This window comes from Podarcis vaucheri (assembly GCF_965113315.1).
Source record: "Podarcis vaucheri genome assembly, chromosome: 2".
Taxonomy (NCBI): domain Eukaryota; kingdom Metazoa; phylum Chordata; class Lepidosauria; order Squamata; family Lacertidae; genus Podarcis; species Podarcis vaucheri.
This window is the reverse complement of record NC_138760.1, coordinates 71,128,083-71,585,461: the sequence shown is the minus strand read 5'-3', so window position 1 is coordinate 71,585,461 and position 457,379 is coordinate 71,128,083. Positions and strand designations below refer to the sequence as shown.

General features: G+C 42.6%; 11 protein-coding genes and 2 long non-coding RNA genes across 28 annotated transcripts; 7 read left to right on the top strand and 6 right to left on the bottom strand.

Moving 5' to 3' along the window:
* Positions 1-56,110: 56,110 nt before the first annotated feature.
* On the top strand, positions 56,111-120,192 carry CLINT1 (clathrin interactor 1). The gene is made up of 12 exons (XM_082213541.1): positions 56,111-56,394; positions 88,758-88,862; positions 89,420-89,516; positions 91,026-91,134; positions 92,014-92,178; positions 96,483-96,660; positions 102,282-102,522; positions 106,735-106,807; positions 112,972-113,058; positions 116,248-116,543; positions 117,386-117,590; positions 118,412-120,192. The coding sequence occupies exons 1-12, from the start codon at positions 56,354-56,356 to the stop codon at positions 118,765-118,767; spliced, it is 1,953 nt and encodes a 650-aa protein (XP_082069667.1). The 5' UTR covers positions 56,111-56,353; the 3' UTR covers positions 118,768-120,192.
* A 20,897-nt stretch (positions 120,193-141,089) lies between these two features.
* Positions 141,090-158,503, bottom strand: LSM11 (LSM11, U7 small nuclear RNA associated). Its single transcript, XM_082213544.1, is given in 6 exon segments — positions 141,090-146,966; positions 148,935-149,018; positions 150,308-150,447; positions 157,670-157,801; positions 157,804-157,856; positions 157,858-158,503. Coding segments are annotated over 6 exon segments (1,053 nt in total). The 5' UTR covers positions 158,118-158,503; the 3' UTR covers positions 141,090-146,582.
* A 3,110-nt stretch (positions 158,504-161,613) lies between these two features.
* THG1L (tRNA-histidine guanylyltransferase 1 like) lies at positions 161,614-168,849 on the bottom strand. 4 transcript variants are annotated; one of them, XM_082213547.1, is made up of 6 exons: positions 168,773-168,849; positions 165,561-165,737; positions 164,166-164,335; positions 163,152-163,240; positions 162,306-162,413; positions 161,614-161,900 (listed from the first exon to the last, which is right to left on the bottom strand). In XM_082213547.1, the coding sequence occupies exons 1-6, from the start codon at positions 168,832-168,834 to the stop codon at positions 161,739-161,741; spliced, it is 768 nt and encodes a 255-aa protein (XP_082069673.1). In that variant the 5' UTR covers positions 168,835-168,849; the 3' UTR covers positions 161,614-161,738. The 4 variants fall into 4 exon arrangements, with proteins under 4 accessions (XP_082069673.1, XP_082069671.1, XP_082069672.1 ...); XM_082213545.1 differs by lacking the exon at positions 168,773-168,849 and adding an exon at positions 168,010-168,375; XM_082213546.1 differs by lacking the exon at positions 168,773-168,849 and adding an exon at positions 167,858-167,994.
* Positions 168,850-168,979: 130 nt separating this feature from the next.
* SOX30 (SRY-box transcription factor 30) lies at positions 168,980-181,628 on the top strand. The gene is made up of 5 exons (XM_082213540.1): positions 168,980-170,382; positions 175,302-175,541; positions 177,773-178,009; positions 178,779-179,271; positions 181,171-181,628. The coding sequence occupies exons 1-5, from the start codon at positions 169,383-169,385 to the stop codon at positions 181,550-181,552; spliced, it is 2,352 nt and encodes a 783-aa protein (XP_082069666.1). The 5' UTR covers positions 168,980-169,382; the 3' UTR covers positions 181,553-181,628.
* A 15,585-nt stretch (positions 181,629-197,213) lies between these two features.
* Positions 197,214-253,714, top strand: ADAM19 (ADAM metallopeptidase domain 19). 2 transcript variants are annotated; one of them, XM_082211756.1, is made up of 23 exons: positions 197,214-198,096; positions 202,928-203,013; positions 206,989-207,059; positions 224,571-224,649; positions 226,127-226,203; positions 229,103-229,295; positions 230,016-230,081; positions 232,507-232,578; positions 233,495-233,661; positions 234,653-234,737; positions 235,818-235,957; positions 236,607-236,784; positions 238,266-238,355; positions 240,278-240,473; positions 241,583-241,691; positions 242,360-242,561; positions 243,768-243,845; positions 244,751-244,859; positions 245,937-246,078; positions 246,746-246,827; positions 248,258-248,488; positions 249,080-249,220; positions 250,125-253,714. In XM_082211756.1, exons 1-23 carry the CDS (start codon positions 197,991-197,993, stop codon positions 250,176-250,178), a joined length of 2,754 nt encoding a protein of 917 aa, XP_082067882.1. In that variant the 5' UTR covers positions 197,214-197,990; the 3' UTR covers positions 250,179-253,714. The 2 variants fall into 2 exon arrangements, with proteins under 2 accessions (XP_082067882.1, XP_082067881.1); XM_082211755.1 differs by having other exon boundaries at positions 246,743-246,827.
* Positions 253,715-253,850: 136 nt separating this feature from the next.
* On the bottom strand, positions 253,851-274,640 carry LOC309525983 (magnesium transporter NIPA4-like). Of its 3 annotated transcripts, none has more exons than XM_082211811.1 (7): positions 274,160-274,640; positions 264,891-265,139; positions 261,579-261,635; positions 259,798-259,888; positions 258,744-258,904; positions 254,517-257,895; positions 253,851-254,468 (listed from the first exon to the last, which is right to left on the bottom strand). In XM_082211811.1, exons 1-6 carry the CDS (start codon positions 274,203-274,205, stop codon positions 257,291-257,293), a joined length of 1,209 nt encoding a protein of 402 aa, XP_082067937.1. In that variant the 5' UTR covers positions 274,206-274,640; the 3' UTR covers positions 253,851-254,468; positions 254,517-257,290. The 3 variants fall into 3 exon arrangements, with proteins under 3 accessions (XP_082067937.1, XP_082067939.1, XP_082067938.1); XM_082211813.1 differs by having other exon boundaries at positions 254,533-257,895; XM_082211812.1 differs by having other exon boundaries at positions 253,851-254,484; positions 254,549-257,895.
* A 9,068-nt stretch (positions 274,641-283,708) lies between these two features.
* On the bottom strand, positions 283,709-346,254 carry CYFIP2 (cytoplasmic FMR1 interacting protein 2). 3 transcript variants are annotated; one of them, XM_082211743.1, is made up of 31 exons: positions 346,056-346,254; positions 334,519-334,659; positions 333,249-333,338; positions 333,043-333,120; positions 331,014-331,115; positions 329,618-329,799; positions 329,246-329,342; positions 328,472-328,600; positions 327,267-327,371; positions 323,839-323,930; positions 318,462-318,579; positions 317,551-317,670; positions 317,199-317,324; positions 316,187-316,353; positions 315,168-315,315; positions 313,414-313,567; positions 312,814-312,970; positions 311,631-311,727; positions 311,445-311,521; positions 310,768-310,876; positions 309,822-309,941; positions 308,114-308,313; positions 306,922-307,009; positions 300,001-300,144; positions 299,286-299,376; positions 298,161-298,291; positions 293,516-293,588; positions 292,995-293,089; positions 286,792-287,030; positions 286,221-286,368; positions 283,709-285,089 (listed from the first exon to the last, which is right to left on the bottom strand). In XM_082211743.1, the coding sequence occupies exons 2-31, from the start codon at positions 334,633-334,635 to the stop codon at positions 284,922-284,924; spliced, it is 3,762 nt and encodes a 1,253-aa protein (XP_082067869.1). In that variant the 5' UTR covers positions 334,636-334,659; positions 346,056-346,254; the 3' UTR covers positions 283,709-284,921. The 3 variants fall into 3 exon arrangements, with proteins under 3 accessions (XP_082067869.1, XP_082067870.1, XP_082067871.1); XM_082211744.1 differs by having other exon boundaries at positions 323,839-323,927; XM_082211745.1 differs by lacking the exons at positions 292,995-293,089; positions 293,516-293,588.
* Positions 346,255-347,750: 1,496 nt separating this feature from the next.
* On the bottom strand, positions 347,751-381,371 carry ITK (IL2 inducible T cell kinase). 4 transcript variants are annotated; one of them, XM_082212982.1, is made up of 18 exons: positions 381,254-381,371; positions 379,573-379,697; positions 366,773-366,877; positions 365,899-365,980; positions 364,687-364,815; positions 361,965-362,005; positions 360,641-360,792; positions 360,285-360,350; positions 359,424-359,478; positions 357,918-357,997; positions 357,304-357,440; positions 356,673-356,747; positions 355,898-356,069; positions 354,325-354,541; positions 353,557-353,621; positions 352,517-352,635; positions 349,660-349,817; positions 347,751-348,994 (listed from the first exon to the last, which is right to left on the bottom strand). In XM_082212982.1, exons 2-18 carry the CDS (start codon positions 379,639-379,641, stop codon positions 348,923-348,925), a joined length of 1,794 nt encoding a protein of 597 aa, XP_082069108.1. In that variant the 5' UTR covers positions 379,642-379,697; positions 381,254-381,371; the 3' UTR covers positions 347,751-348,922. The 4 variants fall into 4 exon arrangements, with proteins under 4 accessions (XP_082069108.1, XP_082069107.1, XP_082069105.1 ...); XM_082212981.1 differs by lacking the exon at positions 381,254-381,371 and adding an exon at positions 380,342-380,577; XM_082212979.1 differs by lacking the exon at positions 381,254-381,371 and having other exon boundaries at positions 379,573-380,311.
* MED7 (mediator complex subunit 7) lies at positions 380,753-383,750 on the top strand. 2 transcript variants are annotated; one of them, XM_082212983.1, is made up of 2 exons: positions 380,753-380,898; positions 382,859-383,750. In XM_082212983.1, exon 2 carries the CDS (start codon positions 382,876-382,878, stop codon positions 383,566-383,568), a length of 693 nt encoding a protein of 230 aa, XP_082069109.1. In that variant the 5' UTR covers positions 380,753-380,898; positions 382,859-382,875; the 3' UTR covers positions 383,569-383,750. The 2 variants fall into 2 exon arrangements, with proteins under 2 accessions (XP_082069109.1, XP_082069110.1); XM_082212984.1 differs by having other exon boundaries at positions 380,811-380,931.
* Positions 383,751-388,368: 4,618 nt separating this feature from the next.
* Positions 388,369-401,658, top strand: HAVCR2 (hepatitis A virus cellular receptor 2). The gene is made up of 7 exons (XM_082211842.1): positions 388,369-388,669; positions 392,356-392,718; positions 393,763-393,795; positions 394,451-394,524; positions 396,536-396,665; positions 398,675-398,714; positions 400,329-401,658. Exons 1-7 carry the CDS (start codon positions 388,630-388,632, stop codon positions 400,420-400,422), a joined length of 774 nt encoding a protein of 257 aa, XP_082067968.1. The 5' UTR covers positions 388,369-388,629; the 3' UTR covers positions 400,423-401,658.
* A 3,440-nt stretch (positions 401,659-405,098) lies between these two features.
* LOC309526113 (uncharacterized protein) lies at positions 405,099-419,061 on the top strand. 3 transcript variants are annotated; one of them, XR_014216674.1, is made up of 9 exons: positions 405,099-405,280; positions 409,450-409,794; positions 411,008-411,349; positions 413,852-414,032; positions 414,562-414,604; positions 415,676-415,745; positions 417,361-417,400; positions 417,980-418,398; positions 418,855-419,061. XR_014216674.1 is itself a non-coding variant. In XM_082212024.1 (8 exons), exons 1-8 carry the CDS (start codon positions 405,235-405,237, stop codon positions 418,050-418,052), a joined length of 1,140 nt encoding a protein of 379 aa, XP_082068150.1. In that variant the 5' UTR covers positions 405,099-405,234; the 3' UTR covers positions 418,053-418,674. The 3 variants fall into 3 exon arrangements, 2 of the variants coding, with proteins under 2 accessions (XP_082068150.1, XP_082068151.1); XM_082212024.1 differs by lacking the exon at positions 418,855-419,061 and having other exon boundaries at positions 417,980-418,674; XM_082212025.1 differs by lacking the exons at positions 411,008-411,349; positions 418,855-419,061 and adding an exon at positions 410,120-410,455 and having other exon boundaries at positions 417,980-418,674.
* Positions 415,751-429,899, bottom strand: LOC309526114. 2 transcript variants are annotated; one of them, XR_014216675.1, is made up of 3 exons: positions 429,702-429,899; positions 419,662-419,816; positions 415,751-415,985 (listed from the first exon to the last, which is right to left on the bottom strand). It is a non-coding gene; the product is annotated as an uncharacterized lncRNA (long non-coding RNA). The 2 variants fall into 2 exon arrangements; XR_014216676.1 differs by lacking the exon at positions 429,702-429,899 and having other exon boundaries at positions 419,662-419,862.
* Positions 429,900-448,645: 18,746 nt separating this feature from the next.
* Positions 448,646-452,729, top strand: LOC309526018. The gene is made up of 4 exons (XR_014216622.1): positions 448,646-448,755; positions 449,127-449,273; positions 452,068-452,193; positions 452,529-452,729. It is a non-coding gene; the product is annotated as an uncharacterized lncRNA (long non-coding RNA).
* Positions 452,730-457,379: the final 4,650 nt, after the last annotated feature.

Below are 457,379 nucleotides of genomic sequence, written 5' to 3'. Positions count from 1 at the left end.
AGAATATAATTTATTTGGAATTTTTTTCCTATAGATCCAGCCACCAAACAATTTTTTTCTATCCTCACCCCCCTGCAGACCCCACCAATTTGGGCAGCAGTGGCAAAAATGAAGATATGTAAAGAGACATAACACTGTTTTTCATTTGTTTGTTTGTTTGTTTAAACCTCTCCAGCCAGCCCAGTACCCTGATGGGAGATGCAAACTGCCCTTTCCTAGTTATCAGGCTGATCATTTGATGAGCAGTTCCATATGAATCTCCCAAGGGGGCGCTGGCACTGTCTCTGTCTCTCTCTCTGTCTCTCTGTGTGTGTGAGAGAGAGGGGGGGTAAGCTATGTACAAATTTCTGCTCCCACCACTGACTTCTGAAGCTGAATACACATGACATTAGCCACAATCCATAGGTCTCATGCAGCTTTTTGAGTAATACTCCAGTTTCAGTTTAGAACATATTTGTCAGAGCTGCCACCCAGTCCCAGCTCACATAGGACCAAGTCCGCCAGCGTTCACTTTATAAGAGTCTTTATTAAGTTACAGGTTTCATTTCCGAACTGCAGCGTGCAGCTCTACACCTTCTGCCCTAGGTCGGCGAAGACCCGTCTGAGTCCCCGCCTCTTGCACACCAGCTTAATACCCTAGCCTTGCTCCACCTCCTTCGCCTCTCCCTACGTCTCTGGGTCCTTCTGCCCCCCTGGGCCTCCTCCCTTCTACTCTCCTCTGACGCTGACCCCCCTGATCCTTCTGCCTCCTTGCGGCGGGCTTTAGGACCTGGCTCACTCTCCGGGCTGCTTACTGCTCCAGCTTCCGCTGCATTTGAACTTGGCGCGCGCGCCCAACTCTCTACTTTCCTCTTAACCGTTGCCTCGCTCTCTGAGGAGGGCGTGACCACCCCTGACTCGTGCCCTCCCTCCTGCTGACAGCCTCCGGAACCCGATGCCTGGCTACCTTCCTCCCTGCTGCTCTCAGTCTTGAGCGTGGGTCCCGACTTCCAGCTGCTGCCGCCCTCAGTTATGAGCGTGGGTCCCGACTTCCAGCTGCTGCTCTCTGAATCTCCTCTGTTCCCTTCCTCCTGGGGTGTCCCCCCGGATCCCCCCCTTGCTCTGCTCACTGGGGCTCCCTTTTGGGAGTCCTCTGACTCACTGCTTAGGCTTGGAGATCTCGGGTCGTCATCATCACTCATTTTCCCTTCGGATTCCTCCCCCTCGCTCTCTGCTTCCTCCCTTCTCTGCGTCTCTGCTCCTGAACCCCTGACATCCATCCCCCCCTCGAAGCCCCCCCTTCCCCCCTCCCCGCTTTCAGGTGTGGGTGCTGGGTGCTCCATCATCACGGGAGGGAATGCCGGATACAGTTCGCTCCCCGTGGTTGGCCGCCAACTGAAGACCTCCGAGTCTTCCTCCTCGCGGTCGCCGACGTTGACCTGTTCCGCTTCCATCTCTGTACCGCCGTGCTCGAACCCAAGGTCCTCCCCGAACACGTCCATGTCAGTCTCTGCGTCGGTCGCTCGACCTGGCATCTCCAGCCACTTCCGGCGCCATTGCTCCTCCGGTCGATCGTCCCACCAATACGAGGTGTCTGACGCCGAACCCGCCGGCGATCCTTCTGGGGAACGGGTGCTCAGTGCGGGTTCCCCGTCCGAGTCGAATCCATGGAACGTGCTGGAAGAAAGTGTGGGCGTGAACAGCCAGTCGTCGAAGAAGCTCGCTGGCATGGGTCTGTGTGGGAAAAGGGCATGAAACTCGTCCTTGAGCAGGGGTTCCTCCAAAGCGTAGTCTGGCACCCAGCTATTGGCGCTGGCCCGGGTGCCCTCTCTGGCTAGGAGGTATTCGACTCCCTCTTCTCCCCATCTGGAGTCCAAAATCTCCGTGACCTCGTTGATGGGGTCTTGCTGCGTCACCCCTCGCGTCTCCGTCCGCTCCCGGAACGGACTCGGTGCCGTCCCTGGCTCCTGGAATCTGTGAGGTGCCTTGTAGGGAGTGAGCACCGACCTGTGGAACACCGGATGCATTCTGGAACCCTCCGGCAGCGCCAGTCGGAAGGCTACCGGGTTGATCTGTGCTTCGACTTGGTACGGACCAATTTGCTTGTGCCCCAACTTCTTCTTGGCTAGTGACCTGGTCGGCACTGCGTGGGCTGCCAACCAGACCCAGTCTCCCACTTGGATCTCTTCGCCAACCCGCCTGTGCTTGTCAGCTTGCACCTTGTAGGCGTGCTTAGCTAGCTCCAGCTGCCGTCTGAGTTGATCGTGTACCGCCTGCAACTCTGACGCGAACGCGTCCGCCGTCTGTGGTTCTCCGTCCCCCACTCTCTCCCGTCCCGGGAAGGTTCTGGGATTCCTCCCATTGTTGGCGAAGAACGGCGTCACCCCTGTGGACACGTGCTTCGTGTTGTTGTAAGCGAACTCGGCGAGCGGCAGGTAATCCACCCAGGTCGCAGGTTGTTGATTGGCATAGCATCTCAGGTACTGCTGCATGATGGCATTGACCCTCTCTGCTTGCCCGTTGGTCTGCGGGTGTCTTGCTGATGCCAGATCGACCTTGACATTTAGAAAACTCATCAGCTTCTGCCAGAAATTCGAGACGAACTGGCGCCCGCGGTCGGACAGGATAGACCGCGGCAGACCATGCACTTTGAACACGTGATCTATGAACAGTTTGGCGGTTTGTTCCGCCGTGGCCACCTTCGCACACGGAATGAAATGTGCCATCTTGGTGAACAAGTCCACCACCACTAGTACAGCTGTCTTGCCTCTCGAGCTGGGTAGATCCGTAACAAAGTCCAGGGCCACTCTCTCCCACGGTTCAAACGGCGTTTGCAGCGGTTCCAGCAGTCCCGCCGGTGGTTTGTGCACCGGTTTGGCCCTCTGGCAGGTGTCGCACCTCGCAACGTAGTCCGCGACTTCCCCTCTCAGTCTGGGCCACCAAAAGTCCCTTGCGACTAATTCCACCGTTTTTTCCGTGCCAAAGTGCCCGGCCGTGGGTGCGTCGTGCAGCTGCTGCAGTACCCTGGCGCGAAGTTCGTCTCCCGGCACGTAGATGGCCCCTTTACGTAAGAGCAAGCCGTCTCGTATCTGGAACTCGTCGCCCTTCGCCGTGCCCTTGTGCACCTCTGCCATCTTCGCCCGCGCGAAGGAGTCGTCCTGCAACGCCCGCCGCACCGCATCCAGGTCTACTGTGGCTGAAGCGCACGCCCACGCTGTTGGCGCGAAGATGTGCATGGCTGCCGCTGGCTTCGCCTCTTCGAGGTATTGCGGTTTGCGGGACAGTGCATCCGCCATGACGTTGGTGTCGCCTGGGACGTACTCTATTCGGAAATTGAAGTCAGCAAAGAACTCCGCCCAACGTATCTGCCTCTGGTTCAGGAACTGAGCCGTGCGCCAGTGCTCCAGATTCTTGTGATCCGTGCAGACCTGCACCGTGTGCTTGGCGCCGATCAGGAAGTGCCTCCACGCCTTGAAAGCTGCATGAATGGCCAGCAACTCCCTGTCCCAGATGGTGTAGTTCTGCTCCGACTTGCTGAGCTTTCTGGAGTAGAACGCTCCCGGCCTCCAGACCCCCTGTGGGTCCCTTTGCAGCAGGACAGCTCCCACTGCTCTATCGGACGCGTCTGTCTCTACCCGCATCGGTTTGCTGGGGTCGATATGCAGCAGTTGCTCTTCCGACGCGAAGAGACGCTTGAGTGCCTGAAAGGACTGCTCCGCCTGCTCCGTCCAGATGAATTTCTTTTTCTTGGAGCTTAGCGTGTCCGTAATGGCCGCCGTCTGCATCGCGAACCCCTTGATAAACTTGCGATAGAAGTTGGCGAAGCCGACAAACCGCTGGACCTCCTTCCGATTGCGCGGGCTCTTCCAATCCAACACCGCACGAACCTTGGCGCTGTCCATGGCTAGCCCCTTGTCCGACAACTTGTAACCCAAGAAATCCACCTCCGTCGTGTCGAACTGGCACTTCTCCAGTTTGGCGTACAGTCTATGCTGCTGCAGCCTCTTCAGCACCTCCCGAACATCTTGGTCATGGGCTTGCTGCGAGTCGGAGAATATCAGGATGTCATCCAGAAAGCAGACGCACTTCTTGTAAAGGAGTCCCGCCAACACATGATGCATGAAAGCTTGGAAACAGTGAGAACCGTTTTGCAATCCAAACGGCATCACTCTGTATTCGTAGGTGCCCAGAGGCGTGAACATGGCTGTCTTCCACTCATCGCCCTCCCTCATGCGGATGAGATTGTACGCACCTCGCAGGTCCAACTTGGTGAACACGCGTCCCTTGCGCACCGTCGCTAGCAGGTCGTCAATCCTGGGCATGGGGAAATCAGAAGGCTTGGTCATCTTGTTTAAGAGGCGAAAATCCACCACCAGTCTTTTCTGGGGCGTGTCCTTCTTCTTCACGAAGAAAACAGGACTGCCCCCTACTGCCCTGGACTCCCGGATGAAACCGCGCTGCAAATTGTGATCTATGAACTGTTTGAGTTCCTGTAATTCGTCCTCAGACATGGAATACAGCTTCCCTTTCGGCAGCGTCGCCCCTGGTAGGAGGTCAATCTTGCAGTCATATTGCCTGTGCGGTGGTAGCTTGTCAGCCTCTTTCTCGCAGAAGACCTCAAAAAAGTCCGCGTATTTGTGGGGGACTGCTTGCAACGTTCCCAACTGCAGTTGTGATTCCTCCTCCTCTCCCTCCTGTCTGGGCAGGATGCAGTGTTCTGCGCAATAAGAGGAGCCGAAGATCAGCTGTCTCTGGTACCAAGCCAGTGTCGGACTGTGCCTGTCCAGCCAACTCATGCCCAACACAATGGGCGTGTCCGACAGTTGGGTGACATTAAAACTGATGACTTCCCTGTGGTTGCCAAGGCGCATCACCATCGGTGGCGTTTGCTTCACCACCTGCCCCCCTAGCAACTCTCTGCCATCCACTGTGACGACTTGCAGGGGCAGAGTGGCAGGCAGTAGCTGTATAGCGTGCTGCTCCACAAAATCCTGCGCTATAAAGTCTGCGTTGCTTCCAGAATCCACAGAAAGCGGCACTTCGATAGTGACGCCATCGGGTAGCTGGAGAGATGCTGTGAGCTGCACTACTGGTTTGGGTGGGAGGGGGTCCGTGGGTTGCAAGATCGCTGGGGACTGCTTCACTGATGCGTCTGGCTGGGCCCCAGTGCCTCTGTCTCCAGCCAGACATCGTCGTTTCCCTGCTGTGGTTCTCCTTGCTGCGTTGCTGCAGTCACCATTGCCGAGGCTGCAGTGTGCTTGTGGAGCCTCCGGGGACACTCTTTCGCCAAATGGCCTGGATCCTCGCAGATGTAACACTTCCTGTTCCCTCTAGGAGGCTTCGCTTTCACTGCTGTCGGTGCTTGGGCTCTGGCTGCTGACTGAGCCCTTGCACCTCCAACCTCCATCGGTTCCCCTCCCCCTCCTGGCGGAGGTGTGGATTGCGCACGCGCTGCTTCTCTTGGAACGAAAGAGAAACTTCTCGCTGCTTCGCGCCCTCCACGTCCTTCATCTCTGCACCAGGGACGTTCTTCCAGCCTCACCCCCACAGTCAGCGCCCTTTGGACCACCTCCTGCGTGCTTCGGGGCCTCTCCCCCCTTGCAATTTCATCCTTGACCGCTGAGCTTAGACCCTCCCAGAACAGGTCTCTGACAGGGGGCGAATCCCGGTCCCACTCTAAGGCACTGACCAGCGCAAAAAAGCGGGCGTGGTACTGCCGGACGCTTGCCCTCCCTTGTTTCAGTCCATGAATCTCCCGTCGGGCAAGATCCACATCAATAGTAGACAAAAAACACGCATCCATCGCTTTGATAAAGGCATCTGCATTCTGAAGCGCCGGATCTTTATCCCTCCACAAATTGCGTAGCCACGCTTTAGCATCCCCATGCAAATGGGATAGTATGAACCCCACTTTCTCTTCCTCATCTCTAAAGTCTTTTGCCAGCAGTTGCAGTGCGCACATTACGTCTGCTCGAAAATTGGGGTACTGTTGTAAATTCCCATCGAAGTGAGCCACAAGCCCTCCTGCTCTCCGTGCCAACCCAACCCCCTCCGGTCTGGGTCCTGGCTGCCCGTGTTTAACCCATGCTTCAAACCTGGCGTGGAGATCTCTGTAGGCGGCTGCCGCATCCTCCTCCCTCTTCTTGGATGCCAGTACCTCCGCGTTCAATTGGGTAACTGCCTGTTGCAGCGCTGCAACTTTCTCTGCTTCCGTCATCTCTGCTAACCGTCGTGAGCTTGCTCCCAAACACCGATCCCCTCCTCCAGCTGCCTCTCTCTCCGCTGCGAGATATCAGGTGTCCGAAGCTTTTAGGGAGACGGGTCTTACTGTCCGAGCTGCCACCCAGTCCCAGCTCACATAGGACCAAGTCCGCCAGCGTTCACTTTATAAGAGTCTTTATTAAGTTACAGGTTTCATTTCCGAACTGCAGCGTGCAGCTCTACACCTTCTGCCCTAGGTCGGCGAAGACCCGTCTGAGTCCCCGCCTCTTGCACACCAGCTTAATACCCTAGCCTTGCTCCACCTCCTTCGCCTCTCCCTACGTCTCTGGGTCCTTCTGCCCCCCTGGGCCTCCTCCCTTCTACTCTCCTCTGACGCTGACCCCCCTGATCCTTCTGCCTCCTTGCGGCGGGCTTTAGGACCTGGCTCACTCTCCGGGCTGCTTACTGCTCCAGCTTCCGCTGCATTTGAACTTGGCGCGCGCGCCCAACTCTCTACTTTCCTCTTAACCGTTGCCTCGCTCTCTGAGGAGGGCGTGACCACCCCTGACTCGTGCCCTCCCTCCTGCTGACAGCCTCCGGAACCCGATGCCTGGCTACCTTCCTCCCTGCTGCTCTCAGTCTTGAGCGTGGGTCCCGACTTCCAGCTGCTGCCGCCCTCAGTTATGAGCGTGGGTCCCGACTTCCAGCTGCTGCTCTCTGAATCTCCTCTGTTCCCTTCCTCCTGGGGTGTCCCCCCGGATCCCCCCCTTGCTCTGCTCACTGGGGCTCCCTTTTGGGAGTCCTCTGACTCACTGCTTAGGCTTGGAGATCTCGGGTCGTCATCATCACTCATTTTCCCTTCGGATTCCTCCCCCTCGCTCTCTGCTTCCTCCCTTCTCTGCGTCTCTGCTCCTGAACCCCTGACAATATTGTTCCATGTCACCCCAATCTCTGAGTGGTGCGAGATTCCAGGGGTTCCAGGCGTGCTTACCAGGGTCTGAGTTTCCTTTTACAACAAAGAGGCATGGCGGAGACTGTGGTGTCTTTATTATGTATGATTTATTTACACACATATACAACCTGTGTCTACTAGGACATTTATGTTGTTGGCATCCATCTGTCTCAGGATATAATGGAGTGTACCTCCAAGAATGAAGTCAACCCACTGCCCTAGCAGCATTGAAGTGACTTCCCCAGGGTGCAAGGCTGGGCAGTGTGTATGGAGATCCTGGGCTGCCTAGATGACAAGACCCTCCCTCTCCGCCTCAATTTGTTGTTGTTTAGTTGTTTAGTCATGTCCGACCCCATGGACCAGAGCACGCCAGGCACTCCTGTCTTCCACTGCCTCCCGCAGTTTGGTCAAACTCATGCTGGTAGCTTTGAGAACACTATCCAACCATCTCGTCCTCTGTCGTCCCCTTCTCCTTGTGCCCTCCATCTTTCCCAACATCAGGGTCTTTTCCAGGGAGTCTTCTCTTCTCATGAGGTGGCCATAGTATTGGAGCCTCAGCTTCACGATCTGTCCTTCCAGTGAGCACTCAGGGCTGATTTCTTTAAGAATGGAAGGTTTGATCTTCTTGCAGTCTGTGGGACTCTCAAGAGTCTCCTCCAACACCATAATTCAAAAGCATCAATTCTTCAGCGATCAGCCTTCTTTATGGTCCAGCTTTCACTTCCATACATCACTACTAGGAAAACCATAGCTTTTACTATATGGACCTTTGTTGGCAAGGTCATGTCTCTGCTTTTTAAGATGTTGTCTAGGTTAGTCATTGCTTTTCTCCCAAGAAGCAGGCATCTCTTAATTTCGTGGCTGCTATCACCATCTGCAGTGATCATGGACTCAGCCTCAATAATGTGGTCCAAAAGAAAGCAGAGCAATACACTGGGCACCAGCCTAGCAGCAGGGGTTGCCAGAAGGAGGTATACAAGAGGCATAGGGTTTACTCCTTAGCCTTTTCTTCTCCCAAAGATATTCCACAAGGCAGCAGAGATTTAGGATCAGAGTTTTCCTTCTCCTAGTTGGGCTACCTTCCCAGACTGATGAACTCCATAGGCCCCTCACTTCCCTCTACAGCATGTGCAGAAACCACCTTCTTGACTGTTGGACCCACAACTGGTCTCGTCCACTCAATCTGCTAGAGCGTGCCTTCACATGCAGGGCAAGTACCTAACTCACTGAGGGTTTGAAACCCATTGGCTACCCTCACCTGGTTTAGCCAGTCAGTTGAAGCCGATCCTGGGCCACTGTCACATGCTGACAGCTTCTAAGAGCCACAGGTGAGACCTGAGTGAAGGGTGGGAACCAAAGGTGAACAAACTACCCCAGGAGGAATGTGATGTGTCCCCTACCAGAGGTACTACCCCTACCCTAGCACCTCATACATCCCAACATTTATGTCAAGCTTTGGAATCCCATTTTTAATTTTCACATATTATTATTTATTTCTGTCCCACTGTTTCCCCCCAAAACTTTGACCTTCAAGAGAGCTTACAGTCCATACAGATGCCAAAATTAAAAGTGCATATGAAACCAAATTAAGACTAGTGGGAAGTCACTGGCCACCTTGTGCTTCTTGATCCATGATATTAGTCGCAATGCCAGCAAGTGGCTACTGTTGCATCCAACCTGGCAAGAGAGGAAGAGCCATCTGGGCAAACCTCTGCTAGGTTTTGCTGCTCTAGTGAGCCCAAAGGCGGCGACAGGAATACTAAGCTTAAGATGGCAGACTTTGGCACTGAAGTGCGTGTGTGATGAGACTAAGAGTCCAGAATTTCTGGACATCGTAAAGAATCTATTATCATTTCAGTCACTTTCAGCTACATTGGTTTCATTACCATCTGTCTTCATCCACTGATGCTTCAAGAATTAATACAAAGATGGAGAACGTTCCCCTCCCCCACCCTCTGAAGACAAGTCGTTGAATGCAGCCCTTCACGTCTATGATCCCACAGCACCGTAGGATGGGAAATAAGATAAGATCATTAGGTCCACTGAGTTGAAAATAAGGGTTCGTTTCTCAGTTGAGCAATAATTCTCTTTTCAAGGTGGGCGATATTTAAGCAATCATCCCTACAAAATTGGTCATTACCATTGGCTAATGACCGATTTGTCAGCTAATAGCCCAAGGTGAAGCCAAGGGCAGCAAATGCTCTGGCAAACCACTCGCTGATGGCAGTGTGAACAGATTTCAAGGGCATCATTGCTATTATAAACCATGTTCATTGATTTACAACAACATTATTATGGGAGGGTTGGTTAAAAAGCAGGTGCAGTAAGCTGGAAAAATTAATGACTTCCCGCTGCTTCACAGCTGATTGTCCACCATACACAGTGGATCCTAGAGTAAAATGCCAAGTCTTGGATCGTTTAGACTGGTAAACCAAGAAGCACAGGGGGAAACTGAACAGAAGAGGAAATGCAGCATATTGGAGTTAGTCTGTTTTTAAAAACCTTCACTCACAAAGTAAGCTCCACCCACCAGAGGCTTTCATTCCATAAGATATCACATACAACAAAGTGATGGTCCTTTTGCCTTTGTTCAAATTATCCATTTCAGATGTTCTCCTCCATAACTAAAAGCCATCATTACAGGCCTAGAATATATATATTTTTTACAGAACTACAAAGATGAACCAGTTTGCTGTACTGCCACATATCTGCTTCCCTGTCTAGTTCATTACTTGATGGGGGCAAGTGGGGGATAGAACAGAAAACCAGTAGTAAGCATATCCTCTACTATATCCAAATCGATTGAGACAATTTGGTCCATAGTTAACTATCAGGCGCGCCAACTTTAGGGGGCCGAGGTTTCTTCAGCCCCTTCAGTATTTGTTGGAAGGGAAGTGCCTTAGCTACAGGGGGTCTAGCCAGGTTTTTTTGCCCCAGGTGAAGCCTCTAGAGGGGTGCTATTGAGGCTCCCAAGCCTGTGTGTGTGTGTGTGTGTGTGTGTGTGCGCTTGCTCATTATAATGAATTTTTACTATTTTGATTGTATTTACATTTTGTGATATTGTTACACACCATCTCAATATGCCCACACAACAGGCAGTATATAAATATTTTTATTAATAAATAGTAACATTCAGATATATTCAAAGACATGATTAAAACTAAGCAGCAGCTTATGACACTTGTCAAACTTCTAAAACTGACCAGTTTCATATAAGGCTTCCAGTTCACATTAAGACTTCATCTTTCAGTTTTCCTGTTACAGTTTTCCTGGTAGTAGACTTTGACAAATGGCCATGAGACCATTGGCCAATTCCTATATACTTTTTTCCACAATGTTGTAAATTATTGTTGTTGTTGTCATAGAGGAAATTCAAACTCCATTCAAATTGTTTGCATTGGAATCACGGATTAGATTTCATCACGGCCATTTTTGTTTGAGTGTAAATAGGAACCATTCCAAGAAAAGTACACGTTACAAGAGGCTATTTCTCCAGATTAGCATCACAACATGGCGTGTCGATATTTTGAGTGTTCTCAGGGGCCTCTTGCGAAGAATCCATCATCATGTCTCATGAAAAGTCCATCAGGAAGAGTATACAGAAAGAACATCAACAAAAAATATAGACTTTACAACATTTAGTCTTTCCTCACTTGGCAGATTGATGTATTTTGGAAATCACTGCCATATTTAACACAGAGAGAAAAGAAGAAATATTTGAATCAAGGATGATTGCTTACATGACTACTTTTACATATATAAGATATTTGCTGCAAATAACTCAGTTCTTTTTTTATACCAACTCTTCAAGCCAGAACAAAAAAAAACAAAAAAAAAGCTCAGAACTGGAAAATCCTGGCCTGCAGCTCGCATGTTTGCTACCCCTGAATTAAATGAAGGAACCCAATCTGAAAACTAATTAAATCCCACCATCTGTTCTCCAGACCACCAGATCCATAAAACCTTGTTGTGATACAGTAATGGTTCCTACAAGTGCAGGGCAAAAGTCAATGGCTATGAGATAGATGTCCATTATGTCAGCAGCTGATTGTTTATGACATAAAGAAGTGAAAAGAAATCTATGGCCTTAGCCTGAACTCAACATAATGTGAAGGAAGGCCAGTGAGGGAGCAAATGAGACCAATGAACTGCTGACAGGGAGAGAAACAAATGTTTCCTGTTGTAGTTTCTATAAACTAGGAGGTTGTTTCTAGGTGCATTCTACTGTTTTCTAGCCCACTGGACTGACCCGGTCTTGATCCTCAGTGGCTTTTCCTCATTCTGTGTGGAGCCTTGCCTATTCTATGGTCTCATATTATACCTGAACCTTCCCAAGTGAGGATCGGCCTCCATGGACACAAAGCCAACCCAACTGAAGCAAAGTCAAGTGGACCCTCAACCCCTTTTTTCTGAGATGCTTCAGGCACCAGCTCTTGATATTCTACATCTCCAAAAGCTAAGTGGGTAGGCAGTATCTAAAATTATCCATCTGCAGTACCTGCTAACATTACAAGGTATTCAGCCAGCACTGCTCTTCTTTCAAGTGAGAGAGAGAGAGCACTGCATGTCACTAAGGAAAGTCTGCCTGAAGTCCAGATTCCTCAGAAACATTAGCTGGCATGGATCCCATCACCAGGGATGCTGTCGCTGCCTTTCAAGTTACTGGGATGAAACAACTTAAGCTACAACAGTGATTTCCAGGTCCTTCCTCCTTGGCCTGATACATCCTTTATATCCCTGTCTCTATAACTACAAGGCAGAAATCCATAGATCCACCAATCAAAAAAGGAGAAGGTGAGATGAATTGTGGGCAGGTGTGTTCCAAGGAAAGGTGCTCTGGCAACTGAAACACTACCTGCTGCTGTTGTGACCATCATCGATACTTATTCTATTCTGGCATTCTGCTTTTGCTCTCCTCCTAGTTCTTTTCACCCAAGAGCAAAGCTACAGTTAAGAGGGAAGCAGTAGATTAGTACCAACCACATGGTTCCCTTGCAGTGCTTATGTGACTGTTGAGCTGCAGGGAAGACAATGACTTGCATGGAATAATCAGTGGGTGGGAGAGGAGTACTTATCTTTTCCTTCCTTCTTAATTCTTCCCCACCCTTCTTTACTAAAACTTTTCTAATTGGTTTCTCCACCACCACCACCAGGTCACTTCTAACTGGGATTCAAAATGGAAGGTGAACTGGAATGTGTATGGAACAGACTTGTGAGGATTTGCTGTGGAGAATCAGTAGGCATGGGAGGGGCAAAGAACCTATTGACTGCCACCCAGATATTTTCCTTATGTGAATATCTGTTCCAAAATAACATTTATTTAAATGTATTTCTTTCCTGGGTCTTCATTGCTGAACAACTGTGACTAGCTCATTTTTATTCGCTTGGGCTATGATCTGATGTACCTGGGGGACAGCCCTATTGAACACAGTGGGACTTTACTTCTGAGTAATGATGAATAGGATTGTGCCATTAATCAGACTCATTCTGGCCTTTCTACTGGACTGCCAGTTTAGGTTTGGAGGAAACAATATTTATTGCTAGATCTAACTATGCAAGGGTAATGTTCTAGCACTCAATAACCCTTAAAGAATTTACTGTTCCAATTAGGTTGTGAGGCAGGCCAGCTCTCCTGTCCCATACACATTCCTGTACTGTATACAAAAAGAATTCACCACGTGTCATTATGTATGGGTCTGTTCAGATGAAAGGTCTACTGAGTGCAAGAAGGCGTCTTCCCTCAAAAGTAGGATTGCTACCTCAGAGAACATTTTTGCATTTTTACTTAGAAGCAAGTTTCACTTTATTCAGTAGGGTTTTGTCCCTAGGATATCTGTTTAGGATTGCATCCTAAGAAAATGTCAGGGCATGAGAAAATTAAGTTTACATGATCAGCACATGGTGATCTGCAGTAACCCCATAATGGGTTCCACATGGACTCTGGATTTGTAAAAAGACCAGCCATGCATAACTCTTGATGAACTGTGTTAAAAGTTCCTTGTAGTTCCACAGCTGATGTATTATATAAGAAATCATGAAAGAGTCACACTGAAAAACAAATTCGTACAGAAATGAACATTGTTTATGTTATTCTGGACTGCCAAATTTAAGGATAGTGTTAGACTATGTGCACTTTTCTAGCTGATTTGATGTGGGTTGTTTCCTGTTTTGAAGAATTTTGGTTGTTATGGACATACGGTTTAGTTTTTTTATATACAATTAACAAAGGGATGTTGTAATTTTCCCCATGAGGTAACAGCAAAAAAAGGGGGGGGAGCAAGCATGGTGGAAGATATTTACTGAAATCTAAAGCCATACAGAAAGAGTTGGGCTTAAGCCTTAAACTGGCCCTTGGTAGATTTTGCTCAGCCTATTACAGCTTATTACTATCATGCTCCTGATATTCTGATATAACCAAAGGTTTTGGCATGAATTAACATCAGCCAACAAATGGAATCTCAGTCTCAGTTACACACTATTTCGAAGGTCATCTGGTGTCCTGAGGTAGTTGCTCTTACTTCCCACTGACCTTGCATCTCCTAACACAAATCTCCAAACTGGGATGACTCCAAAAGAGACAGACTGTTTAACCAGAGATTTCAGGATGTATATTTTGCCTGTAAATACATATCAATCATAATAAGAATTCCAAGTGGACATTTCAACCCAGTAATTTTAATGGAAATGAGGCTCTAAGTCTGTATTATCGTGCCAAGAAAAATGAAGCTATTTTCACATTTCAGTTACCTAATGGACTAGATACACATTTTCCTTTGTCTTGAGGAATGAGCTGCAAGCGACAGGCTTTGCCTTGGTTGTTAATGGTGTTAAATCCTATTGGCTAATTCATGGCAGTCTATGGTGAGGCCTGCATGAGGGCTTATTTATTTGTTTGTTTGTTTATTTATTTAAGAAATATCTAGCCCCCTGTTTATTGTAATAATCCAAAAGCAGCGGTACAATATAATAACATGACTCGTAAGAAAACCAAAGTTACATAAAACCTGGATCCCCTAAAAATAATAATAACAAACAAATATGGCAAACGCTTTCTGCACACTGTCACACTCTGAGCAATGATTCAGTAATAGCTGCAGGCCAGGAGATCTACAGGCATAAGCAGGGCCGGGCAGCCCACGAGGCAAGGTGAGATGACCGCCTCAGGGGCAGGATCCACAGGAGCAGCAGAACCAACCTCCAAGGAATGCATCACCTACTGTCACAGTGGCAGCCCTAGCTGCAACAAACTCCTTGGAAGCCTGATCCGCCATCTCAGCAGCACCCCAACAGGCTGCCTCTGAAGCAATTTCTCGTTGAATAGCAGCCACTGCTGGTGTCCTCTCAGCAGGAGGAAATTTTGGGAGCTATCCTTTGAGGTCTCTATGCCCACCCAGTATGATTCACAGTGGGCCCCTTTCCCACATGGATGCCATGGCCACTTGTCACTTCTTGTCACAGCCAAGTGCCACACCAACAGAAAGAGAGAAAGCACATTTGTGCACACTCCAGTTTTCCATGGATCCATCTGTGTAAACATTGGATCCTGTAGAATCAATCTGAGCCTTGAAAGGCATGTATAGCTGAAAGAGAAAACAGGAAAGCGAGTCACTCTTCCAACTTCCTTCTTCATCTCTACGTTCTTTTCAGGAGGAGGAGGGAGGGACAGGTAACCACCCTCAACACCTGGGATGATTTGAGATGGCTGGCTCAGAGGTTTTGTATAGCTCACCTTCTAGAACCAGCAGGGTCTGTCATGCTAAGTTAGCCCTTAGCCTTTCAGTTTGGTGTTGTCGTTCTGATGCTGTGTGGTTTGGTTTGGTTTGGTTTGGTTTGGTTTGGTTTGGTTTGGTTTGGTTTCGTTTTGTATCCATGCTCCTTTGTCCCTGCCCCTTCTTGCTATCATTTGGGTTTTGAAACCTGATTTATTTAACTTTACTTGAACTTAAATATTTGTTGTAGGGTATTGCATGTGCTTAGTCAGCCCCAATCTTAAAGGTGATGCCCGACTATACAAATTCCACTCTCCTTTTTAACCCTGGAAACTTTGATCTCAGAGGCTGCGTATGACAGCAGGCACCATCAGTGGCGTAGCGTGGGTTGTCAGCACCCGGGGCAAGACAAGTAATTTGCGCCCCCTAACCCATGGATTTGCGCCCCCTAACCCATGGATTTGCGCCCCCTAATCCGCGGATTTGCGCCCCCTAACCCTAACCCCCAGATGTTGCGCCCGGTGCGGCCGGCCCCCCCTGCCCCCCCCACGCTACGCCACTGGGCACCATATCTACGATTTCTACCCATAATCAAGTTGATGCTTGAACTGAAAACAGCAGAAACTCTGCCTGAACTGAAGCTGAAGCATCTGCTCACATCTGGGTGAGAATGGAAAGTGTGTTTGTAGGCAGGCCCCTGAGAATGATTGCACGAGGTGCTCTAAAACTGGCCCCATCCAACAAAGCTAATAAAGGGTGTCGACTGCAATTAAAGAGCTTTGACGAGGAAGGGAGACAATTGGAAACATAAATTCATTCTGTTGATCCGGCTGGCACTCCAGCAAACGTTTACTGCTTTTTATTCCTCCTTTCTCATGGAGCGCTTGTTTTAAAAAGAAAAATGGCAAAGAATTAACTGTAAGCTTGCAGTTTTATTGGGTTTGCTAGAATTTATTGTAGTGCCAGAAATTAATTTATGGATAATAGCAAGCTTGGGATCAGAAGGACCTTGATGTGAGAATGAAACAACAACAAAAAAATCTACCCTTGAAAATGTTCTAGCTGGGGGACGGGAGAGAAGACAAAGAAACAATGGCCTAACTGTCAGTGCAATGGGCAAAAAAGGATAGCAAGTTTTGCATACAGCATTAGGAGGAGGAGGAGGAGGAGGAGGAGGAGGAGGAGGAGGAGGAGAGGAGGAGGAGGAGGAGGAGTTTGGATTTGATATCCCGCCTTTCACTGCCTTTAAGGAGTTTCAAAGCAGCTAACATTCTCCTTTCCCTTCCTCCCCCACAACAAACACTCTGTGAGGTGAGTGGGGCTGAGAGACTTCAAAGAAGTGTGACAGGCCCAAGGTCACCCAGCAGCTGCATGTGGAGGAGCAGAGATGTGAACCCGGTTCCCCAGATTATGAGACTACCGCTCTTAACCACTACACCACACTGGCTCTAGAAATAAGTTTTGCCTATAATAAATTGGTAATGATTTAAATGTTACACTGCCGGATCCTAAAGCCTGTTAGACTTTGCCCTGTTGGCTGCTATAGACATGGTTGACTCTGAGCTTGTTTTTTTACTGTGTCTGGAGACTTTTTCAATAAATAACTTTCTGAAAGAAAACAGTTGGTTGCTCATTCTTCCTTTGCCTCTCTGGAGTTCCCAGGTTTTTGTGACAGTCAGAGATGAGATATCAATCCCACGTGATAACTGGCCCAAAACTTGGTGTATTTACTTGCACTTAATGGATTGCATCCACTGTTTGAGATGATCAAATGAAGAGACTAGTCCTGGTTAGCAACTTTCTTCTTTTCTCTCCCCTGAATTTCTTTTTTAGAGCCTAGATCTACACTCTCTGGTGCTCTTATTTGGTCAGTGGGCCAACTTACTTTTCTTGCCGGAGAAACTCATTGAAGTTAATTCCAGAACTTAAGTCGTAATTCAGAGACGTCTGTTGCAGGAAACGTGTCTACACACACAAGCCATTCATGCATGCACACAATGCACCAAAATCGTGTGTGTGATGGCTTGTGAATATTTCAGACATCTCCACTTCCATGAATACCCATGTCCCATCAGGAAAGAACATTCTAATTGCAGAGGGATTCTGAAGATTCTTATGATGCGGAATACAATATTGATCTGCAGTTGCTAATTTTGATGGATGCTTTACTGAGCTGTGAAACAGCAAGTTTATCTTGACCAGCAACATGGAGGCATTTCATATTGGATCTATGGACGCCAAGATGGTAGCACAGCATGTTCTCTTTAGGGACCTGACACTGCTGAAATAGGATGGTAATATATTTCAGAGGAAAGGTAATTTGTTCTTTATTTGAGCAAGCATCTGGTGTTTTTAATATTCAAAAATGCTGCACGTTACCCTCAGTTTTTGAATAGAGGAATATATATCAAATTAAATAAATACATACTGGAATTTTACTTCTGTTTATCATTAAGGGATGCTATGTGCTAACTTTCAGAAGTTTTTTTTTAAAATATATATATATATATATATTGTAGAGTCTGTAAATGCCACTGAGGTTTTTGGCACAGAAAACAAAAGTTGCTTTGACTTGATGTGTTTGTGATGTCCTGTTCCTGCCAAACTCCTCCTTCCCATCTCAGTGTGAGCATAGTAGGGGTCCAGATCAGAAGAGAAACATTTTTATAGAGGAATGATAGAATATGGAACAACCACTCCAGAAATAATCAGCACAAATGCTGCTGAAAGTCATTTACTCTGCTGAAGTAAGCTCTGCATTCCTGATTTGTGTATTCATAAAAACCTGGTAATTTCTTGAAGGTATGGGTTTGACTGATGAAACAATTGATGAAGGCATCTGACCCCTCAAAGGCTGTGTACACATTACTAGCTTAAACTGCTAATCCTTGTCATTATATATTTTACATGGCTGTTTATTTGTATATATTTTAAATTTTTATATATGGATGTTTAATGATGGCCTATACTTGTAATGCCTAAGAAAGGTCTGGCAAAGCAAGAAGGCTTAAAATGCAGCTGTGTCATTCTTTTTCTCAGTTCAGATTAAAGCTGGTTTGGGGGGAAATGAATTTGAATGTGGGTCTTTCTCACATCTAAATGGGAAATGTCCCATTGTACTATTGATTCTGTTTGAAAGAGGCAGCATGGTGTAATCTACCATTTAATTGTTTCCTATGTTACAGAGACCCGACTGGCCACAATTAACCGTTGGGCATTCAGTATGCTACGGGAAACTATTCCAACAGAGATTCAGCAGGTGCCCTCACTGCTGACTTTCAGATATTTCTTAAATATTGTTTTATTCTGAAAGCCTGTTCACTTATTTTTTTTCTTAGGATTAACCGGTCTTTTCTATAATTGCCTTGTATTGCTTTTGTGGTACTTTATGTTTTATTGTATTTGTATATATTGTTGTACACCACCTTGATATTTTACATGAGATGGTGCTATATAAATTATTATTATTATATATATATATATATATATATATATATATATATATGCTTTCGTAGATTTTCACGGGTACAGGAATGCAGGTTTTGGTGTCTTCGGGTGTCTTCCCGTGTAAGAGTCGGGGTGTCTGTGCGACGTTTCGACGAGGTCTCACTCGTCATCTTCAGGCTGGTGCTTTCGGCTTCTTGTTGATAAACAGAAACGTCGCACAGACACCCCGACTCTTACACGGGAAGACACCCGAAGACACCAAAACCTGCATATATATATATATATATATATATATGCTTTCGTAGATTTTCACGGGTACAGGAATGCAGGTTTTGGTGTCTTCGGGTGTCTTCCCGTGTAAGAGTCACCCCGACTCTTACACGGGAAGACACCCGAAGACACCAAAACCTGCATATATATATATATATATATATATATATATATATATATATATATCACACACACACACACACAAAGAAAACTGATGGATATTGGTTTATGAGGCCTGATCAATGCCACACTTCCTCAGACCTTAAGTCAGAAAGGAAAAAGGGGGATCACAGAATGGTAGAATTGAAAGGGACCCTGAGGGTCATCCAACCCCCTGCAATGCAGGAATCTCAACTAAAGCATCCATGACAGATGGCCATCCATCCACTGCCTTAAAAACCTCCAAGGAAGGGAGGGGAGTCCTCCACCTTCCAGGGCTGGCCATTCCACTGTCAAACAGTTCTTCATTCATATTCATAAAAATGTGGTTATGGTGAAGGTGATAAAATATACTTTACCACAATAATTAGGTACTTTTTGTGACCAAAATGCACATTGTTCTGAAGTAAAATTATTGTTTTACCAATGGAAATAATTGCCCAGGGCTGTCATCATATATTGGGGCTGGCCATGAATTTTAACTTGGATCTTCAAATTATCTTAACCTTCCAATGCCTTCCAGAAAATGTGAGGTAATACTTCATACGCCTTTACTGTAGGGCATTGTATTCCTTTCTGAGACCTTTTACATGCAAACGAACCAAACTTGAAAAAAGAAGGAGGGCATATAATGGCTTTTAATGTAAGGCATTTCAGTGTAGTTATACATCTGTCAGAGTCATAAAGGAGTAATGGAGCAATCCTGCTTTTGCCCAGATGAATTTCCCATGACAGATGATACTGGCTCATCTTTTGTGCTAATGTTCGGACTCCCAGTATTTTCCTTTCACCAAAGCATGGGTAAAAAAAGCAAAAGAGCTCTTGTTTTCCTTGGGACATTTGTTTCCAATTTTGCAAACACCATGAATGCGGTTATTTTTATAGCCCTGTTATGAAAGCATGGCATTTGAGTCTTCATCTTGTAGTTAATTATAAATCATTTCAGAGCTGTGCTGCCCACAACAAAGTTCTCAGACCCTGAAACTGAATCATTTGTGATCGCTGCTCTCTCAGCCCCCTCCTCTCCCGTGCTGTCAGATCCTCTTGGAGGGAGGGAGAGGGCGTTATTTTAAGATGTTGTTATTGGCTTGGAAATACATAAAGTGTCAGTTCCAAAGTCTTTTTTTCCCAGAGCAAGATAAACTCCTTTGGATCATCCATCATTAGGCTTTTGCCTTACTTGACAGGACCCCACATTTAAATGCCTTTGCAGAACCATATCTGATGGATTATGGGAGGGTTGTCGTTTTTCATGGGGATGTATCATGAAAAGCCCCTTTCAGAAGCATTGGGCTTACTCCCAGGTTTGCTTCTTTTAACACTGAATAGCAACACTTCTTCTCCTCTCTCTCTCTCTTTTAAAAAAGCCTCTACCTTGCTTGATCTTTACTGATTTAGGTAAAAAAATAATATATTTTTTTTAATGATACATGAGGTTTCCCTTGCTCTGTTTAGCTGTTTCTTTTGTTTTTAACATTTATAGTTCAGCTCTTTTGAGGATTTTGCTGCTACGTTAGGCTCACACGTGTTCTTCAAAGCAAATTAATAGGGTAAAAATTCAGGTCAAGAGATCGCATCAAGTTCCGCCAAAGGAAATTTGTTAAAGCTCTTTCCCACTTGCAACCTCCTTCACGTCAGCTCTGATTTGAGAGCTCTTATGCAAGTAAGGAATTCAGTCAGATTCTATTGCTTTTATTTTAAAACATGAAAATCCAGCTTTCCCTTAGAATTTTTTTAACCATTTAAAAAACAACAACAGCCAATCCAGTTCACTAGCATTGCTTGGAGTTGGGACAGGAAGGGGGAAATTAGGGGGGCAGGGGAGGCAACAGCAGTGGACCCTACTAGGGGCCTTGAGCACAAGGATACCAAACATTGATGTCAGCCTTAAACATCAATGTAAAGCCATTCTACTAGACAAAATGTAGAACATTTAGCTTTGCAGGATCATATAGATAATCATGGAGTTAAGGTTCTATATTAAGGTTAGACTGATCCTTGGGTCCCTCCAACTCTATGGTTCTATGATTTCCTGTGCAGTTTCCTTTCTCGACTACTTATAATTCAAACTCTGTGATACTGTTCCAAGAAACATTTACATGTGATAGGAAGATGAATGCCACACTACAAAGAAATGTTTGTAATACAGTGGTACCTCGGGTTAAGTACTTAATTCGTTCCGGAGGTCCGTACTTAACCTGAAACTGTTCTTAACCTGAAGCACCACTTTAGCTAATGGGGCCTCCTGCTGCTGCCGTGCCACTGGAGCACGATTTCTGTTCTCATCCTGAAGCAAAGTTCTTAACCTGAAGCACTATTTCTGGGTTAGCGGCATATGTAACCTGAAGCATATGTAACCCGAGGTACCACTGTATATGGCAGAGAAGGTGAGGTCAGACTGAGACCAGACCCTTGACATGGAGGTTATGGCTCGGGCTTAGCACAATCCCCAGCAGGGGCATTGAATAAAATCCCTCACACTGATGCCTAAGATTCATCCAGTTTGCTGGCAGTTTGCCCTCACAGCCAGAATCGTAACCTCAAGCCCCAAGTCAGGCTTTTGTAACCCTTTAATGCACCCATTCATGATTATGTGGGAGAAAAGGAAGATGGAAAAGGTAGAAATCAGTCTGGTCAACAAAGGCATACCACATACTTTTAAGAAAACAGGATGGGAAATTATTCCCTGCACTTTCATTGACTGTATAATCCACCAGATCCCCAGCTCAAAACCAGACATGGCTCCATGGCAGTTTCCAACTCTTAGGTCATCGTTCTGTGCCATGGAAGTTTTACAGAATATTTTCATGGGAATGTGTTAAGCAGGCTCTACTGTGCAAACTACTTAGTCTTTTCTGACAGGAAACCCAGCAGTGTAGTTCAAAAGCTGGCAGGTTCCAAAAGGAGACATGCAGAGAAGCTAGGAGAGGGCTTCCCCATGGGATCTAGCTGGCCACTGTGAGAGTAGACTGCTGGAATAGATGGGCCACTGGTCTGATGCATCAGGGATCTTCTTACCTTGCTTTAAAAACAAAGACAAGAAGCTATATGAAACCAAAAACTCATTCATTGGTACACATATGGCTCCAAAACAACATGAAACTAGTTCTGTGAGCCCCAGGAAACTTTAATGTTTTTCTCAAATAGCATTGCACACACAGACACACACCATTTCAAGCTGCTTTTGGAATTGATGGAAGTTTCCAATGTGTTTGTGATAGGGCATGGGAAGAAGAAGAAGAAGAAGAAGAAGAAGAAGAAGAAGAAGAAGAAGAAGAAGAAGAAGAAGATTGAAGCAGTCCACCAGGCTCTTCCTTGGATCTCAGCCATAATTTAGATCATGAAATTTAACTAAGCGGAAAGGTATTCAGCCTATAAACCCTCAAATGGCATTAAGCTGCTTTCTGACTGCTACCCAATAATATGGCGATAAAACTCCTGAAACATCATTACAAGTTAGTGCTCTCAAAAGTAACATGCCTAGACAAAGCAACAATGACAAAGATTATCTGTTCATGCACACTGTCATGGTGGGATCTGCAGTTACTGTCATTTGACACAAAATAGGAAAATGGACCCCCAGAGCTAAACTACACAAACAACAAAACTGCACAGCCAAGATAACTTTCATTCCTGCCAGTATTGTGGTTACAGAATAGCATATCTCCTATACCTGACAGTACACAGACCCACTTTATAGAGGAAGTGTGTAACATCACAGTGAAGCAGCAAAACACACCATTGTTCTTTCCCAAATGCTGGAGGTTAGAAGATAGCTTAAGCCTGACAGTATCTGATCTAATTACATTTTTATTAGTGGGTTACCAAACTCGCAACATGAGCACACACACCTGTCCTGAACCCCTGGCCTATCTGGCAACAAGTCAGTATGCAAAGTCCAAATTCAAAGTCCAAGGATTGAACCATACAAGTGGAGTCCAAAGCCCAAAATCCAAAGTCCAAACATCAGGAAGCAAGGTTCAGGGTCAATCTAAGTAGCCAAGTCTGAAGTCCAGGATACAGTCCAGAGTCAAACCCGAAGCACAATCCAGGCACATCCAATTCAACATGGGCAGTTGAGCAGACATAGCATCTCAGCTGTCTGGGAGGAGGGGTGCGATTCCTCAGTTCTGAACAGGTGAGGATCACAAGCCTCATCAAGCCCAGATGCTGCAATCAGCATGCAGAGTATAAAAGGGCAGCAGAGCTGGTGTGTTTTGTCTGCTCAACTGCCCTGAACTGCTGGCTCGCTCCTGACAAGGGGTGGCTAGAGTGTGGTCCTTCGGATGTTGTCAAAGTCCAAGTCAACCCTAGCCAGCGTGCCAGATAGTTAGGGATTATGGGAGTTGTATCTATGGACATCTGGAAGGCTAAAGGTCAGCCACCCCTTCTTTAAGAGTTTCTGTATTAGCCTTAAGGAGACTAAATTTCCCACTATGCTCAGGGAGAAAGGAGCAGAAAATGCAAAAAGAAATGAAAGCGAAAGAAAGGAGCTATAGAAAGAGGCACAATAATAAGGCAAAGTTTTGTATTCCAAGGACTACTTGGCATGTTCTCCTTGCAAAGCAGAAGTTACAATAACTGTATCTACTCTAACTTTTATTATGAGAGTTTAGAAACTTTTATTAGTTTAACTGAGATTCTAACGGAACTCCAGAGGTGCAAAAGCCCCTGCTTAGGCTATATATCTCTGACCTCACACAAACAGAAATTTTAGGGGGTTTTTTTCCTTTGGGATGACAGCGTTCAGAAACTCACTGAAAGCTTTTGCTTTGGAACCCACAAAAACCCGAACCAGTTCTGAAGTTCCTTAGCTGCAGAACATGTGTGAGGGTGCACAGACAAATGTCATGCTGCTTACGTGGTTGGTCATGATGACAGTAGTGCAAGGGCAGCTTTTGAACACATTTACCTGTATCTTGAAATCTAGCTCTGTATAAGAAAAAAGAATTTTATAAAACATGTGCCAGAAGGTTCCAAAATGTACCTGAACATAAATGTAAAGAAGGTTGAATGTGTCATTTTGTACTTTAGAATCACTAAATGCTATCCCTGTGAAGATACTGTACCTTTGTGCTTCAATCCAGGTAAGCTCATGGAACAGAATTTTAAATAGGCAGGGAACTCAGAGGCAGGAATAATGTAGAAGATTTGCTTAACAGGAATTTAATTTGTTTTAAAAGCATAAATCTAAGCCAAAATGTACGTAGCACCTACCTGAGTGATACTCCAAGACTGAACAATTCAGATTCAAACTCAGTACAGGTGCCACAGGGTGAGGAAATTTTTCCGGGCTGAGGGTCACAATCTTATCTGGTCAACCTTTTGAGGGCCATGTGGTAGTGGTAGATGAGATGAAGAAGAGTTTGGATTTGATATCCCGCTTTATCACTACCCTAAGGAGTCTCAAAGCAGCTAACAATATCCTTTCCCTTCCTCCTCCACAACAAACACTCTGTGAGGTGAGTGAGGCTGAGAGACTTCAAGGAAGTATGACTGGCCCAAGGTCACCCAGCAGCTGCAGGTGGAGGAGAGGAGACGCGAACCCGGTTCCCCAGATTACAAGTCCACTGCTCCCAACCACTGCACCACACTGGCTCTCAGTGAGAGGCAGAAGTAAGCAAACAACAACAACAACAACAACAACAACAACAACAACAACAACAACAACAAATTTATTATTTATACCCAGCCCATATGACTGGGTTTCCCCAGCCACTTTGGGCAGCTCCCAACAGAATATTAAAAACATGATCAAACATCAAACATTAAAAACTTCCCTAAACAAAGCAGTGGATAGGACTTTTACCTTTGTACACATCCCTCTCCATCTTCTGTCTAGGTCCATGGTTCCCAACATGGGGCACCCGCCCCACTGGGGGCAATTTGATTTTTAAGGGGGGCAATTTGCGAATGAGTTATTAACAGTTAATGACCTTTTAGGCTTCCTCCATGTTTTGAATAACAAGAATTCTATGTCACAGGAGGGGGGGGTCAGGATTTTAGAAAATGCTTAGGTGGGGCATGGCCCCAAAACCACTGATCTAGGCAAAGAAGTGACGTTATCAGAGTTCAAGGACACATTCTAGCCAGGAGGATGGGGTGCAAAGCAGAGCCAGTGAGAGGTGTAGCCTGATGAGGCAAGGTCTGGCCTGGGATGTGGTCCAAGGACCAGCTAGAGAGTCCTGTAAGTTTACCTTTCACACACACACACACACACACACACACACACACACGGTGAGAACAGGGCTGGCTAAATGTATTTTGTTGCCTGAGGCAGAACAGCAAATGGAGCCACTACCCACAAAAGCCAAGTTGCACAGTATCTAAGGCCAGACGAGTAATTTTGGCAACTGGTGACGGAAGGGCAATAGCCTTCACCTCTTGCCGCCCCCCCCAACAATTAGTATTCAAAGGCATGTTGTCTCTGATCATGGAGGTAGCTGATGGCAGTCATGACTAGTAGTCAGTTGTCATCACTACATTTTGGGATACTGAATTCCATAATTTAGGTTTACACCGTATGTAGTATTTCCTTGTTCTAGTGTTATGAGGGAGAAAAATATTATCCCTACCCTCTTTCTCACCATGCATAATTTTAAACACCTCTATCATATCCTGCCCCCCTCACATTTTTAAACTAAAAGGCCCCAGACGTTGCTGAGAGGGGAAAGTGTCTAATTAAGACTAGCGTGGTCATTATTTGTTCAGTACATGGTGGAAACACACCTGCTCCTGTTAAACAGAACTGCTGTGGCTTATGGAGGAGGAGAGAAGGTTTCTTTTTTAAAGTCATCAATCTCAATTTTAAGCACAGTAAAAGCCCAATTATATCCTAGAAGAGCAGCAACAGATAGTATATGCTAATTCAGTACCGTTGCAGCCAATTACACAAACTTCACAATATTTTTAAAACAATCAAATCTGTTCCTAATTAGCATGCAGTGGCAGTTTTATTTTTTATTTTTTTAAAAGCTCAATTAAATTAAGATATCTGTAGTGTGACCAAATTTTAAATAAACTTATCTGCAGAAGTGACAACTGCGTGTTTGCAACATGAACCTACCATCTACCAGACATGGGCAGGTGACAACAGGGGCAATTACATAGCAGTGGAGAAGAACTAGGAATTTGCATAGGAATCATGACAAAAGTGTGAAATATAGGCTCTGTTTTACACCATATCTCCTGAAAATTCCAGATTAAGAAGCATGTACATACTTCTTGTTAACTAGTGCTGATGCAGAGTTATACATGCTGTTACTGTTATTTCTGTTGTCTGGTCTTTGACCATAATAATGACTGATTGATTCATTGATTGATTGATGGTTCATTGGTCCTCTCTCTCCTCTTGTGCTCTTATTAGCTATTATAGCTTAGTGCTTTGATGGTGAATGAAGCACAGTCATTGGTCAGGGGTGATTTAAGCCATTGTAAGGGAAACAGATATGCCTAAAACTAATCTGCTCTCATATAAGATGGTTGCTTGATTGTTGCGGCCAAATAGATTGCGGTTCCCTGTAAGAAGGAAAGGGGAATTAGAAGTAGACATTGAGATGTAGTCAGCTTCTGGTTAAAGACTGGAATGTTCTGAGATCAATAACAAAAGTCATAGATTCGAGAAGCAAGTTGGAAATGGAACAACGGAGTACATGGACATTAGATCTGATCTAGTAGGTGTCTTCTTGTGCTCTTACACATGCATATCACAGAGCCTCTTCACATATTATGTGCTGGTACTCTCAAGTGAACCACCCCAGCTCCCCATATGTAATGCAAGCATTTGTCAACCCTTTTGTTGCAGTCATATATTGCATGCATGTAAATACACATTGACACGGGTGGCGCTGTGGGTTAAACCACAGAGCCTAGGACTTACTGATCAGAAGGTCGGCGGTTCGAATCCCCGTGACAGGGTGAGCTCCCATTTCTTGGTCCCTGCTCCTGCCAACCTAGCAGTTCGAAAGCACGTCAAAGTGCAAGTAGATAAATAGGTACTGCTCTGGCAGGAAGGTAAATGGCATTTCCGTGCACTGCTCTGGTTCGCCAGAAGCGGCTCAGTCATGCTGGCCACATAACCCGGAACCTGTACACCGGCTCCCTTGGCCAATAAAGCAAGATGAGCACCGCAACCCCAGAGTCGGCCACGACTGGACCTAATGGTCAGGGGTCCCTTTACCTTTAAATACACATTGCTGTATCCTGAAGCCCATTTTCCTCTTTTCAGCCCTGCTAAAAAGTCATTCTTTCTGTTGCTCTGCTCTACCTACTCATTCTGGGCTTGTCCACACTTCTGCTTTTCCCATGACTGGAAAGCACAGGTCTGAGCGGTTTTGGCTTTGCCCTGCCACTTTCCCCCAGAAAACCTGCACTTTAATGATAAATTGGAACAAATGGCTATCTTCAGAAAACCCAACCGGAAAGCAATGGGGCAAACGGAGGTGTGGGAAAGCCCTCATTCTCTTCCATGTGTGACTTCCACTTCTGCCTCTTCCTCTTGTTTTTCATGATCTCCACGTGCAGAAACAGCACTCATTCCCCCTTGTCCATTTACTTCTAACAACCTTGCCTTATTTTCTCAATTCTATACTTCCCCTTATGCTTTGTTACCTTCTCCAGTACTAACAAGCTCCCTGCAGTGCGCCATCTTTTCTTCTTGCCCTCTGGTGCAAATTCTATGCAGGGTCAGATCTAAATGAAATCCAAGAACATAACGCAACACCAGCGCAAAGGAACTCCAGCTAAATACCATCTGTGTGCTCATGTAAGAGCCTTCTAAAGACTGTAATTTGGGTTAGCATCCGAAAATAAAAGGCTATTCTTCTTCCTGGAAGTATTTTGTTAATCCTTCTCAAAAAAAAAAGGTGTTTCTGTTTTATTTATTGTTCAGTTTTGGCAACCAACGTGTACCAGGAAGGTAATTTGCTCTAAAATTACAACAAATAATCCCAGGCTTTTACAAATTACCCACAACTTAATTCTGTCCATTGCACAGCATCAATAACAAAATTGATTATTGCTGTTTTAGATCTTGATCCCTTGCATCATTAGATGTGAGATCTGCTTACAGCTGATATATTAGTATTGGTTAGGGATAGAGAGGGATCTGTTTCAGTGCAGGAGATGTACTAAGATTGTTATGTACTGAAGTTCTCACCCTGGGCCAGCAGGGGGATACTGTAGATAGTTATGCAAATAAGGGATCGAAAGTGATGTTCAGTGATTGGATAGTTTTAGAAAGTTGCTACAGTAACGTTGTACTGGAGCTCTATATAAGCAGACTGACTGATCCCTTCAGTTCTGTTCTGTTCTGTTCTCTGAATAAACAAGAGCTGTTTGAAGAATCGCTGTGTCGTCTGATATGTTCACCCACAACTTAACAAAGATGACCCTATATTCCCAACAGGCTTCTTCAGGTTCCAATGTATTTTCTGATGCAACATATGAGCTTGTATGGAGCTTCTTGGGCACAGAAGATGTTTGGAGCAAGCAGCAGTGTGGTGTGCTGGAGGAGGTGGTTGCCTCCTGGCAGGTGCATTGCTGTGACTTACTGAGTTGAAGAGGGGGCTAGGGTGGCAAGGAGGGAAGCGCAGGGCTAACACACCAGCAGGGCCAATCTGAACCACCCTCCCTGTTGCCTTGCCACTCCCCCTCTGGGTAACTAGCAGCAACTCACTTGCTGGGAGGTTCTGTAAGCATCTTCGCCCTACCACATCATCCACTACTGACTGGAGATCTTCCCACCCCTTCTTCTAGGGCATGAGGAATTACCAGGGGCAAAACAATATACCAGACCTTGGAGGACAGAGTAGATAGTATGCAGCTAGAAGGACAAACGCTATGGCTTTTTAAGTAAGTTTGTGTGTATGTATTCACAAATAAAAAGTCACTAGGGGCGCATCCATACCGTACATAGCTTCCCGCAAAGAATCCTGCAAACTGTGGGTTTGGGGGGAATTGTAGGACGCTGGCAATTGCAAAGAGTAAAATATAGTTCCCAATATTCTTTGTTGGAAGCTATGTGCTTTAAATGGATGTTGTGGGTGCCTTGGGTCACAAGGCTGGCATTACCTTCTAGTGAATAGCTGTAATGGGGGGAGGGGGACACCAGGCAAACTTAACCATGAGTAAGGAGTCTCAGCCTTGCTGTCTACGTGACTCATCCAGAGGAGTGCTGCATCTGCTGCAAACAAGACCATATGACACAAGATCAGGTTAAGTTAGCAGCAGGAGCCTGACTTTCCTGCTGAGAAAGGATCTATTTTAGCCGTGTTCAGGGAGCCAAATGGAGCAGTCAAAACAGATACAATGCCTCCTTCATCTGTATTTGGCAAAAGGGAGGTTTGGGATATTATTAGCTTCCGAAGATCCCCGCTGATGGAGAATTACCTCATTACTTTATATGCAGCACGTATAACCCTGCTTGGTTTCTCTGGGATCAGAATTCCTCCCTTGGATCAGATGGGAAGCGCTTGCATGTGTGTGCCCCTTTCTGCCAAAAGCAACCTTTTTCAGCCATGGGCCGGTCCACCGTCCCTCAGACCATGTGGTGGGCCAGACTAATTTTTTTTTATGCCCCACAAATAACCCAGAGATGCATTTTAAATAAAAGGACACATTCTACTCATGTAAAAACATGCTGATTCCCAGACAGTCCGCGGGGCAGATTGAGAAGGTGATTGGACTGCATCTGGCCCCCGGACCTTAGGTTGCCTACCCCTGCTCTAAATCCATTTTTAAGACTCTACTGCCCTCAGCTCAGAAGGCCAGACAGTGAAGACACAATGAGGTCATTTTCCCCTACTGTATCTCAAGGGGCATTTGCAAGGGGTTGTTCACATCAGAGAAAGGGACGGAGATGCGTTCACCTGATGTGCATGACCACCCCCACCCCACCCAATGTTATTTGTGCATGCACAATAATCTGTGCATAGGCAGCTGCCTCCTCAAATGTTCACATTACTGCTTGCTCCACATCTAGATTTCTGGTTGGATTGAAGCTGGATTGGGGAAGGGGGGGGAGAGATGCAACAAACAGCTGTAAATTACAGGGTCGTTATGGATCCTGGCGCATGCATGAATGCAGCTTCAAAAACTAGTTTGTGGAATGCATTGGATGAAGAGTAAGCAGCAATATGAATATCCTTCTGCAAACCTTGAGGCTCCCCAAAGCCTGTTGATATAGCTGGTATCTGTATGAGATTTGAAATAGTGTTTTTTTAAAAACCCATCTAATTGTTTTGATTGTTTTTATATATGCAACTGTTTTAACAGTTGTTATATGTGCAATTGTTTTATACTGCGTTGCGAAATCACTTCAAGATGCCTCGTGGGAAGTGATTCATAAACGAATAAACAACAACAACTTTAAGACACCAGGTTGAGCTATGGGCATGATCCAGTAAGGCACTCTTGAGATAACACTGATTTCATTGCAGACTGAAGCACACACCCTTTTAACATACTGGCACACAGAAATCGATTGGACTTTAAAGTGCTAAAGTCTGGCTGGGTTCTACCATGTGTTTACTGTGTGCGGCTGTTCAATATCTGTAGCCTTCAAAATCTCTGATACATTTTTAGCTGAGCCAGAGCTAAAAGATTATGCTCCTGCCAGCCAATCTGGGAGAAGCTGGAGCTTTAACAGACCTGGCTTTGTTCGAGCCAAATTAGTGTTTTGTACAGTCATTTCTTCTGCAGCTTTTAAGCACAATGGAAACTGTTACGGTTGTTTTAGTGATTGGTGGAGTAAACCGTTTTGTATGTAGCAGCACCCGGTCAGTGAAACAAGCCATTGTTTTGCATTTGGCACCATGTTCCAGTTGCTCCGCTAGATGTCAGCACAGAGCACAGATCCACAGCCTGGATTTGATTAACAGCTTCTTAATTCGCTCCACACTTTCTTGTGGCTGCTGACACATGCAGGACCGCTGTTCTCCTTTACCCTCTTCTGACTCCGGCTATGTTGAAGCCCAATTTATAACTCAGGTGCCTTCTGTGTGTCACTGGAGAAATGACAGTGGTGCTCCCTTGACAAGGTTCCTAGAACAAGAGATCTGCATGGCTGATTGACTCTGCAGTGGAGAGTGGAGTTAAATGTCTGCGGAATTCTCCAGTACACACTGGCTGCTAGGATACCGAAGAACTCCAGGTCAATAAACCACTGCTAGTAGCTCACAATCAACATTAATAATTTAGGTCTCGGCTATGCTTGCAGCCATTTTATCACCTTGCATTCTTCTAATGCCATGACTCTCTGGAAATGCCCCAGAATGCACCTCTCATTCAACACACAGTCTCCATTTTTCAAGCTCCTCAGATGTCCCTACCCTACCCTTATGGGTCATTTAAGGGCATGCAGACATGGATTTCACATACACACACACAGTTGAGCAGCTGCCTTAAAATGATTGTTGGTGTGAGGTGACCAAATGCTAGCTATGTTGGCAGACCTTGCAACTTGGGTGAATTAGATTGGAATAATCACTTGCAGCTTACAGAGTTCAAAGGCTGTATTCATGCAGGAACTATTTATTTATTGGTTGGATGGAGATGAGAGAGAGCAGGCAACTTGTCTCAACAAGTTGGAAAAGACCAATAAACAAAATGGCTCAGTTTTTAGAGGTGGAGTTAATTTAGAGAGCTACAAACAAGTGCTAGCTGGATTGATAAGCAAACAATGCCCTCTGGTGGTTTAAAGTTACACATGCATTACTTATGAACTCAAGAGAAGGAAATTTATTTGCTTTTCTCCAACAAGCTATCCTTTCGGCACTTCTTTCAGGCCAGCATCCTCAAATGTTAAATTTGGCATTGAGGGCAGGACCTATCCTTTGATCTTCTTCTGAGGTCCTCTTATGGGTCCCATTTGAGGTCCCATTTGAGGGAGTTTGGAGGGCAGCAACAAGGAGGAGGGTCTTTACTCTTGTGGCTCCCCACTTGTTGAATGCTTTCCCCAGTGAGGTCTACCTGGCACCATTATTAACATCCTTTCAGCTTATCTCTCCCCCCCCCCCCAGGTATATGATGGATCACGGTAAATGTTCTGCTGTCTACTGCTGGGTCTTTTTATGGGTCATTATAAGTGTTTATTGTAAGGTATTGTTTCTGTTTTATGCTGTACCTTTGGCTCTGAATCTTAGAAAGACTTAGACGCTGAATCTAAGCCATTTAGAGACCTTTTTTATAGTAAGTGGCTAATAATTCAAATAAATTAATGGACCAAATCACAAAAAACACCTGCTATTCGGGAAGAGCATATCTGGGATAGCTCAGCAGGTCAAGCACGAGACTCTTAATCTCAGGGTCATGAGATTAAGAGATTAAGATTGAGTCCCATATTGAGCAAAAGATTCCTGCATTGCAAGACTAGAACCACTAGATGCCCCTTGTGGCCCCCTCCAACTCTACAATTCTGTGATTCTATGATTTAAAGTAAGGGGATAAATGTGAAGGAAAGTGTGTGCATTTGTGAGAGAGAAAGGGGGGAGGGGGAGAAAGAACAGTCCCATTCCTTTTCTGAATTCCCAGGGGTCGAGGGAGCTGGCTTTCTTGCCAGCTATCTGACAAAATGCTTTGCATTCTAAAGGTCAGGTCTGGGATGACACCCAGGAGTAGCTACTAGGAGCATGTCATCCCTCTTTCTTTCTGCTCATGCCTGGGTGCCCAAGCCTGTCCTTCCTCCCCTATAACTGACATCCCAGCTCTTCCAGACACAGGAGAGACACTGCAAGAGTCCTAGTGTGAGCTGTCAACTTGAAAACAGTGCAAGTGACGCTGGGAGTGTATTGATGTGTATTAGCCCTTTTTACTCAAGGCCAGGCTGTACTTTTCACTCGGGGGACCCTCCCTTCCAGCAAGAATGTGATGTACAATGAAGAAGCTTCACAACCCTGTGTTGTTATTTCGCACACACACCCCACACCAAATATCCTTTTGTTCAGTACTTGGGGAAAGGCACTGTCAGTATGGCGTGCACAGTGAGAGCCGAGCGAGCAGAGATATATTTCTTAATACTACCAAGCAGTCTCCTCTGGAATGTGAGGGGGCTTTCCCCTCCCCTTCCAAGAGACCTCTCTACCCGCTTTCCAGCAGGCTATAATTCATGCAAGGAAACACCCGGAATTATTTAACTCTTTGCATTTCCGTGAGGGAATCCATTTTCCCCAGTGACCTGCTTTGACAATTCATCTATTAGCAGGTGTGAATCTGTCCCCAGCTTCCTCTCCTTTTCTTCCTCCCAGAAGCCCAAGGGAGCCACTGATCACTCTCTTAGCAGGAGGAAATGTGCTATCAGAGGCAAGGAGGCAGCAATAGACTCCTCCGGAAAATAAGGAATGTTTTGTTAAGGTTTCCCTCCCCCACCCCACCCTATCCACCCCTTTTAAACCAACAAAATGGTAAAACTTATATAAGTACAGGGGGTTGGGTGCCCTGACTGAAAAGCAAGGAAGGGCTTTTGCTTTTTGAGTGTGCTTCCTTTAACATGCTTGGGTGGAGCGCATGTTTTGATGGCATGGACTCAGGAAACCACCAGAATTTCACAAGAGGTTCAGGTTAGCAGACCCTGTTCAGGCTGCTTTTCATCCAGATTTGAGGCATTACTGAATGCGTTGGGAAAGAGATGGCTGGAGCACAAGCACTCGGTAGCGTCATTACGGACATTATGGGACTGGCTCCTGTGCCCTTAATAATACAGGTACAGAGTTGTAGTTTTAGGTCATTAGGACCATTAGGGCCATTGCTCTGTGATACAACACCTGTGCTCTAAGTTCCACACTGGTTGCCGATTTGTTACCAGACCAAGTTCAAGGTGCTGCTGTTAGTATCAGTTTACTTGCAAGATTTACCCCATGTGTGGCCATTCAGGTAGGTTTCTTCACTGCACTCTTTTCATTGCCTGCTAAAAGCATTTTTTGTTTAGACAAGCCTGGGGACGCGGGTAGCGCTGTGGGTTAAACCACAGAGCCTAGGACTTGCTGATCAGAAGGTCGGCGGTTCGAATCTCCACGACGAGGTGAGCTCCTGTTGCTCAGTCCCTGCTCCTGCCAACCTAGCAGTTCAAAAGCACGTCAAGATAAATAGGTACCGCCCTGGCGGAAAGGTAAATGGTGTTTCCGTGCGCTGCTCTGGTTTGGAAGCTGTGTGCCAGCTCCCTCGGCCAATAAAGCGAGATGAGCTCCGCGACCCCAGAGTCAGCCACGACTGGACCTAATGGTCAGGGGTCCCTTTACCTCTACTACCTAGATGTACAAGGGATGCGGGTGGCGAAGGGACGCGGGTGGCACTGTGGTCTAAACCACAGAGCCTAGGACTTGCCGATCAGAAGGTCGGCAGTTCGAATCCCCGCGACAGGGTGAGCTCCCATTGCTTGGTCCCAGCTCCTGCCAACCTAACAGTTCAAAAGCACGTCAAGTGCAAGTAGATAAATAGGTACCGCTCCGGTGGGAAGGTAAACAGTGTTTCCGTGCGCTGCTCTGGTTCGCCAGAAGCGGCTTAGTCATGCTGGCCACATGACCCAGAAGCTGTCTGCAGACAAACGCCGGCTCCCTCGGCCTATAGAGCGTGATGAGTGTGCAACCCCAGAATCGTCCGCGACTGGACCTAACGTTCAGGGGTACCTTTACCTTTTACCTAGATGTATAAAAAGTTGATTTGAGTTTTCAGTCTGTTGCGACTTTAACTTTTTCAAAGTCTTAAATTGTTATTAATTCTTCTTACTTATCATTTGATGGTATAAATTTTATGAAATAAATAAATTAAGTGCATGCTTTGCATGCTTTGCATGCAAAGGATCATCAATTTAATCCCCAACATTTCTAGGTAGGGCTAGGAATCTCCCATCTTAACCTCTGGAGACCACTGTCAATCACCATCAACAGTGCTGAGCTAGATAGACCAATGACCTCATTTTTTCTTATAATGACTTGGTCTAGCTCAGTTTCCTATGTAATTCTGTGAAATATTTCAAGCTCAGCTTCCTCCCTCACAGAGCTGAATGGTTTTTAAGTGAGGTGAGTGTACCTCACTCGCCAAGATTTCTAGATCACGGGCTCATAACTAACATATTTTCCAGCCATTCCTAGTTTGCTGAGGGCCTATTTCTATATTTAGGCCTCATCAACCAATAAGGAAGCAGGAAGTGCCAGCCAATCCGGACCTGTCAAAGAGACCAGAAAGAAAGTGTTCAGAAATTAAAGGAAATTTTCCTCTGTGTAGGGGCCTTATGCTGTGTTATTTATTTTAGAAATTCCTTTCAACAGAAATCCCCAGGGCAGCTTGCGTAAATGGAAATTTGATAACAACTGAAATATATGTAAAACAAATCAACTCTATGAGAAGGAGGGGGCGAGTTTCTTGTAAGATAAATTTCTGTGCAGTGGCCTTATTTTACCAGTTTCAGTGTAGCTGAGGTTACGGTACTTCCTTTGCCTGTAACCTCATAAGCACAGACTCAAAAAAAAAAAAAAGTCTGGCACATGCTCAGTGAGCACATGACAGGGGAATGGCCAACCACGCTCCTGATGTCAGTTCAGTTGAAGCGTACATACAGCTGTTTGTAGAGCTTTCAAGCACAGGAATCCTGAATGTGCAGGTTTCTGGATCATATGTGTATTTGCACATTCAGTGGAATATAGTGATGCCAGGAGACTCATGGCCACAGCAGCATGTCAATATCAGCAACTGACATTTAAAGCATATGGCTTTCCCCCAAAGAACCCTGGGAACTGTAGTTCACCCTTCACAGAGCTACCATTACCTGTCCCCAGGATTCTGCGGTGGAGTCTGTTATGTACAACTTAACACCCCCATATATTCAATAAATGTTTTCCAATCCTCTCTAAGCATATGTTCTTCTTATTCTCTTATTCTATATGTTAAGTCTGCAAGCTGCGCATATTCTGTCAGTTTAAGTTGCCATTCTTTAGTTAGGACGTTGCTCGTTTTCCATTTTTGGGCTAGCAAAACACGGGCCGCAGTTGTAGCATACATAAATAACCTTTTTTGACACCTGGGAATTTCAGTCTGAATTATCCCCAACCAAAAGGACTCTGGTTTTTTTTTGGGGGGGGGAGTACTTTTAAACATTGTTTTCAGTTAATTGTGGATTATTTCCCAGTACTCTTTTACCCTTTTACAAGTCCACCACATGTGAAAGAATGTTCCCTCAACCTCTTTGCATCTCCAGCATTTATCTGATTCAGTCTTATACATCTTAGCACTGCTTTTGGGTTTCCCACAGACATCCGGTTGGCCACTGTGAGATCAGGATGCTGGATTAGATAGGCCATTGGCCTAATCCAGCAGGCTATTCCTATGTTCTTAATTTCCTCTCATATGCATCTTAAACTCATTTTTTTAAAAAGTGTTATTCTTTTTAACAGCAAAGTCAATTTAAAATGAAACTTGACTGTGTTCACACAACTTCTCCCACCTGAGGAGAGATGTATATCTGAACTGATTTGCATATTTATTGAATATGTGTTTCCTAGGACGGCCACACTGAGATGCTGTATCTCATTTGCAGCATGTTCCTGCTGGTTTGGAGGCTTGTTAAAGGAGGGGGGAAATATGTTTTCAAAAAAAAAAGGAGAACACATTACATGTGGACTGCAAACATAAAAGTGACTCAAGTAGGAAGAGAAAGAGATAGATTGGCAGCCTGGAGTCATAATAAACCATTAAACCGTTTACAGGAGCCTTACCACAGCTTGCTGAGTTTGTTGTTCAATTACTATTACTGATGAAGAATGCCAATAATTATGATTTGGAGCTCTGTATGACATTTGTATTTGTAAAAATAAAAAATAATAATAATCTGACTGAAAAATCAATTGAACAACTGTGGAGCGGTAGCTACCTCTACGTTTCTGGCACCCAGCTTGGTTTTAGACAAAGAATTATTATTGTACTGTAAGATGGAATTGGCAGAGAAGTGCAGCTTGCCAGAATCCTGCATTTCATGTCGGAAGGTTCACACTGTAGCCTGTGATCCTACCTGAGCAGAAGCTTCTGGCTGGCTATACAGTAATCATCTCTGATACTTGCTATAGCCTACAAAAGAGCCAGCCAAGACTGGGGTGGCATGTAACAACAGAATTTAAAAACGAAAAACCCACACACTATTTTAGGCTTCACTTCTGTACCCATTTAAGTGGGGTTGCACCATTAATGCCATTGTCTCTTCTCAGCCACCTCCACCCCGTATAGCTCCATTTCCTAGGTAAGGATGGCGATCACTGGACCTTCTCACTTATTTTCCAGGTTCTCTCAGATGCAGTGCCACCCACTGTGTTCATTAAGGCTTACTTCCAGGTAAATGTGCTTTAGGATTGTAGCCTTAATTAGGAAGTTTCTGCTTTCTCTGTGCCTTTGGCCTACATTCCACATTAATCCAACCTGCCAACAGGTATTTATATACACGCTTGGCATCAATTCATTTGGACACACTTTTTTTTTTAAATAAAGGATGGTGTTAGCATAAGATTTTGGAAGTCATAAATAATATTGCGTTCTTCTGACTATTGTTCTTCTTTGGCAACACATGAAATAATAAGCTTTCTTTCTGTATATATATATAAAACCTCAGGTAAAGACAAATGGGGATTAGGAGAAAAAGACAAATTGGAATAATGAAGGAAAAGTCATTATAAGAAAAAAGAGAGAGAGAGATTGGTAGAATCTTCTAAAATTTAACATAGAAGAGAGAAACTTGAGGTGAATAACTACATCATGTGGAGTGCAATGCATGTTTACTCAGAAGTAAGTCCCACTAAGCTAAACAGGGTTTCTAAAAAAAATCAGGCCCTATTATTGCTGCCTACAGTGAAAGGGGTTATTTATATATATAAAAAAGGGACCCAAACTTCCTCTTCTGGAACAAAATGTGCATACAGATTTACACTAAGGTTAGTGAAATATATTTTGTGTACCAAAAAAAAAAACAAAACAGAAAGATGTCACAAAGGGCCACACAACCCTCATGTCAATGCAGCAGACCAGTGGAAGTGTCTCTCAGTTCTTGGGGTGAGGAATGGTTAGTGCATAGGTGGCATGAGAAGTAAAATAAAGTGTGATTGGAGACAGTGCAGCCTTTTAGGAAACGCTTTGATGCTACTATAGCACACTTCACACAAAAACCCTCAAAAAGTCCATGAAAGTGTGAGGGCTGAGCCAAACCATGGCTGCATGCACACCATACATTTAAGCACATGAACTCTGTTAAGTTGTGGGTGAACATATCAGACGACACAGCGATTATTCAAACAGCTCTTGTTTATTCACAGGCCAGAACAGAACTGAACTGAAGGGTTCAGTCAGCCTGCTTATATAGAGCTCCAGTACAACGTTACTGTAGCAACTTTCTAAAACTATCCAATCACTGAACGTCACTTTCGATCCTTCATTTGCATAACTATCTACACTATCCCCCTGCTGGCCCAGGGTGAGAACTTCAGTACATAACAGGGGGGAATTGTGTACACCTGAAAATGTTGGCAGCATTAAGATAAATTCAACACAACAATGTAAATAAGTTTTGGTGAATGCAATAATGGAATACTGAATGGTTTAGTTTTTGTAAAATATGCAGGGATTTATGAAATGCAAAATGAACCATGGAAAGAGAAGAAGGGAAGTCATTGATATTTTAAGGATGTTTAAATGAGTATCTTAAATTGTAAAACAGAAAAATTAATAAAATTAAATTTATATATAAAAGAAACCAAAAATCAGAACCCACATACAAGACACGTACACAACCCCCCTGTGGTTTACAGCAACTGGTATTCAGAAGCATTAGTGCCTCCTACCATGAAGGGAGAGCATAGCCTTATCCTCCACAAATTTGTCCAATCCCCTTTTAAAGCCATCCAAGGTGGTGGCCATCGCTGCCTTCTGTGGGAGGGATGGACCAGAGATGTAAAATTTCCAGGAATTTTGAAGCCATGAGGAAAAAACTTTTCCCCCCTGTTTTTTCCTGGGGAAAAAATGGAAATTTTGGAAAAATTGTAAAAAAAAGTTCAGGGTGGAGTAGTTTCACAAATTGCGTGAAACGCAGTGTATATAAAAGTATTGTGCTTGCAGTAAAACAGGTAACCCTCCCCCTTTCCCCCCAAAAGCAACAAAAAAGCAAGAAACCATCAACATAAAAAATAATCAGATTTGCCCCTTAGCACCAACAGTAAATAAAGTTAAGATCCACCTCAATATTTAAGCTCCATAGAAGGTCTACCCTTTGAGTAGTGCTTTTTAAACAGAAGATGCAACATATACATGCAGTTTATTCTATCTCATTTTCTGAACTACTGCTATCATTCTCCATTTCTTCTTCTTCTTTGTCATTTTTCTCATGGACTTCTGAAAAAAAACAGCTTTGGGGGAAAATGGGAAAAACCTGTTTCTCCCTGGGGTTTCCCAGGCCTTCCCATCTCTCCTTGAAGACAGCTGGGGCAAAGTGTAAGGCAACTTTTTTGCATGCCAGGCCCAGAAGTAACCAATATCCAGTTACTGAATAATATGTTGCACTAAGGCTCAAACTCTGTTTGAAAGGAAAATGTGTGTGTGTGTGTGTGTTTAAAATTGAATTTGTTATTATAAACCGCATGATGGTAAGAGAGATTTCTAAACAGTTTACAATGATGTACAACAGTACATTAAAATGATTGATAAAACACAGTTAAAAGCAGGTATTTAAGAGTACTCAAAAGATGATGAAAGTCAGCAGTAGTTAAAAGGAAGTAAATCGCATGCAGCTTCTGTGTTCAGTTGGGCTGGCCCTAACGAAAATGTTTTGAGCAGTTGCTGGAAAGAGTACAGTGAGAGCACCTCCCTGGTGTCAATCGGCAGGGAGCTCCAAGGTGTGGGTGCTGGAAGGCCTGAGGGGGAAAACAGAAGAATGGGGGGGCACAATTTCCCCCCCTGTTTTTTTCCTAAGCCATTTTTTCCAGGAAAATTAGGGGGGGGATAGTGTGTGGAATATTTTCTGGGGCGGGGGGGGGAATGGCTTTGGGGGAAAATGGAAAAAACTGTGGTTTTTTTTCAGGGGTTTTCCAGGCCATCCCATTTCTGTATGGAACTTTGTGCTGCATGAAGAAGCGATTTCTTTTATCTATCTATCCTGAACAGGCATAGGCAAACTCCAGCCCTCCAGATGTTTGGGACTACAATTCCCATCATCCCTAACCACTGGTCCTGTTAGCTAGGGATGATGGGAATTGTAGTCCCAAACGTCTGGAGGGCCAGAGTTTGCCTATGCCTGATCCTGAATCTTCCAACCTTCAGCTTGACTGCATGTCCGCTGGTTCTGCTGTTATGAGAGAGGGAGGAAACCTCTTCCCCATCCACTTTCTCCATGCCATGCATAATTTTGTAAACTTTTATCGCCGAAGAAACTGCAGAATAAAAATTGAAATATTTCAGAGAAGGGTGAACGAGCGCAGGCTGAAATGTGAAGGTTGTGTTGCAAGAGAAGGGTGGAACGACAGATACATCGGAGCTATTGCTATAACTGTTGAGGAAGCAGGAGGGACAGAAAGATAAGAGACTTGCTATGCCTCTTGATCAAACCAGTACAAGCTAGCAGAAGGATTGCCATATACGGATGTAAATGTCCCTTTGTTTCCCTTTGCTTGTAAATGTATAATTGTTTGTGCTGTTTTCATATCTGGTGTGCCTGCTCCACCTCAGTAGCTAGTTGAGATTTTGTCACACCAGCCTTGTAAAGCTAAATGTTCTGTTTTACTGACAATTGGTAACTGGATTTTATTGGCCATCCAGGCTGAACCCACAGGGTATTGGGTACTGAGCCCCAATATTTTCCAGAAACCATCATGTCACATCTTACTCACCTTTCCTCAAAAGTGGCAAATGCTGCAACCATCACTCATAGTGTTGCTTCTTCATCCCTTTGATCATTTTGGTTGCCCTTTTCTGAAACAAAAAAATTCTGAAGTTCTGTTATGGGGAAGAAAGAGAAGAACAAAACAGAGCCTGTCACTCTGTGCACTAAATACAAATACAAAGGTTAGTTTGCTAATGCAACATATCTTAGGAGCTGGATGCCTGGCAGCAAACCACTGCTTGAAAAACATCCCGTTGCAGTTGCAGGAAGAAAATGGCCCTTCATTTTCTTACAGATGTATTGAAATGAAAAAAAAGGGAGGGGGAGAGATGGAAGGGCTGTGTTAGAGCATCTGCTTTGCAGATGGGTCAGTCCCTGTCATCTCTAGGAAGGGCTGAAAATATTCCCTGCCTGAATCAGTGTAGACAATATTAAGCTAGGAAGTGGTCTGACTCAGTACAAGCAGCTTCCTCTCTTCCAAGGAGCTCGGGTGATTCGATGGTGGATCCTCTATAACATACTATTCATAGGCAAGATATAAGGCTCTCAGTGTAAGCAAGGAAAAATATGAAACTGTGATTTTCTCTCCAGCATGGTTTTCTCCAAGAAAACTAGCTGCACAAACTATTTTCCACAGATGCAGGTAAACAACTTTTTAGGGTATTGATCATACAAAATCAATGTGGGTTCTTTCTCTCCCCCTGTCCTTTTCCCATGGCTAGTAGCTAATGCCTTTGCAGTTGTCAGTCACTGGACTGTGATGTGCAGTTCAAACAGCGTAGCTGGGAACAGACAGAACTCTCAGAGATGCTGCTCCATCCTTTTCTTCACACACAATCACATAGGTAACCAGTATGTGACTGGACTGAAAAAGAATCTACTTTCTAAGGGTGTTCCAATAACCCTATTTGTGCAGATTTCTCGGCAGCAGACTCATTTCCATATTTGCCGGTTGCTTTCCATGTTAATTGTACTCCATTTGAGGGTGAGAAGAAGAAGAAAAATATTCTCCTGAAGATTCCAAACCTGCTGGTGTATATGGCGTGTTGCCGGAGAGAACAGCTAAAACAATGAGCTGTAAGAATTGAGGACGCCAATTATACATCTCAAAATTTTAAATCTGGATACACAGATAAGGTAGTTTGAGGAGGTGGGGAGAATAATCCTAACCCAGTGGTGTGCAGTCACTGGACTAGGGGAACTAGGCTAGCCCTCTAAATGTTCCTCTGGTGTCTCCTTCCCAAAGCCCAGGAAGCTTCTGCCTGGTTCACACACACGATGTCACCCCCCCCATTGCCCTTGCAAGCTGGTGCCTTTGGCCCTAACTGTTGCCCTACGAAAAGTTTCACCTCACAACACTGTCCTAACCTGAGGCTGGGTGTATCAAAATGGTGGAAGATGTCAAGCAGTTTCTTCCTTTTTATTCCCTTTTCCGCTACAGTAGCACTGGGCTTGCATCCCAAGGTATCTGGCCCCTCTGTAAATTCATGGGGCGTCACGGAGCTGGAAAATGACCGGTGTTCCACTGCTTCCTGTTCAGTGGGTGGCTGAAACAATCAGATATGTGGAGTTCCACCAAGTCAACCTGTCGGGCTCTCCCAACACTTTCTCCCTGGCTGCTGGTACATGGAAGAAAAGGGTCATATCTGGCCTGTTGTGATAGAGAACAACAAGCTCCCCTCCTAGCATTACAAGGGGACAGCAAGATGTTGCCCCCTCTGCTGCCCCCTCGCCTGCAGCTCTTTGTCAAGCCCTAGCTGGGCTTCTTAGCTCTGAAACGCAGAGTGCACTTGACCAGCATTTTAAAACAGAACTATTATCTGGGAGGTATATATGAAGCCATAACAGTGACAAGTTAGTACAGAGCTGGGTGGAGTAAGGAGAAACCTGGACAAGTTATGCACATTTCCACTGTGCCTTGCTAACCGTACATGAGTATGTAGCTCAGTCACTCACAGGCACACACACGCACAAGCTCACCTCTGTCAGACAGCTGTTCTGTTTCTGTATCAGTTCTCTAATAATATATTCCCCTTGCAGTGGAATGCCATTGCCTCTGGCAAGGTATCCCTTTTACTGAGGAGAATGCAAAGCTCAAAAGCCTTTAGGTATGAAAAAGCAAGTATTCTACCGGTGCCTACAGCTAGTTGTGCCTTTGTGCCTTTTCTCAATCGCTGAAGGTACATATTCCTTAAAGTTTTTGGTCAGTTCAACTCCATTCCATGGCAAGGGTGACTCATTACTGCTCAGCACCAGGCACACATGAATTTAGCATCCTGTAAAACTGTTCCTTTCCTGCCAATTCTCACCTGGTTTTCACAGTTCTGATAAGATTCAATACAGTCTCTGCTGACAGAATAGTTGTATGCTTCTTCACATTCACTCGCTGGATCATTGCCTTATTGTGGTGAGTGGGCTTGCACGTTCCTATGATCATTGTGAGCAAAACTGTCGGGAGTCTCATACTCCCAGTAGGGTCACCCAAGGTGGTAAGGCCAAGGGGGAAGTGCTACACAAAGAATGATCCAAAAAGTCCTCAACAGCAGAACAGGTGGAAGATAACAAGCAGTATGTTACAATGGCTGTGAAGGCAGATGAAGGTTGCAGCAGATAAGAATCTACTGGCCATCGTGATAGTCATACCATCGGAACAGAGCCTTACTGCAAAGACTGCGTGTTGGTCAGTGTGGACTGATCTCCACACATAAAACATATTCATACACAGGTGTCTTCCAAAAACCCATCCCAAACCCAAACCCCAAAAGTCCCATGGCAATTGGCAAATGGTAACTTAGTCTCCCCTGTTGTTGCTGCCAACACCATGTGCATTTCTCATTATCTGACAAAATAATGGATTGTTAACAATACGGGTATGATGATGATGAAGATAAATGACAAAATGTGCATTGTGTAATGCTTTGCTTCTCACAACTGTAAATGCTTGAGCACACACAATAGCACTTTAGTTCAGTAAAAGACTGAAATGTGCACAAAACAGACACACACCCAAATTTTGATGCTATGGCTGAGAAATTAATAAAACAGTAAAATCACTGTGACAGAATATATACTAACACTGCTGCCAGCACAAAGCAAGCAGGTGTGTTTGTGTGAAACAGGCAAAGGTAATAATTTGATAATAATTAATAAGGCAAACTATGGCAGAGAAATTAATAAAATAATAAAATCACTCAAGACAGATGAAAGAAGACTGCAACCTGAACTTTCCAGTAACTATGTTAAATGGAAGGTGCAAGGGGCACCAACTAATTCTTATAAGAGCAAGCAAGCAACACTTACTCAAACAGAAATGCATACCATAGCAAGATTAAATCCAAAGGAACAAAGTAAACATGGCAGTTACAGTTTGGAAGAAAATGAGTGGGGTATAAATAAGAGGCTGGGTTGGAAAGATGTGTGGTAAAGGTAAACAAAATCCTTCAACTCCTTAATGCTGCTGCTCCTCAGAAACAGAACAACATCCAGAGAGCAAGAAGACCAAGACCAAGAGAATGTTTTATTTCTGTCAACATCCCTCCCCACAAAGCACTGGGACTGGAGAGCCTGGACAAATCATTCCCTCTTATTATCAGCCTGGCCTGTTAGTCACAACACAGCAGTCTCCACTCCTTCTCCTCACTCATTTGCTCAGTCCCCGCCCTGGTGTTTTCCATATACAGGAGGTTAAGTTTAGAGGCTTTGGTTTCACTTTTTGCAGGCACCTGTTGGCAGCGTTTCTGTTTTGCAAAAACGCAAAACAAGTGCTTTGGCAGCTTCTGCTTTGATTTGAAGCACCTTGTACAGATTGCGCTTTGCCTTGGACAAGCTCAGAAAAGCCTCTGAAGCACCTTGCTTTGGCTCGGGATTTGGGATTCGTCTAAAGCTGCTGGACAACCCTAATAAATACCACTGGCAAGTAAAAATGGGTGCAACTGAGTGACTTGAGGTAGGGGCAACAGTGCCAGCAGCAAGCAGCAGCATTGCCACAGCTCTGATGGCAGCAGATTCAGGGTTGGAAAAGAAGTCCTGCTGAGACCCAGTCCTATGACAACCACCAATGCCAGCCCAGATTGCCTGCTAGATTCCATACTTGCTGGTTTTTTTACATAGTTTCCAAAGGAAGCTGCTTCCTATCAGGTCCGACTCTGAGGTACTCTCTAACCAGAATCCCTGCAGGGCTTGAAGCTAACTGTACCCCCTGATAGGCCATCACCAGAAGTAGTACTTGGGCTATGTCCAACTCTGAAGCTCTGCTTGCGCAACAGACCATGGGCATGCAACAAAACTTCCTCTCCCTTTCCTATCCCCTCCAGCCCCACCTCCCTGCAGACCCTTAAAATCAACTCCAGAGACTGGGGGACCATCCAAAGCAGATTTTGGGGTGTGCAGGTGAGAAAATGGCATTCCTATTGCACAAGCAGAATTCTGCTCACATAGTGCTGAATACAATTCCAACTGTAGCTTTCTTGCCCTGTGCTCCTGAGCTTTTGATCTGCACACTTCCCCCAGACAAGGGGGAGATTTCTCGAGTCAAGAGATGTGGACATGCTTAAAATGACAGCAAGGTTGCCCCCCCCCCTTTCAGGACAATTGTATTGCAGGAAACTTTGTTTTTCCTTGAACAAATTACATTGTTACTTACTTAGAACCAAGGGCACGGTGTAAAACCATGGGCCAACTATAGTGACATTTCAACAACCCCATTTCCAAATATTCTATTTCATTTATTTAATTAAAAATCCTATCTACACTACCATATGAGCATGTGGGTGGAACTAGATCATGAGAACTCATCATTGGGGCTTTCCAGCCATTTGTTTACTCTCGGCCTTTGTTGCTATTAGCCAGAAAACAGCTGTTGGGTGCTATAGTGTATAGACAAATTCAACTCTTTGAGTATATCACGCACAGCAGCAACAGTCTCTGAAGGCTGAGCTATAAATGAAATAAATATCCAGCTTTGTTTATTGTGCATGGCCAGGAGACTGATAAAGGATTTGTGTTCCCATACTTAAAGACATCTATTGTTCCAATCTTTTATTATTATCATTATTATTATTCTAGTCCCCAAAAAAGGAACGGAAGGAGAGAATGCTTTGTTAAGCTGCCAGAAGACTGCCAAGTCCATGGAATCCAAAAGTCACCACAGAACTCATGGACTGCCCAATAGTGCCAAACTTTTCTGCTTACATCCAGGACTTGGCATCACTGATAGTGCTGTAAAATTTCCAGCAAAGCCCTGTGGAAAAAGACCAGCCAACCAACTTGGAGGTCAAACCATGCAACTTATGGTTCTTTATTTTTTTAAAAAAAAAACAGAGTTAAGGAGTGATATCCAATTAGAGTCATACTCAAAGAAGACCTAGTGAAATTAATACTTATTTCAATGTGTCTGCAGTAAGCACCATTAAGTCTGCATCCAACCCAATGAGGCTTAGTTGACACCTTAAGACAAACAAAACTTACGGCATAAGCTTTTGTGGACCAGCATCTACTTCATCAAATGGATTCTGGCCCAGGAAAAACTAGACCTCCCCACACCCCTTCCAGTATTTGTGAGTTTTGTTTTTAGTCTGTTGTTACCTTCACTTTCCATATGTCTCTGATTATTGTTAGTTTTTCTTAGTGATAATTTTATTGTTTTAACTTTTTTTGTAAACTGCTTTGAGGTTTTCTTAAAAACAATCAAGCGGTGTATAAATTTTATGAAATAACTAAATTAAATAAGTATTCACAGTACCACAAGACACTCTTGTTTTTTCTACAACTGACTAAAATGGCCATCTCTCTGCAAATTGTTCCCAGTTTTACCTAGTTATCCATATATTCAAAGTAAGATGGCATACTTACAAATGTGCAGCAGTTTCAATTTTCTCGGTACATAGTGCATTTTGGGATGCCACCTGTACTGTTAATTGTGAATAATGGCTCGAATAACTTCGCGTACTCCATACACTAACCCCAATCCACAGCATGCTACTACCTTTATTAGGACACCAAACAAAATGTCACAGAGTGGCAATGTTGCAGGCTTCCAAGGATTATTTAATAGATTTGTAAACCACTTTTCAAAAAAAAAACAAAGTCACCAAGAGGTTTACAAATAAGTACCAAAACACAATCAATAAAATAAAACAATAAAAATAAATTATATTGGTTCACAACAATGAACTGGAAAGAATCCCACTTATTTTCTGAGCCAATCTGTCACAAACAGGGAGGGATTTCTGCTAATATATCATAGCATTAGCTCTTCCAGGCCAAAGTCTTCTTCACCAGGTTCCTCATTATGTTTTGATATTATTTTAGTGCAATTCTGACAAAATTCAATATTATTTTAGTATAATTCTACCAATGTCATACTTTTCTACTTTGCATTCAGAATTCACTATCAACCCAGGAGTATGATGGACTCTGAACTCCTCTGGCAAGCACCTAAATAAACTATTTAACTCAACTCAAACAACATATCATACAGAATTCCATTATTCTTTCCCCTGGTGTATTTAAAAAAAAACTGAATCAGCCTGGGCAAGCTGAAACCTGAAGCAGAGGAGGGGTGTGTGGAATGAAGCAACTTAAAACCTTTCTTCTTCAACTCAAAATCCTTCCCAAGCCATTTTTTTATTTTTATTTTCTGTGACTGAAAGATATGAGTTCTCTATATCTTCCCCATTGCCTTCCTCTAAAATATGAAAAAAAGCAGCCTGGGGAGTGTAATTTAATGACTGCAGAAGAAAGAGTTGCCAACTTCTTCTGTCTCAGATGCTGCCTGCCCCAGGACGATTCATGCTTTAAAGAAAATAAATAGAGGAAAGGATCACAGGAAAGCAATGTAATCTGAAGTTTCAGATTTGGCTGTAAGCCAGGGTTAGGCAATTTAAGGCCCAGGGGCCAGATGCGGCCCAATCGCCTTCTCAATCTGGCCCGCGGATGGTCCGGGAATCAGCGTGTTTTTACATGAGTAGAATGTGTCCTTTTATTTACAATGCATCTCTGGGTTATTTGTGGGGCATAGGAATTCGTTCATTCCCCCCCAGAAAATATAGTCTGGCCCCCCACAAGGTCTGAGGGACAGTGGACCGGCCCACGGCTGAAAAAGGTTGCTGACCCCTGTAAGCCAATACCCACTTCTATGGAAGTAAGTCATCGAACACAATGGGCTTTACTCCTGAGTAGACATGTTAAGGACCACAACATTAATCCCTTAAAATCAACTAGCTGGTACAAACATGCACCACTACCACCACCACCAAAAATCTGAGTTTTCCTATGCAATTTATGCAAACGGTGGCTGAAAGGCTTAGTCAGGATTACAACAAGGTAGATTTGAAGGATTCCTTTAAATGACATTTGAATGATATGTTTGTGCTTCAGCGCAGCTCCAAATGGCTCAGCACCTCTGATGGATTCACTGAGGTTTTGCGGGGAAGTACATGTCAATGACAGCAAGCCCTCAGTGTTAAAAGCCAAATAGCTTTTGAAAGATCTGATTGCCAAATGCTTCCCTTTTTTATTGGCTGTGTCCTTAATCCCATGGATGGCTTCACTGGATGTACAACCATAAGTGAGTTCTGTCCCAGGGGTGAGGTCCATTTGGCGACTTAAGTGCAGTCTCTTGTCATGATGGATTTTTCCACAAATGTACGTTTTTCAAGTTTGCATGTCTTTTGTCAATACCTCAGCTCTCTGAGGGGCAGGACGTCAACTTCCTACACTCTTATGACTGACTGTTACTAAAAACCCGTCTGCAGTGGCTCTCTGAAGCCTGTTTGATGGGGAAAGGTTTCTGACAACTCCTGCCTCTCTAGAGTTCATACCTTGCTGATCCTCTTCTTATTTTATTCCTTCTTCTCGATAACAAAACCTTTTATTCCAGGTAGCACCATTTATCATCACTTCCCCCCGCCCCCTCCCAATGCCCCAGTGTACCAAAAGAGATGTGCAGCAAATAGGTTCCCCATCAGAAAACTCTGGCAAACCAAGTAGTTTAAGAGATTAACATTTTTCCCTCGAGGTCTCGAATCTTGGAGGCGGAAGACTTGCATTAACTCCATGCCAGCATGAGAAGTAACAAAACCCTTTCTTTTTGAGGGGGCCAGGGAATTAAGCCTATTACAAAATCGTCGGGACTGCTGCTGGCTTATGAGCAGAAAGGCCGTGACATTTCTTCAGTTGGTATGATTTTCTGTTGTATATGTCTTCTGGCAAGGCAAACCTTGCAATTATGCTAGACAAAAAAGGCTAGGCTGAGCATCATTTTGCTCCATTAAAACAAAAACACTCTGGAACGAAGGCAGCGGGCTGCAGGAATCCAACTACGAAAGCATTTTAAGTAGATCCATCAGCATAAAATCAATTGCATTAAAACATACACTCTCACCAGTTTTCTTCAGGCAGTAATTCACTCAAATTATGTAGTTCTCCATCACTCCAGAACCTTAACTATTCAAAGCACCTTGCCCTGGGTATTCAGATAATATTCAGATAATCAGAACTCTATAACATTGGCAGTATTAATGACTTTAACATTGCCATGCCATGCTTGCCCTTTAATACATGTTTTGGACAAAAAGGGAACGCGTGTTTCTGTCGGGCATTTCACACTGGAAGAATGTGGTGTTAGTTCCATGTATTAGCAATATGGAAATCTAGTCAGGTATGGCTGTGCAGATTCTGAATCCGTATAGATTTAGTAATGGGTGGGTGAGGGCCAATAAACCTGAATCTGAATCCTGACAAGAGGAGGCCATATGGGGTAGGTGGTTCCTCTGTGCAGGAATTAGGTGTACATTCTGCTCTGGGTAGGATTCGCTTGAAGGAATGGTTATGTAGCCTGGGACTACTCCTAGATCCAGCATTATCTCAATGAAAAGGAACAAGGTTTTCCAGCTTCAGGTGGTATGCCGGCTATGACCATACCCGGATAGGCATAGCCTTGTCACAGTGGTCCATGCTCTAGTAAACTCCCATTGGGATCATTTTAGTGCATTAGACAGGGAGCTGCCCTTGAAGGCGACTCCTGCAGAATGCTGCTGCCAGAAATTTGACAGGAGCAGCCAGAAGAGATCAATATTACACCAACTTCCAAACACTAATGGCTACCTATTTGCTTCTGAGACCAATTCAAGGTACAACTTGGGGCTAATATATCTGATAATCTTCCTTTCCCTATATCAGTATGCCTGTACTATATGATTGGCGTTCCACTTCGCATCCACTTTTAGGGGAGACTCATTCAGTGTTAACATGAAATAAAGCCTTCTTTGTAGCAGAGCACTGTTTGTGGAATACCCTCCTGCTACAGGTATGTGTGATGGGTGCTGACACTGTTGTCATTTTGCTGTCAGCTGCAGATTTACCCATTGACTCAAGCTTTACACATTTTCAACAACAGCTCAGTTTCAAATTTTCAACAGCAGCTTAATCTCAAGGTTCAAGCCCCACACTGGGCAAAAGATTCCTATTTTGCAGGGGGTTGCAGCAGATGACCCTTGTGGTCCCTTCGAACTCTATACAGTCATACCTTGAAAGTCAAACAGAATCCGTTCCGGAAGTCCATTTGACTTCAGAAACGTTCGCCTTCCAAAACGCGGCTTCTGATTTGCTGCAGGAAGTTCCTGCAGCCAAGTGAAAGCTGTGGAAGCCCCGTTGGACATTTGGCTTCCAAAAGAATGTTTGAAAACCGGAACACTTTGGGAGCCTGAACGTTTGACTCCCAAGGCTTTTGATTGCCTTTGTTTGCGTGTGTTTACATGTGTTTTAAGAACTAGTTTTGTTTGTTAACATTTCTTTTATGTTGTTTCCTGTCCTGGTATCAGTACAAGTGAAGGCCAAATTATAGATTTTATAAATAAATAAATGCCAACTATTTGAAGATGCTGCTTGAAATGTCAGTACAGTACTGACTGAAAAACCCAAAGTGAGTCTGGTTGAATATAGATGACCATTTACCTCACGGGTAATGTATCACTGTAATGTAACCACTTGGTAAGCTAGTCTCCACAATGTCCTGCCAAGTGGCTCAGAGAATTTTGCCACATGTGTTATCGTGCACTATAGCAGGAAGGTGGTAGAAGAAAGGAAATAGCAAAAATTATCTTCATAATTTGGCAAGATGTTACAGGGGCTCAAAACAGATGCACATTCCCCATGAATCAACTTACCACGGTGATTCTCCTGTTGAATTCTACTATAGGCACCACATATAACATATGGTATGCACATTTAACACAATAGAACTTCCTTTTTAGTAAACATAAGCATGGTTTCACTGCTCTTTACACACCACATTATTTTAATGTAGCACGGCACAAAAAAAGCAGGCATGCAAATCTGGTGACTCGGTTAAATTGTGCAGTCTGAAAATAAACTGGTGGTTTAATTCACACTTTTAAATGAAACCTCAGTTTGACCTTAGCTATGAAACTACTAGTGACCTTTCTTATGCTTCTCATCAGTCCCTCCTTTGCTTTTAAATAATAATATTGACTTGAACTTGTTTGCGGTTGGTGCTAATAGGGTCAAATCAATTTAAGTGCAACACTTAATATATTCCATAGGCAGATATTTTACCAGTGCATTGAACTGTCATAGTAAGCTGTAACCACCACCCCTCCACACACTTATGCACTTTTCCTTATTTAAAAAGAACTATACTATTTCTTATTTCTTTTCATGATACCTCATTCCAACACAACTTGCACTGCTATTAGTTAAGACGTCAATTCAGTTTCACACCAGTCAAGTCTTATTCCATTGGTTCCAAATAAGCTATTTATGCCTTTGAAAGGCTTCTTACATCATGCAGAAATTATACATATACTCATGCATACTACATAGACTTGACAGAAGGACGCTGCCTGGATGATCATCAATCGCATAGCATTAAGTCTCATGAAGGAATTTGCCTTTCCCCCTTTTTTGCTGCGTTGCATGACTGACAACACACACTCTTCACCTTCCTTTGTCCCATTACTGCACCCATGCACAGTAACTAGTCTTAAATATACCGTACTTACACCGTGAGTATGGCTGCTTTTCAGTTACAGCTCTTTTTTCTTACACTTTCTAGAAAATTTCTCTGACCCACAGACAGAGATCATTTCTACCCTTCTGTAACCATTTCAGTGTTAATATTAATATTTATTTTAATCACAGAACAGCACACAGCAGGTCGTTTTGTTTGCTGGCGCGGCGGCAGCAGGAGGCCCCATTAGCTAAAGCGGTGCTTCAGGTTAAGAACAGTTTCAGGTTAAGAACAGATCTCCGGAACGAATTAAGTACTTAACACGAGGTACCACTGTATTTAAAAATGGTCCTCTAGATCCCAGTCTTCTAATCGGGTCCCTACCATGCACTCCTCTGCAAATTTTCACTGATCAATTCCCCTCTGCTAGGGCCTTTACTCATGCAATGCTCTCTCAACTTTAGTTACCATGACGCAAGAGCCAAAGGCTGCATTCTAGAAATGTTCTCCCCTAAAATCCAGTCCCTTGCATCTTGTTTTTTAAAAGTTGGCTTTTTAAAATATTGTTGCTTATTTCTATTTTTGGTATTCATTTATTTTATTATTTTATTTAGTGCATTTGTACTAAAGGGCTCCCAGAGCGGTTTATACAGTCCAAAGAAATCAGACCCTCCAAATATGCTTGCCTTCCACACACAAAATGACACAAAAGGGAAAGGGAGCAGGGAGGGAAGTAAACAATAGTAATAGTGAACAAATAGGTCACTTCCTTCCCCCTACCTTCAAACCCCCCCTAAAAAAAGAAAAATACTTCTGGCCCTGGTTGCATCTGATTTAAGTTCAGGGTTGTTTGTAGGTCTGTAACAGAATACTATCTCTCTTAATTTGTGTGTGTGTGTGTTTTATAGTTGTTGCTGTGGTGATGTATGTGTTCTATACAACTATGCTATACATACACACTAAAGCACACAGACACAGAAGTGGAGGCAAGGCTGAACCGGGAAGCAAACAAGGAAGTGATATGCAGTTGTATCACTTACATAAACTCAAGCCTGAGTTACTTATTGTAGGGCATGGGATCCAGGAGCTTATTCCAAATGTTTGCATTGCTATATTTCCTTAATCACCTGTAATGATGAGGTTAGGATCTACATGCAACACACTTTTTAGAGAATGCCTCCTCTCCCTCCATGCCTCATTGCAAACTCCAAGATTGACCAAAGGTGCCCTCTTTGAAGCACTATCCTTAAACCACATCTGGACAGCTCCCATCTAGTTATGGGGTTCCTTTTCAGTCAAAGGCTGAGCTGTTTATGCTGACTTGAATATTAGGGTTAAATGAGCAGAAATGTGCAGTTTGAGCTGCATTCTAATTGATTTTATTTTTATTCTGTTTTATAAGGGACAATGTAGTTTTTCATCATTACTAACCCAGTCGTTACCTTCAGAGGTACCTAGTAAAACCTACCCGAACTTCTTTCCCACCACACCCATCCTTAATTATTTTAAAGAACGGTGAGAGCTTCGGAGACCAGATACGCAAGCCAAGACTTGAACATTCAGTGATGTTGCAAGATATTCCTTAGCCTTCAGTGTGCTCAGTATGAGTGTCAGGAGGGCTGTTATGTGGGATGAAGTAGTTAAGGCACATCATGATCAGCAATTATCATGAATGAAACAGAGCATGAGGGGGAGGGGGAAATCTCAAAATCAACTCTATGAACACACGCTTATGCAACTCTAGCAGGTAAATCCCATACATTAAACCGGGAAATATACAAAGAGATCCAGTTTTCACGATGACTCCCTGGTTCTCCATTGAAAAAGTTGAGGAATAATATGAGGTATAAAAAGATGAAGTCATGTTTGGATGAGAAACTTAGGTAGAGAAAGGATTTATGAGTATGAACTCTGCACTGTTCATTATATCATAAGAGAGTAGTTATAAAAACTGCTTAGTACTCCTGAATAGCTGTGTAATAGCTGAAGACAAATCATGCAATGTGTTGTTGTCAAGTAGGATGAGCCAATATTCTCTTGAGATAGTTTTAATGCCTGAGTCCCCATAGCCTTCCCTTCCATTTGTTTGTGATTTCATGAGAAGAAAAGGAGGTTGTGCGTGTACAGCATATATGATCCTGACAGTGCCCAGGTTTTAATCTCTGGTTTTCTTCTGGAACTCGCTTATTTAGATTTTCTTGAAACCGTTTCTTGAATAGCCTAGTGCCTTTTGAAGTTCAGCACACCCATAGTTTGCTTCTCCCTTCCACCCATCTCTAACATGTGTCAACATCAATTTCACCCTCTTCCTCCTCCTCCTTCTTGCATTGCTTGAACCAATCAATGTTATGCTTTAGCTTTAAGGACCAGGATTCTGATTTGTAGTGATCTTTGTGACCATCACATTTCTCATCTGATAGTCACAGCAAGGGGAAATGTTTAAAAACTTCCAAAATAAAGTCACAGTCCACCAAAGTTATGGAAGTGCAATTTAAATGTTGACAGAAAGAGACTACATAAGGAATGGAGGAGGATAACCCCCCTCACTTTTCTAGCAAGTTTTATTTACCTACCTTTATTTCCCCTGAATTGCTCCCAGTTCACATCTAGTGTGAAATGAAATAATAGATGCTAACCCTATGTACTATGAAAATGAATAAATAGTTGCTCTGAATCCCAGAAATATTTGTATTCTCAGTTTAACACATTAGTTGGGGGCATTCTGGAACTTGACTCATCCGGCATTATTGAAATCCAACACGAGAAGTGTGAATCCTTTGGGAACAAAGATAGTTTCAGTGTTACAAACTAGCTATATTAGTGCCATTGTAAATACTAACACAGCTCTCTAATATATGCATGGCAGCTGTGAACATCATTTCCTTGAAAGCGTCATGACTACCTCAAGTAGATTTTCACATTCTTCTTTTTTCTTGGTATCAATCCAGACAAAATGTTGAAGAACAGGGAAAGGCCAACTGAAATAGCTTAGAGAAATAGTGAAAACACAATAAATGAAACTTTTTAGGCTGATACTCTGCTTACTAAAATAAAAAAATTTAAAGCTGAAAATTGCCTATAAAAGGCACAAATAGGGACCCTCTTCAAATATGTTCCCTGAAGTGCCATCAGTCTTTAAATACAACTTCAGAAACGTGCCTGTCACATCTCCATTGCCAAAGATATGGGAGGTGACTGGTTGGTGAAGTGATTACATTTCATATAATGTTTTGAACCTTCTCTAGCTCAATCTTTGGTAGAGATCGTCACTCACAAAGAACCCCCTACCTGGCTTGGCCAGTTCATAAGCATATAACTTCAGGTTACCTCTGCTTATATAGAATCAGCAATATATGGACTGCATACATGGTACCATTTCCTAGCTATGGATGGTTTGTGAGCACCTGTAATGATGAAATGATCCCCATGCGCCACAACTATTACACATGCAGCACATAACTAAACTATGGAAATCATTCCCAGAGGAGCCAGTGATGGCCACATCAGAAGGGGTGATATGATAGCCATGTTCAAATATATAAAAGGATGTCACATAGAGGAGGGAGAAAGGTTGTTTTCTGCTGCTCCAGAGAAGCGGACACGGAGCAATGGATCCAAACTACAAGAAAGAAGATTCCACCTAAACATTAGGAAGAACTTCCTGACAGTAAGAGCTGTTCGACAGTGGAATTTGCTGCCAAGGAGTGTGGTGGAGTCTCCTACTTTGGAGGTTTGTCAAGCAGAGGCTTGACAACCATATGTCAGGAGTGCTCTGATGGTGTTTCCTGCTTGGCAGGGGGTTGGACTCGATGGCCCTTGTGGTCTCTTCCAACTCTATGATTCTATGATTCTATGAAAAGAGGATTAGAAATGAAGGATAAGGCTATATATGGCTACTATCCACGATGGTTATACTCTGCCTCCAGAGGCTCAATGCTTCTGAATATCAGTCGCTGGAAAGCAATGAAAGACACAGTGGTCTTGTGCTCCCATCCTATTGCAAGTTTCCTGCAGGTATCTGGTTGCCCACTGTTTGAGAACAGAATGCTGGACTCAATATGCCACTGGCCTGATCCAGCTCCTCTTACATTTGTTGCACAACTCCTGGTTTTTCTAGATTGTCATCATTGTGGTTGCTGCAGTTTTATGCCTCAATAGAGACAAATCATGAGTTTTCAGAATTGAGATTCTAGCTAGCATGACTGCAGCAGAGAACTTCACATAATTAACTATTCTCCTTATTATTATTATTATTAAAGATTATTCTCCTTTTTTCTTGCACTGGTTTGTACAGGACAAACGTTGGCCTAAAGAAGCTCAGCTTCTTCTCTGCAGAAGCCTCCTCCACCGTTTCTTCTCCTCTTCCAGTAAATCCAACTGAAGTCTAGAGCAAGATCCCAAAAAGAAACAACTTCACTTCCCAGCAAGCCATGCGGAGGGGACCGCCCTCTAAGAAGCTTCTCCCCGGACTACATCTCCCAGCATGCTGCGCGGCGGAATCCCTCTGCCCCTCTCTCTCAACGAGGCCCGGCGTTCCCGGCCGCCTTTCGGCCGGACTTCTTGTCCCAGCAGGCCTTGCGGCCCAGCGCTGCCGGTTTCCGGGGGGCAGGACCGATCGCTTCTCTCTCTCTCGCCGTCTCTGTGCCGTTGGCGAAGCTGAGGTGGTGCTGCGAGGCGAGACGGGCCTGGCGCTGCCGCGGCGGAGAAGCAGCTAGCCGGACTCCTGCCGGAGGAGGAGGAGGAGACCTGGGACGCGCTACTAGTAGGGGCCTAGGCCGGGAGGGGAAGCTCTCCGCGCCGCCACGACGACGACGACGACGGCCAAGATGCTCAATATGTGGAAAGTCCGGGAGCTGGTTGACAAGGCGTGAGTATTATGGGGTGTCGGGAGGGGGGCACCTGTGTGTCTTGTCTGGCTGCCCCTCAGCCCGCGCGCCCCCACTCTTACTAAACTCTTACTACGCCCTTACTCCTCGATCGCGTCCCGTTGATCCAGTTCCCTTCCCATTATCCTCCGTCTGCCCAGCCACGTTTTCTGTAACGTCCACCTTTGCTCCCACCCCGAATTAGGGTCTCACCGTCTAGCCCTCCTGCGCACCCTCCCCGTCCCGGGTCCTTCTCAGGATCCCTCCCGTGCTGCCCCCTGCGCCTGCTCTTCCCTCCTCCTGGCCCTCTTTGGCAGTTTGTCGTTCTCGCCGAAACTTCTTACGTTTCACTTGGCTGTAACTGATACATGTACCTGCCGGTGCTCACGACCTGGTCTTTTCCTTCCAGTAGGATCTCGACCTCTTTGTAGTTGACTCTCCCCACAAGAGAGGTCTTTTTGCTACTTATTGGGGATCTTGGCCCTTTGACTCCCCATCGAACTTAACGTCTCTACTAGGGCCCATATGCTTTCAGTTTTTCCTTTTCCTTCCGAGGATCTCTTTCTTCCTTTCCCAGCACCACACTCCTCTTAAGCCGTAACACTTGCTGAACAAGTCATATTCAACCTTTGGTGGAAGCGCATGACTGTCTGAGCCTGCCCTTGCTGATTTGGAGCAACCTCTGAACTTCTATCGGCATTTAGAATAGTGGCAATGCCTATTCCCATTTTTAGAAATAGCTGGGCTACCTAAACTATTCTACTCCCCCCACCCCCTCACCAAGTCTTAGTGAAGTGGTGGAGGAAACGGAACTTCATGCAGGAAGTAAAAACTTGGTATTTCAGCTAGGGTAGTGTTGGTGAGGCGGGGGGGGGGGGTTACTACATGTACCAGGTACCATTTTGAGATCATGGCATTCCTTTAAATTAACTTGTTTCAAGCACAACAGCCATAGTAAGTCTCAAAACTGCCAGTAAAAAAAAAATGTGGGCTGGGCAGTCACACAATATTTTGCACCACCCTTGCTTGTGGGCAGGGAGCAACACACATGCTCACTCCGCCTAAAAGTGCAGCTCTTGTGTAATGCTTCTCAAAACATGATCTTGTTAATGTAATTCTCAAGAACGCTAACTTTCAGGAATTGCCTTTTAATCAATGTTAGAAAGGGCAAAAGAAGTATGCCTTGAATTCTTCCTGCTATCAGCACCTTGCACTACCTTGTGAAACACCCAGCGGAAACTTCTGTAGAGTCAGAAGCAAAGCTTACTTTTAGAGACCTCTGTGAAGAGAACATTTGCTAAATAAACTTATGTAATGGCACTTTGTGAACTTTTGGTGGTTACAGTGTTCATTGTGAATGTTGATCTTTAAAGAGACTATATACAGTGTTTTAATCCATCAAAATATGTTGGTGCTTTAATAATTGTGATTTACAGGTACTTCTCTGCAGTGAAAACATTACAAGACAGTTGCTGTGTTATCTATCACAAAAGAAAGAAGCCTTGGTTTCATAGTAATTGAGTAGAGGAATGTGTGAAACAGAGCATTTAACATTTCTATACACACAGTTACATTGATAGTGGGATACTGTGAGTGTTTTCAAATTTAGTAATTTACTTTGACATACATCTCTTAGGTAATATTGGAGAATATATATCACAGGTTTGATTTCTGTTCCTGTCTTAGTTTGTATTTACAGGTTTGCAAATATGTTGTAAATGAAGGTAAGATGCTGTTGTCTGCCATTGGCATATAGCAGCGTTGCAGTACCTATAGGTGTCCAGATGTAGTTGGACTCCAACTCCCATCAGCCTCTGCCACTAGACAGCAACCAGAGTTTATAGGATATGGAATCCAGCAACATTTAGAGGGCTAAGTTCCTCATCCTACCTATAATAGGACTACTGAATCACAGATGGGGGAAAGAATTGCCCCTCCAAAAATAACACTCTGAAATCCAAGACACAATGCGTACCAGTGCACCAAAAGCTTCATAAAAAAAAGTTTTCAGAAGACATGTGATTGGGATTTGGGACACTTTTCAGAAAGTAATGCCTGTAACACTGTTTAAGACAGCTCAGAGTAGCTCTCTGCTGTTGTATAAAAAGAACTGTATGCTAACTTCAGGGCAGAATGTAGGTAACATTTGTTCAAAGAATAGCGTCAGTTCTAAGTGAAGACAACAGTGCTTTCATGTACATCAATCTTGGCTTTAAAAGGCTTGCTTATTTTTAGACCTACCCTGACCTTGAAACCACATAGAGCATCTGACGTACATTACTGGATTCTTCTATAAGTTCACAGAAACCATGAAGCTGAAAATATATTGATTGAGAAATGATCTCAGTATACCCATGATCCCCCCATGTGTTTAATATTTGTTGCTAAGTTCGATATCTGAATTGACACTGTCTGTTACATATTTCACAACAACTGGGCTTAACTGATGTTGTAGTCACTGTGTCATTTTCAGCCTCCCCAAGTGGACAAGCCCCCCAAACGTAGGTTGTTTTCATACACCAGCAAATGGACCCAGATTATTTCCCTGCCCCCTGGCACTGCAATTTGCAGCTTGCTTGTCTGTCTTGAGACCCAACAGATCATTGGTTTTCCCAGCTCTGCCCCCTTCCCACCCTTGAAAGCTGTTTTAGAGCTTTATGCTGGCTACTGCTGGTGTGGATACTGCCCGCTTGGACTTTCAGTGACCACCTCAGCCAAACTTTCTCCAGTGGGATAGATTAGAGACTTGGGATTGCTGTTTCCAATTTCCTTTGGCTCTCTTGCATTATCAGCATTATTTATCAAGACGTTGGTTCACATACTCTTGTGCTCAGCACTGTACAAATGCCTAACAAAAACTTCCTACCCCAACTGGCTTGCAGGTTATGGCAGTTAGTTAAGTGTTTGTCAATTGTTGCTCCCACCAGGAGCCCCTATATTTGTTTATAGGATATCTCTCTCCTTTCAACATAAATTATCTTAAAATGGCTTATGCAAATTATCATAAAAACAATAAATTAAATGCCAGTAAAGGCAACAAACAGAGCACGTAAAAAACCCATCTAATAAAGGGATCTTAAATATAACTAAAAACATGGCAGAACAGGGCAGTCTGAGTTTCTTGTCTAAAAAGATAACTGACCACCAGGCAAATATGCTGAGAAGAAAGTTCTACAATATGGCTGTCTTCACAGAAAAAAACAACCCCTCACTGGTTGCTACCCACCTAAACTCTGAAGATGGGATACCTGCTGAAGGATCTCAATGTAATTTTCTCATTTCATGGGCCAGCTTGCATGGGAGTTGGCAATGTTTCATGTAAAGATGATTTAAGAAAGGGCCAAAAACTTCTGTTTGTGTGCTTGTTACTTATTTTCCCCCTCTGATTTTAGGCTTAAGGGAATGCTTTTATCTTCTCATTCCCCTCTGCTTGGCATAATTCCTGTATGAATTCTGACTAAAAGTTCTTACTGTTGATATATCTTAATTCCTTGAGGCTGCAATCCTGTTCATACTTCCATGTGATTATGTCCATTAAACACAGGGCTTGTAAAACTTGTTGCTCAAGGTGATGCTTGGTTTTAATAATACAGAGTTGAGTAGAACTTCTCAGTGTGGAGGAAAAAAAACAGTGAAAGAAAAGATTATGCTTGCCACAGGAAGGTAAGGAGTAGTTTGGGGCTCCAACCAACCAGCTTATGTAGCTCTGTTGCTATATATAGTCAAGAGGATTTTGTATCTTTCATTTTATCCCTTCTGCTTCCAATGGAGGAGCTCACATACAGAGGAGTTTAGAAATAATTCATCATGGAAATAGTGCCACATACCACAAGAGCTATACAAGAATTCCTCTAGTGTGTCGATTTTTAGAGTGAGGTACTGTCTGCCTGAAGATGTAATTGCTGCTTGCAGCCCTCTCATCTGAGTGTACTTGTCTTTTCTGGGCTAAATTACAGTCTTTCAAGTTAATTTTAAACTTGTAACATTTGAACAAACATAACCTTTGATTTTTATGAGCCTGAAGCAGCTTTTATTAACTGGGTGAAATTGCACAGCAGCAAGTAACGAATAACACTGAGAAACATTTATCCTAAGCTAAGCAGAGTTTAGTCAAGTTGATAACTTAAATCTTTCTAACCTATTTGATCAAGAATGATCCGGGTACTGCATGGTGGTTGATTCATGTGACAGCTCCCATATTGAATACCACTTGACTGATTTCATAGTAGATTCTTTTGGTGTGACTTCACCGTTAACTGTGTTGAAGAATGATAGTTTCTTTCTTCCCCCACCTCTGTGCACTCCAATTCTACACTTTGGTTGCACAGTTATAGTTAGTATTTTGTAATGCGCGTGTTTAGAATTTCCTCCTTTTTAGATGTTGAGTAAGATACTGAATCATGCTGTCTTCCCTTAACGTAAATCATTGTGCATACAGATTTGGGAAGAAAACAACCCACCTGTTGTTAAGCCTTTTATCTTTTAAAATGGGATTCCATGGTTCATTTCACAGAAATCAGAGTGGGGGTGGGATGCTTCACTTTCTGTGATAAACTCTTCCTCAAATATATTTCACCTACCTGAGTTTGTATATTTAATAGATGGCATTTAGTCCATGCAGCTAATGAGTATTAGAATGTGGGTGGTGGTTCAAAATTCACTTTGTGAAAGTTCTTTTAATGTTCTGTTATTGGTTTTCAATATATAATTACAACAAGAGATGAGAACGAGTAAAAATTTAAAAGTGCCTGTTGATTTAGTTTGACAGGATTACTCATCCATATGTAATATCTTTGATAAACTCTGTTTGTCAAAGTTCAAAGAATATGTTAAGCCATGATAATGTGATACTTAACCCTAAACCATCACTGTTATTTTTTTAAAAAATCAATCTTGTTGAGTTTAGTTAGATCAAGAAAAATAAGCTCGTTGCTTATGTTGAGTCTAATTATTTTATAAGGCATCTCTTTCTCTAACTTGTACACAGTTCTATAACCTGTTACATTTGTGACTTTAACAAAGAAGAATGAACTCTAGTATTATCTGTCTGAGAGTGACCTATGGTGAACTATTCCAACCTTGTATTTAAGCACTTGCCTGGTAGCCCTGGGCAACCAGGAGTTCCATGTAGATGGAGGGTGGATCAGGTATTCCGTCTCTCCTCAGCAACAAGCAACAAAACCTTCCGGACCATAAATTCCTAGTCCAGTGGGTTGCTATTGGAGGGATGGAGTTCTCTGTGCCTCCTCTGCCAGCCCCCATCATGCTAATAAAATTTCTTGTAGGCTAGTAAATTTTGTGGGCTTGTTTATAAAGCTGAACTAGTCATTGTCATGGTGAGAACAATAACTTTGAAACACAATGAGAAATAATTTTGTTAAGGGTCTCAGGGAGACCTAGTGTTATAGAAGAGCCTTCCTCAAACTAGTGACCTACATAAGTTTTTGACCATAAATTCCCTCAGCCTCAGTCAGTGCAACATATAAGGCTGCCCTATGCACCAGGTTGGGTAAAGCTATGATAGGGCGATATTGTGGCAGTAGGCTATAAGAATAATGTTCATCAGCAGTTCAGCTAAATCATATGCAAGGTGCATGAGTCCAGCTCAACTTTTTCATGTCGGCTTCGGCTGAGTGCTGTGAATTGTCAGGTCCATATGACTACACTGTAGTTGTAGCTGCCTTGGCTTCTGCACTGGCTGAAAAGACTTTAAGGTGGGATGGCTAGCCTGTAACCTTCCTGATGTTTTGGGAAGTGTCTGATGTTTTATCTCATCTGAAAGATGAGAAGTTTCTGCTTAGCAACAAACTATATGTTTCCAGTTTTACCATCAAACTGTGGTTTTGCCGTTACAGTGGTACCTCGGGTTACAAACAGTCCTGCTTACAAACACTTCAGGTTACGAACTCCACAAACCCAGAAGTATGTGTCTCGGTGGCTGGGGTATAAATTATTATTGTGATTATTGTTGTTGTTGTTCACATCAGCCATAACCAGCATGGCTAACAATCACAGATGCAGGGAATTTTAGTCCAGTAACATCTGGAGGACCACAGGCTTCCCACCCCAGCTTACAGATTTTACCTGGCTCACCTCTCGCATGCCCCTTTCCTGTCTGTTTCTTTAGAGTTGAGTGGTATGAAAGTATCAGGATGGCTTTAACACCTTATTTTTGTGATTGTAAGTTGCTTTAAGCCGCTTTTAAGACTGTGTTTTAATGTTGTAACCTGCCCTAGTATCTTATGGTAACAGTACTTTATTTAGTTCTGATATCTTCTCTGGTCAGATAGGGTTTGCAGGTTTTTGAAGCAGTGGGTGCATTCAGATGTAATGGCAAACCATTACATGAGCACACACTAGCTTTCAGACTCCCATCTTACCCTAACACTTATGGATACAGTGGTACCTTGGGTTACGAACTTATTTCGTTCCAGAGGTCCGTTCTTAACCCGAAGCATTCTTAATCTGAAGCTCGAATTCCCTACATAGGCCTCCTGCGCCCTGGAAGCAGATTACGTTCATATCCTGCGTCAAAATTCGCAACCCGGGACACCTACTTCTAGGTTTGTGCAGTTCATAACCCAAAGCGTTTGTAGGCAGGACTGTTCATAACCCGAGGTACCACAGTAATGGCAAAACCACAGTTTGATGGTAAACTGGAAACATATAGTTTGTTGCTAAGCAGAAACTTCTCATCTTTCAGTTATTGTGGAACTCCAAGTTTGACTTGAGTCAGATAAAATGAGGAAATGCACTATAAGCACTGGTGGCTATATTATATTACTTCATATTTCTATAAAAGCATAGGCTGTTTTTTGATACATAGGTACCTAGCAGTGGTGGGGCTCCTAGCACTGCAGCACATAATTGCACTGCTATGTTGTTGGTAACAGCTTGGAGCTGCTTGCCAAGCTGTTGCAATGAGACAGGTAATGATTTTCAGCTGGTATAGGTCCTTGTTCCAAATGGAGAAATAATTTTAAATCCACATACAACTAAGACTGAAGTAAAAAAACCAATGTTGTGAGCATTCTGTAGAAAAGTGTAGAATGGCCTTTGGATATTAGCAGAGGGGGGTTGATCCTGTAACCAGTCAGTCATTTCCAGGTATGATCATGTCTAACGCAAAAGAACAGTTTGGGGGGGATGCATCTTCTTAGAGAGCAGGCATAGGCAAACTCGGCCCTCCAGATGTTTTGGGACTACAACACCCATCATCCCTAGCTAGCAGGACCAGTGGTCAGGGATGATGGGAGTTGTAGTCCCAAAACATCTGGAGGGCCGAGTTTGCCTATGCCTGTCTTTGAATGTGTGATCCCAACAGAGATGTAGATGGATTTGTGGGGACTTGGTAGATCTGATGCCCTCCCTCTTTGCATTAAGACATCATTCTACAACACGTATGGAAGTTGGGGCTTGTATTGAACAAAGTCATCCCATTAGTGCAAGGACTTCATATGCCTGTCTCAGATCTGTTCTGAGGGTCCCCCCAACCCCCTGGAACAGATCTGGGGATATGTGGGAAGAGGAGAGGAAGTCCCATGGTGCAGGCATATGTCCTTGTGCTAATAGAACACCTTGGTTGGATACAACCCCTGGAATCTAGATACTTATGGTATACTGGTTTATCTTGGATAGGAGGAACTCAAGAATCTTTCCCAGGTAGTCTTAAATGCTATCTCTGCATGCCTCCTCCACCCTTGACCTTTTCATGTTTCACTGCTGCTAACACTGCTGACACTGCTGCTAAATACAGGGATGTAACAGCACTTCATGAAGTAGCATGTGGCTGCAGTTTCTGAAGGGGTATTATTGTGACTTTTAAAAAGCATTTTGCATTACAGTTTCTCAAGATGCTGTCTACCAGTTCAAGTAGCTTGCATATCTTGGTTTTCACTAAAATAGTTTTAAAACTTGCGGACGTTGAAAAAGTCACTTGGTGGAGAAGGTAAAGTGCTTAGAAAATGAACTCTGTATCCTTTGTGCTAGAGTGCACTGGCATGCTCAGATATAGCAAGGTTCATTGCTTTAGCCACAACAGGGTTTTTAATGGTTGAAATGGGAGAGTCTTGGTACAATGGAAACAAATGATTGTTCTTCCTCCAGTATCATTTGTTTCCAAAATACAAACATACAGTGTAATCTCCAGACCATTGTTGTGAAGCAGATTTGTAAAGGCCTGGGAAAAACCAAGGAACTTTAGGAAGGAATGTTATTTTCTCTTTGTCTTCTGACGGCTGAAATGGAAAACCCTGACATTTTGGGGAAACAGGTGAAAATTCATACTTTTTTTTTTCTTTAAGGGTGCTAAATGAAATTACCTTTTAAGCAATGTTTGGAAACAGTTGTTAGTCATTTTATACTGCTGCATTTGATTAGATTACAAAGCCCTGGTGTTGGCAAAGTGCTTCCAAACCAGAAGGGCAATCTATGAGTCTTCCAGGCATATTGTTCCTGTACCATGGTTGTAAAGCCTTTTGTGCAGCACAGCTTCTAACCCTTACATGCCACTTGCTTCCTCCATCTTCTGCATCAAGTGAAAAAATTGATGAGCATTTTAAAATATGTGTATGTGCGTACAGGAACATAAAATCACACAAGGGATAGATGTAAATGTGAAAAGAATATTCAAAGCTGCCATTTTCTGAGTCCATGAAGCTTAGCTTGAAGTTTCAAGATAAGACGTCATGGATCTTTCAGATGCTTATTTCTCTATAAATTATAATCAACTTGAGTTATGTTAGTATTTACAAAAATATATTATTTACTTGGATGAGTCAGGATATAAATAAATATGAGCTGAGGATAGCTAATTTTGTCTCCAGTTACCATGACACACGCTGTATATGATAATGATGTACTATTGGCTCACAATCTAATGAAGTTTAACTGACTATACAGATTTATTGCTACAGTGGTGCCTCGCAAGACGAAATTATTCCGTTCCGCGAGTCTCTTCGTCTTGCAGTTTTTTCGTCTTGCGAAGCACGGCTATTAGCGGCTTAGCGGCTATTAATGGCTTAGCGGCTTTAAGAAAAAGGAAACAAACTCACAAGAACTCGCAAGACGTTTCGTCTTGCGAAGCAAGCCCATAGGGAAATTAGTCTTGCGGAACGACTCAAAAAACGGAAAACTCTTTCGTCTTGTGCGTTTTTCATATTGCGAGGCATTCGTCTTGCGAGGTACCACTGTACTTCATAATTACATTATAGCAACATTCTTTTATTTTCTATGTTTTCTTGCTTAAAAAACCCCAACTGCCTCCTTTAGGCATGCTGGAACCCTGACATGTTGTAAGAAGGCATTGACCACTTACCTGTCCCCACTGGCCTTTCTAATGAGCCAGGAAGGACTCTGGCTCTCATGTGGTGGCTTTCACATTTCCAAAGTTCATGCCCACATCCTCAGGCTGTACATACTGTTTTCAAACCCAGATTATAATAAATTTACAGCACAGAAAATGAAGGTTTCCAAATGGCAAAATGAAGATATGTTTGGATTGCAATTCTGCGACCTACATGGAAGCAGGTTTCATTGAATTTGCAGGGGCTAATTTCTGAGTAGGCATGTACAGACTTGCATTAGTCTGTATTCAACAGTGGCAGGTTTAGTTGTATCCGGTGTTGTTGCTCAGCTGATGGTAAGGACAGTAGAATGGGGAAGGAAGCCATTTTCAGTGTCCCCACACTGCAGCCCACCCCGCTTTAAAATCTGCTCCAGAGGTTTGAAGTCTCTCGAAAGCAGATTTATGGAGGACATGGGGGCTGCAGAGGTGGGGTAGAATTGTTGACATTTGCCTCCTCTGTGTTTTGCTGACAGAAGCCTTACCATCAGCTGAGTGACACAGCTGAATACAACTCATAGAATGCAGCGGTTGATAGAGCTGTCTTGAGCAGCAGGTGTATTTGCTTCAATAAAACAAAGACTTCTATTTTTGCAAGAGTGCCAAAATTAATTTTGCGCTTAAAAAGTACCTAGTGTTTTGTCTGTACTCATACAGACAAACACACACACATGCATGTACAGTATTGTACATATGATTGTACATTATCTCCCTCCTGCCCTCCTGGAAGAGTCTCTTTTTTAAACAAAACCTGGAAACAGGTTATTCAGAACTTCCAGACGTGAAGTAGTGAAGAGTCATACATATTTGACACCATACTATTCATGAATACCGAGAAGACTGAGATTCACTAAATCAGTAGTGGGTTTAAGTTTTACTTAACAGTCTCACTTTTTCTTTACATTTCCTCATATTATGGGCTGTATATGCTTGTACTTTTTCTTGTAATCATGTCTCTCTTATTTCAGTCACCTATTACTAACTACCGTTGTTGTTTGGTTCATGTTGATAGCAGCTCATAAATTACCGTATTTTTCGCTCTATAACACGCACCCGACCATAACACGCACGTAGTTTTTAGAGGAGGAAAACAAGAAACAAAATATTCTAAACGAAACAGTGGGTGTATGATTTTTGTGGTTCATGCTGTGCCCACAGACATGTGATCTGACAGTGAGTTTGGAGTAGCCCAATGCAAAAATCCTGAGGATCCATGTGGATCCATGCTTTGTAACCACGTTTTTGCACCACTGCGGCCCCAGGCAACAGTGGGTGCGTGATTTTTTTGGTGCAAGATGTAGCCATGGACATGCTATGTGATCTGATGGTGAATTTGGGGTGACCCAGTGCAAAAATCCTGAGGATCCATGTGGATCCATGCTTTGTAACCACGTTTTAAGTGGGGAGGGAAGGAAAAGCACTCAAGGGACAAGGAGCACGCGTGGGGTGGGTGGAGAAGGATGCTGCTAATAATGAAGAACAGGGGTATAAGGGGAGAAGGCTCCTCTCCTCTCCCGCTTTGCTCCTTTAAAGCAAGCAGGTTCTGCTTTTCTTCCTTCTCCCCACTCATCCCCAGCTTAGCGAACTGAAAAACTTTCCTGCTATGTAGCGAGCTGAGTGGGGAAGAGAGAGGGACAGAGAGCCTGCTTGCTTTAAAGGAACCAACCGGACAGGAGGCGCTTACACTCGTGTAAACGGCTCATCTCCTCTCCCGCTTTGCTCCTTTAAAGAAGCAGGCTCTCTGTCCCTCTCTCCTCCCCACTCAGCGGCTCTTCTCCCGCTTTGCTGTTTCAAAGCGAGCCACGGAGGAGGGAAGGAAGGGGAACCATGGATCCTCCGCTCACGACTGCAGCAGATCCCCCCGCCACCCGTAGGCATTCGCTCCATAACACGCACAGACATTTCCCCTTACTTTCTAGGAGGAAAAAAGTGAGTGTTGTGGTGCAAAAATTACGGTACTTGTTGATGACTACAACTATGAGGATACCCAGCTTTCTTCCAGGAACATTGAGAAGCCAGTTTTACTTGTCCCTCTAGCCTCATTTCCATTTACTTCTGGGCCATAATCAAATTTATTTCAATGGTCTCTTCTTTGGCGATCACTTGTAGCTGAGTAAGATTGTCTTCGATGAATATGGTCTTAGCAGTTTGTCCAAAAGTGACTGTGGAGGCCAATTCTGGATCCACACGTCCTTCCACATTGGGGACATAGGTTTCTGGGTGGGAGTTGATCATGGTGAGGATTTGCCAAACGTGCCTTCCTCTTAGCTTGTTTCTCCCTTTCATCCGGAATTCGTGCTTCTTCAAAATCCGTGATGCCTTTGGTGAAGGCTGTTCTCCAACTGGAGTGCTCACAGGCCAGTGTTTCCCAGTTGTTCGCATTTATACTACATTTTTTTAAGATTTGCTCTGAGAGCGTCTTTAAACCTCTGTTGTTGTCCTCTGGCATTACCCTTACCATTCTTAAGTTGGGAATAGAGTAGTTGCTTTGGAAGATGATAATCAGGCATCCGAACAACATGGCCAGATCAACAAAGTTGATGTTGAATAATCATTGCGTCAACACTCGTGATCTTTGCTTCTTCCAGTACACTGGCATTGGTTTGCCTGTCTTCCCAGGTGATATGTAAAAAATTTCAGAGACACTGTTATGAAATCTTTCAAGGAGTTAGAGATGGCTTTTATAAGTAGTCTATGTTTCACAAGTGTACAGTAAAGTTGGGAGTACAATGGTAATAGCAGTTTGGTTATAGTGACCCTGCAATAGAGGGTCACTGCATTACAAACTGTTAGGTTGTCACCCCAATAGTGAGAGAGGATGTAAGTTTGCAATATTTCAAAATATTTTCTTCATTCAGATTTTCTTTTGAGAGCGGGTGTCTTTGAGTTGTCTGCATGGTATTATGAGCTATTCAGTGAGTAGGTTCTACTTCTTGGCCTAGAAACAGCATATATAAAGGTTATGATGAGTGATCTGTCAGATTACATTATTCAGCTGATGATAAAATTACAACCTCATATTTATCTCCTGCTATTTAACCTACCTGAAAACTTCCTTTTTACAGGGTCATCTAACATTATTTGGTATTCAAGATCTATTTGGGTCAACATAAGACATCAATCTTAAAGCAAGGGGACAGTTTGATCATGGTATTTAGGCGGCATTTAACCCTCCGCTGTGTGAGCTAACCCCTCCAGCTGCTGATAATGCTGAGGAACAATGACCTATTTTGGTGCTTTCAAAAAAACAACAAAAACCACCAAACAAACAATGGTGCATTTACATGCAAAGTGTTGATAGTTCTCCTGCCTAGTTGTGTCTGCTTAGCTCTCCTGTGAGAGAAGGAACTTAGTGAGGTCTCTATAAAGAGATTTTTAAAACATGGTAGACAATGCATGCATATAAAATAAGAATGTCTATCAGGTTGTTTTCACAGGCAGTATTTTTCTCAATGTCCTTGGATCTGGAAGCTCAGTGAAGTATTCACTACCAAGGAGAACACTGATCTAGATAACATGTTGGAAACTGCAGTTTGGTTAGTGCTTCTTTGGAGAAGCACTTCTGTCTAAAAATTAAGTGTGTACACCTTGAATCTGCCACTAAGACAAGAGGCTTTAAAAGGTGGGTGTGTAACAATGTTTCTTGTGCTTCTTAAATCATCCCTCTAATTATATTCTCAATGCAACCTAGACATCTCTTTGCTTCTATCTGCCAGGCTTCTGCGTGCGTGGCTTTTACCATGTGGCCTTTTAGCTCCTGTTCAGGTCCTCCTCCCTTTAGTGCCACTTCTCTGCTACACATACGCAGGCTTTATTTGTAAATCATTGTCCCTTTTTTTGTAAATTCAAATATTATTATTTATTAATGTTTGGGTCTCCTTTTACATGTGTCTCAATGTGATTTCCATATGTCTTGATATGATTTGCAAACATATAATAAGTATAATAAAAACAACTAATTTCTGTTTTTAAAAAAATACAAAAAGCAATCAAAGTTGAACACCTAAGGCCGCAACTTTTCCATCCACCTGTCACAATAAAAATGTATTGTGTTTCAAGAAAGTACAAATGGGGAGCACCTGTCGTGTCTCAGTAGGGATGTTGTTCCACAAACAGGGACATTCACACTGAAAGCATTCCTATGAGCTACTGTGGTGGAGGCTTCAGAATTTTTAAGTCCTTAAGGAAAAACCCTCCTACAGAAAGCAGTAATATTCTGGGCATATACTGTTTAGGGTGGTCTCTCAGATACCTGCTTCTTCTAGAGTTTCCTAGCCTAAATCAATAATCAGAGTCCAAAGATGAACTTCAACTGCAGTCTCCATCATAGCTAATCCAGTGGCACTAGATCAGGAGTTACCTTTTTTTTTTGGACCAGTAGACACATCTAAAATTTTGAGAGGGTGCTTTGGGCACCTGTAGTAAAATAGCTGCTGTGTGGTGGGGCGGGGGGGGGGCATAACACAAAATAGCTATTTTGGGGAAGCATGGCATAACACAAAACCACCTTATGCGTGCCATGGTTAGTCAGCTATGTCCTGTTGGTCCTGATTGTGGAGATCACAGAGTATTTATTTTACACACTGAGGGGTGCAGTTGCGGCCTATTGGCAACAAAGAACATTCCTCAGTACCAGGAAAAATACTCAACATTTTCACACTACATTCACATTTCTCAGAAATTGCTTAGAAGGTCGCTGCACATTTTGTCCCATCACCTTCTTTCCAGGAGGACTACACTTGAAACTTTTATTTGTATACCACCCTTCCCGGCTGAGACTGGGCTCAGGGTGGCTAACATCAAATATATAACATTGGTATAAAATCAAACAATAATTAAATTACCTCCTAAAAACAAGTCAGGATCAAATTAAAATCTAATTAGATGGCTATCCACAGGATTAGGGTTGGGAACAGTTAATGTTCATCAGGCCCAACTGTTTACGCTGTTCTTATATGGGCCTGTGAGAATGATGGGAGGCCTCTTTCATACCAGTTCTTATACAAAAAGAGAAGGGGAGTCAGGCTGAGCCCTGACCAAAGGCCTGGCGGAACGAATCTGTCTTACAGGCCCTGCGGAAAGATGTATTGGTGACCTCTGCATTACATGATTGGGTGGACTTTCAGTGATTTTTATCAAATGCCGCTTTTGAATAAAATGATGAATGTGGATCATGTTGATTATATGCAGGCCTTAATTTGATCCAACTTCCTTTGTAGCTTAACACCAAACTTTATTTTGAGTGACAGCATGTATGCTATAGATAGGTTAAATGATGAAGATGAATGAGTTGAGTATAGTTTTTTGCCTCACTGCTAAGAACCAACAGGTAGTCCTATGGATTGTGCATTCATATTAAATTTTCATTATGGTTAACTTGCATATTTTTAATACTCGCTAAGTGAGCGCTTAAAGTGATAACAAGCCTTGTCTGAATACTGTGCCATGATCCCTGCTTATCTCTTGGCTCCTGTGTAGCAGAAGTAACACGGCTATGCTGATTTTTCTAGCCATGGAATTGCTGTTTTCCCGTGCAAGGAGAAAAGCAGCAAACTCTGCAGAAAATTGTTATTAAAGTGGGACTGGGCATAGTCAGTTTCAGGAAACCTACCCTTGGGTGCCTTCTGGTGAAATACATCATCATCTGGGAACAGGTGATGTCTGAGGAAAGATCATTAGTTTATGAAAATCTTGATATGGGATTATCAGATAGAAGGATCATAATGCTTGTGGCTGGTTTTAAAATGTTGTGCAAAACACTTAATCAATATACATTCAAGAAGTCGTATCATCTAGTTCTATCAGTCAGACCTTTTTGTGACCCACTAAGCTGAATGCTGCCCTCCTACGATTTCTTGTGATCTGCCAAATCCTGTCCCAGAACAGTGGCAAAACCAGATTTGACAAGGATCTGGCACTCAGAAGTTATGTATTCCTACTGTTAAGTGTTCTGGGAATAACCAAGAAAAAGAGAGATTGAACTCACTGGGTGGTCACATGGCATTAAGATTGCATCAGAGCCATGGTTAAACTTTCCTGAACCAGGAAACTGTTAATTCCTTCAAGTCATGTGGCCTTCTGCTGTGTATTGTAAGCAAAGCAGTGCACATGAGTAAGGCATTTAGCCACAGACTCGTTACTAGTCATACCTTTCCAACATACTTTCTGATTTCTAATCAAGGTTGTTTTTCCTTTCAGCAGTTAACTTCTATGCAATCACTGAAGTTGTCTAAATTAAAGCTAAATAGTTTGACTTCTTCATGAAGGCTATTAGCTGAAATTAAAGGGCAGCATGGGTTGTGGAGTTAGTGAAAAGCACTAGCTGTTAAGTTTAGATTAATTGGTATGTGGCAGCATGAGCCTCTTTGTTCACTTTAAGTGAAGATGTTAAAGGGGTAGCATTAATTCTCCCTGGCCCTTTATTGAAGAATAAGCTTCATTATTGAGGTGAGAGAGTAGAATTTTTCATGGTCTGCTTCTCCCTGTAGTTTTTGGTAACTGCATGATGATGGTTTTATGCGGCCAACAGTGAACGCCTCTGAATTGCTTTGTACTGCCTTAACATTTCTTACGTACATCAAGGGGAGAATAAATCCCTCCACTTTTTGCTTGGGGCCCGTTTAAGAAACCAGTCATCTGTTCCAGGCCTCTGGACTTCACGCATTTAATTTGACAGGTGAGAGTAAGAATAGTGGTGATGCTGATAGTAATGGCCTAACAGGACAGCATAAAACCACTGTGGCGGTATGTGTAAGGTGACATTAAAGGCCATCTGCTTGAAGTAATCATTGAAGTAAAGGGAGTCTAGCAACACGCCTTTAACGTGCAGAACCATTTTCAAATTTGCTGTTAAAACCCGGTCTTCTTTATATCTTATATTTTGAGTTTACTAACTCAGAATTGGTAAAATACCAATGCATGTTTCAATTAAATAGACAGTTTGACTTTATTTTCACATGAAACCACTCTACTGAAAGTTAATACTCTTCTTTAATTTCAGAGCCTCCACCTCCTTTGCTATGGTACTCTGGCTTATTAATATATCACTTGAGTCTTAAGTTTTCCTCCAGCTTTTTTCAGATTAGTGTGCAGTACTGGTAAATGGTTAACATTTCTTTGTTCATGTTACTTCACGAGTCCTCTGTACATTGGGACTTCCAAAAAACTGAGCGGCCCTAAAACCACATACTACCCTAGAGGGTGTTTCAACATTATGGCTATGTTCTTATGTTCCATCTTGCAGCATAAAATATGTTTCACATTGTAGGCAAGGGAGAGATTGACTAGTCGGCGTATTTCTTCATTTGACTAATGAATACATTGGTGAATGAAAGGGAGCATTTAAAAGTGAAACATTCCTTCAAGTTCAACACAAGTTGAAATAACAGCTGGATAAGGAAGAAACTCTAGCAATGCTCCCCAGACATGCTATGCAGGTTATATTTTTTTACTGGTATATATTGATTATATATCATGCTGACAATTATTTTTTCTTCAAGTATCTTCCAAAAAAAGTGATAGCTGTGATCATGTGCAAATGTCTACAAATACACCCATGAGTTTGCTGCTTCCCCACTTCCTGAAAACATCCCCAAACATCTGAACATGGAATAGTTCTTGAGAGCTTTCCAGAGGACCTGCCTCTTCATCCTTTTGGAGGATGTTGATGTAATGAGGCTAGTTGCTAGTGGATGTATTGCCTGTTACGTTGCTGTAAATGCAAGGACTTTTTATATAGTAATGGTTATTATGATTCTGATTTGTTGTACAGAACTGTTGGAGTGATTTCACAATATAGAAGTTTACTGTTACAAGAAGTGTACTGAATTTATCTTATCACGCTGATAGTGTATTGACTAGCTAGTGGGTCTAGCTGAAAAGGTTAGATACATGTAGAATTTGGAAACTAGGCAAGCTTGCACTAAAAACAGGCTACCATCTGGTAGGTTATTTTTTCATGAATTTGCTTGGTTGACTGTTGAATGAAAAACATGCCAAGTGAAACTGTCACAAGCTGTCATTCTAGGACTCTTGTGGTTGTTTAAGCATCTAGTGCAACCAGTTTTACAAATGCTATCTGAAAGAGGAGGAGACTTACATTGTTCTGATGATAAGGAGGGTGTTGCCTCCTAAAGAAAACAACTTTGCAAATGCCTATTGATGGAGGCTTGTGTAGCAGGCTTAGTTGTATTTGTAGCTGGTTGAAATAATAAAAGGATTTGGATTGAAATTCATGACTTCCTGAAAATGCAGCCACTGGTATAGTTACTGCAGAGCAAATGTGAACCTGTATCTTACCCTGAACAGCTCATTGCACTGCTTTTTGGTAAGCATTTTATAATACAGAATTTTTACTAACAAATTAAAAATTGCATTATTAATAAGATGTAAGATAAAAATTATGTATTGCCATAGCAGCAAGGTAAGTGCCTTTTTTTTTTTTTTTTGGACAATAAAAAGGGCAAAGTTTATCTCAAAGATCAGAACATACAGTACAGTTGTACCTCGGCTCCCGAGTGCCTTGGGAGTAGAACGTTCCATCTCCTGAATGATCAAAAACTGGAAGTGAAACATTCTTTTGGAAACCGAACGTCCAACAGGACTTCTGATTGGCTGCAGGAGCTTCCAGCAGCCAATCAGAACCCGCACTTTGGAAGTCGAACGGTCTTCCAGAACGGATTCTGTTCAACATCCGAGGTACAACTGTATACAAAAGATACCACAAATTGAAGGAAGGGAAGATTATATTGTATATACTTCCAAAACTGATGAACTAAAAACCAGTTTTCTATACTCTAGACATATCTAAGAAATGGAATCCAGGGCAAAGCTTTGCATTTCTGTACTCCTAGTTTCCATGTTTAGAGGAAGAGCTGAATCTGGCTAAAAATAGCAGGCCTGCCCCTTGCTGTGCCTGAGGACATGTCTTCACTGAATATAAAGGCAGGGAGTCGGGTAGAGAATGGGCATTGGGTATCATCTAAAACTGGCCCACTCTCCATCACCTGATGTCCCGTGATGTCAGAGAATTCAAATTTCAACATGGGAACAGGCACAGGCTCATTTTTTATCTTAGTGCTGCTCTCTTGACAGTGCTTTGACTGGAGAAAAGCCTCTTCTGCCTTTTACCAAGCACTTCTGATCTTAGTGCTGTGGTCAGAGAGAAGAGAAATGCTGTGAACAGACAGAGGCTTATCTTCCTTAGCACTGTGGCACTTAGCACTAAGATTGGAGATAAGAGATCCCTTAGCTCTGATTTTAGCACTTAGTTCTTACATCAGTAATAGATCTCTGTGCTTGACATTGTATAACATCAGGTGATTGAAAGGTGGCTGTAGTTTGCACAAAAATGTCTTGCAGCCCAAATTAAGAGGCCTGGTGGACGTTATTAGTGCCATGGACTGGAGGTTCACATCCCTGGCTTGGAGAATTGCCCGAAACTCTGCATCCTACTCTTTCCTATTAAAAGATGGATCCTTCGCTACTATAGGGACACGGGTGGCGCTGTGGTCTAAACCACAGAGTGTAGGGCTTGCCAATCAGCAGGTCGGCGGTTCGAATCCCCATGACGGGGTGAGCTCCCATTGTTCAGTCCCTGCTCCTGCCCACCTAGCAGTTTGAAAGCACATCAAAGTGCAAGTAGATCAATAGGTACCACTCCGGAGGGAAGGTAAACAGTGTTTCCGTGCACTGCTCTGGTTCGCCAGAAGCTGCTTGGTCACGCTGGCCACATGACCTGGATGCTGTCTGCGGGCAAACACCAGCTCCCTTGGCCAGTAAAGCGAGATGAGCGCCACAACCCCAGAGTCGTCCACGACTGGACTTAACCGTCAAGGGTACCTTTACCTAGCTACTATAGGCTGCTTTTACACACCAGAGCCAAAATGGCTACTGAAGAATGAATAAATTTAGGACCAGTCAGCACCCTGGATAGTTCTGATTAAGGATGTGCCGTATCGCCTGCAGTTGCTGGTAGTAGTTGATAGCAGAAGCATTTCCCTTTTTTTGTGTTTCCCTTTTTGGAAACACAGTTGAGTGAAGGTCCCCACTGGCAGAAGGGGGTGGAAGGTAATGCTCATTGATTTCCCCCTTCTTCTTTTGCAGCCCCCACTGTCATTTGCTTTGTTGTTCTGTATAGTTCCCAACCCCCCAAAGCTGATTTTTGGAGGGCACAGGGAGCTGATGGTGAAAAGGGGAGTACAGTGGAACCTCGAGTTGTGGACGTAATCCATCCCAGAGGCACGTCCGCAACTCAAAGCGTCCGCATCCAGAAGCGCCACATCTGCGCACATACACGGTGCAATTTAGCGCTTCTGCGCATGCGCAAGTGGCGAAACCCAGAAGTAACCGTTCTGGTACTTCCAGGTTGCTATGGGCGCAACTTGAAAAGACGTAACCTGAAGCAGACGCAACATGAGGTATGACTGTAGGTGAAAATCTAGTCACCCTCCCAGCTCACAACCAGAAGTAGTATCCCATTCGCAGGGACTTAGGATCCATTTCATAGATTCTACTCTGGCAAGCAAATAACCTGTTACCTTTAATAAAAGCTAGAAGACTTTAATTTTAACCTTGGGGCCCTACAAAAAAGAGCTTACGCTTGCCAATTATAACTCTGCTTTTCATATTTAAAGCAAGTGTTTCAAGCGGTTTGCCATGTCTCTCTCTTACGTTAACAGTCTCTTTATCCTTAATTAGATTGGAGAGTGGAAAAGCTAAATTACGGTCATCATAATAGTGTAAGAAGCTCTAGTTATTAAGTGTCATTTGGCAAGAATTTCAGTAGTTCTGCTATGTTTGAATGATTAGTTACTACCTAAAAGCAGAAAAATCTCTATTCAAATCACATCTGAAAGCACTGTCATCTTCTGTTCTTCTAGCTCCACCCCTCTGCCTTTTATGTCCTCCACCTCCATGTTTGCTGCAGTTACTCTTCCCCTACACATTTCGTGCACTTTGTTTTATTGGAGATGCGAGTGGGCATACATGTAGCTGTTTCCATAATGGGCAGAGCCAGAAGAATCTGATGGCTCTTGTAGATAAAATTTTAACGTTGATCATGAAAAATATGTTGTTGGTGTATTATGCCAGGATATTAGTATGCAGTTTACAATATACCTCCCTTGTCTGTTCTGTATACTTGGAGACTTAAAAAGAAGGGGGACTGGATTACAACTCCTGTCAATGGAAAAGCATCTCCATTCCTACCAACCTTCTCTGGTATTAAGATCAGCAAGAAGAGGCTCTCTTGGTAGTTCTGCCACTGTGGAATTGGTGGCCCAGGAGAGGGGTATAGAAACCACCAAACGGTGGAACTGCTCTCCTTGGATTGGGGTATTGCTTAGGGGGGGTTGTTGCTTTTATTCTTTTTTTTGTATCTTTATTTTGATTCTTATGATTTATGTGGCAATTCTTCAGTTTGGTTGTGTACTTTGTTGTTTTGTTTATTGTTTTTGACTACTTTTGTTATGTTTGTAGTTATGTAATTATTTATATGGTGTAAGCCACCTTGAGCAAGCTTTAAACTTTGGGAAGGCAGCATACAAAGGCTTAAGCAGCTTAATATACTTTGAATATATAAAAATGAAGGCTAGAGAAGTGATAAAACAGGGTTGAGAATAGTGTTGATACCTAGATATGGAGGTGGGGAAATAATTGATATTCACATGGCAGGATGTTGGAGAATTTCTAGAGCAGACATGCAGACCATGGAAGAGAACTAGCTGCACTTGAGTTTTTAATGGTACTTGTTAAAAATTCATCACTGTTCAGGAAGTTATGTGAGGATTATGCAGCTTGCAAATACTAGGAAAACTACCCTGGAAACAGTGTTAGAAACAGATATGAAAGCTTGGAACTAAATGGCGCCTTAAACCTAGGTTATGGGCATAGAGCTTAGAAACTGCTCTCGCATTAATGAAATTCCCTGTCGCAAAATGCTCCTAGAACAATGGGAGTTTCGAACACTGCCTGGAAACTTAACATGGGTGCTAAAAAAAAATGAAGTCCTGTCTGAAGGGGCAGTCTTTGGTGAACAAGAACATTCACATATAAAAGCCACCCTTTGAAATTTCCGTTCTGGTCAGAAGTGGGAACATAATGGTATTGAAAAATGTCTGATGCTAATGCCTTACTAAAATTTAATCTGGTTAGGAGCTGTACCAGTGCTTTAGGTAAGAAGGATTAATGTATAGTTGATTTCATAAGCACTGAAGTGTTGCAAATATACAATGAAATTCAGCTCTAAATTCCCCATCCACTAGCTCAACAGTTTGAGTTAACTTTAAAAGATTGAAGTCAAGTCCTGTGATGCTCAAGGTTTTGGAATTGTTATTTTCTCTCTCTCTCTCTCTCTCTCTCTCTCTCTACCTCCAAAGGCTGGAATTGCTGGTGTTGTGAAGTGATGTCTCCTGTATTTTAATCATTCAGCTAATACTATCCCTCCACAATATTTTTACTTTCATAACTTTACTTGGCATGCTCTGTTACTAGTAATCTGGCAGTAGGGCTTAATCACATGATCTTGATCTCCTTAGCATAGCTTGGTGTAAGCTCTAATGGAACACTACCAAGGAAGCCCATTACCAGGCATCAAAAGGCCAGTATCCTCATCATTTAAGATTGTCCATTGAACAACATTGTATGAAGATGAGGTACACCTTACTGTGTGTTTTTGTGTGGAGCAGCAAACTTTGTAAAAGTGTTCATGCCAGTTTCTTTTTTGTCAAACACTTATGTGTTTCTGGGTCTCCTACTTTTCTGTAAATATAATGCAATTAGGGTATGGAGTTCAAGACACTTAATGTATAGGGCTTTGTTAGCATTACGAGAAGTGAGACGGGGGTGGGGGGGAGTTGCATTATATCCTCATCCTATAACAGGCACACTACTGTTCAGAGTTACAGCTAGATCATACTATTGCTTTATGTTTGCTTGTTTTTGCTAAACATAGTTTTAGCAAGCCCCAATTTTCCTGAATTTCGACATAATGAAGAATTGTGCTTTAATGTTAAGTTTGAGAGTAGACACTTGATCTTCCTCTGAAGGATGGTTCGTCCTGGCTTCTTCCCATAGCAGGAAAGCATGGTTTCCCATTCTGTCAGAACCAAGTTGCTAGCTTTAGTCTTGCATTTATCACACAATGATAATCAATGTTGTCTGTACAAATCCAAAATAGAAGATATGATTGTTATCTTCTATACTCTTCTATACACGGAAAGACATAACAGAAGGTCAGCGGGTGGAGCTTCAGTGTTCTTTGTGGCTCCTTGGCACTCTCATGGCTAGATGTTTTAAAAGGCTGAATTTCTGTAATCTAATTCGGTTGCAGAATTCAGCTTTCCTCAGTGCATAGGCTTACTTTGGGGTCCTCTCTCTCTCTCTCTTACTCTCTCTCCCTCCTTCTCTTTAATTGCTGAGTACACATTGCAAAGGACACATAGACAGGGTACAGCCTACCTGATCAGAACCCCTTCACTAGGCCAGTAATGTGAAGTGTATGCTTTAAAACCCAGTGTCCCACTTTCTTGCAAGTTACTACAGACTCGGTGTGGGCCCATGGCTATGAAAAGGTTCTGCTGCAATGAATCACTTAGTCTCTGAGGTGCCACAGGATCTCTTGCTTTTTTTAAAAAAAAAAGTTAGTTCACCTGATGCAGAATGCTCCACAAGAGTATGCCTTGAAACATAATTCATGGTGTACTTAAGGTTAAAATGACAAAAACAGTGAATGAGAAGATACAGGCTTGAAAGGCAAAGAATTAAAGGAGCTAAAGTGCTAAAAGGACAAAGTTCACATTCTTGTCCTATGTTCATTCTCTATTCATTGGTGAAAATGACCTACAATGGATAGGAAAGATCAATCTGATGGGATTTTTCCCCTCCGCCAAATAACTTTTAAAACCTTACCAGCAGGAGGCAACTTCCTCCCTTACAATACAGGAAGCGAGCCCTTTGTGGCCTTTAAAGAGCTCTGCCAAAAAAATAATAGCTTTAATCAAAGGGCTATCTAAAAGACCTCACCTTCATATTTAATCTTTCAAACTTCTCTAAACCATTCTGATAAATGTGGAAGCTCTGAGAGACTGGTTTCATAACCTGAACACTCAGCTTGAAAGGGAAGCTCTTCATTAACAACGAAGAGTTTCTAGCGCTGTGGGCTGAGACCAGAATGAAACCTATGATCTCAGTTTTCAGCTGTTCTGAAAGCTTAGAAAGAGGGGTTCTGAATAATGGGCTATCTTGTTTTCTTGGTACTTTTTTTAAATCACAAAAAGTTGTGAGGAGCAGGAAATAGCTTTTATAGTTCCTTCCTCCCCCAAGCCATAACTCACTTGTAGACATCAGGATGTTTTTCTTGGCTTATCTCTTTCATTTCAGTTTGTCTTGCACATCTGTCACATAAATTATTGAACCTTTACTTCCAAAGATGGAAATAGAAAACATGATTCTTACAGTGCTGGTCTGAAATTGGCATTGTTGGCCAGAAGAGATCATTGTTGGTGTTTTGGTGCTTGTAGAACGGTCTGGTATTTCTTGGCTTGGTAGCAAGCAGATGGAGAAATGTTTCACAGCACGCTTACTAGGAAGCCTTTTTGGAGATTTAGGAATAACATTAAAAATCCAAGTTGCAGGCTTCTCGGTGTTGCTGAAGGGTGAGTTCACACATATGCACTTACTGGGTTTTTATTCCTCTGTACAATTCCTACACAGCAGAAACACAAGGAGAAACTCAGTGGCCGCCGTGTAAACATAAAAGTAAGCCATACTTTGTTTTAACCATGCAAACACACTGTGTCTTGTTTTTCCATAGTTTGGGTGGTTTTCCAGCTGCTCTTGCCTCATGTCTTTGTAGTTCGACAAGTATCTGGGATGCAGTTGCCAAACGAACAATAGTTAAACAAGACTGCTGGTTTTAGACATAACACCAAACCACAGCAATAGCAAACCATGATTTGTAAGCTAACAACAAAACATGGCTTTGCACGTTCCATAGTTCCATAAACCATAGTCAAGCTAAATCATGGCTAAGCATTAAGTGCATACCAGATCATTCTCTGCCTCCCTTTTTTGGCCAGGCTCTGCCCTTTATCTTTTTTCTAATCGTGTTCCTCCTCGTGAGATGTCAAATTTGGAATAGGGGAGAAGCCTGTGGATCTTTCCCATAGTTGTGTTTTGCTTCAGAGTTATTTGGAAGACATTGGCAGCCCCACTACATGTGTGGGGATAAACCCTTTCCCTGCTGACCAGTTCCATACTTAGAGCCGGGATGGTAGTAAGGATTTCTTGTTGCAGCTGGACTACTAAGTCCCTTAGAAACAGCCACTTGAACCTGAAGAAGGGTGATGATCTTCCTTTCAGTAGTGCTGGGTTTCCTTTCCAAAGGGCAATTGAACAGTCATCATAGCATATGGCATTGAAGACTACTGCTCTAGCGCTTGTCGCAATCCCCAGATCAGATCAGCTCACTTCACTAGTGATGCCAGAAAAAGAGAGACATTCCTGGAGCAACCAGGTGCAGGAAGATAAGCTATGAGAGGACTCAGGCCTCTCTCTGATTAAACAGGTTCATGCTTCATACGTGAATGCAGCAGACACATTGATGATGCCCCCATGATGTTATTGTGTCTCAAAGTTAAATTAAAAATCTGAATGCAGATGGAAGACATAGATGTTACTATCCAGTGAAAATGCTTCCGGGCCATGGTTTTTCCCCCTGGTTTTGTTAGTCTTAACATGCATGCGCACACACACACACTCCTTCATTAACATTATTTAAAAAGAAACAAAGCAGAAATGTATCTGTACATGTTTGTGTATTTGCTGTTTTGTGGATATATTTGTTAGAAATGGTTTCTGACACCTTTAATGATTTTATTTGTTGATTTACAGCCTTAACTTGTGTGCATAATCTTTTGGGTGTGAGCTTCCCGGGAAAGGGCAATGTGAACATCTTAAATTTTTGAGTGACTGGTCAGTTTGTTCTTACTCTCTGGCAGAAGTGGTGCCATGGCAATCAGTTCATAGGAGATGGAATACAGCTAAACGACACAACTTTCCTTCTTTGTCAATGTTAATGTTTCTCACATGGTTTGCTGGCCTCTAGTGGCTTATGAACAGTGCTGGGGTTCTTGAGCCCAAGTTTCTCGTGTTACTGATTAAATGCTCTGTTGAAGACATTTCAGGCTCAGCTGGAGAAGCATTACATAAGTTATTTTTATAGCAAATGAAAAAATATTTCTGGAAAACTGCTTATAATAAGACTCTTATTGACAGACACAGCTAATTCAGAAGAACTTGGGTGGGAGGATAGCAACCCCATCCATGCATGTAAACTAGTCTATGGCTGCGATACACCATCTAAAATCAGGGTTTCTTATCCCTGTAAGAAGAATAAACTTTAAGCCATTAAATGATTTTAAAAGACTATAGGGATATACCCCTTTTCACCCCATGCAGCTATACATTACACAACCAAAAATAAAAATGTATGTGTCTACATAGAGCAAGGGAGGGTAGATTTCAGGCTTGCTGCATCCACTTTGTTTTTTAATAGAACAGAGAGATCCACCAACTGGGCCAGGTAGACAACATTACTTAGAATTAAAGAATTCTGTAACATGTTTTATGTACTCAACCTGTTAAAAATGCAATTACTATTTTCTCTTTTTAGTCTTCCCCATTTGCAACTCATAGTACAACAAACCGAAAAATACTGAAATATAAGCACACACTTCAACTATAAATGTTGCCTACAATCCAAGGTAGCAAAAGATACGCAAAATATATTCCAGAAGCTGTTAATTCTCCATGCAGCCTTTTTATAAAAAGAATGAAGACTAACAAAAAAACGACTCTATAGTCACTGTGTTCAATGATACTTGCTTCTAGACTAGAGACACATTCTTAGGATTACAGCCTCAGTTTCAAGATTTCCACTAGATTTCTGACAGTCATCCTGAGCTAACAGAACAAGATTTGGGGAACATTGTACAAGGTTTGATGTTGCTTGGTTGCAATGACTGTTAACTATATATTTATTTTGCACATGGATGAACAAGATTTGAGCAAATCTAAGACACTTCAGAAGCAATAATTTTTCATTGCAGACGTCATATACTTGTTGCCTATATTTTCCAAGCATGCACAATACCATAATTGCTTTTTTGTATACATGGGACAATAAAAAGCTTAACTGTAACCCTGCTTCCCACTTCCGCTGCTTGTTTCCCTGACTGATTTAGAGGTTATTTTAAAAGAGACAGTGGATTGGATTCAGACAAATTTACCCAATACTCTGCTGAAAGGAAAGGATTTTTACCCAACCCATTCTTAATCTGCGTGCTCTCCAAAGATTCCCCAGAGAGAATGGGGATTCTCTGGAACTGTAGGGTAGGTTTGACCTCTGCTGGAGCAAAGTCCTAACCCAAATAAAGGGAGCCCTTCTATTAATTGGAGGGCAACTCTGGATAAGTGAGCTTTGTTTGTTTGCTTATATGGAATATTTTTTAAAAACCGCCTTAAGGACACTGTCCTTTAAAGTGATTGGATTGTACAGTACAGTGGTGCCCCGCAAGATGAATGCCTCGCAAGACGGAAAACTTGCTAGACGAAAGAGTTTTCCGTTTTGGAGGTGCTTCACAAAACGAATTTCCTATGGGCTTGCTTCGCAAGACGACAATGTCTTGCGAGTTCCTGCTGGTTTTTTTTCCTCCCCCCCTTTTTCTAAGCCGCTAAGCCGCTTATCAGCTGATCCGATCAGCAGATAAGCCGCTAATAGCGCTAATCCGCCAATGGGCTTGCTTCGCAAGACGAAAAAACCGCTAAAAGAGAATCACAGAACGGATTCTTTTCATCTTGCGAGGCACCACTGTATTTGTATTCACATGCGTGTTGAAAGAGGCTTGCCTCAAGTGCACTTCGGCAGTTGAGATCATTCTTTAAAAGAGCCTTCCGTATCCAAATCCTAAATGTGGAGTATGCACACACTTTAAGAGAAACTACATACGTGAGTCTTCAGGGGAAGCCCTATTACCCAGAACAGTGTATGCTCGCAGGCTTCCTTGTCAAAACTTTCACCTCACAGTGAAAAACATCAGAAAGAACTTTGACCATATACCGGACTCCCATGAGTGGTGGTGGTCTCTCCTCCTTTGGAGGCTTCTCTGCAGACATTGGATGGCCACCTGTCATGTATGATCTAGTTGAGATTCCTGGATTGCAGGGAGTTGGAAGAGATGACCCTCAGGTCCCTTCCAACTCTGATTCTATGAAATATTACATAGCCACCCAAGCTGGCAAGAACTAGACATTCCGAGCACATGAATCCAGTGGCTTTGATGGAAAATGTATATGTGACTCTGGGAAACTGGGCTGCCTAGGGCTTCTTCGAGAGGACGACTGGGATATAAATCCATTAAATAAATAAAATACTCTTACTTTAAATACTGGTGTTTGAGTTAGGTTGGTTACTCCAAATTAGCTACTCTACTTAGCAAGTTTTCAACTAAATAGCAGGGCACTCTTGTTTACCAGAGTTCTGTTCATAAACTTGGCACAAATTATCTTTGTGGTCTTGCCAGCTTTTTCATATATTACACAGAAGCAGGCAAAGGAGATTCAAGAGTAGCATACAAATTCTGGGTAACTAATTTGCCCGCTGCTCTTGGTTTTACAGAACCCATTTCATGTAGGTCTCACAAAAGAAGAAGCTGAAAATAAGGTTTAAAACTAGTTTAAACTTCTGCTTTCTTTTATAGATACATACCACATTGATTTTGCCGAAGTAGTAATGGGGTTAGAAATGAGTTTCATCTAGTTTTATTCATGTGGACTTTTTTTTAATGGTTCGTGACAAATATTCTAATTGCTCAGGTTTTAAAATAACAGGCTGGTCCCTGCCAGACAGTGTCTTGGATTATAGCAGGCTTTAAGCATAACGTGCTCAGTCCATTTGTCAATCCAGCTATTGTGTAGTCCATTGCAAAGAATTCTGTCTATGAAGTCCAGCAAGATTCCTTGGAAGAGGCCCAGGATAAACTAACCAGAGAGGCCCTCCCCCCCTGGTGTCTGAAAGTGTCCTCAGATATCAAATTTATATCAATCACAGGAAGTCTTGGCAATCAAACCAGTCACTTTTCCCCCTCACATCTGGAAGTAAAAAAAAAATAGCTGCTCTAAAGGTCACAGGCATCATGGGTAGGGCATGGATTGAGGGCCATAGAAAACATGGGAAAGGAAGAATAAAACTAGATTTCCACCTTTTTTGAAATAGTTATTTTTAAATGACCTGGAACATAGCCAAACTACACAACCTTCCCCCCGCCCCTCGGTTTACGTTTGGTGCTGAATGAAATGCGACTGAAGATTTTGTTCTGGAATGCTACATCTCTTTTGAGGGGTTATTAGTACTTTTCCCTGTTTTGCTGGGAATAATATTTTTATAGCAGGATGGATTCAGAGATAGAGTGTGCTGCCTTACTTAGTGCTGTTTATAACTAGTAGTTTTAGGTTGTGTGTTGTTCTAACTTCCCCCAATCTGCTCTTTTAACTTCCTCACAGATTGCTTTACTCCTGAACTTTTTAATCACTCCTAACTGAACTGATATGGGTGCCTGTTAATGGATGTTTGTGGCTTTTCTTTCCTGCATGACTTGCAATCTTGAGCATTTAACCTAGAAAAATGTAGGAAACACTTCATCTTAGTCTTTTCCTCCAGCCCTTCAAACAAGAGCTTGGGGAAGGTTGTAAAAACAGAACCTTTCCCATTTGATCCGCAGGTATTCCTTACATTGGACAAAGAAACTAGTGCGCTGAAAGCTATAAAACCTCAGATGCCTGTCTTGAAAACCAGTTCCATATGAATGGAAATTAAAAATAGCATTAGGTTAATATGTGTCTCTACTAAAAGGGGACTGCAGAACCATAGCCATGAACTGTGTGTTTTGGTGGGATGATAGTAAAGTGAATAAATAGTTCTAATTGCAGCCATAGAGATCTGTTTTGACACACATTCTGGTGCAAATAATGGTTTTCATTTGTTGACTGACTTAATTCAAACATGCAGGTTACCTGTTTTTCAGGCATGAAATAGATAAAATTGAATTTTAGCTTTTGGCTTCGAGGATTTCTGGCTGTTAAAATTATTAAGTTCTCTAAAAAAAAATCAAGTTCTTTTGCTGCTTATCATTATAATCCAGTCTTACAAAGCATATTAAAATATCAATAAAATTAAACTAAATGATAGTGTCAGGAAATTAGGTCTTAAACATCAGTAGACCAATCCTAATAAAACAATCCTAGAATAATATCAACAGAGACCACTGCAGTAAAAATATCTCATATTTCTTCCTAGTGTCTGTGTGTTTGGGGGGGGCCATTGGCAGATTTTACTTTGGAATGTTTTCTGTAAACTTGACGCTATCACCAAAGTGAATTGTCTTCACTGTCTTCAACTATTTTAATCTCTCACAGGAGGAACTCTATCCATTACATTCCTAGCTTATTTTAACATGGGGTATGTGAAGTACTGGCGGAGCAACATACATTTGCTAATCAGTGCAGGGCTGAGAAGCTGTGAAGCCCTTCCTAGGTTAAAAAATGTACTTTGATGGAGGAATAGAAACTTAATAGATAGCTGTTCGCTGCTGCTGCTGCTGCTGCGGTTTAATGATTGCATTTTCCTGCAACTGCCAGGAATTGGACAGCATTTGGTACAATTTGAAGACAAAAAAATTCAAGGGCAATCCCGTGTAAACTACAGTGCAATAGTGTCCCCCATCTATAAAGACATGGATATCTGTAAAAAGTACCTTGTTCTTCTGAAAGGGACTTGACTAGATACTGGATGTTCCTGAATAAAACTTATTACTGGCCCACAGCCGGCATCAAAGTGGTTCATGAGGATCATAAAAGTGAACTTAGGGGCATTTTCTGCCAGCAAACATAGCTAACGTTAACATATCCGTAATCTCTTCCCAGAGCCACTGAATTTCTCCCGCCATCCTGTTTGGATTCACTCTCCATGTTGGCATCTGGTGTGTCAAACACAATTGATATCATCCCCAGAACACCAGGCATCCAGGAGCAGCAATAGTTCCATGAGGACTCCTTGCTACAAACTGGCCCAAACCATTTCAAATGCACACGCTGCATTCTTTTCCCATTTTGGATTTCATTTTAAATTTTGTCCACTGAAAATAGCTTTAAGACTTCACTTAAAACCACAATGAGGTGCCTGCCTACCAGATCCCGAAATAAAAATGGAGCATTAGTATCAAAAGTTGCTGAAAAATCCAGAAATACCAATACCAGGCCCAAAACTAGCCTGAAGCTTTATTAAAATAGATGGAGGAGGGTCTGGAGGTGTGAGCCACAACTTCCTGCTAAATCATAAGTTGAAGAATGGAAAACTTGGCAGGATTGAAAACTTGGAGACTGGCCAATAATTGCTAAGGTCTTCTAGATAGACCCTGTATCAACTGAAATTTCAAGATCAGTAGCAAAAGGTTCTTAAATATAGCTTAGCAGTTTCTTTGGACACTGGTGGAAGCTTCATTGAAGCCTCTGCCTCTGGGTGGGAGAATCCATGAAAACTCTCTTCAGCATATTTTTTCATAGCATAGTATAAATAACTGTATACTCTGCAGAGTCTCTTTCCCCTTGTCCATCACACGTGTCTATAAAGGGCACATTATATACGAAGAAGCTTAAAGAGGACTAGGGAAAGCGTATTATATACAACACTGCATGCATTCCTGTGTGCAATGTAAATGGAAAAAATATTGCCACTTTCCCAGTAGCAAGGCTATCTGAAAGTACATCTCAGTTTCTTGCCAGTTTTTAGTGTAGAGGAATAAATGTGCTCGTTTTCTTCCTTTCCGAGTTGGGTGATGTCTCTTATTTCAGACTCAGTGGCTCCAAAGTGACCCTGATTTTGAAATTCTCATGTGGCAATTCTCTCCCTTTCACTCTCCTAGTTGCCTACTCTCTGCAGCATAATATTCTGTGGAGACAAATCTGCCATCCCATGTGTGTTTGCAAATTTTAAAGGCATATTAATTAGCCAGGTCTTTTTTTTAAGGATTTATGTGGAAATACAAGAAAAAGAAAAGGCTTAGTATTGGCCATAAGGTACTACATGTAGTTGATACTAAACTATGGATGGGCAAACTAAGGCCCGGGGACTGGATCCGGCCCAATCGCCTTCTCAATCCGGCCCGCGGGTGGTCCAGGAATCAGCGTGTTTTTACATGAGTAGAATGTGTCCTTTTATTTAAAATGCATCTCTGGGTTATTTGTGGGGCATAGGAATTCATTCATTTCTCCCCCCGCCCCCCCCCAAAAAAAAAGTCTGGCCTGCTACAAGGTCTGAGAGACAGTGGACTGGTCCCCTGCTGAAAAAGTTTGCTGACCCCTGTACTAAACTTTATTTTTGGTTCCTGCATTCATTTATTAATCCTTGTAGATGGTATTTAAAACCGTCCTTAGGTGAAGACAGGAGTTTGTATGGATTTTGCCCATGTTGTCCTGCCTTTTTTTCAGGCTGTGATACTTGGTGCCTCTACTTCAGTTATTTTAATTTTGTTGGCAACTGCTACAATGTGACCTATTGTTTCGTTTTCACCATAGGGTTGTTTCATTTGATTCAGTTCTAGTGTGTGGCAAATGGCTGTAGCGTGCATGTGTTTATGTGTACAAGCAAAGTAACAATGGCCAGTCTTCAGTGGTTCGGTTTTACTTTTAATTTGTCCATCAGCCATATTTTATTGGAATGGTTCCAAGTCTAATGCAATCCTTAGTCTCTAAGCTATATTCTGGAAGGCTAATGGAATAGTAAAACCTTCTTAAAGATAGTTAAATGTGTTGCGGTGTCCTCAGGGTAGCTTCTCCACTAAAGATGTTTTCTTTCCCACCCTGTAGAGGTATCTCATTAAGGTACCCACTAGTGTCATTATTAAGTTTTCATGTGTTTCTCAGTTTTGATGCTAATCTTTATGCATGTGTTTAATTCTGTTTTTGCAGCACCAATGTGGTCATGAATTATTCAGAAATCGAGTCTAAGGTTCGAGAAGCAACCAACGATGATCCGTGGGGACCTTCAGGGCAACTCATGGGAGAGATTGCCAAGTAAGTGATAATTTGACTCAGCAGTGAAGGAAGGTACATCTTTATGCAGAAATACATGTAAGAATTGTTCCTGCTTCACCACTTCTGAAGAATAAATGAGATGGAGAGATCAGTATTAATGGTACTTGGAATGATGGCCACAAGCAACTGTTTATTAAAACCTATTTCCACAAAGCACTGTAACTTGTAGGAGATAAGATTTCCTTCGGGTAGGGGTCTAGCAAAGCATTTTTCAGAAATACAAAATTAGGAAGTTGGTGCTGCTTCATAAATGCTTTCTCAAGAAGGGCAAATGAATGGCATGATGGGCTAAGATAACAAGGAACTTCTAGTTCTTCATTATTTCCGTTGTTGGGGGGGGGGAGAGAACTTATCAGCATTGCTAATCTAGTGAGTAATTCTGTATATGAAATACTTCTGTACAAATGTCAGTAGCTCTGTATTTGGGAATGAAGCTCTAATTTAGAGCAAGTCTGCCACCTGCTGTCAAATGCAGGTCCTAGCAGACCTTTCCTGAAAACAGCTAATTCCTCCTTTTGCCTTTCTTTTGTTTTTAGGGCTACCTTTATGTATGAACAGTTTCCAGAACTTATGAACATGCTTTGGACACGAATGCTGAAAGACAACAAAAAGAACTGGCGGAGAGTTTATAAAGTATGTATATAAAATTACTTTTTATGAGCTTCTTCAAGGTTTAATTTTGTTCTAAATATGGCACTTACTTGAATGTTTTAATTTTACAACAGTGCCCTATTGTAATTAACTCAGTTTGTGCTATCATTAACATAATATCCATGCTAAATTTCACAGGTTTCTGGATCCTTTGTGTGCAGTTAGTACAAGCTTGATTTTAATCAAGTTGATTTTTCCTGTGTGTGTTTTTAGAGGAGAAGTCTCTGTTGAAAAACAAGGATTTTCTCTTGGTTTTTCTCTACAAAGACTCTTTAATGAATGCCTTCTAGCAATTTTTATTTTTATTAATGTTTTAAATACTGAATAGAGGATTGTCTGTAATTTGATCTTTTAAAACTGGGAAATAACCCTTTTACTGGCCTACTAGTGAAACCCTCATTTTGATATTTGTCTTGAATGTCTCTTTTGCAACTCAATTTACATTTGAAGCAATCTGGAAATGAACACATACATTTACCAGCAATACATTTCACACATTATACTGGACTCCCCCCAATGCACAACTTTGCTAATTACATTTTATCTTGTAACTAACTGAAAAGAAAGCCAGTTACTTGTTCACCATAAAGTATTTGTTCCCTTGTGTTCTTTCAGCTGCATTTGCAATTAAATTCAGCATATGCATCATGATACATTTTTTTTCTGTTTCCTATAGTATTGAAAAGAGTCTTAAGACTTAAAATATTGTACACTGTATTTAATTTTCAGGCAAGGTTACCCCCACCCGTAGGTTTTACCTTATAGTAATTGTTTTCCCTGCAGCATAATATAAATTAACTTTTAATGCTATCATACATAGGATTTAACATTCTTATGGATACTGGTTTCAGATCATTGACATTTATAAACATGCATCTATTGGCATCCAAATGACTTATTTATGTATGATTTCAAAATCAAGGGAAAGCCTGGAAATTGCAGGAAGTTCACAAAATTAAAATACTTTTCAACTTTATTTTTGTTTTGAAGTTTGTTTAAATTTACCTGAAAATAGTGAGTTTCATACATCAACACATTTCCTGCAGAAAGCTACATAGATAAATTGCCATAAAAATGCTTTTAAATGGAAAAACACTTGGGAATAAGGCAATTGCAAAAAAAAGAGAGACACAAAAGAAAATTGTTTCATTCTGTAGAGTTCAGGATGTTTTTTTTCTTTCCTCCTTCTTCGTCTTAAATTGCCTTAACCATAATTTCCCCCTCCTGGAGAACATTCTTCAGGCAAATAACTTATGATTTAATGTTCTACATTTTTTGTCTTAGTGAGTAAATGCAGTTTTAAATTTGTACACTGTATTATGAGTGGTTCTTGCTTTAAGGAGCAACAATCTTCAAGGTGGCTTATTTAAATGGGAACAAATCCTGCTTTTGTTTACTAATTTTTGTGCATTTAGGCTTTTCTTTTTATTGCAGTTAAAAATACTGATGGCTTTTGTTCATGCAATAATAAGGTGCTTTGTATTTTTATAGTCTCTGCTGCTCCTATCTTACCTCATAAGGAATGGATCAGAGCGTGTTGTTACAAGTGCCAGAGAACACATTTATGATTTGCGATCCCTGGAAAATTACCACTTTGTAGGTGAGCGATAGAAAAATCTTATAAGCAAATTAAAACAGTAGTTGGAGTTGTCAGTCACCTGAACCAGCTTAGAAGCTTCCCCGCTCTAATTAGAATGTGACTGTTGCCGGTTGTGTGAAGAGTGCAGAATTCAAGACGTGGGACCCTAGAGTATTAATTAGTGAAGACAAGAACTTGCAGAAAAGACTGGCTAATAACAACAGAACCAACACAACATGAGTGTTCGGGTTTATATTAAAATATGCACTAGAGACTGGTCCCCTGTGGTGTGTGTAAAGGAATAGCTTTAATCATATGGGAAGAAAAGGTTAGAGCTCCAAAACATACACATCTGTTTGAAGCTGGGGGTTTTCCCCCTCCCACCAAATAATATTTACAGTGGAAAGGCAGCAAGGCCAGTGTGTGTTCTGAATAAGAAAGAGGCTTAGAGAAGTGAAGCAAATTTTAGTTTGTAGTGCACTCGGGCTGACAGCATTTTTAAAATACAGTTTTGAAGCAAGACAGAAATATAGCAATTAGTATTTTGAAGAAAAACTGCCTTCCCAAAAAGGTTGAGAGAGGAGGTTGCTTTAAATGGGTTAAAATTGGCAGAAGATGTGTTTCTGTTTTTGAATCTTTTTTAACTAATATTTTTAGTAGATCAGTAGCATTTAAGAAGCTTTCTCAGTTGACATTGTTTTCAAATGCTATCCCTTAGATTAAGATGAAATTTTGGTTATAAAAAAACTGTACTGTTCACTCATTACAGAGAATTGCTTTGGAATACCATAACCTTAAAATATTTTGTGTTCTTTTTATATCTATTTTTTTTCAGGGTACTTAATGCTTGAGGTTAACTGCTTCTACTAAATTGCTTCTTTTTTATATACGCTCACACAGATGAGAATGGCAAAGACCAAGGTATAAATATACGTCAGAAGGTGAAAGAAATGGTAGAATTTGCCCAGGACGATGATAGACTTCGTGAAGAGAGGAAAAAGGCAAAGAAAAACAAAGATAAATACATTGGGGTTTCTTCAGACAGTGTTGGAGGATTCAGATACAGTGAGTACAGCACTGTAATCAGTAGTTGGCATATTGCAACGTTAGCTTGGTTTTGTGGATATGCTATAATAAATATATGTTCTTTAAAAAATATATGAGTGCCGTCACCAATCTACATAGGTGTCATTATCTGAAGGAAGTAGACCTTCATATGGCTGAGCAGCGAGGGGAAGTACCTATTTTTCCGTGTACAAGACACCCCTATGTATAAGACGACCTCAATTTTTTTGAACCCAAAATTAAAACAATATTTTTAGGTTGCCAAAGTTGTTCAGCTTTTTGGGGGGCAATTGATCGCCCCGCCAAAAAAACATGTATGAGGCAACCCCCCCATTTTTGAGTCAAAAAATGGAAGGAAAAAATCGTCTTATACACAGAAAAATACAGTATATACTGGAAGAGGGTTGCATTAAGATTCCTTACAAAATCCCTACAGTTGGATAGATAAGGATAAACTTATTGGATTCTCTGGCAACGCAGATTGTTTGTATACAAACAGTGATTAGCTTCGGACTCTCCTAACAGTTGCTACTGCTGTCAAGTGTTTTGGATTGCAAACAAAGCTGCCTTCTCCCACCCCACTCTACTCAAGGGACCACTTCTCCATTATGCTCTCCTATGTGGCTCAGATGTCTCTGCGAATAAGACAATTACGTAGGCAAGCTGGCCATGTGGATCTTTCCTATTTGTTGTTGTGACACATATGCACATACACATACTTTGTAGCACATGGGGTTGCACCAGGGGGAATACTTTTTTCAGGGCAAAGTGTGGGGAGGGGGAGTGTAAAAGGGTCTAGAATTATTCAGCGTTGTGTGTGGAATAATATTGATCTCGAAACTGCAGATAATGTTTGTCTAACATTATAAGGCAACACTTTTGAACTAGTTTCCCCTGAGGCCTGATTCTTATATTTACCATTGCAGCATGAGAGCTGCCTCTGTGTGGGCCAGACCCATCCCCAAAAAGCTCATGCTCCGACCACAATGAACCAGAGTGACAGGTTATGTTGAAAGTCTTTGGCCTTTGGCTGTGGGAAGAAGAACCCATTGGAATCCTTCCTTATCTTGTAAAAACCCAATATAGGATATTTGAATAGGCCAGCAAGGGGGGGGGGATTGTCCAGTGGTTTGTAGAGTATTTGAGTTACAGGTGTCTGTCTGTCTGCTAGCCAGAAGTTGTGGGGATCTCCTCCCTGCAGTGAACTCCATCTCTTACAGAACAACTCGGTCCTTTCAAGGTAGCTGACCTGTAGAAGCTTGCTTATGCATATTCTGGGTTATACAACACATATTGCAATCCATTTCTCTATAGGACTCTGATGCCATGGTACAGTGGGGGGAAATGCATAGAAATGTAAATGCATAGAAATTTTAGAAATGCATAGAAATTTAAAATCTACAATGGAATGTTTAAACAACAGGAAACCCAAAACGATAATAATAAATAATAAATTATTATTTATACCCCGCCCATTTGGCTGGGTTTCCCCAGCCACTCTGGGCGGCTTCCAACCGAATATTAAAAACAATACAGCGTCAGACTTTAAAAACGTCCCTAAACAGAGCTGCCTTCAGTTGTCTTTTAAAAGTAAAATAGTGGTTTATTGCCTTGACATCTGCTGGGAGGGCGTTCCACAGGGCAGGGGCCACTACCAAGAAGGCCCTCTGCCTAGTTCCCTGTAACCTCACTTATCGCAGTGAGGGAACCGCCAGAAGGTCCTCAGCGCTGGACCTCAGTGTCTGGGCTGGATGATGGGATGGAGATGCTCCTTCAGGTAGACAGGACTGAGGCCTTGCACCTGGGATAAATTTGGGAAACCGGGTTCGCGTCTCCGCTCCTCCACATGCAGCTGCTGGGTGACCTTGGGCTAGTCACACTTCTCTGAAGTCTCTCAGCCCCACTCACCTCACAGAGTGTTTGTTGTGGGGGAGGAAGGGAAAGGAGAATGTTAGCCGCTTTGAGACTCCTGAAGGGGAGTGAAAGGCGGGATATCAAATCCAAACTCTTCTTCTTCTTCTTCTTCTTCTAAAAGGTTTTAAACTGGAACTATAAAGTATACAGAGGGGAACTGAGACTTGACGTGCCACCTCAGAAGCATCCCTCTCTTTCGTACATGCCTAATATCATTCTTCTATAAAGGGAACATAGCATGGGGATGTCCTGCTGTTGGGCTTTCCTGGGGCATCTGGTTGGCCACTGTGAGAAGAGGATGACAGACTAGATGGGCCACTGGCTTGCTGCAGGAACTTCTTATATTCTACCATGCATAAAGAGGTTTCCCACTTATGTGAATGGCATAGCCTTGCACCTGGGATTCCTCATGTGCTTTGAAGCAGCTGGGTTGTGGCTTGCTCATGTATATAAACTAGAGTGGGGTTTGCATATGTGTTATCAGGGTGAGCTCACTGTATGCACCATCATGGTTAGGAGTACGATACTCCTGATTTGAGTGGGTCACACTGTGCAGGATAGTCCTCCTAAGAAGTTAGGTAGGTGGATGTCATGAATCAAATTGGCGCAGATAATGGGAGCATTAACACAGAAGGTGAAACAGAGAATCATAGAGTTGGAAAGGACCGCAAGAGTCATCTAGTCCAACCCCTGCAATGCAGGAATCTTTTTGTCCGGTGTGGGGTTCAAACACACAGCCCTAAGGTTAAGAGTCTCATTCTCTACTGACTGAGCTATCTCACTAAGATGCCCAATCTGTATTTGCCGTATTTTTCGCACCATAGGACGAGAGGGGGGAGAAAAAAGAAAAAAAAAATCTCCCCCTCTCTGCCCAGCGCCCCTTCAGCGAAGCGGCAGGAGGCGCTGCGCAGAGAGGGGGAGAATTTCCCCCCTCTTGTTTTCCCGCTCTAAAACAAGGTGCTGTTTAAGGTGTGTTCAGGCGGCTACCTTGGAAGCCTGGAGAGTGAGAGGGGTCGGTGTGCACTGACCCCTCTCGCTCTCTAGGCTTTAGTTTCCTTTCGACCTGCTTTTTGGGGTTGGCGGGGGGAAGCCCACCACCAGCCCCAAAGAGCAGGTCAGGGAGCAGCGGAGAGGCTGCTGCCATAGTCGCGCGTCACCTCTCCAGCTGGGAGAGGTTCGTGGGGCTATGGCTTCTTTAGCCCCGCACGCGCTCTCCCAGCTGGAGAGGTGGCGCGCGGCTAAAGAGGCTCCTGCCATAGCCGCACGTCACCTCTCCAGCCGGGAGAGGGTCGCGGGGCTATGGCGTCTTCGCTCCGTAGGATGCACACACATTTCCCCTTCATTTTTGAAGGGGGAAAAGTGTGTCCTATAGAGCGAAAAATACAGTATATGTCTGTAATATTCCTTTAGAATATTTGGTAGGCTAAGCCTCAGTTTTATTTAGGAATTCGATTAATGCTGGAGGCTTTGTAATTAGATAGTTTTAAAGCTTCAATATATTGGCTCTTATGGTACTTTTTAATAAAATGTGCACACAGAAGATAAATGGAAGATTAAAATGGAATCGTTATGGAATTCATAGAATCATAGAATTTTAGAGTTGGAAAAGGTCCCGAGGGTCATCTAGTCCAGCTCTCTGTGGTGCAGGAATCATGCTAAGCTTTGCAAATGTGCTAGCAGTTTTATTGCTGCACCAGTTGAGACACTGTTTTAAGACAATTGAACAATGCTGCCGTCTCATACTCTTAGTTAGCAGCGAGTTGGGGATACTTGGTTATCGGCATTGTGAAGCAAATTTTGTTTAGGTGGTAATTTTTTGGTGGTGATACAATGTTGAGAAATTAAAGAGTCCCTAGTAACGCATAAGGGAATAAGATGCTTCATTTTCCTTAATAGATTTAAAGAGCCTTTAAAATTGGTGATTGAGGCTAGACATATTGCCAGCTGTTTTCACACTTGTCTTGCAGGGTTTGGTACAACCTTCTGTATTCATGAGGTTTTGAAACATATACAGTCTCTGAAAGGTTTCCAGTTTTCTACGGCAGGCTGGCTAGAAAACAAATCAGGTTCATTTCTCACAAGTTGCTCATAAAACCAGGGTTCATTTCTTTAGGCGAGGGAAGCCTTTTAGCCTGCTCTTACAATGTCTGGTCTTATTCTGGAGTTCGATGCCTTGCCTTACAATTCGTCAACATCTTTTGAGTACATTTTGGACCAATTAACTGTTGGCATAACATGCTTACTCTTAGTAATAATATTGCTGCAGCATCATGAAAGTTTCTGTTTGCTTTGAAAACTGTTAAAGGTCTGTTGACAAGAATTAGTGGCATTTTTGGTTAAATCTCCCCTCACCCTTTTTAAAAAAATTACTATCTACCTATATTATTTAGATGAAAGATATGATACTGAGCCGAAGTCCAAGTGGGATGAAGAATGGGATAAAAACAAAGGTGGATTTCCATTCAGTGATAAGTTAGGTGAGCTGGGTGATAAAATCGGGAGCACAATTGATGACACCATCAGCAAGTTCCGGAGGAAAGACAGAGAGGATTCTCCAGAAAGATGCAGGTACTTACTTATTTTTACATTGTTTTACATTGTTGTTGTATTGATTGTCCTTTTCATAACCTCTTTTTAGCTTTTGCCAGTTTCTTTCCTGTAATTGTGGGATAAGTTTGAAATCCTGAAAATGTTGGCTTTCATCTTTTAAGCACTATAGTCCTTATAGCTATGGAAGAATAAGCTGAAAACATATGGGCTGGCTTCCCCATGTGGTTTAAGGGTCTAAAAAAGGAATGGGTACCAGCGTGTATCAGGCTGTGATTTCTTCACTTAGCATTGTGCCACCTCTTCTTCAGGGCCCCATGCTGTTCTATAAATTAAATTTAAGCACACTCATAGCTTGGAAATTGGTAGACCGTTATCTAAACGAGAGGGTTCCTTCTGCCCATGGAAGAGCCTTTGACTTACAGAGGAATGGAGCAAGACATGATTTGCCTGTTTATCCCTGCAAGTCCCTGCACCTCCTCCCATGTAGTTAGAGAGGGTCCCCCAACCATCTGCTATACATTAGGAGGAGTAAGAGGGAAATCAGCAAAAATAATCTTCCCTCCTTCCGTCAGTGTGAGCATTCCATGAGTACAATTCTGCATATTTTTACGGTAGATCCCACCCCTTTGTGCCCTAGAACACTTATTTTAGCCAATGAGAATAATAGTTAAGCACATGGTTGTAATTTTTTGTGTGTGAATTTTTCTGTTCGTAGCCTTGTAGGTTTTGTAGCACAGAATTTAAGATTTCCTTCTTGTAGGTAATTTGTTGGGAAAATCTAGTCTTTCAGTGGCCAAAGTACCAAGAAGAAATTGTGCTGAAAGCAATGAAAATCTGGCTCTCTGAGTCATCTAGAAGATCTGCAGCCTCCCTGGTAATCCAAGTTTTTAAGATGTCCAAGAGACCCTATAAATCACGAGAAATAGGCTTTAGTTTGGATTCTGTTGTCCTTCTATCTCTTTTACATGTGCATACCTCTGCAGTTGGCACCATTATTTCAGTAATATGGGGTGTGACCATTCCTTGCAGGCGGGCAGCTAAACATAAAGCAGGCAATATAGAACAATTTGAAGTGGACAACACATTACATGAGACATCCCAAATCTATGTAGCCCACAACAATTCTAACTGCCTTCTGTAAAAATTGTTGAATGAGTTTGCTATCCTACAATTGTAAGGCTAATCAGGGCCCTATTGAATAGTTTATTAAAATTCCAATCATCTTGGCTTTCATTTTTTTTTAAAAAAATCACTTTCAGATTGTTGCGTTTAGAAAAATGGCAAAAACTCTGGTGAAGTTTTCCGTAGGGAAGCTGTATGTTCTAACCCAGAAAGAGCCAATGCTTTCATTTGTCTCAACTGTAGTAGGGGTCTAATTTTGTCGCTAGCAGTGAAATGGAGTGAAGGAGTATCTTGGGTTTTTTAGATTATTAAGAGTGTACGGAGGAAAATAGCTACCTTTTTTGTTTTGATTGTGTCCAAGTCATAAAAGTTGAAAGATAGAACATTTTGCCTCTTTCTCTTAGCCTAAAGAAATGGCTGCTTACTTTTCAGCTAACCTTTTCATAAAGTACAGTGGACACTTGTTTATGAGATCATTTAATGCCCTCTACATTAAAAGGAAAACATTTTGGAGGTTTTGCCTGCTGTGCAAACTCCAATAGTTGATCTGTTCAACAAGTGGATTGAACTTTATCGTCAGTAGATCAAACTGATACTTAATAGTTTCTGATACTGCTGTGGAAGCCTTTACACAAATCTCATCTGGATGAGATTAAAGCAGTAGGAGCTTTCATATATTTAATATTTTTCACAACAGCATGTTGGAAGAATAAAAAATTCATTAAGGTGCTAAAGTTGTACTTCTTTCCAGTGGGTTTTTTTCTTTTTCTTTTGAAAGGTGAATTGATCTTGAGAGGGGAATTTAGCAGTGTATTAAATGTTAAACCAGATGTATCAAATCAGACTAAATCTACAATATATTCCACTCTGTTCTGAATCTTTATATGATGTGTGGAGATTTTTAAATGGCAACACACACTATTATTTGGGCCCTTTTTCCTGTTTCCATGGCTATATTTTTGTTTCTCTAACAAAATAGAAGAGACAGCGTATTTTCATTTTACATGGAAATTTTAGGAATATATTCTCACATGATGGATGTTTTTAGCTTTTATTTACTATAGCAGGGTATAGTACAAAGTGTGGGAGTAGAAATAACTCCTCTTGTCTTCACTTCCCTCCCTCTCCACCCACAGAAAAATTGAACTTCATTCAGTTGAACATTTATTCAACATAATCTGAGAAAATTTTAACTATGTTTTGTAAGCATTATGCTTTTTTTTTAAAAAAAGAACAAATTATAAAAGAAAATCAAGTTTTGAAAGAGCGCACAATTGATTTTTCTAAAGAATTTAAGAATGAAGAAAAATATGAGTGTATAAACTTACTCTTTAGCAGTATTGTAGGAAATCACTTCTAGGGAGTACCTAATCTCAGGCTAACAACCCACCACACAGTTTGCTAGGGAAAAACAGGGCAGACTAGAGAGATTCTAAGCACTGGGAAATGAGACAGAAGCTGGGGGAGTGCACTAAAGAGGAGCGAACAACAGCAGCTCTTCCAAGGATTATGACTGCTTGGTGTTCAAACAACTCATCAATCATAGCTCTGACTTCATTCATTGGCTAAAAACATTGAAAGGTGGGAGCAGCCAGGCTGACTCTTCTCACGGAAATAACTTAGAAGCATCCTTGTACATTTTCCTTCACAATTTTCTTTCTAGAGATTTTATTTTTTTAATGGCAACTCAGAGCCGGCTCTGGGACTGGTACATCGGTACCCATCTCTCAGTGATCCCAGCTCTGCCTTTGAAAGTTGGGGTATTGGTGACTAGAGGCAGGGCCTTTTCAGTGATGGCATCCTAGCATTGAAATACCCTCAGTTGCTCACTGTTGATCTAGGTGCAGGTCAAGTCTGTTTTATCAGCATGATATTTTAATGAATGCCAATTTTAGGGGTTTGGAGGCTATCTGCTTTTAATTTTCTTCTCTTTTCATATCAGTATTGTATTGGTTGTATTTGGTAATGATTTGATTGTGTCATTAATTTGCTTTCATATGACTTCATACTCTGCCTTGGGAAAGATTTCTGAATTTACAGATGGGACAGGAATGAATAAGTAAAACCATTACATGGGCAGCAAACCCAGAAACACTTCTTCCGTTATTTCTTCACCTCATTGGGGCTTGCGTTTCTGCGCAAACCCTCTTGAAAGGAAGAGAGTGTGCTCTGCAGCAGTGCTTGGCGAATTTATTCCCTCTACACTTGGTTGGGGCTGTTAGGCCCCCTTATTACTTTGCATCTGTAATCTCTGTTGGAATAGAAAATGAAATGCTGGGTATTTATGTTCACTGATCTTAATGAATTAAATGACCTTTGCTGGCAAGCAGATAATATGCTGAGATGCAGTGGGAGGCATAACTAAGTAATAATAATAAAGGGCAAAGCCTGAGCCATTGTTAGTGGAGAACAAAGGCTACCCCACAGAGCATACTGCAGTTTGTGTTACCTCCATGCTGACAACAAGACAGCCTTTCTGAAATTAGGTGACTCAGTGCTCTATTGCTTATTGAAACAGAGAAACCTTTCACAGTTATATTTCAAGTTACATTTGCATGTGTTATTCAACAGTGCATCTTGCCCTGTACCAATTGCATACCTTAATAATGAAAAACATCATACAATGTAAAAACTGTTTACCTTCCAAATAAAAGTACAGCTGTGGGTAACTTAATTTTGCTGGAGGCTTAACCTGCCCCTCGCCGAAAACACTGGTCAAGTAATGACTTTTCAAAACAATTTATAAAGTTGTGTATACGTAGGCCGAATGCAGTTTTAAGGCTCGTTCCTTGAAAACTATGATATACAAATCAGAAATCTGCCTCTGGTATGAATTTCCAAATTCCATTTCTTTGTTGGCCTCAACCATAGTATCTCTGCCAATACTAGCCTGGGTTCCTTCCTATCCTAACCATGGTTTCAAGTGCATTTGCAAACCCTGCTTAAGTTGGCATTAGCCTTAAAATTAGTTGCTGTTGGTGTAAATGTATTGCTAAATCATGATGAAGGCTGATGACAGAAAGGAAAAGGAATTGCACTGGAAGGTGGAAGATAAAGCCTGTTCTTCAGCTTGCAGGCCATGGTTTTGCAAGAAGCTGCTATCTGCGTCAGCTGTATGGAGGCAGACTTTGTGAGGTCTGCACAAACTTTATGAATATTGTAAATAGATAAATCTACAGTTATTTATTTATTTATTTACAATATTTATAAATTCTGTGTAGACCTCACAAACATAAGAATGTTACACCAATAAGCATTGCTTTTTTAAAAACGTAACGACAGAATGGATAAGACAACTTGTTTGGGGGGGGGAACCCACTCTCATGGGGCAAGCTGGATCTGTTGATGACAGATTTGGGAGGTGGGCAGGGAGATGCCACAGTGGGAGCTGGATGAAGACAGCCCCTCAAGCTTCTTTATTGTTCACCCTATTCAGGGCAAGATTTAGTCTATATTAATATAATACAGACTTTTGAAATTGCCCCTTCCTGATCCCCAATTTACTAGGATCTTATGCTGCTTCCAAAGAAAAGGTTGGGCTTTAAAATTTTGTGGGAAGGAAATTCTAAAGCAGGGTATGACTTCCAAGCAGATTTTGTGCAGTATACACAGCAGGTATAGGATAGCTGCACAAAGGATATGTAATTGTAGAGTCCCATGATTATGAGGACATACATATTTACTGTGTCATTGTCCAAAAGAGAATGAGACTTCTCACCAGATACAATTGGTAGAGACTGTGTTTGCGCGATGCTTCAGCTGATATCAGTTGATCAGCCTTTCCAGTTGGAGTGTGGGGAATTGGCAGTGTGGCCCAATGATCCAAACAAAGTCTTTGCCATCTCAGTGAAGAAGTAGCATTTATAGTGTAATATTGTGTAGTGAAATTTAATGAGCACTCCCCCCCCCCATAATTCTCTAATTGAGAAAGCAAGCTTGGCTAGTAATGGTGCAAAGTCCAAAGCAGTCACAAAATGGGTGGTAGGCTTGGGAAACCTGGAAACAACATCTTTTATAACTGGAATGGGGAACTTCTGGCTCAGGGACTGAATACAGTCTTCACCACTACCCCTGTTTCTCCCCAGCCGTACCTTCTTCCCCAGCCCATAGTCCCTCTCTGAGTTATCCCCCCCTCACCATCCCTGCCCCATATACCCCTGAAATACTTTTGCCTGACTGGAATGTATCATTGAACAGCAATAATGCATTTTGCTTTCCTAGATAGTGGATGGAGAAATTGGGGTGGATCCTATACATGGGCTATGAGTAGAAATATCTTATTTGAGCCAGGCTGGATTCTAGTCTTCTGTATAAAGATAAGAACCACCACCATTGCTCCACCCACTTTTGCCTACCACAGACTTGCTTGTTTAGAAAATCTCTGCTTAAATATTTTCTTGACTGAAATACCCTCTAAAAGATGTTGATGACCAGATAGCTTTGCTAGCTACCTTTTCAAGTTCTTTTGTCCCCCTTTTGGTCTGTAATATGGTTTTTGTTGTTTCCTCCCTTCACAGTGATAGCGATGAGGAAAAGAGATCTAGAAAAGCTAAATCGCCTAAAGGAGAATTCAAAGATGAGGAGGAGACAGTGACCACAAAACACATCCATATTACACAAGCCACAGAGACCACCACCACCAGACACAAGCGCACAGCAAACCCTTCCAAAACCATTGACCTGGGAGCAGCTGCACATTACACAGGGGACAAAGGAAGTCCAGACCAGAATGCTTACACTCAGCAATCTATAGCAAAGGTAGGAGGGGAAAGAAGGCACAACTGTACCTTTGAATTTGCATTTTTCCTAATCAAGTACTGTTTTCATTAAAGGTAATAAATCTGGAGTCTTCCAAGTGTGCCATAGGGAGTAATTCACTGAAAGCACTGGAACTGCATTTGGGTTAAGCAGTTGCTCCTCATCTCATGTGATTTAGGCATATAGAACAAGCTCAGACCAAAGAATGACGCAGCACCTAGGTTGATACTGGTTTTGACAGTCTCCAGGGTGTTTGAATCCCAAGCTGTGAAGGGCTTCAAAGGTAAGAAACTATCTGGTAACTAGGGCAGGTTGCTGTAGAATAGGTTTAAGTATGTTTGGCCTTCCAACAGCTTTCAACATGCAGAAATAAGCATTCAGCACTAGTTGGAACTTCTTAGTCAGTCTCAAGGGAAGCTCCATGTAGAGCTTGTTTACCTGTACAGGCAACTCTCAATTTATGTGGGAGTTACATTCCAAGGCACCACACGTTTAATTGAAATCACATATATTTGAAATGCCATTGAAAAGGCCTGCAGATGCCCCATCTGCCCCGCCCCCTTTGGGGACGTTTTTTGTTCACTTCCAGGTTCAGTGCCATGTGCGTGTGGTCGCGCACACATATTAGATGTGCCTAAAATAGTTGCTGCCTGTAGGTGATCCTGGAAGTTGCAAAAGCATGATCATCATGACTAGATGTCCCCTCTCCAGAAGCGGAAGAATCACCTTGCCTCTGGCACCTATTTAACCAGGGGTAAAGGCAGAGGGACCTAGGCATTCCATTAGGTTTCTAACTTCAGAAGACAGGGAAACTACTGAATCATCTGTCACAGGAAGGACCCACCTATGATGGAGCACTGTGATTACCTACCAGTCCAGGATTTGGCGTTTTTCGCTTGCTTTGTGTACTGTGAGCATCCTTCTTCCCAACTTTCTGGAAGAGTAGCTTAGCCTCTCATCATCCTTTCCTCCTCCATAGCAGGAAAGAGAAGTGAAGGCTTCCTTGGCTGCTGCTTGGACAAAGGTACTCTCAAAACCACCAAGTATCACCAAGCTTGCCTGGGGCTGGAACCTAGCTAGGCTAAAATTGTGGACGCCTGTGTTAGGGTTACTTCCATTTTGTATTCTAATCCAGGTTGTAATCCAACACAAGTCTGTATATAATAGAAGTTTAATGTACACTGAATGTAATCCAGGTTGAGCATTCCACCTCTTCAGTTCAGTTGGAAGTTTTTATTTGTTATAAAGTAGAGAAATGAGATAAAATCTGTTGCCACACCTTTGCAAGCATTCTCAGGAAGTGGAAGGATCACTTAATGTCTGAAGACCAGGGGAATCAGAAGTCATTGTTTGATGGAATCTGTCAAGCTCAAAATTGCAGGGAGATTGAAGACATGAAGTGAACAGATGGGCAGTTTTAAAAACTCCCATGTCAGCCTCAGGGAAGCTAGAATACTAGAGATTGTATCTATATTACATAGGTAAGTACACTAAGACCATAATGTGAAAGCATGTTTTACTTCTGCCGTAATGCAGTGGGTTTTTTTTCTCGCCCACATAAGATGGAAGGAAAGAGGATGCATATTACTTTTCTGGCACTGCCAAGTATGTACTAAAAGTGATGCCACTTAGGAAGGAAGTCAGGAAACAATGAAGAAAAGCTATAGTGTTCCCTTTCCACTGTAACTATTTAAATTAGCCCAATTGTAAAAACAGCAGTTTGACAGCTCTGATGGTTAAACTTTGTGAAGCTATAATCAGATGGTACAAATTTTAAGTATTCCCTAAATTAAAGACCATATGGCAGTACACTGATCCACCAGCAAGCAGATCCTTTACATCTAAATTGTGCAGTTAATGTATGCATCTAGTGTGCCCAAAGTATCTCTGTTCAATAACTTATTTTGAAGATGCCCTCAGAAAAGGCAAGGATCTTTGTATAACAATTTCACCTTAAGAAGAGAGAAAGCTTAAACATTCGAACAAAAAGGCATGAAAAATATGTGATTTAGAAATGAAAGTTCTATTTAATTTGTGTAGTTGGTTTTTTTATTTGTATTTTGTTCTGTTGGAAGCAACTGTGTGGGTACAAATGTTTTAAATAAACAGAATTTTTTAAGCCCTCTGCCTTGCTTATCGGGCTTTGGGAAGGAGGCATGAGGGCTCTGGGAGCATGTCGGGGCCCTTTAATGACCTTCTCAGAGCCCAATAAGCTCTGGAGAGGTAGGAGTGATTGCAGGGGTTGGGGCTCTGGGGGTTCCTGACTTTATGCAATTTTGCCTTTGCGGGAGGACCTCCAAAACTGAACCCTTGCATGTGTGGCCAGCCCACTGTATTACTATATTCTGAAATGTTCAATTCTGGGTCTGCCCTGTCCTTTAAGGCCATACCTAGACATGTACTTTGCTACCAATTTATTTGGCATAGGGCAAGGAAGAAGAACTTAACTATGTAGGGTTGCACATGTCTAGAGGTTGTGCTTTAAACTGGATCTCTTTGCCTGTTTGTGCACTGTTTGTATGCCTCATGTCTTTAGCCTGGGCAGACATTGTGCCTGTGTTCTAGTTAGTGCATGTGTAGTGGCTGGGGGCCCAGGATCAAAGAGATGCTGGTGCACTGCGGCATAGGTAAGTTCACCTTATCCAAGTGTCATGTTTCAGTTGCGCCCCAAGTTCAGAATCTGCTGCACATGCTTGCTGCTTAGATGGGACAAATCTTGTTCTCCAGTGCTCCCAGACTTCATTAAATCCACAAGTACATTTACAGTGCAGTCCTATACATGTTGGCTGAGAAGGAAGCCTTGCTATTTTCAATGGTTGTTATTTCCTAGGCATGTGTGTATTGGATTGCAACCTGAAGTTTGGTATTGCATCCTTCCCCTCTTGTTATCCTGGACTTTTTTTTTTTGCTTCCAATTATTTTCCCCATCCGCCCAAGAGTGAGAGTCTTCAACAAGTGTACTGGACGGAACTTCTTAAAAGCAAATTAAAGTGAGCCCTGTGTCTACATAATCACTAATGTTGTAATGAGGAAGTTTTCTAGAAACCCTCAGGTGCATAGAGTTTACCATAGATGTAGTTGTCTTTGTGCCAAGGTTTATAGTCTATTAAATTTACATGGTGCTCCAGGAAAAGCAACTTTTCATCCATTCCCTTCCTTTGTGAATGTGTACAAAAATCTAGGATTTAGTCATAAATGATAAAGTGCACCCATGCAGCAAGATAATATTGTGATTTTTAATGCATGGATTTTGTTGGTAAATACATTTCCTTCCTTGTAGCAGAAGAAGAAACCACACTACCTCTACTTTGTGACAGAAATTTCTTAAATTAGGCTTTTCTGGTATCTAGCATTTTGCTAATTTTATCAAAGAAGCAGAACCTAAAATATACCTTCCACCTTTGGTATAACAGTCACTTTATTCCAATTTCCCCCAAAAAGAAGATGGGCCTACTTGGGGTGGCGTGCTGTTTTTAACCATAGTTGCTTGGAAGTAATTACTTCAGGAAATGAAGAAGTTACTTCCAATTAAATATATTCATGTTTGGGATGCTGAGTTCAAATCTCAAAGTCAGCTCTGAATTTCTTTGGTGCCTTTAGACATCACACTCCTAATATCAGCCTTTCATTTTAATTGGAATAATCCCAGAGGTAAGGCCGTAATAACCAGAGGATTAAAAACTATTGTAAAGCACAAAGAAAGCTATACAAATTTAGTTATAAGCAGAAAGATATCAAGCTTTAAAATTCTAGGCAGCTTACAATTGACCAAATGATGTTTCTAGTATTTTGAATATCTCAAAATGAAATTTTAAGGCATGTTAACAAAACTATAAAGGTGGGAAATATTTTAAGAAATGGTTCAGCCTTTGCTATGCTTAATAGTTATATGGAATGAGTGTGTTTTCTAAAAAATATTTTTGCACCTCTCCTCACATTGTCTGATGGGAGGTAACAGCTTAGAATCCTTGTTATCAAGTTGCACAATAATAACTTCCTTTATATTCTTCAGTTTTGTAATTCTCTTAATATAAGTTGATTTCCAGTAACAACCAATGTTTGATGCTACACAGATCTATTTTTCTCTGTGTTACTCCAGTTTTCCAATTTCTTGCCACAAACAGTCCTCGTTCAGTTGCCCTAAAACACACACACACCTTTGCATATTCATAACCATATTCCTTAAAACAGTTCAATTGTGCTTGTCCTTAGGTTCCTGGCAGCAAGTCATCCGGTGACCTGGTCGATCTTTTGTTCGATGGTACTGATCAATCAGTCCCAGCAGGTAAAATGTATTTCTGTGTTCTGTTTGAGCAGTAGCTGTAGCTTGTGAGTCTAGTACATTTTAATTCTGCTGAAATCAAACGTATGCATTAGGAAGCTTAGGGAAACTGTATCAGTCAGTTAAATGTAGAGCTGCATATTTATTCATAGAACCACATGCAAATTACCATATTGTATAGATTAATAATAACCATAGCACCTTAGAAAGATTCACAGCTAAGTCAGTTTGTCAGGAACTCTGGTGGCTGAAATGCAATGTTATTCATAATTAATTTTAAAAGCATGTAATCCAGTCAGATTTCAACACTTCTCGTGTTACACATGGAGAGAGAGGCAGTGGTGAGAGTAGCTGACTTATAAGTCACATCTAATGTGTACAGCAAAAGTGACCTTATTACTTCTTATTTTTGTTTCCTGCCCATTGACTCCTGGGTGACCTCAGAAATAACTATGTTTCTTGGTCACTTCAAAACTGTTCAATTCATTCACTCCATTGTAGGCGACTAGTGAAACTGAGGCTTCAGTAAAGTAAATGTTACTTTCTATAATGGAGTGCATGTTTGGTATATTTAAAAAAAACAATAACAATGAATAGCCATATCAGGACAAAGTAAGGAAGATTGTCTCTGGCTGGCATGAAATATTAAGATGGTTCTATTCTATCTTCACTGCTGCTGGCATGATTGTAGAATCATCAATCTTATATTAGGTGGCTGGATGTTGATAGCTGCAGTTATAATCCACATTACCTGTGAGCAAATTAAGAAGAGGATTAAGAGCTGTGTAACTGAAACAATGCTTTCTCTTGAAGGAAGAATTTCTCAACAGATTCAGCACGCAGCATTAATGTTGTTAGTGGGAAGATTATTTTCCACCCCTTTTCACCCCCCATTTACAATACCATGAGCTTCTGAAAAGGTGTGGCTGTACTTTTGGGCTTTGTGAACTGTCATGATTCTGCCAGAATTTGTTACTCCTATACAAATTTTCAACATGGGGCTGGTTCCATAGAAGTGCTCCCGCAAGGAGACTTTCCTGCCATATTCTTCCAACAGCAGTCCCCTGCATCCACTAAAAAGATTCTCCAGTGGGACAGGGGGTGCTCTGGAACAGTGTGGGATAATAAGGGGGGGGGATTAAATGAAATTGAAGCACCTTGTGCAAACAGGTCCCATGACCCACATACAGCTGGCGTTTCGGCGACCTTTCGTGAGCCTTGCGCAAACATCTTAGTGTGAATGCTTCTCTGGGTGCAGCAAGTATATACATGATTGGCTAATGATTGGATAAATCTGGAACTTCTACTATGTACCCTACTCAAGCAACATTTCAAACAGTTGCAACCATTTTTTTGCCCCCAGGATTACTATTATTTTATTATTATTTTGTCCTGTGTATACTAATTACATAGTGATAATAAAATGAAATTATCTCCTCATAAGCAGGACTTTAGGCCACAGCTCTTAAGCTTTATTCTTTTGCCCCCTGCCAGTCCCTGCTTTTGAAGGGTTCCTTAGAAAATGCAAGCAGCACATTGAAAACTTTGCAGAGGCACAGGAATTATTCTCCTGTCAGTATACTGGAGAATGAGAGTCAGCATTATATCCTTGTACTTAGTATGATTTTGGATTCTGAATTCTTGTGAATAGGTGTATTTTAAATGGCAGCAAATGTGACTGGAAGCTGTCCATATTAAGAAATACATATATCTGTACTGTTTTTTGGATGAGGCCATGGCCTTGGGCTAGGGCAATAAAAGTTTCTGGTGATTGTATAGAAACTTAAGGGGTCTCTTTGCTGGGTCTTTGTTACTAGGCATTGAGATTCCTTCCCCAGCAAATATCTCTTCAGTTTGTCTACCATAATTTTTTTACTGGGTTTTTGACACACATGAACAGTGCTCAATCCCTCCACTTTCCTAAAGTTGTGTTTTCATGCAGGAATGGTGTCAACTTCTTTAAGTTCTTGAACTCAATCTTCTTAGAAACATTCTACTTTTAGCTTTAATTCTGTTTTTCTCTACCATCTGGTTTCATAGTTCCCTTTAAAACCTGATCATAACACAATGTAGACAGACATTGCTTCTTTTTTGGCATATGGAGTATTCTACAGTGATAGAATATTTGGAGTACAATATTTTTCCTTTATGGTTCACTGAAACTGTGTGTTTCTGTTAAGCTTTGTAGCAAGAGCCATTGCATACATGACCCATACTTCTCTACTACCATGGGCTCCCACTGATTTGAAGCACTCACTGAAGTCCTGCTAACCTTATAGGCACAGAGCCATCCCTGTGGCTAAAGAAAAGCATGGGTTAGGGTTAGGGTTCTAGACCACACACAATGGGTTAGGGTTAGGATTCTAGACACATCTGCAGCTGTGTGGGAAACACTTTAATCTGAGTGGCTCCTATGCAGCTCAGCATTGTATTTGATCTTGCTTGCATTGATGCTGTATTACTTCCCTTTCACACCACCTCTTACGTAAATGGAGTGTTAATGGGCAGATTGTTCAGTCCTCCTCATAATATTGACAACAGCAGGTGTACACATATATTTGGTCTTACAAATAAATACAGAGAGAGGAGCATTTCTTACAACACTTGAAACATGTCTGGATATAATAAAATGTTCTACTCTCATTCCAGTTATCTACAGGTAGATCATCTATTATAAATAATGTTGATATTCCCCTTGTTCTCCATAAATCTAAAGTTGATGCAACAACTTAAACAGATTGAGAATCCCAAGAGGCAAATAGGTTGGGGTTTTCAAGCTCCTGTTTTTATTGCACTCCCTTACAACTTCCTAAAAAGTATCTCCTGAAAGTCAAAGGATTTATGGGGTAGGATTCAGTGTGACTTGAATATGCCCCCACCCTCAAGCAGTTTTCCAGTTGTGTATGGAGTTCTTTGGATCTCAGCCGCAGCCGGTATCCCATAATTTGAAGGAGTGCTCAACTGTTAATTTAAATCTCTATCTGGAAAAACCCTCATCTTACAGACTGTTGCTGTGAGAACAGAACATGCTCATCTTTCTTTTGAGAAATCTTTTCTGGATTTGCCATTTGACTACCAATTATTCTGCTTTCACTCCTTTAGTGGAAGTTAAGCTTACCCGCTCTTTCCACATCAGCATTTAGAAGATGTCCTAGAGATGAGACACATTACCAGCTGGCCACCACAAATAGCATCTTCTGCTGCCCTAAGGAGACAGATGGAAGGAGTTAATTTATAACGACAGCTCTCACTTGGGAGTCTTTGAGGCTAGCTAATGATGTTGTGAAGATTAGCACTGTCCTTCCTAAGGAGGTCACTTTCCCTAACCCATGTGCTGCTTGCTGTAAAGAGCATGGCTCCATTAGCTTGTGTCACGCACAGAATAGCAAAGGGGCCGCAATAGGCATTGATCTCTTTTGTAAAGATAGGGGCATGGAAATCTCATGTTTTTGTGGAGGTGCTTGCCAAGCAACTAGTCCACACCAAGACAGTGGGAAGCATTTCCCCCCCCCCCCAAGAAGGGGGCTAAATACTTTGAGCAATGCCTAATACAAATCTCCATCATTTAATAGAGGATAGAAAAAGAAAATGAAACAACTTTGTGCAGTGCTTCATATGGAAATGGTAGTTGTTAGCTCACCCTGTTGCACAACTATCAACACCAGGAGGCTGTGCTGGCACTGCATCCTAAGTAACCATCTTCATAGACTTGCTGTTAGCTTTGAAGAAACGTTCTGTGTTTTCTGAGGAAGCAACTAGATAGAGCATGGGACCACCAAAATATGTGCAGAAGCAGATTAATTCCCAAATGATTTCACCTGATTTTTAACTGGCTTAAGCATTTGCCATACTATTGTTACTTTTAAATTGACTATTTGGTATCATTTACCTGTATTGTCTAAATTAGCACTGCTAGTTCAAATAACCATGGTCTTGAAATTTGTAATCATTTAAGTATGCTAGTGTTTACGGACAAGACATGTGCACGTGGTTGCATATGCCATGCAATGCTATGTAAATATTGCTTGTTTCCATCTTCTGGATAGCACAAATGTATTGTACATCCTCAAGCTGCTTAGATAAAAGTGATGCTTATCTTTGCATAAAACTCCATCACAGTTTCCTATAATGATTTAAGATCTATACTGGTAAATGCCCAATCTGTCTGTCTTTTGGATATGCTCTACAACATAATTCACCTATTATAAGACTTTAGGAGGGTCTTGTTACTACATATCTCCTATTTGATAACATATCTGTGTACGTTCTGAAGGGAGATGCTCCTATCTGAAAATGAAGTATGACTTCCTAATAATTGACTAAAATAAAATAGCATTAAAAAGAAATACAAGTACACATGTATTAGAAAGGGAATTGTTCCTTTTATTACTGCCAGCCATTTATTAAAAAGGCGATGGTTCTAGTTTAATTAACCGAGTTGAGAGCAGCAGATGGAGCAGAATGTCTTGCAGCGATAAGACAATTCAGAAATGGCACCAGATGTTGGAAGCTGTCCCTGGTGGTGTTTGAGTGCAACACAGATGTTACAGTCCCACCTGGCTAGTTTCTAAGCACTGCAGGCTAAGCAGCTGTGATGTAACCCATATAATGTACGCAAACACTAAAAGCAGAATAATTGAGCTGCTGGTACTCCTTGGAAGGGTGTGACTGCTCAGAGGTGAAATCTTTTAAGGACAAACGGCAACAGCTAAGGCCATCACTTTTTCGGTACTTTCAGAGGAGGAAACTGTCAGCTAGAAGCCTAAAGCCCTTTATTAAAGATATGGTGGCAGAGAGTTGCTTCACCTAAACATTTTCCTTCACAGAAAAAAATATATATCTGCAGAAAGTGCCTATTTTTTTGTATGTATTTCTCTCAGAGGGCCAATTAATGTCCACAATTTTAAAAATTTGAATGGGGGCTTTCCTTTTAGGGATAATAGCTTGGGAGGAACTAGCATTTCTGATTAATTGAAGCCCTCCTTGTGTACAGCATTCCCATTCCTGCTCAGAAATCCCCACCTGTGGCAATCATCCTATTTAGTTTGGCCCTCAAACTTGACATAAGGAGATGTACAGAACAATGACCAGTGCAGAGGCTGTGAATCTTTACTATTTTGATAAAAAATGTGTAGGAAATAATAGTAAAGATACTATATTTTGTAGTAAATAAATCATTAGTATCTGCAACTGGGACTTTCAATGTTCTTATTCTGAAAAGAAAGCAAACTTATTAAAAAATGAATACCAGTGCAGGTTTTATGCATTAAAACCTTGAATCTGAAATCCTGTGCAAGTCATTCCTGCTTTCAGTCTCACAAGATTTAACATGTAAGGAGGCCTTTTTAAATTTTTCATTCTATGCAGCATAATAAGCAAACAAAGGCATTTCTCCAATAAAAGACTTGTTCTGTTTCTTATATCTAGTACCTGAGTTAGAATTGCATTAATCTTTACTGTGTGATATTTCTTCCAAGCCTACACTGGTTCTTCACCAGTTTTGCGTTCCATGCAACCTTGGTAAATTATTACTGAAATTACGAAGTTGAATATAGACCACTTGCATTGATGTACAAGTGGTGGGATATAACTGAACCATAAAAGCAGGCATAATTCGATTTGACAGGTTTGTTTGTGTACAAAAAAGAAGGAAAGAAAGACTTCAGCCATGTATATGTCTTGTGACATTTTGTTTTGATTGGACTATCACCCTTCTGAATCAATCTTCATTTAACGCATGATCGTTCGTGGTGCTCTCTTCCATGCTTGTGCATGCCAGAATAGTGAAAAAACTGAGGGTGGAAACTCCCCACAAACTAGTCAAAGGAAAGCACAAGAGTACGATTGCATACACAACCAGGTTTTGTTCCTGCAGCCCGGTTTGCAGAATTTTCACATATTTCAGTTTTTGTACCATGACAACCATCCTTGTATAACAGCCATCAGTGGTAAAATATCTTGTATTGAGAGATCGAATTTGACTTGAGAACTGTGCCCTTAAGTACTTTGAGCTTCAATACGCTTGATGGATTGAACCGTTTCCAAGAACTGTATATCTTGACTCCACGTACAATATATTTAAATATAAAATTTAATATTTGATGTGAAGTGCTACTGGAGTGGGGCTGTTTTCACTAATTTACAACAAATCCTTTGATTGGTTGTAGGTGGAGCCACTGACCCCTTCGGAGGGTTTGCGGACTTTAGCTCTGCCGCCGCCGCCTCTGCCTCAGCAGGCTGCCCCCCATCACAAGGTACAGTGCCAAGGGAGTGGAACAGAAAGCTGACCTCTCAAATTTTGGTCTCTTGCTACTTGAAAGTGTCTTCTCTTCCAGAATAGATTAAATTCTATGTCGAGTTCTCATTTTAAAGGTGCTAGATTCTGCCGCTTTGTATTGTGATACAGTTTCATTTTATTATGACTTACTCTCTATGCGGGGCAGAGGGATTAATTATTTGGGAAATGAGCTTTTCCTTTGACCCTTTGCCCAGGGGTGGCTTACCTTTTCCAGCTCAAGGGCCACATCAAGGGTTTGCTACAGCTTTGAGGATTGCATAGATCATGGGCCCTTGGACACACACACACTTGCAAAATCCACCCAGGTGAAGGAGGGGAATGAGCAGCATACATATGCACACCCCCAGTAGAGAGGATGCGCACACACACAAATGAAATAATTGCTCTGGAATGATTTTTACAAGCACCAAAAAGAATTTAAATGAATTAATACAGCAGTAATGATCATTACTTTGTCTCCCCTCACAAACACCTTTAACATTAATTAAAGCTAACTGAAATACTGGGCTGGAATGATTTTCACAGGTACCAAGAATGAATTCCAATTAATACTGAGTAGTAGCTATTGCTATAGTATAGTATGTTGTGTACTCCATCCCCTTTCGCCTGTAATGGTAACCTTTTATGTAATCTGCAATAAGCCTCTTAAGAATTGTATTCCACATTTTATATTAAAGTACTCTCTTGGAAGAAGGCTAGAATTGACCCAAGAAACATTTAGAATTCGACAATAGATGCTGTGCATAAGGCAGGATTGCTACATGTCCAGGGAGGGGACTGTTAATTTGTGTGTACTGATTTATTTAAGTTCCACACAAACTAAGAATTGTCCACTGGGGAGAAAAAAAAACTTCACAGTAAGAGCTCCTTGTAGGGGTGAGGAAGCTTATACAAATGTTATGATTGGCCCTAAATTACTGCCTTTTGTTGTATTCTTGCCACACTGCTATAATAATTGCTGTTACCCGAATTACTTTTTAAAAGACCCAATGAATTAATGTGAATTAAGATAGCTGGTCAACAGAGCTGGGATTGTTCAAAGAGTTTTGAACCAAGCAGTAGTTGAAACAATTGTTCTACCACAAAGCATATTGCATAGAAGAAGGTGTGATGTTTCTTGCAGCCATCAGTAATAAAATGCATTGTATTGAGGGATAGGATTTGACTTGAGAACTGTGCCCTTAAATACTTTAAGCTTTAATAATGTTCTGCCTTGATTTTACAGGTTATTGAAAATTTAGGTTTGTGGTGCTCAAATCCTATTATGCTAATAATGCAGTCTAAGCTTGATAATACTCCTTTATCAGTGTTAATATGATTAATCTCCACCAATCACCTTTATGCAAGCAGCCAGCAATGATTAATCATTCTTGAGCAATAAAGCCCCCCCCCCCAGAAATCTTTTGTTGATTAATCATCTTTGGTAAAGTTCCCCGAAGAGTGGCATCAAATGCCTCTGTCTTCTCCCCCTTTCCTTTATTTGTGTTTGGATATGAGCATCCCGTAACTGGAGAATCAGCATTTACTTATCCATCAGGAATACTTGTAAGTGTGCTTAAATTTTTAATAGGCAGTACTAATTGAAATATTCCCAATAAAGTCCCTTTTGTAAGGGAGATCAAAGCAAAATGTTTCATTGTGGCCCCAAGCTAATGAATTCTAGCCCAGCACTTGCATTAAAGTGGATTGTAGTGCACAGATAAGCGATGGATGTACTTTTCCCTCCCTGCCCTTCCTTACTTAAATTTTAATCCACCTGTGGAGGAGAAATTAATTAAAACAAGGGTTTTATACCCAGGCGAACAGGTACTATTACGAATTATTGACATGAAATGTAAATTATTGCAACCTTTTTAAGATTAGGTGAGTTAGATTCTAAGTAATAGGCAGGTTTGTAGATCACTAATTCCTAGCTGGCTGTACAGACCAGATTATTCTGAAATCAGCAGGGTCTCTCATCTCTCAGACCTGTCAGGTGAACATTTATTTAAAATTGTGAATGCTTTCTTTTCCGTCTGCACTGATGAGGCCTAACAGTTAAATGTAAATTGCAAGTTGTTCAACTGTGTGAAAACCAGTGCTAGCATGTGTGCCCCTATGTGCCTTTGTCTGTGCATCAGGCTACAATAGTAAGGTCTACGTAACTGTTGTGCTTCCTGTGCATCAGGCTACAATAGTAAGATCTACGTAACTGTTGTGCTTCAAAACTGAAATACTCATCAGTGGCTAGCAATTGATAATCATACCAAAGGCTCATTCGCTTTAAAAGCCAAACATCTATTTCCTCGTGATCTTTACATCTTGGAGCCTCACTCACAAGTTTATTCCAGTAAAATGTGTATTTTTAAAATAGGTAAAGACAGGCAGACTGCTGTTAAAAGAACTAAATGTCTTGCAGCTCTCTATGCACATGCTGTACAAAGATTTGAGAGCATGTGTGAGCTTTGAATGCATATTTATCAAAGCTCCCATAGAGCGCTAAATAAATACTACACAATGCTGTTAACAAGCACAACAGAGGTGAGATAAACACCCTGAGGCAACTGAATTTGAAAGCCCATTATTTTATTGGTATCCCACTTAGCTGTACCGGTTTAATAACTGTATACAGCAAGTAATGTATATGTAATCAGATGAGTTTGAACAAATTGCTGTTTTTATGACTTCTTACGACTGTGAGACCAGCCTTGTTCACAGTGATTGATTCAAAACATCAATGAGTTAATGTTTGCAGCTTTGCTTAAGGCTCCCAATTTTGAGCTACTGGCAATTTAGATACTGAACTTCTGCTATGCTTCAGGTGTCTCTTATGCCTGCCACATTCTTATTTGTTGAAAGTGGATCCTGCAGATTTGCCTGTTAGGAAATCTATGTCCCACTCATGTGGACTCCACAGGTGGCACATAACCAGCCATACTATAGCACTGGTGTGGCTGTTTTATTCTTATGTGTCTCCCCCCCCCCTTTGCTATCCTGTTAAAATTGTTGGAATATTCATGAGGGAGAGTAATGTCCAGATGGAGATCCTACCTGCAGATGTTAATCTGGATGGACATACATCGGCTCTCATTTGTTTCACTTCATGGAATGTGGCATTTGCTCTGTGCTTTTCATCAAGACTCTTACCTTTCTTTTCCCTCCCCAGGTACAACTGCAAGTGGGAATGGAGAGTTTGGCGACTGGAGTGCCTTCAACCAAACCTCTCCAAGCCCTGCTGCTTCAGCTGGAGAGCTCTTTGGTGGCTCTGCTCAGCCAGCTGTTGAGCTCTTTGGTGGCTCTGCTCAGCAGAGCCTTGGCCAGCCTCCAGCTGCTTCAAATCCTTCTGACCTCTTTGATTTGATGGGTACCTCCCAAGCCACTATGACCTCTTCCCAAAGCATGAATTTAGCTATGATGGGTTCCAGCACTGTCAGCATCAATCTACCTATGTCAAGGTCACAGGTATGGTGCTGTTCTGCAGTCCCTTGACTACTGTTTACTCAACGGATAGTTTTGACACACGCTTAACTTAAAGCATCTTTTCTGTAGCTCTGAAAGTGTTTTCTTGTCTTTTTGCTTCACTGGCCCCTCTTTTCTTCGAGATTCAAGTAAATTGAGAGAGGAAACGTCTAAAGCAATCTAAGAGTTGTAGAACATAAGGAAGACTTCAAACTTGTGACACTTTGATTGTACCAAGGGGGGTGAGGGTGGGCAGTGCCACCTGTTTCTGACAAACTGGCTCACGTATAGTTTTACCCAGTTTAAGTGTAGTTGACTATTTAAAACAAGTCTTTGGACTTGGAAAACTTAGCAACTAGTTGATCAGGTATGGTCTGAAGTCGCATGAGACCACTAACCCACTGAAATAAAGCAAGTCAGGGTCTGGTCAGTGCAAGACCTCATGGAAATTACTTGTGTGGGTTCCACGATGGAAGAAAGGAGGAATATATTGTAAATGTAAGAAGAAAACTAATTTTCCAAAGCATCTAAAATAGAAGGATGGTTCAGAGAAAGTATTTTAGGTAAGGGGGAGAGCAAGGCACTTCTGAATTACCACTCTTGGCACAGTTCCAGAAGACTACCAGATGATAGGTAAAGTACTTAAAGAGATGCTCTTGAGAATTTTATGAGCATGAACTTCAACTTTCTTCAGTTCTCTTAGGAGAACATAAATGTCCATCTGTTTCTCTTTATGAAGACTGGATGAACTCCTCTCTCTGATAAATTATAGCTGTAAAATACTGTGTTGGCAATTCGTAGCATAACTCTAAAGATCTCTTTTTTTCTTTCTTTAATGCTTCTAGCCTTTGCACGGTGTTAACCCAATGATACAGAAGCCTAATCCACTTTATAATATGGGCACAGAGATGGTCCCCAAAAATGTAGGCAAAACCCTGCCATCCACTTGGTCAGACCCTAGTGTAAATATCAGTTTGGACAATTTAGTTCCTGGTATGCAGCCTTCCAAGCCCCAGCAACCATCACTCAACACAATGATTCAGCAACAAAGTAAGTAATACAATTCTTGCTGTGCATGTATTTCAATGAGGTCACTCTTCACAACATATTCTTGATCAAAGTGTGGGTGGGTCTTAAAAAAACCCAGAACGCTAGACTTCCTCAGCACCTATAAATTCTCTCTTTTTTGTGACCAGAGTATATTATCTGCAACTTCTTGGCTTCTACTATTTAAAAACTCTCTTGATTGTATGCACAACTTTTGTGTTATTGGGTTCTGCCTTTTGTTTTTGCGATCCCAGAGAGCGTGTGGCTGGTGAGCCCAACCATTTTCAGCTTGATGGATCACAAACTATATTGGCCTGCTTGTGCTTTGAATTTTCCTCACCCTGATCTAATGATATAGTGCAGCCTTTAAAAGCTTTTTGTGGTGTCTCCTCCCAAACTCTTGGAACTGTCAGCCCCCAAGCAGTGAAAGGGGATTCCTGTTCAACAGAATTTTCATTTCCTTCTCCCTTTCCCCCAGTTTCTGAACAAGGTACTAGCAAAGTTGTGCTTAAAAAGATCTAATGTAGAGGGAATACACTATATTTGTGGATCCCTGAGCATATCTAGACAAAGCATGGTTTGGCCATGGAGAAAGAAGAGAATTGGAGGAAGGGGAACTATGACAACTAGGATTTGTGCTGGACTTCAGTTGTCAAGCATATAGAAATATGTTGGATGATGCCTTTAAGGATCAGCTTTGTTTTTAATATACAGCCAATACGTTAAATAAGGGTGGGGTGGGAATATACTTGCATATTCTTTGAATGATAGAAATATCATTAAAAAATCACCTTAACATTTAAAACTTCATTTCTGCCCCACAGATATGCAACAACCGATGAATGTGATGTCTCAGAATTTTGCAACCATGAGCCTCAACTCACCACCCAGCATGATGCCTGCTCGACCTCCTGCAAACCCATTGATGGGCGGGCCTGTTCCTGTGGGAATGGGAATGCCCACTGTGATGACTGGCACAATCGGGATGGCTTCCATGGGAGGCACACCTATGATGAACCAGGGCATGATGGGAATGAATGTGAACATGGCAATGCCAACTTCTGGAATGGGTTTGTCGGGCATGGGCATTACTAATATAGCTGTGGCATCCTCCATGACTCCCGGAACTGTGCAACCTAAGCAAGATGCCTTTGCAAATTTTGCAAATTTTAGCAAATAAAGATTGTAAACCAATCAGATTGAATGAAGGATTTTAGCTGCACAAATAAAGCTGGGATAAGGGTTGAAAATGCTGATCAAATGCTTTCTCTTTTTCTTTTATTGCTTACTTTAAAGGAGCCCATCTAAAGAACCCAAAGGTCATTTTGTAAACTCCCAACCTACTTTTGTTCAAGTTTTGGTGAAGAAAACATCCTCCACCGAGTGATATGGTTGATATTGCAATCACTAGGCCTTGTTTTTTAACAAGAGAATTAAAAGCCTTTCTTAGATGGCAGAACCAGTTTTAACTTTGAAACTTGTGGAAACTCTGGAATTTAGGGGCTGGGTATATCTGTGTGAATCTAATTTTATACTTGATTTCTTTTTTCCCCTCCTGGAATCTATTTATCATAATTGGATCCGTTCCTTTTCCTACCACTGAGTCAAATTTGAAGTCAAAGTATGCTGATCAATTTTTTATAAGAATATATATATATTTTTGTCCAAAAAAAAAAAAAATGACTTACATATGTGATTATGGCTAATTCAAAGGGACCTGGAATGTATATATACTTTTGCTACTCTTCCAGCAACACTGCTATACTATCCAAATTTTTATTATAGACCTCTTTAAGCAATTTGCTGATGAATAGGGTGGGACGGGTGGGGTTTTCCTACCTCTTTCTGCTCTAATACGCAATGCAGAACTGGTAGAAACTTCATTCAGACTGCTGTATGGTTTCCTTTCAGAGAACTCTAGAGAATATATATATATGGCTGGGTTTTGGTTTGGGTGGTTTTTCTACAGCCATACTCCAGTGAAAAGTGGCAGCCCCCCTTGGGGTCTCTGGGGTCACTGTTTACATCACTGACAGTCAAAATGCAAGAATTTTTTTTTCTTGCAACACAAAAAAAGAGAAACAGCATCTTTAAATTAAGAAAGAACACCTCTAAACTTTTTGTTAATCCAACAGCATTGGATTCTAAATTTTATACATTTGGTGACTTCACTTGTTTTATGTAAATATGGCCTTAGCAATTGCGGAATCCAATAGAAAGGGATTAAATAAATATATATAAATGAATAAATATATAGATTATTATTATTATTATTAAAGGAAACCTGTAGCTGTCAGATTTTATGAATTAATGAAAATAAAGGAAATGAAAGAATAAATTAAAGGCTTTTTCTTTTCCTGCTATGATTCTGCATTTAGGTTCAAACACAGATCATGATTTTTAGTCTGGGGTGCAGAGGTTCAGTTTATATTCACAGAGCCAGGGCTGCTACTGAGAATGAGTACTATATTCTAGGTATGAAACTTTATTGGCTCCCCTTTCTTATGTTGGAATTTTTTTATTATTATTAAATTGATAAAACTTTATTTCCATTGTATTCATAATGTTCTGTTATACATAACATTAAAGTGTTCATTAAAAACAATGTTGGGGCTGCTTCTCCTTTCATTCCATTTGACATTTCATGAGAGCAGTTGGGGGGGGGAGAAATAATTATAATTTGGGCAAAGTAATTTTTATAAATAATTTAAAATTGTTTAATGACTTTTTATCTCCCGCCTTCCCTATCTGACTCTACTGTTAGGAATTAAAAATGAAGCAGCGCAGATATCTTGACCCACTCCAGCCTTGCTAATGCTCCATCTACAACATTTCTAATTAGGCAGAAATTCATGTACTTCAGCTAAGTGGTAATGAAAAGTGATTCATTTGCTGAATAAGAGATGAGAGTGAGTGTAATTAGCTGACTGCGGTTTTTAATCTTTCAACAATTCAATGTGTTTAAATTAGTTTCAAAGAATAGAGCTTTCAAGTGTTGTTACATCAAAGTAATCAAGACAAGCTTTACTGGCTGTGCGGGACAGATCGCCTTCTCTTCAGCTCCAGTTTTGAAACCCTTGAACTTTTTGTGGGAATTGTCTTCATAAGTTTGTCTTGTGACAGATGTTGAGAAGCAAAAAAAAAAAAAAAAAAAAGGAAAAAAAATAAAAATGAACCTACAAAACTGCAGGAGGTGGGAGCAAACCGGTTTTCGGGGGGAACGGAGAAGTTGTCAAACCTGTTTTTAAAAACCTCGTTCTACTGTTATGATGTCAAGGCACCAAAGTCCAATAATGTATTCTCAATACAATACAATGAAAGGCTGGGATGTGCCTCTTAGGCTTTAATGCTTCAAAAAGCAAGTTGGAACAAAGTAGTGTTGAAACTGGACTAGATTTACTTCTTTAGGAAATGTTATGAAACTCTTCAAGTATTTTGGTAGTAGTTCTGCGCTGAGATTGAATCCTATTGCTTTCCAAAGGGGTCCAGGCAGTAACAGTGACACATTCAAAGCAGGCATAAAAAACATTGAAAACCTGTGCCTCTTAAACCTGGCCACAAAGTGCTAGGGCATACGGTAACTTGTGTTTGCTTCTGAAAAATGTATTGTCAAACTTTCAAGAAAAGGGACAGCCATAAAAGTGGATACTCCCGAAGCTTGCTTCTCTACATAATCGTGTTAAGTTCAATCAACCACTATGGATGGTAGTATCAAGAGTATTCACCTTGGTGTGCAGATCTCACAAATTGCCCCCAAATAAACAATTGCTCAAAGGAAAAAGAAATGGCAGATAGTTGCAAAGCAACCTGCAGAGGCTTGGCAGTCTTACAGGCTCACATTGGGATGTCATGGGACTTGCAGGTAAAAAATAAGAAAAGATTGTACAAAGAAGGCAACAGGGCCCACATTCATCAGGTACTTGGTATGTTTCAGATTTAAAGTTTCCACCCAAAATAGATGAGCGTGTTGTATGCAACTTAAGCATTATGCTTGGGTCTTTTTGTAAGGCTATCCTTCAGAATGCATTTACCATGCCATCGCAGAACACTAGGACCTAGCAAAGGCATAAACGGCACAGGTGCACGCTTGCTGATAACCTGAGCACTCAGTGTGTTCTACAAAACAGAAACTGCATCTGAAACCACTAAACAAGAGTATTTATGGCAGCATCTGTTTCATCTCGATCCATCAGCAAAGAGGAGCTTGACACTTCTGGTGGAGAGGAGGAGGGCAGGAGGGATTTATCAATGAAGTTTTTGCATAATGTAAGCAGGCATCCTGCACTCAAGGTGATATCAACAATAAATGTAACCAGCGCTTAAAACCGTTTATATTCTCCCAGGTCTCGGGTTTCCAGAGATGTGTATTCCAGGACACTTTATCTTACCTAGGTATTCAGTGCAGCAACCGTCAACCTATAGTGCAGAGGTTTTCAATCTTTTTGAGTCCATCGCTCCTTTGACCAACTACCATCTTTCTGTATCACGCTGAGGGGCTCAGGAGCCCAGTTATGTTGCCCCTTGTCTGCGACCTCTCACCCTTTTTTGAACACCCTCCCTTGTGGAGTGTTCCCTCAGCCTCTTCTCTCCTTGGGAGTCCTCCAGGTAGCTGCTGCTGTCCCTGGTTTCTGAGCTGCCCCCACCCCAAAGAGAGGTGCCATCTAGAGGCACCATTTGCCTGCAGAGCTTATAGCCAGGGCTGCAGCTGTGCAAGCCTTTTGGAGGCAGAGACACAAGAGGGCAGCAGAGGAGGGAAGGAAGGAAAGAGGGACAGAGGCCAGTGTTGCCCACTGCACCCCTGACCATCAAGGCATCCCAGGGGGCCACGGCACACTGATTGAAAACTACTGCTATATAGTGGACTCACGCTCTGAGTCTAGATCCTTATGTAGCCCAAACAGCACCATCCAAACATTAGCAAGCATGGAAGGATCTCAATGTGTGCAGGAGTAGGTTTTTTTGTTTGTTAAAAACTTTAAAAGGGGGGTTGGGGAACAAAAAAAAAGCGCTTAATGAGGATTTAACATGTTCATTGGTCACAAAATGCTTGAATAGGGACCAGAGGGAGGTGCAATGGAATGAAGTATCTTGGAAAATAGTGTTGCTGGGTGGCTAGAACTGTCAAAAGGACCTTGCCACAGGTTCACTTGCAAGTCCATACTAGGCTGCTTCTTGGCTATGCTTAATATTATAGCTTATTTCTGGAATTTACAAAATATCTGAGGAGGTTTTAAAGAAAGTTTGACTTGCATTTGATCCCCAACAACATTTGGAAAAGCAATAGTCCTTTCAGCTTTCTGCAACATTCCAATAGAAGCCACCTGGTTGTGTCACGCTTCCCTGAAATAGCTTGTGTACTAGGCTCTTGGGTTCTCACTCCAAAGCTGCATCTTACTTTCCCAAAAGTGAAACCCACTTTCTATCCACAGTAGCAAGTTGAAATTCTGCAGGCAGTGGAACACAGATTGAGGTGTGTGTGTATGTAGGTAGAATATGAAATGTAATAAAAGTTTTGATTTGGAATGTGCTCAAATTGCTGTTTTTTAGTTACAAATTACTTTGGAAGGCGATTTTTCTTCTCTCATTTTAATTTGTATTCCAATAGTCATTATGGTTGCAATCTTGTGCCTGTTTGCCTGGGAATAAGTTCCACCAAACCCATTTAGACGACTGACTTAGGGCTCAATTGGCATTCAACTGGGCTATGAATTTTCAGCTGTCAAATTCGTAAGACTGTGATACTCTTGACACTTATGAAAGGAAGGGGGAATGCAAAAGCGTTCAAATGTGTTTCCTTTACTTTTTCACTAACTAGACTCTGATGAGCATCAGGAATATTCTTTTCTTCTCAAGTGGGTGGGAGGGACCTTCCAAGGAAGAGGAGGGCAGCTGCCAGGAAGAAACTCCTCCCCCATTCCCATTCCCACAATTTTGTAATCCTTTTGACACCACCCATTGGCCAACGGAACAAGAGCCATGAACTGCTATTCCACAAGAAAACCAACAAGTGAAGATCAGCCTGACCTGTACTGGGCAAACACTGGTGTCTGTATCAAACATGGCCATTTTATGTGTCACTTTATGACAAGTTCTGACAAGGCTTTATATGATGATAATGCATGGAATGGAGTCCTATGTCTTGAAACACCAATGCAGAAAAATGGCTCTGGAAAATGAAAATTCCCAGTTAAACCTGCCCTTAGCCAGTGCTTGTGTAAAGCTGGAGCAAAGCAACCACGTAAGGTAAGAAATTGTGATTACAAGTAATTCTTAAAAAGAGAATCTCATGATTGGTTGTATATCTGTGATAAGGTTTTACTTATGCAACAGAATCCAGCTACGTAACCATGTTCATGCATTTCAGTCCCATGCTTTTCTGGTCACTAGGTATTGGGGCCCTTCTATCCTTTAGAGCTTTTGCATCCCCACTTCAACTGAGCCATCTTGGCTCCAAACCAGTGATTTGTTGCCTGCTTGGGTGGGGAAAATAAAAACCATGAATGGGGAAGGGCAAAGCTGTAGCTGCAGGAAGCAATTTCTCTGATGGCAGCTGTTATATCTGCAAAGTTCTTGGATTTCTACTTCCCCATTCAAGTTGAAGGTTTGGTTGTTGTTGAAAAGAGACTTAGCACTGCTCAAATGTGTGGGAAATTCACTGTATGAAACAAATAATTACAAAGGAGCCATGAATACCTCTCACCCAGTTACAGCACAGACCTGTACCGTGTATATTGCTCCTGCATGTACCATAACCTCCCATAGGCATGCTAGAATTTCTCTTTGCATTTCCCCCCCAATCTTCAAGTCCAATATTCAATGGCAACAGCAGAGATTGAATGCAAATTGCCTACTTTTGTTTCTCTAGGCTATTGCGGGTAAGGCTTCCACCCCATAGTTTTGAGAATCTGTGCTATCTCTGACCTCGGCCCATAATGTACAACTCAGCTGCCAATTTAGGTGAGTTCTTCTAGTAGATACAATTACACAAAGGAGTCTAAAATTCTGTAGTGTTTCATTTTAAAGTATTGGATGGCTTTCTTAAATAAGTCCCCAAGGTTTTTATGACTCAAATCATAAAAAGGGGCAAAAGAATGACTGGGTGCCATAAGGCACCAGTTTAGTAATTAACTAGCTCTTTTAATAGGCCTGAATTACTTTGTTTCATGATAAGGGGCTTTTTTAAAAAAGAAAGAAAAGCACACACACATTCTAAGACAAAGCTACATTCGACATCTGGGAACCTCCGAACAGCTGGCTACCTAATGAATATGCATCTGTTTAAGAGGCTGTGGTCCATTAATAAACCAATAGATATAAAACAGAAACAATCTTCGTCAGCTTCAAAAGAGATTGGATGCAATGTGCTGTGAAGTGTCACTGTCACATTGAATTGGGCTGGTGAGGTTAACAGTCAACTGTTTGGTACCCGTGCCTTTGTCTCTGCAAACAGAACTCCCATTTTCCTTCCATCAGGAAGCCTAGGCAGAGCTGGCAAGAGTATTTGTTTCGTTTTGTTCCCTTTTCGTTTTCTGGTGCCCAGCTGCATGCTGGGCGCCAGTATCCTTTCAAGTTGGCATCTCCCCGTTCCTTTGCACCACTAAAAGAGTGCTCTCTACATTCTACAAAACCAGCTTATTTTAACAATGCAAATTAGCAAAAAAAAGAGCCTAGTATTCCACCACACAAATAAATAAACTGGTAGACAGGTAGTGGTTCCAATAAAACATGCTGATGTGAAAGAGAACAGATTTCACATTTAAAGCCCTTCCTGGAAATGTTCACAGGGGCAAAGAAATGCATTTAATTCCTATTGTGGTATAAAACAATTCGATTCAACAGCTACACAGCAAAGTCTGATTGCTGAAGCCAGCATAATGCATATTAATCTATCACGGGGAGAGTGCTGGATGCAATACATACATTTCTGCTTTCTTTCCAGATTCCAAGCCAGTAAGATTTCAGATGAAACCTGTTATCCAGTGCTGCAACTTTCTCCATCTGTGTCCCTGCAGATGTTGTTGGACTATAGCTCCCATCAGAGCCATTCAGCATCACCACTAGTCAGGAAGTATGGGAGTTGTAGTCCCAAAAACATCTGGAAGGCCACCAGGCTAGGGGAGACTGTGCTACTGTTTTCAAAAAGCGGTGCTATGTATTGGGGGGTGGCCAAAAGGTAAAACTAGGATCTGCTGGTGGTTAGCAGTAGATTGGCTGGGCTTTCATATTTAGAATGGTTTAACAAATTGTTTAGCGGCAGCAACACACACACCCGCCCCCCAATCTTGCTTTGGATGCTGAAATGAAGACAATGATCAGCGGAGAATCAGGTTTTTGTGTGAACATGCTAAAGAAGATGCTAGGTGGGAGAGCATTCCACAGATGGGAAGCCACAATTGAAAAGGGTCTCACCCTTGACACCAGCCTCCCTCAAAGAGGGGATCTTGAGGAGGTCTTCCAAAGATGATCTAAGGGTTTAGGTAAGGCAATGTTATTTGCATCTGTCTTCCATAATTACTGATATATATTTTTTTACTTTTTGCAAATACAGAACAGATAAAGTGTTTAGATCTTTCTTTAATTCCACCCAAAGCGTTTTGGGAAAATGGAAGGTGAAACTTGACTGGAGTTACTAAGAATTACCATATTTTTTGCACCATGACACTCACTTTTTTCCTCCTAGAAAGTAAGGGGAAATGTCTGTGCGTGTTATGGAGCGAATGCCTGCGGGTGGCGGGGGGGATCTGCTGCAGTCGTGAGCAGAGGAGCCATGGTTCCCCTTCCTTCCCTCCTCCGTGGTTACAAAGCATGGATCCACATGGATCCTCAGGATTTTTGCATTGGGCTACTCCAAACTCACTGTCAGATCACATGTCTGTGGCCACAGCATGAACCACAAAAATCATATATCCACTATTTCGTTTAGAATATTTTTTTGCTTGTTTTCCTCCTCTAAAAACTACGTGCGTGTTATGGTCTGGAGCGTGTTATAGAGTGAAAAATATGGTAAATGTCTGCATGTGTTTTAATGGGGAAATAGCTTTGTGTTTGTGTCAAGTGTTTGGTGATTGTGGGTCACTGACTGGAATGCAACCCCAGATTGTTTTCCATGGTGATAGTACAGTCCTTTGCCTTGGATATTTTTAAGCAAAGGTTGGATGGCCGTCTGCCATGGAGACTTGGACTAGATGACCCTCAGGGTCCCCCTTCAAACTCTAAAATCCAATGATTCTATGATATGCTTCCCCATCCCTGGGGGCCTTCCTTGGCCCATTTTCATTCCCTTCCATTAGAAATACAGATTTGGAACTATGCCTGGTGGGGGAAACAATGTAGGGGGAGGGGGATGGAGGTGGGGTGGTTGGCTGGGGAACCTCTCCTGTTGCTTCATTGGGCTTCCATTACAGAGAAGGTTGTAATAAAAGAGGTGAATATATTTGGCCAGATACAATTTTGCATTAGGCCCAAGTGATGCAAAGCTGCTGTTCCGTTTAAAAAAAATCTTGGTTTAGCTTAGTTGCCAAATTTTGGCTGCTAACAGCCTGGCATTTTAGTAGATGATTGATTTGATGTTTTCCTCTTTGTTGTAATGTTCCCAAGGAAATATGCATGGGCCCATCTTTAATGGCTTTTAAAAGATCCTCGAAAACTTTCCTATTTCAATCGCATAGTGCTGTTCTTTTAACTTTTCTTCTTGCTGCCTGTAAATCAGGAGGTTGCTGTAATTTTACTGAAAGATTGCCTCCTTGCATATACTTACCCAAACCTTATGATCCTCTTCAAAGGCTTTGCTCTATGAGCCACCACCAAATGAGGCGAGGCGAGGCAGGCGGCTGCTAGAAAAAAGGGCTTTCTCTGTGGTAGCACCCCAGTAGTTGAAGAAGAGTTTCCTGGCACCTTATTTATTTATTTAGAGCATTTGTACTCCTCTCTCCAGACCAAAAGGCTCCAGAGTGACTTACATACAATTAATTAAGGCAGTCCCCTGCCTGTAGGCTTACAATCTAAAGAAATATGGCACGCAAGGAAAAATGGTCAGGGAGGGAAGAGGGAATGGTCTTTTCAGTGCAGATGAAGAGCATTTTGTTCACCCACACCTATTAAAATTGTCCTATAAAACAAAGCCTAGGCTCTCATTGTTTTACTGTGGTTCTAAATAAACCTTATGCTCTTGTAGCATAGGCTAAGTTGTATTTCCTTATGTTCTGTCTCTTAGGGGACATTTTATGTTGCTTTTATTAATCTTTTGCATTATTAGAATCATAGAATCACAGAGTTTGAAGGGACCCAAGGGTCATCTAGTCCAACCCCCTGCAATGCAGGAATCCTGCCCACAGCCATCCCTGAGTGGGCTCAAACCACCAGCCTTCTGGTTAACAGCCAAACACACTGGCCCTTTGTGCCACAGATTATATTTTTCAGTATATGAGGTTTGTTGTATGATGCCTAGGGATGGTATTGAACTTCAGCAATTTGTATTTAATACAAATAATAGCACCTGGTTATTATTTTTTAATGAAAAAAATGCTTGTGAATTGTCTTGGGAGGTTTGTGTCCTGAAATGTAGTTAAGAAATCCCATTTGACAAGTAGTAAACCAATATGATATTTTAATGTGCCCCAAGCCTGAGGTGAAAGAATTGGACTAGGAATTGAAATAATGTGCTAGTGGTGTGAAAAGTATGGATGCCTCTAAGTCAGCCTAACTCTGGGGGGTACAATGCCCCCTGGTTTCAAAACTGCAGGTATTATGTAGTGCACTATGAATACTTGTACAAGCCCTGAGGCTGCATGTGTTCCTGCTTGTTTCTGATTTTTGCTGAAATCCGCACAGTGTCACAAAGCTATTATCATACATAAGTAAATATGTTATGTTAAATCAAAGAAAAGCTGTGCTTTTGGCAGTGTTTCTTGAAATTTGTAAAGCTTTAACCCCCCCCCCCCCATGTATTGCTTATTATAACTTGAAAAGAATTTGCCCGGTTTTTCCAAACAAATGGACTAAAATCTTTGAAACCCCACAATAGAAATATGCTGTATTTTGCAGTTGCCACAGAACTCATCTTTGGACACAGCAAACATATCAACCTTTAGTCTCTGTAATGGGCAAAACAATGGGTTGTTTGTATGTTAGTCCTAGTCAAAATAGACTCATTGGAGTTTAGAGGCTTAAGTTAGTCATGCTAGTAATTTCAGTAGATATATTATGAGTATCACTAACGTTGGATACAACCCAATGTCATCAGAAATGGGTGAGGGCAACATTCTGATTATCAGTTCAGATCCCATTTAATCAATCAGCTGAAGCTAGATGGCACTCTAGCAAACAATTAAAGAAGGATAGAAAACAACAGTTATATAATTTATATACAATGCTCTGAAGTGCTCAAAGTGCTTCACATAACATCACAATCCTTACAACTGTCAGGAAAGCTGTGACAGTGGGCTGTGTTCAATGCTGTCATTCAGCTGGTGGTCAGGCATCTTTCAGCCGAGGAACCCTCCAGATCAGATTTGGGGGCTGCAGGGTGATGGGAAGATTGCTAAAAATGGCTTCCATCTTGTTCTGCTGATGGAAGTCTTACCATCAGCTGAGTGACACCATTAGATACAACCCAATATTATCCTAATATAGATGAAAGCAGGGCAGTTGAGGCTTAGATAAAGAGTTTCTGTTCACTGCCATACCCCCTCTCTCACGACACACCATCTGCTGTTACATTCAAATGGGCAACCTGTGGTTTGCTTTCCTCCTCCTAATCAGAATTGTAAACCGTGGTTTGCTGGTTCAGATGTAATGGCATCTGAATATTGGCCTGCTGAAGTGTATTTCCTCTTGGTGGTGGTGGTGGTGGGGAATTGTGCAAGATGCACCCCCCCAAGGCCATGTAATGAATGTATTATGGGACAGATGGCATTCAGACCTGAGGTCTGAATTGCCTAAGGTCCAGGACTTGCCTAAGATCGAGGACAAAGTGCCCCCTTTTGGAAATTCCCCCCAGATATCAATTCCACCTTTGAAATTCCAGTAGTATCCCAGAAAATCCGGACTTATGGCAGCCCTAACAAAACGCTACATGAATAACACACAGAACAAGACACTGACTTCATTTCTGTGTTTTTAAAAAGTCTCCTATTTCCCCAAAGTAGCTTTGTTCAAAGGCCATGTCTAAGATTCCAGCATCAGACGTGTTGAAGAAAAGTGAGAGAAAAACAAAATTATGCAGCAGAAAACCTATTACATATGCACAGAAAATAGTACAGTGCTTACTTTAGTTTGACAATATGTACATTTTCTAAAAAGGAAACAAGTGTTGGAAAAAGGTATGGTCCCAATATGTCCTACATAGGTTTAAAATTGTGTTCTACCCTTGGTTTACTAAGGGCTGCTTACCAGGAAATGTTGAGGATTAAGTAATACCTAGGAAAAGGAATCCCCTTTTCTAAGACGTTATTGGTATACTCAGCATTTGAAACTACCTTCACTTGTGGTGAAAACTTTGAGTTCTTTATAGCAAAAGGAAGCCATACATGTTGGAGAAGTAATGAATAAACTGTGATTTTTCTAATCCTGATCAAGGATTATCTGGATGAGGACCAGCAATTAGTTCATTTGAGGACAGAGGGTAGAGTCTGCTGCAGTAAAATTCTCTGTGTAGACCTTGTTACCTTCAGAAGAAGAATAAAAAGATTTGAGGGTTTTTTAAAGGGGGGTGTCTGATGTGTCAGGCAACCTCACTCTACATACCCTAGCAGATTTCAGTACTTCATAGACAGGTGGAACCCTGAGCAAATCCGTTTCCATAGATGAAAAGAAATTATTATGCCCTTTAAGAAATGATGTCCCCAAGCCACATAGGTGGTTACAGGGAAACTGCAGTTTTTAGCCATGGTAGCTGTTATGTACTGAAGTTCTCACCCTGGGCCAGCAGGGGGATACTGTAGATAGTTATGCAAATGAAGGATTGAAAGTGACGTTCAGTGATTGGATAGTTTTAGAAAGTTGCAACAGTTACGTTGTTCTGGAGCTCTATATAAGCAGGTTGACTGAGCTCCTCAGTTCAGTTCTGTTCTGGCCTTTGAATAAACAAGAGCTGTTTGAAGAATCGCTGTGTCGTCTGATATGTTCACCCACAACTTAACAGTAGCCATGTTGAGAGGAAATGTATCTCTCAACTGAAATTATGTTTGTCCTCATATCTGCTCATAGGCTCTTCTGTGACTGCTGGCTGGCCGCTGTTAGAAGCAGGATGCCTGCCTAGACAAAACTTGTATTTGAACCAATAAGGTATGAGGGGATATTAGAAACTACTAGTCTCTCTGGCTGTTCTGCAATAGATTATAAAGGGCTTCTCACTCTCAATAGTTCACCAACAGTAGCAACAAAATGACTTTTCCTGCCAAAATTAGGCTGATGAAATGAAGAAAGACTTGTGCTTGAAGGGACAGTGAGCTCAGTGCACTTCCGGTATGGGAAAACAAACTCCTAGTCTCAGATTCTGCCCAGCGGTACCCTGCTCTTTCATGCTAATCGTATCGATTTTGCACCTGGCTCTCATTGGCTTTCTGTTTTAAATATTTACAAGCCATCTTTTAGGGTCAAAATCCTCCCAAGGCAGCTTCCCCTAACATCACAACACAATACATTTAAAAACCAGAAATAAGCAGCGGTAAAATGAATAAGTAACAGTAACTAATGACAATAGAATCATAGAGTTGGAATAGACCACAAGGGCCATCGAGTCCAACCCCCTGCCAAGCAGGAAACACCATCAGAGCACTCCTGACATATGATTGTCAAGCCTCTGCTTAAAGACCTCCAAAGGAGGAGACTCCACCACACTCCTTGGCAGCAAATTCCACTGTCGAACAGCTCTTACTGTCAGGAAGTTCTTCCTAATGTTTAGAAGGAATCTTCTTTCTTGTAGTTTGGATCCATTGCTCCGTGTCCGCTTCTCTGGAGCAGCAGAAAACAACCTTTCTCCCTCCTCTATATGACATCCTTTTATATATTTGAAGATGGCTATCATATCACCCCTTAACCTCCTCTTCTCCAGGCTAAACATGCCCAGCTCCCTTAGCCGTTCCTCATAAGGCATCGTTTCCAGGCCTTTGACCATTTTGGTTGCCCTCCTCTGGACAAAATGGTAAAACCCAGTAAAATGCTAGAATCACCAAAGTCGTCAAAGATAAAACAGCAGCAAAAGCAGAGTGGTTCAAATAGTTCTAGTAAAAAACTAACCACCCCAACAAGGCTGCCCACCCCTGTGATGGCAAAGAACAGATTCATGCATGGTCCTGGTGGACTACCACCCAGGCATTTCACATCATATAGCCTCCCAACCATCTTGAGCAATCCCACATGCAACGCACTGCAGTAATCAATCCTTGAGGTCACCATGGCATGAATGATAGTTCCCAAGTCCATGTTCTCCCAAGAGGAAGGAAGGCAGAGATGGCAAATCATTTTTGAAAGCTAGAAAGTGCTTCTGGTTGCTAGCATTGTGTGTGCTTTCCAAGAACATTTGCAAACTGATCACTAGCCCTATGGTTCCATTTACCAGGAACCCTAGATTACTCTTATGACTTGAGCCAATCTTCCTCTTCATCCAGGAGCCTCTGAGTCTCGCACCTGAGTGACTATTCCTATCCAGTGGTGAAGCCTCTGGACACAGCAGTTGCAATTTGGGGTTATGGTTTTTTATTGGGGGGGGGCTTTCCTCCCTATAAATGGTTTATTAATGATAGCATCTTAATGATCTGTTTAAAATAAATAAACCATTGACGCCATTTCAAAGGTATTTTGTGAGGCTCAGCTGATATTAAAATAGCACCAACCTTATGTGCTTTTTCAGCAAGTGACCTAATTAGTTAATAAAGTAATTGAATATTAAAAAGGATGTTGCAAGTGATTAAAATTTAAGAGCCTTCAGAACATTATTAAAGCTATAAATCATACATCACTGTTTTAATTTGCATAGCTACGGAATTACTAATGGTCCCACATGCATATGGTACTTGGCAATTAGTCTTTTCTACAAAATGTTGGTGATGGCAGGGTGGGTTACCAAAAACCTCGTGTGTCTGGGTGTATACTAATTTCTGGTTTCAACACATAGCCTGAGATGGGGGGAGCTTTTCAGGGGCAAATGAACTTTAGCTTCTTTTCTGTGCCTGAATGAAACAGCTCCAGCTACTCCAGGATTGCCTATTGTTCTCTGAGCAGTCTTGACAGTGATATTCTTCACCACCACAGCTAATAGCAAGGAGGAGTGGGCGCGGGGGGGGGATTTCCATTTCTGCTTTGAGCAGGGCCAGTCGAAACCTGACTTAACTTTCTTCACTTAGGATGTGTGGTTGGATTTCCAGAGACGACACTCTAAAGCTTGCAGTGGGTGAAGAGCTATCAGTGCCATTTGCTGTGTGCTGACTACTTCTTTTCATGCCACTTTATTTAGCTGGAGTTCTTATTGCCCTTAACGCAATTACAGCTTATGAAATCCCCGAGTTAAGAGGCTGACTTCCAGCAGCCATTGTTTCCTGCCAGCTCCTTCTACATCACAAGATGGTCTCGCAGAACATACTCCAGAATATTATACTACCTGCTTTTCACTTAAATTGGAGTATCAACCTTAACTTTGATTCACAAAGAAAACAATAGAAAAACAGCAATCTAGGCAAAGTTAGCATGTCTGCTCCACCAGTAACCACGACTTATTTATTTACTAAAAGCATTTAGGAAATTAGATCTAGTTCTAAGGGCCTTCTGGTGGTCCCCTCACTGCAAGAAGTGAAATTACAGGGAACCAGCCAGAGGGCTTCTCAGTAGTGGCACCCACCGTGTGGAATGCCCTCCCATCAGATGTGAAGGAAATAAACAACCATACAACTTTTAGAAGACACCTGAAGACAGGCAGCCCTATATAGGGAAGTTTTTAATGTGTAATCTTTTATGTTTTCATATGTGTTGGAAGATGCTGAGTGGCTGAGGCAAGGTGGGTGGGATACTGTTGTTGTTGTTCCTTTCCTTAATGAGCTAATGTCAGCTAACAAAATAGTCAATGGTCAGGGCTGATGGGTGCTGTTGTCCAAAACATCTGAGGAGGCTTAACACATGTTTATTGTTAATGGCAGAGTGAAGCAGTGCACCTCTAGGTTGTCTCAGAGTTGCATAGACGCCTCTGTCTATACTTTAGCAGTAAAGTTGTTTTTGTTAGCCAGTATGACCTTTATGATAGGCAAGCCTATCCAGACACATAAGTGTTGATAAGCCTTTACGGTTAAAATTAATTATTTTTAAAATGTTTTTAATTGTTTTTAAATGTTTTCACCAATGATTTTAATATTTCTTGTAAGCTGCTTAGAGGTTTTGTTATAATCATTTTGTTCAATAATAAATAAAATAAATTATACTGATTGAAGAACCAGCCTCGATATCATCCAGCAGAGCTCTGTGCGAAATAAAGATGCCATTTCCACCAACTCAGCAGAAGATTGCCTTAATATTTTATTGACATTTGCATGCAATTATATTATCAACCCACTATGGGATGGTGGTTTTGTTTTGTTTTCTCAATTGATGCACGTCCTTTTGAAGTCTTTATTGAGGCCAAGTGCGGCAACCTGTTGAATTCTCTCTTTGAGAAACTGCTGACTGAAAACCCATACACTAGCTTTTGTAACAAAAACTGGAGCTTTGTTTGTTAGCTGATGGTGGGTGATAAAGGCAGAGCTGAGAGTGAAACTGGTTCCTAGAGAATGATTCACACTCTGCTACCCACTACAATTCAATGCAATGAGGCACTTGAAGACCTGTTTTAAGGAGTTGAAATTTTAATTAAATAGCGTTCTAATGGAAGAGGCAAACTCTGAGCATCTTCACTCCAATGAAGGCTGACAAGCTCTATGCCGTTTTTGAAACAAATTAATTCCCACTGTTTCATTGCGTAAGGAAATGATTGGGCAAGAAGTTCAGACAAAAATCCGCACACATGAATTGGCTAAGAGCTCATAATATCAGGCAAAATTAGTATTCAAAGCTGTCAGTTTCCATATAACTCAGGCAGCAATCCTATATTCTCTTACCTTGGAGTAAGTCCCATTGAACTCACTGCCACTTCCATAACACTATTGGATTGCATGGACAGTATTCACAGCCTCTGTCTTTTTCAAAACAAGGAAAATTCATTTCCAAGAGATGGGCTTGCAGTAGCACCAACTGGTTTCAAGGCACTGGTTTCATGTGTGCACGCTTCATTTTACTGACAAGGGGAAGTTTCTGTGATGTCTAACTGGTCCTCATTGGTTTGGAGTTTGTAGTGGTATCAGGAGACCATACCCCCAATTTTGCAGCCACATTGAATAAAAATATGTTGCGAGAGAAATATGCATCTAACATGTCATGTTGCATTTGGGCTTCAGTGGAGAGGATAGAAAACCCCAGGAAAATTAGGGAAAGGAATACACACAATTCTGTGTTGCAATCACACATACAGGTCCTATCCAAATATCCTATATTGTTCTCAGCTTCTAACCCTCAGCAGCTTGAGGAAGGGGGATATTTTTGTGTGTGGAAGGAAAGTGTTACCCCCTTTCCCCAAAGTGTCATGGGCCCTATCCAAACCAGCTGCCTCTGTTCCTGCAAAGCGACTTCTAAGCAAATTAAAACATGTCAGGTTATCTGATCACATGTCTCTCACATTGCATCTGATTTTGCCCTCAACAAACCATTCCAAGGCACAGATAGCTCTGTAGGTAGTACTGCAAGGTGCACCAGAGTGACATTCCTATTTGTGGCAGATGTGCGCCATACATATATGCCATAAAATATATTGCGCCACAGAAGCAAGACGAAGGCTGGTTCTGCATGATTCTGGTGAAACATTTCAAGGAACTGCTCGTGTGCCCCTCAAGGTATATAAATCTAAATAATAATAATCATAAAAATAAATCAGTCTGATGCAATGAGTGGGAATGGAATAGGGTATCCAAAGTGCCTCCTTAACTTGAAAAATCCAAGGTTTTGGCTGAAATGTTTGCAAAAGGCTATTCTAGTTAGCAATTTGCATAATGACTTAGAGCTGATATGCACTCGCCTGGGCTCTGTTCAAAGAGCCTCTGATGGAAACATTTGCTTCTTAAGATATAAAACTAAAGGACACACATTGGTGTGTGTGTGCTCAAAGCTAATTAAACTATATTACTTTATTTTAAAATTACCTGTGTCAAATCAAGCAGGAAAAGCAGCTCTTTCATCCAAAACTCCTCCAAGATTCTCTTTCTACTTTAAATTGGGCTCTTGGCTGAAACAAACATATGCACCTACTGCTCTTCCCTCTACTTTGCCAGCCTTCTGTATAGACTGTAGTGAAAGAGGCTGATGTCATTTTTGCCAGCTGAGCAGAACACAAATTCTCTTTAAACTATTGCCATCTAGCGGACAGTAGTAATGAGTACAGCAGGAATAATTTTGGAGGGACTAGCAAAAAAAGTTTAAGGCCTTTTCTTTTCCTTGAAGAATGTTTGAAGAGATGGGTTTTTGGTTCTGATGTATACCAAATAAGAGCTGACAATGGCAGCATTTAATATTGTGATACCTTTTATCCAACAGCACGGCTTTATCCTACTAACAAAGACTGAGAACAGGCTAGCATGATGACTAGCTTGTCTTCAGCATAGGACACATTCTATTGAGTCTGATGTGACAAATCTGGTTGGCGCTATCAAGGGAAGCAAAAGAAGAGGCATTTATCAAGTCAACAATAGAAAATCCTTATTTTGGATAGGAGAAGCTTGTTTTCAGTAAGTATCTATGAAGATAGTTATTTTCGATCAAAATAGTCTGGGCTTCCAGGTATTTTACAAGAACTGTATTTGATAAAGATGGACTTTTAGCATCATTCTGAGGCTCTTTTTCTTCTTTTGCTTTTCCTGAGGTTTGGTGCTCCCCACCCTTTGCTTAAGAGAATAATCAAACACATTTGTTTCAAGTAATATAATGAGACATAACTGAGCAACCTGCTTCTTCTAGGAAATGCAGTCAGGCACAGTCCCATCCGCTGAGTTACAAACACCTCATTCCCACTGAAATGGTAAAGTTGCGAAAGGGCTATACTATTTGTGTGGCTATACCACTTGCATCTCCCTTATACATAAAACAAAAATCCCCAATTCATTCCTGTACGTAGAAAACTAGGTAGGGCTAGAACCCTTTTGCCATAACATGTCATTAGGTAAAGAGAAATCTTTGTACTGAGGGAATGTTCTCCTTAGTGCTACATTGAATACATCCCATAATATTTGTATACATATTTCTCAGACACTTTTCTATATAAGAGTATGCAGAGTTTTAAAAAAAATCCCCCAAATCAGCATAAGTTTACTGATGAAGTAAAATGGTAAAACAACAACAACAACACATCTTATAGGGCTTTTATGAAAACCTACGAGATGGCGGTGAAGGCTGCTAAGAAGTCATACTTCTCGGCCTCCATTGCATCTGCTAGCTCTCGCCCAGCGCAATTATTTAGCATAATCAGGTCTTTAACGTCCCTTGAGGGACAGCCAAATTTAAATAACAAATTGACACACGGCTGTGAGGCATTTGCGAGCTTTTTTGCGGAGAAGGTCTTGTCGCTCCGCCATGACCTCCCTGCCAATTTGGATACAATAAAGGAACTGGAGGCCCCTCGACTGTCCTCGGGTCCAGTATTGGACCACTTCGACCAGATATCCCCAGCCGATGTGGACAGACTCCTCCAAGCTGGAAAGCCCACCACTTGTCCTCTCGACCCGTGCCCGTCTTGGCTGATTAGAGCGTGTCCAGACGAGGTGCGGGCCCCCCTGGGGGATATCATCAATTTGTCCCTTGGCACCGGGACATTCCCAGGGGAACTGAAGGAGGCAGTGGTGCGCCCGCTCTTAAAGAAAACATCATTAGATCCCTTAGATCTATCCAATTACCGCCCAGTTTCGAATCTTCCGTTCCTGGGTAAGGTGATTGAGAGAGCGGTCGCTGAACAGCTTGGTGGGTTTCTGGATGAAACATCGGCTCTGGACCCATTCCAGTCCGGCTTCCGCGCTGGTCATGGGACCGAGACGGCTCTGGTCGCCCTAACAGATGATCTTCGTAGACAGCTGGATCGAGGCGGGTCAGGGCTGCTGATTCTTCTAGACCTGTCAGCAGCCTTCGACATGGTCGATCACGAACTTTTGGACCACCGCCTTGCCGACGTGGGGATCCAGGGCACAGTCCTTCAATGGCTGCGCTCGTTTCTCTCTGGTCGGGGACAGAGGGTGGCGCTTGGGGGGGAATTGTCATCACGCCACTCCTTGGTGTGTGGAGTACCTCAGGGCGCGATACTCTCCCCGATGCTTTTCAACATCTTTATGCGCCCCCTCGCCCAGCTTGTCCGGAGTTTTGGGCTGGGCTGCCATCAGTATGCCGATGACACCCAACTCTATCTGTTGATGGATGGCCATCCTGACTCGGCCCCAGACACACTGACCAGATGTTTGGAAGCTGTGGCTGGATGGTTACGTGGGAGCCGGTTGAAGCTAAATCCTTCGAAGACAGAGGTCCTGTGGCTGGGACGGGGCGATATGGGATTGGGGGGGCAACTCCCATCTCTTGCGGGGGCGCAATTAGTGCCAGCACCGTCCGTTAAGAGTTTGGGTGTAATCTTCGACACCTCCCTTTCCATGGAGGCGCAGATTGCAGCTATAACAAAGGCGGCATTTTTCCATCTCCGCCAAGCTAAGCAGTTGGCTCCTTACCTCTCTCGCCCTGACCTAGCCACTGTGATCCACGCGACGGTCACCTCCAGACTGGATTATTGTAACTCGCTCTACGTGGGGCTGCCCTTGAGACTGACCCAGAAACTCCAGCGGGTGCAGAATGCTGCAGCGAGACTCCTTACGAGGTCTTCGCTGCGAGATCACATTCACCCGGTGCTATACCAGCTGCACTGGCTCCCGGTGGAGTACAGGATCAGGTTTAAGGTGCTGGTTTTAACCTTTAAAGCCCTATATGGCCTAGGACCCTCGTACCTACGGGACCGCCTCTCCTGGTATGCCCCACAGAGAAACCTACGGTCTTCAAATAAAAACATCTTGAAGGTCCCAGGCCACAGAGAAGTTAGGCTGGCCTCAACTAGAGCCAGGGCTTTTTCGGCTGTGGCTCCGATCTGGTGGAACACTCTGTCACAAGAGACCAGGGCCCTGCGGGACTTGACATCCTTCCGCAGGGCCTGCAAGACAGAGCTGTTCCACCAGGCCTTTGGCCAGGGCACAGCCTGACTCCCTCCCTCGGCAATCTTCGCAGAGCTCTGGCCCAATGGTTGCTAGTGGCTTGAATTAATTAATTTTTATAATGAATGATTTTAGAATGTTGTTTATGTTGTACTTTTGTACTGTTTTACTGTTGTTAGCCGCCCTGAGCCCGGCTTCGGCTGGGGAGGGCGGGATATAAATAAAACTTATTATTATTATTATTATTATTATTATTATTATTATTATTGTTGTTAATAGATTGTGCTGCTTGCTAACGGGCAACAGGAAGAATATTTCAGAGGGTTCAGCAAAGAACATTAAAATGCTTTTGTGAAAAACACCGAAGATAAAGGGATGTAAGCGTAGGAAAAGAGATAACGGCTTTTAAAAACAAGGCTTCGTTTCCATCTGGAAGCAACAAGGGAAAAAAGCAAGGGCTTTTCTGCCTGCTTGGTCTTTTTGACTTGACTTGTCCTTTGTCCTCACATTTTGCTATCACAGGAACTATTCCGAATCTAACTTAGGTTACTTTATTTATAGGTTTTCTATACACAAGCACAAAAGTCCCAAGCGGAAAAGGCAAGCCACCTCCTCCTACTGCATGCTTGGCACATGACTGGGTCTGGCGCCCCTTTCCACCATCTCCTATCACAGTGACGTAACTTCAGCAGAAGGATGCAAAGATATTCTAGTTCCTCACAAGCCTATGAGCATCCTTTCACTGCCCCTTTTATTATTATGGAGGGGTGCCTCTCACACATTAGCTTTCCCCCTTATCTACGTCACATTCCTTCATTTCCTAACCCTTTATTACTGCGGCCACTGTGTATCTGAATGCCATCTGTTTTCTACCTCAGTTTAAGCACCACTGGCCATGGTTAGGAGTAGGACAAAACAGCAGAGAGGTCCAACCATGAGGTAAAAAAACAACAAGTCAATTATATTAGTAAAATATAAATAGTGATATTTGTAGGTATGCCTGGTTCCTTAACCAGCTTCACTTCCTTAGAATTGCTTTAAATAAGAATGTTTACACTGTATGGTTACTGACACTTTAAATGAAATAGCAAATACAACATAGGATTCCTTTAGTAATCGTGTGAGCTTGGTCCTACCTGTAGTCAAACCCAAAGCTAATTTTCCCGATGGCCCTCTTCCCCATCAACTGAGCACACTTGCAGTCTTCATTCAAGTCCATGAACACTTCCCTCTCACGTTTTTTTCAGGACTTCTGCAGCCTTCCCCGGCTCCCCCTGCCCAGAAACTGTTGTTACCTCAGTTTCTCCATAATGCTGCTGATTCTTGGGGGCAGAACTCTCCTGAATGCTGCCTCTCTTCCCCGCCATTCTTCTTCCACAGCTCTAGCCAGTGATTTCAGCTCTCGGATCCTCTCAGGTTTCACAAGTCACTCCGAGCCTCTCCTTAAGTCCCCAGGTGTCCACTGTGTGAGTCAACTTCCAGCAGATGAACAATAACCACACACACTTTCCCCCGTCCCTTCTTGACGAGATCCCAGCCTTTTATTCTCTCAGAAGGCTCCCACCTACCCCCAGCTAATAATTTCAATTTGGGTGGAATTCTGCAGCCTTACTGGCCTACAGCCAGCCAACTAAAATTGATCAGATTCTGATACCTTGGCTCAAGTACGTGGGCCATATCCCCCCGTTGGACACATTGCAATAACTGCTGCTCAGCCTCCCTGCAGATACATGGCATCTCCCGGCATAAACTCATCATGACAGTTCAGTTAAACTTCTACATTAACTATGAATAAATCCATTTATATACACCCCCCCAAATGAACATTTTTCACCTCAGATCAGAAGGGGATTTCACAAATACGCACCTCTGAAATGCAGAAGCACACCCTTTCCAATTCTGCAATCAATAAACAACTCACAACCATAAAGGAATAGCTTAACCTTAGCAGTGGAGTCTATTTTTGCTAAGATTCCTCCTCCCCTTCAAAAAATAAAAATAAGAAAATGTCCAGCCTTTGGCCTCAAGGTGATTGTATTCTCCTGCTGTGGGGTGATGGTGGATGGTTTTAAGGCAACTGCTGTTTTTATCAGCTTCTCAGCAGCTTATTTTGGATTGTTTTTCTGCAATAAAATAACCTACAACGTAATAAACCAAGTGTGTAAATATTCCTGGCATCAAAATTGTCAGTATATAAATTGTGCCATATATAAATTGTCCTAATAGTTGGCCTGAAAGAAATAACTCTGAAGCAGTCTATGTTACATCAATATATTTATTGCCTTAGAGGTTGAACTCTTTTGTATACAGAAATCTAAATCCATCAAGCAAAAATAAATAAATAAACTGTACATTCATTTTTAGGTTCATAGCAGCAATTTCTTCTCAGAAATAAAACAGGAAGACAGATTAAAACAGCTTGCATGTTCCTTCCAGTCCGACGTACTCTGGTGGGTACTTGCAACTAAACCGGGTATTTTTGTGTGTATTATATGCCATATATCTATCCGTTCTGATCTGTTGAGTTGCAAAGCTAGAGAGCTAATGCCTGACAAAAAGGGTGTGTAATAGGTATTTTTACTGTATTATTTTTTACATTTTACATTATACAAAAAATGCAAACGTTACCCCTTTATTTACAAATGAGAACAGTCTCAGAGGGAAAATAGACACAGAAAGCAAAGGCATAGAAGAATCAAACCCAGTGATTGAGGCTAAAAGTATACCTGCACTACAAATTTAAATCAATTTTGAGCCTGCTATGGTTTTTAAGCAAGGAACCTTGTGAACTGAAGTTCACTTTGAACTATGAAGTCACCAAACTACAGTTCCCAAGGTTCAGTGGGGAGACCAGGCCACTTAAACCAATTTGTAATGTAGTTCAGGTTCACTTATCTAAGCTTTAAACGCTGAAGCCGGGAATGTATCAGTACAGCAGTCAGCTGAAGAAATTCCTAACAATGCCAAGAGAGGTTGGACAAGTATTTCTGGTTGTTTGTTTCTCAGCCTAAAACTGATCTTACCAAGGAGATGATACTAGGATACAGCTGCACTTTGCTCTGAAGTAGTGAAAATCAAACATAATTGCGAAAGGAGCCTGGAGCGGCTTTCAGGGTCCCCCCCCCCCCTTCTCCTGAGGGAAAGCTTCAATCTTCTGAGAGAAAAGGGAGGAAACAGACTAGCTATGTTTGTACACAACCTGATCAAACTACTTTTCACTCTAAACGAATACAAGTCTGACAGAGTCTCAGGTGTACTAATCCTATTCCTTGTTGTGAAGCTAATAAAGCAGGCATCCAGAAACATGATAAGCCTTTTTCTCTTTCATGACAGGCTTTCACCTCTGACAGCCAAGAGCAATAGCTCTTTTCAGAGACATCTAAAAAGGGCTTGTATGCATCAAGAGACAAGTTATTCACATTACTCCTCCACTAAAGTAGGCCTCTGACATCCATTTTGAGGAAGAGCTTCAACAAGGCACTGGTGTATTCCTAGTGCTGAATAGAAATGTAATTCTCTGCATCTTCATCCCCAACAGGAATTCTGTTGCAAACTGGGAAAACAGAATTAAAATATGTTTCTACCACTCCCAGAGTATGCTTTGAGCTGCGTGGAATGAGTAACGAGTTTTGACACATAGCAGATTCTTACTGATGGAAGTGTAAATAGGCACTATTGAACTCATATTGAGACAAAAATTGTCAAAGCAATATAGGAATTATTTTCTCTCTCTGGGTATTTTCTCTCTTTACACAAAAATTCCCCCCAATGGCAGCAAGTCTGCAGCAGGAAAAAGTTCGGCTTTGAGACCTCCATTCTGCCTGCCAGTAACATAGTTGCAACCTTCAGAGCCGCACATACCTGCATTTGCAGGTTTGTCAACTCTTCACAAAAGTTGAAAAGCAAGGGAAAGGCTCAGTACATGTAATTTTCTTGCCGCAGTGATGGAACAAACACCACCTGCCGCACAGTAACCGAGGGTTTAAAAACCGAAACCTCTACATGGAAGTCTAAAAAAACAACCACTTTGCATATTTGTGGTAGTGTTCTACAGCTGAACATTTGTCACATCCCTGGTATGGAAATGCTACAAACACCTGGGTGACTCACACATGGGTACAGAGTTTTCAAATGTCATACTTGCTAAGTAAAATGTGGCCACACAGACTTTTTTGGTTTTGATTCTCCATAACTTGCTGTTTTCTTCTTTTTAATTGTTGGATTGAATTGGAGAGTTGTGTGTTTCATATCAATCAGGCAAGAAACTAACAGAAAAATCTGGAAGAAGAAAGCTGATGAAGAATATGAAAACGTCCCCCTTTCCAGACATTCGTGCCTTACTCATCAGGTCTATATAGTGGCTTTGTCTCAAATTTATGAAGTTACTATCTTTGGAAAGTGGGGGCACTTTACGTTTGACATCTACACTTTGCAACTTTAGAAACCAAGTGGCAAGACAGGATAGGAATTCTAGTGAAAAACTCAATTTCTTGCCAATAAATAAATAAATAAATCCATCCTGAGTTAATTTGCAAGGTGTGGGAAGAATAGTAAGATAGGCAGATATGCTTCCATAAGTACTACTTATACAAGGTGAATTGCAACTCCAAAACAACAGCTTGGAAATTAAGCTTAGCACCTTTGATCTAGAGGCTTCAAGTAACAATAGAAAATGTGCAAGTCAGTAAGAGTCCGAAGATATTTTTAAGAATTCAAAAGAGAGTCTTGTGAAATTGACAGTGGATATGGGACCACAGACAAAGTTGTGAAAAGGATTCTGGAAGACAAAAGCAGCAGCAATTTAAACACTGAAGCATGAGGTAGTAAACTTACAGTGGCAGACTTATGAAAGCATTTGGCATTCCAAAGAATATGGATAAAGACCGGTGAAGGGAAAGATCATTCAGGAAAAAGCAAAAAACAAAATTTGATGGTCCACTTAAATTTGTATTTGGGAGCCTAACCTTAGCGAAGTAGAATGTGAAAGGGCAGGCATCTCAAGAACAGACATATGAAGCCTACCCACCCCCCAAAATAGAAAAATGTGGGATATATATATATATGGGGAGGTGTCTAGGTGAACTTTTTAAGTTAAAAGAAAACTCTCTGGAGCACAGAGTCAAGAAACTGTACTTTGAGTAGAAAAGAGCCACAGAGGAAGAATCAAGAACAGACACAAAACTCGTTAAATCCAGCCACAAGAATCTCTTAGGATCATTTTTGTGATAGCCTTTGCAGCCAAAGGTGACTGGGAAAAATCAAACTGGAGAGGGCAAAAGGTAGGCTGCTAAGGGAATTCAGAAACTAGTATTTCATGTCCCTGGGTTTCTTTTTGAAGCAAGGAGGGCGAAAGAGTGAAAAACATGTTTGTGACATGCATTTTAAATTGCAGCATGGCAAAGAATAACCAGGGAAAAATATAACATCATCCAAGACATTTTGCATATCCCATTCCCACTCAATGGGGAAGCTACACATCAGGTCAAGAGGTTATGCTAAACATAGCTAATGGTGGGTGAACTCCAAGTTTGGCCCCTTTCCTTTCCTAGCTCTTGTACCTTTCTTTCAGTCTGTCATCTTGAGCTGTACTAGGTTGACAATAAAATGGCTAATTCCTTGAACCTCACAATACTCAGGGCAGAACTTCACACAGTGGATCATTCCATGCTTCTTTTTCACAGAATTTGAAGCAGGCGGGCTGGGGGGGCACAACCCTTTCTCCTCATGCTGTTTTCTCCACTGAAGATTGCTTTACTCTCCACTGAGGAAAGCTTTGGGACTCCCCAGGAAAAACAACATGAACAAAAAGGGTTAAGAAGCCCCTCTTCTCCACACTGGCCTTCCTTTTCAAACTGCAGCCTCAGTTTTCAGGGGTGAGCATGACATTCAGAGCTCCTCCAAATTGGGACCACTTCACCAAATATTTTCTGAAGGGGAATAATTCAACAGAGGATTTGGGAGAGGGATCATCATTAGCAGCAGCAGATTTCCTTCCTTCCTTCCTTCCTTTCTTTTTACAAAAAGATCCTGTGAATCCCACATGATGCCATGACTCTGCAAATTTCAAGGCACTGAGTGGGGGGGGGGAATGGTTGCCTCCAAACACAAAAGTTGGAACAATCACATGCCCTCCCCACCTTGAAACTTAGGAGAGCCTACCCAGCCCATTTTGCAGCCCACAACTCGGCTGGAGAAATAAGAGGAAAGAAACTGAGCTCCACCCATGAATATTTTTTTTAAGCCTGAAAAAATTATAATCACAAACTACATGCAATTGTCTCAGGGTTACTATCAATGGTGGAAAACGCCAATCATTAGAAGATTGCTAGGTTATTCTAGAAAATCAGAACTGACTTACAAAATGTAACCTATATGTTTTGAGTTAGAAATCTGTATTTTTGAGCTTAATAATTCTACAGAGACTTTTAAAATGCCTCCCAATACAATAGTGATTGCATTCCAACACAAGCTATGGCAGCAAAGTCCAGCTATTGGAGTGCTACATACACACACTCACTGTAAACAGAGGGCACTATTATACAGCACCATAAAATCTCTCTTGGCAGACACTTTATATATATGTATTGTTACAACATGTTGCACGGCTTCTTCTGATGATTACTGAATCATAAGGGGGGAAACAGTTAATAATACTGATTTTCTAAATAATCACCATGCATACTTTTCAGTAGTCTTAAAACATGCTTCTCAGGAACAATCAAACTAGCATTAGAGGCATGTCATTCAGAACCTAGAAGCAATCAGGACTACGTATCACAAGCAAATTATTCTCTTCAATCACCATCAGGGAAATCAGCCACTTCTATAATGTATAACTGTGCCTAAGCATAAAACAACATCTTCTCTATTTTAAGCAACTTATGTACATCGCCTTTACCGCTGCAACACACAAATGGATGAAATGAACAATAAAAAAAAAAACCTGGATTGCAATTTCTGGGTTGTTCCAACCCATTTTACAATACATACATTTAGACAAGCTCCAGGTAGAGAAGTTACATAGTTAGCTACATGCACTGTTTGCTGGTGGCGCGGGGTGGGTGGGGGGGAAGCAGGGGAAGATGGTTTTAAGAGCATAGGCTGTGTAAATACTGAAGAAAAGGCCAAATACTGCCTTTGATCACAAATGAGTTAGAGAGAAAAGGCATCCCATCAGCAAATAACCACTTGATTCAGTTTCCATTCCCTTTTTGTTCAAGACACAAGCTTGGACACCAGAGGGCACTGTGATTCAACTCTGGAATACCTCCCCACCCATGCATGCTATTAGGAGGAGGGAGAGATGAGATCCAAACAAGTCCATACCTAAAGCCATTCCTCCTTTTCACACGCTCTGAATTCCATTGCCATTTTTTATAATCGTGCTTTTCCATGATTTCAAATTACTAGCATTCCACAATGAAGTACCAAGGTCAATGGCATACTCTGCTTCTTTTGCAGCCACGTAGAAAAACAGAGCTACTTTTAGACCACATGGGTTTTTAATATACAGCAATACTTGCCCCACAAATTCTGGAAGTTGCACAGTTCAAGGACTTAGGAGATCTGTCTCTTTGTAGAGGCAGCAGCTTCCTTGGCCAAATTTTAGTCCAAACAAGCTGGTAGCTGGCTCAAGATGCTCCTGCCTTCTTCCCTTTTAGTCAGAGGAAGAGAAGTTACAAAACAATTCACAAAGTAGCATGCAGCTGCCACCACTGTTCATGCTGCTGGCTGAGTAATGGCAATCAGATCAATGGGCTAGATGAACAAGCAAGACATTCTCCCCCCGAATAAAAATCTGGTTTATGTGCCGTGTGAAAACTTGCTGGTAATCCACTTTGGGCCTTCGCTTTTTCCGTGATCGACCTCTCGTGCCACCTGCACTTGTCCCCTCTGTTTGGGAGATTCTGCCAGACAGCTCAATCTCTTTCCCATAAGTTCGAGGCAGGCTAGAGCTCCGTGTCCTCTCTTTGCTCGAGCGCTTCTTTGCCCCTCGTTCTTCTGACCTCCTCCGACCTGACTCAGATTTCCACCGAAGTGTCCTAGGATCACATGGAAGAGCTGGCAGATCAGCAGCCATCTTTGAAACGTCCTTTTTAACCAGGGACTCTTGCAGCTTGAGTCTGTCAAACAGCTACAGGGGGTGGGAGGAAACAAATATGTCATGAAAGCTGTCATCTCATTCTGTAATCTGAAAGCATATGGCCCACCATGGAGGGCCAAGCTAGAGAGCGGGTGTTTTTTGCAAGAGGAAAAATACACAGCAATGCTTTTCATGTACAGTACTTTCTGTTGGCTGGATAATACAAGCTGTAAGCACTCTAATGCTAAGGAGATTACTTATTTGGCAGTTATGGAGTTATCCAGCTTCCACGTTTTCTGTGTGCATGACTAACGCACCTCACGCATGTACACATAGCAGATTTGGCTTTGTGACAAATGCCACTGCCATGACTTTGTACTGCTCTGTTAAATCCTGGGGCTAAAGCAATAGATCAATCTGATTTGAGCTGTAACCCCTCTGGGACAAGGACTGCATCATTTCAGTCTGTTGTGTGAATAGAGCCTAGTTCATTGCTGGTGCTGAATAAATGTTAAACAGTAAGCGGTACTAGTGGATACATTTTGCTGGATAAATCTGCTGACCACTGGTCATGAAGAGCAATGGCTAATGGAGAACTCACACATGGATGCTCATCATTTTAGGAAGCTGCCCATGTGAAAAGGCTATCAAGGGCATAACCATAGACAGAAGTTTCCTCTCCCTTTAACAGTGTTTCCCAAGGAAGTCCTAAGCCTTCAAGCACATGTATAACAGTTGCAAGGGGGGGGGAATACACTGTCTGCCACCTATAACTGAAGCTTGCAAAACACATCCAGTATCAAATGTTTTTAATTATGTTTTGTAGATATTTATAGTTTGCTTTTATTGCGTTCTATATGTTGTAAGCCACCTTGTTAACATTTTATGAAAGAGTGGATTAATGTTGCCAAGTGCGCCAAAAGATAAAGGTTTTGGAAAAAGAAATCTCTACCCTTGGCCAGCAACTTTATAAGTTCTTTACAAAGTAAGGGCTGGAAAGTGGGAACAGGGCCCACTTTTGCTGTTCTATCCATTTACCTAACATTAAGAAACGAGCTAGCGCTCCAGCTTAACCTTAAGTCTGTTTTGAAATAAAATACACCCTTAGTATGTGGGGAATTGAGCTTATAGGCTTAACTTGTACTTGCACTTGCACCAGCCAACTACAAGGCTGGCCCAAGACATTTTGCTGTCTGAGGCAAAGAACAAGATGGTGTCCCCCCCGCCCCAATCGCATGTACAGAATCCAGCTGGAATGGAAATTAGCAGGCTAGCTTGGGTAGGCCATGGTGTGGCACACACAGCTCTCCCTTCCAACACCTTGCCACCATTCTCTTCTCCTCCATATCTGCTGCCTCACTCTGCCTACTCTGGCAACCTAAAAGCAACAAGACAGGCCAATAATTTGATTACAACACTTTATATAGCTACAAAATTGTATCTTCATTCAGAGTCAAGTGGCATACAATATATACAAGGTATACAATATATTGTATATATACCTTGTATATATACAATATATACAAGGTAACACCAACTAATGTGACTGCAGATAATTTCCCAAAGTAGAGGATTTTTTCAATGATGTATCAAACCGAGAACGATTCAAGCTTGAGGCAACATGCCTTCCAAAATAAGTATAAAGTCCCAACCACAGCACGGATGCGCCTGGTTAGATCCACGACTTATTCATATATTTAGCAGTGAACACGCTGAAAGAAGTTGATGCTCCAGAGGCAGTAGCAGGACTGTCCTTCCTGGATAACTGACTGTTATCTTTCTTCCTCAGCAAATAAGAGGTCCGAGAGGGTACATAGGTTACAATGGTTCAGCTTTCACTACTAATTATTGACTTTGAATAAAGATACAATTTAGTAGCTATATAAAGTGTTGTAATCAAATTATTAGCCTGTCGTGTTGCTTTCAGGTTGCCAGATTTTTCTCTTTGCAACACAGGGGATCTTTGCTGTCACTCTGGCTGGCCCAGAACAACAGACAAGCGGGAGAATGGCTACTTACCCTGGTGAGAGTCAACTGTGGCTCTACATAGAAAGCTTTACCCAGCACAGGTTTTCGATACGTCTCATCTACGTCTGTCAGGGCCTAGGGCAAGGGAAGCAGAAAGAAAATATCAAGGCAGGCTGTGGCTGTACATGGCATTTTTGTAATGTAACTTTTAAGGCCTGGGTGCAGAGAATTAGGAATTAGCATTATCCAGCTTACACATTACTCCAATAATTTAATCCTTTCCGGGTTGTTGTTTTTTTTATAAAGACACTGCTTACAATTATATTTTTTAAAAAGAAAAACGGAAGCAAGCACAAATTTAAACAGGATACCTGCAGAATTACAATTACAAAATGTTTGCACCTTTCTTTTCATCTTCTCCTTAGCCCTTTTCAGAAGTGCTTTGCATGCCTGACTGCCCCACCCCTAATATCCCCAGGGGCTCCACGCTTCCAAGTTCCCGGGTTCAGTACAAGAGGAGTCTGTGCACATAGACTTCTCCATATGAACGAAAGCCCTATGCATTGGGGCTCCTCCTTTTGAACTTCTGCCAAAGATGAAGAGGTTGGGGGGTGTGTGTTAGAGGGCACAGCCACTTGCCTCTTGCCCTTCCCTATTCTTCTTAAGGTCCAGTCAGTTTGGTTAGGATTCTGGCCTGGTGATGCAAATAAAACTTTTTCTCTGATTCTGTATCAAGTTTTGTGCTTACACTTGCAGCTAGCACTCTAGACTGCACATTCAGATTGTGTCTTAATTCTGACGCGTCAGCATCCAGTTTGAACTAAACTAAAAAGCCCTTGCAGAGTTAGCATAACACGGAAGGAACCTTAACAAAAAGATGACAAACTGCTGTGCATGTGGGAGAGAGGTCAAGAGAATGACGGGGGGGGGAACCTTAATGCCAGACGACTTGGGGTTCCAGTGAAACAGATGACTACTAGGGCTTTTGTTGCATATTTTAGGGAGATTTCTGCTTTAACCCATACATTTTCAAAAACATTTTATGCATGTCTTTCACTTAGCAACCATAACATGTAACAAGAAAGTAAAGGAGGTGGGAAAGATCTTGCGGGGGGGGGGAATGGGGGGGCATAAAACAAGAGAGAGAAGGAGGAAGGTAAGTGAGAACAATTTAATACAATTAGTTCAGCTTGTGTTCACCGAAGACAAGACTCTGAAGAAACACTCCCTGGTCAACAGGGTGCAGGACTGTTCCACTGATGAAGCCTTGCCTTGAACTGACCAGATAAGAGCCAAGACTCACTTTTACCTGAAAACTAGAGGATCGTCCTTACCCCTATGCTGAACATGTCATCTGGTTGAAGTAACCCTTTGCCAATTGGTAATTAGCTGTAAAATGATAGAAAGGGGGTGACAATCCTTACCATATTCCAGAACTTGTCAAATGCAACCAAGAACCCACTGCAGACTCCACGAAGTCCTTTGAAAGTTCGGACGTGGACGTTGACTTTTACGCCATCACGCACGCATCGGTGAAGCTCCCCAAGCGGACTGCCTTCGTGAACTAGAATAAATGTAACTAGAATAAATTACTTTTTACTGAAACAAATGCCATGGAGAATAAAACAAAACCATTCACTGTTTTAACTCAAAGCATTACAGTGAACTCTGCTTAGGGAAAATGTCACAAATTTATACACTCATACCAAGTATCCACTCAGCTGCAATGTCTTAACTAGATTCCTGTACAGCAGGAATAGGAAAGCTTTAGCCCTCCCATTATCCTCAGCCATTAGCCATCCTGGCTGAGTCTGATGGAAGTTGAGAGTCCAACTACATCTGAAGGGTCATAGGTTTCCCATCCTTACTCTAGTCTACAACCTGTTTTGGGGAAGATCTAAGAAACAAATTTGCCCTGTTTGCACCAATACTACTTTTCACTTTTGCAATGATATAACAAGTTAGTCTTTAAAGTGACATGTCTGAATGCAGTTACGGAATAACAAATTTAGCTACACTTTATAACATTACTGAAGGCTTCAGTTTTCTTATGTCATAGTAACAACATACAGTGGTACCTCGGGTTACAAACACTTCGGGTTACACTTCTGCTAACCCAAAAGTAGTTGCTCTGGGTTGTGAACTCTGCCCCAGGATGAGAACGGAAATTGCGCGCCGGCAGCGGGAGGCCCCATTAGCGAAAGCGCGCCTCAGGTTAAGAACGGTTTCAGGTTACAAACGGACCTCCAAAACGAATTAAGTTCGTAAACTGAGGTACCACTGTATAAGCAAAATTGGTCAACCTCACCAAGCTATTAAGATTTACAACCCACAAAATCCCAGTAAGTAAGATAAAGTGGAACTCAGGCTTATTTAAATCAGAACCAGTGTCTGCAAGGTCAGTCTTGTCTTATTCTGAACACTGAGCTCCATGGGCTCAAAGCGTAAGACTTGCAGAAAATGACCAAGGTTTCACAACTCTTGCACATATCAGTTTGTTCCTTAGTCCTGTGTGTTTTCGGGAATGCTTATCTGTGGAAAGTTTTGCTAATAAAGCACTCTGATCCTGTCCTAATGGCACTGAAAGGCCTATTCAACCTCTTATCAATCATATCCAGCTGGCATAGTTCCCTAACCCTATCACCACCAAATACAAAGAGATGCTTCTACACTCTGATGATGAATTCTCCAGAGGAGGAAAAACCCTGTGTTAGATTTGTCTCTGCAGCGCATAACCATTCTGTGAACATCAAAAACTATTATGCTCTGCATGTAGCTATTATTTTTCTGTGGCTTAAAAGCAATGCAGATGCATTGTCAATCATTTGTGCAGTCTAGGAGGCCATAATTACATCCCTAATAGTTCAAAATGGATTTTTTCCCCCAATGTAAAGTATGTGTTTAATACCCAAATTCTAAAGGATAATTAAAAGGCTACTGGGGGTTGTCACCATACAACATAAATATTTTTAGTAGATAATCACCGCCTCTGTAACAAAGTGCCAATCATCAGCATGGTTCCAGTGGCTTAATTTATACAAGAAAATGATCTGTACCCCATAGTTTGATGGGCAACTGTAAGCACACATAGTAGTCACTTGCCTTAATGGGACTACAAGACCGGCAACAAAAACGTATCAGAGCATGTTTAAAAGAGCTGCAGTGGCTACTGGTCTATTTCTGGATTCAGTTTAAAATGTTGACTTTTAACCTTTAAAGCCCTAAACAGTCTGGGAGCCTGGGACCTGGCCATCTAAATAAAGACCCTTCTCCATGGACATCTGTCTTTGGAGGGTAAGTGACTGGCTACAAGGGGGAAGGTCTTTTCAGTGGTAACACCCAAATTTTGGTCACCCCCGCTAGACAAATATGCAAACGCATCAGGTCAAGTTCATCCTGCTTTCGACTCTTTTAAATGCCTGTTATTTTAATGGCTTCGCCTGGTGTTTTTTATGGCTTTTTCTGATGCTTTCATAGTTAGCTTAAATGTGTGTGTGTGTGTGTGTGTGTGTGTGTGTGTGTGTGTGTGTGTAAGCGGCAGTAAGGTATGAAAAATGCCTTCTAAGTAAAACACACACACAGAGAGAGATTCAAATAATCCTAAATAGAAAGCAAAAAAACCATGTTAGTACTACAGCCGTACCTTGGTTTTCGAACAGCTTAGTGCTCCAACGTTTTGGCTCCCAAACACCACAAACCTGGAAGTGACTGTTCCGGTCTGTGAATTATTTTTGGAAGCCAAACATCCAATGGGGCTTCCATGGCTTTCAACTGAGTACAGAAAGCCACAGCTTGGTTTTCGAATGTTTTCAGAAGTCAAATGGACTTCCGGAACAGATTCCGTTTGAGAACCAAGGTACGAATGTATTCCATGAACTCTTGCGCAAACAATAGGAGTCTGCACACACTACAGGACCAACATGGTTCAGGGTGTTAAATTACAGCTCAAGAAACATAGGGAGAACACAAGCCATATAAAAGTCTTAAGAGGAGTTCACACAAACACAATAGCTCCTCTAGATTGTGGATAATTTTTATTGTGAAACACTCTTCTGCTGTGTCAAGAACAGCCCTCCCATGAGTGGAACAAACTTTCTGCATCTCTGTATCCAAGCCATTCACACATAAGCCAGTGTAGTAACAACGTAGCATATCTAGCATTCTTCGTCTTGCACACCAAATCTTCTGGATAAGCAAACTATGTAAATGTGGATGCCAGACATGTAAACATAAAAGCCAGATATCCAACAGAGTTGGACAGTACTAATGCCTTATTTATGCTTATAACAAGGCAAAAAACCCTGACTATAAAAAATTAAACGATGACTTTGACAGCTCTGATTATAGCCTGTTACAAACTGGCATGCATACTGGACTTGTCCTCACAAAATATCAACTCAAAACTAATGTTTCCATTAGTAAGTGAAATTGATCAAGAGAGTGACCCTGAAAGATAGCAAGATTCGAAGCAGGGTAGCCAACATGGTGCTCACTCCATATGCTTAGGGCTACAATTTCCACCATTCCTGATGACTGACCAAGGCTGGAGCTAATGGGAACTGTAGCCTTAAACATCTGGCGGGAACCACGTTGGCTACTCCTGGATTTAGGATCTTTACAAATATTACAGTCCTTTTGGGATATAAACAGTATCAGTTTCCCTGCTCCAGCAATCCCCATCCAGGCGCTAAGGTTAGGATCACTTTACAGCATGGAGCTAGGTCATAGGATTGCAGATCTTCACTCCATATCCCTAAGCAGCGTAGAGACCCACTACTCACAGCATGACGACTGAGCCCCAAGCAACAATGGCTTCTAAACTTTATGTGCCAGGGAATAATTACTCACCATAGGAAGACCCTTTCTGGCACTATCGCTTTCTGGTTCTCCAGCTCTATCCATGTGCTGTAAAGACTTTTGGGGAGCTGAAGAATCAGCATAATCTCTTCTCTATCTTAACAGCTAAACAGCTATATTTTTATGCATGGGAGAGACCACACTATTATTTGGGTTCTTCAATCATTCTTTGGTCTTTCACAAAAGCAGAGAAAATAATTGTTATTCAAGGCTTAAAAACAAGAAAGGAATTTAAGATCTCTTCCCATGCAGATTATGTAGCTTTATCAGTCTTGGAGCCTGTGAAGTTTCAGAGTTTTATTAAGGTTTATTAACTCTGTAATGCTTCCAGCTACAGAATCAATGAATCCAAATCAGACTTTTTGCAGCTTAACGAAGGATCAGAAAGAGGCTGAGTACAAGAATTCTGTGATATTCTATAGTCTGAGTTTAAGAAGATACAACTAATCTTGGTACTTTCTTGGTAAATCCTTTTTTAAATTAGTAATCAACTGATTACTGTGGGTTTTTTTATCAGTAATCAACAAAATTAAATATGATTTTCAGAAAAGGGGCACATGTATTTTCTGGCTAGGAAGGATTGCCTCTACCAAACAACCTATATGTATCTATTGCCAATCATACTGGAGAAAACAAAAGCAAAATAAAGAAGTAACACGTCCTTTAAATAGCATGGCTAGATGCATGGGCATCAATGAGTTAAGTCTGCATAAAATAAGCTCTGCATGGATAGCAATTCAGTGACCCAATAGTAGATTGCTGTAACATAAACTGGCATGAACACTACAGGTAAACCTATCTTGTACGTTGAAAAGCTTGGGCAGATGCTCCACTCAAACAACTATAGAAGGTCAATATTTTGTCAGGATAACGCCAATGTAGACAGCATGTGGTCAGTGCTGCTGCCCGTGGTTATATATGCTCAGATTATTATTTACTTGTTGGATATGGAAACAGAACACATATTTGTTCCTAAAACCATCTACTTTAAAAGCAAGTGGCTAGCAATCCAAAGTCAGTTAGGAAAGAAGATTAGAGGTTTTATGGTACAACAACATCTGGGCCACATACCAAGTCAGCATGTAAGAAAACCTTAAAGACAATGGAAATTTGTAATTTAAGGCCAAACTACATTAGACTGTTGTAAAGTGTCTTTGGGGGGGTGGGTGGAATAGGCTGTATGCCTGAGACAGGATAAAATAACAACTTGGAAAAAAACTCCTCTCTCCTCTTTTTGTTCACAAAGTCTCTCTGCTGGAACAACAAGCCTTCTGTATGTGGAGGAACACAACTGCATACAACCCTATATACTGCTTTTTGGCCCTAAGGTTCCCAAAGCAGTGAACATAGTTATCACTTTACATTTGGTTAGGAATCACCATCTATTTGCAATTTAAGTGCAATTTACTAGCCAACCTTTTCAACCCTTAGCCTGAAAAATGGAAACTCATCGCATCAATAACAAAAAACACTGTACTTGTTCAATTAAGACTTGAGATCTAATTACTGTATTAAGATGCATGTAAACTTTATTTCTGACAGTCTTTTGGCTCTCAGTACGGGTATTCCAAACCATAATGGAAATCACGATCCCACTGAAATAAGTGGGAGTTTTGCAAAAGGATTTTGTGCATAATCTCAGAACAATCATCATCACACTTCAAGCTGTGATTCACTTGCCTATCATCATGTTATCACGAGTCGCTGCACTATATTTATAACCCTAGGACGGATAGTTAAGAACCTAGATTATAACAATGTAAAGGACATACCGTTGTTATAACTAGCGGGACATATTGTTGTTTTATCTAGGACAGTGGCATTTTTCAGAAGCAAAAGAGCCTTTTCTCAAAGGCTAGTCTCTCCTTGAATCGATACTGTAAGTAGAAAATAAGCAAGAGGAGTGAGGGATAACCAATAGACCCCCTGTCTGCCACCAAATGCAGGGCTTCTGCTTTGTATTATACATGTCAAGCCACAGAATGTGGAAAAAAACCATGTGTTTGATATGGGGGCACAGCAAGCTGCAGAAAGTACCTGACTGGTTACATCTCCCAGCAGGAGACTTGTGTCTTCACTTCATGCTGTCTCTGAGCTGAGGCCCTTAGGATGCAGTCACTCTTGCTTTGCAACTAAACAGAGTACCTGACCTTTGATGTCTAAATCAACCTGTCCAGTACGCAACCTCCTGGGGGCCACCTGCCAGCAGGAGGTGGGGCCAGAAGCAAAAGTGGGTGGAGCAATGAATCTGAGCATTACCTTTGTGCTATACAACACACCCTTCTCTCTCTTACACCCAGGCAAGCAGGAAGCATTATAGAAGTTCAACGACACAGCCAAACCAATGAAAAACATCCAAGGAGGATGTGAAGCAGAGCTATTGAGGGGTGTATCTGAGGAGAGCCCAGAGGGCCTGGCAGAAAGGTCTAGAGGGCCGTATAGGCCCCTGGACCTGAGCTTTCCATCCCTGCTCTGACCAGTACCAGGCCTAATATCCACCATGGACAACATCCCTAAGGCAATACACCTTAACATTTCATGCATCCCAATACCCTTAGCAACTGTTCTTGCCCCAAGGCCGTGGAAAGTTCTCTCACCCTTGTTACTCAACAATACAGTTATGCAGACACGTATTTCAAAATGTTCCTTGCATGTTGTTACTCAGCCTGAGGGAATATACTGAACTAAATGTCCACACGTCCAGTTATGAACAACATTTATGACCCATTTTCAATCAGCCTAATGTCAATTACATTTAAGCCAGCATGGTGTGGTGGTTACATTGTTTGAGGGGACCCGGGTTCATATTCCCCTTCAGCTATGAGGCTCCCTGCATGACCTTGGCCCAGTTAGTCACTATCTCTCAGGGTTGTTTCAAGAATAAAATAGGGAGTACAGCCACATGCACCATCTTGTGATCCTCGGATGAAAGGCAGGATATAAATGTAGAATATGAGCAAGTAAATTCCACATCAGACCAAGAGGTCATATTTCCTTACACCAATAATCTTAACATGTTTTTACACCTTAATCTCTTATCAAAGCACCTACCTTCCCCCACATTGAAGAGCTTCTCCAGAATTCCCTCTTTATTCAGTTCTCCCTCTTGCCCACACCCATGATCTCTTGCCTCAAAATATATCCTATTTTTATCACTCCAAACACTTCACCCCCTCTCTACAGCCTACACACACCCAAATCAAGAAAACACATTCTTCCCACAATGAAGCCACAACCTTTTTTTTTTGGCCATCTTTCGGCTCTTAATTATCTATGGTCTCATACAGATGGAGTTTTAATCGTGCCTTTTGAAAATAGCAATATCTTTTTGGCCAGTTTCAATGCAGGTGGTCTTTCATATATTGCAGGTCGTTTTGAGTTACGTACTCTGCCTAAAAAAGCAACCAATGAATTTCATAAGAAAATAATCGCAACAACAACAAATACCCAGCCAGAACTCCGGAATGCACATGTGTTTTAAAACGTATGTTTCACAACACCAAATGGTGTCTTTTTAAACACTGCAATAGCAGCACAGGCTAGTGCCAACTAACACATAAAGAAATCAGCGTGTTATGCAGATTTTTATTTCTGCGGTTTTGCCTGTATGTACACAGTGCCGTGTGCCAAGACCATGCAACACGTACACATGTGGGTCTAAGCCAAGCCAACACATGGGGGACGTGGTGCATCACAGTGCACATGGGCCACAGGCGTGTGTACTTGTCACATCCATAAAACTGTAAAATGCTACCAGCCAGTGGCCCATTTTCAACGTCGAGGCTCCATCCCCGGAATGCCTTTTCCAGTCACAAGAAAGGGCTGCCTCTGAGCATACGCAGAGTGCATTTCCCTCCCTTGTCGACCAGCGACTCATAGAAGTTCACAGCATATACTCTTCAGAAACAAGCCGGCCCAGCTCCCCTTACCAGGCATCCTGGTGAGCACGTTGCGAGGCGCCCTCCTGCCCCGCTGCTGCCTGGCCCGCTCGGCCTCTTCTCGCTCGGGCTCCTTGGCCACCATGAGGCTGCGGAGACGCTGGATGCGCTCGGGGTCGGCGGGGGCCCGGGCGCCTCGGCTCCGGGCGCGGGTCCCCGCAGGGCGGCTGCCGCGGCCGGCTGCCCCTCGCTGACGTCCCGGAGCGCGGAGCAGGCCGCGCTGGAAGCTCTCGTACTCGGCCAGGTTGTTGAAGTGCGGCGCGGCCGGGTAAGGCAGCGGCGTGCGCTCCGAGTAGAGCGCCAGCAGAGGGTCGAAGCGCGGCGAACTCACGTCCAGGCGCCCGGGGCTGGGCGAGCGCTCCGAGCTGCTGCGGCCGCCCGAGCGGCGGCGGCGGCGGCGGCGCCTGGGCCCGGCGCCGGCCTCCTCCGCCTCCTCCATGACTCCCTAGCCCTGCGGGGAAGGGATCCGCCCGCAGCTCCTCGCTCTCGCCGCTAAGGGCCGCCCCAGCACCACAGGCGTCTTCCCGCCTTTCTTAGCGCTGCTTGGCGCTCTCGGAAGACAGCCAGGAGCGAGATTCCCAGCACCTGCGCTGGGGCTAGCGACCGCCTTTGGGCTTTCCATCCATCGGCTGCCCTAGGAAGTCGTAGCTGCAGCCGGTTGCCGCTTGTCCCCCACCGTGCTGGCCGACGCAGGCAACATTATTCCCTCGCTTCTCCCTCCTTACTCGGCGTTAGTTAATCCGAAATAACGCCCGACACCCCATCGCGCGTTTAATACTTCCTGCAGTGTCCATGATTCTCGTAGAAAAGCTGCATTGGCTGGCCGGATTTGCACGGTTCTCTCTGCAGATCTTCCTCAGAAGTGGCGTTTAATGCCTATGCAATAATATATGGCAAGTCTTACGTTGTGCGAAAAAAAAATTGCGCTAACATTTCTTAGAATCCGCAGTGAGCCCAAGTGAAGTGCCCAGAAGCGGAAAATCGCACTTCGAACGCGGCGTTGCTGCTCAAGAGTAGCAGGATTTCAAGGTGGCGCCTAACCAAGTTCATATGAAATAATCTTAAATACGAGCTGCTACAGCATACTCTTTTGTCGCTTATAGCAACCATTCTATTTGCAGAGGTGGAAAACAATGGGACCTCTTCTATATAATTCATAGTCAAGAGATTGACAAAATTCAGGGAGCCATCTGGCACACCCACGCCTGGCATTTAAAAGTGTATATGGTATGTTAAGAATAGCAGGTATTTAACACCTACGTTTTCTATTTTTAAATCATTATTTCATTTCATTTTTTAAATAAAAGGGTCGATTCATATATTGAAGGATATCAACTGGAGGTACGGGGGGTGGGGGTGGGCATCGCCTTGTTGAAGCTAAGCAGACCCTCAGGGAATCAAACATACACCACCCTGAGTTCCGTGATGTAAGAAAGGTGGCATATAAAACTAAGAAAAGGAAATAAAATACTTGCACTGGTCAAGGATCCTGTGTGAACAGCAGGTCATGAGCCCCAATACCACACTGAAACCTCAGCCAGTATTTATTTTTATGACAACTTTGCTATGTTTGTAATTATGTAAATCTTTTCATACTGTAAGCTGCCTTGAGCATTGTTTTAACTGTGGAAAGGCAGCATACAAATAAAATGATGATTGGTTGGTTGGACACAAGATGAATGGTGGGAGGAACCAGCTGGGCGACCACCAAGGGAGGAAGGAGGAAGGGTCAGAACTCAGGCAGTGGTGGTGGGATAGTAAGTGGTCATGGAGGAGGAGAAACTAGGAAGATGAGGAGTCAGAAGCTGATGGGGTAACAGAGCTCAGTGAGCTGGGAGAGTCTGTGTCAGAGAGAAGTCAAGAATCAGAGGCAGAAGCTGAAGCTGGCAAGTGGGAGGAGGGAGGGTCAAGAGGCAGAGGTGAGTCAGGCTAGTGAAGAGTCACAGTTGTCTCTCCCTCCTGCTGCAGCAAGCTCCATTCACCCTTACTACCAGAACCAGGAGAGGGATAAAACGGGTGGAGCAAAGATAGGCTGCACGCAGACACAGTCTCAGATTGCTTGCAAGAAGCCAGAGAGGAAGAGACAGACAGCTGTGGAGAGATGGGGATTTTTAGTCTCAGCAACTGATTCAGGGCATGAGCTGCTGTGCTCATTAGGCCTGAAACACAGCCAGATCTATGAAGATCTTATTTCTCTAGTAAAGAGTTAACTCCAGTGTTGAACTGTGATTTACTGATGGGCGTGCTTCGTGACAGCCAGACATTTGTTGATTGATTTGGAGCAGAGAGCATACTACAGGATTGTGGAAGCTACTTTGTGTTTTACTAGTACCCTGCAATCAACCAAATGGGGTACAGTACAAAATATATACATTAGAATTAAAGGATAGATTGCCTCTGCATAGCTACTGAGTACAGTAGGAGCATCAGAATTCAGCTGAGCTTCGGGTCCTTCACTCAAATCTGTTCCTGAGTACTGTACCTCAAACTCTCTTCATTTCAGCTTTCTAAATTAGCGATTTAGGGGAAGGTTATTGTTGTATACATTAATTGGGAGTTGGACTTCCTTGATCAAACCACCCAGATACTCTGCCCACCCATGATGGAGAGAAAGTAGAACATGGAAGCCTTGAAGTCAAAGATCTATTTGCATGTTTGCAAGGATATTTGTATGTATGATAGGTAGCAGAGTGCACCAGTGATAGAGAATCAGTGGCGTAGCGTGGGTTGTCAGCACCCGGGGCAAGGCATGTAATTTGCGCCCCCTAACCCGTGGATTTGCACCCCCTAACCTGTGGATTTGCGGGCCATAGCCTAACCCCCAGATGTTGCGCCCGGTGCGGCCGGACCCCCCTGCACCCCCCACGCTACGCCACTGTAGAGAATTGACTTATATGATTCCTATACAAGAGAATTATTCCATAAATCAATGCAAAATTTTATTAACATTACAGCAATAATTTAAACACATATTGCTTGGAAGGTTGTTTTTCTTAATGATTAACCTAACTATAGCAATGAAGATGTCCACCATTTTAGATAAATTGGTTGATTATTATCTCTTTTTCAAAGAGGCTTTAAGGGATAATGCAGGAAAGGCAGAGAGTGAGGAATGGAATGACATTAACAAAATATTCCACATAAAATCCTTTTGTCATTATCTCCCAGCATGTATCATTCCAGTCTCTGCATAGTCAGAGAAAGTATCACATACGCTCCAACTCCCCCCCCCCCACCTCGGAACAGGTCTTATTACTTCACAGGTCCGGCACAAAGAATGCAGAAGCGCAACACAAACTTTTTTTTGAAGAGTAAAGAACTTCCAGTAAGTTGATTGCCACAATTCTCAACAGCAGGAACTGGATAGTTTCTCAGGCAGCAGAAAATTGAGAGCATGACCTACAAACATATCCTGTTGTGATGCCCCCCCTTATTCAATAAGTTTATTATTCCAGTTTGGTCACCCGAGACCTTCTCTAATAATCAGTAAAGCAGCAAGGAGAGGGTCCAAACAATAAATGTATGATTACGGAGGGAAATTATGTTTCCATAGCTTTCAAAAAAGCCATAACTAATTTACACTTGAGAGAAGACTTCCTAATTAGTTTCAGCCATTTGCTAGGGTATTTTGTTTATCACTCATATAATCCAGAGACATTAGCAACTAGGATAATTTGTAACTTGGCTCCCTGATGATAGAACTTAATTTGAAGCAGGAGTTTAAATGTTTTCAGTTTTAAATGGGCAGCTCAAAATCTCATGGGACTTGTACCAGTAGAGTGCCTTTGAGGGCCATAGCCTAAATTAAAGGCATTCCTTTTCAAGTAAAAAGTTTATCAACCTGACAATGATATTATTGTAAGGCACCTCAAAATTTTGATGGGAAAACATACACATCTATGAAACTATAAAAATGAATACAAGCACTACATGGCTTCTTAAGTGCACCACACAAGTTTACTGAAATATCCATCCTGGGCCATTCACCTATCCGTCTCCCATGGTCCTTGCAGGAGTAAACTGTATGGAGTATTTCACACCAACATCCAGATGGCAAATGTCAGCTATCATCAGCTAGGATTTCAGGATACTGGTCCCAAAACTGATCCCCAATGATATCACAGTGCAAAGCAACTACTGTAGTCCTTGGCCGGGTCACTTCAACTTCCTTCTCTTCCGTTTCCTCTGGAATTTTAATTTTCTTTTTAATGGCTTGATTTACCTATAAAAACAGGTGACAGATTAATGTAGAATCGCAGAACTGAAGTAGGCTAGAAGGCAATTCCAGTTTCATTTCTTTTAAAACTATGATATGAGACAACTCTCAAATTAGAATCATCACTAGTAAAGTTCTGGTCTTTCAGTGGCAGATGTGCTCCTATTGAACCTTCACTACTTAAAATTTGAGGAGTGAAGTTACCAGAGGAATTATTCTTTTCACTGAAGACCAGAACATTTCTAGGCTTAAGTTTTGAACAGTGGTAATGTTATAAAAGCAGACACACCTGGAAAATCAGCACACATATGACTGTCAAAAACCACTTACCTCCCAAGTACGGTAAGTATTTTATATAACAGTTTGTAAAATGCATTACACACAAATAGGTATCTGTCAAAATTATATTACCTTTTGCCACAGTAGAACAGTTCCTTTTCTATACAACAATGATTCGTTATTGTAGTTAATGCTGAACTGAGAAAATAAAATCTCATTCTTGTCACTTGCAACTGTTCCCTAAGGATAAAGAGAAAATATTTTTTTTCTTATAAAAACACTACCACACAGGCATATGAAAACACTGACTCCTCTCCATCTAGATCTGAGCACTGTATTTGGAGACAGAATGGAGTATACACAACCCACCAGTCCCCTTTTCTGCTCTCAATTAGACAAACAGCTAATCCTTATTTGTTCCACCTGGTTTTTAAACTTTGAAAAGTGTTATATTCATACTAATATGGAGATAGGAAGATAAAGCTATTGGATATAGTTTTTTAAAAAAATCTAACCCAGGGGTCAGCAACCTTTTTCAGCCGTGGGCCAGTCCACCATTCTTCAGACCATGTGGTGGACCAAATTATATTTGTGGGGGTGGGGGAATGAACGAATTCCTATGCTCCACAAATAACCCAGAGATGCATTTTAAATAAAAGGGCACATTCTACTCAAATAAAAACACACTGATTCCCGGACTGTCTGTAGGCCAGATTGAGAGGATGATTGGGCCGCATCTGGCCCCCAGGTAACCTATTTTCTCTCTCTCTCTCTCTCTCTCTCTCTCTCTCACACACACACACCCTTGCACTATGATAACTGTGTCACTTACAAACGCCTTCAACCTCATCCAGACTCCCAATTCTCATTGCCAAGAACACTTGTGTAATTTGAATGCCTGCACATGATGCTGGCATTAAAACCTCAAGCATGAGTGAACATACTACTTAGCATAATCTTGAAAGAAGACTTTCATACCTGTAGTTGCTTTTGGGCTTGTACAGGTGTCAAGCCACCTCTCTGCACAAGAGTCCAAAATACTGTATTGTAGAGATTATTTATGTGGCCTGCAGGAATGAAATAACAAACATCAGACTACATTGGGAAGCACACTGAACAAGCTTTCTGCCACAGAAGTAGTTACTGAAGGACTTGTATACTAATATATGAACATAAAAAAATTCCTTCCAGTAGTACCTTAGAGACCAACTAAGTTTGTCATTGGTATGAGCTTTCATGTGCATGCACACTACGGCAGACCAACACGGCTACCTACCTGTAACTATTATATGAATATGATATTGTAAAAATAGTAGTATGTCTTTTTATCCAAGTCCAGTATTTTGGTTCAGTATTCAGTGTTCTATATATTATTATCCTACCAACGGTTCCTGTGACATGTTTTTAAAATAGATAAAATTTCCTGCTATGCAGTTTTTTTGTCACATCAAACATGAGGGTTTCCGTAGACCATCCAGCCAATCTAAAACTACTGCTATCCATTTCATGGAAACACTACTCAGTCAGGTAACCAGATAATTGGTGGGGGGAGGTGGGGTGGAAGAAAACATGCAAGTAAATTGCTGTGTGCAGTGAAGAGAGAACAACAACAACAACATGGGTTGCTGTGAATGTCCATCTTATTTGTCATGCCTTTTACATTCATTGACTAGACTTCTGAAGGCAGCAGCAGGGTTCACATCTTACTACACAATTGAATATAACACTGTTTGCATTTCTCATGCTGCCGTTGGGATGCAGGGGGAAAAGACATGAAAGCAATGCCTCTCCCATTGTGGCATAAAATTGGATCCTCTCCAAGGTTTTAACTTTTTCCATATGTGTAAGAGTCTTGGAATATCCCAGCTGAAGGATAACTCTCTGTAACTACAGGCAATACTGACCAACAATAAAAACCCATGCAAAACAAACAAACAAACAAACACAAAAACCTGATGGTGGAGGTTTCTCATGTGTGTAAGAGATGCTTACAATCAGCTTGTCGCCAACTAAGATAGTCCTTTAAATTCTGGTCACTAGGATATAACACAACACGCCCATCAAATCCTGGTGGATACAAAAGAGGCTGGTCCTTAAAGTAATCTTTCCAATAGAAAACGTAGCTGGAGGCAAACTGGGAGACCACATGAGTCATGAACTTACTTGTAAACAGAAAATAAAAAGGAAGTGAAAGTTAATAACATCAGTAATACAATACTGACAAATAAATAAACACTTGAGTACTCTATGTAATGCAAAAATGCATGTGACTCAATGGCCCCGTTCACACATCATCAAAAGCCATGGCTAATACTTTACCATGATCATGCCCAAGAGAGCACCTTCTTTCTTCCCTGCTTGTGCACAAAGGAAACAAAGCACAATCCCTGGCTAAGCATTACATCCAACCCATGGATCATGGCTTGTTCTCTTCCGACAAACCATAACCGGTAAGCCAAAAATAAACCTTGGCTATACTTCAGTTTGCTTGGGAATAAAAGAAACCTTTATCCCTGGTTCAACTACAAAACCTAAAACACAGAAATCATGGTTTGTTTCCTCCCAGCACTAGCAGGAAGGAGTGAAACAGACTAAAAGGCACATTTACCGTAAACCATTAATGGCTGAATGTTTCAGAGCTTTCCAGATCTGTATGATTCACTCCTACATTTTCCAAGTCCAGGAGGTTGAGAGCATCGCATGCATATGAAAACTGGATAACAGAAAATGAAGATTCTATGAATTTGGCCATTTGCGGGCTGAACTATCATACATAATAGTGCTCAGTCAACTCTCAGGACTGGATGGCTGATTGCATCAATGAGATCATGACATAGAATGAAAACCACACTATACTGTCATTCTTAAAGCATATCATATGCTAATAACAGCAGCTGATGACCACCTACTAAGCCAAATGGAGAGACTATACCAATGAAAATGTGCAAATTGAAGCTTATCTGTATACATTCCTTGTTACTTGCTCTCCTACCTTGTGAACTGAATTCCCCACCAAAACCCTTCCACCTCCCAATTTGGTTGCATTTCTTTTGTTTTCTGCAATTATTACTGCATGAACATCAAAGGAGGCCATTACCAAATCTATGAAAAGCAACGCATGTTGCATGCATACAACAGCTGTCAAATTTTTATATTTCAGATGAAAATGAATTTTAAGCAAAATAAATAGTACACCCCTTGCCTTTACATAGCACTTATTAAAAAGTTGCCAATTTTTACCAAATCAGAATTGTTATGAGTTATTGTCTGCATAACTATATAATAAAATATAAACAAACTGGTTATATTTAAAACATATTGTATGAAGAGTAGATATGCAAATATTGGGTTGGGATGGGAGGAGAGAGAAGCTCTAAAACCAGTTACCTTGCTCTTCTCTTAAACCAGTTGCTTTTCTTTTTGAAAACAAAGCTGTATTCATCACTTTGTCCATAGGCAATGACAATATCCTCTAATTCTTGCATTACTGTCTGTGCAGACTTGTTCATCAAGTTAAGAGCACGATCATCATTAGGCTTCTTAAAACCATGTTGCTCAGCAAAGCTTCAAAAAGGGAAAAATACAAATAAATTAAATTTGTCAAAGTTATTAAAGTGGTTATCAGCATGGTTTTATTTTTTAATTTTGGACTGGATCCCATATGCATGCTATTGTGTTTTAGTTGCAATACTAATTTATAATTTATTAAAAACAGCAGATTTTTGTAACTTCTTCACATTTTTGCCAAATGGAAGGTAAATGTTAAGTTGTGGGTGAACATATCAGACAACACAGCAATTCTTCAAACAGCTCTTGTTTATTCACAGAACTGAACTAAAGGGTTCAGCCAGCCTGCTTATATAGAGCTCCACTACAACGCAACTGTAACCACTTTCTGTAACTATCCAATCACTGATTAGAGAACTGGGCAAAAACAAACAAGATGAATTTTAACAGGGAGAAATGTAAAGTATTGCACTTGGGCAAAAAAAAATGAGAGGCACAAATACAAAATGGGTGACACCTGGCTTGAGAGCAGTACATGTGAAAAGGATCTAGGAGTCTTGGTTGACCACAAACCTGACATGAGCCAACAGTGTGACGCGGCAGCTAAAAAAGCCAATGCAATTCTGGGCTGCATCAATAGGAGTATAGCATCTAGATCAAGGGAAGTAAAAGTACAACTGTATTCTGCTCTGGTCAGACCTCACCTGGAGTACCGTGTCCAGTTCTGGGCACCACAGTTCAAGAAGGACACTGACAAACTGGAACGTGTCCAGAGGAGGGCAACCAAAATGGTCAAAGGCCTGGAAACAATGCCTTATGAGGAACGGCTAAGGGAGCTGGGCATGTTTAGCCTGAAGAAGAGGAGGTTAAGGGGTGATATGATAGCCATGTTCAAATATATAAAAGGATGTCACATAGAGGAGGGAGAAAGGTTGTTTTCTGCTGCTCCAGAGAAGCGGACACGGAGCAATGGATCCAAACTACAAGAAAGAAGATTCCACCTAAACATTAGGAAGAACTTCCTGACAGTAAGAGCTGTTCGACAGTGGAATTTGCTGCCAAGGAGTGTGGTGGAGTCTCCTACTTTGGAGGTCTTTAAGCAGAGGCTTGACAACCATATGTCAGGAGTGCTCTGATGGTGTTTCCTGCTTGGCAGGGGGTTGGACTCGATGGCCCTTGTGGTCTCTTCCAACTCTATGATTCTATGATTCTATGACTGAACGTCACTTTCAATCCCTTATTTGCATATGTGGACCTAAGTGAAAACTATCTACAGTATCCCCCTGCTGGCCCAGGGTGAGAACTTCAGTATATAACAGTAAAACTACTTCCACTGAGGCACTACTAAGAATCCTAGCTGTAACTCATATAGCTTAGTGTCTTTTTAAGCAGGATGAAAACCTTCCATTCCTCCTTTCCTTATTCAGAAGCAGCAGGACAATTACAGCTTTTCAAATATTCATGACAATACTGATTGTTATCTGGTCTACCAATAGGGGATGGCTGGAAGTGAGTTTTGTGAGTTACAAGATGTGAAACAGGTGGATGCAATAAGGGAGGGGTGGTCCATATAATATCACGAACTCCCTGCATACTGTATTCTTTTCAGCACCTGCTGAACACAATCTTTTTCAGACAACCCTACCTAGATGCTTAGGAAGATTGCATGAGTTTTAATTTGTCTTAAGTCTATTATAATGCAGTTTTAACTTTCTCACCAATATGGATGGGGTATAAATTAAAATTATTATAATAATCAGGGTTTTAAATTATGGTTGTAAACTTTTTTGTGCATCCTTTTATTGCTTTTTTTGTGAAGTGCTCTGATGGGTTTTCCCTACAATCAAGTGGTTATACGTTTTCTGAACTTAGCTTCATAAAATTTATACACCACTTGATTGTGGGGAGTAAAAAAAACGTGCTTAAGAGGAAGGCACGTTTGGCAAACCCTCATCAACTCCCGCAGGGAAACTTACGTCCCCCCTGTGGAAGGACGTGTGGGTCCAGAATTTTTACGAAATAAACAGATGCGCGCACACCGAACGGAGAAATCCTCCCAAACCAAAGCTTCCCACAGTGGTCTTCAGATTACGACAAGTGGCCGCCTTGGCTAAGGAGCTGTGTCCCAAGGATGCTGCCCCGCCCGCATCCGCCTCTGGGTGGAGCCCTCCCGATACCCAAGGGCAGCTGCTACCCTGAAATCCGACCACCGGTTCCCTATCATTGCGCGATGCCCATAACCTCTCCACTCCTCACTCCTCCCGCCACCATTGGCTGAGCCGTCGCCAGCGGCAACCATGCTGCCGCCAATAGCTGAAGCTGGGCTTACCGGTGGAAGCCGCGGCCGTCCAACCGGACCACGACCCAGCAGTTGGGCAAGCACGTGGCCTCGTCTTCGAAACCCCGCACGTATTCGAACTTGCTCTTCGCCATGGCGACGCGGCCGCAGCTCAGCCGCGCGCGCAGACCGAGGGAAGCGGCGGCGGCGGCACGAAGAACAACACCAAGCCTAGGCAGCGCCAGCATCAGCGGAAGCTGCGTTGCGCGATCCCGGAAGGCTGGCGCGCGCGCGCACATACAAACCTTCCCCCCGTCCTCCGCTCTAGCCGTCAGTCTCTATGACGCCGCAAGGTCTTTCGGGATTGCAGCTCCCTAACCGCATTAGCCGCCTCGCAGTGCCGGGCGCAAAAAGCCTCGCAGCAGAGGCGACGGGATAAATGCAGAGCGAACCGAGGCTGAAAGCCACGCCCTCCAGTCTCGATGCCGCCCATCCTGGATGTGCGTAGGCTGCTCTGGGGCGTTTAATGGGGGCGGGGAGGAAAAGAGGTCCTCGCGCCGTGTGTGTTATGTGCGCACGCGCGCCTGCCTTTTCTCAATCTGGTGCCGGGGGACTACAATTCCCATCATCCCTGGCCACTGGCCAAGCCTGCCGGGACTGATAGGAGTTGTAGTCCCGCGACGCCGGGTTGAGGAAAGGCGGGCGAACGTGCTTAATGGGGATTCGGACAGTGTTGTTTCGGGTCTCCATTAACCCAGTTCCCTCTGCCCGTTGAATCCTCCCTTCCCACCATCAGGTGCAACACGTGTCGCACCGTGCGGGGGTAACCCATCCCGCACTCCTTTTAAGTTTTATCCTCGCCGTGGTCGTCTCCATCCTCCCAACCCCGACGCTGGGTGGAATCCCGTAGGGGGGAAATGAGCTGGTGTTTGTCAAGGAAGGAGGCGACGCGCTGAAAGCGCACGGACTGAGGGAAGCGCGCCTCGCGCGGCAGCTGTTGGCGAAAGGGAACGTTGGGGGCGAGGGAGCCGGCGGAGGGCGGGCGGGCGCGCGCCGCCGCCAAACGAAGCCCTTTCAAAAAAGCGGGAAAGGCGCGTGGGTTCGTCCCGGGGGGTCTCCATGGCGACCTCATTGTTACGCGGCCCGCAGGGTCGCCCTGGCGACACCCCAGGAAGGGGAAAGTGCGGGAGGCACGTGGACCCAGCCCCGCGGCTGTTGCCATTTCCCGCCGGTGCCCCGAGGCGGCGCGAGGCTCCTGCGAGCCGGAGGGCGGGGGTCCGAGCGCGGCGCGCGTGCCCCTGGTGGGAGGGGGAGCCGAGAACGTTTGCGAACCAACCGCAGGAAACAAACGGGCGGTCACAGAGGGCGGAGGCTGAGCTCACAATCCCCGCAACAATCCCTCTCCCCGGGGGGCGGGCTGCGGCATGGAAGAAGGGGCGCAGGGGGAAACCCCCCGAGAGCAGCACCGCCTCCTGCACCCCGCGGCTTGGCAGGGCGCTCCCCGGATGGACCACCTTCTCCTGCACCCTCTCTCGGGGCAGGGGGCCAGGGACCCGCACCTCCTGCTCTTCTCCCCCAAACAGGGGGGGCCGCAGCACCCCCTGCTGCACCCCAAGCAAAATGCCCTGCGCAGGGAGCAGAAACCTCCGCTGCCTGGGGAAGGGCTTGCGTATAAAGAGCAGCAGCAGCAGCAGCAGCAGCACCTGTTGGAAGACCAGCCCTGCCTTGCCAGGCAGCTCTGCCAGCCTGGCCTCGGGTTGGAACCTGGGGTTTGCGAGAAGCTGGAAGAGGCGGCGGCGGCGGAGGGAAATGGCCAGCAGAAGGTGCTGCAAGTGAAAGCGGAGGAGCGGGAGCAAGAGAACCAGCTGCTCCCGACGAGCGGCAGCAACAAGAAAAAGAGAGGGGAGCACAGGGCGGCTGCCAGTCGTCGAGGAGGGAAGGAGGAGGGAAGCAGCGGCGCGAAAGGAGGGGGGGAAGTCAAAGTGGGGAAAGGAGAAGAGCCGGAGGAGATCAAGAAAGAGGTGAAGGTGGAAGAGAATTGTGATGCCAAAGCCTTGGGGTCCGGAAAAGAAGGGGCCATCAAAACGGAACTGGTGGAGCCTCGCGAGGAAGCTTGCAAGGGGAGGGAAGAGGTCGCATCCAAGCCTCGCCCCTCCTCCAACGGCCCAGCTCATGTCCACAAAGATGCTGACTTGGCTCAGCCTCTCGGGACTCAGCATCCTCAAGAACTGAAGATTCCTGTCACGCTCCATGCTGTCCCTCCTGGGGCTAGAATCCAGTTTCAGGGGCCACCTCCATCTGAGCTCATAAGAGTGACTAAAGTGCCAGTGGCACAAGTACCCCTTAAAATGCAGTCCTTGCTGGAGCCTTCAGTGAAAATAGAAACGAAAGATGTGCCTCTCACAGTGCTACCCTCAGATGCAGGTAGTAGATAGGTATAATAGAATTTGCCAAGTTGCCCTTTAGTCGCTATTATGTACAAGTAAACACCGGGATAGAACTGCTCATACACATTAATCTGCACCACTATTACTCCAAACTTTAAAAAAAAATTAAAATGAAGGGACAGAAAGAAGATAGGGCTTCTCTCAAGTTCATGCAATTAACAACAGCTCACTGTATACTTTACTGGCTGTTGCAACCATCAAATATTATGAAGATGGTCAGTTATGCAAAGTCCCATCTACAACTTTTTAACATTTGCAGGAGATTTCTGTTGCAGAAGTGTGCCCCTGCCCTCTTTAATACATTGTAACCAGGGGACAGAGATTAACTGTGATCCTCAGAAGAAACAACAAAGTGCTTCTTTCATGTGTGGCAGATTAAAGACTAACATTTTGTGCCATCAGCATTCATAGACCAGTATCCACTTCATTGCCAGTTTATGCCACAATAAATCTGTTAGGCCTTGTTCTGACCCTCTTCCAAGGAGCCCAGGGCACTGTACAAACATCCACCTTTATTTTCACTACAATACTGAAGTAGGCTTGGCTGAGACTTTTACCCATAAAGCATTCTTGAGCCTTTGGGCACATTAGGTATTTTGAAGGAGTATTGTGGGCACCAACACCTCTAGTTGCTTCCCCCCGTCCTCCCAGTAGTCAGAAAGAAAGCACACACAGAGATTGTTTGGTTTTTCAAAATGTTTGGTAAAAGTCAAATCCAGTTGAATTAAAATGAATCCTCTTGAATTTGCATGATCTTATGTGGGGTTCCGCAAACCCCCCCCCAAAAAACCCAACCCCACCTTATAGTGGTACACAACACAGTTAAAAAAAGAAAAGGCAGATCCGGTGCTTTCAAATCAAAAATACTAATCAAAGTATGGCTACTCTTAATCTTTACACACAAAAAACACCCCCAATAAATTACAGAATATATCTGCAGACACAGGTGACTGTGATTTGATTATGGTTTTGAAGAGATCCCTTGTATTATGAGGATCCAGGAATATCTCTGCCTAAGATCAGTGTCTTTGTGCCATGGCAGCTCTGGAAAGGACCAGATCCATGGTTCAGTCAATTGACACGTGATATATGATGTGATACCGGTTCTGGGAAACACCTGTGAAAAATTCTGCAATTCCAAGAGGATCTGATTTACTGGCTCCAATGTGCAAAGGCACATGTGTGCACCTCTTTCCTTATTCCCATGGCACCTGTTTCCCCTGGTTGATCCATTTTCTTCAGGCTCCCAGATAACTCCTCCTTCCCTCCTATGCTATTTACTTTCTTCCCTTCACATTCTGTTAGCAGCTCAGGAGCTGATCTGAGTCTTGAAAAGCACATCGAGCTGAAAGAGCAATGCCTTCCTCCTTTCATTTTTCTGAGCCCTGAAATGCAGACAGAGAAGAAAGAAGAAGTAGAAAAGAGTGCCATCCTTTCAACTTCTTCTTTCAGCTCTATGTTCTTTTCAAGGGGGAGGGAAGTAACAAGCCTTGTGCCAACTCAATGAAGTGACAGTGAGCAACGTAGAACTTGGAGGCATTGCTCCCAACAAACTATGATTTGTAGCCAAGATTACCAGTTATGAATTGTTGTAGCAAAACAAACCTTGATCGCTGGCTTGGTTGTTACTCTAAGCCAGATGTCATGGTTTGTTTCTGCTTAGTGCAAGTAAGTAGGAGGCAAACATGCTCAAAGTAAATTTTTAATTAATAAATTTCAATACTACCCTTCAAGAATAAAGTTTTCTCATCAGCCTCAAGGGCTGCCCCACATAGAATGTATTGCAATATTCCAGTCTGGTGAAATTACCCATCTTAGTGAAATTAATGGGGATACTTTTGAAATACTAGGGTTCAGAATTATCTCTTGAGTGACTTTCCAAAGTCAGACACAAAGGTTGAGCAATTTAAGGCTTGCCAAGTTTAGATCTCACAAAAAAGCTTGCTATGTGATCTTGTGCATGTCTACATTAGTTTCGGTGAGATTTACTCCCCCAAGTATAAGGGTGCATAGGATTGCAGCACCAGACAACTTTAAATTTAGGTCTCACCATTTCTAAGCTGTATCCCTTGAGTTCTGACCACAGGAACATCTGTAGTGGATATGTAATTGTTTTCATAGATTAATAGAAGTTGTTGATATGCATTCCAATCCTTAATAGTTGTACTTTGAAATAATTCAGGAAGCTTAGATTCAGATGTATGAGTAAAGTTTAGTACCTTAGCCTAAAAACAATATTCTGCTTTTAGTACATATCTGTTTAAGCCAGTGGTTCTCAACCTGTGGGTCCGCAGATGTTGGACTGCAACTCCCATCATCCCTGAGCTCTGGCCTTTCTAGCTAGGGATGATGGGAGTTGTAGTCCAACAACATCTAGGGACCCACAGGTTGAGATAAAATGACTCAGGAACAGCTATTGGTTGGAAGTGGTGCTCCTCCTGAATGGTTGATGTATGCTTGGGTGGACACACACACCCCTTTCCTAGTGTAGGGATGTACCCTGGATTCAAATCAAACACTTCAGGCATGTAATCATAAGCTGTTTCACCTAGTTAGGGCTTTTCCTTTCAGCTCTGTGCTGCTGGTGTCAGTGCCTATATTGAGACTGAAGCATGGAGAAAACAAATTCCACACAATGTGTCTGATTGATGTCTGCTGCAGTGGCAGCAGAACTGTTAGGGAAGTGCTCAGTATGGGGTTGAGCCAGGACATTTTGCCCCCTTCTGCATGGTGATGCTCAAACCTTTTTCTCCTGCTTCCCAGCTCCATACTTTACAGCACCCTTTCCCAACTTGATGCCTTTCAGACATTTTGGACTACAACTCCAATAGCCATGCCACCTGGCCATGAGCATAGCCAGGATATTTGGGAGGGGGGGAGATTTTTGTTGGGGGGGCAGAACCAATGTGATTGGTCAGTTAGTTAAGTATTTATATTGTTTTACTTGACGGGGGGCAACTGCCCCTCCCTGCCCCCCCCCCGGGCTACACCTGGCTAATGGAAGGGATGATGGGAACTGGTAGTCCAAAATATATGGAACATACCATATTAGCAAAGTCTGCCCTACAGAGTGAGACACTGCTGCTGTTGCTGCTGCTGTCAGTGTGTGTTCTGGCCACTCCCCCTGGTTGGTTGTCAACTAGAGTGTCCCGTCCCCCCAGTGGGTCTTGAATCCCTGTCCCAGTAAGGGTGTGTGCTCTTTGCAGGTATTCTGCTGATGAAATTGTGTGGGTGCCATATTGTGTGTCTTCTTCCTATTTATTTTATTTATTATTTATTTACGTGGTATAAATGTGGCATAAATAAATAAAAACAATAATCAAGAACAACCCAATAACCGCACCCCCTACTCAACGTGTCATGTGCTAATAAATGACTCCCTGTATGTCAGATAGGCAGTCTCTGATTGCTGGGTATTGCCTGGGTTTTTCCTGTTCCCCTGTGTCCACCGCCCTTCCCTGAGCATGTTTTATATACCACTGAACACCACCCCAGTCTCTGAGTAGTGCGAGATCCAGGGGTTCCAGGCACTTACCCAGAGTTTGGTTTCCTCAGAATGAGGGGCAGTGGAGACCATGGTGTCTTTAGGATATATGGTTTATTTACACATATATACAACCTGAGCCTGCGATGGAGGTGCTCACAGCATCTTGCTTCTCCCATAGCCACAGCCTTGGATTCCAGCACAAGTCAGACATGGCTGTGTGTCTCTCAGCTGCCCAGGCTGCTTCCAGCCTCTACCACTTACACACCTCCCTTGCTTTTGTCTTTCTAACTGCCAGACAGTTGAGGGAGGGAGACCCACTCATTTCTGCTGTGGCACAGAGCCACTTCCTTTGTTACCTTAATGACCCATACTTGCAGGGCCATTTTCAAGAAACGTGTCTGGCTATTCCAACAGCAACTGGATCCTTGTTGGATCCAGGAATTAGGAGGGACTCAGACATACAGTCTACTGCTCCCTCTCTGGAAAATCACAACAGATGCAGTGGCTGTTTTGGCAGTGTGATATATATATATGGAGCACAAAGACACCATCTCTAGTGTTCTTGGCAGTATGCAATACCTCCCTACACTCAAAAATGAAGGGGATTTTGTTGATAAATCAATAAATATTTGTTTTTCAAGTAAGCAAATATAATCATAGCCCTGTCTGGTTCTGAGGACTCTACCCCAAAACCTACTCCTCTCCAGCTCTACTTTACACTTTGAACTGGCTGGAATATGTCCTTGAACTCTGATAATGCCTCTAGTTTGTCTAGTTGATGGAAGGGGTGAGTGAGAGTGTGTAAAACTAGCCTAGTGGAGAAAGATAAAATTTACATTCATTGTTCCACCCACTTTTGTCTTTGGTGCCACCTACCACTGACACATGGCCCTTGGAAGGGAATGTGGCTCTGTCTGAAAAAAGTTGCCATATCACAAATCACTTGTGAAGCTCCCTTCGATTTCAAGCACAGTTTGCCATGTGGTTTGAGAGAGTTGCTGTTACTCCTTTCCTGCTGTGATTCTGGAAATGTGTTTATAGCAGCTGAATTCTATTTTTATGGAAGCTTTTTTTAAAAGTCCCATTACATTACAGTACTGTATCACATTTAAAATATAGCATATGCACTGCCATTCTCTATTACTGTATTTCTTTTGGTATATTGCTGTTGGCCCCCTTGAGAGGACTTGATCCAGAAAGGTGTCTTATAAAAATTTAACGAAAATAAGCCAAACGCTCCTGTGGGCTTATGACAATGGTTTCATGGTTATTTGGAGCTTGACCTTTATTTCTATAGTCTGCACTAAAGTAATGAGCCCAGAATCATTAGCAAACTCATTACTGTATTTTTAACTACAAACTTTGTATGGTACTTATACTGCCTACCCATCCATCTTTCTTTCCTGTAGGGATACCAGACACTCCATTTAGCAAAGACAGAGATGGCCATGTCAAGCGTCCCATGAATGCATTTATGGTGTGGGCAAGAATTCACCGGCCAGCCTTAGCCAAAGCTAACCCTGCTGCCAATAATGCGGAGATAAGTGTTCAGCTTGGATTGGAGTGGAACAAACTCACAGAAGAGCAAAAGAAACCTTATTATGATGAAGCTCAGAAGATTAAAGAAAAGCACAGAGAAGAATTCCCTGGTATAAAATAGGTTTTGGTTTTTTTACATGTTTCTCAACATCTGATGGTCTTGATGCAGTGCCTTGTGTTACCCAGAAATAGGTTTATGAATGGGGAAAGGTATCAAGGACGATACTTGGAAGGAAATACAAAAAAATCCCCACCACCATGCAGGAACCACGAGGCAGTCTTCCTTAAAGCTTTTGTCACCACCCCACCCCTTCTATTCCCATAGTGGGTTCTTTTCAGGCTCTGAAAGTTTAAAAACGAGTTCAGAAGAGGGAGCTGCTTAAAGGAGCTGTACTCTGTAAGTTCTTGTATGCATGGATGTTGCACATGTGCATTTTTACAGCATCTGCCATTGACATTATTTAAGTATTTAAAACTGAGTACAATAGCAGATTTATTATACCAAATGCTACTGGGCCAAGTTCAAGGTGTTGCCATTAGTATATAAAGCCCTTAACAGGATGGGACCAGTTTACTTGCAAGATCACTTTACCCTACATATACTCAACTGACAGCTTCCACCAGCGGAACTGGCACTGTTACAGGTGCAACATAATACTTGTTCTGCAGTTATAAGAAATTGATCTTTTGATCCAGACACTGGAACTTCCTGCTTATTAACATCAGGCAGGTGCTTTCACTGTACTCTTTTTGGTGCCCTTTGAAAACATTTTTGTTAGGTAAGCCTATCCAGGAATGTAGAATGCTGATGTGTTTCAATCTGATTACTATTATTGATTTTAATAATTTCTGGATGTTTTGAATAAGTGTTTTTAACTGCTTTTTACAGATAATTTTATTGTTTTATTCTTTGTTGTAAAACGCTTTGAGGTTTTATTACAGTCAAGTGCTATATAAATCTTGGGAAATGAATAAAATAAAATAAAAATTAAGACCCAACACATTTTGAGCTGTTCACCAGAGAAAATTCTGTAAAATGAATACTGGCATATGAGTTAATAGGCCAGAATAAAACATCAGCAGTACTCTAGTCAACACCATCATGTGATACAGCTGTATTGCATAGCATAAAACTGGCTGGGACAAAGGATAGCTTACTTATATGTGACATCTAAAGACATTTCAATCATAACATGGTCATATATACTGGTGCAACTATATGCCACTAGCATTAAGTAGTAATAGTCTTTTTTATGATGGCAGGTAGGATATATTCAGGATTGTAGTAATAAGCCTTGAATGTGGGCATTTTGCCCAACTGATGTTCTATGAAATTCATTAACTAACAGAGTAAGTATTGGGAAAATAAAATATACACAATTAAAACACATTTTAACATGACCATTTCCCCTATACTAAAACTCAGGCTCTTTTTTCTGGCATTTCCCACCACACACACACACACACACACACACACACACACACGGTGAGTCTTTTAAAAGAGGCTTCGTGGAACATGTGTACTCTGTATCCACAGGGCCTCTTATAAAGGACTCACCCTGTATATTCCTGTTTCAAGTCAATTCCTTCATTTTCTTATCCCTTTCAACTATTTAACTAGCATATAATGTAATGATGCCCAAAGATCTAATTTTACATAAATACAAATATACAAATAAAAAAGCAAAGGCGAATTACCGTATGTAACTTGGACTCAAAGAAGAGTGACAGCGTATTCATATCTGTACGCCGACTCCCTTGGCCAATAAAGCGAGATGAGCGCCGCAGCCCCAGAGTCGGTCATGACTGGACCTAATGGTCAGGGGTCCCTTTACCTATACTTCAAAGTAAATCTCAATGTGTTCATTGATGCTTAATCCATGTCAGTGAGTATTGCATTGCAGCTTGAATAATGCAGAAATTATTTGATGTAATAAAATGAGAATTTAATTAGGCACCAATATTTTTCAGTATTAGAGTAGTAATAACTTCTTAGACACAGTACAGTTGGGTACTTGTCCTGCAAGAAAAATGATGCAAGAATAGTGGGAAGGAGGAATAGGGGCTGGGACACTGATGGGGCTAGCATCCATGGAGAAAAAAGAGGGGTGCTACATGTCTTATTTTTCTGAGGGCCTACAAGCCATCCTAAACGCCCTCTTTTTTTAGATAGTACTTTTTTATATTGTGACAGAGTATTCATATTTATACACTTTTATCCTAGCTTTCCAAATCTACCAAAAGAGCTTTCACCATTCCTTCCTTTGTTATTACATTAATCAGTTTTGAAATAAAATAACCCATTATATTTCAGTGAGCCTACTCTTTTATATTCCCACAGGTTGGGTTTACCAGCCACGACCTGGCAAAAGGAAGCGGTTCCCCTTGACAGTCTCCACAGTATTCTCTGGCACTACTCAGAATATCATTGCTACCAGCCCAATGACAGCCTCCACTGTCTTTACTGGGACATCTCAGAATATTATTACTACAAATCCAACCACCATTTACCCTTTCCGATCTCCCACCTACTCTGTGGTCATACCCAGCGTACAGAACAGCATTGGACACCCAGTCTGTGAGTTCATTCCAATAGTTTATGTGAGTTCATTATATGATAGGAACTACAAAAACCCAATGTCTGTATTCTTGTTGAGAGTATGATTATGTAGGATTATGTAGGAATATTTGATGATGAGATGTGGCCATAGTTTTGCGGTAGCCTTATTAATTCATTTCCAAATTAGATTAGTGAACTACAGAATGTTTATATGTTTGTTTGTTTATTTGTTTTAATCATTCTCAAAGCAAAGTTGAGTCATTATTCTTACTAGCAAAATGTCTGTTAAGTCTGATGAGAGAAGCAAAAGCGATTCAGTTCTCTATAAAAGATTCAGTTTTATGCTGATAGAGAATTGAGAGACTTGCCAAAAAGTGCCTGGAAAGTCTTAGCCTTCCATGTTCAATGGCAGCACACTGCATACTGGGCATCATTGTGAGGAAAACTTGTGGGAGTTTTATAAAGAAAAGACATTTTTTTAAAAAAATAACAATCTAAATATTGAATGTCTTTCTTAATGTTGCTGATTCATGAAATTGCATCCATAGATGTCTTCGGGTATGAAACTGCAGTAGGTTATGCTAGGGTTGCCATATTTCAAAAAGTGACGATTTGGACATATGGCAACCATAGGTTATGCTATATTAAAGAAAAGCTTAAAAAATGATGAGGGATGATCCAGTGCTATTTCATGAATCATTCTTTCTATAATCACATCGTATAATATTTATAACGTAGTGTTAATGGGACCTTCTCACTTACGGCTAATACTTTCTCTTCTCCAAAGGTGAAGCCCCTTCTACTATCCAGCTGCCAGGTCCTTCTGCTCAGCATCCAGGCCCTATTACGCTGTTCCAGCCAAATGTAGGAAGCACAGCGCCACTGGCTGCCTCAACGGCAAATCTGCCGATTCGTCCAGTGCTTCAACCTCAGCGTTTTGCTGCACCTTCACCAACAGAAGCTCACCGTGTATCTTCAGGAACAAATTGCTCTATAAAGAGACCAACCCAGATTTCTATCGAAAGCGCAAGCAGGAACCCAAATAATACAAACACCACACATTCCAGATACAGTGTCTCAAATAGTCAACCCCCTAAGGAGTACTCAGGTGTTTCTTCTTGTTCTAGAAATGGACCCATTCCTCAAGCTCCTCCCATCCCCCATCCACACGTTTATCAACCTCCTCCCATCGGTCATCCAGCCACCCTGTTCGGAGCTCCTCCTCGATTTTCATTTCATCATCCTTACTTTTTACCTGGGCCCCATTATTTCCCATCAAGGTAATGTAGCTATTTATTTGTGTTCTGCAGTAAAGGTGCCTATGTAGACAGACAACCACGGAAGGATTTGCAGACTTCTACAAGGAAAAGATTGAAAAGAACCTGTGTGAATTTCCATGTACAGTCGTACCTTGGAAGTCAAACGGAATCCATTCCAGAAGTCCGTTCAACTTCCAAAATGTTTGGAAACCACAGCGCGGCTTTTGATTGGCTGCAGGAAGCTCCTGCAGCCAATCAGAAGCTGCAGAAGCCCTGTTGGACATTTGGCTTCCAAAAATAGTTCGCAAACTGGAACAGTCACTTCCGGGTTTGCAACGTTCAGGAGCCAAACTGTTCAAGAACTAAGCTGTTCGATTTCCAAGGTACGACTGTATACTCTTCCTTTCTGTCCATCCTTTTTTCCTCTTTCCTCACACATTTATCCTCTATTCATTTCATTCCACTGAAACATTTCTCATCATACTTTGCAGTGCCCAAAGGGCTTTCTTTTAAGGGTTTCTTTTTCATTCTTGCTTTTTAAATTTGATCTGTGACCTTGACATTGTTGTTTAAACTTTTCTCCTCAACTCACTTTCCTCCTTTGAAAGGAGAACCTCTCATTCGGGTTCTCTTGACTCTTTGGTCATCTCCAGATGACCTGTTTAATGAGCATTCAGCCTGATATGTTTGTGGGGAAATTAGTCAATACAGTGGTACCCCGCAAGACGAATGCCTCGCAAGACGGAAAACTCGCTAGACGAAAGAGTTTTCTGTTTTGGAGGTGCTTCGCAAAACGAATCTCCTATGGGTTTGCTTCGCAAGACGAAAATGTATTGCGAGTTCCTGCGGTCCCCCCCCTTTTCTAAGCCGCTAAGCCACTTATCAGCTGATCTGATAAGCTGATAAGCCGCTAAAAGCCGCTAATAGTGCTAATAGTGCTAATCCACTAATCTGTCATTGGGCTTGCTTCGCAAGACGAAAAAACCGCTAGACGAAGAGAATCACAGAACGGATTCTTTTCGTCTTGCGAGGCACCACTGTATTGCATCAAACAAGTGTTATCACAGAAGTTTCCAGTCCCTTTTCATGTCACTTTCCTTATCACAAAAGGCCATCATGTTCTGCAACAGTTGGTATTCACCCATGCTTATATCAGCTTAGAAGACCTTGCTCAATGAGCCACAGTCTAAAAGCTAGGCTGATGGTTATGAAGAAGGGGGCTTTTTTAGTGGTGGCTTGGATACTGTGTAATGTTCTTATTGAGGTGCTTGCTAGTATATCGTTTGTTTGTTTCAAAAAGCTTCTAGTTAAATTGAGTATTTTGCAAAGCTGTTTATTTTGATGTAGTCTTCAGTTTTACTTCACTTTTATACTGATGGTTTGTTTGCTATTTTATGTTATGAAGTGTGGTAGAGGTGTTATGAGGTGTGGTATAGGTCAAAAGTTGGAATCATTCATTACAAAAAAACAGGTCTGTATTAAGAGTTATGGGATGTATGTGGCTACATGGTCCTGCCCCTGGTTGCTTAACTGGACTAGATGACCTTCTGGACCAGAAAAGGGGAACATATGGTCTTCCAGGTGCTGTTGGGCTCCAACTCCCATCATGTGTAACCACTGGCCATGTTGGTTCAGACTGATGGGAGTTGGAGTCCAACAATAGGTGGAGGGGTACAAGTCCCCACCCTGTTCTTGTTGTCTCTTCTAAATTAGTTATTCTGTATAATGTACCATGGGCACACATCTTGGCTTTTTGAAACACGGCCATATTATTGTATTCTATTTGCAATTGTGTCTCATGACTAAGGTAATCCCTTTATTATGGTAACTGGTTTCCAGATTTGAATACAAACAAGCTATAATATATCATTCAGTTTTATGATAAAAGCCGTGATGTAACTCATCTTTGTCTTGCTGCAGCACATGTCCATACAGTCGCCCACCATTTGGCTACGGAAACTTCCCCAGCTCCATGCCTGAATGTCTTGGCTTTTATGAAGACCAGTATCAAAAACATGAGGCGATGTTTTCTGCTCTGAATAGAGACTATCCTTTTAGAGAGTATCCTGATGAGCATACACATAGCGAAGACTCCCGTAGCTGCGAGAGCTTAGAAGGGACATCCTATTACAGCAGCCACAGTCAGACTGAAGAAGAATACTTAAATCCTATGCCACAGCTGGACATTGGGGCCCTTGAGAATGTTTTTACTGCAACCCCATCCACACCCTCTAGTGTACAGCAGGTCAATGTGACTGATAGTGATGACGAGGAAGAAGGAAAGGTGTTAAGAGATTTGTAATTTAAAAAACCCAAATGATAGTATCCAGCATAATTTTTTAAAGCATGAAATAAAACATGTTGGTCATATAACACTATTTTAGTGAGTGTGGTCAAGAAGACATAATTGATCCAGGTTTTAAAATTGTTATGATACATTGGAGGTTTTTCAGGGCACTGTACCATCGCAGGAGTTGTACCTGAATACACCTGATTTCATATACTTTACCTTGTCAGGGTAGGTCATAAGACTGAGCTGTTTGTATTATATGTTTGTGCACCACCTTTCTGTCAAACTTCCAGACAGATGCACTTTATTGATACTGCACAGACACAGCAGTGATCTACCTGCACCATGCATTCAGTTTTACATGCATGCCAAGGAAAGGTGTGACTCATTCATGGAGTCAGGACATAATGCCATCAGTTTTATGTCGATGCAATGCCACAAGCAGCAGATAAATTCGCCAGGCTTTTCTAGAGACTTACCCGTCTAATCCTACATGGTAATAGGATCACTCACTTATGGGGGCAGACTTTCCTAACTCAGAACTTTTGTTATTTATGTTCCTAGATGACATAGTGGGATGTTCATTCTAATCTACATATTTATGGAGCAAGTGAAATTCTGTTTATTTTCAGGATTTTAAAATTGCTATCTTTTTAAAGCACTTGTTTCAGATATATATGCGCTGAAAATGGTTACATAGTAGTCTGAAATTCTACAGCCCCTCTTATGATTTTAACTTCCTCCTCGATAAGAGGATTTCATATTTAAAGCCCACATAAATGAGACTGTTGAATGAACAAGTAATGGTGAATCTAGCTGTGTGTTGTATACAAGTGGGCTATGATTCTATACCAGAGTATATTTAACAGTAATATCTCAGGCATACATTTTAAATGTATCTTTTGAAAAATAGATGTAACAGAAGGTAATGTTGCTAAATGTTCATGTTAGAAAACATTTTTATTTTTATATTTTTCTTTGTTTTGGGGGCGGGGTTGATAGTACATTTGTTCCATTTTTGTTACATTAAAATAAAATCACATGAACTGTATGTTGTTAGCTCTATATATTGTGATGAACTATGAATTAAGAATGTCATGATCCTATTGTGTCCATGTAATAATAAGTGAAAACACAGTAACCACTTTAAAGTCTCTTCAGGGATATTTGTTATAAAAGAAAAGATTGGCTGCTTCAAAAGTTTATACATTCTATACATTTATGGGGTGATTTTATTATAATTTTTTAAAAATCGTTTTTAGAATGCTAGCAATGCGGACAGTACACAACCTTATGATAATATATTTCAAGGTAGCAGTCAGAACTGAAGCAGAAAAACCTAAAAGCAACAAAGAAGTTCATATACTTCACTGGTAATTTTCACTGACAATCGTTGGCAGTGTCTCATCAAAATTGTGTACAGTTTGTCCTTTCAATATCTTTATGGTTTATGGTTTTGCTCTATACTTTGGACCTAGCATTTCCAGTACATTGTTCCAACTGTGCTGAATACAGTTAAGGTAGTTGAGGACCAGGCTTATCCATCATGAATGCTGCAACCAGACCCTCAGCTTCCATTGTGCATTCTATGTCAATAGTGCTTTTAAGGGAAAGTCTTATTAATAGCTAAAAGCATGCCCTAGCTCCGAAACAGACTACTGGGTGAAAGATGACCTTCAAGAATTCTTGTGGGCAAATGTGCTATTTCCCACATAACTATGGCTCCAAAGTATAAAACAGCTGTCGGATTGTTCACTCCATCTGCCTTTTCCCATCTGTCCTGCCCCAATCTTTTTTTTTTCTTTTAAAAACAAATTGAAGTATTGGCTAGCTGGAACCATATATTGGTTGACTGCAGTTTTATTAAATCCAGACTGATGTTTCAGACATAATGCCAAACTATGCTTAGGTGCTATGTGAACGAGCCTGGCTGGACCGTTGGGCTCACACGACCCCCCTCCTCCCTTTGCATGTTTCCATTCCTTCCCACATTTCCTGGTTTGAGGCAAACTGTAGCTTGCCGTTTCACTTGAGCTAGCAAAGCATGGTTTCTGCTATGCAGACCAAGACTGGAAGCCACAGTCCACCCTGGTTTCCACTTTGGGGCAAGTGCAAACCGTAAGCGTGCTGGTGGGACTATGCTTTGGCTCTATCCTATCCAAGAAAGATAGGAGGAAATCACACACAGGGAAGGGAGATGGAGGAAAGAAACTCTGAACTGTGAAAAAGTCACTGCCCTTTCCTTGTTTTCACAGTACAGTGGTGCCCCGCAAGACGAATGCCTCGCAAGACGGAAAACTCGCTAGACGAAAGAGTTTTCTGTTTTGGCGGTGCTTCGCAAAACGAATTTCCTATGGGCTTGCTTCGCAAGACGAAAATGTCTTGCGAGTTCCTGCTGGGTTTTTTTTTCCTTCCCCCCCCCTTTTTCTAAGCCGCTAAGCCGCTTATCAGCTGATCCGATCAGCAGATAAGCCGCTAAAAGCCGCTAATAGCGCTAATCCGTCAATGGGCTTGCTTCGCAAGACGAAAAAACCGCTAGACGAAGAGAATCACAGAACGGATTCTTTTCGTCTTGCGAGGCACCACTGTATTTTGAGATCGCATTTGATTCTTTTAAGGACTCAGATCTCATTTCCATCGAATATTTCCCTGCTCCTGTTAGTTTTAAAGAGTTTCATGCAGCAATCTTTCCTAGCTGCATCTGGGCATGCCAGGGATGGAGACTGGAATATTTTGCATGAAAGTAATATGACTGAGGGATGTAGGCAGTGGTGGCTGGTGCCCCTTAGAACTCATGGGGCCGAAGGTAGGGAGGCCAGCAGTAGGTGGAGCTAGAGTCAGTGGCAGGCAGAGCCAACTGCTAGTTTTGCTGCCCCATCCCCCGCTGAATTGTACATGTTTACCACAGATAGCAGTGTTAGGAATGGACACACCATAGTTAAGAAAACCAACAGTGCTTTTCCCCACCCACTTTCAGCTCTGAAATTACTACCATCTGTCTTCAGCCAAAGTGATGGGGAAAGTTTTAGCAGCTAAATATCTGTGTCCATTGACTTTTAAGGCACACAACCAGTAAAACAGCAACAAAATCCTTAGCAACCATATGAAATGCATGCATTGAGCAGCCTTCTCCATTATGACAAACAGTAAAGCGCGATCACATCAAAGCTCTGCCATGCACTTTTAAAGCCAAGGTCTGGTTTGGGGGGAAGGTTAATACTTTCACTCATTGTAATATATATATATGCAAATCCAAGAAGTGGGTGACACTGTGGTCTAAACCACTGAGCCTCTTGGGCTTGCCGATCAGAAGGTCAGCAGTTCGAATCCGCGCAACAGGGTGAGCTCTGTCCCAACTCCTGCCAACTTAGCAGTTTGAAAGCATACCAGTGCAAGTAGATAAATAGGTACCACTGTGGCAGGAAGTGATTTAGTCATGCTGGGCACATGACTAAAAAGCTGTCTGCGGACAAACACCAGCTCCCTCGGCCTGAAAGCGAGATGAGCACCGCACCCCATAGTCGTCTTTGACTGGACTTAACTGTCCAGGGGTCCTTTACCTTTTTACATAGGCAAATTTCATTTGAAAGAATGGCTAAACTCTTACAGATTTTGTTTGTTTGTTTTGAAATACACAGTATGAAATAGTTTAAATTGGTCCAGGAGTCAAACCTTTTGCTTATTACCTCAGGTAAGAGTATTTTGGTATCTTCAAGACTAACAGATTGCATGGCATAAGCTTTTGTAGGCCAGAGGCTCAGAGCCAACATCAGTTGCAGGACAACAGCTGCACCTGAACTGGCTATGAAAACTAATGCCACAGTACACCTCTAGAATCTGTCATCTCCAGAGTAGTCCAGCAACTGTATTTGCCTCCTCCCAATGCAAGGTATAAACACAAAATATAATTTGTGTGGCACTGTAATAAGAATGGGCAAGTGACACCCCCAATCCTGATCATCCTAAAACAGTTGTAGGGAATTTTTGGCCCTTCGGATGTTGCCTAAGGAAGTTTTTAGAGATTAGGGACATCCATGTAACTCTGAACTACTTTTTAAAATCAGCAGGAGAGAGTTTAACATTCTAGGTAGGAGGTTTTGACTGCTTCTGCACCTATGCTTTTAACAGCAGCCTGATAAACAATTGTTTTAGTTCACAGACGAATATTTCCTGGCTTGAAGTGGTGGGGAAATGTTTACCTGCTAGATTTGTGTGTGTCAGGTTGCAGCTGCAGGCAGAGGAACAGGGCCAGCAAAAATGTTTAAATCAGGGGTAGCTGTTGACTTTTGGGTTTGTGCAGCTGCAATTTTTTAAGCTCCTTCCCTTTCAGACATTAAGCTGCATACAGTGCTTACAAAGGAAAAAGTACATTTAAACATGTGCAGATGTCACTGTTTTTTCACTGAGAAACATCAACTGTTTTCTGTAACCCATTGGATAGAGGGGAAGACTTCCATGTGGGAGGGCATTAACATATGTTCCAGACAAAAATGAACTCCAGTTACTCAAATTCAGAATTAATTTGCCCATTCAAATTCATGAATATCACTTCACAAGTTTCTGAATCCGTCCATTTTTAGGGGAATGCAAACACACCATTGGCAAAAGATTTAAGCACCAAAGCTTTGAAAATGCCCAAAAACATTTGTTCCTGGTTGTTCACAATTGTGACCTTAAATCCAAACTCTCAAAAACGAAGGAGCTAATTATTTCAGAGTTTAAATTAGGCCAGCGACCACCAGAAGTTAGTACAATGGTACCACGGGTTACAGACGTTTCAGGTTACAGACTCCGCTAACCCAGAAATAGTACCTCGGGTTAAGAACTTTGCTTCAGGATGAGAACAGAAATCGTGTAGCAGCAGGAGGAGGCCCCATTAGCTAAAGTGGTACCTCAGGTTAAGAATAGTTTCAGGTTAAGAACGGACCTCCAGAATGAATTAAGTTCTTAACCCGAGGTACCACTGTATTAGAACCTATTTTTAGCGTCATGGCTCAGGCCTAATATAGGGCTGCCATATGTCTGGATTTCCCTGGACATCTGGTGCTTTGTCCTGGATCTTAGGCAAGGGGGGAAATCAACAATTTTGGGTGTTTCCTAAAAATTTCTTTACTTTATGAAACATGGCAACCCTAGTATGTGTGGTGTATTTTAGAAAGACTAGAAGCACAGAGTATATGACTTCACTATGGAGATATGAAAAATGAAGAAGAAAATAAAATGTTATAAAAAGTATCTTAACTGTGCAGCAATGTGGAGCCATTGGCCCTCCAAATATTGTTGGACTCCACAATACCATCATCCCTTTAGTCAGTTGTAAGGGATTATGGGAGTTCTAGCCCAGAAACATTTGAAAGACCACAGATTCCCCAAACCTGAGCAATTAGGAAAAAATAAATTACGATTTGTTACCATTAGTGCTTATTGTTTGTGTTTATACACCCAAATAGAAGTCTGCATGTCTCTTATTCACAATTAACAATGTAACCCTATACATGTTTCCCCAGAAGTAAGGCCCACTGTATTCAGTGGAGTTACTCCCTTGTAAAATTGGGGTTACAACAATAAAATACACCATGGTAAAGCAAACAGAAAAGTTACATCTGTAAAACAAGAAATTATAAGACGTTCCATATATAAAACTATTGAAAACAATTCTAACACACACACATACACACATTTAAAAACAATTCCACACCATCTGGGTTGTCCTTGTTGAGGTCTGGCCAAGACTCACTGCCCCCAGCTCTGCTTTCTGCGTTCTTTCTTTCACTGTCTTTTTACTTTTCCCCTCTGAGAGTGCAGCTGCATACCATGTTAACAATGTGATTAGCAACCCCACCACGAGTTTTAAAAAAGAAAATACCAGACATATTGGTGGTGGTCGCGGTCATAGGGTAGGTAGGTGCAATAGTAATTATCAGCACTGCAGTCGGTGTGCAGGGAGGTGAGGTCTAAGCCTTCCCTCCACAGCTGTGATCTTGGCAAAAATCACCCCTCTCCACACACCAATCAGCACGGGGTGGGGGGTGGGGAGCTGCTTTTGGTGCTCTTTCCAGGCACAGAGAATAATACAGGCATTATCTTTTATATCTATCTGTTTTTCAGTGTGGATTGGTTTTTTTGAAACGATGATTTGTTCAACCATCTTTCCTCAAATGAATCCTGGAGATTTAGTATGATATCCATCCAAGCTGTTCTCTGAACCGCTATATTACTTTAGCAGCCATCCTTCTTGGATCCTTTTCAGCCTGTCTTTTTATTAAACCACAATGAATGTAGTTTTCTTCTTTTTTGGGGGGGGGCATTCTCAAATAAAGTTTGCAAATACAACCCCCTGTCTGTGTTAGCTAAGAATGCAGTGCTTCTGCGCAGTCACATCTTCTGCCGAGTGCCACATGAGCAGGACACAACAGTACTTAGGCCCTCACACAATGTGGCTAGTTATTGTGTTGCATTAGCACAGCAAGCCGGAAGCTGCACAGTGCCAGAAAAAGACATTTATACTGTGCAGCTGTGCCTGCCTAACCCAGCTGGGTTGTTGCCACTGCCCAGCCCAGGGCTCAACAAAGGTGGAGATGCAAGGACAGAACACACAGGCAAAAGGAGAGACCAGAAATGGCCAAGAAAAGCAATGTCCCATGGTCCACTGAGCTCACAACAGATAAAGGAACATAGGAAGCTGCCTTTATACCAAGTCAAACAATTGGTTCATCTCACTCAGTACTGTTGACACTGACTGGTAAGAACTCTCCATGGAGACACCAGGGATCGAACCTGTGGCCTTCTCTATGCAGAGCAGTTACACTACCACTTGGCTACCACTCCAAGGGATGAAGTGATGGCTGCCTCAGTGGAATGACCTCTGAACTGGAAACCTGATGGAGAAAAAGACCTCTTTTTTTGCTGAAGGATTTTGCTGAAGAGCAGAAAACAGCATGTAGATGTTTACATATGTGTGTATGGCAACTGAGGGACGGTGGTAGAAACTGAGTCCCACCCTCCTTTCACTATTCCTGTTTCCCTTCTTCCAGAACCCCTTGGCGTACAGACCTGCCATATCTGTTCTTTGTGGAGCACCATGCACAAAGATGGCACAGTAAATGCATGGAACTGGCAAACTTTGGAAGGGCAACCATAAACCAAAGTCAGATTTTGCACCATAAATTCTATAAAGTCAATGTAGCTTAGTGGGTAGAGTGCAGCAGTAGGACAAGTGAAACCCAGGTTTAACTCAATCCACCTCTTTGAAGCTCAATAACCTTGAGCTCAGTCACTTCCTCAGAGTTGTTGTGAAGACATTATGGGTGGAGGTGGAGCAAGACTAGTAAGTCACTTTGAGTTCCTTGGAAGAAAGGTGGGATACAAGTGTAATAAATACATAATAACAAACTACATTCCACCATCTTTGACTTCCCAAGCCTAATAGATCAGACCCCCACTCAAAATGAGATCCACATCCATTGTGAGACACGAGGCCCAGACTTCCACATAGTTATAGAATGCTGATGAGGCCTCAGTTCCTGCCATCACCACTGCTCCAGCTTCTTCATTCTGCTTCATGACTGGTTCCTCTCAGACAGCTTAACTAGGGGTTGCCTGAATCAGAAATATCAATGGTATTTATAAAGTGAAAAAGGCTGCTAGTGAAATATTTCTGCTTGATGTAGGATGAATGACATTCACAGCATAGTCTATTCAGAACCTCACTAAGCTAAGATCTTCTTGGCCTCTCTCTGTGAAATAGTCTGAACCCTTCAAAGGATATTTTATATATAGAATAAGCTATGCACAACTGGACAGTGAACAGCTCATATTTTTATGCAGGGGGTTTCCTGGAACATAGGCGGGGTGGGGAGAGGGAGAGAGACAGACAGAAGGAGAGAGAGAGAGAGAGAGAGAGAGAGAGAGAGAGAGAGAGAGAGAGAGAGAGAGAGAGAGAGAGAGAGAGAGAGAGAGAGAGAGAGAGAAGAGAAGAGAGAGAGAGAGAGAGAGAGAGAGAGAGAGAGAGAGAGAGAGAGAGAGAGAGAAGCTCAAGTGACCACAACCCAGTGGTAAAAATACTGCCATATGGCATGTTTCATTACAGCATGCTTTCTATTTGTACAACTTAACAGGGGTTTGTTTTAAAAGTTCTATGCATCTTTAAATGTGATGATCTGGTAAAATGAAAAATCTTGGCAATTGAAGAGCAGGATTGGTAACTCTTGAAACAAAAAAATTCTGTAGCCTGGGTGTGGCAGCCACAGGGGAATAAAAGTCTCTAGGGTGGATCCCAAGATGTTTCTTTTACTATTTCAGGATAGACCCCCAGAACAAAGTCTGACTATACACTAAAGATACACAGCTGTTAAAATGTCTAAGGGAAGAGGGGGAACAGCTTTGCCCATTGTTTTTCTTGCAACTGTCCAAAAAGTAAATCAAGCAAAACTAGCTTAAATACCCAGGCTACTTCTTTTCTTTTTAAATGATTGAAACTTTATTTGAAAGGCAGGGTGACTGTTATGTGCCTAGTATCTTGAATAACTGAAGAACAAGAGGAAGAGATACCATTCTGTAGTCAGTGCACCAACACAGCCCCATCACCAAATCCTGATTCATAGAAACATAATTCTATCTGAACAACTAGAAAAGTAGGTCTATCATCTGTCGGTTTCCAATTCTGCATAGATGATGCATAATAGTGTGCATTCCTAAATATGTTGTCACTCTAGGAAAGCCCCCTCCTACAGTACTTGCACAGCATAGAATTATGTGAGGGGAAATCCTGGGTAGAACAGGCTTTCCATTGTTAACACAGACCACAGTCTCCAGCAACCATATCCTCAGTCATAATGCGCTGGATTTTGGAATGCCATATGCTTCATGTTTATCATGGAGAAAGTTCTTTAAGGTTGGAAACAGATATCCATTTCAGGAGAGCTGAGAGAGGCTTGGAAGAAGCTTTGGTTCCAATTGTGTACAGACATTTTTGTTTTATATCTCTCCTTTAAAAAAAAAAAACTTATTTAGGAATTTCTATCTTACCTTTTTGTCATGAAGATTTCCCAGGAAGCTTACACTTCTGGTGAAATAGGATTTTGAAGCAATACAGAGCCTTGCACAGCCAATTAACCAGAAGTGAGAGATATGAGTGTATACACACCAAATTCAACTATCTCATTTTCAAGCCTCACTCAGTCATCTGACACTCGCCACATACCATGAGAGCATCCCTGTCCAGCAATTTAAGAATGAGTGGGTTTTAAGGAATATCATGGTGAAGATGTGTCTGACAAAAGCCTTGAGTTCAAATCAGCCACAGGTGATTATTGTAGTCTGCTTTGACTTTAAAATAATTTTGCAGCACCTTAAATGCTAAAAAAATGGTTATGACACAAGCATTCATTGACTAGAATCCACCACTTTAATCAAATGCATGTTTAATATCATTATTTGTATGGTGTCACATTTTTGTGGTACAGTAACAGTGAATGAACCGACTTGGTTTACACTCTTCTTGCAACTTCTGAGAAATAATTGTGTTACATGCTGCAGTGCCACACACTTCTCTGATACAATATGTAGCAGGTTCCAGGACTATTCTTATATTACAAGTTTCATTACAAGACAACACTACTGAAAGTTGGTTGTGTATAAATTTGGAGGTTGAGCATACAGGAAGCAAGCATGTACCCAGGTAATACTAGCTTTAAAACAGCAACAGTCTACCGTGTAGTATCCTATGCAGCAGTTTCTCCTCAGCAGCAACTTAGCAAACTTTTCCAACAAATTCAAAACTAGCACCAATTTTTCCCCCCTCTCTCTCCTTTCCACATTCAGACTGACTGAATTGTGGGACCAATTCGGATGGTCCGCCCCCGCCACTTAATGGATCCAAATGGTTTCCAGAGAGTGTTAGGGGATGCTTTATCCCATGTTGATGGCCTTTCAGCTGACTCCCTGGTGGCCCGCTGGAATGCGGAGTTAACCAGGGCTATCGACTGTCTGGCTCCGAAGCGCCCTCTCCGATTGCATGGAGCCCGGACAGCCCCGTGGTTTTCTTCGGAGCTGAGGGCGATGAAACAATCGCTGAGACGGCTAGAGCGTCGGTGGCAGAAAACTCACTCCGAATCTGACCGGACACAGGTTAGAGCTCAACGTCGAGCCTACCAAGTGGCGATAGCGACGGCGAAGAAGACTTTCTTCACCGCCTCTATTGCATCTGCAGAAAATAGTAGCAGGAGACTCTTTCAGGTGGTCCGCAACGTAACGGAACCACCTTTACCATCGGGGCCTTGTAAAGACCCCAAGATCTCCTGCAACGATTTTGCAACGTTTTTTGCAGATAAAATCACTCATATTCGGAAGGAGCTAGACACCACCGTGGGAGCAGGGCTGGGGCGGGAGAGTGCTAGAGCCCTGTCTGGTCAAGTTGCATGGAATCAATTTCAATCCGTTACCCCCGAGGATGTGGACAGGCTGCTTGGACGAGTGAAACCAACCACCTGTCTCCTTGATCCTTGCCCATCCTGGCTTATAAAAGCTAGCCGGGAAGGGCTGGGCGATGGGCTCTGCGGGGTGGTGAATGCTTCCCTCTGTGAGGGAACATTCCCAGATCCGCTGAAAGAGGCGGTCATTAAACCGCTTCTTAAAAAACCATCTTTAGACCCGACCAGTATGGCCAACTATCGCCCAGTCTCAAATCTTCCATTCTTGGGCAAGGTGATTGAGCGTGTGGTTGCTGAACAACTCCAGGCACGCCTGGAGGATGCGGACCATTTGGATCCCTTCCAATCAGGGTTCAGGCCTCATCATGGGACTGAAACTGCCTTGGTCGCACTGGTTGATGATCTCCGGCGAGCTAGGGACAAAGGTGAGAGTTGTTTCCTAGTTCTGCTGGATCTCTCAGCGGCCTTTGATACAATCGACCATAACATCCTTCTGGACCGTCTAGAGGGGTTGGGAGCTGGGGGCACTGTCATACAGTGGTTTCGCTCCTTTCTCCTGGGCCGTGTTCAGAAAGTGGTGGTGGGGGATGAGTGTTCAGACCCTTGGGCCCTCACTTGTGGGGTGCCTCAGGGTTCCGTCCTCTCCCCCATGCTTTTTAACATCTATATGAAGCCGCTGGGAGAGATCATCAGGGGGTTTGGACTGGGTGTCCATCAATATGCAGATGATACCCAGCTCTACCTTTCTTTCAAATCAGAACCAGTGAAGGCGGTGAAGGTCCTGTGTGAGTGCCTGGAGGCGGTTGGAGGATGGATGGCGGCTAATGGATTGAAGTTGAATCCTGACAAGACAGAAGTACTGTTTTTGGGGGACAGGGGGCGGGCTGGTGTGGAGGACTCCCTGGTCCTGAATGGGGTAACTGTGCCCCTGAAGGACCAGGTGCGTAGCCTGGGAGTCATTTTGGACTCACAGCTGTCCATGGAGGCACAGGTCAATTCTGTATCCAGGGCAGCTGTCTACCAACTCCACCTGGTACGCAGGCTGAGACCCTACCTGCCCGCTGACTGTCTGGTCAGAGTGGTGCATGCTCTAGTTATCTCCCGCTTGGACTACTGCAATGCGCTCTACGTGGGGCTACCTCTGAAGGTGACTCGGAAACTACAACTAATCCAGAATGCGGCAGCTAGACTGGTGACTGGGGGCGGCCGCCGAGACCACATAACACCGGTCTTGAAAGACCTACATTGGCTCCCAGTACGTTTCCGAGCACAATTCAAAGTGTTGGTGTTGACCTTTAAAGCCCTAAACGGCTTCGGCCCAGTATACCTGAAGGAGCGTCTCCACCCCCATCGTTCTGCCCGGACACTGAGGTCCAGCGCCGAGGGCCTTCTGGCGGTTCCCTCATTGCGAGAAGCGAAGCTACAGGGAACCAGGCAGAGGGCCTTTTCGGTGGTGGCGCCCGCCCTGTGGAATGCCCTCCCATCGGATGTCAAGGTGATGGAAAACTACCTGACATTCAGAAAACATCTTAAGGCGGCCCTATTCAGGGAAGCTTTTAATGTATGATATTTTAATGTTTTTTTGGTTTCTGTGGAAGCCGCCCAGAGTGGCTGGGGAAACCCAGCCAGATGGGCGGGGTACAAATAATAAATTATTATTATTATTATTATTTCTCTCAGCCATCCCAATGACAGATGTGGCATTATGCACATTCTAGTGGCTTGGCTTGCTGTTGGTCATCAAACACAAATAATCAGGACCACCTTGCCCAGCATGGAGTTCCAGCCTAGGCAAAATCCTAGAGAGTGAGAAAGCTCCATAATCATGGAACGTATTTACAACAATATGGCTGGAGACACAAAAGCTAAACCACTACTCTCCAGATGATACTTTCCATTAAAAAAAAAAGAAAAGCAGCAACTTTATAGGCTGCCAGAAGAATATTCATTCCCCCCCAAAAAAAACAATAAAGTCTCATGGCACCAAAAAACTAACACATTTCTTATGGTAAAAGTTACTGAGGGTCAGAACCCACTTTTTCAGCTTCATAGGCTATCTCTATCTATCTATCTATCTATCTATCTATCTATCTATCATATCTATCTATCTATCTATCTATCTATCTATCTATCTATCTATCTATCATCTATCTATCTATCTATCTATCTATCTATCTATCTATCTATCTATCTACAGTGGTACCTCGGGTTACAGATACTTCAGGTTACAGATGCTTCAGTTTACAGACTCCGATAACCCAGAAATAGTACCTCAGGTTAAGAATTTTGCTACAGGATGAGAACAAAAATTGTGCGGGAGTGGCGTGGCGGCAACAGGAGGCCCCATTAGCTAAAGTGGTGCTTCAGGTTAAGAACAGTTTCAGGTTAAGAACGGACCTCCAGAACGAATTAAGTTCTTAACCCAAGGTACCACTGTATCTATCTATATCTATCTATCTATCTATCATCTATCTATCTATCTATCTATCTATCTATCTATCTATCTATCTATCATCTATCTATCCATCCATTTATCAATCTTCTATCTAGAGACCTTGTCAGGCGCCTGTAGGGTTTCTTTCCCCTACTGAAAGACACTTTCTATTGCAGCCAATGGAAAAGGCTGCAGTGTATGTGTGTGTGTGCGCGCGCGCACATGCGTGTGCATGCTCATGCTACACATTTGGAAATGTGCTGACAGACCCCAAAAGATAGTTGATCCCTGAAAAGCCTACATGTGTACAAGATAAACACAGTGTTCATTTTAAACAAAAGTAAAAGTTAATAAAACAACTTTCTTAGATTTGCTGCCTGAGATGAAAGACAAAATGGTGCCTGCCTCCACCCCCCACTCCATGTAGAAAAATCTAATGGACTTGCAGTTGAATCTTACTTCAACACTAGCAGCCAAGCAGCATCCTCTACCATACCTAGGAATACTGGCTAGCTTAGGGGTGTTGAACAGACCACATGGCATACACTAAGCTCTGTCCCCGCCCCCCGGGTTTTGCCACTTCTTCCTGCCCCCTCAGCACCCATCTGCCTTAAAAGGGGGCCATCCTATTAATGGTAGAGCCATGATGCCATCCCTGAATAACAACCTCAAAACAATGAGAGAAGCTGAAGCTTAGAACAAAGCAGAAAAATCGTTATTTCCAGACAGTGTGTTTTTCTTTTAAATAAATTCCTTATTTTCCCACCTGTCTGATTTATTGGTATATGGTCAAAAGATCAATAGATACCACCTGCAAACTGCTGCTCTTTGAATCTTGCACTTTATTGCTTTCATATATATACAGTGCCACTTTAACTACACATGTACAAATGCAGAAGTCTTTATAGAAGGAAAGATCAATACTATTCTTAAGAGGCTGAACAGCAAATTAGGAGGGTTCCTCCCCCACCCGTCTCTTGAGATTTCTATAAAAGCATTGATAAAGGAAGCAGATAAATAGATCTCCCCTCCTCTGATCTTTTTTTTTAAAAAAAAAATACATGAAAGTTAACCCCATTTATTTCAGTGGAGCTTCATTCCATGCTTAGGACTGTGGTCTTCTTCCTTTCATTTTGTCCCTTTTCAACTAATGGTTTCGAGTCCCAAATGGACTGGGATTTATTTATTTCCTTATACAGTATTTATATCTCACCTTCCTTCCATCATGGAGCAACTGTACACAGAATCATAGAGTTGGAAGGGACCCTGAGGGTCATCTAGCCCAACCCCCTGCAATGCAGGAATCTCAACTAAAGCATCCAAGACAGATGGCCATCCAACCTCTGCTTAAAAACCTCCAAGGAAGGCACTGACCAGACCCAGAGTTGCCTAGATTCAGCAAGATGGGTGGCCTTGTGCCTTTTTCCTTACTGGTCACTATGGAGAGTGACTTAGTTGTTGTTCTTGTTGTTGTTTAGTCATTTAGTTGTGTCCGATTCTTCGTGACCCCATGGACCAGAGCACGCCAGGCACTCCTGTCTTCCACTGCCTACTGCAGTTTGGTCAGGCTCATGTTTGTAGCTTCGAGAACACTGTCCAACCATCTTGTCCTCTGCCGTCCCCTTCTCCTTGTGCCCTCCATCTTTCCCAACATCAGGGTCTTTTCCAGGGAGTCTTCTCTTCTCATGAGGTGGCCAAAGTATTGGAGCCTCAGCTTCAGGATCTGTCCTTCCAATGAGCACTCGGCTGATTTCCTTAAGAATGGATACGTTTGATCTTCTTGCAGTCCATGGGACTCTCAAGAGTCTCCTCCAGCACCATAATTCAAAAGCATCAATTCTTCGGTGATCAGCCTTCTTTATGGTCCAGCTCTCACTTCCATACATCACTACTGGGAAAACCATAGCTTTTACTATACGGACCTTTGTTGGGAAGGTGATGTCTCTGCTTTTTAAGATGCTGTCTAGGTTTGTCATTGCTTTTCACCCAAGAAGCAGGCATCTTTTAATTTCGTAGTAGCTCTTGCCTATCCTTCCTCTTTCTGCTGTTTGGATTACTGTCTTTGTCTGGGGTTACTGATGTTCAGAGGAGGTACGTTTACTTGGGACTCCACGAACATAGGGGACTTACTTCTCTGTAAACTGCATAGGCTTGTATGGACACTTTCCATCCTTTATGATATCACAGAATGGGGTTGCTGGGATAAATCAGTACAGCCGTCCCCCTTGTTTTACTCTCTTTCTGTGGGTGTGGGTGTGATACTGCAAAGTGAGGGTTTTCAGTGTCTGCTTACTCAGAAATAATAATAATAATAATAATAATAATAATAATAATAATAATAATAATAATAATTTATTCATTCATTCCCCACCCATCTGGTTGGGTTTCCCCAGCCACTCTGGGCGGCTTCCAACAAAAGATTAAAAATACATTAAAACATCAGTCATTAAAAACTTCCCTAAACAAGTAAAGCCTACTGAGTTCACTTAGAGGTACTCCGAGGTAAGAGCACATAGGACAGTAGTCTGAATGCATTGTTGCCTTTTAAAAATAACTTTTCTCTGTTGCATAACATTTTATGCATAACTTAAGCTGCCTTGAGAGTGGAAAGGAGAGCAACCCCCCCCGCCCCCTTGCAAGCAAGCGAAGAAGGCAGACTATATCCCCTTCGTCTTCACCGCATACTGGTCCAGTGATTTACTGGAGAAACCGTTTTAAATGTATTTGGTTGCTGAAATGCATTTGGCTTAAAAATAGCAGGCACCAGAGCTGGCACAAGGAATGGAGAGTGTAACATTTGGATCTGCCTGGACTCGGAAGCCACACAACCGTGTCCGTTTGGGCTGCTCCAGCTCTTGATTTTGCCACTAGAGGGCGGATGAACAGATCTAAGTCGAGATGCATCTTTAATACAGATGCCTCGTGGGAAGGTAACTGTTCGTTAAGAAATGCCCCAACCCTGTTCTGCGTCTGGAGATGCGCACGGCGTGCGTTTTCTTCCAAGGAGGCTGATGGTGCACGCACTCTGATCTCTTTACTGCTTATCCAATTAATGCCTGTGAGCTTATAACTGATTGATTGATAAACGACCCCTCAAGCTTTTAAGTCATACATTTCAGAATCCGAAGGAGCTCCTGAAATAAATACAACTAGCGCTGAAATTTACTGCACACACCGCCGGTAGGTTTGCAGACAAAGGAGTAACAGGAACGAGCTCTCGCTATATTTTCAGGCGGGCTGCAAGGAAAGACAAGATTGCCTTTCTCACCACCTCCCGCTATGCTTTCTTAAAGGCTCCTCGTCGGATAATAATGGTTGGACGGATCCTGCCTTTTGCTGCTGCTGCTGCTGCTGCTGCTGCTACGTCACCGGCCAACATCTGTCTTGGAATAGGAATGATGGCTTCCGTGATGGGCGGGATTTGAAAGCTGGTCTTTTTTTTTTTTAAGCCACTATTTCATGTGCCTACCAAAGCATTGCAAAAGCGGAGGCTTCTGTACCAAGCTAAATGCAGCAGCAGCAGCATCAAGAACCACCAGCAGCTATGACATCTCCATCTCTATGAAACGTGCCTTCTCTGCAGACCATGGGAGGGATCATGTGCGGTGCTGCAAAAGGAGACTTGATTTATTCTATTTCCATCATCTTGCTTTGGCTGAGGCAGTTGCCGGCTGAGGAGTCAGGCTGGGCAGGTAAGTGTCTAGATCACTGTGGAGGAGGACAGGATAAAAAGTGGGAACAGTTTTACCAAGGGGGGGGGGGGGAGACAACGCTCTGATTAAGGTTGCAGTCTTCACCCCACTTACCTAGGAGTAAATTCCACTGAATTTAATAGTACTTACTTCTGCGTATACATGGGATTGTGCTGTAATGTGTAATCCACCAAATGACAGTAACCGAGATATGAGTTGAAATCTTGCGAACCTTCATTTTAAACAGCGTATTTACCTTTTGGTATATGCAATACTTGCATGAAAGGATGGATGCTTAGCTGGGAGCACACCTGAACAGGAAAGAAGGTTTCAGCACTTTTGATAAGAATATGCTAAATGCACGAGATTGCTATGAACATAAACCATAGGTGTAGAAGATGCTGCCTTCTCCCTCCCTTCAAGCCATGAAGCTCTAATTCAGAAGCAACAAAGTCGTTTAAGAAAGGATGTTCAACAGGTATGCCCATGGGAGTGGTTATAGAAATAGAACTGCAGATTTTCCATTTCTTCTTACCACAGTCTTAGGTAGGTAGGACCAGAAGGGATACTGAATGGCAGCTGTGCAGCTCCACAGTTGAACTAAATGCAGAAGTCTTTAATTGTAGACTTGTCACAGGGGTCAAAAACATTCTGTCAGTCATAATGTCACCCATGCATAAGAGAGCTGCTTACTTGCAATGCATAGGCTTCATTAACATCTCAGCTGTAAAGTAAGTTTCTAGTCCTCATGAGAACAAAGCAGCGTGGAAACCTGACGGTAGTGTGTTAGAGAGCAAGCTTCTAATATGTGCTGAATGCTTCTAACCCTGAAACACTTGCTTATTTAATTCCTTGAATTGCTTAAGGATTGCAACACACACACACACCACTTGATCTAGGAGGCCATGCAATCTGAGTTGAAAGGAGTGGGGGTGAAACTAATTTAATGTGTCTGAGATTTTCTACTATATGAACCTTTTGTTAATTGTTCCTTTAAAATTCAGAAGGAAATAATTTGAAACCTTTTTAACCTTCAGGAATGCCTATATTGCTTACAGAACAGTGGCAGATTAATTAAGAGCTCGTGACATTAATCATATTCGCCAAGTTATTGCTTTGTACAATTAAATGAACGGAAGGTTGTTTTGAACTACAGTGAACTTTCATGAATATTCAATAAAGAAAAATGCATCTGCTCTTCAAAACGTAGGAAATGCAGGACCAAAATGCAAGGCAAAAACTGGCAGATAAATGTACAGACACCCAAATTTCTAATCCCTCAGATTTCTAATCCTTCAAATCTGCCTAGTTTCTGCATATTGCTTTCTAATCCAGAGTGGATTAGGTTGAATCTGTTCTTTTGGATTTGGAGATCACTGATTGGCCAGTCCTTGTGATAATATTATGCTATGATCATCCCCTCTTCAGACCAGAGGGGTGCGCAACATTAACTGGCTGGACCTTGTGGTCATTTTTTTATGTCAGACTTCTACCCTTCTCTGACCAGCTATTTTTTTTTAGGTTTTACACTTTTTAGAAAAGAGTTAACTAGATATTTTATTAGGTGAACATGCTAAGCATTTATCCAGGATAGGGGGAAGGGACCGTAGACATCCTTATGGAAGCATGTGGGGAAGAATGAACAGGAAAAGGCAATTGGATTCTTGGGGAGGGATGCAACTTCATACATCCTGGTTCTGACTTCCACTTAGCAGGACCAGCTAGTTGAATATGGCCCAGGGTTCCTCCAGATGATGCATTTATTGAGCAAAGTTTGCATGCAGGTTATACAAAGTTTACTCTTTATTGAGCATTTATCCAGATTTGTTTGTGGGGAGGTTATACGTCTTTCTGTCAATCACATGTTAAAAAGGTAAAGGGACCCCTGACCATTAGGTCCAGTTGTGGCCGACTCTGGGGTTGTGGCACTCATCTCGCTTTATTGGCCAAGGGAGCCGGCGTACAGCTTCCAGGTCATGTGGCCAGCATGACTGAGCTGCTTCTGGCAAACCAGAGCAGTGCATGGAAACGCCGTTTACCTTCCCGCCGGAGCGGTACCTGTTGATCTACTTGCACTTTGACTTGCTTCTGAACTGCTAGGTTGGCAGGAGCAGGGACCGAGCAACGGGAGCTCACCCTGTTGCGGGGATTCGAACCGCTGACCTTCTGATCGGCAAGTCCTAGGCTCTGTGGTTTAACCCACAGTGCCACCCGTGTCCCTAATCACATGTTACCCCACACTTTTTAGTGCATTTTCCTAACTGCAAGAAGTTTTTGGGTTTTTTTAAAAAAAGGAAAGGGGTGGGGGGAGTGGATTCATTGAGCCCTTTACTCCTATGAATTGCGTAATCTTAAATTTCCAAAATCCAGTTGAATCCTTCCCACAAAATAGAGGCCAACTCACTCAATATAATGCAGTATCTTTATAGAAGGAAAGGAGTGGGAAGCGCAGAGTTCACAACACAGTCAATCCCTTTCCCCATCCAAACTCCACTTCACAGATGCATGAAATATGCACTCTCAGGTTTACTCTTTTTTGCCCCTCTGAAGGTACCCCTCTCAAGACAACAGCAAGGTTGCAGATTCAATCCCTGTATGGGACAGCTACATAGTCCTGCACTGATGGGGGTTGGACTAGATTATCCTTAGACACTCTTCCAACTCGACAATTCTGGAACTGGACAGCTACTTTCATAGTAACAGAGCAATCTAGACCCTCCTTTATTCCAGGTTAGGGGTGGATGGCTTGGATCAGATGGAGACTCCTCCCCCCCCCCAGCTCTCACAGTCAAGGCAGCCTCCTCACTGGTGAAGCGAAAACATCAGACTCCCTTTTCCAGCCATCAAATATGTGGCTGAGGAGTAAAGCCAAATAGTGGGATACCTGTTGGCTGGAGCCACCAGGAAGAGCTGAAATGGGACACTTGAAGGTTTGGAGAGGGCAGGGTTGACCTGACAAATTCACTGGATCCCAAATTGGTCCCTCTGCTACCACATAATTGCACTGGGCCTGTTCCCTGTGCCATTCTGGAGTTGGTGAAATGGTCAGCATGGATCAGCACTGATCATCCTCTTTCTGCCTACTCCACTCCAGTGTCTGCCACAAATCCTCACCAGCAAGGGGCAGAGGGAGGTATGGGTTAGGATTGTTCTGTAAATGTAGTGCCAAATTGTCAGTTGCTGATTCAGTGTGCTTGACTCTGGCAAAAGCCTGTTAATCAAGGAATAGGGATCTCCAGAGGTTGTTGGACTACAGTATGGGTGGGCAACCTAAGGCCCGGGAGCCAGATCCGGCCCAATCTCCTTCTAAATCTGGCCTGCAGATGGTCTGGGAATCAGCGTGTTTTTACATGAGTAGAATGTGTCCTTTTATTCAAAATGCACCTCTGGGTTATTTGTGGGGCATAGGAATTTATTCACCCCCCCCTTCAAAATATAGTCTGGCCCTCCACAAGGTCTGAGGGACAGTGGACCGGCCCCAGTTTGCTGACTCCTGGACTACATCTTCCATAGTCCATGGCCACTGGGCATGTTGATTGAGACTGATGGGAGCTGGAGTGCAACAGCATTTAGGCTGGAGAAGCCCTCTATTAGAACAGCTTTCTCCCTTATCATGAAGGCTCATTTTGCCCATAAAGCAGAACTATCAGCAAAATTCTACAAATAAGGAAGAAACACAAACCAGGACAAATGTAGTACCATCCCAGAACTGTCTGTAGCATAAGAAACAGCAAAGCAACGTAGTTTAAACAAGCTTATTTCATCACACTTACTCACCAAAACCACACCTGTAAGTGTCAGCCAGAATAACCTTGTGGGAAAATACCTTCTTAACCCCCCCCCCCGAAATGGGAGTGGGTGGCGCTGTGGTCTAAACCACTGAGCCTCTTGGGCTTGCTCATCGGAAGGTCGGTGGTGTGAATATGCGCAACGGGATGAGCTCCCATTGCTCTGTTCCAGCTTCTGCCAACCTAGCAGTTTGAAAGCATGCCAGTGCAAGGAGATTAATAGGGACCACTGTGGCAGGAAGGAAAATGGCATTTCCATGCGCTCTGGCTTCTGTCATAGTGTTCCATCGCACCAGAAGCAGTTTAGTCATGCTAGACACATGACCTGGAAAGCTGTCTGTGGACAAACGCCGAGCTGGCCTGAAGCGAGATGAGCGCCACACCCCATAGTCACCTTTGACTGGATTTAACCATCCAAGTGTCCTTTACCTTTTACCTTACCCCAAATATAGCAATCTGTGGTCAGCTACTATATGCCTTCAGCAAAATTTGCCTTAACACGGTTATAAAGCTCTCTGTGGGCTAATGTAGGAGGAGGGAGTGTGGTTCAAGGAAAAATTAATCTGATTGGCTGTGTGGTGCTTTGGTGTGCTTATACTAGCTCTATGACCCCTGATTGGCTTGACCATGTAGTCAGGAAAAGGAGAAACCATTAAAAAAACACATGTGGCAAATCAGCTACAATGACAGCAATGGACCCAGGTGAAATGACGCCCCAAATGCTTTTTTTTTTGGGGGGGGTGTTTTATCCACAAAAATCCAACTCAGTCTAATCTCTCCATGCCAAGAAGCCAGCATTATAGTTATACTTGTGAAACAGAGAATGGAATTGGTGAGAAAAGTGGTTGATGAATCTGCTCTCAAGAACAAAGGCTGCTTTTGACTGGCAAAAAGACTTGTCTGGGTATGTAAAAGACACCATTGGCTATTTGGATAGGTACAGTAGGATGTTGGTGGGGGTTTCCCCCCCTGTGTGCTGCTTTTGTCCTTTGACCTTTCAGAGTTCAGACTGGGGCTTTGAACAATTATTTATGTTTCCTCAGGGACATGGAATGCAGTCCACTCCCAGGTGCACCATGAAATCATAATACCTCAGTGGCGATCAGATGGAAGCTCTGGCAATGATAAGGTAGGTTGCTTAGCCACAATAACAGGAAACGAGCTGTGCTTTCTCGTCCCTTTCAAATAACCATTATCCTCCTGATACGATCATGGGTGGGAATTATATAGCAGTGACAGTCTGGCTGTGAAGTGCCTTGTAAAATCTGCCTAAGCTGGATAGAGTGATGGTCATATAAACTCATATACCCATTATCAATACCAAGAGGAATGAAGGAAGCTGTCTTATACTGAGTCATACCTTTGGTCTATCTAACTCAGGGGTCTGCAACCTTTAAGACAAAAAGAGCCACTTGGACCCGTTTCCGAAGAAAAGAAAACTGGGAGCCACAAAACTCGTCATTATAAAAATAACTTTTTTGTCACTTTTTATTTTTATTTCTTTGTTTGACCCCTCAGAATTACTCCTCCTCATAGAAATAAACGTTAAATTAACAAGTTACCTTTTTTTGTGTGTGTGTTCTTCACTCCCCTTCAAAACAGTGACCAGCGTACATGCCCCCTTTCAATGCAGTGACCAGCGTACATGCCCCTTACAATGTAGCGGGCAGGCGGGTGGGAAGGTGACGTCGGGACAGTGCGTGACTAACGCACACACCGCCCCCATGCGACGTCACAGCCAGTACAGCGCCTACCACAGTGGGGAGTGTTGGGGCGCACAATGCGCTTCCTCCCCTTGCTAGTATCCGCCCCGGAGCCGCAGCAAAGGTGTAAAAGAGCCACATGCGGCTCCGGAGCCACGGGTTGCTGACCCCTGATCTAGCTCAATCAATATTGTCTATGCTGACAGGCAGGGGCTCTCTAGGATTTCAGATTCCAATGGTTTTTGCCAGCCCCACATGAAGGTGCCAAGGATTGAATCTGGAACCTTCTGCAGGCAAAACAGGTGCTCTGCCACTGAACTTTGACCCTTCCCCCTCACATTTGGGTGTATGTGTGAAGATGTTCTGTGGCCTTTTGAGTCATCATCTGGCAAGAGCATCAAAACTAAATGAATATTGGAATTAACAAACCTAACTTAGTCATGTTCTTTAATTAAATTAAATTAGTCTACTCTGAGTAAAAATTCATTGAATACCACCCTCAGAATTTAGAAATTCTAGAATTTATTACATTTCACTATGTTGCAGAGGGAATTGTATCTGCTGGTGGCACCAGCAAATTGCTTTTAAATATGGCTCTGGCAGAGGTGCACCTGGCCTTAAATACTATTTCTGCTAATGGAGAAAGTATTTTTTTAGAATGAGTGGTCTTTTGTGTATTGCAAGTGCCTTTTTGTGACTATGTTTTCTTAGTGCCTCTTGCTGCTTCCCTTAGATCCTTTATCACCACTAGTGATAAAGGGCTTTTTGGTATGGGGCCTGGGAGAAAGAGTGTGATAGCCTTATCAGTGTTTATATTAGTTAACAGTGCATCAGTCCTGTTCACCCATCCTGCTAAGTAGGCCACTCATCTTGTAAAAATGAGTAAGCAAGACATAGACTGTGTGATTTGCGGAAGACAATTTCAAACCACTGGGTTGATCCATCTGGTTCTCAAAAGGCTTGGAAGCAGCTTGTAAGTCCCCCCACACTAGAGCATCTGTAGCCCCTCTAGTCACATAAGGATACCATGCTGTGAACTAGCCTACACAAAGAGGCAACAGTTCTCGAGACAGCAGCAGCTGGAAAAGCTGAAGCTGTGGCCTCAAAAATGCCTGCCAACTTTTTCTGTGCACAGCCAAATTCTCACTAATGCTTCCCCTTTCCCCCTTGGTTGTGGTACCATGTGGTTCCTTGTATGATGCACAGGAATCGGATTCTGTATGCTTGGCATTGGATATAGTCAATAGTGCTGTTCATCTTCCACCTGCTCCAAGCCAACATTGGGAGTTTCTCCAACTTCAATCCAGTTAAGAACATAGAAAGCTGCCTTTTACCAAGACAGACCATGGGTCCCTCTCGCTCAAGACTGTCCACACTGACAGGCAGTGGCTGTCCAAGGCTTTAGGCAAGGAACACTTCCGGTCCTGCCTGGAGATGCAGGAGACTGAAGTTGGGACCTACTGTGTGCAAAACAGATGCTCTCCCATTGAGCCACAGCCCTTCCCCGGTTATTTCCTACAAAAATGTCACAGATGTGCAGCAGAATTATCTGAGGAGTTCAGCTAGTTGTTGTTGGCCATCTCTGTTTTGGCTGTGTGGAAGCACCAGACAGATGGGAAGCAGAGATTTAATCAAAGCAAGCATCAGTTTTCCTCTACTGCTATGTGTGTGGCCATGCAAATGTGCTTTTGATCAAAGGGAAGGGCCAGCTCTGTGACCTGTTTGCTATCAGATCCCTTGCAGAGTTGACGAAGAAGGATGTGGTAGGCCTCATGTGTCAATAAGGGCAAGAGGGCATTGCTATTTCTTTTTTGTCCTTCTTTCTTGCTCGGAACAAGTTGCTCAACAAAGAAATTGCACAGGCAACTCTCGAGCTGGGAACTGAACCCACATCTCCCGAGTCTCTGCCCTGCACTTTAGCCACAAAGCGCTCTCTCCCTCCTCCTGCTCATGCAAGCTCTCAAAAATGTTCCTGAATGCTCTAAAATGAAACTGGAAAAATCATTTAAAATTAGGCATGAGAAGGGGGGCACATCTGTTGCCACTATGAATAGTCAAGGACCGTGCCGATATATGAATAGGAAAAGAGGATGGTGTTCTCCATGGAAGTTGTAGCAACCATTGGTGTGTGTGTGTGTGTGTGTGTGTGTGTGTGTGTGTGTAAGCACTAGAAATGCAGAAGCTGGAGGGTATTTTGGTTGAACAATTTGCTGTTCAGTGTGGGCGAGGTTCCTTCATAGACCACACTTAGGATGGGAACATGTTTAACAATGGTGCAATTTTGATTACTTGGGACAACCAACATTACTCACTTTCCTTCTTATTAACAGGCTGTGGTTTTTTTTTATGAGGGTGCATGGGGGGAGGTGATAGCGATTTCCTGCCTCATCCGTCTGCTCTGCCTTTGACACTTCAGCTAATATTTGCCAATTTCCACCTTGCAGCCTTCGTAAGCCACCACAGAGAATCATTAGCCAAGTTCCGCTTCTGAGAGAACATACTGTAATATCCATAGTAGGGTTGGAAGGGAACCCAAGGGGCATCTCATCCAACCCCCTTACAATGCAGGAACCACAGCTAAAGAATCCCTGACAGAGGGCCACCCAACCTCCAGTGAAGGAGGCTGGGTGGTGTTAGATAGGCATTATTAGGGTTTGCATCATTCCCAGTCAGCCAATGATTTCCTAAACTTCGTTGTATTGTGTTTTGCTTGTCCTTTGAATCAGTCTTGAACAGTAATGTCTTGACCAACCAACGTCGCAGTGGCATGCATCATGCACAAATCTACAAGTTCCTGTCAACCGCACAATGGCTATGCTCTGTCTTCACAGCTGCAAGGAGTACACATGTGCCCATTGGTGGGAATCACAAGTGGGGAGGGTGCTGTTGTGCTCAAGTCCTGCTTTTGGACTTCTCTTAGGCTGGCCACTGTGAGAACAGAATGCTGAGCTAGACGGGCCATTGGCCTGATCCAGTAAATGCTTCATATGTTCTTATCCACTCTCTATCCCTGCTTTTCCTTTACATTCAAGCCAGTCCATTCATTACAGCTGCACTGGAGCCCAGGAAGGGAATTTTAATTCGGCGTTCATCACGGTTTGCTCCAGATATAGTTTGCCAGTGTTCTTCTCTGGTTGTGTTATGGTCTGGTATACCACTGTGGACCAATAAGCCTGCAATCCAGTTGCAACCTGGAAGTTGGTCTTATTGAACTCCGCTGGATTTGCTTCTAAGTAAATAGTCATAGCAACTGGGTTGTAAGTGATCTGCAGTCTACTGTTTGAGAATCAGTGAAATAAACTATTTGCTATTATTTTTCAACTTTTGCTTAATATCTTGATTCTGTCGTAAGCCAGAAATGCAGAGTGTGTGTAAACCTATTGTTTCTGTGTTGTACGCAGCACCCACCCAGAGCGGAAGTAGAAATAACAGCTGAAGGAAGAAACTTCATCTTGGATGTTGAGAAGAATGAGTAAGTAACCTTGTACAAAAAGGCAGGGTACATTTAAATATACACTCCTGTTAATCTATTGTGTGAACTAAGCAGAGGTTATCTGCCATTTTGAACTCCAAACAGGGCACTCCTGTTCCTCTAATAAAAGTTCAGTTAGTGGAACATCTTCTGCTATGGTGTTGTATAGCTGTCAAAATGCAAAGGCAGAAGATGTTGAGCAAGCCTCCAAAAGAGACTTGTGAAACTCGTACACAAACAAACCACAAAAACTCTACCTTGTTCCTGTTCCTAGGCACTAGAAATGGGATTATGTAAATCAGAGGTAACGTCAGGTCCAGGGGTTATGTCCCTACAGGCATCTTTAGCTGGTCTGTGGGACTCTCCCTATGCCATGCCATGCCCTTAGCCATCCTCAGAGCCTTCTTCAACTGCTTTTGTCTGGCTGGTTATGTGTCCTTGAACTGTAATTATTTGATTGATTGATTGATTGATTTCAATTTATATACTGCCCTATATCTGGAAGTCTCAGGGCGGTTCACAGAATAAAATCAAACTATAAAACCACAAAATACAGAATCAAAATAAAAACAACAATAATCCAATAACTCCCCCCTCAAAAACCCCACATTTTAAAAGGCCACTTGCTTGACTAGATCGAAGATGAAGAGGTGTGGGTGCAGAAACATCTGGCTTTTGCATAGTTGCAATGTAGCCAATGCTATGAAGGAAAGGGTCACATTATTGCTTTGCCCACTTTTGTCTAGAGCTGTGTCCACCACTGATATGTGCCCCCCCCCCCGTTCACAAAAGCATGCCACCCTTAGGCTGGGAAAGGTTTTCCACCCGTGACATAAATCCATAGATCAGAAGAAAGGCACTCTGCAAAAGAGAAGACTCTGCCCTATGCGAGAGAGGCCTAGTTGCTGCCATCCAGCCAAATAAAACAGAGGGTTCTGGTGGTGTTGGCAACTGCCAAGAGACTGAAGTATAAGACATTTCCAAGTTTTTGTTATCATTTGCATTCTAGTCCAGTGGATCCCAATTAGCTAAGTATGGTGGACCCCCTATTTTTCAAAAGCTAAACCATGGACCACCTACTTTTGAAAATTTTGATATCTCTATGGTTGTTTTTGTTAGGTGAATGGTGCCAATGGTGCCCGGTGGGCTTTGTGGACCCCCTGAGCTCGATAGACCACCTGTTGGGAACTACAGTTCTAGATCATTTATAGATAAAGCCATGTTAATTGCATTAGCTGCAGAAGTTATAATTGTATGCAATATAACTTTCTCTGTGGGGGCACCTACTCTATGGAATGACTTCCCCTTGGAGATGCCTAGGCACCAACTGTTGGGTGCTTCCAGTGTGCTTAAAAAACCTATCCATTATTTTAAAAATTGCAGAACCCCCCAACAATTTACCTATTTCCTCAGCCATTTCTAGGCTGTTTCTATACCAGTTTTTAGCACCCTGATTACTGTAACTAACGTTAATATTTTATTGGTTTTTTGGGGGAGGGGTATGTTTTATGATTTATTGTTGTAAACTGCTTTGATACTCTCCGGAATGAAAGACACTAGAAATAGTTTTATTTATAAGTAACTGTAACATAGGGGATGAGGGGGGAGGTGCTCATCATATTTGCAGAGGACAAATAGTAAATAGATAAATAGTAAAATTATCATTATGGAGTAGGATGTCTCTATTTTTGTTAAGTCGTGAGTGAACATATCAGACGACACAGCGATTCTTCCAAAGCAGCTCTTTATTTGTAAGCTGATACAGAACTGAACTGAAGGGCTCAGTCAGCCTGTTTATATAGAGCTCCAGTACCTCGTTACTGTAACAACTTTCTAAAACTATCCAATCACTGAACGCCACTTTCGATCCTTCATTTGCATAACTATCTACAGTATCCCCCTGCTGACCCAAGATGAGAACTTCAGTACATAACAATTTTCATCGGAGAAATCTTGGAGGGTATGCCAGTGTAGGCCATAGTGGCTTATGCCACTATTGGAGAAACTGTTTTTCTGTTTCTATCTAATTATTCAGCTACCCAGAAGGAACTCCATTCCTCGGAAAGAAAGACTATTGCTACTTTAATTTGACTGAGTGCCTTTAATCACTTTAAGCACTTCTGGGTTCACAGGGCTGATGGATACACAGAATCACAAGGATGCTCTCAATCCTTTGCAGTTGATGTTGGTCCTGTGAAGAAAGCAGAGCTCGAGTCCTACAAGTAGTCAGCGGCAGGCCTTTGTTAAAAAGTCTACAGGCCTTCCCAACCCCTCCAGAAAAGATTTTGTCTTAATAGGCCAGACTGGAACCTTCTGAGAGCAGTCAGCCCGCCCTGAAATGCTACTTGCTAAACATGTTCCAACAGCTAAGGCAAGATAGGGGAAGAGAAATTGACACATCTTATGTTGCTAAACACATGCTAGATTTCTGTTCGGCACAGCTTCTAATACAAACCATGAAACCACATGCTTGCATTGGCTTTTGGGAAATGATTAGAGTACCGTTAAATGTATTCAATATACTCTGTTATGAAGTCAGGCTTTAGCTGCACAACATGCCCTTTAACTGAGAAATCGGGTGCTCCCTTAAAGAGGGCACATGTTGCGGTGAGACCTGGCAACCAAACCCTGTGTTGTGGGTGGGTATGATCAGATAGCCACAACACCCAATTGGTAGGTCCCTTGATGCAGGGTTTAATCAGGCCAATGGGACGCAGGCTAAATGGATCAAGGGACATATATATACCTATATATACCCAGAGCTTCCTCGTTTGGCTCGTGCATCGGAACACCCGCCCACCTCTCCTTATTTTTAGGGTTTTGCGCTTGACTTTGCTATGCTGTCGCGTGTCGTCTGTCGTTGGGACAGGGGCATGGCAGGAATTTTCCCCACTTGGCTGATTGGCTGGTGCCATTTGGGTTTCGCTTGCCACGTAGCAAATCATCACAACTTGTAAGGTTGCGGATAGGCTCTGGTTCAGGTGATAGGGATGGGAGAGCAGTCTCAACATCCCTATGTGAAGGTTATTTCCCAACCTTTTTTGGGCAAAGGCACACTTGTTTCATGAAAAAATCTCGAGGCACACCACCATTACAGCCCCATGACGTCAGCGCACAGCGTCACGCCGGGAGGGACATGAATTGCTAGCAAATTACATAATCACCTCCTTGAGGGCTGGCTCATCTTCTCCGAAGGCAGAACCCCATTAATTAACAGCACAGACTCACCCCATAGCCAAGACGAGGGGGGAAAACCTCAGTCATGCACAGTCATGCACATGTGGAGGCTAAATGAGGACGAAGACCGGGCAGAGAGCAGGGTTCAAATCACCCCACCTGGCCAGGACAATTCCTGGGTGCTCCCTTGGGCCACTCGCCTGACCCACCTCGCAGGGCTGTTGTTGCGAGGATAACACGGGGAGAACCACGGTCGCCCCCGGGAGCTCCTTGGAGGAGAAAGCGGGCGATGAATGCAATGCACGAAATATATGAGAGGCGACCAGGTTTTGCAGGTGAGGGGCCCCCGCCAGCCTCCACTTCCAACACCCGGTGCAACGACGCCGAAGTTTCCCCCCGGGCTCGGCTCGGGGAGCAGCGCTGCTCCCCCCCGGCTCCCCTTCGCCCTCCTGGCTCTCTCTGCCGCCCACTGGGGACCCCCCTCGCCTGCCAAGTCCGGAGCGCCGGTGGAAGTTGCATGCATGCATGCAGAGCGCCGCGTTGCCATTGCATTGCACTGCACTCCATGCAACGCCTGCACGCATGCATTGCCTTGCACGCCCGCCAAGGGGTCTCCCCGCGGTCCGATGCGTCCCCTCCGGTGCGGATGCAGCATTGCAAAAATAACCCCCCCCGACGCAGCCCTACCTGGGGGGCAGCCTCCGCCTCCGCCGCTCCGCCTCCGCGGGGATCCCCGGGCTCCATCCTGCCGCCCGATCTCCGCGGGGGCGCAGGCAGGCTGCGCGGGGTCTGCGTGGAAGAGCCCCTGCCTGCCTGGCCGTCGCTGCGCTCATTCCATGGCCGGGAGAAGAGCGCTTCAAACAAAATGCCCGGCCCGCCAGGCCACGCTGGGAAACGTAGTTCGCGCACCCCGCGCAGGCGCGGAGCCCAAGGGCGAGGGGACTACGGATCCCGGCAGACCCCGCGCCGGGGACGGAGGGGGAGAGGCCGGGTGCAGGGATGGAGGGACGGGTGGGCGAGCGAGTGAGTGAGTGGCAGCCGCCAAGCCTTGGCCGAGAGCCAGGAAGGGCCTCCCCGGAGGAGGAGGAGGAGGAGGAGGGAGGCGCAGAGCGGGAGGGAGGGAGGGAACCCCAGTGGTCATCTAGTGACGGTGCCCCAATCGAAAATTTGACTTAAAAAAAAATGTTTCAAATTTTTTAATTTTTCCCGCGGCACACCAGGCAACATCGGCTCTGGATCCATTCCAGTCCGGCTTTCGCGCTGGTCATGGGACCGAGACGGCTCTGGTCGCCCTAACAGACGATCTCCGTAGACAGCTGGATCGAGGCGGGTCGGGGCTGCTGATTCTCCTAGATCTGTCAGCAGCTTTCGACATGGTCGATCACGAACTTTTGGACCACCGCCTCGCCGACGTGGGGATCCAGGGCGCAGTCCTTCAATGGCTGCACTCGTTTCTCTCTGGTTGGGGACAGAGGGTGGCGCTTGGGGGGGAACTGTCATCCCGCCACTCCTTGGTGTGTGGAGTGCCTCAGGGTGCGATTCTCTCCCCGATGCTTTTTAACATCTTTATGCGCCCCCTCGCCCAGCTTGTCCGGAGTTTTGGGCTGGGCTGCCATCAGTATGCCGATGACACCCAACTCTATCTGTTGATGGATGGCCATCCTGACTCGGCCCCAGACACACTGATCAGATGCTTGGAAGCTGTGGCTGGATGGTTACGTGGGAGCCGGTTGAAGTTAAATCCTTCGAAGACAGAGGTCCTCTGGCTGGGACGGGACGATATGGGATTGAGGGGGCAACTCCCATCTCTTGCGGGGGTGCAATTAGTGCCAGCACCGTCCGTTAAGAGTTTGGGTGTAATCTTCGATACCTCCCTCTCTATGGAGGCGCAGATTGCAGCTATAACAAAGGCGGCATTTTTTCATCTCCGCCAAGCTAAGCAGTTGGCCCCTTACCTCTCTCGCCCTGACCTAGCCACTGTGATCCACGCGACGGTCACCCCCAGACTGGATTATTGTAACTCGCTCTACGTGGGGCTGCCCTTGAGACTGACCCAGAAACTCCAGCGGGTGCAGAATGCCGCAGCGAGACTCCTTACGGGGTTTTCGCTGCGGGATCACATTCATCCGGTGCTATACCAGCTGCACTGGCTCCCAGTGGAGTACAGGATCAGGTTTAAGGTGCTGGTTTTAACCTTTAAAGCCCTATACGGCCTAGGACCCTCGTATCTACGGGACCGCCTCTCCTGGTATGCCCCACAGAGGAACTTATGGTCCTCTAATAAAAACATCTTGAAGGTCCCAGGCCACAGAGAGGTTAGGCTGGCCTCAACTAGAGCCAGGGCTTTTTCGGCTGCGGCTCCAACCTGGTGGAACGCTCTGTCACAAGAGACAAGGGCCCTGCAGGACTTGACATCTTTCCGCAGGGCCTGCAAGACAGAGCTGTTCCACCAGGCCTTTGGTTAGGGCACAGCCTGACTCCCTCCTTCAGCAATCTTTACAATACTTTAGTTTATGGTTGCCATTAATTTTGATTTTAATTAATTCTTATGATGTTTTTATATTGTTGCACTTTTTTAGTGTTGTTAGCCGCCCTGAGCCCGGCTTCGGCTGGGGAGGGCGGGATATAAATAAAAATTTATTATTATTATTATTATTATTATTATTATTATTATTATCTCGCGGCACACTAGTGTGCCGCGGAACAGTGGTTGGGAAACACTGCGTTAAAGGAATCCAGGGACTTGATGGTTTGATCAATCCCTGAGAAGGGGTTGTGCCCATACCTGAGTCCAGGGGGGCATTTGGGTGGTGGAGATAGCCTGTTCCCGGCTTTCCCCTTATCCAGGTGTTCACCCTAGACTGACCTATGCTGGTGCCCTGAGTCAGCGCTACCTGCAATGGTGCAGGGAGCTAGTCGAAGCAGAGCCTATAGTTGTGGCCTAAATTCTGCCAAAAAACAAACCAAAATTTGAGCCGTGTCTCAATTTATTTAAGGGGGAGGTTTAAAGGTCTGAACACGCAAAAATCTGTTGTCTGCTCCGAAGAATTGGTTTGGGTCTGCAGCCTAACAGAAACAGGACCTTTGTCCAGTTGCTTTTACATTTCTGGTGTTTTGGGATTGTGTGGAATTGTGAAGGGAAAGCTATGAGTGGTGGAAGAGAATTGGCAGAAGCAGAGTCTCTTGAGCAAAACATTAGCAGTAGATTAACTCTGAGCATGATGACATAATTTCCAGGTGTCTCCTGGGAACCATGCTGTGCTATTTTCATCTAAGGCCTGCTCTCAACAGGCTAGCAAAACGGAACACATATATTGTGTTTACTTCCTGAGTTGGGCCCCTCATTCCTCTAAACACAGACCCATTCAACTTTGCAAGGGGCTGCAGGAGAAAATGTACAGGGCTCCTAGTTGTCTGCGATGTGTAATAAGTACAACTCCTCACTTGGCTACTGGTAGAGACTTTCGTCAAGTGCTCCAAACATAGAATGCTAGTTCTTTGCCAGTATAATTTTTATACTAGTATGTTTTTCTTTACTTTTCTGGTTATTTGTTTTTAATTAATGCCCTTTTAAATGTGTTGTGGGAGGGGGATTATTGGTTTGTTGTTGTTCTTAATTTTATTATGGAGCTTATTTCCGAGTAGGTTTGTGTAGTATTGCACTATTAGTGTTTTGAAGTAAGTTTAACACATACTTGAGCTTCGTTTCAGTACATCTGAAGATACTTTGAGTATGTTAGAAACTAACAATTTATGTTTTGGTGGTGGTTATAGCTGGGATTGAGGAGGTTCAAGCTCTATTTAATTCCACAGGAAGTTACTCTATTAGCTATTATCTCTGAATAGGTTCCCAGACACCTGGTGCAGCCCAATTGATTAATAAATGATCTGTCGAGATGCTTAAGCTCTGCAGCTGCAAAGCAGAAAATCCAAGGCAGATGGATAACAAAATAGATGGAGAGAGGTTCTAAGAATAACATTGGCCATAGTTCAGGAAGAACCTCAAATGTAAACAGATTTGTTTTAAACTTTGTGTGCATTTTTGAAAGAAAGACAGAATTCCCCTTTGGCCGAAGATAGCAAGGTTGAAAATGTGACGAACATATAAGTAATTAATGACAAAAGACTATGCTTAAGAACTTGTCCCTTTGGATGAAGAGGGTAATTTTTAGAAGAGAAGCTGTACTGAAGAAGAAGAAAATATTCTACTGCTAAGTGAGGATCTTGTTTTAGAATGGAAGTTTGTTACTGGTAACCTAAAAACTTTCCTGTGTCACCTGTGTGGTTTGCTCCATTTTGCTCAACACGGAAGGCATGGCATTTAATGGCAGCAATGAGCCTTGGCACAGGTTTGTTTAGAAAGGGCATTTATAATTCAGGCTGGGAAGAATTCCTTGTGATGGTAGCCAAGACATGCAGTCATTGGCTAGTTGACACAGAAGATGCTCTGGCTCTCAGCCCAGCTCAAATATCTAATTCTAGAATTACTGTACCTTGGAAAACAAAACTGACAAATCCACTGTACTGTTTCCATGTGTCAGGGCTAACAAGACCCTACCCCCCCACCACTGCCTGAGATTCTGAGCTGCTGGATACAGGGTCACTTCCATTATAATTTCCTGCCTTATCTGGTTTCCTTTCCAGTGCTTGTTTAAGGAAACAGAAAACTGGAAACAAACGTGGCTGTTGCCTATTTCAGCTTTACGTAGGAAGGATTGCTGTGGGATTTTGCATAGGCGCTACACACACTGTGATTTGCTGGTAACTTCCTACACACGTAGGATATGAATGGGAACAAATGACAGAAGGCTTTGACCTCTTCTGCAGGTCTCACGAAGAGTTTCTGAATGGTTGGAAAGCCAGGTCCCGCTCCGGGAGGGATTCCGGCTCATCTTCCTCTTGGAATGGTGATTTCATTGTCAGAGGGCTAGGCAAGGAAGCTAGGTTATCTCTTCATTGACTCTAAACATTGCACAATTTCCCAGCCAGGAAGAAAGCTTCCTTCTCTCCTGTCCTCATTTTGCTTATCTTATAGGAAGATGTACAAGCAGTTGGACTCTGCAGCTTTACAGTTCTTTAATCTTTGGGGTTATAAGAGGGGAGACCTGCTTAGCTCTGCATAAGATGCTCCAGGAAGGAAATACTTTCCAGAAGAGATGATATAAGCAGAACCCAAACCTTTGGCATCAGCAGCACTATGAACCCCATTAAGCCCCACTTGAAAATGCCTTCTTATTTTAAAAACTTATGGATCTATGCATGCCACAAAGAAAAGTTGTGAGAAGAACACATTTTCTATTTGCTTCCCTTTGACTTTTGGGCTTTGCATGCTTTGGGGCACATCTCATTGCCCATCAGCGTTAACTGGCCCTGGCAGTTCTGACACTTAGAGACAGCTTGGTTGAAACATGGTTGACCCGAGGAAAAACATACCGTATTTTTCGCTGCATAAGACGCACCAGACCATAAGACGCACCTAGTTTTTGGAGGAGGAAAACAAGAAACAAAATATTCTGAATCTCAGAAGCCAGAACAGCAAGAGGGATCGCTGTGCAGTGAAAGCAGCAATCCCTCTTGCTGTTCTGGCTTCTGGGATAGCTGTGCAGCCTGCATTTGCTCCATAAGACGCACACACATTTCCCCTTACCTTTTAGGAGGGAAAAAGTGAGTCTCATAGAGCAAAAAATACGGTACTGTAATTGTTTGCAAATAACACTAAACCTTTTGCAAAGAAGAAGAGAATCCTGAACAATTCATCCAAGGACTGCTGGCTTGCATTATATTGCTGACTTGAGTCCCAAGACAACTTATGAAGAAAGTGTGATATGTAACTCCCAAAGTTCATAAGCCAACTAAAAACCTCAAGCTTTAATTATTTTACAGAATTTGAACATTTCCAATCCCATGTGATTCTGGAATTTAAAAAGCAGTTCATTACTGGCGTATACTGCATGGGTGGGATGGTTTTGTTTTTCATAACAAATGGTGATTTCATGTTATTGGAGTAATGTGGCAGAGCAAAGTCAAATTATCACTCACTTGAAGGCATTTGTACTGCAGCCAAAAGGAATCACAGCAGTGTAGGAACTGGGATTTGGGTCCTAATCCAACAGTGTATAAAGCATCACTGAGAAACAAATCCTTCCTCTACTTCCAAGTATTCTTGGCAAGCCATTTGGGCAGGTTTATTGTTTCATATTAAGAATTTGCTGTCAGTGGGCTTTGGCACATGTGATTTTGACCTCATTTTGACATACCCCTGTCAAATTCAATGAATTGATATTGGATTTTGACTCTCATACCTGTATGCACCTATTATTATTATTATTATTATTATTATTATTATTATTATTATTATTAATGGCAGCAGTCTATTGAGGAAAGGATATGGTCAACTTAAGACTAATACATTATTCTTAAACAAAACTGCTGCTCCAACTTGTTCAGATCACTAAGATGAAGAGTCCAGGATTTTTTATTTACAGTTTTTAAAAAATATTTTTTATTAATTTTCTTTTCTTTAAACAAATATCCAATATCATTGCTGAACATACATTTTCCAATCCCCCCCCCATTGACTTCCCTCAACTACCATTTCTGGTTTATTATATCCGATGATACATTCTGCTGTTTATTTACAATACTATGTTATCACATTGTTGTACTACTTGTTCTCTGTAAATAAAATTGTAAATGTTTATTTAAATCCTGCCAGCGAGACCATTTCCTTCTGTTGTTTCTGCAAATTTATTGTAAAGGGTTCCCATTCTTTTTCAAAGTCACTATTGTCCTTTTCACGCAGTTTGTTGTCAGGATTTGTTATTTACATTTATCCCTTTATCCAGAAGGATGCTGATCCACTGGTACAAAATTCTATTGTCACTGAAATCTTACACATAATATGGATAGCCTGACTGCTGTAGACCATGCATTGGTAAACTCAAGGCTGGATTACTGCAATGCACCCTCCCTGCAAAACAAGTTTGACAAATGGAAACCAAATAATAGAGAATGATGTCTTAGCTTTGACCTCTCTGTGTTGTCTCTTATGCTCCATAACTTTTTCTGCAACAACTGTCATAAAGGGCCAATCCATCGTTTTTCCATCATGGGACTCAACACTACATATACAGGGTTCCCAGGTGCTCTCCCAGTATAAATATATAGATATTTGTAAGTGCAAAGGACATGGACACATTCCCAGTTTGATGATGTCATAATAATAAATAGCCGTTGTCAGGAATTACTGAGGTGGAGGAAGCTCCTGATCTGTTCCATTCACTTGCTTATTCCATTTATCCAATGGGCTAACAAGCCAAGTCATCCATTACCCTTTCACATACTCTTATAATACTTTGTTTCTGTTGCTGTGAAAACTATGAATATACAATATCATGTGCAGCAACAGTCCCTATTGTTCAAAAGTTTTACATTAGATTGAAGGTAAATTTCTCAAATTAATCCAGACCCTTGAATTCTGAAAACTCAAAACCCTATGTTTATTTATTTGTTTGTTTGTGCTTTTGTATATTTCAGTTCTCACCTGCTTTCCTCTCCTTTCTCGTCCCCTGGAAGCTGCTCATAGTTTTTCAGTGAGGCTGATGTTGTGACTTCTTATCAGTTTTTCTCTCTTGAGCTGTACTTTCTCTCTCCTGATTTGAAATTGCCCCCATTTACTCATTAATCTGTATTGTTGGATATCTTTAAATTATGCTTCTGTCTTAGGTTGAAGACCTAGCCAGTGCTGACTGACATCATCTAGTGTGAATGAAAGCAAGACATGCAGTATTTTGTATCTCTTAGTTTCTGTCCATTGGAATTTCATCTTTTATTTCTCTCTTTGGACTTTGAACACATAGGAAAATAGGAGCCTACCTTATACCAAGTCAGATCTTTGGTCCATCTAGCTTAATATTATCCACACTGATTGGTAGCAGCTCTCCAAGGTTTCAGGCCAAGAACATTCCCAGTCTTGCCTGGAGATCCTGGGGATTGAATCTGGGGCTCTCTGGGGTGGTAGAGCACAAAGGATGCTCTACTGCTGAACCATGGTTATGTTCTTATGTACTTTTTGTTCGTCTCTTGGAACCAGAGGTAGGATAGCTCTCATGGTGGGGTGAAACAGCTTTCTCCGATGAGAGCAAAATGATGAAGTCAAGGATGGGTGTATGAATGGTGCAGATGCCAAGGAAGCCCATGCAGAGGGGACACCATTTGAGTTGTTCTTTAGGCATAAAAATATTCTGGGATGGTGCTGAGGGATTGTGCCTTTCCCTTCCTTGCATCCCTCTGACCATGAGGGATAGCTCAGTCGGTAGAGCATAGGACTCTTAATCTCAGGACTGTGGGTTTGAGCTCCACCTTGGGTGGAAGACTCCTGCACTGGAGGGGATTGAACCAGATGATCCTCGTGGTCCCTTCCAACTATGGTTCTATGATGCCATGGAGGCATGTTGGAAAGTATGGATTTATCTCTCCATTCTGGTGGAGGCTTCAGACTGATGAAATCTCCAGAAGAGCCATGCGACAAGGGAGCTGCAATGTGTGTGCCTCTGTTCCCTTGTTGCCATTCGGATGACACAATGCTCTTTTCGAACCTAATTTCCATCTGCCTCATACATAAAATATTTGACACTCCCCACCCTATACCACAAAATAGAAGCCTCTTCACTGCAGGCACTTTCGCTGATCTGCCCCATGGTGTTAAGATGGAGGATTTGTTAGGAACAATGGTGTCATTGACAGAGTGGAGCCGAGCCAAGAGGGCTCTGAATAGGGATGGAAAAGAGACTTTAAGACATCTGTACATTGTGGCTGTGGGCCAGGCCCTTGCTCACTCCTTGGATCTGACCCTGCTCCTAAGGTTTGCAGCTCAATGAAAACTGGCAGCAGCTGTCCACATACAGCCTGCATCTATGCTTCAACAGCAGGACATTCAAAACTGCAGGTAGCAGCAAGCAGCCTGCACCCACAGAAGTTATTCTTTCAAAGCAAACGCTGGGTGCATGCTATGTGGGTGTATCAAGGTCAGCTTTCACTTGCCTAGATATGGGCCAGTTATTTTTTTCTTCTGGGTTAAAGCTGAAACCCTCCACATATTACCAATATAAAACGGGTTGTGTGTGTGTGTGCTCCAGCCATTTCTGAAATCACATCAGCTTTGAAAAACAGTTCCAGTTTTGTTGTTAATCTTATCAGCAGAAGCAGCTTCCTTTCTGAAGCACTGCAGATAGAATATGAGATTGAAGCCAACAGCTGGCAAAATGCTATCAGCCCCCTACAACAGGGTTGGGCTGATGCACAAACCACTTTTTGAAATCACTGGCTGGTCAGTCTTTGTTAGAGAATAGAGCCTGATCTATGGTGCTGACATTGCTTTCCTGCCAGGTAGTCCAGATTTGGCTGATTTTTCACGACATTCACTGTCATAGTTAACTTGTATTCTTCTTTAGGGCCATTGCCTGTGATGCTGGAAAAATAATACCTGTCCTATTAGTCAGCAGAACCACTTAGTGATTTTCATCCCCTTGGCAGAAAAGAAACAAAAAGTATATTTTTTTGGGGGGGGAGGCAGAGAATCTGAACCAAGTGGCTCATATTACTTTATCACAAGAGAAACTTAGAGCCATTTCTGTGCAGTATACTGGAAGTGCCTAAGCTCTGCAGTAAATGCATATGTGAGTTTTAATAGCAGAGGTAATGAGGAAGTGTTTTGTGTGTTGTGAGTCGCTTGGGAGTGATTTCTTGGGGGATCCATATTGGTGGCGTGGCCACCTGGTGGCAGGTGGGACCAAAGCCAAAAGTGGGCAGAGGCACCCATCTCTCCCTCCCCACCTCTTTTTCTCTCTTTTGTTCTCTGTGCCCTCCTCTTGCTTTGGTTCTGTGGTGGGTGGAAAGAAAAGAAGCTTCTCCTTCTTCCTGACCAGCATGAAAACCAACAGGTTGGGAGGTCATCACTGGGCAAGGGGATGGCACGGAAGAGGATGGAGCAGGGCTAAAGAAGAGAGGTCATGGCAGAAAGGCACTGGGACCTGCATTCAGTCCAGGGGTCAGCAGTTCCCCACTCCTGTTTTAGTAGGGGTGACAAATAGACATTTATTTATTTAGGCATTTTCAGAACTGCACCTTCATCTAAAACACGGACCTCAGAGACCTGTTGTACATAAAAGTCAGTCCAAATCTCTACTATATATTTGTTTAAAGAACCAAAACAATAACATCTGAGAAATAATAAACCAACAACTATTCAACAAGCAAAAGATAGAACTAATAGTTTGGAGAGGGTGAACCATGAGCCCAGATTCACATGTAATGCTATGCAAACCTATGGAAAAGTGTTGGGTCTCACGAGAACAGCACTAATGCAGCTGCAGTTTTTACTGGTGCTCATACAGGCTAAGCCATGATTTGGCTTAGTGCCAACATCTGAACCATGTCACAATCTTGTATGTGTGTGTGTAACTTATAGCGCATAAAGAAAAATGTTTACCACAGCTGTTTGGGATATGAACATATTGGTCAGCATTGCAGAAACCAGACCTTCCTCTTTCAAATAAATAATAACACATGCAAAAAGTTGGCCAAATGACCTCAGAATTACATTGCTGCTCATGTGTTAGATTGCCATTTCAATGTTTGGTTTTATTTTATGTTGGATTTAACTGTAGATCCCTGCCAGGCATTTGCTTACTGTCCAGTTAAGGATGTTTTATTTTTGAATTCATAATCATGAAATGGTGTGGCTCATAGCCATTAAGTTAGCTTAACCCTGCTTATTTTGGGTCCATGGGTTTGACAATAAGAACATAAGAATTAGAAAGGTCTGTTTTTGTTTTTTTCAAAAAATATAGGGATTGCAAATAATCTCAAAACAACATATGTTCCAGACAGTAGGATGACCTCTGGAGGTGGGGAGTACACAGGTAGGGCTCCTTGACTGCACCATGCGCTTTCCCTCCTCTTAAATTCCTGATGTGCTGGATGGCCCATAGCCTCTAGTCACAGGAAAAATTTGAATCTGTGACTTGCCTTGTTTCAGGACTTAGCCCAATTTGTCACATGCCTGCCACATTTGTACATACTGGTAGGTCCTTCACATCTTGCCCGTACTCGTTAACCACAGCATGACACATTTAGCGTTTACTGACATTTGTGTGGTAGGCTGACAAAAAATGGAAACCAGCAAATTACAGTAACTGAAAATTTCCATTTTGAATATTTTTATCCTGACTTTTTAAAAATAAAAATACCACATGATTACTTGTGTTTTGACTTGTATAGAATAAGATTCATACTCAGGGCCAGGCTGGGTCATTTTGCTGCTTGAGGCAAAACCACCGCCCTCACTGTGCCCTGCCCCCACCTTGCCACTGGGCGCCTGCCACTTGCTGTGGCTTGGCACTCACTGCCCAGCACTTGCCACTGTTGAGTGCTCAACATGTCCTGCTCCTCCACCATGGTGGCTGCGCCCCAATCCCCCAGTGGGACATAACAGTTCTATTAAGCTGCACCTGATCTTCTTGGAATATACCGTGTAAAGTGGAAATGGCAGGACTTTTAGAGTGATGGGATCTCAGTTTATCTTTGGGCCCTGGTAAATACCCACCCTCCGGAGTTAGCCTTGACCACAATAATATTAAGTTTGCATTAGTAGGGCAAAACTCAGATTGTTGGGTTTTGTTTGCTCGGTGTAAATAACCCCAAAATTTCCTGTTTCTTTTGTAGTCTAAAGAATGGCATCATAGGTTGGGAAACAATAAGGGGAAATGGAGTGAGAGACACACAATTCAGGGAATGTATAAACAATATCCATTGAGCTTATAGTGCCCTTAGTGTCGTCGTACATATGCAAAGGTGCAAGTCATAACTCTGTAGCTTTGAATCTATCCTCTTTTAATCAGATGTCCAAAGATGGGAGGAGATGAAAGATTTTCAAGTAAAATGAAGTTCAAGTGAACAGGCATAGGGGTACAGTGTTCTATGTATGGGTAAGTTAGGTAATTGTAGTTCTGTGAGGATGAGGGTGGGGAAGAGGGATCTCTAAACAAAATTTTCAGCCTTACCAAACAACAATATCCAAGATTTTTTGGGTGGATGCTGATAACAAACTGGTATAAAACACAAATACTTGTAATGTAGGTATATCCAAAGTCAAAGATAAAAGCATGTGATAACTGACATACCAATAACCAAGGGCAGCTGACAACAGCTGAGCGCTTGCATATGACATTTTGTCCTAATGGGCAATGAATTGTCAGGGGAGCTATAAAATCATTGCTCTTTCATGAACGGGCATATGCAAATCACCATTCATCCAAATCACAACTACCGGCATCTCCAAGTTACCAGATTCTCCTGTCAGAGGGAATGACCATTTTGTTTCAGTCTGTACTACAGATATATTGCTCAAATATACTTTCATATACTTGGTCTCAGCCCAGACTTAAGAACCAGGATATATACGTATGTGTGTGTGTGTGTGTGTGTGTGAGAGAGAGAGAGAGAGAGAGAGAGAAACTAAATGGGATAAATTTTCACAAAATTTATAAATAGAATGGGAAAAGTGGATAAATGGGATTTTGTCTCCTCTCATAATATTAGAATGCTAGGTCCCCTGATGAAACAAAAAAAGTACTACTCCATTCAAATTCTAAAATTCCATGTGACTTCCATGTTTTTAGTTATAGTTTCATGTGTGCAATTGAACTGCCAACTTGGAAGAGCTTACACTGGTCAAACCCTTTGCATATCTGTGAGGTGCTTCCAGGAGTCACTACTTTAATTATTATTATTATTTAACCTCATCTGGGTTTACCACACCTGAAGCAAGTTTGGCACAGCCTCTCCTAAGGCCATTCCTTGATCTGAGCATATTGCTTATGTCAGTTTCCTGGAAGCTAATACAGTTTGGGTGGGGAAAATAATTGTTTCTTGCTTTCCAGACCATGACAACATAGGAGATAATAGAGGGCTTACTTTGCAGTATTTTTTGTTTAGGGTTTTTGTTTTATTGTGGTTATCTGTAGTCTACAGTTGCAAGGCTTAGTGTTCTGTATCAGCAAAGAAGGCCAGGGAAGCCAAATTAATTTTGCTGGAGTACAGTAACGATAAAAGGTTGCCACATTAGCATTAGTTGGCTTTATTTATCTCTAGAGCACATTCAGTATACAGAGGTACTTTTAATATCGTAACCTTCTGTGAAAGACAGCTAAGAGCTAACAGCTTACCGTAGGCCAGACAGTGAGCAGTACAACTTTTGAAGTTAACTTAAATGATGTAGGGGTTTAAATGATGATCCTTCTAAAGGGAGCGAAGAAAAGAGATGCATTTTCCCTTATCTCTCCTGATGACTCACAGATCATGGTGAAGTGCCAGGGGCCATTTGTCGGTGAATACCAGACTTCCTGCAAAGCCTCAAAAAGCCTATCTTTCCCCTAGTTGCATTTGTGTATTTTACTCAGCTTGATGGTACACATTGCAGGTTATTTTAGCAACACAGTGGTGTCCAGCGGAACAGGACAGCACTGCCCACTTGGCTTCCCAACATGGAACTCACTGCCAATAACCAAGAAGGAAAAGGGCAAGTCAGTGGGGAGGTCAGGGCACTGCAAATGCGCTAGATTGGCTCTGCTGCTGTGCTTGCACAGCATCAACCTCTGCCCCGCCTCACCTCTCCCTCTCGGTTACCAGCAGCAACCTCCACACTGGGAAGCAAGGTGAACAATGCCACCTCCACTCCACTCTGCCACGCCAGCTGCATCTCCAACAATATATTGTACAGACCCAAAAGAAGATTTGTTGTTGTTTAGTCGTTTAGTCGTGTCCGACTCTTCATGACCCCATGGACCAGAGCACACCAGGCACTCCTGTCTTCCACTGCCTCCCGCAGTTTGGTCAGACTCATGTTTGTGGCTTCGAGAACACTGTCCAACCATCTCGTCCTCTGTCATCTCCTTCTCCTTGTGCCCTCCATCTTTCCCAACATGAGGGTCTTTTCCAGGGAGTCTTCTCTTCTTATGAGGTGGCCAAAGTATTGGAGCCTCAGCTTCACGATCTATCCTTCCAGTGAGCACTCAGGGCTGATTTCCTTAAGAATGGCTAGGTCTGATCTTCTTAAAAAGAAGATACTGTACTTTTATTTATTTTAAAGATTTCTATTTTCTACATACAACTTTGGCAGGCCCAAATGCCACATGACAATGTTGTTGTTTTAAAAAAGCTTTTGTAAGATATTGGTGTAAGCCTTTAATGACGTATGATAGGAAGATTTCACAGAGGTGGACAGTCTAGGTAATTCTTTCCTGCTCTCTTTTGTCTCTCCTTTGTTGCTGGCAGGCACCTCTTTGCACCAGGCTATACGGAAACGCATTATACTAAGAGCGGAACTCCCCACATTGTGACTTTGAACAACACAGTAAGTATTGCGTGCCCAGCCGCAGAGTCCCCATCCCAGGGAGCCTAACTGACTAGAGGGAATAGTGAATGGAGACGACAACTGTAGGTTGTAGTTGGTTTCTCCTGTGCAGTAGGCAGAAGACCCAAGGCAGCCCAGATCAGTGCATTCACGGTAAGCAATTAACTATGGTTTGCTATGATGTGTGAACTGGGCCATACGATACAAACTGGATTGGCTCTTGTTGGCTCTTGTTCCACCCTGGCAGGTCACACTTCTTCTCAAGAAGTCCTCTTGAATCTAAAACTGGATATCCATGAGCTGGCCACTCTGCTCTTGTCCTCTGCTAAGAGGGATCTGAACGTTGGTTATATTCTCAGATCACTGCAAAGCTAGCCCTTGCCAGCTGAACCTTCTTCATGAATTAACTGAGTAGAAATGCTTTGACTGGCTGGCACTTCACCGAAACAGTGCAAAAATTCATATTGCTAATTAGATGATTAAAAAATGAAAAAGCTCATGTCTATGAGCTCATCCTTCTTGATGCTGCTTCCTCTTCCCTTCCTCTAGGCTTAAAGTTTCATAAGAAAGATTACTGCGGTGGAATTTTATTGGCAATTGGGTTGTAAAGCACATTTTTCCTGCCGTTTGTAATGACAGGAACCTGCTACAATAGGGCTTTATCACTTCATGCCATGTGGGTGTTTTAAAGATCTGAAAAGTAACAATGCTCCAGGAACCATTTGGAGTGAGCGGTAAAGTTCATATTGATTTCAGTGTGCTTTGGATCTGGCCTTTAGGCAGGCTTTCAAAGGAATTACGTTCAATAATACTGCAGGACTCAATAGTATTATGCCAAAATGAGAGGTTATGAGTAACTGATCTGTACTTTATTCACACCTGAATATTTCTTCATGAGATCATAGAATAGGAACATTTCATTTATCTGTTGCATTTATATTCCACCTTTCTTCCAAGAGGCTAAAGGCAACATACAAGGTACTTGCCTCCATTCTTTCCTCACAACAAACCGTAGAGATAGTGACAAGCCCAAGGTCACTCAGTGAGTTTTGCAGAGATTTGAAATTGGGCCTTCTGAGTCCTAGTCCCAGCATTTTAACTGTTACACCAGACGAGCTGCTTACAGTGGTGGAATATACCTAAAGAAAAGGAGACTTGAATGTATAATTGTTTTCCCCAAAATAGTACATGTACATTGCCAGATGGAAATGACAAGGTATTTATACTCAAGCTTTAGCCACATCTACCCTTCTTGGGGTTTCAAAGCACCTTAGGTTTCATTGACAATAAAGGAAAAAAGCACATGAACTATGGACTATGAGCATTGACTTCTCATATGCAGGGTATTTTGGGGAACGGGTAGAGAGGAATCTATACATTTTGCTATCCTCTTCTTGCATCAACCATCAAGGGGAGTTGAGGAGGAAGAATAAATTTACAGAATAATACCTTGACAGTCTTTGTTCTGTCCTTCCAGGATCATTGCTTTTACCATGGTACTGTGAGAGAGGTAAAAGACTCAAGTGTGGCGCTCAGCATATGCAATGGTCTACGGTAAGGTCAAGCTCATCCTGACAGAATCTCAAGTTAGATTAGTTCTCTGGGATCACAGGGACATTCTGATAGTCTTGTAATTCCCTATCAGACGATATGACAATGACATGTTTTTTAAAGCCGTTCATTAGTTATTTTTAAGCCATACATGGAGGAATGGTGACAGATGTTAATGGGTATTAACTATGGCAGCTGTTACCCATCCATGAACAGTCTTAACAGTGAGTCTGTGACTGTGGAGGCCAATTCTGGGTCTATACATCCTTCCCCTGTGGGGGCATAGGTTTTCGGGCAGGAGTTGATCATGGTGAGGATTTGCCAAGCGTGCCTTCCTCTTAACACGTTTCTTCCATTTGTCCTGAGTTCGTGTTTCTTCAAAGCCCATGACACCTTTGGTAAAGGCTGTTCTCCAACTGGAGTGCTCGCAGGCCAGTGTTTCCCAATTGTCGGTGTTTATACTACATTTTAAAAAGATTTGCCTTGAGAGAGTCTTTCAACCTCTTTTGTTGACCACCAGCATTATGCTTTCCAATTTTAAGTTCAGAATAGAGTAGTTGCTCTGGAAGACAAAAATCAGGCATCTGAACAACATGACCAATGAAACAACTTGAACTGGACTTGGACTACTGAGCTACACTGTTGGTAACAGAATGGTAGATTTGATTTGTTTATTTATTGCACTTATATCCTCCTTTTTTCCTACAATGGAACCCTGTGCAGCAGACATGTGGTTCCCAAGTGGTCTCCCATCCAGACACTGACCAGACCTAGACCTGCGTAGCTTCAGCAAGACCATGCCCTGATCTAAGCCACAAGAACAGTTCTTATGTTGCCCCAGCTCAAACGTAGAATCCCCACATAATTGTAGGGTTGGAAGGGACCACAAGAGTTATCTAGTCTAACTCACTGCAGTGCAGGAATCTTCTGCTCAACATGGGGCTCAAACCTACGACCCTGAGATTTAAGAGTCTCATGCTGTACCAACTGAACTATACCGAAATGACAAATGACATCAGTGAGGGATCCCCAGAAATGTACATTCAAAAGGAGGTTATCTGCATTAAGATTTTCACCTCCAAGCACCATTTGAAGAAATGTTCATTAGGTACTCAAGATTCTATTCCTCTGAATTCTATCTTACATAAAATCTCATCATCAATAGACTCATTTCAGTATCTTCAGTTTCCACCACATGCTTGCTTTCCTGCCTTCTTAGAATCTTATCTCTTTATCTCAGCAGATTATTCTGAATTTCTCCCTTTCAGTGCCAGCATTTTATAGCAATCATGACATACATGCTTCTTCTGAAAAGCTGTTCTCTTCCATTTACCCCTCGCAAGAACAGAATTCTATAACATCCCATGTTGTACAGATACGTACATATTTATTCCACGTGAGATGATTTGACCTCCTGAAATGACAAGTTAAAGAGATTATTTTTATAAACAGGACGTGGTTTCCTTTTGGTCACCTTTAGTCAAAGCCATTTGAAAGCTGGGCTGCCATCCAGCCAGGAAACAGTTTTGGCCAATTTTTATTTCCCCCCCAAATCCCTCAATGACCTCAAGTCACTTTAATGTAAACAAACTGTCCAGTAGTGTAAACAAAGCAAATCCTGGCCATTTATGGCTGACATAATACACAGAGCCCACACAAAATAGGAAGCATCGCAGGTGCATGCTGGCCTACTTTCACCCTCCCCCCCCCATTTTCCGGTACTATATTCCTGGCTGCAAAATGACCATCTGAAACCTCATTTTTCATTTACAGTAGAGTTGGTCCATGTGCTGGCCAGTATCCTTGATGTTGTTCTAAGACCTTTCAGAATTTCTGGAGGAATACAGAAGCTAAACACTTGCATATGTTTGTACTTCTCAAGGGGGGAAGTGAGCAGGTGGGGAAGGGTGTAACGATCTCTAAGGCCAAACACTTCTTCCTTGGTACAATGCACTCAAAACAATCTCATTTGAGAAATTGTTCCCAGTCATTCTTCATAAATAATAACTGGGAGAGCAAAAACACCCAATTTTATATAGGCAATTCTCATGAAACAATACTAGTTTCCTTTGTTGAAAACAGGCCTTTCTGTAATTTGTAGTTGAAGTGATCGCAACTAAAGCCCCTTTACTGAAAATAAGTGCCCAGAGTATTAATAATAAGGTATCCTAGTGCTGACTTCTGCTAGCACAGAATATGACCCCATGTGTTCTCTTACCCTTCCGTGATCTTAGGTAAAGTTAAAGGGACCCCTGACCATTAGGTCCAGTTGTGGCCGACTCTGAGGTTGCGGCGCTCATCTTGCTTTGGCCGAGGGAGCCGGCGTACAGCTTCCGGGTCATGTGGCCAGCATGACTAAGCTGCTTCTGATGAACCAGAGCAGCGCACGGAAATGCCGTTTACCTTCCCGCCGGAGTGGTACCTATTTATCTACTTGCACTTTGACATGCTTTTGAACTGCTAGGTTGGCAGGAGCTGGGACTGAGCAACAGGAGCTCACCCCATCATGGGGATTTGAACCGCCGACCTTCTGATCGGCAAGTCCTAGGCTCTGTGGTTTAACCCACAGCGCCACCCACGTCCCTTCCGTGATCTTAGGCCTTAGCAAAATGTGCTGAAACTTTCTTTTATACAAATTCAGTAAAAAAATTATTCTCCACAACACGCTCCAAGCTAGGTGATTATTGGTTTGTATTCATAGAATCACTGAGCTGGAAGAGACCATGAAGGACATCTAGTGCAACTTCCTGCAAATCCATGAATTTTTGGCCCAACATGAGGCTCGAACCCATGGCCCTGAGATTAAGATTAAGATGCTCAAGCGACTGAGCAATCCCAGAGGAATAATGAAGTGTAAATACTTGCCTTCCATAACTTCTGCTTTATTGATTTTGTCTTCCAGTGGCCTTATAGTCCTGAGCAACAACCTCAGTTATATCTTGGAACCACTGCCTCATAGCCATGAGCAACACTTGATCTACAGGTCTGAACATCTCAAGGTTGCCAGGGGTACCTGTGGAAACCAGCATTCAGGATCAAAGGCTATGGATTGGCTTGGAGAGTTGACAGGCCCAGCAGCGTCCAGTTATCGCAGGGTTAGTACTTCGGAATTATTCCGTTGCATCCCAGAAGACATCTGTTTTGAAAGCTTTAAGGAAAGCAATGATTCTTGCTTAAATGTTTAAAGTGCTCCACTTGTATTATCTCAATAATCATGGGAACAGCAGTATAAAAAAGGCCGCATCATTATTCCAAGATTACATATGAAGGACTGAGGCTAAAAAACTGATTTGCCTTAGGTCTCCCCCTGGAAAATGACCTCTGAGCTAAGAATCCATAACAGAACTTCTCCTTCCTCTTCTTTGCCCACATGCCACCTAGCCAGTGTGGTGTGGTGGTTAAGAGCGGTAGACTCGTAATCTGGTGAACCGGGTTCGCGTCTCCGCTCCTCCACATGCAGCTGCTGGGTGACCTTGGGCCAGTCACACTTCTTTGAAGTCTCTCAGCCCCACTCACCTCACAGAGTGTTTGTTGTGGGGGAGGAAGGGAAAGGAGAATGTTAGCTGCTTTGAGACTCCTTCAGGGAGTGAAAGGCGGGATATCAAATCCAAACTCTTCTTCCTCTTCTTCTTCAAATCTGAGCTGAAGAGGTGGGGTTTTCTCTTGAAATTATGAGGACTACAAACAGTTTCTAATTATTTCAGCATATGTGACATTTTTGAACCTGACAAAATGAGTACATTTTAATAAAAGTGGTTTTTGAATTTTAAAGAGCTTCATGAAACAGTTTGGGATGTGTACTTTTGCCACCATAGGTGAAGAGGGATGACCAACAGTCTATGAAATACGTGGAGCTCCTTCTAGTGGCTGATTATGCAGAGGTAAGAGGGACGTGGATTTATACCAGATCCAGAATCAAACCCAGGATAGACAGTTCAGGGCCAAACTACTTATTACACGTGAGATCAATGATTAGACCTTCTGCTGATTTGTCTTTTTACTTAAAAGGAGCTGTAGGGGGATCCTGCATCCATATCCCCACCCCTTTGGTGCTAATAGTAACTTTGGAGGCTGCTTTAAAGTAAAAATACAGAAAATTATGACACAAAATCAAAATATCCTGCGTGATATGTTAATTGGACCTGGTGAGCTACCAAAAATACCAAAACAGGAATGTTTTGTCTTGGATTGTTTTATTTGATGTTTTAATGTGTTTTAAAATGCTTTGATATTTTTTCTTAGAAATACAAAGCGATATAGAAATAAAATGAGTATGATTTATGTGCTTTTTCCAAACCTGATTTAACAATGCTCCTTACCCCAGATCTGTGTAATTCTCTTCTCCTGTTCTCTTAGCTACAGACCCTTCTGCTGAAACATGTAGCAAAGGATCAAACTGTATTGAGAGCACTCATATATTTCATATTGTGTATGTTAGCAACTGACAGAAATGTAAAAACATCCTGTCTGCATGTGCCTGGAATCTGTTTCTAATCATTGACCTGGAGCTAGTTGGGTCTTTGTCTTGTTAACCATCCCCAAGAGCATTAGGTCATTCACGTATCTTTTATTTTAATGGCTTTTTTCCTGGCACACTCTTCTCCTAAGATTTCATCGCTGCTCATATAATTTATGTCGGGGTAACTTGATCCTCTCTGCATAACTGGATCTCTTCATAACTGTTGTTTTCCCACTTGCAATTTTACAATTGATGTAAAGGGCACATTTCCCCTGTTGTGACATATCTGTGTGTCTGCACACATGCACATACACACAAGGCTTCCATTATGCTAGAGTTTGTGTCTCTGAATTCTCTATGCATAAATATCATGCATAACAATTGTGTTTAGTTAATCACAACTAGTGCCATTTGGATTTTACAACCAAAACTGCAACCCCACTTGGGCCACTGGCTGCAAATTGTTCCAAGCAGAGTAGACAAACCACTGCATTTTTCTCAGCCTCAGACAGTGGTGGGGTACCTCTGGCCCACTGATCTAACTTGTAGACCTGGCAGGTCTGTTCACTTGCTCAAGTCATGGCCCCCTGCGCTACATATATGGTGCCAAGTGTGAGGCAGGAAAGGATGTGGCTACCTGTCAAAAGCAGGGTTTGGATCAGTGTTTCTCAAGCTTGAGTCCTCAGCTGTGGTTGGACTACAAACCCCATCATCCCTAGCTAGCAGGACCAGTGGTCAAGGTTGATGGGAGTTGTAGTCCATTCGCAGCTGGTGAGTTCAAGAAACACTGGTCATTGACACCTGCAAAACTCCCTGCCTATGCTATTGTGGTTTGATTTCAAATTGTGCAGGCAAAGGAGAACATTTCACCTGGTGATATTATAATGTCAGGTGACTGACAGGTAGGCACTGAGAAGCTGAGCAGGTGGTGAGCAGCTACATCTGCTCTGCGGTGTCTGCAAAAACCAGCATGGCAATTTATGGAGGTTGCTATGCAAACATCTGGATGGGATAAGTTGCCCCGAGGCTAGTGTGGGTGATGCAACCAGCAGAGCTTGAGGGACAGGGATTAGAATACTGATTACTAGATAGCATGCTGTGCATATGAGGAGAATACAACTAATCCTGCCAAAAACTTATAGGCAGCATTTCAGGATAATGTTACAACTGTGTTCGGTCATGTAGGACAGAGAGATTGTGCTCTTTTTATAATTACAAATAGCCTGATACAGAGGAATAATCAACACTGGTTAGTGGGCAGTCTGCTGCAGCAAGAAACCATTAGCATCTATGCCATCTGGACTGTACTTTCATGAGCCCCTCTAATCTGTCAGGGGTCAGAGGTGGCACTAATTCTGCTAGGACAGGCAGGGTGACCAGAAGAGTTTCTAGGCTCTGCTGTGCTAAGAGCTGGTTTTTATTTCAGTGCCATTCTGATGTTGCTGTGTAAGCCACATCATAAGGGCTGTGTACCTCCATAAGGGCTGTTCACCCTTTCCATTTCTAAAATTAGAGATTATTACAGCAGTGCCTGAAATGCACAAAGGTGCCTGAAATGTGCTCCAAAAATTTGACCATATAAAGACTATGCTGAACTTTTTATCTAAAGAATTCAAAAAATTATTTAAGTGTTTTCTGGAAGCGCAGAGTCCAAGGAAATTATTACAGCTTGTAAATGTTCATGGGATAAACTGAAATGCGAGTTTCAAATCCCTGGTAGTTGGGCAGTAAAAACAGGCAGCTCCCCTAGTGAGTCAGGGCCAGAATCTCAAAGGAATAAATTTCACAGAGTTAGGAATGGCAGTGATATTTTATAGAATAATTCTGAAATGCTTTTCCCTCCCCAGTTTCAGAAGCATAATTATGATCTTCAAGCAACCAAAAATAAGTTACTGGAGGCTGCCAATTATGTAGATAAGGTGAGAGCAAATAGCTATGTTTTATGAGAAAACTGCTTTTATTTTTTCAAAGAAAGATGCCAAATGCAAAGGACTTAACTACATGCTTATAAGTGAATATTCGCTTTTTAAAAAATGAGAAAAGTGTTTGGGGAGTTTCATTTGTTGTTAAAAAAATGGTGGGGGGGAGGGTTAACTTTCACCCCTCCCATTATTCCAACTTTCATCCCAAGGTCGCTGTTCTCCTGTGAAGTTCCAAATGTGTATTTGAATAATTTTAGTAGTAGCTTTAAGAAAGATATGAAACTTAAGATAAACCAATAATTAGTTAATTTAAGATAAAAGTGTGTATTGGCAACAAATAATATATAAATGAAATAAGGAATGGAAGGGAGGTTGGGTCTATAGTCTAAGGAGCACTTTTTGCTTTATTGATTTGTGATTAATATTGTCTTTGTTACTGTTTTGTTTGTGTTCTTGTTTTGTTTTTCCCTTTTTTGGTGTATCAAATAATAATAATAATAATAATAATACAAATGTGTATTTCAGAGGACAAATTTGTTGTATGGGGGAAAGCCACTGCAGGAGACATTTGAAGGAGAAAAATGATTGGCATGTGAAAAGATTAAGAACCTAACCCTATGCTGTTTTTTTCTTTACATCCCCTCTCCTCCCAACTGCTTTTCCAAATATTTAAGCAATCAGTGGCGAATTCTGAGCGTTTGCATGTAATGTCTAGTACAGCTTTAAGAATCACAAAGAATTCAGTTCCAACTTTTGCTGCATGTTTTATGTACATTTATTTCCCAAGGAGAGCTAGGTAAGGAAGAGTGTGGTGTACTGTATTCTAGGAAGATGTAACTCACATTGGAGCTATAATATGGTAGAAACAGAGGCATGTGATTAATTCTAGCTCTTCTTTTATCCAACCTCTTAGTTTTACAAATCTCTGAACATACGAGTTGCTCTGGTTGGGCTTGAGGTTTGGAATGACCACAATAAGTGTGACATCTCTGAGAACCCACATTCGACCCTGTGGTCTTTTCTTGCTTGGAGGCGTAAGCTGCTTATGTACAAAAAGCACGACAATGCCCAGCTAATCACGTAAGTTGTTTTTATAGGAATAATATGACCGCTGCTCCAAGTTCTCTAGTTACTAAATGTGAACTGGTACTGTTCTATGGAACTGTGTTGATACTAGTCACACTTTGGCTGTGTGCCCCCCTCCCTGGTATAAAGAACCAAATGCAGATCCTGTTTCAAAAATACCTGCAACAACTTTCATGTCTTGCCAACCCCTTCTGTAGAAGATTTGCATTGGCTTGTATTGACTTACCTTGCAAGCTGCAAGGTAAAGGTAAAGGGACCCCTGACCATTAGGTCCAGTCATGACCGACTCTGGGGTTGCGGTGCTCATCTCGCTTTACTGGCCGAGGGAGCCGGCATTTGTCCGCAGACAGCTTCTGGGTCATGTGGCCAGCATGACTAAGCCGCTTCTGGTGAACCAGAGCAGCTCACGGAAACGCCGTTTACCTTCCTGCCAGAGCGGTACCTATTTATCTACTTGCACTTTGATGTTCTTTTGAACTGCTAGGTTGGCAGGAGCAGGGACCCAGCAACAGGAGCTCACCCTGGCATGGGGATTCGAACCGCCGACCTTCTGATCGGCAAGCCCTAGGCTCTGTGGTTTAACTCACAGTGCCACCTGCGTCCGTAATGCAAGCTGCAAGCTTAGGCTTAATTTCCAGGTTTGCCTCTAAAATGTAACTGCATTCCTAAACCAATTCAAAAGGCTGTGGTTTGTGTGAATCCTCTAATGTTTGCAGTGTTTAATGAACCACTGGAATCATTGCTGCTTTTTGGAATGGTGCTGGGGTATAGCAGGGTGGTAGTGAGATCAGGGCAGAGTGGGAACACCTACTGTATGTGGTGACCCTACCAGAGCACTGCACAGCCCCAACCTCACTGCCATCCAGCCCTGTCTAGGTTTGCTTGCAGTGATGGCAGTGGAGAAAGGGCAGCACAGACTCCTATGGAATGCTGGGCACTTTGACAAGCAGCTCTTCTCTGCAACGTCTCTCCAAATCTGTTTCAGTGGGATGTCCTTCCACGGTACTACAATTGGCTTAGCCCCCTTGATGGCCATGTGTTCTGTCTACCAGTCTGGAGGAGTGAATATGGTAAGCTTCACAAACTTGACAAAAGAGCACAACCCTCCAGGAAGTTGCTGTGCACAAGATCTGGTGAAATGAGTAGCAGCACAGCATCCCGCGCTTCCACTGGATACTTCCCGTATTGTTTTGTGCCTGATGAAACCACCATCCAGAGAATGCAAGGTCACAAGTTAACATTGCTTGGTGGTAATTCAGGAGACTACCCCTTGCCCCAAGAGCACTCCTTGAGATGACATGTGACCCTATCACAGATTCCTGTGATCATCGTCCCAGTAAACTAGAATTGCAGTTTTGTGTACCTGGGAGTACCACTGAGCACAGTGAAATTTATTTCTGAGTAGATATGCATGGGATCTTAGCTTAAACCATATATGGGGCACATGTTATCTTCCAGGTGCTGTTGGACTCCAGTTCTCAGGGCATCCCTAAGAGGGCTTGTGGCAAATGACATTGTCTGCACCCACCCCTCACCCACAATTCCTTCATCTTCTCCCTGCTTATGCCGCCCATCCTCTTAATTGTGATGGCAGTGGCACCCCTTTCCCCACCTCACTTCTTGTTTTGTCTTCTGCTGCTGCAGCAGCAGCTGCCCCTCTGTCCCCCTGGTTTACATTCCCCTGCTTTTTCTGCCACTTTAGTGCCACCAAGGTCCTCTGCTCCCAACCTGCCTTGCTATAGGAACGAAGGAGGTGAAGAGTCTCACTGGGTGGGTGGGAGGCAGCGGGGTTGTTGGTACCTAGTACCTATCAGAGTGTGGAGCCTGGGATGGTTACTCCAGTTTGCCCCCTTCCCAAGGATGTTGCCCTCCTAACTCCTGTCATCCCTGTCCAGGATATGCTGAGATGATGGGAGTTGGGAGTCCCAACAGCAACTGGAGGGGCACAGGTTCCTGATCCCTGACTTGAGTCTGAGGGTAGTTCTTCCCGGGAATGTTGCACAGCTGAGGAAGAGGAGAGCATCTTGCACCCATGCTACACCGGGTGTTCTGATGGACAGGCCCGTCTCCTGAGCCAGATAATACATATTTCTGTTCATAATGTGCTGCATGGTATACTGACTCTCACCTTTGATTCCTTGCCTGGGCAGGATCACTCTGAAAATGCCATTGGAGTTGCTGCCACCATGGCCCATGAGATGGGCCATAACTTTGGCATGAGCCACGATGCGGCTGGCTGCTGTATGGCCAGCGCTAGAGATGGAGGTTGCATCATGGCTGCTGCGACAGGGTGAGGTGGCTTTTCTCATTGTTTGGTAAATACATGCTACGAACTGGGTTGCATAAGAGTGCTTTCCTTTATTTGCAACTGGTTTGAGGAAGGAGCTTTAATCTGAATTATAACTTGATCAAGGGCTCATCCACACTTCTGAGAGGTTTTCTGCTTGCTCTGTGCTTTCTAGCCATGAGCCAAAGTGGTTTTCTGTTTGCCCCACCACTTTCCCGCTGAATCAGAACAAACATCAATCCACGGAAAACCTGATTGGCGTTTGCTCCGATTCAGCAGTAAAGAGCCAGTTTTTCTGGGGGAAAGCAACAAGACAGATGGAACAGTGGACAAGCCCAAATATAAATCTACCCACCATGTTTTTCACTCTCTCAGAGGTCAGGAAAGTTCTAACACTCTAACATTTAAAGTTCAGTGATAAAATGAAACAGCACTCCCCGCCCCCCGAATATTTGGTACAGGACGGATTCCTGCTTAAACACAAAAAGGGCAATTCTGTTGTGCCTGCCTTTCACTTGACACAGTAATAATATACTGATAGGGAAAGGAAGCATTGTTCTCTGGGGGTTTCTAGTAACAAAATATTTTCTTGTGTCACTGTAATGCATTCCTTCACAATCCATTCAAAACAATGTGCCCTCCTTGCTTGCAGGGACCCATTCCCTAGGGTATTCAACAGATGCAATATGAAGGAGCTGGACAGGTACCTGCAGTCTGGTGGAGGGATGTGTCTTTACAATATGCCAGATACCAAGACCTTATACGGAGGACAGAGATGCGGAAATGGCTACCTGGAGGAAGGGGAGGAGTGTGATTGTGGAGAAGAAGAGGTAACTCTCGTTGGACTTATTTCATGATCAAAGGGGTCACTGGCACGACTTTCTCTTATCAATGTTACAACAACTTTTAAAAACTAAAACATCGGTGTCAGGGGCTCAGGAACAGAGGTACAGGGGAGAGAGGAAAGGGAGAGCGAAGGGGAGGAATCTGAGGGCAGCGTAGGGGAGTATGACAGTGACCCGAGAGATTCCATGAGCTTCTCCAGCGAATCAGAAGATTCCCAGAAGGAGGCGCCGATGGTCAGGGCAAGGGGGGTCCCAGGGGGGACACACCAGGAACAGGGGGCCAGCGGGGACTCCCAAAGCGGCAGCGGGAGATTGGGACCAGCTTCCCCACCAGAGCGTAGTGGGGGGGGAAGAGTCCCATGTGTCAGGACCAGCGTCTCCTCCAGCAGGGAGAGAAGATGAGTCAGGGCTGACCACGCCTCTATCAGAGAGTGGGGGAACGGAGGGGAGGTCAGGTCCAGCTAGCCTCCCCGAAGGGGGAAGCAGTGACAGGAGCAGTGTAACGGTCAGGAGGAAGGTTGCCGGCTGGGCGCGCGCGGCAAGTTCGAATGTACAGGAGCGTGGGACAGCAGAAAACCCAGATTGGGAACCAGGTCCCAAAGCCCGCCGGAGGCAGGGGGAAGACTCAGGGGACTCAGCGTCAGAAGAGTCTAGGAAGGGCGAGACCCCAGCTGACAGGCGGAGCCAGAGGAGGAAAGAGCAAAGGAAGAGGTGGAGCAAGGCTAGAGTCTTAAACTGGTATCTGGGGGGAGGAGATTCAGACGGAGCTTCGGCGGTCTAGAGTTTCAGACGTAGAGCTGCACGCTGCGGCTTGGAAAGCGAAACTGAACTTCAATAAAGACTTTTGTATATAACAAAGAACTGGCGTTGGTCCTTTGTGAGCTGGGACCTCGGGCAGCTCTGACAATCGGCTTCAACATAAGCAGAGAGAGAAAATGGAATTATGTTACAGTGACATATCAGCAACACAAACACTCTCTGTAAACCTGGAATAGTTCTGCCTCTGTCCCCCTCCCACCCCATAGAATGATTACTGCGCTGTTTGTAATTCCAAATCCCCTTTGCAACTAAAGAACCAAGAGTCTTGTGGCATCTGGAAGACAATTTTTCTTGTGAGAAAAGCACAAAACTAGACTAGATGCACAATCTCATGGGAAGCGATTCAGCAATGAAATAAATGAATGGCAATGATAATAAGGATAACATTCTGATCCAAATTTATGTGAGAATTGCTGCAGTTTGATAATTCTGGCAGCTCCCAAGCACATCATGGAGGTAGTGATACAGTTAGAAAATGTGCTTGGAGCTCACTCCAGATTAATTGTTGTGTGTGTGGTTTAAAGACCAATTGCACATGTAGTTACAACCTTACAACCTGCCCTGGAAAGCAGCCCAATGCTCCCTGGTGTTTTTTTGTCTGCCCTGTAAACACAGCACGTGTCTTGTTTCTTCCTCCTCTCCCTTAGGAATGTAATAATCCTTGTTGCAATGCCTCTAATTGCTCTCTGAAGCCTGGCGCTGAGTGTGCCCATGGAACTTGCTGTCACCTCTGCAAGGTGGGGTTACTTGGTTCCTCTCTGTACAGCACAACAAATAAAGGTTTGCTTTTCTGTTTATAGGACAATAACTGAGAAGGAGAGGGAGGGAGACTGTGACCTTGTTCTGTCTGGGGCTGGTTTGCATGTTAGATTCACACTTCTTTTAGGAAACCCAGGTAAAAAAGTACTCCACTTTAAATGGAAGAACACATGCATAGCACTTTCAACGGTAAACTGGGCACAGGGGTTAAAATATGTGGCTTTCCTTATAGTAAACACAGAAACAGCAAACCAAGTGATCAAGCCCCACTTTTGCAGTCACTGCAGGGGAGACCTGGTCATTTAAATATGCACAAACTGCTCACTTTTGACAATGCCACAAGTGTCTTTTGCTAGCATCAGGCTGGATTTTTATTGAAATGCCTTCTGTTACTGCTGGACAGAAATCTACAGGTGTCTGTGTGCCTAGGCCAGACTGTGAAAGAGCCACCTATTTTCTTGGCTTGTGGGAAACCTACTCCTCAGCCCCAGCCCCCAGCCCCCACCCCGCCAGCTGTTTTGGCTTATACTGGTGCCGCCTTGTGATTATGGGAAATAGCAACTGCAAGTGGATGGCTTGTCTTTCAAAGCAGGCAACTGGCTGGTGTGGGGCCTCCCTGCTCGATTCTATTACCAGTTATTGATATTTCTTTTTCTGCGCTGCGGGCGCCTCAATGCTAGGGAGACAAAACATGTACTTAGGCACACAGAGGCTGTTTTCCAGGGGGATTAAACTGCCTTGCATCTCGCTTAATAGCTTTCTGTTCTGCTTTACACTACCCAAATTCCTTTGCCAGCCAACTGACTGATAAAACTGTAGCGGTGGGCTCGGGTGGGGTGCAGATGCCTGTGTCTCATTTTACGTCTCAGTTTTCCTAGGCAAGTGTAGTTAAAATAGTCTTGGTATGTTAACTGCTTCCATGCTCCTCTCCAAATGCCGACTTCCATTAGAATCAGGTGCCTGGTGCAACCCAGTCAGATGGGCGGCACATCATCATCATCATCACCACTGCACATGTTGGCTCTGTTTGTGGCCAATTTATCAGGTCCAGTCGTTCTCCAAGCAAGTTCCATCTTTCTGCAGACAACTGCAACATTTTAATCCTCTCCATCAGTTTCAGGGAATCCTTTGTCTTCCAGATGTTGCTGAACTACAACTCCCATCAGCCACAGCCAGCATGGCCAGGGATGATGGGAGTTGGAATCCACCAGCATCTGGAATGCCAAAGGTTCCCTACACCTGCTCTACATGGTGTCAGCTGCCTACAAGGCTGACAATCACTGCACTTTAAAGCAGTCACCGTAGCCCTGAGGATGGTGAGGAGCAGCTGTTAGTCCTTCAGAGTTCTGCACACAAGATTCATTGTGTTTTGTGTGAGCACGGATACTTCTCTTCCGCCCTGTCATTGCGCTGAAACTTTATGTTGTGCCAGCAGTATATTCCAGGCACCGTGCAGACATAGGCTGCTCCCTGCCCTTCCCATCTAACCTGGTCCTGTCTACTCTGGCTAGTAACAGAAGCTCCTCAGTGGCCTTTACCAGCACTGCTGTCTGAGTGAGATCTTTTAAAAAATGGAGATGTTGGGGATCGAACCTATGACATTAAGGACAAACAAGGGTGTAGCATCTGAGCAGGGTGGGGCAATGTCCAGAAGCCACCCTCATGTCACTGCTGCTGCTGACCAATACAGTGTGCCCACAAGGTTGTGGGACTGCCGGATTGATGGAATAGGTACACTAATGCATACCTATTCAAACTGGTATTCTATAAAATCATGAACATTTTAGAAGATGTGGGAAACCTACAGGCAGAAAGATGAACCTGTTCACTTAAGTCACCAGGTGTGCTTACCTGAGTTTTACCCTGGAGCAACTCTTTTAATTGTTTCCTCTTTCTTCAGTTGATTTCACCGGGGACTCTTTGCCGGGAACAAGCCAGACCTTGTGACCTGCCAGAATACTGTACAGGCAAATCCCCGTTCTGCCCTGCAAACTTCTACCAACTGGATGGCACTCCTTGCACGAATGGCAGGGCGTATTGCTACAGCGGAATGTGCCTCACGTACGAACAGCAGTGCTTGCAGCTCTGGGGATATGGTAAGGAAGGACATGTGACTAAATGGGGTGGGGGGCTTTTCAAACAGCATGGGGTCTAGGGAAGGGAAGGAGCAAATTGTTCCCCTGCTGATATCCTGAGCTTGAGGGATGGAGCTGTACTAGGACAGAGGAGCAGGGAAAATGATAGATTGGGGAATGGACTTTACATCCATTGAGTCTGCTACCAGATATTGTGACCAGATGCAACCATGACTTGTGGTGCTCTTAATAATTAAGTAGAATGAATTTTAGCAGGAGCAGCTTCTCCTATCACAGTGAAGTAGGTTCAAGGGAAATTGCATATGCTAAAATCCCTTCTGCTACACAGCCCTTGTCCCCTGTTGAATATGATCAACCTATTGGATCCATACCTTTATTGTGGCTGGTAGCAGTCCAACCAAATGGAACGAGGAAAACTATTCCTTTTACTCTACCAGTAATTTTCTATCCAGGTTGTCAAATATTGAATCTCCTGGTCTCTAAAAATTATGGAAGACATTGCCTTTTAAATAAATATGGTTTTAGCAAACAATTTAATCTTGGCCCCCACTTTCCTATTTCTTGCCTATGATATTTTGAATGGTGGGGAATAGTTTTTTTAACTTTCTTCACAACCATGCAGAACAAAAAACCCTTCTTTAGAAGGAGTATGGAATTCTCATGATTGCACATACCAAGAAAAGTTGCTTCGTAAGCTACGTGTTGAGCACATTACACATATCTTACATTTCCACTGTTTGTAGCAATCCGCTGTCATGCTAGCCAGTTTTTCTCAAACTTGGGTCCTCAGCTGTTGTTGGACTACAACTCCTATCATGCCTAGCTAGCAGGACCGGTGGTCAGGGATGAAGGGAGTAGTAGTTCCACAACAGCTGGAGACCCAAGTTTGAGAAATGCTATGCTGGTCTGAGCCACAGGGGGAGTGATATTGATGACTTATCTTGTATGCCTCGGTCTCTTAGTGTTGCTATTGGTTTTTTTGTTCTTTTCACCTGAAAACGACAGTAGAGAGTTCACATCTACTGCCATGGTAGAAAGTCGGTGGTTGGCAGATTTGGGTAAGCTACTATCTTCCACAGAAAGCAGTTACATGAATCTCTTCCATGCAGGAGCAAGACCAGCAGCTGACATCTGCTTTGAGAGGGTTAATGCTGCTGGCGATTCCTATGGGAACTGTGGGAAGGATACCAATGGCCGATACAGGAAGTGCAACTTAAGGTAGAAAGCAGATCCAACTATTCTGGGTGGGATTGGTGTCCTTACAGGTTAAAGGCTTTAAAATAACCAGTTTTCTATTGTAACTGGCTGAAGATGACTTCTGGTTTCTTAGGAATTTTGTTAGCAATATTCAGTTGCTTATATTTTAGTGAATGTTCATGCCATGTGAACGTAAACCATTCTTTTGGGTCATACTTTTTCAAAATATCCTTCCGCTGGCTTTTCTGAGTGTGTGGTTTGCATCTGAAAAGAAAAGCAGCATGACTTGTGAGTAAGCCCCCCCCCCACCTACTGTGTGAGGTGATCATTTGTGAACAAATCTGCTGCTTAGAAAAGAGGCCCAGCTGGTCACCTCAGGTACTACTTATTGATGGGTTGCCACCAATCTTTTAAGGAGGAACTCTAATGAGAAATTTTATTTCTCAAAACCAAGCCTAACTCTAAGCATTGACTCCTTTGAGAGCGATCCCAAGATATATCCAGGGAAAAGTTGATGCAAACACACCATTAGTTGTGCCTAAGGAACATTAGCTCCTGCTCCCATAGAAAGTTCCCTGTCTCAAATTTGCTCAATTTGTAGGATGGAAATGATAGTTTCTTGAATGTGAAGAAAAGCTGACACTTTAGCCAGAATGCTCAGGTTCTCATGCACTATTTTCACTTTCCAGAGATGCTAAGTGTGGCAAGATACAGTGCCAAAGTTCTGCTTCCAAGCCTTTGGAGTCCAATGCCGTTGCAATTGACACGACTATCACATTAAACGGAAGGAACATATTCTGTCGTGGGACTCATGTATACCGAAATGAAGACGAAGGTGACATGTTAGACCCGGGCCTTGTGATGGCAGGAACGAAGTGTGGTGACAGTCATGTAAGTGCAGGTTGCCTACAATGCTCTGGCACCTTTTCCAACCGTGCGCTATGAAGAGAGCTCAGTTTGTTTTGTTTTCAAAGCACCTGAGTGGCGCCACTTTTTCAGAGGTTTGATACAGCTTTGAAAAAGAAAAAACAACCAGTAGAACTCTCTTCAGAAATGAATGTCAGGAACCAGAGCCAGGAGTAGGTCAGAAGAAAAAAAACCAGGGCCAGTGAAGTTAGCTCTTTATTCAAAGAAACCAAAATAGCACAGGCCTAGTGATCACAGCAACTCTTCCCAGTAGGTCTTGCCCCAGTGAGGCAGTTGCGAGGACTGAAGGTCGCCTCTTTCCCACCACTCTGTAAGGTTCCTCTTCAACTTCTTTCCCTCAGCAGCCTAAGGCTCTGTTGTCTTGTCTCTCATTGCTCTGTCCTCCTAATTTCTCTGCATGTTCTGGGAGACCAGGAAGGACACGGAGCTGGTCATAGTAGGAGTGGGGGACTCCCTGGCTTCTTCAGCAGCCTACTTCATCTCTGTCCCATGCCCCCCTCCCTCTTCTGCCTCTGATTCTGGACTGGGCTCTGCCCCATGCTCTCTCTGCTCACTAAATCCTGTTGCCACTTCGGCTTCTGACGCTTTCTCCTCCCAATCTACTCCCTCTTCTCCCTCGGACCATCCGTTGTCGTCCCACCACCACTCCTCCTGGCTCTGAGTCTTTTTCCCTTGGGGGTTCCCCAGCTTGTGTCTCCTGCCATCCAACCAGTCCATGACAGTGAGTGTGCTCATTGTCATGTGCTTCTTGGAAAGCAGCTCCATGTGGGAGGGAATGTTCCCAACCCCCAAGTTTGATCCCTTCTGAGAACTGTGCTCAATACAAGGGAATACTGTGAGGCTTGAGGCTGGTTGCGTTTCACCAGCTCCACCACATCAAATGTTGGGTGGAACACTACAGATCTGTGAAAGCAAAATACTTCTTGTTCAACCTCATGTCAGCAGATGAGCAAGCTGTGGAGGGGAACCACAGAACAATAATAATTGGCTTTTGCCATTCTTCCACCACCTTTTGACTTCTGTTTGTTCCACCACTCCAGCAGCTACCAAGAGCAGCAGTATTCTCTGTGGGGTGAAGGAATGGATGCAGTTTTGATTATCTCCCAGCCTAGGAATACATTTCATAGCACTGCTTCAGTTTTATCCTGAATGCCTGTCTTCCTTCTACAGATTTGCTTTGAGGGGCGCTGTAGAAACACCTCCTTCTTTGACACTGGAGACTGTGGGAAGAAGTGCAATGGCCATGGAGTAGGTATCTTGTTTTCTGCCTTCTTAATACAAAACTCTGTGCTACTTTCCCATTCAACTAGTGATTTCTATTTCTATCTGTAGGAGGAAATATATTGATTTTACTGATACATGCAGTGCCTCAGAACATAACCCCTGCATAAATAGACAAACTGATGTGAGCAAAGCTCAACTGGTTCAGACCCTGGCCCACCTCAAAAAAAGTAAAATTGGTTTATAAATCCTCTGAAAACTGAGTCCTCCTCCATAGCTAGTGTTATTCCAGAACATTTGTAGGACACCATGTTAGCTGCTCTGCCCTGTGGCCTGCTAGAATGGCTTCCTGTGCAACTGCATGCATTTCTGGATGGGCTTTCAAACATAGATGTCTAATTGAGGTCTTCATGGATTTGTTTGGCATAGGAGGACTGTTGAGTGTTATGTAGACTTTGAATAGCATGTGTTGGATGTGCTAGCTGTTCTTAAGCCATGTTGCAGTTTTTGAGAAGAAGCTATCCACACCCATCAGGGCCAGACAATGTTACGGGAAACATTTGCTGGGAGGTTAAAAATAGTGGAAAGTCAGTTTGGTCCCATTTCGGGAATGTGCATATATCCCAGTATACTTTTGAAGGGTGAAAACATATCCATTGGAACTTGGTTGGTAGAAATGATAGGAATTTCCATTGCAATTCTTAGGAAGGCTGGGTGGTATTAGAAATGACTTTTGGGGGGTGGGGATGGGGGAGATGAGACATTCTTCATATAGATGTAGTGTTGTTGAGCCCTAACAGTTGTCAACAGAAGGCGCAAGTGCTCCTTACAAATCCAGCTTGCTGTGCTTTTGGATTGGAATGATCATAGTGTGTGATGTTTCTGCTAACAAGGAAAGGGTAATGTCAAATTCCTCATTGTTCTCTCTACAGATTTGCAACAACAACCAGAACTGCCATTGTTTCAGTGGATGGGCACCTCCATTTTGCAATAAACCTGGGAATGGAGGAAGCCTGGACAGTGGGCCCATGCCTCAAAAAAGTGGGTGCGACTTATGTTATTTGGGGAAATTAAGGAAATCTGAAGGGAGTGGGAGGGAATTAAGGTAACTAGATACAATAGAGGGCAAGGGAACCTGTACCTATATAGCTGAATGGGCGATGGAATTTGGCAGGCGGAGTTTTTGTCATAACTCCAGATTCTAGCAGCTATAGAGAACTGCCTTATAATGAGTCAGAACATCGGTCCCTCTAGCACAGTATTGTCTACACCAGCCTTTCTCAACCTTGGGTCCCCATATGTTCTTGGACTACAACTACCATCATCCTTGCTAGCTATGGATGATGGGAATTGTAGTCCAACAGCATCTGGGGCCTCACATCCTGGATAGTTGCTGCTGGTCCTCTACACAGACCACCAGCAGCTATCCAGGATGTGAGGAAGAAGTCTATCCCAGATCTACCTGGAGATGCCAGGGATTGAACCTGAACCTTCTGTTTGCAAAGCACGTGCTGTACCACTCAGCTATGGTCCAGAGACTCCAGCTAAGGAGCTAGACCAGCTGCTGGAGATTGGGACACTGTTGAGTCTAAGGCTGACAGACAGGAGCCAACAGAACAAGCTCCCAAGTCACCAGGGCTTGTAGGGCCAGTGCTGAGACCCTCACAGAACCTTTCCCTGAATCTGTAGGAACCAAATGCATCCTACAGTATCTTACCCATCCAGCAGTGCAGGGAGCACACACCTGGCATGAGGCTATGGAATGGGGAGGAGTGCTCACCTTCAGGCCAAAGGGTTGGCCTTTTAATAATCCACAAGGGGGTAGAGCCTGGAAGGGGTGGTATGGGAGTAGAGGTTTAAAGCTTGGGTCTGCGCTCAACCTGGTTGGGGCAAGTTGCTCTCTTGGAGCTGTCTGTGGTCCTGTAACTCCTAACCTACCTTGACTTGTGGCATCTGGCATCTGGGCATAGCAAGTTCCTGGGCAACATTATGACATAAGTAGAACTTACTGAAATTCCCTCTTCCTCTCACTGGTCACCAAGGTATGGGGTGGGGGTGGAAATGATGTGAAAGGAGGACTTATAACAATATTGATATGTCTATTTTTCCCCCTGTTAGGTCCTTTCCCAATCATAATAGGAGTCCTTTCCATCTTGCTTTTGATTGCAATTGGAGTTGCTTTTTGCTGCTATAAATGGAGAGCCAGGCTTGTGCCACTAAAGCAGGCTTTCATTCCTCCAAAGAAAATGCAGCAGTTCAGGTGAATATTTATAGCATGACAGCAACAGATGTGTTTCCATTTCTCATGCCGGGATAAAGAAGTCTGGGATTGCATGTGCAAGTTGCCTTGCGCACCATGCACCTTGGAGAAAGGCCAGGATACGGATATACTGATAAACAAATGTATTTCTTGCATATGCAACAACAAAGATATATATACTGAAAAGGGAAGATGTTTAAACTAGTTCCTTTCTTCTTTTATGAAATTCCAATTACTTCCCACCTCAGACATTTAGCCCATTTAGTGTTCATCATGCAGAGACTTCCTGCTGCAAAATTTAGTTTATCAACAGTACTCGCTGCCCGTAAATGAGCCTGGATTATTACAGTTGAGTTGGCCAGATTATTATAATTATTATTTATAATTATATTCACTTATTAGTCTCCTTTTTTAACTTACAAAAAATAAACTCAAATCAACTTACAATATATATTGGCCTCTTGCAAAAACGTTGTTCCAATAATCTAAATTAGGATAGAATGGGAACCAGACACCTCAGTCTGGCTCCCATTCTATCCTAAATTAGATTATTTGGGTTTGTTGTTTTTGATACATGATTCTGACTCAGCTACATGAAATGGTTAAATATATACCATGAGAGGCAGCTTCCTTGTAATATTTGTTTCCTGTTGTTTTCCCCAAGCAGTACCGCTCCTCCCATTCAGAGTGGTGTGACTGGGCATGCCAACCCAGCCTTCAAGCTGAAAACCCCCCAGGGACAGAGAAAGGTACCTGAAAGCTGAAACTACTTACAGCTGCCATGTTGAATAACACCTGATCTTCTCTATACAGTAGAACCTTGGTTCTCGAACAGCTTAGTTGACAAACAAATTGGCTCCCGAACGCCGCAAACCTGGAAGTAAGGGTACCAGTTTGCAAATGTTTTTCGGAAGCCAAACATCCGACATGGCTTCTGCTTCAGTGCAGGAAGTTCCTACAGCCAATTGGAAGCCGCACCTTGGTTTTCGAACAGTTCTGGGAGTCAAGCAGATTCCTGGAATGGATAAAGTTTGAGAACCAAGGTACCACTGTATTGCTAACCCAGTATTGATCCATGCTGATAATTCCCATGCGTTATACAGTGGTGCCCCGCAAGACGAAATTAATTCGTTCCGCAAGTTTTGTCGTCTAGCGAATTTTTCGTCTTGCGAATCACGAAATCCCATAGGAATGCATTGAAAATCAATTAATGTGTTCCTATGGTCAAAAAAAGTCCAAACAAAGCCAAATTTGGTACAACAACAGTTTATTAACTGCTCTTTAAAGTCACACATACTGTAAAGAGCAGTTCAAAAATTGAAGGGAAAATAAATTAACTTTATAAACAAAACATGTCTTTGTTTTTAGACAAAGGAAACAAAGTCGCGAGACGTTTTCGTCTTGCGAAGCAAGCCCATAGGTGAAATTCGTCTTGCGAGGCAAATCGAAAACGGAAAAACCTTTCATCTAGCGAGTTTTTTGTCTTGCGAGGCATTCGTCTTGCGAGGTACCACTGTAAAACACATGATCCAGTCAATCAATCAATCAATCAATCAATCAATCAATATGCTGAACTGCAAAGCTGCTTCTCTTGCTACATCCTAGAGACACAAGATGAAAGTGATTGTTTAGGGAACCTCTTTGGGCTCTCGTGAGCACCTTTTCTCACGGTAAATGATTGCCTGCAAGCATTTGATCCAGCATGAATGTATTAATGTCAATGTTTTAAACAATTCATTTGTATTGTTTATATTAGATGTAACTCACCCTAAGGGCTTTAATGGAGCCAAGTAGTGGGAGAGAAATTGCAAAAATTCATAAATAAACACAAGGAGTGCCCAGGAAACAAAATGTATATGGGACCAGGACTTTGTGTACTTTTAAAGAACACACACACACACACACACACACACACACACACACACAAGATTCCTAGGCACTGCAGTTTACCCACCACAGGGCTGCAATTCCCAGCACCCTTAACGTACTATAGTTTCCAGGATTCTTGGGGGATGCTTTAAATGCATGGTGTTTGTAAGCAGCACTGAGATTCTGTGGTTGGTTAATAAATCTATTCATATTGGGTCATCTGAAGTGGCTCAGCAGGAGTAAACCTAGACAATGTAAATGCAGGAGTGATTTTAGAAAGATCACCTGCTTTTTGTGTGATTGCATGCAGGCTATTGGCATACAGAATATCCTTGCAAAGCCTGAAGTGCTCTACTGTGAACCACCTCCAGAGCTCAAAATTCATGCGCAACCACCACCACCACCACCACCACCACCTGCTCTCCCAGCTAACACAAAGAGACCTCCCTTTCTCGGGTATCAGAGTGAGGCAAATAATTTCCCCAAGCGAACTCCTCCAAGCAGGCCAGCGCCACCAGCACCAAAAGTCATTGTTTCTCAGGTGAGTATTTTTATACAGATTGATATCTTTAGACCCGTGGAAATAACTTGTTTCCAAGGCTTGCTAAAATAGAGTGAATATGTGAGTTAATGGTGCCTAAGAGCTGATTTTGGCCTTACTATTGGTACATATTAGTAAATGAGGGCTAATAAAACTTTAGAATAGTTAATTATGCTTCAGCATGGAAAAATGCATTTGGTAGAAGCAGGACAGGTATTGCCCCTCCCCACCAACTGTGTATATCAACACTGAAAAAACACAGGTATAACTATATTGGCATACATCCTGTTGCCAGTTGGCTGTGCTTCATATGAGCTCAGCCCCAAACTTTTGCATGTGTTTTCACATGCAAATGAATTAAGGCCATATTTTTCTTTTCTGAAAAGGAAATCCAGACTTTTGCCTTATTACATGCATTTCTGAAGAATAAAAATGCACTGCTCTATTTTCCTGGTGCCTAACATTTCTGTAGATCATAAAGCAGGGAATAGAGATAACACAGAGTTTTGCCCATCCTGGCAACTGGATAGTTGGAAGGTTGTTGGTTTTTTTAAAAGAAGATCCCTGCTAGATCTTACTTTCTTGTCCCAGGATTCTTCCAGACCACGACCACCTCAGAAAGCTCTTCCTGCTAATCCAGTTCCTGCCAGCAACAGAGCTGGGTTTCCCAGGATCAATCCAGCAGTACCACCCTCCTACACTGCTGCAAGGAATACGAGAGTACGTCAGGAGGTGAGGCATATAAAGGACAACAGATGCTATTATTGCCCAAGGGCTATGTAGCAATATACTTCAGGCCAGAACTCCACCGCGTTCAGTGTCAGGTCTTCAATCTGTGGCCTTGTCAGCTGACTATGAGATGTTGGGGATTGTCAATCTGGGCCAGCTCCATTTTTCTTTGAGGGGCAGGGAGCAGCTACATTTGACTGCTTCTGTCATATAAAAAGGCATTTACAAAAAGGTTTTTTGGGTGGGTGCTTTAGAAAGAAGAATCCAATGTGAGTAGGCTTCCTCCATCCTCTCCTTCTACAGCCCCCAGCTTGTAACACAGAACTCATAAAACTACAGTGGCACCTTGGTTTAAGAACAGCCCTGTTTATGAACTCAGTATATGAACTCCACAAAACCAGAAGTAGTGTTCCGGTTAGTGAACTTTACCTCGGTCTACGAACGGAATCCAAACGGTGGAAGGGCACCGGTAGTGGGAGGCCTCATTAAGGAAAGCTTGCCTCAGTTTAAGAATGGCTTAAGTTCATAAACCGAGGTACCACTGTATATATAATTAAAGCTGAGATACTATAGTTAGCAGCAAGTCCTATTACAGGCATCCCCAAACTTGGCCTGCCATCTGTTTTGGGACTACAGTTCCCATCATCCCTGACCACTGGTCCTGTTAGCTAGGAATGATGGGAGTTATTGTCCCAAAACAGCTGGAGGGCCAAGTTTGGGGATGACTGTCCTATTACATTCAGTGGGCCTTATTTCTGAATAAACACATATCGAATTGGTCTATAACTGTGAAGTGAGAACAGTTACAAGAGACTGAAGTATTTCCATTTTAGAGGTGCTGTTCTTCTCTTGCTTCTCTTACCTAAATTAGCATCCATTGAACTCACAGTCATGTTCCCTTTCCTAGAATTCAGTCATGAAGAATGCTGAAGCTGTGAATACCCTGAAATTTAGACATTGAAGGTCATCTTGCAACTCTGAACTCCACACCGGTTCCTCCTGCTTTGACCTGGGATTTCCCACGGGCTTTGTTTCCAGGAAGAAGACATGCTGGGCATGTGCAAATCTCAACTTCCTCCCCACCCCCCAGCCTTGACCAATTTCTGGTCCGGTTCTAGCAACCTTGGCACAGGTCGATGACACACCCTTGGACGTCTGTGGGGATTCTATCCATGCATGCCAAGGTTAACGTGACCTGCTTTGCCTTTTGGATATTTGTTCATTACAGGAGTTACTTGTTTAAAATAGCACTGGTGTGTTATAGTGCAATATGCAATGTGCTGGAACGGAAGTGGGAGAATCCTCTATTTCTCCCAGCAATTCATTATCGCCTCAACAGAAGACAAATGTATTCTAGTCAACACTGAGCGACTGCCTCCTTCTCAGCTTTTCCAGCTTTGTTACAACCACAGACAATCCTATGGGGAAGAGAGTGTTGTGGTGCCCTTGTGATGGCCTCATCTCCTCCAAAGTACTGTATGGAGACGTAGTCCGATCTTGTGGAATTTTGCTGCATACTGACTATATTTATTCCCTCTTTTAAGGAATCTCCCAGGGTTCAGTGCTTTACCTTTGCCCTCTTACACCGTCACCTTCTTAGCCCAAAGCTTTTCTGGTCATTACGTTCAAGGTTTGAAAGTGTTGGTGGCATAGCTATGGTGAGTCCTTCCTCTGCTCTCAACCGCCATCAACCTGTTTGCATGCGGCATCTTAATTATAGGTTCTGCCCAGCTGCACAGAATGCAAGGCGGGTTTTGTGTGGCAGCACACTGTTCCCATGACACCCTAAAAGAAATGCACTCTACCAATCAACCAAATATTAGCAAGGCATTTTAAGAGTTTCCTAGTATTAATTGCAGTTAGTGATCTGTTTTCGCGTGCTACATCTTGTTCATATAATCAAGTAACTCAGCTTAGTTTTTTGTCTATTTATGGATTGGGCTTGCTCACTCAGGAAATTGGCGCCACTAACTTACCTGAGGATAGTTATCCTCTCCTGATGTGATAATCTTGGTTGAGAGTTTACATTCAACACTATCAAGCTAAGGCTTTGAAGCCTATAGCTGATGGGCAGGGTTGAATGCAATTAATTTATTGAATGCAATAAATTAATACAAGCCAGCCTTCCCCCACCTGGTGCCCCCTGAGGTTTCGGACTCCAACGATAGGAGTTCTGACTAGGGTTGTTTGGGAGTTAAGATCCAAAACATCCTGGGTGCACCAGGCTTAAGAATTGAGAAGGCTGATCGAAACCAAGATTGAGTAATTTGGAAATAACCCTTGGTTAAATCTCGGTGTAATTGGAATTCCCTTTGCATCTTTCCAGTTTGGGGCTGGTGTAAAATGGATTACCAATGGCAAATTTACAATGTGATCAAGCCTTGGACAGGGTACTACAGGTGCTATAATCCTAATACTCTTTTCCTATTACTACGTGGTTTGCTGCATCTCACTTGATTCAACAAAAAATCATAGGCTGTGTGCCTTCTTTCTAGCCTCTGTATTCCAATTCACCTGTAGGCACCTAATTGGGTGTCTTAACACAGTTCAGCCGGCTAAACAGAAAAATTAACTAATGGTGCTTTTACCATTGGGTAGCTGATTAAACCCCAGCTATTTTAATACTGTAACTGGATACCGTAGTGCATAAATAGCCTCAACTTCCAAATATGCAGCTGCAACATTGTTACCTGTCTGAAGCTTTATGAATGTTTTCTCAGGTTTTAGGTGTTTTTGGTGCTTTTGTTGCCCGGTGATATTTTTTCAGTTGGCTTTGCAAATATGCTGGTGCTAAAAATGAGGAACTGTTTTGTCTAATACCATGAATTGTTAGGAAACTTGAATCAAAACTGCCATAGCCAGTCTTAGAAATGGATCTAGGTGCTGTTTATGCAGAGACTTTCTGTTTTTTTGGCAGCAGTACAAACTGGTGTTTTCGGTTTTGTTTCTTTCAAAAAAAAAAAAGGCCCTTTGGGCTTGGTTGTCGTCTTTCTAGATGAGCCAAAACAATTGTAGGCCCAAAACATTATTTCAACAGTCCAAAACTCAGCTTGAGTACGCAAAACAAGGTTTCCTAGAAATTTTCCCAAGTTGTGCACAGTGCAATAATCAAGTGGTATCTTAACTATGCATGTACCTACATTGCTCTCATGTTACAGAATAAGTGGTTTACGCTGTCAATAACAATGCACAAGTGGTTTTGAGCACTGCATTCCTGCCCCCCCAAATCCTCAGGTTGTGCTCATTACATTCTTCCAGTTCTAGCACAGAACTGGTGCCACAAAGAACGGTCACTGGAAATACAATTAACGCTCCAAAACATTTTTAGTCTAGTTTCAAATATCCCAAATGAATGGTTGTACACATACTAGTTAAACACATGCCAGCAGCCATTTCAAGACAGAAGGTGTGCGTCTCAGAAAACATAACAGCATCCATCCTGGTCTCTGTCTTTTCAGGTTAAGTCTCAGGCACTCTTAGCATAGTGGGATCAGTAATCTTCCGTTCAGAACTGTCACAGGTGAAGACAAAACAGATTTGTTCTGCTAACTTAGTACCTCCCTGAAGCCAATGGCTTTGCTAGGTCTTGGCTTATGCCATCTCAGAATACTTCGAAGATCAACTCGCTACAATTTCAAGGGGGGAAAATTATTCAGAGCTGGAAGGTTATCTTCCTCAAGGCATTGCCAAATGTCAATCCGGGCTTGCTTTTAAAATCTCCACAGCAAAGAGATCAGCACTCTGCTTTCCCCTCCCTAATGCTGCCGAAATGTGGCTGTAGGCCCTCCATCCTCACCTGCTGTAGTGTGAAGGTAAAGTTTCCTTGGGTGCTACAAGAGATGGCAGGGTAGAGAGATGGTGGTATGCAGATGCTGCCCCATGGAGACAGCCCAGTTTTGCTGAACTTCTTCCTTACAAGGAATTTTTAAATAGACAGGTTTGGGAACTGGCACCCCTGCTTCAAACAAGGTTGATGAGTGCATCGGAAATCGTTTTGTACTTTCGTGTGTATGTTGAAAGGATAGATTGGGAGAAGAACATTGTGGTTGCAGTCCTATGCTCACTTACCAAGGAGTAAGGCCTTGTGAATTCAGTGGGACCTACTTCCAAGTAAACACACACAGGGCTGCACTCAGTGTTTATTAATTATTATTATTATGGTAGAGCCTCTGCATCATGCGTCACCATTTTATGTCTCGCAGGTTTACAATATGATCTCTGTGCATCTATGCAAATACTTGAATAATGCAGTTTGTTGTGCCTTTTGCCTAGTTATATTTAATAAATTTTGTGGTCGATATGTACAGTTACCAAATCATTGAAGGGAGGGCTTGCTTTGGTCTTGAGAAGTGGGGGAGGGCAGGGCTTGCACCACTTCCAGATGTCACCTGTGCTACTGGGTTAGCTAGATGGTCCTTGTGTGTAGAGAACAGTATAATGGCTGCGTTGCAAATTTATTTCCCAGAACGTCTGAGGTAGAATAAATCAAAAATTATTTATTATCACCAGCAGAGGGCGCTGCAGTACCAGTATCTAATTAGCAGCACTTGCCTTCCTGGTTGGTCACAGAGCAAAGCTTACAGGAAGCAATACAAGGAAGCAAACAAAACTTAAAACAATTGAAATTTCCACCTTTTAAGAGTTTGTACAAAAAGATCTTTATTCTTCCCCTCTCCAAGTACAAATGAGTACCATTGAAATGCCATATGTTCAAACTTGAGAGTGGAGGGAGGGGGAAATCCAAGTTGTCCATCATAACTATTCACAAACTTACATTGATCTTATTTAACTGTAAAATACATTCATTAGGAATGAAGATCCCCGGAGTTTTAAAAGACCTTTGTAGACAATGAAGAGCACAGACTTTTAGCCCACAGTTGTGGGCTGCTATAGAGTTTTGAAATATGACCTCTCAACTGAGTTGGCGACTTTTCATTGATCTCTGATCTGTAGCTTGTACTCATTCAAGATCCATCTCCTCCCTTTTCCAGATGAATGTTATTTGTCAGCATCAGTGCCAAAGCCAAAATTTCTGGTTGATATTGGAACTCTGTACAGTGGTACCTCGGGTTAAGAACTTAATTCGTTCTGGAGGTCCATTCTTAACCTGAAACTGTTCTTAACCTGAGGTACCACCTTAGCTAATGGGGCCTCCTGCTGCCGCCGCGCCGCCACTGCACGATTTCTGTTCACATCCTGAAGCAAAGTTCTTAGCCCGAGGTACTATTTCTGGGTTAGCGGAGTCTGTAACCTGAAGCGTATGTAACCTGAAGCGTATGTAACCTGAAGTGTCTGTAACCTGAAGTGTCTGTAACCTGAAGTGTCTGTAACCCAAGGTACCACTGTACTATGATGGTGAGATGAACTTGGATGCACGTCAGTCTCTATGGAGCTCCACTCTCCAACCTTCCCATCAAATCTTATTGTAAGATTTCATTATGCCATTAGAGCTCAACATCCTGGAGGCTTCAAACACCACATTTTTTTTCATTCCAGAAGTGAAGAAAGGACCTCAAATTTAGAAGAAACTAGAAGCTCGTCAACTTTTCATACCTAGCATCAAACACACATGCCACCATATGTTTAGATGCCAATAATCTCCAGTTTGCCATTTTGTATTGGAAAAAGAAGCACAGCAGAATGAAAGTGAACCTTAGAAGGGTAACACTCTTACTGGAGTTCTTCCTTCTGGAATGAAGAACCACTGATTTAAATGTCAAAAAAGGAGACTATGTAAAGACAGGCAGAGCTTCTGTTTGTACTTCAACAGCTGAAGTATTACCAGCATGCAAAAATCAACTCTCATTGCATCCTAAAATTTCCTTTAAAGTTTTTGTCAGCTCTCGGTTAATGCCTGTGCTATCTGTATAAATCTTAGGATGCTGCTCTTTTTAAATGCACAGCTCTTGCTGCTGCTGCTGTGGAGACTGAGAAGTTGTCCCTCCCCATAGCAAGCAAATACCGTACATTTCTCCATGAAGTGGGAGCCTGCACTAGGCACTGTGATTTGCTGTTTCACAGGAGCAGAACACAGGATCAGGATGTGAATTTTATGGCACCCAATGCTTGTCATTTGCCCCTGAGCCCCTTCATTTAGAACGACCTTCTCCAGCCTTGCACTCTCTAAATGTTTTTGCCTGCTATATACATAGCCAGTCATGGACTCAGGGTTGGTGGGAGCTGTTGCAAAAAGCTTTGATTCTTCATTCTCAGGATTTCGATGCCTGTCCCCTAACCCTGCCTAATTTCTCTCTTATTGGTTTTCCACAAAAAGGGCATGTGCCTGTTACAGTACATTTTACAATTTCTTGGTCATCAAGGCTAAGCAAAAAGACTTTCATTGACCAAAGGAAATCTTACAAGCATTTGGGGAAATAGTGACAGTCATGGGACCCAAACCACTGTCAACTTTCATGACAACATAAATCCTGCAGACTTGACCCCAGTTTACACTGCCGTGATCACAACTGGGGATTTGAGCTGTACAGAAAGGTGGGGGTTTTTTTGGGGGGGGTCTACTACATACTTATAGAACTTAACATTGAAAATAAACACTAAAGGTTATAGCCACTTACAAATCTTATTAAGAACATAACTAGCATGTTGCCCCCCCATTAATGATGGCGTAACACAGTACCCCAAACAGAACTCATGAGATACCACCATCATTCTGGTACTTAAGGCACTTTTGAACATGGGGGGGCTATTGGCTAATAATATTTACATCACAACACCAGTCTCTCATATCTATCATGTTTAAAGCCCTAGCTTTTTAACATGGGTTCCTTGGGTGTGGGCCAGGGCTTTTCATGTTTCCCTGGCAGCTGTCAAGTCGTCAGAGTAACATGGGTACTGAGCCCAAGTGCACACAATGTGCAACCAAGCATGTTGCATGAGAAGTATGCTGCTTGTGGTGAGGAGAACTGCATTATCTTCCTGCAACCAAAAACTGGGCGCATGGGCAAGATTCTTACCACCACAGGAATGAATACTGCAGTCGACTGATTCTCCTTATGTACACTGTAAGGTAAAAGGTTCTCAAACACCCTTGGTTAGATGGCTGACCCTTTGGTATAATGGCAGAAGCTAACAGAAATACAAATAGCATTTTGTCTCACCAGAAGTTTACAAGGGATGAAGCATATTTCACAATTTTGCATTGGCTGTTATGCCTTTTCATAATACATTATTACATAGGCACTATAGTACAAGAAATGGGACCACTATCAGATTTGTCCTCTTGATACACACTGGCACTGTAAGACAGTTGCCACACTATCAGGGCAATAGGTTAATGGGTTAACTCCATCCACTTTTAAGCAGAACAACTTAATTACAGCAGAAGACCAAAAAGGCACTAAAGGGTAGTATGCATAGGCAGAAAGACGCATGCGATATTGTCCCAGTGAAATTGTTCCCTCTTTAGCGTACAGATGAGGCAATTGCATGATGGTGCAACCACCCTTCATCAGGAATTGTCAGGCAACAACAGAAAGCTAGTTGTCTGGGAAAAGAGTCCTAGCATAGCTTGATATCTGATCTAATTGGCTCATCAGAATAATGCCTTAAGTTATTTTCTGTTAACGCTTTCAGTAGAGGACTGAGTACCAAGGGTTGAAAAAGGCCACAAGAATTTTCCCTGAAGTTTCACAGGTCATGGACTTCAAATCTGAATGCTCTTTGTGGCCTCACAGCACCTCAGTATAGCCTCTCAGGGGAAGATCACGTTGGAGGAGACAACGTCATGCAAAGGGGCCAAGAAGCAACTTCAACCACAGATGGAACCAATCCCCACCCCACCCCCAAATGATTAATGAAAACCTGCTTGTCTGAGGCAGGCACAGTCAAAGCAGTCAAGGCAATTCCAGAGTGTGGGGTGTGCAGTGACATTCCAAAGGATGGGAGGAAAGGGTTACTGAGACAAAACGTGAGACAGCTAGTTCACGGTATTCAACTTGGTTGCTATTTCTCAGAAGATGCGTACCCGTTAATGCAAAATATAGCACATGCCTGTATTACCTACACACAGTTCAATCCAAGTTCCTGCAGCTGCAGGATTGTTGCTATTAGGTTTCAGCTGTAGATCATGAATACTTTGGGTTTGTTGTCAGCCTTGATTTCTGGATTATCCAGCTCTATCAGGATGTTCTTGTCGTCCTTGACGGCTGGGGCCTCGTCAGCATTTTGGAGGGTTTGTGGCAGGTTCCTCAAACTGATGTCCATATCTTTGAAGGCATGGAGTAAAAAGACCCCTAAAATAATGGTGAGGAACCCACAGACTGTCCCAATGATGTCCACCACAGACATGGTGACCCACTCCTTAAAGAGGATGACTGAAGTGGTGATGACAATGGTGGTAAACAGCACGTAGTAGATGGGGAAAACCATAGAGGTGTTGAAAATGTCCAGAGCTTTGTTGAGGTAGTTGATTTGGGTGGTGATAGAGGCCACTAATGTGAGGACAAGAATCCAGGTGAGTGGGTCCCTAAGAACAGGCCAGTGAGCGAAAAAGCCCTTAATGGCGATGCCTAGTCCTTTGACTGAAGATACTGAGAATGCTCCAATCACAGAACAGATGGTGAGGTAGATGAGAATGTTGGTCTGGCCGTAACGTGGGGCGAGGAAGAAAATCAGAACCAGGCAGACCGCCAACAGAATGCTGGCATAAGCAAGGAAACCTGGAATAATGAAAAGAAGGGGGGGTGAGGAATTCATCACCAGGTTGCGGCAGTTTTATGAGAAGCAGAGTACAAGTTGTGGCAAGGCAGTAACACACCACTAACAGGTATAAGGAGTTCAACTGATCAACCAATAGAATCCTAGCTGTAAGAAATGAGAACTATTCCACCTAAACAAATGGAACTAGGTGAGGTGAGTCTGCCAAAAGGACTGGCACAAAATGCAGAAAATAAGCACACATAAGGGCGGGATCCAGGGAAAGACATGTGCACGAGCTCTAATTCATGCACCTGCATATGTACTCAGAAGACCTATTTGGACATCTGCCTGAACAAGGTCTTAGAATGGAGGTGGTTCCCTCTCAACGTGGCCCTCCAGATGTGGCTCCCATCATCCCTGACCCCTGCCACTGCTGGTTGAGTACAGCAACACCTTGAGGGCCACAGTTAACAATTCATAACTTAAAATCATGGGAGGGCATCATGCGCCCAACATCACTAGGCACACAGGGTCCTCTTTAGACCACTGTGTGTTTTAGTGCAAAGAGTCTGAAGAGGGTTTCAAAGTGAGCTCTCCACATTTCACTTGCCCTTGCGTGTCCAATTTGGCAATGGGGCATGAGAGATCTGTGAAGGGGGCAATGTCTCCAGGAAACAGCAGCAGCAGTGCAAAGACATTTCAGGGGATGGCACTGAACCACAATGCTCACAAATAGGATGACAGCCATACTGGGGATTCAAAGCTGAAGTGACATGCCACTGCCATCCCACTTGAACAAGGGATTCAGATAATAAACTACATTTATAGCTGGTTGGTGATACCTTTAACCTTCTGCTTTTCTGGTTACCTGGCTCTTTCAGTTTAGAGGCCATTTCGTCCAGAGTGGTGACCTCCTCTTCTTCTGGAGCATGAATCACAAGAACTGTACTACCCACAATGCTCAGCATGCAACCAAGTTTGCCCAGGAGATTCAGCCGCTCTCCAAGCAGGTACGAGGACAAAATGGCACTGGGTAATAGGGGAGAAAAATCAATAAAATTGCTTTGGGGTAATCAACACACAGAAAACTAACGAGAAGTCAGAATACATGGTTGTCCCATTAATAACAGCCTTCTACAGAACTTTGGAAACTTCTTTCAGTGACAAACAGAGAGGCGTGTGCGATATTTGGACACTTTAAATCAGAATCAATCATCTAACTGACAATGGGCATGTTCAGATGCTCATATCTTAGCTTAATAAGCTGATATACTGATGAGCTTTGGGGACTCTCATGCAACCGGTTTGCTCCTCCAGTCATATTCTAGCTGCCATGTGTATCAGTTGATGAGGAGCACAGAGATGAAAGAGGGGAGCAACTCCACCCACACATCCCTTCCTAGCAGCCCTAACGCCCTTGAGGTTCATAGGGCACTGGGAAGAGGAAAACACTCGCTGTGACTTATTGACTGATTTCCAGCCCTGAGATTAATATTTAAGGGGTGCTGCTGCAATGCGTCAGGCTGCCACCACCACTTTGCACCCAAGGGGAGTTCATCCTTTGGGACCACTACTTTGGTGTTTCCACAACTCCCATCAGCTCCAGTTAGAATGCCCAATGGTCGAGAAGGACTGGAATTTCAGTCCAAAACATCTGGAGGGCATGAGGTTGCTGGTTGCTGTATTAAATGTACATTAAAGTCATTAAAGTCACCCGTGTGTCAAAAAGTACCATGCAATATCTGCTTTGGAGGGGGGGGGGGGGTTGGACAGCCAGGCTGAAGCAAATGTTTGGCTTCTGTGTACTGGTAGAAAGTTATCAGGCCATTTTTCTGTTTGCATGGCCAGTCATGTTACTACCACTGACATTTACAGACCTAGAATAAATATGGGAGGACAGAATAGAAACGAGAGGAAATCACCTTATGAGCACGCTCAGGGCTCCGAGCGGAGTAACAATTGTTGCAGGAGCAAAGGCATAGGCGGCAAAGTTGGCAGCTTCTCCTCCACCCACTGAGCAAACAGCCAAAGGATAAACAGAACATGTAGATTACAATGAGTGTTATTCCTGCTCAAGGGTTCTTGCTAATTTTGTTTGCATTCAGTGCATAGTTTGGCCCAATGAAAAAGAGCACTGGAGTTAAAAACCAGGAGAAAGATGGCTTTACACCAATCACTGTTGTGTTTTCATTTTTTTTAACAAGAAAAGGCATCTTAAGAGTCATGTTGTAGATTCAAGGAACTCCGTGCAAATGGATCAGAATCCAATATGGTGGCAGATGTGCCCAGCCAATTTTAGAAAATGGACCCGATCCTAGCAAACCAGACAATGCTAAAATGACTTTTCACCACCTTGGGTCAGTAGCTTCCAAAACCTTGGAGTACCTTTAAGAGTGTCATAAGCTTTCATGGACTAGATACAGGGGTCAACAAACTTTTTCAGCAGGGGGCTGGTCCACTGTCCCTCAGACCTTGTGGGGGGCTGGACTATATTTTTTGGGGAAAATATGTCCCACAAATAACCCAGAGGTATATTTTAAATAAAAGGACACTTTCTACTCATGTAAAAACACGCTGATTCCCGGACCATCCGCGGGCCAGATTTAGGAGGCAATTGGGGTGGATACAGCCCCCGGGCCTTAGTTTGCCTGCCCATGGACTAGAATCTGCTTCCAAGTCCTTCTGAAGTGGACTCTAGCCCATGAAAGCTGATACCAGGGGCAGCAACAATGTAGCCTCCTACATCTCCCACCACCCATCTCCCTCTGACCAGTGGCCAAACTGGGGTGGATGTGAGTCGCAGTTGCAGTTCAGAAGATATGAAAGGCACCAGGCTGCTTACTGCTGGCTTATTCCATAAGGTGCCTTGAGGCTATTTGTTGTTTTTGTCCAGCAAACATCTCTACTGAGGAGTGAATCATTTATACTGTGATGAGCAGGGCTGGCCCACCCATGAGGCAAGGTGAGGCGACCACCTCAGGTGGCAGAATCCACAGGGGCAGCAGATCTGGCTTCCAAGGAATGTATCGCCTACTGCTACTGCTGATGTGGCAACAACAGCTGTGTCACACTCCTTGGAGGCTGGATCTGCCACCTCCTCAGCAGGTCCCCCACCCCATGCCACCTCTACAGCAGCCTCTTGGTGAATAGGGTGCACTGCTGGTTTCCCACCCGTAGGGAGGAAATGGTGGGGGCTGCCCTATTGGGTCTCTTGGACACAATTCAGAGCGGGACCCTTTACTCCCAATGACAGTCTTTGATTCCCACTTCAGCCATCATATAAGGTTGATTTGATTCCCCAATTCGTTCCTGATGTAGATCTTAACTCAGCCCTTCTTCCAGGGGGAGGGCACCATTTTGTAGTTTGCTTCATGTACCAATATGTTTTAGGTTGGCCCTGGTGATGATCATTCCCTCCACCCCAACCTTGGTGATGAGCTCTATACATTCCAGTCCCCACAGGGAATCTGAAGAAAGCTGAATGCATGCTTCATGCAATGGTGGTAAAGACTGAAAGGCCATCTCCATATAGTTTAGTTTGATCACCTAGACATTTCCATGTCATTGTGGGAAAAGGCTCTCAAATAGCACTGCTAGCATGTGGAAATAGCCTCCACATGGTAGCGGTAGCGAATGAAAAAGAGGGAAAGTGATAAAGATTTGATAGGAACAAATCCAGGCTAGTGTGAATAACCATACTTACTGGTCAGCAAGCCAGCCCACCACAGCCAGTCCCTAAGGTAGCCATGGCCACCATCTCCTGGGAAAGCAAAAGGCACACATGCTTAGAGACTTCAAAAGGAAATAAGAACCACATACTAGGTAAAATTAAATAGAAACAAAAGGAGATAAAACACATGCAAAACAGTGGGTTCTGGGTGCATTTTTAACTTCCTTCCCAGAATGACAAGAAAGCATTTCATGTTCAAGATAATTATAGAGCACATTTTTGACACACAACATCATATGAATTTTAGCCATCCCTCCCTCCATCTTATATCCTGCCTTTTCTCCCAAAGAAGCCCAGAGTGGCAAACACATAGATAATAAAAATGCAATCAAAAATAAAGCAAAACATATTTAACATTTCAAAATTGTTAAAAACATTTCAAACAATGAAACACAACAAAACATGTAACAAATCACGTGTCTAAACAGGTCCACCAAAACAGAATTTTTTTTCACAGGTGTCTAAAAGAATACGATGGTGTTTGCCTAATGCCATTTGGCATATTATAATGCTTTTGGCCCAAGCCCTTTTGCACTCAATACTAAACTATGACGGGGTGGAGAATCTACTCTGGCTGGCAGGTCAGATCATTATCTCCCCAAATCTATATTAACAAATCCTGTTTTCAGGCTACCAAAAAGCCTGGTCAGTGTAAGAACAGGATGCTGGACTAAGTGGGCCATTGGTCTGATCCAGCAAGACTCTTCTTATATTTTTAAATATGTGATTGTGATGCTACCCTAATCAAGTATTCCCCCTCATATGTTTTCCATTGCGTGAGACTGGGGGAGGGGGATGACATCAAGGATGCACTTAAAAGATCCCAGTGCCTCCATTAGGATCCTGCCCCCTGACCCTACATGCTTTGCAGCTAAGTGCCTGCAGTTGAGAACCAGCTCTACTTGTGGAAGCTTCCTGCAAATTTGAGGCCCTGATCTAAAAGCTATTTGTCAATGCATATCAGTACAGTGACTCCTACCATAGCTAACGGAACATTATTACTATTCATAATAATGATATACTAGTTTTAGAACAAGACACGACACTGAAAAACAAGGTAAAAAAAAAGTTGTTGGAAAAACACAGAGTGAGATTATCAGCTGCTACACACAAGAATCCTGATTCCAGTATTTTATTGGAAACCAAAGCAGCTTAAGACTGAAAATAGGTACTAGTAAAACAGGAAGCACCACCTATCAATAGATGTCAGACTTTCAGGAATGTTAAAATGCAAGAGAAAGAGGGAGGTACCTAGATACCATGACAACAAATATGGCCTAAATGCCTAGATGGGCATGAGATTAGATAGGGTAGATACCAGGGGAAGAGAGTAGAACAGCAAAGTCTAGAAACTCCATGGTCCTGTAAGAGCTATAGAACCTGTGTGTGCTCTTCAAGTTCATTTCCTTTTAGCAGGGACTGCTGATATTTTTCTAAGAGAAAGAGCTAGTCTGTTGCCTTCAAGCTTTGCAAAACAGGGGAATTAAGATATTAACTTGAGAGCCTCCTTGCAAGCGCCTTGCACTACTACCACCATCCAAGATGAGACGAGTTACTTCCAGAAAAAGAGTCTTCTCGGTAGTGGCATCCCAGGGGTGGAATGCTGAAGAGGTTTGGCTGATGATTACATTATTGTCCCTTCAGTGTCAGAAACTGTTCCCAAATTTATTAGGTGCCATTCTAACCTTGCTGACTTTTTTGCTGCTTTTATAATTTTGTGGATTTCGCATTATTCTATTTTCTCCATTTTAAAAATTATTTTGGTAAACCATCCTAGGAAGATTATTGAGTTGAGGTATAAAATAGATTGTGAATGAATGAATGAATGAATGAATGAACCAACCAAAAAATAGATTTAGTTAAATGCACTTGGGGACCCACTTCTTCATTTTTATCATATCTGCATGGTGTTGCTGTTGAGACTCACCTTAGGTCAAGCTGTAACAAAGTAGTGCAGAGATAAGTTGCCAATGCGGTGCTCTCTCGATGTTGGACTGTAACTCCCATCAGCCCCCACCCAGCATGACCAAAGGTCAGGGTTGAGGCAAGTTGTTGACCAGCTACACCTGCCTACCCCTAGAATCATAGAATCATAGAATCATAGAGTTGGAAGAGACCACAAGGGCCATCGAGTCCAACCCCCTGCCAAGCAGGAAACACCATCAGAGCACTCCTGACATATGGTTGTCAAGCCTCTGCTTAAAGACCTCCAAAGTAGGAGACTCCACCACACTCCTTGGCAGCAAATTCCACTGTCGAACAGCTCTTACTGTCAGGAAGTTCTTCCTAATGTTTAGGTGGAATCTTCTTTCTTGTAGTTTGGATCCATTGCTCCGTGTCCGCTTCTCTGGAGCAGTAGAAAACAACCTTTCTCCCTCCTCTATGTGACATCCTTTTATATATTTGAACATGGCTATCATATCACCCCTTAACCTCCTCTTCTCCAGGCTAAACATGCCCAGCTCCCTTAGCCGTTCCTCATAAGGCATCGTTTCCAGGCCTTTGACCATTTTGGTTGCCCTCTTCTGGACACGTTCCAGTTTGTCAGTGTCCTTCTTGAATTGTGGTGCCCAGAACTGGACACAGTACTCCAGGTGTGGTCTGACCAGAGCAGAATACAGTGGCACTATTACTTCCCTTGATCTAGATGCTATACTCCTATTGATGCAGCCCAGAATTGCATTGGCTTTTTTAGCTGCCGCGTCACACTGTTGGCTCATGTCAAGTTTGTGGTCAACCAAGACTCCTAGATCCTTTTCACATGTACTGCTCACAAGCCAGGTGTCCCCCATCTTGTATTTGTGCCTCTCATTTTTTTTGCCCAAGTGCAATACTTTACATTTCTCCCTGTTAAAATTCATCTTGTTTGTTTTTGCCCAGTTCTCTAATCTGTCAAGGTCGTTTTGAAGTGTGACCCCTGGTGAACTTCATCTATCAGTTGAAGTTCAGTGGGTTTGGTGGAGAAAAGTGTCATACAGGCACACTCCCTAATGAACTGTGATTGGCTGTAGTTGCCTGTTCAGGCAAGGATTTGCCTCTGTGTAATAGGCAAAGGCCCTCAGAATCCAAAACACTTTGAGGCTCAAAGTCAGATCTCTCAGCAATAGCCAACATGATACCCTCAAGATGTGGATGACGATTCCTGTCAGCCAGTGGTCAGGACTGATGGGACTTGTGGTCCAAAACATCTGAAGGGCGCCATATTGGCCAGCACTGTCTCAGATACAACCAGAGCTCATTCAGAAAATAATTCCTCACCCACCTTCTGAGCCATTGAAACCATACCTGCCCTGGTGCCTCCTGTCTCCACAAGCCGACGCAGTCCTTTTTTCTTAAGGATGACGCTGCTGCCAATCAAGAAGCTGGAGAAGATGGCCAAGGCCAGGCCAATGTAGAAGCCATATTTGTCTTCTATCTGTACCATCCAGTTTGCGTTTAAGGTGATATTATTGTGGGGTAAGACTGCTGGGCTGACATTCCCAACAACCTGACAGAACGTCTGCCCAGAAAGGCATGTCAGAGCTAATAATGAACCTGGGAAGACAAGAAAATAGGAAGAGGGCAGAAATTAAGACTTTAAGCAAATAATACATTTGCTGCCTTTATTTTACGTGCCATGCTCAAAACATGCCATTATTTAGGTCTTTTGCTTCCTTGAAAGAAGAAAAGAAATGTCCCGCTAGATCACTAGAACACGATTGTTCTTAGAACATGCACAAGAACACAATTAGCTTTTGCACTTATTAGATTTCTAACAGTTCCATGAACTAATAAATGTAGTTACTGTATGGATGATGGAAGTAAGGGAATGTTACCTGTTCATCAGAATTCCCTCCTATGAAGAGTCATAGATGTTGCCAAACAAACGAACTGTACAGCTGACATAATGCTGTATGTCTTACAGTCTGTCTTACAATGTATTGCATCATATAAAGAAAGCATTTCTCAAAATCTCTTTCATACGCTTGTACTGAATCAGTAACATTTCATCACTAACAAATCATTTATCAAAAAATGTAAAACTGGAAAAACTTGACTGAGCTGCGACTGAGGATAATAACTAACCCCCCTTTTTTGCAAATGCAAATAAATCATGATTTACAGATTTATATGGGACTATATAACTGGTTGATTCAGACAATCAAATCTAATCTTAATAAACTGAGATATGAACACACTTTTTGTCCACCCTGGCAGCCCCTTCTCTACCCCCTTCATGGAGTTTATAATGAACCATAGTTTCCTGTTTCAGCTTTGGAACAGGCCAGGTTATTAAACTAACCTCAAACTGAACTTTAATATCCCATCTTGTTCCAAAGCTGGTAATCATAGTTTCTTCGTTCAGACTACGGTAAATGGGGAAGTGTGGCTAATTAGAGACTTCCTGGTTCGATTGCTCCTGCCATAAAGGAAGGAGTGAAAGGGATGCATTGGGCAGGAGAAAGGCTTGTTGAAATCTCAGCTTACTAAGCCAAGACATGATTGTTCAAATTGTGCCAACAAATGCGCTATCCTTGTTAAAGCAACAACACTGAGAAAGGCTCAAAACTTGTGAGTTTACCTCTGAAAATGAAATAAATAAATAAATCCTACCTCGGCAAGAACTGAAATAAGTTAACTAAATAAAAGTCAAAGTCAAACTAAACACTAGTGATACCTGGGTGCCATAACTCTGAAGTTTGCATGTCACATACATAGTTAACCACAGCCTGCTGAGTCCGCATAAACACAGTCACAACAGCAAGATGTTCCCACAGTTGCAAGTATAAGGCCAGTCACACCTGGAATGGCCTGAGCACGATATGAAGAAGGATAAGTGAGTAATTGTTCTGTAGCCAAGTAGAATACCTGACTTAGGCATGCTTTGTTCACACAAGCTAATAGTGATGCAAGACATCATGTGCTTATTTGCTTGCCACAGTGGCATAAATGCTTTGTATTTTGCGTGCTCAATTTTGGAGATATCCTGCCGAGTCTCTGTGCAGCAACTGAGAATAAACTTTTACCTTACCACCCACTGTCTCTTTATTGGCCTGGGAGGGACAGCGTTTTGGACTTGGTACCGGTAACACTATCATCTTCACATAGGAGAGAATAAAATATTCCCAGTGCAGTCAACATTTTAGATCAGTAGTGAAGAACTTCAGGCCTAGGGCTGAATATAGACCTTCAGGCCTCTCTGTCTGGCTTTGGGATCCTTCCCAGCCTGCATCCCTTTATTCCCAGCCTACTGCCTGGCTGGATGACAGACAGAAGTGGGTGGGTACATATGTATATGTACAAATATATAAAAGGATGTCATATAGAGGAGGGAGAAAGGTTGTTTTCTGCTGCTCCAGAGAAGTGGACACGGAGCAATGGATCCAAACTACAAGAAAGAAGATTCCACCTAAACATTAGGAAGAACTTCCTGACAGTAAGAGCTGTTCGACAGTGGAATTTGCTGCCAAGGAGTGTGGTGGAGTCTCCTACTTTGGAGGTCTTTAAGCAGAGGCTTGACAACCATATGCCAGGAGTGCTCTGATGGTGTTTCCTGCTTGGCAGGGGGTTGGACTCGATGGCCCTTGTGGTCTCTTCCAACTCTATGATTCTATGATATGTAGAAACCTTTAACTTTTATTTTAGGAAGGTAAGACCTGTTTCTCTACCCATTGTTGCCTCTGGTCCCACCCAGTACCACACACATGTGGCTCATGAAGAATTTGAGCCTTGGGCTGAAGAAGGTTCCCCTCAGGTTGGATAAAAAACCAGAGGGGAAAGAGAAAAGGAGAAAGGAGAATTTTGGGAGCATTGAATTGAAACACGCACTCTCTCTCAACACATACATACGCACAGACTGCTCTGCAAATAAAGCATGCAACATACTTTTAACTGGAACGAACACAGATACAAATCAAGTTTCATCAGTTTTTTTTTTATCAGCACCCAGATCTAAGGTGTGTCAGCTAGTGTGGGTGGGTATGGATGAGCCTCTCTGATTCCCAGACTCAAGACACACCCAAGGCACCAATTCATTTACACCATAATACAAGGCAGGTGGAAACGATTACACCTCTTCCATCTCTACAAAGCCACTCATTACTATAAATATCCTTCTTTTCCGTGACTAAACGGATTATGGATGGTTGAGGTGCAGAGTACAAACCTTACAACTCAAATAAGGATAGGTTGGGCGAAGATTTCTAAAGGTAAACTGTGGCCAAAGGGCTTGACAGCACCTGATCTCCGTGTGTAGGTTCTGCTTTGCCCTCTGGGACAGAAGAGAAAGGAGAAGAAGCAGGTGCTGTCAAAACTTGTCCAGACCTTTTGTTTGAGCTATGCAAAGTGAGTGACAGCTAAGGACTCCAATGCTTTGTGGAGGACCTGGGTTAGGGCAGTCTGATACTTGAACTATCAGAAGCAAAGAGGGAGGTGAAACATTCTATAATGTTACCAACTGATTAAAAAAACGTTGTTTGGCCTGGGCTTATGCCTTTAAAAACAGTATGATAGCAGATATCAGCAGATGACCCTTTTAATGGTTCAGAGATAAACACTATAACCTGCTAATGGCTGCCCCCATCTGAAAAAGTGGGTGGCCAAAAGACAGGAAAAGCCTCATGGTTGTTGCACCTCTGCTATGAAACCATACCCTCCAAGTGTCCCTATTTTCCAGGTACAGTACATCCCTGATTTAGAGAAGTCATCCTGGTTTCTGATTTCATCCTGGAATGTCCTGCAATTCCTTTGTTGTTGTTGTTCAGTCGTTTAGTCATGTCTGACTCTTTGTGACCCCATGGACCAGAGCACGCCAGGCACTCCTGTCTTCCACAGCCTCCCACAGTTTGGTCAAACTCATGTTAGTAGCTTCGAGAACACTGTCCAACCATCTTGTCCTCTGTTGTCCCCTTTTCCTTGTGCCCTCCATCTTTCCCAGGGTCTTTTCCAGGGACTCTTCTCATGAGGTGGCAATTCCTTAGGGTGTCCTTATTTTCATTGGAGAAATGTTGGAGGGTAAGAAGTTATCTGGCCCCTGAGGCGTCTGAAGGCAATCCTGTACTGTATAGGGAAGGTTTTTTAAAAAATGTTTTTAAATGTTTTGATACAGGGCAAGTCTTTTAAAAGATGCCCCGTGGAACATGTGTACTCTATATCCACGGGGCCTCTTTTAAAGGACTCACCCTCTATATGTTGGAAGCTGTCCAGAGTGGCTGGGGCAACCCAGTAAGATGTGTGGGGTATAAATAGTAAAAGTATCAGTACAGAATGGGATGTCCCTATTTTCATAGGAGAAATGCTGGAGGGTATGTGAAACTAGTGAACGTGGGAGGTTTATTCTGTACCCTGCCCATTGGTTTTCAGGATATAGGTGATAAAAATATTTTTGAACTAAATTGGTTATTTAATCATTTTTTTAAGAACCCTGATATGCTTTGTGTTTTGTTCCTTGCTATTACTATTTGTTTTGTACATGGTCGTTTATTGTAAATCCACTTTGCTGCAGAGCTGTATATGTGTTAAATAAATATATACAACATTTTTTTAAAAGCACAAGCACTCTGATGAAAAAAATTGTTGGCAGCCCAGACCCTTAAAGGAAAGGTTAAAGGAAATGGTGCGTACCCATTTGCAAGAGCGCTTTAAATGTGAGGGAGAGAAATATATACCGTACCTATGGTCTGATAAAACAGGGCAGGATTGTAGCTATGCTACAAATACAGTAATGCAAATGTGGTGTGGTGTTTTGACACTGGCAATTTGCCTGATACAGACCAGTCTTTGTGAGCCTGAAAACAAACAGTGAATTCTTATCTCCAACATACTCACAATGCCCTAATGTCATGTAGCCTTTTCCTTCCTCGGGGATTGACAAGAATACCAACATCCTCAAAAGCCCAAGTAAAAAAGAAAGGAGAAGGGGGAGGATTGAGGCCAGTTACAACCACACCAATTTATTTGCTCAGATTCTGCTGCATTCTGTGAGGGGAAATTCAAAGAGCACCACCAAATTTCAACCCTTTGCAAGAGAAATGAAATGGGATCTGGGACATGTCTTCTGTCTAGCCAAGGTGATAATGCTAAGGTGGAAGACTCCTGAGGGAACAGAATGGACTGTACAATTTCAGACTGTGGGGAGGGGGAAATCAACTTTTTTTGGGGGGGAGGGGGAGAATCAGCACCGTCAGAAAACCAGCACAGAAGAAAATGGGCTGAGATACTATTTTTCTCCATGCTGCAGTAGTTTTTTTAAAACAGTTTGTTGATTGAGTACATGTGAGAGTGATAAAAAAGGGTAACCCCAACTCCCCCAACTACAGCATGAAGCAGTAAAAAGGTAAAAGGTAAAGGCCCCCCGGATGGTAAAGTCCAGTCAAAGGTGACTATATCTCGCTTTCAGGCTGAAGGAGTCAGTGTTTGTCCACAGAAAGCTTTCTGGGTCATGTGGCCAGCATGACTAAACCACTTCTGGCGCAACAGAACACCGTGACGGCAACCAGAGCGCACAGAAATGCTGTTTACCTTCCCACCATAATGGTACCTGTTTATCTACTTGCACTGGCATGCTTTCGAACTGCTACGTTGGCAGGAAGCATGAACTAGTATAGCCCACTTGTGCATCATAAGATTCTTTCGCCTCAGTCTACGGTGTGTGTAGATCAGCCCTTCAAACTTCCATAAAAATCACAAAGGACAGAAGTAAACATTCAAATGTGCTGTTTAACTAGAAATTTCCAGCACAACCAACAACATATTTACTCACAAGTAGGTCTCACTTTCAATAGGACTTGCTCCCTTTTAGGTTTGCAGGTGTTGGCTGTTTTTTATCAGAAGCATTTCACCCTGTTCTTCAGCCAAATGAAAAAAGGCACCCAGAGGAGCTTACAACTATAATGACGAGACCCACAGGCAGCTGACCCACAACCCACCACCTTCTCAGGATACAGAGTGCAATACTGTATGTTGTCCAGTGAGCAATGCAGACTCAAATCGCTTGTCTCTTTACACCTTGGCCGTGTTTAGGGAGGCATCTCTATACTTCAATGGCAGTGTCACACACAGCAGCAGACATCTGGAACAATTCCCAGTCAAGAACGTTTTTAGTGAATTCCGGTCTTGAAAACATAGTTTCTAATTTTCAAGGAGAAAGTGATGTATATACTAAAGACTGATAGAATCTCAACGAAGGTCAAAGCCTTTAATTATGATACCCACTCCATAGCCTGCCATCCCCGCCAAGCCAGATATTCATAAAATCGCAAGCAGGTAAACCAACTGCCATGAAAGTATTCAGGATTATCTGATAAAGGAGAGAATGAAAGAGTTGTAAACTCATCAAAATCTGCCATACATCTTTCTTCCTTTGCTCTGTTTCACTCCCCCCAAATACAAATAAAATAAAAGCTTAGAAAAAGTATGCCATCCATTCCGTCCTAATCTGCAGTGTAAACTTCTTTGAAATTGATAGATTTAAAAAATCTGTTTATTCATCTTTGGATTCCCTTGCTGTAGCGCCTGACACCAAGAGTCACAAGCCAAGGTGATACTCAAACACTTGACTGAATCCCTGGAGGCTAAAAAGCCAGCTATTACTTTTTAGAAATGTTTATTGTGTATTAATTAATTTGATGCAAACTTTGAGAAGCAAATGGAATACATTATTAACAAGCTCCATCTTAGTTAAAGAATGGGATAATATTTTAGCCTCTGTTTCCAATGTATCGTTAGATTACAAATGATGTCTCATACAACAAGAGATTTTATTTTGAGTTTATTGGATTCCATCATGATTGCATAAACATGGACTCTCAGCGACAACATGCTGTTGGAGATGCAGAATGAATAAATATTGTGGAGAAAGAGTTAAACATTTCAGAAGATAACATCATTTTAAACTATATACTTAATATATGATGCCTGACTATCAGACAATGTAAATGGATTCTCCATGCACTCACATCTGCAAAAGGATTGATACTGATACATTGGAAGGACAAAAATATGGATGAAGTATCCTTTAATTAATGGATAGCTGACATGACAACTCCTGCAACCCATGAACGGATCGCTTTCAGGTGAAGATTAGGCATGGACAAATTTAATGATACTTTGGAACGTATTTATCGAAACCATAGTGATACATGAATCATCATATACTGAGGGAAACAATAAGTTTATCCATCTACATATATACAGTATAGTTTTGTATTTTATTGTTATTTTGTTATTGCTGTTTTCCTCTTCTTTTTAAAATGTTTTAAATATTTGGAAACCCAGCCAGATGGGTGGGGTATAAATAAGAAAATTATGGTGATGATTATTTCTTTTTCCATTTTATATTCTTTCCTCCGCTATTTACTTTAAGTCACTATTATAACCTCAATAAAATATAAATATTTAAAAAGAGCCACAAGCCAATAAAGCCACATTAATCCAGGGAGCAGCCATGCTCATCAGTAGAAGCTAACAGAAGGTAATCTTGAAGACTTATGGGTCATATGCTTCTATTATCTTTTACAGCCTATTTCACAAGAAGCCTATGACAAAACAGACTTGTGAAAGCAGATGTGGCTTTTGATCCTGTTTCAAAACATACTTAGCAAATTAAGCAGCAGCAGAAGGGCAGCAAAAGAAGCCATCTCTAATTACTTTTGCTTGTGAATGAGGAGGAAATCATTATACCCTTTTGGAAGGTGAACAGGGAACCCTAATCTGAGCAACACCACATTGTTCTGTAGGATTCACAAGTCACCACTGCTTTTCACCATTCTCACCACCCACTATGCACCCTAACCCTTCCACTACTCCCATAACCCTATCCTGGACTAAAAAGGTAAAGGTAAAAGGACCCCTGACCATTAGGTCCAGTCGTGGCCAACTCTGGGGTTGCGGCACTCATCTCGCTTTATTGGCCAAGGGAGCCGGCGTACAACTTCCTGGTCATGTGGCCAGCATGACTGAGCCACTTCTGGCGAACCAGAGCAGCGCACAGAAACGCTGTTTACCTTCCCACTGGAGCGGTACCTATTTATCTACTTGCACTTTGACGCGCTTTCAAACTGCTAGGTTGGCAGGAGCAGGGACCAAGCAACGGGAACTCACCCCGTCGCGGGGATTCGAACCGCCGACCTTCTGATCGGCAAGTCCTAGGCTCTGTGGTTTAACCCACAGTGCCATACTCAGCCATAATTCCCAATCAAGCCAGCACAATTTAAGACAAGGCAGCTATTATAGCTGAGCATGAGGGAAGTCTTCAGGGCTTTTTCCACTTTCTTATGAACTTTCTGTTTGTGGACATGATAATACTGGAGTAACTGCCCTGAGGGCCATAATGTTCCCAGCCTCCCATGCTTTAATCTTTCGTTTGCCCTTTTACCTGTGGGATGAAGGAACCTTTGACCCTCCCAGAGGTTGTCAGACTACATCTCCCATTGGCTACACTTGTTGGGGCTGACAGGAGTTAGAAGTCCAAGCTCATTGATACATCAGGGCACCGCGGCCCACCTGCCACCAGAGTTCTTGTTTTTTCCTCTAGGGGTGAACAGCTCAGTGCTAGAGAGTCTGCTTTGCATGCAGGTCCCAAATTCAATCCCTGGCATCTTCAAGTTGAGCTGGGAAACTCTGGGGAGCCACTGGGAGTCAGTGTAAACAATACTGGGCTAGACTGGCCAAGGGTCTGACCTGATACAATGCAGCTTCCCATATTCCCACAAGCGCTCACAAGAACTGACTGTTCCAAAAAAGATAGAAGAAGGAAATACACAATTACTTCTAATTCGATCTCACGACCACCTCGCTAGTTTAAGTAAAACACCCCCGGGAAAATCCTGCTCTTTAAGTTTGAGTTTCACCTGCAAAGGAGGAGACTGGCTGGGCTGATCGTGAGAACGAGCCCCCTCGCCAAACAAGCTTCTCCTTTTTATTTTTAATCTCTGCACCTGTCTCTTCAGGCGTACTTTGCACAATCGCTCGGCTTGCTTGCTTGGCGACCTACAGGCACCCGGAGGGGAGGAAACAGAGGAAGCTGCTGCAATCGCCTGGAGTAGCGAAGGAGAAGAAAACGCCACTTTCCCAAACCTCACAGTTACGCAAAGCAGGCCACTCTTCGGAGCAACACAGACCTCAAGGGCGACATGGGGCAAAAGGTTCTTGAAGACCTTATAAATCTTCTGATCTCCCTCTTAAAATTATATGTATTCCAGCAAAAGGGGGCAAAGCGATTATTTTAATGGGTTTGTCTGCCAGCGTGGGAAGGACTGGTCAGTTTTTTTGGACCAGGACTCGCCTGATGGAGATGGCAAGGTCTCCCTAACCCTGGGAAGTGGAAGCAGGAAAGGAAGAAGAGGAGAGCAGCCGAGCAGTCTCTTCTCCATCTCCCTCCTCGAAACCCGCGTGTGGCGGCCAAGCGAGCCAGTGGCGTAGCGTGGGGGGTGCAGGGGGGCCGGCCGCACCGGGAGCAACATCTGGGGGTTAGGGTTAGGGGGCGCAAATCCACGGGTTAGGGGGCACAAATTACTTGCCTTGCCCCGGGTGCTGACAACCCACGCTACGCCACTGAAGCGAGCGCTCTTACTCACCGTTGGCGCAGCTACTGTTCACCCAGAGCGGCTCCGGTCGCTCCATGTGCTCCTTCCTGCCGAGGCTCAGCAGAGATCAGCGCATCCCCGGGAGAAGCGACGCGAAGAGGACGCGGCTGCCGGAGACGGGACCCAAGGAGGCTGTGGGTGCGATCGCTTCTTCCGCGCCGCCGCCGATCTTCGCTCGCTCGCTGTTCCCAGAGGGGCAGCCCTGCCAGCCTGTTGCAGCGAAAACTCCAAGGAGCCTCGTTTGGCAAGAGCACCTTCAAGACTAACAAATTCTTGGGACGGCCTCTGCGCGCTCTTGGCTCTTCTCCCTTCGTCAGAGACTCGAAGTCAAGCGGCTGGCCTCGCCCCAACCTGTGGCGAGCGGAGAAGTTGCCCTGGGCGAGAAAAGAGAAGCGGCTGCTGAGATCACACCTGCCCCAGCCGGATCCACCACTCCTCCCGGTCCGGGTTTTCTCAATCTGACTCCGTCTCCCCCTCTCCAGAGGAGGGGCTTTGTGCCCACGTGCTCTTCGGCGCCTACGCGCGTTGCGAAGCTTCCTTGCTCTGGGGCGAGTGGGGGGGGCAGCACAAATCCGGCAGGTGCTCGTGACTCCCGGGGTCAGATGCCACACATGTCGGGTTCCCTTGTTTCATGGAGAACCGCTAAGGTGAAAATGGGGGGGGGGGGGCTTCTCATACCTGAGTTCAGCTCTGCCTGGAAAACAGATGCTTCCACTTGGTGTGCGCGTGTGCGGCTGGAGGAAGTTTCTTTAACTTGCACTCTAAAAGTGGGAAATCCACGAAGCCTCTCTAGCAAAAGCAGCAAAATAAAATGGGCCTTGGATGCCCATGACTAGTTCGCACATGTTTTGCCAACACATATATAAGTCAGGGGTAAGGTAAAGGTAAAGGGATCCCTGACCATTAGGTCCAGTCGTGGCTGACTCGGGTTGCGGCACTCATCTCGCTTTACTGGCCGAGGGAGCCTGCGTACAGCTTCCAGGTCATGTGGCCAGCATGACAAAGCCACTTCTGGCGAACCAGAGCAGTGCATGGAAATGCCATTTACCTTTCCGCCGGAGCGGTACCTATTTATCTACTTGCACTTTGACGTGCTTTCAAACTGCTAGGTTGGCAGGAGCAGGGACCGAGCAACGGGAGCTCACCCCGTCGCAGGGATTCGAACCACCGACCTTCTGATCAGCAAGTCCTAGGCTCTTTGATTTAACCCACAGCGCCACCCGTGTCAGGGGTGGCTGGTGCTTATTGGCACCGACAATAGAACCAACAATAGGTGGAGCCAGAGCCAATGACAGGCAGAGCCAAGTCACCGGTGGATGTTTGTCCCCAGCTGCCTCCCTGTTGAGTTCTGCAAGGGAAATCCAGAGACCAAGGAGGAGGAGGAAGCTGACAGGCAGGGTCATCCCCTGGAGTGGTTGTAAGAAGTAAGAAGGCTGAGGAAAGAGTGAGGTTGGTGGGGTGGTGCTCGGTTAGCTGTAATGAACCAGCCCCCACTGATATAAGCTCAAGTTTACACATCTATGTTTGTTACTTGCCAGCTGCAAACTAAAGTCTTGGATGTGTGGATGGGCTGGTGTGACAAATATTACCAGCAGAACTTTCCTTCCACCCAAAGTCAACGCAACAAATTCAGATGATATAGTTCACACATGTGGCTAAGCAAGGCTTTTTTCCCCAGCCAGAACTCGTCAGAATTCAGTTCCAGTACCTCTTGGGTGGGCACAATTGCCATTATAAGAGAACAAGGGAGGCGTTCAGCTGAGTTCCGGCACCTCTAAAAAAATAGCAGTGTATTATGTATGATTCATGACTCATCAAATGTAGGTATGAATGTGTGAACCAGATTTCAGTGTGGAGAAAAGGGGTGTACAGAAATGACGCTCACATGGATGACATTGACCTCACACGTGGGAATAGGAAGGAAGGACTTTCAGGAGAGGAGATTGAATATAGGGACTATGCTCTTGGGTTGCATACAGAAGAAGCTAACTGTACTTAGGTCCCATTGAAACTGGTATGGTTAGTAATAGCTAACCCAAGCCCTCTTGATTCTGTTTCATTTAGCATGGGTCTGACCCCCTGTAAGTTTGTTTAAGAAGTGTTCGGCAAGCCCCAAATACTGTTTGACTACACTGAAATGAAAGGCTCGGACAACAGTGTTGAACTTTATTCTCACAAAATGCCTGGAGCAGAAATCAAAAGCAAATAAGATCCTTATTTCTTAGATAACAAAACATGTGCTAACTATGCACGCACGCCATTGAAACATCCAATTCCCACAGAGAAGGTGAGCAAGTTTATAGACAGGGACTGTATGCTTTGTATGCAAAAGGTCCCAGGGTCCAATTTCAGCATCTCCAATAGACTGTTCTTGCTGGGCTGACATTTTATCATCAGGTCTAGGCCCTGCTGGGACTTTCCATCAGCCTGAGTGGCGGCTGCTGTGCAGGACAACCCCGCCCCTTGGCATACCTTCTTCTGGTGCCAGGAAAGGAAGAATAAAAACTACAGCTGTGGTGGTGGGCTATGCTGCCAGTAAAGCTGATCCCAAAGGATGCTCCCCTTCTGAGTTGCTTTGGCCCATCCCCTTTAAATTAGTTTCATAGGCTATGGTTGAAATTGGTTCCCCCCCTTCTAGGCGGTTTCTTTGTGATTTTCTTTGGACCATTTCCAGCATATGGAACTACAGCTGTCCTGGACTGGCGTGAAAGAGAGGTACAGTAGTTTCAGGCCCTTAGAATGAGAGTCCAGCTCCGCATGGAACTATGCCCTTCCTGGGGGAATGATTTTTATCCCAGGTGACACCTGGCCCATGGGTCATGCCTGATATCTTTAACACTAAGAGACACTGAAAGCACCACATCCTGTGGCATAAGACTTGCTTGTATTGCTGAGAGGCTGTGTGTGAAGTGCTTCTGATTATGCAGTATGCACCTGGAAAGTCTTGGGCTTGGTGGAAATTGGGGTATCCTTTCAATCTGAGTGGCCAGTCTGCTACAGGGGCACCTTCTGAATGATTTGTTATTATAATGATGATAAAATTGGAGTGCCCAATAGATTGAAGTTCTTTAACTGAAGCTATTCAACCTCATTTCCTATCCTACACATTGAGAATGACTTGTACCAGGTCATCCAATTGACCAAGCTGGCTAGAGTTTATTGTACTATTGGCACAGTTCCTTCCTCTACTAAATTCTTCTTTCTACAGGTGGAAACTGATAATATTCAGTGTTTACATGCCCACCAGGGGGTGGGGAAAAAATTCATGGATATTCTTCTCTTTCCATATTAGATTGTTCTCCTATTTGTGGTCCAGCCTATTTGAATTTCAAGCAATTCAAACAGTATCATAACAAGAAGTATGATTTCCCCCTACCTGATGCAGTTTGGAATGGAAAAGGGATCTGAATACAGTACATGCATTTGACAAATGAGTCCCTTTTTACAAGTTCCACCCTCCAGCCCTCCTAATGAAACTTCCCTGCAGAACACTGGTCTCTTAGCAATGTAGCCCCACCTGAAATACTGGTTTGGAAATGGTGTGCTGTGAGGCTGAGGCAACTGTAAGTATCTGGAGTGTAGGTTAACACAGGTTTTTGTCCCTTCTGGTATGTTCTTTGGCTGTATGGGGAGATATGGAACAACTCAGGGTACCAGCAATCGGTCCCTCGCTATTGCGGTCTCCATACTGCACTTTTTGCCATTGATCTGGACATTCAAGGATAATTCCTCCTGCAGGAGGCTTGGCTCAACATTCGGGACACAGGTGTATGAGAGGGTATCACACAGCAAAATCAGGTGCTTTGAGGCATTGTAAAAGGGAGCATTGTGATGGGGTGTGGTTTCGGCTTCTCACATTCGTAACTAAATGGGAGGTCCCATCCCCCACCCACCCAGCTCACTTGACAATGTAGAGGGGTTATATTAGCACTGGCTGATAATCCAAGAGGAATCACAGTTGCAAAAGTGGCTAGTGATCTGTAAAGTGATACAGGCATCTCTCTCTAACATGCTCTGCGTGAATATTGTCACCGGTTGTTTTTATTGTAAGTTTTTGAAAACAATACTACTTTTTTTTAAAAAAGGTTCATTGCTAAATTTTTCATTGTGTGGCTGTAACAGAAATTATTGCTTCCCTGGTGAATCTTATCCAATTGCTTTGGAGAAATAAAATGGCCATGTTTGCTTTCCAGAGGGAAAACATTTTACATACTAGTAATGTAAAGGAGAGTGGACTTAACTAAGCTTACGAAGACTGACATACACACAAAGCCATTATTTTTGTGTGTGTATATATGTGAGAATAGTGGTCTGAGGTAAACTACATTTAGCCTCAGTTCCCTTCTCCGTCTGCAATAGAAAGATAGCTCTTGACTATGTTGAAAAGGTTACTGATATACTGTATCTGAAATTCTCTGAACAAATAATCTCAGTAATCTTTACAACAGCCCTCAACGGTAGGTCATTATTACTAGTATATCCATAAACAGGGTGAGGGTTGAGAGTGCAGTGTACCTAGTGCTCATGTAACTGGGGTGAAATTTGCTATGGAGATTTACCTCAGCCCACACTTTCTGTGAGCTCCAGTGGCTATTGTATTCTTGCATTCAGAGAGGCATGAAAAGGGTGGAAGAGAGGTTGGCTTCACACAGGTGCAATCTCCAATTGCTTGAAAAAGCCCTGGAGAGAGGGAACTTAAATGGCTCTAGGGAGGCAAGGACTTTCAGTCTTTGCAACAGATCCATGGGGCAAGGCTTACTGGGGATGAGCTACTGTGCTTGTTATGCCTGACATTCCACTATGGGGTGGTTTATTGCTGTCTTGCTCCTGACACTGTGCTTGCTGAATTATAAGCGTAATAAGAATATGGCAGTGACAAGTATTGTGGCAACTGGTAGGCAAGGGAACTACAGCTGGGAAGATTTGAATCCCCAGATCTAAATGTAGCACCGAGACCTGTATAAGCCCCAATTTGAGTTGATTCGCCTCATACCCCAAACCACCTGTTTTTGTAATAATGCTACAGCAACTTTGTCACCCTTTCATTCAAACCATTTATGACTCAACTTTTATTTTTCCCTTGTTGACAGGATTCATCCTAGCTTTGCTGTACATATTGTTGGAAGTTGCAATACAGGTCATCATGTCACCACACACAGGGTGTCTTATCGATACAGAAGCATTTTGAATGGAAATGAAGAACTTCTGTTGACCAATGATGAAGGAACAAAAATACAAAACAAGATATATCATTTCCCGCTGCATAGCAAATATGATTCAAGAATTCAAACACCATAGTTGATCACTACTCTGAATATACCGCACCATAAATAAATGTAAATTCATTGTACAAAAAAGTCCTGGACAAGTCTTCATACAAATATGATACATTTGAAAGAATTATGCAAAGTCCTTTTTTAAAAACATCTGTTCTTAAAAACAGCACCTTGCTCATGTTCTCAAATAGACAAATATCAATTAAAACCAGAATAATACAGAAGAGAATAGGAATTAATATGACCACTGACACTTCTGACAAATTCTGTTGGTAAAGGGAACATGGTTGAAGTGCAGAGAGTTTGTTCTTTAACGTCAAGTCACCAAAAAATCAACCTGATAGACTGTTTAAAGCCTGAAAGGGCCACAGCTGTCCATCATCATTGCTGAAGTAGTCTGGAGTCTACATCCTCAAGGCTTGGTTTATCCTTTTGTCAGGCCCTACCTTGTGGTACATACCTTTGTGGTTTCCTGGTTCCCACCAGAAACACTTAAAAAGCCAAATGACATGTTGCACACCATTGCATGTTTCTTTCCCGGCCCCTAAACATGGTGCCTGTTTTTATTTTATTTTTACTGAAAAACAGCCTTGGAAGCGGCAATCAAGACTTGAGACAGTGGTGAGGATGGGGTTAGGGCAGCCTAACTAAGGGACAGGGAACTTATGGTCTGTGTGCCAAATTTGGTCTTCTAGAGGTTCTAATTTTACTCACAAGGCCATCCCCTCCCCAGACGTGTCCACCCAGACATCCTCAAGGTTGTGTAGGGCATGTCTGCAAAGGAATGACCGGAAGACTCCCAGCTATTTTACGACAAGGAAAGCTTGAATAACCTGATGTCATATGATGCCAGGGGAATGACAGGTGGGCATGGGGGAGGGGGAGCCCAGATCATTTCCCCGTCCTTTGCCTAGCCCTTTCTCTTTCAGCCACTGGTCTATTCAAAAATATAATGGGCTGGATCCAGAGAAGTACACGCATAATTCTGCTCATGCAATGGGGCTTTCCTGGCCTGGCTCCTTTCCATTGTGTCCCCGCCACCATACACACACCCAAAAAGGTTGGGCATGGCATGGCCCACCCAAGGCTGAAAAATCAGCAGAACTCCAGGAGGTTTTCTTGCATTACATTGGCACAGGACAAGTTTGGGTCCAAGCCACTGGGCCTCTCCAGTATGCTTTTCCACCTACAGGGGAAAAGGTAAGGATCACTGATCCAGGGTTTGTAATTCTGATAGGTGAGAAACACCTTTTTCTTTTTAAATAAAATAGGAGGTGCATTTCATGCTTACTCCCCCATAAGCTATGTGTCTGGAGTAAGACCTGTCTGTCCTCAGACGAGTTCCACTCCGTTCTTCCATATGACTCATTGTTCTGGGCATTCTTGGAAGGCAAGTAATGGCACTTTATGTAAGAATTATCCTCTTACAGTAGATGTTGATGGGAAGGCTAGGACAGAACAGTGGATCACAGAAGAGATGCATCCACAGCATCTTCCGGGGAACATTCTTGCAGGTATTCTTAATTATTATATTTATTTGTTTCTTGTGGCATAAAGTGTTCCTGTGGGACAGTGTATCTTCACACACAGTTGGGGACAGACTTAGATGTTACATTTCTTTTTTAGCATGGAGGAAAATCTGGTTCACTCAGCTCACTCTTTGATAACAACTTTGTTATTTAGTCTGCAAGTAGGAGGACCAGAATATCTCATAAAGAGCATCCTATGAAGGCCACTGGGATTCTTTGCTGGGAATTCAAAAGATGGAAATCTCAGGGCAAAAACATCCTGGGAGAAAGGAAACCATGTTGGACAGATACTTTAAAAACTCTAGGAAATACTGTAAACTTACCCTGAGTTTTCCCCACACTCAAAGACTCAGAAGTCAACCCTGTTTTCCTTCTCACTTGTGTACTTAAAGCATTTAGGATTTCCCTATAAATAGCATTGATCTCAACAGAGAATAACCCACAACCCATGTGTGAGTAACAGTGTTAAAATGCAATGTGTGAGCATAGCTAAAAATTCCATTTCATAGAACTGGAAACGATTATTGGAATTATGATCATCTAGTTGACTCTTCTATTGGATATGGGCTGTTAAATATAACATATTGCAGCTGATACTACAGAGTAGGCCTCGGAATGGCATTTGTTCTGGATTGTAATGACTTTCTCAAGTGGCCTGAGTGTTTACACCTGTGGTATCATGCTCTGTTAAGTAAAGGTAAAGGTAAAGGTACCCCTGCCCGAACGGGCCAGTCTTGACAGACTCTGGGGTTTGTGCGCCCATCTCACATCTATAGGCCGGGGGCCAGCGCTGTCCGGAGACACTTCCGGGTCACGTGGCCAGCGTGACAAAGCTGCATCTGGCGAGCCAGCGCAGCACACGGAACGCCGTTTACCTTCCCGCTGGTAAGCGGTCCCTATTTATCTACTTGCCCCCGGGGGTGCTTTCGAACTGCTAGGTTGGCAGGCGCTGGGACCGAGCAGTGGGAGCGCACCCCGCCGCGGGGATTCGAACTGCCGACCTTTCGATCGGCAAGCCCTAGGCGCTGAGGCTTTAACCCACAGCGCCACCCGCGTCCCTGCTCTGTTAAGTAACCACCACAAAAAGATTGAATTTTATTTTGAAAAGGCTGTGGGAATAAAAATAAAAATGAACAGCATCCTATTTGTCTATTTCATTAGATGTGTTCAGATTCTAACTCTGGGGTGTTTACATAGTGTTTGGTTCAGTTTTGCAAATCTGAAGTTGAGGGTTACTAGGGTGCATGAAGAGAATGAAATTCAGTTAAACTGACAATATGTGCTCTCAAAAAAACCCCTGAAGCACTTTAATTGTTGCATTAGATATTTAAGATGGGATTTGCTGGAAGTTAATTTCCCCCCTTTGGACTTCCAAGCCCCTTTGTTTGTTTCTGCCTGAGTTAAGAGTCTTCACGTTACTTTTCTGAGCATTGCCTTAATTCCACATTGCAAGATGTATCTTGCAGTTTGAAATGCTGCAAACATGCCCCCCCCCCCCAGATTCTGTGGAGGGATATTTATTAGTTACTTTGGAAAAAGATGAGAGCCTTTAAGGAAATAAAGGTATCTGCCAAAGGAAACATACTTCATGGTAATAATTCCATGTCGTTGCTGTCCCTTGAAACAGAATGTTCTTTCTGTGCCTGACACAGACAATTAAGAGGTTTCTACTTCATGCGCCCTCAAGGAGAAAAAAAATGCTGAGTCTCTGGCTTCGTAAGATCCGTCATCATGCTGTGACAATGAACCAAACACCAGCAATTAAGTACTGTATCAGCTTTATGGTGAGACAAAGGAGGAAAAACACAGACCTAAAACACCTGGTTGTTTTTTAAAAAAAACCAACACTTTTTTTTAAAGTAGCGATTTCTCTTGGCGAAAGTTAGACTAAAGAACTAAATGTCTGGAGTCTGGGATAAATGCTGGATGTTCTGACATCTGCCCTGACAGTGATGGAGCCTGACAGGGTAAAAATTAGGGCAAAACACACCAACATATACACCCCTTCAACAATCTACCAGGATGTTTTCCTGAGCAAGCCCCAGTGAAGTGAACATGGTTATGGTCCTGCACTTCTCCCTTTCATTGTTTTGTGGCTTGTCTAGGAGATCTTTCTGGTGCACTGTGTGCCCTTTGTCTAATAGACTGCATTTTAAATATTTCCTTAATGCTTTATTCTGAAATCTGTAGAGCAAATCAGAAGGGAGATCAAATGCTGCCTTTTCCTTGTAGGAAATTCAATCTAAACTACCTAAATATTAAAGGGTTGCAATTCTGAAACCCTTAAATAGTCACGGTAGGCAACTGGGGGGCGGGAAACTTGCATGGTAAATAACTCAAGTGCCTTATGATAGCCTAGCAGAAACTAATTCTTCTTTCAATATCTTAAAGAATGTTATTTTCATTTCAAGATATTATACAGCCCTAAACTTTGGTACCTGTCTCAGTAGACTTGTTCTAAACTTTCTCATTAGTTTGGAGAGAATTCTCTGTAGCACTGTCACATGGCTTCTTTGCATTGTCTCTGGTATTTTCTCTCCAGGCTTTCTCCTCCCATACACATCCCTTTCTTGTTTCTACCTCCTACAGGCAGTACACTCTCATCTGAGCTCTAGGGTACACTGGTGACAGGAGGTCTCCTTTGGTGTAGGGAACTGCAGAAGCATGACCTTTTGAGTCCCGCCTCGATCTCCAATTCTGTGAATCGTTCACACAGAAATTCCTATGTTTACCTCTTTGTTCTACAGGGTTATGACAGGGCAATTTTTAACTTTTGTTGAAATTCTGCATGCCTTTGGAACCACACATATTAACGATATATAAGCTGCTCCCTTTTGTTTGTTTCTAAACGCCCTGAAGTCATGCCAAATCTATTTTTTAGCATTGTTTACAAAGTTTGGATACCTAAGTCTGAACCAAATGTCATATATTTTCCCAGAATGGGGAAGTGTATTGATCTCATTATTCTATTGACTATATCCCAAAGAATGCATCAATCGCATTTCTCAAAGAACTTACTAGTTCCTTGACCCGGCAACTTTATCAAGAGTCTGGGTCATGACAATCAGTGCCTCTTCTCCTGGCTGTATAAAATTCTAGACGCTCAGGTAAAACTACTGCCAACAGTACTTGGTTAAGGGGAAGGTATTATACAGGGCCACCATAGCAGTGATAATCAATTCAAAATATGAGAAGACTCTTCTGTCAATGCTCCACCGCTTAAGTAAACTTAGAAAGGTCCTATACACTGTCCTATACATGTGGCTTGTTTCCAGCTAATTGTGCACAAGATTGCACCCGAAACAATTTTAGAAGGGCAGAGGACAACAAGGCAATGACAAAAAATCCTCTAATTCTAGGTGGAGAATGATAGTCAATATTCCATCTCTAAAAGAACCTGATTTTTTTTTTTTTTGCTTGCGTAAATCACACAGCTCTTTATCATCTATTGCAGGAACAACTTAGCATTTCTGAATGTTTTAAACATTTAAGCTGTTGTTTCCCATCAAGCAGGAAGGCTTTTCAGTCACATGGTGCATCAAGCGGAAGACTTGCAACACACTGAAGCGATGACTGCTTCAACTGTAACACCCCCAAAAAACAACAACTCTTTTAAGGGCCATAAAGTTTTGTGCTTGATTGGGTTGTTCTTGGTCATCACAAAAGCTGACGATACCACAGGAGAAAAAACCACATTTTGTTCCATCTCACCACATTTTCAAAGCTATGGGTAAAACCAACCAGAAAGATACTATAGAAGAACATGCATTCAAAACAGGCCTTCTAGGAAAATGCTTCTTTGTATACTTTGTATCCAAGTCTGCACTGTTGACAGATCTGTGTTCTCAGGGTTTTCCCTTCCAGGCCTCTGAGGTCCAGTCGCTCCTTCCTCACTGACTTCAGATGTAGAGACACGAATGCTCACATTTCATTTCCAGCACGGACTATTTAACAGGTGGTGGCCAAGGACTGGTGGATGGGGGGCTGGAAGCAGCGCACATGCTCGACTGTAGAACTGTCTGTTTCCACTGACTTCATGTACTTGTTCAGGATGGCAAAAATCTCATTGTTCAGAATCTGGTACTTCCTGATCCGGTCGGCCATTTTTTTAAGAGGCTAGAGAAGAAATGAAAAGACAGGCAAAGCAAAGAGCAATGAAGCTTTCAGACCTCTGCTTCTACAGCTAGGCAAATGCTGGAAGGCTGGAGCGAAGAACAGCTAGAGAAACTAGTACCTGACACAGGTCCTTCCTAGCTTTTTGCAGAGACAAAATGCCAATAACAACTCTTATTTCCTACGTACCTATTAGCAACATAATGGCATCACTTGACTGACAGGTGGGTGGCCCTGCCAGCCTGTCAAATTTGGGCCATGAGGCAGATCCAGATAAAGATCTGGCCCACAAAGCGAGAAAGGTTCCCCAGCCCAGAAGTGCTCATCATCATCATCATCAATTGAATTTATATACCACCCTGTATATCAAACCTATGCATTCTGAAGGAAATCAGCCCTGAGTGCTCACTGGAAGGACAGATCCTAATACTTTGGCCACCTCATGAGAAGAGAAGACTCCCTGGAAAAGACCCTGATGCTGGGAAAGATGGAGGGCACAAGGAGAAGGGGACGACAGAGGACGAAATGGCTGGACGGTGTTCTCGAAGCTACTAACATGAGTCTGACCAAACTGCGGGAGGCATTGGAAGACAGAAGTGCCTGGTCCATGGGGTCACGAAGAGTTGGACACGACTAAACAACAACCACCTATACTCAGGGGTCTCCAGGCAGCTTCTTGTGTTCCACTCCAGGTAGCAGGTGATGTGATGTGACCTATCTCTATCTCAGACCACAGTCAGCCAATGCCAGTTGGAGTAGACCAGTGGTTCCCAATCAGCTAATTACTGAGGACCTCCTATTTTTCAAAAGCCAAGCCCCACTTTTGAAATTTTTGATAACTCTATTGTAGTTACCTCTGCAAAGCAATTTTTTTGAACAAAATGTGGGGTAGCCCCTAATAAGCAAGGGATTTTAGATATACTAAAGAAAAGACCATAAAATTTGTGATATTTCCATGCAAAAATGACAAAAAAATAGTTGAGGAGGGAAGGTAAGGGCCGTGGACCCCCTGGGTGCATTTCACAGACCCCCAGGGGTTCCTGGACCCCTAATTGGGAACCACTGGAGTAGACAATATTGAGCTAAATAGGAGAGCAACCTGACATTCTGCTCAGTGTTCACCCCCAGACTTACCACATTCTTTATGATTTCATCTTTCCCATCCTGCCTCTGCACTTTTAACAGGTGGTAACAGAAGTCAAAGAGATCAAAGCGACGTTGCTGTCCCAGGAGGACTATGACTGAGCAGCCAGCCCAATTCAGCCCATCTCCAAAACATTGCCTGGAGGGAAATGGGACATAGAAGAAATTACTTATCGAGAATGGCTGGCTGGCATGGTGCTATTGAGTTGCTTGTCCTGAGACTTTCTGGTTGCTTGATTCTATGTTAAGAGAACAGCAAGTATCAGTTCATGAGCAAATCAACTCAGAAGCCAGTATAACGAAAGCCAGTGCTTTGCCTTAGGCCAAATAGGCCAGAGTCATTCAAAAGATAACTCACTTGACTATCACTAGAGAATCCCCATTCCTGGCATCAGAGATACAGTGTCCAGTCATTAGTAAAGCGGCCCACATTCCTGCATGTAGAAGCAAACCTCAAGTAAGGAGGTATTTGCCGATTTGCTATAGCTTTCCTGGCTGTGGGGAAAGATCCTCTAATACATGATCATTAGAACTCAATGCAACCCAGTGCAGGCCTACTCACTCAGCAGTGAATTCATTTGTCCCCACAGGAATGCAGTACACAAACTGCATGGCACTCCAGAGCCGGTGGAACTCAACGCACTCATCAACATGCATGACGCCATTGGTAGGGGGAGGCCCGCGCCAGATGGGGTCCTGGAGGTAGCTCCGAATGCGAGTCAGGATAACCTCAAACATGGACAGGCCACAGCACAACCTCTCCTTGGTCAGCAAGTCTCCTTCACGGGCTATGGCTATTTGCTGAGGAGGAAGAGAAGCCCAAGAATAAAAGAAGGTGTAAAACGTCACTTTCCACTCGAATGCTCATCACGCTGACCTTTTCCTTCCTATGTTTTGCACTTGGAAATAATATTTCTTGTAGGAGTTTCCTTTGCCCTTAATTTGTGCTTAAGAACATTGAGGTACTTTTGTTATTTAGATTAGGAGTGAGTTGTCAAAAGTAACCCTCCTTTATCCAAATATTCATTACTTTGAGGATAACCAAGAGTGTGGTGGAAAAGAGAAGCTGAAATTTGCTTCTCTAACATGTGTTTCTTTTTTGTTATTATTATTATCTTCAAGATTTCCTGCACATTTTATTGTTTCTGCATACTTAATGCCTGGCAGCAAAGTACTGCTATGTAAGGGCGCTTTGCTACTGCAGAGTTTGTAGTGTGTACGTTATATTATTTTACATGCCTATTCGTTAGACTGTTGTTAATAACAGCAGGTTATTGTGAAATATTAATCAAAATATGCACATCCACACTAGTTATTTGATATATGCTCTTTAGGCTGTTTTAAAATATACAATTGAATGTGCAAGTTTAGCTTTGCTAACCAGGGATGCCATCCTCTATGAATATTTTAAATTCAGACAGATACTAAAAGGGAACCAGGGTTCCAATCATTTTTTTGTATGTATTTTAGTTATATTGACTAGAAATTGACGGCTGGCTAAAAATAAGATAAATGGGTAAATAGGTTTTCTCCCATTTGTTAATAATCTCAAAATTTAAAAAGCATCATCAAGTTAAGATTCCTCCACCCACCCAGTTTTCTAACACTCACTGCTAGAGGGGACCTCCTTCACATTTTACAATAGAAACAGGGCAGTGTATTTGCAGACTGAAATGAAGGAGGGTCACACAGGACCACTGCCTGGAGAATTGCACTCCTAAGTTGTAAGCTTTTGCTTGATGTAGAACAGTAAGATGAGTAGAATACAAATACGCAGCACAGAAATGGGAGGCAGGATGGCAGGATGAGATGTGGCAGCACGGGGAACAACTAAAGGCACTTCAGCCATCATACAGTTATGTCATCTCAACCCTATGTAGGTGGTATATAGCAGTATCTGCTGATAATGTAGTTGCAACCAACCAAAAGCACAGCAGGATGGATTTGACCTATTCGCTTTGAAGGGGATGTTGCAGCACCATTTTGGCACAAGCCATTCATCATGTTGCTCCAGCTTCACACAACTTTATGACCAGAATGTCAACAATCCCATTAAAGACCCATCCATCATTCCCTAGTGGTGGTGAGATATATCTGAATTTTTGGTATGTAACATGGAATTGTTTCAATTCTGGATTCTTGGCATGGCTGACTTTAAGTAAACTGGTCCATTTTTAAAAAACACATTCACCCTTTTTCTTTTTGTATCTTCACCGACTAAAACTGGAAGACAGAGAAAATTATGACTAGACTTTCCTATCCAGGAGTAAGACAAGTGACATACAGTAAGGCATTTATAGGCCTGGAAATATCAACTCCATACGTTTCTTAGTTCTTGCATATCCAGGATTCTTAAGTGGGAATCATACATAAAAAACCCTCCAAGGGTAAATCCCACTGCTGCTGAATGCTAGGCAGCTAGAATTCTTCATTAAAGTCAAAATACACCAACAGGAGGGTCACAGGCTCTTCTACCTGGCTGCAGAGTATCAACAGACTCCCAACGTTCCCAGAAAGGTTCCCAGACCTGATACTATCTCAACTCACCATCTATTTTTCAGTTGGTAAATATTGAGATTAGGAATTCCACCAGTGTTATCTAAGGCATAGCTACAAGGACATTCTGTTGGAGAAGTAATTAATACTCAACAGAAAGCAAGTGTGAAGAGAGGAAAGTCAAATTACTGTACAGAACCTTTTCAGATAGAGGCTTGGATCCGAAGAAGAACCAGGGGAAGGAAGTTGGTGGAATGTGACTTTCTCGCCCGCTCCTTCCCCCAGAAAGCCTTACTTAAAGCTTTGGTATGGGAAGATGAAGGGGAGGGGGCAAAAAAAATTGGGTGGAGGCACTTTCCGTGGGCCAAGCTCTGTTACCATACTCAATGTTTGTTGGAGCCAAGTGCTGTTGATGTTCTTCTGACATTTCCCACAATAAAACACAAAGATGCATGTGGCTCCCCATTGCATACATGCCTGAATGTTGAGAGATCCATTTCTGCCCTTTATACTAACTTCTGCCCTATCATGGTGGAATACAGCTCTTAAACAGGCCAACTAACCTACTTTTATCAACTGAATGGGAAGTTCGCCCACCCCAGGTTTAGACAGTTGTCTCAGCAACTAACTCCTCCTATTAATCAGGTATAAATGGATATAAAGGAAGCAGGTCTGTGGCTCCTGTGCCTATGAAGAAGTTGATGGGATTTGTGTGCCTCTTGCCCTGGGTTGTTTATGTGTACATCCAGCCCAACAATATCCCCCCCCCCCATGACAAAGGAGTAGGAGCTGCGAATGCACATAACGTCTGAGGCAAGTGCTCCATGTGGAAGTCCAATCTGCACAGTCTTTCAAACCATGCTCTCTTTGGAGAAAGAGAGAGAGAGAGAAAGAGAGAATGAATTACACAAGAGTGATCTGCCGGCATCAAACGTTACATTAAATGTGTGTTGGGGGTTGCGGAATGCACTTCTTCGAAACAGAATGAGGATTGCTGGGACAACATAAATTGAAAGAAGACTTGCAAAATATAGCTTCCCTTTTCCTTGTTCTTTCTACATGGGCACAGGGAATATTTACAGCCCTCCTGAAATCAGGGTTTGAAAAAATGCTATGTGTTTAGGTGTTTGACAGTCTCAAATAAATCTAAAAAGGTAAAGGTAAAGGTACCCCTGCCCGTACGGGCCAGTCGTGACTGACTCTGGGGTTGCGCGCTCATCTCACACAAGAGGCCGGGAGCTGGCGCCGTCCAAAGACACTTCCGGGTCACGTGGCCAGCGTGACGAAGCTGCTCTGGCGAGCCAGCACCAGTGCCGTACACAGAAACGCCGTTTACCTTCCCGCTATAAAGTGGTCCCTATTTATCTACTTGCACTTAGGAGTGCTTTCGAACTGCTAGGTGGACAGGAGCTGGGACCGAATGGCGGGAGCTCAACCCGCCACGGGGATTCGAACCGCCGACCATACGATCAGCAAGTCCTAGGCACTGAGGTTTTACCCACAGCGCCACCCGCGTCCCTCAAATAAATCTAGTAAGAAGTAAATAAATAAGCTAGTTAGGAGGGCACATTCAACAAAGCAGCTGCACTCGCAGGAACTGGTGTGATGAGTCCTGCTGGCGCAATGGGACTTTAACCCCTCTCCGCCCCCATGTCCTCCTAAACTGGCTCTGGGAGGACTGGAGAACCCCCAGAACATTATGTGCAGGGAAGAGAGGGGAGATTGTTCTGTTGGGCAAGCTGAAACACTTGCGCTGATGGGATGGTTGGAAGACTGTAATGTTGAATTCCTATGTCCTACTATCCCACTATTTTATGTACGTAATGGATGGTTAACTGCCCATCCAAAGCTCTCTAACTGCCTATACATGTTTCTGAATCTACTGCCTTGGTTGTCAGCCTAATTCCTTTGATTAAGAAAACAGAACACAACATAATAGATTACCTGGCAGAAATGGGTCTTTGGATGATGTAAGATGAACACTGCTAGATCCAAGCAGGGGTCTAACTAGTTCAACATCCCGTTTCCCACAGTAAAGTTTCCAAGCTGGACACAAAGCCAAGAGCCCCAACCTGCTGTTGTTCCCCAGTGACTACACACAGCCATCACGACTATTAGCCATTAATATTGATAGCCTTGTCCTCGATTAAATAATCACTGGCGGCAGCATTCATAAAGACAATGGTGTACATTAGGACCAGAAAATTCTTATAGGGATTCCCAGTTAAATGGTCTGAGGATGTGGAGAAGTGCCTGGGTGGGAGGCCATGGAAACCCATTTAGGACTGGCCTCCTGGCAAGGAACTCGCAGCTGCCAGGAGGGAGAGGGGTGGCGCGGCGAGGAGGTTGGTATTGTCAGCCTCTTGCCATCTCTCCCTGTGGGAAAGCACCAGTGACTCACATGCTAGGAAGTTAGCAAAGTGGCTTTGACCCACCTGGCAAACTGCTTCTGGTACTGGAAAAAGGGTTCCCCAGGGAGATCCTGATCCCATCTCTCTTACATCACATTCAATTTGACCATAAGTTAAGCACTCTTGCCTGTCACTGATCACAGTCATACATTGTATATGCTTAAGGCTGCAACCCTATACTGAATACCTGAGAGTAAGTTCTACTCAACTCAGTGGGACTGATTGCATAGGAGTAAGCTTTAAATTTCTTTTACTGAATCAATGAGATCACCAAGGGTATTCAAATTTTTCTGGCTTGTTACTCCACTGTTTTATCTCCCCTACGAAGAAAATTGATGTGGAAAATAATAGGAGGAGCTAACAGACTCGGAAATTTGAGTGGAAAGTTATACAGACAGTTAACTAAGCATTACATACACAAAGGCACACAACTGCAGACACATAACCATCCTTATGATTTTTTTCTTTGAATGAAATGCCCCCATTCTGCTGGTTGTAAAGCCAAGAAAGCTCCACCTATTTCAGTCACCTGCTGCGAGCCAAACCACCCATTCAAAATCCAGACCACAAGCAGAGAGCAGGTGCGCTGTAGAGCAAATAGCTTCAGATGACTCATGCAAGTGAGCCAAGCCACAGGCTGCAGAGAAGGGATAAGAAATCTGTGGCCTTCCAGAGGTTGCTGGACTCCAAATCCCTTCAGCCTCAGCCAATACGGCCAATGGTTGGGGAAAGACAACCATTCAACCACCTCTGAAAGGTCACAGGTTCACAACGCCTGCTGTAGAAGAAAGAAAATCTCCCAGGCCAATCTGCTTGGAAGTAATTCCTTATTGCCTCTAGATTTGACAATCATTCAGAGCCACTTCCTGTGTTCTTTTTTAGGTGCACAACTATCATTTTTAGGTATGCATCTCATAACATTAACTGTATGTGGAAACATGCATGACAGATCCTCTTCAGAGATCCAGGACTGCTCTCTGTTGAGAGTAGTCTAGGTGGCAAGTGTAAGTTTTCCTGCCACATAATGTGCAGAGTGACTTTCAGACCAAGGGTGGTTTCTGACTAACTTGTTCTGCCAATGCAAGGATTTCCACTTGCTCAACAAAACTCCCCCATCATCTCCCTGTGCCCTCCTCAAAGCTCCTTCAGAGAGTTGGAGAAAGCCCCAGAACAGTTGGGGGTTCACCGGGGGAGGAGAAGTTCCACTGTGCAAATGGAAAACCTTGCACTGATGGAACGAGTTAGCTGGATACTACCCCAAATGGCCAATGAAGAGGAGTAAACACTCTTAAGTATCTTAGACATATTATGTTGGAGGCAGAGAAGCTGGCAAGTTGATCACAATTCATGTGGGAAGTTCTGTAATATGCTATAAGCCAGGCATCAGGGCATAGAAGATTTGCCACTGCAATGCCATAGTGCTGGGTTTTACAGGAATAAGAGAGAGGGTTTTAATTGTGGTCATATTTTTGATCATGTGGCAGCAGATTTGAAACAGGAGCCGTTGTTCATGTGAACCCGTATTTTGACTCAAAATCCATTTGGAATAGCCCAATAACATGATTGTGGCAATCAGGAACAAACTGATTCTTTTTTTATCTTTGCTTCAGTTAGCTTCTGAGTGATATCAGGGGCCATCATGAAACACACACACTGCACTGATCCTCAGTAAAGATAATTTAATTTTGCTTGGTAACAGTGAAATATCTATGGACAAACTATACCGTGTAGAACTGAAACGAAGTCAGTATCCAGAAAGACTTCTTGTAGCTCAGAGATAATCTGGGAATTGCGGGGTGGGGTGGGGGGTAATGTGAATTTTTTAGTTACCCCGTGTGGGTTTCAATGTCATCCTTACCTGCGGTGTTCCCAGCCTCTCTATTAAGGGAACCAGGTGAAGTGGGGCATATTTGGCTTCGAGACGCTTCATGCGTACCTCCAAGCGTTCTCCTTCTGTTAAGCGAGCAGCAAACAGTGAAATGAGAAAGCAAAACGGGAAAAAAAATTCCAGCATTTCAGAGTCACCTCCCAACCATTATCCAATTCTGGGACCAGTGTGACGGAACAAAAGCAGGGTAGCGCATCGCGAAGAAGGGACTCTGCGATTTACAGCCGCAACACCAGCACACTTGTAAAAGGATCTTGTTTTGAAAGCAAACTTCTTGCTTTTGCGGATAAAGGTTGCGAAAAGTTACCTTTCATGAGGACTGCTCAGCAGGGCGACTACTAAATTCAGTTCAATGAATGGCTGACTAGTGCTAAGGGCCTAAGCAAGTTTCGTTGAAACTTATCGATTGCCAGCTATGTCTCTGCAGCTCTATAGGTTTAACACATCTATGGGAATAATGACTGACATCTGACCACCTCTCCACTCCTTACCTTTGATGTAGACCCTGGGCAAAATATTTTGGAAGGGAGCAGCATGCAGCAAATCACACACTTCTTCCTGGGACTGAGGCAGGAGGAAGAAAGATAAAAGGTGTTAAAAATTCCCCGTGGGACTAGTTGTTCAGCTGTCTGAAAGACTTGGGGTGACCATACTGAGCTAGAGGGCTTATTCAAATATAGCCCAATCTCATGGGTGACAGAACTGGAAGAGAATGCCTTTTGAATCCATGTTAAGTTTATGCAAACCAATACAAGATTTTTTAAAAAAACTATGGTAAAATCTGGAGCTTTGCTGTGGTTCTTTAACTCATCTAGTAATAGGATCTAAGGCAAGGATGGATAATGGTCCAAACCCCGTGGCTGAACAGTGCGACACTCTGCCAGGATTCCAGATAAGTGGTGCTCAACCTCATTCTACTTTGTGAGACTGTCTGCACCAAAGTATACCTTGTGTGGTTACAAACATTTACACATGGTCTCCATTTGTAAACCTAAACCACTTAGAAGTAACTTCTGACAAAAGCAGTATATAATCAGTAATAATAATAATAATAATAATAATAATAATAATAATAAACCTATGCAAAGCCGATACTGTAACTCAATAACTCAACTCCTATTCCTTCTATTAATGCCTCCTAGCCAGATCCTTCTGTCCAGGAATTCTCATGTACCATGTATCTAACAGGCCTAATGTGGAATAATAATAATAATAATAATAATAATAATTTTTATTATCATTTATCTGACTGGCTTTCCCCAGCCACTCTGGGCCGCTTACAACCCATAAAAAATTGTAAAACATTAGACATTAAACACTTAATTAAACAGGGCTGCCTTCAGATGTCTTCTAAAAGTCAGATAGTTGTTTATTTACTTGACATCTGATGCGAGGGCGTTCCACAGGGCAGGCGCCACTACCAAGAAGGCCCTCTGCCTGGTTCTCCAAAGACCTCTCTGAAGAGGATGACGACTTAGCAATTGCAGAACTTCAGAAGGACAGCTCAGGCCTTGCAGTGTATAAATTGAGCCACCTAACACTCAGAGCAGTTCTCTCTTCCATCAGTTTGCCAATGAAGAAAGAGAAGGCACAATCTATGGACATCTCCATACAGCACTACAGTAAAATACCCCTTTACATTTTATGAAACTCAGGATAAGTTAGCAGTGGTCCTTCTGACAAACCCAGGCCCTACTAGTAGACATCATGGCAATATTAAGCTCTGTTGCATTTATATCTGCTGTCCTAAGTACCTCCTACAGGGAATTAGCCTAGGTCCTCAAAACCTCAGGCTCAAACTAGAAATGGCACTGGAAAATATCACAGATATCCCAGTTTTCAACACATAAAAGCCACCAGAGGGGTGGAGGTAGTGATGGTAGTGCCACTTGGATGGTGCTTGTGGCACTGTGCAAAGGGTATTAACTCTTCCACCACACTGTTTTCCTGATTAAAATTCCCTTCCCCCCAATCCCCTCTCCTATTTACCGCCCAGAGGAAAATATATAACTACCAGGTTACGCATTGCGCTAATCCAAATTACACACACCTCTGAAGTTGGCTTTTAATTTAAAAAATAAAAAAGCAGAACATCCTGTTCATAGATCTTTAAGTCTAGTTTGCCCTGAGGCTGACCCTGCTTTCGTTAGTTGGGTTTGGCATTCTGGACCTGTTACCTGATACTGTGTGACTCCAGCTAACACCTCAGCGTGGGGCTTAAAATGGCAAGCTTAAACACAGTCAGTGTCCCTCATGGACCCGGACCCAGAGAATTTTAATGAGGTACAGACTTTCCCAGTACAAAGCCCAGAGAAAGAATCCTAGACAGGGATGCTACCTGGTATGAAAAGCGAAACAGCTTCCCCTGGTGTATTCTGAGGCCTTTGGGGGAGGGCAGCTGCTGCAGACACATCCAATACCTTGCCACTGAAAGCAGTTTGGAAAAACTGCTCTAAGACTCACACACACAAAAAAGACTGTCTGGTGGTTCATTCCAAGGAACATGTGCAACAAGGGGAATGCAAATCTCTGCTTGGCACCACATTTATAAACACACTTAGAAGCCAGTGTAGTGCATGTAAATTGGAGACTGCAAAAAAAATCACTGCAATTAATCATTGCAACCCTCTCTAGGTTTAGAAAACGCTATCTCTTGGGAGGGACTCTGTAGCTCTGTGGCTGTGAGGCCTATGTTGATGAATGAGAAACCTTACATAATGTCATATGTATGCTTGGTCTTATGATGCTCTACAAAAGGCATTTACTGTTGATGCAAGCAGATAGTTAAGACCTACAAATGTTAATGAGGAGAGAGAAATAAATAGTATCAAAATTTCAATCCTCAGCATGCTCTTTTGGTAGTAAGGCCCAAGAGACCTTAGGAGGGACTTACTTCCAAGTAGCCATGCTTTTGGACTAGGCTGGAAGAGGCCGAGAGGGAACCACAGAAGAATGAGAAGCAACTTGAAAACACATACAGATATTCAAAGGTAATCCAAAGTGCAGACATACAAAGAGGCAAGACCTGGGAAGCAATAATGCTGGAGGAGACTTGAGCAATGGTTGGCAGCAAATTCTGCATGAGTCTACGGGGCGGCACAGCGACAAAGTAAACTATGATGGCTGCAGGCTGCATGCAAAGAGGCAAGACGCTGCAAAAGGGGGAGGTGCCAATATATCTCTGTGCGAGGACACATTCAGAATGCTGTGATCAATTCTCCAATCACCAGCCATGCCTTGTAGTGTCAAAAATACGTGCACAGGTCCCTCATCTAAAGCCTTGGCTGCTTACCAAAAATAGCACAATGAACGTCCTAGAAGATGGGTTTCAACTTCCATTGCAATACTTAATAAATAGTTAACTGTCTCATGGTATGTGACTGCTTCCTACTTTTCAAGAAACCCCATGCTAAATGTCCAATCTCATCTCGAAAACAGAGGGGAGGCCTTCATTGCTGACTATGGCAGAAGGAATTCTCCTTCCATGGCAGGCAATGAAGAAGGCGTCCGTCAGCCCACATCTCTTATGTTTAACTACCTGTGCTCTGTTGCACATCCCAAGCACAAGTTAATAGATTAGTAAATTGATAGATTAGTTTGTCCTTGGAAAAGGAAATGGGTTTCTTTCTTTTTAATTAATCATACAAGAAATTAAGTGGCATTACGATGTTCAGGAAATCATGAATTCAGAAGGTCTTTGTCAAAAGACCACTCTATGATTGGCAAAACCACTAGTACTCTGGAACTTTTATCCATAACAATAACAATAACAACAACAACAACAGTGAAATTAAGAAAAGTAAGCATGTGTCGAAATGTTCTCTCTTCAGTCACAAGCAGGAAATATATAGACACTCGTAGAGGAAAAAATAATGAATCAGTCATATCGAACACAGTAACCAAATTTGTATTGGATTGAGTTATGTGTGCCTTTATGGCCATCAGAAAGTACAAAGGAATGATTCATTTTACATTATTTAATCCAAATCTTCACTGATGAACTTAGAACTGAGAGAAAGACTGGATAGGTTTATTCACATACAACACATATAATTTCTGCTGATTGTCCTTTCCCAGAATACTTGTCCTTGGACTATGACCCTGATGCGCTTACCTCCATGCTGCCATTGGCATTTTGCTCCTATATCAAAATAGTATTGGCTCCCTAATACACTAATGATGTGTCTCTACTATGAAAAGCAACTCAGTGAATAAGTATCCAGTAAAGTGGTGTGGGAGGCTGTTGTGCACATTCAAGCGCACATTAACATTATGCAGATCGGAAGGACCAACATAGCCACAATGGGAGAAAATGCTGTTCAAGAGAGCTATGATACAGTCAAGCATCCCAAGAAGACACATTCTTCCTCTTAACAGAAGGTGGGATGCACCAAAAGGATTAGGCTGGGCACTAAGGGATATCCAGAAAGCAACTATCCGCACTCATGGTTTGGTGCTGGTGCTAAACCAGATGTGCAGGAAGTAGTACGGTGGAGGTACTTTAAGAATTCAGGCACTGTGTTTGCAAATTCAAACAGCAATGTCATGCAAATTATGCAACCTGTACAGATATCACTATTACTAGCAATCCTGAAGTGGGGTCTATAAAAACAGGCAAGGGACCAGCAAAGGATGAAGTTGAAGGGACACGTAGACTGTTTGGATTAACTCTGAGCAGGGTACATACCCATACCACATAAAAATGCCATGCAAATGAGAGCCCCCAAACTCCCCTTTATCCCTATAGCTCCATGCCATGTGTATGTAACACACTAAATCCACAACAAAGCCTCATGGTGATCTGTTCTTCCAAACCAGTTAAAAGCACAGAGCCTTTCTGTTCCTGAAACCACTCCACAATCCACACCACTTTCATGTTAATTTAATTCCCACATACCATGGTTTGTACATTCTGATTTCCACCAGCTATCTCCTCAAGTCTATTCTCATTAAAATGGCTTTACAACTGATACCAAACCATTTAAATACACACACACACACAAATGGTGCCACCCTCATTAATTAAATCACAGCTGCATCAACATATTAACTGAACTGGGTGAGCTCATCTGGTTGGTTAGTTGATTTATCTATTTAAAACCCTGCCAATTTTTGAAAGAATTCATTTTAACTCACCAAGGCCTGCTCTATGAGAAGGCAGAAAAGAATGGCATTACCCACTTCTCTCAGACTCTGGAACACATCCGTCTTGAGCTCTGCATACTCAATTATATCCTTCAGCTGGTGATGGAAAAACTCCAGGATTCCTAGTAAGAAGCAAGAGAGAAAGAAAGAAATTAACTAGGGATTGATATGGTAAGAAAGAAGGGTACCAACTGCGAAGAGCAAGTTGGTGTTGCCTTTGGAAGTAGCTGTGGTCCTGAGCGCCTGCCTCATATACTCTCCTTTCATTTCTACTTTCTTAGAAGTCTATGGCTCGGGCTGCTCCACGCCTGAAGAGCAATGCTGTGGAAGGACGCTACTGACAGCCAATCATACCCGGAAAAAAGTAGGGGAAAGGGAAAGATACTCCAGATACCTCTGTTTCTTGTGAGCTCAAGATGTTAGGAAATATTACTTTCTCTAAGGTCCTGTACAGAGTAGGCAAAACAACAGCAACAAAACCACTGCAAACTAGAGGATTCCTATTTGGAATTTAGTGACCTTCTAGTCCTAACATTGTGGCCCAAGGGCAACCTGGCAGGAGCTGAGAATAGCAAACTGGACAGGGGTGGAGCAAACCTATATAGCCCCATCAATTCAGACTAGGTCAGCATTGACATAACATGTGCTGACATGCTGATGCTCGTGTTCCACCACCGTCCAGGCCAAATACAACTCCACCCCCACCTGAAATCTCTTGGGGTAGGTGGACAGAACAGCTTTCTTGAATGATAACCCCGCTATCTGCTCCTGGTGGGATGTCAGCATGGACTCTCCATAATCTTTAGTCTTTTAGGAGACTTCTCCACACATCGACATCAACAAACTGAAACCACAGGAAAAGGCAGTGTGGTATAATGGGCTGAACACTGGACCTATGCCAAGGACACCTAGGTTCAAACCTCCATTGTTATGAAGGTGGCCTTAGGCAAGTAACTATCTCTTGGCATAACTTATTTTAGAGCAGGATAACTGCACACAAGCCATCCTGAGCAGAACGGTCAAAGTGCATTAATACAAATTTCACAGATAAATAAAGATGCACATAGGGAAGAACTGACATTGATAGCCATCTCATGAAGCATTCCAAGTACCAACCTGGAGATCCATACTCATGCCTTGGCAGGCGGCAGATCTTTGGCATCACCTCTATCAAGGTTTTCACATACTGAAGGATGGTCCCTTGCAACTACAAGAAGCAGAAGAACAAAAAGGTCAGCTCTAGAAGATCAGCTTAAAGTTGAAAGCTTATTCTGTTTTACAAAGTGGCCACAGATGCGGTTATGAAAATGATTTACAACAGTGGTGTTCCTTTTTTTAAAGGTTCTAAACAAAGCTTCAGGGGACCCTGGGGAATGGTTGTGGCTCAGTGGTAGAGCATCTAGGGATGGGAGAGGACCGTGTCTGAAATCCTGGACAGCTGCTGCCAGTCATCACAGAAAATATTAAACAGGAGGGAATATTGGTCTGACTCAGTATAAGGCAGCTTCCTATGTTTCTAATTGCAAAGTGAGGTCTGGGGAGATCAGAGACTGATATAAATGTGCACTGCAGATAGGTCCAGGAACATCTTTCATTTCCCAAGTTCCTGGTGCTTAATTTTGTTCTCATTGTCTTTGATCCAATACAATGTAATCAGAGTCCAGAACAGAATATTTTCAGTGGAGATACTCTGCCAACCCAAAACAGGCATCTCAATGTAATGGAAATTATATTCAAAAATAATATACATTTTATTTTTAAAATGTATTGTTCAATATACAGAGTTGTTTTGACTTCCTGGCCTGAACCTCATCCACAACTTCACCATTACCAGGCTCTTGACGATCTTCAGCAATTCTTCCATCACCACAGCAATCCCTTGGTACCCAAGGAGCCGGCAGATTGTCTTGAAATGAGGAGGTCCCACAAAGTTCCGGTAGGAGCTATAGATGTGGCTGTAGGCGATGTTGAGTGGCTGTGGGGTGGGCAAAAACAAAACCACTACTGGATCTTCAAAATATATTGAACAGCTATACAAATTGTTTGAAGCTTGCAGATCACTAAGTAAACATTTTCCTATTTTGCTAATAATATTACAGAATCTAGTGGTAGGCTGACAGAGAATTTTGAATTCTCTGCACAAAACTCTGGAATCTCTGTCCAAAAGCAAATGTGCCTCTCATGCAGTGTTCTTTTCCCTGTTGTTATCTGTGTTTCTTTGCCAACTCTGGACACATTTTTCTTAGGCTGCACTCCTGTACACACTTTCCCAGAAGTGAGGTCCACTGAACTCAACGTGTCTAACTTCTGAGGAGGCATGCATTGTTCAATCTCCATTTATAAGGAAAGTTATATGAACAAACTGTGATTGCAACACCATTACTACAATAAGACACTGGATGTTCACTTCTGTTTAACATGTCCAACAAGTACCCTTTGGCCTTCTGTTGGCTTTCCTTGTATTACCGTATTTTTCGCCCTATAGGACGCACCGGTCCATAGGATGCACCTAGATTGGGGGGGGGGAAATAAAGGGGCTGGGGCGGGGGAAGCCCGAGCTTCCCCCTCCCCCAGCCCCCAGAACGGGACCCAGAGCGATGCCGAAGCTGCATGCAGCTTTGGCATCGCTCTGGGAGCTTGCAGGGCTGGAGGAGGAGGGGGAAGCCCTCTGCCAGCCTTCTAACCAAGTCTAACCGAGTTTGCAGGGCTGGCGACGGGGAGGAGCAGGCTTCTCCCCCCCCGCCAGCCTTCTAACCAAGTCGGGGGACAGCGGGAAAGGCACGCTGCGCCTCCCGCTGTCCCCCGAGCTTGTGGGGCTGGCGGTGGGGCTCTGCTGAAGCCTGGAGAGGCGAGGGGTCGGTGCGCACCGACCCCTCTCGCTCTCCAGGCTTCAGGAAAAGCCTGCATTCACCCCATAGGACGCACACACATTTCCCCTTCATTTTTGGAGGGGAAAAAGTGTGTCCTATAGGGCGAAAAATACGGTATTCTAACATCATGATTACAGCCTCCTATGAATCATTAGCTTGTGCATCAATAAGGTACTATATTTTGATATCAATGTGATAATGGAATTAATGTAGATACTGGAGTAAATATAATTAACATGATTGGCTGATGCCAAGCGACGGTAAATTGTGTCATGACATATAAACAGAGGTCTCTTTGCTTTGTATGTTACATCATTTTCATTAAGCAATTTATGGAAGATTGGAACACCAGGTGTGTAGTCTATTTAATGGGAGTGTCCAAGTGAAATCTAAATAAGCAATAGTGAGAAGTGCTTTGCTATAGTCCTGTTTCCCAAGACTTTCATCATAGCCTTGTTCAGACAAGTTCAGTCAATATGCAGAGTGAGTGAGGAGCAGGATTGTGCGAGTTGACCCTTCACCTCAACATGTTGATCAGAGCTCCTGATCACAGCCTATGCACAACTTTCTAGTGATGAGGTGAAGATAAAACAATATATTTATAAAAATTTAAAAATAGTTTAAGAAATGCACATAAGGATCACTTTACGTGGGACAGTGATGTTAAAACAAGTAAATTCTTTAAAAACGTGTAAAAATAATTACAAAGATGAGCACAAGAAGTGTAGTTAAGTTACTCCCTGTATTAAGTAGCATAACAGTTGCAGCTATTACAAATACGAAAAGAACAGCATGTGGATGCTAAACAGCTGATGAATATTCAAAAGTGGATTTACACACTGAAAAAGGAAGACTGCAGCTACTGAACAGAAAGGGATATAGCAGCAGTGAATCAACATGTTCTTCTGTGTGGGAGTTTTAGCAGCTCTTTGTCCCTGCCTGAATTCCTATGTAGCAATAAGCAATGGAACAGAAAGGAATTAATTCAGTTGCTAATGGATACTTGTGCTTACTTCATATTCCTGGAAAATAAATATGATGCCATTTTTACAAAAGGAACCCAGAAGTACTTGCAGTTCTGAATTTTCAGAAATTGTTTAAAACATGGAAGGCATTATGTATCGCTGTTTTTGAGGCTGGAATCCTAAGCACACAATCCTAATAATAATAATAATAATAATAATTCCTAAACAGTGAGACGTGCTTCTGAGTAAACATGCATAGGATTGTACTGTAAGATTGGTTAATAAAAAATAACTACTGCCAATCACAGAGCTTCAATTCTAGTTGTGGATGTTTTTGGATTCAGTATTTTTAGTGTGGATTAAAGAGAGATGGGCACAGAGAGTGTTTAAAGAGTGCTCCCCAATTTACGTGATTTCACTTATGTGCACAGGGGGCCAGAATGTTACCCCCACATAAGTGGGGAGTCATCTCTATAAAAGTATCTTATATATATTTGAATCCCTACTCTGTTTCACATTCACACTGGAGACACTTGACATCAGCTCCACACCTTATAGGCAAAGGCAGAGTGCAATTTCCTGTATTGCTACCAGGACAGACAGAGTCCTTAAATTAGGAAACAACAGAGAATACTATCCATTCTTCTTGCATTAGATAACTAGAGACTCCTTAAATCAGAATTACTAATGTTATGCTACCAGTATTTTTTGGGTGAACAAACTCATGAAAACAATAGTCATGTGCTATATTTGTACATATTATTTCCTGTTTTGATGGAAAGTAATACATTCCATTTTTTTAAAACCTACAATGGTTCTGCTGCGAAAGGTGCTATAAAGGTGAATTTACGTGGGTGGCTGGCTGGCTATTTTCTCTTGACAGTCATCTCTGACAAACACTTTCCTATTGCCCTGCTTATAAAATAGTAAAAAGGAACCTGAGCCATCCAAACATTACTACGGTATTTTAATTTCAAGTACAGTGACAAACAGTAATCCACAGAAAAAGGGACTCGTTTTTTAAAAAGCATGTCAGTTTGCTCAACAATGCTTTAGAGAACCTAGCATGAGAAATACCTAGTGCTTTCCTAGTTTTCTTTATATTTTCCTGTAGGTACATTTGAACATAGGAAGTCCCTAAGACTACAGCATGCAATTCTGAACCTGATCCCAGTCATCTCTCTCTCCCTTTCCACTTATATAAATGATAGAATTGTAGAGTTGGGACCCGGGGGGGTCATCCAGTCCAACCCCTGCTATGCAGGAATCTCAACTAAGGCATACATGGTTTGCTTACAAACCTGAAGGAGGCCTTTCCACTCTCGAACAGCTCTTATTGTCAGAAAGTTATTTCTGAGTTTAATCAGAATCTCCTTTCTTGTAGTTTAGCACCCAGAACAGGGGAATACAAGCTGGCTCAATCTTCCATGTGACAGCCCTTTAGATGTTTGAAGACGGCTATCGTATTTTCTCTCAGACTCTTCTTTTCCAGGCTAAACATACCCAATTCCTTCAACTGTTTCCCACAAGGTTTGGTTTCCACACCCCTGGTCATCTTGGTTGCCCTGCTCTGCACATGTTCCAGCTTGTCCTTCTTAGATTGTAATGCCCAGAACCGGATACATTACTCTTGGTGTATTGATTTTCGCATGGCAAGAGTGTTCATCAACTGTAAACATTGAACTTTAAAATGACTAAAACAACAACAAAAAGATTGACCTGCAATTCATCTAAACGGCTGTTGCTTGATTTGCTGCCATTACCTATGTTTTACTACAGCCCATAACATTCAAGTAAATCCATCACTCCAAAATGCCAAGTGCATCTCTGGAAGAGACTCATAGGCATTTCTCTTCTGACAGGTGAAAAACAGGAACTAAATCTCAAGAAAATAGCTGTGCTTGACAGCCCCTCTCATCAATCTGCTTTGGTGGGTAAATTTTACTCTTTGATATACTAGATCAGAAACTAATGAAAACCTGGCCATATACTTCTCTGGAGTCAGCACTGCATCCTAGATCCATCACCTGGGGTCCACTGGGCGTGTGGACCCCAGGAGAGCTGCTATGGAAATGTGGTCCTCAGTGTTAAAAAAAGGTTTCTCCACCCATCTTACACGATGAAGGACTGCTTAGAATGAATAAATAAATAATGAAAATACAGTGGTACCTCTGGTTACGTACTTAAGTCGTTCCAGAGGTCCGTTCTTAACTTGAAACTGTTCTTAACCTGAAGCACAACTTTAGCTAATGGGGCCTCCTGCTGCTGCCGCACCGCCGCCATGCGATTTCTGTTCTCATCCTGAAGCAAAGTTCTTAACCCAAGGTACTATTTCTGGGTTAGCGGAGTCTGTAACCTGAAACATATGTAACCCGAGGTACCACTGTATACCAAGCAAATGAAGTGCTAACTTTACATGAAGCAGGTAAAATGGATCAGCTTCTGTTGGTGGTGGAGTAGGAAAAGCGTTTGACCTACACAAAATTCTTCATTCTAAAGAATGGGAACTTAGTGGAGGAACAATCTATCTGCTGTGGCCCCCATGTGGAAGCAGCTGCATATTGCAGTCAAGATGGTAGCATCTCCATACTGCAGGTTTAATATGTATAAGTGCCTCCACATCAGTGCCAGACCGTCCTCCTTTCTGTGACACGACGAAAGTGCATGAAATTATGCATGGATAATTCTAGAACTCCTAGGCATCCAATGAAGGTGAAGATTATTATTTTTATTTGCAAATAAAAACACCCTAAAGATCCCAGGCCACAGAGAGGTTAGGTTGGCCTCAACTAGAGCCAGGGCTTTCTCGGTCGCGGCTCCAATCTGGTGGAACGCTCTGTCACAAGAGACTAGGGCCCTGCAGGACCTGACATCCTTCCGCAGGGCCTGCAAGACAGAGCTGTTCCACCAGGCCTTTGGTCAGGGCGCAGCCTGACCCCCTCCTCTGGCAATCTGCACAAAATTTTGCTTGATGGTTGCCATTAATTTGATTTTAATTTGATTTAATTAATTTTATAATGAATGTTTTAGAATGTTGGACTATTTTGATTGTTGTTAGCCGCCCTGAGCTCAGCTTCGGCTGGGGAGGGCGGGATATAAATAAAATTTATTATTTATTATTATTATTATTATTAAAAGATAATAGGAAGTGCTTCTTCACACGGTACATAGTTAAACTATGGAACTTGTGGCCACAGGAAGCAGTGATGATCACCAACGTAGATGGCTTTAAAAGAGAATTAGGTAAATTCCTGAAGAAGGCTGTTGAAGGCTACTAGCTACGATGGAGGACTTCATGGTCAGAGGTAGTAATGATTCTGAATACCAGTTGCTGGAAACTGCATAAGGGGAAGAGTGCTCTTGTGCTCAAATCCTGCTTGCAGATTTCCCACAGGCATCTGGTTGGCCACTGTGAGAACAGGATGATGGGACAGATGGCCCAGCAGACTCTTCTTAAGCTTACTGTGTGAAGAATCCCCATGCTTGTGCTGGAATAGCCTGAAGATCACTACTGAAGTACCATGGAGACCTTCCATTTGATGCAGAGGAACAATGTGTCATTTCACATTAGTCATTATTTTCAGATGGTTTTAACTGGTCTGTTGCTGGAGTAATGTGTAGATCAGATCTAAATCTTGGCTAACACAGACAATGACATTTTCTATCAATGTGATTTTGCCGTCTCTGCAAACAGATGGTACCATAGTGTTTTATTTTTTTAAATAATCACGTTTCAACCTTCTATAAAGCAAATATATAGAGTCATTACCTCTGATTAAAAACCCGAGCCTAAAAATACCGATTGTGATGATCCAAAGAAGTGATCGGAGCACACCAGGGTGGGGAACTTGAGGAACATGTCTACAGTTGGGGGCCTTGTTGTAAATGCCTTCTTCAATTCCCACTGCAAAGATATCAGCACTGTCTACTTTAGAAAGAAGTTTCTGTCTTCAGCCCTTGGAACTGCCATGAGTAATGAGCAAATTTCCTGCTGTGCCAGCATCCTACTCTCTCTGTGTGTACACCTTTGGATTATGGCCATTAACTCAATGATTTTAATGAAAAACATGTTTACCATGTTTGCCTCAGTCCAAAGCTCTACAGATGCTCTGATTAAAGAATGAGCTCCAGAATTTGCATTGATTGACTTCTTCATTCATTGTAGTGTTGGGGGAAGGCTTTGCATGTGGCCTAACACTGCTTGCTATGTACATAGGAACATTTTTTTGCCATGAAATGAACCTCGGGTTGGAACAGAAAAATGTACAGGAGTCAAGAATCTAATCCTGCATTGTGATTGTCATTTGATGGAAATACTTAAAACAACAGTTTCCCAGGTCTGACATCATGGGAAACCATGGTTTTAAAAACCCACAAATGAAGGGTACTTGAGAACAGAGGAGATGGGGTGATGAGAAGGAAGCCATAATTTATTGGACTGGGATCATTATGCATGAACCAGGCCCATCTGTAAAGGGGTAATGGATATACTTCTCCAAAGCTTGTTTTTCTCCAATAATAAGGAGAAAAGGAAGTTGAGACAACAGGTGGGGTGATGGATATTGCGATATTTGTCCAATGATAAAGGAACATTATGGGAGGGTTAGTAACATTAACATTTAAGCAAGGCAATGCAGTAATGGAGCGCTGATGCAGACAGTTTGTGTAATGATGTGAGGACTGCACCAGCCCCCTGCAGTATTTCCTGGCACAAATCACATGGAAACTGGCCAAATGGACATCATTTGTGAAAAATGTCTCACTGACCCTCAGATACACTAATGTTACAGAAAGCCGCAATGCAGTTGCTACGCCCTGACATTAACTGAATTAAGGTGCATCTTTCATTAAATCATTCATTTAAATGAAACTCCTTCCAAACTGGACTCTGAATACCCAATATGTTTCCTGACTCACCTTAGATCCATAAAGATAGTACGGCTGGACATTGGCTGGTTTATCTCTCTGGGGTTCTTGGGTAAATGGAATTGCTGTCCGTACAAATCTGGTATTTGTGAAAAAATGGAAGAAAATGGATCCGAAGCTTGTTTTGGAGTAGATGTGTATTGCACTATGATTCCCTCCTTACATTATTACTTTATGCACCAAGTTAACTAATTATTTTCCTGCATGAACTGGCAGTTTTACTAATATTTTCAGTTAGAAACAATATTTTCCTATTTTTATTGTATTCACCTACCAAGTACGGTGAAAAAAACCCCTTTTATTTTACTTGTGAAATGAACATTTCTAACTGTTAATACCAATCACTAGAATTTCACTGTTACTGAAAATATATTTTAACATAAATGCTTCTTCAAAGAACTGTATCAAACAATGCTACATATTTTTATCCGCAGTTTAGTCAATAAGCTCATTATAATATAATATAATGGAGCTCCGTGTCTATTATGAATTATGTGGGCTGTATCCAATGGTGTAGAAGGCAGAGCTCAGTCAACCAACCTTTCTCTTCCTCTCCTCCCTCCCCCAGCCTCTGAAAACCCTGCAAATGTGAAAAAGGGCTGCAATATGAGGGAGGAATTATCCAATATCAAGTGGAAGGATTTTGGTCCAGTAGGACCCCTGCAGGGGCTGCGGGGGGGGGGGGAGATCAGCTGTATGCTTTTTGTTCCCACAACTTTGGATACAACCCCATCACATTTGTACACAAATATTTACAGTATCCTCTAAGACTCCCACATTATCCAGCTTTATGTGACCCTTCCCCTTCCATCCAACCCTGACAGCTTAATGAGATGTCATTTTTCTGATCTAAAATTAACTATGCCAAAACCCTGACCAACTCAAGAGCAATGCCTATAATTGTTTTCAGTTTCAATACTCTATTGTGAAATTGATTATGTGTAATCCACCTTGGTTTGGGTCAAGAAGGATGAAGAGCATGAGTCTTGAAATGCACCCATAAGCTATAACTAGCCTTCAAACTGCACCTCACTTTGAATGACAGAACTGTAGAGTTGGAAGGGATGGCAAGAGTCTAGTCCAGCCCCCTGCAATGCAGCCCCAATGTGGGGCTCGAACCCACGACCCCCAGGTTAAGAGTCTCATGCTCTACCAGCTGAGCTATTTGACATTTTCTTCTTACCTGTTAGTAGACCCATTGTAGCAGTAATTAGGTAAAAAGTCAAAGTTCAGCTCCCAGAAGACATGCAGGGTGATGCGACCATAAGGAGCCGAGACATTGTGATTGGCCTCTCGGAACATGGCATCGAAACTGTCCAGGGTCATGTGCTTGCACAGCAGTCTGTGCGTCAGACGGTTTATCTCCAAAAGCCATTCAAGCTCCTGCACCCAAAGAAAGGAGTGGGCACTTTTCTAACAGGTTGTGGACTGAAAACACCATACATCTGATCTGGACTGATGCCAGGGGAAGAATTATAAAGACAACACAATATTCTTAACAGTTATATTTATACCGCTTACTTACATCAGCTGACTAACACTTACAAAGCTTATTATTGTACCCATACTGCAAACTGTAGAAGAAAGGGGAGACGCAGGCTGAGACACAGTGACCTCCTAAGACCACTGACTGGATTCATGGCAGAGACAAGACTTAAGGGGTTCGGGCTGAATTTTCACAAGGCAATCTCTTAGCCATTGTATCACACTTGGCAATTGCTTAGTGACCCAACTATTTGAAAATCTCATACTCCAGTACACGGTTATTTATGCCTCTTCTTCGCCAAGAAGAGAACCAATAAATTTTATCTACCGTATTTTTCTGTCTATAAATCGCCCCCATGTATAAGACTCCCCCATATTTTTGGGGACTCAATTTTAAGAAAATGAGGGGAGATGGCCCAAAGTTGTTGAGCTTCTCCCCCTATGTAGCTGCGGGCAGCAAACACTCCCTAGATCGCTTCCCACGTGCAGCAGCATCAGGGGAAGTTGTGCTCCCAGCTGCCAGCTGGTTGGTGGGAGCACAACTTCCCCTGATGCTGCTGTGCGCAGGAAACGATCTAGGGAGTGTTTCCCATGCACAACAGCACCGGAAGTTGTGCTCCTACCAACCAGCTGGCTGGAGGCACACAGCTTCTCCCACCCACGCAGCTGTGTGCAGGAAACACTCCCTAGATCGTTTCCCGCTTACTGCAGCATCGGAGGCAGTTGCGCTCCCACCAACTGGCAGGCTGGCGGGCATGCCGCTCCCCCCCATTCCACTGTCCATGTATTGGACGACCCCCGTTTTTTCACACGATTTTTGAGTCACAAAACCTCGTCTAATACATGGAAAAATGCGGTATGTTATGCTGAATGCCCAAGGTGTGGAGGCTATCAGCAACCACTAGAGGATGTTGACAGTTCTTCCCCCATCTGGAGATAAGTCCAGTGACTGTGGACCGTCTCCTTCGGCACCATTATCAAAAGATGCATTTAGGATTGACAACTTCCCTTTCTGATTCCTGATTGTAACATATCCATGAACACGACCTGAATCTACATACTGTAAGCACGTTAGTAATAAGAGAATAGACTCCACTGGGGATTATAAATATACTAGAGATGCAATATTTGTGCATTGGGAAGTAGGTCTTTCCATTCTGCTTCCTCTCCTTAATCCAGATCTGAGAGGGTCTTGGGAAAGATCAAGTGGTGCCCAGAGGCATTCTGACTATGAGAAATAATGTATCTGGATCTTCTCTCCACAGTATAGCTGTTCTATGTAAAAACTTACAAAATTGAAGAAAGGAAAAAACATGTTGAGGTTACTACTGTTGTTATTTAGGAACACCCCCCCTCCAACCTGCATCCTGTCATCCAGCCTTAGTAGAGCCACTGGGAAAACTTACCACAATGGATGTCAGATCCTCACTTTCAAAGCGACTAATGGCCTGGTCTAGTGATTTGTACATTGCGGCTGAGATACGCTGAGTGATGAGTCTATTTAGGTCGATGGATCGGCCCAGCAGCTGTGGAAGTCACAAGACAGACAGCAAGTGAGAAGATGATTAAGAAGTGGTCCTTGATTCGGAATTACTATGCAGAGAGAAAGAAGTAACTTGTGCCCCAAATGTATGAGTTGGCCTATCTATAATAAAATGGGGGTAAGGATTTTGATCCATTCATTTCAGCAGCCAGGGAAAGCCCATGCTTGCAAAGGAATAGGCACAAGGATCTGCTTCCTCCACTGTAGTAAAACTGAGGGTAAGGGAGTAATTTTATGCATGAAGTGGAGCTTCAGTCGGTAAAACAACCCCTGCTGGCTGGGGCATATGAGCGAGAAGGGCTGTAGCTCAGTATCTGCTTTGAATGCAGAAGGTTCAGTCCCACATCTCCAGACAGGGCTAAAAGAGAACCCTGTCTGGGAGGCTCCCAGTTAGTGAGCAAGGCAATACTGAGTAAGGAGAACGCTTCCATATTTGAAAGTATGCCATGAGATGAATGGATGAGAAATGCCAACCATAACTATCCATTCTACTAAAGCCCATTATTTCACTAGGGATAGAAATCATATTATGAGTACATTCACACAGTTACTTTTAAGGGCCAAAAAATGTTTGTATGTGCGTGATGCTTCTAACCATAGGTGAAGCAACTACAAGAGTACCTTTGGCTGGCTTGGGATCTGAGGTGTGCTATATAAAATTATTTAGGCTTTCATATTTACATCTCTGTGCATGGCAGAGATTGGCAACGCGCAGATGTCTGGAATGTAAACCTGATGTACGACTCCTCCCCAGCTGGCAAGCCAATATAAAAGACTGGGAATCTTGTTGCAACCGACTTAAGTTGTACCTGGACATGTCTCTGTTTGAGCAACGTTTCATAGCGGTTGGATGGCGGGTAAGGTATAATCACTCCATAATTCTTACATTCAGCCCGGAATCGTTTATCCAATAATACACTGTAATTGGAAAGCAACTTGTCAATGCTTTTACTTGAATAGCTTTATGTTATTAACAATATTTCACCTAAAAGTTGAGCTAGGCAATAGGTGGTGAACTTGATGCGCCCCAGAAGTCCAACAGAGTCAGGAGGTCTCCATTTGGCTACCCCTATGCTATACACATTCAGCAAGGGTATCTGAACCATCAAATTAATTGTGGGATTTAGTGCATGAAAAAATCTGTAAGTTCCTAACATAGAAGTTCTGTTTCCATGGTGCAAAATTTGTAACAGAGGTTAGGCAACATATTTTGGATAAGTGACAATATTTAGTTGTTAAAAAGGTAGTTGCCAATAAAGAGTATGCAATACTAAGCAGTTCATGTTATTAACATGGACCATTTTCAACTCTGTGCTAACAATCTCCTCTCATTTCCCAGCAATGTATATTTGTTGTGATCTCACCACCTGCACAAGCCATAAGATCTTCAGATAAGGAAGCAGTCTGTACATAGCAGCTGATACAACACAGTTAAAAGCTTGCCATGTTTTGACAATTGAACCAAAACCGAGCAGAAGTCTCCTACCTGCCAGCCATTGCTTTATAGTAAGCAAAGATCTGGTCTGCCAATTTGTAAACAAATTGATCAAAACACAAGTTGACCTGTCAGAAGAGTGAAAGAAACAGGCTTTAGGACCAATATGCATAAGACTGGACAATTGTTTATGAAGTTACAAGACCAATTAGGTAAGAAAAAAGAAAATAAGCTCACTTCTGCTTCGATTTCATCATAGAGAAACTGCTTTTTAAACTTGGTCAAAGCATAATAAGCGCTGTCGTTGTAGAGGTCCAATGGATACAGCACATACCTGCAATGAAGGAAACAGGCTTAGGACATGCCAGCACAGTGTTTGGGTATGACAGTCACCTCCGTTTCTTTCTTCTTTAAAGCAGAAGTTCTCTGACTGCTCACTTAGCACTAAAGCCAACCTGGAGTGCGTGGAATCTTGTACTCAAAATTATTTGTATATGAGCAAGAAGGGAAAGGGCACGTGGGAAGCATGGGTAGGAGGTGACATGTCCAAGGGTGCAAGAAGTAAGAAGAATGGCAAATGGGAGCCAGTGATGGCAGAGAACGGAAGACCTGATAGATATAGTACCAAAAACTGTCCTTGGGATGCCTATATTTCACTGGTACAGCATCTGCTTTGCATGCAGAAGGTCTCAGGTTCAATTCCTGGCCTCCTCAGGAAGGGCTGGGAGAGAACCGTGCCTGAAATCGGAGCGCTATTGCAAGTCTGCATGCACAATACTGAGCTACATGGGCCAATGGTTTGACTCTGAATATGGCAGCTTCCTGTCAGAGAGATCAGGACCAGCATTTCAGTGTGCAATGGACACTTCGTAAGAATGTGTTTAAAAACAAACCAACCAAGCACACCCAGTGGAAACTTAGTTTCATGCATAAAATGTAATCAATATTTACAATTTAACAATGCATGTTATTAATCCTCTGACTTTTAAAAATGAATTTCTTCACACACACAAACTGAAACTGATGGAAGAGTTTGAACTACCCAAGTGAAACATACCCCCCACTGCCATAAATCAATCTCACTTGTTTCACAAGTCCTAAAAAGACCAGAGCGATGAATGCCGATTTTATGCATCACCTGAGGAGCCCCCCCCCCATTAGGCAAAACATCTGGCTTACCCTTTAAGACAGTCCTCATTGCCATCCACCCTTCTGATGGCAAAAGGAGACAATGTACCCCAAATGAAAGGCAAGTAAAGATGGAATAGTACCTGACCTTAGACACTAGGCCACTATTTCCTTTTACATGCTAGAAGAAATACATGCCACAATAAAGACAAATGTCTTCAGTTTGTCATCTCAAAGATATCCAACCCATTTATTTCCACAGATGCATTCCACAACGTCCTTGAGCTCTTACTCCATCATAGAAGGTTCTTTGGTTTCCAGGATGTGATCTGTTAGAATCCAAGGCATAGACATCTCAATAGGGAACTGAATCCGGCGGCCCATGGTCAACTCCAGAAAAAATTCCCGGAACCAAAGCTGGGATAGGTCACAGCATTGTTGGAGGGCCTCTACAAACACAAATAGCGGAGGAAGGTTTAACACTTATGAAGGATGAGCAGAAGGCTAGTCTACATCTGCTATTATTATAAATTATAATATATATCAGATATAAAAGCATATATGAGTTAAGAAAAGAGTATGTACATGATATACGATTTTTATTTTAAGAAATAAACATGCTTCATGACCATAAACTACTGTATTCAAGAAAACAGTTTAAACACACATGGCAGCAATTTCTGACAAAGTTCACATCCAGATCTAAAAGCACCTTAAGATGAGCTACAGCAAATGGGAGAGATTCTCCCAGATGCTACTATCCTTTGAAATGTTAACTCATCTAAAACATGTATTCATATCAACAGAAAGGCTGCCTGAGACGCTACTATCCTTGACGTATTACACACATCAAACATGCATTCATATCAAACCTGCGACTGTTACTACCTACCACTAATGTTGAGAAGATGAGTGAAGAAGAAGGACTGTTTGTGGAACTCTTCAATGGCCAGAACTATTGGTCCATCCAGGCTGCTCCTGAGAGTCTTCTTTGAGCCACTTTTGTCTGCAATGAGCGATTCCAGCATGGTTCTCACCATATAAAGCTGCAAGAGGAGAGCGATTATTCTTATTATGCAGGCAACCCCCCATTTACGTGTGTTCAATATGAACGTGACTGCGCATACAGTCACAATAAAATTTACTTCCAAGTAAATCGCGCAAAACCCAGAAGTGAATTTTAAAATGGCAAAAACCTAGAAAGGTCAGAAGAGGCATGGAAACAGCACCTAGCAATCCCAAGAACCTTTGCAAGTGCAAACCCAAGAGCCCTTGCACCAACCACTGAGGCCTATGGAGGGTTGGGGTTTCGAGCAAAGTTTGAAGAGAGCTTGGATTTTTTAAGGGGTTTTCAAGAATGTTTGTAGGCTTTTCCAATTGTTTTTCAAATATACACACTTTCACTGATGCGTACAGTGCCTTGGAATGTAACCCCTGCATAAATGGGAGGTTGCCTGTAGTCTGCATCATCTCCTACAGCTAATGACTGCTCAAGAGTGAGTTCATCTGTACTTTTTCTTAAAAACCTATAAACAAAATTCCAGCTCAAAAGCTTGTGGGCAATTTATATTTCCCATGCCACTTAATTGCTTTGCTCAACCTGGAACACTGTAGTACAGCTCCCATCAGCCCCAGACAGGTGTCCAATGGTCAGGGATGATGGGAACAGGAATCTAAAACATATGGAGGGCACCAGGTTGGGTGGCTCTGTGGGTTAAACCACAGAGCCTAGGACTTGCCGATCAGAAGGTTGGCGGTTCAAATCCCCGCGACGGGGTGAGCTCCCGTTGCTCGGTCCCTGCTCCTGCCACCTAGCAGTTCGAAAGCGCATCAAAGTGCAAGTAGATAAATAGGTACCACTCCAGCGGGAAGGTAAATGGTGTTTTCGTGCGCTGCTTTGGTTTGCCAGAAGCGGCTTAGTCATGCTGGCCACATGACCTGGAAGCTGTAAGCCGGCTCCTTCGGCCAATAAAGCGAGATGAGCGCCGCAACCCCAGAGTCGGCCACGACTGGACCTAATGGTCAGGGGTCCCTTTACCTTTTAAATAGCTCCAAACCAATGAATATGAAAGGTCCTGTGTGTTATATGTTGACTGGAATATCATCTTGTCCCTCAGAGAACTACTGTGGAGGGGGAGGGGAATTAAAACACCATCCATGATGTATACGTAATACTCCAGCACCATTTACTAGATTTTCATTTCTGACAGTGCCAATCACCTACTAGGTGAGAGGATCTAACCAGACTTCCAGAGGACCCAAGATGTGACCTACACCACCTGAGTTAATAGTGTTGATATCTGCTTGTCAGGAGGATCAATGCTCCTTGAAAAGGAAAAGTGGACAAGCAGGCTGATGTTAGTGGAGAGGCTCCTCCTTTTATAACCATTTTGTTTAATGCTGAACTGCGAACCAACTGCACGTTTAGAACAGAAAACAATGTTACGAACTGCAACACCCTACTTGCTAAGGACAGTGCGATTCACAGAACGTAATTCACACATTACATAATTATACATGATAGAATTAAGACAGCGTGACTGGTGTTAGAGAGAAACTTTGAAACAAAAGCATTCTAAGTGTTTAGTTTACAGACACAACATCTTAGAGTCCCAAACCGCTCTCAGCAGAGAAGGAGGTACATACCTGTGTGCTAGAAGGCCCTACAGCTCGGCGTGGGACCTTGATATCGAAACCGCCTTTGGGGTCCTTCTCGCCTCTCAGACAGGGGTCGTTTGGAGGCTCACGCCCTCCCTCCCAATCACAGATGGTCTTTCTAATTGCCTGGAGTACACTAAGAAGATGAAAGAAATTTGATTCAACTCTCCACTGAATAGGGCCTAGTAAATCACTGTTTCTTCAGACTGGCCTACCTCACAGGACTGATGCAAAGATACAATTAATACAGGAGCAGTGTGGGTCTTTTTAAAAGCCTTGGGGCCACAGTACCTCATGGGAAACCTGATAGGGCCAGTGGTACTGTGGCCAGAGGCCAAAATGGGTCACACAGCTTATGTGATCCTTACCTTCCAGCCACAGGAAAGTCAGAGTTTTATACATAAACACTCTATGCATGTGGCCCTTTGGAGTTTATTAATAAAGCAGTTTATTAAAATACATGGGAATGTTGGTGTTGTCTGTTTATACAATCATCATCATCCTGCTATGGTTTCACACAAGCCCTTGGACAATCCTGCAATTGTTGGGGGATTGTGAACCTTTGTCTTTATTGCTTAGGAACATCCTGAGATTATGGATTATGGTTTTAACCATGTCAATAGCTGCTATTGTTCTTTTCTTTCAACACAGCTCTTGAGTATTATGTAGAAACAAAGGAACATTTAAGAGTAGAACTAAATTATGATTGACATGGAGTTGCCACCAAACCCATGTCAAATTTTCCCTCCCTCCCCCATGTTCAGAGATGCTAACTCCTGCAGTGACCTCATTCAGTTGGGTGTTGCTCCACCCCTATCAGAAGGAGCCAATGATATGGAACATCAGAGGGGAAAGGCTTAATGTGATAATGCCACAAAATGGATTAACTCTGGGGGAACTGCATTCAGGGCCGCCATTTTTGACAGTACTGTGTTGAGTGCAGCATCTGGTTTCTCCCTTAAGATTTCACAGCCACGTTTTGCTTGTATTGGGAAGGCCGGCCTCACCTGATTAGGACATTCTTCTTCTTCCTGACAGCTTGCCTTAGTGGCTCTCTCAGTGTCACCTGAGCAAAATCCTGCAGAGCTGCATAGATTGTGTTCCTGATGGCTTGGTTGAAAACACTCTCCATGCGGCCCATGAGCACCTGCAGACCTTTTATCATAGCAATCACCTGAGTAATTAAAGATAAAAAAGGACCTTTATTTTCAATGCCTTTCTGTAATGAAGGGAAACATGCCAAGTCAATTCCCCCCACCCCCAAAACTAATGTTTGGATTGCTGAATCAGAGCAAATGGGAATCTGTAGAAAACCCAAATTGCCATTTGCTCTGATTCAGCTTTAAAGAGCAGGATTTTATAGGAGAAAGAAAAAGAAAAAAGGTGCTCTGTCATGGAGCTTTAAAGCATGGACATGTGCCTGGAAAGAGCAGGGAGAAAAGCAAGTACAGTATGGAAAAGCCCTAACACAGGTAGTGTTCAGTGGGACTGGCGTTGCTTACAGATAAAAAAACATACCAGAAACAACTTGGCCAAAGGAGAAAATGTTTAACCCCAAATATACTGAACCTCAGGGACGCGGGTTGCGCTGTGGGTTAAACCACAGAGCCTAGGACTTGCTGATCGGAAGGTCAGCGGTTCGAATCCCCATGACGGGGTGAGCCCCCGTTGCTTGGTCCCTGCTCCTGCCAACCTAGCAGTTCGAAAGCACGTCAAAGGGCAAGTAGATAAATAGGTACCACTCCGGCGGAAAGGTAAAAGGCGTTTCCGTGCACTGCTCTGGTTCGCCAGAAGCAGCTTAGTCATGCTGGCCACATGACCCGGAAGCTGTACACCAGCTCCCTCGGCCAGTAAAACGAGATGAGTGCCGCAACCCCAGAGTCGGCCACGACTGGACCTAATGGTTGGGGGTCTCTTTACCTTTACCTATACTGAACCTCACACTAGCTAGCACTCCAACCACCCTTTTCCAAGAGACATTTGCCACTTTGAACGTATTGAGACAATGCAGCCACCCACCTCCACAAACGCAAACTTCTCCTCACTGGTGTAATTGTACCGTGTGGCTCTTTCATACTCCTCAGCGGTGCCTGGGCAATCTTTGTTACAAAACTTATCAGTAGGATGGACCAGCTTCCAAGAATACTGAATAGATAAAACAAAAGCAGATATTGTTCAACCACTGCTTGTCATTTGAGAAAAATCTTAGTGAAACCATTTCACGATCTCACAACTCCTCCACTGTATGCAAAATCCTTGCTTTATTTACGTTAAGTTTTGTTGTGTGGTAATCGATGGCCACCAATCAGGCTGAATGAGAATTAAACACACCTGACACCCTGAGTATTGTATGTCTATAGCCACTACTTACCACTTCCATAACATGTGCACTCCACTTGGACAGAAGCTGCAGTCCCCGTAAAGCCAAGTCAAAAAGCTCCCTGTATTCCTCATCTGACTTCTGGCTGTCCAATCCTGAGCCAGTCACAACCTGGAGAACATCAGATAAGTACCTCTGTCTGAGGGACACATGCCTATTGTAGCTTAACAACTGTATCTTATCCAATGCCACTATCATATCTTTTAAAAAAAGTACTACCCTCTCCCTTAACTGAGTTTCCGATCTGAGCAAGAAAAAGTAAACAGTTGTACAAAAAATGGAAATGACAGCCCTGAAGAAAAGGGAGCTGGTGCAGAAGAACTGAGACATGGTGCTAAGTGGAAAACGAAACAGGAATAAGGAGTCAGAGATGGAAAACTGGAACCTCAGAAAGAGGCACATTACAGAGTGGGTATGGACTCTGTAATGATGGTGGGTTTGGAGGATGAGTTTTGGCCATTCTGCATTTGTCTTTAGGTTATAAAATGGTTGCTTTTGATTTTGGGGTCTTCTGCAACAGAAGGCCAAAAAGTTCAGAGAAAGGTTGAAAGTATGTGGCAGTGGAGAGTTTACAGGAAGAAGTACAGTGTACAGGAAGATTAAAAGCATGGCACAAAAAGTTTAGCCTAGGGATATGGCAAGTTAAAAAACAACAGACAACACAACCAGGATGCTACTCTCCTTTGGGCTGGCTAAAAGTGGGTAGGGGCAGTGAAAATACTGAATAAAGTAAACCTGGAAAACAGAGTAGTTAGCCACCACTCTTGAGGGGTGGTTTTATCTGCACTCTAACATTACAGATGAGATTTACCCACTAAGCATTTCAGAGCATTTCCCCAACCCTTCCCCCTTTCATTCCACAAATTGCTCCAGGGCCTTTGTTCCCCTCCATGGAAGCTTACCTCACTGTTGCTGTAGCGAGCAAGTTCTGAGATGAAGCGGATATGGTCATCTCGGATCTGAACCATCTGCTCGCAGATATTGTACTGGGGACTGATGCTGCTCTGAGTGCATGTCCACCTGGGCAGAAAACCAACGCCTTTATGTGACTGGGTAACACGCAACACAGTGGAGCAACAGTTACTGCTTGAGACCCTTTCGCTCCATCACTCTGTAAATATGTCAATTCTTTCGCTTTCGGTCAACACATGGGAAAGCGTGCTTGTCAATATTCCTCTGAATGACACGTTACACAGCCAATTACTTACCATGGGCAACACTGTGGCCTCATCTTTCATACCTTCATGAAGCATCTATAATGCACTTATTTTGCAGTCATGGAGAAAACTGGACTGACATGAGAGAAAAGGGAAACTGGTCTTCAGCATCTTTCTTATTGTGAATGTATGACTGGAACACAAAAGCAACAGCTGGGAGGAGAAGTCTCCTCAATACGTTGTCTTATTTGAAGGATTTGAGCCACTTTTTAGGGCTAAGTCCTCACAAATTAATTTAAAACGGAGTGAGAAACAAGGTAAAAAGTCACAGCGGAACCAGTGTAGAGATTAATCCGAGAAGCTGCTCTGGTATCAATTAAAGGCAGCATGAAAAGGAAGCCTTCGATGCCACGGTTGAAGGGACAAGATACAAGTTTACTGAAGGGGGGTCTATAGTTTTGGGGGCCATCACTGACAATGCCCTGTGCACGCCAACCTAGCTGATTTTAATGGTAGGCACTTGAGGAGGACCCCTGGGACAGATGTCAGCATACTGTGAGGATTACAGGGGTGACAGTGGTTCTTCAGATAACCTGGACCCACGCCACTGAGGGCTTTAAAGGTTAAGACCAGCACTTTGCGTTGGGACAAAAAACCTACTGGTATTCAGAGCAACTGGAACAAAATTGCGCATTCATATTTTCTGGCCCCCACGAGAATCCAAGTGGCAGAATTTTTCAACAGCTGTAGCTTCTGGACCATCTTCAGAGCACGCTGCAGTAGTCCTCATGTGCTCAGAACAAAAACAGCAGCAGCAACAAAAAGTAACAAAAAACCCCATTCCACAAACTGAGTTGCAGGGTCTCTGTGTATTATACCTATATTATACCTATCTGGCACAAAAGAATCATCAGAGTAGCTCTCTGTAAATGAGACTTTGAATGAATTAATTCATTGATTCAGTTCAGACATCACACCAAACCATGGTTTATTCCTACCATGGTTTAGAACCCAAACCATGGTTTGAGTTTCCAAATGTACAGGCAAATTAGCTAGTCTGCTCCCCCAATTTTTGTTCTGCACAGGCCTCTAGAGGTTTGTTAGTTTAGACATCACATCAAACCACTTTGATGTATGTTTTTTAATTCTGGTTTACTGGCCAATTTCAAACTACAGCTTGTCAGTTTGTACATCACACCAAAACAATAGTTAAACTTTTTGTATGATGTTTGAATTGAATCACTAACATTTCCTGTGATAAATGTGCATTGTTTACAGATTCAATAACTGGCCGTATAAATGCTTAAAATAAATAAATAGGTGAAACAAGTAAAAAATGACACTGTTTGCATATCACAGTAAGCCATTATTGATGACTTGCCAAGAATGAGGAGTGTGCTAGTACAAACTGCACAATTACTCCTTCTCTGGTGCAAGAAGGAACAACAAACAATGCAACTTAGTTTGTCATTATGTTTGAACCAGGATCATGGTTTGTTCCTCCCCCCAAAACAATATCAGCAAGCCAAGAACAAATATTGGATTTGTTATTGTGGTCTTTTCAGAAGAAACAAATGACAACCCCAGATTTGGACATAGCAAAAAGCCAAGTTTCATGGTCTGTTGCTCCTATTCACATAAGAGGAAGAACAAAGTGGGAGTGATTAGGGTGTGCGCACTAGAATGCTGCTTATTCATGATTAAGCCACCAACCATGGCTTACCTTGATGTGCAATTTGGCCTTTTGCCAAGTTGTTCCACTATTCAAAATCTGCTAGGTGTTGTGGGGTTTTTGATCATTAACTATTTAAAGATACAGATACTGTTTTTATCCAGTTTTTGAACTCTGAACTAGCTCTCTTCGGTGATATTGTGGTAGATGCAGATATGTTAGCTATGTTGACGGTAGATGACCATGTCTAATTATATCTTCAGATGTCACACAATCTCAGTATAAAAGCATATATATTGTTTTTATCCCATTTTTGGAATCTGAACTATGCCTCCTTGGTAATATTATGGTAGCTGCAGTTAAGTTAACTATGATCACAGTGGATGGTCACATCTAATTATATCTGCAGATGTCCTATTATCCCAATACTTTGCTCTTACCCTTTCAGTGTCCTGCTTCCCCCAAAGGAATCGGCAGGTTAACAGGGATGGTCAGAATTATAAGGCCATACAATAAAAACATAGTTAATTGCATCTTGGCACAATGGTGAAATGAATAAGGAGCAAGAAAAGTAAAGGACAGGAAAACAATTCTGCAGCCCGTTAAAGTCCAAAATCTGTTCTCCCAGGGAGGAGAAAGTTGCTGCTCTGACTGGAAACTGAACGAAAAAGGAATTGTTAGTAAGTGATAACAGTTGGAAGAAATATTTCACATTTTTACTATTGGGATGGAGTTGGGAGATATTTGAAATGGGACTAAAACATACAAATTGTTAAAACAGCTTCCGCAAATGGAAAACCTTTCCATGTACCGTGGAAATTAGTTCATGACAGTTAGGATCCAACAGACTGTGTAACAGGTTAGGACAGGCATAGGCAAACTCGGCCCTCCAGATGTTTTGGGATTACAACTCCCACCATCCCTAGCTAACAGGACCAGTGGTCAGGGATGATGGGAATTGTAGTCTCAAAACATCTGGAGGGCCAAGTTTGCCTATGCTGTGCCTGGGTAAGGATGATCAGTGACAAACCACACATACATGCTGGTGACGGAAACCACTGGTTAGATACTTTACACCCATGACAAAATCCAGGGCATTATTCAATGAAATAGTTTTGCATGCAGAAGAATTACCGCTGGCGCAATAGGACTTCCTCCCACTTTCCTCCCTTTGTGTGCCGTCCCAAATCTGCTCTGGAGAGTTGGGGAAAACTTCAGAACAGCTTTAGTTGGTGCATGGGGGTAGAACAGAGGGAGAATGTTCCGTTGTGCAAGCTGATGTCCTTGCTCTGACAGAACCTTAGCTTTAATGCTATGCTGAATACAACCTTCAGAATGTTACATAAATATGTACCCAAAGGACACTGCCATTTTCGAAAGCTTAATCTCTGTAAGGGTGATTACTTCGTATATACGATTACTTCATGGACTTGCTTGCTCTGAATCCAAGCAAAGAGCGCATGAAACAAGTTTCACATACTTGGCTTGTATTCATGGTCATTTCATGGAAGTCACAGAATGACAACACCAGCTTGTGGAGTGTAAAAGAAATCGAAGGTGCTGTCCAATACATACCAGCTGAGAGATGTGGAGCAATATTTTAGCAAAGGTGGTGTTTCAGGAAAAGTGATATAGAACAAGTTCTTGCAACACATTTAACAGCAGTCTTTAGAACTCATGCATGTAAGTGGAGATTGCTGCATGTATCTCCATTTCAAGAGAACACCCATGCATCATCTTGCATGTGTGAATTGAGGTGGGAGATCACCAAATGAATATTCAGCAGTGTATCTATTTAAATTGATCCTCGCTAAGCAATGACTGACATGCTATCTAAGGCAGCAGAGCCATGTTGTTTGCATACTTTGGTGTTCAGTGTCCACTTCCATGTCATCAATTCCCTTCAAATAGATTGCAGCTTGAAACAGTGGGTTTCACCTTATATTTCTTTGAAAAACCCGTTTAAAATTCCTGAATTACAAGGCTGACCCCCTACTATCTTCCCTGAGAAAAAAAGTAGTCTGTACCGGACAGATAGAGAAAGTGCAGTGTCCATGCTCTGGAGAATTTTAGATCCTATTGAAAAATGCGGATAAAAACTACCCAGAGCAGGCACACCTCATTCACATCCACAGCACAACCATCCATAACTGCTGCATTCATGGTCACCAAGCATAAAAGCATACCAGAACAAGTGGCAGACAGGTAAGTACAGACACTGAACTTGGCATTCACAAATATATTCACAATACATGCAGTCACACATGCACACATTCTTGCAATCACATAAGCACACTCCATATACACACACTGATGAGTATCAAACTTGCTCCAATCCTCATGAACATCTATCAGTCTGTAAAAGTACGAACACACCTGTATGCATTCAGATACTGGCATTCATACATTCATATCCTTTCTAAGCACAAACCACCAACATCTGATGCACATTCATACCTGCAGTCACCTACAGGTATCCTCATGATATACCTATTCAGGCTTACAATTATGAACAGCATGTACATAGATAAGCATAGACACAGATGAGTATGGCAGCCTTCCTCAACCTGATGCCTTCCAGATGGTCTGGACTATAAATCCCATAAGCACCAGCAAAATGGTCAGGGATAATGGGAATTGTAATTCAACATCTGGAGGGCACCAGAATGAGGAAAACTGACATAAGGTACTGGCACGTCTGTCTAACTAATGAGCATTCTGACGGTAATCCAGAAAGTCTTTGTAAGATTAGGTACGGGGACATAGCTAGTAAGGATCCAATCAAAAGGTAGGGCAGGAATGAATGCAGGGGGCAGTATGGGTCTTGCCTAGATTGTCTCACATCAGTGCTTCTGAGACTAGCTTGGGTGAGATCATGTGTCTGAAACAGATGAAAGGAGGAAGCACTAGCTAGCAGGAAGCAGTAACTCTAGGCAAGTAGTCAGTGACAAAATCTGCAAGATGTGGGGGAACTATCAGGGAATACAGATGTCACTCTAATAAGAGTCAGAGTTTATTGAGTCCAAAAACTGCTCCTTGGTTGTGCTGTTAAAGGGGCACAGCCTTGGCTCAGTCAAAATACAGACAGAACAGAGAAAGATAAATAAGGTTCCAAAGCAAGAACTCTTTATGAGAATAGCTTGGACTATAACCAAACAATTTATTTCAATGGGTTTAGGTACACCTAATTCTGCATAAGATTGGGGTTTTCACCCAAGGTACAGCAAGGAAAGGATGAGGAATGATGAATCCACACACATCCGGCCTCGAAGAACTCACTACTACAGAGTCACACTCAGTAACACAATCACATGGACACACACACACACACACTTGCAGGCACCCATGCACAGACCTCACACACGAGAGCAGGAGAGTTGCAAGTGTCTGGCAACTTCCTCTCTTGACCAGGACACACCGAAGCCAAGAGACATTATGGCAGGCACTCACTTGGATTTGTTCTCCTCATAGTGAGCACTGGTCTTAATGTATCTGGCCAGCTCTATCTGCATATCGCCGAATAAAGGAACCACCTGCAGCTGCTGGAAGAAAAAACAAAAGATGGTTTAAATAAGGCAGAGAGGCTCCCTTGGGTCTGAGAGAACAATACAAAAGATTGGGGGAGAAAGGGGTACTTAACCGCCAGAGATGAATAAAGTTCTGGAACAGTCTTCCTAATAACTTTTGGATCAGCGAAGAGCCTTATTGAGTAATGAATTGCATACATGAGTTGTTTCATTGACTCAAACCAGATTCACACAGTAAAATCACCATGACTCTTGACAGTCACCTTTGCGTGGTGATCATTTCTTCTGAAGATGTCACCTACATAGTGAGATGTTACTATATCCTGGGGAGCATTCAGTACCCCAGTAAATATTCAGAACTCACTAAATGGGAGCATATGACAGCTGGCAATGAATAAAACTACTCATCAAAAAATCAGTATGAAAATTCAGCCTTGAGATGCTTTGCCCAAACAGACACAGCAAAAAAACCACATAGTACGGTAGCAGCAATGTTCTACAAGAGAAAGGGTATCACCATGCTTTGACCCTTTTAACAGGAAGTGTCTCTTTAACCCAGTACTTTCTGTTGTTCTTCCTGTGATGTTAACAACTGTAGTCTGGGATACATTTCTTCCCTAATATTTTGTTTGCAATTTCTTCTCTCTTCTTCCGGTACAAAGCTCGGTTTACGCTAACTGTATTAAAACATGGACAGGAATTCAGTGGGTTTAAATTTCAAGAGTGATGCTGTAGATTTTTGGTGCTTCTCATTTCTGAAACACATTTCATCAGAAATTGGTTTCTGTATTATCCTTTGTTGGATACAGGAGTCACTGTGTCATTTGCACGCCTGGGAGAAATATAGCATGCAAACCAGTAACAACATGTAGATCTCACCCATATGTATGTGGCAGGGAGCTTTGGAATTCATTTTGGAACCAGCCCACAGCTTCAAAGGATGGCAAGGTCAAAAAACTTTCAAGTACCTTAAATGAAAAAATTCACTCCCTTCACTACTCAGTGTCCTTGGCAGTGGACCCTGCTGGTGGGAGTGAGACTATGTTGATAAACAGAAGCTACTATCACAAGCAGATCAGGTTACATCGTTCAGCTGGTAAATGAAGAGTAATATTGTCACATCTGAAGAGCAACAGATGGCGTGCAGCCAAAGGGATGCAATTAAGCTAAAATGAACTGCAGTTCTTAAGTTACACTTCATAGTGGAACACAGTTTTCTTAATTAGCTAGCAACAGCAAGCAGAGGTCACAAGCTGGTGAATGTATCTGGCAGTGGTATAGGTCAAGTTGCTGCTAAAGGGTGGGGGCCCCCCAGAGGTTTAAACTTTGACAATCCTAGTTTGCCTTCATCACAGGAATAGTGTGTGGCTATGAATAAATAGTACAGTTCCAAAGCTCTTGCTGATAATCTGTGGGGTGAATTGGGATGGGATGGGGGTGGGTAAAATGGGAAAAGAAAACCAAGTTATTTTGGAGCAGGCAGCGAAAACTGGATAGGTTTTCAAAGGCAACAATGGGGCCCAAAACACATTTTTTAATAAAACTTTTATTTAATAGAAAGTTACTTTTTCTGTCACAACTGGTAGTGTGCAGCAGCTGTAGTCAGCAGACAGTTGGCCTGTCTGTTCCCCATCCCCCCCAGTGCCTCAGTTGTAACAACACCACATCATGATGTAAGGTCACTACGAAGGCATTGTTGGGAGGAAAAACGGTCTGCAAACTCCATCCCAAAGAATGAACAGCACAGGTTTTCAAACAAGCTTTGGCTATTTGGAATCACTGTACTTTGTTCTAACATTGCTTAAAAGGGCAAGACCCTCCATGCTACAGCTGCTAGGAGTGAAATTCCTTTATGTTGAAATTTATTTTGAAAAAATTAAGTTTTCCTTTGTTCCCTGTGCATCTCTGTTGTAACCACTACAAGACTGGAAGAAACATGTTAACTCTGGAAACACATGGAAAACATAAATCATGACCGGCTGAGGTTCTTGGGCACATTTTTGCCACATGTTTTCAGTCAAGTGACTCCCCTACACACATTCATTACCCTCACAATATAGACATCAGCCATGAGAACTCATTTTTCATATAACACAGGAAGCGATTTCAGAATTCCAAAACTTGGTTGACAAAGTTTACAAGTGGTCATTGGGTCTACTCATGGGATGCCAGTAACACAGGTAACGATTAAATTGTGAACTTTTTAATATATGCTGTCTGTCAAATTTTGTTGCCATGTTTAAAAACATTACATGTGACAACACTGAGGAGAGGCAGAATCTCAACGAAATGTGGCTTTCCAGGGAGCACCTCAACCTGCTACCTTGCTCTTCCTCAGTGAATCTGCCATTTTATTTCTCTCCACACTGGCAGAGCAAGTGGAACTATGTCAAATGTCCACCCCAATAAGGCCATTCTAAAAGCAGTAAGGCACCAATGGCATTTTTCAAAAAACTGATATTGGTGTCTTGGTTACTGAAGATGGCAGGGTTATCTGAAGAACTGTTCTTTGGCTCCTCTCCACAGTGTACTTGCCTTCTGCTTGCGACACATTCTATTATCTACATTGCATTGGTTGACATTGGTGCGAAGCCAGGGCTTGATGAGCACATTATCCAGCCAGCTGTCCCCTCCCAACTATTATGCACCTGTAGTTTTCGTTACACTTTTTTGAGCATATTTGCATGGTGTTAAAATACTCAACACATTTGGAAGGCTTCATTTGCAATTGTACAGTACTGACCCCAGCACCTCCCGCCTGCCTACCTATGTAGCTAAAATTCCAAGGCACTTAAATTCACCACTCATGGTAATGAAAGCATTGTTGATAACACAGAATACAGCATTTTCAACAGGGATGGAAATGGACTCTCACTATGGCAGCTCACAGCTTATATGTTGTGGGCACAATATCTGGGTATAAATGGAGTCTACCTGTTGCATAACATAGGAACAAATTGCCCTACCCAATATAAAGTCCGTAGCCATGCTGTAAAAATCGAACGTGAGTACAATGACTCTGAAATGCTGCAAATATGGACAGTTAGCAGCACCATGACAATATTCCTCAAAGAAAAGTGATGGAAATGGGAAAGAGTGGCACACTAAGAAGCAGGTTGAGACTGCAACTTTAGCAAGTTTTATCCAATATCACAAACATGGCATCAAACAAAAACTCAGCTGTTCAGCTTACTGTAATGTCAGACACTGAAGATTTCCAATGCAATTGCATTCCAGCATCTCAATCTTTCACAAATTGTGCTTGCTTTGCCCCTAGACAGATATCCCAAGCAGCATGACCACAGATTCCTTTGGAGACAATCCTAAGCCAAAGCAATGCCAGACACTGACCTTGAAAAACTTGTCAATTTTACTGAGGTTGATTCTCTTCTTGGCATCTAGTTTGTAAATGTTACTGACATTTCCGTCCATGAGATAGAGACCAAAGCCCATCACCTAGCAGAAAAATGAGATAAGCATAGAGGTCTGGTGGGAAGAACAGTGATATTTTCAGGAAAGTTATAAGCTAATCCAACATCACAGCTAGGGGTGTTTACGGCTTATCAATTCCAATTTTATTTCTTCTGAAATTCATTAATAATCATAAGAAGCTGCTTTATACTATGCCAGACTTTGTGCACCTAGCCCAATATCGTCTACTCTGACTGACAACACAGGTGAGGTAAGGATTGTTTTTTAAATGGTAATGCTAGGAATAGGTCCAGTCTCTGCAATGAGGAATGTTTCCAAGATACACCAAGTTTGCCTTTTGTGCGGCTTGGAAGCTTAGTTCAAGGGCAGAATCCTAAACTGGAGAAGAAATGTTTCACACCACCTGAAGACTGGTCTTTATTCTCTGAGGGTACATTACTTACTTTTCTATCCCACTTTTCAGACAGTAATGGTCTCTCAAAGCAGGCACATATCAATTGCCTCCCGTCAGTGGGAACTGTTGCCTGGCAACTGCAAGGGAAGGCTTGCCTACATCATGGGCTGAGTGAGCGTCAGCTGCTCAAACCCACTCTCTTGTCTTAAAAGACACCAGTTGCCTAGTTGGCAGGGGCCTAAGGGAAACACCAAGGATGAGGGGAGGAACTTGTAGGGATACTATGTTATTTTTGTACCCGATACCAGACCTGAATATGGTTTTTATTGTGAGAAATCTTATGTAAGCTGCTTTGAGAGCCTGTCAGGGCTATGAAGTGGGATGTAAGTATTATTAGTAATAATAATAATAATAATAATAATAATAATAATAATAATAATAGTAGTAGTAGTAGTAGAAGTAGTAGTAAAATATGTGGAAGGAAGAGGCATTAAACTGACTCTGCCAAAGACTTGATCCCATTTGTAAATAAAGGGCTGTTGTGTCTTCATGAAGAGGTGGAACTTAAGCCTGACACAATATGGGTAAAAGAAAAAAAAAGTGGAAGCAAAATGGGGAGGAAAATAACCAGGAACCATAAAAACATTTATTTTTAGAACAAGGATCACAATGAGAGAGGGAAAGATCAAGAGACAGATAAGTCATCTTTGGAGAGAGGTAGAGACGTTACCTTTAGGAGCATATGCTTCTCACTGGGCGTCAAGTACATCTTGTTTTCGTAGTAATCCACACAGATGTTCACAATATCAGCCAACAACTCCTCATAACCTGGAATGACTTCTAGCTGCTGATGCAGGCACTTAAAAAAACGTAACAACCCACAAGACCCTCAGTAATTTCAAACAAAGGACAAAAATAAAAATGTTTAAAGACTGTGAAACTTAATTTAATTACTTCAGTGTACAGAGCCAATAAGTATTGGTTATGGCCTTTCCAGATAACAAATGCAGGTACAAAGGAAATGCGGCGCAATGGTTAGGGCAGCCTTCTCCAGCCTGATGCCTTCAATATTATTATTTTTTTGTACTGAACTCCTATTAGCCATAGCCAAAGGTCAGGAATGGTGGGGATTGTAGCCGAAAACACCTGGAGGATACCAGTTGAGAAGCATTGGGACAAGGATTGGAGATACCCAAGTTCAAATCTCTACTCAAAGGGGCACCTTGGGCCAGTCAATCTTTCTCCACCTAACCTACCTCACAGATTGTTGCAAGGATAAAATGTTTAATGGGGGTGACAACAATCTGACAACAAACCTAGACTAGGTCAATTATTTAACTTTGCTAAATTATTTAATTTTAATTATTTAAATAATTCTATGTTCAAGATGACAGTCCATGACTTAAAAACAGGAATTAAAGCTTTATAACGCACATAAAAAGCAAAACAGTAGTAACTTAACTGAGCACATGACGGGAGAAAAAATAATATAAAACTACCATACCTGTGTGATCCTGTTATGATTTGCTAGGAACATGGAAAGGTTCTGCGATTCCTGAATAGACTGGGGATCAGCCATTTTCCTCAAAAACTGGGCTGCTCTGAAAGACAACAGAAATCCTACCTTGACCAGGGTATTTCTGTACATACTATGCTAGTTTGTGGCCATGTAATACAGGCCTGTAAAAAGAGCCTTTACCATAAGGTTAAGAGAAGCATTCCGTTTCATTATCTTTGCTTCCCTAAAAATAGATTTCTACTGCTAAATATTTCTCATAGACTGCTGGAATAACACAGGGCCTAATTCCAAAGGTCCCAACAATTCACCCTCTCAGAACGGCAACACTAAAAATGCACTGGCATTCACCAATCTCACCTTTTGTAGGCAGAGTGGTCGTTTTTGACACTGCACTTCATATTTTTCAATTCATCCAGGACAGCAAACATGTTGATAAACTTTCCCAATGTCAGTAGATACGCTTCAGAAACAAAGTCTTTCCTTCTCTCTGCATGACACAAACGTTTTACCTCGCTGCAGAATCGCTCAATGGCCTTTCTCTGGAAAACAGCAACAAATGGATAATTCAGAGGTGGGGTGAAATGGGATGGCCTTGAGCAAATAGTTGCTGAGAATAGCCTTGTTCGGACTAGGATTAGGCTCCCATCGCCTGCTCTTTCCCCTTTTCAGCCTCAACATTACCATGTTTCCACCCAGCAGTTGAAATCATTGTTCAAAATATTGACCTTTTAGCTTTATCGACGAGCAAAATTCAAGCAGCAAAAGTAGTTGAATAGTATGTATGTAGTTAGTTAGTTAGTTAGTTAGTAGATAGATAGATAGTCTGAAATAAACAAATATCAACTCAGCAAGCAGCAGGGCAGTTTTATCTGCTGAGATGAATAAAATGTGAAAATGAAATGTTAATGTTCTCTTCTGCTTGTCCCCTGCAGCTTTTCAGGTAGAAATTGCAGATCTCAAAACACATGTTCAAAACTGCTGACAGATCTTACAGGAAAGAAAACAAACCCACATTTGGTGCTCAGAGCAGCATACCTGAAGCAGAAAATGGTTCTCAGACCTAACCCCAACATTGCTGTTCTATTTAGTGTCCCTCAAAAAGGTGTTTAGGTACTTTGGGCAGACCACTGATTTGGCTGCTGTTCTTTATACTGCTCCGTTAAAGAGGAAAAACTTCTGTTTCAAAAGGTTGTCATCATCTGAGATCATATTCTACGGCTTGCTCGTTTATAGACTATGTTATGTGCCACAAGTAAAGACCCAAACTGAATTTGAGAGACTAAAACTTTGTCCACCATCAGTTATGCAAGTAGTTTGTTGACTCAACAGGGGGAAGGCACAGAAAGTTTTGAAAATAGTATGGAAGGAATTCAATGCTGCACTAAGGCGATCGTTCCGTCAAGGCAAGTGTTTGGGCTTGCCAGATGGAATGACCCCCCCCCCTTCCCCAGCCCTGTGCAAGGACTTCTGCTGGCAGGACTCATTAGCTGAATCCCACCCAAAGTTGAATCGTGTCAACTAAGAACTTCAAATAGGTCAGCTATGTGAATGAAAAGAATGTTACATTTTTGGCAAATGTGCCAAATTTAAAGCAGGCACACTGCTCTCCCACCTCCCTGCAATGAGATACGGTGAACTAAGGCACATTCCTAGAAGCATTTTCAGCTTTACTCTGCAACATCAGAACGGACCATGCTGTTGAGCAAAGGAGATCATATTGGAACAGGAATTTTGAAGCTCCCCCAAAACCTACCTGAAAATACATGAACTTCATGAGCTTTGTAACTTCTGGCTCCAAGACTTCCACAGTCTTTTCATAAATCTCAACCCGATTTGGCTGTTCATTGCACTTTACCTGAAGGACAACACCTATTTTCATTAGTTATCCTAATGGGACAAATGTTCTGCTTTTTTATTTTGACAGCAGCGTGACAGAGATCTGTGATAAGGAGAGTCACCAAGCCAGATAATTTTGTGAGCATTTTCTAAATAGTAATATGTATCAAAAATGATACTTGGCCAGCAGCACATACTTTATATTTGCTTAACACTTTGTTTCTATTTGCATTTGGGAAGACATCATAATATTGCATTTGCATTTTCATCGCTTATTCTTTTTTGTTTCTAAATTTTCTAAAGTTTTTGGTTTTTTAATTAAATCAAATCTTATCTTCCAAAACAATTTAAATAAAAAACACTGCTTTTTAATTATTTTCCTTTAGAAGAAAAAAATCTTCCACACTCAATAAGACCAGGTTACAAAAAAAATTCTACATTTATTTTCATATATTAAATGACTAGCTGAATAAAGAGGTCTTCTGTAGCAGGACAGCCTATACCTATATGAACCTGCCAGAGCCCAATTATTGGCTTCAAAGGCCCTGTTCTCTAGCCTGACACTAAAATCCATTGTTTTGGCAGGTACTAGGGAAAGAGCCTTTTCAGTGATGGCTCCACAAACGTCTGCAATTACCTCCCCCAAAATTATGGTTGCCTCCCTCTCTTGTGGCCTTGAAGTGGCACCAAAAGATTTCTTATTTATTCCACCAAGCTTTATTGATGGTGCCCTACATAGATTTTTATTGTAATCAGTTTTGTGAGTGCTTGTGACCTAAAAGGTTAACTAGAAACAGATTGAATAAATACACACGAAGCCTCTGTGAAGTTAACTGAAGTGTAGCATACACTGCATGGCAGATAGGCAGAACAACAGAGGTAGATACATCAGGCTCTCAATAATTTGTGCACAATTTTTTTCTTTCTCTCCTAAGAGTCATTCCCTTCATCAGTATGATCTAGTGGTCTTTTAACCTGGTTTGCATAAATTCGCCTGCAATATGCTTCAGTGATCAAAGCAAGAAACTAGAGCATGTGATCAAAAATTCATGTGAAGCAAGGAAATATTCAGCTGGGATTTACAAAGGCTAAAGGGATAGGGACGCATTAGTCAAACAGCAAAAGATAACCCTTAGGAGAGCTGCGTATTGATCCAGCTTGGAGTCCATAACGGCACCAATACCAGCACTGCTTGCTGAATTAGAGTATTTCCCAGCCTGCATATAGAGCAATCTGGTATCATACTGAATTCACCCTGGAAATGGTATTTATAAGTTAATCACAATAGCCCAGGGGAGGCCTTAACAGTGCTTAGTGCAATGCTATTCTCTGTGACCTGTATGGCATTTGGAAGCTTATGCTGATGAAATAGGAATGACATTGCTGATTTGTGTTTAATATGGGCATCTTAACAAACACAGTGGGAGAAAGTTTGGATCCCCAGAAGACAAGCTCCTGACCCAGTAACAAAGGCCCATAAGAAGAGTCTGTTGGATCTGGCCAGTGGCCCAACCAGTCCAGCATCCTGTTCTCACAGTGGCCAACTAAATGCAAGCAGGCCCTAAGCACAACATCTCTCTCCCCTCCTGTGGTTTTCAGCAACTGATATTTAGAAGTATACTGTCTCCAACCATGGAAGAAGAGCACAGCCATTATAGCTAGTAGATACCGATAGCCTTATCATCCATGAATTTGTCTAATCCCCTCTTAAAGCCACCCCATCCTGATCACACAAACTCAGAGCCTCAGCACCGCTTCATGAACATTTTGATAGTGAGAAGATGGAAAACGTGTATCATCCTCACCAAGACCCAAATCAGAGCCCCTATGCCAATACCTTAGCCCAGGTTCTCTGCAATTCTTCTAAATATTTCCATCCCTTGTTCCCCCCTGGACTGTAATTTCTGTCTGAGTGGGCTGGGCTTGAGTCCAACTGTACATCTTACCTGGGGAATGGCCCTGGAACAGCTCCTCCAGGTATAAAGCATCACTGCATATTCATGCCCTTCCTCCAGCATTTCATTCTGGAAGACAGACACACATTTTGGCAGAATGGCAGCGCTGGTTACCACAAAAAAACAATTACACTTCAACCAACTTTACACCGAGTCCCCTTTAGTGTAGGCAGCTGTGTATAATCTATGGCACTTACCATGCTTGAGTGCACTGTAGCTTGTTCAATATACCTGGCAATGCCAGTTACAAAGGCATTTCTGTCTTCAAAATTGGTGTCAAAGTTGGCCTGCGAGCAAATAAAAAAACAAGGGTTAATGCCGCTCGCAGTTAGAGCAAGCTCTCACACACAGAGTAACACTTATTTGATAGCTGGAACACATAGATTTATTATGCAGTCACTACAGTGTCATTGTCTTTTATCACCTCAAGTAATTAGTCAACAAGGGAAGCCATAGTAGCAGGTTTTAATAAACCATATGGTGTGGTCATTCACAAGGCAGTAGCCAACAATCTGGATGAGTGAATTCATGCTTACTTGATCATTACTGTGCTTAGAATGCACACCTATAACCAATACATGCTTCCACAAGACAGCATGGAAAGGGAAGCAAAGGGATCATAGCCCTGTTTGAAAGATAGTCAATCAATCTCAGGAAGGAAACTGTTGTACAAGAAAAGGTTTCTGCGCTTTCACCGGGGTCAGCGTCAGTCAAACTTTCCCCAGAGAAAGCATGCAATGCGAGAGAGGGAAATATATATATATGAGGGAAGAGTACTGAAACTTTATTAAGGCCTGGAATCTCAGTGGTATAAGTTCTCTTCCACCTCAGTCATTTTTTATTATCTAAACAGTCAAAACAGAAATAAATTGAGGCATAGGATTTAATCACCCTCAGCTTCCCTCCTCCATCTCAAACTTTCAGCTTCTTGCTCTGTTGAAAATATTTAGACCAACACAGTAAACAACTTCCCTGATTTTTTGTAACTCCTTGTGGAAGAATTTATTATTAAAAGAGCATGGTGTAACATCAGCTGGTGTAGCACTGACCAGTTTTAGCAGATTTACACTGGTTGCACGGCGTGATACTTTGGGTCGAACTTGGTAACAGATGTGAGTAGTGGATATGCCACTTTGAAGGTTTGCAAAATACTTCACTACAGCCTATTTGTGTCAGCCATCGGCCATAGCAACAATAAAACATTGGGATGTACAGATAACAAAATAAAAAGTCGATTACATAAAACACAGTTTAGGGTCATGAATCAGCAATCAAATAGTGGACCTTCTTCTGACTGCCCCAGCTAGAAACCTTGCAACCTTTGCAGTCATCCTTTGTTGCTTACTGTATTACATATTTCCCCAATCACAATGTTTTCTGCTTGGCTTCATAATACCATGAACCGCAGAAATGAATGGCAAAAGCATGCAGGCCCTAGAATAAAATGTTTGAAGACCTGCTGTTTACCTGGTACATGATAGACGATGGAGGTGGCTCGATGCATGGCTGCTGATCAGGTAATGGCAGCTCCTCCAGCAGGTCCACATTGGACAGAGCATCCTCCAGTGTTACGTGAGTCGTCATGGCTCCAAGCTTTCAGACTCACAACTAAACTCAAGGAAAATAAGCTTATGTTATAGAACCAGTGCCAGAAAACTTAGGGATTCAGAATAAATGGAATCAAATTAGAAAATGCAAACACACGACCCATTAAAACCAGTGGGAATTAAGCAAGATATAACTATGGACGTGGGTGGCACTGTGGGTTAAACCACAGAGCCTAGGACTTGCTGATCAGAAGGTCGGCGGTTCGAATCCCCACAACGGGGTGAGCTCCCGTTGCTCGGTCCCTGCTCCTGCCAACCTAGCAGTTCGAAAGCACCTCCAAGTGCAAGTAGATAAATAGGTACCGCTCCGGCGGAAAGGTAACTGGCGTTTCCATGCATTGCTCTGGTTCGCCAGAAGTGGCTTAGTCATGCTGGCCACATGACCCGGAAGCTGTATGCCGGCTCCCCTGGCCAATAAAGCGAGATGAGCGCCACAACCCCAGAGTCGGCCATGACTGGACCTAATGGTCAGGGGTCCTTTTACCTTTACCTAACTATGGATTAGAATGCAGACTGGGCTGTAATACTATACACACTTAGCCCCAATGTTCACCAGGCCAACAACACTCCATATACTGCTGAGTAAACTCACATAGGACAAAGCTGCATGGCTGCATTTCCAAAGGGAAACCGCCTTAAGATAGCATTAAGATAGCCTGCTGGTAGCCCGCATGTGGATCATTGAGATCATTAGGAAAACCACATTGACTTGATTTGATTTACATACACAAGCAGTTAAGACAAGACTACACCACAATCATATGGTGGGCAGGTAGATAAATGTTTTTGTCTTGAGAGAGATAATAGAGACACAGATGAGAGGTACAAGGATAATTTGTAGCCTTCTAGTACCTTGTGTATCTAAAGATCTTGTAACTACCTTCTGCATGCCATTTGTGCAATAGTAACCTTGTAATGCGGTTACCATACTATGGGCCAACAGCACACCATTACTGTGGTGCAGCCGCTTTAAGAAGCATTGCCTCACTGTCTTAAACTATTTCCATACACAAACAGTCCCGAGTAACACTCTGGGAACTCCGCTCTGCTTTTTTAAAATGTACAAACTTTATAATTTCATGTACCTACGGAGTCCCCTGAGTATGGAGAAACCAACCCTGTTTGTCAGAAGAGAAGTCCTCAATGATAACACTTTCACAAGTGTTATCATTTTCACTTCTGTTTCAGTGTATCTGAAGAAGTGTGCATGCACACGAAAGCTCATACCAAGAACTAACTTAGTTGGTTTTTAAGGTGCTACTGGAAGGATTTTTTTTTATTTTGACTTTCACAAGTGACCCCCAGAAAACATTTCCCTTATTTTGCAGCATCTTTCAAAAGCTTCTACTTATCCAGTTAATTCAATTGGACTGATCATGTGCTTCTTTTAATATTCTGTGTACTTTGTTATTTTTCACATCAGAAAAAGGAAACAACCAACAAATGTCTACAGCACTTGCACAGGCACCTGCAGAGTGGTGGGAAAGAGTGATTATATCTGCAAAGGAAACACAACCTTGAGAGAACATGTGCAGATTCAGTGCAGGAGATACACTGGCATTATTGCTCAATAAAATAAATGCCTCTTCTACTTCTGTTTATGAGGTTTTATCAATTAAGTTTGGCCTCTGTCAATATAACCCAGAGGCCGACATTGCAGGAATAAATTAATTATTATTCCTGAGTCTGTAAAATTCTGATAATTCATCCGAGCACACTATACAACTGTTGAATTATCTTTACATTCCCATGGGGCATTTTAGATTGGATCAAACAACTAATTGATTCTTTAGAGGACAAACTACATTCTCTGAAGTCTACTGAATGGGGAGTGGGAGAGATGTGCAAAGGCGTCTATGTCAAGCAAAGGAATGTGTTTCCTCCCCTTGTATCAGGGTACAAGGACTTATGGATGTCTATTTATCTTTATTCATCTGTGGACCAGTAGGCCCTGCAAAACTGTAGTGTTCGTCAAGGCTCTGTTATTTAATGTGTGTTACAATCTCAAGTATGGAAGTGACAACAGATGGACACAACGATCAGATGAGGTAATTCTGAAAAGGTCCTTATGGCAAGTGTGATAAACAGCTGTCACAGCAAAGCAGCTGCTTGCCTAGGCTTTGTGGCCAGTGATTTACAAGAAAAGGTTTCCAGGAGGAAGAAATATGGGTCACACCAACTATTCTCATTTTGAAGGAGCTGAACTGAAACTCCTTACACATTCATAGGACCCAAGAGCTTGCATTTCGTTGCCCCTGGGAGCAAGCCCAAAGGTAGGCGGAGTAGCAATCCTCTTGAGGAACGCGCACATTATAATAATATTCCCTCAGAGCTGCTGAAGTGAATGGCTCTTGTTTACCTCACTGCAGCCTTGCATGAAATGAGGTTATATCCCACAGTTCGATTCTGTCACATTTTTATTCTGTGCATCTCAGGGCTGGTTCACACCATAAATGTGCAAACCTGGCATTGAGGCTTCCCTGCCAGGTGATGTGAGGTGATATGAAAGTCCTATTTAAGGTGCCTGATATGTGATAACGCTTAGCATTTTGAAGTGTTCAGCAGCTGGAGAAGAGGGCTGGAGTGCCTCAGAAAGTGGTCATTAGTCTCAGAACTGGAATGTTGCATGTGGACAAGAGCATCTCTTTCTGACATGAACATTGTTTTGGTCATGCAGAGAAGCTTGGAAACTTGCAGTTGCTAGATCATTCCATGTTACGTAACGTCTGCAGCCTATGATACATGACTAACAATGCAATCTTAATCATGTCCACTTAGAAATCTTATTGCATTTAGTAGAGCTTACTCCCAGGTAAATGGGCTTAGGACGGCAGCCCAAGTTTATCTTTACAAAACCGCATTAGAAAGCAAAATATCTTCAGTGCAAACTCCATCCCACACAGCAGATTTCATGCTGTGCTTCTGCTCCACATATTTCTTTGTGCATGTGCTCATGAAATGAAGGAGACTACATGTGCGTTTAACGGCTTCATGACATGGAGAGGTTCAGCAGGTATGGCTGCTCCTGTCACTGCTGGTTGTTTTGAGATGCTGTTTTCTTTGAGGGCGGAAGTTTCACTGGCAGAGTCTCTATGTGAAAATGTTGTTGAAAGTAAAGGAAGCTAGGGCAGGTCTGAAGCTAGAAAGCCTTGCTTACAACATGGCTGAGTATTGTTATCACTCAAATATTGCTTCTTACAAAAGTTTGGCTGTAGTATGGAAAGGGGAAAGGATGTACTATTCCCCTCTAAATCAGCACAATTGTTCATGGATATCATTACCCCAAACAGACAAAAATATTTAAATGAGAACAGTGAAGCAAAATATATGCATATTCTGCATAATTAGAATTGCCAGGGGGGGGGTTCTGGCTTGGTCCCTGGCATGCAGAAATGTTAACAGATGAAGCTTTCCCCACCATTTAATTTCCCTACCAAGAAAAATTACCCCAGCAAAGTATCTGCTCCTTGGGCAGCCGTTCAAAGCACAGGAGCCCTTTCGGGGGGTGCGGGGTGCGGAATGGCAACCCTACCTACAATTGATTCAACTTGAAAAAGCTTACACACTAATCTCATGTCTTTTCTTTTTCAATTCATGATTTTAAGGAGATATTTTTGTTGCTATAATGGCAGAATTATCAAGCTTTCCCACATGAGCCAAGAACATCTGCTACTTAGTGCCGCCGCTGTCATCATCTCCACAGCCATAAAAGCCAAATAGTTCCTTCTTTTTTCCAGTGATACTGCAATGGGGTCACTGGGTCAGTGATCCTCAAAAGGTCAGCAGGGGGTATTAGCCAACAGAAGCCATCTGTGCCTCGTGGGTTTATATGGGACAGAGCTGACAAAGCGAGTGTTCAAAAGAGAAAACAGGATGGGGTGGGAGGGATATAAACTGTACTCTTTGTGGTTCATGTATAGGTGCAATACTTCCTGCACTGTCATGCCTGACCGACTACTGTTACAGCACCAAGCTCTCAACAGATAACTACATGCTTTCTACACTAGAAGTGGATTGCATCAGCTAACTTGAAAGAAGGGACTTTTTTCCACACACACCCCCCAAAAAAAACCACACACGGAGACTTTTGACCTTTCACAAAGCACATACTCTGCTTCAAATTACATGATGAAGCACAGAAGACTCTATCTCCAAAAAAGTCTTAAGTGATCCGTCCCCCTTTCTTAAAAATTATTTTCTGTGCAACGCCTTCTGTTCTTCACAGAGGCCCTAAAAAGAGTATTTAAGTATTTCCAGACATCACAAAGCCAGCCTAAACCAGCAACTCCCTAGGCAAAATTAGCACTAGGGTAGGATGACCTTGTGCTGTCTGGAAGCACTTGTTCCGTGATGAACATGGGAAAACTACTCAATTGGTCTGGGGCAATTGCTTTCATAAATGTGCAGTCACCATCCTATGCAGATCAAAAGAATAGGTCCTCCATGTTTAACAAGGAGCATGTGATTCAGAAATGAACTTAGAATGGCTCCATCTTCAACACTGCAGAATTCCAAAAAACAAAGTTGTAACTGAAGAAGATAGTCAAAGAGTCAAACTACAAGTACTAGAAGACATTTGAATAGCAGCAGGTAATCATCAAAATGCTACCTGCAAAACAGATAACTCAAGCAGGTCAACCAACACACACACACTGTAAAACAACAACACAAAACTGCCTCCAAGTAAACCGCTAGCAATCAAAACTGTCACTTTGTAATTCTGACCTAAGGAATAGCCCTTCACAACCTGAGCATCAGTCATGAGCCTGAGAAATACAATACCATTTTATATGCCAAAGGAAATGCTATAGGGACAGTTCGAAACTCTCCATTCACAAGTCACATTCCACGTGTGGGAACTGCTCAGGCACAACCAAGGCAATGTTTCTGGTCCCTTCCTTTGCGCATGAGCCGGTCTTTGAGAAGTGGAGAAGCGTCTTTCTTTTCCGGCCTCAGAGTCACCTGAGTCCTGCCCCCTTGCTTGCTTTGAAAAGACTGCTTGGGTGTTGGATGAGAAGTGAAGGGGGTGAGTGTGAAACTCTGAGCAGAGGTGCTCCCCCCCCCCCAGCTGGCCATCTGGGGTAACTGCCTGGTGGGCAGCAAGAGGAGTGGCACGTTTATTATTAGTGCCAGGAGAGGAGGTGGCCGGGAAGCAGCAGCTCTGGCTCAGGCTGTGATGGTGCTTCCATGCGGGGCTAGGAATACACAGTCGGCTTTTCCCTCCTTCCCTCCATCCCTTTTGCTCAGTGTCACCTCACTCACATTCACTGATCCTGCCTGGGGAGAGAGGCAAGCTCTTCTTGGAGTGGGATCATGGAAGGACACTTAAGTCTTAGGTTTGCAAACTGGACACTCAAGGTGGCCATCTCTGCCACAGCGTTAGAAACTGAGATATGAAAGCTAGAAGCTAAATGGCACCTTAATCCTAGGTTATGGGCCCAACAATGGAATGTCTAGGCGCACTTCTTTAATAACAAGAATACAAAGCTGAAAATGAACTGCAGCTAAAATATTATGTTCATTTTTCACATTGTCTAGTCCTCATGTGAAGACTGCAAAAAACAAAGCCATGTATCCCCTGCCCACCCCCCTAATATTCTTAAAAGGGTCTCTTCTCCATGCTTCAGAGAGCGGATGGAAGCGGAGAAGCAGAAAAAGGTCCTCCTTTCCTTCCACTCTGCAGACAAGCCCTGGATTCTCCCTATACCCCTTTCCTTCATATAATATCTTTTTGACACCATAATTAACACATATTAAAGGCCTATACAACTGATGGCAAAGTCTGGGGATTGTGTTCCACAGCTGGGATGTTGTTACTGAGAAGGCCTTCTGGTAGGTCATAGAACCCCAAATTTCACTCAGGGTTGGAAGCACCGGAAGGACCACCCCAGTAAACCTCAAGCCATAGGCAAGCTCGTATGGGGAGCCTATAACAGCAAAGGTGCTCCTGATTCTTGTGTTGAATCATGGAAGGTTATATAAAGAAGGTTCAGGGAAGGCTTTCTGTTATCCTCTCAGTTTCAGTGCAGCTGCACCCACTCAGGCCATTCCTTGGCCTGGCGTCTAGGTTTGGAACTCACAGGGCGCAACAATGGCATTGCCCTCAAAGAGGTAGAACTATATCTTGCTCTTGCATTTCAGAGTTGTACCCTCAATGTACAACTTAGGACTTGCTTGTCCTCGGTGTAAAGGAATTGTAGTAATCTGATACTGTACATAGTTTTGCATAAAAGTCTTGCTGTTCCACATTTTTTTAAATTGTTTTGGATTAGTAAATATATGAGCACCTTGTCTCAAATATTTTGTTAAAAAATATTATTTTGTTTGACAATGATTAAGAAAAAAACACAAAAGTAAGGCCTGGGTGGGACATTCCCCCCCCATTCCTTTTTCAGGCCTTTCCATCTCTAATCCAAGATTAGCCATATTCAGAGTAGACTCGATGAATTAATAGCTATGACTAAGTTATATCCATTAATTTCAATGGATCTACTCTGGGAGGAATTCAGTGTAGCACTAATGTGATTGTTCTATCAGGACAAGCAATTCGGCTTGCAAGACGGACTGATCCCCTCTCTTCTCCATGAGCTGCTCCAGGGGGTTCTTGCAAACCCCCTCCCCCCATAAGCCAATTGCAGGGGGTCTGCAGGGGAGGGAGGGGGAGAAGCCCTGTTGCACTGCAGAAATCCTTGTGGAGGTCTTCTGGTGATGGGACTCATATATCATTAGCCCAAGGAGCTTAGAGATCCAATTTTTGATTTTACATAATATATTGCTATGGTGGTAGAGTTCCTGCTGTGACCATAGGTCAGACTATGGCCAACTCATGGGTTCTTCTGACCCACGTGTGGAAGACCATTGGTCTAATGGGAACCAGCAGGAATACTGCAAAGAAGCTAAAATGTAATTGAGGCACACATTTACTGAACTACCATCAGCCTAAAGTTTTCAATAGTTTTAATATTCATTAGTTTTCAATAGTTCAAAATTTTTCATTTTTAATACCAGTTCTCATCTCATTTGCTCAATTCTATGAATTAATGTATGACATCCATTCCCACCATATGTTCCTATGCTATCACTTTAGAATTACTGTATTCCACTGGGATACTGCTTTTCTAAACACTTTATACCAAGAAGAACTATTAGGGGGTCCTAGTGGTGTTGTAGAAATACCTGTCGCTTTGATGGATAGCTATATATTTACACTAAGCCAGGACATGGAAGCTATGCAATTAAAGCACTTCCTATAAGCACACATTAATTCTTATGAAATAAAATTCTGCTCTGTAACAATAAGCTAAGCTAATGAAACATCCACCAAATTATTTGAAAATACCCTCTTTCACTGTTGTCTACAAAGCGTAACATTAGTTATTTATTTAAGGGACATATACTGTACTACACTTTCTGAGAGTGTCCACATAGTACCTTCTCATACAGTATTTTAAAATGCAAACACATTCCAAAAAACCTTTTAAAAGTCGGCAACAATAAATAATAATGTTAAAATCACCAGCATAAATTTTAACTCAGCCTTAACCCAGTTAACTCATTCATGTCCCCCTCTATCAAAAACTTTTTTTAAAAAAAGTGTGAGATGGGGGTCTGCCTAATCACTACAGAACTGCATTCCATAATTTCAGGTTATATACATTTGCTCATCAGTCTAACTGACTTTACAGGCAGGCACTGAAGTCAGCCCTCTGAGTTCTTAAGCTGTGGGCAAGACCATATGGCTTCAAGTGATCCTTTAAATAACTTGATTGGCTCCAAACCATCCCAGGCTTTAAAGGTAATAACCAGTACTTTAACGTGGGTCCAAAAATGCACTGGCAACCCAATCAAGGTAGCATGTGCTGACCACCTGCCGATAACCAGATGGCTATGCTCTACATCAGCTGAAGTTTCTGAAACAGATTCAAAGGCAGCCCTATGTGAAACACATTACAGTAGCTCATGCACTGCTAGTTCTTCCTAGTGGGCTTCTATGGGTTCCAAGGTCTGTTTCATGAAGCCCACACACAGGAGACCCCTCACCACACAAAACAGCTCTGTTGGACGACACTGAGGTGGACAACGCTATATCACAATGGTGATGGACACATATGATTTGTTCACTATTATCACCATCAAAGGCCAAGACATCAAGTGAGTTCTTACCTATATTAGGTCATTTTGGCTACAAGTTGTCTGACACCCTGTGCTCTAGCCGTGGAGCCTATCACTTAATTACTCTAAGCTCCTACAAGTATATAGGACTCTGCAGATGGCCAACGCTGACAGTCCAGGTCCCTCTGGTTCAATCAGCCAGCAAGGATGGAGCATCAAAACCATAACAGACCCCTGGGAAGCTTACAGGTCAAACCTAATCAAGTAATGACATTATCACTTGTTCCAGACAGAAGGCAAGATCCATTGTGAGTTCTGCAACATGCACTGGCTGAGATATAATCTAAGACAGGTCCATGATTGTCATGGAGGCCATGAATTCCTGAACTACACCAGACAAAGTCACCTTGGCTTTTATGTTGAAATCACCCAGAACCATCCACCTCATGATCCTCTGCCCTGTACCACAAATGTATTGATGTTTTCCCTGTGCCGACTCCTTTCTTTCCTTCCCTGGAATATAAGGTGGTAAAAAAAGGAGAAAAATAGCCAATTTCTTGTTACACCCCTAAAGGAACATCCCCCCTTCTTCTCATAGTTGAAATATTAGAATATACATATCTAATACAAGTTGAAATGGAAGACCCAATGACTGCATTTGGATGGGACACTAAACTATGATTTAGCATTAAGTGCACAAGCCATGAGCTTGCACACTCCTCCAGCTCCCTCTCTTTTCGGGTGGCCACAAGGAATACAGAAGTTTCCATTTCCATCTAGCCAGAGTTACTTATTATGTCAGAACAGCTCCAGGTACATACCCAGGTTCTTCTCCATGGGTACTGTGGTGTATCTAATTTTCCATTCTGGTTGCAGTTTCCAACACAGCACCAGAAGCCACTGCAAAAGATCTTCCAACTTTTGGGAATAGCATTTAACTCTTGGTTTTATTTTAGATGACTATAAGCTGCCTTTGGGGAGTGGAAAAGTGAGGTACACATAATAAATAAAATAAAATAAAAAGCTAAAATGAGGTTGGGGAATGAGGATTGCAGGAAAACAAAACTTAACTGTAAGAAAAACAGATGATCTAGAATATATGCAGAAATGCACACAATGACATCACAGGGAGACTTCTAAAACACTCCTTTAGAAGAGTGTGGTTAGTTCGTTGGTAGGTAGGTTGGTAGGGGCTGTTTCCTAGATGACTTCTGTGAAGAGGTGCATCTCTCACTCTGAGAACTGCTGTGTTGAGCAAAGCTTGATTTTAAAATAGTTGGAGCCAGCTGATTACTTACATTTCAGCAACCAAAAGTCCTCTACACATCCTGAGGTGCAGTTCACCGTCTAATACAACAAATAACACCTGATCACAGCTTGCCTTCCTTTCCATTTCCTGCAGGTCAGTTCAACCTCATTACTTAAGATTATTGTGATGTGAAACCCCACAGCCCCAGCCACCACAATGACAGCAACAGATGGCTCAGAGGCCCCCTCTGAATCGCCAACAATATCCTTTTCAGCTGCAACTTCAAATTCTGGTTTGTTCGTTTATTTATTTATTTACATTTAACTCCCACTAGGCACATATGGGGGGGGGGGATCCAGAGAAGCTCCATCAGAACTCACCCACTTCTATTTGCCCTTCTCATGTTTTCCCCCCTCACAGATCTCAGCTGTGACTTGTGCAGCAATTCTCTGCAAAACCAATTCATCTCCTGTCATCTGGCACCTTCTTGGCCCTATAAACTAGCTAATTCATTTCCAACCCACTCACACCTTGTGGGTTCAAAAGTTTGACTCAGACAAATGCTTCTGTATAACATTGTTTAAATGTATTCTCAAGGATGGAATGCAGATATGAGTGTACATGACACAGGACAGGAAAAGAATTTTTTAAAAAATCAAGCTAGATTTATTATTGCCCAAACCAAAATATATTTTGAGTGGTTTACAGTACCTCTAATTCTACAAAGTTAAAGACCACATATCCCATTGGCTCCAACTACTTCTTTCAGTATGATCTGCAACATTGTTTTTTCAACTATGTTTATTTGCACCTTCACCTCTACCACTTAATCTTTTTTATTTTATTTTTCCAGTTTTGACAATGGAATCCACATCATTTCCCTTTGAGCATTTTCCATTCACCTCCCACACCCTGATCTATCTCTGCCTATGCACCACACCTTCAATTTCCCAACCAAAGAGACAGAAATAAACAACAAAAGCAACAACAACAACCCCACAACCACCTAATGACTAAATTACTGGCCAACTGTGCAAGGGTACGATTTGATCCTGGAAGCCACTGCTTAATTAAACCCTATGTGCTCATTAAGAAAGACAGAATAAGCATTTCATTTTTGCAGAGAATCCTGGGAACCACCACAATTTTTCCACCCCTACTCCCCCCATAGGAAACAAACCAATCACACGGAACTTGCTTGGTGCTCTATAATAAACAAGGAGGCCTTGAAATATCCCAGGTAGCTCTAGGCATTCTGGGAGATCTCTTGGAAAATCCTTCCTTCGGAGCCCAAGCAGGGGCCCAATTTCTTTCGGCACCTGGCCACCTGCGAGACACACACACACACACACACACACACACCCCGCCAGGCCTGCATCGATGCTTTGAAATGCATCCCATATGCAAAAATAAAAATATACGGGCGGGGGAGGAGAGCCCGGGGTCTTGCCAGAAGCCTGTTGCAAACCCGTTTGAATCATGGCAGAGCTTTGCAGTCTCATGGTTCAACGCCCTTCAAGCAAAGCTGTCATATTCGGCCCTTGGGAGGTAACGGGCTCCCAGGCTTGGCGGGGGGGGGGCGGAGACCCCTCCTGCGCAAACACTGCCCAGATTTCGCCCCCACATCAAACCACCATCGCATCCTTCCGCCACGGTCAGCGGCCGAAGCTAGCTGGAGATGAATGAATTGCGGGCAGGGGCGGGCGACGGATGTTGACGAAGGTCCGCCGTTCCTGTCGCCGAGAGGAAAACGACCCCGCACCTGCGTCTATATATATATATATATATAAATGCAACCGCCACCCCCACGTCCTCCGGGCCGCAGACCCTTCGCCGAAGCCGAGAAAGCCGCGCGCCAAGAGACATCTTCCCACCCCGCCGCCGCCGCCGCCTTAGTCGTGGCCGCTCCGCTCCGCCTCGTGCTCGACAGCGGCTCCCCCAGCCGCGCGCGCCGGGATGCCACCGTCGTCGCGCCCCCAGGATCCCCGGCTGCGGGGTGGCGGGATCCTCCGGTGTGCGCGTGGTTCTTTTTTTACCTGGCCTTGGAAGCGAGGATGCTGCCGGCCTCTGCGGCTGGGCTCTGCGCGGGATGCAGCAGCGAGCGGCGGGCAACGGAGGAGGCAGAGATGCTGAGGCGCCGCTGCTGCCACCACTCGGCAGTCTCCACCTTCGCCGCCACAGCCTCGGCCTCCTCCTCGGATCTATTCGTGTCACACGCGCGCACGCACACACACACACACACTCTCTCTCTCTCTCCTAGTCAGACAGGCTCCCTCTCTCCCCCCCTCCCTCCTTTTCACACACACGCACAAAGAGCAGGAAATGGCTACAGCTTGCGCGCTTCCTGAGCTCTTGTGCTCATCGCCCCCCACCCCCTGGCGCGAGAAAGAATCCTGCCCCCCCCCGCGCGCGCAACCTCCGCCCTGCACGCCTCGCCTCCCGCCGCCTCCGCAGCGTGCATCGACCGTGTCCCCCTGTCAGGCAGGAACTGCACCTGTTAACGACAGAGGACTGGAGTTTCGCGGGTTGTGAACACCCCCCCCCCCGCAAAGCCCGTCCTCCTTAAAAATGCTGGAGGAATGGGCTTTGCTGCTGGAGCAAATTCTGTAGGCAGACTCAGGGAAGGAGGGGAGAAGAACGACAGAAATCGGCGGCATGAGCAGCAACTGCGTGTCCGCTTGCTTGCTTGCTTGCCGTGAGAAAGAGTGAGTGCTTGCCTGTTGGCCTCGGCGCTTCTTTCTCATCTTAAGGGCTGAACACAGGAGCAGGAGGCTCCAAAAAGAGTGGGGAGAGGCAAGCAGTTTAAGCCTCGCCTGTGCAGCATTCAGCCAGCCCTATGTTATCAGGTGTCTGCTTCTTATTTCCACCCTTTCTTTCCTTAAAAAAAAGGGGGGGATAAAAAACATACCCATAAGTGTGTGAAAATGAAAAGGCAGCCTAATAAAAAAAAGCGAAAAGGAAATCAAGTGTTTCAAAAAATGTGTAACAGCAAGACTTTTATGCAAAACTATGTTCAGTATCAGATTATTACAATTTCTTTACACCGAGGACAAGCAACTCCTGAGTTGTACACTGAGGGTACAACTCTGAAATGCAAGAGCAAGATACAGCTCCACCTCTTTGAAGGCAATGCCATTGTTGCACCCATAAGCTAGGTTTAAAGTGCCATTTAGCTTCTAGCTTTCTTATCTCAGTTTTTAACACTGTCAAAGATAACTCTGCAGCAAAGTCTCTCTTCCATAAGATACAGCCTGGGCCTTGATTTAGCTGCAGTGGTCTTATGCAACAATTGTGGTCCTGGATGCAGATGTATAGCCTTGCACCAGAAATAACATTCATTCAGTTAAGTAGAGCCTGGGTGAGATGTGTCTGGACTACGGACATTAACACAAGAAACACATGTAGGCTGTGTTTACCAAGCATAGGCAAACTCTGGCCCTCCAGATGTTTGGGACTACAATTCCCATCATCCCTAGCTAACAGGACCAGTGGCTGGAGTTTGCCGATGCCTGGCGTATACAGTGGCATTCTTGCTGGATCACGACATTTGTTTTAAAGGTCTTGTTTTGGGGCCAACCACCAATATCCAATAGAACTCTCCTTTATATATAAGATTTGTTAAATGCGAACCTGTGCATTGAAACTTTTTGTAATGATAGTATTTACATGGAAGACAACAGGACATATGACTCTCCAACAGTTTGTAATAGTTTTCTCATCTCATCTACATATTCCGTATTTCCGTTATTATTTATTTTCCAGCATTTTTCTAAAAGAATCTCTAGTTTTACAATCTGAAAATGGTCAAAGAGGCTAACAAAATTTATACAATGAAAACACAATACAAAAATATAATCACAGCAATAACAATGTACAAAAACTCTTAAATAGCTATACTATTCTAATACAATACAATCAGTTCAAAGTCATCCTCAGTTGGAGAGCAGTCCAGCAGGGTATTTTATAATAATGTACATTGTAATTGACCATTGGAAAAAGGTAAAGGGCCAGTTCAAGAAATTTTGGCAACTAAGGTGGAAGTTCAGTATACTGTAATGTACATTATATATCATATATTTATATTTCTCTCATGTAAAATAAAGTAACAATTTGCGATCATTAATAGCATTCAACACTTGCCACCTGAGGTGCTCACATTTTTTTTACCCATGTTTCTTGTAGCAACATTAAAAACAGTTGATAGTGAAAGAATATATTATACAATATTTGTATATTAGCTAACCCTGCTGAATATATATATTCCCCACCCTTTCTTTCAACACATTATGTAAAAAGTGAAAATAAACAAGTAGCAGAATCCTATATTTTATACTCTAGAGCTTCAAAGCAAGCAGTCCATTCTTAACTTTCCCAATGTACAAGATGCAGTAACAAGTCCCACCTGTCCCTGCTGTGTCCTATGTTAATCCATGCAGTTTATTTTGCAAGAAGATTGTATTTTGAATTTGCTGTCAAAACATTTGTTTATGAATAGCTTAATATTCCCGTTCAGCTTCAAGCAGGCTTGGAGGACGAGAGTCATACTTCAGTTCCCCTTGAAATGAGTCATTTTTCAATTAAAAAAAGAGTGTCAGCTCCATAAAGCAATGGCAGTTCATCATCTTCAATATCGGTATCACCATGTGAAACAGAAGATAGACTCCTGGATCCTCACTGAATCCTCACTGAACAGATAATTAGACACAACCCTGAAAGCATCTTGCATTATCCGTTTTCTCAGTTTGTGTAGGACTTTTAAATAGCCAGGATTCCTGTCGCTATTTCTGTCCCAGGTCAGCTACTTGTGTGAATGAATACTTCTGAACAATGCGTGCTAAACGTGGTCATGCTTTTCATATCTTTTTTCTTTTTTAATTAAGAAGCAGCTTCCTTTCATCTTTAGTTAAAGATCAGATTCAGATATTTCGTTGAGCTGGTAGAGCAGGGTAGAGAAGGGGGGTCTGTCCTCTTGCTTCTGAAGGGACAACATAGAAGACAACACTGAAGACCATATTGTGAAGGCCAATAGCAACCAGTAAAGCAATTAATTAATGAATTTTTGCAGGATTTCTACATTGCCCAATTGTAATAAAAACTCAAAAGTGTTTTACAAAAAGAATAAAATTACCATGGAAAATACCGTTAAAAATAATTATTTTAAAACATTCAAACAAATAATTAAAATCAACAATAAGCTAAAAGAAAACATGCCAGCATTCTTACTGAAAACCTTCCAAAAAGGAATAATAATAATAATTTATTTGTACCCCGTCCATCTGACTGGGTTGCCCCAGCCACTCTGGGTGGCTTCCAGCATATATAAAAAGTATAGCAGCTGCAGTGTTGTTTAGTAAGCATTACATGATGGTGAAAACAATAGACAGCAGCTCATATGTGACAAGCCAGCCCAGTCCTGTTTCTGTGCAGTGAGCCCATTTTCTTCTGGTACCAGACAAAGCTTCCTCTCACCAGGAAGCAAAAGGCTAGGTGCAGAATATTATTTTTCTTAGAATGTTTAAATGTGTTAGCAGGACTACTTCTGCTCTCCTTAAGTAAAGACCAGTGCTGTTTCGGATCCGCCTTTACGAGGTGATCCCTCTTCTCATATATGAAGTAATCTGCACCTGTTCTAGTACTGACCTCACTCCAGCAATGTCTCATGAGCGTGTAAATGGTATTGGAGGCCAGTCTGGGTTTATACAAACGTAAACCAGCACTGATTTCTTCCACCACTTCAGCGTTGGTCCGGTTCTCGTAAGGCATTTTGCCTTCGCTGAATATCTCCCACATCAATACTCCTGAAAGAAAACAAGCGACATATAATTTTGGAAGAGAGCGCATCCACATTAATGTCATGGCCCGCCTTTCTCCCACAGACATCTTCTGTGTCTGGGAGGCTACTTGGTTTACTGAGGAGCCCTGGGCAATCGTCTTCTAGGGCACAGGTGGCACAAATCTGACTGAAAAGAGGTACATGTGCATAGCTATTCCTACCACATGGCAGTGGCAGCAGAGAATCCTAGAGTTAGAAGGGACCCTGTGGATAATCTAGTCCAGGGGTCAGCAAACTTTTTCAGCAGGGGGCCGGTCCACTGTCCTCAGACCTTGTGGGGGGGGGGTGGACTATATTTTGGAAAAAAATATATGAATGATTTCCTATGCCCCACAAATAACTTACCTCACATGGTTATTGTGGGGATTAAATGAGGGAGGGGAGAATCATATATGCCACCTTGATCTCCTTGGAAGAAAAGGTGGGATATAAATACAACAACTAAAATAAAATAAATCCTGAGATCATTGGATGAAACAATGGTTTTAACTGTTACAGTTTTTAGAATGCTTTAAAACATGGGTAGGAAAACTAAGGCCCGGGTGCCAGATCCGTCCCAATCGCCTTCTAAATCCGGCCAGCGGAAAGTCCAGGAATCAGCATGTTTTTACATGAGTAGAATGTATCCTTTTATTTGAAATTCATCTCTGGGTTATTTGTGGGGCATAGGAATTTTTTAATTTTTTCCCTCCAAAATATAGTCCGGTTCCCCCACAAGGTCTGAGGGACAGTGGCCCGGCCACCTGCTGAAAAACTTTGCTGACTCATTTTAAAATGCATCTTTTTAAGGTGTTTTTAACAGTTTTGGAATTTATTTATTTTTAAGACTGGCTGTCTTTGCTGCCCTGGGCTCCTTCCTAAAAAAGTGTGAACAGAATTTCAGATAAATAAATACATAAATGAGGCAGCTTCCTATGTTGAGACTAAATGAGGCTTACAATAGAAATAGTCTCACTGGTTTCCTGATTGTCAGTACGTTATGTGTTTGCCTCTGCCTACATGTGGGAGCCAGGACTGATCGACTGCATTTATATCCCATATTTTCAAGGAATTGGAGGTGGCTTGCACGATTCTCTCCCTCCTTGTTTAATCCCCACAACAATCCTGATAGGAATACTAGACTGAGAGGCAGTGACTGGCCAATGTCACCCAGTGAGCTTCATGGCTGAATGGGGAATTCAACCCTGACCTCACACATCCAATTGGAGAACAGGCTTTACCAAAGGTGTCATGGGCTTTGAAGATGCTCGAACTCAGGACAAAAGGGAGAAACGTGCTAAGAAGAAGGCACACTTGGCAAATCCATACTGTGATTAACTCCCGCCAGGAAACCTATATCCCCACTGTGGAAGGATGTGTGGATACAGAATTTGCCTCCACAGTCACTTACAGACTCACTGTTAAGACCGTGTTTATGGAAGACAGTGTGGTGTAGTGGTTAAGAGCGGTGGACTCGTAATCTGGGGAACCGGGTTCATGTCTCCGCTCCTCCACATGCAGCTGCTGGGTGACCTTGGGCCAGTCACACTTCTCTGAAGTCTCTCAGCCCCACTCACCTCACAGAGTGTTTGTTGTGGGGGAGGAAGGGAAAGGAGAATGTTAGCCGCTTTGAGACTCCTTAAAGGGAGTGAAAGGCGGGATATCAAATCCAAACTCTTCTTCTCTTCTTACATGGCTGCAAGTGATCGCCAAAGAAGAAGAAGCCTGACATTTTAACTACTATACCACACTGGCTCTCCAGACTTTACCACTGATTCTCCACAATGATCTCATGTAAATTATTAAAATTTTCTTTGTTGCAGACAATGCAACTTCTTCACTGGAGTTATGATCTGTCTGCCAACTTGCTTTTCAAAAGGGTCAAAATTAATTAATCAAACACAACTGCTGAATCAAAACACGGTTAAATCGAAACTGTGAAACTCACTTTAAACAAGTGTTGCTGTTCTGCATGACTAGAAACAAACCACCCAAAACACTAATTGTGAATTCAAAATAAAGAGGCAAAATGGAAAGGATATTTTCTTAATTGCAGTTGACAACTGTATGCAAAAAGCACAGAGCTACCCTGTCTCTAGCGGTAATCTGTATTCATATCAGCTAAGTAATGCCGCTCTCAAGAAGCATCTTCATGATACACGGACTTTGAAACATTTATAAATCTAGGGGGTGTCCTTCCAGGATCCTTTATTGGTGAATAAGCAAAATTACGAAACTCTTAGTTGAAGTGCTCACTCATAGGTAAAGGCTAGTTGTCATTCCTTGGGGTGTTTTGATCCAGGTCACAGTAGGATGGTTTAATGACCCAGCGGAGAATGTGAAAAGATTGAGGGTTAGCAAAGCGGAAAGGCTCGCAGAAGCATGATGCCATGACTTGACAGAAGAATCCTCTTATGCAAACCATGCTATGCAAATTAATAATAAGTCACAGACCATGCTGGCGCCTGCAATCCCCCCCTCCCCATCTATAGGAAATGTTAAGCCAAATATGGTTTAAAACATATTACATTTAAATAATAATAATCTAAGCCTTTTTACACAAAAGGGATATGAGGACGAGGCTGGAACGTCTTATCTAGAAAGGATTAACAATGGAAGGTCTTTTCAAGAAGAAGAACTTGAAGTAATTAAGTGAATGGGAATTTTGAGATTAAAGGCTCTTACCGAATGACCATACATCAGATCTGGTACTATACCGACTATAGGAGAAAACCTCTGGTGCTGACCATTTGATGGGGAATTTGGTGCCCATGGAGCTGGTGTACTGATCATCAAGGACGTATCTAAAACAGAGCAACGTGTTTAAGCCCACAACCCATTTGAATGATTCCAGGGTCCACATTACACAAACACCATTGTACACAGAGAAAAGCTGCAGCTCCATGGCAGAATGCATACATTGCAAGCGTAAGAATCAGTTCTCAGGATCTCATACAATATTGTGGGTGAGTATTAGGGTTGTTTTTTTTTGGGGGGGTGTTATTGTATTAGTTTGAGTTGTTCACTTGTGTTTATATCTTGGATTTTATTCTGCGAACCACCCTGAGATCTTGTGATGGTGGTATATAAATTGAATTAATAATAGTAAAAAATACTGTGCACTATGCTAACATAACATCCTCCTTATAATACATGATTACTGGTGTAAGAGGATAATAATGTCCTGGTCCAGACTGGAAGCTAAACCAAATGGTTCACTGTCTCTGGTTCCATATTATCAGATACTGCCAACCATTTCAACAGTGCTGTTAACTACAGAACATATCCGGCTAGCAACTGGTGAAATGATGCCTGGAAAACAGCAGATGATGACAGTGGTTTAACAGTTGATGGGATTTCTTTTCCAGAGGGTTGAATGTGATATGATAGAGGCATCTCATTATTTTCTTTGTTCTTAGTTTATATAGGTTTTCACAATGACTCAAACTGTTTGATTGGAAATGACAATGGGGCAAAAGAAATCAAGTGTGGAAATCATGAGAAATGGTGCCGCCAGCAATTTGAGTTCACATTAAAAAAAAAAAAAGAATTGTCAAAGGAGGGAACAGCTAGAGGAAGTTTCAGCAAGAACAGGACAACTATGAGCACCAGACTAAATGTATATTTTGCCACAACAATGAAGTAGCTGCTGGACACATTTCAAAAGGAGGGGAAAACTTTAGTGGAATTCTACTCATCCAGCATGCATACAAGGTTCAAATTACCGTGACATTCCAAAATCTGACACTTTGACAACTTGGAATTCTCCTACCAAGCAATTCCGAGCAGCCTGTGTAGAATGGAGAAAAAGAGAGTATTAGTAGGGCTGAACTGAAACAACCCATTATTTCTCAAGAGCAATTTTAGCTGTGTTGAAAAGTACATCCGACACCTTTTTTCCACAGAGGTTGTGAAAACGTTTGCATATTCATTTACATATCTCAGACTTGCTCCTCCTCTTTTAATCAGATTAGTCTGTCTTCTTCACTCAACGACATAATCACATGGTCAAATCTGATTGGCTGGGCTCATGAATATGTTGGATCCATGTAGATTTGCCCTCATTCTCAGCAGACTGTGTTCCCTCACTAATATCTTCATGTAGCAAAATATAATTGGCTACATAGTGATGTGATATCATCCCATTTAGCATGTGATTTCCAGTTGGCTGGGATTGCCCATGTGACTGGCCAGTCTGTGGAAAAACTCGACAAGGACAATGGCACCAGAGCCTCAGCAGGTAGGGAAATAATAGCATTTGAAGATGGGGGGTGGGCCGCCTAAAAGAGTAAATATTCTGACAATAAAAGGATTTTTCAGGCAATAACTATAATGGCCCCACAACTGCTATTTTTGGCTCACATACTGAAATGGAAGAATATTTGTAATTATTTAAATTATGGTTTGTAAGTGGTGATAATTTCACTTCCTTCTTAATTTAAGAGCTGCTAATTTCTTTGCTAGAGGTACAAACGGACATGACCCAGACATACCAAGTCTCTGTGGATGACAGACGCTTGTTCCAGATAAGTCATTCCTTCACACACATCTTGGCACATTCCAAGGAGTTCTTCCTTTGAGAAACTCCCTCGCTGCCTCTTTAGATAATCAGCCAAACATCCATGCTCCATGAATTCAAACACTAGGCACATAGGAGCTTGTTGCATGCATACCCCATGCAGCTGGACTAATTTGGGGTGGGAGAGCTTCCTGTTGACATAGGAGGAGAAATCAGTGTGGTCATGTGAAGTCCTTTGCAGAAGCTGATATACAGGCATATTCAACTGGAAATTTAAGAAAAGAGCAAGAAAATCAATGTGAAAGAAGAAAACCAGACCCAGGAATGGTATACACACAAATTGTGGGTCCTGGAAAATTTCATGTTGTATTTCTCTCATCATGGTATGAATCTCTTGAAAAGTAAGATGGATTCTGCACTGCTTGGACATATAAACAAAATGTAACTGACATTTCCCCTATTTTCTGTTCAAGCAACAGCCTTGCTGAATGTATTTTAAATACTCTTCACATACGCAATGCATTTAAATACTTCAGAATGTGTATAATAAATGCTCATGCAGTTTCCCCAACAACCTGAGCTTGCTTTGTGTCTTTATGAAAATAAGCATCAGATATTAATACAATAGGGATTTTTATTGAAGGAGCTATAAAAAGCGAAACTTATGCCTTTTCTTTGAGTATAGCACCAGTGACATCAAAGTCAATCTTTCATTTTCAACTTCATCCTTAGGAGAGATTGTGCAGCATCAAAAGTCCCAGTGGAAACAGCATTTTACCCCATCTTTATATTGATTCAAATTACTGCTTTTTAAAATCGAAAATATTTTCTTCAAGCTTTAAAATAATTGATGCCACATTTTTCATGTTTGTCGTGGTGTCTAGAGAAATATTATCTCAAAACAAAAGCAAAAATTCATAGAATCGTAAAAAGAAGAATTGCTGAGCCAAGCAAAGACTGCAGTAAAAATAGCCTGCTGTATGCCGGCTTTATATTCCTTATCCCTCTAGAACTGCCCAGTGTTTAAAAGTACAACATAAAGATCAATCATCAACCAGAAACTCAGGCTGAAATTATATCCTTAGCTGGGACTGGAAATAACTCCCATCAAATTTCTGAGTAGATATATAGGACTGCACTAAGTAGCCTCCAAGCATCATGACTTCATTAATATTTATTTGTGCATATGTCTGCACATAGATAAAAAATGAAATTCAGGGGTTAGCTCTTATTGTTCCAGTAAAGACCAATTCCACCAAAGTACGGGGACAAAGAGAACCTTACAAAGCACTCATATGACCCAGAACTTTTCAGCCTGTATTTGAAGCACAACATTCGATACATTTTAATTCTGGTTATAGAGATTGTCCAAAACTGGACATTAGTGAAAGTTGCACTAAGAGATAAAAAGTCGTGTTGCCATTCGATTCATAACAGGAAATGGTGTCTCCGTTTTACACAACATTGGGTTCACCTGACATCATTCTAAAGGCTTGACACAATGTAATGGACCTTGACTGGTATTGGACCTTGGCAGGATTGCTTACATCATGACTTGGGCCTCCTCAATGAAGTCTTCTTCTGACATGGCTCCTGTGCGAATGGTTTTTATGGCCACTTTCATCCGGCCCAGCCAGTAACCAAGATGAACCACCCCAAACTGGCCAAGGCCAATCTCCTGGTCAAATGTCAGTTCCTGAGGATTAATCATCCATTTTCCTAGGATAAGGCAGCAGAAGAACACTTTCAAGCCTGTGTAGTGCTTTATGAAAGAAAAGGAGTGCAGCAGTACTAGGCCAGCTATGATAATAGATTTTAAGGGTTTCAGAAGTTTCATTCAAATTTTAACAATTTAATCTTGATAATAATGGAACGTGGCTAGATTCTTATAGTAATTCATCAGTTTTCCATTAGACTGCACCATCATACACATTTTTTTAAAATGCCCCCCCCGTTGCCCCCACGCACTCCCCAAATCTGCTTGGGGGGCATTCGGGGAAACCCCAAAACAGAATACAGATGGAGGAAAGGGGAAATTGTTCTACTGGACAAGCAGAAATGTTTGCACTGATGGAACAATCTCCTAAGCGTTCCATTGAAGTTCACCCTTAGTATTTAAGATACTATGAGGTTCTGTTGTTTTTGCTAAAAGTACGTTTCTACTTGATCCATTCATTGATGTGAGCCTGTTCTCAGTGAAAATGGATGCAACATTAACTTCTATAGAGTCATAGCACATGTCATTTAGACAAGTGAAACCATTATGCCAAATGAATATAACTAAAGAATAAAAGCACAATCAAATCAATGCAGTCTCCTCACCATAACTTAGGCCCGCAGTAACAGGAGCCTTTTCTCTCCAAGAGCAAACAGCATACCTCAAACGAGTCACAAGACCTGCATGATGGGAAATATATATACATTGGAGGAAAAGGTGACACTGACTGCTGATTGTTGGAAGGGGTGGAAAAGAGATGGGCCATGGAGCCAAGAGTTAATGTAGACTAAGGAGATAGATGACAGCCACATTTCACATAATATGTTTGAATATGTCTATGACTATGATTCATAGAGAAGTTACATCCCAAGGAAGTTCTATGAAGCTCTGTCAGTATAAAGTTTGGGCCCAGAGTGACAAATATAAGAGACAATGTATAACTTACAATCATTCAGATAATCAGAAACACAGGTAATTTACACAGGGCTGGATAAGTTAGTTGAACTTATTTCCCATTGAAATTTGTGTGAATTAAGTTATGGGAACTAAGTTTAATTAACAGAGCAATCCACTGCTGACACCAAGAGGCACTTCTGCATCTGCAAAACAACCACTCATGTTTAACAGCAGCTGAACTGAACTTTGATTTCCAGAGCAACTTAAAATATATATATATAAATCCTAACATCTTCGGATCATTTCAAAGCTGTTTCTCCTGTTCTTGCCTGGACATACCTCCTGCATTATGCTGGTGATAGGTGATCAGTTCCGGGATACAATCAAAAACATGCTTCTCTGCCAAGTAGTATCTCCTGGGGATGTCGCTTGTCTCCTTGATGTGATAATGTTTTATAACAGGGTAGTTCTCGTTGCTTAAATAGACAAAACAAACAAATAAGGTTCCTTTCAAAACAGTATAGAAGCAGTTAAAAAACAAACTAGAATTACCAAGCATCAATGAAACTTTGGGCACATACTGTAGATATGACGTAGAAGACACAGATGCAGACACACAAAGACACACACAACAAACAAACACTTATTTGACTCTTGGAGCCTCTACTTTTTAAAAAGGTAGTGAAAAGAAACCCTTCCATTGTTTCTCTTTAAACAATAATTAGAAAGAGCACCTTTAGAAGGTCACACTTTGGAAAGTCTGGGGACAGATATGTTTGATACCTTTTTAAACAATTCAATATTATTATTGCCAGATGGACAGTGTATAAATAATAAAATTATAATCGTTATTGTTATATTAATTAAATTTATTTACTGCCCTTCATCTGAAGATCTGAAACAAAAACCCAAATAACAGAACCACGGCAAACATCCACTGGGATTTGACTTACCTCAAAGCCTTTGTGAAAACGGAGACTGTGTATGTGCCAGGTTGCCTTGAATCTCTCACCATGAAGGCTCCTTCCTTACCCTGAAAAGGAGGAGATGGAGAAAGTCAGAAAATCAGAGCCGATGAACAGTGATGCAACAGAGGCTTCAGAATCCCTAAACTAAGCGGCTGAAGCCATATCACCAATCCCCAAATCCACAACTCCGCCTGACCTAGAACAAAGTGTTGGTGCTAAGGCAGAAAGTTGGGCTTCTTTTAAAAAGAACAAACACAGGTGGTACAAATATGAGAAAAGAGCGAGCCAATCCTCAAAGACACTTGGTTAGCATACTGTATTATATTTCATCCTGCTTTTTAGAGGAAGGCTGCAGCTCAGTGGTAGAGCATAAGGTCCAGTTTCAAGCAGGTAAGGATGGGAGAGACACCTGCCTGGAACTGGTGGTGGAAGGTTTACTACTTACAACCCAGCAAATTATATAATCAGGCAATTCAGGTGACAGAGGATTGGATAGTGACTTTAAAAATCATTATTTTAAATTAATTAAAATAATATCTGTAGCACTAGCAATAAGGGGGGGGGGAGAGAATATTGTAGCATTGTGACAACCGAACCCTCCCCCCAATAAAATTACATTACTTAAACATGTACAAAATACATTGCAAATCACTAGATCAAATTACTATATAAGCATAGCTAGATTACTCCTAAGGGAAAGCCTGAGTGGACAGACCAAATCTTATAAGGCACCTTAAAATCCCTGTAGGTTTTTGCCTGATGTTCACCGGAAGCACATTTCAGTGTGGCACAGATGCCACCATTGTAAAAGCCCTGGTCTTGTAGGACATGTACTGTGTCCAGTTCTGGGCACCACAATTCAAGAAGGACACTGACAAACTGGAACGTGTCCAGAGGAGGGCAACCAAAATGGTCAAAGGCCTGGAAACGATGCCTTATGAGGAACGGCTAAGGGAGCTGGGCATGTTTAGCCTGCAGAAGAGGAGGTTAAGGGGTGATATGATAGCCATGTTCAAATATATAAAAGGATGTCACATAGAGGAGGGAGAAAGGTTGTTTTCTGCTGCTCCAGAGAAGCGGACACGAAGCAATGGATCCAAACTACAAGAAAGAAGATTCCACCTAAACATTCGGAAGAACTTCCTGACAGTAAGAGCTGTTCGACAGTGGAATTTGCTGCCAAGGAGTGTGGTGGAGTCTCCTACTTTGGAGGTCTTTAAGCAGAGGCTTGACAACCATATGTCAGGAGTGCTCTGATGGTGTTTCCTGCTTGGCAGGGGGTTGGACTCGATGGCCCTTGTGGTCTCTTCCAACTCTATGATTCTATGATTCTATGATTCTATGTTGAACATCAGGAGCACATGGTGCTACTAAGAGTGTCGTTGCATTTCCCCAAGATGTCTCTTTTGCAACATGTTCAAAGTAACCAAAGCATAAAAAATACATATCCAAGAAAAATAAAAGACCACCGCCATAGGGAGTTCACTTTACCTCTTCCTTGAGCAGGGCTTCTGCCTTGCTTCTGCTGATACTCTTGTTGTACCACCTGCAATGATCAAAGAGTCCCAGGATGTGAGGTTAGGCTGTACAGCTTTAGCTGTAAACTCCTTGGCTTTGGAGTTATTTGGGTTACTTTCTTGTTTTTATCCTGCGCATGAAATGGCACATGAACTATCATCCATGTTAATTTGTGAAGTACATACTAAGGAAATCAGAATTCATTCATCATTACAAATTAAGCAGATTCTGAATGTTCAGCACATGCAAAAACTGCATGGCTATGGCCACGTCTGGTAAAGGAAAAGGAGAGTTACTCTCCACAATTCAGCAGACTAAATATTCCTTGAAATGGCTTTCTGCCCCTTGAACAGATAATATCCCCCTTCACTAGTTCCACAATCCTGTCTATCAGTTTAACCCTCCCAAACCTGAAACAAATTTACACCTTCATTTGGAAGGTTTTTTTTTTTTTTTAAAAAAAAATATACTCAACTGAATTCTCACCCCCTTGGTAGTAATAATCGCTTGGCCTTAGATCTATTTCAGCGTTTGCCAGCAGGAGTGTCCCATCAGCAGCAAGACACTCACATCAGCAGAAAGAAGTCAGTAGCCTTTCATGTATTTCACCTTTCCCTTGTACCCTTAAAACTATGCTTTAGGGGCTTTGGGGGATCTTTGGAGGCTGAGACACAGTGCGGGGAAAGAAGAGATTGTTCAGCCTCGTCCCTGTACCCCAGGGTGCCTTCTACTATGCTAGATCCCAATTCCCTCTGCAAATGGAATCAACTCTTCCATTTGTGGCTAGCTGAGATCCAAGCCAATGTTGTAGCTAAAGAGGAAAAACAATCTTACTCATATATTTGCAGATTTTCTGGTGATTTTTCTACCACGTAGCTGCTTGGTACATATCCTTCATGCCTGTTAAAAACAGAATGCTCTAATATTAGTACACTAGAAACCCAGGCATCTTTCACCTGAAGTATACATGAATTAAAATGTTTTATAATAGCACAATGTCTTTTAAACTCTCTTCTAGAAAGGGCTATTACTGGTAATAGAGGATAAGCTTCCAAACTATATTTATAGATGGAGTCCAGTAACCATCAATCTGAGCAGGAAGCACTACAGTCTGAGAAAGCTGTGTGGCTATTAATTCTGTGTCTGCAATTAAAAATAGAAGAGAAACTCCAAGCAAATGGCCTACCTACCCATTTCTATCCTGAACCAACCACCAGTGGACCTCAGAGTTATCAATAACATGGTATTCTTCGTTGCACCGTAATTCCAGCTCCTGAGGATTCTGTGCACTGTAGTCATAAATGGCTATTACTGGAGATTCCTTGGACTCTGCAAATAATCTCTGTACAGAAATAACAAAAAAAACCTCGAATGAGCCATATTAAATATGCAAAATTAACTACAAGAAATACCTACTTGCATGTGTGGGCTCTGGAAGAAAAGACTGTGGCCACTTCACTCCTCCTCTGTCTTTTTGCTGCTGCACTACACTGACATAAGACTCACGATTTAGTTCTCTCAGGCAAAGCACAAGCTGTAAACTGTAGGGCAAACCTTGGTTATAGCTGGTGGTTAGTTTGCAGATAGATAAACCAAAGTTGGACTTCATGTGTGAACCCAGTCAATGTGTCAGATACTCACAATCTTTCCATTCCCATTTTAGGATGGAAAGATGGCCCAGATTAAGCATATGAAAATAATAAGTATATTAAAATGCCTGCGACTCACGTTACATCATACATGCACTGGAGACACACAACAATCTTCTGCACATATGCATGATTTGTAGATTTGAAAGAACTGCATACAGTACTTAAATCCCAAACTATGAAATACTGCACTTCAAAGCTATAGATGGGAAGAAGATATATACCCAATTCAGGACCCTTACTACTGTATATTTCCACAAAGACATAACGAAAGTTACTATTTAAAAATGATAACAAGACAAGCACATGCCGTATTTTCCCGTGTATTAGACAAGGGTTTTTTGAGGGTTGTCCAATACATGGGTAGTAGCATGGGGGTGGGGAGAAGCAGCGCACCTGCCAGCCAGCCAGTTGGCGGGAGCGCAAATTTCCGTGATGCTGCAGCAGCCACTAAATGATCTGGAGAGTGTTTTCTGCCCACAGCTGTGGGGGGGGGGGAGAGAAGCTCAACAACTTTGGGCCATCTCCTCTCATTTTCTTAAAACGGAGTCCCCCCAAATAGGGGGGGGGTCCTTATACATGGGGGCGTCTTATAGATGGAAAAGTACTGATAGATAGATAGATAGATGATAGATAGATAGATAGATAGATAGATAGATAGATAGATAGATAGATAGATGATAGATAGATATAGATAGATGATAGATATATAGATGATATAGATATATAGATATAGATAGATATAGATATAGATATATAGGTGCTCCTTTGGATACATGCAAATATTATAGAAATATCTGAACATATTTGAATTTTAACAACGTTGCACTTCATCACTATGCCTGTGCCATTTCTTTACGCTCACCCAGTTATCCTCTGGAGTTGGGGGAAGAGGTTTCTTGGAGACTAGAAAAGGAAAAAGAAACGCTTACCAACAATATGATTCATGTTTAGAACAAAGCATAAAGAACAAAAGACAGGCCTGCTGGATCAGGCCAAAGGCCCACCTTGTCCAACATCCTGCTCTTACAGTGACCAACCAGATGCCTGTGGGATGCCCTACTCACCTGCAGTTCCCAGAAACTGGTATTCAGAGGTATAATGCCTCTGACTGTGGAGGCAGAACATAGCCAAAGCGGCTAGTAGCTGCCGATAACCTTTTTCTCCATGAATTTAACCCTCTTTAAAAGCCATCCAAGTTGGTGGCCATCCCTGCCTCCTGTGGGAGAGAGCTCCGCAGTTTAGCTAAGCAATGTGTGAAGCAGTGGTTTCTTTTATCTGTCATGTCTTTTAACATTCAACTTCTTTGAATGTCCATTCCTAGTGTTATGAGAGAGGATGAAAAACTTCGATCTACCCACTTTCTCTGTACCATGTACAATTTTATAAACTTCCGTCCTGCCGCCTGTTACTCGCCTTCTCTCTAAGCAAAACACTGCCACAAACACTGCAACCTTTCCTCACAGGGGGTGGTTGCCCTTTTTCAAACCTCCTCTGAAAGTAGAAAGAACTATCATAATCCTACAAATCTGGGCAAATTCAAACAGCCACAGGGTGGCTCTGTTTTCACACGGAGAGTTGGTTGCTCTGCAGTTTCTGTTCATGAAATGAAGCAACTCTCACCACACTTTGCAGTGGCTCAGAGACTGGGCATGAGCATGGGGAATAATGGTTAATTAACCACACAGCCAGAGGCTTCAGGCAAGCAGACCTGAAGTAGTACATTCTTACAATCATATTATAGCAAACCTTCATTTGAACCGGCCCAAAGCAAACCTGCAAGTTATGTCTCTGAGGTTCATATTAACCACTCCAAAAACTATAAATTTTAATGGCATTCACTATTCTCCCCACTTTTGGACCAAGTTTCCATTCCTCCACAATGGCAGTCACGCATTTATACAGTGCTGTTATGAAGTTACATTAAACATGAGCTTTGCTGCATGAAACACACTGCCCACTTACTAAGGCTGCCAACACCTGAAAGGTAAAGCTGGGTGAACACTGATAATAAACAACAACAACAACAACAACAACAACTATTTATACCCGGCCCATCTGGCTGGGTTTCCCCAGCTACTCTGGGTGGCTCCCAACAGAATATTAAAAACATGATAAAACATCAAACATTAAAAACTTCCCTAAACAGGGTTGCTTTCAGATGCCTTCTAAAAGCCAGATAGTTGTTTATCTCTTTGACATCTGATGGGAGGGCATTCCACAGGGCAGGCACCACTACTGAGAAGGCCCTCTGCCTGGTTCCCTGTAACCTCACATCTCGCAGTGAGGGAACCACCAGAAAGCCCTTGGATAACAAGTGAGCCCAAGAAGTGTTAAGCCTTAACACTTCCTGGCCTCACTTCTTGACTCAACAGGTCTGACTCAGTATCAACGCCAAGGGAGGGAGCTTGTTGCTTCCCATTGGACAGCCTAGCAGTAACTAGGCAGAGCTTTATACAGCAGGGAATTTAGCGGTAAAGGAACAGGAGCTGTGATGCACAGTGGATCCAGCAAAGAGAGGGTGGAGTAATCCCCATGGAAAATGCTCTGTATACTTCAGAGACATGGCTATTCCACATGCTTACAAATACCCTGACACTGGTTAATACCAGGGTAATCACTGATCTATCTAACACAAGGGAGGGGAACGTTTTTTTTCAGCCCAAGGGTTGCTTTTCCTCCAGAAGGGCTAGAGGGAAAAGTGGGCAGGACAAATCAGTATCTTAATCTCAGGGTCGTGGGTTCAAGCCCCACATTGGGCAAAACATTCCTGCATTGCAGGGGGTTGGACTAGATGACCTTTGTGGTCCCTTCCAAATCTAGAGTTCTATGACTCTTCCTTTTGTACAATAGGCTGCATTCCAGCAGCCACACACGTCAGAGGTTTCTACACACTCCTACCCATCTTTCCATCCATGCAAACGAGAGATATCACAGTTCCGGAAGTCATTCAAGCCAGGCTAAAGGAGGGTGTAGAGCAGGGCCAGTGAGGGGGGTGGCCTGGGGGGAGTCCTGAGGGCCAGACAAATAGGTGTAAGGGCTGCATTTGGCCCCAGGGCCTGAGGTTCCCATCTTTGTTCTAAAGCGGGAGGGAAACCTTCATTTATTGTCATAATAAAAAAAACTGCAAGTAGAACTCAAGCAGCCAAAGCCAGCTGCATACTATACATAGCATACAACCATGCAGCTAATTATTAAAGAACAAAGGATTCAGAAGACATTCTGTATAACATGTAGCCATTTTGCAGATGGGCAACACTGAGGCTGTGGACCTCTAGTGCCAAGGACAACCCCTACGCCAGGGGTTCAAACAATAGCATGAATAGATCACTCGAGTGAGTGAGTCAAACCAAATAACACAGTCAGCTTGCAATAAGCTTTATGTGTGTGAGCGAAGACTTAATTAAACACAAGGGAGCACTGAACATTTTTCTCTCTTTCCTCAGAAATGTCATGGGATATCAACTGTCAAAGGTGACCAGGTCCTTGCTTGATATCTCATCTAAATTAGAGCATCGTACATCAGGGTAAATCATCAATTCAGTACTGATTCAGGAGGGATGAGGACACTGGGATGAATTACATACCAGTATTGGCTGGAACATACTCCACACAGCCTGTTGCCAGTTTTTCTCCCTGAGCGCAACATCTCCATCTCCCATCTATCCAGAAATTTGGGTGAAACTTTGCCACCAAATTGTTGTTGTTCCTAGTTTCTGGAAAAAGTTGGATGGAAAAATTAAGATTGTGTCAAATTTCCCCAGCCTATCCATCTTGACAATGGATAACAATCTTTATCGTTACGTGGCGTTCTGATGAAAAATGCTGTTACAGTACCTCCCATATAAACTGCCAGTGACTGGGAAGGAGGTGTGACAGAAGGCTCAGTGTAGCTGAAAATTACATTCCACATGCAGAGGGGCACATCTGGTCAATCCCATCATTGTGGGCTACAATTGGAAATGGCCTGCCAGCAGAGATACAATACTTTCTCTTCTTTGGCTAGGCCAAATTTCCAAAAGAAATACAGCTGGATTACTGAATATGTAACAGTTATGTTACATGGAGTGAAGCAACAGATTCCAGACTGCACTATTTTAAATTACCGATGTGGGGATCGTGGTTGTTGCATTTTTCAAAAAAAAAAAAAAAAAAAAAAAAAAGGTTTCCCTATATCAAAAGTCCCTAGCATGGACAGAAAATTATTTACTATAGGTATTTTTATACCATTTCAGTGATAGTCCCAAGCATATGGGGGAGTGCTAAAACATTCTTGCTGTTGTGTTTACATATTTACTATGTGAAGGAAGCTTCGGTGCTTTTGCCCACACTGGGGGACATACAAAAAGATATGACCCCTCATTTTCAGTCTGAAATGGTTCAGTCCAGAGTGCCAGCAACTCACAATTCAGCTCAAAAGTGTCACAAAGACAGCATACGAGCTGAAGCAGAAATTGCCTTCCTGCATGCCAATCAATCAATCAATCAAAAAAATATTATACAAAGGTATTTAAAGCAGCATTTCTGTTTTTCATATATGTATGCTGACAGCAGGAGTGAGGCTTATAAGCATTTCAGACAGCAGTTGTGCTCATACTTTACTGGGGAGTAAATCCCATGGAAATCAACAGGACGATTGCACTCAAAAGGAACTCAATAGCAGACATGCAGTATTGGCAGCATGTGTGAAAGTGGTTGAAGTGGGCTCTGAGTCATTAAAGTTTATGCTACAACTCTAGTGTTTTGATCCTGCTCTTGGAATATTTATTGACCTGAGAGATTACACTGTGATCAGTTACCTTCTTTCAGAGCCAGCACCCATTTCTGACAGCTCGCTTGGCTGGGAGCAAAGACGTACAGCAGATAGTTGTCATGAAAAATCTACAACATGAAAAAAGGTGCATAGAATAAATTCCAGGCCAAATAGAAAAATAACCTACTTCTGACATAAGTACTCTTTAAAAGTCAAAATATGGCATGGATATCTATCTATCTATCTATCTGTCTATCATCTATCTATATATCTGTAGCAGAAATAAATAATTCAAGTATTTGCCAAATTATCTCCAGTTGCATGACTCAAATAAATCACCCATGTTACTCTAATCTGCATGTAGTTCCAAAGCTAACTGCTGCCGAAAGGGTTAGGAATTGTCTTTTAGAAGAGGAAAGCCAACTGAGTTTTTCCTAATGCTGAATTTCCCTCCAGATACTCAAATTCGTTCTTGTGCAGTTAAGAAATAGGAAAATAAACATTTTCCAGATACGTTTAAAAGTGAAACATTGAGGCTTAACATTTCCCCTCAGGGAAGAAGCTCCACAGTCTGGGCACTGTTAGCCTGCTACAGAAAAGTCTCTCTGACTCTGGTACTTGTCAAACTGATTGATTTAGCCCAGCTTAGGTTATGGAACTGAGAGGGCTGGACCAAGAAGACACCTTGCTTCCTGAGGCTTAGCCAATCGCCCCCCACCCCAGGCAAAGTCAAGGTGAAAGGCAATTTAAGGCAAGTAAAGCTATTTGTCATTTAAAGTAGAAAACACCACCTCTTTTGCTTCTCTCTGAAAGCAAAAATGAATTAAGTATCTAAATACTTGCTACCCTTTCATGCCTGATGTGGCTTCAACACTCTGCCTGATAGGACAGCTGGCCCAGAGTCACAAACTTTCACTTACCTGGAAAGGGTATTTATAGTGACATGGAATTGTTATATCACTTTTCACAATTTCTACACACTTAATCTTCGATAGTTCAATTGAGCCTTTTAGAATTCTTTTTTTCTACAAAAAAAGATAAAAACAACAACACAGGATTCAGTTTGTGTCTGTAATTTTTCTAAAGGGTTATGTTACGAAGTAGGCAGTGCCTGTTCTACTGTTAACATTACAGGACCAAGTCTTGGTTATTCCTTCATGTCTGAAAAGCACATTGGAAAAAATCAAGGAAAAAACTTATCTATGTTACAATTTTTAGAACCAATGAAAGAGAGAGAATGCAAAAAGAGATAGAAAGAAATATTAAATCAATCTTCCAAACATGCAATTGCTTTATTTTCTGATCAATATAATCATTTCATCTTGCATTTTCCTTTTTAGGCAGAGATTCCAGGACAATTTATTCTACAAAGTATAACTCATTTGCCTAAAATCTTCTTCCTAACATGCTAGTTTGAATGGAAAATATAAAGATTACTCTTATTAAACATATTCTTGTATGCAGTTTCGATTAATGTACACATTTATGCAAAGTAATTTTCCCTAAAATAACACATTTTTGTATTTTGTTTTCAATATATTCATTTCTACGCACACTTTCCCTATAGATATTATATGGTGCCATCTGCACATGCTCAGATGCATTATACCACTCCAGGAACATGCTACAGCCTCTTCTAGACAGATGTTATCCATATCCTGTCATCAACACCCAGATTAGACTACTTTTGTACGTTATATGTGGCTCCGTCTTTGAAAACAATTTCAGCAACAAGATTGCTGACCTGGTCAGTCAGATCATATCTTGCAGTCGCTTCCTGTTCATTTCTGAGTGCAATTCAAACTGATTTTAATCTCCAGCTGCTTAAAAACTTCTCACACTTGCACCTAAGTGATCACTTCCTTCCACAGGAACCTACCTGTTTGTGACGTCTGGCACCAGAGGTCCTTCTCTACATATCCCTGCCACTCTGTACACTTGCTTGATAATAATCATAATCTTATTATTTATATGCCACCCATCGGATTGGGTTGCCCAGAGAGCCATGTTTTAGACAATTTTTTAAAAAAAGTTTGAATTTTTATATTTTTACTGTTACTATAATTGCTTTTATATCTAATGTTTTTGATCTGTTTTATTTTTGTTTTATAGCTCTCTTTTGTAACCTATCTTGAAAAACTAGATTTAAATATTCATTTTCAAATAAATTAAAAAATAATGTATCCCATCATTTTCATGACACCTGTCCCCATCTCCATTTTGTCACTTACTATTCTCATTTCCCTCCCATAACCTATCACAAACCTTCATAGCTTACAAAAATAATTCACTGCAGGGAAATATATATTAGTAGTTGTGAGGTACGTACTGACATTCAGCAGCATAATGCATTCAGGAAAATTAGGAAGGGGATGTAATTAAAGTCAATTTTGAAGAACAATATCCCTCCAATTTCAAGTTCTAATTTCAAAGCTTAAGAAATAGATACTAGCTTATTGAACAAAATTGAACAAAATCTGCACATATTAATGGTATTTCACATTTCCAGGGGAAGCAATTTCTGTAGCACTCCTACAATGTAGCAATCACCTACACTCCTACAATGTTGCAATCAACTACAATGATCAGCTGCCCAGTGTTCCTTGAAGACACACCGGCTGTATTTGCCAGTAATGTGGACAAGCCGCAGTGAAGCTCAGGTTCCCAAGCTCCCCTTTCCTCCTTTGTAATGCTAAACCCTCATTTAACACCATGTGTGAACTGAACCATTGCACCCGATACAGAGAAGCAGCAAGACCTTTTGGACACAAGGAGGAAACAGACCAGCATTTTGCAAATCCAAATAGCAACCTTCACAGTCAGTGTTATTTTCTGATTATATGGAGACTTGCTTTTGTATTTTGAACAATGCACTCACTTAAATGGCATCAATTATTTTGTGCTGCAGCCATCTCGGCAGTGGGAAACATGGGCAACTGAGCTGCTTTCTGCAAAAGTCTTGACAGAAATAATCTGCAGGTGTCTGTGAATTCTGCCATGACCCTGAAATTAACATGAAGCTGTGAGTTGCATCCAGGCACCCTGTTACGATTTCCGTACAGCAGCTGAATGGTGTCATGATTGGAAATATTGCCCTGGTCCCATTCTTGACACACCCTAGGCTAAGGACTAACTGATTAGAGCAACATGTCTTGGCATCAGGTGCTAGGGCACTCTAGGATCTAATATTTATCTCCTTTTTCAGAGCCTCAAAAACAACGCAAAGCGGGAGAGGATTTGAGCAGCAAAGGCTTTTCGTCTCTTTCACACAGTGGTTTTAGCACGGAAAACCCACAATGCACACACTGTATGTGAAACACCGCTTATTGAAACAAAGGAGGCAAAACAAAGCCTGCATGTTACTAGCATGCATTGCATACAATGAAGCTGTATAATACATACACACAAAATGCAATAAAATCACATTTGGGCATAAGTAACCTTGGGGAAACAGTCTGGCAGAGCTTGAGGAGCTTGAGGAGGCTCACAACAATTAGGATTCTGCTGCACACATCACTTAATGTGAACATCTCTTATTAACAGGCGTAGGCAAGGTCTGTTCAAGCCTACCTTAACTCTGGTGAAGCAAAAAAAGTGGGCATGCTAACCCTGTTAGCGCCCACACCACCTAATGACCATATTAAATGTTTTATTAAAAATATGGCATTCTAAATCAGTCAGTACTCCTGTGGTGATTTCACACGTGAGGATTAAAACAGCTTTTGCCTAAATCGCTATGTAATGCTAATGTTCAACCGATATTAAGCAGAATGCAACCAGCCTAGAGGACGACACTGCCTGGTATTGCCCTCCTCCTTAGTCACAGGGTGGCCCTTGTAGAAATCAGCAGGGAGGAGGATTGGGACAGAACTAGAATTGGTTCTGCTTGTCACTGACTCTCAGGTGTTAATTGTTGATGGGAGACATTAAGGTCCCCCTTGTTCTCCCTTCTTAAGGTTCTTTATCTTTAAACCACACTTGGACCAGACAGGCCTTCAAACAGAAAGGTCTTCCAAACAGAGGACTAATGGCCCTTCAAATAGAGGATTATCCCTTGTAAAGTAAGGCACACTTCTGATGGTGGTGGAACTATGACAAGTGCCCTCCCTCTGCCTATCTTAACACTTGAGGGGGGGTTGGTTGGGATGGAGGCAGCATTTCAGAAATCTGAAGCATAAGTTATTTAGGGCTTTAAAAACCAGTGTGAACACCACGGGCCTGGAAACAAACTGGCAATCAACATGGGAATAACATTTCCCCTTGAGGAAGGTTGGTGTTCAGATTGCATTAGGGATTAAAGGGCACATCTCATCTAGTTACTTCACTGGGGAAACCTGCCTCAGACATTGAGAATCTTGACCCAATGTGAACATAGATTCATACAGGCATAAACTGATGGAAATGAATAATGCAATCCTTTAGTAATGCTCACAAAGAGACACACACACCCGGCACTGCTGCCACTGCTTCCTTGATTCAATCTCCAGAGCTAACAGAACAGAAAGGAGAAAACAATTATCATTGTCACTTAAACTAGCAGTTATGAATCAGAATGCACACTGGGAGAAGGCCTTTGAACAGCAAGAGGCCTTTTTACATAGTCACTTTTCAAAGTACAATTGCACTTTAAATTATTCTTGATCTATGTGCATCAAGGTTCAAGAGACAAACAGCACAAGTTACGCATTGTTCCTGGGTCCATACAGACTTCACTGAAGGAAACAGCAAAAGAGGAAAGATATACAAAACAATACTTTGCAAGGGGACATCTATATGCCATTTTTGAAAATCAAAGAAAAGCAAATAAAATGAAATTGGCTTTTTGAGAAATGAGGAAACATAACTAACAGCAGGGGTTTGGTGCAAGGAAGGAAAATACAGAAATGTGTGAGTTATATATCAAAATGGACTCCAGAAACTATAAGAAAATCTCTCTCTCTGTGCATGGAATTGTCCACCTATTGTGGAAGCTCCTGCATTGGCTATAATACACACACATGGTTTTCATCATTGTTAACAAATACAAATACAACCTACATACAGATGCAATGGCACTGTACAAAAATATTGTACTCTAAGACTTTTGATATTTAGAGAAACTGAAATAATAACTATTCAGATAATATTGTTAAAGACACCTCTTGCTCTGCTTAATATCTGAGACCAGGTCTTTATTTGAATTGAATTGATTGTTTTATTCTATCAGTGTTTATGTGCTGTAAACCACTTTGGAATTTTAAATGTTTTAAATAAACTAGGGAAATGTTGTTAAATAAACCAATACAAATAAACACATTGCAAATGCCATGAGGCTTGGAGGGTCTCTGCCCCAAATCATTGAGTGGCGGGGTGGAATGCACCTTGGACATTATCAAGATATGTAATGAAGTTGTGTTTGTTGTCGTATGCATTTATGAAGAAGAGAGAGGAAAAAGGCCTGGAGAAACAGCAGCTCTGAGTCTCTTACGGCAGCCAAATCTACAAAAGACACAGGGCAAGGTGGCTTTGTTCAATATCGGCAATAAATAGCTGTTTCAGGTGCAGTTCTGTGTCTCTTGACTGTCAGCTTTGTTCATTATTGTCTCTGCAGCAATACTATGCTGTTTTACATTCTACTTTACACTGCAGCTGTTGCTATCTCAAAGCATTGTGCTGGCAAAAGTCTTCTAACACAGTAAAACCATTTCAATGAAACATCCAATAGATTTCATCAAAGGTTCACACTCCTGGCTGACCAAGTGGCTGAAGCCTGGAGAGATGCTTGCTATTAAGAGAGGCAGGGAGAACCACAGTGGATGCAATGGACTAATTTTCTAAATATACATATTTTTGTGCTCTCTGCCACAACGCTCTCCATTGAGAACCAAGAAACTTCAGAATATTTTAACAACCTAGCTCCCAGCCACTGAAACCATCCATGGCATTGTACTGATTTTGTAGTCCGCTTTTTTTAAAAAAAAAAGAGAAGAAAAACTGACAAAATATGTTGCTATTAGGAGAATTAAGAGCTACGTTCTTTCTAACTGCAAAGCTGTGGTCTTCTTAAATGCAAGCTTTGCTATGACTTTTAAAACTCTAATTCTCATCCCTGGAACAGAAAGCTCTTTCTCCTCTCGTGTTTAGTGCATAATTGCCATTAACATTAATGAAAGGTTTGTACATACATCAGGGGAAGAATGAACCTCAGAAAATCTAGCAACAATAAGGATCTGTGTCTTCTAAATTTCACTATACAGTACACAATGAGGGGCCATCTTACCATGAAGTAAAGCGTGCATAATAGATATGTGTTTTCGAGATTGCCGCCCTGCATAAATCCACCAGTGTCTTGTAATCCGTGTCCCTATTATAACATGCAAATTGCTGCTGCAGACAAAACTCTCTCTTTTTTCCCTAACAGTCTGATTTCACATATACTGTACTGACGTATGCATTCCTAACCGTGCGTATGCCAACAGTCTGACTGACAACAAGAATCTGTCCATTAGCGAAGACTGTCTTGTGGACTGCAAATCTGTCAGCAACTTCAACATTTTCAGTTTATTTATTTGCTTTTAAAAAGCTGTCTTATCAGCTGAGGGTGGCTGGGTTGTGGACATTTTGCAGTGGGAAAATGTCACAAGAAGAGCAAGTTAAGAGGCCCCTCGTTCCCTCCATTGTGCCAGTCTTCCTCTTAAAATTGCAGTATTAGTGTAGGAGAGAAACAAAGTGTCCACCCCCCCCCCAAAAAAAAGAATGGAACCACGTACAGTGGTACCTCGGGTTAAGTACTTAATTAATTCCGGAGGTCCATACTTAACCTGAAACTGTTCTTAACCTGAAGCACCACTTTAGCTAATGGGGCCTCCTGCTGCTGCCACGCCGCTGGAGCACGATTTCTGTTCTCATCCTGAAGCAAAGTTCTTAACCCAAGGTAATATTTCTGGGTTAGAGGAGTCTGTAACCTGAAGCGTATGTAACCCAAGGTACCACTGTAGAACAAACAAAACCTCCACTGCCCCAGAATCACATAACTGCCCCAGAACAACATGCAATGTACACGTAGTTACTCTATTAGAAAAGATAATTTATTTAGGAAACACAGTGTGTTAAGGCAGCAGTGTTGCTCTTTCAGCAGAGATGAGAAACAGGCCCACCAAAGATTTCATTTGCCAAAGGCTGCTATTGGGCTCTATTAAAATCTGTGTTTTGCTACAGGTTATTCGAAGATTAAGGGTCAAAATAGACAGTAAGACTGTCCATAAGAGCGTAAGATGAGCCTGCTGATCAAGCCAATGTCCCATCTAGCCCAGAATCTTGTTCCCACAGTGGCCAACCAGGTGTCTGCGTGAAGCCCGGCAAGCAGAACAGCATCTAAAGCAGGGGTCAGCAAACTTTTTCAGCAGGGGGTTGGTCCACTGTCCCTCAGACCTTGTGGGTGGCTGGACTATATTTTGGAAAGAAAGAAAAAATGAACGGATTCCTATGCCCCACAAATAACCCAGAGATGCATTCTAAATAAAAGCACACATTCTACTCATGTAAAAACATGCTGATTCCAGGACCGGATTTAGAAGACAATTGAGCCAGATCTGGCTCCCGGGCCTTAGTTTGCCTACCCATTATCTAAAGGCAGCAGCCACCCTGCTTTCTTATTTTAATTAATAGCATACATTAGGGAGGAACATCTGCATTTAGGACAGCAGCATCTTCCCTCACCAGCCATTATCCCAACCAAAAAACCCTCTGCACTAGTGGTCCTTCTCTCACACTAAAATAAGTGGGAATTTTCATCGAACACCCTACGTCTGCATGCTGCAATCCTGACGAACATTACCCCTATTCTGCCTTTTTTTATTCTTAAAAACAACAACACATCTAGTGTCTTGTAAATTATACTCTAACAGTGTAATCCTAAACATGTTTACATACAAGAAGTTCAATGGAGCACGAGGCGTCTTCCCCAGCAAATATGTTTAGAAGTGCACTTTATAGTGCAGGATCAGGCTATGTATGTTAATAAAAGACTATTATATTGATATTTAATTATGTATTTTATTAGCTTAATACCATCATTTCTAAGTGGTGCACAACAGGGATAGAGCATCAAATCAGAAAAACACACTTAAAATGCCTGTTGATTTTTTTAAAAAGGATTTACTGTGCCAGTCATCCCCATTTATTCCATGGCCTTAAATTATACCACAAAACTAGTGTTAAAAAGTCGGTAAGTGTCCTTATATTCATAGATAATGGGTAGTAAATCCCACTGTATTCAATGGGTCTAACTCCCAGGTAAGCGTGCCTAGGATTGCAGCCTAAATGTTGGGTTAAAATAAATTCTTAGGTCATGAGATATATAACAAGATCAAATGCAAAACACAGTTTCAGATTACCAGGGATCAAGGGCCAGATTAGACAATATGCAGGAGATCTATGACCAGGAGAGGCATCTGTATTGGATTAGAGCAGAAATAATGTTGGGGCAGTGTGTGCTTCAACACTCACACCCCACCCTAGTACACTTTACCAGCAAAGAGTAATTTGGAGGGGGGGGGAAGCCTCTGGAAAGATATTTCTGTTAGGAAAATCTGTACAGTCTCTAATCTGGAACAGTAATACCGTATTTTGCGCCCCATAGGACGCTCCGACCCATAGGACGCACCTAGTTTTTTTGGGGGGGGAATAAATAAATAAAAAAATTATTTTCCCCCCCAGGTGCGGGGCTGGAAGAACCAGGTCGGGGAACAGCGGGAAGGCACGCTCTGCCTCCCCGCTGTCCCCCGAGCTTGTGGGGCTGGCTATGGGGAGAAGTGCACTGATCCCGGGACTGCAGGCAGCTCTGCGCGGCCATCGGGGAGGGGGGCGGGACTTTGCGCCCCGCTCCCAGTGGCCGCGCAGAGCTGCGCTTATCCCGGGACTGCAGGCAGCTCTGCACCGCCATCTGGAGCGGGGCGGGACTTCGCGCCCCGCTCCCGGTGGCAGCCTGAGCCGGGGACTGCAGGCAGCTCTGCACAACCCTCGGAGCCGGTCTCCCGAGGGTTGCGCAGAGCTTCCTGAAGCCTGGAGAGCGAGAGGGGTCGGTGTGCACTGACCCCTCTTGCTCTCCAGGCTTCAGCGAAAGCCTGCATTCGCCCCATAGGACGCAGGCACATTTCCCCTTCATTTTTGGAGGGGGAAAAGTGCGTCCTATAGGGCGAAAAATACGGTATGTTCCAGAGCAGGGCCCTCCTATGTGCATTTTCTTCAAAACTAAACAAGCTTATGCACACTTTTAAAAAATGCATTTACTATGAAATATGATTCAACTATAAATCACTCTCTCTTCTGAAGCTGTAAAGGAAAAAGCATTGGATGTTTTCTACTATGGGATAATACCTTAATAGGGGATGTTGATGGGAGAAAGGGTTGAGGGTGGAAAACCCTTCTCCCTCCCAGTTCTGCTTCCATAATCCTATTAGGCCCTCCCTTTTGGTTGCTTTTAAGTTAAACTTAATTGGAAAATCTGATCTCGTATTCTTCTATGTCTCATCTGTTTTGGTTCTAGGAATCTAGGTAAAGGTAAAGGGACCCCTGACCATTAGGTCCAGTCGTGAATGGGGATTGCGGCACTCATCTCGCTTTACTGGCCAAGGGAGCCAGTGTACAGCTTCCGGGTCATGTGGCCAGCATGACTAAGCCGCTTCTGGCGAACCAGAGCAGCGCACGGAAATGCTGTTTACCTTCCCGCTGGAGCGATACCTGTTTATCTACTTGCACTTTGACGTGCTTTCGAACTGCTAGGTTGGCAGGAATCTACCTCCATCCAAATTTAGATTATACACAGTATGTACATAATTTTCAGAGATGTGCTCCTTTCAGGTCCTTGATGGAAGATTCTACTTTTTCTTATCCATTTTCTACTTTTTTCTATGCTATATGCACACAGGCTTGCATCAACTAAGGATGCAAGGAGGCACCAATTTTCATCTACCGGTAGTCCTGTCCTTGTTGTAATCAGCATTGCTTCTGTTCCACTACAGAAGCTTCTGCTAAAACCTACATTGTTTGTCTCGCTATCCACTATGGCCAAATTTGACATAATTTCAATACATTTCAGTAGAAGGGAAACATCAAAAGCAATGCAGAAAATAACACAATTAGTTATAACATTTACAGATTAAAAAGGGAAAAAATGACAACAGTGAATATTGCCCATCTTCTCTTGTGTGGTTTCTATTCCTGACCTATGACGAACAGGAAGGCTGTGGCAACTTCCGCTCCCGTTTCCATTTCGGACAGAATCCTCTAACATAACCACTGAGTCCCACATTGAGCAAAAGCAGGGGGTTGGACTCGATGGCCCTTGTGGTCTCTTCCAACTCTATGATTCTATGATTCTATGATTCCTACACTGCAGAGGGTTGGACTAGATGACACTTGTGGCCCCTTCCAACTCTACAATTCTATGATCCCTAGCACCAACTGAGTCCTATCAAAATTAGTGGTGCTAAACAGAGTAAGTTTTAGTCTTCCACTGTATAGTTAACCTAAATCTAAATTCTGTGTAGGGGAGTCCTAATTCAGATATGCTGCCCTTTTAACAGCAATGAAAGAAGAAAGCAACAATGCTGCTCTCACCTCCCAGGAAGAGGCACTTGTTATTCTGTAAGCTCTTTAATAATTTCTCCATCTTGGATCTGCCATCTCAAGAACCGAACAAACTTATTAATAATGACATGAGAGCATCCTACCTATTGTCCTCTCCTACCCTGGACCCTAGGTGTTGCCTAATCAACACCATCAGTACCATATGAAAGAAGAGAAATGTAGTTCCTCTTCTTGCCTGTTTCCTCTATTACCATGTTATCCGCACACAACTCCAGTTACTGCACTGGTGACCTGGTCTCTAGGTGTGGTCTGTAGCATTTGAGGGATGAGAGCAGACAAAAAGACTGCAAAGGTTAGGGAAAGATTTTTTCCAGCTGGAAATATAACAGGCAACTTCCAGCACCTGTGGTATATATGCCAACAAAATCCTAGCCACCTGAGCCTGAACATTGGGTCTGAACTATCCACCTACAATGTTGATCAAAGCTTTTCCAACAACACAGAGAGAAAACAACCATTAGATTTCAATAAACTGCAACAATGATCAGCAAAGTCCTTAGAAAGCAAGCAGCTTTTTAGCAGATGACAAAAGCCATGCAGGGGCAGGGGGTGACCAATGGGACCCCCAATAGCAGAAGCTGTAGCAACAGGCTAGCTGTTACTTAGTCCCACTGTGGTATTTTAGCAAGCCATATCAATTTTTTCCAAGGACATCCTAATTCCTGAAACAATAGTTCTGTCTGGACAATGAGACTTTGTGTGGTGTTCAAGGAACAGATCTGGGTGATACTTAAATGATGGGGTAGTGTTTGTGTTTTGTGTGTAAGTAAGACTGGTGTCCTTATGGCTCTGCAGGACTTGGCTCCATTTCCGTTTTTTCAAAGCCACAGAAGATAAAAGGCCCTGATAAACGTTTCAGCTTGCAGTTAAAAGGCTGCTCTAGAACCCTCAAACCACTGAGAATCAACATTCTCGTATCTACATCAAGCTGTCCGCCTTCTTGGCGTCTATAAACTTACAATGGCATACAATGCGGCAAACAATGCTTTTTAAATCAGTTGTGAATGCCTTGAAACAGTTCTCCTGGAAAGGAACAAGCACTATCATATCTTTATTCAGAAACCTAAAATAAAATAAGAATGCATGGTTTACACATAGGACAATTTTGCTCAAACATAAAGCAAACACAATCGCTGGGAAAGCCACTATCGCATAAGCTAGCCCCAGATTACCTCATTCACTCTGTTTCTCCCTACCCCTTCATTATCCTTTGATAAGATGCTCTGAAAAAGATATGGGAGACAACACACATACCCCAAGACGCTGCTCAAAATACGCCAGCCTTGATTTTGTCAAAACGAAGAATCGTACTTTAAAATTGGAGGGAGACGTCCTTCTCTTTTGCTGAGACTTTTTGATCAGCTCTTCTTCAAGAAGAACACCGTTGTTCATTGTTCGTCAAGTAACGGGGGTCCTTCCAGGATGGAAAGACACCTGCGCCAATACCAGAGCCCATAAGCCTGGGAAAGAGAATTCATGTGATAGACACTGTTGTCTTTCACAAAAGTGGATGCAAAAAGCAGCGTAGGTGCTTATCTTTCCATCTGTCATTCAGGCAGTGCTGCTCAGCTAGCTTCCTTTCTGATGTAAAAACCATAACCACATCCTTTCATACACTGTCACCTGAAAAGTGCACACTATATTATTTTATATGCTCATAGAAAGGGAGGTGGGAATGAATAAGAAAAAGAAAATGGAAAGGTAAATCAGGCACAGGATTAAAAAAAAAGCCAAGAGACAGTCGCTTACAATTTACCTAATAAACACAATAAAAATAAAGGAATGAATGTGTAAAGCACGAACATTAGGTTTGATGAAGTCCACACCTGCTATTTAAGTAACTGATAGGTCTGATGTTTCCACAGAAAGCCCTTTAAACTTGCATGTCTTGCTGTCATCTGAGATTTATTAATTTATTGTATCAGGTATGACCTAACTTCTCAATATCTCCCCAAAGAAGATTGTTTAGAAAACCTTTCCCAAGAGCTTAAGACTAAATGGGACATATTTTAAAAAGTTCAAAACAGATATATAGCCAGTTCTAAAGCATTATTGCTAATTGTTCTATGTTTATGTTATTTTATTTGAAATACATTTTTTAAATGTTTTGATGGATTTTTTTCATATGTATAGTTATTACGTATTTTAAATGGATTTTTGCTTGTAAACTGCTTAGAAGCCATTATGGCTGTATATAAATCATCATCATCATCTTATTGCATATTGTATTTTATCACTGGATTATGGCACACCATTCATAGGATGCCTGCCCAGGTGAGGAGCATCTCTCTCCCTCATTATTAACTTCAGGAGGAATTTAAAAATATTTCTGTTCATCAGACATTTGATAACTGAAAGATACTGTTCCTGGCAACCGTGAAATCACCTGTGAGAATATGTGTCTGTTTTTAGATATATATATATATATGCACTGCAATGATGAAACAATTAAATTTAAAAATTACATGACATGGGAGATTTGTAATTAGGGCTATAATACTATACAAAATTTCCTAGGAATAAGTTCAATTGAATTCAATGGTCTTTACTTCTGAGCAGAAATGTATTGAATTGAACTGTTAATAAGTACATACAATGAGCCCTCGTTAGATCAAACCAAAGTCCATCTAGTTCACACAGTGGCCGACCAGATAACCACGGGAAGCCGACACACAGTACATGAGCACAACAGCACTCTATTTCAAAGCAGCCAAAGGGTGTTACTAATTTGCTCTGAGAAGCAGAATCCTGAATGAGGTTTTTTTCTCCCTTCCCTTGTTATTTCTCACACCTAAATCACTGCAGAGAGTGCTGTTTGCCTCATCAGGCACAAAAAAACAAGTACAAAGAACATTAAAAATACACCTCCATTGAGGTTTGCACCATTTTTTTATTCCAAAAAGTATTTTCACTTTTTCAGCGCTTTCCATATAAGAATTTCACGAAACCAAAATACTGTAATAAAGACAATGTATGTATTCCTTTCAAGACAATATCACTGCTGCTCCCTACTGCCTAAGAGAGGCATAACACAAAGACAAATGTAATTTAAGTGCTGTATCTTATATTAACATAAGACAATATCACCTACCAGAATGAATTCTTCACTTGTAAACATTTGGCTGTAGATATTCTCCTGGTGCTGAACATCCTGAGACATGACTCTGCTTTTATTACGCTGTTGGTTTATACACGATGTATCCAAATTCCAAGCTCCTTTGCATTGTGTTAGAAAGAGAATATTCTTGCCTTCTATAGAAGGGTTGGGGAATCTCCAGACCATGGGTCCGATGTGGCCCTATGGAGCCTGCCCACCTGGCCCCTGGGACATATTTGGCTCTGCCCTTGGGCTGCTTGAGCTTCTTATTAGGCTGGAGAAGTTTCCCTACTCCTGTTCTGTTTTGCTCCAAGGACTATTATGCAAAACCAGTGTGGACCAGTGGAAACCCGATAGCGCATAGACCCCAGATATGTGAAAGCCCACAGACCCAAAGAAGGAGCTCTTTTGGTGGGCATGGCAGAGAGCATTCTCTGTGGCAGTTTCTAAATTGTGGAATTCCCTCCTCACAGATTTCTGTAGCTTGTGTTGAAGACACACCTCTTTACCATGAGCTTTAAATGCCAGGGTATTTTTGTGTCAGTGCTCACAAATACTCTGTACTGTATTGCCACTTTCCCCCTCCTTTTGCCAAAGGCAGCCATTTTGTGCTGGCACACACACAGAGCAATTGTATTTCAGGACCACCTTTATTTTTTTACCCCAGAAAGCATATATGCATATATTAGAAGCCATTCTATTCATGAGATCGCAATTTGTTTTTAATTGTTTTAACATAAATTTTTAAATTGATGCAGCCCACCCTGGGATCTTATGGTAACGGGAAAGTAAGAAATTGCAGAAGCAGCAGTATCAGCAATGCAAGAAGTTTCCTACAGAAGACGACTGCCGTCTTTGGTTTTTGTGCTGCAGGGAAAAACGCGCAAGCGCCATCTAAACTCAGCAGTGGGACAAATGCTGGTGGATCATATTTTTGGCACGGTCTCCTCTGAGCTTCTCCTGCGATCTCACCCCTTCAATGATGAGACCAGAATCACAAAGTAAGCGCGTGGAAGAAAGGCCAGTCTAGGAGGCTCCGCGTTCTAATATCTATGGCAAAGAGGAAGACGAAACCTCGTTGGATATCAAGAGCTGCCAATTCTGATTGGCCCAATCAGAAAGCAACTCTTTCACTCCGCCCGCGGTTAAGTCTATGGCTGTTGCTCCCGCCCTCCGTCTTTTCCCCTGCCTGTCGTCCCGACGCGTAAGCCAATAGGGAGGCAGGAAGCCGGAAGTGGCTCTGTGCCGGTAGTTGCGGGGAGGGAAGAAGCGGAGGGAAGCGAAGCAGGAACGGAGGCGGCAGCTGCGAAGGGAGACCAGGTGAGTTGCGTCGTTTTGTGCCCGCAGAACCAGGTAGGGCCAGGGCTCCTAAAGTGGGGGGGGGGAGAGATGTTGCGGGGGGGCGGGGTTCATTTTGATTTTGAACCGCCATTTGCCCGCCGTTTCAAAAGCTCTGGTCTGCCCCCCTCCCTCTAAAAATGTTCGCCCACCTGGTTCGCTTCGCCGCAGGGTGAGAATCTAAACTGCTACTTGAGCTGGAAGAGCTTCATAAAAGACTTTTTTTTTTCCTTTCACCATATTGAAAACGCACTAAGGTCGACTCAGCCGCCCATATTACATTAAAAAATACATTATATTAAAAATACATTATATTAAAAAGACATTAAATCCTTACAGTCCAGAGAAGGCGAGTCAGGTTATCTTTAGGCTCCAGGCAAAAACATTCCTCCTCTTCCAGGCCTTTGGCTAATTAAGCAATCTATGGGCATTCAAATTTTGTGTGTGTGATTCTAATTATTGTTATGATGTTACATATTTTTGTCGTCATTTTATTTGTATGCCGTCTTTCCATGGTTAAAACCATGCTCAAGGCGGCTTACAGCGAGAAAAGGTGTACATCAGGCATCCCCAAACGTGGTCCCCCAGCTGTTCTGGGACTACAATTTCCATCATCCCTGACCACTGGCCCTGTTAGCTAGGGATGGTGGGAGTTGTAGTCCCAAAACAGCTGGAGGGCCGAGTTTGGGGATGCCTGGTGTACATAATCGCAAATGTAGCGGAAGTAGCTGTAAATAAATTAAAACATATCAAAAAGACCACAACCAAAGTGAACAATTTCTGCATTAAGTCATGAAAGATTTAAATGTGCAAAAAAATTGTATTGACCAAAGCCCCTAAAAATAAGCCCAACACAATGGTTCGTTCAGAAAGCTCAGATTTTGTAGGTGCAGTCATTCAGGGCTCCACCCTCTCAGGCCAGGAAGGAAGGGAGCAGCTCTTCCAGAACTCACAGCCAAGATTTGTTTTTATACCGTAAACTGCTTTGTAGTACTTGGATGAAGGGCAGTATGTCAGTTTAATAAATAATAACAGTAGTGTTTGTTACTGGGAGGAATTGTTTTGGATCAGGAAAAAGTAAGCGAGGTGACTGTGTGTTGCTCCATGATCCATGAGTTGGAAACCATGCTATTTAAACATTTAACTGGGAGTAAATCCCATTAAGTCCCATATATCTTTAGGCACCAAGCAAAAACTTTCTTGTTTAAAGAAGCTTTGGTCTGTGGCCTCTTAGCATGGGGTGGGGCTATAATGTATTTTTAAGGTAATATTTTAATGTATTTCTGTTTTGTTTTAATGTAGCTATGTGGGCTTTTGTTTTGAGTTGTCTTTGGCAAGAAAAAGTGACTGATAAATTTACTAAATAAATAATAATAATACTTCTGAATAAGTGTGTATATAAGATTGCACTCTAAATTCACAGCACGGTTGCAAAATACATGGATTTATGTAAGCTGTGGTGTCCATGTAATTTAAAGTGCTTTCTGAAACAAGTTCTGTTTCTGAAATATTGCTGAATAGTTGCTGCCTACCATTTCTGTCAATATTTCATTTTATTTTAAATTATGTTTGTTGTGAAACATTCAAAGGAGCCCAACTAAGTAGCTCAGGCTTCCTCAACCTCAGCCCTCCATATGTTTTTTGGCCTACAACTCCCATGATCCCTCGCTAGCAGAACCAGTGGTCAGGGATGATGGGAAGTGTAGTCTTAAAACATCTGGAAGGCCGAGGTTGAGGAAGCCTGAAGTAGCTAGTAAATATTTTTCTTAGTAATTTTTCTCCCATAGCAGGCCTAAAAGGAAAAATTAAACAAACCATTTTCTTCTGGTTTATAAATACTTTTCTCTCTAGTTATTGGTATTAAAATATGGTAGGGTTTTTTGTTTGTTTGTTTGTTTTTTGCTCTAAAACTAACATTCTCAATAATTGTTCATTATTTTAGTGATTTGATCTTCCACAATGGGTGAACCTCAGCAAGTGAGTGCCCTCCCTGCACCTCCAATGCAATATATTAAAGAATATACAGATGAAAATATCCGTAAAGGTATCACCCCGAAGCCGCCGCCACCAATTAAAGATAGCTACATGATGTTTGGAAACCAGTTTCAGTGTGATGAACTAATTATTCGACCATTGGAAAGCCAAGGCATTGAGCGATTACATCCCATGCAGTTTGACCATAAGAAAGAACTGAGGAAACTCAACATGTCTATCCTGATCAACTTCTTGGACCTTTTGGATATATTGATAAGGAGCCCAGGCAGCATAAAACGAGAGGAGAAACTGGAAGACTTAAAACTGCTTTTTGTTCATGTGCATCATCTTATAAATGAATATCGACCCCACCAAGCCAGAGAGACATTGAGAGTCATGATGGAAGTGCAGAAACGTCAGCGTTTGGAAACTGCAGAGAGGTTCCAGAAGCATTTAGAACGAGTTGTTGAAATGATCCAGAACTGCTTGGCCTCTCTGCCAGATGACTTGCCTCACTCAGATGGAGGGATGAGGATAAAAACTGAACCTTTGGACCATGAAGACAGTCTCAGTTGCATTGGACAGAATGACCAGCAGAGAGCAAGCTCTAACCTCAAGAAGGATCAGGTTTTGGATAAAGATGCAAACATGTGTAGCATTATTGATGAAATGACATAAAGACTCTTTGGAGACTTATTTTGAGTTAATAAAAGTTATTGGGAGTGAAAATGAAACTGATGCTGAAGAGTTCAGTAGAGTTTGAGATTTTCTTCTATGCTGCCTTTTGATAGTGATACTTAATGAGCAATCATGGAACATGGTCTGTAAGAGACAATAAACTCTGATTTATTTTTATAGTATTTCAGTGTGCACTATGTTTTTGTCTACTTGGCTTTAAATAAAAGTAAAACCGATAGATGGCTTTATTCTGGAAAGCATCACTTTTGTCATTTATTACTGCCCAGATTCCGCTGATAACTCATTTCCTGATTGTGTGGGGGAAGTTCTGTACTCTGGTGGTTCTTTGTTTCAGTCAGAATAAAAGACTGAATATTGCTAGACTGCTGCAAACAATGTTATGCCATATATAAGCAAAAAAGCATCCAAGAATTTCCTTTCTGAATTTTAGTTCATGAATTGAAGTAACTGCTTTTGGTTTAACACAACCTTTTTAAAAAAAACACACACACGAATAAATACCTAAATGTTTCCTGTCTGTTGAGATGAATGTACTTCTAAAAATACTTCTGTTTGTCACTAAATGTTGCATCATGTATGATGGGCCCTACGATCATGACACAAGATTCCATTATAGTGCTGTTCCAGTGGGTCCCCCAATACACTAGAGCAGCAGTGCTGATAAAAACAGCAGTAGGTCAAGAGGTTTTTTTGTTTTTAGAATATTGGATAGTTCAGTGCTGCCATGGATACAATTCAGGAAAGATAAGAGTGGAGGTGGAAACTCAGAAGTAGAACCACCAGCCCAAAATGGATAGCAACCCAATGTTGGTACTGCGGGGAGAGGGGTTCTGCATGAAAATCAGCACCTAGAGTCCCACTTCCACACAATGGCTACTGGCTCTCCTGCCAATGGACTTCCTATGTATTTTCCCCTCTTTAAATTAGATACTTTGGATCAGTGTGTTCTACTTTGAATCCTCTTGATTTTATGAAACATTGTTTCTTTGCCTCAGGAATGAAACAGGAGTGTGCATGTATTAAACATTTCTACTAACTTCACTGTGTATGGCAGGTTTTTTTTTAGTTGTCATTCTTGTGACGTTAAGGGTTCAATCATACTTGCAGTGTTTTTCCTGTGAGTTGGCAAAAGAGGGCAGCACCTAACTTGCAAATTATGATTATTTTCCTCATAAGTACAATATTATTCTACCCACTTTTTTTAAAAAAAATGAAGAAATATCTCAGTTGTGGTTTTGCCACGGCATGCTATGTTGCTGCCTTCATAAAGAATGTATTTAGTCATATCATGCATTAGGGACATGAGTAAACTAGTTTCGTACACCAAGTACAAGGAGAACCATGTACCCCACCTTTAGATCCTTGGAAGATAAAGGTGGTATATAAATGTAATAAAATAAATATGTTTCTCTGCTTTGGAGTAATAGTACAGTGACACTTAAAAGCAGGGTGAAAACTACAGCCTTAGATGCAAACACTTTAAATCAGCTGTAGGATGAAGTAGTTCTCTTCCTTTTCTTCAGGAAACAGCTGAAAAGCATGGTCATTCTTAGAATGTCTTTTACAGTGGTACCTCGGGTTAAGTACTTAATTCGTTCCGCAGGTCCATACTTAACCTGAAACTGTTCTTAACCTGAAGCACCACTTTAGCTAATGGGGCCTCCTGCTGCTGCCGTGCCGCCAGAGCACAATTTCTGTTCTCATCCTGAAGCAAAGTTCTTAACCCAAGGTACTATTTCTGGGTTAGCTTCATAACCTGAAGCATATGTAACCCGAGGTACCACTGTATATCTGTTGAATGTAATGATTCTTCCTTCCTAGATGGTCCCTGGTGTTCAGAATTGTGTGCTTGATGCTAATATTGCAGTGCACTTTTAGTGATGCCCAGCCATAGCAAATGAGATGAAATAATTTAGATCTAGATTTATTTGTAGAGATAATTCTCTACAAATTTCTGTTCTTATCCTGAAGGAAAGCTCTTAACCCAAGGTACTATTTCTGGGTTAGCGGAGTCTGTAACCTGAAGCGACTGTAACCCGAGGTACCACTGTACTAAGTGTCTCCCGGAGATAGTTTCTTGGCCAACAATTGCTTTTGCCAGTGGGTAGAGGGCCTGGTGACAAATTCTGTGCTTCTTCACACTCGTCCTGACACAGTTGCTTCCCACTCACTGCATTCTGGGATCGAAAACCATGACTATAACTAGGAAATTAAAGAAAACCCCTTCCGTGTGATTAGGAGATGACAATTTTGAAAACTAACTAAATAAAACAAATTAGCACGCATAGTTTGCATGTCTCCCCTCAAGGCAGGGGAGGCCAGTTAGCTTGGGGGAGATTGCATCCCCAGTCAACTTCTTGCATACCTGCTGATAAACAGGCTCTTCATAAGCTCCTGAGAAAGTGGGAACATTTAAAAGGACTCCTTTTTTATATATATAAAAAGGAACAAAATAAAGTGATGATGGAGCATTAGCTTCAAAGCCACTGGTCTGAACCACAGTTAGCTGAACTGCCATGCCTCCTTTGTCCACCATCTCTGGGTGTTATTGTTTTGTATTTAATTCCCACACACCCATGTGGCCTTAGGACAGGTATCAACCAAATTAAAAGCAAAATTATAGAAGGAAGAGCTATGAATCTTGGCTAAGAGTGAGCTAAGTGGGAATCCAAAAACTAAGAGGGCCATGGGTTCCTCAACACAGTGTCCTATGTGATATATTTGCACTTTGGAATGAAGGGCAAAATACAAATTTAAAACAAACAAATAAAATGTATTTAATCAGTAAATAAATAATTATGTATGTCTTGGCTAGGGAAAATGTCAAGGGTTGAATCAGCATGAATATAAACACCAGTCTATTCTTGAAATCAGCAATGGACAGGTTCCTTTTTCTGTTTCATACAGGATGTGGTTTCAGCAGGCTCAAAAAGCTAGACTGAAACAGACAGCAATGGTACAGGGCTGTTTTGCGAGGACTGGCTTGTGACTGTCCACATTAGGTTTGTGCACTGGGTATGGGTTAAACTTTTTATTGGGTTGAAGGAGCAATGAGATGAATTGCTATTTTCTTCTCTTACAAAGTAAGATAGGGACACGGGTGGCGCTGTGGGTTAAACCACAGAGCCTAGGACTTGCCAATCAGAAGGTCGGCGGTTCGAATCCCTGCGACGGGGTGAGCTCCCATTGCTCGGTCCCTGCTCCTGCCAACCTAGCAGTTTGAAAGCACGTCAAAGTGCAAGTAGATAAATAGGTACCACTCTGGCGGGAAGGTAAACAGCGTTTCCGTGCACTGGTGGTTCAGAAGCTGTACGCCGGCTCCCGTGGCCAATAAAGCAAGATGAGCGCCGCAACCCCAGAGTTGGCCACGACTGGACCTAATGGTCAGGGGTCCCTTTACCTTTACAAAGAAAGATGCTACTTTTTCGTTTCTCCTTGGTTAAGAAAAGCAATTATTATGCTGAAATTACCAATATATTATTCAGTACATTGCATTCATTATTTATTGAATTTATGGATTTTAACAGGGGCTGCCTCCTGGGGGTTGGGGAGGGATCTATTGCTGGTGGCATTGCTATAAACAATTTATGTTAATATGAAACTAAATCATTAGTGCATTGTTGTGCACTAATAAAAATTGGTGGTGCTGTTTAGCTGAGAAAAGCATATCTTCATTAGCTATCCTCTCAATATTGTCTGAATTGAGTGCAATATTTATTTATGGTTGCTCATGCAAACCCCAGTAGTCAGTCAAAATAAGGCTTTGGAGTTCTTTAAGGCATTCAACATGTTCAGAAATCAACATTTATTGTGCACTGGATTTTATTGTGCACATGCACTAAATTGCCACGACTTTGGTTGCTAGTAGTGACCAAAATTAAATCCCATTGATTTCAATGGGACTTATATTAAAATAATGACTAACTTGCCTCATTTAAGTGATTGGAACTTAAGCTCAATTAACTTAGCCTGGAGCCAACTCCATGGGTGGTGTTCAACTTTTACTTAGAGGAGACCTTATTGAAATTAATCAACACGACTAAGTTAGTTCCATTCATTTAAATGGCTCTACTCTGAATAAAATTTAGTTGAATACCACCTAGTGGGTGTCATAAAATCCACAAATAATAGCCTCTGGGGGTGCAGTTTTTCTGAATTTTATCATTTGAAGTTGATTATAAAACTCAAGATGTTGGCAAGATTAAGGCACAAAATAGGCAACAGCAGACAGCTGCTCACAGTGGTGCTTACCTGACCTTCAAACAGTAGTGTCACTGCTGCTTAACACAAGGAGGTTAGTGCAATGCAAACACACCGGCAGACCCAATCTGGTGCTTCTGCTGGAGCATTTGAACTGCACTGACCTCACCCACTCCTTCCTAGTAATCAGTGATTCAGCTCTCCAGATAAGCACTGCCACACCACCATTTCCTCCACCCCTGGAAATGGGGAGGGAGGCTTGGTTGTTTCTCTTTCTCTTTAAAGACACAGTGAATGTGCATGCACTAGATTAATTCTAATCTATTAGTTGCTTTAGCAAGCCATTAATTTGAACAACATCAAGACCCTGTAATAGTTGAATCCTAGCCTGAATGCTAATTCCCTGTCTACACATAACTTTCCAGCCACACTTTGCAATAAAAAAGATGGTGTAGAACAGTATAATGGGAAAGCCTTTATCTTCACATTTAAATCTTATAGGCAATTTCTGAAGATTATGGGAGTACTGTACAGAACAAATCCCATCCTCTGATGTCCTGAGCAAAGCATTTTGTCATTGCTGTGGAAGTCTGTTGCCTTTTAACCAAGATGTCCACAGTATTTACCAAACACCAGCATTGGGTGGCCCAGTGCGATGTGAACTAACCACAGGGTGGGGGAAAGAAAGAAAGCCTGCTACTGAGTGCCGTGACTTAGGTCACACATGATGTAGATCAGAAATTAGAGAAGTCAGAAGCTTGGTTGTGAAATGAGCATTCTGTTAAATCTCCGCTTGCAGTAGGAACAAAGCCACCCTCTGCTGCCATCTAAGCCTACACCATGTTTCTCCTGGAACGAATTCTGTTGGTGGTGTTTACAGGTAATCAAACATTAACAAAATTATAAATTGTGGAGTTGCACTTCTGGGAAATCATTGTTTTAGACTTGTACAGTGTAATTGTTCAGTATGTAAATATTTAATTCTCTTTAATTCAAGACCAGACATCTGGCAAATGATTGTGATTTCTAACATTTTAAGGCTGTAATACCAGATATATACCTAAATTGACTTGTCTCTGAGTAAACGTGCTTAGGGATGAAGATGCAGGAATGAGAGAAAGTTAACATGCTGCTGTTGTTTGCATATGGTATATGATTTCAAGAGCTTAGGCACTAATACTACGTTCTTTTCCTAACAGTCAGCATCAACCATGTGACATATTAAGATGTTATTGAGGCTGACTACATGTAATGCATGTTCACCTAACTGGAACAGATCCTTGTGATAACCATGTGAAAACTATAAACCTCACATGCACCCTAGGTTTCCAGAATACCTGGTTCTGTGCTACAATATGCTATGATATCCCCGCACAGTATCAATTTGTATGATTTGAAACACGGGGCTCTACTCAACAGCGTCAGCAAGAGCTGTGAGGATATGAGTCACATGCTATCAGCATACAGACTTCAGCATTTGAAAGAAAATATATTCTGTTCCTGCGAAATCTGACCACAGTCCTTAACCGCCAAGGGGCTTCCCACCAGCGCAAATGCTCTTTTGTTTCTGGTAGAGAACATATTTTTCTTTTCTTTTTCTCACACTAAAGCTAAATGTGGTGGGAGAAATCATGCCTCATTTAGTCCCAAACAATCCTTTCCACATCTGGTTCAATATTTCCTACTTTTATCCTTCAGTCTGGTTCAGCAGCAAGTCAATTTCTATGCTTGGTCTTCATATAACAAAATGTTGAAAATGTTTGTTCACAATGATATGTGGAACCAAAAGGGAACTAGATGTCTCAAAGCTTTTTCATCTAACGTCTTATAATCAGCAAAAACCTTCACCCAGAATTGGTCCAGTCTACATTCTTTTAAAAATGATTTCAATGAACCATCACAAGTCACATCAACAGGTACATCTTGCTCTTCTGCAGATAGTTGTACATCACCACATTCAAAAGGATTCCTTACACATGAATGCTCAGGATTTTGTGCAGGGAAGTAATCTCTGATGCTGGTCGCTAAATCACGCATGTGCTCAGTGATGTAATATTTTACTTATGGCATCAATTCTATGTCACTGGCCCCCAGAAATGTCTCCAGTGTTGGGATATTAGTGAGGCTACCACCTTATACTCAGCTTGCCCATAATAATAATTTTTAAATCACTGCCGCAGTCTTATCTTCAACATAAAAAATATTCACATCATTACCTTGAAGGCTTGTGTTGAGAGTGCTCAAGTATGTGAAAATGTCTGCTAAGTAGGCTACCATACACAACCACAGAAAGTTGTTCAACTGATCACATGAAATTTTGAATCTGTCAGAAAAACTATTGAGTCAGACCACTGATCCATTTGGCTCAGTATTGTTTCTACAGTGACTGGCAGTAGCTCTCCAGGTTTTCTGATAAGGATCTCTGGCGGTCCTACCCAGAGGTGCCAGGGCATGCGCAAAGCAGATGCTCTACCCTGAGCTATTGCTTATCCCCAGACAGTAGGAAAAGTTCTCCATTGCTAGCTACACTGCAACTGAATTAAAAAAGAGGAACTGTGTATAGAACTTGCAAGTGCTCTATATGCAGAAGGCTTTTTATATGCTACTCCTTACTTGTAATCTGAGATGGTGCATCTTAGCAAAGCTTTGTAGCATAAGGTTCTGCTATCTGAGGGATCTTGCACCTTCAAGACATAGGTGAAGGCTTGGTCAGGGCTTGATAAAGTATTGGTGAAGACTGAGTAGAAAACAGATGGAATTTTGTAATTTTGGTGGTGGTAGCAGCAGCAGTAGTAATTTATAATACAGTCCTTCTGTACCCGTTTCATCCCTGGCTGAAATAGATTAATTAGTTAAATACAGTACTTATTTGGAGTGAGGTTTTTATTCTTGCTTATTACCCAATAGAAACAACTAACTTTTTAATTTATTTGGTTTCTGCCCTACATCTGTTTCTTCCCACTCCCAAATGTAGCCACATAGCTTGACTCAGAAAACAAGAAAACAAAATGCTATTTTGTTGCAATTTATATATATATTGTGGCAATTTGCTTAGCTATTTTCCCTGTTGGACTTCCAAACCGAGACATTAATCCCAAAGTCATAAGGCAAGATTCACTGAAAACCCTACCCACAAGCAGTGGGAGAGTCCTCTAAACTTGATAGACCTTGGAAGAAACTAGAACTTATTTTTAGTTAAAAAGTAGAGAGCAAGGGGAAGGGGGAAGGGAACCCTTACTTTAAAAAAAAATGATAGGCATGTCAATCCGCCCCGTGGAGCAAACCATTTGCTCTCCTCTCCCCTGCCCCCTCCAGTCGCAAAAGCCCTAAGAAACTGTGTCAGAGGTTTTTACTCAATCCCAGCTCACTTGGCACCCAGCAACTCTTTCACAAGTTTTCCCCTGGCCAGCAAGCAGGCACTGGTCACGAGCAGAGGCTGGATGATCCGTGGAAGGCTTTCATCGTGCAAATAACAAGATAAGCAAGTCCCCTGGCTGTGTTCCGTGGACCCCCAGGGGTCCCCGGACCCCTATTTGGGAACCACTGCTCTAAACTGATTTGTTTAATAAGAATATCTATCAGTTATTTTTTGTTGCTTGCTAAAGAATTTACTAAACATTTCAGAAACTTCCACTGAAGTGCATAAGTGATGACTGCTATTGAAAAGTTAACATTTACAAGTTGCATCCAATGGTATTCCTCTGCTGGTGGAAAGCTCTTTGATCCAGCAAATAGTTTCTCAGCAGAACTGGGAGCCTATAACTCACCATCTTCCCTGCAACCCCACCACCTTCCACAACGTTCCAAAGGTCCCCCATTCAAACATCACATTCCTTCTCCATTCTTCTATGGTTCTATTAGCTCAGAGAGCTTTCTGATATTGAATGGACTCCATTGGATACAGCCCTATGAATCTGCCCCCCATAAATGACTACACATTTTGTCATGGAGAAACATACTTCCTGTTTGGGGACCCACATTCTTGTTCAGCATAGTTTGCTCTTCGTTTTCTGGGCTTCAACTCAAGAGACTGAGCCGAGGTGTTGGAATATGTGCCTGGGCAGAATATTTTCAAATTACCAAGTCAGCATAATATTAGGCTTTAGGAAAGTTGCTGAGATGGAAATCTTTTTACAAATACAGTGGTGCCCCGCAAGACGAATGCCTCGCAAGACAGAAAACCCACTAGACGAAAGGGTTTTCCGTTTTTGAGCTGCTTCGCAAGACGATTTTCCCTATGGGCTTGCTTTGCAAGACGAAAACGTCTTGCAAGTGTTCCGATTTTTTTCGCTCCCCCCTTTTTCTAAGCTGCTAAGCCACTAATAGCCTTTTAGCCGCTAATCCGTTAAGCCTTTAATAGCCGCTAAGCCTTTAATAGCCGCTAAACCGCTAATAGCGCTAAGCCGCTAAGCCGCTAATAGGGTTGCTTCGCAAGACGAAAAAACCGCTAGACGAAGAGACTTGCGGAACGGATTAATTTCATCTTGCGAGGCACCACTGTACAGTGTTGTTCCCACAGTTTGCCATAATTCCATTCTTTTTTTCTTTCGTTTTTTGTAACTGTAGTGTCTTCCCCTACATTCTTGTTGACATCAGTTTCTGGGTCTACAATACAGGGAAAAGTGGGCCAGAACATCACTTTACCCTGTCATTATTCTACTGTGGAAAATGGGATCAGAACCATATGCTGGGGGCGAGGAAGTTGCCCTCTATCTTGGTGTTCCAGTCAAATTTTCCATACCAATGAATGGAAATCAATATATGAGAAGGATAGCAAGTATTATCTACTGGGAGATGTTCATCAAGGAGATGTGTCTCTGACAATTGTGAACGTAACAGAAGAAGATTCGGGAACATACTGTTGTCGTGTGGACACAAGGGGCTGGTTCAACGATCTGAAACATAACATTGAAGTTGTGATTGAGAAAGGTGAGCAGAATGCTTCCACCAGGCATATGCCAGTTTGTCACTACCTAAGATAATATTTGTAGCATATTTTTTGTTTGGCAAAATGTTAAAGGGTCTTGATAAAACTTTTTACAAAAAATGTAGAGCTTCTGCTATGAAGGCTAGCAATCCCAATAAATCATATGTCTATTCCCCCCGCCAAACATGGGAAGCATCAAAAAAATGATTATGCATATTTGCAGAGGATGGGTATCAATAGCTAAATGGAAATCGATGGGCTTTTGGTTTACTGCAGCAAAGCAGTTCTTTTGTCATTATGCCCTTAAATCCTTCATAAATACCCAATAATCACATTTCCTTCACACACAATATACATCTGTATTTACAACTAAAGGGAGGGAGGAAGAGAGGGTTTCTGCTGTTATATTCTCATATGCTTAGAAATAGTCCAAGACTTCAATCCAACAAGTTGATGGCTCAGATTTTCAGGCCATATGACATGCTGAAATATAAAAGTTGCAGCAGGAATTTGGTTCATGATCAGAGGGCTTGGTCATAGCTGACCTCTGCTGGAATGAAAGGTAAAGCTAAAAATGAGACAGCAGTTGATCTCCTGATAAAAGAAAGAGACCACTGGGCAAGTCCAAAGTATATGTGTGAATGCAACTTCTGCACAGCCATCCATAGTTTGGTAAACCTCAATGACCAGTAGATGTTCACACGATTCTTTATTATATTAGCTTCAGGCACAAGTCCAAAAAGCGCTAAATATATTCCATTGTATCTAATGCTTTTGGAGCTTGTACCCAAAGCTAATATAGCAGTAGTATGGAACCTTAAGCCTGCAAACTAAATAGAGCTGCCAGGTCCTGTCAAATGGTCTGTGAGACAATTTCTTCCAAACAGGACACACCTGTAAGAACTTTGGCCCTTGGAAAGTTGGACAGGTACAAATCAGGTAGTTGAGCTCAAAGAGGTTCACCACCCCTGTAACATAGCAAAGACTTACATTTTTGCTGAATATGGTATGGTGCAACTGACTTGTCTGTTCTTTTTCTTAATCAGGGAACTGGAGTCCAACTTCAGCTAGAGTACCAGGTATGCGTATATAGATGGATTGTGAATTTGTTAGTCTCAAGTCTAGTGAAGCATGGAGTGAAATGAAATGAAGTGTTGACTGTAACTCTGAAAGAAAAGAAGAAAGAATAAATTAGAAGAAATAGTGAGTGTGCTTAACTCCCATTTTAAACTGACAAAACTAGGTTTTCTTATCCATGCATATAACATGGGACTCCTCATCCAGAAGCATCCATTTATGTATTCAAAGACAAAGACAGCTATAATTATAATTATTTATTTGTACCCCACCCATCTAGTGGCTCCCAATAGAATATTAAAAATACAATAAAACATCAAACATGAAAAACTTCCCTAAACAGGGCTGCCTTCAGATGTCTTCTAAAAGTCAGATAGTTGTTTATTTCCTTGACATCTGACCGGAGGGCATTCCACAGGCTGGGCACCACTGCCAAGAAGGCCCTCTGTCTGGTTCCCTGTAACCTCAATTCTCGCAGTGAAGAAACCGCCAGAAGGCCCTCGGCGCTGGACCTCAGTGTCCGAGCTGAACGATGGGGGTGGAGACTCTCTTTCAGGTATACTGGGCTGAGGCCATTTAGGGCTTTAAAGGTCAGCACCAACACTGTGAATCCAGGTTGTATGAATGAGTATGCTGTTTTATGTTTGCTTTGTCCAGCTACTATACACTTCACTGAAACTTACTTTGCTTTGGAACCAAGATGGATGTCCAGCACACAATCCCCACAGGATGTAAGTATCTGCATGGTCTCTTTGCAGATTGATGGAAATGTTACATAACTTACAGGTACAAAATGTCCTTCCAGAACTTATCTGTGTTAAATATTGTTCTTTCTTGTTATTGCTATCCATCATTTTTGGTGAGTGAACAATAAATAAATGACCTTCTTTTCCTCTTACATGAAGCCTTTGGCAGACCCCCCCATGCTCTACTCTATTAAGCTTAAGTATAACTAAATTAATATTCTTTCTTGTTTTATCTTGCCTCCATCCTCCACCTGCTGTCTTTCCCTGTGTTTGTTCTCAGATAGAAAGTGTCCTTTTCTGCTTTGCAAAGTACTGTGCACATAGATGGATATATAAAACAGACATTTTTCCTTTATGATCATAATTTACCGTATTTCTCTGTGTATAACACGCCCCCATGTATAAGATGCCTCAAATTTAAGAAAATGGGAGGAGCTTGCCCAGAGTTGTTGAGCTTTTTTTGGGGGGGGGATTGCAAAAAAACACTCACCCGCCATAACAAGCAGTGCAACTCACTCCAAAAACCCACCAATCGTCAGCCAGCGCGACAACAGATGACGCAAATCACACACCCCATTGCCACCACCACAGCAAATTGAAAGCAGTGCTTGCCGCAGCCACCAATCACCCACCCAAATGCCACTGACAATCTCCTGCTCCTGAAAATGACCAATCCCCCGTGCCAATTCTGCACCATGTATAAGACGACCCCCTCCCCTCCAGTTTGGAGATCATTTGAAAAGAAAAAAACCCTCATCTTATACATGGAAAAGTACTGTATCTCATTAGATTTCATGAGCACAAGCATAATTTTCAGTACTATAACACTCCTAATTTGAAGCAGAGGTATTTTGAGTTTCAGGTCGAAATTTTGGAAAGTAATGATAAACTCCTCTCCAAAATGTATAAACAGTTACTGGAATGGGACACCAAAGAAGATCTGGTGAAGGGAGTGATGGTAAAATGGGAGAAAGACCTCGGTCATAATATAGACTATAACAAATGGCAGATACTTTGGACGAAAGGTGTAAAATTTACAGCCTGTGTAGCCCTGCGTGAAAATTTAGAGAAAATGATGTACCGTTGGTACTTGACCCCAGTAAAATTAGGAAAGATGTATAAAACAGTTGATAATACTTGCTGGAGATGTAGAAACAAGGTTGGGACCTTCTTCCACATTTGGTGGACCTGTGACGTAGTAAAAGAATTTTGGAAACAAATTTATGACGAACTGAAAAAAATTTTGAAGTATAATTTCCCTAAAACCCCTGAGCTGTTTCTCTTAGGTATGATTGGTAAGGAAATAAAGAAAATAGACCAAACATTTATTCAATATGCCATGGCTGCGGCGAGGATCCAAATTGCACAAAAATGGAAAACCCCTGACTTACCTACGGTTGGAGAGTGGCAACTGAAGCTATATCAATATATTGAATTAGCGAGATTAACACAAAAAATAAGACAAAACAACATAGGTAAATATAAAGACGAATGGAAGAAATTTTTAATTTATTTTGAAACCATCCAGGGAATAAATAACTTATCAGTAGACGATAGTTAAAATCATCGATGTATAAGGTTTTACCAATACTGCAGAAATAATATAGGAATAGGTAACTCCAAGACCGAGTTGGACGGAAGTTCTGTTATTGTAACTGTATATGTTTTATCTGTCTTTTTTCTTTTTTCTCTTTGTTCTTTTTATTTTCTATTTTTCTTCATGATGGAGTCTTTTTTGTATGTATATATTTGCAAGATAATGTAAATTGTGTATTTCTCTAAAATAAACTTTAAATGCTGGAAAAAAATTAAAAAATTAAAAAAAAAAACACACTCCTAGCAGATTAGCTCACCTCATCTAAATTACCCTATTAATTCCATTTCTGTATAAGTAACTTGTTTGAAAGGTAATCTGTTATATCTGGACATAAGTGTTTGTATTGCACTTTTCAGTTTCTACTCAGTGAGGTCATTTCTGTATATATATTTTTTGCAGAATATTTCTGTACATTTTATCACACTAGAAAGAGAGAAAAGAAAAGAAACTTCAAGGACAGTCCTATATATTGGCACTGGAACATGTGCAGTAGTATTATTGCTCATTGTGGCAATGCTGGCACTTAAGTGTAAGTATTCCTGTAGTTTTGCAGAATTTTGCTATATATTTTTCAACATTGGCAAATGAGGGAGGGAAGACAGAATCTCTCAGGGCTAGTGCTGGAAGAGATGCAGTATCATTATTAGTCAATATTTGTGGGACTAAAGGATTGTATTCAATGCAGCGCTATGTCAAGGTCCCAATGGTGTAAGGATCACCACTAGCACAATGGGTCTTTCTGCCTCCCCTCCTTTCATGCAGTGGTGTAGCATGGGTTTGCCAGCTCTCGGGATGGGGCAAGTATTGCACCTCCTGGTAGACTGGGTAGCTGGGGTGGGGACACGCACCAGTGGGTGCTTGTGGAGGATGAACAGAGCCCACCTTCAACAGGTTACTTGCCCGTTGCCTCTATCCACCTGCCCACTAGTCAAACTCGCCTGCCAGCAGGACTCCGTGCCTGTTGTGGGAGCACAGTCAGGCAGTGGCATAGCGTGGGTTGTCAGTACCCGGGGCAAGGCAAGTAATTTGCGCCCCCTAACCCGTGGATTTGCGCCCCTAACCCTAACCCCCAGATGTTGCGCCCGGTGCACCCGGCCCCCCCTGCACCCCCCACGCTACGCCACTGCAGTCAGATGTGTGCCCAGGGCCATGGCCTCCCTGGCCCATGACACCACGCCTCTGCCCTCATGTGCCCTTTAAATCTGTTCTGGAGTATCCTACATCCCTTTGTTGGTTTGCACCAGCACAAGTACACATATAGAGAGTAGTTCTCATGGACGTATTTCAGAAATATTTGGACCGTTTGGCTTTGAGATATTGAGTTGTGCATGTGGTTATTATTTTGGCATTGTATATATTGTTAAGGTTTCATGTACAGTGGTACCTCGGTTTAAGAACAGCCCTGTTTACGAACTATTCAGTATAAGAACTCCGCAAAACCGGAATTAGTGTTCCGGTTTGTGAACTTTACCTCAGTCTACGAACAGAAGCCGAACGGTGGAAGGGCACTGGTGGCGGGAGGCCTCATTAGGGAAAGTGCACCTCGGTTTAAGAACAGCTTTGGTCTAAGAATGGACTTCCGGAACGGATTAAGTTTGTAAACCGAGGTACCATGTATTATAAATTGTTGAAATGTTGTACATTATTGTTAATGAATTTTTGTAAACTATGCACAGAGTTGCTAAATTTGTGGATTACAGCTCTCATCATCCCTGACTATTGGTCATGCTGACTGGGGCTCCTGGGACTGAATTCCAGCAACATGTGGAAGACCACACATTCTGCATCCCTGTCCTACTATATAAACAAAGCTTTTCATGCCAACACTGCATGCAACACCTGTCAATTTACAACTTTTCAATGCCTCTAGCATAGGAGCCAAATCCTAGGGGCTGAGGAGTCTTTGGCAACCCAGTAAAATATTTTTTGGGGCCGGGGGGCCCCAAAGTTGATGGGCATTGCTATTCAAATGGTATGTGTGTGCCACATCATGTGAGCAGCTATGTAGGGTGGGGCTTACTGGCCTCCGCAATATTTTATTCAAGTTGGCACATCTGGCTTTTAGTAAGTCCAGTCCACTGATGTTATAGCAGCCACCAATCCTTGGTTTTTGTTGTTATTCACTAAAAGCACAGCATCTTTTACAAACAACCATATATAGTTAATAATTAACATTTTTTAATACCAATAAACACAAACTGTATTCATTGCCAAATACTGTAATTCATTATGCCAATACTGCAGAGTAGAGAAGAGAGACAATAGTCACCTTGCCATAGTAACCAGGTTGTCTATTGCCCTATTTTCATCAAAATGGATTTTGGAACAATGAAAGTGTAAACATATTCAGGTAATGCCCTACTAGCAAAATCAGGATGATTTACTTGCTGCATGCAAATATGGAAATAGGACAGACTTTCTGGACGGCAGTAATATCAGGAAGTACTGTTTGGTAGTTCCTCTATATTAATCTCACTCTTAATCTAATGAAAGCAACTGCCTTTTATATTATTTATGCTTTTTAAAAACATCCCACAGGGTATTTACACAAGAAGCAGAAGATGAGTAATTCTATAAGGTAATTACTATTCAAGTCTGTTTCTAGTTTAATGCTAAGAAGAGTAGATGCTATAGTAATTCTACAACTTGCAATTGTTCTGGTACAAAGTGAAGTAATATTACAGTTGGAGAGTTCAGCACGAGTGCTACATATTCACATTCATTGGAAATATATAGATAACATCATGGGTTACATTAGGATGTTTATAGGCCTGGATTTAAAGCATGCAAATACTTCCATGTGTGTCAAACAGCAGCACCCCCAAGGCCACATGGGGCTAGTTATGAGAAGCAGACAGAAGGGTAGGCCTGAATACCAATTTTCAAAATGAGGGGAATTTCAAAAGCAGATTATGAAATGAAGTAATGGTCTGCTGTTTAAAGAAAAGGTAAAAAAAAGAAAACCCGAAACACCCCACTGGGTATATTGAGTTATTTCTGGTGACCATTTCTATCTTTCAGTACATCCTTGAGAACAATGCTATGGCATTTGCAGAGTAATTATTTTAGGGAGAAGAGGGAGAATGGTGTTGCCACAAAACTGGTGGTGGCTGCAGCAAAACACAAAGCTGTGGATATGTTTTGTCCCCCAGATTTGAAAATTCGAGCCACGAATTCTCACTTGGTAACTTTCAGTTCAGCACTAGAAAACATATGACCATAATTTGTCCATTTTGTTTGGTCCTGAGTTATTTCTAGAGATGTTGATAAGGTACAATTTTGATGGTTTCAGAAAACAAGTCTTCCTCAGGTTATACTTAATTGGGCCCAGATTGTTTCAGTTTGTGTATGATTTGTAATGGGATTATTACATCGGAGAGGGACACTTCTTCTGATTTTTTTTAAAAGCAAGGAGCTGGCAGGGAGGTGACATAGACCTCAGGTGTATGGCCTGGATGCTGCAGCCCATGTTCATAACAGCATCAAGATGCCTCACAGCAAACTTAGGGCAGCCAAAGCCGTTCTGAGTAAAGGTATTACATGTCACCAAGACAGTAGCCCTAGCCTGGAGAAGAATCAGGAAGGAACTAAAGCCTGAAAGGAAGTGATCTACTTTACCAATGAATAGTTACTAAAAAAGAAGGAAGTGAGGAAGAACTGGCTGTCTTTCTTTCTATCACAGTCTCCCCCTCACAGGGTCAGGTAGCTTATTGCAAGTGTTGTTGCTCTACTCGCAGAAATAAAAACGTTAAAATCAATGAAAGCAGTACAAACAACAACACAACAAAAATATTTAAAAGGCCAAATTAAAAAGAGGTGTCTTGATACCTTTTCTAAAAACAAGGAAAAGGGGCCAATCGTAACTCTGAGGGGAGCACGTTCTAGAATATGATAGCGATAAGGAGAAAGAGCTCTTGTGCATGACTGTCAAGCGGGCCTCTGCAGATGGCAGTGTCCTCAAAAGGGCCCCTCCTGCAAGAACTAAATAGCTGAACAGCTTCATAACAATACATGGTGTTCTTTAGGGAGCCAGGTCCTAGGTCAGAATAACCTAGCGGGTAGACTCCAAAAACTGGGGAATACTAAGATTTGTTGAATGATCAAACTTGTTACTTTAACAATAGTATATTTGCTATGACTTCACATATTTCATTTAGCCCAAACGTGATTTATATTTGTTTGCTCTTTCCAGTCAGGTGGCAATCTCAAGCTCAGCCACTGGAGGAATTCGACATGTTATGGAGACTGGTGTCCGTGCACCAGAAAATATTTATGAGATGGATTAGAATAAGAATAATATGCACAGTTTGGATTGTGTTGACAACTACACCAAGAGGTGTTACTCAGAGCAGACTGGCTATCAAAAAGATATCAGTAAAACAACGAGTATGTTCAGATTCACTGGTGGCCAGACATTTTGGGGAGAAATGTTTTTCTACAGCGTGAGACACTGCAACTTTATTACAGTACATATGCATACCACTGTGCTTTGATATGTGTTTCCCTCTAGTATGCTGTGTAAGAGAAACAGACCAGAATTGGAAGCCTGACTCTGTGCCATAACCCAGCCTTTACCACCCTGATGTCCCCTAGATGGTTTGACCTACAACTCCCATCAGCCCAGACAGCATGGCCAGTGGTTAGGGATGATGAAATTTGCCATGCAAAATATCTGGAGGGCATCAATTTGGAAAAGGATGCCATAACCAGTTTCTCCTTCTGAAGAACCACGCCACAGTCACCTACTGTCTGTTTAATTGGCCATCCATCACTTAAAGGCACAGATACAACTTCTTAGGTCTTCTATGTATATCATGCAAGTGAGGTTCTCTCAATTAAAAGAAGGACAACAAGCAGCCATGTGACTGCTGCTGAAAACTTTACTACATGGAATCTTTCCCCACATGATGGACCAGTTTTCCAGTCCTTGGGGTCAAGTACTGGGATAACATCTTTCATTGGGTATTCTGATTGAAATCAGAGGGTTGGCAATGCAATTCACATGGTCATAGTCTTGGCTGACATCCCTGAGTACAGTCACAGCCTCCACAAGATTGATATAATCTGTTGTATTGTACCACCACGAGCTGTAATTATTAAGTTTCCTTTTCCCCTTGATTATCAATCTACTTACATCGTTATGTGTGCTCCTCCTTTTTGTTGCCCATAATTTTAAACTTTCTTGCAAAATAAAACTTTAACTTTTTTTATAAAAAAAGAGGGGGAAGGAAACGAGAGGGACAACTCAGATATACAGCTTAATACAGATTAGTCATTTATAGTTATCTGCAGATCAGAGGGAAAACAGTGTTCTAATTTTTCCAGTGGCTCACTAGAGGGCACTCAAAGTACTACTTTGATATATCAGTTTGAGTTTTATATTCCACACAAGCTTTCCACTTTCTGGAGACCAGGAGTTTTCAGATTTTACTATTATGTGTCCTTTACTATGTGTGTCCTTCTAAATCACTCACACACAAACATGGCAAAATCCTGAAAATAAATAAAGGTTATTTCCTGTCTTTTGTTGATTAGCAGTTTTATTTGGGAATTCCCAATTTGTGAATTGACTCTCTTCAACCATAGGTGGTATCATGTAAGACACTGGCCAACACTGCATTGCCCGCATAGTATCTGGACTATTATGCTGATGGAAGAAATAACTTGGTACCACAGATTTATTAATGAAAAAGCAAAGACAGATAAATTCCAGTGCATAGAGTGGTACCTTATTTCTTATATTAACACCCATCATGAACCTTCATCAGCCACACCAGAAATTTGAAAATTATAATAACATATTTTTGCAACACAGTCAGGATCATTGTTTCATATTAATGACTATATATATAATAGCAATAGTTTATTACTTATATCCCGCCCATCTGGCCGGGCCCCCCAGTCATTCTGGGCGGCTCCCAACAGAACATTAAAAACACAATAAAACATCAAACATGAAAAACTTTTCTAAACAGGGCTGCCTTCAGATGTCTTCTAAAAGTCAGTTACTGTAGTTGTTTATTTCCTTGACATCTGATGGAAGGGTGTTCCACAGGGCGGGCACCACTACTGAGAAGGCCCTCTGCCTGATTCCCTGTAACCTTACATCTCGCAGTGAGGGAACCGCCAGAAGGCCCTTGGAGCTGGACCTCAGTGTCCGGGCAGAACAATGAGGGTGGAGCTGCTCCTTCAGGTATACTGGGCTGAGGCTGTTTAGGGCTTAAAAAGTCAGCACCAACACTTTGAATTGTACTCAGAAACGTACTGGGAGCCAATGTAGGTCTTTCAGAACTGGTGTTATATTGTCTTGGCGGCCTCTCCCAGTCACCAGTCTAGCTGCCATATTCTGGATTAATTGTAGTTTCTGGGTCACCTTCAAAGGTAGCTCCATGTAGAGCGCATTGCAGTAGTCCAAGTGGGAGATAACTGGAGCATGTACTACCCTAGTGAGATAATCTGCGGGCAGGCAGGGTCTCAGCCTGCATAGCAGATGGAGCTGGTAGACAGCTGCCCGGGACACGGAATTTACCAGCACCTCCATGGACAGCTGTGAGTCCAAAACGACTTCCAGGCTGCACACCTGATCCTTCAGGGGCACAGTTCCCCATTCAGGACCAGGTCGTCCTCCACACCTGCCTGACCCCTGTCCCCCCAAAACAGTACTTCTGTCTTGTCAGGATTCAACCTCAATCTGTTAGCCGCCATCCATCCTCCAACCGTCTCCAGACACTCACACAGGACCTTCACCGCCTTCACAGGTTCTGATTTAAAGGAGAGGTAGGTAGAGCTGGGTGTCATCTGCATACTGATGAACACCCATGTCCACATCCTTGGAGGTAACAGATTGGAATTGATCTCATACAACTTGACTAGACAGGACTCCAGCACTCTCCCACCCTGGCCCTGCTCCCACGGTGGAGTCTACCTCTTTCCGAATCTGAGCAACTTTATCTGCAAAAAACTGCCAAGGGGTGCATGCCTGCCTGTGGTGAGTGGGGCTGAAGCGGATGATGAATAAGGCCAAAGTGGGAGCAGAGCCACTCCATTCTCCTGTGTACCATCTGTTCACATGCATTGCACAAGCATGTACCTTGGTCATCTGTCCTTTATTCTCGCATACGCTTCTCACTCCATCCTTTTACTAATTAATTTGCATTCTCTCTCTCTCTCTCTCTCTCACCCACACCCACACCCACACCCACCCACCCACCCACCCCTTCCCATTTTCTCTCTTCCCCTCTTTGCCCCTCTTCTCCCCATGGGGCAATTGGACTTAGGAAAACAAGTTTCCCCTAGTTCCCGATTTCCCCGAAGATTTGTGGAGTCTACCTCTTTCCGAATCTGAGCAACTTTATCTGCAAAAAAACTTTGCAAAATCATTGCAGGTGGAAGAGTCCCCTGCTGCTGTTTTCTGCAGATGCAATAGAGACGGCAAAGAAGGTCCTATTCGCTGTCACTATCACCACTTGGTAGGCTCAACGTTGAGCTCTAACCCATGTCCGGTCCGATTCAGAATGAGTTTTTTGTCACCAGCACTCTAGCCATCTCAGCGATTGTTTCATTGCCCTCAGCCCTAGAAAAAACTATGGGGCTGTCCGGGCTCCATATAATTGGAGAGGGTGCTTTGGAGCCAGACAGTCAATAGCCCTGGTTAACTCCGCATTTCAGCAGGACACCAGGGAATCAGCTGAAAGGCTATCAACATGGGATAAAACATCTCCTACCACTCTCTGGAAACCATTTGGATCCATTAGGTGGACCATCCAAATCAGTCTCACCTCCCTGCAGAGGGGAAGGGTTGCAGAGAAATCCAGTTACACCAGGAAGTGATCCGACCATGGCACTTCTTTTGTTTCACTTTTGCTTTGTGTCAGATTATCCACATCCATAGAGGTGAACACCAGGTCTAAGGCATTTCCATGACTATGAGTTGGGCCAAACTTGGTATTTAGGGACAGCCCCATGGAGGCCATACTTTCCACAAAGTCCTAAGTGGCCCCTTGTAAGGTTGTTTTGGCATCCCCTAGGACAACCAAGCTAGGTGTCTCCAGGAGCACATCTGCCACGACCTGAAGCAGCCCGGGCAGGGAATCCTTGGTGCAGCGGGAAGGTCGGTACACCAAAAGGAATCCTGTACTGCTCCTATTACCCAGCTTTCAGAACATGCACTCAGAAAACTGGGTCTTCCCAATAGGCCTGGTGTAAGCTAATAACTTCCTAAAAATCACTGCACCTCCCCCTCCCCGCCCATATGACCTGGGTTGCTGTGTGTAAGAGAAACCTGGTGGACAAGCAGCGGCAAGAATAGGCCCATCTGCCTCAACTAACCAAGTCTCTGTTACACATGCCAGGTCAAGTCCTCCATCCACGATCAAGTTGTGGATGGCAGTAGTCTTATGAATCAATGACCTGGCATTACACAGCAGCACCTTCAGGTCATGTGGGTCTCCCTTGTTGATTCCAGTATCCATCTGGTTAAAACCAGACCTGGAGGCAGAGATACTCTTCAACAAACGACTATACCAGCCTCCTCTGTAATGACATGGTATGGTATTAGCGTAGTTCCTCCTTCTGCCCGTGAGTTTGGGTGTCTCAGTACATTATCCCCTGTGGAACCTGCCCCAGCCATTCTGTTGGCTGGGCCCCCTGGAAAGCATATGCTACTGTATACAATTACTTTCTGGTAACTTCACCCACAATTCCATGCCATCTTTCATTTTCATTTCTTTTTTGAGTTTTGGTTCTTTCGTTTCATTGGTTGTGTGTCTGTTTACTTACTTTCAAAAATTAATACAAAACATTTTCTTAAAAATAAAGTTGGTAATGGACAATGGAATAGAAATCAAATGTCCCTGCAGTTGGTATTATTATTATTATTATTATTATTATTATTATTATTTTGAACAGGGATAATTGACCATGGGTCTCCTGTGTTACACCCGTTTGGCCGTTAGAAGCACAGAGGCATTGAGGTTTAAGGTGCTTGAACTCAAAATAGAGAAATTGCAAAAGGCAATGCTCACTCAGCACTTTCAAACTGGTTAAGATGTGATAAGCGCTCCGACACAGGACACTTTGGGGGTTCATGAACTGTAAACATGTCACACATACTACTTCAATGGATTGTGATTCATATTTGTATAGGTGAGTGGCTATTAAGATTCATTATTCTTTTTAGATCATGTAACCAAATAGATTCTATTTTGTACCTTCTGTTTTGCAGCGAGGAGAAGAAAATCCCACATATTTAAGCTAATAAAAGAATGTCTAAAATTATATGTGTTGGTAAAGAGTAGACTTTTGGAATTCTGTTTTAGTGGTCAGATTGTTTAAAAATATTTCCAGTGGCGTCTCAGAAGACAATTATGGGTTAAATTGTTGCTATAATCAAGTGTTGCCTCTGTGTGTGTCATGGTTTGTTTGTTGTGTGTGTGTGTGTGTGTTTAAGCCAGTCATTAGCTTAGCCAATGAGCTAAAATAGTTGTAAAGTATTGCAATGAATCATCCTGGTACACTGGAACATCTAGTTTGTTGTATTAGTGGTCAAATGGCATTGTGGGATGGGATATAGGAAGAAAAAGTTGTTCTTAGAGTGGATGTTTATTAGTTACATTTCTGTCTGAGGACCTTCAGCCTCAGAATAACTATATTGTGGAATCGCTTTAGAAGAGCTGTGATAGAAATGTAACTTCTAGTTGTGATGCTAGAAGAGCATTGATCTGTCCACAGAACATGACCACAAGTTATATGTGCAAATGCTTTACTGTAGGGGAAACAGGAATTTGTCACTTTGTTGATTTTGAAAACAGTAATAAAAAACACAAAATCGTTTGGGCATTGATATGCACAATAGGCGATTTGTAGGAAGAATAACATTTTCATAGTGATAACATTACAGTTTGAGGACTAAAAACATGCCATCTGTCACATAACACCACAGCCCCTCTCATTTTACACTACAGTCACAAATGGAATCTCCATGTTAGCTCAAATTATAATTTTATCAATGAAAAAATCATAATAATTGACATTATGTCAATTGACATTATGTCCCAGTGTAACTCACAAGGAGATCTGGGCAACCCAAAACTATGGACTACTAAGCTTCAAGGCTCTTTCCCCAAATAGAAACATCTTAATCATCAAATCAAGTCAATGGAAACGAGTTACTTAAGTTCAGTGGCTGTACCCTGAATACGAGTAACACCATTAGAATTCCACTTCAAGATTTTCAGTTTTCAAACACCACGGAAATTCACTACAGATTGTTAGTTCACTTGAAATAAAATGTTCTGCTGCATAGGCTGTGCTAGGAAGGGGATAAAAATGCTGAATGATAGATGAATAGTCATACAAGAACGAACTCCATTAAAAGTAGAATCAGACATTTCAGGTGTATATATATATATTTTAAAAGATTAGGCACCTCTGTTATAATTTTGAGCTGCTAAGAGCATTTACAATAAAAAGTAACATACAGGAATGCATGAACATGAAGATCTAAAACTGAATAAAACCAGCAACACCATAAAATTCAAGTAAAGCCAGCAGTACTGAATAACCTTAATATAAAGGATTAAAAAACAAACCACTAAAAGCTTCTAAGATTCTATAATGGAAAAACCTGGGTAAATTTTAAAGAGTTGTTTACCTAGTCTTGAATGTATCCAACCTAGGTGCCAGGCAAGACTGCCTAAGAAGGGCATTCCACAACTAGGGTGCCATCACTGAGAAGGCCCTCTCTCTAGTAGACACCTGTTGCACCTTGTTTGGTGGGGGCTTCAGAAGATCTGGGTGGCAGGAGGTGCTGGTGCAATGCCACCCTGCTGCCCCCTGACAGTGGCATTGCACCATTTACTGGAATAGGGAGGAGTGGGCTAGTGTGGTGGCAAGATTGGGGCTGTGTGAGCACACTGGTGGGAGTGGCACATTGATGAAGCAGCACAGCATTGTCCTTGCTACTGCTTTGACCCACCCCTACACCGCTGTTGGGATGGAATGGCATGGCACCACCCCACTGTGCCAGCTGATTTTGCTGGGTGCATATATATATGGGGAGAGCAATCCTTCAGGAAGCCTTGTTCCGTGCTGTTTCAGGCTTTCAACACATTCCAGCACTTCAAGCTGGGCCTGGAAACCAATGTGGATGGCAAATTCCTGCTCAATTATAGGCATAGCAGTTGGTTTTGGTTAACAAACCTGCTGCCCTGTTTTGGACCAACTAACTTTTCTGGATTGTTTTTTAAGTGTATATAACGCGTTACAGTAATCCACACAGGAGGTTCCCAGGTTCTGGCTATCTCTGATTTATCTCTCAATATTCAGACCCCTAAATCTTAACAGTAGGGCTAATCTAAAAGCTGGCCCTTTCTATTCGTCATCACTGAAATTTCTACTGTTAACAATAATTTCAGTGGGAGCAGACCTTTAATGAACAGCTTAGTAGTACTAAGGAGAACAGAATTCTTAGACGTTCACTGAATGTTCTTATACAAAGGTTATCAGTTCTTTATGCTGTATGCCATAAAATAAAAGGTTGTTGGTCAATGCTGGTGTGGTAATGATGGGCCAATGCCCTTGCTTTCCGTTTCATTTCATTACCTACTGAACTTCCCTCCACCCCTGAAATTATTTTAGCCTGCTTCGTAATGAGAGCATTACTGGAATGTGTAAACCCCACGGGCCAGAAGCAATATCATCCCAATAACATATCCTATAGCAAGACAGTGCCGTCCTAATATCACCTGGGGAGTGTTGCATGAAAATTATGAGGGCCCATTTGGAGGAGCCTCCGCATCTTTCCTGGGAGTGTTGCCAAGAGGAAATGACATTCACAGATCTCCGGAGAAGAACTGCTCAGCAGAATCAAGGCACAGCATTTCATGCCTGCGGCCCTCTCTGGGAGAGCTGAGCCGGGTAGGGATTAGAATCACAGGGTCGTTTTGCCGCTTCAACAACCAGGCACAGGAGCAGAGGGGCACTGTGTAGTTTGAGCAGCCAGAGGCATTGCACTGACCCCCCCCCATGCCCTCTACTCAGCAAAATATTAGAAGTCACTTCATACAGAGGACAAGAAAGGTATGGATTATAAATAGTCAAACTCTAGGGTAGAGCAGGCTAGGAAAGGATGAAACAAGCACAACGTTACAAATCCTCGTTCCCTTGACCCGACTGAAATGCAATGAAGTTAAGCAGGTAATTTGTTCCACCTCATAGAACTTTCTTTCGTCAGAGTGCCTTAAGCAAAAGGGAGAATATGAGAGAGTCCACCTTCTCTGTGTTTCAAGCATTACAAAGGGAGCTCTGACCTCATCCCCAAAACACAAGATGCTTTGCTCACAGAAGTACAACTCACTGTTCTCGTGTAAACTGGCATTGACAGTGGGGATGCCAGAATCTACTTACATAAAAAAGGGGTGGAAAGCTACAGGTGTTCTGGACTACAACTCTCATCAGCCTCAGCCAGCATGGCCAATGGGGAGGAATAACGGGAGTTGTAGTTAAGAACATCTGGAAGGCAACAGGTTGCCTGCCTCTACTGAAAATGATTCAGGAATGACTAGGAAATCTAAGGCAGATGGAAAACGGGCAAAAAATTAAAAATAACCTAAGCATGATTGGTCTTGGGAATTACAGCTGCGATGTGTATAGGACTGGGGTGTAAGGCATGATAAATAGGATTCCGATTCATGCAATAATAAGTGAAGCGTTGTCTGATAAAAATATTCTCCCTCTATCAATCCACTGTGATCAAAACACATGTCAAATGGACTTGCTGCTTGTTAGTTTCAACTGGGTTTTAGTTTAGATTATTTGTTTCAGACTACAGTGGTACCTCGGGTTAAGTACTTAATTCGTTCTGGAGGTCCGTTCTTAACCTGAAACTATTCTTAACCTGAAGCACCACTTTAGCTAATGGGGTCTCCTCCTGCTGCCGGGCCGCCGGAGCACAATTTCTGTTCTTATCCTGAAGCAAAGTTCTTAATCTGAAGCACTATTTCTGGATTGGCGGAGTCTGTAACCTGAAGCGTATGTAACCCGAGGTACCACTGTATTGATATGTTATATTGACTGTTGAACTTAATTATTTTTAATTGTATGTTGCTTGGTTATAAAACACCTTAAATAAATAAATGTAAAGGTGTGCTTGATTTCTATATACATAACAGAAAAGTGACGAACGCATTCATATATAGCTAACAATTTAAATATATAGTTTTTCAGGAAAACTGGTTCCTTCATTTCAGGAAAGCAACGTTACATTTTATGGAGTAAAATATTCTTGACCATTTTCTCTGTTCTTTTCTTCTCAGTGGATACCATATCTCAAACAGTAGTAAGAGGTGTTGTGGGCCAAGCCATCAAACTGCCATGCACCTATCCTGTCCGAAACAGCTATGACCTTACTGATATGTGCTGGGGCCGAGGCAGCTGCCCGAATTCTAAATGCAGCAACGAAATTCTCCGCACGGATGGAAGGCGGGTGATATCAAGAAACTCACATAGGTACCAGTTAAGGGGATCTGTGACATGGGGAGATGTGTCCCTGACAATTACAGGTCTAAATGAAAGAGATAAAGGATTGTACTGCTGTCGTATTGAAATCCCAGGCTGGTTCAATGACATTAAAATGACCTTGGATCTACAGGTTAATAGAGGTGAGTGGAATTATTATCCTCTGCCCATTTCCCCCATCCTATGAGAATTATGAAAAGTAGATGTTAGGTTTCTCTGCACTACAAGTTCATTGTGTGGGGGGTCTGTGGACCATTGTTCAGCTGCAGTTGATCTAACTGGCAGCAGAGCTGAACTATCTAATCAAAAATATTTTCATCTGACCTATCACAGAATCTCAGTTAGTAAACAATTTCCCCTTCAACCTACTCATTTGTTGGCTTGAGTTGTCATCTTTATGGCCACCATTTGCTTTGTTCCCATTCCATAGATGTAGTTCTGATAAATATTTTTGTTGTTTTCTTACAGCAACAACTACAGTCTCTACCACAACAACCACAGTCTCCACAACTATTGCCACCACACCTCAAGTGATTATCACAAGTACTCCTTCTCCCTTAATAACCACAGTTACTTTCCCACAAGCTTCTCCTTTTATCTCAAATAGCCCTGATTCCCCCACTGCAGCCCCCACTGATGCTCATATTCCAACAATGACCACATCTATTGTGACGACAGACATGGCTTTTCTTACAACTGTTTCTCCATCAGTCAACTTCAAACCATCACCAACCCGTCGCCAGGACGAGTTGACCGAAAATGTCTGTTGTTTTTTTACCACAGTGACTGCCCCTCCAGCTACAGGTACAATGCTTAAACCTCCTTTAAGTTCAATTTATTTATTTATTTATTTGCTCTAAGAATTTATAAAATGCTTGATATAAAATAGTTAACTGGTGAACAAGATGGCAGGGGGACCAGCCATAAGATAAGATTGAAAGCATGACTGAATATTCTTCAGTAATAATCAAATCAGCTGCAAACAAAAAGACAGCTGTTCTCCGAGGGAAAGTTTGAGTAAAATAGAAAGGGTTTTCAACAGGCATTGAAAGCACACAAGCTACATACAGGCTGTCAAATTAGAAATGATGGTGGAAGATCTGGGTGAAATAACTGGAAATCCATATAAAGACAGGACAATTTAAAGCTGCAGTTGATCTAGCTGGCAGCAGAGCTGAACAATCTAATCAAAAATATTTTCATCTGACCTATCACAGAATCTTAGTTAGTAAACAATTTCCCCTTCAACCTCCAACCTCATTTGTTGGCTTGAGTTGTCATCTTTTTGGCCACCATTTGCTTTGTTCCCATTCCATAGATGTAGTTCTGATACATATTTTTGTTGTTTTCTCACAGCAGCAACTACAGTCTCTATCACAACAACCACAGTCTCCACCACAACTATTGCCACTACACCTCAAGTGATTATCACCACAAGTACTCCTTCTCCCTTAATAACCACAGTTACTTTCCCACAAGCTTCTCCTTTCATTTCAAATAGCCCTGATTTCCCCACTGCAGCCCCCACTGATACTCATATTCCAACAATGACCACATCTTTTGTGACGACAGACATAGCTTTTCTTACAACTGTTTCTCCATCAGTCAACTTCAAACCATCACCAACCCGTCGCCAGGATGAGTTGACTGAAAATGTCTGTTGTTTTTTTACCACAGTGACTGCCCCTCCAGCTACAGGTACAATGCTTAACCCAGAAGAACTGCCTCCTTTAAGTTCAATTTATTTATTTATTTGCTCTAAGAATTTATAAAATGCTTGATATAAAATAGTTAACTGGTGAACAAGATGGCAGGGGGACCAGCCATAAGATAACATTGAAAGTATGACTGAATATTCTTCAGTAATAATCAAATCAGCTGCAAACAAAAAGACAGCTGTCCTCCTAGGGAAAGTCTGAGTAAAACACAAAGGGTTTTCAACAGGCATTGAAAGCACACAAGCTACATACAGGCTGTCAAATTAGAAATGATGGTGGAAGATCTGGGTGAAATAACTGGAAATGCATATAAAGACAGGACAATTTAAAGCATAAAATGGCATAAGTGAGAAGGTAGGTGGAAGTGGAGAAGTGAACTCATTCCTCCTAAACACTGGCTCTCCCATATGCCCCCCCCCTTGACAATCTGGGACTAGAAGTAGCTCCAATTGAAAAATCAGCTAGGTTAAGCAACTTTGAGGAGAAAAAAAAGAAAGGGGGTGGGGAATAGCTCCCCACTTCTTCTGTGCTCCTTTTAAAATACCCCCCCAAACCCACCTTCCACTTTATCTGGATTGCTCTTCCCTCACAGTTACAGTCATACCTCTGGTTGCAAACGTGATCTGTGCGGGAGGCACATTCGCAGCCCGCAGTGTTCGCAGCCTGAAGCACTGTGTCTGCACATGCGTGTGATGTCATTTTGTGTTTCTGCACATGTGCGAGCACCGAAACCCAGAAGTAACCTGTTCCGGTACTTCCAGGTTTGGCATGGTCCACAACCCGAAAACGCGCAACCTGCAGCGTTCGTAACCTGAGGTATGACATTCTTAAGTGTGTTCCATTGTCTGTCAGATTGAAGTATTTCTTAGTTCTGTATTAATCTTTGCTGCAACAGATATAGCTTGACCGCGTGACCCCAAAAATGTATTTATTTCATGGGCCTGGGCATTTCTCCCAGAACCCAAAGGCAGAGCCAGTTTTCCAGAAGTCAAGTGTACCCTGGAACACAGTTACTTAAATCACATTTCATGTTCCAGATTGTTAGCGCTAGGACCAAAGAAACACAGAAGTTTCCTTTCCTTCTGCTTATGAGCTTCCTCATTTCACATGCAACCCAGCAAAACAATTGTTTTCAATTCTCCATTTTGAGCTATTCTTCAAGACTTTGTTAATGCAAGTCATACCATGTAAGGAGGTTGCATTCACAAGAAGGATTCTTTATGGCAGAGAGGTCTGCCTATGATGACTTGCCTTTCCTACTGTAAAGGATTGGCCAGACTCCCCGGTGGCCTCTGTGAAACTGTCCTCAGAAATTCAGATTCTAGATTTGACATGTGCATTCATGACTTAATTGTTTTGTTTTCCACAATCCAATTCCTAGCCACAAAGAGCAGCCAACATCCAAGTCTGGGGATGGACAGGGGGAGGAAGGAGGGCTCATTGATTTCCTGTTGCTCCCATGTGAAAAGACCCCATAAACTTAGGCAACAATTCCAGAATAAAACCCTCTCTTCCGAAAGAGAAAAATTCTAACCATATTTTTCGCCCCCCATCTCACTTTAAAAACAAAAACCAATTCAAGGCTTTCCTCAGATAATTCAGATGCCCGAAAAGCTTGCCAAGTCAGTCAGTATTTCCATATTACCTCGCCTCCCAATATGCACTCTGGTGAAATGGTGTGAGGGGGCTGCAAACTGGAGAGTTCCTGGAAGCCTGAAATTTACAATACTGTAAGTGTCAGACCATTTGTGAAAAATCACTAAAGATAATTTCCCTGAAGGTTCTCCTATGCAATGGACAGTTTGTGGTAATTATCGTAGGAACCAGTAAAAAGTAAAAACACCAGCATTATAAGGCAATATCCTACCTGGAGGTAAAGAGACCACAGTGGAATATGTTATCTGCTCTTTTCCAGTGTTTGGTGGGAACATACTCCCAAGTGGAAGGAATTATGGGACCTGAGATGCATGATGAGAAACAAAGCCAGGGCCCCAACATTATGTTTGTTGTCTCCACAGCCCCCATGTTGCCTGAAGGAAAGTAGATGAAAGTAGTGGAAAGTGGTGGTGGTTGTGGGACTACCCAAGAAGTGTATACAGTTTAATGTGAATAGATTCTTAAACCTGCCCCTTGCTACACAGTCCTGGGCTCAAAAGCAGCTGTTTGCCTCAGTGTCTCTCATTCCTGTGGCAATGGAGCTGCTGCTGGATGATCCCTATGAGCTCAGTAGACTGTATCTTCTGCTGCTTTCTCCTCCACTGTATTCTCTAGGTTAAGGTTACCAGATGTCCCCGTTTCCCGGGGACAGTCCCCAGATTTACAAATCAATCCCCTGACAAAATCCATCAATTTAGTAGGAAGTTGAAAAGTGTTCCTGGATTCATTGAAAAAAATCTGGTAACCTTACTCTAGGTGGGTGTTTTTATTGTCTACATCAGCACTGTAGTCTACTCAGTCAAATGTTCCTCTTCAAATCCCTTAGAATCTCCTCAGAGAACTCTCCCTTACTTCTCAGAAGACCAAACCCTTCAGTCCCCCAAAAGTGCTGTGGTTCACCCACAGATGTCAGAGAACTCCACTGGAAACAGGAATGGAAGTGAAAATCCCCAACGTTCACATGATAATCAGAAGTCAGGAATGGAAATGACTCCAGCAAATAACAAGTAGGTATTCACTATTCTTTTTTTACCCGGAAATGTTACACAAGTCATTACATTATTTTCTGCTCTTTTTCCTAACATTCCCCTTCCACTGAAATGCACTGAAATTAATTACTTCATTAATTACATACATTTCGGCCATAGCGAATAGTGAGATGAGTAACAGGTTTTAGCAGAAGCTGAACTGCAATGGAAAGAAAAGGTGCTGTTTGTGATCAACCTGGGATGGGAATGGCTGCCTCCTTGTAACCCTACTCCAGGCATCCCACAGGGTTCCAGAGGTTAGGGTGGTTTCATTTGATTCATAATCCCATGTACTGGAAGAATATCTGTGGTGTCATGTACTCATTAGTAGCTTATAGCTGCAATGACATTATAAAGATGGCCACCACTGCAAATAAAAATAAAAGAAATTTAATTTTCTCCATGTCTGTTCAACCAGTTTTATTGTGTAAACTCTCATCATTGGAATGTTATAAGCTTTAAAATGTGTATTTATGATTTGTGATCCTCATTTTTTTTTTTTTTTTAGCCAAAACCAGTTTGGAATTTCTGATATGCTAGTAACATATAAGGTATTTATTGTATTTGGTTGCTTACTTTTCCAACAAGCTCAGACTCCTAGCATATATGTACACAGGGAAAAGCATGGGATTTGGAGCAGAAACATTAGCCAGTCAGAAAGGGGTTAAGTGAGGGGTTACCAACATTTGGAGGTCAGTGGGCATATCTTGACACCAGTTACAAAATGACAGCTGTGGGGCCATGTCAGAACACAAAATGGCTGCCACATCTAAAAGAGCAGAAAAAGAGGTGGGGCCACAAAATGGTGCAGGCATGATCCCTCTCCCACAACAGTCAATCTGTCAATGGGCAGAAATCCATCTATATCAGCCACCACCAGACTTGTTCATGGGGGGAAACTCTTTGTTCCTCTTCTGTGTTCAGAATGGGTGGGAAGGTGTGTGTCCAATCCTGACACTCAATTAAATGTGACAGGTTTAAGGGAGTATATTCATTGTAGGAGAGACTGAGCCAGTGCAAACAGGAATGGAATAGAAAGATCAAGTCTCTGATGTATCATGGATTTTTGAGATGTTTACTGAGACTTTTCATGGGTGCCATAGATGATACTGTTGGGCACACTGGTACCCATGGGTTCTGTATTGTCAACCACTGGGACATGCATTACTTCCCTGAATCCTTCTCCTGCTCTACTCCAGGGAAGAAAAGTCAGGCCTTCAGCATACATCTGCATATGCTTTTTCTGGCCATAATGTAAGCACACAAGGGATTACCATGACAAGGGTGTTCCAATTTACACCCTCAAAAATGCACCCTGATCCAGGTGAAAGAGAAATCTATTGAAAGCTTGTCCCCAGCATGTGTAAATGTTCTTTTACCTACATCTCTAGTTCTGATTTTTAAATGTAAAAGAAAAGTGAACTTGTATATTTGGAAGCTAGAGTGGGTTGGATCACAAAATCCAACTCAAGTGAAATGTGCTGATCAATCCACTCCTTTCAGCCCACCAACTGGAGCTTCAGGCCAGAACACTGGTGTCCAGGTGTCCTCGTCTGTTGGCAAACTTAACCTGGATCATAACAGTTTTAAAAGCCTATTTGGTTTGTATTTTTTCCTGTTAGGAAGTGCTGATTCTTGGTGCTATTGTGCTTTCGGTTCTCCTCTTGATTCCAGTAGTACTGCTAATGAGACGTAAGTATGAAATATGCAGTTTGTACTCTGTTTTAAATAAATGTTTGGTACCGAAGAAATCTTTTGGAACTTTCCCCTAACAAAGCTCCAGTTTGCTAATCTAGTCCTAGAGCACACTAGCAAGACAACTCATTCTCATTCCAGGAATGCCTCTGACATTTCATAGACCATTCTCTCTTCGCTGGTTGGTTGGTTAGTTGGTTGGTTCCTCCCTCCCTCCCTCCCTCCCTCCCTCCCTCCCTCCCTTCCTTCCATACTGGAGAAGAGAGTGAGTATTTATTTTATTCATTTGATTATATTTATCAATTAAAAAAATCTTCAAGTGATTTAATAGTAAAAACATCAACAAAAACCATTAAAACCAACTCAATATTTAAAAGTAATTTAAAACAATTTAAAACAAAAAATAATAATAATTCAAATCCAATACAGATGCAAACTGGGATAAAGATTTCTACATAAAAGTGTAAAAGAAATCAGCATTTTAGTGTCAATTTCTCCTAATCAATACATTTTTATATGCAGTTTTGACCACCACAGTGGTACCTTGGGTTAAGTACTTAATTCGTTCTGGAGGTCCGTACTTAACCTGAAACTGTTCTTAACCTGAAGCACCACTTTAGCTAATGGGGCCTCCTGCTGCCGCCGCACCACCGGAGCACGATTTCTGTTCTCATCCTGAAGCAAAGTTCTTAACCTGGAGCAATATTTCTGGGTTAGCAGAGTCTGTAACCTGAAGCGTATGTAACCTGAAGCGTATGTAACCCGAGGTACCACTGTATAGACTTTTTTTTTACAAGCAATTTTCCCAGCATTTTTGTATGTTATTTTCACAAACATCTTCATTTTTATGCACTTTCCCCAATACGTACATTAATCTTTGTAAACATTGCTTGGCTGGAGAACTGCACCAGATAAGGATGGCTGCATTTCTGTTTGTATATTGTTTGAGAAAGTGCAGACTGCATAGATTTGGCTTTAAATGCATACTGAAACGAACTCCTCCCCCAATCTCTACTCCCAGGTAAGTATGTGTAGGACTGAGCCCTTGCACCAGTCTTAAGCAAAGCTATCAGATTCATGCATAATCAGCACCATAAAACATCAATATACACCAAAATAAAATTGTATTTAAACAGAGTAGACTATCAGCATAAAAAACAACTCAAGTGGTTGTGAAGCACCAGAATGTTGAACAAAACTGTGTTTCTGCAGCGATGTCCCTCCAATTTCACAGAGCTTTATTCTCTTTTCTCTTCTTTCTTAAAAGCTGCACACTCTTCTCTAGCACTGCAGCCCATGTCTCCTATGATTATTAAGGAATAGGGAGCCTTGCCACTTTCAGTGCTCCATTTCTCTTCCAGTGCATGAAACCCTCTTGGGTGAATCTTTGAAGTCACCCTCAGCAATCTCTTTCTGTGTGGTCTTTCTGTTGTGCACAAAGAAGGCTCCTGACTGCTTGCTATGCTATTCCTGTTGCTTTTAGTGAAAGTTTTCTACTCCTCAAGAGTTGTGTATTATGACTTAGCCAAGTCTGTTGGTTCACTAAATTGCATCATACTGTCCTAGAATAGATGTTCCTCTTAAAACTAATCAATCTTCATTCCCTCTCTAGGTAAAAAGATTAAAAAATACCACATTGACGAAACCAAAAGGTTAGAGTTTAGTTTGCAAACCAATTCTTTTTTGTGTCTAATTGAAAGAAAGACATAATAATTTTTATATGAGCCCACACTAACATTTCTGGTTCTATTTATTCTCCTTTTCCCTTTGTGTTTACTACCCTTACCCAATAGCCCTGTCCTTTTTCAATTTTTCTTTTAGACTATAAGTAAGCCTCAGGGCAGGACTTGAGTTCTTTTCTTGGGAAATATCAATGTGGCCATAGTAATTGTTCTGCACTTATCCAATGGATGCTATCCCATAGGCTCAATATGCTAATATTGAAGTGTGTGGGGATCAATCAGGATTTATTTATTTTTTACTATCCTAAGAAATCTGTTATCCTAAGGTGTATGTTGACACAACCACTACACTTACAGACTCCAATGACTTTCAGGCCCAACTAAATCCATGTATTGTGCAATACTTTTACCCATTTGTGGGTTGGCAATCTTAATTTGGCACCGGAACTACAGTATAGTGAAAGAAACTGAGCTAAATGAATAAGTTAAACAAAACAACCATGTACTTATTTACCCCAAGTTTTAAAAGACTCGTGCTTGTCCTTGCAGCTTAAACACACATGAAGAACCCGAACAAACACTTGCTGAAACAGGAGGAGAGAATGGACTGTTTCCTCTGTAGCAGTCGCATTTTTACATTCAAATCTAGCTACAAATTCAAGATCCATGAATGGAAGCATTTCGAAGAAGCATTCCTGAATGACAGATTGCATAAATTATGCTGATCGCACTATTGCATCTATTTGCCAACTAACCACTTCATCTCTTCCCTCCCCTCCCCCGCTTCTCTTCTTTTATTGGGCTCTCTTCCCTGCTTCCACCTTTCATGTGTAATTTTTAAATCCTGTACTAAGCATAAAATGAATGGTAAATAATGGTAGTGGCTGTCATATTAGTTGCAGCTGTGGCAGCAGCAGCAACAGCATGTTGGTCTATTTTCCATCTGGTAGTAATCTGCTATTTCAGCAGTTACTAATAATGCTAAACTCTATTACTTAAACATTTTCTTCCTCAAATTTCTAGCTGTTTAACTTACATCATGCAAATCCTTTTACAAGTAATACATTTGAATCATGCTAGTGATTAATATGTAAAGAAGCATTGCGGAATTATTGTTATGGGTAGTGGTAGTAGCACTGTATTTAGACAATGTATAAACAGCACTGCTTAATTACAGCAGTCTCTACATGGTGTACAAGGAATGCAATACAATAAAAATAAAAATTGGTTAAATCTATTAAAAATGTTTAAAGTAAATAAAATCCTTAAGTAAACTATTCATGTATTGCCTAATGATGAGGACTTGTGCCTTGTGCAGACTGCCCCAGAAATGCAAGTGAGAAGTGCTCTCCTCCATGTGTTTGAGCTAGCTCATGTTTGAGTTTTTGTTTTAGCTCATGAACAAATATTTGCATTTTAACGAGTTTGGTACTCTAACAGCACAAGCCTATACAAGTACTCATAATTCTTAGTTTAATGGGTAGGTGTACATAGAACTGCAGCTTCAGTGACCTGATCAGTTATTGTGAACCATCTAGGCTCTGTATCTTGGTAGATTCAGTGTGGCCATTGCCTTCAGTTTATTCAGTCATTTTCTTTGGAGCAAACATGTCCATGAGAATGTTGCACCCTGCCACAATAATGGTCAAAGGCCTGGAAATGATGCCTTATGAGGAACGGCTAAGGGAGCTAGGCATGTTTAGCCTGGAGAAGAGAAGGTTAAGGGGTGATATGATAGCCATGTTCAAATATATAAAAGGATGACATATATAGGAGGGAGAAAGGTTGTTTTCTGCTGCCCCAGAGAAGCGGACACAGAGCAATGGATCCAAACTACAAGAAAGAAGATTCCACCTAAACATTAGGAAGAACTTCCTGACAGTAAGAGCAGTTCGACAGTGGAATTTGCTGCCAAGGAGTGTGGTGGAGTCTCCTACTTTGGAGGTCTTTAAGCAGAGGCTTGACAACCATATGTCAGGAGTGCTCTGATGGTGTTTCCTGCTTGGCAGGGGGTTGGACTCGATGGCCCTTGTGGTCTATTCCAACTCTATGATTCTATTCTATGATTCTTGAATCTTTGTTGAGATTGATTTCATAGGCACTTTCCCATGCATTCTGTTCCATTACTCAAATTCTTTCCCCAACATTTTTGCAGTCCTGTCATTCAATATCCTAAGACAGCTAGAACCATTAGCACAGTTTGCACCATGGTCTTTCAGTGGAAACCATACCTTCGTTGCTGTTTGTCAGCTGCCTCCATGTTGTCTGATGTTGCCTCCAAGCTGTTAACCAGGCATTTTGCTGAGTCTTGAAGAATGAGAAGTAACCGTGGTGCAGTTACAACTTGTCTGTTACTCTTTCTTCCAGATATGGCAAGTTGGTGGGGCTGAAAGGGGGAGACAACCACAGTAGGGGGGTAACTAGAAGTGGAAAAGCACACTGCAGTGAAATGCCTGGCACCTTCTGCAAGGGTAGTGCACAATGTGGAATGCCTCCTTTGACCAATGAACAGACAGGATTTGATTCAAACACTCCCAACCTAGCTGACATATCATTCTGAAAAGTTATAATGCATCATACACATGCACTCCTCAAGATAATGGGAGAAGCCAGTCTGAGCAAATCTGCCTTATGGAGACCGTGCCCCAGAAATGTAAATTAGATGCAACAGAGGCACCTGAGCATTCCTTCTTCCCCACCTTGCTCTCCATATCCTCACTTCCAATTATTTACTCTGGCTCATGTTTGAATTTACAAAGGAAATCAGAGGATAGGAACCTGCACGGAACGCTAATGAATTCTGTTGGGACATATGTAAATGGAAATGCACTGAACTAATTCATGAGGAACTGATACCAGCTGTCAGCACATTTAATGAAAGGTTAAAGAGATCTTTTGGAGAAGCAACCAAGAGAGACATACATTCCTCTAAAGAAATAAGGCATCAGAAATACAGTCCCGGGATGCAGAGAAACTTGGCAAACATGGCAGCTCTTTAAAGAGCGACAAAGTAAAAGAAAAAGAAAAAAAGACGTATTAAGGTTAACATTCCTTCTCACTTAAGAAGTCCTTCAAAGCAAGGATGAGTGAACTGACTGACCCATTAGTACCTTATTGCAATTCAGAATCTGTTAGCCAAATTAAGTTTGATAAAAGCTTCCACGTATTATGTCCTATGATTTTTGGAGCATCTTTGAAGTTTTGTGCATATATGTTTACAGAGTGCATCCTGGAAATGTTCACAACATGTCATTCTTTTTCTAAGATGCCATGGCATCATGGCTGACAGATGGGATTCTGGCTATGTGCATCATCACCACCACCATCATTCCACCTTTTCCCCAGGCACCTTAATTTTTAAAACTGCAGACAAACTTACATGCTTTGTAGCAAGGCTACTGAAGTAACATCTTTTACTCACTGATATTACCCACTGAATAAATGTCATCTGGCTCTAGAAGCATCAGCACATCAGCTGATCATCACTGATCATTAACAAGCAATCAAGCATGCATACATAGATGGGCATTTCTGCATATCACAATTTTATTTATTTATTTAAAGTGTCAGCAACCCACTCTTCATCTACAGTGATACATAAATTACAAAACCTAAATGATAAAATACATATCAATTGAGAAACAAAACACACAGCTCAAGGCAAGAGAGCAAGCTAAATAACCATCAATTTATAATGCCTGGGCAAACAAGTAAATAGCCTGATGCCAAAATTTTAATGTTTGTGCCAGTTGCGCTTGTGAGAAGAGATTCCATGATACAGGCACCTCCAGAGAAGGCTCATGTTCCGTCTCACCTGTTGGTGCCTGGGTACATGGAGATAGACCTTGCTGGGCTTCTTGCACCAACTAGAGAATGCCAGGCAGCTACGTTCTCCCCCACAAGCGACCCTTGGGATGATTCATCACTCTTCTTTCCCAATGCACTTCTGGAACACATATCCGAAGATATATGCACACAATACAATAGCAGAGTCCAAGCAGAAGCTAGGCATTGGAGATGTGGATTTCTAAGCTACTTTATTATGTACAAAACAGAACAAAAGAACAAAAGAAAACATGACTCCTTTCTCCATCTCCGAGAGAGCAGAAAAGCAATAGTACAACATAATGGAACAGTGTAACGGAAACTTCCGTTCTCATGACTCCAACAGTACAGAATGTCAACACAGACATGTGATGAAAACAATTGCACATCCTGCAACGGGAGGAATGAAATCCCAACATCCTCCCCCATTTCATGTAACTGTTGCTGCATTACCTAATGCAGCTGTACACAATCAAACATACAGTCGTTATGTACCATATTTTTCGCTCTATAAGACGCACCAGACCAGAAGATGCACATAGTTTTTGGAGGAGGAAAACAAGGGAAGAAATATTCTGAATCTCAGAAGCCAGAACAGCAAGAGGGATCGCTGCGCAGTGAAAGCAGCAATCCCTCTTGCTGTTCTGGCTTCTGTGATAGCTGCGCAGCCTGCATTCGCTCCATAAGACATGCACACATTTCCCCTTACTTTTTAGGAGGGAAAAAGTGACTCTTATAGAGCAAAAAATACGGTATATAACAGACACAATGAGCTTCCCTCAATTGCAAAAGACATTGAAGAGCCTCCTGAGAAAATCTCAGAGCACAGTCAGTCTGGTATAGAGAGAGGATCTTCAGTTATACAACGGCATGCCTGTTTATAAGACATGGAGCCAATGCTATGGTACTGCTTTAAAACCACATAGCAAAGACAATTAGTTACACGAGGGTGTAGTTCTGAGAAAATCACATTTACTAAACAATATTGTTCTGTTAAAATTCCATGCCACCAGCCTGGTAATTCAACCCCTTTCTTTAGACTGTATCAACAAAAGCACAAGTTGCCATGGTGATTTCAATGGTGATTTCACAATCACCCGTTAACTAGGTGGACTGGAGGAGCATTTTCTGAACATATGTTCCTGGAAGCAGAGGTGAAGCATGGGATGCATTGTGAGATTCGCCCCAGCAATATGGTAAGCTGTTTACAAACATTATAGCATCCATATGGAGTGCCATCATGCCAATATGTTTTTCACTTATGCTCACATGCAAATCTTAAGATTTGAACCTGTTCCCAGTTAGAGTATAACATCTTCTATTGCTTTTAAAGTATAATTTTTCTTTGGATATAAGTGTTTCTTCTACTCCCCCCATATATAAGATGAGTTTTGTAAGCCTCTGATGTATTGTGACTCCAACTCGACATCAGAGAAGAAATTCAGTTTGCTATCCCATTTCCATGTGGTGCGTTGACATTCATTATCCCTTGAGACTCTTTTAGGAACTGCATTTATAACCAGGGTGATGGTGGGGATGGTGGGGAATCGATCCAGTTTAATGTTCCCTTGAAATTCTACAGTGCTCAATTTATTGCAATTACTATGGCACACAGAACAGCAGCTTCCTGGCCCAAGTGGTTTTTAATTTGTTCCGATTCAATGTCAAAACTTAATGGTATTATATCTGGAGAATCCAAAGGGACAACAGCTCTGCTTCATGAAGCAATGTGGTAATTAAATCAAAGATTTAGCTTATGTCTATGAAATCATTTGACGTGTACCTATACCTGCAGCTTGGGGGAAATTGTCTACACTAAAATGACCAATAAATTGGCTCAAAAAGGCCTGAAGAGAGAAGATAATGACCTAACTAGCCCGATTAATATAGAGAAGGCGGAGAAAAGTAATTAAAAACGAAGATACAGCTATTTCGGAACAAGGATTGGATAATGAGGAAACACAAAAGAAAACTATAGCAAAGCCAGCCAGTGGCTGAGATAGGAAGGCAAATCCTTTAAGAAGAGGGAATTAAAAGATTATTTCAAGATTAATAGAATACCAATGTAACTTTCCTAATAGACCTCATTATACCAGATGGTTCCTACCAGTGCTTTCATCCTCGTTTCATTACTTTTCTGGTTCATTTCCAAGTTCTAAGTTGAATGCAAACACATTTGGGTTTTTTTAGGAAGGTGAGAATATAAGTAATATATTTGCTAAAAAGCCCAGCTGATGAGCAGCGTTTTTTGTCATAAGAAGAGAGGTAGAAAATGAGTGACAGAAGAACAATGCAAGATGACTAAATAAAACAAGCACAAAGGCTCCAAGAGCTAAAGAATAGGTAGTTTCACAGCAATGACAGAGGATGGCCTTGTAAGTATAACACCTCTGGTTAGCTGTGGCTAGGATTTTGAACTGATGGACACCTGACTTGAGTTTCCCCACTCTCCTTTTAATGGCTTCCACCGTGTGGCAAAAACTCTGCTTTCTAGGAAGCTTTTGGGGGAGCATGGTAGTTTTTATTCTATCTGGAGTTTTTACTTTGCTGCAGGATTTTTTTTTAATGATATTGAATTTTGCTGCTGCTTCTGCCTAGCTAGGGCTTCACTTACAGTTCTTTCTATTATTTATCCTTTAGTTTTGCTGCATCTGCTTTGAGTTGTGATGTTGTAGTTTTATTTTATTGCTTTTGCTGGGACGAGATGTCATGGACTGATGATAGCAGATGTTACATGAAGCCATAGCATAAAATTTCCATAGTAGTAGCCATTTTAAATGTTTATTATCGTAGCTTCACCCCTCTCCCCCCCACTACCCCTGTGTCACCACAAAATTGGCTCTGGGGGCGTTTTAGGAGAACCCCCAAAATAGTGCATGGGGAAGGGGGTCATTCTGTCTGGTGAACTGCAATGGTTGCGCAGATGGAACATGTTCCCAATACTTCTGGCATATTTATGTCAATGCAAATTCAGCTTTAACAGGCAATAAATTATTAAATTCATATTTAGCGTGTTGTAAACTTTGATGCAGATTTGGAGAAGGGGGTGCTGCAAATAGACTTAAAAAGGGATTCACTGTTTTCTCTACATTACATGCTCACCATTCAATAGTACATGAAGAAGTTGCACCTCCATTATTTTCAAAATATTCCTGAAATTCAACTCCCTTCTGTCTTAACCCCCCCCCCCATTATTCAGAAGCCCAAGAGCCAGTGTGGCTGGAGCAACCCTGTCAAATGAGTGGCATATTAATAAATTATTATTATTACTGTTATTATTATTATTATTATTATTATTATTATTATTATTATTATTTAAGCAACATCAGTTAACTGCATGGCAAGACATACTGGAGCATGATCTGAAGTAGCAATTCTATCTATATGACATACTATTACATACTGAAGTAGAGGAGATGAAATAAAATAAAAAATAGTCCACCTAAAAATGATTTTGGTGGAATCCTGAAAGAAACATAAATTCACATTCTGTGCAGTGCAGAGCATGCAAAATGCAAACTCAACCCAATCCAAACTCCGATATATATATTTTGGCACTGACCTCCCTGAAGATTGGATTTTACATGGAGGAGTTCTCCTAGGTAAAATCAGTTCATAAGCCAGGTGTGGAGAACCTTGGGCCTTCTGGGTGTTGCTGCACGCATAACTCCCATTAGCCCCAGCAAGCATGATCAATGATCAATAGCTAGGGGTGAAATGGAAATAGGGATGATGAATGTGTAATCTGTAGCGAACCTTAGGGCCAGGTATGTCTCTGAAGCTGCTGCATTCCTGAAATTATTCCAAAGTGATTATATTGTGATGAAATGTCACATACAGTGGTGCCCCGCAAGACGAATGCCTCGCAAGACGAAAAACTCGCTAGACGAAAGAGTTTTCTGTTTTTTGAGTCGTTCCACAAGACAAATTTCCCTATGGGCTTGCTTCACAAGACGAAATGTCTTGCGAGTTTTTGCGAGTTTGTTTCCTATTTCCTAAAGCCGCTAAGCCGCTAATAGCCGCTAAGCCGCTAATAGCTGTGCTTCGCAAGACGAAAAAACTGCAAGACGAAGAGACTCGCCGAACGGATTAATTTTGTCTTGCGAGGCACTACTGTATATGTGCCTTACTGCAATAATTGCAGGTAGGTGGTTGCTTTCCATTGTTGTGCTTAGATATCGACTCTCTCAGTTTTAAGTTATCTGTGTGATAAAATAGGCACTGATTATCCTTCTCTCGCAAACTCAGACTTAACCAATATGCATCATAAAAGCCACGTGCATATTTAATGCGCTATAGAGCATGTCTGTGGAGAAATCCACAGTGCTCAATCCAGTAATGAATCATTTATGGGGGTTTGGATTATCTTTGTGTACTGAATTAAGATGTCTCTGCACAAAACAAGCCCCCCTTGACACAATTTGCATCACAGGCCCCACTGCAATATGATGTACGTTGTGCAGATGAATTATTTACTGAGGTTTTGGATCATTTGCCTAGCACCAAATTAAGCTGTTTAATTTGAAATCTCTCCTTAAACCTTCTAACCTTTCCCTTAAAAAAAAAAAGAATTGTGTATATAAAATGCCTCTTTTTAAAAATTCTTCAGGTGAAAAAAATGAAACAGGTTAAGGTTAAAGGTTTCTCTTCTTGATGGCCGTATCCCTACTATTTGTTTTGACAAACCAGTTTTGCTTCAGCTCAGAAACAGCTGGGAGATGCTGAGAATGCTGCAGAGTTAAGTCTTAGCTAAACCAGGTTCTTCTACAGTGTAATAATCATTTGGAAGAGCCCCTCTGGTGTGAAAAATAGCTCCATCCCCATGCTCTCAAAATACTTGGGGTCAGCCAGTGAAATTAATTGGTGGATAGGTTCAGGTCAAAGAAAACGAAGTATTTTTCATGCAATGCACATTTATTTTAGAGCAGAGAAGGGCAACTGGTGGCTGCCAAAACAGCATTGGACGACAACATCAAAACAGCATTTTGTCCAGCAACATCTGGAGACCAAAGTTTTCCCACCTAAAAGGTAAACAGTTCTCTGGAGGGCATTTCATAGAAAGCGTACTAGCTGAAAAAAGTCTTGTCCTTGGAAACCCACTTAAACCTGTGAAAGGAGACACTTGGAACAAGGTTTCAGAAGGTGACCTTAAGGAGGCTCATATGAGATGGTGCAGTCCTTCAGTAGACCTTTGTATAGGCCATAAAGGTCCTTATAGGCAGAGCAAGCACTTTCAGCTAAGCCTTCCTAAGTTCACTCCCTGATGTTTTGTACTGTGTTTTCTGTAGCAAAATGACTGAGACATCTAACTTCTTTCTCTTCGAACTTCTCACTTCTCACTTCTGCTATTTCTTTTTGCCAAGCTTGCTCCCAGCACAGAGTGAATGCCAGCATATCTCATCTATCATTCATTGCCATGAACTTACACTGCTGTCTGCAACATTTCCACTGGGCTGAGCCCTCTGTGCTTTGGTTTTTGTTTCCGTGCTCTGTTTTCCACTTCACTTTCAAATCCAGCCACAATACCTCACTTTTTTGTCGAGCACTCTTCATTTCCAAGGTCTCAGAGCACTTTATACTAACACATATCCAGCTGTATAACAACTCCGGTAAAGAAAAGAATGGAACTGTTGGTTCATGACCCACCAGCACTGACAGGAAGAGTTACAGCTCAGCACGGTAGTTGAGGGAAGGAAATAAAGAAGAGTATAGTCTCAAATTGAAACAGTAGGGGACAATTAAAGTGAGAAGGATGTAATTATGACACACACAGAAAGCTGAATATTTCTTGAGATTAAAATGAGAGAAAGAGCATAATTTTGACAAAGCAATTCCACATCCCCACATGTTGTAACCATTTCCTGAAAAATTGATGGGTACAGCCAATATGTGGTGAAATGTGACAGAATAAAGTACATTACATCAGCTGTCTTGTATCGCTCAGCAATTCTTACGTGAAAAATAGAATAATGGAAATGTCCCCTTAGCCTCTGACATTATTTTGAACCAGCCTTCCTGAAATATGGCTACTACCAACTTATAGGTGATTCGGGTGTCCTCTGCTATAGAAACACTGCTGTTGCAGGGAATTAGCATTTTTCCAGTCTACACAATGGTAAAAATGAACGCTTAGGGGGAAATGAACTCTTACTTGTTCATCATCCACTCATCCAAGTAAAAACATTATATGTAACTGTTTAACATAACTGTTAAATATATGTGTTTGTTCCCCATTACAAGATACTGCTAATGAAAATTCACTATGCTATGGATGAAAAAACACTATTTACACACACACACACACACACACCATACTTTCAGTGAGAATTGCACTGAAACACCTTTTATGGACGATTTGAGTGATATGAGAGAGTCCACGTTCCTTTTCATACCAATATTTGGGAACATATTAAGGTGGGAACATGAGGGAAGGCTTTCACAAAAACGCCTTCTTCTAAAAAAGGAGCACTATCAGAACAGCTCTGTAAAACTTCATCTGAAGCAAGAGTCTCTAAAATTTTGATAGGATCTTTGAGTTAAACCTGGAGAAGACTATGTTCCTTTCCTATATATGTCAGCCCTTCAACTTCTAACTTGAAGGAAGAATCCTAAAACTGTAGTGGAATCTTTGGGCTAAAATTCGGTTTAATGATAGCTAGAATCCATGGAGAGCAGAAGCTTTCAATGCAGAACAAAATATATGGCCCATTCTTTATACTGGTGTCTTTCAGAAGCACATAAAATATTAAAGTATTATGTGCTGATATTCTGTTCTACATGGAGTCTTATAGATGCTCCCTCAAAAGCCTTAATTTCTGTCCACATTTCATTGTCTAGTTAGTGGGACTGTAGCCCTCCACTGAGGCTGCAATCCTAAACATCTTTATTAGGAATTAAGTCTTATTGGAATTAATAGGAGTTACTCCTGAGTAAAAATACATAGGATTGCAGTGTTACTTTTCCATTCTTGTCTATTCAGTTCCACACACATATTTAAATTACTTCATAGTGGGAAAAGACTCACATTCTGTGCATAACTGCCTCTATACAGATTTCTCATACCATGATGTTTGCAGCTTCAAAAGCCAATGCAATGAAGGAGGGAAGGAATATTCCACAATAAAAAGAGAAGCCATTGTGATGTACTCTCTCTGTCTTACTTACTTTACCAAGGAGATGCAGTTCAAACTGTATAATTTGCATTGCTGCTCACATCCCTGCTAAAAAGAACCATGTATATGTAATTCAAAATACGGTCATTTCAGGGGGATGTGAAACATGGAAATGCATTGCAAGTATAAAAATAAACCTTATTTAAGAAGAGAGATGTTCATTATTTTATTTATTTTCATTCATTTGGGAGGGATGCGGGTGGCGCTGTGGGTAAAACCTCAGCGCCTAGGACTTGCCGATCGCATGGTCGGCAGTTCGAATCCCCACGGCGGGGTGAGCTCCCGTCGTTCGGTCCCAGCTCCTGCCCACCTAGCAGTTCGAAAGAACCCTTAAGTGCAAGTAGATAAATAGGTACTGCTTTATAGCGCGAAGGTAAACGGCGTTTCCGTGTGCTGCTCTGGTGCCGGTTCGCCAGAGCAGCTTCGTCACGCTGGCCACGTGACCTGAAAGTGTTTGCGGACAGCGCTGGCTCCCGGCCTCTAGAGTGAGATGAGCGCACAACCCTAGAGTCTGTCAAGACTGGCCCATACGGGCAGGGGTACCTTTATTCATTTAAAAGCATTTATAAACTGTTTAATATATATTTTTTTAAAAAATCTGTAAGTGGTGCTCATTAAATAGCACTGGGTTCCTTTGGAAACATACATCAGACAAAAGCAGTTAAGAGCCTTTTAAAATTTCTTGTAGCCTAACATCACAATATATTACATGACAAAACAATGTGTGTAAATGACAAATTGAATGCCGGGACTCCTGTGCCTAATGCTGCTGAAAACCAAAAGATAAGAGGGGAAATGTAGCATTATACTTTCAGTTGCCTATTAATTCTTAACTAATAATAAATTACACACAAATCTGCTTGATTGGAAAAGATGCAGAAGCCTCATGAAGGCGATAAAGGAGAAGGAGCTGCATGGCAAAGAAATACGAAATGCAGGGAAAATAAGATCCCTGTCTGAGAAATTCTGCTGAAGGGCTTTTTTCTCTCATTTTGGAGCACTTCTCCAGAAATAATGGGTGGAATCCACAAAGCACTGCTACAACCGAATGCCATTTTTTAAAACCTGCTGAGCTAAAGTTTTCATAGCACTTTAGAGCTTTTTCCACTGGTGGTGGTGGTGGCAAACTGTGTTGGGAGGATAGGATCTTGGATTTGGGGTGTTCAGTTCTCTGGATATATTTAAAATTGAAAACCAGACTTCCTAGCTTCTGAAACTAATCAATATCTTCCAATTGTAAATAGAACTTCCTTATCCCCTTTTAGATTGCTTACTCGGACTGTGGAGATGTCCAGGATTTCTTTTTGAAGGTCATCGTAGGGTTTCAGGCTCTGCATATATATGTGCTTAATGTGATGTGTAAAAAAGCTGGTCACAATTGAAACCATTATACCAGGATTCCAGGTGAAATCTGAGGTGGCGGCTGGAAGCCATAAATAGAATCCTCAGTGCTCCTTCCCTCAAGTTACTAAAAGCAACAGGAAGAGTATTATTCAGAGTCTTAATCACAGTAAAGCACATGGTAGATATGGAAGCAGCTCAAGGTACTGTACAACTTCATTTCCTTAGGATCTTGCGAAAGAACAATGTTAGACAGCAACTGATGATTTCCTTCTATCAGTCCACGATAGAAAGTGTTCTCTCATACTGTATTACGGTGTGGTACGCTGGTCTGACAGCCATGGACAGAAAGTCCCTACAGAGGGTGGTGAAGACAGCACACAATATCATGGGCTGTCCCCTGAGTCCGCTAGATGTCATCGCAGGAGACCATTGACTCAGAAGAGCGAGGAACATTCTCAGGGGTGATTCACACCCTGGCCAGCACCTTTTTAAGAATGATAAGCCGCACCAACAGGTTAAAGAACAGTTTCTACCCGTGGTGGTGGTGATGATAATGTTATAATTTATACCCTGCCCATCTGACTGGGTGGTTTCCAACATACAGAAAAACATAACAAAACATTAAACATTAAAAAGTAACCTTCTTTATACAGGGCTGCCTTCAGAGCAACATCCTACCATACCCTCCAATATTTCTCTGATGAAAATAGGGACATCCTAAGAAAAAGCAGGACACTCTGGGATCAAATCAGAAACTGGTATGTCTTCTGTTAATCTGGGGCTGTCCCTTGAAAACAGGAACACTTGGAGGGTCTTGCATTATGGAAATTGCAGGAGGGAGAATGTCTGAGGTGGGCTGCAAGTTCATCCAAACATGGATATGCCTGTCTACACAATACATCTATTTCATAGATTGTATTGCCTTAATCTTCCAAGGACTTCAAGGTAGCATACATGGCCCTCCCCCTGCCCATTTTATTGGTGCCTGCTCATTTTAGCTTGAGAGATGCTTGGCTCACAGCCATACAGTGAGAGGGAATTGAATCCTTGGCTTCTTAGCCGCCTGTATGACACTCTGCCACTGTACTATACACATGTTGGAAGGGGCTGATGGGAATTGTAGTAGATCAAGCATTTGGAAGGCACCAGCTTGGTGAAAACAGCCCTTGACCTTTGTAATGCACCCCTAAACAGTAGTCCTTTCTTCATGAATCCAAAGTTCATCCTATTATACTTTCTCACTCACCTCCTAATATCTAGCAATACAGTATAGATAAATCCTGCAATTGTACACTTCGAATTTGCAAAGCAATATCTAGTTATTTTACAAGTTTAGAATCTGAGGGGAGCTATGTCTATTAATCTTTTAAAGGAATCCAGATCAGTGTGTTTTACTGCAAAGTGTGCACTAAGGAGGAATTGGTGTTTTTGAAAACAATGCATTTATAATGACATACAATCAAAGGGAGGATAATAAACCTGTTAGACCTCTGTATTTACGGAGGATTTTGGCAGCAAACAGGCATTCAGGCTTGGTTTAACTATAGATGTCTTCTTCCTTTCTGTGTTTATGGCTTTCTCGATCACTCTGCTCAGCTGTCGTGGGAGGTTTTTATTTGCTGATAAGGGCTATTAAACAGTTGAAAAGTCAAGATGATAAAAGTTATATAAAATTCCATGAGCTATTTTGCCAGATTAAAAGTGAGTCCTGTGGCTGAAGCTACCAGAAGCCTGGGCGAGCTCTGATAATATCAGAACACTCATCAGTAGCACTAGGGCAACCTTTATGTCAATCCAAGCATTTATGCTTGCCAGATACTATATTCTACATCCCCTCCCCTCACACTCTGCTCTAGGGTTCTCCTGACCCCCCCCCCCGAGTTGCTTTGGTGTGGGGGCGAGAAAAGAGGGGAAAGGCCCATTGCCCAAGTGGAAGTCCTTGTGGAGGCTTCTGACAGTGCAGCCCTTATTATTTTACCTTGTTCTGTCTCTTCTCTTCATAAAATCACAGGGTGGCATAAGAGGGGACATAAAGGTTACATGAAATATAATACACAGCTATATGGTATTGTCTTTAGCCATTCAGCACTGTTTCCTGTTCTGATTGACAGCAGCTCTTCAAAGCTTTGGGAATCTTTTCCAGCCTTGCTGATATTTTTTAAACTGGAGATGCCAGGGAGGACTTGAATTTGAGACCTTTCCCCTACCAAGTATCTATTCTGAGTTCTGGCAAATCTGCTTATTTTGGTTCCTCTCAGGTTCTCCTTTTTCCAGTTCTCCACATTTCCACATCAGTCCTCATGAAAATTCACCAGAGAATTTTCCCTAACGCACACATTTTTGCAAAGTCATTTCCCCTATTGTAATACAATTTGAATGTTATTTTCACATGTGTGTGTATTTGTACACATGTTACTTGGCTGCGGAATCACATTGCAAAATCTGGTGAAGTAAGAATTTACAAGAATGGCTTGTGCATTGCTTTCGAAAGTGTATATTTAGTAGGTTCACAGTTAAACATGAAATGAATCAAATTTGTACCTATTCCTAGTTATGGCCCCTCTTTCAGCCTGCATCTTTGCATAATAGAACAAAATTAAGCTAACCACAATTATATGCATAAGAGTGTTCAGCTATGATAAGAAAGCATGTTAGCAGAGCCTATGGGCAAGGAATAGTTTGGTAAAAAGTAACCCAGATAGCAGGCAGGAGCCACACCAAACATTCCAGTTAACACACACACACTTTAGTTCCTGATTTAGATCATTTGATTCCAGAATGTCCCACTTTGCCCTATTTTCAATGAGAAACGTTGGAGGGTATGCTGCTGCCTTTAAAAAAAGCACAAAAAACTGAGGAGATGCACATTTATTGCAAAAACAGTGCTTCCATAACAGCTACAAAGGTCATCTGAATAACACCTAGGTTGGGCCGTAACCATAAGAGTGCATAGTCATCATCACTCATGAAAAAAATGGTCTTAAGAACCCCAAACAGACACTAAGGGGGCATTGATAAAGCCCTGCTTCTCACATGTCCATTGTTTCACATACTATGTGCTGGCTGATGTGAAATGCTGTCATCACATTTTATTGCATACAAGTCATGTCCATCAGTGGGGAAGAATGCATACATAAAGTAAAATGCCACAATGACCCCCATAGGAAATTTCCTCTGTAATCTAGATACTCAGGACCAGCCCTCCCACTGGGCATATTGAGGCAACTGCCTTAGTGGCAAATCGATGGGAAGCAGTGGTGTCAGTTCTCCAGCAGTTTCTCCTAAGTCTCCACGCATAACTTTCTGCTGGAAGATAGAGCTGTGCCTTCCACACAGCCTGTTCTGCAGCTCCATAAACAGGAGTGAAGAATCCTATTTCGCTGCTTGAGGCAAAATGGGAAGTGCTGCCCTGGCCTGCCACTGCTGCCTTTGCCAGCACCAACAGCACAGCCACCTCTGCCACTGGTTTCGAGTGAGGAAATGGGTGCTGATGCCAGTGGTGGAGGTGGGGGCAAGCAGAGTGGTCATTGGAATGCCCCCTCAGGCAGCAGAGGAGGATTTAGGGGAGCATGACCAGTTCGCCTGCACTGGGCACTGAGCTGAGAGGTGCTACAAGGTGTTCTGCAACAGTGATGAACAATGGAAGGCAAGAGGTGTGTGTCTGTATGCATTGCACAAGGTGCCACTGAAATTTTAAAGCCCAAAGTTAGTCACTGAAGGTAGTATCACTACTATGGGAGTAAGTTTCAGCTGCTACTCCAGTAGACTTCTATTGGTGGAATGGGGGACACCATCTTGTCCTTCATCTCAGGCAGCAAAATGTCTTGGGAAGACCTTGCAGATACTCCTAAACATGTGGGGGAATGGTTTCTGAAGCATATGACTCATTCATCCAAGCTCTTGGCACCACTTTTGTACTTTAAGTACATTGCTATGGAGAACAAAGGACCAGGCAAAGGAGTACATCATCATCTGATATACAACTTGGGATTTGTTTGTTTGGTTTGACATTGAGTCAGTGATCATTACAGACTATAGGGCTGCTGCATTGTTTAGATTTCGAGTGTGTAGCTTTAGTTTTCATTTATTTTGTTGACCCCACTCCCAGCGATGCATACAGCTGCACTGAAATCAATAGCTTTGCAGGTATCACTCAATTTGGAGGAGCCTGGACTAGAGTAGGAGGCCTATGAAATCCCACTGGGCTCTGTATTGATCATCAAACCAAAATCTTATAAACAGAACAAGTAGACTACTTCCACATAAATAGTATCAGTATTTCAGTTTAATAGTTTGCACCTGGCTCCTGCATCTGCAAAGTAACATCTCTGCAGTACCCCTGAAGATGCTTATGTAATGCACGGTTCAGTTCTACCATGCAGATTTAAACTAGCAAATGCCCATCATTTTGATGAGAATGGGGAAGGAACAGACACATGTCGTTACCCCTCTGATGTGAATTTTGCTGGCCAATGGGGGGAACTAAAGAGGCTAAGATACAAGTGGAGCAAGACATGCCTTTGCTACAGGCATTGGGGGCATCAGTACGGGGTGTAGAGATTCTATTGACACATGAGCTGTGTCCCAATTTTAAGCTGGAGAATATGCCTCTCCTCAGACATATATCTGGAGCAAAAGGGAAACATGTTGTTCTCCTTCTCAGATGTTCTCAAAACTGAAGCCTAGTTACTGAGTTCCATTGTCTTATATGGGGCAAAATGATGTGACTGTAACTGGAGACGTCAGGTGGGTTAAAAACATGACCTCCAATATGTTTTTGCCCACTCTTCAATGACAATCTTTCACAATGGAACACTCTTTCCTCCATAGAACTGGGGCAACTGAATGGGGGCAAATAAAAAGCCTCTCCTCTTCTGTGAGGGGAGGGGTTGTGAGCAGGACTCGCTTCCCGCGCATCACAGCATGGTTGGTTCCCCTGCATTGCAGGGAGTCCTGGGCCTGTGTCACACCCTCACTGCTCACTGTCAGGAGTGCGTGCAGGAGCCAGGCCCTGTGACTGGTAGGGTCTCACAGGACTGGGGCCTTCTTGAGTTTGGCCTGGAAGGGCAAGGCACAGCTGCACAGGTGAGGCTTGACAGAAGACTCGTAGCACCTGGTGGCAAGGGCCAGGAGGGGTATATAAGACCAGAAGTTCCCTCTGGCTCTTTACCACAGCAACATGCTACCCAACTAGCTGTGCTTCGGCTTCCTGACTCCTGGTCTCCTGACCCTCGGGCTCTTGGCTTCCTGACTCTTGGCTTCCTGACTCCTGGTATCCTGATTCATGGACTCTTGGCTTCCGGATCCCTGGACTGCTGATTCCTGCTTCCTGTCCTCTACCCTGGTCCCGATGTACCAAGCCAGGACTCTGACTGCCTGTAACCCAGACCATGACACTCACATTCTGTAACCAATAAAGTTGTGGCCCTTTTTAGCCCATTAACCTAAAATACTTGTGTCCAATTTCATCATAAAGCGGAGGATGAGGCCTTGACTCGCAGCCACAACTCTCATGGACACCTTTAGGTTGAAGGTTAAAGATAACACAGTGCCAAGTGCAGAAGGAGGACTTTATTTCAAGCAGAGCAATAGTTTACTTTCAGTCATAGAAAGATTTACTATTCTATGCCTGCATTGGTGAGGAGTCTCCACTTTCATGACTCGATCTTTAGCTTTGACTGCCCTGTAGGGAAGAGAGAAGGCTCACTCACCATTAGTTGTATAGTTTATAGCACTGGTGTTCATTTAGAAGACATGTATTAATTGTCTTGTTGGGCAATATGGCCATCACTTTCCTTCCACAATCTCAGGAGTCATGTAAGTCATCAGCAAACATTCATATTCAAAGTCTTTGGTTAAGAGAATGAATTTTTGTATCTGAAGGAACAGTTATATAGAAACACACTTTTAAAATAAAAATAAAAATAATAATAATAATAATAATAATAATAATAATAATAATAATAAAATTGCTGCCACAAATATTGTATTGATCTTGTAGAATCTGTTTTCCAATGAGCCTGTTTTTGTGTTTTTTTAACTAGAGCAAAAGAAAATCCATAAACTAAGTTATGGCGGGAGCCAGAGAGTTTGTGCCAAGAATGAGAGAACAAGCTGGGAAGCTGATTAAAGATTTATACTTCTCAGGGAACTACAGTAGTCTTTTGGGGGGCAGCTCTCATCCAAAAAGCATGCCACTATCTTCAAGAACCCACATATAATTCTTTCCCATTACACTCTATTGATTCATCTCCATTTTATACTGTAGCTTTGGGTCACTAGTGCATTTCTGCTAATACAATATATTATTCAATTGTCTCTTGCTTCCCTTTGGTATTCTATGGCCATCCATTAGCACAGTCAACTCCCTTCTGTCTACTTATTTAATGATATCTTTATTTTCCCTTAATGGCTCTTACATTCCAGCCATCCATTAAACAGTCACATTCAGTCTGAATCCAAAGCAGGCTTTCTTGTGGATTTCGTCTCATCAATAAATGTCAGTGGCAAATGCCATTGTCATCTTTTGTCTTCCAGTTCACAGGGAACACAGCCTTTTAGAGAATAGTGCAGTCTGCATGGATACTGTTTCTGGGAAACAGAGTTCTTCTTCTGGTTGCATGGTAAGACCATCCAGCTTTATTTGTGCAGACAGAGGATTGGTTTATATATTCACATATATCATTTGATTTCTCTGCACCTAATTGCTGTACATTTGAGGGGGGTGGTGGTTTCAACCGCTTCCACTGAAAACTAAGCCTGTGCCCTGGATTTGGCCAAATCCTGAACTGGGCCCATCTGTGCCCTGCCCAGATTGGATCAAGGAAGCTTCAAAGTGCTATAGAGCAGGTCAGGTTGACTCAAATCTATTTGTAGTGATTTGTGTCAATCTGCTGCGCAAAACAGTCTCTCAGAAACATAGACAGACAGTCTCCAAATTGTTGCAATTACAGTGGTGCCTCGCAAGACGAAAAGAATCCGTTCTGTGATTCTCTTCGTCTAGCGGTTTTTTCGTCTTGCGAAGCAAGCCCATTGACGGATTAGCGGATTAGCGCTATTAGCGCCTTTTAGCGGCTTATCTGCTGATCGGATCAGCTGATAAGCGCCTTAGCGGCTTAGAAAAACGGGGGGAGGAAAAAAACCCAGCAGGAACTCGCAAGACATTGTCGTCTTGCGAAGCAAGCCCATAGGAAATTCGTTTTGCGAAGCACCTCCAAAACGGAAAACTCTTTCATCCAGCGAGTTTTCCGTCTTGCGAGGCATTCGTCTTGCGGGGCACCACTGTACACCATATAAAGAGCACACCATGGTGGAGACAGGAGAGCTGGACTTTGCTTATTGAGAGCTACAGGGCTATAATCTAACCTTACTCAACTATTTCCACTCACAGTGCTTGAGGGGAGAGAGTGTGAAGTCTTAAAACTTTTTTGAAAACTCTCTCTTAGAAAGAGTTTGGTGGCATTTATTTCACTTGTTCCAAGAGATGGGTGCCATCTGCATACTGTTAACACCTCACCCCAGGCTTCCAGATTAATTCACTCAGCAGTTTCATGAGCTTCATGTAGATGTTGTGGAAGACAAAATTGAATCCTGATGGACACCATAGTGTACATTGGTACTTCAGGTTACATACGCTTCAGGTTACAGTGGTGCCTCACAAGACGAAATTAATTCGTTCCGCGAGTTTTTTCGTCTAGCGAATTTTTCGTCTTGCGAAGCACGAAATCCCATAGGAATGCATTGAAATTCAATTAATGCGTTCCTATGTCAAAAGAAGTCCAAACAAAGCCAAATTTGGTACAACAAGAGTTTATTAAGTGCTCTTTAAAGTCACACATATTGTAAAGAGCATTTCAAAAATTGAAAGAACAATAAATTAAGTTTCTAAACATGACAGAAAAACATTTAAGAATCAACAAAGTGTACAGTACATTTTCTAAGACTCTGGGGGACAACTCGAAGAAGGTTCCTCTTCCACTCTTTGCTTCTTGCTGAAGAACCTGTCCATGGTCTGCTGCTTCATCTGCCTTTTCAGCACCTCCCTGAAGGCGACATGACCCTCGTATCAAAAGTGTTCGCAAGGTCATGTGCCACGTGCTTGTCAGGGTGGTGCCGCTGTGCAAAAGCCTGCACATCCTTCATCTTCAGACAAATGTCCCTCAGTTCTTTGGAGGACAGCCGTTCCTCAGTTGCTTCCTCCTCTTCCAGCGAGGCCTGCACCTGCGCAGCCTCTGCCTTCATGGGCTTGTGGCCAGGCAACTTGGCCTCCTCCTGTGTGATGAAAGTCCTTTTGGGCATCCTCTTCCAAAACAGCCCGGTCTCGTCGCAGTTGAAGACCTGCTGTGGAACGTAGCCCTCCGTCTTCACAACCTCCAGGAACTCCGCTGCAAAGTCTTCAGCCGCAGAAACATCAGCCTCTCCATGCCTGACCACGCTGTGGATTCCAGATCTTGTCTTAGAATCATAGAATCATAGAATCATAGAATCATAGAATCATAGAATCATAGAGTTGGAAGAGACCACAAGGGCCATCGAGTCCAACCCCCTGCCAAGCAGGAAACACCATCAGAGCACTCCTGACATATGGTTGTCAAGCCTCTGCTTAAAGACCTCCAAAGGAGGAGACTCCACCACACTCCTTGGCAGCAAATCCCACTGTCGAACAGCCCTTACTGTCAGGAAGTTCTTCCGAATGTTTAGGTGGAATCTTCTTTCTTGTAGTTTGGATCCATTGCCCCGTGTCCGCTTCTCTGGAGCAGCAGAAAACAACCTTTCTCCCTCCTCTATGTGACATCCTTTTATATATTTGAACATGGCTATCATATCACCCCTTAACCTCCTCTTCTCCAGGCTAAACATGCCCAGCTCCCTTAGCCGTTCCTCATAAGGCATCGTTTCCAGGCCTTTGACAATTTTGGTTGCCCTCCTCTGGACACGTTCCAGTTTGAACGTGTTCCAGTTTGAACGTGTTTGAACGGTCTTGAACCATTCAAACCAGCCTCTGCTTGCCTTGAAGACTTCTGGCTCACCGAGGTTCCTGGCTGTTCCCGGACGAGGTCTACGTGCAAGGCCTTGGCCTTCTCACAAATGACGGACTCAGTCACTGTGTCCCCTGCACGCTGCTTCTCTTCTAACCAGATGATCAGCAACTTCTCCACCTCCTCCAGAACAGCTGGGCGGTTCTTCACGATCCTGGTGACTCCCTTGGCTGCATCAGTCGCAAGGATCTTCTCCCTCATCTTCAGGATGGTCCCGATGGTCGATGGATTCCTCCCGTACTCTCTGGCGAGGTCTGTCACATGCATTCCACCGTCGTGCTTCCGGATGATCTTCTTCTTCATTTCCAGTGTAACCTTCTCCTTCTTCCCCTCGCTGGCCTCTGCAGCAGCAGTCTTCTTGGGTCCCATGGCAGCACAGCTCCTACCTTCGCAACCCCCCCCCCAAAAAATCAGTGCTTCACATCCAAAAAATTCAAAAGCACCCAGCCACCCACCACACAGAAATTCAAACCCAGAACCAAGTCCTTGAATTCCAAACACCCCAACCCAAAATCCAAAAAACCCCCAAAAAGTTTTAAAAGTTTAACTTACCGAATGGCTGCAAAAGAAATTTTGGAAAAGCTTCAAAAATCACCAAAGTCTTCAAAAACCTCAACTATTCCCCCAGCCACCCACCACACAGAAATTGCAAACCCCTCCCCAACTGTTGCAAACCCCTCCCCAACTGTTGCCCCAGTCACCCACCACACAGAAATTCAAACCCAGAATTATTATTTTTTAAAAAACAGCAGAGTGGCCCAATGGTCACAAAAAAATCATAAAAATGCAGAAAAAAAACCACACAAGCTTCCAGATTCTTGCGAACCCCTCCCCAACTGTTCCCCCAGCCACCCACCACACAGAAATTCAAATCCAGATTTTTTTAAAAAAAAAACAGCAGAATGGCCCAATGGTCACAGAAAATCATAAAAATGCAGAAAAAACAACACAAGCTTCCAGATTCTTGCAAACCCCTCCCCAACACCAAGTCCTTGAATTCCAAACACCTCAACCCAAAATCCAACCCCCCCCCCAAAAAAGTTTTAAAAGTTTAACTTACCAAATGGCTGCAAAAGAAGTTTTGGAAAAGCTTCAAAAATAACCAAAGTCTTCAAAAACCTCAAAAAAGGCTACCACACCGTGTGCTATGAGTTGCTCCTCGAAGTCAAGTCACAACTGCACCTCTTCAAGCAATGCACCCTGGGTATTAACGGTTTTACGAAAAAGGAAACAAACTTGCAAGACGTTTTCGTCTTGCAAAGCAAGCCCATAGGGAAATTCGTCTTGCGAAGCACCTCAAAAAACGAAAAACCCTTTCGTCTAGCGAGTTTTTCGTCTTGCAAGGCATTCGTCTTGCGGGGCACCACTGTACAGACTCCGCTAACCCAGAAATAGTGCTTCAGGTTAAGAACTTTGCTTCAGGATGAGAACAGAAATCGTGTTCCGGTGGCGCGGTGGCAGCAGGAGGCCCCATTAGCTAAAGTGATGCTCCGGGTTAAGAACAGTTTCAGGTTAAGAATGGACCTCCGGAACGAATTAAGTACTTAACCCAAGGTACCACTGTATTTTCCAGAGAGTAAGCCCCTTCTGAGTGCAGTAGGCATTTTCTGTGCATGCACACATAACAAAGGCTCTTAAAACTGACTACATTTTTGCAAGCAATTTGGATCCAAAAGCAAGCTTTTCTAAGTGGTTGAAAACCGCCCCTCTGTCTGAGATAGCACCCTTTCTACGTCAATGCCGTAATGTGCACAATCAAAAGTAGGCTGTAGGTACTAGCACATTTCAAGTTAAAATAGCTCTTCATCAGGAGATGGAATCTTGACATCTTGTAAAAGAAGGCTGCAGGTCATATGTTTGATTTTGTTCCCACTCCAAGGACTTTTAAAAGATTTTACTCTCCTGATGAAGAGCAATTTTGCTTCAAAATGCTTTGGAACTCTCTGATTGTCTTCATAAAGACTTGATGTACCCTTGGTAGCTGACCATCTCAGAGGGTTCCGCACTGCATGGCACAGTCTAGCCTCACAAGGTCCTGGGATGAACCCTTCCTTGTATAATTCAGTGACATGCCGGATTTGTGTATAGTTGATATTTAGATGAATCATTTTACAGCTCTTCTGGTACCTAAGGCAAAGTATCAGTCACAGCCAGCTAACAAATGAAACAATCTTCAGGAAAAGGATTCAGTCAAATGTATGCCTGAGCTAGTGGAGCCTAGTGGATAGAAAGTTAGGCCACCACATACACTTCCTTCTTTAAATAGGTTATGGTGCCCAGTAACTGTCTGCCTCTCTCTTAGCCCCAACTGTAGATGAAATAAAATTTATAATTATTTAACATGATGACAAATCTTAACATTTCTTGAGTTTTAATATTTGGAACTTTCTCTTCCAATAGGTTTAATGTGCAAAAAAAGTGATGATTGGGGTGGTGGGGTGGATTTCATTTCAGGATTGAAAGAAACCAAGCAATAGGAAGGAAAGACTGAGCATCACAACCCAGTTTCACAAAGAGCCTTTGGTCATCTCTAAAATATATATTTGCCAAAGATAGCTCTATACACTTTCTATTTTTCATTAGGAACAAAAAGACTACACAGTAGTCTGATGGGACCCTCAAGAGCAGCATGAATCCTCAAGTTATTTAATTTCCCTCTATTTTCCAGTTCACCAAGTATACACACTCTGGTTATATTATCCCTAATCAGAATGAAAATGAGGTCACAGCGTTCTAAAATAGTTGCTGCTTTGAAGAACTCTGTAGTCACCTTTACTTTTTGTCTTTAACTTTTCCAAGACTTCATTCTGCCCCCTCAATTGCACTTTTTGGCTTTCAAGCTCTAAAACTAATAATCATCACCATCATCCTTGTACCGGAAGGTCCAAGGGCAGGTTACCTAATGTGAAGAGACAATTAAAGCAGTTTTAAAAACCCACCCAGGACTCCAAGACCAATAATCCATACAATACACTTTAGGGAGAACACCAAAACTAATTCTTCAGTTTTCAGTTGCAGTACTTACCTTGTTTATTGCAGATAAACAAATGAAGACCCACGAGTCTAAAGCTCTGCAGTCTTTTAATTAGTCATTTGCAATTATTGTTGTTGTTGCTGATATTATTTATTAGTGCAACCAATGTACATGATTCTTTATTGCATAAAATAAGTAAAACAGGTCCTGCCTCTTGTAAATTTCCAGTCTAAATTTGGAAGGAGGGCCAGGATTTGAACCGCTGACCTTCAGATCAGCAAGCCCTAGACTCTGTGGTTTAACCCACAGCGCCACCCACATCCCACAATAGCAATGGCTATGTATAATCTGTAGATCAGAGAGAAACTAATGTTTATATTCTCTGACCCTTTTTTTCTGCTGGTAGAAAGTATAGAAAAAGGGAAGGTAGCCCTGGAAGGTATCTAGAAAGCAATTCATCATCTCAGGTGGGGTCATCAAATACATTTCCTCTCTCACTTGCCTTCATGATTCAAATTAACTAGGAACTAATGGAAAAATTAATCAGAAGCTATTTCATCCATCTCATTCCTGGAAAGGCAGGTGAACATTAAACATTAAATTTTATGATGAAATTGAGATGCTGTACAAATACAGTTAATTAAAGTTTTAGAACAGCATATTATTTTAATTTATAAAAGGAAGTTCCATTGAATACGTGCTCTAAAGAGTGTAAGAAATGAGAACCCTTGAATTCTCCCTCGCACAGCGTAATGGGATTAATTTCATATCCACCATCTCAAATGCATGGCACATTAATGAAATGATAAATGAGCTGAGAGATGTGTCTCAAGAGCAAAGACTAAATAAAACATTTTTGAGCTGTGGCACTTGGACATCTGAGGAGCAGATACTGCTGTGAATAGCAACCAGGCAGTGTTTTTAATGACTACGAGAGAGCTTGTTACTGATTGTCTGTTGGTTTTATTTTACATATTATCAAAAGCTTCATAATATCCTTGGATAAGGCTGGGGTTCATCTAGTTCAGTCTTGCCCAAATTGTTGCCCTCCAGATGTTTTGCACTACAATTCCCACCAGCCTCAGCCAGCAGAGCCAATGGTCAGGAATAATGGGAGCTGTGGGCCAAATCTGGAGGCACCAGAATGGGAAGGCTGATCTAGTTCAATGTTCTCCCCAAAGATATCTTTTGGGAAGTTCAGAAAGAAAGAATATAAGAACTGTTCTGCTGGATCAGCCAAAGGATCTAACTAAACTAGTAATCTGTTTCCAAAAAAGACCAGCCAAATATCCATGGGAAGTTGTTTGTGCTGTATTATTTGGTGAGAGGCTGCTTCCATAACAGAGGTACGGCCAATTGTATAGTAGACAAATAGTCAATTAGCCTAATGAAACAATGAGAAAATAGGTAGCATGCCTATTTAATAATGGATGCCCATGAGAATGCAGGCAACTTTAGATTCAAGAATGATTCATTGGCTCATGGTGGACACTGCTTATTCTCATAAATCATATCAGAAGGTGAACCAGGATAACTTACCCACCCATGTGGCAGAGGCTCAAGCTAAGAACTGAGACCTCACTGAAAAAATTGTGAAATGTTCATTCCTGGCACTAAGGTGTCACACTTCTTCAAGGCAGTTGACATGGCTAAAATGTCACCATTGTGATACTGATGGAACATGCGACTGCTTCTTCTCGTGAGCCAAACCATTGACTTCAATTACCCAAGGCTATGGCCACCTCTTCACTGGATTTCAGTAGAATTGTGGCACTCAGACTTTTGCTGATGGGATCTGGTTTTCTTAATAACTTGAATAATGGCAAGAGTGCTGCTTGCTCTTTGTACAAAAGAGCTTTCCAAAGACGCTCTGCACTAGAATTAGTCATTTGCTTTCTTGACACAGAAGTATTACTTTGACCTTTTGGGAGCTGCACATGGGATTTACATGCACAAATTGTTCTTTTATAAAACTTGTTCATAGTGAATATCAATTCTGGAATGGATATTCCTTGTGGAGGGCTGTGGGGATAAGGTGGCTATTATTTAGGTGCCTGCAGGAAGAAATCTAATCAGCTTGTACCCACCTCCACTGTTTCCCCCAATTCAATACACAGGAAATGTTGATATGTGGATGGAGGATAAAGTAGAATTATTTGAAACCAACCTAAAAGCAAACATGAGATTTTAGTGAACTGAGAGAAGCTATATTTTATTTTGCTTGTTACAGATGGACAAAACAGAACTCAGATTGCTTCATAACTTTTTAATCTATAATCAGTGGGCCAACACAGTTCCATCATTGGAATAATGCTGCAAGTCTGACTCTGAGTGCAGAATACTTTATATCTGTCCAAATATATGAACCTCATCTTAAACACACACACACACACACACACACACAGAGAGAGAGAGAGAGAGAGAGAGAGAGAACAAGTTTCTATTTCTATAGCTGTAGAAATCCTATAAAATACTGTTTATATGATTGCTACCATGGATTTGCCTTTTGAAAATGCTGGCTCAGTTTAGAATTTGAACGAAGGATTGTTACGTATGCACCAGAATGACTGGCCAATGTTCCTTAAGGGTGAACAAAAAATGCTTCTTTATGGGTGCTGATTGTTAAAATGATGTGTACTTAGACTTCCTTAAACATGTTCTGCATGGTTTCACAAATGAGCAGATCATTTTTTGAGAGCTTCCATTAGCTGTTCTTAATGTCTAGGAAACACTTTGAAAATTATGGTACCATTCGGCCAGTGGGTGCCACTATTTTACTATACTTCAGAAATTTGCAAAGCAGTCAATTGGTTTATAATTTTGCTTATTGTCGCTTTCTTGTCATGTAAATGAGAACAAGAATGACACAAAAACATACATAGGAGCACATGCTTGACATTAACTATAGAAAAGGGGTAAGGGCTGTATTCAGCATACCACTCAATAGATTGTTCTGTCAGTGCAAGCATTTTTCCTTGTCCAGTGGAACTATTTCCCCTCTCCTCCCTTGGTTTATTGTTCTGGGGGTTCTCCTGATCCTCCAGTGCAGTTTTGGGGGGCTATGGGGGCGTGTGAGGAGAGACTGGAGGGGGAAAGCCCCATTGTGCTTACAGGTGTCGTTGCACTGGCTTGCACTAGCGCAACAATTTTGTTGAATATAGGCACCAGTACTCGCTCAGTTTTCTGAATGTAATCTGTATTAGAAGGAGTACAGAATCTTGCCACTTTCTTCCTTGCTTCTGTCATGATAAAAGGGGGGGGGACCCACAACAACAACAAAAATACCTAAAACCCAACCCTGTGAGTGAATACACAAGCGAATCGTGAACCCAGCTGGAAAAAGTTTTCCGGACATTAGCTTCACATTTTTGCTCCTGCTTTTTATAAATTGTTGTACACTCATTGACCTGAGACTCAATGCAGAAGACAGTATAGAATAAGGTTACAAGATTTTTTTCAAAGAATCCAGGGAAACTTTGGGGGGGGGGAGGGAGGAAGAGGGGGGAAAGTTATTAATTTTTTTTAAATTAAGAAGTAATATCTTCTCTCCTGTAGTCTCCTCTGTCACATGGCTTTCGTCTGGGCTCTGGCCTGCTCTCTTGGAGCGCTAGCCGCCATGGAGTGGGCCATGTGTCCTTGCCCTCCCAGTGCTCTCTTACCTCTCCTCCTCAGCAGCAGCAGTAGCGGCGCAGGAAGGTCAGGGCTCCCGTCTTTTTTCTCCCTCCTCTTTCTCTCTTTTTCATCTCCTTCTCCTCTCCTCCTTCTCCCTGCATCGGCTCCAGGGTTTTTACTGGCTCCGGAGCACCGCTGGGCAGTCGGCCGGGTACTCTCGCTCCTGGCTCGATTTGGGTCACAGGGGTGTGTGTGTGTCAGCAGCAGTCTCAGCAGCCCAGAGCCAGCCTGCTAGTGCAGTTGGCTTTGGCTGGCTTCAGGAGCTGCTCGCTGCTGCGGCGCCCGCCATTTTGCCTCACTGGAAGTCCCCATATGATGTGTCTTGTGCCGCTGAACCAATCACACAACATTCATTCCCTACTAATAAATCTACAACACTTAAAATATAAATCCGGGGACATTAAATGAAATCTGGGGACATTCCGGGGATGGATTTTTCCCCCAGGGACAGATTTATAAATCTGGGGAGTGTCCCCAGGAAACGGGGATGTCTGGTAACCATAGTATAGAAATGCCACTTGGGACAATGGGAAAGAAAACTTTTTTATATTCTAATATTTGTTTTTTATTGGTTGGCTTATTATTCTTTTTAAAATTATGGCGTGTAAATTGTATCCACCAGAGGCTTTGCATTCAGTATTGTGCGCCCAGTTTTATGGAACTCATCTCCAGTGGAGGTCAGACAGACCCCTTGCTCTTCAGCCTTCAGCACCTAAAGAAGACTTTTTTTGTTTCGTTCCACCAGGCATTTCATTTTTATGGTATTGAGTTTTTGTACACTTAGAGATTAATGTGACTAAACACCATATAGAGTGTGGGTGGTATTTTTTGAATGTGTTTGGAAGGAAAGTAAACATGAAGATTTCTGTTGCCCTATGGCCATTAAGTGAATAACAACAAAATGTAAAATGTTGCCCATTGTGTCTTGCTAACATATGAAGTGATAAAAATAGAGTTTGACACCTCATTTTTCCATTAAGGAAGTGATAACAATCTCTGAGAAAACACCCCCCCCCCTTTTTTCAGCAGCAGGAAGTGGGAAGACGTCAAAAAACAGATATTTTAACCCCTTGAAGAGATGAGGAACAAAAATATACGTCCCATAATAGGCCATATAGCAGTGTTGCTTAGTTGTGGGTCCTTTTACAGGGTACACCATGGGGAGGGGGGAGCTACAGCTTAAAATAATACAGGAGCTTTATGGGTGGGTTTCTGATCTGCTGTGCTCAAAGTACAGTTCTCTCCCATGGGTGGAATGTTTTTCTGAACACCTTTTATTTATTCATGTATTTGTTTATTATGGAGCCCACCTATTCTCCTCAATAATATGCAAACACTCCTGGGCCCTGGAACCCTTTTTTAATTAGTTTGGAAAGCAGCCGGTGTTCAATGCTTTAATCAATTGCAAACTGCTGAAGTGTGGAACTCCGAGCAGTGTACCATGAGTCAGGGGTCCAGCATGTGGGATAACATTATTGTTCTTCCCGTAATTTGCACTCAGCAAGAAGTGAACAACAGCTAAAATAGCAATAGGCTCCCAATAGAGAGCAGTCGATCCCATCCCAATGGGGTTTTATTCTAAATAGCATCAAGATAATTAAACCTGACAGAGGTGAGAGACATAAATCTGGTTTCTGCTGGGATAGCTTGTTTGCGTTGGTGTTTCTTAACTTGTTTCAAAATGGAGTTGGAATACTATCACTATAGCTAGTATTTTGTTGGCTCCATTGCTGGGCTAACTTCTCACATTAAAATTCTCCTCAGCGTGGGCTAAAAATGGCAGAATTGGCCATTTAAAGGATCTTCAAATTAAAAGCAGGACTGTTGTGGCAAGCAGCCTTTGAAGATAAATGGCCTGGGGCAGCAGATCTTTATTCTCCCCTTGTTCCTGGTGTAGATCTTCACTCACCCCTTCTTTCAGGGTGGGGAGGAGGACACCATTTTGTGGTTTGCCTCAGGTACCGAAATGTATTTGGGTGGACCTGCTGAAGTGGATAAGCAGCTGGATAGAAGACCATGGAGCCCCACAATGAGATTTCTAAAAGAAGGAATAGGATGTAAGCCCAGCCAATCAATAATAATGAAAAGTGGTAGGTGAACAAAACACGTTCCTAAAATGCTGTACAAAAACACAGTGTTGGCAATGATGTGGGAAATTTGTGAACAGTATGTCCTGTAGTTAGTTGTTGCTGTTGGTGTTTGTAAGCAGCTCCACGCAGTGACTCTGAAGATCACGGATCTTGCTCAGGAGGGTGTGTGTGTGTGTGTGTGTTAAATGGTTTTCAGAGGCATGCTCATTCATAATCCAGAGCAGGCTACAGCTGGGGGGAATGAGAGTATGCATGGTTTGCTCAACCCTTTCTCATACTCTTTTCAGTTCAAAAATTTGTATTCTTGCATGCTTGCTGTGAATACCTGCGTGCTCAGGCTTTCAGAGTGAAAGACCTCTTCAAATGTTCCTGTAATAAAGAGCTGTGGCAGAAACGATACTGTGTGAATGGGTATCACCTGCATGTGAATGGGTATCAAGGCTGCCTTCTGCTCAAGTGAATGGGGAAAACATTTGTAGGCAGAAGAGTATCTTTGGCATGTTGGAGCCCCTGAATTGAAAGCAAATACAGTGGTACCTCAGGTTATAGACACTTCAGGTTATAGATGCTTCAGGTTACAGACTCCAGAAATATTACCTCGGGTTAAGAACTTTGCTTCAGGATGAGAACAGAAATCGTGCGGTGGCAGCGGGAGGCCCCATTAGCTAAAGTGGTACCTCAGGTTAAGAACAGTTTCAGGTTAAGAATGGACCTCCAGAACGAATTAAGTTCTTAACCTGAGGTACCTCTGTAGCTGGGTTGGCAGCAGCAAAATATGATATCAAGTTTAGGAACAGCTGCAAAAATTTAAATTCCTTTGAACTCAGTACAAGTGAATGCACATCCACATAAAGCAGAGTGTTGATTCACAGCTAACATTGATTCTTCTAGTACAAAAGTTTTGTTACAGAACCTGCTGATTTGCTGTAGTTATAACCTACTTTAGGAGGACTGGAACTTTGTTCTCAAGATCATATTACACAAAACAGCAATGTGTGATGGAGCACCACTGTGTTTATGAAGTCACATACATTCCCATGGCAGGAGATTGCCTCTGTTCTAGTAGGGCATGAAAGCTTAAACTACATGTTAAGCAGAGCTATGCGATTCTACCCCTCTTCCTTTCTGTTTTTAATCCAAAGCATTCTGAAGCGGTCTGCATGTGACTAAAAGAACAGTGAGTGCAGAGTAGCTGCTTAACTCCCTTCTGGTAATTTTTCTCCAAACTGCTTTTTCATGCGCAGGGGGACACAGGAGTCCCCTTATCTACTCTATATCTTAGAAACCAAACATCTGAACCAGGAAAATGAGCAAAGGGGGAGCTTCTAAGATTCAGCGCGCCCTAGACAGCTTCTTTGGGTTTTGTTTTTTTGAAAAACACCCACAATACTCTTTATGTCTCTGATACAGTCAATTTGTTGAAAGGAATACCAATTGGTTGACTCATTGACTAGATTATCCCCTACCTTGCTATTGTGTGCTTTATTCGCCTGTCTTTTAAAAGGTCAGGATTCTTCCCCACCTTTCCCTTCAAAGATTTGCCTTGATGTGCATTTCCACTATTTATTTTTTTTACCTCAGGGTGGCACCACAGCTCCTTTGTTCTGAAACATGCCTTCCTTGAGGCTGTGAGTTATTCACTGTGGTTCAAAGGGCAGCCAAAAAAGCCTGACCAAGTGTAACTAAATCAGACGGGCATGAAGAAAGATGGCGAGCAAAATGTGATATGTGAGTGACTCTCTCACCCTTCCCAACCATTCTCAATAATTAGAGCAAACGCATGGCGGATAATGAATGGAGGGAAAAGTGTGAAGGTGAACTAAAAATGTTCAGAAATTAATTGTGTATTTCACAAGGAAGAAACATGTATCCTTGATTAGTTATACAACTATATATTGTGTAAATATGGTTTGCAACAATGATGAAGAATATAAAGTATACCATGACAGAGGGGTAGGGTGGGGTGGGGGTGGAATTACCTGTGTGTTGAATATATTTTCATGCTCTCATGGGAATAATGCAGTGATGGGAAGACTGGTCATTTTCAGTAGCAGTAATAATAATAATTTTTATATGCTTATATTTTAAAGAAAAAGCTCTCATAAGCTACATAAAACATCAAATAAAACAATCCAGAATAAAACATTACTGAAGAAAGTGTTATAGGAAAAAAAGGTGGGTTTGGCTTTTGCTGCCTAATTCCCCAAGGGACTGAGTCCCCAAAGTCCAGATGGATGGATGGAGGCAAGATCTATGGAGCAAGGCAGATCTTTATTTTTCTGTTACAACAGAGTTCGCTTCCCTCCTTGTAAGGAGTCGGAGAGACCCTGAACAATGGTGCACAAGCCCCCATAAAGACTTTTGAAATTGTCCACCCTGTAGCTCAAGACCACCCACCAAAACATCATACATACATCACAGAAGGAGGCGGTCTCCAGCAGAAATTTGAGAGCGTTGCTTCTCTCCTGTCTGCCAGGGTACCTGATAATGCCTTACTTGATTGCATTTTCTGGGTAGCTTGGCCATTCCTTTGAGATGGTAAATATTTTAGTTACTGAATCTCTTACACATATTGATAATTTGCTCAGCTTATACTTGCCAGCCTGCATTTGCAGGAAGGTATAAGCCCCTACAGTCCAATAACAATTGGAAAGCTTTTCCCATTTCCTTCCTCCTTGAAGAGAAATATTTGAGGTCAATTTGGGAGAGTCAAAATGGTTTCAGGATTGCTCTCCTGTAATATTACAGACTTGTGGTTTATATACTTATGTATGTGTGTTTGCCTTGTTCATTTATGAACATTTATTCTGTATCTGAGACCTTGGAATTCTTATAACAAAAGTAACACATTCAGTATATATCCAAAGCAAAATAAAGGCCTGAAAGAAGAGACATGCTTTTCCCTGGCACATAAAGACATGTAATGAAAGATCCAGGTGAGTCGCCCTGGGGAGATCATTCCACAAATGGGGAGCCACTGCAGAAAAGACCCATTCTCTGGACCTCTTGCAGAGGAGGCATACGAAGAAGGACCTTCATGATTCAAATTAACTAAAGCTTTATAGGTCAAAACCAGCACTTTGAATTGGGCCTAGAAACTAACTGTCAGCCAGTGAAGTCAGGACAGGATTGGCATTATATGCTCAAACCACCTTGCCCCAACCTAGCCGAGAGAGAGAGAGAGAGAGAGATTGTAAAGACCGCAGCAACTCCCCCTTCTTGACTCTCAAGCCTGACCTGACACTGCACTGAATACCCAGGTGGCCACAGCTGAGTAAGATGTCTCTATCCTTCCTCTCCTACCCAGGTCTCAGTGATACAGATCAGATCAGCCTCCTCATCCACAATCAGATCATGGACGAGGGAGGTTTTAGTCAGAGCCACACCCATATGACTTATATATAAAAAACACCCTAAGGGATTGCTTCTATAAATTTTTGCAGCATACAAACTATCAAACGCTTGAACTATCGTCAAGCTGAGGCCTGCCAAAGGTGCTGTTTGCTTAAACTGGGTGATCCTTTTCTGTCTCATGTTTTCCTGACCTTAGTGAACACTGTTATCTGTGGTTGCACATTTATAGCAACTGATTGTCATGATGTTGTAACATTGCCAGTATATTCTCCTATGATTGCATCTCAAGCAGAGATGTCAGAGAGTTCTAATGCACACAGAGACAACAATAATTATTATAGCCTTTGTGGAGAATATAGAATCATAGAATCATAGAGTTGGAATAGACCACAAGGGCCATCGAGTCCAACCCCCTGCCAAGCAGGAAACACCATCAGAGCACTCCTGACATATGGTTGTCAAGCCTCTGCTTAAAGACCTCCAAAGTAGGAGACTCCACCACACTCCTTGGCAGCAAATTCCACTGTCGAACAGCTCTTACTGTCAGGAAGTTCTTCCTAATGCTTAGGTGGAATCTTCTTTCTTGTAGTTTGGATCCATTGCTCCGTGTCCACTTCTCTGGAGCAGCAGAAAACAACCTTTCTCCCTCCTCTATATGACATCCTTTTATATATTTGAACATGGCTATCATATCACCTCTTAACCTCCTCTTCTCCAGGCTAAACATGCCCAGCTCCCTTAGCCGTTCCTCATAAGGCATCGTTTCCAGGCCTTTGACCATTTTGGTTGCCCTCCTCTGGACACGTTCCAGTTTGTCAGTGTCCTTCTTGAACTGTGGTGCCCAGAACTGGACCCAGTACTCCAGGTGAGGTCTGACCAGAGCAGAATACAGTGGCACTATTACTTCCCTTGATGCAGCCCAGAATTGCATTGGCTATATATAACAAGAAGCCGAAAGCACCAGCCTGAAGATGACGAGTGAGACCTCGTCGAAACGTCGCCCAGACACCCCGACTCTTACACGGGAAGACACCCGAAGACACCAAAACCTGCATTCCTGTACCCGTGAAAATCTACGAAAGCAAATATATATATATATATATATATATATATATATATATATATATATGTATATATACCTTTTTTCCACCAACCAACACAGACAAAGCTACATACAAATCCAGAGAAAATGAGAATTCCCTGTTTTACTTCTTCTGAAACATAATTCTGGAGGAAGCACCTTCTCCTGTCAGCAAGGCTTAGAGAGGGTGAGAGATGCCACTATATTCAGAAGGTAGGCTTATGACAGAGAAGATAAGGGCCTTTTCCATGATAGCACTCTAGGGAAAAATGGATTTAGAGGACCTGGCTAGACCAGATCTTTCAGGAAAGCCATTAAAAGTCTCATTTCGTAAGGTGTCTTGCTGTGTTTTGTTCCATGTCTGTATGTATGTGTGTGCCATTTCAAGATCTGTTTGCCTTGAAGTTTAGTGTTTTAAGTTGAATTGCTTTGCTTTGGCTGAATGATAGTATCATTAAAAAAACCCAACCAAAATGCATGCATGAATTAAATCCTCAGATTAGTCTTTGATGTCAACCAACATGGCTTTCTTGACATACATATTACAGGAAAGATGAATTTGAAGAAGTGAATGAAACATGGATGACTGAAAACTGTCTATTGATTTATAAGGTGATCCATAGTGCTGTCCTCCGGAAAAACTACCAGTGGTGCTTCGAAAATGAAAACTGTACTGTCAACAACATCAAAACATGGCAAGATCCTTTGATGCAGAGGTGCCAGGAGTAAGCTGTGTTGTGTTCTCTATGTGGGAGGCTGGTAATACTGATGATCAAATTCCATCTATTTTGAGAGAAAAATGGCTTTCTCCCAAGATTTCTTCCATGTGCTATGCTAGCTGATACAGAAAAGCATAATAAAATGCAACAAATTTGTATTTTAGCAATGAACCAGGTATCTCATTAACAAAAATTTACTGCCTTATTAATTCTCATCAAAATGCCAATTACAGATATTGCATTTAAAGTGCTACAGCTATGTTTTTCTGGAGACTTTTAAAAGATGGGAGTTTTACACTCTAAATTTGTATTGTGAACAGCTGGAATGTGTCTGGAGACGGAGAACATGGGCATTTGCCTAATTATTTTTTTAAAGCTGGGTTTTTTTCCTCTCCAACAGAGTAACAATTTAAGGAACTGCATATATTGAATTGCTAATGCTTTAGCATAGTAACAGCTAGGCAACCATGGTAGAAATATTCTGCTTCATATACAGCACACTGATGAATTATTAGAAAAAGAAAGTAATTCACTTTGTTAAATTAGAAGTGTTGCCAGAGGCACTATGAATGTTAACAGCCATGTAATCATGCAAAATATTTGGATTTTATCAATAGAAAACACTATGCAGATGCAGTAAGTATGAAACATAATCTAAGAATGATGCATTGGAGAGAAAATATGTCTTTCTCTTTGGTTGTACTTGTAATATTCTATAATAGAATTTCCCGCCAGGAATGTAAATTGATGGAAGGTGAATTTTCAATGAAACTGAAGGGTGAAGCCTTTTGTCCTTGGCAAATGAGAATATTTTGGCACAATAGCAAAAAATGGAAAATGTTTCAAAATCATACAAATTATTAATCAGAATTAAAGTGAGATGTTTTTACATCCTTTTTTGGTTTCTTGTGTACATCCCTCTGCTAATGAACTTTTAGGTCAGTCAGTAGAGCATGAGCCTTTTAATCTCAGGGTCGTGTGTTTGAGACCCACGTTGGGCAAAAGATTCCTGCATTGCAGGGGCCTGGCTTAGATAACCATTGAGATCCCTTCCAAGTCTACAATTCTATGATTACAATGGAGTATTTCAGTCATTTTTTATGTACCTGGTTGTTCCTGTCCTTGAGCTGATATAAATTCATTGACATGATCAGATGAAGGTGATCTTCCAAACGATAACATTCTGTCCCACCTCCGAGGATGTGGACAGGCTGCTTGGACGAGTGAAACCAACCACCTGTCTCCTGGATCCTTGCCCATCCTGGCTTATAAAAGCTAGCCGGGAAGGACTGGGCGATGGGCTTCGTGGGGTGGTGAATGCTTCCCTCCGTGAGGGAGCCTTCCCAGACCCGCTGAAAGAGGCGGTTATTAAACCGCTTCTTAAAAAACCATCTTTAGATGCGGCCACGATGGCCAACTATCGCCCAGTCTCAAATCTTCCATTCCTGGGCAAGGTGATTGAGCGAGCGGTTGCCGAACAACTCCAGGCACGCCTGGAAGAAGCGGACCATTTGGATCCCTTCCAGTCGGGATTCAGGCCTCATCATGGGACTGAAACTGCCTTGGTCGCACTGGTTGACCAGTGATCTCCGGCGCACTGGTTGACCAGTGATCTCCGGCGGGCTAGGGACAAAGGTGAGAGCTGTTTCCTAGTTCTGCTGGATCTCTCAGCGGCGTTCGATACCATCGACCTTCTGGACCGTCTTGAGGGGCTGGGAGCTGGGGGCACTGTTATACAGTGGTTCCGCTCCTTCCTCCTGGGCCGTGTTCAGAAAGTGGTGGTGGGGGATGAGTGTTCAGACCCCTGGGCTCTCACTTGTGGGGTGCCTCAGGGTTCTGTCCTCTCCCCCATGCTTTTCAACATCTACATGCGGCCGCTGGGAGAGATCATCAGGAGGTTTGGGCTGGGTGTTCATCAGTATGCGGATGATACCCAGCTCTACCTCTCTTTTAAATCAGAACCAGTGAAGGCAGTGAAGGTCCTGTGTGAGTGTCTGGAGGCGGTTGGAGGATGGATGGCGGCTAACAGATTGAGGTTGAATCCTGACAAGACAGAAGTACTGTTTTTGGGGGACAGGAGGCGGGCAGGTGTGGAGGATTCCCTGGTCCTGAATGGGGTAACTGTGCCCCTGAAGGACCAGGTGCGCAGCCTGGGAGTCATTTTGGACTCACAGCTGTCCATGGAGGCACAGGTTAAATCTGTGTCCAGGGCGGCTGTTTACCAGCTCCATCTGGTACGTAGGCTGAGACCCTATCTGCCTGCGGACTGTCTCACCAGAGTGGTGCATGCTTTGGTTATCTCCCGCTTGGACTACTGCAATGCACTCTACGTGGGGCTACCTTTGAAGGTGACTCGGAAACTACAACTAATCCAGAATGCGGCAGCTAGACTGGTGACTGGGAGCGGCCGCCGAGACCATATAACACCGGTCTTGAAAGACCTGCATTGGCTCCCAGTACGTTTCCGAGCACAATTCAAAGTGTTGGTGCTGACCTTTAAAGCCCTAAACGGCCTCGGTCCAGTATACCTGAAGGAGCGTCTCCACCCCCATCATTCTGCCCGGACGCTGAGGTCCAGCGCCGAGGGCCTTCTGGCGGTTCCCTCATTGCGAGAAGCAAAGCTACAGGGAACCAGGCAGAGGGCCTTCTCGGTAGTGGCGCCCGCCCTGTGGAACGCCCTTCCAGCAGATGTCAAAGCGATAAACAACTACCTGACATTCAGGAGACATCTTAAGGCAGCCCTGTTCAGGGAAGTTTTTAACGTGTGATATTTTATTGTATTTTTGGTTTTTATGGAAGCCGCCCAGAGTGGCTGGGGAGGCCCAGCCAGATGGGTGGGGTATAAATAATAAATTATTATTATTATTATTATTATAAAAAGAATGCTGAACTATGGTTGTTGTATTTTGAAGAAGCTAAAGGTTCCTACCTACTTTGTTCAGTCCAGAGAAGCATGGCACCAAGTTTAGGTCAGGATCACCAAAAGGAGGAGGAGGAGGAGGAGGAGGAGGAGGAGGAGGAGGAGGAGGAGAAGAAGAAGAAGAAGAAGAAGAAGAAGAAGAAGATCAATATTGATGGAAGAAGTCCATCAATATGAAGATGATACCCAGCTCTACCTCTCTTTTAAATTGAAGGCAGTGAACGTCCTGTGTGAGTGCCTGGAGGCAGTTGGAGGATGGATGGCGGCTAATGGATTGAGGTTGAATCCTGACAAGACAGAAGTACTGTTCTTGGGGGACAGAGGGTGGACTGGTGTGGAGGGCTCCCTGGTCCTGAATGGGGTAACTGTGCCCCTGAAGTACCAGGTGCACAGCCTGGGAGTCATTTTGAACTCACAGCTGTCCATAGAGGCGCAGGTCAATTCTGTATCCAGGGCAGCTGTCTACCAGTTCCATCTGGTACACAGGCTGAGACCCTATCTGCCCGCGGACTGTCTTGCCAGAGTGGTGCATGCTCTAGTTATCTCCCACTTGGACTACTGCAATGCGCTCTACGTGGGGCTACCTTTGAAGGTGACTCGGAAACTACAACTAATCCAGAATGCGGCAGCTAGACTGGTGACTGGAAGTGGTCGCCGAGACCATATAACACCTGTCCTGAAAGACCTACACTGGCTCTTAGTACACTTCTGAGCACAATTCAAAATGTTGGCGTTGACCTTTGAAGCCCTAAATGGCCTTGGTCCAGTATACCTGAAGGAGCATCTCCATCCCCATTGTTCTGGACCTCCACCCCCATTGTTCTGAGGTCCAGCACCAAGGGCCTTCTGGGGGTTCCCTCACTGCGAGAAGCAAAGCTACAGGGAACCAGGCAGAGGGTCTTCTCGGTAGTGGTGCCCAGCCTGTGGAATGCCCTCCGGTCAGATGTCAAAGAGATAAACAATTATCTGACATCTGAAGGCAGGGAAGTTTTTAATGTGTGACATTTTAATGTATTTTTAATCTTTGTTGGAAGTTGCCCAGAGTGGCTGGGGAAACCCAGCCAGATGGGCAGGGTACAAATAATAAATTATTATTATTTTTATTAGAAACCAACTAGAAAATGACATTACATCTTAAAAATTGATTTGGGAATGTTCAGAAAATTCAGGAATGTGTATATTGGAAATTCCCTGCCATTGTGCTCTACTTTGGAATTTTCATTGGTGGCATCCAATCTGTATTAGCCTTTAGGAAAAAAAAAGGCCTCTCTGTTCAAACTGCCTCCCATAATAATCATTCACCCTGCCTTGAATGCCAGTGACTGCTCCACCTGTTTGAACATCTTCTCAGAAAGCCAGAACTATTGCCCAGGCTAAATTGGTGATTAACCCTGATCATTTTCTCAAGCTGACCCTTTTTGTTACTGTGCCAGTATCCCAGAGGATAACAAGGCAGAAGTAAGACTGATAGATGCCAAAATAAGGAAACTTTCCTCATATATTTGGAGAAACCTTAACAGTGTGAAAGGGCAGAGCTGAATAAGGAGTTCTGTCATTTATATATCCCTATGCACACACATCTCCTCTCTCTCTCTCTAACGCACACATCAGTCGGCCTCCAGGCACGTTGCGACTAAGTTCACTACCTTTTAACAGGAAACATTATTCTTAGAAGAATTGTCAGACGTTTAAAAGGTGAACAGGAAACACCTGTTGCTTTTTCTGCCTACCGTGCAGCCCATAAAAGCAGTTTGCCCCAA

What these genes read in the sequence shown, in the direction of transcription:
- CLINT1 (XM_082213541.1), top strand. Translation starts at nt 56,354, where the DNA reads ATGCTCAATATGTGGAAAGTCCGGGAGCTGGTTGACAAGGC. An exon ending in CTCAGCAATCTATAGCAAAG is followed by an intron (nt 102,523 to 106,734) that starts GTAGGAGGGGAA and finishes GCTTGTCCTTAG; the next exon opens with GTTCCTGGCAGCAAGTCATC. An exon ending in AGGCTGCCCCCCATCACAAG is followed by an intron (nt 113,059 to 116,247) that starts GTACAGTGCCAA and finishes TTCCCTCCCCAG; the next exon opens with GTACAACTGCAAGTGGGAAT.
- THG1L (XM_082213545.1), bottom strand. Translation starts at nt 168,257, where the DNA reads ATGTGCGCGCGCGCGCCAGCCTTCCGGGATCGCGCAACGCAGCTTCCG. An exon ending in GACGGCCGCGGCTTCCACCG is followed by an intron (nt 165,738 to 168,009) that starts GTAAGCCCAGCT and finishes CCCTTTTTGAAG; the next exon opens with CTTTGCTGAGCAACATGGTT. An exon ending in TAGTTGGCGACAAGCTGATT is followed by an intron (nt 163,241 to 164,165) that starts GTAAGCATCTCT and finishes TCATTCCTGCAG; the next exon opens with GCCACATAAATAATCTCTAC.
- SOX30 (XM_082213540.1), top strand. Translation starts at nt 169,383, where the DNA reads ATGGAAGAAGGGGCGCAGGGGGAAACCCCCCGAGAGCAGCACCGCCTC. An exon ending in GCACAGAGAAGAATTCCCTG is followed by an intron (nt 175,542 to 177,772) that starts GTATAAAATAGG and finishes ATATTCCCACAG; the next exon opens with GTTGGGTTTACCAGCCACGA. An exon ending in CAGCATTGGACACCCAGTCT is followed by an intron (nt 178,010 to 178,778) that starts GTGAGTTCATTC and finishes TCTTCTCCAAAG; the next exon opens with GTGAAGCCCCTTCTACTATC.
- ADAM19 (XM_082211755.1), top strand. Translation starts at nt 197,991, where the DNA reads ATGGGAGGGATCATGTGCGGTGCTGCAAAAGGAGACTTGATTTATTCT. An exon ending in ATCATGGCTGCTGCGACAGG is followed by an intron (nt 235,958 to 236,606) that starts GTGAGGTGGCTT and finishes CCTTGCTTGCAG; the next exon opens with GGACCCATTCCCTAGGGTAT. An exon ending in CTTGCTGTCACCTCTGCAAG is followed by an intron (nt 238,356 to 240,277) that starts GTGGGGTTACTT and finishes CTCTTTCTTCAG; the next exon opens with TTGATTTCACCGGGGACTCT.
- LOC309525983 (XM_082211811.1), bottom strand. Translation starts at nt 274,205, where the DNA reads ATGGAGCGACCGGAGCCGCTCTGGGTGAACAGTAGCTGCGCCAACG. An exon ending in GAACAGTAGCTGCGCCAACG is followed by an intron (nt 265,140 to 274,159) that starts GTGAGTAAGAGC and finishes TTGTCTTCCCAG; the next exon opens with GTTCATTATTAGCTCTGACA. An exon ending in CTCTAAACTGAAAGAGCCAG is followed by an intron (nt 257,896 to 258,743) that starts GTAACCAGAAAA and finishes TCATTATTCCAG; the next exon opens with GTTTCCTTGCTTATGCCAGC.
- CYFIP2 (XM_082211743.1), bottom strand. Translation starts at nt 334,635, where the DNA reads ATGACGACTCACGTAACACTGGAGGATGCTCTGTCCAATGTGGACCTG. An exon ending in TGAAGTTCATGTATTTTCAG is followed by an intron (nt 329,800 to 331,013) that starts GTAGGTTTTGGG and finishes GCTGTTTTCCAG; the next exon opens with AGAAAGGCCATTGAGCGATT. An exon ending in TCAAACAGAGACATGTCCAG is followed by an intron (nt 309,942 to 310,767) that starts GTACAACTTAAG and finishes TGACTTCCACAG; the next exon opens with CTGCTGGGCCGATCCATCGA.
- ITK (XM_082212979.1), bottom strand. Translation starts at nt 379,764, where the DNA reads ATGGTCTGGAGATTCCCCAACCCTTCTATAGAAGGCAAGAATATTCTC. An exon ending in CAACTCCAGAGGATAACTGG is followed by an intron (nt 360,793 to 361,964) that starts GTGAGCGTAAAG and finishes ATTTCTGTACAG; the next exon opens with AGATTATTTGCAGAGTCCAA. An exon ending in TCAGATTTTGGAATGTCACG is followed by an intron (nt 352,636 to 353,556) that starts GTAATTTGAACC and finishes GCTCTGTTTTAG; the next exon opens with ATACGTCCTTGATGATCAGT.
- MED7 (XM_082212983.1), top strand. Translation starts at nt 382,876, where the DNA reads ATGGGTGAACCTCAGCAAGTGAGTGCCCTCCCTGCACCTCCAATGCAA.
- HAVCR2 (XM_082211842.1), top strand. Translation starts at nt 388,630, where the DNA reads ATGTTTCTCCTGGAACGAATTCTGTTGGTGGTGTTTACAG. An exon ending in TGAAGTTGTGATTGAGAAAG is followed by an intron (nt 392,719 to 393,762) that starts GTGAGCAGAATG and finishes TTTCTTAATCAG; the next exon opens with GGAACTGGAGTCCAACTTCA. An exon ending in AACTTCAGCTAGAGTACCAG is followed by an intron (nt 393,796 to 394,450) that starts GTATGCGTATAT and finishes TGCTTTGTCCAG; the next exon opens with CTACTATACACTTCACTGAA.
- LOC309526113 (XM_082212024.1), top strand. Translation starts at nt 405,235, where the DNA reads ATGTCACACATACTACTTCAATGGATTGTGATTCATATTTGTATAG. An exon ending in ATATGCTAGTAACATATAAG is followed by an intron (nt 414,605 to 415,675) that starts GTATTTATTGTA and finishes TTTTCCTGTTAG; the next exon opens with GAAGTGCTGATTCTTGGTGC. An exon ending in CACATTGACGAAACCAAAAG is followed by an intron (nt 417,401 to 417,979) that starts GTTAGAGTTTAG and finishes TTGTCCTTGCAG; the next exon opens with CTTAAACACACATGAAGAAC.